At 42.4% G+C, this 576,716-nt stretch overlaps 7 protein-coding genes and 3 pseudogenes across 8 annotated transcripts; 5 read left to right on the top strand and 5 right to left on the bottom strand.

Annotated features, from left to right (window-relative positions):
* Positions 1-10,832: 10,832 nt before the first annotated feature.
* LOC129399781 (uncharacterized protein CXorf49 homolog) lies at positions 10,833-14,788 on the top strand. Its single transcript, XM_055121156.1, has 4 exons — positions 10,833-12,089; positions 12,753-12,909; positions 14,034-14,067; positions 14,671-14,788. Exons 1-4 carry the CDS (start codon positions 10,833-10,835, stop codon positions 14,786-14,788), a joined length of 1,566 nt encoding a protein of 521 aa, XP_054977131.1.
* A 23,723-nt stretch (positions 14,789-38,511) lies between these two features.
* On the bottom strand, positions 38,512-42,749 carry LOC129400075 (uncharacterized protein CXorf49 homolog). Its single transcript, XM_055122988.1, has 6 exons — positions 42,607-42,749; positions 40,624-40,777; positions 40,030-40,106; positions 39,517-39,562; positions 38,880-38,921; positions 38,512-38,668 (listed from the first exon to the last, which is right to left on the bottom strand). Exons 1-6 carry the CDS (start codon positions 42,637-42,639, stop codon positions 38,664-38,666), a joined length of 357 nt encoding a protein of 118 aa, XP_054978963.1. The 5' UTR covers positions 42,640-42,749; the 3' UTR covers positions 38,512-38,663.
* Positions 42,750-68,234: 25,485 nt separating this feature from the next.
* LOC101555437 (phosphatidylinositol N-acetylglucosaminyltransferase subunit A-like) lies at positions 68,235-69,821 on the bottom strand (annotated as a pseudogene).
* Positions 69,822-114,871: 45,050 nt separating this feature from the next.
* On the top strand, positions 114,872-428,961 carry NHSL2 (NHS like 2). The gene is made up of 4 exons (XM_055121155.1): positions 114,872-115,160; positions 411,729-414,053; positions 415,737-415,869; positions 416,655-428,961. Exons 1-4 carry the CDS (start codon positions 114,872-114,874, stop codon positions 416,974-416,976), a joined length of 3,069 nt encoding a protein of 1,022 aa, XP_054977130.1. The 3' UTR covers positions 416,977-428,961.
* On the top strand, positions 312,003-312,925 carry LOC101553570 (heterogeneous nuclear ribonucleoprotein A3-like; annotated as a pseudogene).
* Positions 399,193-403,897, bottom strand: RTL5 (retrotransposon Gag like 5). Its single transcript, XM_012935647.2, has 2 exons — positions 400,344-403,897; positions 399,193-399,764 (listed from the first exon to the last, which is right to left on the bottom strand). The coding sequence occupies exon 1, from the start codon at positions 403,617-403,619 to the stop codon at positions 401,829-401,831; it is 1,791 nt and encodes a 596-aa protein (XP_012791101.1). The 5' UTR covers positions 403,620-403,897; the 3' UTR covers positions 399,193-399,764; positions 400,344-401,828.
* A 4,266-nt stretch (positions 428,962-433,227) lies between the features above and the next one.
* Positions 433,228-433,313, top strand: LOC129400180 (small Cajal body-specific RNA 11; annotated as a pseudogene).
* Positions 433,314-473,354: 40,041 nt separating this feature from the next.
* PIN4 (peptidylprolyl cis/trans isomerase, NIMA-interacting 4) lies at positions 473,355-561,716 on the top strand. 2 transcript variants are annotated; one of them, XM_055121834.1, is made up of 4 exons: positions 473,355-473,596; positions 476,357-476,430; positions 481,366-481,485; positions 561,627-561,716. In XM_055121834.1, the coding sequence occupies exons 1-4, from the start codon at positions 473,416-473,418 to the stop codon at positions 561,714-561,716; spliced, it is 465 nt and encodes a 154-aa protein (XP_054977809.1). In that variant the 5' UTR covers positions 473,355-473,415. The 2 variants fall into 2 exon arrangements, with proteins under 2 accessions (XP_054977809.1, XP_004621395.1); XM_004621338.2 differs by lacking the exon at positions 561,627-561,716 and adding an exon at positions 482,636-482,813 and having other exon boundaries at positions 473,441-473,596.
* Positions 486,293-490,154, bottom strand: ERCC6L (ERCC excision repair 6 like, spindle assembly checkpoint helicase). The gene has a single exon (XM_004621342.2). The coding sequence runs from the start codon at positions 490,137-490,139 to the stop codon at positions 486,717-486,719; it is 3,423 nt and encodes a 1,140-aa protein (XP_004621399.2). The 5' UTR covers positions 490,140-490,154; the 3' UTR covers positions 486,293-486,716.
* Positions 561,717-572,621: 10,905 nt separating the features above from the next.
* Positions 572,622-576,514, bottom strand: RPS4X (ribosomal protein S4 X-linked). The gene is made up of 7 exons (XM_004621339.2): positions 576,463-576,514; positions 575,660-575,737; positions 574,998-575,178; positions 574,608-574,705; positions 573,500-573,671; positions 572,941-573,098; positions 572,622-572,789 (listed from the first exon to the last, which is right to left on the bottom strand). Exons 1-7 carry the CDS (start codon positions 576,463-576,465, stop codon positions 572,688-572,690), a joined length of 792 nt encoding a protein of 263 aa, XP_004621396.1. The 5' UTR covers positions 576,466-576,514; the 3' UTR covers positions 572,622-572,687.
* Between the last annotated feature and the right edge of the window lie 202 nt (positions 576,515-576,716).

Raw genomic sequence — 576,716 nt, 5'->3', positions numbered from 1 at the left:
ACCCACCACCTCAGCCTAGCGCCTCGCAAGAACAAATACATTCACTTCATATTTTTTGTTATAGCAGAAGGCAAATGCCTGTTGACCACCTTTATGTTTTCTTTGTGTAAAAGTCTTTTCACCCTCTCCTCATTTTTAAAAAATTATTTATTTTATTGAATCATCATGTGGAAAGTTACAAAGTTCTAAGGCTTGTGTCTCAGTTATACAATACTCGAACACCCGTCCCTTCACCAGTGACCATATTGCACCACCAAAAACCCCAGTATAACACCCACCCCCATCCCCCACCCCTGCCTGCGTAGCTGATAAATTTCACATAATTTTCTCTTTACCTTGATTTCATTCCATATTTCAACACAAAACTCACTATTGTTGTTGGAATTTCCTCCCAAAAAACCCAGCCGTACTGACAAGGAAGCATTTGACAATTAGATTTCCATTGCTGAGAATGAAGATTTATGAAGTTTAGGATTTCTGTATTTTAGTATTTTAGTAATTAAGTCCAGGGAGATTTATGTTAGAAATTGCATAATTTCCCCCCTCCTCATTTTTGATGGAGGCTTGTTTGGATTTTGTTGTTATTGTTGAGGTTTTTTATTTCAATTAATTATTTTATGCACACCTACATTTAAAAAATATTCAAAATTTCCAAAATTACTTTCTATTTTATTTTATTTATTTAAAATTTTTTTATTGAATCACCATGTGGAAAGTTACAAAGTTTTCAGCTTTAAGTCTCAGTTATACAATTCTTGAACACCCATTCCTTCACCAGTGCACATATTCTACCACCAAGAATCACAGTATACCTCCCTCCCAACCCCCACCTCCCTAGCCTCCAACCCCGCCTGTGTAAGTGATAAATTCCACTTTACTTTGATTACATTCAATATTTCAACAAAAAACTCACTATTATTGTTTAGAGTTTCTCCCCCCAAAGTCGGACCTGCTGAAAAGGAAGTATTGGCAATTTGTTTTCCATTGCTGAGAATGAAAGATATGAGGTCGAGCAGCCGCAATAGCGGCCGCACGGTTTTGGATTTCTGTATTTTATTAACTAAGTCCAGAGAAATTTCTGCCAGAAATTGCATCATTGCAAGCTTGTACCTCTCTGCTACTTTATATTCCACATCTGAGTGCAATCCTTCTATGATTGTTGACTTTTGAGAGTGTTTTATGTTCCTTGGTTATTAGCCCTTTGTCTGATGTGTGATTTGCAAATGTTTTCTCCCACTCATCGGTTGTATTTTATTAAGATTTCATTTCTCTCAAAGTTCAGGATCTTTAGTTTTATGCAGTCCCATTTGTTCATTTCTACTTTTTTCCTTGAAGTGAGTTTATATGATTAAATATTTTTTCCAATGTATTTTATGAAGACCTAATGTCAAGGTCTTTAATGTATTTTGAATTGACCTTCACGCAAAATATGAGATAGGGGTCTAAACTATCACTATTTGCAGATGATTTGAAACTGTAGATAGAAAAACCTAAGAACTTCATGAAAAAAGTCCTGAAGTGGGTTGGACAGATAGTACAGCAGATAGTGTGCTTGCCTTTCACATGGGTAACCTGGGTTCAATCCCCAGTACCCCATATGGTCCCTAGAGCCCCAGTAGGAGTGATTCCGTGGGCAGACCCATGAGTAATCCCTAAGAACTGCCACACATGTCCCAAGCAATTAAAAACATTATCCCAGAAATTACTACACGGTAGAGTAGCAGGCTAAAAATAATCAATGCAAAGAACATGTAGCAATCTTACATGCAAAAAATGATGCAGAAATTAAACCAATACTAATGTATCATTTTAGAGAAAGGATAGAACAATTCTTCTAATTGCCTAAGGTTAAAGAAAAAATTGACTTCATTCTCTATGAGTGACAGAATAACGTACTCATGTTCTTTTTCATTGTCTGGAGTTTCAGGTCAGTAAAAAATTGAATTGCTTGGAGAACGGCATCTTGAAAGTTAAAGGTGTAGTTACAGGCTTCTAAACTCTTATTATCATAAAGCCTTTACTTAGGAGAAAAAGAGGTTAAATGATGTTTTCATGTATTTTTCCTTTCATTGAGTTTGTGGTTCATGAATGTGTATCAAAGATATTAAGGATATCTGAGCAAGCCTGCCACAGAGGCAGGCTGGGGGCAGGGGAAGGTGAGGGTAATGGGAGGGTGGGGACAACTGGTGACATTGGTGCTGGGAAATGTACACTGATGAAGAGATGGGTGTTGGAACACTGTATGACTGAAATCTAATCATGAACAGCTTTGTAAGGGTCTATCACATTTATTCAATTAAAAGAATTATTTTATAGGATGTATGAGAAACTGATTGTGAAATATTTAGCTGCACCAAGGGAGCAGATTTGTCTTCTGCAATTCTGCTAATGGGGTGGGTGCCTGGCTTCTCCTTCACTGATCTATCCCAAATGGCTTCACAGTGAATGAAAACACGTTCCATGATTAATTCTAAAGGTCAGGTGACCAATGTTCACAAACGCATGTGGAAATCAGTCACATTATTTCAAGTCAAGAATTGAGTTTTGACCTTTGGATCCGGCTGCAGAGCAAGCATGATGGAAGAGCCCAAGGGAGCGCCCTTGGACTCCAGGCAGCCCACTGAACTAATTCCGGCATGGGACCAGAGACCCCACGGTGCGCTGAAACAGTGGGAACCGGGCATCCCCCAATTCTTTTAACCTGTCTCTCTCTCTCAACTCCTCCCTCCTGAGCACAGCGCAGCATCCGCGGTTTTCCTGCGGTTTTCCTGAGCACAAAATGGAGCCGGCGATCCAGCTGAAACAGGACGCTTTCGCGCACTTGCGGGAGACCCCAGGGGGCGGGGGCGGCGACCCCCGCCCACCGCAGATAGATATTTAAACCCACCTCCCCCACGTGTGCTTCCCTTTGGATCCGGCAGCGGAGCGAGCATGATGGAAGAGCCCAAGGGAGCGCCCTTGAACTCCAGGCAGCCCACTGAACTAATTCCGGCATGGGACCAGAGACCCCACGGTGCGCTGAAACAGTGGGAACCGGGCATCCCCCAATTCTTTTAACCTGTCTCTCTCTCTCAACTCCTCCCTCCTGAGCACAGTGCAGCATCCGCGGTTTTCCTGAGCACAAAATGGAGCCGGCGATCCAGCTGAAACAGGACGCTTTCGCGCGCTTGCGGGAGACCCCAGGGGGCGGGGGCGGCGACCCCCGCCCACCGCAGATAGATATTTAAACCCACCTCCCCCACGTGTGCTTCCCTTTGGATCCGGCTGCGGAGCGAGCATGATGGAAGAGCCCAAGGGAGCGCCCTTGGATTCCAGGCAGCCCACTGAACTAATTCCGGCATGGGACCAGAGACCCCACGGTGCGCTGAAACAGTGGGAACCGGGCATCCCCCAATTCTTTTAACCTGTCTCTCTCTCTCAACTCCTCCCTCCTGAACACAGCGCAGGACTTCTCCATCTTATGAGCACCATAAAAGGGTAAAAGTTTGTAGTGATGTTATTTCTGGTTGTACTTTCCCTGGACTTTATACAGAAACCCAAAACCTAATGTCATCTTAGCATCAGCAATATGTAATGGTTCGCTTTTAATGGGTCGGACTTTTGTGGGAGATCCTAACAAGAATAGTAAGTCTGTTGCTGAAATATTGAAGGCAATCAAAACGGGTAGCCATCTCTCTAGACTAAACTAAGCTATATCCCCACGCCAGCTGAGAAGAAATTTTCTTCTTTCTCGGGAAGAAACGCGGCGTGTCGTCAACTACAGTGTGATGTCCATTAAGCAAACAGACCTGGTGGCGTGGGAATGGGATATAAGGGGAAAAATTATGTACATGGAACAGTGGGACGCTGGTGGAATCTCGAGCCAGAGCCGATACCAGCGCAAGACCTTCGGTTCCAGAAACTGCTTGCAGACACTCTACTAGTCTATCAACTAAGCCAGAGCCCCACGTCTGCTGATGACGGGAAATAACCATCCTTTTCGTTTTTTTTTCCCTTGTCAGGCAGCGTGGCGATTACTAAACAGGCGTGAACTCGGTGGCGCGGGGCAAGGGGGAAAAAGAAAAGTTATGTAACAAACAGCGGGACTTAATATCTCTATATTCTTAGTAGTGGAGAACTATCAAATGCCTCCTTGGCAATAGGACTGCTTTTCTTTTTTGGGGGAAACCCCAACAACGGTAGTGAGTTGTGTGCTGAAACATGGAATGTAATCGAGATAAGGCATAAACGAAGTGAAACTTATCAAGTACAAGGGTGGGGACTGGGGAGGTGGGAGGGGGCGGCAGGTATACTGGGGGGGTTGGTGATGGAAGATGGGCACTGGTGAAGGGAAGGGTGTTTGAGAATTGTATAACCGACATAATCCTGAGAACTATGTAACCCTCCACATGGTGATTCAATAAAATAAAAAAAAAAAGAATTGAGTTTTGTCGAAGTGGAGTAAGGAAAGTCTCTTTAACAAATGGTGCTGACACAACTGGACAACCACATGCAAAAAATGGGCTTAGAACTCGACCTGACACCATGCACAAAAGTCAGATCAAAATGGATTAAAGACCTCAACATCAGACCACAAACCATAAGGTACATTGAAGACAAGGTCGGCAAAACCCTCCACGATATTGAAGATAAAGGTATCTTCAAAGATGACACAGAACTAAGCAATCAAGTAAAAACAGAGATCAACAAATGGGACTACATTAAACTAGAAAGCTTCTGCACCGCAAAAGATACAGTGACCAGAATACAAAGACTATCTACAGAATGGGAAAGGATATTTACACAATACCCATCAGATAAGGGGTTGATATCAATGGTATATAAAGCACTGGTTGAACTCTACAAGAAGAAAACATCCAACCCCATCAAAATATGGGGTGAAGAAATAAACAGAAACTTTCCAAAGGAAGAGATACGAATGACCAAAAGGCACATGAAAAAGTGCTCTACATCACTAATCATCAGGGAGATGCAGATCAAAACAACTAGAGAGATACCACCTCACACCACAGAGACTAGCACACATCCAAAAGAACAAAAGCAACCGCTGTTGAAGAGGATGTGGGGAGAAAGGGACCCTTCTACACTGCTGGTGGGAATGCCGACTAGTTCAGCCCTTTTGGAAAACAATATGGACGATTCTCAAAAATCTAGAGGTTGAGCTCCCATTTGACCCAGCAATACCACTGCTGGGAATATATCCCAGAAAAGCCAAAAAGTATAGTCGAAATGACATCTGCACTTATATGTTCATCGCAGCACTGTTTACAATAGCCAGAATCTGGAAAAAACCCGAGTGCCCTAGAACAGATGACTGGTTGAAGAAACTCTGCTACATCTATACAATGGAATACTATGCAGCTGTTAGAAAGAATGAGGTCATGACGTTTGCATATGAGTGGATCAGCATGGAAAGTATCATGCTAAGTGAAATGAGTCAGAAAGAAAGAGAGAGACATAGAAAGATTGCACTCATCTGTGGAATATAGAATAATAGACTATAAGACTAACACCCAAGAATAGTAGAAATAAGTACCAGGAGGTTGTCTCCATGGCTTGGAGGCTGGTCTCTCATTCTGGGCAACTCAGAGAAGGGAACACCAAGTAAAATGTGGTTGGAGGTCATGTGGGGGAAAGATGATGCGGGCCGAATATAGACTAGAGACTGAACACAATGGCCACTCAACACCTTTATTGCAAACCACAACACCTAATCAGAGAGAGAGAACAAAAGGGAATACCCTGCCATAGTGGCAGTGTGGGGTGGGGGGAAACGAGACTGGGGAGGGTGGGAGGGATGTTGGGTTTACTGGTGGTGGAGAATAGGCACTGGTGAAGGGATCGGTTATCGAACTTTGTATGGGAGAAACATGAGCACAAAAATGTATAAATCTGTAACTGTACCCTCACATTGACTCACTAATTAAAAATAAACTATTAATTAAAAAAAGAATTGAGTTTTGTCAATGCAGTTGGTTTTGAGATTCGATAGTAAAGGAACCTTCAGCAAACAGGAGAGATCATACTATGTCCTTATGGATTCAGATCTGTATTAAGAAAAATTGGACCCTTTATTAGTGATGGGGTACAGTAAGTTTATATATCATGCCAGGAACATTAATACTATTGCAGTCATATTACTAAATGATAAAAAATTACAAAATTAAAAAATCCACAGACCTTGTGTAGGCCAATAAAGGATAACAGTAGCAATGATGATTTAAAAATGATCACTGTATCACTGTCATCCCGTTGTTCATCGATTTACTCAAGCAGGCACCAGTAACATCTCGGTTCGTCCTAGCCCTGAAATTTTAGCAGCCTCTCCTTCCTCGTTTTTCTCAACGATCAGAGGCTCTTTCCAGGGTCAGGGGAATGAAACCTGTTATTGCTACTGTAATTGGCATATCGAATACGCCACGGGGAACTTGCCAGGCTCTTCCAATGTTTGCCATATAGACACATAAACAACATAAACGTGTAACAAATATTTTTTTCTGGGGATGGGGGGGGTGGTTTTGCTACCCCAGGCTGTGCTTCAGGATCACTCCTGGCAGTGCTTCAGGGATCATGTGGTGCCAAGCACTGAATCAGAGTCGACCACATGCCTTATCCCCACAACCTCTCCAGTCCCCACCTTCTCTTCTGGTAAGCAACAAAGAAAACATTTTCCCCCATCTTATTATTTTGTTTTGTTTTTGTTTTTCTTTTTGCTTTTTGGGTCACACCCGGCAATTCACAGGGGTTACTCCTGGCTCATGCACTCAGGAATTATTCACGGCGGTGCTCGGGGGACCATATGGGATGTTGGGAATCAAACCCGGGTCGGCTGCATGCAAAGCAATCGCCCTACCCGCTGCGCAATCTCTCCAGCACCCCCCCATCTTATTTTAATGAATGAAGACAATGGTTTACAAACCTGGAAAGAGCTGTGTTAGGGTGCAGTGTTACTCTACCATGACCACAATGTCCCCCCAGCTTCTGTCCACTGGACCGCCTCTCCCACTGTAGCCCACAGCCCCCAGGGCACCGGCCTCAGCTCTGCAGCCAGAGTTGAAGCTTAGCTTTCGCTGGATGACGTCCGGATACAGGCTATGTTACCTGATGTGCCACACGTGAGTGAAATATAAAAACCCAACTAATGTAAAAACCATGTATGTGCCTGTCTGCCGAGCGGGCCGGGTGGTGCAGCCCCAGAGGCCATGCCTCTGTAGTGCCCAGTGCTCCCGCCTGCTCCACTTCCCATGCGCCAGGGCTCAGCCAGGCATTTTGGTGAACAGCTCCTTCCTAACTTTGGAACCCAGAAATTACTATCTACTGTGCAAAAAGCAAACCTGAAGAAACTTTAAGGACAAAAATTATTTTGTTAACGAGCTGGAGCGATAGCACAGAGGGTAGGGCATTTGCCTTGCACGAGGCCTATCCAGGTTCAATTCCCAGCATCCCATAGGGTTCCCTGAACATTGCCAGTGTTATTCCTGAGTGCAGAGCCAGGAGCAACTCCTGTGCATCGCTGGGTGTGATCCAAAAAGAAAAAAATTATTTTGTTAAAATTAAGAATTCATATCTATTGGTAGAACTAAGCATCTGGGGAAGCAACTTCATGAAAGAGGAAAAGCACCCCATAAAATATAATAAGGTCAAACATAACAACAAAGATTTTGAGAGATACTAGAGATATACATACATACATACATAATTACACAAAATATATAAATAATTAAAAAATTATGCAGAAGAGAAAGATTTCTAAGAAACTATCCTTATCCTTTAATGATTGTGTAGAGAAAATTCAAATATATATATAAATCAATCTAACACGACAAATGAAATACCTATTCAGTGAAAACTATAATTCACTTCTGAAAGAAATAAAAGAAGACAGTACTGGAAATATTATTTGTTCATGAATTGGGTGCATCAATATTGTTCAAACGCCCATACTACCCAAAGTGATTTACAGATGCTATGGATCACCATAAAAATTTCCAGAGCATTCTTAAAAGCATACAACAAATGCTTCTAAAAGTCATGTACAATTATGAAACTCCCTGAATAGTCAAAGCAGTTCTGAGGGAAAAAGATGGGAGGAATTTGATTCCCAGTATCTAATTTGTACCACAAAGCTAGAGTACTCAAAATTGCATGAGACTAGAACAAAACCAGACTCCTAGGTCAGTGAAATAAAATAGAGAGACCAGAGATAAAATCTTAACAGCTAATTTATGAAGAAGTGTCTAGGTATGTGAAGTGGATCAAGCAGAGCCTCTACAACAATTGATGCTGGGAAAACTGGTCAGTCACATGCAAAAAAAATAGTAATAAGCATGACTAAAGTGGCCAACTTACCTGAAGCAGTCTACTTCAAGGTTAAACACAGTCTCACAAAGTTTTTTGAAATGGTGTTTTCCTCTGTCTCACATACCTCTTTCACCTCTTCTACGTTCCTTAATTTCTGTTCTTTCAAAATCAGTAAGACTAGTTTTTTGGCCTTCAATACATTCTCTCCAAGAAAACTATCTACGTGACCATGAAAATAATATAATAGTACATAATAATAATAATGAATTCTATTGCTAAATGGAAAGTTTATGAATGGCTTGAGTGAATAGAGACAATTGTTCAGTATAAGACAATATATTCTTTTGTCTGTCTGTTTGGGGGCCACACCCCGAGGTCCTCAGGGTTTATTCCTGGCTCTGTGCTCAGGGATCACTCCTAGCAGGTTCTATGAATCATACAAGGTGATGTATGATTGAACTTAGGTTGGGAGCGGTCAGGCAAGCGCCTCACACACTATACTGTACCTTTGGCCCCAAGTCACTATATTCTTCCGGATGTTCAACACGTTTTCTATCATACCTGATTTTTACTGAGAGTGGAGTACTAAAACTTTCAAATACTTGCTGAGCCTTGTTTCTCCCTTCAGTTCTGACAAGTTTCTTTGTATAGATTTTAAGGCCTGTTGTTAGATGCGTGTAAGTTTATCAATATTGTCTTCCTAGTTTGGTAGACATTTTTTTAATCATGACAAGTGATTTTCTCTCTAGCAACACTTCCTGTCTTCAAGTCTTGTATTCTTATGGCAACTAAAACACTCCTTCAAATGTTGGGTTCTTAGTACAACTTTCACTGTCTCTTTACTCTCAACTGATTTGTGTCATTAAATCTAAAGCTTACCCTCTGTTGACAGTGTATAATTAAATCCTATTTCTATATAAAGTTAATTCTTTGTTATTTTAGTGTTTCGTGTATTCAAAGCATGCATAGATTTACCATATTGGTCTTTCTCCCCACACCAAGGGGTTTTCAATGGTCCTGCCTGGTATTCCCAGTATGATGCCTCTTATTCTATAGACGAATGAGGTTATTGATCAGCACTGGTGAGATAGGCATAATTCATAGTCCAAGGAATGTCCTGGAAAGGCATATAATACCAATCAGTGTACATTGTTTTTCATGGATTTCTCCAATTTACATTCTCAAAGGATACCATAATACCACTGCTGCGGTCTCTCATGCATCAGGTACCAGACACGCCCAAACTCCAGAGCCTCCTGACCAGTGTGCTAAACCGGTGGTGTCACTCATAACCTCTGGAATCCTTTGAATGGATAACCACTTTGAGGCAATCCTGGTGTTGGAAATGATTTGTGGATTTAGCTCACATGTCAGATCAGTGTTAGAGGCTATGTATTGGTTTATGTGTTGGCCACTGGATACACTCTCTGCATTGCCTGGGTGTAGAGAGGGGCTCGACTGGAGGAAGCACACTCTAACCTGTCCATCCTACCCTCCTGCCAATCAAGTTCCCTGAGCGTAGATCCACGGGCAGATTAACCTATGGAAAAGGAACACTTGCAACAGAGACCCCATGGCACTTAGATATGAAAACTATTTCCCCTTGGACCTTCACCGAAAAAGTATGCTGACCTCTGATGTAATTAGTGGGCTCATTTTGCTATTGGGTTGGTGAGCTGGAAGCTGGCACTTCCTTGCTGTGCATAGTGGTTTCGCTCAATTCTTTTGTTCACTTCTCACAACCTTTCTCCACCTTTCCACCTCCCCCACAAAGGTAATCTCCCAGCTTTGTAGAGGGGAGAGCTCAGAGCTTGATTCAACTTCTTCCTTGGGTGGGTGGAGCACACCTGGCTGCACTCAGGGCTTACTCCTGGTTGTATGCGGAATGATTTCAGGAAGTCATATGCGGTGTTGGTAACGCAAACTGGGATTGGCTGTGAGCAAGGCAAGCACCTTACCCTGGTACTATCCTGCACATTGGGTCCTCAGAGGAGTCTCTTTAAAATTCTTTTCTGGTTTGGACGCCACACTGAACAGTGCTCAGGGCTTTCTTTTGGCTCTATCTATGCTCAGAGGTACACTGGGCACCATACGTGGTGCTGGGGTTAGAACCCAGGTCGGTCACGTGGAACGCAAATGTTGGATGCTTGTTTTATAGGAGCCCTTAGAGTGGTGACTCATCAACAGCGCTCGGAGCAGGATGAGGTTGGATTAGAACTCGAAGAACCATCCCATCACGTGACCAGCCTGTGAACCCTGACCCTGTGAGCTGGGCCTTTAAGCAGAGGGCCTCCATCCTATTGGTCAGGGCTTTGGGCGTCGTGGCTGATGGGAGAGTTTGTCTGACCAATCGGAAACAGGCAGCGGCCGTTGACTTCATAGTAGCCACAGACGCGAGGCGCTTTTGCCTCGGGCTACTGGCGGTCGTGCTTGGCACGTGGAGCCACAGAGCTCGAGGCGGACTCCCCTCTCGGCCCGGGAAGGACTAGACGATCCTCCCCCGCAGTCAGGCTGCCGGGCTCGGGAACAGCATGCGTTCCCCGGATGACGTGCCGTTAGCCAGTGTAAGTGTAGGGCCTGAGGGCGGGCAGCAGGCCGGGGCGAGTGGGAGAGGTCCCAGGTCCCCTCCCGGAAATGCACTAGGCCGCGGCCTGGGGGTGCCGCTTGGCGGGGAAGGTGAGAGCAGACGCCGGGGAACCCAGAGCTTAGAGCTTCGGACAGAAGGAACGCCAGCGGGGGAAGCCGTGCGTTTGGATAGAGAACGCCGTCTTCACGCCTCAGTCAGCAACGTCACGGTCATCCACAGCGATGATGGTGACCCTCAAGTGACCGGGGCCGAGACAGCTACGAGGTCTGAGGCCACCACCGTGAACAAGCTCTTCAGCACAGAGGTCCAGAGTGCCGCCAAAAACCGTCCCTTAGACAACAGCCAGGCTGAGGCTTCCGAACGCTGGATGGGCTTTCAGACAGGGACTCGAGGCGCTTGGGCCCAGCGTCACGTAGAAGTGCCGCCGGCTTCAATACCCCCAGGAAAAATTGGTGTGGCTCAGAGAGGGCAGATCTGGAGGGTCCATAAGAGCAGCTCTAGAGGTAGGTGGGATGTGCCCAGAGGCCGACAGTGGTGCCATTCAGAAGGCCTGTTTATACTCCCATCTGATCACGGGGAAAAAGATGAGTCAGGAGAGATGCAGGCGGTGAAGATGAACGTATATGCAAAAGAGGGGCAACAGGCCAGCGGCAGGAGCACTGAGATTCCCAGAGATACAACCAGACCCGTGAATTTCAGTGTCCAGAAGAAAGTGTGCTTTAAGCCAAACGCTTCAGTGCGTTCCCCTCCCCAGGGCAGCCCTACGGCTGTAGAGAAGCAGAGTGTTGCAAATCAAGCCGCTTTTGTCAGGTTTCCTAATGTGGTTTGGGGTAGAGGGCAGGGCAAGCCCACCTACTCCAGAGATTCTGCTGCATGCAGTCCACCAGCAGCCAAACCTAAGATAGTTATCCAAGAAAAGAACTCTCCTGGGGATAACTCCAAATTGAATATGGGGAGAGCCCTTCCTTCGTGGGGGCAAAGAGTTTTAGCACTCCCTTCAGAACCTACCACCTTCGCACCAATATCGGGTGCACCCATGTTTGGTACGACCAAGAGGTATTTTGTGGTGCCTCCACAAAGCAAGCAACCCAAGAACATTTGTGCAAACATGAAAAAAATTGTGATCAGAGAGCCAAGTGAATCTGAGCAGGTGGCCAGTGAAGACGATGACTCAAATCAAGATCCAACCCCCATGGGCCAGGTGAGTAGACCATCCTCCTCCTCCTTCCTGACCCTTCCCTTTCCCTTAACCCTTCTTCGTCTAAGCTGTCCAGTGGACATACGGTGTCATTGAGTGCTCATGATCACGGGGTACCAAATGTTGGTCATTTGTTTTTTTTTAATTTTTATTAGAGAATCACTGTGATGTAAGGTTCCAAACTTATTTGTGTTTGCATTTTACTCATACAGTGATCATTTACCCATCCTTTCACCAATGCCCATTCACCTCCACTAATGATCAAATGGGGGTCATTTGCGTAAGGGAAAACTTGAAGATAGCACCCTACATGCCAAGCAGTTTTCTTGAACATGGTAGGTTTTCTCCCTGGAAAAGGAGGGCTGGTAGCTGATTTGGCTCAGGGTAGCCCTGAAAAGTTTGGCTCCCAAGCTTTGGTGTTTACACTCATGGGCTTCTGATTCCTACCTCCAGGCCCTTCCCAGAGCCTGACTTCTAGGGGCGGCACTTTTTCTGAGTTTCTCTGTTCTGTCTCACTCAGCCCTGCCTCCTTGCCTTAGTGAGGGGCTGACTGAGGGATAACCTACTTTCCCTGTAACCCAGAGAAGTTCCTGTCTCATTTCCTATATCAGCTCAGTCCCTAAAAATACAGTGCAAGTTCAAATCTGTGAGAAATTTTTGTTTTAGATGCTAGCAACCAGACTGAAGCTATCTGGCCAGAGCATCCATCTTGCAGAGGGCAGCAGCAGCAGCCTTGGCACCAGTGCTCACCAAACTCAAGGAAATGGTCAGGCCACAGTTGTGAACCAGGAAGACATGATGATCAAAGGATCTCCTCATTCGGGTGAGTTTGTGGGTTTTTTTGCAGTAGCAGAAGACAGGGAAGAGGTAAAATACTGATTCCATGCTTGTGGGGTTCTCAGCCTTCCCTACTTTGGAAGTGTGCTGATAGGAATTGATATTCTAAGAGGACAGCATGCAGCCCTTTCCCTGGGCTGTATGGCCAGGGTGCTTTGTAGTGGTGTCTCGAACTGCAGCTGGGATGTGGACTTGCAAGGAACCTATCCTTTCTTGTGAAGTCCTGCTCAGCCACCCTGCTTACCTCAGTGGCAGACTTTGACTGCAGCTGTGTGATTGTCTAAGGCAAGGCAAGGTCACTGGGAACCACAGTTGTTGGGAGTGTCTCCATGGGACATTCCGGAGCAGCTGAGAAGGGCAGAGACCCCTCACTGCCAACAGAGGGAGATGCTGCCTCGTGTACAGCCCTGTAGACACTTCCCACCCTAATCTGATGAACCTTGGAGGCTGGAGTGTGTTTCTCTTTCAGGGGACCAGGAACAACCCGAGTGTTTCCCAATACCAGCACGTCTGCACCTGCCTTCCGGGAGAATAGACTGTCAACGGGTAACGCTTCCTCTGGCTGCTAGAAACACAGACAGAGAGCAAATAACTGGCTCTGAGTCAGGGTTAAAGTGGGTCCCACACCCCACAAACCACAATATAGAATACCTCCTACGATGAGGATTCAATGCCATTCTAAACATTGGGATTTGTGATGCAAGGTCCCCTGGGGAAGTTAGGGGCATAGAAAGGGAAAAATAGGAGGACAGAATGTGCTAATCTTTTCTCTTTCTCCCCTGTCTGCTGGGCTAGTGTGTTGAGCTGCAGCATGAAGTAGCAAGACTCAAGAAGAGAATAGGTATGAGGACCTGCAGGCTGGGTCAGGGACATGGAAGGGTGCTGGGTCCTAGTGCCCTGTATGGGAGGGCGCGGGGCGTCCAAAGAATGGGAAGGTACCAGGTGCACACACCTTCAAGGAAACAAGGTTCCGTGGAGAGGAGAAGCCAGCAGGCCGGCCCGGCCATAGACAGCTAAGGGTGTGTATGTGAGGTGAGGCCAAGTCTTGCTTAGCCTCTCTGTGCTTTGCCAATGAAAATGAGCCCTGGAGATCTCTTTGCATGTCTGCAGATCTGCTCTCTACCTTGCCTGCAGCAACTCTCTGGTATGAATTTTACCATGTGTCTTTGTGGGTGAATTTGCTTCAGAAGTTCTGAATGTGTCTGACAAGCCCCAGGGCTTGAGAACTATAGTACTTTTTGTTGCCATTTAGTAAACATTTGCACATTGATGAGGCCAGAGCGATAGTACAGCGGGTAGGGCCTTTCCCACGTACGTGGCCCACCTGGGTTCCCATGTGGTCCCCCCAGTTTGCCAAGAGTGTTTCCTGAGCACACAGCCAGGAGTAATCACTGGACATTGTCGAGTGTGAACCACACACCTTAAAAAAAACTTGAACATTGAATGGATGTGATGGGTGATTGTGTCAGTCCCAGCGGTTACTACATAGAGGTGGAGGGATTTCAGGTTGCAGGGCTAGACGGTTTCCAGGGGGGGTCTTCAGATCCCTCCAAGTGTCAGGAGTCTGAGGTGCTTACTGATGCCTCTCTCTGTTTCAGCCCTCTGTGAGTCCCTGGCTGACAGACCACAGAATCTTTGAAGTGAGTGTTCCACTCTCTCTACTCCACTCCCTTCCTCCAGTCCTGACTGTTAGGGCTGGGGCCGGCCTTGGCTTGAATCTCTTCCCTAACTGTGCTCTATTTCTCAGGTGGAACGACATATTACTAGCGAACAAGCAGCCTGTGAGCCTGGAACCCGTGAGCTGCAGACAAGCTGATCATCTTCATGACTGCCCAAACCTGCTCCTTGTTCGCTGGACGCTCTAGCAGCCCCAGTTTAATGAGAGTTCATCATTAAAGCGCTTCTCATGTTCTTTGGTCTGCCCTCTGTCTGGTCAGGAATGGGATCTGCTCCATCTCAGAGGCTCTTCCAGGTCAGCTCCTCTGGCATTCCGTGGTCGGCCTCTTCCCAGTGAGCACTCAGGGCCTTCCCTGAGCAGAATGTCTGCAGGCAGGCCTCGCCTCCCCCCACCATGCGCCATGCTGCCTGGGCTAAGGTAGGGAAGAGAGTTGTTTCTCAGTGCCCAACATGATGGGAGTGGGGGACCGGGAAGGTACCAGATGCACACATCCTCAAGGAAACAAAGTTCCCGGGACAGAACCCAGAAGAGGCTTCTGTGTGGCCTCTACCTGCCTCGGCAACATCTGTTCCTTCCCCCTTCAGGTCCACTGCATGTCCTTACCTACTTCTCTTCCTTTGGGGGTGTCATCCTTCCCGCTCACTACTGCTCCCTCACCTATTCAGCCAGAATTCAGGATCTCCTTCTCCCTTTCCTGACTCGGTCCCTCTGTTCTGCTTCTCTGTCCTCACCCTGATTTTGTGTCATGAGCACCCTGGATCCCTCTGTGGCTGGCTATCAGCCGTCTTTCCTGCATCTGCTCTTCATCAGGTGGTAAAAGAGCACATTGGACCTCATCCCTTCCCTTCAAATGCCAAACCCCTTACCCAAACCTGTTGTATGTCCTCTTCTGTCTGTTGAGTCCATTTCTCCTTATGTCACACACTGGGTCTGGTAGGTCGCACTGCTTTCCTTTAGTTCCTACATGGGGTGACAAATCCTTTGGATAAATACCCTTCTCTGGTTTCACTAGAAGGATGGAACAGATGTAAGGTAGAATGGACAGGTGCATTGAAAGCCAAAAAGAGGATGCACAAGGAACCAGGAAGAGAAATGGCTACACTTGGGTAGGTGGTCAGGAAATGACTCTTTTGCTATGTATTTGGGCCAATGGGGGTGAAATTGCTTGCAGACATTGCCAATAGGTGAGCTAATAGTTGGATGACATTTTCACGTTTTTCGTGTCCTACCCAGGTTGTCACCTCCCCTTAGCCCGGCCATCCTCATATCCTTAAGTGAAGTAGACCAGTCAGTTTCCATGACCAGTGAGAATGATAAGTATTTGTGCTCCTTCATGGTACCTGTACTCACAGAAGTCTATTTGACCACCCCAAATCCGCATCACAGAGATTCTCCTGGACTTGATATTTCTGTTTCTTAGCTCTTACCTCCCAGACTCCCAGTCACCAATGTGAACTCTGAATTTTCTCTCTCTGATCCAGGGCTGAATGGGCCTGAGATTCAGAAGCACAGATTTGTGTTAGATTGTCTTTGCATAGGTTCTGTCTGATGCCAGGCCCACTTCTCAAGGGACTGAGCATTTAATGCCCATAAGGGAAAGCGATTATGATGACTATCAAATATTGCTGTGTGAGTGTGGTTATCTGTGTGTCTTTGTAAATAAAATTAATTGGGGATAATCTCCCTGAAGAGACAATGTCATTCAGTGAACAAAGAGATTAGAGACTCTAGTCACGAACACACAGGCTCATGAGAGGGGGTGGGGATAAGGCAGTTGGAATAGTTAAGGGATCACTTAAAAATGGTGATTGGAGGAATGAATTGGGATGGGAGATGTATGCTGAAAATAGATAAAGGACCAAATATGATAACCTCTCAGTATCTGTATTGAAAACCATAATGCCCAAAAGTAGAGAGTATGGGGAATACTGTCTGCTATTGAGGCAGGTCGAGGGTGGGAAAGGGGGTGTATACTGGAGATATTGGTGGTGGGGAATGTGCACTGGTAGAGGGATAGGTGTTTGGACATTGTGTGATTGTAACTCAAACATGAAACCTTGTAACTGTATCTCATGGTGATACAATAAAAAATAATAAATTGAAAAAATTGAAAAAAAGAACACACAGGAAGGACTACAGCAATAGTAGAGCGGGTAGGGCTCTTGCCTTGCATGCAGTCTACCTGGTTCAATTCCTGGCACTTCATATGGTCCCCACAGCCCTACCAGGAGTTATCTCTGAGAAGAGATCCGGACGTCAGGCTCGGACACCTCCAGGTGAGGCCCTAAATCCAAGCAAAGAACTGTCAGGACCAGAGAGAACGTTCCTAAATTTTTTTAAATTGAATCACTGTGAGAAAACACCATTATAAAGCTGTTCATGATTGGTATTCAGTCTTGCAATGTTCCAGCACCCATCCCTTTATCAGTGTACATTTACCACCACCAAAGTCCCAGTTTCCCTCTTATCACCTCCCTCCCCAGCCTACCTCTATGGCAGACACTTTTCTTCTTTCTCTCTGTCCTTTTGAGCATTATGGTTTGCAATATAGGCACTGAGAGGTCATCGGGTTTGTTCCTTTAGATACCTTCAGCATACAGATCATATGCAGAGGGGTCATTTCTTCCTATCATTGTCCTAGTGGTCCCTTCTCTATCCCAGCTGCCTTCTTCCCCAGCACTTGAGACAGGCTTCCAACCGTGGACAGTAAGTTGTATCTCATCATGGAGACATTAAGTCCTTGTATGAGAGATTACTAAGATGTTACAGGGTAAGCCTTCGGTGTTTATGTTTTGTTAATCAAGATTGATTGCCTTCTCCAATCTGGTGTGATACTACTCATTTACAGGTCTGAGTTAAGGGGATAATATTAATATCATTAATAATATCATTAATATTAATAATCCAATGTTATATTGATATTACATGAATAATTTAAATATAATATTAAATTATATTTATTCTATATATTATTTATATATTTATAAATAAAAATTGGGAGCGTCCAACCCTCCCAAATTTATTATAATATTAATATTAATAATATTAACATTAATTATTTTAATATCCCCACTATCATAATGCAGATAGATAGCATAATTCATTATGTATAGTCACTGCATAATGCAGTGCACAGCAGGTAGGGTGTTTGCCTTGCATGCGCAGCCGACAAGGGCTCAATTCCTCCGCCTATCTCTGAGAGCCCGGCAAGCTACTGAGAGTATCTCGGCCACATGGCAGAGCCTGGCTAGCTACCCGTGTCATATTCAATATGCCAAAAACAGTAACAACAAGTCTCACAATGGAGACATTACTGGTGCCTGCTCGAGCAAATCGCTGAACAACAGAATGAAAGTGCTACTTAAGTGCTATTACTGATTTACCAGTGTTGTAGAGTTTGAGATCTAGGAAGTATTCGAAATATAAGGAATTTTAGTATTTCTATCAGGAAGATACAGTGGTTACAGATTTTTAACTGTACGTGTGTAGATGTGACTACTGGGTTTCAGGAAGTACAGGAAAGTTGAAGAAGGCAGCCCATCCTGACTGCAAGAAAGCCTGGAGATTCCAGCATAAATCCTGCATACCTGGATCTTCACCAGGTGAATTTCTCAGTGAAGTCCAACCCGAGACAGTGGAATCTGGCCAGCCGGAGGCATAGTGGCAACTTTGGACTGTGGGAACAAGTGGCTGCTGGGGTCTCTGTTTGGGTGGGCACCAGGCTAACCCGCCCCGCTTCATGTGCTCCAGATGATTCAGCCATCCACATGTCCTAAAAGATTTTCTGCAGCTTTTTTTTTTTTGCTTTTTAGGTCCTACCCATGGAGTCTCAGGGGTTACTCTTGGCTCTGCACTCACGCATTGTGCCTGTGATATTTGGGGGACCATATGGGATGCCGGGGATAGAACCTAGGTCGGCCACGTGCAAGGCAAATGCTTTACTTGCTGTACTATCACTCCAGGCCCTCTCTGCAGCTCTTTAAATTTTTTCTTTCAAGATTTATTTATGAATGTCTGGAGCAAGGCTGGCAAATAAGTTTGCAAGCCGCACTGGAGATGGCTCATGAGCATTGGTCCTGCACATCTAAATTTTGGCAGTTTAATCTTTCGTAAAACTTGGTCCTGATTAATGGAGTCTGGCCAGAGGTACAGCGGCGATATTGGGATGTCAGGAAGTCCTCGGGCACCATCATATGGTTGATGCTCTTGCTCAGAGAGCCCAGGTTGACCTGCCTGCAGTGCTGCACCCTCAGGGCCCCAGTGGTAGCAAAGGTGATGGCTAGGGCTGGGACTGGGACTGCGATTGGTGCACGGCGTGTGTGCTCTACGGGCTGCAACACTGATACCAGGTTGGATTCGAGAAGGACTATTCATTCACCAGAGAGTCTGTGACTGCAGCAGGCCCGGTCTTCAGAGCAGAGAGCTGCCAACACTCAGTCAGCGTTGGCACCTGTAGCGGAGCCACTGCCATCTTCAGGAGTCGCGCTCCAGGCCCCCATTCTGCAGCGACACTGGGTTGGAATCTCACTAGCACTCTTTTTGAGAGAGAGTATTCAAATGATATTTACATTCATCCACACAGAGATTTTGTGGCCACAGTGGCCTGCTATTCAGAGTGCTAAAAGCTGCCACTGTCCACCAGCTCTGGCACCCACAGCCAAGCCGCCATCCTCTTTTCTCCCTGAATATTCTTAATCTTAAAGGCTGAATCCCTCTTCTTAAATCCCTCACTTGAGACAGTGGGCTAAAGTCACAGGCTCAGGTCTTTACACTGACCCTGTGGTTATCTCTTGGCTGGGTAATGCAGTGCACAGCTATCTATGTGTGTGAATTTTGGGAGACTTTCCAGGTGGCGCTTCTGCACACTGAGATGTAAGGCAAACTTGTAATTGAAGATTCGTTCAGTCCCGGCCACAAGAATAAGGAGAGGATGGGAGAAATATGTGTTGAAAGGGAACATGGAAGGCATGGGCATTTTTCTTAGTGTCTTACTCACCCAGCATCTCTTCCCTCCTCAGAGCATACTATGTCTCTGTTCCATATCATACCAATTTTTGCTCACTGATTTGCTGAAAGGTGTAAACCACAGACACAACCCAGCTCAGGGGCTTCCAGTTCCAGGGGATATTTGTGACAGGTTCTGGGGATTTGATTACAGAATATATCTGGACCCATGGCTAAAGGAGGTGATCAGATCCCTCCCCTAATTCAGAATGCCCTGTAGCCTTTTCCACTCCAGCTTACTCTGCATTCATAGAGGCTGTGGCAGTTGACAAGGAGAATAGTAGGTGTGCATTCTGCTTCCTTCCAAACTACTGGGAATGTGTATATACACATACATGCCACCACCATCACCAAGACCACCACCACCACCACCACAACCACCATTGCTCTCTCTGGCATTTTAGCACATATTGGTGAACTCAATTATAGTTAAAAGAGTTGAGTACTAGAGTGTTGCGTATTAGTTGACTAATAGACTGAGTAATTATCCCCAAGAATATGCACAGCCCAGTTCCTGGAGTCAGATAAGTCACTTACCTTGCATGGCATCTGTGGCTTAAGGTTACATATGCAATTATGGTTGCTTCACAGTGCACCCTGTGGTAGGGTGGTTCTCTTCAGATTTTTCCTGTTCTGATATGAACATTGCAATGCACCATGGAAGAATGAAGTTTCAATTGCTCCTCCACTCAGTGTGAGCTCTGGAGATTTGCTGAGCTGTATTCGTAGCCTCGACTTAGCTGCAATGGTAAGACTTAAGAAAAATTCACAAGTCCAGTGTGCCAGCATGCTCATTTTTCCCTTTGAACTCTTCAATTAGAATAGATTGTCACCTGTATAGATCCCAACTATTTTTGCAGGAATATTTGTTCAGTCGAAGACGCTGAGACAAGGAACGCAAAAGAAATTTATGTCATGGAGGGTCCAGGTTCTCTCAGACCTGTGACAAAGGTAGATCTCCTTTTATTGATCATGGTACCTCTAAAGGGTGCAAAACAGTGATATCATCAAAAGCATCAAAAGAAGTTAAGAAAGAACATTGAGGCAGCAAAACATGTATTGTTTCCTTGTCTCCGCAGTCCAGTGCATTTTTGCCTAAGGAAAGACATGTACAACCAATACCTAAACCTTTCTTGGGCTATAAGTATTTGAGTTTGCACCCCAAAGACAAATTGGGCCAGCAGCTGAAATCTACAAACTGGGCAAGCATTTGAAATTTGCATCCCAAGGACTAGGTGGGCCAGAGCCCGGAGTCTACAAGTCAAAGATCAGGCTTGGCTTCTGTGAGAATACGAAAAACTGACTTTTTCAATATACTGAAATTTATGAAATTATTTACTGAAGGCAGTTTAAAGGAAAATATGTTCAGCTTCATCCAAACCAGTCAGATACATGAAAAATCTTGCCATGTTCCTGTCCCTTGTATGGTACAGTCTACATGGGCTCACTCTGATGGCTCAGTCCATCCCCAACAAACTATGGTGGTATATGACGGAACAATTCAGTAGCAAGGATCAACATAATAATTGTTGGAGACTTCAACACTGATTTGTCACCTTTTGATAGATCAGTTAGACTAAAGCTCAGTAAGGAAATAGTTTCTTTGAATAAATGGAAGAGATGAGTTTAGTATATGTATATATGGCTTTTAATCCTCAAAAACCTAGATACACATTCTTCTCCAATACACATGGGACACTCTCCAAGGTAGACCACATGCTGCTCCACAAAGCCAAGAGCACAGAAATCATATCAACTATCTTTTTAGACCATGATGCACTGAAAAACAGAAGTGAATTTCAGATGGAGAAACAACTAAAATGCTTGGAAAACAAATAGCTTGTTACTGAACAGCCGGTGGGTCAGAGAGGAATTCAAAGAGGAAATTATAAGATTCATGGAAACAAATGAGAATGAGGATAGTACCTACCATAACTTACAGAGATACAGCAAAGGTCGTGTTTAAGAGGAAAGTTCATAGCTAGGCAAGCATTCATCAGGAAAGAAGAAAGAACCTACATAGATTTCTTGATTGTACAACTTAATAAACTGGAAATGACCAACAGAAGGAGGCCAAAAGCTGGCAGGAGGAAGGAAATAATAAACTAAGAGCAGAAATTAATGAACTGGAATCCCCCCAAATTCCAAAAGAACAAGGAAACAAAGATTTTAGGGGCCAAAAACAGTAACGATAGGTCTCATTCCCCGGACCCTGAAAGAGCCTCCGATCATTAGGAAAGATGAGTAAAGGAGGCTGCTAAAATCTCAGGGCTGAGTGTAATAGTACTGGTACCCGCTCGAGTAAATCGAGGAACAACGGGATGACAGTGATCTATGCCCCCAACCAACTCACAAAAACTCATTTGAAGGAAAATGTGCACAGTGTGTTTTCACTGCAGCATTTAGGACAATAACTAGGACATGGACTTAACCCAGATATCCAACAAAAGGTGAATAGATAGGGATGCGTGGAATATATACACAGTGAAGTACTAAGCAGCTGTCAATGATAATTCCTTTTATTTCACCACATGCCCATCAACGTAGTTTGTTTCTAATATTTTTATATGTGCCATTCTCACTGGTGTGATATATCATTATTGTCTTGATTTAGATTTTCCTAAGTGATTATGAGCACTTTTTGATATACCCAATAGGCATCTTTGTGTGTTCTTTATGGCATACAATAATGAAGCACGAGACCTTAAATACAATAATACAACAGTTGAGGGGGCAGGCTGGAAAGTGGAGGGGAAACTGGGAACATTGGTGGAGGGGAATTGATACTAGTGGTCGGATTGGTTTTGGAATATTATGTGCCTGAAACTCTATTATGGACACTTTTATAAATTAAATAAAATTCTTAAATAAAAATGTATTAAGGGTTCTAATATATAATTGAGGATTTAGGACAAGCTCTACTAAAACTTACAGAATCATAAAACTTTTCAAGTGGCCAAAGTTATTTTGGAGGAATAACAGTTTGGAAGCTGTCTCATTTGCAGACTTTAAATTATTAAAGCTATCATTGTCAAAACAATGTGGTACTGACAGGCTCTCATATCAATGCAATAGAAAGCCCAGAGATATAGCAAGAGATTTATGGACAATGATTACTTGATAAAAGGACTCAAAAAGAAAAAGGAAAAAGGTCTCACAGCATGAAATCTAACAAGGAAAACCTCTTCTACAAATAGTGTTGGGAGAATCAGAGAGCCACATGCCAAAAAAAGAAAGAGAAATTGAATTAGTGTCTCACACTTTATATAAATTTAATTAAAAGTGGATCTATAAAATATATTGAGGAATATATATTCAAACCACTTCAGATATGGACCTTACATGCGCTTTTAATTATTTGATTCCACTGGAAAAGATAACAAAAACAAACAAATGGGATTGCATAAAATTCCATTTGTTTTTATTTGGTTTTATGTAGAGGTGGAGAGATAGTATAGAAGTTTAAGTCACTTGATTGCGTATGACTAAGTCTGGTTCGATCCCTAGCACAAAATATGGTCCTTCAAAAGCTGCCAGAGTAACCCCTGAGCACAGAGCCAGGAGTAAGCCCTTAAATCACTGTGCATGTCCTCAAACCCCATAAGAAAAAAGTTTTTGCATGGCAGAAGAAACTCAAGCTAAAATTAAAAGACACCCTACTGAATGGCAGAAAATATTTGCATAGAGTACATCAATAAAGGGCTAATATAAAACATTCACAAAGCTCAGCAACAAAAAATAATTACCCCATAAAAAATGAAGAGAGGAGTCTGCTGCTGCACGAGCACGATCCCAGAGGCCAACTGAACTACTTTGGACACGATCAGCTCGCAGAAATGCCTCCAGACTGTGAACTGAGTCACTGCCCCATGCAGCGCCAGCGGGGAAGGGTTTCTCTCTCTCAACTCTTCCTTCCTGGGCATAGCATGGCGATCGCCGCTTTTTGAGCACAAAATGGAGGTACCAGCCCGGCTGCAGAGGGATGCACGGGAGATCCCAGGGGGCTGGAGGGGGGGTACTGCCCCTGCCCTCTGCCGTTATTTAAGTGCAGCGGCCACACATGTGTGGGCTTTCCGCTGCTGCACGAACACGATCCCGGAGGCCAACTGAACTACTTTGGACAGAAGAGCTCGCAGAAATGCCTCCAGACTGTGAACTGAGCCACTGCCCCATGTGGCGCCAGCAAGGAAGGGTTTCTCTCTCCAGGCTTCTCCATCTTATGAGCACCACAAAAGGGAAGTAAACGTTTGTAGTGATGCAATTTTTGGCAGAATTTTCCCTGGACTTTATACAGAAATCCAAAACCTAATATCTCTTAATTGTCAGCAATGTGAAACGGTTCCTTTTTAGCAGGTCTGACTGTGGGGGGGAACTCCAAACAATAATAGTGAGGGTTTTTTTTGAAATATTGAAGGTAATCAAATTAGCAGCCACTTCTCTAGACTGTGAACTAAGCCATAGCCCCACGCTGGCTGAGGAGAGGAAATATCCTTCTTTCTCGGCTCTTTTCCCATTTTGGGAAGAAATGCGGCATGACGTCCACCATATTATGAGGTCTATTAAGCAGGCACGAACTTGGTGGCGCGGGAAGGGGAAAAAATTTATGTACTTGGGACAGTGGGACGCTTGGGCAGTCTTGGGCCGGGGCCGATACCAGCACGCGCTCCACCAAGATTCGACCCGGGTGGCCACACTCTTGTGTGGCCGCTTTGCTGCTGATCGACCAGGATCTGGAGGCCAACTAGACTACTTTTGGTTCCAGAAACTGCTTGCAGCCATGTCTCTAGACTGTGAACTAAGCCATAGCCCCACACAGTCCAAGGATGGGAAATATCCTTCTTTCTCATTTTTTTTCCCTTGTCAGGAAGCGTGGCATCAGCCATATTATGAGGACTATTAAGCAGGCACGAACTTGGTGGTGTGGGAAGGAGGGAAAAAATAGTTATGTACTTGGAACAGGGGTACTTCATATCTCTTAATTTTCAGCAATGGAAAACTAATTATCAAATGCTTCCTTGGCAGTAGGGCTGTCTCTTTTGGGGGGAAACTCTAACAACAATAGTGAGTTTTGTGTTGAAATATGGAATGTAATCAAGGTAAAGAGAAAATGAAGTGAAATTTATCAGTTACGCAGGCAGGGGTGAGGGGCAGGGGGTGGGAGGTATACTGGGGTTTTGGTGGTGGAATATGGGCACTGGTGAAGGGATGGGTGTTTGAGTATTGTATAACTGAGACATAAGCCTGAGAACTTTGTAACTTTCCACATGGTGACTCAATTAAATAAATAAAAATAAATAAAAAGTGGAGATTAGCAGACACTTTCATGAAAAAACTTAGGCGGCCGCCGGGACTTGGGACCCTTGCCGCCGCCACTTCCCGCGTCCCACCGCCCCGGCTTTCCCGTCCGCCCGGCTCCCTCCAACCCGGCCTTTTCCCAGGTAATCAGGAGACTCCCAGCCACGCCTCCCGAGTGTGCCCCTGGTTCCCACGCGGCCGCAGTTATTATTTCCTACCTTAGCACATTAGGTATGGTCTTCTTGCTTTGAAAGTCGGTTTAACACATCTCATACACTTATGCGAACTAGCCTATTAGCTCTAAGTTTAGAAAAATTATCAGTGAATAAGAGAAGCTTAGCAAAGCTTTTGTAAAGACAACTTAGCCTTAAGTCTTCACTAAAGCCCCAACATCAATCAGAAAGAAAAGGCTGAGTGTAAGGAAGACTTCTAGAATAGGAATAAAGCTGCCATCAGAAATAGCACAGAGCCCCTCCTTCTCTCAGCAAGAGGTAGGAGGAATAAACACCTACAAAGTTCCAATCCTATACTTCCATACAATATGAAGAAGCAGCGAAAATCCCCTCCAGGAAGAGAGGGAGAAGAAAAGATACTAGAAACCTCAAAAGAGGCTCCCAACATCTACGACCTCTCAGATAAACAATTCAGAGAGGAAATATGGAGGAGAGTCGACCTACTCCAAGCAAATATGGAACAGACATCCAATAAATTAAGGGAGGAGATGAATGAAGCGCTGGAACGGTCTACCAAGAAAATACAGGAAGAAATGAGAGCAGAAATGAGAGCAGAAATTTCAAACCTTCGAACGGAAGTCTCACAAATAAAGCAATCGGTAGATGAAATAAAAATCTCACTAGAAGCCCTCAACAGTAGAATGACTACAGCCGAAGACAGAATCAGTGATCTGGAAGATGAGCTGCAGAAAGCTTATAGACAACAACAAATCATGGCCAAAGACCTCAAAATGGCTATAGAGCGAATCAGAGCCCTGGGGGATGACTTCAAGAGGAACAACATAAGAATCATTGGAGTACCAGAACCGCAGGGAAGCAACCCCAATGAAAAAAACACAGTCAAAGATATCATTGCTAAGAAATTCCCAGAGCTGGACAAGGCAGGCATCCAGATACAAGGAGTCCGAAGAGTACCAGCAAAAAGAGACCCGAATAAAAAGACCCCAAGGCATATCATAGTCACAATGACGGATACCATGGATAGAGACACAATTCTGCAAACAGCAAGGTCAAGGAAGGAAATCACATACAAAGGAGCACCCCTCAGATTTACGGCCGATCTGTCAGAAGAAACCCTCCGAGCCCGAAGACAATGGTGGGACATAGTGAAAAAACTCAACGAAATGAATGCCTCACCAAGAATACTTTATCCGGCTAAACTCTCACTCAAACTCGAAGGAACCATACACTACTTCTCGGATAAACAACAGCTCAGGTCCTTCATAGACTCAAAACCAATCTTGAAAGAAGGCCTAAAGGGGCTACTGTAAGACAAGGAGGAGCCCCATAAGAACAACAAATCCCACAGAAAGATGACACAAAACCACATCACAATAATCTCTCTCAATGTCAATGGCCTAAATGCACCTATCAAGAGACACAGAGTGGCTAAATGGATCCGGAAATTAAACCCAACATTCTGTTGCCTGCAAGAAACACACCTGAACAAACAGAGTAAACATAGACTCAAAGTCAAAGGATGGAAAACAATCCTCCAAGCAAACAACCCCCTTAAAAAAGCTGGAGTGGCCATCCTGGTATCCGACAACATAGGTTTTAGGATGAAAAAGATCAAAAGGGACAGCAAAGGTCATTTTCTGTTTATCAAGGGATATGTACAACAGGAAGAAATCACACTCTTAAACGTATATGCTCCTAACGAACGACCGGCTAAATATTTAAAACGACTCCTAACAGACTTCAAAGAGGACATCACTAACAGCACAATTGTAGTCGGAGACTTCAATACGGCCTTATCGCCTCTAGATAGATCCACAAGAACAAAACTCAACAAGGAAACACTGACTCTGAAAGAAGAAATTGAAGAGAGAGGCCTAATAGACCTATACAGGGCCTTACACCCCAAAAAGAAAGAATACACATTCTTTTCCAGTGCACACGGAACATTTTCTAAAATAGACCATGTACTGGGCCCCAGAACATACCTCAATAGAATCGGAAAAATAGAAATTGTATCAACCATTTTTTCAGACCACGATGCGCTGAAGATAGAAGCTAACCACTCACAAACACGGAAAATCAAATCAAACACCTGGAAACTAAACAATTCAATGTTGAACAATGAGTGGGTCAGGAAGGAAATCAAGGAAGAAATCAAAAGATACTTAGAAACTAATGAGAATGAAGACACGAGCTACCAAAACCTATGGGACGCAGCTAAAGCCGTGTTAAGGGGAAAATTTATAGCTCTCCAAGCATTCCTCAGGAAGGAAGAAAGGACCCACATAGATAGCTTGACTTCACGACTCAAGACCTTAGAAAAGGACCAGAAAAAGGACTCCAAACCAGACCGAAGGAAAGAAATAATAAAAATTAGAGCAGAAATTAATGACATCGAAACCAAAAAAAACAATCCGAAAGATCAATGAAACAAAGAGTTGGTTCTTTGAGAAAATAAATAAGATTGATAAACCGCTAGCAAGACTCACAAAGAAAGAAAGAGAGAAAACTCTAATAAATCGAATCAGAAATGAAAAGGGGGACATCATAACAGAAACCAGTGAGATTCAAAAGATCATTAGAGACTACTTTGAAGGTCTTTACGCCACAAAAAAGGAGAACCTAAAAGAAATGGATGGATTCCTTGATTCCTACAATCTCCCAACACTGAAGAAAGAAGACCTGGAATACCTGAATAGACCCATCAATGTTAAGGAAATTGAAACGGTAATCAAAAACCTCCCCAAAAACAAAAGCCCAGGCCCAGATGGTTTCACTGGCGAATTCTTCAAACATTTAAAGAAGACCTATTGCCTGTTTTCCTCAAACTTTTCCAGGAAATTGAAAAAACAGGAACTCTCCCAAACAGTTTCTATGAAGCACATATCTCCCTAATACCAAAAGCAAACAAAGACACCACTAAGAAAGAAAATTACAGACCAATTTCCCTGATGAACACCGATGCGAAGATCCTCAACAAAATACTAGCAAATAGGATCCAACAACTCATCAAAAAGATCATACATCACGACCAAGTGGGATTCATCCCAGGGATGCAAGGATGGTTTAACATTCGGAAATCAATCAACATAATCCAGCATATCAACAAAAGTAAAGACAAAAACCATATGATCATATCAATAGATGCAGAGAAAGCATTTGACAAGATCCAACATCCTTTCATGATGAAAACCCTCGCCAAAATGGGGTTTGGAGGAACTTTCCTCAAGATAGTCGAAGCCATCTATCACAAGCCTACAGCAAGCATTATCCTCAACGGGGAAAAACTAAGGGCCTTTCCTCTGAGATCGGGCACAAGACAAGGATGCCCACTCTCACCACTCCTCTTCAATATAGTACTGGAAGTACTTGCAATAGCTATTAGACAAGAAAAAGAGATTAAGGGCATCCAGATAGGAAAGGAAGAAATCAAACTCTCACTATTTGCAGACGACATGATACTATATCTAGAGAAGCCTAAAACCTCTACTAAGAAACTCTTAGAAACAATAGACTTATACAGTAAAGTTGCAGGCTACAAAATCAATACCCAAAAATCCATGGCCTTCATATATGCAAACAATGAGGCAGAGGAAAGGGACATGAAAAAAGCAATCCCATTCACAATCGTGCCCCTGAAAATCAAGTACCTCGGAATCAGCTTAACCAAGGAAGTAAAAGACCTTTACAAAGAAAACTACAAAACGCTACTCCATGAAATCAAAGAGGACATGAGGAAATGCAAACATATACCCTGCTCGTGGATAGGGAGAATCAATGTTGTCAAAATGGCAATACTCCCTAAAGCATTATACAGATTCAATGCGATCCCTATAAGTATACCCATGACATTCTTCAAAGAAATGGATCAAGCAATCCTAAAATTCATATGGAATAACAAACGTCCAAGGATAGCTAAAACAATTCTTGGGAAAAAGATGATGGGAGGCATCACCCTCCCCAACCTCAATCTTTACTACAAAGCAGTAACAATTAAAACAGCATGGTACTGGAACAAAGGCAGAGCCGTAGACCAATGGAACAGGGTGGAATATCCCTACACTCAACCCCTAATGTATGATCATCTAATCTTTGATAAGGGAGCAAGAGATGTGAAGTGGAGCAAGGAAAGCCTCTTTAACAAATGGTGCTGGCACAACTGGACAACCACATGCAAAAAAATGGGTTTAGACTTTGACCTGACACCATGCACAAAAGTCAGATCAAAATGGATTAAAGACCTCAACATTAGACCACAAACCATAAGGTACATTGAAGACAAGGTCGGCGAAACCCTCCACGATATTGAAGATAAAGGTATCTTCAAAGGTGACACGGAACTAAGCAATCTAGTAAAAACAGAGATCAACAAATGGGACTACAATAAACTAAAAAGCTTCTGCACCGCAAGAGATACCGTGACTAGAATACAAAGACTATCCACAGAATGGGAAAGGATATTTACACAATACCCATCAGATAAGGGATTGATATCAATGGTATATAAAGCACTGGTTGAACTCTACAAAAAGAAAACATCCAACCCCATCAAAAAATGGGGCGAAGAAATGAACAGAAACTTTACCAAGGAAGAAATACGAATGGCCAAAAGGCACATGAAAAAGTGCTCTGCATCACTAATCATCAGAGAGATGCAGATCAAAACAACCATGAGATACCACCTCACACCACAGAGACTGGCACACATCCAAAAGAACAAAAGCAACCGCTGTTGGAGAGGATGTGGGGAGAAAGGGACCCTTCTACACTGCTGGTGGGAATGCCGGCTAGTTCAGCCCTTTTGGAAAACAGTATGGACGATTCTCAGAAAACTAGAGGTTGAGCTCCCATTTGACCCAGCAATACCACTGCTGGGAATATATCCCAGAGAGGCAAAAAAGTACAATCGAAACAACATCTGCACATGTATGTTCATCGCAGCACTGTTTACAATAGCCAGAATCTGGAAAAAACCCGAATGCCCCAAAACGGATGACTGGTTGAGGAAACTTTGGTACATCTATACAATGGAATACTATGCAGCTGTTAGAAAAAAGGAAGTCAAGAATTTTGTAGTTAAGTGGATGGGCATGAAAAGTTTCATGCTGAGTGAAATGAGTCAGAAAGAGAGAGACAGACATAGAAAGACTGCACTCATGTATGGTATATAGAATATCAGAGTGGGAGACTAATACCCAAGAACCGTAGAAATAAGTACCAGGAGGTTGACCCCATGGCTTCTCGGCTGGCCTCACGTTCCGGGGAAAGGGCAACTCAGAGAAGCGATCACCAACTACATTGTAGTTGAAGGCCATGTGGGGGAAGGGAGTTGCGGGCTGAATGAGGGCTAGAGACTGAGCACAGCGGCCACTCAACACCTTTATTGCAAACCACAACAGCTAATTAGAGAGAGAGAACAGAAGGGAATGCCCTGCCACAGTGGCAGGGTGGGGTGGGGGGGAGATGGGATTGGGGAGGGTGGGAGGGACGCCGGGTTTATGGGTGGTGGAGAATGGGCACTGGTGAAGGGATGGGTTCCCGAACTTTGTATGAGGGAAGTATAAGCACAAAAGTGTATAAATCTGTAACTGTACCCTCACGGTGATTCTCTAATTAAAAATAAATCAATTATAAAAAAAAAAGAAAAAACTTACAGACAACCAATATGCATAGGAAAATTGTCCCCCAACCAAAACCAAAAAGATCTAGAGAACTAGTACAGTAGTAGGATGATTGTCTTGCATGCAGTGACCCAGCTTCAGTCACTACATCAATACAATATTACAAGTGCTGCTAGGAATTATTCCTGAGCAAGGAGCCAGGAGTAAGCACTGAGAAGCATAAAGAGGACAAACAGACAGCCAATAGGCATACAAAAAAGTGTTCATTGACACTTTTCTCAGGGAACTGCAAACTAAAATGACAATGAGACTTAATCTCACACCTATGAGAATTGCTTTGTCAATAAGACCAGAAACAACTGTTTCAGAGGGGATATGTGATAAAGGAGCCCTCATTCACTGTTGGAATATCTAGTTTATCCTCTACAGAAAACAGTATGAAGATTTCTCAAGAAAGTAATTATAGAGCTTCCACATGTTCCAGCAATTCCACTTTTTAGCATTTCCCCCCCCCGACAAAACACAGTAACATTCATTCACAAAGACATATACACACCTATGTTCACTGCAGTGTTCAGTACAATTCCCAAGAAATGGAAACAATGCAAATGTCCATAGACAAATAAATGGATAATGAAGCTCTGGTATATATCCCCAGTGGAATACTATGCAGATGTAATAAAAGAAGAAATAGAGATACTCTGCTGGCTCTTCTGTCCTCCCAGGTGAGGTTAATAGTTGGGCTAACATCCCCAAGGTCTTTTTGGAAAAGGAAGCAGATTTCCCTCCCAACTGAGTATCAGAAGCTTTCATGCCCATCCTCCATCATTTCAGCAGGTCTACCTTCATATCTTTTGAACCATGAAAACACATATGTTCTACTCAACCCTTCTCACACAGTTCACACTTAGATTTCCTGTCACTAGTTGAAGACAGGTAGGAAAAGGAAAGAACGATACCCAGATTAATTTCTCAGAGACTCCTGGGGCAGGGACTAACTACAAATATTCACCCCTAGCATAGCAGGAGCACAGCAAAAAAATGTGGAAGATTTGTAGAAGCCCACTACATTAAATGAATGCAAAGAATAAAATGAATGACTCTAACCAGCCCTACCAACTCTCAGAGAATGACTTCAGTGACACCATGTTGAGGATATTTAATGTGCTCAAAGAAATGATTACACAGGTAATAAGCAAAACACAAAAAGTATGAGTGCAGCAATGAGAGAACTGCAATCCGAAGTTACAGAAATAAAGAGTATGCTAAATGATACAAAAATCACAACAGACAGACTTAACAGCAGAGTAGCAGTAGCTGAGTAAAACATTGATAAGCTTCCAGATGATATGCAGGAAAACTCTAGAAAATAACAAAATGTGGGGAGAAAGTCTGGAAAGAAGTGAACAGCACACCAGCAAGCTGTGGGGTGAGTTCAAGAGGACCAATATAAGAATCACCAGAATCCCTGAAAAACAGAAAGGCAAATGAGGAAATGGGCACTTTTTTGGGGGTGAGAAAGGTAACTTTGTAAGTCACAATCATAACCCCTAACACTATTGAAAATATGTGATCTAAACAATAGTATTTTTTCAAAAATTTACCATGGGATTGGGGTTAGGGTGGAGGTGGCATTGGAAGGATGCGGAAACTGGTGTGGAGTTGAAACACTATTTACCTGAAATTCTATTTTTATGGTCATACCCCGTGGTACCCAGGGCTTACTCCTGGCTCTGTGTTAGAGATCACTCCTGGGGATGTTCAGGAGAATATATGAGATGCCTGGGATGGAATCCAGGTCAGCTATGTGCAATGCAAGCCCCATATTGGATATGTTACCTCTCTGTCTTGATAAAGTATTGCTAATTTTTTTAGCAATATCATAGCGCTACAAAAATAGTGCAGTGAGAAAGGCACTTGCCTTGCATAAAACCAGCAAGGGTTTGATCCCTGGCTCTACATATTCCCCCTGATCACCACCAGGAATGATCTCTGAGTACAGAGTGAGGAGTAAGTCCTGAGAACAGCAAGAGTGCCCCCCCAATAACTCCAAAAATCAAATCACAGTGCAAAAATAAAAGCTAATTTAAGAATCCAAAACCAAAGCAGGGCTATGGAAGTAAAAATGTACTTTCTAAATATGGGTGCTGGGGCCGGAGAGATAGTACAGTGGGTTAGGTGTTTGCCTTGCATGCATCTAACTTAATCCCCAACATCTCATGTGGTCCCCTGAGTATCGCTGGATGTGGTCCAAACCCAAAAAATAAAAATAAATAAGGGTGCTGATTATGTTTATATGTTCACTTAATGAAAATTCATTGAACTATTTATTCACCACCTAAACATGTTCTTATTCATATATTTCATAATAAAGTTTTTAATATTAAATATAAAGGATAGAGAATAAAAAGGAGCCAAGTTTATAAAAGCTAAAAAATATTAGTAAATTTAAACAAAAAATAAGGAATTAAAAAGTATTCTACAAAATTTTAAACCACAATCACACTCTAAAAATGTTAATATTTAGTGTGAGAGAGATTTAAAGAGGCTGGGACACTGCCCAGTTACTGACAGCAAGTCTAGACTGTATGAATTTTTATAAAAATGATTAGTTATCATAAGATTTTTATCAAATACCACCTGTGCAGTATAATGGGCCTGCAGTAGACAATAGAGGGCCACCCCTGTCCTTGTTCGCTGATTTGCTCACTCACTTGACATTCACTGGAGTCAGCATAGAAGATAATCTATTCTGATTGAGAGTTCAAAGTCAGTTTAAAGGAAAATTATGAGTGCTGGCATGCTGGATATGCAAATTTATGCTCAGTGCTCATCATTACATCTAAATGAAAGCCAGGTACACAGCTCAGCAAATCTCCAGAGTTCACTCTGAGCAGATGAGCAACTGAGACTTCATTCTTCCATGGTGCATTGCAATGTATCCATCAGAACAGGAAAAATCAGAACAGAGTCTCCCCACCTAGCGGTGTACTACTGTGCAACACTAGTTGTATCTTCAACCTTAATCTTCAGATGCCATGCAAAATAGATGACATTTCTGATTCCAATGATTGGGGTGTGTTCATCATTGGGAACAATTACTCCAATTATTATACTCAGTTCTCTCCCAGGTGCTCAATTCCTCTGATTATTCTTGGGTTCACCAATCTCTGCCAAATGTCCAGAGAGTTATTGCGGTGGTATGTATGGAGATGCAAAGTCTTTTAAACTGGAAGGAGACAGATGAAAAGGATGGCCCCCAATGTTCTCCCGGTCAACTGTCACTGCCTTCATGAATGCAGAGGAGGTTTGAGTGGGAAAGGCTAGAGGGTATATACTGACTTAGGGGAAGGGTTTGTCCTTGTCTTTTGGCCTGTGGTCCAGATGAATGGCTGTAATCAAGGTCTCAGGGCCTGCCAAAAATTTCCCCTGGAATTGGAAGACCTTAAACTGGTTAAGGCCTGTGTTGTACATGTTTATAGCATATTACTGAGAAATACTTGTTGTGAAAATGGAAGAGAAATGTAGTATACTCAGAGGAAGGAAAGGGGGCTGGATGAGTAAGACACTAAGAGTTCTGTCCATGCCTCCCATGTCTCTTTCCAACACAAGTTCCTCCCATCCTCTCCCTCTCCATGGTGGGCCATGCTGAATTTATTCCCAATCACAAATTTGCCTTATTTCTCAGTTGGCAGAAATGCCACCGGAAAGTCTCCCCAAACTCATGGATGTGGAGAGCAGTGCACCACTTTACCCTTCCAAGAAATAAACAGCGGGTCAATGTCAAGACCTGAGCCTGAGAATTTTAGTCCACAATCTCAGGTGAGGGATTTAGGTGGAAGGATTAAACCTCCTAATATTAAGAACATTCTAGTCTGGCCCTAAGGAAGGTGACTGTCCAATGCCTTGTCTGTCTGAGTTCACACCATTGAGTCCAAAAAGAGACAAGGTGACAAGACGAGGAAGACTAAAACCAAAAATGAGTAAATTTCCAATTACAATCACTCATAATTTCCTCTCTCATGCATGTCTTTTAGTGCATTTAGCTGTTTAGTCCTCATGAGGTTCCTGCTTTGAAAATGAGGTGCATTCCATACACTCTAAGGCCCCTCAGGTTCACATCCCACCAAACATTCACAGGGGTTTTCAGACCTTCTAGTCTTCCTAGAGTCAAACCAAATGTTGACTTCAGGGACGTCAACCCTTTGAGGTGACCCAATACCCAGTTATGTGGATGGTGACCCCTCATTCCATCCCTCCTTAAGTGTTAAGAATTTAACCAACCCTTCATGAGTGCAATCTTGTTCTTTCTTTGGGGGGTGACACCTAGTAATGCTCAGGGGTTACTCCTGGCAATGTTTTAGAGACCATATGGCAAGCTGGGGATTGAACCTAGGTCAGACGTGTGCAAGGTAAGCATCCTATTTGCTGTACTATTCTTTTTTTTTAACTTTTAATTTATTTTTTATTGAATCACAACGTTGAAAGTTACAAAGCTTTCAGGCTTAAGTCTCAGTTACATAATGCTTGAACACCCATCCCTTCACCAGTGCATAATTCCACCACCAAGAATCACAGTAATGCTGTACTATTCTTCTGGCCCTAGATTGATTCTTAATTTGGCTCTTTTCTTGCTAACAAAGTTATTTAATTTTAATCCTCATACATTAAAATTTTTATTGTTTTGTGGGCCACATCTGGAGTAAGGCTCAAGCCTTACTCCTGCCTCTGTGCTCAGGGATCTCTCTTAGTGAGCTCAGGAGACCATATGGGGTGCTAGATATTGATTGAATCAGGGTCAGTTGCACACAAGACAAACGTCCTACCCACTATACTATCATTAAGGCACCATTCTCCTACATTAAAAATTTGGCTTTTCTTTCAGATGGGGCATTCCAGGTGGTATTGGAGGGACAAGCAGTGTCTTATCTCAAACCTAGGACTCTGGAAAACAAAGCATATTTGTTTTATAGCCCTTTGAGGTATCTCCTAAGACCCTTTGAATGTTCTTTTCTTGGTTTTGGGGTCATCCCTGGGGGACCCTAGGGATGACTCCTTCTTTGTTCATAGATAATACCTGGCAATCTCAGGGTACCATATGAGGTGCAAAGGATTGAAACCAGGTCAGTTGTGTGCATGGCAAGCACTCTACCCACTCATGGACATCATATTCTTGTTTCGCAGCTCTTACCTGCCCAGACTACCCCTTAGGTCATCAGCGTGAATTCTGTTAGAATTTTCTTTCACTGACAGGAGAGACTCCTTTCTATTATGTGGGGTCCCCCCTGCGGGCATCATCCTGTCCCGCAGGGAGGACCCTTCGTGGGGCTAAGGAGGGGACGCAACCAAACAAAGAGACGCAGAGCCAGAAGGAGGAGGAGGAGGAGAGAGAGAGCGTTTATTCACAACAGTTACAATACTTATACCTCTTGGTGGGAGGGGGTGGTATGCATGCTTGGACCCCCACAGGAACAATAGTAAAATGTTGATCAGGCATGGCCTTTGGCTAGTGAGATAAGTGGTGAAATGATAAGATCACAGGAATCCCAAGCAGCCTCCGCTTGACTAAACGATAAGAGCCAAGCTCTGTAAGATGGCTCCCTACACTATTACTCTACTATTGTTGTGGTATCCTCCCTTGAGGGTTCTTGATCTCTTTACTCATTTAATCACATCATTTGTTCTTCAGGGAGATTATCCTTGATGATTTTTTTTCCACAAAAACACACAAAGAATCACACTCACCAATCTCAATCACACACCAATCTTAATCTATCGACATTGTCTTTCGTTATGGGAAATAAACACCCAGTCCCTTGAGAAGGAGGCCCACATTTCATAAAATCTATGTAAATACACTCTAACACAAATATGTGCTATTGAGTCTCAGGTCCACGGAGCCCTGTGCCGTGGCTGAAGGAAAGGAGCCTCTCCTGTCAGTGAGTGAAGTGACTAAAAGGGCTGGACATGGAAGATGTGGACATACCAACTAATTTCAAGACCACCTGTTGGCAGTGCCTAAAAGCAGTTTCCCCCACATTGGTCCAGATATACCACAAAAGACTTATTTCCTGCCCACCCACCCAGTATAGTTAGCACTTCCCTTCCTAGTATCCTGTGCAGTCCCTTTTCCTTTCCTTTTCTTTCTTTTTTTAAATTTTATTGAATCACCGTGAGGTAGTTACAAGCTTTCACGTTTGGGTTACAGTCATTCAATGATCAAAAACCCATCCCTCCACCAGTGCACATTTCCCACCACCAATATCCCGGGTATACCCCCTTTCCCACTCTCCCCCTGCCTCTATGGCAGAAATATTCCCCATACTCTCTCTCTACTTTTGAGCATTATGGCTTGCAACACAGACACTGAGAGGTCATCATATTTGGTCCGTTATACACTTGCAGTCAGGAAAGTTTTAGTACTCTTCCTGTTAAGAGGTGAAGACTGTTTCCCCACCTGGAAGCCACATACAACCAACATACTAGCATAGAAGCAATGCTGCAGAACTGCCAGGGAAAAGGAGAAAAGGCAAAGCAGCTTTCATCTTGCTTTTCTTTCTTTTTTAAAAATTTACTTTAGTGAATCACCATGTGGAAATTTACAAAGCTTTCAGGCTTATGTCTTAGTTATACAATAATCGAACACCCGTTCCCTTCACCAGTGCACATATTTCACCACCAAAAACCCCAATATACCTCCCACCCCCCCTGCGTAGCTGATAAATTTCACTTCACTTTCTCTTTACTTTGATTGCATTCCATATTTCAACACAAAACTCACTATTGTTGTTGGAGTTTCCCTCCCCAAAACAGCCCTGCTGACAAGGAAGCATTTGATAATTAGTTTTCCATTGCTGACAATGAAGAGATATGAAGTCTTTGGTTTGGGAGTTCTGGATTTTAGTATTTTAGTAACTAAGTCGAGGGAGATTTATGTTAGAAATTGCATCATTCCCTTCCTGGGGCAACATGGGGCTATGACTTAGTTCACAGTCTAGAGACATTGCTGCAAGAAGCTGCTGGTACCAAAAGTAGTCTAGCTGGCCTCCAGGTTGTGGTCGATCAGCAGCAGAGCGGCCGCACAAACATGTGGCCACCCGGGTCGCATCTCGGTGGAGAGCCCCCTTTTCCTTTCAATGCACCTTGCCACTGGGCCCTGACATCTGTTTCCATCCCTCTACTGTAAGCAAAGAGGGAAAATCCACAGGATTTGCCACAAAGTATCAAAGGTAGGTATTAAAATGTAGGAGTGTGACCTACCAACCCTGGGTGAGGAAGATAAAGACTCCATGGATAGGAAAGGATGTGGGATGGGATCTGGTGGACTTCGAAGTGAGGGGCTGAGTTCAATTGATCTGTTTTACTACCTGTTAAAGCACAGGTGCAAGAGAGGCACAAAAGCTGGGCATGGTGGGAGAAACAGAACAGTGGCTCCTGTGAAGGACTTCAAGAACAGGAGTCTGGAAAGGGGTCCTGAGTTCCAAATGACAGGTGGAGAGAACGGTGATGGGGAAGGGAAAGTGTGACATTCCCAATGAGGAGGCAATTAGGCAAGAACATGTAGCAGACCTGCAGGGGGAAGGTGGAGATGCTCCCGAGGGCCAGACAGAGCCAACACAGAGGCCAGACCCAGGCATGAGATGGGGGTACTGATTTCAGAGTTTCTGCAAAGGGCAGGCCCTGAGTGCCCACAGGGAACAGGCCAACCACAGAATTCCAGAGGTGCTGACCTGGAAGAGCCTGAAAGGGAGCAGATCCCCATCCTGAATCAGAGAGTGGGCAGACCACAGAACATGAGAAGCACTTTAATACGAACTGTCATTAAACCAGGGTTGTAAGAGGGTTCAATGAACAAGGAGCAGACTCGGGCAGAAATGAAGGTGGTCAGCTTGTCTGTAGTTCCTGGGCTCCAAACGTAAGGCTTCTTCTTCAGTAGGAAGATGGTCATTTAATCTAGGAAACAGTATAGTCAAGTTAGTGCCTTAAGTCAGGGCCAGCCTTTTTTTAAAAAAAAAAAAGTTATCGAATCACCGTGAGGCAGTTACAAGCTTTCATGTTTGGGTTACAATCTCACAATGATCAAACACCCATCCCTCCACCAGGGCCAGCCTTTTAACAGCCAGGTTTGTGGAAAGGGAAGGGGCATGGTGTGTGTAACACTCACTACAAAATTCCCGTAATTTTTCAACCAGGGACTCCATGATGGCTGAAACAGAGAGCAGCATTAGCAGGCACTCGACTCGACACAGGGAGAGATATGAAATTCTTCTGTGTCCCTTGTCCCTCAGAGCCACTGCCTACCCCTGAAACTTGGACCCCCCTCCACCCATATTTAGGAAGCCCTGGGACTGACACACTCACCCATCACATCCATTCAATGTGCAAATGTTTTCTAAACAGTAACAAAAATACTGAGGTTCTCAAGCTCTGGGGCATAACAACCATTCTGAACTTGTGAAAGGAATTCACCTACAAAGACACACACAAACGCACACACAGAGTAAAAGCCATACTATGGAGGTGTTGAAGGCAAGAAGATAGGTGAGAACTCTCCAAACATACAAAGAGAATGAGATCTCTAGGGCTCATTTTCATTGGCAAAGCTAGGTAAAACTTGACCTCCGTATACACACAATTAGCTGTCAATGCAGAGAAAGGTCTGCTGGGTTCTCCTCTCCAAGGTACCTTGTTTCCTTGAGGGTGTGTGCATCTGTACCTTCCCAGTACCCTCCTTCCCTCATACTGCGTGCTAAGACTCAGCATTCTTCCCTACCCCTGGCCCAGCCAGCAGGTCCTCATACCAAGTCTCTTCTTGAGGCTTGCTACTTCAGTCTGCAGCACAATACACTAGTCCAGCAGAGAGGGGAGAAAAAGAAAAGATTAGTACCTCTTTTCCCCTTTGCCTGCCCACTTCCTCTTCCCCCCTCCCTGGACCTTGCATCACAAAGCCCAGTGCATAGAGTTGTGCGAAGTCCTTAGTGGAGGAGGAGGCCTATATAGGAGAAGGAGGGTGTGGAATGGGGGACATATTATTATTATTATTATTATTATTATTATTATTATTATTATTTTGCTTTTTGGGTCACACCCAGCTATGCTCAGGGGTTACTCCTGGCTTTGCACTCAGGAATTACTCCTGGAAGTGCTTGGGGGACCATATGGGATGCCGGGGATTGAACCCAGGTCAGCCGCGTGCAAGGCAAACGCCCTACCCGCTGTGCTATCACTCCGGCCCCAATGGGGGACATATTAACCCTGTCTCAGTCCGTTATTTGCTCTTGGTCTGTGTTTCTAGGAGTCAGAGGAAGCATTACCCGTGGACAGCCCATTCTTCCAGGAGGTAGGCGCAGAAGTTCTGGTATAAAGGAATATTCATGTTGTTCCTGGTACCCTAAAAAGAGAAACACACTCCAGTTTCCAAGACTCAGATTAGGATGGGAAGTGTCACCAGGACTGTAACGTGAGGCAGGATCTCCCTCTGCTGGTAATTTGGGGGAGCTCCAGGATGTCCCATGGAGAGACCCCCTACAACTGCAGTTCCCAGTGATTGTAGCTTGGGTTAGATACTCACATGTAAGTTTAGACACTCACACAGCTTCAGTCACGTCCGTCACTGACGTAAGCAGGTTGGCTGAACATATATCTATTTCTAATAAATATATTCATTGTTATATATTTCCTTAACTTTACAGGAAAGGATCGGTTTCTCTGGAAGTCCACATCCCAGCTGCAATTAACGGCACTGCTGCAATAGAGCCCTGCCAGACAGCCCAGGGAAAGCATGGGGTGGCTGCACACTGTCCTCTCAGTACCTCAATTCCAAGGGAAGCAAGGCTGAGACCCCCACAAGCACAGGATCGAATCTCCCTCTCTCATGCCTGTCTTTCACTGCTAACCCACAAACTCACCTGAGTGAGCAGATTCTCTGACCATGATGTCTCCTTGGCTCAGTACCATGAGTTGAGAATTTCTTGGAGCTTCTTGGGCTCTGGGGCTTAGGCTACTACTGACATCTGCATGCTGTGTTCTCTGGCCAGGTACATTTGGCCAGGTTCCTTGGATCTAGAACAAGAATTTCTCACGGTCTAGAACGAGGGGTGCATTTTCAGGGACCCCAATTAGGCAGGAAAGAAGAGAGTGAAGTTATCTTCACTAGCACTTTCTCCCTCAATCGACCCCTAAGATAGGCCAGAAGGCAGGGTTGAATGAAGGAAAACAGAAGGATAAGGAGAATATCCAGGTCCCATAAGAGGCAGACTCCGGAAAGTGCCAGCAGGTAAGAACTGGAAGGAAGCCTATGAGTGTAAACACCAAAGATTTGGTGGCCAAATGTTTAAGAGATGCCCTGAGGTAAATGACCTACAAGTACTCCCTATTCAGGGGGTAGGCAAGAAAGCTGGCAGATTGGAGAACATTGGCATGCAGGATACTATCTTTATGTTTCTTCCTACCCAAATGTGTTGTATTTGGCATCCTAGTGATCATGGGCACCACCTACTTCCATTACATCCTCTGTCCTGAGGATGGGACAGAGGGATCAAGGTAGAGAGGTGTGAGGGAAGGGAAGGGTGTGGAGGGAGGAGGAGGATCCCTACCCACCTGGCCCTTGGGAAATGGATCTCTATTTGTGTCATCATCTCCGGCCACCTGCTCACACTCCCTTGGCTTCTTGGCCACATTTCCCTGACACTGACACCAGTGTGCTTGGGTTGCTTGCTTGGCAGAGGCAGAAAGGAATACCACTCAGAGCTCTCAAGTTTATCACCAGGAATTGGTGGGAATGTGGTGGGGTCTGGAGTGGCTGTTGACATTCTCTGTGCCCAGGAAGGACCGGATCTCCCCAGGGCCGATTTGGAGGGACCCCCAAGGGATTTCTTCTCTTGGATCGCACTCCTAGAAGTGCCTAGGGGCAGGCTGCTATCTAGGGGCACTGCAGGATAGCTGGGCTTGCCCCGTCCCTTCGGTACAACCACATTAAGCCACTTCTTGCCAGGAGAGGCTTCCCGACCTCCTGCAGCCTGCCTCTCCACAGCTATGGGGACTCTTCGCGGGGGGGGGGGGGGGGGGGGCGGGGGGGAGGGAGGCATGGATCCTCGCATGTAAAACAAGTTCTCCCGACCAGGGAACTTGGTGCGTCTGGGCGTATCTCTAGAACTCTCCGGATTCAGGGTGCTGCTTGGGCCCCTTTCCCTGGAGGCCCCTGCCTTGGCGGCCCCTCTCCCTTCCCTCGCCCTCTGGACCTCACTGAAGTCATCTGGCGAGTCCAGGTCAGAATCCACTTTGGCCAGGCCTTCCGCAGAAGGGGCCCGCTGCAGAAGGGCCTTAGGCACGTGCAAGCGGCTCCTGGTGCCTCTCCTGGCCAGCCTCCCGTCTCGGCCTCCCTGGGGCCCACTGAGGCTGCGAGAGTTGGCAGCAGGCGGATGCACTTCTATGAGATCGGGAGGGAACGGGGGCCTAGCGCAGACCACTGAATTGAGCCCCTGCCAACGGGCGGAGTTCTCATCCCAGCAGCTCACTGGGGATGGGTTTCTGCGGACATCCCGTGGCCCCTGGTAGAGCACCAGCGGCTCCCGGGCCGCCTCGGCCTCCTCGGGGAACACGGGCATGAGGGCCATCAGGTCAGGCCGCTCCTCGTGCCTGCCGGCATCGCCACGGAGGCCAGAGGTGCCGAGAAGGCCTTCCGGGTCACACAGCACCGCCTCCCCCACGGACATCAGTTGGGACCCGCAGCCGGGAGCCCCGGGGCCCTGGAAGCCCCGCTCAGTGCGGCCTCTGGGGGGCACCGTGCGGCCCAGGCCTAGGCCGGGTGCGCCTGGGGCTCTGGGGCCTGTTCTCAAAAACCTGAGCGTCTCCTCAGCCCTGGGGCCCACGTTCCCTCCACGCAGTGTCACCTCAGCTTGGTCCTCATCTTCCGGGGAACTCATGCTCCGGGTCTGACTGTGGGGAGAGGACGCGCCGAGTCCTTCCTGGAAGCAGTCGTGAGTGCCCCGGGCCACAGACAGCTGGCTGCCTATGATGACGCCCAGCAGCCTCAGTCAATGGCAGGGACACTCTGCACAGGATTGTGATGTCATGAGCCCCCGCGGCTGCTCCCTTCGCATTGGCCAGAAACCTCCCCCACTGACCCTCTGTGCTTTGCGCCCTGACCAATAGGGTGGGGGGCCCTCGCTTAAAGGCCCGGCACACACTGCGGCAACCTGGTGACTGGAACTCTGTCATGTGACAGGGTGGTACTTACTGGGTCCACCTCTTCCTCTTCTGTGCACGACTAGGCTTGCTACCTTTTCAGCTTTTCGACGTACTGTTCACACGGTCCTGATAGGGAGCGGATAAGGCACAAGCCTTTCCTGCAAGTGAGCCCCAGAAACTGGCCAGCTCTCCTGTAGAATGAATGTGCATTCTGCATTCCTTCCATAAAACGTGGATTTCCAGTTTCTCTGCAAGTTCATCAACACAGGGAATTGCTGGCATTTAAATTTTAGTCATTTTCTTAGAGATTTCCTGGTATCTCCTCGCGGTTTTAATTTGTGCTTTTCTAAGTGCTATTGATGTTGAACATCAGTGGGAATAATTTTCAAACTGATGAAGTCCAAATCCAAATATATCAATGTTTTCTTTCTTATGCATGGGCCTTTCTGACCTGATCTCAGGCCAGTGATTTACCATCAGGCTTTCTTCTTCGAAATCTTTATATTTGCAGTATTTACACACGGTTGCATGTCTGTTTTGAATTAAGTTTCGTATGTCTTGTGATATCTGCTTCTGTTTCTAGTTTTCTTTATTTGATACTCAATTGTTTGTATGCTTTTTATAAAGACTCTTTTTTTCTTTGAATTACTTTTCAATTTTGTGTAAAGTCTTGTTGGCACTTTGTGACTGATATCTGTAAAAAATCACAGAGTTAATTCCTTCAAGGACCTGTCCCTCCACTGATGTTTAGCACCGTAGCACTGTCATCCTGTGATGACACAGCGGGTAGGGCGTTTGCCTTGTACATGGCCGACCTGGGTTCGATTCCTCCATCCCTCTGGGATAGCCCGGCAAGCTACTGAGAGTAGTCCGCCCATACGCAGAGCCTGGCAGGCTACCCGTGATGAATTTGATATGCCAAAAAGTGTAACAAGTCTCACAATGGAGACGTTACTGGTGCCCACTCGAGCAAATTGATGAACAATGGGATGACAGTGCTACAGACGTATAGACATATCAAATAAAAATGTTGAGACTCACTTTTGCAGATTTATTGAAAGCGGTTAAAGTGTTTACTACCAGGCATATGCCAAAATAAGAGCGAGCACTAGTAACGTCTCCATTATGAGACTTGTTGCTACTGTTTTTTGCTTTTTTTTTTTTTTTGCTTTTTGGGTCACACCCAGCGATGCTCAGGGGTTACTTCTGGCTCTGCACTCAGGAATTACTCCTGGAGGTGCTCAGGGTACCATATGGGATGCTGGGAATCAAACCTGGGTCTGCCTCGTGCAAGGCAAATGCCCTACCCGCTGTGCTATCGCTCCAGCCCCTTGTTACTGTTTTTGGCATATTGAATATGCCATGGATAACTTACTAGGCTCTGCTGTGCGGGGAAGATACTCTTGGTGGCTTGCTGGGCTCTCCGAGAGGGACAGAGGATTTAAACCTGGGTTGATCGCATGCAAGGCAAATGCTGTACTTGCTGTGCTATCACTCCAGTGAACTATTTTATAAAAATAAAAAATAAGTGAAAAACTAAAAAAGAAAGAAAAAAGAATAAAAGCATGTTTAATTTAAGGAATATATTAATGGAAATTGTCTTTGTGGAAACACAGACTTTGGAAAAATTGCATGGAGGTTTTAATTCCACTATCTGAACATATGCTCAAAGAGCATGTGTCAAGTATGTTAAAAGAGCATAAGAAAACTGAAAGAAAATAGGATAAACAATATCAATAAAGAATCAGAAACTACAAAAAGAGACTGAAGGACTATTCTGGAGCTGAAAATGCAACAACAGATGTGACAAGTTCACTAGAGAACTTCAGGAGCAGTTAAGAGCAAATACAACAAAGACATGCTAAGCTTGGAGATAGGGCTAACTCCATTATCTAGTGTACGAAGTAGAAAGAAACAGAAAGGAAGAGAAAGGGAAAAGGCCCAAAAGGCTTGTGGAACACAATAAAACATCAACATATATAAAAAGGGAGTGTTAGAAGCAGAGGACAAGCAAAGTGGGTAGAAAGAATCTTTAAAGAAAGACTGGCACAAAACATCTTTTGTCTGATAAATAACACACTTATTCATGTCCAAATAATTTAACAACTCTCAAAAAAAAATTTAACAACTCTCAAAAAGGATAAACAAAATCTTGACCAGCAGGACAGATAATATTCAAAAGGCTAAAAAACAAATGTAAAGGAAGACTCTTCTTTTTGCTTTGGGACCACACCAAGTAGTGCTCAGGAAGTAGCCCGGCCCTGTGCTCAGGAGTGGTTAATTGGGATGCTTGGGAACAAGGTACAGTGGAATGCAAGGCAAGTGGCTTATCTTTTGCACTATTTATCTGATCTCAAAAATGGGAGATTCTTTTTAATTTTTTTTTTATTTTTATGTTTAAAAAATTTATTATTTTTTATTAGTGTATCAACGTGAGGGTACAGTTACAGATTTACACATTTTCATGCTTATGTTTCCGTCATACAATGTTCGAGAACCCATCCCTCCACCAGTGCCCATTCTCCACCATTGGTGAACCCAGTATCCCTCCAACCCCCCAATCCCATCTCCCCCACCCTACCCCGCCTCTTTGGCAGAGCATTCCCTTTTGTTCTCTCTCTCCTTTTGGGTGTTGTGGTTTGCAATAGGGGTATTGAGTGACCATTGTGCTCAATCTATAGTCTACTTTCAGCACGCATCTCCCTTCCCGAGTGGGTCCTCCAATCACATTTTACTTGGTGTTCCCGTCTCTATCTGAGCTGCCTCTTCCCCCAGCATGTGAGGCCGGCTTCCTAGCCACGGAGTCAATCTCCTGATACTTATTTCTACAGTTCTTGGGTGTTAGTCTCCTATTCTGTTATTTTATATTCCACCAGATGAGCACAATATTTCTATGTCTGTCTCTCTTTCTGACTCATTTCACTTAGCATGATATTTTCCATGTTGATCCACTTATATGCAAAGTTCATGACTTCATCTTTTCTAACTGCTGCATAGTATTCCATTGTGTAAATGTACCAAAGTTTCTTTATCCAGTCATCTGTTCTTGGGCACTTGTATTTTTCCAGATTCTGGCTATTGTAAACAGTGCTGAGATGAACATATAAGTGCAGATGTCATTTCGACTATACTTTTTTGCTTCTCCGGGATATATTCCCAGAAGTGGTATTGCTGGGTCAAATGAGAGCTCAATTTCTAATTCTTTGAGAAGTGTTCATATTGTTTTCCAAAAGGGCTGAACCAGTTGGCATTCCCACCAGCAATGTAGAAGGGTCTCTTTCTCCCCACATCCACACCAACAGCGGTTGCTTTTGTTCTTATGGATGTGTGCAAGTCTCTGTGGTGTGAGGTGGTATCTTACAGTTGTTTTGATCTGCATCTCCCTGATCATTAGTGATGAAGAGCATTTTTTCATGTGCCTTTTGGAAAAATGGGAGATTTTTGAGATCCAACAGAATCAGATTGTCAGTGCTAGGCACCGTCATAAAGATTAGCAATAGATTTCTCATCAGAAATGATGGAGACATGAAGGAAACATGACATTTTCTTTCTTTCTTTTTTATTTTTTCAACCACCCTACCTGTTGATCTATCACTTCAGACCCTAACAACACATGTAAGGCAAGTGCTCTACCATGAGTTCTCACCCTGGTCTTTTAGAAAATTCATTTTTATTTTTTTTTGGCTTGGGAGCTAAGCCACAGCGCCACAGTGCTTGAGGATTACTCCTGACTCAGTACTTGGGGAGTGCTCCCACTCATGATCAGGAGATCATGCAGTGTCAGGGTTCAAACCTGGGTCTTCCACATGCAAAGCATAAACATGCAATGGTGCCCTTTGTGTATCTCTTCCTGGTCAAGAATATATCATATATTTTTAATTATAACACTGTTATTTACAAAGTTGTTTATTATGCAGTTGTTTCAGTCATTCAATGTTCCAACACCAATCCCACCACCTGTGAGAACTTCCCTCCACCAATGCCCTCAACTTCCTACTCCCCTGCAGCCTTTCCCCCTTAGCAGGCACAAATATATTTACTTCATATTGCTTGTATAGCAAAATGGCAAATAGGATTATCAAAAAATAAATCAATATAAAAGTCAATTTGTGATAATTGTTATACCTCACAATGGTGTTACTAAAGTCATTTTTAAAGACTTACTGGGATGGTTTGAGCTATTTTAGCCTTCTGTGTTATAGTTTTCATTCATTGAGCTTGTTGGTCTTTTCTGCAACTTTCTTTTTTAAAACTTTTTAATAGAATCACTGTGAGATAGACCCTTACAAAGCTGCTCATGATTAGATGTCATACAGTATTCCAACAACCGTCCCTCCACTAGTGTACATTTTCCAGCACCAGTGTCCCCAGGTTACCTTCCATCACCCCCACGACCCCTGCCTGCTTCTATGACAGAGCTTTTCTTCTCTCTCTCTTTCTCTCCTTTCTCTCTCGCCTCTCTCCCTCTCTCTTTCTCTATCTCTTTCTCTCTCCTTTTGGGCACCGTGGTTTGCATATTGATACTGAAAGGTTATCAAGAATACCTACCTTTAACACTCAGATCCTGTCCAGCGTGATCATTCCCTGCTTTGCTGTCATTCTGGTCTCTTCTCTATCTTACCTACCCTCATCCCCATACACACTTGTGGTTAGTTGCAACCACTGACCACTCCGCCTAGCCTCTGTTTTCCCTGGCCATAGATATTAGTCTTCTACTATATTTATTTATTTATTAATATACCACAAATGAATGCAGTCATTCTATATCTGCCCCTCTCCTTTTGACTCATTTCATTCAGCATGTCCATCAGCAAATTTCATGACTTCATTTTCCTAAAAACTACATAGTATTCCATTTAGTAGATGTGCCTTAGTTTCTTTATGCTCTTGGGCACTCAAGTTGTTTCCAGATTCTGGCTATGGTCAATAGTGCTGCAATGAACATAGGACTGCAGAAGGTGTTTCTGCTGTGTGTTTTGAGTCTCCCCCCACCCCCGGTATATTCCCAGGAGTAGTATTGCTGGGTCAGATGGGAGCTCAATTTCTAGGGTTTTTTTTAGAAATGTCATGTTGTTTTCCAAACAGGCTGGACCAGTCGGTATTCCCATCAACAATGAACGAGAGTCCCTTTCTCCCCACATCCATATCAGCACTGGTTGCTCTTTTTTTTCCCTTTTAGATGCTTGCCAATATCTGTGATGTGAAATGATATTTCATTGTTGTTTTGATCTGCATCTCCCTGATTAGTGATGAAGAGCATTTTTTCATGTGCCTTTTGGCCATTCAAATTTCTTCTTTGAGAAAGTTTCTGTTAGTTTCATTGCCCCATTTCCTTATGGGACTGGATGTTTTATTCTTGTAAAGTTCAAGCAGTGCTTGCATATCTTTGATATTAACCCATTAACAGGAGGGTATTGGGTGAATATCCTTTCCCTTTCTGTAGGCGGTCTTAATACTCCGGTCACTATTTCTTTTGAGGTGCAGAAGCTTCTTAGTTTAAGATAGTCCCATCTGCAACTTTCTTATCAAATTTTCTGTGTTCTTATTCGGCTGTTAGTATTATAAAATTTGGAGATCTCACACAGCCATATATGCAGCCATGTGCGTCAGGAGCTGTAGAGCTGTAATGATTTGGTGGCTTTTTGGGTTGATAAGGTTCAGTTGTGGAGCTGGGTCATTTCTATAACAGAGACTGACTAGTGTGGGTGGGACTGCCTGGACTTCCGGCAGAGAGATGAATCTGCTCTCCCTAATTTTGAGAGGGTCTCAGATTTATCTGCCTGGAAACTGGTTCATCAGTGATGATTTAATGGCTTGGCATTATTTTCTAGATTTGTTGTGGAGTTGTGCCTTTCAGCAGAGAAGAAAATATGCTCACCCCCTTTCTAAGAAGGTATCACTGTATCACTGTCATCCCGTTGCTCATCTATTTGCTCGAGCGGGCACCAGTAACATCTTCATTGTGTGACTTGTTGATACTGTTTTTGGCATATCGAATATGCCACAGGTAGCTTGCCAGGCTCTGCTGTGCGGGCAGGATACTCTTGGTAGCTTGCCAGGCTCTCTGAGAGGGATGGAGGAATTGAACCCGTTTGCAACGCAAATGCCCTACCCGCTGTGCTATTGCTCCAGCTCTCTGAGAAGATAAGACAACATTTTTAAGGTGCTGGACAAAAAGTATTATCCCAGCGGGACTGGCATGTCAGAACAATGAGGGAAGCTGATATATTCCTAAATTAACAAAAATATGTGATGGAGTTTATGGAGAGTAAGCCTATCCTACAGGAAATACTAAAGGAAGTTTAAATTAAATGATTCAAAACTTCCCACAGGAATAAAAATAAAACCGGGCATAGGTAGCTTACATGGAATATATGAATTTCACATTAATGTAATTTGGTTTGTAACTCATTTTTTTATATTCTGTACTATTTAAAAGATTGGTATAGGTGCTGGGGAGATAGTACATCATGTAGGGCATTTGCTTTGCATGCTGCCTACCTAGATTCAATCCCTGGCATCCCATACAGTCCTTTGAGCACTGCCAGGAATAACAGTGCAGAGCCAGGAGTAATCTCTGAGCAGTACCAAGCGTAACCAAAATATTTTTAAGAAATAGAAGATTGGTTTGTAAAAATATTTATACAACTCCAATGATGTGTGTACAATGCATGATGATACAATAACATATAGCTATTTGCTACAACTATCTAACTTGTTATAGTAACACCTCCGATGGTGTGGTGAAACTATGTAAAATAGAGTTTTGGATGATATTGAAGCTAATGGCATAAATATTATGATCTAAAATTCATTCATGATAAAAATCTTCAGCATGAATGGACATGAGTAGTATCATGCTGAGTGAAATAAGTCTGAAGAAGAATGACAGACATAGAATAACTGCACTCATTTGTGGGATATTTAAAAAACCCATTGTATGAGATGAATACATAACAAAGGCCAGGACAAATGGTCTATGGTTTGAAGTGTGCATCAAGGGGTAGGGGAGAGGGCAGTTGGGATAAAGAAGTGACCATTATGACAATGATGGTTGAAAGGGATAGCTTTGGATGGGAGATGTGTGCTGAAAGTGGGTAAAGGACCAAACATGATGACTATTCATTTTCTCTATTACAAACCATAATGCCCAATGGGGGAGAGAAAGAGAGAGAGAAAGAGAAAGAGAAAAAGAGACAGAAAAAGAGAAGAAAAGTGCTTGCCGTAAAGGCAGGCTGGAGTGGAGTAGTGGCAGGAGGGATATGGGGGACACTGTTGATGGCAAATGTACACAGGTGGAGGATTGGTGCTGGAACATTGCATGATTAAACCTCAATCAAAAAAGCTTTGTAACTGTATCTCATAGTGATTGAGTAAAAAATAAAAATAAAAACCATCAGCAAAATAGGGGTGAAAGGAATCTTCCTCATCAATTATAAGCCAAAAGCCAGTATCATCCTTAATGGTGACAAACTGAGAGAAACCTCTTTGAGGTCATGTATAAGACAATTATATCCACTCTCAACTTCTATTCATCATAGTATTAGAAGTCCTAGATATAGCAACCAGGCAAGAAAAACAAGTCAAAGGGTCCAAATTGTAAAAGAATAACTCAAATTATTACTATTTGAAGATGACATGATGATCCACATAGAAGACCTAAAGAGTCCACAAAAATGCTCCTAGAAACAATAAACCAATACAGCAAAGTGGCCGGCTACAGTCAATGAACAAAAATTGCATTTTTATGTACAGAGAATGAGTCAGAAGAGAAAGTGATCAAGGGCTCTATCCCATTTAAAATAGTATCCCAAAACATCAAGCATCTAGGAATCACCTTAACAAAAGATATGGGAGATTTATACCCGATAACTTTTTTTAATTGGACCACCATGAGATAGTTACAAAGCTTTCATGATTGAGTTTCAGTCACAAAATTATAGAACACCCATGCCTGCAACAGTGTACATTTTCCACCACCACTGTCCCCTGTATCGCTCCCGCCACCCCCACCCTACCCACCCCCTGCCTCTGGCAGACAATTTCCTTCTTACTCTCTCTCTGCTTTGGGGCATTATGGTTTGCGATACAGATACTGAGAGGTCATCATGTTTGGTCCTTTATTTACTTTCTGCACATATTTCCCAGTCCGAACAATCCCTCCAACCATCATTGACTTAGTGACCCCTTCTCTATCCCAGCAGCCTTCTCCTCCAGCTCATGAGGCAGGCTTCCAATGATGGAGCAATCTTTCTGGCCCTTTGTCCTTGAGAGTTATACTCATATTACTATGATAACTTTAAATCACTTAAGAAAGAGATAGAAGAAGATCATTGCAAGTGAAAAAACATGGATTACTCATGGATTGAAAGAATAAATATTAAAATGACTATCCTACCTAATCTATTATACAGATTCAATTCATTCTATCCAAATTCAGATGACATTTTCACATTATATATAAAAGTCAGTAATAAAGTTTGTATGGAATAAAAAACAATCATGACCAGCCAAAGTCATACTGAAAAATAAGAAACTGGGAGGTATTCAATTACTTAAGTTGGAACTGTGTTATAAAACTATAGTTATCAAAACTGCTTGGTACTGGAATAAAGATAGGTCCTATGATCATTGGGTCAGAATCAAATACTTTATGACAAAATCCCATCTATATGGGCAGTTAATTTTCTATAAGGGAGCTGAGAACATGAAATGGAGTAAGATAGCCTCTTCAACAAGTTGTGTCAGAAACACTGGATAACTACATGTAAGAAATTAAAACTGGATCCATATCTTATACCTCACACAAAGCTCAGTTCAAAGTGTATCAAAAACCTTGAGATCTAACCAGAAACTATAAAGTACATTGAGGAAAATATAGGCATAACACTTGAAAATTTGGACCCCAAAGTTGTTTTCAGTGATCTGATACCACTGGCAAAGGCAACATAACAAAAAATAAAAAATGGGACTACATAAAATAAAAAGATTCTTCCTGGCAAAAGAAACTCATGTCAAAACTAAAAGACAGGTAACTTAATGGGAAAAATATTTGCATTCAACACAGCAGATAAAGTGTTGATATACAGGACATATAAAGTACGCAAAAAATCAAAACCCCTATCAAAAATTTGGGAGAAGGATTTAATATACACATCTCAGTGGAAGACAGGCAGATGGCTAGTAGGTACATTAAAAATGCTCAGCATCACTTATCATCAGAGAAATCCAAATCAAGACGCCAATGAGAAACCAACTCATATCAGTAAGAACGGCACATGTCAAAATTAGTAGGTATGCTCTGTGTTGGCAGGGATGCGGTGAAAAAGCAACTCTCATTCACTGCTGGCACGAATGTTGTCTGGTACAACCCTTGTGGTAAACAGTATGGAGAGTTCTCAGTAAACTTAGAATTCAACTGCATATGACCCAGTAATCAACTTAAGAACTTACATAGTAAAACTACCAGAAGAAAACATAGGCAAGAAGATCCTAAATACTGACCTTTTTGTGTGTATGTGTGTGTGTGTGAGAGAGAGAAAGAAAGATAGAGAGAGACCCTGTAGTACTCGGGCCTTACTCCTGGTCGTATGCTGATAAAACTCGATCAGGCTTGTCCAAGCGTGTGGAGAGTGGCCTTGAGCATGGCTGTGGCTGGGTTACAGAGGTCTTCGGCTGCCCAGCCTCTGCTTGGGGCGGGGAGGGAGACTCAACCCACCCCCTCCAAGGGGCTCTGGTGAAGACAGACTGGGGCGGGGGCAAGAGACTCTGCGTCGATCTCTTCTGGGAGCTTGGTTTTATAGTCTCTGAATTTTGGCCCTTGATGAGATTACATGGCACCGGTGGGGGGGTGGCGAGGGAGTTGTGGGTGTGGCTGCCAAGCTACCGGAAAACTGGGGATCTGGGTAGAGGAGGCCCAGTCCCAATCCGAGCAGGCTTGGAGATCTCAGCCACAGGTCCCGCATACCTGGGTTCCTCTGTTGGTTCCTTCATGGGTGAGGCTCATCCTAGCATGTGGAGAGTGACCTTGAGCATGGCTGTGCCTGGATTCTGTAGGTTTTTGGCTGCTGGTGTGCTGCTTGGTTTGGGAAGGGAAACTCAACCCGCCCCCCTCCGAGGAGGCCCCGGTGAAGACAGCCTGGGGCGGGGGTAGGAGATGTATGTCTTAGGAAGACAAATTCATGATATTATTATATGTAGAATATAAAAATCAGAACTGCTAGAAACAGCATGTAATTGTGATGACCAGGGGCAAGGTGGTGAGAGAACTGGCTTATGTACTTAATGGTATAAAATTGCAGTGAGTAATAAGTAATTATTGGAGATCTCAGGCCCAGTATAGTGATAACAATAGTGCACTATAAACACAAACTTGCTAAGAGACTAGATCTTAATTACTCCCTCCACAAAGAATAAATGATAGCTATGCCACCAAAAGGAGGCGTTAGTTAAGTAACACGACAATGGGATCATGCTGTATATAGAAATGTGTCAGATGAACATGTTGTATTCCTTACATTTGCACAGTGGAGCCTGGGCTGTAATAGCACATTTTGTATGCAGGATACTGGGTTCAAACATCAGCACTGCATAGTCTCCAAGCCACCCCAGATGCAACCTCTAAGCACCAAGCCAGGAATAGCCTCTGAGTACCTGGGATACCCAAAGAAAAAATGTGCACAGCAGTATGGTCAAATACTTTTCAACTGAAAAAATAAATAATTTTTTTTGCAGATAACAGATTCTATATGAGGGTTTCACTGAAGATCATACACACATTAGAATAAACAAAGTTGCAGGGTGCACGATCAAGGGGGAAAGATAATTTGTAAAACATATACCGAAGAATAATTATCCAATGATGGTAGAGATAGCACAGATATTAAGATGCTTGCCTTGCATCCAGATACTCAGGTTTGATGCCAGGCAGCACATATGATCTCCTGAGCACTGCTAGAATTGATCTTGAGCACAGAACCTTGAGTAAACTCTGAGCACTCTCATGATGTGGCCCCCAAACAAACAAATGAAAAAATTACCCAAATGGATCCTAAGGTAAACAATTTCATTAACTTAACATAGCATGACGAAGAAGTTACCTAAAGAATTAAACTTACCAGAGTAAGATGAACAGTATAAAATATTGATGAGCAACACAAAAAGAAATGGAAAGGGTTCCTGTGTTCATGGACTAGAGAATAAAAATTTTTTGATCTATGAAAATGTATTTTCTTACAATTATGGAGGCAGTAAATTCAAGATCAAAAAGTACAGGTAAGGTTGATTTCTCCTGAGTGTGATTCGAGAATAATTTTTTTAAAAATCACAATATCCAGATTAAATGCAATCCTTTGGATATTTCCAAAGGCGTTTTCACAGAAATAGAAAAGGCAATCCTATAATTTGTGTGAAAACAAAGGAGAGTCTGAAATTGTAAGAAAGCAATTCTGAGAAAGAACAAAGCTGGAACACCACCCTTTCTGATTCTGCATTATGCTATGCTGCTATATTGACCAACACAGGAAGTGTTGGTTGCCATAGGTACCGGAGTAAAAATAAATACTTAAGTCCAACGGAAGAGAATCAGAGTCATGAATGTACAAAATCTAATACTGTTTCACAAACTATCCAAGAATAATCAGAGGGGAAAGGATAGTTTCTTCAACAAATGGTTCTGGAAAAATCTGGATAACCACAAGCAAAAGAATGAAATTTCCCCAATCTTAAACTAATTTTTAAAATTAAGTGGGAATGGATTAAAGATTTCTTTGCCAAAATTGCTTAACCAGAATGTAATGAGGAAGAAGCACTCAGACAAAGCCAACTTGAAAAGCTCTCTGAAAAACAACTGGTCTCGTCTGCAGAAATAGTGTGGGGGTTAAGGCCTTGCATGTGGCTGACCCTTTTAGATTCCTGGCATAGTATATGGACCCTTAAGTCTATCAGGAATGATTTCTCAACACAGACCTGGGCGTAAATCCTGAACACCATCAGGTGTGACCCGTTTCTTTTTACCAATACTACCTCCCAAATAATAACTCTCCCCCAAACAAAAACTGATATGTATCATACAAATTGGTAAGACCAAAACCAAAGGAGAAAGAAAGATTGGGAAATGATTGGAGGGGTTGCTTGGGATAGGAGATGTGTGCTGAAAGTGGACAAAGGACCAAACAAGATGTCTTCTCGGGATATTGGGATCATTGGCAGAGGAGAATGGGCACTGGTGGAGGGATGGGTAAAGGATCACTGTATGACTGAAATGCAAACACGAAAGTTCATAAGTTTGTTACTGTACCTCACAGTCATTCACTAATAAAAAATTTTTAAAAAGATGTTCTCTCAGTACCTGTACTGCACTCCATAATGACCCAAAGTAGGCATAGAGTAAGAAGGAAAGTGAGTTTTTTATTGAAATATTGAAGGTAATCAAAGTAGCAGCCACTTCTCGAGACTGTGAACTAAGCCATAGCCCCACGCCGGCCAAGGAGAGGAAATATCATCCTTTCTTGGTTCTTTTCCCTTTTCTGGGAGAAACGCGGTGTGGCGTACGCCATATTATGAGGTCTATTAAGCAGGCACGAACTTAGAGGCGTGGGAATGGGAGGGGGAAAAATTATGTAGTTGGAACAGCGGGACACTTGGGCAGTCTCGGGCAGATACCAGCGCATGCTCCGCCGAGATTCGACCCGGGAGGCCACACTCTTGTGTGGCCGCATTGCTGCAGATTAACCAGAATCCGGAGGAACTACTTTTGGTTCCAGAAACTGCTTGCAGCCATGTCTCTAGACTGTGAACTAAGCCATAGCCCCACGCCGGCCGAGGACGGGAAATATCCTTTTTTCTCGTCGGGAGGCATGGTGTCAGCCATAATATGAGGACTATTTATTAAGCAGGCATGAACTTGGTGGCACGGGAAGGAGGGGAAAAATTTTATGTACTTGAAACAGTGGGACTTCATATCTCTCCAGTCTTAGCAATGGGAAACTAATTATCAAATGCTTCATTGGCAATAGGGCTGTCTTTCTTGGGGAAACTCCAACAATAGTGAGTTTTGTGTTGAATTATGGAATGTAATCAAGGTAAAGAGAAAATGAAGTGAAATTTATCAATTATGCAGGCGGGGATGGGGGTTGGGGGGCGGGGGTTGGGAGGTAGACTGGGGTCTTTGGTGGTGTAATATGGGCACAGGTGAAGGGATGGGTGTTTGAGTATTGTATAACTGAGACATAAGCCTGAGAACTTTGTAACTTTACACATGGTGATTCAATAAAATAAATAAGAAAAATAAAACTATTTCTCTATGCAAAAATAAATAAATAAATAAATAAAAAATAAAAAAGCACAACCACAATCGAGTTATATATGTCATGCAAATTTCACTGGCTTGTCAGCACAGAACATACACTAAATGCAAGTTCCTGTATATTTTAAAAATTGAATCACTGTGAGATACATAGTTTCAAAGTTGTTCATAATTGGGTTCAGTCATACAATGTTCCAACACCTATCCCTCCACCAGTATACATTTCCCACCACCAATATCCCAAGTTTCCCTCCTGCCATGCCCCCTCATCCTGCCTCTATGGCAGGAACTCTTCTTCTCCTTACTTCTTTCTCTCTCTCTCTTTCTCTCTCTTTTTCCTTTTGGGAATTATAGTTTGCAAAAGAGCAAGTACCTGCATTTTTGAAGGTTTGTGACCAAAGACATCTGGTGTTGGTGGAATAGCAAGAGAAGTGTCAGAGTTCCAGATAAAATCTCAGCAAGCATACATAAGTCAATCAATATTATACACCATATCAATATAAGAAAAAAATCATACAATATCAATTGATTCATGGATGGTATATGACAAGATCCAGCATTCATTAATGATTCAAAACTCTCAATAGAATGGCAATTGAAGGAACTTTGCTCAACACAGTCAAAGTCATTTACCAAAAGGCAACAGCAAACATTGTACTCCGTTGGGAAAATAATAAAAGCCTTCCATCTCCGATCAGACACAAGACAAGGTTGCCCACTCTCACCATTTCTATTCAATATAGTACTGGAAGTACTTGTCATAGCAATTAGGCAAGAAAACGATATTAATAACATCTGAATATATATAGGAAAGGAAGAAGTCGAGGTCTCACTATTTGTGGATGACATAGTATTATATTTAGAAAATCATAAAAACTACAAAATATTCCTAAAAACGATAGGTTTGTATAGTAGAGTGGTGGGCTACAAAATTAATATGCATAAGTCCATGGCTTTCCTATATGCAAGTAATGATACAGAAGAGAGAGAAATAAAAAGATCCCATTCACAATTTACCTCAGAAAATCAAATACCTATGAATTAAGTTAAGCAAAGAGGTGAAAGATTTATACAAAAAACTACTTGAAATAAAAGAACACACTAAGAAATGGAACCACATCTCCTGCTCATGGATTGGAAGGAGCAACATCATAAAAATGTCAATACTCTCCAAAACACTTTACAGATTAATGCAGTCTGACATTTTCAAAGAACTAGAACAAACGCTTTTGAAATTCATATGTAACAATACTCGCCACCCCTGAATAGCCAAATGTAGCACTGTAGCTACAAGGGGTGAAATCTCATCCTACCTTAGTTTTAGTGGGCCCCAGGCAATGAATTGGTTGGGTTCCTGAAGTTATCTGAAAGAAAAGATCAGATCAATTTGACTGAGTGAAATCACTTTGAAGTGATTAAACCCTGGAGAAAGTCCTTTCTGGTCCAGTAATGGTGGAGTGGTTTGCTGTCTTAGAAATCATTAGAGCTAAAAGAAACCAAAGCATCCCATTTGTTTATGTTTGTTTCCACTTGCTAGATCAGTGACGTTTCATCTTTAAATATGTTTCTAGTTTTTATAACATATGATCTATCTCTATTTTCCTCTATGTATGTTATGGATTCAGTTCCTATGGATTCAGTTCTGATATCTGATATTCTGTTCTCCTGGTTTTGGTTTCTCTTAGCCAAATGTATCCTTGAAAAGTGGAAGATAGCAGGAATCACTTTTCTCAACTTCAAACTGTACTACTAAACAGTAGCAATTAAAACAGCATGGGACTGGAATAAAGACAGACCCACTGATCAATGGAATGGAACTGAAAATCCACAGACAGGCCCTCAAGTATATGATCAGTTAATCTTTGGTAAAGGAACAACAATCTGAAATGGAGCAAGGAAATCCTCTCCAACAAGTGGCGTTGGGAAAACTGGTCAGCCACTTGTAAAGAAAATTAACTTAGACTTCTTCCTGATGCCATGCACATAAGGCAAATCAAAATGGATTAAAGGCCTTGATATCAGAACTGAATCCATAGCGTACATAGAGGAAAACATGGTTAGACCTCTATATGGTATAAAAAACTAGAGGCCCCAGATAAATCCGGAACCGCTGAGCGCGAATCGGATCCTCTGCGCCTAAAGACTTTGACTCCAGAGATGTAACACATTCGGGCATCCAGCGCAGCATCCGATAGCGATGCATTGGGACTGTGAACTGGGCTACAACTCTGTGCTGCCGGGGGTGGATTTTTTTCCTCCCCACCCTGCCTTCCTGCACGGAAAGCGGCGGCCTGGCGGCACCCACGTGGCAGGCGCCATCTTCTGTGACTCCAAACCTACAGGTATTCGGTTTTTACTTTTGGGGCTCCCAGGAACTCATGGGAAGGGGGCGTAACCGGCACGCCCTCGGCCCAGATAAATCCGGAGCCGCTGAGCGCGAATTGGACCCTCTGCGCCTAAAGACTTTGAATTCAGAGACTTCTTACAGCAATGCACTGGAACTGTGAGTTGGGCTATGTAATTTCTGGCAGAATTTTCCCTGGACTTTATACAGAAATCCAAAACCGCGCGGACGTGACTTAACATTTATAATTGTCAGCAATGTGAAACGGTTCCTTTTGAACAGGTCTGACTTGGGGGGAAAACTCCAAATAATAACAGTAAGTTTTTGTTGAAATATTGAAGGTTTTTAATGTAGCAGCCACGTCTCTGGACTGTGAACTAGGTAAAAGCCCCACGCTGGCCGATGCGGCGTGGCGTACACCATACTATGAGGCGCGGGAAGGAGGATGAGGGGGAAAAAGAAAAAAAAAGGGAAAAGGAAAAAGGAAAAAAAAAGAGAGAGAGGGTTATGTACTTGTAGCAGTGGGGCTACATATCTCTTCATTTCCAGCAATGAAAAACTAATTATCAAATGTAGTAGGTCTGTCTCTCTTGGTTGGAAACTCCAACAACTATAGTGAGTTTTGTGTTGAATTATGGAATGTAATCAAGGTAAAGAAAAAATGAAGTGAAATTCATTAGTTATACAGTAGGGGGTAGGGGGTGGGGGCGGGGGGTATACTGGGGTTTCTGGTGGTGGAATATGGGCACTGGTGAAGGGACGGGTGTTTGAATATTGTATAACTGACATATAAACCTGAGAACTTTGTAACTTTCCACATGGTGATTTAATAAAAAGTTTTTTAAAAAAAAAAAAAACTAGAGGGGCTGGAGTGATAGCACAGCGGGTAGGGCATTTGCCTTGCACGCGGCCAACCCGAGTTCGAATCCCAGCATCCCATATGGTTCCCTGAGCACCTCCAGGGATAATTCCTGAGTGCATGAGCCAGGAATGACCCCTGTGCATTGCCGGGTGTGACCCAAAAAGCAAAAAAAAAAAAAAAAAAACAAAAAAAAAAAAAACAAAACAAAACTAGAGGCATATTTAAAGATGAAACTCCACTGACCTAGGAAGTGGAAGCAATCATAAACAAACAGCACTACATTAAATTGGGAGCTTCTAGACCTCAAAGGAAACGAAGATCAAAATACAAAGACAGCTTGCATACTGGGAGAAATTACGTGCTCATCACTCATCTGATAAAGGGCTATTCCCCAAGATATGTAAAGCATTGGTAGACTGTTAGAGGAGTAAAACATCCAATCCTATCAAAAAATGGGGAGAATATGAACAGAAGCTTTCTCAAAGAAGAAATACAAATGGCCAAAATATGAAAAAATGCTCTGCATCACTAATCATCAGGGAAATGCAAATTGAAACAACAGGGAGATACTATCTCACACAAAAGAAATTGGCACTCATCACAAAGAGCAGAAAGTGTTGGTGTGGATGCAGGTGAAAAGAGACTCACATTCATTGTAGGAGGGAATGTTGACTGCTTCATTCTTTTTTGAAAATAGTTGTGAACATTTCCAAAAAATACTAGTAATTGAGCTTCTATTTGACACAGCAATTCCTCTTCTGGGAATATATACACTATAGCTCCCCAAATAAAGTAGAAAAGGCATCTGCACTCTATATTCATTGCAGCATTATTCACAGTGGCCAAAATATGGAAACCGCCCAAATGCTGAAGAACAGATGAATGAATAAAGAAAGTATGGTACACCAACACAATGGAATACTATGAAGCCATTAGGGAAAATGAAATAATAAAATATGCCGATACATGGATGAACATGGAGAGAATCATGCTGAGTGAAATGATTCAGAGGGAGAGAGTCAGATATAGAATTATCACACTCATTTGCAGGACAAAACGATACATAGTAGAAAAAGAATACCTAAAGACAATAGAAACAAAGACCAAGAAGCCTGGCACTTAGTAGAAAGCTTGCAAGTATGGGAGGAGGACAGTTAGGTCAGAGAAGGGACCATTATGACAATGATATTGGGAAGTGATCACTCTGAACGAGAAGTGGGTACTAGATGGAGGTAAATTGATATGCATGATACACTTTAAGTAACTATTGCAAACCACAGTGCTTAAAAGGAAAAAGTAGTAGCACAGCAGGTAGGGTGTTTGCCTTGCACGCGGCCGACCCGGGTTCGAATCCCAGCATCCCATAGGGTCCCCCGAGCACGGCCAGGGGTAATTCCTGAGTGCATGAGCCAGGAGTGACCCCTGTACATCGCCGGGTGTGACCCAAAAAACAACAAAAAAGAAAAAAGTAGGAAAAAGTCTCTGCAGGAGGCAGGATTGGTGGCTGGAGGCAATTTAGGGACATTGGTCCAGGAAAGTGGAAAGTGGTAAAAGGACAGATGCTCTAACATTGTATGACTGAAACTCAATAATGAACAACTTTGTAAGTTTGTATTTCATGGTAATTAAATAAATTAAAAATTTAAAGAAAAGGAAAACGCCATCAAAACAGAGAACCAGTGTCATAGTCGTGAATGATGTAGATTATCAGGGAGACAGGCAGGACTTGGGCACACCTAAATCTCCAAAACTCCAGGGAGCTCCTACACTAAGCATGGATACCCCCAAGATACTTTATGAAACTGGGTGCTGCAACATGCCTCTGAGCCCAGCAGTTTCAACACAAATAGTGTAGCAGACAGAATTCTTACCTGGTGATCCAGGGAGATTTGCCTTTAGTACTAACTTTCTAGAAAACTGCCCTGCAGCTAGGGTCTGGCTGGGAGTCCTCTTTCTGTAAGAATTGCAGTCTAATGCATTAATTTGTGGTATATAAAAATAATAGAAAACCAATATCCAAAGCCAGAGGAAACAGGGGCTAGGAGGACTGGTCAGTGGTTGGAATCTACCACAAGTATGTGTGGGGCAGAGGGTAGGTAAGATAGAGAAGGGCTCATTATGATTATAATAGTTGGAAATGATCACACTGGACAAGGACTAAGTGTTAAAAGAAGGTAAAGGGATATACATGATAACCTTTTAGTATCTGTAATGCAAACCACGATGAGAGAGAGAGAGCACCTGCCATAGAGGCAACCTTGGGTGGGGATGGGGGGTGATGGGGAGGAAACTGTGGACACTGGTGCTGAGAAATGTACACTGATGGAGCGATGGGTGTTGAAACACTATATAACTGAAACCTAATCATAAACAGTGATCCAATAAAAATTATTAAAAATGTATGACATGCACACACAAAAAGGAATTTTAGTCTGAGCGGGGAATGGCCAGCACTATAGGATACTAGTCTCAAGGACCCCAGGGACTGCTTTCACAGTGGAGGAGTAAGTAAATCATCTACCTATAGCTGAATGCTACCCCAGCAAATATCACAGTCATGTTTTGGTAGGCTTAGGACTTACTGGATATGAGGGAGTAAAACAATATATTATTTCTAAAATTGGAAACTCCGAGTCAAGTATACCTCACACTGTAAAATAATAATTTAGTTATACTGGAGAAATAAGTTTTTGTAAACAGAAGCTCATTGAGTTCACCACAACCAGACTTGCTCTACAGAAATCCTAAAAGAAGTCTTTGGTGGAAAAAGACAAGAACAAGAGCAATAAAAATGAGAGTATATACCTTGAGCATGGTGTTATATAATAGTAAATAATTTGAAGCATAAACAAGAGTTAAATGAGACAACAGCATCAGCAAAGGGGAGAAAATATAGGGATATAATCTGTTTAGTCTAATGACAACAGGCTAAGAGAAGCACACAAAAACCCGTTCCTTGTATAGGAAAAGACAAATATGATCTTCATAGTAAAATGAACAGAGACACTTAGAAGAAAAATTGAAGAACCCAAGACAATGAAAAAGATCCAAATATGAAGACAGACAGACATTTATAGAAAATAAATGCCAGAAATAGAAAATTACCAGACATGAAAAAACAAAATGGTAGTAATTAAGTCTCATATACCAATAACCACCACACATTCAAATGATCTGAACTTACAATCAGAAGTGACAGAGTGACTATATTAATCTGTCCTAGGCATATAATAAACCTGCATCAGATATAAAGACAATCACACATATAGCAGAAGGCTGGAGTAATTATTTGAAGCCTACAACATAAAGAAAATGGCAACAACTTTTTTACTGACATTTGATTGAGTATACTTTTAGCTAGAAAAGAAAATAAGTGATAAAGCTAGACATAATGTCATGATTGAGGAACCAATCCGTCAACAGGAGATAACTATCATGAGTATCTATATACTCAACATAGAGGCACCTAGATTGATCAAACACTTATTTTCAGACTTGAACGAAGACATAGACAATAAAGCAATTATGGTAGGGGAACTCAACACACTGGGTGGATCATCTTGGTAGCACAGAAAGCTACCAAGGAAATAGTATCTTAAATGTAGTAAGTGATAAGAAGAACACAGTAGATGCACACAGTAAGTAATGTATATATGTTCTTCTCAAGTGCACATGCAACAGTCTCTAGTATGCCAGGACATAAATAAACCTCATAAATTTATGAATATTAAAATCATACCAAGCGTCTTTTGATGACTACAGTGGTATGAAACTAGACATTAATCATGGAAAGAAACTGTGTGGAGATCACCCAGTGTTTGTCCTTTTGCCTCTGCTATACTTTCTACAACATAATACCCTCCCATTCCATCCAAGTTGCCAGGTTTTTTTGTGACAGCATGGTATTCTATTACACACACACAACGTTTTAAAAATTGAGGTGGTGTGGGCTGGAGAGCGGGTAGGACGCTTGCCTTGCATAAGGTTAACCCGGGTTTAATTCCTGGCACCATATATATGGCACCCTGAGCTCAGTCAGGAGTGATCCCTGAGCACAGAACCAGGAGTAAGCCCTGAGCATTGCTGAGAGTGGCCCCGAAACAAACAAAAAATTAGGTATTGTGATTTACACTATTTTTAATTTTATGCATACATCATTCCATCACAACAGCTACCATTGAAGTGTCTGCTTCCCTTCACTATGGCTCTCCCTTTCCTCCTCCACACCTATTGACTTAGTTTTGTGGATCAGCTCTCTAATTCTCTTGTCTTTTCCTTTTGTTGCTCACTTACTGTGTATGTTTACATCCCACGTACGAGAAAGATCATTCTGTGTGTCCTTTTCCTTCAGACTGACTTCACTCATCATGATACATTCTAATTCCATCCATGTAAACTCCATCTACGCAAAGTATCTGATTTCACCTTTCCTAACAAATGCATAGCATTCTATCTGTAAATATAAGACAACTCCCTAAAATATTTTTTACTGAGGTACCATGATTTGCAATACTGTTAATTATACTTTTCATGCATATACTATTGCAATACCACACCCATCACCATAGTGCCTATTTCCCTTCACCAGTGTCCCCAGGGTTCCTCCCAGCCATGCCACCTCTCAGATAATCTCATTCTGAAAAAATAAATAAATAAAATCATAACAAAATTTTAAAAAAGATAATCTCATTTTTTTTTGCTTTTTTTGGGGGCGTCACACCCAGCGATGCTCAGGGGTTACTCCTGGCTTTGCACTCAGGAATTACTCCTGGCGGTGCTTGGGGGACCATATGGGATACCGGGGATCGAACCCAGGTCGGTCGAGTGCAAGGCAAACACCCTACCCTCTGTGCTATCGCTCCGGCCCCAAAGATAATCTCATTTTGTAGAAAAATTCTTCTTCGGGCATTTGTTGTTCTTTTACTATATTTCTTAATATCCCAAGCTTATTTCCTAAAATTTCACAAAATTACAAATCAATGATGCTAAGATTTTTTCAAAAACTACATATTTCTGGGCTGGAGTGATAGCACAGCGGTAGGGTGTTCGCCTGTCACACAGCCGACTCGTGTTCGATTCCTCCACCCCTCTCAGAGAGCCTGGCAAGCTACCGAGAGTATCGTGCCCACATGGCAGAGCCTGGCAAGCTACCCATGGCGTATTGAATATGCCAAAAACAGTTAACAATAAGTCTCTCAATGAGAGACGTTACTCGTGCCCGCTTGAGCAAATCGATGAACAACGGGATGACAGTGACAGTGACATATTTCTGACATGGCCGACCGTGTTTGATTCCTCCGCCCCTTTCAGAGAGCCTGGCAAGATACCCAGAGTATCACGTCTGCACGGCAGAGCCTGGCAAGCTACCCATGGCATACTGGATATGCCAAAAACAGTAACAATAAGTCTCACAATGAGAGACGTTACTGATGCCCCCTCGAACAAATCGATGAGCAATGGGATGACAGTGACAGTGACATTTCATTAAAATACATGAAATAGATAAATCCTGAAAATATGTAACTAGGTAAGAATGAGAAAAGGAGAATATAAAAAATTTTAAAATAAAATCTGAATCTGAATAGGTCTATGAAAGTATAAAAGTGTGTTTTATTCCAATAAGGGAATATAAGCTTTATGTTAGAAAATATTATGTATAATGTTTAAGTATCTGCCTTAAGTAAAAGATTGCAATACAATCTTTAAACCATCTGAATAAACACTGAACATTCAATATAAATCATATATTAATTTATCATTGAAAGAAGTATAACAACCCTTATCAAGCTATGTATAAACAGACCATTCTCAACCTAGTGGACAGCAATTATAAGTTCCATAAGTGAACTCTATAATCAGAAGCAAAGTGCTGAGAAGTTTGTCTTTTATTTATTTAAGTAAAAATCAGGCTTTATTTGCGGGTTTTGAGGAAGGAGAGCGAGCGAGAGACAAAGAGAGAGAGTAACACACTCAAGAGAGAACATAAGCTTCTCCAGAGTGGAGAGGAGCCCCAGTACACATCCCAGCATTAGATAAGGAAGTATAAAAATACACATCTCAAGAGGGGAGATCTAGGCAACCCACGTGCTCTGGCACCATATGCGTTTGGCAGCAACACGTGGGCACAGGCTCCTTTAATGCTTCTTGCAAAACTGGTTTTAAGATTATGCATATCCTAAGCTATGACCTATCCATGAAGACCTGTATTATTTCTTCAAATCTGAATGATAGTCTAGTTCATGTGGATAGAACATTCTTCTTTTTTTTCTTAAAGAAAAGTATTCTTAGTGAGGTGTTCATCTCATTGATTTTTAAAACTATATCCCACTATTCTTTTCTTGCTCTCAGAGTCTTATTTGATAGCTTTACTATAAAGCTTAGAACTTTCCTTGTATGTAAGTTCCTTCTTTGATCTTTCTATGTTTGCTGTTCTGCCTCTGCCTTTGGCTTTTGTCATTCTAATTATAATATGTCTTAAAGTGTCTTTGCGGATCTATTTTTAAGGGGAAACTTCTGGCCTCTTGGATCTGAGTTCCTGAGTCCTCAACACTGTCAAATTCTTTTTTAAAAATTACCTATTTTTTATTATTAAGGCACCTTGAAAACTCTGGGAAATCCTTATCTATGATTTCTTGAGCTAGTGGTTCTTCATAAAATCGACCTTCTTGTTTTTCAGAGAGTCTGATTATTATAATGTTTCTCCTGAAGTTATCTCATAGTTTCATGATATGCTGTTAAATTTTTTCAGATTTTTCTTATCTTTTTATTTGTTTATTTACTTTTTAAAAATTTTTATTAGAGAATCACCGTGAGGTACAGTTACAGACTTATAATTTTTCATGCTTGCATTTCAGTCACACAATGATCGAGTACCCATTCCTCCACCAGTGCCCGTTTTCCACCACCAATGTTCCCAGCATCCCTCCCACCACCCCCACCCCGTCCCACCACCCCACCCTGCCTCTGTGACAGGGCATTTTTGCTCTCTCTCTCCTTTTGGGTGTTGTGGTTTGCAATAGAGGTATTAAGGGTCCATCATGTTTGGTCTATAGTCTACTTTCAGCTCGCATCTCCCATCCCGAACGGGCCCTCCTAGCACCCTTTACTTGGTGTTCCCTTCTCTATCTGAGCTGCCTTTTCCCCCAGCATTCGAGGCTTGCTTCTGAGCTGTGGAGTAATCCTCCTGGTACTTATCTCTACTGTTCTTGGGTGTTAGTCTCCCATTCTGTTACTTTATATTCCACAAATAAATGCAATCTTTCTATGTCTATCCCTCTATTTCTGACTCATTTCACTTAGCATGATACTTCTCATGCTGATCCACCTATACGGAAATTTCATGACTTCATCTTTTCTAACTGCATAGTATTCCATTGTGTAGATGTACCAAAGTTTTCTCATGTTTTTAAGAGGTTTCCTGCATCTCATCTTGGAGCTAACTGATATTTTCCTCATATACTCTTATGCTGCTCATACTTTCTATTGAGTTTTTTTATATCACTTACCATACTCTTAATTTCTGTCACTTCTGATTACAACTTTTTCATACATGCTCCTGTATTTCCTTGTGCTTTTGAATTACCTGTGCATCACTTCTTTGAGGTTATTATCCTCTACATGGCATACATAAAGTCTGGGCCAGATGACATTCTCACCAACAGTGAATGAAAGCTCATTTATTCACTTTATATTTTGCCAATCCCTCTTGTTTCTAGGGTTTTTAAAAATATGAACTATTGTCTCTGGTGTGAAATGGTATTTCATTGTGATTTTTTATTGTATTTCCTAGGTACTAAGTGATACTACACTTGATCTTAACCAAATGACCAAGAATTGATAATACTTTTTCACAAGCTTATTGGTCACCCATATCCCACATTTTCTCTTGAGGAAATATCTATTCATCTCTTCTAGAATCCAGGTCTGCACCATTGGTCGGGCCCTCTGTAAGTAGCACTGTAGCACTGTCGTCCATTGTTCATTGATTTGCTCAAGTGGGCACCAGTAACGTCTCCATTGTGAGACTTGTACTTTAAATATGCTGGTAAATTATAGACCATCTGACACAGCTTATTCTATCAAACAATTGAGTGTACTGAAACTGACTTAAATGTATAATAAATGTATACCAACATGACTTAAAAATGTATAGTTGCACTTAGCTGAAGAAAATTTATAAATGCCTGGTGAATGTCTAATTAATGGTAGATCACTTAAAGTTGGCCAGAAGATGTCCAGAAATCATCTGGCCTTCAGCACCCAAAACTTCCCAGTAAAAAATGTTAAAATATTTCTGCTAGAGGGATTTAAGTAATTTGAAAACTTTTATACCTTCGTGACTAAAATGCTCTTTTCTAAATTTTAAGTAAGTGCAATGAGTTTCTACACTCAGAAATTTCACAACTTTTTGTATTTTTAAAATATAACATTAAATAATATAGAGGTAGCATAACAATGTTGAAAACAAAACAAAACCAAAAACAAAGACAAATTTTAATAGTCTCATTTAATATAAACTGTTGCAAATGTTTAAAATCTTAGTTATCCAGTCTTTCTCGAACCTGGTTTTATTTTTATTTTATTTTATATTTTGCTTTTTGGGTCACACCCAGCAATGATCAGGGGCTACTCCTGACTCTGGCTCTCCACTGAGGAATTATTCCTGGCGGTGCTTGGGGGACCATATGGGATGCCAGGGATTGAACCGGGGTCGGCCATGTGTAAGGCAAACACCCTCCCCGCTGTCCTATCACTCCAGCCCTCTTGTACCTGGTTTTAGACATTTCATTTTTCTCTTCCCCGCCTTTACCATAAGGATTTAGGTACTCTTCGGCCCTGTTGCATCTATTGCAACATCAATGATAAAATCTGGAATCATCCATCTCAGGAAAACAAGGAAGAGAAAGTTGAATTCAGCCAGTGAAGCAGTCATGCAACTTGTGGAACTCAATCACAGTGAAAATTGTGTCCAACTTTTGTCCATTTGTAATACAACTTCCCCGGATTTCTTGGTTTTCTTTGCCACAGTTCTCCAAGTTTAGCAAGTCTTCACTATGTCAAAGACATATTGTGGATCTGCCAATGTTCCTTATCTCTGCTTGGAAATAGCTTTTTTCCAATCCTTCACACAAAATGTGCACAGAAAGTTTATATAAAACAATTGTTTGCTAGAAGTACCCCAGGAATTGTACAATTGTGGTATTACAACCTGTAAACCACAATTGGTTACTTCCATAATCATCATTCAAAATGCTTCACTAAGGGAAGTATTAAAAAATATGACTTAAACTAATAGTTAGATAAGTAATATGTTGGTTAGATATTTCTAAGATCTTTTTGTGTTCTAAGGCTCCCAGAAGACGCATTCTGTCATGTAGCTGGTATATTTCTGGTACTTCTTCAGAATGATTCTCTTTGGCCACTATCCTCCAATTACAAAATTAAAATCTTAAGACTGGAGCAATAGCACAGTGGGTAGAGTGTTTGCTTTACACACGGTTGACCCGGGTTCGATTCCTTCATCCCTCTTGAAGAGCCTGGCAATCTACGAGAGTATCCCCCCCCCCCCCGCATGGCAGAGTCTGGCAAGCTACCCTTGGCGTATTTGATATGCCAAAAACAGTAACAACAAGACTCACAATGGAGATGTTACTGGGGCCCACTTGAGCAAATCGATGAATAATGGGACGACAGTGCTACAATACAGTATTTCTAAGAGATCAGGTATTATACCACTTAGCAAATTCATCTCTGCTAACAAGTCTGCTTACAACAGTTACACTATGATGAGCCATAAAAAGTTCTGAAATGAAATCAGTAGGATTTATAGCACTAGGAATGATAGACACTATTTTGGGTTACAGTGTTGCCATGGACACAGTATTTTCCTTACTTATGTAAGAGAAACAAATTATGTGGTTTGTGTCACAAAGGAAAGCAGGATCTTGTTTGTAAGCACTAAGCTGACACCAGCAAATCCAAGAAAGGAATGGTGTGTTAAATCTTTTTGGAACAGGTTGTTTTGGCATGGGAGAGGCTTTCATTGGCCAGACAGAGAAAAAAGTGTAAATGAATTATCATGATTCTCTCTCTAACAAATAAGTACCTAACAATAGCAGACTGCAAAAATGGATTGAGACTGTATTTGGTTGTACATGACTTTAAGAGGCAAGTAATTGACTTTGAGGCCATTAATGAGATAATGAATGCCTTCTTGATTTCCATAAGCATGAGTGACAGTTATGACCTTGCGCCCTCTTTAATTCAGGAATTGAGATATATGGCAAATATGAATTTCCATGTCTCCCATATTTGGGTAGGAAAGGTCAGACCCAATGCATATATTATGGTTGTGGTTATAGGTTCTACTCATTGAAACACTTTCAGAGTTAACACATGAAAGCATATCTGAGGGAGACTGCTATGCCCACTTCCTTCTACATTGCCATGCTGAGATGATTTAGGCATAAGTCTTTAGAACAACCTAATTATTTTGTCTGTTATCAGTGAGACAGACCTGTGGCTACCAGTGTCTGGACCTCCCAACACATTTTTGAACATAAAATATCTTTGATATTAAATTCTATCAAGGAGAGGTCAGGAAAAAAACATTGGTCTATTGCTTGCTAGTGTCATAGAACCAAAAATCTGAGACTCTATTTATAAACAAATCCTATAGGAAACAGAAAAAAGTAACTAATACATCATGACTAAACTGAATTCATCCCAGGAATACAACTTGATTTAACGTCACAAAATAATCTGACACAATAATACAGCAATCAATTATAGGAACAACTTGTGCTTCTCATTTAAGAAAACTTGATCATTAAATATAAAAGAGTTAATGAAAAGCAAAGAATACAGAAGACACATTTATATCAGCTACTATGATAGCAGAGTTTCATATTGGATTAAAAAAAAAAGCCCACCATCCTGACCAGGATCATCTCAAAAAGAAAAAATGAGAGTCACCATGAGTGACTCCAAAGCACTGAGATGGATGCAGCTGCTGAGCACCATCAAGTGTGGTCCCCAAACTAAAAAATAACAAAAAGTGGTAACCAAATATATACCTTAATAAAAACATTAGTAATAAAGACATAGATTCATTGAATGGAAAGTGGCTATGAACATCCAAGTGCCAAAAATTGTGTAATCTAGAAGAAATGAGAAAATCGTAGAGCTTTACAAAATTGAATCAGAAATAAAAATACAATCTGAACACATCACTCATAAATAAGAAAATATCCCTTCAGAAACTTAAAAAAGTGAGGTGAGGGAGACAAATTTTCAAATACATATTATGAAGTTATTATCATACTTATATCAAAATCAGCAATGGCAACACAAAAATATTTATAGACCAGTGTGTCTGATGAATATACAATATTCATCAGAATATAGAAAGAAATCATCAGCAAAATTAGAAATTCATAAATGCATTAAAAGAATCATATCATAATCATGTTGTACTTATTCCAGGGATACAATTCAATATATGAAAATTGGGGCTGGAGCAATAGTACAGAGGGTAGAGCATTTGTCTTGCACGCACGTGGCTGACCCAGATTCGGTTCCCAGCATCCCTTATGGTCCCCTGAGCAGCACTGCCAGGAGTAATTCCTGAGTGGAAAGCCAGAAGAAACCCCTGTTTCTTCTGCCAGTGTGACCCAAGAGACAAAAAAACATATATGAAAATTAATTTACATGATACACAACACCAAAAATGTTGGATAAATAATAGTGATCATCTAATAGATGTTATGACAAGACATTGCATATCAATGTTTTGACAATAATAAGAATTTATCAGTTTGTAATAAAAATTTTCAAGATGGGTACAGAAGAGAAGACCAGAGATTTTGCTTAAGTGATAAAGCAAAATTGTTTCCATCTTTAAGATTCCCTATACTTCATGTTGTATCCCTGGCTTCCCCATCCATAACTTTCAGGTATTACCATGAATCACACACTACCAATATGTAGAGGAGAAATGTACCTCGACAAAAACAAGGCCCTTATATGTCTTGCCCATAGCATACATCACACTCAGTGAAAATATGAAAGCTTTTTCTTCCTCCTGAATGATCAGGACAAAGAAGTTCACTCTTAACAATTATTCAGCATGGTCTTGAAAGTCTTAGCTAGAGAAATTAAACAAGAAAAATAAAAAAAGATAATCAAAGTGGAAAAGAAAAATATTGTTTGAAAATGACATAATATATAAAGAAAGCCTGAACTAATCCACTATAATTTATTAGAAATAAAAAACACAGGGGCTGGAGCGATAGCACAGCGGGTAGGGCTGTTTGCCTTGCACGCGGCCGACCCGGGTTCGAATCCCAGCATCCCATATGGTCCCCTGAGCACGGCCAGGGGTGATTCCTGAGTGCAGAGCCAGGAGTAACCCCTGTGCATCGCCAGGTGTGACCCAAAAAGCAAAAAAAAAAAAAAAGAAATAAAAAACACATTAAAATAGAGTCAATAATATAAAAAATTCTGTTGCATGTCATACTCAAATAACAGACCAGCAGAAAGAGAAATTATGAAAACAACCCCATTTCTATTGAATATAAAAGAATAAAACACCTAGGAATAAATTTAATCAAGGAGATAAGAGACTGGAAACTATAAAATATTGCCAAAAATTGAAGTATATTTGTACTATAAATGGAAATAAACACCATGTTAATGAATTAGAAGAGTTACAATAACTATATTACCTAAAGCAATATACAGATTCAAGGCAGCCCCTACCTAAAACCCAATAATATTTTCCTCCAGAAATGAATCAAACATTTTGTTGTTTGGGCCATACACAGCGGTGCTCAAAGGATTACCCCTGGTTTAGGGATCACTCCTGACAGGCTCAGGGACCATAAGGGGTGACAGGGATTAAACCCAGATCAGCCACCTGCAAGGCAAGTGCCCTACCCTCTTTACTATTGGTCCACCTCATCCCCATCAAATATATTTTTGAGTCAGTGCTTGGGGGCTACTCTTGACTCTTTGCTTGAGGTTCACGTCTAGCACTGTTTGGGGGACCATGTGATGCTGATGATTGAACCTGGGTCTCTTGCATATAAAATATATGCTTAGCTGCAATGGAGAAATTAAAAATCATTTATTATATCTCCTGAGCAAAGAGCCTTGAGCAGCCTCTGAACATTGCTAGATGTAACACTACTACCCCTCCCTGAAAGCAAATTATTACAGCCACAAAGAATACAGAAAGCAATCTGGAAATAAAAAAGAACAAATGAAAGTTTTACAACTTAAGCTCAAATTATACTGCAATGATATAATAATTAAAAAATACATGCTATTTCCAGAATATGGAAAAAACCCGAGTGCCCAAGAACAGATACCTGGTTAAAGAAACTTTGGTACATCTACACAATGGAATCCTATGCAGCTATTAGAAAAGATGAAGTCATGAAATTTCCGTATAGGTGGATCAGCATGGGAAGTATCATGCTAAGTGAAATGAGTCAGAAATAGAGGGATACACATAGAAAGATTGCACTGATTTGTGGAATATAAAGTAACAGAATGGGAGACTAACACCCAAGAACAGTAGAGATAAGTACCAGGAGGATTACTCCACAGCTCAGAAGCAAGCCTCGGATGCTGGGGGGAAAGGCAGCTCAGATAGAGAAGGGAACAGCAAGTAAAGGGTGCTAGGAGGGCCCGTTCGGGATGGGAGATGCGGGTTGAAAGTAGACTATAGACAGAACATAATGGCCACTTAATACCTCTACTGAAAACCACAACACCCAAAAGGAGAGAGAGAGCAAAAGGGAATGCCCTGCCACAGAGGCGGGGTCAGGTGGGGGAGAATGGGGTGGGAGTGGTGGGAGGGATTCTGGGGCCATTGGTGGTGGAAAATGGGCACTGGTGGAGGGATGGGTACTCTGCCATTGTATGACTGAAACACAAGCACAAAAGTTTGTAAGTCTGTAACTGTACCTCACGGTGATTAACTAATAATTTTTTTAAAAAAACACGCTATTTGAACTAAAAAGCACTACATAGATTGACGGAGAATAGTTCAGAGCTCAGAAATAAATCTACAGATACGTGGACAACTAATTTGCAACAAAGGAACTAAGAAGCCTAGAACCGTGAAAAGAAAGTCTCTTCAAAAACTGGTAAGAAAACTGGGCAGCCACATGCAAAAGAATGAAACTTATCCACTACGTATGCAGTAATCATAAAATTAATTCAAATGGATTAAATATTTGATTTTAATAGAAGAAAATATGAACTACAAAAGCAAAATTGTTATCCAGGATACATGAAGAACTCACAATGATCAACGTCAAAGAATTTTTAAAAAATCAAACAATGGTTTATTTATAAGTGATAAGATTTTATAAGTGATAAGAAATCATAGGTTCTTCAACATTGGTCATAGAAGTATATTTGTGGACTTATCTTCAGTATCAAGAAAAACAAAATTAAAATAAAAAATTAGGTAAAATAAAACTTTAAAACCTTTTCTGCAACAATGAACTCATCATCAAAAGTAAAAGCCCCCTTACTGAACAGAAAAATATTATTAATTCATATATCCAACAAAGGGTAGCACTGTAGCACTGTCATCCCATTGTTTATCGATTTGCTCGAGGAGGCACCAATAACATCTCCACTGTTAGACTTGTTACTGTTTTTGTCATATCGAATATGCCATGGGTAGCTTGCCAGGCTCTGCCATGCAGGCAGAATACTCTCGGTAGCTTACCAGGCTTTCTTAGAGGGACAGAGGAATCGAACCCAGGTCTGCCATGTGTAAGGCAAACTCCCTACCCGCTGTATTATCGCTCCAGTCCCCAACAAAGGGTAATTATCAAAAATGTTTAAAAGAACTCAGACAATTCAACAACAATAAAATCAAAGAACCCATTTAAAAATAAAATAAGAAAAAGACATACCATGAAAATATTACCAAACAAATATGGACTAGTCAAGTAGATAGAAATGCATATTTTAAGAACATTGCATAATAATTAATATATAATTTTCAAATATATATATCACTGCCACCTCATTGCTCATCGATTTGCTTGGGCGGGTACCAGTAGCATCTCCATTTTGAGACTTTTTTTTAAAGAGCAGATTTATTTTGTTATTAAAAATACTTAATGGTGTGACTACATGATTCTTATTTTGTTATTGATGAGCTTTCCCTTTATTTTTTAATTTATTCTTTTTTTTTTCTTTTTGGGTCACACCCAGCAATGCACAGGGGTCACTCCTGGCTCATGCACTCAGGAATCACCCCTGGCGGTGCTCTGGGGACCATATGGGATGCTGGGATTTGAACCCGGGTCGGCCGCGTGCAAGGCAAACGCCCTATCCACGTTTTCACCATGTGGAAAGTTACAAAGCTTTCAGGTTTAAGTCTCAGTTATACAATGCTCGAACACCCTTGAGACTTGTTTTTACTGTTTTGGGCATATTGAATACTCCACGGGTAGCTTGCCAGGCTCTGCCATTCGAGCGAGATACTCTTTGTAGCTTGCAGGGCTCTCCAAGAGGGGCGGAGGAATCGAACCCAGGTCGACTGCGTGCAGGGCAAATGCCCTACCGCTGTGTTATCATTCTTTAAAAAGATACATCAGGGGCTGGAGCGATTAGACAGCGGGTAGGGTGTTTGCCTTGCACGTGACCAGGACGGGTTCAATTTCCAGCATCCCATACGGTCCCCTGAGCACCGCCAGGAGTTTCCTCTGTGACCCAAAAAGCAAAAAAAAATTTAAAAAATAAAAAGATACATCAAAAATTTATGTATGTAAGAGGAATTTTTCAAAATGCATGTGGCAACAAGTGATGAACCTTAAAAGGATAACTAGATAATTCCACAATTATAGAATAGTCAGCATTTCTCTATTAATAATTGGTACAAATAAGCAGGAAATCAGTAAGGATACAAATGACTTGAAAAATACTGTCAACTAACTTGACTCAATTGCTATTTATAGAATTCTCCACTAACAATAACACAGTGCATATCTTAAGAGCACATGTAACAAATTAGAGCTTATTGGGAGTAAAATAGAAACTATTACCAGAAATATAGAGTTTGGAAACATTCCCCAAGATTGAAATTTGAAAAAATATACTTCTAAATGACCCAGAGAACAAATGAAATTTTAAGGGAAAAAATAATAGTTTTTAATTAAAAATAGTGACTGTCCACATAGAGCTTAGTAAATGAAATTTAGAAGCTAGGTGCGGTGAAGATGGGGAGTCAGAAAAATAATAGATGGAACTCTTTGTGTACACTCAGAGAGAGGACTTAAAAGTCTTACAATGACTTAGGATGACTGACAAACACATTAAAGCCAAGATGAGATTATTTTTTATAATTTTAAGACAAATATTTGTGATGAGACCTTGGAGAGTGAGAGAGTGGTCTGTATTAATCACGGTTCATTCACAGAAGCAAAGCCAATAAGCTATATATGGTACACGTGCCATTGATTATAATATGTATTGATATGATATATATATAAATTTCAGGAAATTTGTTTATGTCATTGTGAGAAAGACTAGATAAAAATGTTTGAAATCTCTAGGGTAGACTGTCAAAAACAGAACTTTGCAAAGACTGTTTCAAACTCTTGGGAACAGTCAAAAACTCTTGTCCACAGGTGTCAGAATGTGAAGAGGATGAGCAGGATGTTCCCTATTGTCATGTGGGCCAAAGTTATGGTTCATATGTGGAAATTCTTCTCTGTGTCAGAGAAATTTCAGCCCTACTTTTGTGTTTCATTATATCCATTATAGGAATCAGTCAAGTACTAAATGACCCAGGATAAAAACCCCATACTTAGAGCAAACTGACTATCAACAAATTATCAAATGTACAAAATAAATCCAAAGAAATATTTAGATTTGTGTTTGGTTGAACTGTAATCTACCTAAGATTATATATAAAATTGACCAAAACAGTACATCACTTGTCAATTCAACATTCCTAAACATACTTAGTTCCCTAATAAAGACAATATCAAAATCTTACTTCCACTTCACACAATATAACACATAGAAGATGCAAAGTCCTTGAATGATTTTCATCCTTATGCTTTCATATCCTTTAAGTTAAATACAAAATTATCCATTATTAATACTTTATGGGAAAGGAGAAGGAATAAGAGAAGGAAGAAAACACTTGGAAATTATATTCAAATAAAATTTTAACAAAATTAGGAATACATATCATTATTATAATCCTCATTTTTGCACTGGTCACATGGTTATATCTGATATTAATAAATCTTTAGTCCATATTCCCTTTATTATCAACAATAATTATATTGATGTAGTCCTTTTCCTGGGAGATGACTGAAAATCACTCCTGGGTTTATAAAGTGCTGCCAGAATCAGATTTTTGCATTTCCTTATTGAATATAATCACAGAACATGGGACTACTATACTCTTCAAAAAGGTTAAAGATACTTTCCATGTTGATCCATTTATATGCAAATTTCATGACTTCATGTTTTCTGACAGCTACATAGCATTCCATTGTGTAGATGTACCAGAGTTTCTTTAACCAGTCATCTGTTTTGGGGCACTCTGTTTTTTTCCAGATTCTGGCTATTGTAAACAGTGCTGCAATGAACATAGAAATACATATGCCATCTCTACTATACCGTTTTGCCTCTCCGGGATATATTCCCAGGAGTGGTATTGCTGGGTCAAATGGAAGCTCAATTTCAAATTTTTGGAGAATCGTCCATATTGTTTTCCAAAAGGGCTGAACCAGTCGGCATTCCCACCAGCAGTGAAGAAGAGTCCCTTTCTCCCCGCATCCACGCCAACACCGGTTGCTTTTGTTTTTTGGGATGTGGGCCAGTCTCTGTGGTGTGAGATGATATCTCATGGTTGTTTTGATCTGCATTTCCCTGATGATTAGTGATGTGGAACATTTTCTCATGTGCCTCTGAGCCATTCGGATTTCTTCTTTAGGAAAGCTTCTGTTCATTTCATCACCCCATTTTTTGATCGGGTTGGCAGTTTTCTTCTTGTGGAGTTCAACCAGTGCATTGTATATCCTTGTTATCAACCCTTTATCGGATGGGTACTGCATAAATATCCCTTCCCATTCTGTAGATTGTCTTTGTACTTTGGTCACTGTTTCTCTTGAGGTGCAGAAGCTTCTTAGTTTGAGATAGTCCCATTCATTTATCTCTGTTTTCACTTGCTTGGCCAGTGGCGTGTTAGCTTTGAAGATGAGTCAGAAAGAAAGAGACAGACATAGAAAGATTGCACTCATATGTGGAATATAATGTAACTGAGAAGTACAAGTTGGCAACGATGCAACTTCTGGCAGATATCTCTCTGGACTTAGTTACTAAAATACTAAATTACAGAAACCCAAAACTGAGAGGCCGCTAAGTGTGGTCACTCGACCTCATACCTCTTCATCCTCAGCAATGGAAAACAAATTATCTAATGCTTCCTTTTCAGCAGGTCTGACTTTAGGGGAGAGACTCTCCAAACAATAATAGTGAGTTTTGTTGAAATATTGTATGCAATCAAAGTGAAAGTAAAGTGAAATTTATTAGTTACACAGGCGGGGGGGGGCTTAGGGTGGGGGGGCTAGGGGCGTGGGGGGTTAGGGGTGTGAGGGGGCGGGGTGGAGCTATACTGGGATTCTTGGTGGTGGAATATGAGCACTGGTGAAGGGATGGGTATTCGAGCATTGTATAACTGAGATTTAAACCTGAAAACTTTGTAACTTTCCACATGGTGACTCAATAAAAAAAAAATAAATAATAAAATTGAAAAAAAAATAAAATAAAAATAAAAGCGACTGACTTTTTTAAAAAAAAGGATAAAGAAGGAAACATCATATTTTAGTACTAATAAGGTTAAAATACTGTGATATTACAGTAATGTTAATAATAGAAGTATAATAGTATATGACTATTACAGTAATAACAGTCACTTATGTATTTTTTTAAAATACATTTAAAAATGTATTTTAATTAAAAATACTGGGGCCAAAGACATAGTACAATGGGTAGGGCATTTGCCTTTCATGAAGTTGGCCCGGGTTTGCTCCCAGACATATCTTGTTGTCCTCTTAGCACCGATAGGAGTAATTCTTTAACGCAAAGCCAGGAGTAATCCCTGAACATCTCTGAATGTGGCCCCAAAACAAAAACCAAAAAATATGAGTTTCCTGAGACACAATTTCCAAAAAAGCACTGTAAAGAAGGTCTCCACATGCAGTATGTATCATTGTGAAAGATAAAGTTTAAGATTATTGAATGTGAATCTTTGGAGAGGCAGATTTGGGTAACACCCAGCAGTAGCAGTGCTCAGGGATTACTCACGTTTGTGTTCAAGGATAATTTATACAGTGTTCAGGGGACAATATGCGGTGTAGATATTCATACTGGTGTTGGCTGTGTGCAAGGCAAGCACTTACCCACTGCACTACCTTTCTGAACCCTGGAATGTGAACCTTTCTTAATAAAAGTAAGGATGGTTTATATTCATTACTTATAATTATTACAGACAAGATGCAGTATTTTTTTCACAGTATCTTCATTATACTAAACTGTCAGCGCATTTGACTCGTAAATTTTCTGCATCCTCCAAGGCTGTTTACTAAAACAATATTCTTGGAGGGGGAAGCCACATCCATCGATGCTCAGGGGCTAGTCCTGACTCTGCACTAAAGAGTTACCCTGGAGATGCTTGGAGGGACAATATGGGATGCTGCATAGTATTGCATTGTGTGTGTGTATGTATAAAACATCTTCATGACCCACTGACCTGTTGTTGTATATCCATATTGATTACAAATCTTAGCTCTTGTACCAGGTGCTGCAAAGAATAATGGTGTGAATATGTCCTTTTGAATAAATGGTTTTCTCCTGAGGGTAAATACCCCAAGTGTAATTGCTGGGTCATACGGCAGCTCAATCTTAAATTTATTGAGAACCTTCCATAGGGGTTAAACCAAACAACATTCCTACCAGCAGTGAATGAGAATTCCTTTTTCATCACATCCCCACCAACACAGTTTGCTCTCATTATTTTTGATATGTGCCATTCTAACTGGTGAGAGATGGTATCTCATTGTTGTCTTGACTTGGATTTCCCTGAGAAAATGTGTATTTTTTCACATCCTGTTGACCATCCATTAGTCTTCCTCAAAAAAGTCCCTGTTCATTTCCTTTCCCCATTGTTTGATATTTAAAAAAAAATTTGTTGTTGTTGTTGATCATTGTGAGTACTTTATATATCCTGGATAGCAACCTTTTTATTGAATAACCATGGATACAGTTACAAAGCTTTCTTGTTTGAGTTTCAATCATACAATGATCAAACACCCATCCCTCCACCAGTGCACATTTTCCACCACCAATGTCCACAGTATACCCCCCCTTTCCAACCCTCCCCCTACCTCCATGGCAGACAATTTCCCCCATACTCTCTATCTACTTTTGGTCATAGATACTGAGAGGTTATCACATCTGGTCCTTTATCTACTTTCAGCACACATTTCCCATCCCGAACAATTCCTCCAACCATCATTGTCTTAGTGATCACTTCTTTATTCCAGCTGCCTTCTCCCCCAGCTCATGAGATAGGCTTCCAACCCTGGGGCAATATTCCTGGTCCTTGTGTCTACTGTTCTTTGGTGTCAGTCTCATATTATGTTATTTTATATTCCACAAATGAGTGCAGTCATTATATGTCTGTCCCTCTCTTTCTGACCCATGTCCATACACTTATAAGGAAATTTCATGACTTCATCTCTCCTAACAGCTGCATAGCATAAAAGTCAGATCAAATTGGATTAAAGATCTCAATATAAGAAATGAATTCATAAGGTACATGGAGGAAAATGTAGGCAGAACCTTCCATGACACTGAAGCTAAAAGCATCTTTAAGGATGAAACACCACTCACCAAGCAAGTGGAAACAAACATAAATGGGACTGCATTAATCTAAGAAGCTTCTGCACCTCAAAAGAAACAGTGACCAAAATACAGAGAGAGCTCACAGAATGGGAAAGAATATTTACCCAATACCCATCTGATAAGGGATTTATATCCAGGATATATAAGACACTAGTAGAATTGTACTAGAAAAAAACAACAATAAGATATCTCACATCACAGAGACTAGCATACATTCAAAAGAAGAAAAGCAACCAGTGCTGGCTTGGATGTGGGGAAAAAGGGACGCTCTTTCACTGTTGGTGGGAATGCCTACTGGTCCAGTCTTTTTGGAAAACAATATGGGTATTCCTTCAAAACTAGAAGTTGAGCCTCCGGATAACAACACTTGTTATCTCATGTGTTGAACACACACACACACACACACAAACTCCCATTCAGTTATGTATCTTAGTTTTATCCCGTGTTTCTTTTGCCATGAGAAACTCTTTAATATAGTCTCATTGATATAGTCCCATTTGTTTGTTTTTAATTCTGTTGCCTTTTCCAGAGGCCAGAGGCATTGTATCATTGAAGAAAACTTTGAGGTCAAGATCTTGGAGCATTCTGCCTATATTTTCCCCAGTGTATTTTATATACATATTACCTCAAGTTTTTTGATCCACTTTGAACTGACTTTTGTGTAAGGTGTGAGACATGGATTCAGCTTTAATTTTTAATTGTGGTTATCCAGTTATCCCAGCACCATTGGTTGAAAAGTCTTTCTTTACTTCACTGCATGCCCTCATCTCCTTTGTCAAAAATTAGCTGACTACATATGTGGGGATATGTTCTTAGATATTCTATTCTGATCCATTGGTCAGAGTATATCCTTACTCCAATAGCATGCTGTTTTTATCACTATGGCTTTATATTAGTTTCAAGTTAGGCAATGAGATAACTACTACTTTCTCATTTTTCAGCATGGTTTTGGCTACTCTAGGTCTTTTATGGTTCCATATAAACTTTATTATTGGCTACTTTAAGTCCCTGAAGAATGTTGCTTGGATTTGCAAAGTGATTACATTGAGTCTATAGAAATGTTTTGATAGGATGGTAATTTTGACAATGTTTATTTTTCCAATCCCAGAGCATGGAATATTTTACCATTTCCTAAGGGTTTCTTTAATTTCTTAAGTTTTAGAAGCTTTCATGGTATAGATCCTTCGCCTCTTTTGTTATGTTGATTCCTAGGTACTTGATACTTTTGTACCCTAGTTTGAATGGAATACACTCCTTGCACTCTTTCTACTTTATTATAATAATTAATGATTTTTATTTAGGAATGCTACTGATTTTTGTGTATTGACTTTGTAGCTGGCCACTTTGATCTATTGGTCTATTCTTTCTAAAATCATATTTTGTGGACTCTTTAGGATCTTCTATGTTATCTGCAAATAGAGATAATTTGACTTTCTTTTTCAAATTTGGACGTCTTTGATTTCCTTTTCTTGCTGAATTACTGTTGCTAGAACTTCTATTATAATGTGGAATAAGTGTGAAGACAGTGGACATCATAGCTTGGTACCTAATATCAATGGGAAAGCTTTTAGTTTTTCACCATTAAGAATAATAATATTGTATAACTGAAACCTAATCACAAAGAACTATGTAACTATATCTCACAGTGGTTCAATTTTTAAAAAGAAAAGTATTGCTGTGGGCTTGTTGTAGACAGCAGTTCTTATCTTTCTTTTTTATCTTTTTTGGAGTCACACACGGTGGTTCTCAGTAATCACTTCTGGCTCTGCACTCAGGAATTACTCTGGTGGTACTCATGGAACAACATAGGATGCAAGAGATCAAACCTATGTAGGTTGGTTGCATGCAAGGCAAATGCCCTCCTTGTTGTCCTATCATTCTAGCTTCAGAAGTTACTATCTTGAGGAAGGTTCCTTCTACCCCTATTATTGTTTTTTTAATCATGAATGGATGTTGGATTTTGCCAAAAGCTTTCTCTGCACCAATGTACCTATTTATAGTATCCTATTATCTTATCTTTACTTTTACTAATGCGGTATATTTATTAATTTGTGTATCTTTAAACATCCTTTCATCCCTGGGATGAATTCCATTTGATAGTGGTATATGATTTTATATATGCTGTTAGATTCAGTTTCCTGGTTGGTATTTTAAAAAAATTCTCTTCTCTCAATGGAAAAAACACATTTTCTAACTCAAACAATACTTAATTTGGGGAGAAAACCATAATTCTGAGCATTCCTGGATCTTACATGACATCATCAAGCATTTTAATTTAGAAGACTTAGTGCCTTCCTTTATCTATATTTCTTAATTTATAATATAATAATTAACCTTACTGTTTAAGTGACTTTGAGTTGGATAAAATTGCTTTCAATCCAAATATCTTATGATATTAAAAGCAAGACCAACATTTTTTCCTCCAATTTTATTTATTTATTCATTTTTATTGAAAAACCATGTATCCAGTTACAAATCTTTCAAATCTCTTATGTTTGAGTTTCAGTCATACAATGATTGAACACTCATCCCTCTACCAGTGTACATTTTCAACCACCAACATCCCCAGTACCCCCTTAACCAACCCTTCCTCCTGCCTCCATGGCAGACAATTTCCCCCATACTCTCTCTCTACTTTTGGGCTTTATGGTTTGCAGTACAGATACTGAGAGGCCATCGTGTTTGGCCCTTTATCTACTTTCATCACACATCTCCCATCCCGAATGATCCCTCCAACCATCATTGATCTAGTGATCCCTTCTCTATTCCAGCTGTCTTCTCCCCCAGCTCATGAGACAGGCTTCCAACCATGGAGTAGTCTTCCTGCCCTTTGTCTCTACTGTCCTTGGGTGTTAGTCTCATATTATGATATTTTATATTCCACAAATAAGTTCAGTCATTATATGTCTGTCACTCTCTTTCTGACTCATTTCACTTTGCATGATACTCTCCATGTCCATCCACTTATAAGCAAATTTCATGGCTTCATATTTTCTAACAGCTGCATAGTATTCCATTGTGTAGATGTTCCAAAGTTTCTTTAACCAGTAATCTGTTCTCAGGCACTGGGCTTGTTTCCAGATTCCTGCTATTGTGAACAGCACTGCAATGGTCATACAGGTGCAGATGTCATTTCTACTCTGTAAAGTCAAACCAATTTTTCTAGGTTTCTTCAAGAGAATAATTAAGCTCACTGTTCCTTAAATTTTATGCATGAAATGAGCAAGACCAATATTCAGTTTTTGTGCCTTGATGGTGATTAAAATGGATTTTATTAATGTTTAGAATAAAAAATAATTTAGCTATTTTTTGTGGTGGCTAGTAGGAATAAATGGTTTTGCAGGTTTACTAGTGATAAATAGCTTTCTTTTAGTGATGTTGGTTTCTCTCAGGGTACACCAGTACTATAAACAGTGGTGTTTGGATGTAACTGTAGATACAGGGATCAGATCAGGCTCTGGTACATGCTCAGTGTGTGCTATAAAATTTGATCTATTTCCCCAGCTCATGATCATGATGAGAATATTCAATATATAATATATTAGCAACTTTGAAATATGAAATATATATTATCAACTATAGTTGCAATACCATACATTTTATCACCAGCTCTAATTAATTTTGTAAATAGACACTTCTACATTTATATATTTTGATCTAGTTTATACATTTTAATATTCCCTGTTCCTGGAAACCACTAATTTTTCTCTGTATTTATTGAGCTTATTTTTTCACCTTAATATTTCATATATGAGATCATACATTGTTTATGCTGGAGCAATAGAACAACAGGTAGGTCATTTGCCTTGCCTGCAGCCAATCCGGGTTCGATTCCTCCGCCCCTCTGCCCCTGTGGACAGCCTAGCAAGCTACCGAGAGTTTCTCGCTTGCACGGCAGAGCCTGGTAAGCTACCCAGGTGTATTCGATATGCCAAAAACAGTAGCAGCAAGTCTCACAATGAAGACGGTACTGGGGCCCGCTCAAGCAAATTGATGAGAACAGGATGACAGTGACAGTGACATTGTTTAGGATTGTCAGACTCATGCATTTATCACAATATCCCAAGGTATGTCCATGTTGTCTCAGATGTCAATATTTCATTCTTTTTATAGTTGAATAATATTCCACTGTACATATAGTACCATAAATGGCATTTCAGCCAATGATGGACTATAAGTATGTCAATGAGGGGCCATAAGTATGAATAAGGTGGTACTAAATGCCTATTACTGAATTACATTGTAGCATCATAGCATCACTGCATTTATACTGACAAATAAGTTGCCTTGTATAACTCATGCTTGCTGCTGACATTGATGACATTAATTTTCCTTGAATTTTACTTGGTCTTGTGTTTTGTTTAATGGTTCTTACATGCACAAACTTTATCTTTATATTTCCAATAAGATATAATTCAGGCAGCGGTGACGGCTGCCCAGACAACGTGTGTGGACGCAGGGGAGGCACGAAGAGCTCCAGCTCTAGGACGCCCCTGACCCATGCCCTGCCCGGCCTGTCGGAGCAGGAAGGCCAGAAGACCTCAGGGGTGGGGCGCCCGCAGCCCCACTTGTCCCTCCTGCTCCTGCTCCTTGCTCTGGTCCTCTCAGCAGCCAGGCCCCGGTGGCGGTAACTGTCCACGGCCCCAGCGACCAAGGCCACAGACTAAGGCTACCAGAGTCTGCTCGGACAAGACTGAGTCCCCCGTGGTCCGGCGAGGCCCAGGGTGGGGTGAGGGACAGTGAGGGGCCATGGCTGGCAGCGCTGGGGGCTGCCGTCCAGTCCTGGCTCTTAATTTTGTATATGGTCTTCAGGTCAGCCGAAGTGCCCCCCTAAGCCATGTAATTCAGGGAGTTTGGGGGTGCTGGGGCTGTGGGGGCGCCCCAAGGAGTACCTCTGCCGGGCACAAGACTGTGCCTTCCTCTCCTGCCACCTCCTGCTGACACCAGTGCAAGCGCGCCGAGGGGGTTTGGCTTTCCAGTCTCCATCTGGACCCTCGGTCTGGTGGGGCCTCTGAGGTCGTGCATGAACCTTCTGACTCAGTTGGACCCCCGATGCCACCTCTGCCCAAGGCTGCAGCCTCTGGGTGAGGGCCGGCCTCGGGTTTTCTCCTCGGGGACCCGTGGTGCCCCTGGCACGGGCCAGCCCTGGAGTTGCCCTGGTAAGTGAAGACACAGGCCTCAGTGGGCTTGCTCAGAGCTTTCTAGAAGGTGCAGGTGTCAGTCCAGATACCTCTGCGTCTGGGCCGTGGGGACCCCTGAGGGGCACCTTGTCCTTGGCCAGGGCGTGGGGGTGCCGAACCACCTAGCCTCCCTGAGCAGCCACTGGCCGGCTTTGCTCTTCCTCTCGGGGGGAAGAGTGTGGTTCAGGCAGGGCCTGTGGCATGGAGCGGGGCCCTGTACCACCCCTGACGGCCTGCAGTGCAGTGCCCGCCACGGCCACCACCAACCACTGCGGTCCTTGTGCTAATAAAGAGCTGAACATAAAACAAAACAAAACAAAACATCTCACAGTTCCCCAAACATTAGCCCTGAGCACGAGATAGGAGTAGACTATAGCACCTTCAGGTGTGACACAACCCCTCTTCCCTGAAAAGAAGGTTATGTCGAATGACTTATCTGGAAATGAAATGGTCAGTGATCAAGGGTCATCAACATGGAAAATCACTTATGGTTAATACTCACCAGTCAGGCATATCCTATTCCACCATAGCTATATTGATGTTGATATTGATATTGAAGCTGGTAAAGGTTCTGCTTAATGAAAAAAACTGAGACTAACAGAAGTTCTATGAGGACCTATATCAGACATGAATAAAACTTCTAATGATCTTGATTGGAGACCAGAAACAAAAATGCATTCCTCTCAACACCATGACACAAGCAAAAGATTTTTGTGTGACCACAGAGACTGACACACATCAAAAAGACAAGAACAACCAGTGCTGGCACGGATCTGGGGAGAAAGGAACTCTCTTTTGTTGTTGGTGGGAATGCCTACTGGTCCAGCCTTTTTGGAAAACAATATGAGCATTCCTTTAAAAACTAGAAATTGAGCCTTCCATATAAAACCCGCAATACCACTTCTGGGAATATATCCTGAGGGTGCAAAAAAGCACAGTAGAAATGACAACTGCACCTGTATGTTCGTTGCAGCACTGTTCACAGTAGCCAGAATCTGGAAACAACCCGAGTGCCCAAGAATAGACGACTGGTTAAAGAAACTTTGGTACATCTACACAATGGAATACTATGTAACTGTTAGGAGAGATGAAGTCACGAAATTTGCTTATAAGTGGATGGACATGGAGAGTATCATGCAAAGTGAAATGAGTCAGAAAGAGAGTGACAGACATATAATGACTGAACTTATTTGTGGAATATAAAATATCATAATATGAGACTAACACCCAAGGACAGTAGAGACAAAGGGCAGGAAGACTGCTCCATGGTTGGAAGCCTGTCTCATGAGCTGGGGGAGAAGACAGCTGGAATAGAGAAGGGATCACTAGGTCAATGATTGTTGGAGGGATCATTCGGGATGAGAGATGTGTGATGAAAGTAGATAAAGGGCCAAACATGATGATATCTCAGTATCTGTATTATAAACCATAATACCCAGAAGTAGAGAGAGATTAAGAGGAAAGTTGTCTGCCATAGAGGTGGAGGAGAGATAGGACGGGGTGGGGGTGAGATACTGGGAACATTACTGGTGGAAGATTTTCACTGGTGGAGGAATGGGTGTTTTATCATTGTATGACTTAAACTCAAATATGAAAGTTTTGTAACTCTAGCTCACGGTGATTCAATAAAAAAAAGAAAAAAGAAAATAAACCTCACACAACATAAAAAATTTAAACAAATTTAAAAATATTTTATGTGAAAGAAATGCTGGACATAACTACAATGTTAAATTTAGTTATAGGTTTCTGTGTTGTAAATAATCCAAAAATCATTATTCATAATCTGCTATGAAAGTAAATGGTGAGTCTGTGAGAGTTTTGATGGAAATACAGCTAAAAAAATAGAAGCTACATAATCTAGTTGTGGAGGATAATTATTTTCCAGAACAAGTCTTCACTGTGGATGAAACCTCCTTACTATAGAAACAGATGTCTGAAAGGAATTTCATCTACAAGAAGGCAAAGTCAATGCCAGAGTTCAAGGTTTTTAAGAACAGGATAACAGCATTGCTTGTGGGAAATGTTGCAGGCCAAAATTTAAAACGCTTTGTGATCTGGCACAGCAAGAACTGAAAGACCTTCATAGGCATCAATAAGAATTATAAGAAGTTTTGGATGATGCAGATCTTCTAAGATGGCCTTTTGAATTACTATGCAGCAAAATGCAGAAGGTTTATTTAGAAAATAGCATGCATTTCAAAATTTTCTCACTATTCATAATTTTCTTACATCTACCTTTTACTTTGTTTTTCATCCTCATAACAAAGTGGAATTTCTCCTCTTGAAACATTTGGGGACACCAGGAAATGTAAAATTACTGCATATTTATTGATTTCAAAAATTAAGATTGTCAAAAGCACCACGGACCCAAAGTGCTATACATTTTCAATGTAGTACCCATTAAAATTTCAATGACATTCTCCAAGGTCTTAGAACTCTACTAAAATTTGTATGGAACGATAAAGCTCCCTGAATAGCCAAAGCAATCCTGAGAGAAAGAAGATTGAAGATATTGCATTTCATGACTTTAAATTGTACAATAAGACTATAGCAATCAAAACAGTATGGTAGTAGAGTAAAGAGGTCACCTCGGACCAGTGCAACATAATTTAAAGTACAGAGATAAACTCTCATATTTGCGGACAACTAATTTATGAAAAATTATATGTGTCTGTGAAGTAGAGCAAAGAAAGTCTCTTCAACAAATGGTTCTAGTAAAAATGGCAGCCACTTGTGGAAGAAAATGAAGTCAAAACCATATTTCACACCATTCACAAAAGTAAACTCAAAGTGATTAAGACCAGGAAGTGGATTAAAGACCAGAATTCATGAATCACTTTAAGGAATACATAGGAAAAACTCTCTGGTATATGGATCTCAGTGGTATCATCATTGCCTTAACTCCAAAGGCAAAGAGAACAGAAACCAATTTTTTATTTTTTTGCTTTTTTGGTCACACCTGGCGATGCTCAAGGGTTATTCCTGGCTCTGCACTCAGGAATTACTCTTGGTGGTGCTTGCGGGACCATATGGGATACTGGGAATTGAACCCGGGTCGGCCGCATGCAAAGCAAACGCACTGCTGTGCTATTGCTCCAGCCCCAGAAACAAATTTTAAGTAAATGTAGCTACATAATATTATAAAGATTTTACATGGTCAAAGAAACTGACTGAAAGAGACTCTACTGACCAAACATGATGGCCACTTAATACCTATATTGCAAACCACAACACCAAAAGGGAGAGAGAGAGCAAAATGGAATGCCCTGCCACAGAGGCGGGGTGGGGTGGAGGGAACAGGGTGGGGGTAGTTGGAGGGATGCTGGGACCATTGATGGTGGAAAATGGACATTGATGGAGAGATGGGTACTCGATCATTGTATGACTGAAATGCAAGCATGAAAGGTTGTAAGTCTGTAACTGTGCCTCATGGTGATTCAGTAATAAAAATTTTATTAAAAAATTAAAAAAGAAACTACTGAATGGGAAAAAATATTTGCACATAGTGAATCAAATAAAAACTGAGTAACATATATTCCAATCACTACATCAAATGTTGAGAGAGGAGATGAGCAGAAACTTTCCCAAAGAAGATATATAGATGGACAGTAGACATATGAAAAAGTGCTCATTGTTGTTATTATTAGGAAAGTATAAGTCAAAACAATAGTGAGATATCATCTCATACTAGTGAGAATGGTATATATCTATATATCAAAGATTGGCAGCCACTAGTAGTGGTGGAGTGTAGTGAAAAATGAACCCTCATTCACCATTGGTGGGAATGTAACCTGGTTCATTCTCGACTGAAAACAGTATGGAGACTTCTCAAAGAAAGCACTTCAATATGACCTAATGATTCCACTTTTTGGCATATGTATCACAAACATAAAGATATTTTTTTAAAAGACACACACTTCTCTGTTTATTGGGAACTTAGTATAATAATCAGGATATAGAAATAATCTAAATGTCTAGCAACATTTAAATTAATAGAATTTATTGATTTGGAGTTTCTCCCCCCTAAAGCAATAATATCCAAATCAATTTTAGTGAATTTTTTAAAAATATTGAATATAATCAAAGTAAAGTGAAAGTAAAGTGAAATTTACCAGTTACACATGCGGGGTGGGGGGCTGGGGAGGTGGGGGGAAGGGGGAAAGTATATCGTGATTCTTGGTGGTGGAATATGTGCACTGGTGAAGGGATGGTTGTTTGAGCATTGTATAACTGAGACTTTAACCTGAACGCTTTGTAACTTTCCACATGGTGAATTAATAAAAGAATTTTAAAAATAAATTAATAGAATTTAATCTAAATTCTGTTAACAAATGAATATAATTTTTGGTATATACACAATAAAATGCTACGCAGATATAATAAATGATGAAGTTGGTCCATTCTACACTCTGGAAATTAGCCACACAGCAACTTATCTATGCTAGGCCTGTTTCCCCCATAGTGAAGTACCTATCCACTCTTGAACATCTTTCCCTCCTCTCACAATTCTTTAAGGAAATTTCTTAAATTTTTTAAAATTAATTTTAATGTTGATACAATTTTAGAGCTGAAATTCATTAGGTACCAAAGCTACAAAGCTCCAATATTGAAATAAATACGTACAAAATAATTTTTGTATGAAAATTGCTATATTTGATTACTGGGTTGTTAAGTCTTTGTCTTAGAATTTATTATGCTGTTTGTTACTAATCATGCCTTTTATGTTATTGTTTTTCTTTGTTGAGTTTAGTTGGCTTCTATGTTACTTTGTCTCCTCATTTGGTCTGTTCTTATTGGAATTTTAGTATTGAGAAATTAGGAGGTGTCACATGGTCACATGTGGCTGTGTGGTTCAGTGACTTCAGGATTTATGACATGGGCCAGTAAGTTGATATGGCAGCGGATATGGGCATTGGACATTGCTACTAGGGCTTCTGAAGTATAGGAGTGGGGGTGAAGGAGTCTGCCCACCCTGACTCCAAGAAGACACCAGAATTCTCAGTGGTAGCACTTAAATTATTTTCAGTTTGACGTCTCTGCAGAGAATATTTGTGAATTGGTGGAATTGAGCCCTTGGTGTGACTGCTGTAGTGGGGAGTGGGTGTAAACGCTGCAGGTACGCAGCCAGTCCACCTCCCAAGGGTGTCCCAGAGTTTTCAGATGCAGGGACTGTTGTTCCCATGAATTTTAGTTTCCTGGTGTGTATCTCCTGGGACATTTAGATGAGAATTAGTTAGAGCAGGGCGGTGTGTGAGTCAACAAGGTGGTGGCTGTGGGAGGTGAGCAGGGCTGCCAGTGCTTCTGGAGGTACAGGGGGGTGATGAATCTAAGTAAGCTTCTTTGGATAAAGCCATTTTACTTCACTAAAAATAAGAAATTAGAATAATAAATAATGAAATCATACATTTTGCTGCAACATGGAAGGAACTGAAGGAATTGTTAAGCAAAATAAGACAGTGGGAGAAGAGCAAACAGATTTTTTTTTCTCACTAATCTGTTCCATATAGAGGCAAAACGAGGGAACTGACAGCATGGAAAAATAACTAACCTTGACCTCGGATTGCAAAACTTATGAATAATCAGTGAGGGGAGAGGTTAGTGATAAAGAATGTCAGGCTGGAGGTGACACTGGTTAAGGTTTATAGACACATTTGTAGTGGGAGTGTGTGGTAATTTTGTACGCCAATACCATAAAATTTAACATACTGTACCAACCAAAAATAGGATTTGTATTGTATATCAAATACACAATGAGATAGGAATCACATCATACTTGTTGGGTGGCTATTATAAAAATAATAAAGACAAGAAATAGCAAGTATGGTAAGGATGTGGAGAGAAGGAAACTTTGTGCACTGTTGCTTGGAATATGAATTGGTATAGTCACTATGGAAACTATTTTTTATTAAGAAAACTATACCAAGACCAAGTGAAATTTGTTATATATGTATACAAGGCAAATTCCACATTCAAGTAAATCAATATAATTTATCATATTAATATGAGATATTTAAAACATGTTCATATCAATACAGAAAATAAAATTTGATGAATTTCAACTCTCATTCATAATAAAAACTTTCAGTGTCTTAGGAATGAAATAGAACCTTTCCACATTATATAAAGTATCTATTAAAAATCTTTCATATTGGGCTGAAAAATAGTACAGCAGATCAGACACTTGCCTTGCATGCAACAAACCCTGATTCCACATATTGTTCCCTAAGTCCACCAAAAGTAATTCCTGAACATAGAGCCAGGAGTAAGCCTTGAGCATTTCCAGGTGTGGCCCTAACACTAAAAAAACATTGGCACTGTTGCACTGTCGCCCCCGTTGTTCATTGATTTGCTTGAGTGGGCACCAGTAATGCCCACTCCATTATGAGACTTGTTGTTACTGTTTTTGTTATATCGAATATGCCATGGGTAGCTTGTCAGGCTCTCCCATGAGGGCAGGATACTCTAGGTAGCTTGCCGGGCTATCCTAGAGGGACGGAGGAATCAAAATCGGGTCGACCTTGTGCAAGGCAAACACCCTACCCACTGTGCTATAAATAAAAACAACTCTTATAGTCAAATGTGCTTTTTTCCTTTCTGTTCTTTGACCTTACCTGGCTGTGCTCAGAGTTTACTCCTGGGACTGTGTTCAGGAATCACTCCTGATGAGGCTTCAGGATCAAACCTGGGTCAGCTGCATATGAGGCAAATGCTTTACCTGCTGTACTATTTCTAGTACGGAGATTTCTTAATAAGTTAAAATGGAAGGCTATATGACCCAACAATTCCATTTCTGGATATTTACCCAATGGAAAAAAAATCTAATTGAAAGCTCCACACATTTCATGTTTATTTCACCATTGTTTACAGAGGCCAAAATACAGAAAAAATTTGTGTTCATTAACACATGAATGGATGAAGAAAGTTTAAGATAAATCAAGGTAAATCATGCATCACTTAACAAATATTTAGTCCTCAGTGTTGTATTCCTCCATAACCAGCTTCAGTTTTCTTGATATCTCAAACAATGTCTCACTGATTTTTGCATTTTCTTCATTCTTGGAAAATCCCTCAAAGTCATGAATAGACCTCTTTAATGTCTCTTCTTCAAGATTCCACTTATACAATACTTGGTGACACCATCCCCAGTTCCAGTTAGGTTCTTCATGTGGTCATATTTGAATCCGTCCAGAAGCTTCAGTTAAATTTATCCACTTATCTTCACATTCCATCTTTCTTGTTCTTTTTTGTTTTGTTTTGTTTTTTGGGTCACACCCGGTGATGCACAGGGGTTACTTCTGGCTCATGCACTCAGGAATCACTCCTGGCGGTGCTCAGGGGACCATATGGGATGCTGGGAATTGAACCTGGGTGGGCCGAGTGCAAGGCTAATGCCCTACCTGCTGTGCTATTGCTCCAGCCCCCATCTTCCTTGTTCTTATTACAGTAGTTTTAGATATACAGATGACTCCTGGCAATGCATGATTCTGGTATTGTGGACCTGACAGGCAAGTGCTAAGGCCAGTGGTGAAGTGTTCAGGGATCACCAGGGTCACACCCATAAGTACCTGGGTGATCGTGTGATGCAGGGATTGAATTCAGGGTCCAACAAATACTAGGCATGTAATCTACCACATGAGCAGTGGTGTAGTGCTCAGAGACAGCTAGGGTCACACCCATTAGTGCCTGGGTAGCCATATCATGCCAAGGATTGAACTCAGAACCCAACACATATCAGGCATGTAGTCTACAACCTGAGATATCTTCCTTTCCCCTAAAGTCTCAGTTTTGAAGTATGTTTTGTGTAGTTCAAAAACTAGAATACAAAAGGGCCCCATGACTCTCTCTCTCTCTCTCTCTCTCTCTCTCTCTCTGCCTGTGTTCTGTGGTCTTGTGTCACTTCCCCCACTCAGGGAGGCCAATAGCAATGGGCGGATGAACCAGGGTCAGGCTGGTTGGTGTCAGTTGCAGTTCATTCCTATCTCCTCTCCATTCTCCTCTGATTCTTCTTCTGCTTCTCTCTCTGGATTCCCTTCATCCTCCTCTTGGATCCTGCTCCTTCATACTTCTCCCTCAGCTTCTACCTCCCCATTCTACTTCATTCTCCTTCTGGGTCCCCCAGCCCACCCTTACAGCCTAGTTAAATCCCAAAAGCATGAGGGGTTGGGGCTTACACATAGGTGTGGTCACAAACAATAGGGGTAAAGTACTTCCCTCAGGGGAAGCTTCTTCTAGGACAGATTCTCATTCACCAGGACTACCCGCCCAAGAGTGGAATCCATGGGTGTGTTTCTCCTCTCCTTGTCCAACAACATATAAACATTCATAATATTAATCATTTTGTATGGAAACAGAAAGAGATACGTTAAGGTTACAGGGTTGCTCTCCCAGGGGCATCTAGCTATAGATCTCAGACTACAGTGCTCAGGCAGATTAGTCTTTCCTAACCCTAGCAGGGTGCTAATCTCATCATTAAATTTTGGATCATGACAGAATTTGTTCATGACCATGCTCTTAACCTATAGTTAAGTATTGTGGAAGCTTTGGCCTGGCCAATTTCGATGCCAAGGTAGCTCACAGCTTGCCCTGGGTCCACTCAGTCCACATCAGGACCTACTTTGGGGGTGCTAAGAACTAAGGGCAACTGAGGCTTAAGTCGAGAAAGCAGATGCCTGGGAGTGAAAATTATTCAAAGTCAATTAACTCCCAAGTTGCAAAAGCATAATGGTAACTGTCTTCCTGTGTCCATACAAAAAGGACATTACTTTAAAGTAAATTATTCAAAAGAATTTAGGAGAGGAGAAGAGAAAGAGAATATTTAATTCACATATGGAAAATCATAGATGTCTGAGGAATCTGACCTTACAAGTTAACAGAGTCTGATTGGGAGTGGGGAGGTGATAGACTGGTTGGGGAAGAGAGCACAGAGAAGAGTTTAAAGATAAACACAGAGGAATGGGAGTGACTCAGGAGCACTGTGATGGGTGCAACCTGATAAACCTAAGCTACCTGTGGCAAGCAAGAAAGGACAAATCAATGCTATCCTACAATATTTTCTCTGTTACAAGGATCACTGTCACAGCTTTCTTTTGACTTCATGTACATGAAATATCTTTGTTCATTCCTCCTCTTTCAATCTGTGTCTGTCCTTTACTCTGGAGTGTCTCAAAGCAGGGCTAAGATGGCTAAAAAGGAATAGTTCTGTGGTATCAATGCAAAGAATGAATGAAAACTGAGTGGAGAGGGGCCGGAGCGATAGCACAGCGGGTAGGACATTTGCCTTGCACGCGGCCGACCTGGGTTCGATCCCCGGCATCCCATATGGTCCCCCAAGCACCGCCAGGAGTAATTCCTGAGTGCAAAGCCAGGAGTAACCCCTGAGCATCGCTGGGTGTGACCCAAAAAGCAAAAAAAAACTGAATGGAGAACAGCATCATGCAAGGGGTATCACTGAGAAAATTCATTGGAGAAATTACCATTACTTCAGGGAGACTGAACTCCATAGAAAGCAGAACTATGGGTATTCAGAACTAAAGGGTGAATTCCCTGGGTGTGAGGAGTGGAGAAGCAAAGACTGAAAGAGAAAATGGACTGAAAGTCTGATATCTGGTAGAAAATGACAATATAGGGGCCGGAGCGATAGCACAGCGGGTAGGGCGTTTGCCTTGCACGCGGCCGACCCAGGTTCGATCCCCGGCATCCCATATGGTCCCCCGGTCCCCCGAGCACTGCCAGGAGTAATTCCTGAGTGCAGAACCAGGAGTAACCCCTGAGCATCGCTGGGTGTGACCCAAAAAAGGCAAAAAAAAAAGTGAAAAAAAATGACAATATAGCTGAGCACCTTGGTTTATGAGGTAGCTGAGCACAAAGGACTTGCAGAACATCATTTTTATACTAGTCCTTGATAAGTTGAAAACAGACTACTTAAATTGGGTTTCTGAGGTGCAACACTTTATACTATTGCTCCTGGGTCTAGAAGGTGCAGCCTTCTGGAGATGAGCCATGCCTAATAGAGTGACAGTCTTGGTTCCATTCTAACAAGCTCATCTCCTGCGCTGAAAAGCTCCATCTCACCCCATACCAGATTCTTACTAAACAATAAATCTAGTCATAGAATTGCTTTTGTTCTGTGCCTCACTGGCTGCAGCATCTCAGGAGTTCTCTCAGTCCTTGTATTTTTCTTCAAAGTTTTAGTTATAATTTAGATAATAGTGTCACAATTGTGCTTATATTATTAGTGTACAAGGTTATTGCACACTATTACCACCAAAGTTCATGTGATCATCCACCATTGCCCTTATGTCAGTTCTGGTCATTTTTTTAAATAATGCGAGAGCACTGCTATTTATTCAGCCATTGATTAAGCTGATTGAATTGGGTATGAACTCCACATTAATTTTTTAAAAAATTAATTTTATAAGTTAGTTCACAATGTTTGATTACACTCCATATTCAAACACCAATCCCACCATCATTTTACCTTCCCACCACCAAATTTGGATGTTTCCATCCCAAACTCCAATCCCCGTCCCAAAACACAATCAAAATAATATATTTTGTATTGTCTGTTATGAAGAACTGCTGAACATGCTTACAAAAAAGTGTTCATATAGGAAACAGTGTGAAGACTGTTCTATTTTGGCAGGAGCCATTAAGACATTCTAAAAGGATATCACTAACATGTTAAAGTTTTGGTGATGTGACCTTTGATATATATCTGAAATATATATATGTGCATATATATGTATTTCCTTCTATGATTTTTTGCCTACTATCTGAACCCCATCAAATGTGGTGTGATAATTATGGAGAATGGGTAGGGAGTGTTTTATGATGTGTCGTGTGACAGCTTTTGCAGCCACACAGTCCAGGAATATATTTACTCATATGTGAGGGTTGGCCTGAGCGCGTGGGGAGCAGCCTTGTGCATGGCGGCGTTTGGGATGTGAAAGTTTTTGGCTGCCGGAGCTGGGTCCCTTAGGTTGGAGAGGGCTCTCACCTACCCCCTCTGGGACCCCCCCTTGTTAAACAGCCTGGCATGGAGTCTGGTGGCATGGTTATGGGGGCCTCATGTTATGCTCCCTTTCGGGAGAAGCAGCCGTGTGATCTGGACAGTGGCCAATGATGAGATTATCTGGTGCCAGCAGGAGGTGGCTTATGGTCATGACCCCTGGGTCACCAAAGATTGGGGAAAGCAGGCAGAGGATCTCCGCTCCCGTTGAGTCCAGGGTTCAAGTCATAAAGTTCTGCATTACGTGTGTTATGTGGGACTTCACTTATGCATGAGATTCGGCCCGAGTGCATGGGGAGTCGCCTTGAGCATGGTGGCGGTTGGGTTGTGGAGGTTTTTGGCTGCTGGATCTGGGTTCCTTGGGGTGGGGAGGGCTCCCACCCTCTCCCCTCTGGGGTGCTCCTGTGAAGACAGCCTGGCACAGGGTCAGGACATTCTGCAGCACTCTCTTTCGGGAGTTTTAGTTCATAGTCCTTGAGTCTTGGCTGTTGATGAGATTACATGGTGCTAGGGGCAGTTTGTGGATGTGACTGCCAAACTACTGGAAAACTGGGGACCTGTGGGGAGGAGGCCCAGTCCTGATCCAAGTGGGCCTGGAGTTCTCAGTTATGGGTTCCCACCTACCTCTGTGCTATAGGACCTAACTGCATCTTTTTATTTCTTTTGAGATTTATGGGTCTCTGAAATAAGGCCAATAAATGAGCTTATATAGCTGAGTTGGAGGTGGTTTGTGGGTGTGTCTCCCACATACCTAACTTTTGACCGTTTAATTACTTGGTAAACTTGGCCCCAAGTTGTAGGGGTCTGGCCAAAGGCACAGCAGCAATTTTGGGGTATCTGGAAGTCTGAAGTCACCATCATGCTGTTGATGCACTCGCCCCACAGGTACATGTTAACCTGCTGGTGGCACCATACCCCCTTCTGGTCAAATTTTTATTAACAGTTTGTTAATGAGTTTTGGAATCCTGGTCAAGGGTTTGCCATTCCCCCATGCTGTCTATTTCCTTGCTTTGTCTCTATTATGCATATGAGTGAGGTTGCTAGTAGTTTTTCTTCTTTTGTATTATTTCACTTATCATGATATGCTCCAGTTCCATTCATGTTGCAGCAAACAGCATGGTTTCATTTTTCCTTATAGGTGTGTAATATTACATTGTGTATGTATCCACAGATTCTTCATTTATATATTGCCATCAATATATATTGAGTTGAGTTGTTTGGACATAATGAGTTGTTTCCATACCCTGGTTATTGTACTAACCACTTTAATGAGCGTTAGGTATACACATATCTTTTCAAATGAATCTTTTGCCTTTGGGGGTAAATGCTAATAAGTGGAATTCTTGGGTCATTTGGAGTTCTAGTCTTACTTTTTTAAGGATTATCCATACCTCTTTCCAAGGAGACTGAACCAGAGGACACTCCCATCAACTTTTTTTTTCTTTTTGGGTCACTCCTGGCTCTGCACTCAGGAATTACCCCTGGTGGTGTTCAGGGGACCATATGGGATGCTGGGAATAGAACCCAGGTCGGCTGCGTGCAAGGCAAACCCCCTACCCACTGTGCTATCTCTCCAGCCCCCCATCAAATTCTTCAGGCCAACAAAGGCTGGTGCGTTCACATGGCCCAAGCTCAAAGCAGCCATTCTGCAGGTAAGCACTTCCCAGTAGGGTCCCTTCTTGAACTCCACTTCTATAGGCTCCTAATCTTGGTCCCACCTATATAAGCTCATAGCCTCAGCTTCACCCTTATAAGCCCCACCGTAAGGTTGGGTGTAAGATGTAAAACAATTCACAGACTTGCAGTAACAGTCAGCTCAGATCCAAAGGAAGCTCCTGAAAAGTGGGTGGATCAGTCTAAATCTCAAACCTGTTAAAGAAAATCTAGATTGAAGGACCCCAAAAGGTTCACATTAGTGCTTTTACTCAGCATGTCAGAAAGGAATTGAGAGCTTCCAGTATATAACATAGAGTATAGTTGTCCCCAGGTCACAGTTGGGAATAGCCATTTCTGAAGAAGCAACTGGGAACTTCTAGCCCTGAGGTACCCTGAAAGTGAACCCCATCTATAAAACTGTGGTTTGGAGAAATCATCTCAAAACTTGTACTGACAAATGCAAAAATCCCCTTGTATCTACGAAGTTAATTTTGCTGGATAGCCATAATTGGGTATATTTGCCCACAGTTCAGTCACTGCCTTCGTCAGTTGGACTGTGATTTAACATCAGCTGCCAATATCAGGAACTGCAAACACAGGGCCAGAGCCCAGGGAAGCTACAGGGCACAGGTGACACAGTTCCCCTATTTTCAACCAGGTCACATTAATCAGAGCAACAGGCACCAAAATGATCTTGCAAACATTTAAGAAATCCTTACAAGGTATTTGTGGCTGTCAGAAATCAGTACACTCATATGCATTAGCCTGCTGTTGCTAAAAGGAACACTGGATTGCTTTTCAGAATACCTGTAACTTGGATTTCCACCCTCAGTTTCCACAAAGTACCAGGAATAATGAAAAATAAATAAATTCAGAGTCAAGAACAATAGTGCAGTGGGTAGGGTGGTTTGCCTTGCATGCGATTTGATCCCTGGGTCCCCTGATCACCGCCAAAAATAATTCCTGAGTATAGAGCAAGGAGTAACCCTTGGGCACTGCTGAGTGCATCCCGCTACCCTCCAAATAAGAAATTCAGTCAGATGGGGAAAATTGTCAAGTACATCAATACATTTGCCTGTGTATGATAAATGAGCAATAATTCTCTTGATTGTCACGTATCTGAAGAATTTAGTAGCAGAACTCAGTACCATAATGGAAGAAACTCAACATTGAACAAGTGACCTTGTGTGAGGACAAGGAATACAACATCATCAATAAAGAAGAGATAACAGACAAGAGATTTTTTTAAATTTTTTTATTAGTGAATCACCGTGAGACAAAGTTACAGACTTACAGGTTTTCATGCTTACATTTCAGTCATACAATGATCGAGTACCCATCCCTCCACCAGTGCCCATTCTCCACCACCAATGGTCCCAACATCCCTCCCACCACCCTCACCCCACCCTGCCTCTGTGGCAGGGCATTCCCATTTGCTCGCTCTCTCTTTTGGGGTGTTGTGGTTTGCTACAGATATATTAAATAGGCATCATGTTCAGCCAGATCTTATTTAGTAGAACAGACAAGAGATTTTAAAAGAATGAATAAAACTTAAAGAAACAATCTTATTTCATAGACAGCAAGATAATGGCTATTGGAAGAGATGATAGCTTAGAAAATCCCCAGGAGGGAAACTTGTGAACTGATCCAGGAGGCCCAAATAGTGCCAAACAAAATAAACCCAAACAGAAAAATACCAAGACACATTGTAATCAAAATGCAGGAACCCAAAAAATAGACTCTTTATAGGGAGAAGGAAAGCTTCAAATACAAAGGAAACAACATAAAATTTAGATCAGATTACTCAAATTAAATTCTATAATCAAAAAGAGAATGAAATGGTATATTCATAGTAGTTAATGAAAATAACCTAAAACCAAGAATCCTCTACTTTGCAAGATTAACACTGAGATTTGAGGGAGTGATAAAACACTCTCAGGCAAACAACAGCTGAAGACATTTGTTGCATATAAACTAGTACTGCCACAAATATTGAATGCATTCCTATGAGAAACACACACAAATGTTGAATGGCAAAATTGAACAAAATCTGCATAAAAATGACAACAAATTCCTTCATATAAATAACCTCTCTGAATGTTAGTGGGCTGAATCTACTCATCAAAAGACACCAGAGGTTGGATGAATCAGGAAACAAAATCAAAGCTTCTGCTGCTTACAAGAGACACACTTGAGCTCTCACTATAAACACAGAATCAAAGAGAAAAATTAGAAAACAATCAAACAGGGTACTTGTAGACTGAAGTGGGTACCTTGTAAACATCATATAGATGGATCTTGTTTCCTTTTCTAAAAAAATATACTTAAGCTACTTGACGTCTTTTGTTTGGAGAACCCAGAACATTTATATTTAAAGTAATTATTGATAGGTATGTATTTAATGCAATTTTGCTCTTTTGTGGTTATTTTATAGTTTATGTTCCTTTCTTCTCTTATTCTCTTAGCTTGATGACTTCTTTAATAGTATTCTTAGATTCCTTTCTATCTGTTCTGTAAAAGATCTCTTGTTTATTTATTTATTTTTTTGGTTTTTGGGTCACACCTGGCGATGCACAGGGGTTACTCCTGGCTCTTCACTCAGGAATTACCCCTGGCGGTGCTCAGGGGACCATATGGGATGCTGGGATTCGAACCCGGGTCGGCCGCGTGCAAGGCAAACGCCCTACCCGCTGTGCTATCGCTCCAGCCCCAAAAGATCTCTTGTTTAAAATATTACTATGGGTTTTTGCTTTGTGGTTACTGTGTAATTTCCATGCAGCTAGGGAGCCCCCAAGCCTCTCTCTCGCCACCTGCATCCCCACCCAGGATGGCTGATGCTATGGGCAGACGAAGGAGGAAATGAGGGCCAGGCTGGTTGGTGATCAGCTGCCAGTTATTTCATTCTCCCCATGCTCCTGTTCCAGTATCATGAAGCTCTCCATTCCAGTCTCACACTGCCCCTCATTCCCGTCTCCTGTCTCCCACTCATCTCTCCACGCTCCCACTTGCCATCTTGGTCTCTCTCTCTCATCTCTCACCAAGTTCCAGCATTGAGGACAGCAGAATCAACATATCAAAGCCCTTGCTGATCGCAGATCAGGCTCAAGGTGGAAATACCACCTAGGGATGTTTCTCCTCTCCTTAGTCCGATAACTTAATTAACATCTTAATTAACATCTTAATTCTACTTCTTAATATTAGTGATTTTGTATGGACACATTAAGAGATACATTAAGCTTGTAGGGTGGCTCTTCTGGGGACATCTTACTGTAGATCACAGACTACAGTGCTCAGGCCAGATTAATCTTTCTTAACCCTAGCAGGATCCTAATACAGCTGTTACTTTTTGGATCATGACAGAATTTGTCTATGACCATGCTCTTAACTTATAGTTAAGTATTATGGCACTTTGGCCTGGCCCATTTCAATGCCAGAGTAGCTCACAGCTTGTCCTGGGTCCATCAGGACCCGGCTTATGGGGTGCTAGGAAGTAAGGGCAACTGAGGCTTAGTCGAGAGAACAGATGCCCAGGAGTGAATATCATTCGAAGTCAATTAACTCCCAAGTTACAAAAGCATAGTATTAACTGTCTTCCTGTGCCTATACAAAAAGGACATTGCTCTGAATTAACTATGCAAAAGACTTAAGGAGAAGAAAAAAGCAATATTTACGAGTTACCAGAGTCTGATTAGGAGATAAAGGTGATTGACCGTTGGGGAAGCAGAGCACAAAGAAAGAGGTTTCAAATAAACACAGAGGAATGGGAGCACTGTGATGGGAGTAACCCAATAAACCTCAGCTCCCTGAGGCAAGGCAGAAAGGACAAACCAATGTTATCCTACAGGTTACCATGAGTCTTATTTATAAATGACAACACATATTTTTTGACAGTCTATTGCAAGTTATCAGCAGGAGAGTGTGAAGATAGCCTCTGCCTTCACAGTAAACTCTCAGATGTATAATTGGAAGGATGCTCTTCAGGATGCAATATCATTATCAAGATAAACTTGCGGGTTTCTTGAAGAAAAAGACTAAGTTTCTGAATTTTTTGTCTCTTATTTTGACTGGAGTGATAACACAGCAGGTAGGGCGTTTGCCTTGCACGCGGCCAACCCGGGTTCAATTCTTCTGTCCCTCTCGGGGAGCACGGCAAACTACCAAGAGTATCCCACCCGCATAGCAGAGCCTGGTAAGCTACCCATGGTGTATTCAATATGCCAAAAACAGTAACAAGTCTCGCAATGGAGACGTTACTGGTGCCCGCTCGAGCAAATCGATGAACAACAGGGATGACAGTGCTACAGTGACAGTGCTACTTTGCTCTGGGGACCATGGTTGTTTGAAAACTCTTTCATTATTGTTTGCAGACCTTTGGGCACTCATGAGCATAAAATATGATAACCATTAAACCTAGGTCATGTAGAGATGCCCCTTAGTGTCAGTAGCAAAAGTTGGTGTATCAGACAAAGATATAAGCTAATTCCTGGAAAACACCAGTAATTGGAGAGAGACAGAGGTAGAGCACAATGATTATATATACTGACCTCCATTCCTTGTCGGCACTTCCACAGGCCTTTAATATGCCAAGACAGGGCAGAGGTCCTCCTGGACACTTAAATAGGCCTTCACAGAAAGACTAGGATATTGCAATGCTTTCTGTAAGCCCCCAGGACAAGTTCCCAGGCCTCTGGAGCTAATAATCAAAGGCATCACCTGGGTCACAGCCACAAATCACAGAGCACTGAATACAATTCAAATTTCCCTTCCAGGGAATACTGGTGCTCTCGAGTATGGCAGAGTATGACTATGAACTCTACCAGCTGAAGGCAAAAGGAGAATGCAAATTTGATATCCTCCAGTCTTTGTCCCTAAGGAATGTCTCTGCAGGCGCCTATATGTATATGTTTAATCAGATGCCTGCCCCTCAAACCAATGCTTAATTTATTTTGAATGGATGAAAACCTCATTTATTTATTTTTTTGTGACATGGAGGATCAAACCCAGGGTCTCCATTTTTACCCTTGTCTGTATCCCTGGCCCAGGATTATTTTCTTTTCATTCTTTCTTTTTTTATTTGTGAATCACCATGGGGTACAGTAACAGAATTAGAACTTTTTGTGCTTGTGTATCAGTCATACAATGCTCGAGTACCCATCCCTCCACCAGTGCCCATTCTCCACCACCGATGATCCAATATCTCTCCCACCCCCCCCATCCTATTTCCCCCACCCCACCCCGCCTCTGTGGCAGGACATTCCCTTTTGTTCTCTCTCTCGAGAATGGTGGTTTGCAATAGAGGTATTGAGTGGCTATCGTGTTTGATCCATAGTCCACTTTCAGCGTGCATCTCCCATCCCCAGTGGGTATTTGAACCACACTTTACCTTGTTTCCTTAATTATCTGAGCTGCCTTTTCTTCCACCATGTGAGACCAGCTGCCAAGCCGTGGAGCCAACCACTTGGTACTTATCTTTACTATTCTTGGGTGCTAGTCTCCCATTCTGTTACTTTATATTCCACAGATGAATGCAATCTTTCTATGTTTGTCTCTCTCTTTTGGACTCATTTCAATTAGCATGATACTTTCCATGTTAATCCACTTATATGCAAAGGTCATGACTTCATCTTTTCTAACAGCTGCATAGTATTCCATTGTGTAGATGTACCAAAGTTTCTTTAACCAGTCATCTGTTCTCAGGCACTCAGGTTTTTTCCAGATTCTGGCTATTGTAAACAGTGCTACAATGAACATTCGAGTGAAGATGTCATTTCGACTATACTTTTTTTGCCTCTCTGGGATATATTCCCAGGAGTGATATTGCTGGGTCAAATCAGACTCAATTTCTGATTTTTTGAGAAGCGTTGATACTGTTTTCCAGAAGGGCTGAACCAGTTGGTATTCCCACCAACAGTGCAGGAGAGTCCCTTTCTCCCCACATCCACGCCAACAGCGGTTGCTTTTGTTCTTTTGGATGTGTGCAAGTCTCTGTGGTGTGAGGTGGTAGTTCATAGTTGTTTTTATCTGCATCTCTCTGATGATTTGTGATAAAGAGCATTTTTTCATGTGTCTTTTTGCCATTCGTATTTCTTCCTTGAGAAAGTTTCTGTTCATTCCATCGCCCCATTTTTTGATGGGGTTAGATGTTTTCTTCTTGCAGATTCCAACCAGTTACTTGTATATCCTTGATATCCACCCTATGTCAGATGGGTATTGGGTGAATATTCTTCCCCATTCCGTAGATTGTCTTTGTATTTTGGTCACTCTATCTTCTGCAGTGCAGAAGCTTCTTAGTTTAATACAGTCTAATTTGTTTATCTCTGTTTCCACTTGGCTGATCAATGGTGTGTCATCTATTTTTTTAATTATTTATTTTATTGAATCACCATGTGGAAAGTTACAAAGTTCTCAGGCTTATGTCTCAGTTATACAATGCTCAAACACCCGTCCTTTCACCAGTGCCCATATTCCACCACCAAAACCAAAACAAAACAAAACAAAAACCCAGTATACCTCCCACCCCCCATCCCCCAACCCCCACCTGCATAACTGATAAATTTCAATTCATTTTCTCTTTACCTTGATTACATTGCATATTTCAACACAAAATTCACTATTGTTGTTGGAGTTTCAACACGGAACTCACTATTCTTGTTGGAGTTTATCCCCCAAAAATACGGCCCTATGGACAAGGAAACATTTGATAATTAGTTTTCCACTGATGAGAATGAAGAGATATAAAGTTACTCGGCCATGGTAGTGGCCACGCGGTTTAGGATTTCTGTATTTTAGTAATTAAGTCCAGGGAGATTTAAGTTGGAAATTGCATCATTTCCCTTCCTCGGGCAGCATGGAGCAAAAGCTTAGTTCACAGTCTAGAGACATGGCTGCAAGCACTTGCTGGGACCAGAAGTAATATAGCTGGCTCTGGATCCTGGTAATTCAGCTACAAAGCGGCTCTGTGCAAAGGCATGGCCACCCGGGTCGAATCTCGGCCCCGGCCCGAGACTGCCCAAGTGCCCTGCTGTTTCAAGTTCAAAACACATTTTTCCCCCGCGCCACCAAGTTCATACCTGTTTAAAAGTTCCATAATATGGCGGACGAAAAGGAAAGAAAAATGGTGTGTCATCTTTGAAGATACCATTAGCCTCAATGTCATGGAGAGTTTTCCCGACCTTGTCTTCAATGTACCTTATGGATTCTGGTCTGATGTTGAGGTATTTAATCCATTTTGATCTGATTTTTGTGCATGGTGTTAGGTGAGGTCTAAACCTATTTTTTGGCACGTGGTTGTCCAGTTATGCCAGCACCATTTGTTAAAGAGGCTTTCTTTGCTCCACTTCACATTTCTTGCTCCCTTATCAAAGATTAGATGTTCATACATTTGGGGTTGTTTATAGGGATATTCCACCCTATTCCATTGGTCTGCGGCTCTGCATTTGTTCCAGTACCATACTGTTTTTTTTTAAATTTTTTAAATTTTATTAGTTCAAGTACCATACTGCTTTAATTGTTACTGCTTTTTAGTAGAGTTTGAGGTTGGGGAGGGTGATACCTCCCATCGTCTTTTTCCCAAGAATTGCTTTAGCTATTTTTTGGGCGTTTATTGTTCCATATGAATTTCAGAAGTGCTTGATGCATTTCTTTGAAGAATTTCATGAGTATCCTACTGGGGATCGCATTAAATCTGTATAGTGCTTTGGAGAGTATTGCCATTTTGACAATGTTAATTCTTCCTATCCGTGAGCAGGGAATAAATTTCCATTTCCCTGTGTCCTCTTTTATTTCGTGGAGTAGCGTTTTGTAGTTTTCTTTGTAGAGATCCTTTACCTCCTTAGTTTGGCTGATTTCGAGGTACTTGATTTTCCGGGGCCACAATTGTGAATGGGATTGTTTTGTTCATGTCACTTTCCTCTATTTCATTATTTCCGTATAGGAAGGCCATGAATTTTTGGGTACTCAATGCTTAATTTTTTAATTAAAATTTTGTATTGAATTACAGTGAGATACACAGTTAATCATAAAAGTTGTTGATGATTTGGTTTCAGCCATACAATATTCCAACACCAGTCCCTTCAACAGTGTATATTTCCCATCACCAATGCCCCCAGTTTCCCTCCCGCAACCCCTCATCAACACTACTGACCAAGCAAGTTGAAGTAAAGATAAAAAAATGGGACTACATTAAATTAAGAAGCTTCTGCACCTCAAAAGAAACAGTAACCAAGATACAAAGGCATCCTATGGAATGGAAAATCATTTACCCATTACCTATCTATAAGGGGTTAATATGAGGATATTAACTGGTAGAATTTTACAAGAAAAAAGCCCAAAGTTATCAAAAAATGGGGAGAAGAAATGAATAGAACAATTATTGAATTAGCATATTAGCAAATAAGACTGTGCATGATTGGGTGCTTCTTCATCAAGTTCTGAAGTAGGTGAGTTCTCTGTATTAGTCCTTTAAAAGACGTTTCTCAGTAGGAGAGATAGTACAGGGGTAATGGTGCTTGTCTTGCTCACTGCCAACCCTGGTTTAAAGTCTGGCACCTCATATGGTCCCTCAACAACTGTTAGAAGTGATCCTGAGAGGGTCCAGGAGTAAGCTTGGAGAATAGGCAGGTGTGACCCAAAGCCCCTGCCTTCCTACCCCAAACACCACAATCAAAAAATGATGTTTCTCAGCTCACTGTAACTGTGGTCGTTGAATCCCTTTGGTTCTCAAAGATAGATATTTGAAGGGTCTGTCTCACAGGTGCCGATCTAAAAGTCTGAGTACCCAGTATGGGGTTAAGCCCTTTGATAGTCAGGGAGAATCTTTGGGTTTGGTATTCCCTCCCATATCAGTAGCCATGCTATACTAAGGGTTTATGGGGACAGTAAGTCTTAGTCTCTCCTATTTGCTTTGATATGTACATTTATATATGATTTTCTCAACTGTCCTAGGTGTAAGATTAACTTGGTCATTTTTAGGTCTTTCATCAGAGGAAATTATTACATGAATAACTCTATATTTGATGTTTTTATGGGAATAGGTAGTTAGGTCTTCCTATATCACTATTGTGAATTGGCACCTCAAGATAATCATTTTTAACGTAAATATGGAAACTCATGTGGGATGTTTTAAGACTGATCTTTAGGTAACTGCAGCGACTGAGATTCCTTAAAAATATAAAATGTCTATTTTGACTGGTGTAATGATTCTGAGACAGAGTTAAAGTAACAGATTCCTTATTAATTTGGATGAAGCTGCAGTTGGAGTACAGTGAGTAGGACAATTAGTTTGCATGCAGCCGAACCCATTTCAAACCCCAGCACCCCATATGGTCCCCTGAGCCCTGCCAGGAGTAAACCCTCACCACTGCAGGGTGTGGCCCCCCTAAAAAACAAACAAAAGAGTAATTAGGTTGTAGTTAATATGATTAGGAAGTTGAGCACCTGAGGCTAAAAGAAGAAAGATTGATTCTTGTCACAAGTTTGCAAACCAGTTTAATCCAATGAATCTCTTAGTCATTTATTGGATAAGAAAAGTCTCGATAAAGAAGTTATCAAGAGGGCACCTTTGAAATGAAAAGGAAATTTGATGTAAGAAAATATTTAGACCATTTCTGATTGTAATTAATTTTTTAAACAACAAAAACTTTGAGGCAAGAACTTAAGGTTATATTGACTTAAGTTCTTCACCCAAGATGATGGAGAAAATAACTTTCCTTTCTTTTTATTAATGAGGAAACTATTGTTTGTATTGCTGGTAATATATCTTGACTATCTCCTACTTGCCACGTCCAGTGGTAAGTATATTATATACATTATCTCATACCTAGAACCCACTAAAAGTTAAGTACTAATATCATCTTTATTTTGGTATAGTTTTCAAAATATTTCACAAATAATAAGGCATAAACTTTGATCAACAAAAAGGGACACCTAGTAGATTGTAAGTATTGCTATACTCATGCACACCAATTGAATATTGCCTTGCCTAATTTGTGGACAAGTAAATCAAGGCACAAGACAGTTCACACAACTTTCACAAGATACAGTGGAGCTGTGTATTTGAACTCAGATCAGTGGAACTGTGAAACTTATGTGTGACGATTTTATCACCATACCGTACTGAAGAGGCAAGGCTGATAACATGTCTAAACATATTTGAGTACTTGACAAAAGTTAGTTAGGTTAAGTATTTGCCCAGATAAAACAAATTCTTAACCTATATAACAAGTTCCAGTTTAATGTCGTAGACATAGATACAGTTATTTTCTATATCAGCCTATCCAACAAATAGGAGACATTGCCATGTGTTAGACATAGCCTCTCCTGGGAAGATAAATAACTTTTAGTCATTGTTATAAGATGCTGGGGGGACAGAAAAGTTTGCAGGAGGAGGGTGGTTCTTGTAGGTAGAGTATAATACTCGGGAAGTGGTCCAATATGATATCTCCTGTATAAATTAAACACGTTAAAATTACCCTTGGAATGTAGCATATGAATATTTCCAATTATAGTGTCATTTTAACAAGGAAGAGAGTGAATGAAGGAAAACATGATTATAGGGTGAAATTTGTGTGGGAGGCTGGTGATACAGGGAAATCTACCTATGACAAGTGGATGAGACAGATGAGAGAAACAATTTTCCACATCCTGCTGGAATTTTCCCTAGTTTCTTTCAAGTTGCCACAAGTCAATTCTTGCTATTTTATTCTGGGCTCAGAGTCAGGTTCAAAGTTCAAATAACATCAAAATTTGTTTTTGAAATAACGGTTCATCTCTATTTCTTCATGGAATTCTTCTTGAAGAGGTAGGTGTGTGTGTGTGTGTGTGTGTCTGTGTGTGTGCGCGCGTGCGCGCATGGGCACACACATTAAATCTGGACTGAAAGGAATTTATTTTAGGACTTCAGGCCACTTGAGCTTACATGCTATTACCCTAGGAGGTGATTGATAGCTGTGTATGGTTCCAGTACACTCCATCCCCCATCACACTTCAGCTCTGGGTGACCTCTCTCCACTCAGAAGTCTCTAATACCTCAAAGGCAGAAGTGTGCTCACTTTTTTCAGATCTTGTGGTGATGTTCTGCTATTGTTTTAGGGTTTTCATGTTGATTTGTAAGAGTTTCGTCTGCATTGTTGATTGAATTCTGGATTTTATTCTGATTCAAAAGACCAAAGTCAGCAGTTTGCTTTCTTTGGACTCTATTCTTTGGCTCTGTCTGAGGAGAGAGGTTACTTATATTCTTAATTGCAGAGCCAAGCACCCAAAAGAGTAAATGACATTATAAAAAGAGTCAGTCTGGTATTTGGCAATTCTTATTAATTTATCATGGTGCAGATGCTTAGAACAAGGGAAGAACAGAATAAGAGAGGTAGGATTTTATGACCTTACTGGTGAAACATAATACCCCCATCATGATCCCATCATCAACATCCATCTTTACTGTGATGGCAAGATGCGCTGTTGGATGGAATATAACATAGCAATTTACATAAAACCATTGACTCTAGCGGAATGTCAAGTGTTAACTGAAATCACTGTTTAGCCAAAAAGATGCTACCATTTGGGTATATTTACGTAGCAACATGGGTTCGACTTTTTTTATTTTTATCCTGAAATAAAACTGAAGGTTGTACTGAGAAACTGGATGGTTTGCTTGTAAATCTTAATTTTGCAATTGTGGAAACTGCCAGTCAGGAAAAAGAGAAATGACATCTCCTGTGTGTTGCGTGAACGTTCTGCAATCGGAGGCGCTGAGATAGGAACGCGGAAGAAATAATCACTGATTGGAGGACTAAGGCTCGCTCTGGCTCTTAGCAAAGGCAGAGGGCCTCGTGGACCTCCTTTTATTGATCATGGTACCTCTAAAGGGCGCAATATAGTGACGTCACCAAAGGCATCAAAAAATGTTACAGGGAGAACATTGAGACAATGGAACATATTGTTTCCTTGTATGGGTAGGCCTATAGCCTCGGGAAAAGAATACAGAACTGAGAAGGGAAAGATACAAAACCCGAAACTGAAACCTACAGGCACCTGGATACAAAACCGAAACTGAAACCTTCTTCAGGCACCTGGATTTACATCCCAAAGACTAGGCTGTGCTTGCCACTTCAAATACAAACTGGGCAGGCACCTGAAATCTGCATCCCAAAGACAAAGCTGGGCCTGCACCTGAAATCTACAATTTACAATATCAAAGGTCAGGCCTGGCTAACACCATTTGCATGTCAAAGACCAGCCAGGCTTCTGTGAGAGAAGGAAAAACTGCTCTTTTCAGTATTCTGAAATTATTTTTCTGAAGGCAGCTTGAAGGGGGAAAATGTTCAGCTTCATCCAAACCAGTCAGGACACACGAGAAGTCTCGCCCATTTTCATGGGTCCCTATGTTCCTGTCCGTAGTACGGTACAGTCTACATGGGCTCGCCCTGATAGCTCAGTCCAGCCCCAACACCTGTGTTACATCTTCATTCAAATTCATTTTAAACTAAAATTCTGGGTTTTTGACACCATTTATCTTGGTGTTTATATACAGAAGGAAGGAAGAAAAACAGGGGTCTTGGTGGTCTTGCATGGCTAACTTTCTTGGTTCCATCCTATCTCTCCAGTCACTACTTTCAGAATGATCCATATCTGGTTTTATGAATGGACCCAACCTGGGATCCAAGCACAATGACAGAATTAAATGTTACAAGACTAGAGATAGGAAACTAGTGGATGGGTAGGAAGCACCCAGCAGCTTCTCTTCTGGAGAGCTGCTAAGGGTCCTTCCTTTCTCCCACTTTCTATTTGTCTCCTTATGAATGTGTAGTGCCAAGGATATGGGAAATTTAAAGAAATTATTATTGATGGGATGTTTTCTCATTACTTGCCTTGATGATTTGGGCACAGGTAGGGAATAACACATTTGCCCTCCACAAATGCCTCTTCCTACTACTTCCAAATGAAAAAGTGCTCCCTTCCCTAGTGAAGGCAGTGTTCTGATCCAGAATATACAATGGCATTCTCACATCTGGCCATGCTCAGGACTTATTCCTGATATCTTTGCTCAAAGATCACTCCTGGAAGGCTTGGGAGACTATTTGGGGTGCCAGGGATCGAACCTGCGTAGGTCATGTGCAAGGCAAGTGCCCTGCCCACTGTACTATCTCTCCAGTTCCCTCATCAATAGACATTTTTTGAGTACATACAGTGTGCCGGTCACTTAACTTGGCATATAGTGACTGGGCATATAGCAGTAAATAAGATATACATGGGGCTGTCAATCTAGAGGGAAAGATAATATTTTAACAGAGAAAATGCCATTACTATTAAACAAGGATAATTGCTGTTTAATAGTAATTGTTGCAGTGAAAGGTGATCTGGAAAGACAGGACGGGTTCCTTCACCATAGCAGCATTCTTGCCCCAGTGGGCTTACCTGGAGTATGGTACTTCTAGAATCCCAATTAATCCTCCACAGAAGGAATCAGACCTTTTTACTTCCTACTCATTGGCTATCTAATTGCAGCTTGTCTCTCACCTAAGTTTTACATTTATAGGTGGAAAAACGCTAGACATAAGAAGAAAGGCAAAAACTTAAATTTCCTCCCAGAAATTCATGCAATCCTTCCTACATTGGTCCAGGAGAAAGGAAGAGTGGCCCTGTTTTGAGATGGTCTCATTGCAAATCCTTGATGCTTCTTTAATAAAAAAACAGGGCCAGTGTGCACTGAAGACACTGAAGTTAGCAGATTCAGCTGGAGAGCAGGGCATGGAGTCAACACTGATTTAGTTGGAATTGAGCTTATTATTATAGAGCCTCAAAATATTCATCATCTCAGGAATCAGAACAGTGAGGGCAGCTCAGTCACTAGACCTAGCCCTGACCTGCCACCCACTGGCTACAAAACACTGCCACAGACTCCTTTCATCTGCTCATACCTCATTTCTTTTCCCCAGCAGTGACCAGTCTAAACAGCTCATAAGTCATGGAAAAGTATCCCTGGAGAGTCTAGCCAAATCCCTACTTCCTGCCAGTCACTCTGGCTCAGATTTGACTCCTCCAAGTGGAATTTTGAGTCCTCATTCAGCAACTGGATTTTATATTTGTTTATTTTTATGCTAATTTGATTTTTAACTTTTCTAGTACCCATGGTCCAATTTACTGAACAATAATCAACTCTTTACTGAAAAGCTAATGAGATCATTAACTAGTTGTAGAGCTTTTTTGAATGACATAAAAGACAATCCTCTCAAGGACTAGATGTACCACATATGGTTTCCCTAGCACTACCAGGAATGACCCTTAAGAACAGTTGGGTGTAGTCTCCTCCCACGAACATAAAATATAAACACGTTACCTAAGTTACAACAATATAAAAATATTATTGCAAAGAAAAAGGAAATACAATGCTCTAAAGGAATACATGAAAACAAGTCATTCAGGATCATTGGTGCAGACCCAGATAGTCTGTTCAAGGACTTTTACCAACAGATTGTAAAGGGTTATAAGGTTGAAAACATTTTTTTGGTGACACACGATACTTTTTATTGAAACTTATTTGGAAAGATGGGAGGGTCGATAAAGAAAGAAGTATGTGTTCAACAGAGAAGATGGTCTTATTCAGAGTGGAAATAGGCAAGCAAAGAAACATAGAGATAAGCAAGTGAGATAACATGCTCAAGGAAGAATAAGGGCTTGAAGAGCAAGCTGGAAACAGTTTTAGAAGGAAAAATGAAGGAAAGATCACCAGAAGAAGAAAAGGTACCACAGTAAAGTCAAAGAAGTAGGTTAGTGGTGGATCAGATGGGAGCTCAGTGGTATGAAAATATACTTATCTGCAGGGGGCAAACACTTTAGCATATGTCTGAAGCCAGGAATAGCAATGGGCCCTATATTTGTGATCATTTTTCCTATACATAAAACATACATAAAGCTTTATTTATAAATTAAGCAAGTAAGAAATTAACAACAGGTTGCTCTTCAAGCCCGTGTTCCTGCTGAACACATAAATGTGTTGCTTATCTCTGTATTTCCTTGCTTGCTTATTTCAACTCTGAAGAAGTCCCTTTTCAATATTGAACACACACACTTCTTTCTCTTCCCTCAGACCTTTCTAAGTAAGTTTCAATAAAAACTTTCTTGCTTCACCAAAAAAAGGGTAAATTAACAATAATAACAAAATAATTGTATGTGAAACATGGTAACAAAGCTATATGATTGTGTTCTGTGTCTACCCCACAAAATTTGTGTAGATAATATTTTCAGATCACTGTTGACAAGGGAATAGCTGTGGAGAGTAAAATCACATAAAAGGAGGAGGGGCACCACCATAAGAATTCTGCAATTCTCCAAGTGCATAGAACACACACGTGCTCAAGCACTCTGGTTTTCTGAGGAAACCAGTGTCCCTCTCTTTTTTGCCTTGAAGGATGGAATAGAAACCAGGACCTGCACACCCCAGCCGTGTCCTAAGCATACTTTGGGGAGGGCATCACTAGGATTCAGGGCCACCAGAGAGCGCTCATCTCAGCCAGCAAGTCCTGCCAGTAGGAGGCGCTGTGCTCTCCTTTTGTATAAAATACTGAGCGGCATCCATCTAGCCAAACAGAATCTATTGTTCCAGAGAATGGGTTTATTCCCATTCATTCATTCATTCATTCATTCATTCATTCATTCATTCATTCATTCATTCATTTTTTTTGAGCCTTGACATCAGTCCTAGAACGGTGGGAATTCTCAGGGACACTATCTTGCTGAGTAGATATTGGCTTCTCTTCTCCACATTTCCAAGCTCCTCGACGCGGGCAGGCTGTACGCAGCCTAGTTGAGCCGCTGAGTAGTCCGAATTAAGTCTTTGGGGAAGCAAAACTTGATGGTGAAGTCATTGGGTCGATCTCCGCTGGTTATGTATGTAGTGTGGGCGCGGGCGCGCATGAATTTTTTATTATTTATAAAGAAAAAGTCTAATCGCAGAACAAAACAGAAAACAACTTGAAACAACAGTACTGGGATCCCAGAACAACTCGGGAGGACTCAGGTATATGAGCACCCCGTCCTAGCACACAAGTGTGTGTTGTGCGTCCCACAGACAACAGACACACACACGCGCGCACACACACGACCGCTCCGGCCCAGCACTGCAACACGCACGTACACACACACACACACACACACACACACACACACACACGCGTGCGCGCGCGCGGCGCCGCCGCCACTACGGCCGCCACTGCCCCTCTTTGCAGACATTCCTTCTTTCACGCTCCAGCTCTTTCTTTGCACTCCTGTTTCTCTTTCCCTCCTCTCCGGGATCAAGCGTTAATCTTCGGATCTCTGACCGCAGGAGTCGGGAGGGGGGAGAAGGTGTGTGTGGAGGGGGATGCCGAAGTAGCAGAGTGAGGGAGGAGGAGGTGGAGAAAGGCGGGGAGGAGGAGGAGCCCAACGAGCCGGAGTCAGAGGGACTCGGTGGCTCCAGCGATCGTGCAGCCCCGGGGGGAGCCCGAGCCCCAGGCTGGGAGCGCTCCAGCCCGCCTACCCGCCCGCCTCGTTGGGGCCCCGCCGGCCCGTGCCAGGGGCCTTCTGCACCCGGAGCTGGGGCCACCGCTTGGCACCGCCGGGGCCAGGGCCGTGGCTCAGGGTGAGCCCGCCGCTCCGCCAGGCGGGTCCCCCGCACTCGCGCCCAAAATGCCCTTTTACCGGCGCACGGTGGTGCCCCAGCGCCTGTGCCCGCGCAACCCGCCGCACCCGCTGACGGAGCTGCACGACGTGAGCCACTTGGCCACACTGAGCTTGCTCCGGCAACTCGCCGACCTCTGCGGCCACTCGGTGGCTTTGCTCGAGAACCTCGAGGGGCACCTGCTGGTCCTGGGGCGCCGCACCGACAGCCTGTGCCAGCGAACGGTGCGTCTCCGCAGCCGTCTCCCCTGCCGCCTGCTCGCCCCCGACGACGACGACGACGACGACGAGCTGCTAGGTAAACGGCGCCCGTGTCTACCCCGCCTCTGGGGGCGCCCGTAGGCGCCAGGCTCGGAGTCCACCCCTCCCCCGTCCTCCCCGCCTCTCCTCTCCCCTCCTTTCCCTTCTCCTCGCCCTGTGTGGAAATCCCGTTTCCCGGATTCCCCCACCCGCCTCTAGCTTGCTCCAACTTCCTGCTGCGGGACTCCGCCGAACCGTCCCGAGTGGCCCTGTGCGTTCGGGGCTTTTGGCCCCGAGGTTGGTGCTTCTTCCTGGGCATCTGGGAGTTAAGGCTGCTGGTGGGGACGCTCGGAGTCACTGGATCCGGACGGCTTGCGCACCGCCCCCAGGCCCAAAGCGGCCCCCCCCCCCTTCAAAGCTTCGGGAACCAAATAGCTCCCCACTGGCGTCTTTGCTCCCGGTTCTAGGAGCATGGCCACTTTCGGAAAGCGTACACGAGTCGCGGTCACAGATGCAGACCCAGAAACCTGGTGGCGGTGGCTACTTTCTTTCAGTGCGTGGTACTTTGCGCGGTAGTGTGACCGTCGCTCGAACTGAGGGGACTTGTTTGAGTTCTCGCTTGCTCCTTTTGGGGGCATTTGGGGCCTCTCTGCCTCAAGAGGTTGGAGGATACAGTGGGGGAGACTTTGCCCGGACTCTGCTGACCGTCCACCCTGGGGGTCTGACAGCCCACATACCAGAGAGAACTATTTAAAGCAACTGTCATCAGTTTCGTGATTCCTTTAGGAACTAGTCATGCTTGAGAGACCCATGGTGCCTTGGCTGAGCATGGGGGAAGCAGTGAGAGTAGAAGGGCAATCCAAGCCCGGGGCATTTCTTACTGTGAACCCCAACGCTTTGACTGAGGAAACATCAATCTGTGGAAAGGCGGTGGCCCCTTAGAGTGTGAGACTTTGGGGAAAGCAAAGGAACGGAATGTGCTGGAAATGTTAAGCATAAATGGGGCATGCCAGGTAGCAGGGCCAATTGGCCCTCCAGAAAGTTAGAGAGAAGGAGCTGTGTGACTGGAAAGTTGCAAATGGTCTCACAAGGTGACTTACTGGCTAACTTTTGAGAGTAAACCTCCAACTGCCTTGGGAAAGAATTTCTTGGGTCTGCCCCTCTCCACAGTAATCCTTGCCTTGCCTCCGCCCCTGCTAGCAGGAAAGGAGTCAGAGGTCCAGGCACCCCTCTTAAAACAGGCCTCTGATCCAGAGGTCAGAGGTAGATGGCGGGGGAAGTGGTGGAGAAAAATGAGCTGAGTCCTGTGGGGAAAGGAAGGTGGAAGACACAGATGACTGCCAGATGGAAAGTGGACTTGGGACCAGAAACCCTGGCAAGGCAAGGGAACCAGGAAAGCTGCAGCAACTCTGTCTGGTTAGTTCTCACTTAACAGAGGCTGGGGAAGGTCATTGCTGATTTTTTTTCTGGAATGCCACCGACTACTAAGATTGGGTTAGGAGAAATCTGATAAGTCAGCTTGGGGAATAGTTTTCAAAATCCCCAAATGACTTGCTGAACCTACTAGATTCAGCAGATAAGTCAAGGAAAGAATAGGAAGGAGATTATGCTTTTTCCAGTTTGTACCACTTCTGCATAGTGGCTTGGGGAGCCCTTCTCATGTACGTTAAGGTGTGACTTCACTAAGTTGCCTTGGTCCCCCTCTCTCCTGGTTGTTCTATTGAGTTAGGGAAGTGACTTTAGGCAATAGATATATTTTAAAGAAGAGATTTTATTTTGTTTTGGAGAAAACCAGTCATACAAGTGATGCTTAGGGGATTACTCTTGGTTCTGCAATTAGGTTTCATTCCTGGAAGGGCTCTGGGATACTCTATGTGGTACAGGGGTCGAACCCAGGTTCACTACATGCAAGCCAAGTGCCTGACCCACTGTAATATTGCTCAGGCATCAAGAAGGGAGTAATTCTTTGGCCAAATTGCCCCGATTTGGCTTCTTTGAAGTTTGCAGAAGCTGGGAGGGTGGCTATCTCTCATCTTTGATGTGGTCACTTGCCTTTGAGAATGTGTATGTGACTGAGCTCAGAGGCACTGAAGGATCTGCTGCATAAGTTGAACACAGGTACTTTAATTTGGCGAGAAGGTTTGGTTTTCCATTTTTCTGGTCTAATGTCTTACCCTGGGCTCCACTTGAGATTCCCACTACATACTTTTCTCTTTAGGAGCTTCATGTAACACTTAAAATAGACCTTCTCAGCATTACTCTAGCATTGCCAACTAGAAATGGGAAGAAAGATCAACATGCCATATGGTCACTCCCTTGTCTCTTGTGCATAAGCTTCAACAAGGTGTGCAGCAGGCCATATGTTATATTTGGACTTCAAATAAATATCCCACTCCCTCCCCCGCCTCGCTGTCAGGTCTTGTTCTCTCCTTCACTCCATTCTCTGTGCCTTTTCCTCCTGGCACTTCTACTCCCATTTTTTACTAGTGGCCAACCCTCCTAGATGACATTTTATCCTACATAACCTCCCTTTGGCTAGAGTTCTCCTAAATTCTCCCTTTAGCTATTTTTTCAGCCATGAGGGAGGAAATATTTAGCTCAAGATGGAGGAAGGTTTGGAAGTCACATGGTCAGAGTGAATGTTACCCAACAGGACAGCAGCTTGGAGCTTCCCTGCAGGGAGAGCTTGGCTGCCATGTAGAGACTGAACAAAGTCCCATAGCATACAGGTTCTCAGAGGCCAAACTATAGGCCGAGGCCCAGACCCTGGAGGAAGCTGGGAGAGGAATAGAGGGAAGGGAGAAATATGGAGGGGGAGAAAGTTGATGCCAAGGGAGTCCTACATGTTCCTCTGCACAATTGATGATCATGACCCCCCTACCTAACCTGCTGTTCAAGGTATGCAGGATGGGATCTCCTCTCCTGGATTGTAAGTAGTTCCTTAGTAACTTGAATCCTTTTGGCATTGCCCTAGAAACTCTTGTAACTGTATGGGATGAGGGATATGGAGTGGAAAGAGGAGAGGGTTCGCTTTGACACTTCTTGTGGATCTGTGGCTGTTGCTATACCCTTAATATGGCTCTGCCTGCAACTTAAGTGATTTTGAATGTGACCTGCTTTATTGCATTTTTGTTTTGTACTCTGGGTTCTTCATCTCAAGAATGGCACCATCAAAGCCAGTGGGAAATACTTCCATGCCTGCTTCCATATGCTGAGTCAATCCAAACTTTTCAATTTCTCCCTCAGAGATCTAGTTAATATTTCTAGGTTCTTAGATAATTACAAAAGCAATCAAATCATTGGCCTAGGGGTATAATATCTCCTGTGGGCAAGGAAGTCACTGAAGCACTAGACAACTCTAGGTATGTTTAATGACACTAGGGAGCTATCACATTACACTTGCTGTAGGAAAGATGTTGTTACTTCTTGCAATTACTTGGCTTGAATATAACCAGTTGGGTCAGTGGTGAAAACTCCCTCTCATTTTTATGTTAAATTCTCTTTATTTTTCAACTTTATGGCAACTCTGACTCCAGATCAGAAAGGACAGCTGGTTTATTTATGTTTAACTTATAATTCCAGTGCAAAGGGATACTGTAAATCTACATGGTGATGGAAAAATGAAAGGTGCACCTCTAGCTGGTAACCAGTTTACCATTAAATGAGGTGTCATAGGGGCTGGAGTGATAGCACAGTGGGTAGGGTGTTTGTCTTGCATGTGGCCAACCAGGGTTTGATTCCCAGCATCCCATATGGTCCCCTGAGCACCGCCAGGTGTAATTCTTGAGTGCAGAGCCAGGAGTAACCCCTGTGCACCGCCAGGTGTGACCCAAAAATCAAAACAAAATTGAGGTGTCATAGACCCTGAATCTGGCTGTTATTGCTGCTGAGTAGGGGATATGGCCTGCTTTAGCCAGAGGGACCAAGAGGAGCTTTGGGTTTTACACACACACACACACACACACACACACACACACACACACACACATATATATATATGAGAAGGAATTGGGAGTTCCGACCTCCCCATCGACAATCGAGGATCAGGGACCTCGTTTGCCAAGGCATCGAAATTCAGATGGGCCGGACATGTAATGCGATTTGGAGATGACTGCTGGACTAGAGCCATTATTGACTGGATTCCACAGGACCTCAAAAGAACACCTGGCCGCTTACCTACGAAATGGTCAGACTTCTTCGTCAAGACCGTGAACGAATGGTTTGATGCTCTTCATGTTCCTGGAGCGAACAGACTCCATTGGGCTACACTAGCACGTGACAGGGACGAATGGAGATGTTACTGGCACCCACTCAAGCAAACTGATGAGCAACAGGATGACAAGTGATACAAGTGATACAAGTGATGTATATATTTATAGTTTGGAGACCACACCTGATGTGTCTCAGGTTTTCCTCCTAGCTCTGTGCTTGGGAACACTCCTGGCAGGACTCATGGGACTATATACAATACTGGAAATCCAACCAGGGGGAGCTATATGCAAAGCAAGTATCTTACCCCTTGTGTTAGCTCTCTGTTCCAAGAGATTTGGGGATATGAACAGGCATTCTTCCAGGACTTACTTTATCTCTGTTTCCTACCTGCCACTGCAAGAGACCCTTAGGTGAGTGGCTTAATATGGGGTGTGTGTGGAGAGATATTACAGGAAGTATGGAACTTGCCTTGCATGCAGCCAAACCGTGTCCGATTACTAGAACCCCATATGGTCCCCTTAGCACCACCAAAAGGGATCTCTGAGAACAAAGTCAGGAGTATATCCTGAGCACAGCTGGGTGCGGACCCAAAGGAAAACCAACAACAGAGGGGAGTGGGAATGAAGCCCTTTTCTTTTGAATACTATGAAATTATTGAATTGGCTTGAGTTCTATATCAAAAAGTAAGACCTGACATTCAAGCCTCTCCAGTGACACCAAAGATACATCTATTCTTCATGGAATTACAGTCCTGGTGCATTTGTATGTGTGTGCATGTGTGTGAGTGTGTGTGCTCAGAGTTGTCTAGGATGAGTAATGACTCCTCTCAACTTTGAGAACTTAAGGGTGTCTAAATACCAGAGCCTCTTATAGTTTCTGTAGTTGAGGCTTGTTGTGGTGGGGTGAGAGGGACTAGAGGTAGAGAGAAGGAAGGAGAGTCAATTTGCACAATTTAGAGAATCAGAGCATCGGGTCCCTTTCTCAAAACAAAACAGTCTTTAAATATCTTTAGTCAATCTTCTTTCAAAAAGAAAAGCTTTGGGGAAAGACTCTTCAGATGGATAGAGGAGACTGGATAAGTCACTGATACTCTCATCTGTGGGTTAGGCTTCTTTCACTCATAATCCTTTTGTCATCCTAATTCCTATATTCTTTTTTTCCTCAATAATTTTTAATTCTGTTGTGGATACTCTTCATCACACACCCACATTCTGACTATTTTCTATTATAGCAGAATCTGCTTGGTATTTCCAAAGACAGTTTCATCGAGAAATCAAGGGGAATTGAAAAGGTAAAATTATTACAAAAATGTATTTAGCATATGTGTTTCCAAGTCTGGATTTATTACTCTTTAAAACTTAAGTAGCTTAACAGGCTTACTAGATTTGCTGTTCTATATACCATTTATGAGGGCCTCAAATCTCCTTTTCCTGTATCATTACTTTTATGCTTCGATGAAAGAACATAACTTTACCTAGGGTCAATCTTCCTTCTCCCTCTCACCTTAGCACTGGGCACTAGAGGTCTAGAGTCAAGTAAGACTCAGTTTGTCCCTTTGTAGAGCTCCCAGTCTACAGAACTGGGAGCCATCTACAGTGATCATCTTTCCCACTTCATCAGCATATGGTGCCAGGGTTACAAGCCTTTTCCTTCTCTGGATGGCTGAAAGCTGATAACCCCCTATTCAAACTCCTGAAGATTTTCCATTCAGTCTGGTTTGGGGGTCGAAGGATGGAATTTGAACTTTCAGAATTCCCCTAGGGAAAAAACTAAAATACGAACAATGATATAATGCTGCTCTGAATTCCGCTATTCCTCTCTATGAAATTGAGGAAAACTAGGGCACATTGGAGGTGGGAAATGTATACTGGTGGAGGGATGGGTGTTGGAATACTGTATAACTGACACCCAACCATAATCAGTTTTGTAACTCTATATTTCACAGTGACTCAAAAAATAAAAATAAAAAAGAGAAATTTTGGACAGAACACTAAGATAAATAAATAAATAAAATTCATGACCTCAATGTTGGAGAGATAGGACAAGGGATAAGGCTCTTGCCTTCCATGTGACCAACTCTGGTTCGATCTCCTGCACCACGTATGGTCCGTTGAGCACTAACTGTCGTGACCGTTGGGAACACAGCCAGGAGTAGAAGCTGAGCACTGAAAGGTGGGGCCCAAAATCCAAAAAATAAAATAAAAACAAAATATAATTCATGACTTTATCTTCGTGCGTGGGCAGGGGAAATGCTTGATAGAGCTGCAAGCTTATAGACTTGTGATTATTTCATGGCCCTCTGGAGTCTTTTTATTTCAGTAGAGAATCACTGTACTAGCCTCTGTGGGTCAAGCTATTAGCTCCTTCTTGCTCTGCAAACTTCCATTTATTTCAATCAGATAAATTCTTACTGATATTTTCAAGTTAAATTTGCAGGGTGGCAATATATTCATGAACAAAGCTACTTTAATAATGCCACAAACAGGTGTGTTTTTGACTTCATTGTTTATACAATTAGACTTTTACCAAAGTGCTTTGTATTTGGGCAGTGGGTCTGGGTATATAAAATCCCTCTGTACCAATCATTTAACTCAGGAATGAGTTAATTAGGCAGCTCTCTGTTTCTTCCTTCTGCCCTGTCTTCTTCATTCCTCCCTTCATTCCTCCCTTCATTCTTTTACCCCTTTCTAAAATGTGAATTTTTTTTTTGCTTTTTGGGTCACACCTGGCGATGTACAGGGGTTACTCCTGGCTCCTGCACTCAGAAATTACTGCTGGCGGTGCTCGGGGGACCATATGGGATGCTGGGAATTGAATCGGGGTCGGTCATGAGCAAGGCGAACGCCCTACCCACTGTGCTATTGCTCCAGCCCCTAAAACATGAATTCTTTAACAGAATGTAAATTCCTTGAGAACAGGGACCTTTATTTAGTTGTTTTTATTGAGATAACGTTCGTTTACTATAGTGTAAATGTTTATATGTTTTAGAGGTACCATGTTATCACACCATGCCCACCATTAAAGGGTCAATCCATGCTTTTACTGCTGTATCTTTAGTTATTAAATGAGTGTTTGGTACTTAGTAGACACTTAATACATTCTCATTAAATTGAATTCTTCCCTTCCTCTTAGCCAATGTACATTTATTGAGCACCCGACTCTGAGACTAACTTTGTGGTAGTTTCTAGCGATAGAGTACTCAGCTAGATTTCAGCCCCATAAACCAGCAGGGAGAACATGAAATCCTCTTGCTGGATAAGGCAAACTGGGGATCAAGGGAAGCCTAACAAGACACTCCTGATTCAGCCCTGAGGCTTGGAAAAGCTCCCCAGAGGAAATGATGTCTGATTTCTGAAGGATGATCTGAAGTCAGCCAGTTAAAGGAGGGGGAGGGAAATCCTGGCTCAGGAAGTAGACTGTGCCAGCCCTGGATATGTGAGAGGGCTAGTGTGGGGGAGGAACGAACTGAAGTGATTCAGGAGGAGAGGGTTCAAGGTACCTTCTGACCCAGAATGAGCCCCAGCATAGAAGTGGAGTGGGGGAGGATCTCACATCCTGTTTGCTGACAAAGGAGCTGGATCCTTGAGTCTTGGTAAGGTTAAAACAACTGGTTACAATAGCACAGCAGATTTTATTCATATATATTTAAATCTTCATAGACAAATGAGATTTTGACTATCTTTGTCTCTTCCCTGATTTGTAAAACCAGGCACTGCTCACCTCCTAAGAAGTACAGGATAGGAAGAGCTACTAGCTATAATGAGAAGAAAAAGAGCTTATCTCCCTGGATGTCCCAGCTATGCATATCTTGTTGCACTGCAAAGTCGAACATATTACCCACATTCCTGTTGTGTGTGTGTGCGTGTGCACACAAATAACATTTGAGGATTGTCTGCAACGTTTTTTTCTTCCTAAACAGCAGAGATTCTTAGGAATTGTCTGTAATTCATCTAGGAGAAATCAGATAATTTTTCCCTTTGGAATATTGTCTGCCTTAGAGGCAGGGGGAGGGTGGGAAAGGGGGGTATACCTAGGATATTGGTGGTGGGGAATGTGCACTGGTGGAGGGATGGGTGTTTCATCATTGTGACATTGTAACCCAAACATGAAAGCTTGTAACTATCTCATGGTGATTCAATAAAATTTAAAAAAATTAAAAAATATATAAAAAATGAATGTAGAATCCAAAGAGTAAATGAGTCTAAACTATGATTCAGTTACTTGTATTTTACCTTAAATAAGTGCTTTTTCTTTTTAACTTTTTTAGTTAACAATTTATTAAAGCACTGTGATTTATGAACTTATTCACAGTTGAGTTTCAGACTCACAAAGTTCTAACACTAATCCCACAATCAGTGTCAACTTCTCTCCATTAGTGTCCCCAGGTTCCTCCCCAGACCCAGCATTCGCTTTTCAAGAGTAGTATAACTACTTGTTAATTCATAGTCAGATTCTTAATTTCTGAAAAACTGGCAAACTTATATTTTCTACCCATATTAGTGGGCCCTAAAGGATGTCTCCATTGAAGGCATTGGTTTTTTTGGCTACTGTGAGAGGCCACACTGCAGTTGTCAGCTATCTTGGCTATGCTTTTATATACTCATATCTCCTTCGAGCCAGCGCTTCCGCTTCCAAGACCTTATACTAAAGAAAATAATCAGAGATTGTGGGAAAAGGTTCAAGGGTGTCCACTTTATCTTTTGGTCATTTGTACTAACTGAAAAATGAAAGTAGCTTAAACATTCAACATTATGGAAGTGGTCATATAAATGTTGACAGGGCTATGTGATAGAATACCACACAGTCAAGAAAAATAATGCTATAAACAGATATTGATGCATAGAAATATAGGAGAATGATGCCAAGTGAAAATCAGAGCATACAGTTGCATGTACAATATTATCCAAATAAAGCATATACACAGAGACACACGTATCTGAAAAAGAAACTGTGAACACATAAACATTTTAAAAAGCCAAATGTAAATAACGGCAATCTTAGGGTAGTGGGATGATGTGAGTGGGTGTTTTTTCCTTATGCTTCTCTGTATTTTTCAGAAGCGACACATAATACTTTTTATAAATAGAATAAAGGGCAGTGAATGGCATGCTAAGGAAAGGGATCTTGGGCTTTGGAAGCTGCAGCTGTGTATTTAACTTCCACTTATCAGCACTTCTAAGCTAACACTGGAGTCACTAAACCACACTTTCTCATCTTTAAAAGGTAATCAACATCCACCAGCCTAGAGAATGGTTGTAAGGAATAAAAAATTTGTGCATACAAAATGCCTGATACATATGCCAAAATCACAAATGATCACTAAGAAACAAGAAGATGTAATTCCTAAAACCTTTTCAAAATCCCTGAGTGGGATACTGTCAAGATGAAGACATAATAAAAAGGTTTTCAAGAGAGCTCAGAATGCAGCCATTCCTCCCATTTCCAGAATATGTAAAGAATGGAAGAATGCCTGTGTGCTCACTGGAGGATCACCATCTAGCTGTTGAGATTGTCTTTTTATTTATCTCAACCTGAGGATTTTCCTTTCCTTTGACTGTTCCCTTCATCTCCCCCACCCTACTGACATTTGTTTACTGCCTAGCCAACCAAGACAGGTGAGGGGGTTGGAGGGGAATTATTTGGAACAGAAGCCAGTGAGCCATTAAGAGTCATGGCAGCTAGAAGATACTTACTGTCACAGAGAATATGTGGTCCTGGCTGACCACAAAACTAACCAGGATGGGACGCTAAAGAGGGGTTTTCATGAAGCAGCATAGGATGGATGTAGACCAAACAGCTATGCACTACCTCCTGCCTTTAGCCAGAGTTCTTCTCCAAATGTTCTTCTCACTCTCTGTTCATCTCTTCACTCAGAATGTCTGTGTGGCTCCTGGCATGACTCGCTAATTGACAGAAACAGTTTGGTTTGTGGGGGCAAAAACACCTTTTTCTCACAAAGTGTATGGGACAGACTTACTGGCATTGGCTATCTTATGGGTATGAGTGTGAGGGCTCAGGGGTCTAAATCTCACCAGTAATGGCACGTAGGCTTATAAAGAAGTAAGGTCCAAGTTCATAACTAGGTAGCCTCAGAATCATAGGCAGAGTTTTTTAGTGTCTACAAGAAGCCCAGGCCAGCATGTAATTCACTCATCTGCACGCCTAGAACCCTTTGCACTGTCTGACAGTGGTTTTTCATTTCTAAATCATAATCTGGCTGCAAGTCTGACTTAGTAGAAGAGCTTTCAAAATGGTAGGGCTGGTTCAAAGGGCTTGACTTTGATGCATGCTAGAAATACTGAGTTTGATTCCCATATCTCATGGCACTTCCCAGCACTACAGCACCGAGCAGCACATCTTCACCAAGGCAAACATTGGAAACTATCAGACCTGACAGCATGTATGGCTGAAGGTGACTAAAGATGGGGCATTCCCCGCCGACTGGTTCAGCCCTTTTGGAAAACAATATGGATGATTCTCAAAAAATTAGAAATTGAGCTCCCATTTGACCCAGCAATACCACTGCTGGGAGTATATCCCAGAGAAGCAAAAAAAGTATAGTTGAAATGCCATCTGCACTTATATGTTCATCGCAGCACTGTTTACAGTAGCCAGAATCTGGAAAAAACCCAAGTGCCCTAGAACAGATGACTGGTTGAAGAAACTTTGGTACATCTATACAATGGAATACTATGCAGCTGTTAGAAAAAATGAGGTCACGAACTTTGCATATAAGTGGATCAGCATGGAAAGTATCATGCTAAGTGAAATGAGTCAGAAAGAGAGTGACAGACATAGAAAGATTGCACTCATCTGTGGAATATGGAATAAGAGAGTAGGAGACTAACACCCAAGAATAGTAGAAATAAGTACCAGGAGGTTGACTCCATGGCTTGAAAGCTGGCCTTACATTCTGGGGAGAGGGCAGCTCAGATAGAGAAGGGAACACCAAGTAAAATGTTGTTGGAGGCCACGCAGGGGAAGGGTGATGCGTGCTGAATGTAGACTAGAGACTGAACACAATGGCCACTCAACACCTTTATTGCAAACCACAACACCTAATTAGAGAAAGAGAACAAAAGGGAATACTCTGCCACAGTGGCAGGGTGGGGTGGGGGGAGACGGGACTGGGGAGGGTGAGAGGGACGCTAGGTTTATTTGTGCTGGAGAATGGGCACTGGTGAAGGGATGGGTTCTCGAACTTTGTATGAGGGAAACATGAGCACAAAAATGTATAAATCTGTAACTGTACCCTCACGGTGACTCACAAATTAAAAAATAAATTAATTAAAATATTTAAAAAGACAGGGCATTCCTATTCTAACAGAAGTAAACAGCAGCATCCTAGGAGATTGTAATGTGCAGCAGGGGCTGAAAACTGCTGCTGTTGTACAGATGGTAAGGCTGGAAACGGAGACAAGAGCTTCCCAAACTTATCTGGCCACATAATCCTTGAAACAATGAATATATTTTCTGAATAATGTAGGTTTATATTAAAGCAAGTAATAATTTCTGTGATGTGTGCCAATCTCATTGGTGTGATTGGTATATATGCACAATGAAATGCTACTCAGTTATAAGATCTTTTCTTATAAGAAATCCTGTAATTTGTGGCTACATGAATGAATCTGGAGAGTATCACTGTCACTGTTACTGTCACTGTCATCCTGTTGTGCATCAATTTGCTCGAGCAGGCACCAGTTACGTCTCCATTGTGAGACTTCTTGTTATTGTTTTTGGCATATCGAATACACCACGGGTAGCTTGCCAAGCTGTGCCTTGTAGGGGGGATACTCTTGGTAGCTTGCCAGCCTCTCCGAGAGGGACGGAGGAATCGAACCCTGGTCGGCTGCGTGCAAGGCAAACATGATACTTACTGTGCTATTGCTTCAGCCCCTGGAGAGTATCATGCTGAGTGAAATTAGTCAGAAGGAGAGGGACAGATAAGGAATGATCTTTCTTATATGTGGTATATAAAGTAACAGAGTAAAGAGACAACAAATACTCAAAGGTAACAAAAACTGGTAACTGTTATTTAATAGAAAGCATATCACTGAAGAGGACAGAATGGAGTGGGGGGACACTGTGTCATGGTAGAGGGAAGCTGACACTCTGGTGGAAAGTATGGAACTTGAATATTTTTGCATAAAACCCTACCAATATCAATATTGCAAATCATAGTGCTTAAAAATTTTAAATAAAGCATGTGAGAATAGGTGGTGCTTCCTATTAGCTGGTTGCAATCAGTTTCTTAGATAATATCTTGTTAGGTAACATTTTTACTTTATAGTGGAATAAAATGTATTAAAATACATATTTTTATTAATAAAAAGTACATCTATTTTATAAAAATATTTTTATTTCGCAGTGTCTAGATATAGCATTATCAGAAAACTACTATTTATTTATTTTGGGGACACAGCTGGCAGTGTGCAGGGTCATCTGTAAATGCAGCTTGGGAGCCACCACCATTCAGTGAACAAACGCAGAACAAACCCAGAGCTTCCTGGAGCAACGCATGTGCACCTGCCCTTAAACCTACCTCTGTGGATCAAGCATTTTGTTTGACTTTATTTTAGCTTTGGTGTTTGGGCCACACCTGGCAATGCTCAGAGCAAACTCCTGACTCCTATCTTAAGAGTCATGACTGAGGAGACAAATGCTCAGGAGATAATGTCAGAGATCAAACCAGAGTCTACTGCATGCAAAACAAGATTCTTAGCTACTGTATTATCTCCCGTGCTTCTTTCTGCCCCTAAGATTTTAAACGAGGGCAGTTTTTTTTGTTTTCACATGCCATTTAATATCACATAGGATATTACTCGGTAGAGTCCCTGTGTCAAATTAACCCCAACTTTCTTCACTTCATAAGTGAATATGAAGGTTTCACTCTGCACTAGACTGTTGGAATTCGGGAAAGAGGACAGAAACTTTCATTTTTTAGTAATCGTGGTTTGGGTTGGGCTGTGCTAGAGATCACAAATAGAAGGCGAAATGGTAGTCTCTGAAACAGACTCCAGCTCAGACTTGACTTTACTGTGTTCTTTGATTTGGCACACTATCAAGTAAACTACTGCATTAAAATAGTGCCTAACAGTGAGAACAATCATACAGATGTGTTTAATATCAATATTGCATATTTAGTATCAATTTAATAGATTCTTAAACCAGTATCTATTTCAACAAATGCACTTCAGAAGAAAAGGTATGTTTTTGAGTGTTTTCTCTTCATAACACAAATAGAAATAGAGGTTTACAATGTGAACCTTAGTGAAAAATGAACAGAGAAAGGAAGAGGACTAGTTCAAAGTTTCTCTGGGGCCATTGGCACATACTTAGACATCCAGATAGAACCTATCCTGTGACCAAGGTACAAGAGGGAGAGGAAAATGACAGAGATTCCCGTTGGGCTCTCCCATCTCTACTGTGATTAGAAGGAAGAAATGCTAACGGCAATCCATGGAGTTTGACTTCTAAGCAATAACTGATGCTGAGGAAGACAGACAAGTCATCAAGAAGAGGTGGCAGCTTCAGCAGAGGAATTAGATTAAGAAGGCTGGAAAGTGCGTTTTCACAAGAGTTGCACTCAGAATAGTGACTGTAAAAGTTTCAGTATTTAAATGTGGGAATCATCCCAGCTTCCAGGAAAACTATATATTTTTAAGTTTTTCTATGACTCAGAATATTCCAATTTCTAGCTGTAGTACCTCTTTGAATAATGAGTTATGTAAGTTTTCCTTCCATTTTGAAATATTGCAGTGAAATCTCTCCCTTCCCCAAATTAACTAAATCTAAGTTAATAAAAACAGTACATGTAGGAAACAAATGATATCGACTAGCCCAAGAATTTACATTTTGTGCTTGTAGTTTCGAAAGTGCCTAATGCAGGGGCTGGAGTGATAGCTCAGCGGGTAGGGCGTTTGCCTTGCACGCGGCCAACCCGGGTTCAATTCCCAGCATCCCATATGGTCTCCTGAGCTCAGCCAGGGGTAATTCCTGAGTGCAGAGCCAGGAGTGACCCCTGTGCATCGCCGGGTGTGACTCAAAAGCAAAAAAAAAAAAAGAAATAAAGAAAGTGCCTAATGCATATGGTGAGGGAGGAGAAAGAAAATGATGTGGAGGACTCTCTCCATTCTGGTAAACGTGTATTGCACTCTTGTTATATGCTAGCAGGAGCAAGTTGCATACATGTCAAATGGATCCCCCCTTTGTGTAGAGGTAGTTCCAAAATTTTGCCTCCTTTGGAAGGGCTAGTGAGGAAAACTGACTCCTTTGGGTGGAACTTTTATACCAGTGCTTCCCAAAGTGGGCACTGGGAAGAGGGGCACTGGAACTTTCCAAGGGATTGGTATACTTGGCTGCAATTTGGGGTGACTGTTAAGTTAATTTCCAGGGGGATGTTAGTAATTGTTTTCTTTAAAGCTTCCTGGAGCTTCCTGGGAAAATAAATTAAGAGGACCCTGCTTACACTAAGACACCTTCTCTGAACATAGCTATAAGAGACAGTTACATGTTCTTATCATAACCATTAGAAAATGGAACAGTCTCTGGGTTGACAAATTTTGAAAAATCCTTTGTGGGAGTTGAAATTAAATAAAGGTGTCTTTTCTTCTATATGCATCAGACAGAACTTTGGGCTTCACTGAAGTTTGCTCCTGACTCAAGATCCTCATGCAGGGTGTCCTTGTAGGAATACAACTTGTACCATAATGCAGTTCCCAGCATCATATATATATATGTATACTTATATATATACATACATAAGTAAGATACATATGTGCCTTATTCTTTTGGGGTGGTGGTTCAGGCGACACCCAGCTGTGCTCAGAGTGTCCTCCGGGATCACTCCTGGAAGGCTCAGGGTACCATATGGAGTGCCAGGGATCAAGCCTAGGTTGATGGCATTCAAGACCAGTACCCTACCCACTGTACAGTTTCTCTCACCCTTAGACCTTAAGGAGATTTTAGAACCACCCTTATAATTCCAACTCTCTCTAACTTTGCTACAAACTCAATGCATTCTGTACTCTTGGTGTATCTTTTATTTATGAAGACAAAAATCCTACCCTCTGGATACATGGGCTATCGTTTAGTGTTAGAAAGGATGAAGGGGTTACTGTATATCTTTGTGTGTCTGCAGTCTAACTTGAGAATCATTATCTTATGGAAATAGTTCTTTTCTGCAAGGGGGAGGTTTTTAGGCCATACTTGGTGCTCAGGTGCTACTCCTGCGGATCCAGCTGGGGTTGGTCACATGCAAGACAATCGCTTTACCACCCTGTACAATCTCTCCAACCCCTTAGACCAGTATCTCTTAACCTTGACTCTTCATTAAAATCACCTTAGAAATAATATATATACATATACATGTGTATATATCTATACATTTATATTTATAAACATATAGGATTCACCCCTGAGATACATTAAATCAGTTTCTCTGTAGTTGCATATAGACATCTGGGTTTCTTTCTTGGTTTGGGCGCAACCCATGTAAGTGCTCAGGGCTTACTCCTGGCTCTGTGTTCAGGAATCACACCTTGGGATGTTTGGGGGACCATATGGAGTGCCAGGTATTGAACCTGGGCCAGTTGTGTGCAAGTCCTTATTCTTTATACTATCTCATCAGCCCCTGAGACATTTGTATTTTAAAAATGTGCCTCCTTGAGAGCAGAGCCAGGAGTAACCCCGGAGCATCTCCAGGTGTGCCCTCATGCCCCGCAAAAAATAATGAGAACTTTAAGAAGGAGAGGAAGAAAATGCAGGAAATGAAGTGTTAATCATTAAGTCTACTAAGGAGTAAATGGATCCTAGTGAATTGTTCTCTAAACATTTCTGAGTTGAAAAATTTTCAAAATAAAAATACATGTGGAAGTAGGCAAAAATAAGAGTAAGCTATTCATAGAAAAATATATGAGAATTTATAAATTTTACAATGATTGCTTTAAAAAGCAAATAAACAATATGTGCCTCTTTATATTGTACAATTGAGTTCAGAATGTGGTATTTACAAGTTCTTAGAACAAAGACAACTTTTAAAAAAATTTTTTATTAGTGAATCACCGTGAGGTAGTTACAAGCTTATGAACTTTCGTGTTTGCATTTCAGTCATACAGTGATCGTTTACCCATCCCTCCACCAGTGACCATTCTTCTCCACCAATGTTCCCATTATGCCTCCCACCACACCCACCCCATCCCCCACCACGCCACCCTACCTCTGTGGCAGGGCATTCTATTTTGTTCACTCTCCTTTTGGGTGTTGTAGTTTGCAATAGAGGTATTGAGTGGCCATCATGTTCTGTCTATAGTCTACTTTCAGCACACATCTTTCAACCCAAATGGGTCCTCCCAACATCCTCTACTTGATGTTCCCTTCTCTATCTGAGCTGCCTTTTCCCCCAGCATGTGAGGCCAGTTTTCAAGCTGTGGGGCAAACTTCCTTATCCTTATCTTGGGTGTCAGTCTCCCATTCTGTTGCTTTATATTCCACAGATGAGTGCAATCTTTCTACGTCTGTCTCTCTCTTTCTGATTCATTTCACTTAACATGATACTTTCCATGTTGATCCACTTATTTTCAAATTTTATGACTTAATCTTTTCTAACAGCTGCATAGTAGTCCACTGTGTAGATGTACCAGAGTTTCTTTAACCAGTCCCCTGTTTTGGGGCACTCCGTTTTTTCCCAGATTTTGGCTATAGTAAACAGTGCTTCAATGAACATACAAATGCAGATGTCATTTCTACTATAGCATTTTGCCCCTCTGGGATATATTCCCAGAAGTGGTATTGCTGGGTCAAATAGGAGTTCAATTTCTAATTTTTTGAAAATCGCCCATATTGTTTCCAAAAGGGCCAAACCAGTGGGTATTCCCACCAGCAGTGAAGGAGAGTCCCTTTCTCCCCACATCCTCGCCAACACCAGTTGCTTTTGTTTTTTTGGATGTGGGCCAGTCTCTGTGGTGTGAAATGATATCTCATTGTTATTTTAATCTGAATCTCCCGATGAGGTGATTAGTGATGTGGAGAAATTTCTCATGTGTCTTTTAGACATTTGGGTTTCTTCTTTGATAAAATTTCTGTTCATTTCCCGCCCCCCACCATTTTCTGATGGGGTTGGATGTTTTCTTCTTGTAGAGTTCAACCAGTGCCTTGTATATCTTTGATATCAACCCCTTATCAGATGGGATTGGGTGAATATCCTTTCCCATTTTGTAGACTGCCTTGGACAAAGACAATTTAATCCAAATATTTCAGGCAGTATCCCTCACCTTTCAAGCATATGGATTCTTCATCTATCTTTCTTGCAATAAATATTTATTGAATATTTATGCATAACAATATTCCTGCCAAGTCCTTCTCTTTCCTGAGTCCAGACTTCCCCCTCTGTATAACAACATATTTGACTACCTCTGTGGCTTCTTGAAGCTGAAAAAGACTGTAGTTCTTTAAGGGAATCTGGGCTGAGAATGTTTATGATTCAGAGGACCCACTCTCAGAGATCCAGGTTAAATTATATATCCTTTTGACATTGGGGTATGCGGTAACTTGAGAAAAAAATTCAAAAGACAGAGAGCAAGTCTATTCACAAGGTCCAGATGGATTATCCTTCCTTCTTTTCGCTCACCTTTTGCTGACCACCAGGTGGGCTGCACAGATGGGCATATAAGGTCACACTCAGAGGGGGAGCACTCAATTCAGTCAGAAAGCCAACCAGGGAAGAGAAAACAAAACATGTGCCTTGAAGATAAAAAGCACCTGGGAGTCTGTTGAAGAAAGTGAATTAGAGGAAGCAGCCTACCTTTGCGTTGGCTTAAAAAAGATAAAAAAGAGAGTGGGTATCGTTAGCATAGTGGTTATATACAAAGCCCTAAGGCCACCCTCTGACCTGAATGCTCACTCAGTCACTGATAACCTGGCATGTTTTTGTATTTATTTAGTTATCTATAAATTGGGCAACACTATGATAATACCAACTTCATAGGTACAGTGCAAAAATGACAGGCTTGGAACCCAGTTAATTTTCTTACTCCCCTGAATTTAAGTGTGCAACTTTTCATTTGTATCAGTTTCCTATATGGAGTAGACACCATTTTCCAAGTTTTATAGATGGGCACTTTGACATGTACAAAAACTTACCTAGTTAGTAAGTTGTATCACCTGAATTTGACCCTAGAGGGATTAATTTCTTAGTGCCTTAGTCTCCTTAATCATAAAACACACTACTATCATTATCTTTATGCCTGATAGAGAACTAAGTGGAGCCTAGGGGTGCGGAAGGATGAAAGCTTGGTCCTGCTTATAGGGGATAGCAGATGTATACGTGTAAGAAAATTTCACCATCATGTCTGTTGCCAAGGGAGATCAGAGTAGCCAATAATATCTTTGTTATGATGCCTGGGTTTGGATTGGGCCCATTACAGACACAGGGACAGTGTTCTGGGCAGGGAAAGCACTGACTTCATGATCTCAGTAAGGAGATAAGGTGTGGATATTGTTTTGGGGATTGGAGAAATACCCTTCTGCCATACTGCAAAGAATCCATGAAAAGTCCCTCAAACAGTGCCAAAGACTGCTAGTACCTAGGGCAGCTAATAGGTATCATTCTGGGAATACTGTGAATGCACTGCAGAAGCCTAATTCAGGTCACCATAGCTGTACAGGCCAAAAGAAGTCTACCCATTCTAAATTCGTCACACCTCAGAGGAAGAAACCGAGGCCCAGAGAGGTGAAAGATGAAGGGTTCATCCCCAGAGAGCTAGCAGCAAACTGTCAGGCCAATATTTCTACCACACGTTGATGCATAAGAGAACCTCGGCCATTTTTTGGAGAGACATTCAGAAACACCAGATCCAGGTAGGAGCAGTTGTGTGGACAGAAATAGCTGCACTGACCCTGGGCGAGTTTCTTGGAGGTGACTAAGCAGGATTCAAACCTATGGAATTCTGCTAACCGTCACCCACAGGTTAGAAAGGCTTTTCAACTGTGGCTTTTCTAGTGTGGCTTTTCCTAGGAGAGTCTCATGCAGGCCTGTACCTCCTCACACCCTTTCAGTTAGGTGTGACTTGCTTGGGCTAGTGGAATATGCCACTCTCTTGTTCCCAAGCTTCTTGTGGCTTCTTATCAAAGCCAGAATAGATTCCATATTCCCAGTTATATTCCCCCAGTATAACCCGTAAGATCCATCTCCAAAGAAGCGCCACGTAGTTACAAAGGAACACTAAAAAGGAAGGAAATATCCTAGAAGGTGAAAGAAGATATCACCACCCCAAGACTGCCACAGGCCCTATGAGAAGAAAATGCAGAACCCCACCACGAGGAAGGGAGGAATATAGGAGCCCTGAAGCTCCAACATGGAATACCCACATACAAAATCTCTCTGATAAAGAATTCAGAGACGAAATGGTGCAGATGTTCAATGAGCTCAAAGAAACAGTGGAACAGACATCCAATAAAATGCAAGAAGATATGAGAGCAACAGTGGATTGGAGAGCCAATAGAAACACCAGATCCATACTTTGAGTTGCCAGGAGCCATCGTTAGAACTTGCTTTTGGGTTTCTCTGCTTAATTTAACTCCCAATCTACATAGATTAAAACTTGAATGTGAAGCTTGGCAGACCTGCCACAGACATAACACAGACTTAGTTGAAAGACAGAGCAGTAACCTAACAGGATAGTCAATCCCTAACACATTGGGAGTCATTTTTTTCTTTTCTCTTTTGAGATTATAGACAGCCATGCTCAGAGGCTATTCCAAGATTTGTGTTTAATATGTAATCCCAATTGTGATCCAGGTATTGACTCAGGAGAGAGACCTAATTGTCATGAAACTAAATTCAAAATTATACTTGTGTGTGGAAACATACATGGGTGCTTGTTATTAATGATACTCTTAGTTCTGGCTCTCATTCTTCCAGTCTCATGCGGGCCTGTACCTCCGCACACCCTTTTGGTTAGGTGTGACTTCCTTGGGCTATTGGAATATGCCAATCTCCTGCTCCAAAGCTTCATGTGGCTTCTTATAAAATCCAGAATAGATTCCACATTTCTTAATGTAATCTGTGAGGCCATCTGTCCTGTCAGTGTCTCTAACCTCAATTCCTACATGCTGAACCACTTCAGGTGTGCTGGCCTCATTTCTGTTCCTCAGCAAGCTCATTCCTGCTTCATGACCTTTGCACTAGCTATTATTTCTGACTGGAAAACTCACCTTCCAAGTTTGAGTATAACCATATCATTCTTTTCCTTCATAGCACATATTTTACATTGACACTAAAAATGTTTTTTGATATATAATTCCCATTACATCAAATTGCACCATTTAAAGTGTACAATTTGGTGGATTCTAGATATTTATGGAGTTGTGCAACCACAACTATAATACAGTTTAGGACATTTTCCTGACTTCCCAAAGAAAGCTTCTTCCTTTAGCTCTTACCCCTAATTCCTGTTTACCATTAGTCTGCTTTCTGTATCAAGATATTATTCTGACAATTTTTGAAAATAGAATCATATGACATATGACCTTTTGTATCTTCTTTTGCTTAGGATGATGTTTTCAAGTATCATTTATAATGCAGTGTGTCAGTGCTCCATTCCTTTGTGTGGTTGAATAATATTCCATCATATGATTAGAACACAGGTTATTTATCCAGTTATACAATGAAGAATATTTGGGTTGCTTTTATTATGATCAATGCTGCTATGAACATTCATGTTGAAGTTTTGTGTAACATGCATTTCTGGCTAGAGAGATAGAACAGGAGTTGGGGCACTTGCCTTGAATGTTGCCAACCTTAGTTTGATCCCTGACATTGCATATGGATCCCTGAGTACTGTCAGTGATCCCTGAGCACAGAATCAGGAGTAAATCCTGAGCATTGCTGGATACACACACATATATGCATATATATATGTATATAATACAAATACACGTGGGAGGGGTTATGTGATGTGTGTTGTTCTCAGGCTCTCAGGGCGGTGCTATCTCTCTCTCTCTCTCACTGCTCACGTTGGTGCTCTTGAGCCGCTGCATATGGACCAGATCGGGATGGCTCCTCCTTGTGCTCTGCTTCTGTGTGCTGCTGTGCTCTTTTCTGTCTGTCTCTCTATCTCTGTCTCCATCTCTGTTGTCTCTCCTCTGATCACTTCCAATCTCTCTTCTTCCAATCTCTCTCTACGGAGCCCTTCTGCTTCTCATTGGAGCCCCACTCGCTCTCACTTCTGACTGTGACTCTGACTCTGATTCTCATTTGCTTTGTGCTCTTTCTTTCTCTTGCTTCTGACTCCGATGATTCTCTTTGACTCTGTGCTCTGCTTCTGTATCTTCTCCCCCTGTGTCTTCTCCGTTGCTTCTGTGTCTTCTCTATCTACTTCTCTTACAGTCTTAGTTTATATAGCAATCACATAGGGTGGTGACACAAAGATGGGTTGAACATTAACAAATCAACAAAGAGGGCTAAGACCACTCCTCCAGGAGATTAACAAAACTCATCTAAGGAGATTACTCCAGATTACTAGGAGATCTGTTTATGGGCCGGATCCCATCCAGGGTATGTCACTATCTTCTTTCCTCAGCTAGTAATCCACTTAAATAGTTACAGTAAATTTACTTCTAATATTTCTAGCAATGTCATTCTGTATGAGCACAGTAAGAGACATATATCAAACTTAAAGTTTGGTTCTTCCTGGGGACATTCACTATATATTCGAGACCACAGTTCTCAGGCCATGTTAGTCTTCCTAACCCCAACAAGGTCCTAGTCTCATCGTTACTTTTGGATCACGGCAGCATTTTTCTATGAACATGCTCTCAACTTACAGTTGAGTATTGTGACACTTTGGCCTGGCCCATTTCGATGCCAGGGTAGCTACAGCTTGCCCTGGGTCCATTCTGTCCCTTGTCGGGATCCTGCTTTGGGGGTACTAGGAACTAAGGGCAACTGAGTTGAAAAAGCAGGTGCCCAGGAGTAAATATTATTTGGAGTCTATCAACTCCCAAGTTACAAAACAATATTAACTGTCTTCCTGTGTCCATACAGAAAGGACATTGCTTTAAGGTAAACTAAGTTTCCTTCGGCAAGGCTGAAAGGACAGACCCAATATTATCCTACACACACACATATATATGTATATATATATTCCTTTCTTTCTTTCTTTCTTTCTTTCTTTCTTTCTTTCTTTCTTTCTTTCTTTCTTTCTTTCTTTCTTTCTTTCTTTCTTTCTTTCTTTCTTTCTTTCTTTCTCTCTCTCTTTCTGTCTGTCTTTCTTTCTGTCTTTCTTTCTCTCCTTCCTTCCTTCCTTCCTTCCTTCCTTCCTTCCTTCCTTCCTTCCTTCCTTCCTTCCTTCCTTCCTTCCTTCCTTCCTTCCTTCCTTCCTTCCTTCCTTCCTTCCTTCCTTCCTTCCTTCCTTCTTTCCTTCCTTCCTTTTCATATTTCTTTTGTATAAACCTAGAAGTGGAACTTCTAGGTGATATAGTAACTCTGTTCAACCTTTGGAAGAACCACCAGACATTTTCCACAGTGGAAAACATCCTACATCCCCAACACCTATGTATAACAGCTCCAACTTTTCTACATCCTCACCAGTTCTCCAAATGCAATTTGTCCTCAGATCCTTGTTATTTTTCATACGTTTACTAAAGTCATCTTACTTGGTTGAAGTGATATCTGATTATGGTTTTCATGTGCAATTCCTTCATAACTAATAATGTCAAACATCATTGTATGTGCTTAATGGTCATTTGTATATATTTTCAGAGAGATGTCTACTCAAGTTTTGTCCATTTTTGAATTATATATTTATTTTATTATAGAATTATAATCTTTGTGAAGTCTAGATATTGTCATCATATATAATTTGCAATTTTTCTCTTCCTGTGGGTTACTTTTACATTTTCTTGATAATGTGCTTGGGTGCACAAAAGTTTTATATTTTCACGATGTCCAATTTTTCTATTTTTATTGAGCTTTTCATCCTTTTGGTGTCAGGTATAAGAAAACTGTATCTGATCCATGGACATTTAGATTTACATCTGTTTGGTTCTAGTAGTTTCATGGTTGAAATCTTACATAAAGAATTTTGATATATATTAGATTATTTTTAAATTAATATTTGTAATTTATGCACCATAATTTAAAATACTGTTAGTGGTAGGGTTTCATGCATAAAACATTTTAGTATCCCACAATCCACTGGTGTTCACTTTCATCTAACATTGTCACACTGACCCCCATCCCTCCATTATATTACCCCTCACATCCTCCTTGCTCTGGCGTTTCCTACTAAAGACCAGTTCAAAGTTTCTGTTGCCTATAGGCATTGTTATTTACTTACTACATCTTTTAAATATCTACATATGATGGAGATCATTCTGTGACTGTCCTCCTTCTGAGTTACTTCATTCAGCATGATCCATCCATGTAACAACAAATTGAATGATTTCATCCTTTCTTAAACCAAGTAGTAGTCTAGTGCATACATGTATGACAGTTTTTTTTTAAATCTAGTCATCTGTTCTTGAGTACTTGTGTTGTTTCCAGATTTGGATTATTGTAAATATTGTTGCAATGAACATAGGAGTACAAATGTCTTTTCTGAATAGAATTTTTGGAACTTTAGAGTAGATGTCGAGAAGTGAAATTGTTGGGTCATAAGCTTTCAAATGTTGGAAGCTTACTTCCTAGTATTTTGAGAATTGTCCATATTGTTTTCTGAAAATATTGGACCAGTCAACTTTCTCACAGCACTGGTGAAGGACCCCTTCCATTCCCATCCCTTCCAAAACTAGTTTTTGTTTTTTTGAGGTGTGCTAGACTCACTGATATGAGATGAAATCTTATTGTTGCTTGATTTTCGTGTCCCAGATAGTCAAGTGATTTTTTGCTTCTTGAGCCACACCCAGGTATATTCAGGGAATTACTCCCAAAAGTGCTTGGGGAACCATATGAGATGCTAGGGATCGAACCTGGGTTAGCTGTGTGCAAGGTAAATGCCCTATATGCTGTACTATCACTTCATCAGTGTAGAGCATTTAAAATATACCTTAAAATTGTTTTTTTATTGATTGAGAGTCTGTGGATTACAATACTATTAATAATGATTTCTCATGCACATAATTCCAATACCACTCTCTCCTTTTGACCATCTGTATGTATTCTTTCAGAAAGTTTATGTTTATCTCTTCCCCATATTTTTATGGGGTCGTTTGTCCTTTTTTTCTTAAATTTCTTTTTCTTAATTTCTACGTTACTGATGCCCACTCAAGCAAATCGATGAACAACAGTGCTACAGTGCAATTTCTACCATTGCTTTATATATCAAATATTAACCCTTTTTCAGATGAGTGGTGGGAAGATATTTTCTCCCAGTCAGAGTGTTGTCTTTTTTATTTTGGTTAGCATTTCTTTTGAGGTGCAGAAACTTCTTAATTTGATGTAGTTCATTTGTTTATATTTACTTCAGTTTGCTTATCTCACACTAAAGATACTTCTAGCTTCAATGTCATGAAGAGTTGTACATATGTTTTCCTCAATATAATTTATGGATTTCAGTTTGATATGAAGTTCATTAATTCATTTTGATTTTAATTTTTCATGTGGTTTTAGAGAGGGGTCTGATTTAATTTTTTTCTCATGTGACCAGCCAGTTGTGCAAAACACCACTTGTTGAAAGGCTTTCCTTGTTTTACTTTGTCGAAGATTAACTGTCCATATGTTTGAGGATCTGTCTCTGGATTCTCAACTCTATTCCATTATTCTAGGAGTCTGTCTTTATTCCAGTACCATACTGGATTAGGTTTTGTGTAAAGTGTTAGATAATGGCCCATTTTCATTATTTTCTTTTGGTTATCAAGTTGTCTTTTTGTTGAAAACTACTTTCTTCGGCCAAAGACTGTTTCCCGCCATTGAATAGTATTTTGAGCCTTGTCAAAAAGTAAGATGCCCATAGATGAGTAAGCTTATTTTGGAATAAAGATTTTTATTTAATTGGTATTTTTGGTGTCCTTAAGCCAGTGTCATGCTGTTTTGATTCCTATACCTTTGCAGCAAATATTGAAATTGGAAAGTGTTTTTCAGTAATATTGCCTTTTTTTCAAGATTTTAAAAACTATTATGGGTCCCTTGGATTTCCACATAAATTTGTAATTTTCACAGAACTTTTTAATTTATACACAGTTCTTTGCGTTTTTTCAAGTATCTTCAGATTCATTCATTAATTCAACAAATATTTATGAAGCAGCTATCATGTATTAGGACAACTGTCAAATGCTTTGGGACACAATTGGGAATAAAAATTGCTAGTCCCTTAGTTTTTTTTTTTAAATTTTTATTGAATCACAGTGAGATACAGTTACAAAGCTTTCATGTTTGAGTTTCAGTCATACAATAATAGAACACCCATCCCTCTACCAGTGCACACTTTCCACCACCAATGTCCCCAGTATTCCCGTACGATCCCAACCCTCCCGCCCCGCCCTCCCCCCGCCCGCCGCCTCTATGGAAGACAATTTCCCCCATACTCTCTCTACTAGTTTCAGGGAGCTAGAAATCAGAGGAGAGGTTGCCATTAAACAAAAAATCACACAAAATAAGTTTGAAATGAATAATAGCATTGACAGAGTCTTCGAAGATCAAGAAAATTATTTATGCAGAAATAAAAAATTAGTAAGGTGATTGGTGCTTGTAACTGGAAGGAATTTGTAAAGAGGATTCCAGGCAATAGAAACATTGTGCACAAAGGTTCTGTGGTATTCCAGAAACTGTAAGGAAGAAAGTGTAGTGATACATACTGGAACAAGCGAAAGAGCAGCACTAGATGCTGAGAGCTGTGTGAGGGTGAGAAATTCTACCAATCTTGTGGACTGTGGGAGAAGTTCTAAGATTTTATCCCAAGAACAACAGGAAGCCACGGAAGCAGAAAGTAACATGATCTGATTTTGATTTCAAAACACTCTGGCTGCTGTGCAGAAAATTGAATGGAGGGGGATGGGCAAGAGCAGAGTCTGTTAGAAAGGAATCACTCTTGTTTAAATTACGGGGTTTGATTAGGGTGGCAGTGGTGACTCTGGAGAGGAAGTGAGCAGATTCACAGACACAAAAGAAACTGAGTAAGTTTTAGATTCATCTTTCAGTTAGGGATGTGAAAGGGTTTCTGGTCAGTGTTAGGAAGCTTGATCTCCACCAAATGAAGAAGACTAGAGTCGGGGAAGCTTAGCAATGGGGGTTCTGAGCTTGAAGTACCTTGCAGATGCTGTTAAGCCTGCATTGATTTCTCACCAAAAATCATTCCTATGAGGAAGATGCGGGGACGGTGGGGATGGAGAGATAGTTCAGGGGATAAAGCATTTGCCTTGATGCCGCCAACCCTGGTTTGATTCCCAGCATCCCACATGATCACCCAAGCTTGACAGGAGTGAGAGCAAAGCCAGGAATAACCCATAAGTACCCCTGAGGGTGGCCCCCAAATGAAAAATCCCTCTTTTAAAAATGTATTTTTTGGCTACACTTAGTGATACTCAGGGCTTACTCCTGGCTCTGCATTCACTTGGTGGGGCTCTGGTGGGCATTTGAGGTGCCAGGGATCAAGCCCATGTGAGCTGCATGTAAAGCAAGCGCCCCACCTATTATACTATCTCTCCAGATTCAAATTTATAGAACCCTGTCATAATTTCACAGATGAGGTAACTGAATTCCAAGAGTTCATCCTACCCCAATGCCTGGAAACCAGTACGTGGCAAAGCCAGACTGGAATCCCTTTCATCTAAGAATAACCATATGCTTTCTCTTTTCTTTGATACCAGAGCTGACTCTCCAGAAAGGTCTATCCAACATAATTTGAGATAATTTTAAAAAATCAAGACCAGGACTCATCACCACTTCACCTTCCTCAAAGCCTATGCCTTACCCTTCATTATACAAAACTGTCATCTCACAGCATTGCTACCAAACCTCCTCCAGGAATGTTTAGAACTCGCAAGTATCTGGATCCTCAATACAGATTTGCTGTCTGTGCAGAGCAGATGTCGATGTAGCTTCCTTTATCAGTGAAATTACCCTATCCAAAAGGGTTTATTATTATTATCATTATTATTAGTGAATCATCGTGAGGGTACAAAAGGGTTTCTTTTGTGTTTGTTTGTTTGTTTTGTTTTTTTGTTTGTTTTGGCCATACTCAATGATGTTCAGGGACTACTACTAGGTCTGCATCCCGGAATTACAACTGGCAATGCTCAGGGGACCATGTGGGGTGCCAGGAATTGACCTTGGGTCTGTAGCATACAATGCAAAAGCCATACCCATGTACTGTAGCTCTTACCCCAAAAGATATTTTTGCTCTGTTGTAACTCACTGGTCCCAGAGGTGTCTAACGCCCTTTGGTTATATGCAAGGGCCATTTGTCAGTGGTCAATATATGGAAAGTGGAAATGCTGAGAAACTGAGCCTGGAGGGACATAAAACCAACAAAAAGGTAACAAACACCTGACAGTGGCTGACAAGTCAAGGTGTACTTATTTTTAATGTCAAGTAGAAGAGCATGGGAAGAAGAAGCTGAGCAAGTGGCAGAATGTGAAGCAGAATGAGAAACCAGGATAAAAGAAAAATACATATTTCCAGGGAGTGTAAAGAATATGAAAACAAAGTGGTTAAAGTATAAGGTAGGCAACATCCTAGTTTCAAATCATGGCTGTGACATTTATTAGCTTTATGCTCTTAGGCAACGTAATGCGTCTATATGGAGATAAAGCACTGCTAACTTTTTAAAGCACTTTATTATTTTAATGAAATTGCCATGAGATATGCAGTTACAAATTTTGAGATATAGTTACAAAGTTGTTCATGATCGAGTCTCAATCATGCTAACACCCATCATTTTACCAGTGCACATTTCCTGCCACTAGTGTCCTCAGTACCCCACTGGCCACCTCCCCTGTCCCCGCAACCGACGTGTAAGGCAGACACCTTTCTTCTCTCTCTCTCTTATTTTCCTTTTCATCACTGTGTTCTGCAATACTGTTACTGAAAGGTATCATGTATATTGCTCTACTTCATTTCAGCATGCAGTTTTTGTTCAGAGTAATCATTTCCAACTATCATTGTCATAGTGATCCCTTATTTGTCCTAACTGCACTCCTCCTTCCCCTTGTTTACATGCTTATCACCATGAACCAGTCCCCCTGCCCTTGTTTCTACTGTCTTTGGGTATTATTCACTGATTATGGTTTATTTTTTGTGTCCCACAAATGAATACAATCTTATGTCTGTCCCCCTTTCTCTGACTCCTTTCACTTAGCATGATACTCTCCATGTTCACCCATGTGTAAGCAAATTTCATGACTTCATTCTTCTTAACAGCTGCTTCGTGTTCTGCTGTGTAGATGTACCCTAGTTTCTTTACCCACTCATATATTCTCAGGTACTTAGGTTGTTTCCAGATTTTGTCTATTGTGAATAGTGCTGCAATAAACATAGAAGTGCTTTTCTTCATTGTGTTTTGAGTCATATATATATATATATATATATATATTCCAAGGAGCAGAATTACTGGATTCTATGGGATTTCAGTTTCTAGTATTTTGAGGAATGTCCGTATTGTTTTCCAGAAAGTCTGGACCAATCATCATTCCCACCAGCAGTGAATGAGGATTTCTATCTCTTTGCATCCATGCCAGCACTGGTTGTTCTTTTTTGATATGTGCCAATTTATGTGGTATGAGATGATATCTCATTGTTATTTTGATTTGCATCTCTTTGATGATTAGTGATGTAGAACCCTTTTTAATGTGCCTTTTGGTCATTTGTATTTTTCTTTGAAAAAGTTTGTATTCATTTATTATTCCCATTTTTGATGAGGTTAGATTTTTTGTAAAATTTGACCAAATTTGCTATTTGTATAAGGATTATAGAAAGAGACTGCATTTAACATACTTGCCACAGTGTCTGACACGTGAAAAGCACAGAATAACTCAGATGCTGTTATGATTGTACAAGTCCCTTCTTCTGCTTCTGCTTTCTCTGAGCAGCTTCACAAGCAGTTCATTGTGATTAGTTTGGTTTACCATGCCAGACACTGAAACAGTCCTGGCTGATGCAGGCAATACACCATCTGCTTCAGCAGACTCAGGAGTTGAAGAACCTCTGGCAAGAGCTGAGGGTCATCGTTTGTCCCTGGATCTTCTTGCTGCCAATCTGATCTGAGATTAGGGAACTCCAAGAGAGGCTCTTTGAAGTATGTGGCCTCTCAGTTGTTTCCTCTTCCTTCCCTCTACTCACCTACCCAACCATAACCATCATGTTTATTCATTCTGCTTTGTACTCTAGTTAGTGCTTCTGCTCCATTTTCTCATTCTTAAGTCCTTCTCACTCCCTTAGTCTAGGTACAGATTGCCTGATTGCCAAGAAATTGGCCTGGTTGATTCATTTTATCAATGTGATGCTCATACCTGCAGTGTATATAGCTAAACCCTTTCTTGATATCCTCTGAGTAATGTGCCTCACTCACTCAGTTCTCTTATCTTAGAACAGTGGTTAAGAAAATTATTTTGAAGTAAAGGGTGCTAGGAGGGCTCATTCAGATGTGAGATGCAGGCTGAAAGTAGACTATAGACCAAACATGATGACCACTTAATACCTCTACTGCAAACCCACAACACCCAAGAGGAGAGAGACAGCAAAAGGGAATGCCCTGCCACAGAGGCGGGGTGGGGTGGGGGGAGGACTGGGTGGGGGTAGTGGGAGGGATGCTGGGACCATTGGTGGTGGAAAATAGGCACTGGTGGAGGGATGGGCACTCGACCATTGTATGACAGAAACGCAAGAACGAAAGCTTTTAAGTCTTTAACTGTATCTCATGGTGATTCACTAATAAAGAAATTTTTTAAAAAAGAAAATTCTTTTGAGATTGGGGAGATGACCCAAAGAGCAGAACAGAGTAGCTTTGCATTGGAAGTCTAGGGTTAGATGCATGACACCACATGGCCCTTTGAGTACCACAGGGAATGTTTCCCCCTCAAAGAAAATTGCAAAATTTCTTTAGAAATTAATTGAGCCAATATACATGCCTCAGAAATATGCATGGACTTAATATGCCATACACAATAGGCTAAATTATGCTGTAGTTACATATGTTATCAAATCAGATTCATGGGAACTGTCCAAGTTGGATGCAAGGAGCATGCTCTGTACATAGATTCTGACCACTCAGTGATTTTGGCTGGTGAGTTCCAATACGAAAACATGCATTTATAATTGCTATAATAGGAAAAAAGGTAATATGCTCCCATTTATGTTTGTAAGGGATCACTGAATTTTGTGAAAGGAAGGGACTATGCAAAGGTGGGAATCAGGCATATCATTGAAGATTCTTGGTTTATCAGAGATAATGGTGACTTGAACCTTGTTAATAACAGTGGAGATACAGAGAAGTGGAGGGATTTAGGATATATTTTTGAAGTGAAGTGGACAATATATTTTGATGGATATTAAATGGAGAGTAAGGAAATAGTCAAAGATGACTTAAATTTTGGTTGCAACATCTGTTTGGATGGTGTCCATTCCTTTTTCTCTTTTAAAAATTAAATCACTGGGGCCGGAGTGATAGTACAGTGGGCAGGACATTGGCCTTGCATGAGGCTGACCTGGGTTCGATCCCTAGCATCACATATGATCCACGAGCACCAACAGGAGTAATTCCTGAGTGCAGAACCAGGATTTAACCCCCGAGCAATGCCGGGTGTGACCAAATAAAAGCAAAAAAAATTAAATCACTATGAATGACAAAGTTACAAAGATGTTTATGGTTGACTTTCTGGAATACAATGTTCCAACATCAAATCCATTCTTTCTTAACTGTCATCAAAGTTACGGATTTCTTAGATTTGCCAAGACAGAGACAGTAAAAATGACACTTAGCTTGGAGATCTCCCTTACTGTTTTTTAAAGATATAATTTATTTATTTATTTATTTATTTATTTATTTATTTATTTATTTTTAAATTTTATTTTATTGAATCACCGTGACAAAAGTTACAAAGCTTTCAGGTTTAAGTCTCAGTCATATAATGATCAAACATCCATCCCTTCACCAGTGCACCCGTTCCCCCACCAAGAACCCCAATATACCCCCTCCAACCCAGCCCCATCACCTGAGTGGCTGATGATCTTCACTCGATTCTCTCTATACTTTGGATATACTCAATATTTCAACAGGGAACTGACTATTATTAATTGGAATTTTCCCCCAACAATCAAACCTGCTGAAAAGGCATCATTTGATAGTTTTTTTTTTTCCATTGCTGAGAATGAAGATTATAGGAGCCACCGCGCGGTTTTGGATTTCTGTTGTTTTAGCTCAGTTTACATCCTAGATGCATTTCTATAAGTCTCTGAGTGCTAAAATGGGTTAGTAGACCTCCCGGATCATAGTCTTTAAGGAGCAGAGGGGCCGTGTCGTGCACGGCTGCTCCGGATCTCATCTGGGCCGAGGACGTGCCGGTAACACCCCCATCCCATGATCTCTTGTGTGCCACGTCACTACAAGCAAGTACCTCTGGGTTGTGAGTCCTAGAAAATGGCGGACGCCACGTAGGCACTGCTACTGCTGCCGCTGCCATCTTCCCCGTAGAAAGAAAGCGTTGGGAGAGAAAATCCTTCCCCCTCCCCGGGCGGCATGGGGTCGTAGCTCAGCTCACAGTCTAGATGCATTTCTATAAGTCTCTGGGTACCAAAATGGGTTAGTAGACCTCCCGGATCAGAGTCTTTAAGGAGCAGAGGGGCCATGTCGTGCGCGGCTGCTCCAGATCTCATCTGGGCCAAGGGCGTCCCTTACTGTTTTGTAAAGATTTAGTCTTTTCAGAGAATTCTCTGCAAATAGACACATGTAACTTCACCTTCATACTTATGCCCACATTTGTACACACACACACACACACACAGAATTCTGCTACGGCATTGCTGTTTAAAACTCCACAGCAGGAGCCAGAGTTTTCGTGTATCCCATGCAGGTTTGATGCCTGGTATCACATATGGTCCCCTGAAATCCACAAGGAGTGATCCCTGGGCTCAGAGCCATGAGTAAGTCCTGAGGACAGCAGAGTATGACCCCAAATCAAAACCTCCCCAAATAAAAATAAAAATACTAACTAAATAAACCTTCACAGCAACTGTCTTGGGCTGTCCTTCAGGATGTTCATGCAACTATCAACATTTTTGGTTCTGAGAGGAATGAACATTTGCAAGCCATTTTAGTTTTAAAACAATAACTGTGGCTAGACACAAGGGGCCTCCCCTAGGTAACAGGCCTCTTGCTTTGCTCCTGAAAGGGGGTCGGCAACAATGAGTGACTGAGATAGTTCAAAGTATCTTTTGCCCTGCCAACGTGGTTTTCAGTGTCAGGAAATGTGAAACATAGTGGTAACTCATTTATTAAATCAAAATGTGCACAATCCAAAGCAGCAGTCTGAGGCTGTTAATCATAATTGCTAACTAAATGAACAACCTGTTGCCTGGGCAGATCATTAGAAGGGGAGGGAGTTGTGGAAACTGGAGATAAATTGAATGAGTTTTGGCCACTGACTAGTTGGCTCCAGTTCAGGCTGAGGTACACTTCATAGTTCAGAGTTTCCAGGGTGTCAGGGCAGTATAGTTTCTTATCAGTGGTGCAAAAAGCTACAAATGGACTAAATTCAGATGGTGGTTTCCAAACTTTTTTTCCGGAAAAGGCCAACTGAGTAGTCCTGCAGGTTATGAGTTTGAGAGGAAATGGAACAAAAGAGGGTTATGGTGGTGTAGGTGGGGGAAGGCTGTGTACATAAAACCCTGCCATTATCAATATTGTAAATCTTGGTGCCTAAAATAAAAGTTTGGATTTTTAAAAATCTGTAGCACTGTAGCACGACAGCATTTGAACACCACACCCTCCACCAGAGTGTTAGTTTCCTGCCTTCCCCCCCACACACCTACAACACCGTAGACCTTTTTTATTCCATTTCCTTCCAAACTCATAACCTGAAGGACTACTCAGTTCTCCAAATTCTGTATACATAAAACTCTGCCATTATCAATATTATAAATATTGGTGCCTAAAGTAAAATTTTGGATTTTTAAAAATATCAACTTTTAAAATTTTATTGAATCACCGTGTGATAGGGCATTACAAAGCTGTTCATGATTGAGTTTCAGTCATACAATGTTCACTGGTGGAGGGATGGGTGTTAAAATAAAAGTTTTAAAAATAATTAGAAAATAAAAGAGAGCCTCAACAAGGATGCTTATACAGCTTATAGCCCCTAATGAAAAACCTAGAAGATTTTTGAGACATCTGAGAGACTAGGGTTCCCATTTCCCCAGTGAAAGACAAAAATATATGTGGTGTCACAGAGACTGGCACACATTCAAAAGAACAAAAGCAACCAGTGCTGGCGTGGATGTGGGGAAAAAAGGATGCTCCTTCACTGTTGGTGGGGATGCAGACTGGTCCAGCCTTTCTGGAAAACAGTATGGACAGTCCTTCAAAAACTAGAAATTGAGCTTCCATATGACCCCGCAATACCAGTTCTGGGACTATATGCAGAGGATGCAAAAAAGCACAGCAGAAATGACATCTGTACCTATATATTCATTGCAGCACTGTTCACAATAGCCAAAATCTGGAAACAACCTGAGTGCCCAAGAACAGATGACTGGTTAAAAAACGTTGGTACATTTACACAATGGAATACTATGCAGCTGTTAGAAGAGATGAAGTCATGAAATTTGCTTATAAATGGATAGACATGGAGAGTACCATGCTAAGTGAAATGAGTCAGAAAGAGAGGGACAGACATAGAGGGACTGCAATCATTTGTGGAATGTAGGGTAGCATCACATGAGGCTGACACCCAAGGACAGTAGATACAATGGCCAGGAGGATTGCCCCATTGCTGGAAGCTGCTTCATGAGCGGAGGGGAGAAGGCAGATGGAATAGAGAAGGGATAACTAAGAAAATGATGGCTGAAGGAACCAGTTGGGATGGGAGATGCATGCCAAAAGCAGATGATGGACCAAGTATGATGACCTCTCAGTGTCTGTGTTGCAAGCTATAATGCCCAAAAGTAGAGAGAGAGTATGGGGAATATTGTCTGCCATGGAGGCAGTGGGAGGGTGGGAAAGGGGGAGGTATACCTGGGATATTGGTGGTGGGGAATGTGAACTGGTGGAGGGATGGGTGTTTAATCATTGTGTGATTGTAACCCAAACATGAAAGCTTGTAACTATCTCACAGTGATTCAATGAAATTTTAAAAATTTTAAAAAACGTGGTGTCTCATTTCCTTCCCATCATTATTGTCTGTGTCTCTTAAAAATTGTAAAAATCAGGTGTTACTATGAGTGTTTTCCAAAGATAAACACTTTGGGGGGCAGTACACATGGCTTTTGCAAAGTAGGCATCATTTGTTTTACCAAAGGGAAGGTGGAGAGAGAGGAAGAAAATGTAGAGAGGAAGAGAAGTGCCTGGGGTAACAGAGTGTGATTTTGCGTCCCAGTTCTCAAACTCTTGGTACTTGATCACATGATGCTATTTCCTGGGCATGGTGAGAGTCAGGCTGTTTCCCTAAAGTCTGGAACACAAGTGGGAGGCCTAGCTAACCTGCTCTGGGCTGATAACCTGTCAATCAGCATGGTGCCAAGGTGAGCTGCAGGGTTCTTTCCAACTCTGGGAGCCAACAATTCTGAGATCCTGTACCTATTTCCTATCCAGAAATTTAGGCAGTAGGTTAGCATATGATCTCTAAGGGACCTGTAAGACTGACATTCTAGTGATTTGGAGAAGGCAGAGACCTTAATAAATGTTGTTGATTCATTGGTCCCTAGGGATTGGAATGATCACAAAGATGTTTTAAGGCTTCTGTGAGTGGTTCTGATCCTGTGTTATATATTGGATATCTGTAGGTCATTCTGTTTTCAATAGGTTCTGGTTCTGAAAAAGAAAAACAAAACATGAGCAGAATAAACAACTTACAGACCTTGAACTAAACAGCGAATGAGAGACAATACTGATGGACATATGTATACAAGGTGTGGGGAGTGTGGACTGGAAGGCAAAATAGGACAATAGAAATAAGAGGGGAAAATGAAATAAAACTCCATTTTGGTATTTGTTTTTGGCTCTGTGGGGGGTTGAAACAGCCTCCCACATGCAAAGCGTGTGCTCACCTAATCAATGTATCTCTCTGGCCACTCAATTGCTTTTTTGAAAATATAAGAAACTAAAAAAGTGAAAGGGGGCCAGAAAGATAGTGCAGTGAGTAAGGCACTTGCTTGGCATGTAGCTAACCCATGTGGCTGACCCACAACCCCATGTGGTTTCCCTTGAGGACAGAGATAGGTGTGGCTCAAAAAGGAAAACCAAAAAAAAGTGCAATGGAAATAAAGCCTATTGAGTATCTACCATTTCTTGGTATCTTTCTGCCTGAAGCCTTATCCATGAATTTTTCGATCAGTTCCTTGTATTATAGTATTGTTTTACCTATTATAAAGATGAAGACTTTGAGGGGCATGATTTATGTGAGAAGTAAGCTGCTATCTCCTCTAGAGTAGCACTGGAGGTAACAGAAGTGGCATTGGATTTTCTGCAGAGTGATGAGGAGAGGAGAGATGGGCTGTATCCCCATCAATCTCACAAGGCTATTAAAAGAGTCAGTAACTAAGACATAGCAAAAATGTAGTTCTAAGTGATACTTAAATTCATAATACAAAACAAATATAGGAAATAAAATGAAGGTAGGGCCCTGACTCTTGAAGCGCTCTGCTTCTGGGAATAAATATGTGGCCTGATATGCCAGGAAACATGCCCTTGGCTTCCAAGCTGTGTCAGACAGCTGGTTAAATATCTTGATTCCTGAGGATGCTTCTTTCAGATGCTTCTCTGGAGGAGACCTGGAGAATGAGAGGGAAGTGGGAGACCTTTGGCATAGTTTATGCATGCATGGCATTCACCAGACTGTGCCAGGTGTGGGGGTAAGGTACAGAGATGAGACATATGGTTTTCCTGGCCTTTCAGAACTTACAGATTTGTAGCGAAGAAATTGTTTAAAAAAGTGATAATGGGCTTAAGAAGTGCTCTGCCAAGTATTAGTATAGTGTAATAAATGCAACAAAGGACTAGCACTTGAGCTAGACTTCAGGAATCAAAGTGGGATTTAAAGGTGAGCAGTTACTCACCTAAACAGAATTCTAAAGGATAAGTAAGTAGGTGTTAGCTGAGTGAAAACCAGTAAAAAGAGATGTAGAGAGTTAGGTGGTACACGAATAATCTGAGCCTAAAGAAGCTGGCTACCTAGACCATAAAGGAACATGAATGCCATGGAGAGGAGCTTAGACATTCTCCTTAGGCCAGTGAGGAGCCATGGAATGGTGTGCCATTCAGATAAGATTTGTTTTACAGAAATATCACGGTGAGGACAGTAGGGGTAGTCCAGTGAATAATGCCCTTGTCTTGTCCACAATTGACCAGAGTTTGATCCCTGGCACCATTATGGTCAACTGAGCCCTGCCAGAAGTGATCCCTGAGCACAAAGCCAGGAGTAAACCCTGAGCACCATTAGATGTGGCTCCCCAAAACCAAACCAAACCAACAAACAGAAACATCACTGTGGAATAAGATGGATTGGTGGATTGGAAAGGGGAAATATAACCTGAGACCAAGTGAGAGAAGATAGTCACCTGATTGAGGGCTACAGAGAGAGAGGGAGAGCAAGAAGGAGAGAGAGATATGGACGGTTATTAGGCACATTTGGAAATTAGACAATCTGAATAGGCAAATGCTGATAGTGAAGGAAGGTAAGTAGTCTAAGGTGCCTGGGTGATGCTTTGGTTTCTGGACAACTGAATAGGAGTAAGAGCAATGACTCTGAATCCAGGCTGCCTGGGTTTGAATTCCAAGGCTGTCACTAACTGTGTGACCTTGGACACATTTCTCTTTTTTAATTTAATTTAATTTAATTTTTAAATTATTTTATTGAGTCACCATGTGGAAAGTTACAAAGTATTCAGGTTTAAGTCTCAGTTATACAGTGCTCAAACACCCATCCCTTCACCAGTGCACATATTCCACCACCAAGAATCACAGTACAGCTCCACCCCGTCTCCCCACACCCCTAGACCCCACCCCTAGGCCCCCCTAGCCCCCCCTTGCCTGTGTAATTGATAAATTTCACTTTACTTTCACTTTGATTGCATTCAATATTTCAACAAAACTCACTGTTATTGTTTGGAGCGTCTCCCCCCAAAAGTCAGACCCGCTGAAAAAGGAAGCATTTGACAATTTGTTTTCCATTGCTGAGAATGAAGAGGTATGAGGTCGAGTGATCGCACCTAGTGGACACATTTCTTAACTGCTCTGTGATTCAATTTCCTAACCTGAAAAATGAGGGTACTAGCATTGCAGATTAAGCAAAACAATACATATAAAGTGCTGTGACGTATGTCAAGAGTATGACAAGTGTTCAGCTATTATTATAGAGAAGAAGGAAGAGCTTGATTTCATAGTGATGATAATGAGTTCAGTTCCAGGCATAATCAATTTTAGGTTATCTGTGGATACTCAAGTAAAAATTAACTATTTAAGTATGCAGCTCAGGAGATGTTTGGGATAGAAATATATATTCCAAGGTAATCAGTAATAACCAGAACCTTGAAAGTTTATGCAGGGATGATTTAAGTGTCAAGAAAAGAAGGCCTAGAATCATCAATATTTTAGGATGGACTGCAATAAAAACATTTGCCTTGCATGTGTCCAATCCAAGTTCGATCCTTGGCACCATGTATTGTTCCCTGAGCAGTTCCAGGAGTAATCTCTGAGCAAAGAGTCAGGAATAAGACCTGAGAACCAGTGGATGTGGCAGTGAGAGAAAGATAAAGAAGGGGACAGCACTCAATGAGGAGGCAGAACAGCAGCAAATGGCAAAAGACAAATAAAGAGGGGGCACACCATCAAAAATAGCCAAGTTGGCAGAAGATTTTAAGATGAAGGCAGTAACAAGTTTTGGAGAGACCAGTATATGAGAAAATCTGAGAAGTTTTCATGGGATTTATTAAAAGGGGATCTTGGGTGAGACTAAATGGGGTGAGTGGTAAGAAAGTATATCAGATTACCTTGGGTTAAAGAATCGGAGTGGGGAACTGGAGATAGAAGGTGTAGAGAGCTCTTTCCAGAAGCTTTTCTGCGAAAGGGAAATGAGAACAAACAACTGAAGGTTGGGGGGGGCGGGGGAATAGAGGGCATGAGTGAATACTAATATGGAGAAAAATGGCAATAGAAAGGAACTAATAGGAGATCCCAGTGATCGAGGAGGAACAGGTAATTGAAGGCCCTGAAATGGTGGCAGGAGCAGAGCACCGGTGAGATCACTTCCTGGCTGGAGGAATCATGAGATGGAAGGAGGAAGATATGGATATGATGAGTTAGTTAGTGTGTATTTCATTGTGAAAAGTTTCTGCCTGATGGCCTCTTTTCCTTGAAATCAAGGATGGGGTATGTGATAAGGCTAAGGAGTTTGTTGATGATAGTGGAGTTGTGCTCAGAAAACCTTTGGCAAGAAAGGAAGAGAGAGCCCAACCAAGACTCATAGGAAAACTTTAGCCCATACTGTAAGCTCAATGACAGTCAAGACCTTAAATTGATAGTGCTTCCCATACATGAGGTTGGATGTTTTCTCTAAGCACTGCTTAGTCCTCTGTCTGGGGTAGGGAAAAAAGGGTAGAAATTTGGACTAATGTAAGGCATGAGGGTAGTGAAATTTATTGACTCATAATTCCCTTGATTTTAAATTTGGGGGCTCATAGTCCTGCTACAACCAACAGTTTCTTTCTGTCCACTGTATTTCATAGATTCTGCTTCAGTCAAAGCACTTATGCTGCCTTATAGTTTCTGGCTGGTGTATGAGTGTGCATTTTCATTCTGCCTTCAGAACTATGTCTCATGTTCAGATTCCGCAGGTGAGACTATCTGAGTTATTTCACTAGTCATCATTTTCCAAATTTGGCAGATAGTCCAAGATATCTTCTCTAGACTGATGGCCAACCTATAGGTTTTTTGTTTGTTTTTAGTCTTTCGTTGAATCAGAGACTTTTATCTGGTTCAGTCTGGTCTAATGTTCTTCAGAGGTGTAATGAATAAAGCAAATAGAATGGTTTAGAATTTGGGTCCTAAGGGTCAGAACAATAGCTCAGTGGCTGGAAGTACATGCATGCAGGAGGGTCTGTATTCAATTTCTAGCACCACATGGTCCTCCAAGTACTGTCAGAAGTCACTTTTAAGCACTGTGTTGGGAGCAGATCCTGTGAGCTGTTGTGCATGGCCTGAACCCTCCCCCAAAGTAATTTGAGAGGTTATTTTTAAAAAGTAATTTAATTCAAAGTAGTTTAATTCAAGCTCTAGAACCAGAAATTTGAGCTTGAATACAGGCTTCTATAGTACTGTGTGACATCGAGCAATTTATCTCACTGCCTTAATTCTCAGCCCCTCATTTCTTAACTGGGCTCAATAAAAGTATATGCCTTAAAAAGTCATTGTAAGCAAACAATGATAAATAAATGAGAGGCTACAGAGATACTACAGCAGGTAAGGTGTTTGCCTCACAGGTGACTGACCGAGGTTCGATTCCCAGCACCCAACACGGTCCTCTGAGCCCACAAGGCATGATCCCTGAGTACATAGCAAAGAATAAGCCAGATTTGGCCCCCCCAAAATAATAGTAATAATGAAATAAAACTACAATAATAAGTACATGAAAAACATTTAATAACATATCTGGCACTATTTTCTTGTAATATCTATTTTTCCTCCTTTTCCTACTAAAACTTATGGTTATTTTACTATGAACACAGACAGTTAGGGACTTTGGGGGAGGCAGAATATTTGAACTGCTCTGCAAGTGAATGAACACAGTGTTTTCCCCTTCATTACAGCCCTTCGGAATTTTGTAGTCTTCTTATCTTTTCTCCAGGAGTATTTGTCACCCCATGGACTCCAAAGGCCTGAAAACTTAGCACAATTGTGTTTGCCGTGGCTGAGGACTGAGCTGTTGGGTCTGCACATCATCAGATGGGGAGGAATCCTGGCAGCCTGATCTCTCCATCAGTCCTTGGTTTCTATGAGTCATGTTCCTCTTATGCTAAGCCCAGCTCAGATTTGGAAAACGGACAGGGGAGTGGGAGCAAGTTTGGAGAGGAAAGCAGCAAGTTTGCATCTTTCTGAGCTTTTTGTTAGCTCAAGTTTAAAGAATCTTTGCTTAGAGCTTTGGTGAGTGAATTGACTTTAGGCCTTACTGTGACCATAATTTTATGGAGAAGACCCTTTCCCTGACTATGGATAGGCACAAGATGTCTGTTGTACGAGTAGTATTACCTCAGACACCCTCACAATTGAGGCATTTCTTCACCATCTCACCCACTATAACCTGATCCTGATGAGTAAACTTTTTAATTTATTTTTATTTTTTTAATTTATTTATTTTTTAATTAGTGAGTCACAGTGAGGGTACAGTTACAGATTCACACATTTTCGTGCTTGTTTTTCCCTCATGCAATGTTTAAGAGCCCATCCCTCCACCAGTGTCCATTCTCCACCACCAATGAACCCAGTATCCCTCCCACCCACCCCAGTCCCATCTCCCCCACCCACCCCGCCTCTGTAGCGGGGCATTCCAATTTGATATCTCTCTTTCCTTTTGGGTGTTGTGGTTCCTGTGATTGGAGATCCTGTGCGGGAAGGGAGATGTGTGTTGAAAGTAAACTTTTTTATTTTAAAGAATGAAAATTGTTGATTTTTAAAAGGATACATTCAGAGAGATTAATTGCCCAGATATTTGACTCTTACATAAGTCTTACCTACTTGGAACAGTGATTATCTGCTGTTTGGTTGTATCTGAGCTGTTGTTTTTCCAAGAATGGTGGGCAAAACACTGATGGTACATTAAATCATTCCAGGTGGTATATGGCTAAACATTTCTTAAATTCACTAGTCAGTAATTTATTTTAGATATTTTAGCATGTTTTAAAAATGATTGGTACATTCATGTATGTTAATCGCAGCACTGTTTACAATAGCCAGAATCTGGAAAAAACCCGAATGCCCTAGAACGGATGACTGGTTGAGGAAACTTTGGTACATATATACAATGGAATACTATGCAGCTGTTAGAAAAAAGGAGGTCATGAATTTTGTATTTAAGTTTCATGCTGAGTGAAATGAGTCAGAAAGAGAGAGACAGACATAGAAAGATTGCACTCATCTATGGTATATAGAATAAAAGAGTGGGAGACTAACACCCAAGAATTGTGGAAATAAGTACCAGGAGGTTGACTCCATGGCTTGGAGGCTGGCCTCACATTCTGGGGAAAGGACAACTCAGAGAAGGGATCACCAACTATAATGTAGTCGAAGGCCATGTGGGAGAAGGGAGTTGCGGGCTGAATGAGGGCTAGAGACTGAGCACAGTGGCCCCTCAACACCTTTATTGCAAACCACAACAGCTAATTAGAGAGAGAGAAAAGAAGGGAATGCCCTGCCACAGTGGCAGGGTGAGGTGGGGGGAGATGGGATTGGGGAGGGTGGGAGGGATGCTGGGTTTACTGGTGGTGGAGAATGGGCACTGGTGAAGGGATGGGTTCCCAAACTTTGTATGAGGGAAGCATAAGCACAAAAGTGTATAAATCTGTAACTGTATCCTCACGGTGATTCACTAATTAAAAATAAATAAATTTAAAAAATGATTGGTACATCAACAGGGTTTTGTACGTGAGAGAGAGAGCCCTAGTTCAATCCTGAATGCTGCATGGTTCCCCAGATACCACCAGAAGTGCTTCCCAAGCATTGTGCCAAGATTAGCCCTGAGAATCACTGGTTGTTAGTCTTAAAGATATTGTAACTTAAAACGATGCTGAAATTTTTAGAAAGAAAGCTTACTTAAAAATATTGGAGGTTAAAAGATTATTAAATATAAGTGCTGGGAGGATTACTCCACAGCTTAGAGGCTGGCCTTACATACTGGGGGGAAAGGCAGTTAGGGAAGAGATCACCAAGTAAATGGTGCTAGGAGTATCCACTCAGGATGGGAGACGCACCCTGAAAGCAGACTATAGGCCGTACATGATAGCCACTTAATACCTCTATTGCAAACCACAACACCCAAAGGAGAAAGAGCAAAAGGGAATGCCCTGCCACAGAGGTGAGGTGGGGGGCAACAAGGGTGGGGATGGATGGTAGGGAGGATGCTGGGACTACTGGTGGTGGAAAATGGTTCACTGTTGGAGGGATGGATACTTGAGCATTATATGACTAAAATGCAAGCATGGAAGTCTGTAAGTGTGTAACTGTACCTCACAGTGATTCACTAATAAAAAAAATCTTGGAGGCTAAGCATGAGGCAAAATTCATGAAGGTAGCAAACAGATGAATGAAGTTTGGGAAATATTGGTCTTAAACAAATCACATTGCTAGTGCTCCACATCACTAGTCATCAGGGAGATGTAAATCAGAACAGCAATGAGATATCATCTCACACCACAGAGACTGGCACTCATTCAAAAGAACAAAAGCAACCAGTGCTGGCATGGATATGGGGGAAAAGGGACGCTCTCTCATTGTTGGTGGGAATGCCAACTGGTCCAGCCTTTCTGGAAAACAATATGGACAGTCCTTCAAAAACTAGAAATTGAGCTTCCATATGACCCTGCAATACCACTTCTGGGAATATATCCCGAGGATGCAAAAAAGCACAGTAGAAATGACATCTGTACGTATATGTTCATTGTAGCACTGTTCACAATAGCCAAAATCTGGAACAACCCAAGTGCCCAAGAACAGATGACTGGTTAAAGAAACTTTGGTACATCTACACAATGGAATACTATGCAGCTGTTAGGAAAGATGAAGTCATAAATTTGCTTATAAATGGATAGACATGGAGAGTATCATGCTAAGTGAAATGAGTCTGAAAGAGAGGGACAGACGTAGAAGGACTGCACTCATTTGTGGAGTATAGAATAACATCACATGAGGCTGACACCCAAGGACAGTAGATACAATGGCCAGGAGGATTGTCCCATAGCTGGAAGTCTGCTTCATGAGCGGAGGGGAGAACACAGATGGAATAGAGAAGGGATCACTAAGAAAATGATGGCTGGAGGAACCAATCGGGATGGTAAATGTGTGCCAAAAGTAGATAATGGACCAAACATGATGACCTCTCACTTTCTGTGATGCAAACCATAATGCCCAAAAGTAGAGAGAGAGTATTGGAATATTGTCCGCCATGAAGGCAGGGGAAGAGTGGGAATGGGGATGTATACTGGGGGTATTGGTGGTGGAGAATGTGCACTGGTGGAGGGATAAGTGTGTGATTGTAACCCAAACATGAAAGCTTGTAACTATCTCACAGTGATTCAATAAAATAAAAAAATAAAGTGACTTCTAGTGAGCACAACTGTGAAAAAAATCACATTCCTATTTGTTTGCCTCTTATTCCCCACCCCAAACTTTGGGCGTCTGCCTTGAGAATTATCTTGTAGGTATACTAATCTGCCTAGTCAACTATCATCTCAATAGACTGAAGCTAAGAGCCTCTCATTTTCTTGACTTCTGTTTCTACTAAAAACTCTTTGTATTCTTTTGTCTTCTGTCTCTGTTTCTCACCTTTTCCCTCTCTTCCTAGTCCCTTGGAATAGTTATTGGAGATATTCCTAACTCCTCTCCCATTTTCATATTCAGTCACTATTTAAGTCTAGTAAATTCTTCCCTCAGCATATCTCTTGCATTTTGACCGCCATCACCCATTCATATGCACAGCCTCAGTCTTATATGGCACCATATCATTCAATCAATCTTCTGATTGCATGACTTGCCCCATGGATTTCCCCTGCATTGTTTCTTCACTGAGTGTCAGGTCATAGCCAAATTCTTAAAAAAGTTATTCTTAGTCATGGAAATGCTAAGATCTGCCAATATTTAGCATTTCCTTTCTAGAACCTATGTCTATGTTTACATCTTTGTCTTTACCATAACTCAGATCTATTAAGTTTACTTTCAGTAAACATATTTTCAATCTGCCTTGACTAATAGAGTTTTCTCAGTTCTTTCCACTTGATCACTAACTTATATTTCATAGCATCCTTTTAGTGTTGTTTTGTATCTCCCTAATAATATTCAGCTTGCTGAGGTAAAGGGACCACGATCATGATCACGAAATCCCGTTAATCATCAATTTCTCGAGAGGGCTCAGTAACCTCTCCATTCGTCCTTTCCCTGAGATCTTAGAAGTCTCTCTCGACTCGGCCCTCCAGATGATCTCGCACTGGAGGCTCTTTCAGGGTCAGGGGAATGGGATCCAGCTTATTACTGGATTTAGCATATGAATACACCATGGAAAGCTTGCAAGGCTGTCTCATGTGGGCAGGAAACTCTCAGAAGCTTGCCAGTTTCTCCCAGAGGGAGAAGTAGGCTACAAGATACCGCGGCTACATGCTTCTGGGAGCTCGCTTTTAATTCTCTGGATGTTGGCTGTTGATGGGATTACACACACCTGGATTCCTCTGCCGGTACCTTCATGCGTGAGGCCCGTACGAACGTGTGGAGAGGGCCCTCGAGCATGGCTGTAGCTAGGTTCCGGTGGTCTTCGGCCACCGGGAGCTCTGCTCGGGGTGGGGAGGGAGACTTTCCTAGAAGATTTCTCATTATAGTTCATTAACCATAACTGTGTCATAGACTCATTCTCAGACCTATAACTCATTTAATGATTATAGAATAGTTCAAGCCTGGCGCTGGATTTAGCTCTTTCTTCCCAAAGCATAAAGAATATTTGCCAGGTTCTGGGAAGTCTATTTCCAAACATTAAACTAGGGGGAACATTGTTTGGTAGTAATAAATGTTTACAAATAACTTAATAAAGACTGGTTTTTAGAACAATTGGCCTGCTCTGATTTTTGTCAGGTTCTTAGATTTGCAGGGTCTGAGACATAAAGGCTTCCACAAAAGAAATGTCCTCTGTGCTCACATAATTACATTTATATGTTTCTGACTGAATTGGAAGATCAGCCTGATGATGTGGATTCTCTCAGCTCTGCTTCCCTCAACTTAAAGGAAGAATCTAGACATTGTATGGTGACTGTTCCATTTAGCTATGCTGTCCCAGTAGGTGAATTGTTTCTTCATTTGGTTTTACTTCATAAATTGTGAGGTGGGAAGAGAGGTAGGGGGGAAAGTTTCATCTTCACCGGAAAAAATCATCCCTGCCTTTGGAGCTTTGATTTTCATCATGTCTTCTGAAGTAGATCTAAAATTGAACTTTCATGCCAAAAAAAGTTCCAAAGAGAAATTTCCAAAAGCAACTCATAGAAGAAACTGCCTTTTAAAATTTTGTATTATAACAAGAAACAAAAACAACCTAAACAGTCAATTATAAGGATTTGAATGAGCAGACTATTTTAGTTCATATAGCAATAAAATTAATTTTGACAATTTTATGAACTCTGCAGATACATGAAATTGTGTGCATGGAATCATGACAAGTGAAAAAGACATAGCAAAATAGTAATACTTATTGACTTGCAAAATGGACATATGACATTTGTCAGAGAACACTTCAATTTCAAGTCAGAGATATTAGGCAAAACTAGGTACTCGTTGGGCAGTCCCAACCGGGGCCGGTGCTCGGCTCCGGCCAGGTGCCCGTGCCTCTGCAAAGCCGGTGGATGTGGAACGAGCAGGAACCAGAGACAGCTTTAGGATTTGGGGTTCCAGCAAGTGCTTGCACCCATGTATGGAGATTGTGAACTAACTTTGGCTACATGCTGTTCCAGGGAGGGAAATGATTCATTTTCCAACTTAAATCTTCGCGGACTTAATTACTATAATACAGAAATTGTAAACGGCCACGCGACATTTTATCTCTTCATTCTCATCAGTGGAAAACTTATTATCAAATATTTCCTTGTTAATAGAGCTGTATTCTTGGGGGATAAATTCCAACAAAAATAGTGAGTCTGTTTTGAAACTCTAACAACAATAGTGAGTTGTGTGTTGAAATCTGGAATGTAATCAAGGTAAAGAGAAAAGGAAGTGAAATTATCACTCACGCACGGGGGCGGGGGTTGGAGGGTGAGGGGTGGGATGTATACTGTTTTTTTTGTTTGTTTTTGCTTTTGTTTCTGTTTTATTTTTGTTTTTATTGGTGGTGGAATAGGGGCACTGGTGAAGGGATGGTTGTTTGATCATTGTGTAACTGAGATATAAGCCTGAGAACTTTGTAACTTTCCACTTGGTGATTCAATAAAATAAATTTTAAAAAAAGAAAAAAACTAGGTACTTGTTGCTATTAAATGCTAACTAAGGATGTTGGTGGCCATCAACTGGAGGTCCTACTTTAGCTGGAGTTTAAACAAATGGAAGGTGAGGTGGTCACTTCTCTTCCCTTATTTCACCATAAGACAAGTTTTAAGATCAAACCTGAGCTAGAACTTCTTTCTTTTCTCTGACAGAGTAGAATGTGAAGTCAGAGAGATATACTTAACCTCTACATGTCCACTCATTCTACTTCTCTGTGGATAAGATCCCTTTCTTCTCTCAACCAACAAAGAATTCTGATGAACGACTGAACTCTCATTCCAGAATAGTGTGAGTTCTTACTAAGATTTCTTGGCAAAGGCCCTGAGCCCCTCCCCATCATCCAAAGTTTACATTGTAAATATCTGGATACATGAAAAGCCAGACCTCCAACTTGGGATTGATCTATTGGAGGCTGAGCCAAGGGTGTGTTGTTGATACAGAAGATCTCTCCCAAGGGGTTACTAAAGAGGATTATTTTTGCTGGGTCAGTTTTTCCAGCTTTATTCAAAAGACTGAAGAGGAGGGGAGAGCAGAATGGGTGTATAAATGGGATGGCTGAGAGGAGAGACTTGTTTTTCTTTCTTTTCCTGATAGTTACTACCCAGAAACAGCTGACTTTTGAGTTCTGACCTTATCTTGTGAATTGTGTTCTTATTTAATCCTTGCAATAGTAAGATATCTATTACTTTCCCATGATACAGTTTCAGAAATAGGCTTAGAGAGAACTTAGCCAGAGTGGCATAACTAGGGGTTGAGAAAGTCAGTATTCACTCAGCAACAATTTATCCAGTGTGCTATGTGCTGGAGATTCAGCTGTGAATAAGTTCAGGTTACCATCTTAAGCAGATTGTAGACATGAGTGTGTTACATATATGAAAGTAGGTACCTGAACTGGATCAGGAGGAAGAGCAAGAATCAGATGACTGGAGTCCATGATATAGTGAAATAGTGACGTAGACATTGGGCATATAATTTCAAAAGGCCAGAATCAAGATAAAGCATAGTCCTCTAAGAAACTACTGAGCATTCTTGAGTAAGTCTGGAACTGACTGGAAGAGGGACCTGAGAGAGGAGGCAGGGTCTATGGGATGAGGTGTCCTGTGAGCCATGGGAAGGAGTTTTGATTCCATTCTAGGTGTGATGATGAAACAGAGGAAGATTTGAAGCAGGGGAGTGATTTAATTTGGCACTTTCTTTACCTCAATTGGCCACTATGAAAAGAATGTGTTGAAAGGGAACAAGAATACAAGAGGAGATAATCACAGTGATGACTTATCTTAGGATGGTACAACTGAGAGAAACAGATTTGGGATTTGTGTTTCAAGGGAAATCAGTTTCATTTTATTTTTTGGAATTTTTATTGAATCACTGTGAGATACAGTTACAAAGCTTTTATGATTGAATTTTAGTCATACAGTGATTGAACACCCATCCCCCCACCAGTGAACATTTTCCACCACCAATGTTCCCAGTATCCCTCCCGCCAACCTCACACAACCCTACCCCTGGCCTCAATGGCAGACATTCCTTCTTACTCTCTCTCTACATTGGGGCATTATGGTTTGCAATACAGATACTGAGAGGCCATCATGTTTGGTCCTTTATCTACTTATAGCACATATCTCCCATCGAGTGATCCCTCCAACCATCATTGATTTAATAATTCATTCTCTATCCCAGCCACCTTCTCCCCCAGCTCATGAGGCAGGCTTCTAACCATGGAGCAATCTTCTTGGCCTTTGTCTCTACTGTCCTTGGATGTTAGTCTCATATTATGTTAGTTTACATTCCACAAATGAGTGCAGTGATTCTATGTCTGTCACTCTCTTTCTGACTCATTTTACTTAGCATGATACTCTCCATGTCCATCCACTTATAAGCAAATTCCGTGACTTCATCTTCCCTAACAGTTCCAATGTGTAGATGTACCAATGTTTCTTCAACCAGTCATTTGTTCTCAGGTGCTCAGGTTGTTTCCAGATTTTGGCTATTGTGAACAGTGTTGAAATGAACGTACAGGTGCAGATGTCATTACTTCTGTGATTTTTGCACCCCCAGGATATATTCCCAGAAGTGATATTGCTGGATCACATGGTTGCTCAATTTCTAGTTTTTTGAAGAATGCCCATATTGTTTTCCAGAAGGACTGGATCAGTCGTCATTCCCACCAACAATGAAAGAGAGTCCCTTTCTCCCCACATTCAGGCCAGCACTGGTTGTTTTTGCTCTTTTTGATGTGTGCCAATCTCTGTGGTGTAAAATGATATCTAATTGTTGGTTTGATTTGCATCTCTCTGATTATTAGTTGTGTAGAGCATTTTTATGTGCCTTTTAGCCATTTGTATTTTTTTCAGGAAGTATCTGTTCATTTCTTCTCCCCATTTTTGAATGGGATTCGAGGTTTTCTTCTTGTAAAGTTCTACTAGTGTCTTGTATATCCTGGATATTAATCCTTTATCTGATGGGTGTTGGGCAAATAATTTTTCCCATTCAGTGGGCTCACTCTGTATTTTTGGTCACTAACACTACAAAAAGCTCCTAGAAACAATAGGTTTGTACAGTGAAGTGGCAGGCTACAAAATCAAAATCCAAATGTCCATGGATTTCCTATAGACAAATAATGAAACAAAATAGAGATTAAAAAAATCGCATTCACAACAGTGCCTCAGAAAATCAAGTACCTTGAAATCAGCTTAACTAAAGAGGTAAAGGACTTATACAAAGAAAATTGCAAAACATTACTTCAAGAAATAAAAGAGGACACTAGAAAATGGTGTCACATGCCCTCATCATGGATCAGGAGGATTAACATGGTCAAAATAGCAATACTCCCAAAAGCATTGTACAGATTCAATGTGGTCCCTATAAGAATGCCCATGACATTCTTCAAAGAAATAGACAAAACACTCCTGAAATTAATGTGGAACAATAAATTCCCATGAATAGCTAAAGCAATCCTGGGAAAAAGAAGATGGGTGGCTTCATCTTCCCCAACTTCAAATTGTAGTACAAAGCAGTAGTAATTAAAAAAGCATGGTTTTGGAATAAAAACATACCTGCAGGGCAATGGAACCTATTTTAATATTCTGTCACAGACTCTCAAATATATGATCACTTAGTCTTTGATAAAGGAGCAAGAAATGTGAAGTGGAGCAAGGAAAGTCTCTTAAACAAATGATGCTGGGAAAATGGAACAGCTATTTGCAAAGCAAATGGACTCAGACCTCTGTCTCTTTCCAGGCACAAAAGTCAGATCAAAGTGGACTAAAGACATCAATGTCAGACCTGAATCCATAAGGTACATGGAGGAAAATGTAAGCAGAATCCTCAATGACATTGAAGCTAAAGGCATCTTTAAGGATGAAACACCAGTGACTAAGCAAGTAGGAAAAACATAAACAAATGGGACTGCATTAGACTATTTATGAAATTCTTACAGAAACTTTTTTATTATCTCAGTCTTCCAGAGATAAAAACTAAGGCATAGAAATAAATAACTTGACTGAATCTACGGAGGTAGGAAGTAGCAAGTTTGGGATCTAAACCTAAGTAGTCTCACTCCAAAACTTTATGCTACCTCTTTTATGGAATTATACATTAATTCACTCATTTACTTATTTATTCAATGTATAATTTTAGGATATACTAGATAGGAGGAGATGTGTTACTGGGGTGTGCTAGAAGTTAGAGGGAATGATCCATATTATCACACCCAATTCCTTTCTTTGTGGAGTTCACATTTGAGCAGAGGAAGTTGATATTATCTACATAATCACACAAATATATACATACCATTGGGGGCAAATGCAATGGAATTCAACCTAGTTTGGGTTGTCAGAGAAACCTTCTTGGAGGAAGAGATAGCTGAAGTTAATTATGAATGTTGAATAGTGAATTAATTAGGAAAATAACAGAAGGAATAGCATTGAATTCAGAAAAATAGCACGTACAAAGGTCTGTAGTGGTAGAGATTATGGTGTATTTGAGGGATTTTAAGGATGCCAGTGTGATTGGAAGGATGAGGGAAGCATGTGTAAGGTGGGATGCCTTAAACAGGCCACAAACAATTTTAAGTTTTGCCCTTGCACATTTTCAAGCAGGGGATGATGACATGTTCATTATATTTTGAGCTGCTCTCTGGTCATTCTGGCTTCAGTGTGGAGATTAGTTTGGAGGCCACCAAGATGAAAACTAGTAGTCTAACCAGGAGACTATTGCCATAGTCCTGGGGCCATATCTGATATCCATATCTGAAGTAGTGGTTTAGTAACTTTGGAACTGTGGAAGAATTCAAGAGCTATTAAAGGAGAATCAGTGGAATCTGGTGGCAGTTTGAGGACAAAAAAGGAAGTAGATGCCAACACAGACTCTGTGTACTCTGCTTTGCATATCCAGGTAGGTGGATGGTGAGTATATTCTGGAGTACCCAGAAGACAACTGAGTTTCACGGGAAGTGGTCATGAGTTCTGCTTTGATCATGTTAATATTGAGATGCCGTTGAAATATTCAAGAGCAGGCATTCAAGTAAGCAATATATGACTGAAACATGAGTTTAAAAGAGAGATCTAGGGGCTGGAGAGATAGCACAGCGGGTAGGGAGTTTGCCTTGCACGCGGCCGACCCGGGTTCAAATCCCAGCATCCCATATGGTCCCCTGAGCACAGCCAGGGGTAATTCCTGAGTGCAGAGCCAGGAGTAACCCCTGTGCATCGCCAGGTGTGACCCAAAAAGCAAAAAAAAATAAATAAATAAAAGAGAGATCTACGCCAGGAGAGTAAAACAGGTAGGGTCTTGCCTTGAATAAGGCTGACCTGGGTTGAATCCCTGGGACCCTGTTGGCCCCCCAGCCCCACTAGTAGTGATCCCTGAATGCTGAGCCAGGAGTAAGCCCTGAGAACCTAAGTGTGCAACAACAGATGAGTGGATTATGAAGATCTGGTATATATACACACAAACTTTATGTAGCTGCAAGGAAAGATGAGATCATGTAATTTGCTTCAACTTGGATGGAACTGGGAAATATCATGTTAAAAGAAATAAGTCAGAAAAATAAGGATAAATATATAACTGGAACAAATGGAACCAGAATATAAAAGAGAGAGTTGGGGCTGGAGATATATAACAGTAGGTTAGGGTTCTTGCGTTGCATGAGGCTGACCTAGGTTCAATCCCTGGAACTCTATATATTCTATATACCACAGATAAGGATATTGCCTATCTGTGATATATAGAATAACTGGACAAAGGAATGCAATGTTGTAAAGGGAGGATGCGTAGATCACCCCTGACCCCAAAATATAGGGAGGAGATGGACTGAGAAGGAAATAAATCGAGGGAGAGAAGTAAGAAGAATCAGAGGGGAAGTAATGGGGTCAGGGATCCAGAGCCTTGGGCACATCAGTGACATTGAGTTTTATAGCTATATATCCAAATTGCAGAGTTAATAACAATGGAAATAGGAGATCCAAACGGCAACAATCAAAGTTAAAAACGTGCCTATTAGTCAGTTTGGGTGGTAGGGGGTGGGGTGGGAGGGAACCTGGGGACACTGGTGGAGGCAAACTGACTCTAGTGGTGGTATTGGTGCTGGTACACAGTATGCCTAAAACTAAAGTATGAATAAGTTTGTAAATCACAGTGTCTTAATAAACAATAAAATCTTTTAAAAATCCAAAACCAGTCATTGAAGTGGTAGTGCAGTGGATAGGGTGCTTGCCTTGTACACAGCCAACCTGATTTCAACCCCCAGTATCTTATAGAGTGCCCTGTACATTGCCAGGACTAATTCTTGAATGCAGAGCTAGGAGTAACCCCTGAGCACAGAAGGAAAAGAAGTAAAAGTAAATTTTTTAAAAGAGAGCTAGATGTATTTAGTGGTGTCCTGGTCTCACTGGTTCCTGGAATTTTTTGTATTTTTTTGGGTTACACCCATCGATTCTCGGGACTTACTCTTGTCTCTGCATGCAGGGATCACTCCTAGTAGGGCTTGGGGGACCAGATAGCTGTGTGCAAGGCAAGCGCCCTTCCTTCCTGATGTACTATTGCTCCAGTCCCTGAAAGCTTATTTATAAATATTGAGGACTTTTGCAAGTTGGTTATCAAATTTGGTTGCTTCAAATTGATCAGGATGAAAGTGTTCAGATCAAGGGAAGAAGTTGGCAAATGCTACAGATTAGTGTCCCCCTACCTCAGTTTCATCCCAGTCAGTTTGCTAGAATACCCATGACTTAAAAGCACATTTGTAGGTACTTGGCTGTGGTTGTGAATGTGATTGCTGAGGGGGTTTGTAAAGAGTGTGAAGCCTAGGACTAGGACTTATTGAATGCCAAGATTTAGATGGAAAATGATGATCTCACAAGGGCGACTGAAAAAGAGCAGTCGTCTGGTTCCACTTTCATATCTGTCTTGTCCTTTCCAGCATTTTATCACTGCCTTGGTTGAAGTTCATATTATTTCACATCTGGGCTATTTAAATAGTATTCACAATCTATCTGCTTCTTAAGTCATCTTTTTGGCCTTGTGGGCCACAACTGGTGGTGCTTAGGGCTTATTCCTGGCTCTCCTCTCAGGGATCACTCCTGGCTGTGTTCAGGAGAACTTATGGGATGCCAGGGATAGAATTCAGGTCCACTGCAGGCAAAGCAAGTGCCCAACACATAGTACTATTGTTCCAGCCTTATACAGTTTTTTCCTGACTGGAGAACTGATTAGAACAGAGAGCTTATGTAGAAGACTGCGGCTTTGAAATTTTTCACTTCTATTGTGTTATTCACTGGTGATGTGACATTGAACAAGTTTTCTGGTCTCTCTAAGCCTCATTTTCCTCACCTTTAAAATGAGGCTAATACTTCTTGAAATAGAGTTGTGAGATGTCATGGACACAGTGTGTATGAGAAAGGGCGAACCCAACACAACTCAGAGATATCATTTTTCTTCCATATGCATGTAGAAGTTGCCAAGGATTTCCCCATATAGCATCTGGTCTCAACAAAAATGCTCTCTGGAGACTTGAGGTCTTGGCAAACCTCTACTTTCAGCCTCAAAATTTCCACCTGGGCATCCCTAGATCCCTCATTTCTCTTATTTTCTGTTCCTCTCTAAGGCCTTTCCATTCTGACAAAGTTTAACAACGCATCCTTCATGTGCTCTCTTCTACCCCATGTTTGCTTAGCTTCTACCTATCAGGAGCATATTTAAGCTGATCATTGAGGTTCCTCCAAGAGTTGTTCTTGGACAATGAGCCTCCCTTTTTAACCTTTGATGAACTTTCCTTTAACTCCCTCTGGTGAACTTTCCTTTAACTCCCAATTACAAATCAAAGGGACTTGGATGAACTGTCTCAAGTGTCAAGGATATATTCACGAGACCCTCACACTTCTGTGCTCTAAAGCAGTTTACACTGAGTCTGGCAGGCATGGGTAACTTCCTGACAACTCCCTGATGCTTTGAAGAAGGAGAGGAAGAAGTTAAAAAAGTTATTTGTTTATTATAAGTATAACAAATATTCATTTATTACTAAATACACTGTCTCATGTCAGGGGTCTTCATAAGTTGTTTAGTTCCTTGTCCCAATTACCTTAAGAGATGGTGGTGTTATTCAAGTTGCCTGTGGTGTACTGCTGCCCTGTAAACTCAGTGAGACCGTGGATCAAGCCAGCTTCAGCTTTGCATCTAGTAGAATGTGCTGTCTGTGCTCAAAAAAAGCTAGTTCAATTGAATTGCTGATGACATTTAACTGAGGTATCATGGCTAGGAGAATGAGGATCTGGGACCTGTGTGGGTCTAGGCAAAAAAATTCATTGCTTCGGATGTCAGTTTCCTGGTGTGAATAATGCATAGTCTGATGATTCCTCATTAGCAGGGGCCTCAGTAAACTACAAACTGCATTATAAATGTGAGGAAGGTGAGCCCGTGTACTCATGTGTTTCATTCATTGACCTAAATGCTGTTTGGGTTGGTAATTCCCAACTGCAGATTTGTACTAGTCATTTATTTTTTAAAAACTCTTTGAGTTAAAAAATAATAAAAGAGGCAGTGCAGTTCTTTGTAAGGTTGAGCATAATCAGTTTTTGAAATCTGATATTGTTATGCAGATTTTGCCATAAAATTGACAATTCAAAAAATTGTCATTTTTATGTTAAAATTTCATCTTGTATAGGAAATCTTTTGTGTTTGTTTGTTTATTGGCCACCCAGCAGTTCTCATGGATTATTCCTGGCTTTTCACTCAGGGATCAGTCCTGGCTGAATTCAGGGGAGCATAGGGGATTCTGGGGAATGAATGAATGAATAACTGAATGAATGAACGAATCCCAGTCAGCTTTATGCAAAGTTAACACTCTGCCCTCTGTACTATGTCTCTGGCCTCTAGTTTAGGAAACCTTCATTATAGTAAATAGCAGTTTTAAAATGTCTTTATTTAGTGTTAGCACAGCTCTGTCAGATCCTCCAGTGACAAAGGAAATACAGGCAGAGAAAGGGTTGGGCGCATGAAAAAGGCTTTTAGGTGAGCTACCTTGGAGAGAGGAGGTCTGAGAGAGAAGGAAAGGAGGAAGTGAGTGGTAGGAAAGACACCGACTGAAGATACGAATCAGGATGGGCCCAGATAAGTTCTAGGTGGGTGCCACCCAGCAGGCTAGCACCTCTGAGTTTCTTGGACCAGAGGTATTGGGATGATATGAGTTGATTTTTGTCAGACTTGCCTGACTCATGGATGAGGATGAAAACTACAGGCCTCTGCATTAGGCAATAACTGAGGTCTGACACAAGGCCCAGATAATCACTGCCATACTTCTCCAGCTCTGACATGGCTGACTCTCCACCCCGTTTTCTGCCCTGGAGCAAAGCAGAAATCTCCCCAGCTTCATGTGCAGGAAAGCCAAGATCTTACAACTTGAAATCCTAGGTTCTCTGGAAACTCAATACACCCTCCCGCTTCAATCCACACAAGCAGTGGGGTGGGGGGGATGTTGTTTCTTTTCCCCAGGATGCCACAAAGCAAGTCTGGAAGCGGGGCTAGGGCAGCACATTTTCCCTGTGCCTGCTGTGTGACCTCTGACCTCTCTAGATCAGACCAGCAGCAGGAGGCCCGAAGCAGCTGGGAAGGCCAGGCCAGGGGAGAGCGGGCCTCCCTGCAGAGAGCACTGCAGAGTGTAACCACCTGAGCATGCACTTTTGCCTTCCAAACAGTGAGTCTGGATTATCCATTTTTACATTTCTCTCAACCTCTGTTCTATTCATCAAAGTATTTTTCTTTCTCCCAGCAATCCTCTGGCCACTAGTTTGTCCTCTCCTGGCACAAGGCAAAGGATACTTTCCAGAGAAAGAGAAGGACTGTGGGGGAAGACAGGAAGGCCAGGATAAGTAGCTGCAGCAAACTAGTCCCAAGGTCTAGTCTGACATAGCCCAGTCAACAGTACCCAGAATTCCCAGCCCTTTCTGTTCAGGGCACGTTGCCCTGCTGTTTTGATGGTGCAGTGGAACTGAAAAAATAACCGAGAGTTAGTGAGCTTGAGAGTTGAGGATGGGAGGAGGATTTTATCTTTATCTCTTTGTGGGCATATTTACTTTTGCTGAGGTAACGGTTCACCAGGCTATATGTGTTTTAAGCGTATAACTTCATACCTCTTCAAAATACATATTACAACTCCATACCCGCCACAGAAATACCAATGTCCTCCACCACAGTCCACTAGAAGTCTCCCTTTAATTCCTCTCCCAGCAATACTCCAGTTCTTCCTTCAGAGTCCAACAGTTTGTTTTTGCTTGGCTTTCCCTTACTTTGTCTGTTCCCTTACTTTGTTTCTTTACATTTGAATGAGATCATCTGATATTTTGTCTCTTTTTTTACTTCTTTCCCTGGTATAAGCCCCTTCATTTCCAAACATTTTATTGCAAAATGCAAGATTTTATCTTTCCTAATAGCTGAATAATATTCTGTTGGGTACATATGTCATGCATTCTTTATCCACTCTTCTGTACTGAATTGGGCATTTGGATTGTTTCTACAGCTATACTATTACATATAGCACTGCAATGAGCAATAAATGGGCATATATCTTTTCAAGTTAGTTTTTTTATATTTTTGGATAGATAGCTAGGAGTGGATATGCTGGATCATATGGCAGATATATTTTTATTTTGAGAATTTTTTTTTAATTTTATTTAATTCAAAACCCATGATTTAAAAAGTGCTAGTTAAGTTTAGGCATATAATATTTCAACACCAATCCCATCACCTATGTCAACTTCTCTCCAGCAGTGTTTCCATACTCCATTTCCCGTACCTTCCATCTGCTGCATTGATAGGCACATTACAAGGTTTGATGGTTGTATCTTAGGGCTCATGTTTTCAGTGTTGTTGAGTCTGTGCTTTGAATGTGTTGTTATACCACCCTCCCATATCACCAGAATAACTGAAGCCCTAACCCCTGATACCCCTTTCTCATCTTCTTCCTTCCCCCCTTTATCTCTTTCCTTCTCTGTCCTCATTCCAAAACTCTAGGGACAAGAGTGACCAGGGTACCCCCCCCTTTACTACATTAAAAATCTTCATGCTGTTTCCTATAGCAGCTGGACCAATTTATATCTTGTCAACAATAATGCAAGATGACTCTTCTCCATTCTCACACCTGCGTTTGGTTTTGGCTTTGTTGATTCACCGTGAGATAGAGCATTACAAAGCTGTTCATGATTGGGTTTCAGTCATCCAATTATCTAACATCCATCCCTCCACCAGTGTACATTTCCCACCACCAATGTCCCCAATTTCCCTCCCAACCCCCACCCAAACTTCCTCCACCCCAACCTGTTCCTATGGCAGACACCTCTCTCTCTCTTTCCGTCCCTCTCTCCATCTTTCTCTCTCTCATTTTGGGTATTATGACTTGCCGTGCAGATATTGAAAGGTATCATGTATATCCCTTTACCTACTTTCAATACTCAGTTTCTGACTTTATTTTTGACAGACCCCATTCTCAAAGGACTGGAATGATAGCACAATAGGTAGGGCATTTGCCTTGCACACGAAAGACACGGGTTCGATTCCTCCGTCCCTCTCGGAGAGCCTGGCAAGCTACTGAGAGTATCCCGCCTGCATGGCTGAGTCTGGCAAGCTTCTCATTTCGTATTCAATATGCCAAAAACAGGAACAACAAGTCTTACTATGGAGATGTTACTGGTGCCCACTCGAGCAAATCAATGAACAGTGGGACAGTGCTACAGTGCTACCATTCTCAAAAGCATGAGGTAGTATATTACTGTTATTTTGATTGGCATTTACCTGGGAAAGTATTTATGGTGTGTCTCCTGTTCATTTGTATATCTTCTTTGGTGGTGTATCTTTGCAATACTTCTCTCCATTTTAAATGTGGTTGCTTTATTTTTTGTTGCATTTTGAGTTCTTTATATGTACTGTATCAGATGTACATGCTCTGCATTTACTGTACATGTTCTTTGTCTGATGTATAGTGTGTGGATATTTTCTCCCATTCACTAGGCTGTCCTTTTGTTTATTTTTCTGTGTGTTTTATTTTTAGTTCTTTTTAAAGGAACTTTGCACTGAGAAATGTGAAGGGAGAGAAAGAGAGAGATGCATGGGCTTTTCAGAGTAGAAAAAAAGTGGTTCTTTCATTTTAATGGCAGTATTTGTCACTGTGCAGAAGCTTTTTTATTTTGCTATAATACCATTAGTTTACTTTTGATTTCGTTTTGCTTATCCTTGGAGTCAACAAGTTGACTTGACAGGGACAGTGATACAGTGATCCTTGGAGTCATATCTCCTATAATTCCACGGAAACCTATACCAAGGACTGTTTTGCCTATGTTTTCTTCTAAGTATTTTGTAGCTTCAACATACATTTGAATATTTTCCTCTTCTTAATTTGATACTTTTGGCTTCTTTGTCATAAATTAGCTCCCCATATATGCAATGATTTAATTTGAAGTTATCCATTTTAGTTCACTGAGATTTATGTCTCTCTTAATTCCAATACTTCACTATTCTGATTATCATAGCTTTGTAGCATAGATATTTTTCTTGTTCTGAGAGGAGGGTTTTTAAAATGGAACAGAGCTGGAATTTTTGCGACAGTTATAGTTAGAGTTTGGATCAGCAGCTGGGTGGCTACTATAAGGTGAAGTTCTTGTGACACTATGAATTTCAGCTAGTATAAAGGTCCAGAAGTGGTACATGTCTTATAGACTACTTATGGGTCCATGTAAGCATCTGTATGTTGTCTCTGCTCCTGCTTGTGATATGGCTGTCTTTCTGGTGATTTGTCAGTCCCAAGTACTGACTTTCACAGCTGTTTATCATTTCCACACTGAACCACGTAATCTTTTCTGCGAGATAGGCATCAACCATACCCTACTGACTTCCATTACATCCTGACATTATGCATAGCATGTGGTTGGTACATAAAGGGGTTAATTATTCTTTCTGCTATTGTTATGTGGGGGCCACAAGTGGAGGTTCTAGGGGGCTACTCTTGGCTCATTGCCTCTGACAGTGTTCAGGGGACCATGTGGTGCTGGGGTGTAAACCTGGGCCACAGGCATGCAAAACATGTGCTCACCCTTTGAAATATTCCCCAGTCCCAGGTTAATAATTATTTCAATGCCAGCATTAACGTCTAAACCCTGACATTGGTATTCAAACTTCAACAATTAAAAGTTTTTTTACAGTGTTCAACATTCCAATGTCACATATCTGAATCCAAAATTGAATATATATTTCCAAATGTCCATATACCTTGAATCATGTTGAAAACCTATATAGTTGAAAAATGTTTTCAAGTTTTCATTTGGCATTTGGAATCTAAAAAACATATGTATGGTGTCAAATTTCATTTGCATGTTAGCAGTTCTCAAGTCTGCCTAAATACTTTTGAATGACCAATATTTTATTTAGTAGTTCTTTCTGTGGTTACATTTTTTGGTTATTTTTGACCTTTTATTATATTTTTATTAAAGGACTGTGATTTCCAAAGTTATTGATAGTTGAATCAGTACCAAAGTTATTGATAGTTGAATCAACACCAATCCCACCACCGGTGTCAACTTTCCTCCACTGGTGTTCCCATATTCTCTTCCTACCCCAACCCCTACCCCTTCCCCACCTGTCAACTTGACAGGCAAATTTTAAAGTTTCAGCTTAGATTTCAAGTTTTCAGTTTTATTGAGTCGTGTTTTGGATATATGTCTATACCATTCATCCATATCACCACTATAACAGAAATCCTGATGCCTGTTCACCTATTGCTACCTGTTCTCTTCTTGTTACTTTGATTTATTTCCTTCTCTTTCCCTCCCCTCTCTAAACACTGGCGTCAAGGGTGATCTAGGCATCCCCTTTTAACATAGTACATTTCCTCATCAGTACTCTACACCACAGATAAGTCAGATGATCCTGTATTTGTCTTTCTTCTTCTGGCTCATTCACTCAACATGATATCTTCCAGTTCCAACCACATTGCAGCAAATTACATGACTGCATCATTCATTGAAGCTATAGTATTTCATTGTGTATATATACACCAGATCTTTACAATTCATTCATCTGTCCTTGGACCCCCTAGGTTGATTCCATATCTTAGCTATTGCACTTAGTTCAGAAATGAATAATGGTATGTCCTTTTGAGAAAATGTTTTTATGTCCTGGGGGTATATGCCCCAAAGTAGAATTTCTGGGTCATATGACAGTTCAATTATAAGTTTATTGAGAACTCTCCATAATGTTCTCTATAGGGATTGTACCAGATAACATTTGCACCAGCAGTGGATGAGAGTTGCTTTTTCACTGCATCCGCTCTAATACAGTGTTCCTACTATTTTTGGTACATGGCATTCTCAGTGGTGTGAGATGGTATCTCATTGTCGTCTTGATTTGAATCGCTCTGATAAGTTATGCTAAGCATTTTTTCATGTGCCAACTGACCAGCCCCTTGTCTTCCTCTGAGAAGTGTCCGTTCATTTTCTCTCCCCATTTTTGATAGGGTTTTTGAATTTCTTTGTTGATCTTTTTGAGTATTTTATATATCCTGCATATCAAACCTTTATCTGATATGTTGAATGCTTGTTGTTATTGTTTTTGGTATGTCAAATACGCCAGGGGTAGCTTGCCAGGCTCTGCCGTGAGGGCAGGATACTCTTGGTAGCATGCCAGGCTCTCCAAGAGGGATGGAGGAATCAAACCTGGGTTGGTCACGTGCAAGACAAACATTTTACCTGCTGTGCTATAGCTCCAGTCAGCTTTACAATATAGTTCCAAAATAGATAATGAAATACCTCCCAATTTCTTATTTTCTCAGTATAGTTTTGGCTCTCTATGATCTTTTCTGATTCCATACAAACTTTATTATTGACTTTTCTAGATCCCTGATGAATGTCATCTGATTTTGGATGGGAATTGCATTGCCTCTATATAATAACTTAGGCAGATATTCACCTAACAATATTGATTCTTCCAATCCATGAACATGAGATAATTTTCCATTTGCTAAGGCCTTCTATCTTTCTTAAGTGATTTAACGTTATCATGGTATAAATCCCTCACATCTTTTCTTAAGCTTATTTCTAAATACTTGATATTTTTAGATACTATTTTAAATGGGATAGACTCCTTGATCACTTTCTCCTCTAACTCATTCATTGTATATAAGAATGCGACTGACATGAAAGCTTGCAACTATCTCATGGTGATTCAATAAAATTTTAAAAATTAAAAAAAAGAATGCGACTGATTTTGGGGGGCATTGACTTTGTAGACAACCACTTTGTTGCATTGGTTTATTGTTTCTAGGAGCATTTTTATGGACCTTTTAGGGACTTATATGCATATCATTATGTCCTCTGCAAATAGTGATCATTTAGATTCTTTTTTTTCAACTTGGATCACTTTGATTTGATTTTCTTTCCTGAGTGCTGTGGCAAGGACTTCTAATACTATATTGAGTAGAAGCGGAGAGAGTGAATATCCTTGCTCGGAAACTGATCTCAGAGGGAATTCTCTTAGCATTTCATCATTGAGGATGATACTGACCATGGGCTTATTATAGACAACTATTATTATCTTGAATAAGGTTCTTTCCCCCCTGTTTTGTTGAAGGTTTTTATCATGAGTGAATGTTGGATCTCATCAAAGGCTTTCACTGCATCAATAGATATGATCATATGATTTTTATCTTTCTTTTCATTAATGTGCTTAAATTATGTTAATTGATTTCTCTATGTTGAACCAAACTTGCATCTGAGGGATGAACCCCACTTAATCAGTGTATGATTTTTTTTATATGTTGTTATATTTGGTTAGCTAGGATTTTGTTAAGGATTTTTGCATTGATGTTTATCGGGGAGATTGGTCTGAAATTTTCTTTTTTGAAAGGGCCTCTGTCTGCTTTGGGTATTAGTATAATATTAGCCTCATAGAAAGTGTTAGGAAGGAGTCCTTTGTCTTCGATATTTTGAAAGAGCTTAAGGAGTATAGGCAGCAAATCTTTGAAGGTTTGATAGAACTCACCAGTGAACCCATCTGGACTAGGACTTTTGTTCTCGGGGAGATTCTTAATTACTGTTTCAATTTCCTTACTTGTAACTGGCCTGTTTAGGCTTTCTACTTCCTCCTCATTCAGCTTTGTGAGATTACATGACTCTAAGAATCTATCCATTTCTTTTGAATTTCCAAAGGATCCAATGTAATCTCTCTCCTTTCATCTCTGATCTTATTTATTTGAACATATTCTTTTTTTAAACTCACTAGTCTAGCTAAAGTTTTATCTTTCTTGCTTATTTTTCCAAAGAACCAGCTTCTGATTTCATCGATTATTTGAATTGCTTTCCTGGTTTCTATGTTGTTGATTTCCACTATAGTTTTTATTATTTCTCTCCTTTTGCTACTTTTTGGATTTGTTTGTTGTTCCTTTTCCAAATTTTTAAGATGTGTGTTTAGGTTGTTGATTTGGACTTTTTCTTCTTCCTTAATTGCATTTTCTGCACAGCTTTTAGCCTTAGTTCAGCTTTTGCTACATTCCATAGATTCTGGAAACTTTTGTCTTCATCTTGTTAGTTTCAAAGAATATTCATATTTCTTCCTTGATTTCCTCTCTGATCCAATTATTTCTTAGCAGTGTTTTGTTCAGCTTCCAAATGTTGGAAGTTTCCTCCATTTCTTTCTGTGGTTCATTTCTACTTTCATGGCATTGTGGTATGAGATGGTAGTTTGTATAATTTCTATATTTGTGATTTTATCTATATTTGAATTGTGCCATAATATGTGATCTATCCTGGAGAGAGTTTTCTGTGCATTAGCGAATAATGTGTATTCTTGTTTTGGAGGATGGACCCTTGTATATGTCCAACAATCCCAGTTCTTTCAGTTCCTAGTTTAGAGCTCTTACCTCTTTATTGATATTCTGTCTGGTTAGTGGGGAAAGCAGTTTGTTTAAGTCTTCCACTAGTACTGTGTTTCTGTCAATGTGTTTCTCTAGTTTGTGAGCAGAATCTTTATTAACTTTGCTGAGCCTTTGTTTGGTGCATAAATGTTGATGACAACATTTCTTTTTTTAAAAAAATTTTCAAATTTTATTGAATCACCGTGAGATAGTTACAAGCTTTCATGTTGGGTTACAATCTCACAATGATCAAACACCCATCCCTCCACCAGTGCACATTCCCCAATGACAACATTTCTTGACCATTAAGTTGTGTTCATCACTGTCTCTAATTGCTTTTTTTCATATTGGATGGAATTTGGTCTGATCCACATATGGCTGTCCCAGCTTTTTTGTCTTCCATTGGTTTATATGAATGTTTTTCATTATTTCACTCTAAGAATGTATTTAACTTAAGAGTTTAGGTGTGTTTCCAGATCCATCCAGCTACTTGTGCCTTTTTAATAGGGCAGTTTAGTTTATTAAAATTTTAAGAGATTTTGAGAGTTTATTATACTTTGACAGAATTTATCTCCTTCCTTCTTTCCTTCCTTCCTTCCTTCCTTCCTTCCTTCCTTCCTTCCTTCCTTCCTTCCTTCCTTCCTTCCTTCCTTCCTTCCTCCCTCCCTCCCTCCCTCCCTCCCTCTCTCCCTCCCTCCCTCCTTCCTTCCTTCCTTCCTTCCTTCCTTCCTTCCTTCCTTCCTTCCTTCCTTCCTTCCTTCCTTCCTTCCTTCCTTCCTTCCTTCCTTCCTTCCTTCCTTCCTCCTTCCTTCCTCTTCCTTTCTTCCTTCCTTCCTTCCCTCCTTCCTTTTCACATCTGTTTTTGTGGGGAACATACCCAACAGATCTTAGGGTTTACTCCTGGCTCTGTGCACAGGGATCACTCCTGGTGTTGCTTGGGGAGCCAAATGTAGTGCTGATGTTGAATGCTTGCAAGACCAACACCTTAACTCATGTACTATCTCTTCTGCCCCCAAGGGAAATTATTTATTTAAAATGACCTAATAAAGTGGTAGATTCCAACCTTCCCATCTTTGTACACCCACTGTCTGAGGCAAGTCCCACCAAACTCATAGCAGAGGAGAGTTACAGGGGATTTCCAAGAGGAGAAGGGGCATATTTCTTCAGCTCCATCTTCATCTTTCAGACCTTCACTGAATCCACTATTGGTACTACCTCAGGTGGTCCAGGGTGTGTTGTTTGTTAGTCCAAATGGGGACCAGAGACACATCTATGCTTTATTTTTGGGTTCCCGAGACAAGTGATATATCTGGTGCTTTCAAAATGAAATTTATAAAATAATACAGGAAAGCAAGGAGGAAATTATTACAAAAGTACAATTTAAAACATATTAAAAGACATATATCCTCAGTACAATTTTGGGATCCCATGGTAAATATAGTTTAATGAACAACCAAGAGTCAGCATTTCATGGAACCGCTTATCTGCTTGCCTTCTTGCTCAGTTCCCTCCTGTCCTTGGGAAGTTAGTGTTATATAATTTTATGTACTCTTGGATGAAGGTCAGGGGCATGATCCAAAGAGACTATGTTCTAAATAAGTTGCTCATCAAAACCCTCCCCCTCCAACCTGATTTTTTCAGTGTAATTTTGTCCTTAAGTCAGGTGACCTTGCTCTCTAGAATTAGCTTCCTAATAATGATTCCATGTTCTCCCAAGAGTGGGAATGCATTTCATATTTTTGGATGACACATGAATAGATATTTTCCTCCTTTCTCTTCTTTCATTTTTTTGTTGTGATGACCAGTGGTAACAAACAAGCCTGGCTGTGGGTGCTTGCATATTTAGTCATGGTGCTCTTCTGATGCTAAGCTCTTTAGTAGTAGAGCTTACCTATATTATGTTTATAGTGCTCACTAGGTGTCATTGTGGTTTCGCACTCATTTGCTCACTTAAATCACACATCTTCTTTAAGTTGTAGTGTACATGCACAACTCATTGCCGGAAGGCCAGAAATTGCTTGTGGTGCCAGGAATCACAGAGAGCAGAACTGAAGGACACAAGTGGAACTGCTTCCAGAACCATGTTCATTGAGTGTGGTAGAACTCAGGAGTGAATTGGTAGCCTTATCCTTGCAATGCATACACTCTAATCCACTGGGCTATCCCTGAGCTCCATGAACGAATATTTTTACTTGAATACAATAAACATTTTTGTTCTTCTTTTTCTTTCTATAGTGGCCATTCCTAGTGGTGGACTGGGCCCACATCCACTAATGCTTAGACTCAACAGTGCTGATAAGCCACGGGTGCCAGAGATTGAACTCAAGGTCTCACACATGCTAGAAATGTGCTCTACCACTTGAGCCATCTCCCTGGCCTAAAATGTGTGTATGGTTACCTTTAATTTAGGTCTTGTGGTTTTGTTTTTTATTTATATAGGTGATAGAGTTTTTGCAAAAGAGTAAGAAATTTTATAAATGGATGGACTAGAGAGTATCATGCTGAGTGGAATGAATCATAAGGAGAGGGAAGACTGTAGTAGTTTGTGGGATATTAAAAATAGTATAAGACTAATATAAAAGGCCAGGAGAAACAGGGGCCAGAAGGACTGGTCAATGGTTGGGAGCTTGCCATAAGTGTGTGTGTAATGAAGGGCAATTAGATTATAGAAGGGACCAGTATGACAATAAGTGTTAGAAATGATCACCCTGTAGTAAAAGTAGGTAAACAGATATGTATATGTATATATATAATAACCGTTCAGTGCTTATATTGTTAACTATAATGCCCAAAAGGAAAGAGAGTGAGACAGACAGACATACAGAGATACAGTGAAAGAGAAAAAAATGTATCTGCCATAGAGGCAGGTGGAGGGGGTGCAGGAGGGAAACTGGGGACATTGATGGTGGAAAATGTACACTGGTGAAGGGACGGGTTTTGGAACATTATATGACTAAAACCCAAACATGAACAACTTTGTAACTGTGTATCTCACTGTGATTAATTTTTTTAAAAAAGGATTTTAAAAAGAGAGTACGAAATTTAAAGGAAAACATTAGTTATGTAATAGTCCTCTACACAGGCAAGTAGAGATTAGAATACACATTTTAGAGTAAACTGCATTTCTAAGAACTCTATACAGAAGAGACCACATACAGTTGCCAGGAAGATTGTGTGTGACTGGAATCACTAGCATTTGGTTCCAAGAGACTTCTCATTTCTGGATATCTGGTGAGAGTAAAGAAAACCTAGAATACATTTGCTAATTTATTAGATCTACTGATTGTCTCCTCTGTAAGTACAGATAATTAGCCCATTGACTATGCTTTGTTTCTTCATTGGCTTCCACAACTGTTTTCCTTGCCAAAATTTAGGGCAGAAATGGTAAGTAAACCTTAAATTACTGTTTGGATAGAATCTCTTCACCTCAAGAATTTACTTTCCAGGGGCTGGAGCGATAGCACAGCGGGTAGGGCGTTTGCCTTGCACGCGACCGACCCGGGTTCGATTCCCAGCATCCCATATGGTCCCCTGAGCACCACCAGGGATAATTCCTGAGTGCAGAGCCAGGAGTAATCCCTGTGCAGAGCCAGGTGTGACCCAAAAAGCATAAATAAATAAATAAATAAAAGATATCTTATTAAAAAAAAAAAGAATTTACTTTCCATCCCCATCATAGACTGTCTAGAAAGGATTTTCCCAATCTTTTCTTCTTTTACTTCACCCTATCCCAGCCTTTATCCTTCCAAGACATCACACGGGGAGCATTCATAAGTACTGTCAAGCTAAAGGAATTCATAGTAGCCTTCTGCTTGAGAGGTGACTCCTTGCTCTATCATCTCCTGGGCATCCACAAATGGGCTGTTCTTGCACACTGTAAAGGAGCTGGGGAAAACCATCATTTATTGAGTTTCCTAAACTAGAGCCTAAGGACAGATGCATTGAGCTTCAGTTTGAATCCTTTGAACTATCACACCAGCCAAGTGGGTGTCAATTGATACCTGAGGAAATGGAGGTTCAGAGAAACTCAATGATTTGCCCCAGTTTCCCCGAGTCAGGCATTTTCCACTCCCTCCACGAGAGTTTGCACTTTTCTGCCTGGTGCATATTACTGCCACTGCTACTTGGAAGACTAGCAAAAGGTCTCAATACTTGGGCTTTCTTTTTTGCTTGCGACAACAATGTGCTGAAGGGGAAAACAGATTGATTAAAGTTGGATTTGTCCTAGTGGGAAACTAGCCAGAGCATCTCTGGATCGTCTCAGACTGGGCCTGGCTGCCTGTCAGGATATGGCCTGGAGCCTAGCTTCCCTTCCTGACCCTCCCTTTATCTCCCTACCCTTTTTCATTGCCTTCTGCTCCCTGACCCCATGACCCCTCCATGAGAGTTGAAAAGCAAGCTGCCTGGAAGGAAATGTCTTTGTTATTTAACCCACATAAGTGTCTCCATGTGCCTTCTTGGGAAATCTACTCCTGTCTGAGAGAGCAATATTTGTTTTGTTGGGGTGGGGGGAGAGGGGGAAGCAAAGCCAAGGCAGCTTGTTATGTGCATTGAGGTTTTGTCTCCACCTTTTTTCCAATCACTAATTCTTACCCTTTTTTATAGGTGATAATTATACAAACCCATAGCCTGGTACCAAAGGTACCAAAAAACTGGTCCCAAGCAGCCTTTCCAATCCACTGTTTCAGCTATATGTATTGCTATTTGTAATGATATAGTAGTGATTCAAATAGACTAAATTCACACACATATGCACATACACATATACATGTGTATATGTATATATATGTATATGTATACATATATATATTTACACACAGAGAGATATATTTCAATGATCCAAGATAATGAAAAGGTGGGGGTCATTGATATTGAGGGACACCACAAGAGAAAGATTGGAGGAGTAAGAGAGTAATCTAGCAAATGTTATACATATGTAGAAAGTGTTCAACTACACCCTCTAAATTCTTTAATGTTGCAAACTAATGGTAAATCAATACAAAAGACCAATGAAACAAAAAATAAAAAGTAACCACTTATGTAGTAAGACTGATAAGTAGACAAAACAAAAACAAGAATTGGTAAATTTTTGTTTCTCAAGTGAGGACCACATGAAGTAAATCAACAGGTGGTCTTTATAACATACCTCTGAAATATGGTATAAATTTGCGGCACTAATTTTTGCCAAGTTGAGATGCTTTCTGGACTCTACACCTGTAGTTTAAGTCTAGCATTGTTAAGGACTTCAGAGGCATCAGAAGTTATCCTCGCTGCTAAAGAAGGCACACTCAAGATCCACAGCCTGTTCCACTGTCTTCACTACCACCCCAGTCACTTAAAATCCCCTCTTAATGGTTTGTACCTTTCCCGCAATCATTTTCTTCTCATTAAATTAAATGTGGGTAAAGCCTGCCCAAAGAAATTTGGAGTTGAATTCAATATTAGAACTAACCACAAAACCTGTCTGGGCAGGAATGGTAAACAATATTGAGATGCCCTCTTCCTGTCCCCACACACTATTAGCATGTCTTAAAAAGTTAAAAAGAACAGATCCTTAATTAGAAATCTTTATCTGCAGTTGACATCGGAGGTAATGCCTCAGGGAATCACCCAAGTGAATTTATTGATCATTCCGGTGCCCTCAAGTATATAATCTACTTTTTCCAGAAATGTGCTTCTGGGGCAGACGAGATAGTACAGCAGGTAAGGTGCTTGTTTTGTACACAGTCAACCCAGATTCAATTCCTGTCACCACATGTGGTCCCTGAGCCCCACCAGGAATGATCCCTGAGCTCAGAGAGAGCTAGGAGTAAGTACAGAGGAATGTGACCCAAAACCAAAACAAAAATGTGCTTCCATGTTTTTTACCCTATCAAAACATCTTTCTGTTACCATGTAGTCAAGACTTTTTCTTCTTTCTTCTTCTTCTTTTTTTTTTTTTGCTTTTTGGGTCACACCAGGCAATGCACAGAGGTTACTCCTGGCTCTGCACTCAGGAATCACCTCTGGCGGTGCTCAGGGGACCATATGGGATGCTTGGAATCGAACCCGGGTCGGCCTCGTGCAAGGCAAACGCCCTACCCGCTGTGCTATTGCTCCAGCCCCTAGTCAAGACTTTTTTGAAGGACACAAATCCACCATCTCTAAGGTTGCTGCCCCCCGAATAAACCTATTTTCTTCACAATGTCTCATATCTCTTGAATACTGCCCTCCAAAAGTCAAGCACCCAAACGTAGGTTTGGCAACAGTTTTGTTGAGCATAGCTGTTGCCCCAGATGGCTCAATCCTCCCAGTTCCCAACGGTCAAAGGGCTGCAGCAGCTGGCCAGAGCTTACTCAATCAATCCTGTTCCTGGGAAAGGTAACAGTCTTTAGGTGTGTGCTGGCTACTTTCCTCAAGGCTAGCTGGCCACGTGGAGAAATATGGGAAATCCTGAGGTTTTCAAGACTCATTTGTCTTAAGGGATCCCCCTTACCTTCTCATCATGGAGCTAGCTGCCCTAAGTGCTATGTTTATGGAGAAAAATGGTTTAATTTGGAAAGAGTTGACAGACGGAATGGACTCAAAGATTACCTAAGTCCACACTGTGTATAACCCAAAGCTCTCTGTTCTCACCATTTGGGCTTTCTGCCATTTGGAAACTTTGGGTCCTCTGAGGTGCTGTCGGGAAATTATTAAGACTTCGTGTCCTCTGAGGATCTGTGTTCTAAAGAGCTCCACTAGGGTTGGAGTCTGTTCTGGATTTGTTTGGGTTCTGTATGTTTTGCATGTGAGATTTGACTTTTTTCCTTTTGTTTCATTCTGTAATGTGAAATTCAAATTAAATCCCCCTAGATCTTTTCCTAGAAGTCTAGACTACCCTCAGTTGTGAGTCCATCAATAAAAAGATTAAATTTCTATCGCAATAATGTTTCATCTATATATGTCTTATAATTTGGATAAAAAGAGCCCCTAAGTGGGTCTCTCAACTTCTATACTATTTTACACCTAAAATTGTTTTATCAAAGATCTGGTAAATGGGATGCAGTATCATATGTCTAGGTTTTTATGCTGTTGCATAATAAGAACTCTTCTCAAAACAGGGGTCCCTCTGTCTCTGAATAGTACAAAAAGGAGAAAAAGTTTCTATCATTGCCCCCACTTCCATAATCAGGAAGATGGGAATTTTAATTTACTTTCTCCTTTGTGCATCTTGGCTTCACGCCTTTGCCAGCTACACACTACCTCTTTAGCCTCTGTTAGCCTTCTCTGTGCCAGCAAAAAGACTCCTTTATGGCTAAAGTGTTGACTGGCTCCTTCTTCAATACCAAGGAGAGCTGGGAAATCTTTCTTGCAGTTGTTAATCTTGGTTTGTCTGTTTTAATGTGGGGAGTTCTAACTTGCTCTAACCTTATGTTCTGGAAATTGTGGCGGTTTATTTGTAAGTCTTTCAATTTAAAAGATGTTGATGTGCCAATGTTCTGCTTAGCTTGTAGTTTTGAATCTAATTAAGATTTTTAGGGTTAAACATTTCTGAATGTTCTATGAGCTCTCCTATTACATTAACGTTCAGGTTTTGTGCTCTTTGTTCTGTTCTGGGCTATCAGCTTAACCGTTCCAGTGTTGTCTTTAAGAAAAATTGCATGTTAAATCCATAAAATTCCTAAGTAGTTAGTAGACAGAACAGACTCAATTGTTGCTGGAGACCAGAGCATGACTTTCTATAATTTGGGGAGACATCTACTGTGTGCTTTATTCAAATGCCATATTTTTGCTGTTCTTTTGGGGCCATATTTAGTCATGCTCAGAGATTACTCCTGACTCTGTACCCAGGGATCACTCCTGGCTGTGCTCAAGGAACCATATGGGATATGAGGGGTTGAACCTGGATTGGCAGCGTGCAGAACAAACAACCTACCTGCTGTAATATTGTTCTGGCCCCTATTTTTTCTGTATAATGTGTTATGTGCTATAATTTTTTAATTTGTGAATCAATGGTTTGGAGAGATTTCTTTTTGTGTTTGTATGTATTGCAACTCCTAGGCCTTGTCTATTCTGTTATAAGGAGGAAGTCTTGAAAACCAAAAAGCTGCAAAAATATCAGTAAGCAGTAGTTATAAGGGATTCTCTTAAGTTTAAAAATTGTGCTATCTGCCAAAAGTAGATAATGGACCAAACATGATGACCTCTCAGTGTCTGTGTTGCAAGCCATAATGCCCAAAAGCAGAGAGAGAGTATGGGGAATATTGTCTGCCATAGAGGAAGGGGAGGGTGAAAAGGGGGGGTATACTGGGGATATTGGTGATGGGGAATGTGCACTGGTAGAGGGATGGGTGTTTGATCATTGTGAGATTGTAACCCAAACACGAAAGCTTGTAACTATCTCACAATGATTCAATAAAATTTAAATTTTTTTAAAAAAATTGTGCTATCAGCAATAGCCAAATCTGGAAACAACCCAAGTGCCCAAGAACAGATGACTGGTTAAAGAAACTTTGGTACATCTACACAATGGTATACTATGCAGATGTTAGGAGAGATGAAGTCATGAATTTGCTTATAAATGGATAGACATGGAAAGTGTCATGCTAAGTGAAATGAGTCAGAAAGAGAGGGACAGACATAGAAAGACTGCACTCATATGTGGAGTATAGAATAACATCACATGAGGCTGGCACCCAAGGACAGTAGATACAAGGGCCAGGAGGATTACTCCATAGCTGGAAGCTTGCTTGGTGAGTGGAGGGGAGAAGGCAGATGGAATAGAGAAAGGATCACTAAGAAAATGATGGCTGGAGGAATCAGTCAGGATGGGAGATGTGTGCCGAAAGTAGATAATAGCCAAACATGATGACCTCTCAGTGTCTGTGTTGCAAGCCATAATGCCCAAAAGTAGAGAGAGAGTATGGGGAATATTGTCTGCCATGGAGGCAGGGGGAGGGTGGGAAAGGGGGAGGTATACCTGGGATATTGGTGATGGGGAATGTGCACTGGTGGAGGGATGGGTGTTTAATCATTGTGTGATCGTAACCCAAACATTAAAGCTTGTAACTATCGCATGGTGATTCAATAAAATCTAAAAAAAAATTTAATAAAAAAGATTGTTCTATCAGGTAAAGGGATATACCTGATAACCTTTCATTATCTGTATTGCAAACCATAAGGCCCAAAATAAGGCCCAAAAGGAAAGAGAGAGAGTGAGAGAGAGAAAGAGAGAGAAAAAGTGCCTGCCATAGTGGCAGGTGGTGGGACAGGGGAAGGAAAGGAAACTGGGACCCTTGGTGGTGGGAAAAGTACATTGGTGAAGGGATTGGGGGATGGGTATTAGAACATTATGTGACTGAAATCCAATCATGAACAACTTTGTAAATGTGGTTTGTTTAAAAAATAAGTGATAAAAAATTTAAAAAGAACTATTAATTAAAAAATAAAAATAATAAAAATTGTGCTAAGCTTAAAACCATGGACCTGAAACATATGGAATGGGCTTATTAGGATCTGGGAACTACAGAAGGCAAGATAAGAGATCCAGTCTTTCTTTTCACCTGTGCTCGCCTGAAATCTTTTGAGACCTTCACAAACAAAAATCATGACATCGGATTATTTTTTTCCCTTTTCATTGATGAAAGCTTGGATTGATCTCTTTCTGAAAAGTGACTAAATAGCTCTATTTTACGGGCCAAGACCCAGGTTCAACTAAAAATTAGACGGTCTTTGTCTGTCATACAAATGAAGGTATGATTTCAGAAAAAGGAAGGAGAAATCTCTTGAAGGAGAGGTACAGAACTGTTGAGATTTATTTTTTTAAGTTCTTATTTTTACAAACATGGCTAATTAAAATGGTTTCATTACAGACATCTGAAATTTTAATGAAAACAAAGATAATTTTTGTCTCTGAATTTCTCCCCAACTTAATTTTCTTCAGATGGAATTGTTAGAATATCTGGCCCCAAATGATTGTGGACTAAAATGCTTTTGGTGAATGAAAAGTAATTTTAACTGTAGTAGTTTAGTTTGAAACATGCAGATCTTTAAACTTAGAAATAAATCCCACTAACTGTTTGTTATACCTGTGCCTGTTAACCCAAATTAACTCAATTATATAAACAGTTTTTTTTTACTAGAATGAAGACAAAATAGATTTGCCAGTGTTAATGGCAATGGAATTTCCAAGTCAGGTAAGATTAATTGAAAGGTAAAAGAGTAAACCAAATGCTAGAAATCTCTAGCAATGAGTGGTCTCTGGGTTTTTTTTGATGACTAAACTTTTAGAGCTCCTTATGAGAGAAAAGGAAGGGATTAATTATTTCAGGCCATATATGATCCCATATTGATTAAATTAAGCCTCTAATTCTGATAAAGCTAAAGTTACAACACTATTTCAGAGTAAATTTAGAGATTTTTGTTTTGAAGCTGTGCCCTTTTTTTTTCAAAATGTCTTGGAAAATCAAGTTGTACTAAGTTTAGAGTTAGAATGTGCTGAGCACTTAAATCATTTTATTAAACTTTTGAACTTAATTTGCTTTTTTAAATTTTATTTTTGCTTTTTGGGTCACACCCTTCAATGCTCAGGGTTTACTCCTGGCTCTGCACTCAAAATTACTTGTGGCAGTTCTCAGGAGACCATATGAGATTCCAGGGATCGAACCTGGGCTGGCCAAGTGCAAGGCAAACGCCCTACCTCTGTACTATTGCTCTGGCCCACTTAATTTACATTTAAATTAATGTTCAATCAGAACTGTGTCTATGAGAAACCATTATTCATAGCATTGTTAGCCAATGAATAAATAAATTTTTAGAAACCATTGGTATGGCATATATGTTTGTGCTAGACATTTTATAGTCACTGCAAATAAAGTGAAAATAATATAATAAATAATAAAATAGAATAAAATAAAATATTTATATTAAATATTTATATTAAATATATTAAATATAACATAACAAAATAATAAAATGAAATAAATAATGAAATGATAAAAATTTAAAAGTGGTTCAAACCTATAAAATATGATTATAAAGATTATAGGCATCTGTTTTGAGCAAGAAAGATAATGGATGGAGATACCTCTGTTGAGGGAAGAGAAAGAATTTGCCTTAAAATGAAACTGAAATTGAATAAGGAAAAGCTATAGGACATAATGTGAATGTAAACAGAATGTGTAGAAGGTTTGAGGATTGGATTTTAGAAAAGAAACTTTATGTGTGGTCAAGCTAACTAGAATCTAATGACTTGTTGAAAGGATCTTAAAATGAAATTTTAATAGCTGTTGTATGTTTAAGTAAAATCAGATTTTGCTGTCCTTTGCTAAAAGGACAATAGTATTGTAAGATTGAGGTTAGCTTTTTAAGACTAATTTGTTTAATTGGTTTGCCTTGTAAATAAAGACACATTAAAATAACCTTATCTCTTGTTGCTTTTTAATTATCAAGTCTTTAAGTGAGCAAGTCTTTGTTTTAAGAAATCTAAATTTTATTTGAGCTTTATTTGCAGTTTTAATTCTTTGCTATTTTGTTTAAATAGGTAAGGAATATTGCTTCTTGGTAATCTGTGTAGGTGTTTTAAACATTTTTAAAATTGTGAGACAAACTTCCCAGGAATCAAAGTTCTGAGAAAAAGTTTTGGTTAGTTACAAATAAAAGCTGGGGGCGGGGAATACAAAGGTCTTACATGGGCTCCTAAACCATACATTAATATTTACTTCCCTTATGAAAACAGAAATACGTGTAAATTATGTCTGCTAGGTATTCTATGACTTCCTGGGAAGAATTATCATATAAGAAATGTTTCACCTTCTTCACATGTATGTGAAAAATAATGGCATCCTAAAATTATGTGGAAATCCTGAAGATATATATATATATATATATATATATATATATATATATATATGCATGCTGTGGTTAATTCTGGGTATTTTAAGAAATTGTCACAAAATTAAATAACTTCCTTGCCAATTGTGTTATAATAAGATCTTTAAGTGTGAGCATTCTAAAGCCTTTTGCCATTTATAGAATTTTTCTAAGGCATTATGTTTTCAGAGAAGTCTGTGGGAAAAAAAAGACTTTGATAGATACTGCAGAGTACATATTTGCTATGAAACTGAAGATAATATTGAAGGATTTATTTAAAAATTGACACTTAAAATTTTTCAGATCAAGATTTTCTACATGGGACTGAATGGAAAATTGATAATGAATTTTGAACTACAGATCAATTGTGTCATTTTAAGTACAAATGAAAACATTCGCTAGCCGAATTGATAAATGGACTTGAGGCTTATAGTTTGGAAAGTTTGACAACCATTACCTAGTATTTGCCACTTTGTTCACAATCTAAAATTCCAGAAACATAGATGAAAGGAATCTGTTTAATTATATCTATTCTTAATGTGCATATGTAAAATAAGTCAACACTTATTAAAATAAACTTAACATGTTAATGTGATTCTTTGGTAAATTAGTGATGAAGATAAAGAGAAAAATAAGTTTCAGTACATTTTTTTTGCTGGAGATGAGATTCTGGTCCTCAATCATTTTTTGAGAACTTAATTCAATATTTAAAACCAGAAAATCTGTCTGATTAGGGATTTCTGAAAATGTTGAGACTGTCCCCATTATCTTGTCGTAAAGGATAAGAGGCCAGAAACCTTAATCAGATATTTTTATGATGCCTTTCCATCCTCTCTGCATGACTAAGCAGGACCCCTTCTGAGAGAAGTTCTTGTGATGTAAGAACATAAAAGCCTGTGCATACGATACTTCATCCCATTTATCAGATTTTGACAAACCAACACTAATTCCAAGGTTGTATAGTCAATAGATGCCTACTGAGGGGCCATTGTAGGCATGGAGAGTGGGATACCCTGATATGTTGGGGTAAACATCATCTGAAACCTAAACCAGCTCAAAGGCAGGGAAGCCTTCGAGATTAGAAAATAAAAGCGAAAACATTGAGATGCAAAATTCCAGAAAACTTTGATGACTTCCTCAGAGGAGAGGTGGCTGGACCTCCTGGGAGGAGAGGCCTCACCTCTGAAATCAGATGTTTTTATCTGCAGTTATATCAAAAGTATGCTTCAGAGAATCAGCCCCTGAGTGAATTTATTGATGTTTCTGGTGCCCAGCAGTCTGTAAGCCACCCTTCCTAAAAATTTACTTCCCTGTTATCTTTTCCCATAAAAACTGATTCTGTGACCATGCAGAATGATACTTTTTTTAAGGGCATGAGTCCTCCATCTTCTCAGGTTCTTAGCTCCCAAATAAACCTGTTTTTCTTGTATCATCCTTTACATCTTGAATATTACCCTTCAAACAGCAAGCACCCAAACTTGAGTATGGGAACCCTGGTGATGTCGTGCAGTGGGCCGACTTCCTCCACTAACACAGAATTGTAATTATATTAGAATTAGCTTCAGTAGTCAGTACAATTTGTGAAAGTGTACACTGTTAGTATAAGAAATTTATATTACAACTTTCTTACATAATGTTTATTTTCCTATAGGGTAAAATATCCACCATAGCCAAAAGCCACCTGGTTTTCTGGTCTCTTGCTCCCACCTTTGCTTCTTAAATAGCGGCTTAAGGTAATTAGAGGGGTTATCATCTGAATCTCTGGGGCATTAAACTTCATTCTCTTTGTGTTTGGTATACTTCTCTCTAAAATGTGACTAATGGTGCAGCCTAACTACTTTTCAAAATGACTCTAATGATGAGACAAAGTGATATCAAAATGATATCCTCTGGGATCTGTGAGGTGAAGGACAATACCAGGGAGTGGGATGACTATTAAAGGGAAGTGATAAAGTCTTCCAAGTGGCGTAAACCAATCTTATTGACTCCTAAACTTTCTGAATTCATTCAGTTCTATTTTATTTTTTCTGCCTGTTTCTGGTGAGTCCTCTGAAGTAACTCAGGAAAGTTAGTCCTGTGCTTATTTCAGGCTTTCCCTGATAAACACTGGGTAAGTTAAAGATCAGTATATAATCTGAGGACCTAGTCCAGTGAGGTCCACACTATACACACAGAGCAGAGAGGAGTATCAGTGTTCCAGGACACCCAGCTTTGACAAATCTGAAGAAAGTGCCTATTGCTACCATGAAATAGCATGTAAGAAATGTTGGTCTTGAAAAAAGAAAAACAAACACAAGATGATTTCACTAATCTGTGGCATAAATAGAATAACTAGATGAGGGAATGTAATGTAGTAAAGGAGCAGATGCCTCGGTCACCCTGGATCCCAGAGTATAGGGAGGAGAGGGACAAAGAAGGAAAGAAATTGAGGGGGAAAGGAAGTAGATGAGAAAGGGAAACAACAGGGGAACAGGGGTCAGGGGCCTCAGGTACATCAGTAACATGGAGGAGTGGTATGCTATATATCCAAACCACAGACTCAAAAACACTGGAAACATGAGATACAAATTAAGACAACCACACTTGAAAATATGCCTGTCAAGGTGGCAGGCGGAGGTTGGGAGTTTGGTGGGAAGAAAATACTGGTGGAGAGAAGTTGACACTGGTGTTGGGTTTGGTGCTGGAACATTGTATGTTTTAAACTCAACTATCAACAACTTTACAAATCACGGTTCTCTAATAAAATAAAAAATTTAAAAATAAATAAAAATTTAAAAAAACATAAAACCACTGGACTTCATTAGTGATACTGAGACTCTACTTTTCCTCAACTCAACATTTGGATCCCTCTGCAATTTTTTGCATTATTGAATTATGTTTAATTCTCAATAGGTTACACATATTTAATGTGCACAGGTTGATAAGTTTTATGATACATATGTACCTGTGCAACTATCACCATAATCATGACTATAAACATGTCTATTATTTCCCAAATTTCTTTGTCCTAGTCACCTTTATTTTTTCTTCACAGCCCTAATTGAGGGGCGAAATGTAGTTTATGGGTGTATGGGCCCATCTTAGATGAGAAAATTCTTAAGAGCATTGGTTTTGGATTTCGGGTACAAAAGTAAAGTTGCTTCATGAAAACCAACATTTTGCAGTGTTTGTTATAGGAATATTCCTCTGGTACTGTGTATCTTTTGGGTGACCTGAGGTATCAACACAAATAAAATGAAATGATATCGAGGGTTATGGATGAATAGTACAGTGACCTAGTGCATCTGCTTTGAAAGCATGTGGTCACAAGTTCAAATCCCTGGTGCTACACAGGTGTAGGGTATAATCCTGGCAGCTGTGTCATCTGTGATCTCCAGCAATGCAGGCAATTTTTGCCCTTACCAGGTATGTGTAAGAAGCACACAAAAAAAAGTATGACCCTCAATGAGCACTGCATCTAGAAAGCTATACAAGTACAACCTCTGACAAGCACATTTATGAGCATGGTAGGTACACCAGATGAGCAGTGCAATCATAAGTTGTGTGCCTCAACTAAAAGTGTGTCCATTGATGATCATGTGTGTAATCAATACAACTAAAGGAGTGCAAACTTAGTAAGCACTGTTGCTGAGTGCAGACACTGCAACTTGATTTGTGACCCTTGGTCAGTAGCACTGTAGCACTGTCATCCCGTTGTTCATCGATTTGCTCGAGCAGGCACCAGTAATGTCTTCATTGTGAGACTTGTTGTTACTGTTTTTGGCATATCGAATAAGCCACAGGTAGCTTGCCAGGCTCTGCCGTGCGGGCGCGATACTTTTGGTAGCTTGCCGGGCTCTCTGAGAGGGATGGAGGAATCGAACACAGGTTGGCCGTGTACAAGGCAAACACCCTAGCTTTGTGCTATTGCTCCAGTACCTTGGTGAGTACCACAGATAAAAATGTGTCAACATCACAGCCAAGAGTATGAGCAACCCCTTGTCATCCCAACAACAACATAAGAGGTGAAGTTCGGGGAGGAATTTTAAAAGATATCGAGGGTCCTTCTCAGCCTGAATGACAGGACCTTTTTCTATTGGTAACTTATCTAAACATCAGGTTTTTAAAACTATAAAAGAAGTGTGTCTATATTCTTTGTTCTTTGATGCTTTAAAGAACATTTTTCAGACTTCTGGCAGATGACTAGAGGACTGACAGGTTCTGAGTGAGTTATTCACGCCATTTTACAGATGGGGAAGCTGAGATTCTAAAAGGAGAAATGATCTGTTCACTGCTAATGGGTAGCTGAGCTGGGATGCAAAAGCAGCCTTAAATCCTAATCCAGTGCTCTGAGCATCGCTCCACTCTCCCAACACAGACAGTATTCCCAAGGATGCAAGCTTAGGGCTGAGAAATAGTACAGTGCTTGCCTTCCTCACTACCAACCGGGGTTCAGTCACTGGAACTACATGTGGTCCCCTGAGACCTGTCAGGAGTGATCCCTGAGCACAGAGCCAGGAGTAAACCCTTAACACACCAGGCATGGTAAGAAACCAAACAGCTTACAAACTTAATTCTTTCCATGTTGCTGTGTCTGGCATACAGCATAGTTCTCCTTTCCTCCTGGCTCAGTCAGGGAGCTACAGATCACCTCCAAAGCCTCTGGTCTGGTGAAGGGGCGAAAGAGTGCCCATTCCTGCAAATTGGTCGTGAAACAAAAGCTTCACATATTCTTCGACTGGAAGCAGAAAATCGTTGGACATTAATTCACTGTATGCATTCTCTGGGACCATATTTGGGCAGATGTTCAGTAAACCACGGGTGGAAGAAGCACAAAGTCAGAGGGCAAGGACAAAATATTGAGATTAGAAGAGAACTCTATCTGGCACGCTTTGCTTGTGGGTTGCCCTAGGGGTACAGTCCTTCACTGGGGCCTGGACTGGACTGGGGTTGAGGCAGAGCTGGACTGAGTGGCACATAATCATTTGGAGCAAATACATGCTTCCAACAGCTGCATCTTTTGTAACTCCCAGGAGGAAGGGAGGAGAGCCAGTTATTTCCCTCTCTTTTCTGAGACCACCCTGCCTGCCTGCTCTCCTCAGGATAAGGTGGAAAAGGAATGCCTTGGAGACAAGCCTCAGCTAAGAGAAAGTAGAGGTGGTAGCCGTGCTCCAAACAGATCCAGGATATCTACTCCCTGGGTACTCAAAAGTACCCAGAGTAGTAGGTCAGTAAATATTTGTCAAGTGTTGAGGGGGTAGGGGGGTGGGAAACAGATGAACTAGCCCCAGCTTCTCACTCTATAGTAGGGAAGGAGGGATAAGACAAAAACATAAATAACTGTTACACATGACAGAATGTGATAAATGCTTTTGGAAAGGAACAACAAAGAGATGGAGAGGAGGGAGGCTCACATCTGGTGATGGGGGAGGGAGCGAAGGGGCTAGAGAGAAAACTTCCTGCTAGAGGTGACATTCGAGCTGATTTTGAATAGAGGCTAGAATTTCTACAGTGGATCATGAATGTTTATGTGGTGGGGGTGGGGAAGAGAGTAGGCTACATTCCAGGCCCCAGCAGCAGGCTGAAGGCCAGAAAGCTCTCTGAGGATGATCCCAGAGAAAACAGAAAACTGCAAATCACCGATAATCCCAGATCTTCAGTGTAGCTGAAAGTTTTCAACCTCCTTCCCATCATGCTTTCATCTGGACTCCTAAGAAGCCAGATAGATTGAGCCTGGGATCATAGTGCCCAAAGTACTAGTCACGAATATCTTTCTGGCTCATCTGGAAATAAAAGTCCTTGACTAGGGAAAAGGCGATGCAGGAAACAGTAGTTGCTGGCTTGCTTCATCCATCATTCTTGTGGCTGAGACGAACCATTTCTGGGGTATGAGGAGGGCCTATTATTTTGTATGAGAATGTTCATTGGGCTGTCCCAAACTACACAGTGAGGAGGTGGAGAGCAACATTCCTGGTTGCACTATACATAGACATGAGTCTGAGAATAGAATCCAGCCCCTTCTCTGCTGATCTCTATCTCTTTCTCAGTTCCCTAATTTCTGTCAAAAGGAAGTTAGTTGTTATTAACTGGTGAATTGATGGGTTCACTTGACATGGGACAGGATGTTGGATTCAATTCAGCAGACACTTTCAAATATATTATTTCATTGAATCTTCAAAACAACCTTATAAGCAAGAATTGTTATTTTCTCTCTCAGAGAAGGAGAGTGATGTTCAGAGAAGTTAAGCACCCTGCCAAGGGCAAAGAAGATGAAATTTGAGCCGAGGTCTCTTAACTTTTAGCTCTCTATTCTGCAGAGTCGGAAGGCTGGGAGTCATAAACTAATCACCAAATATGAAAATTCAGGGACAGGACAGAGGAGGAAAAATAGAAAAATAAACAACCACCAAGCCAGACTGTGGCGTCATGGGTTCAAGTTGGTCACGACTGGAAAAGGAATTGGGGGGCACTGGGTTTCAGATAGAGTTCCTATTTATCTGTGCTCTTACCTGCCCATGTTGTCAGCACGGACTGTCAGGCACAGTCTTCCAGCTGTGCTCTCCTCACAACTTTTCACCTTCTCCAGGTTGAGAGTCCTCCAGACTGAGAAGCTGACCAAGGTCAACCCTCAGAAAGAGACCATTTATCCATTGGCAACTTTAATCCTTTAAAAAATTAGTTGCCTGAGCTCAGATAGAGAAGGGAACACCAAGCAAAATGTGGTTGGAGGCTAACGGGGGAAGGGTGAAGTATGCTAAATGTAGACTAGAGACTGAACACAATGGCCACTCAACACCTTTATTGCAATCCACAACACCTAATTAGAGAGAGAGAACAAACGGGAATACCCTGCCACAGTGGCAGGGGAGGGTGGGGGGAGATGGGACTGGGTGGGTGGGAGGGAAGCTGGGTTTATTTGTGGTAGAGAATGGGCACTGGTGAAGGGATGGGTTCTCGAACTTTGTATGAGGGAAACATGAGCACGAAAATGTATAAATCTGTAACTGTACCCTCACTGTGACTCACTAATAAATAAATTAAAAAATAAAAAATAAAATAAATAAAATAAAATAATTTAAAAAATTAGTTGCCTCTAGATTTTTACCAGAAATGTAACTTGTTTTTTTAAGTATTTTAACAACTTTATAAAAATGTAAGTTATATAACAAAATTCTTTTAAAGTGCACAATTTCTTGCTATGTTTAAAGAGTCTTGAAAACAATCAACTTTGGAACATATTTATCATTCCTGAAATAAATGTTGACTTCATTCAACATTCAAAGCCATCTTTCTGAATTCCTCACTCTCCCTTACTACTCCACACCATACTACAGCCAGTGCTAAGCAATAACTAATCTGCTTCTTGCTTCAAATGAATTTGCCTATTCTGGTTATATTAAATACAAAAAATTTGGGGGGGGGACACTCAGCGATTCTCAAGGGATACTCCTGGCTTTGCACTCAGAAATTACTCCTTGTGGTACTCAAGGAACCATATGGGATGCCGGGGATAAAATCCAGGTCAATTGGGTGCAAGGCAAATAAGTACCTTACCCTCTGTATTATCTCCCCTCAAATTTTAATTTTTTTTACTTAGCATGAGTTGTTTTTGCTTGTTTATTTTTAGGTTACACCAGATGTGCTCAGGGGTCTTACTTCTGGTTCTGTGCTCAGGGATCACTCTTGTGAGGCTCAGGAAACCATATGAAGTGTCACTGAACCTGATTTGGCCATGGGCATGGCAAGCTGCCTGCCCTAATTCTTACTATCTGTACCCCAACATAAGGTTTTTGAGGCACATTCACATTCCGGAATGCTTCAATACTTCATTCCTCTTTTGGCAATGCACAGGGGTTACTCCTGGCTCTGCACTCAGGAATTACTCCTGGTGGTGCTCAAGGGACCATATGGGGTGCCAGGGATCGAACCCAGGTTGGCCGAGTACAAGGCAAATGCCCTACATACTATGCTATCACTCTAACCCCAATAGTTCATTACTTTGTTTTTGCCAAAAGACAATCTATCTTGTGGATATACTACTTTTAAAAATCTATCAGTTGGTATATCTGAACTGACAAGTTTTTATGTGGATTTGTATTATCAATTCTGTTTATCTCAATAAGTGTTTTGGAGTTTCTGGGTCATATGTAACTATAATTAACATTTTGAGGAATTGCCAAAATACTTTATAGTGTGAGAAATAGACACACTATTTCTCTACATCCTTACCGACACTAAGTTATTAAGCACCATTTTAGTGATAAGGATGTCAGTAGTGTGAAGTGGTATTTCACTGTACCACTGTGAATGATTTGCATTTGTATTTGCACTTCCCTAATGACTCAAGATGTTAATCAACCTTGCAGGTTTTATTGGCCATTTGGGTATTTTCTTTCAAAGCCTTTACTCATTTTAATTTGAGAGATTTGTCTTCCCATTGTTGATTTGTACTACCCTAGACAGTTTAGATGTAGACTAGATAATTTCATATTTTTCATAGAATTGATATAGTCTAGATACCTTATCAGATATATGATTTCCAATATTTCCTCTATATTACCAAGAGAGTGAAATTGGCCTTTCACTCTCCTTATAATGTCTTTTGATTATAAAAGTTTCTAAAGTTGTTATGAAAGACAAATTATCAAATATTGTTTTTTACTAGCTTTTGGTATCAAATATAAGAAACCACTGCCAAATCCATGGTGACATGGGTTTGCCCAAATATTTTCTTCCATCAAGTGTTATGGTTTTATCGCCTGTATTTTTATATTTGATTCATTTTAAGATAATTTTGTGTTTGGTGTGGTATAATCCATCAAATACTTTTATTCTTTTGCATGCAGCTCTCCAGGTATTCCAGTGGCATTTATTGAAAAGACTATTTTTCCCCATTGAGTGATGCTAGAGTCTATATCAAAAATCAATTGCCCTTATATGCATGGATTTTTATTGGACTCTCAGTTCTATAACACTTGTTTCCCTCTATATATTTTCATGTTGGTACCATATGGTTTTGGTTAATGTTTATTTCTAGTATAATTAGAATTTTAGAAATGTAGATTCTCCAAAATTGCTGTTCTTTTTCAAGAGTGATTTGACTACTTGGGGTCCCCCAGAAATCATTACATATTGAAGAATTAGCTCTTCTGTATATGAAAAAATTCCCTTTGGAACTTTTAAAGTTAACATTGGTTATATTACAAAGTATGCCCTAAAGGGGCATATCTTCACACCTCAACAATTGTATATATTATGCCAACCACCACAGCTTTAGTTACAACCATCTACCAGCTTCTAATTGCACTAATGTAAATCACATTTGGTAGTGTTAACATATTAATATTGTCTTCAAATCCATGAAAATATTTAAAGTTCTTTAATTTCTTTTAGTAGTGTTTTATAATTTTATTTGTGTGAATCTGTACCTTTCAGGGTATTCCAAAGTATCTTATATTCTTTTTGATGCTGTTTGTTTTGATAAATCAAATATTTCCCCTAACCCCATTTCTCACCCCCATCTGTTGATGTTGTTGCAATGATTGTATCACAGAAATGCTTGGTTGTATTATTAACACATTTAATTGTGGTCCTTGCCAAGGAGTTACACATCAAGTTGTAGTGCTTCCACACTTGGCATTGCATTTCACGAGGGTCCCATGCCTTTGTCTGTGGTGCTTGCAAATAAACTCTCAAGGGGGCCCATTCATTTAGTTATGATTTTGCCCACATTCTTGTAGTTCTCACCAGGTGTCACTGCATTTCTCACACACATGATTATCAGGGATTGCAATCATAGCCACAGTGAACACCTTGGTTGCAATGTTTGCTTGGGGGTGACACCGTTTTTACTTATGGTGCAGCCGAAAGGTTTTTGTAATTCCTGAGATATTTTAGATAGCAGAGCAGAAGCACAAATGACACCAACAAGATCACAGTCAGTTCATGTGGAGGCATCAGTCATCAAACTTATGACTTCATGATTCAGCAAGGGAGGTTCTTTAGACATTGAACTATCTCCTGACCTGGAATTATTCTTGATTTTAAGTTTTTTGTGTTAGAAACACAACTTGGTTTTGGTTAACTTTATATTCTATACAACTATGGTTAATTTCCTTATTAGTGATAATAGTTTTGTGTGGGTTTTTAAGATCATATTACCTGCAAAGAGTTTTACTTATTCCCTTTGTATTTGAATACATTTTCTTCTTTCTATTTCTCCCATTTACTCCCCTTTCCCTTTCTTACCACCTACTTTTATGATCTTTTTGTCTTCGTCCTCCTTCTCTCCCATCATCTTTTCTTTTCTGGGTAGAGCTTCCAGTAAATTTTGAATAGAAGTAGCAAGATAGGTTCTGACTTATGGGTAATAACTTTCAGCTTTTCACCAGTGACTATGATGTTAGCAGCAGACTTCCCACTGTGCTACAGCTCAGGCCCCAGATTTTTCACATATGCCCCCTGATTGTATTTTGGAATTTTCCTTTTATTTCTCTTTTGTTGATTATTTTATAATGAAGATGTGTTGAATTTATCAAAGATTTTTTCCTGTACTATTAGAGATGATCATGTGGTCTTTTTTCTTCATTCTGTTAATGTAGTGTTTTGTATCAATAGAGATTTTCATATGTAGACCCATCCTGAAATTCATGATATAAGTCCCTTTGTCATGGTATATAATCCTTTTAGTGTGCTGCTGGATCCAGTTTGCGAGAATATTTTTGACATTTTTTTGACATTTTGACATTTCTGCAATTTTCATTTTTGCAGTATCTTTATTGTTGGGCTAATGTTGTTTTTATAGAACAAGTTGGAATTTTTTTCCAATTCTTCCATTTTTCTGTAGAGTTACAAAAGGTTGGTGTTAATATGACCCTAGGATTTTCATTACTGGGAAGTTTTTGATGACTGACTCAATGGCTATATTGTTACAAGTCTGTTTTGATTTTCTTAATCTTCTTGAGTCAGTTTGGATGTTTGGATGTTTCAGTTATTTGTAGTATTATCTTATACTCCTCTTTATTTCTGTAAAGTCAGTAGCAATTTCCCCCACTTTGAAGTTTGATTTTAGTAGCTCAGTTGTTACCAGGATCCCAACATATTAAAAATTTAAAAATTAAAATCATATCCCAAAATGACCAAAAAAATCACCCAGAAGACAGAGTTGAAAAAAATGACTAGTGAGCTAAAAAATTAATAATTTTACATTTCATAGAATTTTTGCTTTGTTTTAGGGTCAAACCTGGAGATGCACAGGGGTTACTCCCGGCTCATGCACTCAGGAATTACTTCTAGTCATGCTCAGGGGACCATATGGGATGCTGGGAATCAAAACCCGGGTTGGCCGTGTGCAAGGCAAACGCCCTACCCACTGTGCTATCGCTCCAGCCCCACATTTCATAGATGTTTAGAAAAAGTGAAAGAATGCAGCGCATAGGCATAGAAGAAGGTTATCCCAAATGGGAGCAGCTCTTGAATTCCTGCTACACGGAATTTTATTTGACCATCTCTTCCTTATTTCCAGTTTTGGGGTAGTCCAATAATTTTTCCTTCTTGCCTTGCTCCCCAGGTGGGAAAGTTCTGGTAGAAGTTAGTGTTTCCTACCCTAGGATACATGAATTCATAAGAATCTTGGGTTTGTGCTTTTGTGTATGTGTGTGCACATGCTCTCTCTCTCTCTCTCTCTCTCTCTCTCTCTCTCTCTCTCTCTCTCTCTGTGTCCCTATCTCTCTCTCTCCTGCACACATGTGTTTTTAAGCTTTGCAGTTACACACCCCAGAGTCTTTGGGTTCTGGAAGTTTTCCTAACTGTGTCAGCATTCTTGACAAACCCAATGAAATTTCCTTTGAATCGATGAGTCTCCCCCTCCTGTGCATCTGACTAACCTGCCTATACTAGCAAAGTCTTCTCTATTTTTCCTTGGTTAGTCTTGCTAATGCTTTGTAAATTTTGCTAATATATCAAAGAACAAACTCTTGGTGCTATTGATTCTCTACTGTTTTTCTATTCTCTGCTTCATTTATCTCTGCTCTTAGTTTTACTTTAACTTCCTTCAATGATTTTTGGGTTAGTTTCCACTTCTTTTTCTAGTTCCATGAGGCATAAAGTTGATCTTTTGCCTACTTCTATCCACTTTTAAAAGATGTTGAGGGGCTGGAGAGATAGCACAGCAGGTAAGGTGTTTGCGGTCTACCTGGGTTCGATTCCCAGCATCCCATATGGTCCCCTGAGCACTGCCAGAAGTAATTCCTGAGTGCATGAGCCAGGAGTAACCACTGTGCATTGCTGGGTATGACCCAAAATGAAAAATAAATAAATAAATAAAAACAATATCTGCTTAAAAGAAAAGACTCCTTCCCTCCCTTTGAATAACCTTAAGTCTTTGTTTTTTGTAAGTGCAATCAGACAAGTATCAGGGGGATGATTTTCCAATACCTTTTGTAAGCTTAGATTTTAGGTTTTTCTTTGGAGCAAAACCACCTCTTACTGCTTAGTGAGTCTCTTAGCTGCATACTTCCTTATTTTCCTGCTGTATTCCCATTCAGTTAGTGCTGGCACAATTAGAAAGACAGAAGATTTTTTATTGGTTTGTTTAACTAGCAATTAATTTCATTATTAACATAATTGGACTTTACTTTTGTCATTTTGCCTTTTTTTCTTTCGCTTTTTGCTTTTAGGGCCACACCCGATGGTTCTCAAGCTTTACTCCTGTCTCTGAACTCAGGAATTACTTCTTGCAGACTCAGGGGACCATATGGGGTGCCAGGGATTGAATGGTGATTGGCCATATGTAAGACAAATGTCCTACCTGCTGTATTATTACTCCGGCCCCTTTGTCTTTACTTTTTAAAATTCAATTTAGTCACCATCATTTACAATATTGATAATGTCAGGGCTTCATTCATAAAACCCTGTGGTGTTCCTTCCAACACCACACTCTACACCAGAATGCCAGCTTCCCTCCAATTTGTCCCAGTGTTCCCACTCCATGTCCTATGTCCTTCTCCCCCAACAATGCTTCCTACGAAAACCAGTTCTCAGTTTCCGCATCCTTTGTTTTGTTGTTCTCTTACTTTATTTCTTTTTTACACTGCATAAGAGGGATCATTCTGTATCTGTCCCTGTCCTTCTAATTTAACTCAGCATAATACTCTCCAAATACATCCACGTGCCAGCAAATTACTTGATTTAATCTTTCTTTATAGTCCATTGTGTGCATGTATCCTTTATCCAGTCAATTGTTCTTAAACAGGGGACATTTCTAGATTTTGACTTTTGTGACTAGTGTTGCAATGATATGTTTCTGAATATATTTTTGACCCCTTGGGGTAAATGCCAAGAAGTGAAGTTGCTGAATAATTTGAAAGATCAATTCCTAGTTTTTTGAGAAGCATCTATACAGTTTGGCAAAATGACTGGATAAGTCGACATTCCAACCAGCAACAAATGATGGTTCCTTTCCCCCCATATCCCTACTAACACTCGTTTTAATCTTTGTGATATGTGCTCGTTTCACTGATGTGAGGTGATTTTTCATTGTCATTTTTATTTTCATTTCCACAATGATTAGAGATGCAGAGAATTTTCGATGCAAGCCTTCGATATCTCTTGAAGAAGTCAAACTCACTTTGTGCAGGTGATATGATACACTACCTAGAAAAGCCTAAAGAACATGACAAAAAGTTCCTAAAAACAGTAAACCTGTACAGTAAAGTGGTAGGCTATAAAATCACTACACAGAAATACATGACTCTTCTCTTTTTTTGGCCTGTAATTTTTTTATTTTTATTTTTTTTAATTTAAAAGGTGTGTTATCTTTATTTATTTTTTATTTTTTTTGAAAATTTTTTTAATTTAATAGTTTATTTTTAATTAGTGAGTCAACGTGAGGGTACAGTTACAGATTTATACATTTTTGTGCTCATGTTTCTCCCTTACAAAGTTTGATAACCCATCCCTTCACCAGTGCCCATTCTCCACCACCAGTAAACCCAACATCCCTCCCCCCTCCCCAGTCCTGTCTCCCCCCACCCCATACTGCCACTATGGCAGGGTATTCCCTTTTGTTCTCTCATTCTGATTAGGTGTTGTGGTTTGCAATAAAGGTGTTGAGTGGCCATTGTGTTCAGTCTCTAGTCTATATTGGGCCCGCATCATCTTTCCCCCACATGACCTCCAACCACATTTTACTTGGTGTTCCCTTCTCTGAGTTGCCCAGAATGAGAGACCAGCCTCCAAGCCATGGAGACAACCTCCTGGTACTTATTTCTACTATTCTTGGGTGTTAGTCTAAAAAGCTTCTGCACCGCAAAAGATACAGAGACCAGAATGCAAAGACTATCTACAGAATGGGAAAGGATATTTACACAATACCCATCAGATAAGGGGTTGATATCAAGGGTATATAAAGCACTGGTTGAACTCTACAAGAAAAAAAAACATCCAACCCCATCAAAAAGTGGGACGAAGAAATGAACAGAAACTTTACCAAGGAAGAGATACGAATGGCCAAAAGGCACATTAAAAAGTGCTCTACATCACTAATCATCAGAGAGATGCAGATCAAAACAACCATGAGATACCACCTCACACCACAGAGGCTAGCACACATCCAAAAGAACAAAAGCAACCGCTGTTGGAAAGGATGTGGGGAGAAAGGGACCCTTCTACACTGCTGGTGGGAATGTCGGCTAGTTCAGCCCTTTTGGAAAACAATATGGACGATTCTCAAAAAACTAGAGGTTGAGCTCCCATTTGACCCAGCAATACCACTGCTGGGAATATATCCCAGAAAAGCCAAAAAGTATAGTCGAAATGACATCTGCACTTATATGTTCATCGCAGCACTGTTTACAATAGCCAGAATCTGGAAAAAACCCGAGTGCCCTAGAACAGATGACTGGTTGAAGAAACTCTGGTACATCTATACAGTGGAATACTATGCAGCTGTTAGAAAGAATGAGGTCATGACGTTTGCATATAAGTGGATCAGCATGGAAAGTATTATGCTAAGTGAAATGAGTCAGAAAGAGAGAGACAGACATAGGAAGATTGCACTTATCTGTGGACTATAGAATAATAGACTGTAATTTTTTTAATTGTATTGATTCACCATGAGATATAGTCCATGACTTTTCTATATGCAAGTAATGAAATAAAAGGAAGAGAAATTTTAAAAATACCATTCATAACTGTGCCTGAGAAAATCAAGTACGTAGGTAATCAGCTTAACAAAAGAAATGAAAGACTTATACAAAGAAAATTATAAATCACCGTTAGAAGAAATAAAAGATGACAAGAAGATACAGGAGATAGAAGCACATCTCCTGATCATGGATTAGAAGGATTAATATCAAAATTGGAATCTTACCCGAAGCATTATACAGATTAAATACAGTCCCAATAAAAATTCTCATGACCTTAGGTCAAAACCATTGAAATTTATATGGAATAATAAAAGCAACCTTAGGGGAAAAGAAAATGGGAGGCTTCTCCTTCCCCAATTTAAAATTATACAATAAACCGATAGTAATCATAACAGTGTGGTACAGGAATAATGACATAGTGACAGACTTTCAGAACAATGGAATAGAATTGAAAGCCCAGATATAGATTCTCATGTATATAGACAATCTTCAACAAAGGAGAAAAAAATTTTGAAGTGCAACAAGGAAAGCTTCTTTGACAAATGCTGTTGGGAAAACTGGTTGATCATGTGGAAAAAAATGAACTCAGACCCCTTTCTAGTACCAAGAACAAAAGTACAATCAAAATGGATTAAAGATCTTTATATCAGACCATAATACATAAATTATATTGAGGAAAACATAGGTAGAACTCTCTTTGATCTAGAGGCATCTTCAGTGATTCAATGCCGCTGGTCTAGCAAATGTAAACAAAGATGAATGAACTACACCAAACTAAGAATCTTTTGCACTGCAGAAGAGACAACTTTATGCAATGTTTATGCTCCAGTCCTCTAAACCTTTGTTCCTTTATTCGGTTCATTTTTAATAATTTCTATCTCCTTGTTGATTTTCTTTAGTGAAGTAATATTGCATGTCTTTTGTTAGTCTTTATTTCATAACTATTTACTTCTTTGGACTTGTTTCTAATGGCTATTTTGAAGTCTTTGCTAATTATATCTAACATCTGGTCATTTTTACAAGTAGTTTCTGTTCCTTGGGTTATTTTCTGGTCTATGGATTACTCCTTCCTGTTTTTTATATTCTCATACTTGTTAGACAGTGACATTTTAAATATTGTTGCAATTATGGACAACTGGTCCCCCCGTTCGATTCTAAGCTTCCTTATGTTATTTACTTCTTTCTAAAGCTTTATTATTGTTTAAATTGACACACCATGATTTACATAGTTGTTTTCAAACTTACAATATTCCCACCTCCAATCCCACCACTCCATATCCTCATCCCTTACCACTGACACCAGATTCCCTCATACCCAGGGTTCAACATCCGAAGTTTTTGTTTATTTTACTTATTATACCCGAATATTAGGCTTACTACTTATCAGGTGATTGTTATGTTGTTTTGAACACAATTCAGCTTATATTTCTTTGTGGTAGTGATAGGGCACACCCAAAGATACTTGGAGGTTTCTCCTGGATCTGCACTCAGGAATCACTCCTTGTGGTGCTTAGTGCACCATATAGGATATGAGGTATCAAACCTGAGTAGACTGCATGCAAGGCAATTGCCTATCTGTTATATTATCACCCTAGCCCACAGTTAAGTCTTTGTCTCTGATGAATATATTATTTTCTACTAATTGCCCTTTATCATAGCCTTCACTCTGTTTGTTTCTTTGAAGGCCAAGCCCAGTAGTCTTCAGTGGTTACTCCTCACTCAGTGCAAACCTTGACATCTTTGACAGGCCTTAGATATGACTTTCAGTGATCTTAATCTCACCTTTGCCATATGTAATTAAACATTTAAATCTTGTAGCAAATATCTGGTGCTGAGGAAACTATGCAATGTAGAGGATTAAACTCAGGGCTCCAACATACTAAGTCCTTGACTGTTTTTTCAGGATGTGTTTAAACGTGATCTGCCCCACATTCTGATGCAAATTAAATCTGTTCTTTTGGTGACGGATTCATTCCTTTCCATTCCATAATCTCCTTTTTCTGCAGTGCAAAATATCTGGCCCATAGCCGTAATGCTGGTGGTCAGAGACAAGCATGATTCCTAGTAGCACCTCTACTGGGAAGAACTGGGAACTCAATCGAAGGAAAGGCAGCAGCTCCAGATTTCTTTGGCTTTACACTCAACATGGTACGGCTGTATCATATGTCAAACAATAGAATGATTCTAAGTCTCGTATTATTAGATGCACTGCATCCTAGTCAGAACCTACATCATGCCAGGTTCTGTGACAGAGCCTACATCCTGCCATAATGAAAGGGAGTCCCTACCTCTGAACCTCACCCACCTGGAAAATAGCCTTAAGATCAGGTAGCTGGGAGCAGAGTAAGAAATGTCGATAACTAAGTAGAGATAGACAAGAAGTTGAGTCGCTTGCATGGTATGGCCTCAAAACTAAAAATATGGGGGCAAGAGAGATAGCACAATGGGTATGGTGCTTGCCTTGCATACAATTGACCCATGTTCAACCCCTGGAACCCCATATCATCCCTCAATCCTTGTCAGTGATTCTGGAGCACAGAGTCAGGAGTAAGTCCTGAGCACTGTCTGGTGTGACCTCCATTTTTTTTAAAGTGTAGAAATGTTAATGTCCTATTTTCTCAGTCAGGAGCTAAAGAGGGAACCTTGTGTGGAGCAGTTTCTCTTTGGGTCTATTGGAAAGAAGGAGAGAGCGGGCGTCTTGTTTCAAGTACTCCAAAGTCTCATTTTTCTTTTTTAAATTTATCTGATATTCTTTAAAAATGTTTATTTGTTTTGTGTACATAAAACCATTCCCTGATACTTTGTGTGTGTTACTGAGGGTGGACCCAGACCCTCATATATGCAGAGTATGAGCTTTACCACTGAGTCACATTCCTGGCCCAAATAAGATAGATTTTATATAGGGGGGAGCCCTCTCAAATCATGCTCAGGGAGTTCTAGGGTTACTCCTAGAAGTAATCAGTCTGTGTAGGTCGAATGATTTAATACTTGGGTATGGCAATGTGGTAATGCTCTAGCCCAGTGGTTCTGTGGAGTATTTGGCCACACCCAGCAGAGCATGGGGACCCACTGACCTACATCTGGTGGTGCTCAAGGAATCATTCAGAGCTAGCTGAGGATTGAACTCAGGGTCTCTGCTTGCCAGGAATGCACTTTAACCCACTGAGCTCTCTGCCCAGCTCTAGCTACTTTAAATGCCTTTCTGTAAATATCTTTCTTTCTTTTTAGAGTAGTTTTAAGTTCACAGAAAAATTGAGGATGCTACAGAGATTTCCCATATGTCACCTCATTATTGATATACTATCATTATCGATAATAACAGTATACATTTGTTATTTTTGATAATACCTATATTCACTCACAAAGAAGATTACATTAGGATTCATACTAGCTCTGCATTCTATGAATTCGAGCAAACGTATAATGGCATGACGACATTATTGTAGTATTACACAGAATATTTTTTACTGCCCTAAAATACTGTTTTATACCTATTGATCCCCCCTTTCTACCACTAGACCTATGATCTTTTTACTGTCTCCATAATTTTGTCAATTCTTCATACTATATAATTAGAATATGGTATGTAGCCTTTTCATATTATCGTCTTTTAATTTATACTGTGCATGTAAGATACCTCCATGCCTTTTCATGGCTTAATAGCTCATTTCTTTTTAGTGCTGAATAATATTCCATTTTCTCACTGTGCCAGTTTATCCATTCATCTTGGCTAAATTACCAAGATCTGAATTACCCCTGACTAAAAGACAACTTGGTAATTTCTAAGTTTTGGTAGTTTCAAATAAATCTTCCATAAGCGTGTTTGTGTTGATTTTTGTGTGGATAATAGTTCTCTGTTCCCTGGATTGAATACCAAAATTGAATACCAAGATGAATCTTATTGTAAGATATTGTTTTTGTTAAAGACACTGCCAAATTGTTTTCTAAAGTCGCTGTATAATGTTGCATTTTTACCAACAATGAATGTGAGTCCCTGTTGCTCTGTGCTCTTACCTCCATTTGGTTTTATCAGTGTTCTGGATTTTGACCATTCTTCATGGTTATGCAGTGGCATCTTATTGTTGTTTTAGTTTGCATTTCTCGAATTACATATCATGTGGAACATCTGTCCATATACTTATTTTCTATCTATATTTCTTTTTTTTTCCTTTTTGGGTCACACCTGGTGATGCACAGGGGTTACTCCTGGCTCTGCACTCAGGAATTACCCCTGGCGGTGCTCAGGGGACCATATGGGATGCTGGGAATTGAACCTGGGTTGGCCACATGCAAGGCAAACACCCTACCCGCTGTGTATCATATATTTCTTAATGAGGTTTCAATTAAAGTCGTTAAACCGTTTTCTATATTTTACTTTATTTTTGATTGATATTTTGTGGCTTATATTAATATTAATAATGGTAACTATTAACAATGGTTTCTCATGCACATAATTCCAACACCACACCCACCGCCAGTGCACCCACACCACTTGCTCTCAACCATGCCCAACTCAATTGTATGGATTAGTTATCCCATTATGTTGACTTTGTTTAACCCGTTTTTAAAATGGATTGCCCCAGTAGTGTTTGGAGTTTAGATGCCACTGCAGGTGATACTGGCCAGGTGGTGTGGGCCCGATGGGTCTGTGCTGGCTCCACTGATGTTATGCTGCTTTGGCCCTGTAGTGCTTTGGGAAGGTCACCAGGGCACACCTAGTAGTGCTCAGGGGCCACCAGGGGTATACCTGGTTGTGCCTGTACATGTGGTGCGAGAAATCAAACTAGTTATCTCATACATGCAAGGCATGTGTTCCACGCCTTTGAGCTATATCACTGCCCTTTGACCCATTTTTAAATGGAATTGTTTCTTACTATTGAGTTTTAAGAATTCTTTGTTTATATTTGGAAAACATTTTGCAAATATTTTCTCTTCATTTGTGGCTTGTCTGATCATTTTATTTACGTTGTCTTTTGCAAAGGACTAAGCTTTTATAAAAATCTGGGACCTTTCCAAACAGTACTCAAGGGGCCTAGGGACTGGTTCTTTGATACTTGACTATGTGAGTCTGTGTTCAGATAAATCTTGGATCCTCATACATTCAAGACATGAGCTCCAGTACTTGGAGTTATCTCCTCAGTCCCTAGACCTTTTTATGGCTTGTGCTTTTAGTACTCTGATAGAGTCATTGCCATCTCCAAAGTCATCTAGATTTTCTTCTCTATTGCCTTCTAGAAGTTTTATAGCTTTGCACTTTACATTTAGGCCTATGGTTCATATGGAATTAATTTTTGTGAATAGGGTAAGGTCTGTGTTTAAGATTCATTTCTTTGTTGTTGTTCATTTGTTTGTTTTGAAGCCACACCCAGCAGTGCTCAGGACTTACTCCTGGCTCTGTGCTCAGGGATATACTTGGGGTACCATATGTGATTCTTGGATTTGAACCTGGGTCAGCCACAAGGCAAGAAAAAAGAGTTAACCCATATAATATCTCTCGATCCCCCTAAATTCATTTATTTTGTATGTAGATGTCTGGTTGTTCCAGCATGATTCATTGCAAAGACTGCCTTTGTTTCCATGTGTTGCTTTGTTTCTTTGTCAAAAGTTACTTAACTAAATGTATGTGGATCAATTTCTGGGATCTCTAGTCTGCTCCGTTGACATTTTCATACCTTTGCTTACTGGCATCATATTTTCTTGATTACTGTGACTGTACAGTAGTATTCAGTTTGTATATCAGTGTCTCAACTTTGTTTTTCCTGTTCAGTATTGGTTAACTTATCCTGGGTCTTTTGCTGTACATGTAGACTAAGAATAAATTTCTTGCTATACACAGATTAATTTGCTGCAATTTTGATTGGGATTATGTTGACTCTTAGATCAAATTATAAAGAACTGACATCTTGATGATATGAAGCCTTTCTATTTCTGGTCATGGGCTAGCTCTCCATTATTTAGTACTTTAATTTCATTAATCAGAGTTTTTTAGATTTCCTCATATAGATCTTGAATATATGTTTTTATATTTATATCTTAGTATTTCATATTTGAGGCTGCTAATGTAAATAGTACTTGGCATTAAATTTCAAATTTTACTTCTTCATAGCTAGTATATAGAGAGCGGTTACATTTTGTATACTAACCTTATATTGTTCAACATTGCTATAATAATTAATTAGTTTCAAAAGTTGTATGTCAAGTTTTATTTGTATTTTCCCAGTGTGTTTACCTTTAATCTATTTTATTGCCTTTATATTTTATTGCATTATCTAAAATGTCCAATATGATATTGAAAAGAAGTGATGAGAGGATGCATCCTTGCCCTGTTCCTGATCTTATTAAGATATTTTAATTTCTCACTACTAAGTATGATGTCAGTTTTTTTCCATTGTTCTTTGTCAAGTTATGGATGTTCCTTCTACAGCTAGCATTTTTTTTTTGTTTTTTGGGTCACACCCAGCGATGCACAGGGGTTACTCCTGGCTCATGCATTCAGGAATTGCACCTGGCAGTGCTCGGGGGACCATATGGGATGCTGGGAATCGAACTCGGTTCGGCCGTGTGCAAGGCAAACACTCTACCCACTATGCTATTGCTCCAGCCCCTAACATGTTTTTTTTAATGTAGACAAAAATCACAACTGCTGGTGCAATTCGATATTTGGAATTGAGTAGATAACATAAATATCCAATGTTCAAATCAGTAAATGTAGTAAAAATATCATTTTATGTGAAAATTGTTATATCTGATCATGGGGTTGTTAAGTCATTGTCTAAGAATTTATTAATTTGTTTGTTGGTAGTTGAACCTTCTGTATCATCGTTCTTGTTTTCTGAGTTTAGTTGGCTTCTATGTTTCTTTGCCATCTAACTTGCTGTATTCTTACTGGGATTTCGGAGTTGAGAAATTAGGAGGTGTCACACGGCCATGTATGTGCTGCAGGGTCCAGAGACTTCAGGATCTACACTCTGGGCTAATGAATTGACATGGCAGTGGCTGTGGGAGGAGGCATGGCTTCCAGGGCTTTCAGAAGAAAACGGGGTGGGAGAAGGCTGCTCACCCTGACTCTGAGAAGAACCCCAGAGTTCTAGCTGAGCACTGGGGTACTCAGTTTGGTATCTTTGCAGAAGATATTTGTAAAACTGTGGAGTTGAGCCCTTGGGTGGCTGCAGCAGTGGGATGTGGGTGCAGCTCCCCTCAAGCAACTTGGCACAAGCTCTTCTTTCTGAAGGGGGAAACTGTTGTAGGAATGTGAGTTCCTGGTTTGTCAGACCCTCTGATTTATTAAAAGAAGACAGATGAGATCAGGTGCATTCAGGATAGTATGGCCATAGATTGGTTCAGCCGTTTTGGAAAACAATATGGACATTCCTCATAAAACTAGAAATTGAGCTCCCATTTGACCCAGAAATACCACTTCTGGGAATATTCCCTGGGGCCCCCAAACACAGCAGGAACACCATCTGCAGTCCTATGTTCATCGCAGTACTATTCACCATAGCCATCTGGAAACCTGAGTGCCCAAGAACAGACGACTGGATAAAGAAACTATGGCACATCTACAGAATGGAATACTATGCAGCTGTTAGGAAAAATAAAGTCACAAAATTTGCTTATAAACGGATGGACATGGAGAGTATCATGCTGAGTGAAATTATTCAAAAGGAGAGGAACATATATAGAATAACTGCATTCATTTGTGATATACAAAAATGTATGGTAGAAGGCTAATATCCAAGACCAGGAAAAAACAAGGGCTAGGAGGACTGGTCAATGGTTGGAATCTACCACAAGTGTGTGTGGAGTGGAGAGTAGGCAAGATAGAGAAGGGACCAGTATGACCACAATAGTTGAAATCGATCATGCTGGTCAAAGAACTGAGTGTTAAAAGTAGGTAAAGGGATATACACAACAACCTTTCAGCATCTGATTTGCAAACCACAATGCAGAGCAAGAGAGAGAAGCACCTGCCATAGAGGCAGGCTGAGGTTGGGGTGGGACTGATGGGAGGGAAATTGGTGACACTGGTACTAGGAAATGTACACTGGTAGAGGAATAGATGTTGGGACACTGTATGACTGAAAACTAACCACGAACAGCTTTGTAAGGGTCTCTCTCTCACAGTTATTCAATTTAAAAAGTTTTAAAGAGAAGGTAGAATGTGAAAAGTCCCAATTTTAAACGCTTAGCATTATTTTTCTTTCAGTAACATAGCATTATAATCCTTTCCCTATCTCCACTCACACATTTCTAGGCTATATGCAACTTCCTTGCCTTTCATATTAACTCAGTCACCCAATTTGGAAAACTGTCTACACTGGGTCATGCACTGACTTCCCTGAACTGGCCTTCTCCTTTGGATGCTAATGGCCTCCTAAATTGTCTTCTGTCTGGTGTTACTTCCAGTGCTTCCAGTGTACTGCTCACAACCCTGCTTGATTTAGTTACCTGCCTTGTGGATGCTAGGACACAGCTGGATATTATTCCAAGTCTGCCGTTTATGAGTTGTGTGATCTTGGGCAAATAAGTTCATCCTTCTGAATCTCTATTGCCTCTCCTGCATAATACAAAAAAGAATAGCACATGCTCAGATGCCTGATGGTAACATTTAGTAAAATGTCATGCCTAACCCAGAATAAGTGCTCAATGAATGTTAGCAGTGACTTATTTTGTGGAGGTAATTTGTGCCATACCAGAGGTGTTCGGGACTTTTTTCCAGCTCTATAATCAGAGATAACTCCTAGCTGTGCTCAGGAAACTATATGCAGTGCCAGGGATCAAACCCAGGTCATCCACATACAAGTGCCTTAACCACTGTATTATCTCTACAACCCCCAAATTATTTTTTAATTGCTGTTGCTGTTTTTTATTTGGAGACCACACCTGGCAGTGCTCAGGTCTTATTCACTCCTGGGAGTTCTCAAGGGACCATATATAGTGCCGGGGATTAACCAAAGGTTAGCTCTGTGCAAGTCATTTCCCTTAACTCTGTACTACCTCTCTGGCTCTGATTGGGTAATCTTTTTGCCAATGCCTTAAAAGGTTTCATTGTCTTTAAAACAAAGGTTAACCCTTTTTTTTTGCTTTTTGGGTCACACCCAGAATGCTCAGAGGTTACTCCTGGCTCTGCACTCAGGAATTACTCCTGGCGGTGCTTGGCAGACCATATGGGACGCCGAGGATTGAACCCAAGTCATCGAGTGCAAGGCAAACGCCCTACCCGCTGTACTATCGCTCTGGCCCCAGGTTAATCCCTTTGTCTAGACACTTAGACCCTCTTGCTCTGGCGCCAGCTCTCTTCCTATCCTCCTGCACAGTACTTCAGCCACTCTGGACTTCTTGTCTTCTTACATGTTTTCTTGACCTCTTTACTTGCCTTTCTCCTTTGAAGTCCCTGGAACATACATATACATACACATACATACTCCATATGTATGTATCACTGGAGGAAAGGGAAGATGGGATTGGGGTCAGAATAGTAACCACAATCACTATTATGTTTTCTTTTTTGGGTCACACCCAGCAGTGCACAGGGCTTACTCCTGGCTCTGCACTTACTCCTGGTGGTGCTCAGGGGACCATATGGGATGCTGGGAATGGAATCTGGGTCGGCCTGCATGCAAGGCAAATGCCCTACCTGCTGTGCTATTGCTCCAGCCCCACAATTATCATTCTTATTTCACAAAGGGAAAAACTGCAGTATAGTGACCTGCCTATAGACCTCCAAGCCTATATGAAGCAGGATTTGAGTCCAGATTTTCCTGATTTGTAGGCCTTATTTATCCTTTTATTTTAATGAATCACTGTGAGATAGTTACAGACTTACAAATTTTCATGATTACATTTCATACAATATTTGAGTACCCATCCCTCCATCAGTGCCCATTCTCCACCACCAATATTCCCAGAATCCCTCCCGCCACCCCCACACCTTTCCACCCCCTGCCTCTATGGCAGACACATTCTCTCCTACTCTCTCTCTCCTTTTGGGTGTTGTGTTTTGCAATATAGGCACTAAGCAGTCATCATGTTTGGTCCATAGTCTACTTTCAGCAAGCATCTACTACCTATACTTAGGTGTTATTCTCCTATTATGTTACTTTATATTCCACAAATGGGCACAGTCATTCTGCGTCTGTCGCATGTTTCCGACTCATTTCACTTAGCATGATACTCTCCATGTTGATCCACTTATATGCAAATTTCATGGTTTCATCTTTCCTAACAGCTGCATTGTATTCCATTGTGTAGATATACTAAAGTTTCTTTAGCCAGTCATCTGTTCTCAGGCACTAAGGTGTTTCCCAGATTCTGGTATTGTAAATAGTGCTGCAATAAACATACAGGTGCAGATGTCATTTCTACTGTGCTTTTTTGCATCTCCGGTATATATTCTTGGAAATAGTATTGCTGAGTCAAATGGGAGCTCCATTTCTAGTTTTTTGAGAAACGTCCATATTGTTTTCCAAAAAGGCTGAACCAGTCGGCATTCCCACCAGCAGTGGAGGAGAGTCCCCTTCTCCCCACATCGATGCCAATACCGGTTGCTTTAATTTTTTTGGATGTGTGCCAGTCTCTGTGGTGTGAGATAATATCTAGTTGTTTTGATCTGCATCTCTCTGATGACTGGTGATAGAGCATTTTTTCATGTGCCTTTTGGCCATTCGTATTTCTCCTTTATGAAAGTTTCTGTTCATTACATCGCCCCTTTTTCTGATGGGGTTTGATGTTTTCTTCTTGTAGAGTTCAACCAGTGGTAGACCTTATTTTAATACTGTATTATTGTAAGAAGTTTCTGAAATTGTAATACAAAAAATTTAAATAATATGATTGTGCTTTTTTCTCCTATGCCTTTAATTGCATACTACTTGGATTTGGATAGCCTGGTAGTATAAGGGCACAGACACCATATCAAGATACACTAATTTCAAATTCTATTGTTTTTTATCCTCTCTGTGTGACCATGGACAAGTTCCCTAATCTTCTGTCTCCGTTTTCTCATATGTAAAACAGAGATAATAACAGTGTCTGTGTCATGGATTTCTTATGAGGATTAAATAAATAATAATAATACAGTAATTGGAACATAAGCTGTTCTAACTTAAGAAGCTATTATTATTATCATTATTGAATTGGCCTATCTCATGTGTTGAATATAAAGAAACATAGCAAAGGAATAACAAATGCTCAAATGCAACACAGCCTGAGAACTGGTCTACAGAATGGTGAGGAGTTAAGAGGGGGTAGGTTGGTGGGGAAATACTCTGGTAGAGGGTGTAGTGTTAGAACAGAGTAAACATGAAACCCTACAATTAACAGTATTATAAAACACGATGCCAAATGTAAAAATTAATAATAATAGTAAAAAAATTACTATTGGAAAAGACACTAAAATTTTAATGCAACTCAACTTTTCTTTTAGATTTTCCTTTACTAGTGAATTTGAATGTGTCCATACATTCTCAGCCCCTGATTACAATGTTCCCCTTTACAAAAGTAACAGACTGGTGTTACATCCCTCCTTTGGTCCTGTCAGCCTCTGCCCCTGTTTGCTTTAAACCAGACTCCAGCTATGGTGCCCTCATACAGTGGTAGTACTCTCCTAAGAAGACCTTATCAAGTAATCCCAGTAGATTTCCAAGCCCAACAAACCACTAGAGATTTTTCGCCTTATTCTGCATAGAGCTAGAAGAAAGAGATCCCAAGTGAGACACTTGCACTCAGACACACAGAAATGGAATGTCACCCCTACATCAGACTAGTGTTGTTGCTGAATTTAATGCTCAATTGGTGTTCTGCTTCTGGAAACAAAATGAAAAGAGGATTCACAAGCAAAAAGTAAAATGAAGTTGAACCTCCGATTTTTATATCACATATAAAAATTAAATCAAAATGGATCAAAGATTTAAATGTAAGAGCTCACACTGTAAATCTTTTGGGGGGTCACACCCGGCGATGCACAGGGGTTACTCCTGGCTCCGCACTCAGGAATTACTCCTGGCGATGCTCAGGGGACCGTATGGGATGCTGGGAATTGAACCCGGGTCAGCTGTGTGCAAGGCAAACGCCCTACCCGCTGTGCTATCACTCCAGCCCCTCACACTGTAAAATTCTTGCGAGAAAATGTAGGTGTAAATCTTTATGACCTTGACTTATGCTATGTTTTCTTAGCTATGACACCAAAGATATAAAAAGCAAAGGTGGTGGACATGGATGTAACATTTTTCATATTTTTTATTTTTCACTTTTTGTAATCAAAGTGGGACGTACTCATGAAAATAATAGCTTGTAGAAAGCTCACCCCTCCAGTCCTCTCTGGAAGGCAACCAATTTATTTTTTCTGTTTGTTTTTTGGATCACCCAGCAGTGCTCAGGGATCACTCCTTGCAGAACTCACAAGAACATATGTGATGCCAGGCATCAAACCTGGGTTGGTCACTTTCAGGGTAAGCATGCTAACCACTGTACAATTGCTCCAGCCTCCAGTTTAGTTTTTTCTCTATATTTACTCTGATTTCTCTAAACAAAGAACTACTTTTGTTCCTTCATTTACCACTTTTGGAAATTATCCATTAACTTCTTGCTAAGAGGGTTAAGAACACATCACAATTATGTAGCTATATCAACTTTTTAATATATGTGTCCATATAGCTTAAGAAATATACTATCATTTTTATATTTTTCTATCAATTATGAATTGCATCTTTTGAACCCTTTTTGTGAGATGAGCTCTTAGCACCTTTTTCTTCATTTAGTTTCTCCTACCACCGACCCTCATACCAGGTGGCATTTTTATATAATACCTGATCCTAATGGGGAAAAATATCTTCTCAGAAGTACATGAAGAATGAAACCAGGTTTTATTTAATATCTAACTGTGCATGTCTCATCATGTTTAATCCTCAGAGTAACCCTGAGAGGGATCGCAATTTAATATTTGTGGAAACTGTGACCAACTATGCATCTGGTAGGGGGCAAATCTGAGATCTGAACTAAAATTGGATGCCAAAGCTCTGCTCTTTTTTCCCAGAGTCTTATGCACCCTTGAGCTTCAGTTTCATTGTTGTGTTTCAAATCTCCTTAATGTGACCAGCATTTGGAATGATAGTGTTCATGTATTTTTGAAACCCCACAGTGATTCTCTCTTGTTCACCAATGCTGCAATCTCTGAAGATAAGAAAGTGACTTGAGAAGGAGCAGAAGGTAAATTCTTGTGGAGTGGGTGAAGCAAATTAGTTTATCTGGATGGGCTTTATGATTTTCCTGCCTGCCTGGTTATTATCTCTCTACCTGTCGACCCAGACCTTTGAAAATTAGCACAAAAGTCCCAAAGGATCCTTAAGCTAAACTAGAAATTATTTTACAGTATACCAGGGCTGTCAGAGCAAGCATGCTGACTTCGATATGAAAAGCAAATACAGAATTTTGAAGGTTGTAGATGACTCAGACCATTACTCTGACATTTCATAGACACATGTGGGAAATACTCAAATTGACTTTCCCACAGAGCTGTTTTGGAGTGGGGGACAGAAAGAGGCCAGGGGTGGAAATGTATTTTAGTTGTTTTATTAATATTTGTTAAGTTGTTAGATCATTTCAACCAGAGGCATCGAGTGGGATTTCCCCAGGGTCACTTCAGGGCATATGGAAGAGTTGAGTGGTCAAGAGGCCCAGCTCAGTTTTCCATACTGAAGAAAGAGAGCTTACAATAGAATAAAACAGACAATCCCAGATTCTTTCTATTGGTCTTGAGGCCACTGGCATAGTGAAACATTTGAACATCCCTACCTGCCCATGCTCGCCAAACCTAACTATAGTTCCCTTGGTTTCTTCCTCTATTGGCATTCTAGCCACCTACCCCAAGCTGAAAACAGCTTGGCTCTTCTCTCCTCTTGCTATGGGCAACTGTTCTACACCCCCAGGTCCACACACACACACACACACACACACACACACACACACACACACACACACACACACACCCCAGAACACCAGAAGCCCTTAGTTGATTTGCAATGTCTTATACATTCATTCTTCTCTTTTCTTAGTATCCTCCAACTTCATTATCTCAAACCTAGACTATTGGTCTTTTCGACCACGCGTTCCCCCCTGCAGCCTGAACTTAGTCTATGAGTTATCCCACACAACAGTTTTTTGAGACCTGCTCAGACTTCCCCAAGGCTGCTTAAACTACAGTGCCTTGCTTTGGCATTCAAAGCTCCTACTCTGTCTCGATGTTCAGGCCCAATTCTTATCAATTCCCTACTTAACTGACTGAGACCTTCTTGAAGAGAGAGAAGGTATCTGGGTTTCTGACAGCCCAAGAGGTTGCCCTGGACATCACAGAGGTCAAGTAAAGCGTAAATGTTCTTACTCCCAAACCCTAGCCCCAATCTTATTTTCTTATACCTCTGCTCTGGCATTTTCATGAGCTGTTTCATGCCTAGAGGCCTTTAACTTGGTGACCTTGGATTAGGTAGTGATTATGTACCTTTCAACTCTGGTAAAGTCAGGCTCTCCATTTAACCTTCTTTGAAATGAAAATTCAAATACTTTGCTTAAGTGGTTTCCAAAGTCCCCTCCTACACAGCAGATAAACCTGACTGGTGTTGCCCTCCCAAAACAGGCCACCAAAGGACAATGTTGTGTCTCCTTAGTATTTGACTGGCAGCTGCAGAAAGAGATGTTATTCCGTTGAAAGTGTTTGTCTTCACATAGCCCTGCACTAGTGGGGCCCATTTATAATCAGAAAGGGCCAAGCACAGCATGCCTATTGCAGCCAGCTGGGCATACACAGGGGGCATTGCTTGCATGCACAAAGTATTAATTTAGTCTAAGTTGCTCAGCAGGGTCCTTTCCAGGAAAAAGTTCTAAATGCAGAATCTGTGTGTGCTAGCAGCATTTCTTTCGCTCTCTGCTGGCCTCTCGGTGGCCCAGTCCGCACTGACACTCCCTTGAGAAGCGTGGAATGGTCAGTGAAGGTCAGTGACAGCAGTCTCACCACTTTTTCTTTGCATTAGCTGTTCCCAAGTGCCACACACGGCTTCAGGTCTGCCTGGACACAGACTGCACAGGCAGAGTTCACTGGGTGATTTTAGACAACACAGTGGCAGTTGGAAAACACTAACCCAGTCCAGACATCAGTGAGACTCACACATTTGGGCAGCTCAGGAAGAAAGGTACTGAAAACTGGGCTGAGGGCTGGTGTGGGTGTATGTGTCCATTGCTGGGCACAGTCTCTGGGTAAAAATAAAACTGCTGATGGTCCTTGGTGCCAAACAGCTGCAGTTATTTGGGGGACATATAGTCCAGCTGCCCCCAAACTCAGTGTGGAGGACATAGAGGAGCTATTCAGTTAGACACTCTGGAGAAGCTTCCCTGTATTAGCAGTTGTAGGCATCTGAAATAGGGAAGACAAGGATGAGGAAAGCAACAGGGAGAAGACAGACAGTATGCTTCTCACTAAGCTCATAATATGTCTTAGATAATTCTAGGTAACTCCCTGGACTTAAAGGAATTGGTTCTGCATGGATTTTTCCTCCTTTTGTACTCTTTTCAGCTCAGTTGTCTGTGAACTCAGAGACACAAATTTGTAGTGCTATTTGTCAAGGCCAAACAGATTGAAGAAGATAAACTTCTCAAAGAAACTTTGTAGAGCATATTTCAGAACCCTAGAAAAATCACTTTAGGTTTGTTTAGTGTCTTTTTGTTTGTTTTTTAGTCTTTTGGGCTGGAGCAATAGCACAGCGGGTAGGGCGTTTGCCTTGCACTTGGCCAACCCGGGTTCGATTCCTCCATCCCTCTCGGAGAGCCCGGCAAGCTACCAAGAGTATCTCACCCACACGGCAGAGCCTGGCAAGCTACCTGTGGCGTATTCAATATACCAAACACAGGAACAACAAGTCTTACAATGGAGATGTTACTGGTGCCCACTCGAGCAAATCGATGAACAATGGGACGACAGTGCTACAGTTTTCCCCTTCCTGTCATTGTGTTCTCTTGTGTGACTCCAAACAACTCATGCCAGCAAGGTATTGGACGAAATGCATGATCTATTGCTTTTACAAGGTGAAATAGGTACACTTGTGAGTACATAAGTGGTTGCTTATGGAAGTAAGACATCATGCTGTTGAAGGATAACAGAGGTTACTTGGTCATGGCTGGGCTGTAGTCAGTGCTCAGGACTGTGCAAACAAGGGGATGTGATGTGATGTGATGTGATGTGATGTGATGTGATGTGATGTGATGTGATGTGATGTGATGTGATGTGATGTGATGTGATGTGATGTGATGTGATGTGATGTGATGTGATTGATGTGATGGATGGAGTGTCTTTGGGAGTGCTGTGTGTTATGCTCATGTTTGTGATACAAATGGAAAACCTGGCTATAGCTCTTGTGTGTAGATTTGTTCCTTGTGAGTTGTACCCATGATGTCATGGCAGCAGCTGAAGTGAGCATGAGATAAAGCCAGAAAGCCTCATGTCAGCTTGAGGGTCACAATGTGATCTGCTGTCCTGAATTCTCGATCCTGAATTTTTACATATCCAGTTAGGTCTGTGTCTGGAGCACTTGGCAATGCCTAAGGACTTTTATGCATTCTTGGCCCGCAGTATTTCAATGAAATCCCTGGAAGTCCACACTTTGGATTTTGTCGTTTCTGTCTTTCATATTCAGCTTTCCTGTGGGGCCTTAGAAGTCCAATTTTTTCTGATCCTAGAGATAAAACTAGATCATTGGTTGCAAATCCATACCTAAGCCTCGTGTCCACCTCCAGAAACCTCCCTTGTCATTATCACATAGTAAGACTTATTTCTGAAATGTGGTTGCCTGCTGAGAGAGGAGCCACATAAAGTATTAAGGCTTCTGTTATGTATTTTGAGTAATTTGGGAATCATGACAAACTAAGTCCTAGCCTGGGATCTGTAGTGGCTTCCTGCACCCTGCCCAACCCTTTAATCACCTTTCACGATTGTGATATCTCTTAAACATCTAAAAGGGTTTAATGGAAAGATGATGATCGTGGACTTTGCTGGTATTTCTTGATCCCCACAATGACTAACCAGTTAGTCAGACCTGCCATGGTCAGGTAACTTTTAATGTGCACGAGCAGTGTTTGAACTAGACAAGGTTATTCTCCCTTAGTGGAAGGAATTTTGTCCAGTGAGGTATTGACACTCTCTGACCAAGGAAAGCAAACTCATGCATTGAGGACTATACTGCCCACCCCAGCCCTAGCAACTAAAACAAGGATAAGGGTAGACCAAATGAAGGGCAGCTCGTAGTGTTACCAGAGGTAATGCCTGTCTCCTCATATTACTTTTGAAAACATTAAGCAGGCCAGAAACAATGGCCAGACTAAAAGCATCTGCAAGCCATATTCAGCCTCCTGGCTGCCAGTGTGTAACCAATGTGAGTAACAAAATTTAGTTGTACATCACTAAAAATTCCTTTTGCCTGATGAAATCTTTCCTGATCTTCCAAACCATCTCCGTGATACTTTCTCTGATTCCCTCTCTGGCCATCCTTTTCCTTTAGCTGACTGACTATTCCTTTCTCTGATTCCTTTGTATCTCTGTTGTAACGTATTAGATCATTCAATCATTCAACAATCCTTTGTTTCAAGTACTACATTAGAGTTACAGAGAGTAATGAGTTACTAGAGAAAATGAGAAACAGTTCTTTTTTATTTTATTTGGGGACCACACTGGCATTATTCAGGCTTACTCCTCACCCTCTCCTCAGGGCTTACTCCTAACTCCCTAGAGTCACTCTTGGCAGTCTTTGAGGGACCATATGCAATGTCAGGGATCAAACACAAATTGGCTGTATGCAAGGCAAGTGCCTTACCCACTGTCTTTCCAGCATGAAACAACTTCTATCTTGAGGAGCAGTAAGATCACCAGGAAGGAGAGATATGTAGATATGTATAAAGGCTCAGTGTTCCCTAAGGGAGATACCCTCTGCGTGTGTGTGTGCGTATATGTGAGATAGAAAGAGAGAGAGAATAAAATTTTATCCTACTTCAGGTGAGAGGTGACGGCCAGGTATTGGAAGGGAAAATCAGGTGCAGTTGACCCTTAGACAACCTAGGAGTTAGAGATATTGACCCCCTGCACAGCCAAAAACTATGTCCAACATTTTTATTTTGCTTTGAGGCCACATTTCCCAGTGCTCACAGGCTACTCCTGTCTCTGTGATTGGGGGTGGAGAATGGGTGGGCATACAGTATCAAGGCTTAAGCCTGAGTCTCCTGTATGCAAAACATGTGTTCTGCCAATTGAACCATATTTTCACCCCTATGTAGAACTTTTAACTCATCACAGACTTTTTAATAAATTGCTCTTGACTGGAAGTCTTACCAATGACATAGTTGATTAACATATTTTGTGTGTTAGATGTATTCTGTACTATAGTCTTATAATAAAGAGGCTATATAATGAGAAATGTTAAGAAAATCATAAGGAAGAGAAAAGACATTTACAGCTTTGTACTGTATTTATCAAGACAATAGGTCTACATCATCTGTTTGTAAGAAAATACACAGATAAAGTAGGCACACATAATTCAAGTTCATGTCATTCAAGACTCACCTATAAACCCAGGTAAAGAGAGAACAAGCCTTTCCCGGGTCAGAGAAAACCCGGAGCAAACTCACAGTTGTGGCTACGAGTAACCTATTAGGGAGCTGGGGTCTGTCACTGATGTGTTAGGTTAGGTTTGTTTGTTAAGAAGGCCATCAATTTTCTGAGGGCCATATTCTGGATCTTGGCCTTTATTTCATTGTCATACACAGCCAACTGAGGTGTGGAGCACAGGAGTGATGGCACTCAGTGTGGCTTTGAGAGCCCACACTGAACCTGCGTATATTTTGTGGACAGGAACTGGGAAATACTGATGATTGGGAGACCAGCCAGAAGCTGATCCCCCGCTTCTGAAAAACTCTATTCTAAGGGTGACTTGAACAGACATCTATTTTGATGTCCTCTAGCATCTCAAGCTCACTGCATTCAAAACTGAACTCCTGACCTTTCCTTTCAAACCTGCTGCTCCAGGAGCCGGAGCAATAGTAGAGCGGGTACAGTGCTTGCCTTGCACACAGCCTACCTGGGTTCTATCCCTGGCATTCCATATGGTCCCCGGAGCCCTGCCAGGAGTGATCCCTGAGTACAGAGCCAGGAGTATCCCTTGATCATCATCCAAAATATAAATTAATGAATAAACCTTCTGCTCTTGATTTCTCTATCTCAGGCAATAGTGTTACCAGCTTTTCAGTTGCTCAGGACCCAAAACTCAAGTCTTTTTTTGTTTGTTTTGTGGCCACTCCAGGCTATGCTCAGGGTTTACTCCTGGCTCTGTGCTCAGAAGCCATTTCTGGATCTGTGTTCAGTTAATCATAAGTGGTGCTGGGTATCAAAGCCTGGTCAGCAGCAGCATGCAAGGCACGCACCTTACTCACTTAACTATCTCTCCATCCTCGGAATAGTTCTTGACTTTTCTTTCTATCATCGTCCATGCCTTCTTCATTAGTATATAATATTGTTTCTACTTGCAAAATAAATTCAGAATCAATTGACTTTCTACCATATTCACAAGCTCTGCTGCCATATTCTGTTATCTGGATATTTGCAACAGCTTCCTACCAGTTTTCCATGTTTATCAAATTATTATACCTGGGCTCTCTACAGCCTATATCTCAACACGGCAGCCAGAGTGTCAGATCACATTCTGCCTCTACTCAAATAACTATAATTGAGTTCTAGTTCAGACTTTACAAAGTCTTTATAATGACCAGCAATGCCCTCCATGATTTATTCCTTTATGACCTTACTATCTCCACAATGATCTCATTTAGTCTCTGCATTTGCTGTTCCCTCTGCCTGAAATTATTTTTCTTCAGATATCTGCAGGGTTCATTTACTAAGTTCAGAAATCTGCTCAGATGTCACATTACATGAACCAACTCTTCTAGTTTAGCTGGTCCCCTGATCACTCCCATTGTTTCATTATCCCCAAACCAGACAATATCTTCTAACTTACTACAGTAATTTTTTCATCTTTTTTATTTTTTCATATTTTCTATCTCCTTTTACCAGAGTATAAAGCTTTATAAGAGCAAATATTTTTGTCTATTTTTGCCCCTCTTAGATTTCTGGTTTACTGAAATAGCAATATAGATATACATATATATACATATATACATATATATACATATATATCAATATCACTACCACTGTCACTGTCATCCCATTGCTCATCGATTGCTTCGAGCAGGTGCCAGTAACTTCTCCATTCATCCCTGTCTCATGCTAGTGTAGCCCAATGGTGTCTATTTGCTCCAAGAACATGAAGAGCATGTTGTTGTTACTGTTTTTGGCATATCGCATACATCACGGTAGCTTGCCAGGCTCTGCCATATGGGCGGGATATCCTCAGTAGCTTGCCAATCTCTCTGAGAAGGGCGGAAGTTTTGAACTTATATAGCTGAGCCAGAGGTGGTTTGTGGGTGGGTCTCCCACATAGCTAATTTTTGGGCATTTAATTTCTTGGTAAACTTGGCCCCAAGTTGTTGGGTCTGGCCAAAGGCACAGCAGCAATTTTGGGGTACCTGGAATTCTGAAGGCATCATCAGGCTGCTGATACACTCGCCCTACAGGTACAGGTTGACCAGCTGGTGGCACCATTCCCATATATATATTATTAAATAAACATATATTATATATTGTTTTATGCAATTAATAAACAGGTAGACTGTTGTGATCCATGAAGTTACCCTGGACCATCGCTGGCTGGAGATTTTTAGTGACAGATTGTGTTTGGCAGGAAGCGAGCCCATTGGACCAGAGGTGCCAGCAGATTTATTCAACCCTCTGTCTGATCATTAGAAAGTGAAGAATCTGATGCACTGATTTCTCAGGGACAAGGTAAAGCTAGTCTTACTGGATTGTCCACTCAGGCTCACTCATGGACATGATAAAAGAGGTTTTCACCCCTGCCATCACCTTTTCTTTTTAAATCTCTTCCAATGTGTCTTTTTATCTCTAACTCAGGTCTATAAATATATCCACCTAGGAAATGCCGACTGGTTCAGCCCTTTTGGAAAACAATATGGACAATTCTCAAAAAATTAGAAATTGAGCTCCCATTTGACCCAGCAATAAGATTCCTGGGAATATATCCCAGAGAGGCAAAAAAGTATAGTCATAATGACATCTACACTTGTATGTTCATTGCAGCACTGTTTACAATAGCCCAAATCTGGAAAAAACAGAGTGCCCCAAAACAGGTGACTGGTTAAAGAAACTTTGGTACATCTACACTATGGAATACTATGCAGCTGTTAGAAACTATGAAGTCATGAAATTTGCATATAAGTGGGTCAACATGGAAAGTATCATATTAAGTGAAATGAGCCAGAAAGAGAGAGACAGACATAGAAAGATCACACTCATCTGTGGAATATAAAGTAAAAGAGTGGGAGACTAACACCCAAGAATAGTAAGGATAAGGACCAGGAGGTTTGCCCCACAGCTTGGAAACTGGCCTTGCATGCTGGGGGAAAAGGCAGTTGAGATAGAGAAGGGAACACCAGGTAGAGGATGTTGGGAGGACCCATTCGGGTTGAAAGATGCGTGCCGAAAGTAGACCATAGACCGAACATGAAGGCCACTCAATACCTCTATTGCAAACTACAACACCCAACAGGAGAGAGAACAAAAGGGAACGCCCTGCCGCAGAGGAGGGTGGGGTGGTGGGGGATGGGGTGGTGGTGGTGGGAGGGATACTGGAAACATTGGTGGAGGAGAATGAGCACTGGTGGAGGGATGAGTAAATGATCATTGTATGACTGAAATGCAAACACGAAAGTTCCTAAGTTTGTAACTGTACCTCACGGTGAGTCACTAATAATTTTTTTTTAAAAAAAACCCACCTAAATTGAGGAAACTTTGGTACATCTATACAATGGAATACTATGCAGCTGTTAGAAAAAAGGAGGTCAAGAATTTTGTAGTCAAGTGGATGGGCATGAAAAGTTTCATGCTGAGTGAAATGAGTCAGAAAGAGAGAGACAGACATAGAAAGATTGCACTCATCTATGGTATATAGAATAACAGAGTGGGAGACTAATACCCAAGAACTGTAGAAATAAGTACCAGGAGGTTGACTCCATGGCTTCGAGGCTGGCCTCACGTTCCGGGGAAAGGTCAACTCAGAGAAGCGATCACCAACTACATTGTAGTCGAAGGCCATGTGGGGGAAGGGAGTTGCGGGCTGAATGAGGGCTAGAGACTGAGCACAGCGGCCACTCAACACCTTTATTGCAAACCACAACAGCTAATTAGAGAGAGAAAACAGAAGGGAATGCCTTGCCACAGTGGCAGGGTGGGGTGGGGGGGAGATGGGATTGGGGAGGGTGGGAGGGACACTGGGTTTACGGGTGGTGGAGAATGGGCACTGGTGAAGGGATGGGTTCCAAACTTTGTATGAGGGAAGTATAAGCACAAAAGTGTATAAATCTGTAACTGTACCCTCACGGTGATTCTCTAATTAAAAATAAATAAATTTAAAGAAAAAAAATGAAAAAAAATTAAAAAAATAAAAAAATAATAAAAAAAAAAACCCACCTAATAACTGATCAAATATTGATGGAAGTAGTTGCTGGTCAGTGGCATTCAATCACCAACTGTGCCCTCAGAACTATTCCTGGATCTAGTCCAAAGGTCTGGAGCATGGTGGAAGTGGCAGTAATTTTTTTTTTGGGGGGGGTTGGTTTTTGGGTCACACCCGGCGATGCACAGGGGTTGCTCCTGGCTCTTCACTCAGGAATTACCCTGGCGGTGCTCATATGGGATGCTGGGATTCGAACCCGGGTCGGCCGCATGCAAGGCAAACGCCCTACCCGCTGTGCTATCGCTCCAGCCCCTGGAAGTGGCAGTAGTAGAATGAAGTCCCACCCCACTTCCCAGGGAAAATCTTCTGACATACTTGCCACTCAAGTGGGCCCATCTCTGGAGCAACTCCAGTTCCTCTCCTAGACCATACTTATACCTGGTCTAATTGGAATCTATTGTCTGTCAAACATTTCTCAATTAAAATTTTAATCTTGAGTAACTGGAGAAATAATACAGTGGGTTAGGTGCTTGCTTTGCACATGGCCAACTTGAGTTTGATCCCAAGCATCCCATATGGTTCCCTGAGCACCTCCAAGAGAGATTCCTGGGTAACCCTAGAGCATTGCTGAGTGTGGCCCAAAACACACAAAAAATTTAATCTTGGGGCCAGGAAGATGACTCAAGGAACTGGAATGCATGCAAAGCCCAAAGGAATCTTGTGTTTGATACCCTAGCATTGCTGGGAGTGACATATTAGTACCGCAGGATGTAGCCCAAAACAAATGAACATTCATTCCTCAGAATATAATATGAAATGGGTATTTGGGGAAGGAGACTCCAGAGCAGTGCTCAGAGGCCCAGGGATCACTCTTAGAGATACTTGGCCAGCCAGACCAGACATTTCAATCTTTGGTGTGTCTCTACCTGGTCCCAGAAATTCTCAGGGGCCTCCAGGATTTAACCTGACAGTGACGGAAGGCTCTAGTGTGGGGGGGAGGCACAAAAGATGCTGGAAATCAAACTCAGTCCTTGTGCATAAAGTAATGCTATCTCCCCATCCCTGAAGCAGATACTCATAGATTAATTTCACTGAAGACAATACTGGTCTGGCAGGAATGAAGGAATTTGCCCAAGGTCCTACACAACCTCTCCTCTCTCTGCAGGATTCACTTAGAAAACTGCTGACAGGCTCTGGGAGTCTCCTCCAAGACTGGAGCTGTGGGAAGTAGAAAGAAGGACACTTCATTTTTCCTTTCGTTCCATCTAGAGCAGTGTTTTCCAAAAACACTGTCCACAGGGGTGCTGGAACAGTTCAGAGGCATGGCCCTAGACTCTGAGGCAATTTCTCACTGAAAGAAGGTGAATTTCCAGAGGATAATGAGTGATTTTTTTATGCCAAGGGGATAGCAGGCTAAACAAACTTGGGAACCTCTGATCTAGACCACGGGCCTAGTCCCAAGGGATGGAAAACAGCCCAGCCCAGATGGAAATCATCACACTGCCCCAGACTTCTTGAGGGTTGAACAGTAAAGGTGATGGCTGCAGGCCTGGCCTAGCCTTGCAGAAATCTGGGTGTCCTGAGAGACTGAGACCAGTGAACCAAGGGGGTGGTAAGTTTGGGGTACTTCATGCGATAAACTGTTTTCCTTTCCTCATTCCAAAGATCAGTGAGTACTTGGCGAGTTGGTCTCCAGTGGAAACAGAAACCCAGAAAAGCCCAGTAGGGCTTGACCAAACTTTTATTTGCCTTTTGTGGACTAGGATACTGAATGGGGTACTTATGATAAGGTGAGGTTAGACTCACTCGAGGGCAACACATCAGTTAATGGGCGGCTAAAACAGAGCGCTGAAGAGATAATAGTGATTAGGGCATTTGGCTTGCATGTGGCTGACTTTTGGTTTGATTTCTGGCACCATAGGATCCCTCAAGCACAGCTGGAAGAGACCCCCTAGCACAGAGCTGATATAGCCCCTGAGCACCATCAGGTGTGGCCCAACATTCACTATCCACCCATACACACACCCAAAGGCAAAGAAAGAGCTGCATATGTTGCTGGGAGGGAGGGTTCGCAGCCATCTTAATTCAGCCTTAAACCACAAGGCAGCTAAATCTGGCGGTCTCCAAAAAGGAGCCATTAGTACCCAGGGATATTGCATAGCTAGTACTCCTTTCCCTGAAATCAGCCAAAGGCACCTCCAGAACCACTGTTCTCTGTGAGTTTTCTGAACCTCCTGGCCCAGTCCCTTCCCTGCCCCCATAAAATACCATACTCCCAATAAGCAAATTGACAACTCAGATTTGTCCAAGTCATTCAATGTTTGTCAAACAAACACTTCACTGTAGATTTTTAGGAAACAGGGTTATTTAGTGGTTAAGAAAACAGTTGGGGACTGGAGCCATAACACATCGGGTAGGGCATTTGCCTAGCACTCAGCCAACCCAGGTTTGATTCCCAGCATGGGAATATGGTCCCCTGAGCACCATCAGGAGTAATTCCTGAGTGCAGAGCCAGGAGTAACCCCTGTGCATCATCACCAGGTGTGACCCAAACAGAAAAAAAAAGAAAAGAAAGAAAGAAAACAGTCGGGGACAGGGTGGTGGTGAAGTGATAGTACAGTGGGTAGGGTGCTTGCCTCTCACACAGCACTTGAGGGGACTTTGATCCCCTCAAGTGCTGCCGGGAGGAATTCCTGAGCTCAAAGACAGGCATAAGCCCTGAACACTGTTGGGTTTGGCCCAAAAACAAAAAATAGGGAAAGTGAGAGAAAACAGGTTCAGGGCCAGGGATATGGCTCAAGTAGTAGAGCTATGTGTAAAGCCATGGTTCAATCTATACAATGCATAAAGTACCATTATGTGTGGCCCTGGTGACTTCCAGCAATGCTGAGTGTGGCCGCACAACAAATAAAACCAAGAAAAGAAGACCAGAGAGATAACATGGAGGTAGGCCCTTGTCTTGCATATGGACAACCCCTGTTTCATCCTGGCAGCCCATATGGTCCCCAAAGCACCAATGGGTGTGATTCCTGAGCAAAGAACCAAGATGACGCTCTGAGCACAGCCTGGTGGAGTGCTCCCTCTCCCAAAAGGCTGCCAAGTCCTGTCATTCCATATGTGTATGATATTGGGCAAGCTGTCTAGCTACTACATCTCAGTTTTCTCAACTTTAAAATGGGAATAATCACTGATCCTACATTTTAAGTTTTATTTTTAGATTAAATAAGCTAATATTAAATTTCTATAAAGGCAGAGATTTGTGTCATTTTTTCGCTACTCTATTGTTACTGTTTAAATAGCACCCAGTATAGACTTATAGATATCTATTGAATATATATAAAATAGAATGAGAACTGACACTTAGCAGCACAACAAATGTTAGTTGCTTTTCTCTCGAAATCTCACAACAGTTCTTAGAAGGACAAAATAAGTAAATAAATCCAGGTAGTTGTAAAGAGTATGAAGAAAATAAAACAGTATAATGGAATAGATAGTGGCTAGGTTATGTTTGTAGAGGGTCTAAGTGAGTAATGTTTGAGTGCTTCTGCAGGATCAGCTGAGTTAAGTGTCCCCTCCTTAAGTTGTTTCTCTACCTTGTCCACACTCTCTCATTCTACGAGTATTTATATGCTTCTGCCCTAGTCAGGGATCACATGCTAAATGTAACTCTCAAGAGTCTGTGCATTGGGATCTGTACAGCTGAAGAAAAACTTGTTTCTTTTTCATTTTACTCAATCCCCCCTGGGGAAGTTTGGTCACTCCCAGTTCTGAGTGCTCTGACACCTTCGAAACCAGCTATCATAGCTCTGAGGGCTCTGGGAGTATTTTCTGACTCTGTCCTGTCACTTTCCATCACCTGTGGTTTTCTCAGTGGCAGGGTCAGTGTTGTAATCATGGTCTCATCTCTAGTGTTGGTCCCTTGAGGGAGCTCAATAAATGTTTCTGAATTTAATGAATTGTTCATTTTGCTGAGTGTCCCAAGTAGTATTGTGCTGGCACTGACTTATTGTGGCTTGTGAGAGCCAGATGCTTAAAATTAAGATTTTTGGGGCTCAAGTTTAAACCAAAATTATATTACTTGGTTAGAAAGAGATAGACAGTAAAGAAGGTAAGGCTCTTAATGTGGCCAATCCCAGTTTGATCCCTGGCATCATGGATGCTCCCATAAGCAGGAGTGGTTCCTGTTAGCCCTGAGCACAGCCAGGAGTGACCTACCAACACCAAAACTAATATGAGGAAACAGAAGACAAACTAAAATCAAGGAACATTTAAACAAATCATCAACTAAATGTACAATGGGATCCTGGATTAAATCTTGGAAAAGAAATTGTGAAATCCAAATAAGTCACATGAGGAAATAGAATCACATCCCTTGCTTTTGGTTTAGGGGGATTAATATTATCAAAATGTCAATACTCCCCAAAGCCTTGTACAGATTCAACACAGTTCCTATAAGAATATCCATGGCAGTTTTCAAAGAAATAGATCAAACACCCCTAAAATTCATATTGAACAGTAACCCCCCAACCCAGGAATAGCTAAAGCAGTGCTTCAGTGCTTGGGAAAAAAGAAGATGGGCACAGATGTTACCCAAGCCCATATGTTGCTTGTGCCCATGTGGCCAAGCACATGTGGCACTCAAACATATGTGTTGCCTGCATCTCCCCACTTGAGATGTGTATTTTCATGCTTCCATATCTAATGCTGAGATGTGTATAAGGTCTCTCTCTGTCTCTGGAGAAGCCCCAGTTCTCCCTTGAGTGCACTACTCTCTCTACTTCTCTCTGTCCTCGTCCTTCCCCTTCCTAAGCCCCCAAATAAAATCTGTTTTATTTCACAATAAAAGAAACAAAAAAGAAGATGGGAGGCATCACTTCAAACTGTACTACAAAGCAGTAGTAATTAAGACAGCATGGTACTGGAATAAAGACAGACCCTCTGATCAATGGAATAGAGTTGAATATCCTGAGACAGACCCTCAGATATATGATCAGTACTAACTTTTGATAAAGGAGCAAAAAATAGGAAGTGGAGCAAAGAAAGCCTCTTTAACAAGTAGTGTTGGGAAAACTGGTCAGCTATAAGCAAAAAAAAATGAACTCAGACCTTTTTCTAACACTATGCACAATATCAGATACGATATTACCAATATTAAACCTTTATATCAGACATGAATGCATAAGGTACATAGAGGAAAATATAGGAAGACCTCTCCATGACATTGAAGCTAAAGACATCTTCAAGGATAAAATACCACTGATCAAGCAAGTAGAAGCAAAGATAATAAATGGAACTATGTTAAATTAAGAAACTTCTGCACCTCAAAGGAAACAATGACCAGGATACAAAGACGGCCCAAAGAATGGGAGAAATTATTTACCAACACTTACCTGATAAAGGGTTAATAGCAAATATATATAAGGCAGTGGTATAACTTTACAATTAAAAAAATCAGTCTCGGGGGCTGAAGCAATAGCAAAACGGATAGGGCATTTGCCTTGCACGCGGCAGACCTGGGTTCGATTCCCAGCATCCCATATGGTCCCCCGAGCACCACCAGGGGTAATTCCTGAGTGCAGAGCCAGGAGTAACCCCTGTGCATCGCCGGGTGTGACCCAAAAAGCCAAAAAAAATCAACCTCATCAAAAAATGGGGAGAAAAGATGAACAGAAACTTTCTCAAAGAAATACAAATGGCCAAAAGGCACATGAGAAAATGCTCTGCATCGGTAATCATCTGGGAGGTGTGAACCAAAACAATGAGATATTGTCTTACACCACAGAGACTGGCACACATCAAAAAGAACAAGAATAACTGTGCTGGTGTGGATGTGGTGAGAAAGGGACTCATTGACTGCTAGTGGGAATGTCTACTGGTCCAGCCTTTCTGCCAATCACGGTGGACATTCCTTGAAAATGTAGAAATTAAACTTCCCATTTATCCAAGAATACCATTTCTTAAAATATATCTCAAGGACCCAAAACCAAAATGGAGAAAAGACATTTTCAACTCTATGTTTCTTACAACACTATCCACAATAGCCAAAATCTGGAAACAGCCAAAGTGTCCAAGAAAAGATAATTGAACAAAGAAACTAATATTAATGATGCAGATAACGTCTTTGGCGAATCAGGTAACAGTGAATCATTGCTAAAAGTATATAAACTTGTTTTTTGCTATTTGTGACATTATAGCTATAGAAACAATACACAATTTTTTCCTTTTCTTTTTTCTGTTTTTTGATGTTACACATTTTTATTATTAATTTTTTATTAATGAATCACCGTGGGGGTACAGATACAGGTTTACATATCCTAGTGCTTGTGTTTCAGTCATATACAGCTTGAGTATCTATCCCTCCACCAGTGCCCGTTCTCCGCTGATGACCCCATCATCCCTCCCACCCACTCCCACCCCATCACCCACCCACCCCGCCTCTTTGGCAGGGCATTCTGTTCCCTCTTTCCCTTTGGGTGTTGTGATTAGCAATGGAGGTCTTGGGTGGCCAATGTGTTTGGTCTATAGTCTGCTCCGTGCACGCCTCTCCCATCCCGAACGGGTCCTCCCACCACATTTTTGCTTGGTATTCCCTTCTCTATCTGAGCTGCCCTTTCCCCCAGCATGGGAGGCTGGCCTCCAAGCCATGAAGCAAATCTGGTACTTATTTCTGTTATTCTTGGGTGTTAGGCCTCCATTCTGTTGTTTTATATTCCGCAGATGAGTGCAATTCTTCTATATCTGTCTCTCTCTTTTTGACTCATTTCACTTAGCATGATAACTTCTATGTTGATCCACTTGTATGCAAAGTTCATGACTTCGTCTTTTCTGACAGCTGCATAGTATTCCATTGTGTATATGTACCAAAGAGAAACAATAGACCATTAAGTTTAATGTACATTATTATTTTTTCTCCATCACTTCCTTAAGACTAGCAAATAATAAATAAGACAAGAATTTATGACCTTATTTGTTATTTAACTTTTTTTAATTCATTAACATAAATGATATCAACCATCTTCGTGTAGGAACTGTATTTACTCTTCCATGGTAAGTGTATGTTAGCTATGAGTATAAGGATTCAACAAAATTAATAAAAGCAATATATGAGAATAAGTTGGCTGTATGGAAGTGTCAATAGAGTTCAGTATAATCCACAAATTTTGTTTCACAGTCTTATATAAATAAATGTATATATACATATATATATCTTTAGATGTGTTAAAGTTTTAAAAAGAACACTATTGCTCACCTTATGGCAGGCTCTGCTTTTTATATCCATCATCTCAATTGCTCGTCACCCCAACTCTTTGACGTATAAGTATTTTGAACGCCACTTGTAAGGATGAGTCTTAGAGCAGTTAAGTAGCAAGTCTAAGGTCAGTAATTTTTATATAGGATAACCAGGAAGAAATTTCACATCTGTCTTGATTCCAATACTAGTTGCCTATTGCTACTGTAACAAATTGTCACAAACTCAGTAGCTGAAAATAATACAAATATATTAGCCTGAATTTCTGGAGATCAGAAGACTGAAATAGGTCTCAGATGATTCAATTCATAGTGCTGGCAGGACAGTATTCCTCCTGCAGGCCCCAGGGAACAATGCCATATTTTCTGGCTTCTAGATGCCACCTGCATTTTTTGGCTTTGGTCCTCTTCCTCCATCCTCAAACCTAACAATGGTCAGTTGGACTTTTCCATGTCTCATCAATCTGATTCCGTGTATAGTGGCAGGCAGATTCGCCTGCCACCCTATTCTACTTTATAAACACCCTGTGATTATATTTAAGCCACTTAAAGAGTACAGGAGAACTTCCCCATCTCAAAGATTCTCTTAATAACCTGATTAGCAACCATAATTTGACTTATAAACTTAATTTCCAAACATAGCCATTTTTCCCTGACATTTTTTATCAGCTAAGGGTTCAATATTTGGACAATTTTTGGGGTGTTTTGGGACCCATCTGCTCTGGTCAAGGGATACTGCTGGCTCTGCACTCAGGAATCACTCCTAGTGGGCTTGCAGGGACCACATGGGATGCCAAGAATCGAACCCAAGTTGGCTGAGCACAAGGCAAACACCTTACCTACTGTACTATCTCTCTGGCCCAAAGACTTGGCCATGTTTTGAGGAGGCATAATTTAGCTTTGTGTGTTTTCCATGAACCTTTAGTACCTTGCCTATTGTTATGTAATTGGATGTAAGGTCAGCATTATGCTCCTTGACATTTTCCAGCAAGCCACATGTCTCCATTGTGGGATGAGATACTGTCTTTTCTTCAGTAGCTCTTGCAGCCCATCAGAGAGCCCTGTGAGAGGGAGTAACTCTGGTAGAGCATTGACTGCAGAGAACACTGTGGGAGAGTATTTTCCAATCTCTGGGGTTTTTAATCCTGGGCATGTGTTTTACCTTTGTTCTTACTAAGGTGTTTTGAAAATAGTTTCCAGGATTTTGTGGATTTCTAGCTTTAAAAAAAACCCTGCTCATTTCCCCCTTCCCTGTTTCCCTGTTTCCTGTGGCAGGATTCATGGTACTATACCTATTCACACCTTCTAGACCCATTTCTAATTATTAGTTAGGATTGTGTATTTATTGCTCTTCTCACAGACTTTTCACATCACGATATTCTAGATAAGTTCCTAAAATTAACTAAAGTGTTCTTTTTTCATGCCTGCTAATGAGGCATCTGTCTGCGCTTAATATTACTCTCTGGTTTTACAGAATTAGCCTAAGTATCTGTTCCTCTTTTCCCTCTTTTTCTCCGCCCTGAGATCCCTGTTTACGCTCATGTAAAAACCTCCACTGACACCAACCAACAGCCAGATGCTGCTCTTCCCTCCAGGTTGTTTTCATCAGCCAGAGATTGAAGCACTTCTCTGCCTCTCAGCTCTCAGTCCAACCTTCTAGGCTCAGCCTTCTCCCTTTTGGCTCTTAGATTCACAGCTACTTTGATGGTGGTGGTAGGGCCCAGTCTGAATTCTACCACCTGGAGGAAACGTTTTCATATAATACCAAGGCCAATGATTCATGTCCCCCTCTGAGTTCCTCCAGAATGTATTGTCACTAACACGTATGTTGCTGCTTTATCATCCACCACGATGGAAACATCACAAACTGGCAGCTGGTGAACCAAATAATACCCACAAGTATGTTTTGTTTGCTCAGAAAGTGGTTTCTTTCTTTGTAAAATTATTTGCTGCCTTGTAACAATTAATCGTTCTATATAATAAAGGTTTCTGGCTTTGAAAACAGAAACGTCTGGTAATACTGGCTCTGTATTCCCACTGAACAGTAGTTAGCTGAATCGGGGTAACAGCTTTTCCTTAAGATGGTAAACATGCTCTACCACTTGCTACAGTCCACATCACTCCTTACTGTCTTACTGCATCCTCATTTTTACTTTTTCCATTTTTAATTGAATCACCATGAATTTAATTGAATTTAATTGAATCACAGTTTCAAAGCTTTCATATTTGAGCTTAAGTCATACAATGATTGAACAACCATCCCTCCATAGTTTATATTTTCTACTACCGGTGTCCCCAATATCCCCCTGCTGTCCCACCCTTCCCCTGCCTCTATGGCAGACAAATTTTCCTCTTTCTCTCTACTTTTGGGTATTATGGTTTGCAATACAGATACTGAGAAGCCATCATGTTTGGTCCTTTATCTACTTCCAGCACACACCTTCCATCCTGAGTGATCCCTCCAACCATCATTGACTTAGTGATCCCTTCTCTATTCCAGCTGCCTTCTCCTCAAGTTCATGAGGCAACTTCCAACCATGGAGCAGTCGTCCTGGTCCTTGTGTCTACTGTCCCTGGGTGTTAGTCTCATATTATGTTATTTCATATTCCCCAAATGAGTGCAGTGATTCTGTTTGTCCCTCTCTTTCTGACTCTTTCTGAAACTTAGCATGATTCCCGCCATGGCCATCCACTTATAAGCAAATTTCATGACTTCATTTTTCCTAACAGCTGCATAGTATTCCATTGTGTAGATGTACCAAAGTTTCTTTAACCAGTTGTCTGTTCCCGGACACTTGGGTTGTTTCCAGATTCTGGCTATTGTGAACAGTGCTGCAATGAACATACAAGTGCAGATGTCATTTCTCATTTCTATTTCATCCCCATTTTTAGCACTTGCCTGGTTTCTAACGGCATTATGAAAGGTGAAAACATTACATATTTAACTAAATATGGAGCTGCATTACAGACTCTTAGAGGAAAGAGATTTAATTTTGGACATTTTTGCTTCTCCCCTGCTGCCTGATACATTTTAGATATTCAGCAAATATTGGGAGACTAAATAAATTCCTGAAAGACTATCATTCTCTAGATCATTCTAGAATGTCTATGAGATTGCCTTTTTTACAAGACAATATTCATTGGCAGAGGAGAGCACTATGTCCTTGACTCTGTGTTAGGTAGTTCAGAACTGAAAAGGAAACTCATGTTCAAATCGAATCTAGTGTAGGGTTGGGGTGTAGATCTCCTAGTCTCTGGAGTGAGCTAACAATGCAGAAACATTCCTAAGTGTCAATTCTGGAAACAGAAAAGTGCTCCCCTGGGATCTCCGGTAGTATTTGTCCACAAACACTGGGAGTCTCCTTGGGCAGAGATTGAACATTTATTAAAAATACATTTGTACTGGGCATGAATTAAACAACTCCCAGAGGATGAGGAACTTTGATCATGCCGAGAAGCCCACTAAAATGGTGTGAGAAGTACAGAACGCTTGAGCCTAATTGTTGATGGAATTTGCAGTTCATTTGGTGAGTCACTCTTCAACTGAGAGACCTGACTGTTGATACCTTTGTCCATATGTACAGTGAAGTTGCACTATTTCTTCATGCCATCACTGGCAGTACTGATGTGTGGTGCAGGATGGGAACATATGGAGAAATTATGCATGTTTAATTGTGCAGCAGCAAGCAGAAAGGAATGTGAGAATACTGAAGACTCCCACTGGGGCAGAAATCTGGTGTCAGGTGTTGCTGAACAGCTGCAGGAGAATTTTTCTGAAGTCCTTAATGCAGAGAGGTGGCTTGCCAGATTGTGGTTCTTGGTAACTTTGGGGACAAAAATGATTTACAGGAAGAAGATTGAGCACATCGAGCAGCCTGATGGTGAGGAGAGAAGGGAGGTGGAAAGGCCCCAGCCACAGGCTCATCTGATTCCTTCTCTCCTGATACTCACAGACCTTGCTGAAGGTCATTAAAATACTCCAGTGCAACTGGATAGGTTGAATCTCCCAGAAGGAAGAAGCTCCTGGGACAATCTTAAAACAGGAAAGATATGGCAGGGTGATATGGAGTGGAGGCAGGGCCCACTCTGCAAGGGGCTTTTATTACAGACCCTATTGGAAGCACAAACCAAGGAATTTGTGTGTGTGTGTGTGTGTGTGTGTGTGTGTGAAGACTCATAAGATCATGTTTGTATGGAGCCTGACTCATATTTGTTTTTTTTTCTTTTTGGGTCACATCCGGCGATGCTCAGGGATTACTCTTGGCTTTGCACTCAGGAATTACTCCTGGCGGTGCTCGGGGGAACATATGGGATGCTGGGAATTGAACCCGGGTCGGCCGCATGCAAGGCAAACGCCCTACCCTCTGTGCTATCGCTCCAGCCCCAGAGTCTGGCTCATCTTTGAAAGTATTGGACCTTTGGGGCTAGATAGCACAGGGGTTAATGTGTTTGCTTTGCATATGGTGGGCACCAACTGGTTTGATCCCTGGCGCCACATGAAATCCCCTGAAACAGTCAGAGGATCCGCCTTATTCAGATGGAAACCCAGCGACCCTGAATTTACACAAGCAAGGCTCTGGTATGTGACTTTTAGGACTAAATCTCCAAACCACACAGTGGCAGTGGAACTGGGCAGCCTCAGCCTGGCTCTCTGTCCTCTCCTGATGCTGGAAGTCATGCCCACAACCCACCCCCGGGCGCCATCTTGGTGCACCAGCAGCCCTGGCCCAAAAACTCCCAATTGAATCCCAAAATGGAATAGCTCCCTACAGAAATGTCTCTGGAATCCATCCATGTACAATCTTACAATTTCAGAAGCATGGCTTATGCAGCCATGCAACCTTTCATGATATGCAAAAGGAGCAATGGAAAGTAAATGATCTAGCATTTGCCCCTGGAAAGCAGGCTTGAATGGTGGTGGGAAAATTCGAGAAAAATATATTGCCCCCATATAGGGAGAGAATATCTGAGCATTTGTCTACCATAGAGGCATGGTGGGGACTCGGGGAAAGGGGAGATAATGGGGACATTGATGGTGGAAAGTTTGCACTGGTGGAGGGACAGGTATTCGATCATTGTATGGCTGAATCTCAAACATCAAAGCTTTGTAACTATATGTCACTGTGGTTCAATAGAAATAATAATAAAAAAAAACAGTCAAGGGATCCCAGAACACAGAGCCAGGAGTAAGCCCTTAACACCACCGAGTCTGTCTCCTTTCCTCAAAAGAGAATAAAGAAAATGGAAACTATAAGTGCTAAGTTAAACTGCTCGATAAATGATCATATCAGTTACTATTATAGGCTCATTATGGGTAAGACCAAGGCATATAAACTCATTATCTCCTGAATCCTGTAAAGAATAAGTTGAGTTAGAGAGAAATTCATGGATTACCCACCAAGTAGGTGACAGAACGAGCACTTGCTCACACAGAGCTGTTTTAGAGACCACTTTTGTTTATTTGTGAGCCACACCCAGTGGTGCTCAGGGTATACTCCTTGCTATGTGCTCAGGGGTCACTCCTGGAGAGCTTGGGGGGCCATATGTAGTGGCAGGGATTGAACCCAGACAGATCGTTAGCAAGGTAAGCACCTTATCTGCTGTATTATTTCTCCAGCCCCAAACACCCAACATTTCTTTTTTTTTTTTGCTTTTTTGGGTCACACCCAGCGATGCTCAGGGGTTACTCCTGGCTCTGCACTCAGGAATTGCTCCTGGCAGTGCTTGGGGGACCATATGGGATGCCGGGGATCGAACCTGGGTCGGCCGCGTGCAAGGCAAACGCCCTACCCGCTGTGCTATCGCTCCGGCCCCAACACCCAACATTTCTAATGAGACCATCTGCGCAGCATTAACCCCTGACTTCATAGGAGAAAACTTGAGGTTTAGAAGGCAGCATCATCAGGGACAGAGCTCGGTTGGACTCCTGGCTCTGCTCTTTAACACGCTGTGTGATCTTGACCACGTTACCCAAGCTCTCAGAGCTCCAGCTTCCAGCTTTGGAAAATGTAAGAGCCCAAAGCTTCTTGCAATCTGGACAGTTAGAAAAGATCCTGTGGGAGAAGGAAGAGGGTAAGGCGCTCAGAATCTCCTTGAGACAGAGAATGAGAAGGCATGGGTGTGACTGTTGTGCTATGCAGCAGAGACTGATCGGGAACGGAAATTTGTCAGAGTGAATCTGCTCGGTTTGCATTATCCATTTAGCAGTCCGCAAGCGCCCAGATGCACCAGATGGGCAGGCATGTGGCCAGACTCACTCGGCAATCCCCAGCATGAGCTGATGTTGCCATCTAGGGGCCAGATGGTGACCAGGAGCCTGGGCCGGCTGCGGCTGCTGCACTGAGCAGCCCCACACATTCCCTGACTCCTGCTGGTTTCCGGAGTGGAAAGGGGCGTCCAGGACTTGCTCCAGGAGAAGGGAGGGGTGTAAGGAAAAAAGTTGCCGAGTCCTGCCTCTGGTTTGAGAGTTACAAATAGATCCATCTGGAAGTGTTTGGCATTGCGGAGCCGGAGGCCAGCCCCAGAAATTCAGGACATATGGTACATATTTCCATTCACACCAGACCCCCGCACCCATCCCAGGAGACTGTCTGATTGGGCCTGTCTGCTCTGGCCCCTGAGCTGGGTAGGAACGTCTTGAGGCCCCAGTTCTGCTTCTAGTCCCCGCCTCAACCCATGTCTCCTCCCAGCCCAACTCCAACAAGACAATGTCCAGAAAGCACTTGGAAAAAAAAAGTTTTTCATGCTGGAGCACATGCTTTGCATGCAGGAGGACACAGGTTCAATCCTCTGCACTATGTGATGCCAGGAGTACCTCTGGAAGGGACCACCAAGCACTGAGCCAGGAATATCCTCTGTCACCCCACAGTGTGGCCAAAGAAGTGTGTGTGAGGGAGGCAGGAGGTTTCACATGCTATTTCAAGTGTTATCAAATGTACGAGTTTTCAATGCAGCATTGAAGTGGTAGAATGCTCTTTTTTCTAGGGAGGGGCCCCATGTAATTACACAAGGTGAGGGTTTCTTCACTTTGGGTGTCAATTTCAGGACCACCTTTACCCTAACCTGCTAAAGCTGAAGGAGATAAAAAGGTTATGTTCCCCTTATTGCAAACCACAACACCTAATCAGAGAGAGAGAACAAAAGGGAATACCCTGCCATAGTGGCAGGGTGGGGTGGGGGGAGACGGGACTGGGGAGGGGGGAGGGATGTTGGGTTTACTGGTGGTGGAAAATGGGCACTGGTGAAGGGATGGGTTATCAAACTTTGTAAGGGAGAAACATGAGCACAAAAATGTATAAATCTGTAACTGTACCCTCACGATGATTCTCTAATTAAAAATAAACTAATAAAAAAAGGCTATGTTCAAGGCTTGTTCATCATTCTGTCCCCAATACTCAGTAGGTGTGGGCTAAATGAAGGAATGAATGGATTTATTAACATAACAAGTACTTTTACGAACCTTTTTGTGTTGTGCAGCATGCTTGTTAAATGCTAGGAGGACAGAGAACAAAAACCTAAATGGGATCATTGGAATAGAGCCTCTCAATGAGGAAACTGTCGGCACTTAGGGGAAGACAATTCTTTGTTGTGTGGGATGCTACTGTGCATTGTGGGATGTTTAACAAACTCTTTCCTTCACCTAAATGCCACTGGCACACTGGAATCATGGTAACAATCAGAAAGGCCACTACACATTTCCAGATAGTTCCAGAGTCCAGAAGGACCTACCCCTGGCTAAGTGCCATGGCAGAAAAGCTTAACAGTGAGTGACTGAGCAGTGCCCATGTGAACATGTTGGGTATTTAAGTCCACATAAACAGTAGTTATTAAGAACTGGGATATCATGTTGTCCCTAGAAAGGTGTGAACTTATCCTTCAGTTGGTAGACTAGCCCCTGGAAGCCTGGAATGTAGTTGAGACAGATTATTCTTCTAAATTGATTTAGGGATGAGCCACAGGCACCATGATGACAGTTTTTTAAATATTATGATGACATGGTTTCTTGGGAATATCCAGAAAGCATCCAGACTCTGACTCCCAATGGAGATGAGGGGCCAGACCTCGAGATATCATAGTCAAGTCATGTTGCTGTACAACTGAAACTTATATATTATATTGCAGTGACACTTCAATTTTTAAAAAGTTTCCAAAGAAAATGGTACTAGGGAAAATGTGAGGAATCAGGAAGAGAGAAAAGGCTAAGAGGATGAAAGAGGAGGTGGCGAATAAAGGTCAACATTAACAGGTTACGTGGAATGGAAATAGATAATATTCTATTTCTGAAAATGAAAGCAGATGCTTAGGCAGGTCAATTGAATGTACAGTTAATTCATATGCAGCATTAAACATTGAGGTCCCTAACTTACTCCATACCACTGGTCTAGCTCTTGTCAAAGTGAAATGTGCTGAGTAGAAAACCAACCTGCGCTGAATTGCTTGGTATCCCAAAGGCCATGCCAGACACATTTTACACAAATAAACTCCTTGATGCATAATGCAACTCTATGAAGTAAGTATTGTCCCTGTTTTTGCAGATTATAAGATTAAGGTCATTGGAAGGTTGAGAGTCTTGCCCAATGGCACACAGGTGGGAAATTTCCAACCTTTCCCTGGTTGGAAAATACTTGTTCTTTGGTCTTACTGACATTGGCTGTGGAGCCAATATCTTTGCATTGATTTCCTTTGAACACAAACAAAGTACTACCCTTTTTCCTGGCTATGAAGTGAGCCCTCAAAACCATGTGCTTGCTCTTTTGTATCCTGCTGGATACCTTTGCTTCACTAATATGAAGCAAAAGGCCTCATGCCATGAATCAACAGTCTATATTCCAAACTGCCAAAGTGATTCTGTTCCCAGAAGATATTCAGGCTGGGTACTTTCAGTCTGTAGGCATAATTTTCTTTTTTTTTATTCCAGCTCAATAATCTTGTCATTTGCTTTTCAAGGTGAATTTTAAAATCTTGATCAACATCTGGTTACCATTGAGTGTTCTGAAAAATCTTGGGATCCATCCCCATGTGCTCAAGTAGTTGATGGGTGTGATCCTTATGTTACCTTGTGTGGATGGTGGTAAGCAAGGGGCAGGTGGTATGGGCGGAACAGTGCTTCCTGATGTTAATAGAGGAGGTCCTCTTAGAGGATACAGTAGAGGTAGAGTGTCTGGAGTCAATCAGCAGTCAAAATGGAACCCAGGACTCTCATTTTAGAGGGATGGTTTTAGGGTCTGATAGATTGACGAGAAAATCCATGCTGATAACATTGTTCTGTGGTTAGGTTCTGTCTGGGACCTTTCGGACTGGGTCTGTGGCATGTTTCATATCTTGCACAAGTGGAAGAGTACTGGGATTGTCATGATTCATATAAGCCCTTCTGAAATCTTGTTGAATAACAAGGTGTTTAGTGAAACACAATGACAAATAGTATAGTAAGTCTCTGGTTTGGGGTTCAAACTTTTGCTCTGGACATTTCAGTAAGCAGAAATTCTTCTGTTACACCTTTAAAAACTATACAGGGCGTGGAGGAATGGATATAACTTAATGGTAGAGTGTAGAATTTGTGCATAGGTGACACTGAGCTTGATTTCCAGAAACACACACACATACACACATAAAGTCTGCTTTAAATACGACTACTTCTCACCACTTCCTCTGCTTCCACACCCTAGTATGGGACATTGTATTCTTTTTGCCTGGATCATTATAACAACTTTGACACAAATTTCCAAAAATGCTGCTGTGCAAACATAGTCTGGACATGGTCAGTCTTTTGCTCACCTAACATTGCACTTCATTTCACTCATATTAAAAGCCAGTTTTAAATAGCAATTAAGACCTCATAATCTGCCCCCTTAACCACCTTGATGTTTGCTCCTACAAATCCCTCTATCACCTCCTCCATTGCAGCCACACTAGTCTCCTGATAGTTCTTTAAGCTTGCTAGTAACATCTGTGCTTCATATTGGCTTTTCCTTCTGCCTGTAATGCTTTCCACCAGTTCCCAACCAGAGTTCTAGGGTACTGAGACTATGGGAAGTTGGGAAATGACCAGAGCTGTGGTCTTCAGGAGAGGGATGCAGCCATTGCATGGTGACCATGCACTGTGTGAGCCCATGGATGAATACATACTCTAATCTCTGTTTCTTTCTGATCATTTTGAAGATATCTCCCTTTGGTCAAATCAAACCCAGAGCCAAAGGGTAAGAGGTAATAATCTGTTGGTGCAGTCCATACAGGTCAGCCTTCTAGATCACAAAACTGAGTGGAGAAGAGTGGAAATCAGGAGGTGAACATGGAAATGTTTTTGATCTATATTGGAAAGCTTGGGTTTTATTTTTAATTGAATCACCATGATATACACAGTTACAAAGTTACTCATGATTCAGTTTCAGTTATAGTATTTTCCATGCTCATTCATCCCTTCACCAATGGTGGTAGGAAATGTATAGTTTCCCGCCACCAATGTCCCTAGTTTTCCTCCTATCCTCACCCCCAACCTGCCTCTATGGCACACTTTTTTTCTTTCTCTCTCTCTCTCTCTCTCTCTCCCTCTCTCTCTCTCCCTCTCTCTCTCTCCTTTTCCTTTTAGGCATGGTGGTTTGCAATATTGTATACTGGAAAACTTTGTAGCTCACATCTTTCAGATGGTCAACAAAATCTGTAGACCATATTCTACCCCATATCCTTTGTTATTTATTTTTAATTTGGGGGGGGTGGAGGGCCACACCTGGCAATGCTCAGGGATTACTCCTGGATCTTCCTCAGCAATCACTCCTGGCAACACACAAGGTTGCTGGGGATCAAACCTGTGTTGGCTGTGTGCAAGGTAAGTATACTACCCACTGAACCATCACTTCATCGCCCATATTCACTTTTAAAACTGATCTATCATGTTTTACATTTTATGGATTTCTAATGGTATAGTGTAACACATCTCTCTCTGTGCATAGGATTCAAAGCACATACCACCAAAGTCTCAGGGCCATTCCAACAACGAAAAAGACCCTTGTACTCATTTCTTCCAATCCCCACCTTCCAGTAACCATCATATTATATTTATTTTTGTCATTTCATTTGCACTGATAATATTTCACGTGTTACTGAACCATGGACAGCTTGTTGTCTTTCTTTTCATTACTTGTTTCATTTAGCACAGTCACCTTAAGTTCCTTTCATACATAGAAGACCACAGAAGAGGACACAATATTTCTTGGCTGTGAATATTTAAAATGTAATGATACTACACCGTATAGACGGATTCTGTTCTGCCTTTTTTCGCTAAACATCTTAGAAACCTTTCTGTATTAGAATACATGGATCTGTAGCATTTTAAATCTTCAACTTTTAATTTGAAGTGCAGTTCTTTCCTACAGGGGTTAGATACATTCCTAGACCCCCAATAGATACATGAAGGAGTGGACAGTATCAAATCCAGTGTTTATTATGTTTTCCTACATACACTCACCTATGATAAAGTTCAGTTTATATATTAGGCACAGAAGAAGATTAACTGTAATAACTAATAATAAAATATAAGAGTTTGATTTATTTGTTAAAATTTAAAAAATTTAATTGAGGGACTGTGATTTTCAATACTGCTAATGATAAGGTTTCAAATGCTGGCACCACACCCTCCACCAGAGTGTCCACTTCCTTCCATCATTGACTCTGGGTCCCCTCCCGCCAAATGCATCTCCCCATCCTCACACCATGGTAAGCTCAGTTCTGCAGTTTAGTTCTCAGAAAATAGGAATTTTAACAACTTACTCCAATAAAAGTTGTGTGGATGTTCTCAAAATTCCTTCTTGTGGGAAATATTTTTACTTTACTTGACCACAGGGAACTGAAGCTGTGGGTAGTAAAACTTGCAGATAAGGTCAGGGGTGTAGCAGATAACTTTAACTGCAGAATTATTAATAGCCATCTTATTTAGGTACTGGAATTGACAATATTTTACTCATATTTTTCATGCATACATCATACCAGCACCACATTCATCACCAGAGAGTCCATTTCCCTCTATCGGTGTCCCAAGTACCCCTACCTCAACCATGTAAGCTCAGTTTTATAGACAAAATGTTCAGTTCTGATTACTTTGGTCATTTGTTGTTCCCTTACTATGATTCTTTTTTTGAATCTCACATTTGGCATAGATTTATCCTCCTCCTCTTCCTTCTCCCCCTTTCCCTCCTCCTTCTCTTTCTCCTTCTCCTTCTTTTGTGGAGGTAGTGACACCTACACACATATAGGTGTAATTGCAGATTCTTAAGAAACTTTTGTTTTGTTTTGTTTTTGCTTTTTAGGTCACACCCAGTGATGCACAGGGGTTACTCATGGCTCATACACTCAGGAATTACTCCTGGCAGTGCTTGAGTGACCATATGGGATGCTGGGAAACACGGGCCGGTCGCGTGCAAGGCAAACGCCCTACCCGCTGTGCTATTGCTCCAGCCCCTGTGTTTTGAATTTTGAGGTGGCTATGTTTTTCACCGATTATAAAAATCTGGAATCACACAGAAAGATCTAGATTATGTGCATATCTCTAGATTTCAACATTTTTCTTTTGCTAAAATTTTTATACTTTCCTATTTTGATGCATTTTCAGCTTTATTGAGCTGTAATAGACTTAACGTGTGTAGCTTGAGGAATTTGTCTTTATAATTAGATTGTTGATATATATACTGTTGTTAATATATATGTTGTTTATCACGAATCATGAAAATCACGAAATCCCGTTAATCACCGATTTCTCAGGCGGGCTCAGTAACATCTCATTTCGTCCTTTCCCTAAGATCTTAGAAGTCTATCTCGACTCGGCCCTCCTAACCATGTTGCACTGGGGGCTCTTCAGGGTCAGGGGAATGAGATCCAGCTTGTTACTGGATTTTGCATATGAATACACCATGGGAAGCTTGCAAGGCTGTCCCATGTGGGCAGGAAACTCTCAGAAGATTGCCAGTTTCTCCCAGAGGGAGAAGTAGGCTAAAAATATGTTGTTTATATGATAATTATATTAATGTAATATATTAACTATATATTTGTATATTACATTAATATAATAACTACTAATTATTATGTGCTAAATGATTACCAAATAGGAGGAGTTTGTTATGTATTTTATAGATTTTGGTATAACACGTGAAACAGGTTACATATGCTCTGAAACTGCTGTAAGAAATGTACATACAATCCAGAAAATACATCTTTACTCCTATGTTCATTGCAGCTCTATTCACAATAGCTAAATTCTGCAAACAACTCAAGTGTCCAAGAGCAGATGATTGGATAAAGAAACCATGGTAAATATTTACATATTCACAATGGAATACTGCTGAGCAGTAAGAAAAAATTAGGCCATGCAATTCGCTGTTAAGTGGATGGATCAGGAGAGTATCATATTGAGTGAAGTTAGTCAGAGGGAGAGGAATAGACTCAGATGATCTCTCTCAAACGTGAGATACAAAGAAACATTTTAAGGGAATAAGGAAGCCCCAAAGGCAATAGAAAGGAAGAGCAGGAGAACTGTTCTATAGTAGGAAACTTGCCACTGGATTGGAGGTGGGAGGAGGAATAAACGTGGGAGGGGAACTTTAGGATGATGGTGGGGGCACGGAGTGCCTACTTTAGAGGCAGGCTGCAGGAGACAGGAGGTAAACTTGGAACATTGGTGGAGGGAAGTGGACAGTGGTGAAGGGATTGGTGTTGGAATATTGCATGTCTGAAACTTAAAAATGGATAATTTTGTAATTCTCTGATTCATGATGATTAAATGTTTTTCATTATCCAAAAATGAAATATGCATAAATTTGGTAGCAAAAAACCAGCAGAGATTTATTCTTTCATTGTTTTGGAGACGAGAAAGCTGAGATGAGGGTGTTGGCAGGGCTATGCCACTTCTGGAGTCCTAGGAAATTACCTTCTCATGCCTTTTCCAGCTTCTGGTAGCTGCCAGCCATCCTTGACTTCCGAAGCCTGTGGCCATATCACTCCAATATCTGCAATGTCTTGCATCACCTTCTGTGTGTGCACTTTTCCTATGTATCTTTTATTTATTTATATTTTCTCTAGGGGTTAAATCAAGTGCTGGGAGCGGTGAAGCTACTCACACAATGTGTGGCAGATAGTGAATCTCTCTCTCTCCCCAGCTCTCTCCTTCTCTCTCTCTGTCTCTGTCTCTCTCTCTTTCTCTCTCTGGTGAGTAGTTTTGGAGATCATATCCAGGACCTCACATGAGCAAGGCAAGTACTCTGCTTCTGACTGACGTTAGTAGAGTTGTGTCTATCTTTTAAAGATACTTAACATTGGATTAAAAGTCTATATGAATAATGCATAAATGTGGAAATTTTGGGGACCACTATTAAGCTACTGCACAGGAATGACTCAAAACAATAACAGAAAGATTCACTGGGTGGGTGAATCTTTGGGCCACACCTGGTGGTACTCAGGGCTTACCCATGACTCTGTGCTCTTGGGCCACTCTTGGTAGTGTTCAGGAATTAAATATGAGGTTCTGGGGATTTAAGCAGGATTGGCCACATGCAAGGCAAACGCTTTATCCCCTGTGCTATTTGTCAAGTCCATATTTTTCTTATGTGCAGTTTCTCCAGCACAAAAATCTCTTCCCAATTAAATTTCTTTTGCACCTTTGTTGAAAATCAGTAGGATATATTTCCATGGTTCTATTTCTAGATTCTCTAGTCTTAAAAGAAAATAAAGTAATTCCTCCCACTTTAGTCTTCTTTTTCAAAATATTTTCACTATTATAGTTCCTTGACATTTCCATATAAATGTTGGGGTAAGCTTATCATTGTCTAAACTATCCGCCTGAAATAGTTTAGGAGGATAAACTAAACTGTTTATCTAAAGCTGTATAATAATTTGGGGAGAGTTGCATCTTTACTATGTTGTGTTTTTAATACCTAAACATGGCATATTAATCAATTTATCTAAGTCTTTGAATTATTTGATCAGCATTTTTAGGTTTTGAATATACAAGGACTGTACACGTCTTGTTATATTTACATTTAATTTTATTTTGAGCAATGAATGGTATTGTATTTTAAATTTTTTGTTTCGGTATTAATTGCCAGGTTGTAGAAATACAGTTTATTGGCACTGGTAGACTGCTCAAAGGGATGCAATGTATAGTTTGCATATGAGAGACCTGGGTTTAATCTCTGGTATCACATCTGAGCATCTAGCCAGGAGTATCTCTTGGCACCACTGGGGGAAAGAAGAAAGGAAGGGGAGAAATAAAGGAAGAAGGAAGGAGAAAAGAAATACAACTTATTTAGGCATGCTTTCATGAAATAAAAAGTGAGTTTAATGAAATAAAGAGTTTAGTAACTTATCTTACTAACATGACTTTTTAGTTTTAGGAATTGTTTGTAAATTCCTTGGGATTTTCAACATAGATCATTATAATGCATCTCCATCTAGGGATAATTTTCTTTTTTTATTTTTAACAGGAATGTATGTTTCATTTCCTTTTCCTACCTAATTCTAGGGCTAGAACTTCCAGCACTATGTTAAATTAGAGTGGTAGAGACAGACATTCTTAGTCTTGTTCCAAAATTTAAGAAAAAATCTTACTCCATTAAATTTAGGTTTAGCTATATTTTTAAGCTAAATCACAGTGGTTGTTGGGTCTTGGGAAATTATTTTCCAACACTGACTTATATACTTATGTGATAGTTCTTTACATGGTTAATATGATGGACTAAATTAATTTATTTTCAGACATTAAAGTATCTTGCATCCTTGTGACAGATTCCACTTCGTAATACTTCATATATATTGATTAAATTTGTGCTAATATTGTATCGTTTTCCTTCTGTATTAAGGGAATATGGTTTATAAAAAACTGATTTTGTCATCAAGATGAAGCTAAATGAAGAAAGCCAGGAAGCATTTTCTTCTCTCCTACTTTCTGAAGAAAAATATGTAGAAGTAGTGTTAAGTTTTAAAATGTTTGGCAAAATTTTCCAGTGAAATCACATGACCTCAAGATTTCTTCTGGGGGAGTTTTAACATTGCAGAATCAATTTATTGCTATTTGGGGGCTATTTAATATTTTCAAATTGAGTTTTTGAGTGTTAGTAATTTTCAAGAATTCCTTCAGTTTTGATCATTTTTCTAGAAGTTGTCAAAGGGTTTAAGACTAATTCTCCCTTGATGTCTGAAGGGCAGTAGTGAGTCAAATTATCCTGACATTAGTATTTTAAGTTTTACTTTCTCTGTCTCTAAATGTTTGGCAATTTTACCAATCCTTTCAAAGAGCCAGCTCTTTGTTTCGTTAATTTATCTCTGTTGTGTTACTGTTTCCAACTTTATTGATTTCTGCTTCTACTTTTTATATTCTTTCCTCAGTTTGCTTTAACTTTATCACAGTACTATTTTTCTAATGCCTTAAGGTTGGAACTTAGATTATTGATTTGAGACCTTTTCTTTTTTCCAGTACAAGAATTTATTTGGCGTTAAGAATTCCCTTTTAACAATGTTTTAGCTAATCCCACACTTTTGCTATGTTTCTTAAATGAATTTTAATTATCTTTAATTCAAGGATTATTTAGAATTTATCTTTTTAATTTTCAAATATTTGGATAGATATTTTCCTGTTATATTCCTGTTATTGACTTATAGTTTGATTCCACTGTGGTGACAGATACATTCCACTTTATTTTACGAATATTGATTTTGCATGAAAGCTTGTAACTATCTCACGGTGATTCAATAAAATTTAAAAAATAATATTGTTTTTGGTTTGAGGTCCACACCCACCTGTGCTCAGTAATTACTCCTGGCTCTGTGCTCAGTGATCATTCTGGGTGATGCTTGGAGCTGCATGCAAAGCAAGTGCCTTATCTGCTACACTTTCTCTCCAACCCATATTTTAAGTTTTTTTAATTGTTGAGTTTATTTATGATCCAGGACTTGGTCTAACATGGTCTGTGTTTCATTGACCCTTGAAAATAATATGTATTTTTCTGTTGTTGGGTAGTATATTCTGTAAACATCAAATTGGGTCTTGATTGAAGATGTAGTTGAGTTCTTTCATATCTTTACTGATTTTTCATCTATTCCAACTCTCCACTCAGTCTTCTCTGACATTTTCCCAGGAAGGAGATTTGGGGCATATGGTTTGAACTTAGCAAGGCTGAAAGTATATTTCTGACCCTTCTTTAAGGGTGGGGTTTTTTTTTCACGTTTTTTCCTGTGGCATTTGGGTGGAGCAGTTATTTTTAAAACTTTTCTGTGTTGTTCATCTTCTTCATTTCCTGATTCTTTGGTTAAAGAGACAGACTTTTAAAAACACATCTATTGGTACTTCCAGGGAAATTCCATCACCATATGATTCCTAAAGTTCTGATGTCTCCTGCCACCTTCTTTCCACCTTTCAGAAAATTTTTTGTGACTGTTTTCGTTGTAATGTTCAAGGGTTTGAGTTGTACCTCACAGGAAGGATGGGGGAAAGGAAATCTATCCCATTTTCTTAGAAGAATGAGGCTTTAAAAATGTTACTTTCTTTTGCAGATGTGAATTTCTGTGTTTTGCACTTTTTAATTTTTGTTTTATTAGTGAACCACTGTGAGGTACAGTTACAGGCTTACAAACTTTCATGCTTGCATTAGAGTCATGCAATGATCGAGTACCCATCCCTCCACCAGGGCCCATTTTCCACCACCAATGGTCCCAGTATCCCTCCCACCACCACCACCCCATCCCTGACACCCTGCCCCGCCTCTGTGGCAGGGCATTCCCTTTTGCTCCCTCTCTCCTTTTGGGTGTTGTGATTTGCAATAGAGGTATTGAGCAGCCATCATGTTCAGTCTATAGTCTACTTTTGGCACGCATCTTTCAGCCCGAATGGGTCTTCCCAACATCCTTTACTTGGTGTTTCCTTCTCTATCTGAGCTGCCTTTTCCTCCAGCATGTGAGGCCAGTTTCCAAGCTGTGGAGCAGAACTCCTGGTCCTTATCTCTACTACTCTTGGGTGTTAGTCTCCCAGTCTGTTACTTTCTATTCCACAGATGAGTGCAATCTTTCTATGCCTGTCCCTCTCTTTCGGACTCATTTCACTTAACATGATACTTTCCATGTTGATACACTTGTATGCAAATTTCATGACTTCATCGTTTCTAACCACTGCATAGTATTACATAGTGTAGATGTACCAAAATTTCTTTAACCAGTCATCTGTTCTCCGGCACTCAGGTTTTTTTCCCAGATTCTGGCTATTGTAAATAGTGCAACAATGAACATACAAATGCAGATGTCATTTCGACCATACTTTTTTGCCTCTCCGGGATATATTCCCAGGAGCGGTATTGCTGGGTCAAATGGGAGCTCAATTACTAATTTTTCAGAATCGACCATCCTATTTTCCGAAAGGGCTGAACCAGTCGGCATTCCCACCAGCAGTGAAGGAGAGTCCCTTTCTCCCCACATCCGAGCCAACACCGATTGCTTTTGTTCTTTTGGATGTGGGCCAGTCTTTGTGGTGTGAGATAATATCTCATTGTTATTTTTGATCTGCATATCCCTTATGATTAGTGATGTAGAACATTTTCTCATGTGCCTTTTAGCCATTCGGATTTCTTCTTTGAGTAAGTTTCTGTTCATTTCATCACCCCTTTTTTTGATGGGGTTGGATGTTTTCTTCTTGTGGAGTTCAACCAGTGCTTTGTATATCCTTGGTATCAACCCCTTATCGGATTGGGTGAATATCCTTTCCCATTCTGTAGACTGTCTTTGTATTTTGTTCACTGTTTCTTTTGAGGTGCAGACGCTTCTTAGTTTAAAATAGTCCCATTTGTTTATCTTTATTTTCACTTGCTTGGCCAGTGGCGTGTCATCTTTGAAGATACCATTAGCTTCAACGTTGTGGAGGGTTTTGCCGACCTTGTCTTCAATGTACCTTACGGATTCTGGTCTGATGTTGAGGTCTTTACTCCATTTTGATCTGACATTTGTACATGGTGTAAGGTAGAGAACTGAGGCCATTATTTTGCATGTAGCTGTACAGTTTTGCTAGCACAGTTTGTTAAAGAGGCTTTCCTTGCTCCACGTCACATTTCTTGCTCCCTTATCAAAGATTGGATGATCGTATATTTGGGGGGGAGGGGCGGTGTCAGACTATTCAACCCTGTTCCGTTGGTCTGCGGCTCTGCCTTTGTTCCGGTACCAAGCTGTTTTAATTATTACCGCTTTGTAGTAGAGTTGGAGTACCCTGGAGTTGGTGCTGGAGCGATAGCACAGCGGGTAGTGTGTTTGCCCTGCACGCGGCCAATTCGGGTTCGATTCCTCCGCCCCTCTCAAGATCCCAGCAAGCTACAGAGAGTATCTCACCTGCACAGCAGAGCCTGTCAAGCTCCCCATGGCATATTCAATATGCCAAAAACAGTAACAAGTCTCACAATGGAGATGTTACTGGTGCCCACTTGAGCAAATTGATGAGCAACGGATGTAGTAGAGTTTGAAGTTGGGGAGGTTGATTCCTCCCATTTTCTTTTTCCCAAGAGTTGCTTTAGCTATTTGTGGGGGCTTATTGTTCCATATGAATTTCGGGAGTGTTTGCTCCATTTCTTTGAAGAATGTCATGGGTATCCTTACAGGGATCGCATTGAATCTGTATAATGCTTTGGGGAGTATTGCCATTTTGACAATGTTAATTCTCCCAATCCATGAGCAGAGGATATCTCTCCATTTCCTCATGTCCTCTTTTGTTACCTGAAGTAGCGTTTTGTAGTTTTATTTTACAAGTCCTTTACCTCCTTAGTTAAGCTGATTCCGAGGTACTTGACTTTTTGAGGCATGATTGTGAACGGGTTGCTTTTTTCATGTCTCTTTCTTCTCTCTCATTATTTGCATATAGGAAAGCCATTGACTTTGGGCAGTGTTTTGCACTTTAATCGTAAATATTATCACAATCACACACAATCACATTATCCTGTTAATCACCGATTTCTCGGGAGGGCTCAGTAACATCTCATTTCGTCCTTTCCCTGAGATCTTAGAAGTCTATCTCGACTCGGCCCTCCTAACGATGTTGCACTGGGGGCTCTTCAGGGTCAGGGGAATGAGATCCAGCTTGTTACTGGATTTTGCATATGAATACACCATGGGAAGCTTGCAAGGCTGTCCCATGTGGGCAGGAAACTCCCAGAAGATTGCCAGTTTCTCCCAGAGGGAAAAGTAGGTTAAAGATATCGCTTCTGAGAGCTTGCTTTTAAGTCTCTCTCTGGATGTTGGCCGTTGATGGGATTACACACACCTGGGTTTTTCTGCCGGTACCTTCATGCGTGAGGCCTGTCCGAACGTGTGGAGAGGGGCCTCCAGCATGGCTGTAGCTAGGTTCCGGTGGTCTTCGGCCGCCGGGAGCTCTGCTCGGGGTGAGGAGAGAAGCTGGAGCCCATCCCCTCCAAGGGGCCCCGGGGAAGACAGCCAGACATGCGGGCAAGAGACTCTGCCGTAGATATTATATCAACAGATAATGCTATCTATTAGGTTGTTCCTAAATTTTGATCACTGATACTTTAATAAAATTCAGTGAACGTTTACAAGGAAGGAAGTGGTGATCTGAATAAGTAGTAGATACATGGTTTGCATATTAACAGGAAACCAGTACATGGGTTTCATCCTTGTATTGCATGGCTCCCTGAACATAGAACCACCTGGAGTGCTCTCCAAAAAGAATGAACAGCCTTTGGGACTTAACGAAATAGCTCAGTGGCAGAACTCCTGCCCTGCAGATGTGAGGCCATAACTTAGATTCATTCCCTCTCACCCCCTCTCCACACCCAGCATACTGAGTATGATTGGTGATACTGCTGTTTGTGATCTCTGTTAAAAAGTGTAAAAATTTTAACAGCAAAATGCCCTAGTGTAACAAAATGAGCGCATTGTTGAAGACCTGGAAAAGTGTATGGTATTTAGTGAATCACAATCAAGTGTGTTTGAGCACTGCAACTAAGGTGTGCGACCCACTTCAATCAAATGTACATGTGTTTGTGCCCCCCAGCTCCCAGTCGTTGCAGCAGCAGAAACAACAGCGACAGAGGGGAGAGAAAATAAATACATAAGCACATAAAATTACTTTTTGATTTGGGTGCCACACCCAGTGGTACTGAGGACTTACTCCTGACTGCTCAGAGATCATTCCTGGCAGTACTTAAGGGACCATCTGGGGTGCTAGGGACACAGCTCCGGTCGACTTTGTGCAAAGCAAGTGCCTTACCTGCTATGCTATCCTACCGGCTCCCATCAAATGTTTTAAAAATTAAAAAATAAACCTTGGCATACAGGTGCAAGAGTTTGTTTCTTTATTTTGAGGATCCATGCTTAAAAGTTTCCAGAACTTACCCCTGGCTCTATACTCAGGGATCACTCCTAACCGTGCTTGGGGATTTAACTTGTGTCAGCTGCTAAAAAAGCTGCTATGTTTTACGTATTAATAGATGTTACCAAATCCACAACCATGATTCCTGTACTCTGTCCAGAAATATACAGCAGTAGCAGTTTTGTTCACCTACTTGTCCACACTTGATATAATCAAACATCTAAGTACCAATGTGATGTGAGGCTTTCTCTAAGTCACACTACATATCTACGTATTCCACACTGTGTCTATAGGTATATATTCTTTTTATATATATTGTTTGAACTATCTGGAGAGTGGTGTGTGTGTGTATGTGCGTGCTCACACTCGAGGGTGTGTGTTATGAGGTAAGGTTCTTAGTTTTTTTCTAAATGGAAAGCCAATTGTACCGACATTGTTTAATAAATAGTCCATTTATATCAATACGGGCTGATAAATTGCACTTATATCATTAATTTAATATCTTAGGTTGGTATGTTATATTTCATTCATTTACTTCTTTTATGGGTAAATACCAATATCATGCCCTACTAATACTTATAAATATGATATCTATCTATTCACTCTTCATTTTCCCCCTCTTCAAATTGTTCTTGATGTTCTTGTATATATCCTATTTTATATGAATGTTCAAATCATTTTGTCAAGTTCTATAAAAAATCCAGGGGCAGGAGCAATAGCACAGCGGGTAGGGCGTTTGCCTTGCACGCGGCCAACCCGGGTTCGATCCCTGGCATCCCATATGGTCCTCCAAGCGCCGCCAGGAGTAATTCCTGAGTGCAAAGCCAGGAGTAACCCCTGAACATCACTGGGTGTAACCCAAAAAGCAAAAAAAAAAATCCAGCAGTGATTTGACTGAAATCACCATAAGTTTATATTTTAGGAATTTAGGAAGAATTGACATCTTGCGTCGGTTCTCCACACAACTTTTCCTTCTTCACAAAGAACAGTGGGGCCCACAAGAAAGAAGTTTAGAGGCAAATAACCCCTCAAAAGCCCCCCTGCCATACAAATACACATTCATGGATAAATTTGTGTGTTTGAGAAAACATCCACTTCAAGCTGCAAGGGTAAATATTCATTAGAAACATTGACTGGGCACAAGGTTATGCTTTAATCTAGTTATTCTCCTGAAGTATGGGCAATTGCTTTTTCTGGAAAGGAAAGGAAAGCAAAGGAGAAGAGTAGTGTGGGAATAAATAGGGAAAGGGAGGGTAGTTGAGAGGAGTGGGGAGAACTTTGAATTGATAACCTTGCTGGACTTGAATGGAAAGAAGGGAGCAATGTGGACCCGTGAGAAAGGATAGCAAGCAAAGAAATTGCCTTGACTGACTTCAGAATGTGGCTCTAGTAGCATAGGGAATCCATTAATTGGAATTTAGCTGAAGCTCTCCAAATTTTTCCCAAAGGGCTCGTTTAGGGTTCTTCAGCAGTGCAGATGTGTCAGAATAAGCAATTCTGCTGTCACCTATGTTCTTTTCAGCTGACGTGATGTACACTGTCCTCAGTCATCTGTATCTACCACACACACACAAGGTGGGGCATGTAGCATCACCACAACTCATGGATCTTAGTATCTAACAAGGCCCAAGTAGCATTTTAATACAGAAGGCAAAAATAGCTTTCAGTGAAGACCTTCCTGAGCATTCCTGGACTACCTCCAGCACTACTCCTCTAACCTTGCTTCCTTTGGTGTATCTTCTTCACTCAAAGTTCAGATCATCTCCTCTGATCCACAATGTAAATCATCTTTAAAAATCAAGCCCTTGGGGCAGGAGAGATAGTACAGCAGAGTAGGGCACTTTCCTTGCACATGGCCTCCCTGGGTTCAATCCCCGGCACCCAATATGGTCCCTCAAACACCGCCAGGAGTGATCCCTGAGCACAGAGCTAGGAGTATGCCCTGAGCACAGCTGGGTGTGGGCCCCCAGAATAAAACATATAAATAAAATATTTTAATTTTATTATGCCAGGCCAGGAGAGACAGTACAGAAGGTAAGGCATTAACTTTGGCTGACTGGGCTTCAATCCCCTGCATAATATATGATCTCCAAGCCCTAGCAGGAATAAGCCCTGCGCACCACTGGTTGTGGTACCAAAACAACAACAAAAAAATCAAGTTCTATACCTACCTGACTTCCTACTATAATACCATTTACAGCGTTTCTCGTATTTCCCAACTAATAGGAAATGCTTACCATAGTGTTTAACTTTTAAGGTCCTCTAGGTTGTTTTACATCTTTCCCTTCCTAAGTATGTGATGGTGGAGGGATCATTCAGTAAGGCAAGGCAGCTTGATAGTGTCGAAATTGCAAAGTGAGGGGTTGCAAGGATGACCCAGAAGGTCAGAGAACATGCCAGAGGCCCTGTACCGTCCCCCAGCATCACATGGTCTCCAAGCAGCACCTAGTGACTCCCCAGTTTCCGGACCACTTAGCAAGCAGTAGCTCCTGAATACCTCCCAGTATGGCCCCCAAACGTAATCAGAGTACCCCTTGGGATAAAAAAGGACAGACTGAGCTTAAAGCCGAGGAAGGAGTCCGTTTTATGTTTCTTTCCCCGCAGTTCGGTTCCTCCTCTGCTTCTCAATTCCATTCTAATTCCTGGGTCTCACTTCCCTTTTCCTCAGTTTTCTCCTCTGTTATGGTCCTAACAAAAACTCCTCCGAATTTTTCCAGACCTGGCAAGCCAGGAAGAATGAAGGAAAACAAAGAAACGACGTCTCTCCGCGCCTGGCGATGACTATCAGGAGCCAGCGGGGGGTTTGATGGGGACTGGAAGCAGCGGCGCGGGGACTTGAAAGCGGTGACCGGGTTTCCGGCGCCGGAAGCGTCCGTGTCGCCCGGGTTCCGGCCAGCTGAGGCCTGAGCTGGAGGAGCGGGTGCTGCTTAGGGGCGGCCACCGCGCCCTGGCCCCAGGCGGGGCTGCTTCTCGTCTCGGCGCGTCAGCTGCAGCGTGCGGAGGCTGCGAGTGTGCAGGCGTGACCCGTGGGGGCCCAGTGGGGGTGATGAGTCACGGTCCTTCCACGCCTCCAGAACGGGAGTGCTCCTGGGGAGAAATCAGCGCCTCCCGCACCCTCCCCCGCCTGGTTGAGCCAGCGATTGCCCAGCAGAGGGCGCTGCAGTGCAGCAGCTCAGGCTGCCCAGGGCCGCAAGCCTACTGCCTCAGTGGTGCAGGCTGGAGGGGGCAATGTCTGCAGTTCCAGAAGGGGCTTTTCTCTGAACGGATCGACTTGTTTTTTTCTTGTGTCTTCTTTTATGTGTGTACGAGAGGCGGGGGGTTGTTTGGGACGGGGTGGCAGGCACACACGGCGGTGCTCATGTAGCTCCCCATGGTGTAGGAAGGGATGTGTGAGGGATGGGAGGCGGGGAGCAGCGCGGGACGGGAGAGGGGGGGGAGGGGGAGGGGGGAGGGCGGGGGTGGGCATGTAGTGGCGGGATCAAACCCAGGCTGCATGCAAAGCAGATCCTGTAGTGCTTTGAGCTCTCTCTCCGGCCAGATCGTTTTGCTGTTTGGATGTCTGTTTGTGTAACACAACTAAAATGGTAGGGACTGTCTACTCTCCAAAAAGAGAGGTTTACTGTTTGGTGAGTCTCTTTATTTTCCAAAAGAAATCTGCCTCGGAGACCAGTTCCTTGTTCTTTCTCCCCTCTGACCTTTCCCACCCCAGGCGACCAACAGGTTACAAGCTTTGGGCTGACAGTAATGCAGGGCAGAGGAAAATGTTCTAGCTAAAACAGGCGACCAGATCTTAGTGCTAGCTCTATGTGGAGGTGGGTGTGTGACCATGGCCATTTAGTTTAGGTTTGTTTTTCTTTTTAAACTTCAATTATGGGCCCCCCCCCACGGAGTGATAGCACAGAGGGTGGGGCGTTTGCCTTGCAAGCGGTCGACCTGGGTTCGATCCCTAGCAACCCATATGGTCTCCCCAACATCACCAGGAGTAATTGCTGAGTGCATGAGCCAGGAGTAACCCCTGTGCATTGCTGGGTGTGACCCAAAAAGCAAAAATAAAATGAAATAAACTTCATTTGAGTCCACAAGGTACTAACAAAACACAGAATGGAGCCGTTCAAAGCTTTTAACAATTACCACGGATTTCAAATAGCTTATGTCTCACACTGGGACCCCACACATATCCCTAAATATTTGCAGAATAAGTAAATACAGTGACTTAATCACTACATACTAGGTCAGACTTTATTTCATTTTATTTTATTTTTTGGTTTTTGATGTGGTCAAGAACAGTGTTTCATGCATAGTATGTACCAATAGCTTCTTAGATGAAAGATAAGGTTATTCATGGAGTGTTTTATGATAACAGAGGAGGGCTTCTAAATCACAAAATTATGTGACATTTGAGCGATTGAACCAAGTCTGAGACCCAGCACACAGTGTCAAAGGGAAGGACCTGTAGGCAGATAAGCACCTGTGCCAAGGCAGAGAGCCTTCAGTGGCCTCACTTTTCTGCACCTTAATTTTCTCTTTTCACCCTCCATTAAACACCTAATTCCCCATCATGTAACCCCCTTTTGTGTCCTACTTCCATCACCTCAGTGTGTGGTTCATGTCCAATGGCATAAACATGCACCCTAGATTATGATTAATGTGATAAAGTTTAAAGAACAAATTGAAATTGTTTTTCAGGAAGTCTGTGGTGGAACCTACAATTGTTCATTTTCTAGTAAGTCCTCTTGTAGTAGTGTGCAGCTAATTCATGGATCACACTTTGAATAGCAAAGATGCAGATGCCCACATTCTCTTGTCATCCCTGAAAGTGAAGGGGGAGAGAAGCCTTTAGCACCCCCTAGAGTTTAAAATGTATAACCATAGCCCCCACCCGCCTCTCCCCCAACATTCACAAGAGCTGAGGGCTATGTCCTAGATGTTGAGTAAATGTTTGGTGAGTGAAAACATGAGGTTGAAGAGTGACAAGACTTAAAGCTACACTCCCACCGTGCCAACAATTTTCCTATTTCAGTTGCGATATAATCAGGAACCGGTTCCTTAGCTATTTTTGTCTGACTCTTCTATTTTTCATTGCTTCTATTTTCATTTAGGCACTTCTCATCTATCCCGTGCTTCCTGTCTCTGGACCTTTCCTCTTCCAGTTTGCTGATAAACCTTTGCATACTAGATCTTTATTTTCCCGAATCTTTCTTCACCACTCTGTTTTCAACCTTAGGGAAATCATAATTGTTTTTCCAACCTCTCTCCAGCCTTGTTTGATGCTTAGTTTGATGCTCTCTTTTTCTTGGATTAGAGGGATCTTTGGGTCATATCTGCAAGTGCTCATGTGATAATCTTGGCCCCATGCTTGAGGGTCTCTCCTGGCACTGTTCAGGGGTACCAAGCAGTACTGGGAATCAAACCAGCATTCAAAGTATGCTGGTTTAGCTAACCCCTATACTATCTCTCTGGCCCTCGTGCCTACTTGATCTCAAATATTACCTCTGTGACCTTACCAGCCATGTCATTTTACCCAACTGTTTTGTTTCATTGGTTTGGGTTTGGGGCCACACCTAGCAGTTCTCCGGAGTTACTACAGGCCCTGTGCTCAGGAATCACTCGGGGCTGGCTTAAACAGGGGATAATTTGGGATACTGGGGATGAAATTCAGGTTGGCCATGTGCAAGGCAAGCACTCTCCCCAGTGTACTGTCTTTTCAGCCCTCCAACTATTTTTGCAGTCTAGTTTTGTACAGTAGCTTAGACTCTTCTTGGTCTCCAAGGAACGTCAAAGCTGGTAGACCAGTTCTTTATAGACATATTTCTAGTACTTTATATATTATGTCCTCATAAGAAAACTCTAGGTTCCTGGAAGGCACAGATGTCTGTGTCGTATTCCTCTATTCTCTTGCATCTTCTTTCCAAACATCCATTCATTCATTTCCAACGACTGAGTGTCCACTTAATTCCAAAACTGATACTTGGTACTTTGGCAGCAGGGGAAGGTGGACATAATGTGCTCTAGGGAAATCAAAGGATCAGTGAAGCCCAGTAACATGAGGTGGGCCAACTGATGTGGATTCAGGTCAGCAGATATATTTGTGGAAGTGATTGGCAAAGAGGCAAGGTTTGCCCAGACCTAGAACAGAAAGAGCGGAAATTTGGGCTGCCGGATGCTAGAGGCCTTTGGAAGAAGTGGGAGAAGGAGCTGGAGTATTGTCTACTTTTTCAAAATGAACACATAGAAGGGGAAGTAGCAATTATGGTCCTGAGAAAAACAATATTTCCATTTGTTACCTGAAACAATAGGTTTTAGGGGTATAATTCTGAGAGATGGGTGATGTCATGGGAATAGCACTAAACCAAACTTTTTTTCTAACACTCATACACCATGACCCTTTGACCTGGGTTTTAGCTCTCCCTGTTTATGATCAGACTGTTACCAGCACTGCTTTCTTAGCCTTGCCTCTGTGATATGGCAGGATATGCAGTGTGGCAGTATGTGAGGGGCTGGAGTCCAAGTGAACTATAAGCTTCCTCCAGACTCTTAATGTGGTTGAAATAGGAACTGAAATGCAAACTGAAATAGGAACAGAAGCATAGCTTAGAAAGGATCAAGCCCATGGAAGCTGACCTCACATGCTAGGTGAAGAAGAGCTCTGATAGAGAAGGGATCACCAAGCAAAGGGTGCTAGGCGGAGCCACTAGGGATAGAAGATACAGGCTGAAAATAGACTTTAGACCAAACATGATGCCTACATAATACCTCTGTAGCAAACCATGACACCCAGAAAGAGAGAGCGAGCAAATGGGAATGCCCTGCCACAGAGGCAGGGTGGGGTGAAGGGGACAGGGTGGGGGTGGTGGGAGGGATGCTGGGACCATTGGTGGTGGAAAATGGGCACTGGTGGAGGGATGGGCACTCGATCGTTGTATGACTGAAGCATAAGCATGAAAACCTGTAAGTCTGTAACTTTGTCTCACGGTAATTCACTAACAAAATTAAAAACAAAAAGAAAAAAATTTAAATAAAGAAAAAAAAGAAAGGATCAAGCCCAGAAACAGGTGAGAAGCAGAGAGAACTAATTGCCCAACCCCATACAGAGACACAGCTTATGGATTAGTGACATATGTAGGAGGAAGTGAAATTGACAGGAACTGACCAGATGGGGAAGAATAAGCAGAGGTGAGCAGAAGGTAGAGACTTTGATCCAACATAGAAGGGCTGTCTGAGAGGTATCTTTGGGTCCTGGACCCAGAACTATTAGGCAGTGTTTCCCAAAGTGTGTGATACGATGCCCTGGGAGATAATGGCAACATCCAAGAGATGATAGTAGCCTCAGGTGCTATGTGGGGGTACTTTATGTTTACTTAAAGAGGATGGCTGTCCCAGAACCAGAGAGATAGTACAGCTGGCATGGCATTTGCCTTGCATGTAGCAACCCAAGTTCAATCCCCAGCACCTCATATGGTCCCTTGAGGACAGCCAGAAGTGATCCCTGAACACAGAATAAAGAGTAAGCCCTGGTGTGGCCATCGTCAGGTGTGGCCTCCAACCAGAAATAAAAAATAAGCTAGTTATCTTGTAAGTCCTGAATTATTTAATTTTTTTCTTAAAAAGAGGCAGTAGTGGGGACATATCTGCTATAAGGAACCGTCATATGGTCCTACTCAAGTTATTGCCTCTTCCTGTGCCTCAATGAATGGAGGACTTTGAATCTCCAAGCCCTTCTAGGCGTATGCTAACTCCATTCAGCTAGGGAATGCTTCTGCTCTCCAAATTACTTTTCCCTCATTACAAGATAGTAGGCAAATCCACACTCTCAATCCGGAACCCCTGGGCCATACAGTCATTAACTTAATGTTCTTGGGAAGTCAGAGATCGGTGAGAATGGGCAAAAAATTAAGCCATCAGTGAGGCTACAGGGAGAGGCTTTGGGAACTGTTCTGAGTTGAGACCCAAGTGTGGGCCTCATTGCATCTTTGTTCTCTGCTCGCAAAATACATAGTTTGGGGGCAGAAAGAGGTACAGGAAATAAAACACTTGTCTGCCATGTGCCTGCAGCAGCTGTGACCCTGGTTTGAATCCCTGCCACCACATATGGTTACACGAGCATTACCGGGGATCAGTCCTGAGCACAGAGCCAGAAATAGCTCCTGAACACCAATGAATGTGACAAAAAAACCTGGCTTTGGCAGTATTTTGAAAGACTTTTAAAGATCCCAAACCATAAACAAATACAAATAATATGGCATTTATAAGAATTCTTTTTGCATAGGAAGAGGACTTAACTGGAGGTATTTGTCCTGGGTTTGAACTCTGACCATAGAACTCTGTGGAAACCCATTTGTAGATAAAAAATGAGCTAGCACACAGAGAATCTGATGTGTACTTGACCAGAATATAAGACATTCATGTGTGCTCATTGACTCATTACATCCTCACAGCAACTCCCACTTTGTAGGAGACAGACATGGAGAGTATAATGGCCCATATCACACAGCTAATGAGCAGAGAAGCAGGCTGATCTGTCTCCAAGCAATAAATTCCAGTGTGATTAGCATTGTCTGGTGACTGTCAACCAGTAGAAGTACAGCGTTTCTCAATCACATTACAGTGGTTGCGGTATCTCAAAAATTATTTATTCTCATCAGTACCTCCAAATTATGGGAGTCATTAAACCCACTGCTCAGCCGTGTTATAGTGAGCATGTTCATCAAGAAGGGCATATGACTACATTATAAATTGCTATATCATTCATCAGTTTCCTTTGTAATCCAAGGTAATTTGCTTAATGCCGCTAAGAGAATTTTTTCCCAAGAAGGGATCCACAGGCAGTGCCAGACTTCCCAAGAATATGAGAGAATATAGAATATATTATAGTATAGAATATGAGAGAAGGCACGTCTGAGACTGGACTGGAGGCTTAAGAAGTGCGTGCATTTACTACCCCGCTGCACCAAAGGGCTACACCCGCAACCTCACATCTCTAGCTGAATGTGCTAGGGAGCTTGATGTGCTGCTCCCACCTGGCACTGCAGGGGCACAGCAGTAGAGAGTAGGTGAACCTCATGAAAAGGAGCAGGAACCCCAATATAAGAGGAAGGAAAGCGGGGCGGGGGGGGCTGCAGGAAGAACGCGCTTCAGCAGAGCCACTGGTGTGAGACCCTGGCTCTAGGCCCTGCCACACAGATGGCCTAGGTGGTGTTTCCTGCAGAAGGAGATGGGAAATATGGGGGCGAGGAAAAGATGAGAACGTGCTTGCAGTCTCTCTCTGTGCCCTCGACTGGCAGATCCTGATGGGCTGTTAATTACCTTATAAGGAACACAGGAAACAGCCTGTTCTTTCTCCTCCCCTGACACATAAACAACGTAGCTCCCCATCTACCCACTCACAGCGCACACCCAGATTCTGCCACCATTTGACACTACAGAACGTCTTAGCTTTAAGTATCTGGTGGCTAGAGTAGGCCAGGACACTGGGAGTGAGACCACAGGCCAGCAAGAGTGCTGAACTTTGGCTGTCACAGAAGAAAACAAACTGGGACTTCCCCAGTGCTACCCAGGTCTTTCCGTATGTCAAGTGGGGAAAGGATAGACAAGAGGAGGAAAGGGACTCCTGGCTCCAGGTGACACAGGGAGGGTGATAAAGACAGGACTCCTTCTCCAGTACTCCCTTTCTCACACTCACATTCAGGCTAACTTGCCAGCCCCGGAAATGGTTGAGTCCCCAGGTGGTGCCTGAGCTTGATCCAGATCTCTCGTCACCCAGCAGAGATCTGGAGTTGACAGCTTAGAGGGAATCTCTAATGTACCCCCGCTCCTGTGCCCCCTTTGCCTTTGTCATGGTTTTTCTAGCACCTCTCTGGTCTAGAAAATCTCAGGGGTGAAGGTGTGGAAAAATTGAGGGCTCTTATAATTGTCTTGCCTTTCCCCCCATCTTTGTGCTAGGGTCTGTTTGGTTCAGGTGAAATTTTACTCTCTTCCCCACTTCTTCACACAGACAAAAAAGGAGAACTATGTCTTTAAGAAAGAACGAGCCAGAGCCTTGGAAATCTATTTCCAACAGTCCTCAGAAGGCAAATCTGGATTGAGTTTAGGAAGAAAACAGAAGAGGTTAGCTTTGGTCCTGCCTCCTTTCCTTTCTCTCTTATGCTCTTCCCTCCTCCAGCCTTAGTCTGGAAATTCACTTAACTTGGACAGGAGATGACTGAGCCCAGGGCTCTCCCCAGCAGTCTGTCCTCTCATCTTGTTCCTCCTTCAGTTCCCGAGCACACAGAAGACTGCTGGGAAAGTTGCTGATAGAACTAGGTATGTAGTCTGGACATTCTGACTTCCACCCTTTGAATGAGGTATGAGAAGTGTCTACCATAGATCTGGTGGGAGGACGGAGGGCAATTTCCAAGAATCTTGGTAACTAAGGCAGGAAGGAAAAGCTAGGCGGGCTTGGGCCACACTGATCCCTGCAACTCTACCAGGGCCTCTGTGTTTGAGCATCTAGACTCAGAGGAAAGATCTGATCCAAACGACTGGCGCCACTACCCTTCTGGGCAAATCTCTCCTGGGTGGGATTTGGCGAGCATTATTATAGAGCTTGCTGCTGTTACTGCTTTTGCTGCTGCCACTAGAAGGATTGAGGTCGAGAGGTGCTAGAAAACTCATGACAAAGATCGATGGGAATAGGTGTAGCCTCGGTCTTCCATCCATGTTGGTAAATAACTTCTCAAATTAATCAAATGGGATGCCATCTGCTTGAGTTGCATGTGTGGTGGGCCAGAACCACATATGTTGTTCCCAGGTTCCTTTGTCACCTTGTGGGATGACTACAAGCAAGACTGTGAGCTTTTAAGGACTTCACTTGACACTCAGAAAGAGGGACCTAATCATACCTAGCTGGAAGGGAGGAACACAGAGAAGACAAACTGGGGCTGGTGATAAATTCCAGGAGTGCTTAAGATTTCTGTGATCCCAAGAATGTTTCCCCCATTCCATATTTTAGAATTAATCCATGCATTTATTTTATGTATTTATTCTGTTAAATGTCTATTGGCGCCTGTGACTTGTGTGAGAAAACTAGTAACCAAAGATGGCAGCTGATCCTCCCACCTGCCTCCTTCTCCAGGTTTCTGCTCCTTACTTCCCTCCTCCCCAGCCCTGGCCCATCTGATAAAGGAAGAAGCACCTGCAACTATTTCACTAAAGTGATTGAATGAGAGTGTGATAAATACTGCTATTACTGGCACGGAGTTGAGTCTGTCTCACCTGACAATTATTCCTCTTGAAAGAAACTTGAACTTGAAACACATACATGGTCTCAACCATGGGAAGGACTTAAAAGGCCAGGAGCCAGCAGGCTTTTAGAAATTCAGCCTAACCCTTCCCAGTCAGAAGGGATGGACCAGGCCTTCTTGAGACATTAGGGGTAGAGCTGTACCTCGGTTTGGGCCTTTACCATCATCTGCATGGGCCAAGTGTTGCCTGGTTTGCAGAGACTGGGAGGACTTTGTTCTTTGTACATAGCATCTTGCCACAATTTGGGCAGGAGGCATGCTGAAAACATCACCCAGTTAGGCTGTTCAAGAATGGGGTGGAGTTGGGTTCTTGGGTGGTTTTGTGGGTGTGGAAGGCTAACATGGCACAGACATGTGTGTGTGAGAGAGAGAGAGCTATAGGGAAAAAGCATGACCCTAATCCAAGATGTCTTAGAATTCAGAACTAGACTCCTGTAATTGGCAAGTTGTAAAAGGGTCAAATTAATACAGTGAAAGAGCAGTGAGACCAAAGTAAGGGACCCCTCAACTTCCTCAGAGCAGAAATTGGAGGGTACTGAATAGAAGTGTGAGATTCATGATGTCAGCTAAGAGGGGCTGAGTCAAACTGCCAAACACTCCCACCATTCTTCTGGTAAACAAACCTTCATGGCAATCCCTGTCTCTGTAGCACTCTCAGCACTGGGTCTTGCTGAGTTTCCTTGCAGGATTGTTACCAGCATGGAAGGGAATTGGGAATCAATTGATTTCTTAACCCAGTAAACCCATCATTGTGTCCATCTTCAAATACTGCTGTGGCTGCCTATGGTCCTCTCACCTATTATGTTCACTCCTTGATCTCTGGCTCTGCTTGCAAGCTCTTGTCAGCCCGTCAAAGAATAAAACAGCTACCACCAAGAACATGAAGGATTGTGTAGGACAGATTAAATTCCAGTCACCATGTTTGAAATAAAATAAGAAGCTGAACCTTCCCCTCCAGGGTAAGCTTCTTCACAGAAGAAGCACAGTAAAGGTTGTTTCCTCACCCTCATGGGGGTATGTTTTGGAGAAGCATGCTGAATTTCCTTTCTATTTTTTCGTATGAAGTCTATGATCTTAGGGAAGCAGGTTTTGTGTACAGGATTTTTTAAATAGTGTAGCAAATGGATCCCTCAATATAAAGCTAATAATTCCAGTAAAAAGATCCAAGTGAATGAGGCTTCTGTCCAAGTATGGAAAACTATCCATCCATCTCTCCACTTAATTAGAAAAATAGAATGGTGAGTCATGCTGCCCGTCAGCAAACAGCACCGTCTCTGGAGCCAGAGAGCAGCAACAGTATAGGTGAGAGATGAACAGCAGCTGTGATGAAGTCATGAAGGAACTTGGATACTTGGTGCCTGTGGCTTTTTGGTAGACCATCTTTGTCCCATCCTGTGCAACACAAATGCGTTGAGTGGGCTGCAGGCAGCAGAGATGATGGGATGCTGATGAATGCCATTTGGGCATAGCTATGAATCTTTGTTTTTTGCGATGAGATTTCTCAGACCATGGCCTTAGGAACCTGGACAAACCTTGAGTAACCACAAATGACCTTGTTTTATGCAAGTGAACCTATGAATCTTAATAAGCGTGGTCTCTTTATAAACAACCCAGAATTGTTCATGGTCTTTTGTGTAGTCTAGTAGTTCTGTTTTATTTTTTTATTAAGGAAACATACATACAGTAAATTGCTTAAAGTGCACTGTGATGTGCATTTATGTAAAGTGTAAATATAAGTGCTATGAATTCTTACATGTGCACCAGATAAAGATAGCAAACATTTGCAGCACCACAGAAGACTCACATTTTTCTCCTTCCATTTTCTTTTTTGAACTTACATGCTGCAAGTAAGTGCTGCAACCAAGTGTTTGTGATTAGCATTGTACCAGTAAACATTTAACAACCAGCCCTGCTGTGTGATGGGAGCTGCCTTGCTTTGTGTTACTTGCCAATGTGTGTGGTCTGAGGATTCCCACCATGCCTTATTTCAAGCTTATAAACACCATAACAAATGACTTGTGCCAAATTCTGAAAATGTAGCAATAGTCATTGGTGATCCAGAGCGGACTATGGCGGTGATAAGGAATCAAAGAGAGCCAGGTAGGATGGGATGCAGGTAAGGGCAGACACTCCAATAATCCCAGGTCCAACTTTTTTGGTGAGGAGAGAATTGTTCACAGGATTTAAGGTGACTTCTAACTTCTTAAAAATAAATAAATAATAAATAAAAAATAAAGTGACCTCTAACTTCATTCATCCAGGCACTAGGAATCAGCTGAGTCCCAACTCTGTTGCAAACTCTAGGGTAATCAACATGAGTAAATTATGATTCTGTCTTTAGTAGGTATTTACATACTTTTAACGCTTGGAGGGGGAGGCAGATATACCCAGGTATATATACTCAGGCACTGAAAGATTGATTCTAAGGACTGGAGTGGGAGATTGCCTGGGACTTATTGAAAGTACCAGGGAAGGCCCATTTCTTCCTCGGTATCTGAAACACATTTCTTACCTCAATTTTCTTAGAAAAAATGCCTCAGGGTTAGGGAAAATGAATGTTAGATTGGTACATACCTGATTTAGATCCTGATTCCACGTCTTTCAAGCTGCAAGGTCATAAGTAGGTCACTTAACCTTTCTGAGCCTCTAAGGCCACCTCATCTATAAAAGGAGAGTAATGGTATATATTAATTACTCATGAAATACGCATAACTACTTTTTCATTTAGCTCCATGTATACATAACTAGAACACATAACTACTCAAGCTACACAACTACCTATCTAGCTATTTTGAGCATTAAACAATTAACATACCACATTTAGCATGCATAAGCACTTACAAACTATTACCTTCAAGAGTAGTTATTAGCTATAAATTTGACAATCAAAGACTCCTTTTTAAATCTGAAAAATGGAAATAAAATGCCAACCTTGTGAGAGTTGCCTTGAGAATTAAGTAAGATCATGCAAATGAATTGTCTTGGTCAAAGCAGTTTTCTAGCAAGCACTGATTTTCCTCCTTTTCCGGCATTCTGATATACTTAATTACAATCTCTTCCTATCCTGTGCCGCAGGCACTGCTATGACATCTACCTCACCCTTTATTTATTTATTTATTTATTTATTTATTTATTTATTTATTTATTTGCTTTTTGGGTCACACCTGGCGATGCACAGGGGTTGCTCCTGGCTCTGCACTCAGGAATCACTCCTGGCGGTGCTCAGGGGATGATATGGGATGCTGGGAATCGAACCCGGGTCGGCCGTGTGCAAGGCAAACGCCCTACCCGCTGTGCTATTGCTCCAGCCCCTCACCCTTTATTTAAACACTCGCTTACAAGTTTGTTCATGATGATCTGTTAAAGGCATTCAGTATCCCATCGTCAATACCACCACCACTGTCACCTTTCTGCCACCATTGTCTCTATTTTTCTAGCCCTAAAGCCTGCCCCTGTAGCAGGCCCACAGTAATTTCATATTTCTTCTTACCATTAAATGTCTAACAGAATGATCAAAAATATTTTTGTAGAAGAAAATTTGTGGAAATTGTTGTATCTCACCATGGGGACATTGTCTTTGTCCAAGGGTTTACTAAGCTGTTGTTGCAAGTTAGGCCTACTGTGTGAGTATTTGTTAGTCAAGATCAGTTGACTTCTACATTACATCCCATCCAATCTGATGTACTACTACTCTGATGTCAGTGTCGTAGAGCTTTGAGATCTCTGTGACCATGTGCTACAGAAAATACAGAATACTTAACTAGGCAGTCTGCCCCACACATGGTGACAACTTTAGAGTGTGGGAGCGGTTGTCAGGGTTTTATTTGGGCAGGAGCTGGCCCACGTTCCTCCAAGATTGCCCCTGAGGTCTCAGCTGGGAATGGGTGTCTGAGAAATTTTTACTGCCACGACATCTTTTTCTGTTTAATTTTTTTTATTGAATCAAAGTGAGATACACAATTACAAGGTTGTTCATGATTGGATTTCAGTTATATTATGTTTCATCACCCATCCATTCACCAGTGTACATTTCCCACCACCACCAATGTCCTGTTTCCCTCCTGCCTCCCCACAACTGCCTGCCTCTGTGGCAGGCACTTTTCTCCCTCTCTCTCCCTCTCTTTCTCCCTTCCTCCTCCCTCTCTCTTCCCATCATTCCCCCACTTCTCTTTGGGCATTAACTGCCATGACATCTTAAGAAATAAGTTCATCGGGGCTGGAGCAATAACACAGCGGGTAGGGCGTTTGCCTTGCCCGCGGCCGACCCGGGCTCGATTCCCAGCATCCCATATGGTCCCCTGAGCACCGCCAGGAGTAACTCCTAAGTGCAAAGCCAGGAGGTAACCCCTGTGTATTGCCGGGTGTGACCCAAAAAGCAAAAAAAAAAAATAAGTTCATCAATCCTAGATATATAGTATAGATGTAAGGCTGCTTTACATGCTGTCTTGCATGTGACCAACCTTGATTTGCTCCGCAGCACTGCATATGATCTCCCAGGATTCCTGAGCTCTGAGCTAGGAGTAAGCCCTAAGCACAGCCAGGTGTGGCCTGAAACCAAAGAGATTGAAAAAAAGCTACATGCTTCAAATAAATACCCTAATTCCCTTTTATTCTACCTTTTTACTACTTATAGAGTCACAGAATTTAATACACAAGTGTTGGGGAGGATCCTGTGACCCTTCACCCACATTTGCATATAAAAATTTATATGACTTGCACTGTCATATCAAAGCCAGAATTGATATTGGTATAATTCAAAGATAGAGATTGGCAGTGTGAATTGCATCTATATTTGACATTTATTATAATGTGCTTAAGTCTACCAGTTTATTTTTTCTGTTCTCTTTGTTCTTTATCTTCATATGTTTTATTTGAACCTTTTTACATGTGTCCATTCTTATCTATCTATAGTTTCTTGCTGGTATCTCTTCATTCTTTGTTTTATTTTGCTTTCTTTTTTTATTTTGGGACCATACCTGGTAGTGCTCAGGGCTTACTCCTGGCAGGTCTGAGGAGACCATATATAGTTCTAGAAATTGAACCCAGGTCTGACATGTCCAAGGAAAACACCTTACCTGCTGTACTATCTTGCCAGCCCCATCTCTTCGTTATAGCTTTGTTATAGGTATTACTATATGTATATAACTGCAAATAGAATTATCTTATTACAGACTACTATATAGATATCTTATAACACTATAGATATACATGTATAGATATATATAAATACATAAATAGACATATAGCTTATCAGGTTACTGGTATTGTCATTTCACCAGTGAATTATAGAAACCTACCTTCTTTCATATGCTTTTAGCATCCCCCATTTATAATTGTCTTAATATTTTATTCATATACATATATAAACACATCAAAAAGTATTTTAATTTTTGCTTTAGCCATCACATTAAACATAATTTAGGAAATTCAAGAGAAATAAAATCTCTTATATCTAATTCTAGTCATATTTTATTTACCATGTTTTTTCTTCCTAGTATCCCAAAGTTTTTTTTATTATTTTATATATGTTTTGTTTCTCATTTATGTTTACCTTAGCTATTCTTTCAAGATAGTTCCCTAATGACAAATTCCCTTGTTTTCTTTCCTCTGAAAGTGTCTTCATTTCCCCCTTTATTTCTGAAGGATATTTCCACTAAATATAGGATGCTTGGTTGATCTCTTTTCTTTCAGCACTTGAAACATTAGCCTGTATTCCATGGTTTCTGATGAAAAATGTTATTTTTATATTGTGATTCTGAATTTTTCTTTTTAAATTGCTTTTATTTGTGTGTGGTTGGATTAAGTTACATGCAAAATCAACTTAAGTTGATTTGTTGATTTAGGTTCATGATACTAGGTATATAAAAATCACTTAATTTGATTTTACTTCACAGAGAATATGGGCAATAAATATTAGGCCTTCCCTTCCATTGACCCACAGATTATAGGCAACAAATGAAGAATGGTCAGGGGAAGGACACTGAGGGTGTCCAAAAAAATTAGACTTGAGAGCGATGGGTACTTGAGCAATTTTAAATAGTTATGATGAGTTGAAAATTAACAAAGAAGACACAAGAGTAAGTCTTAAATATGTTTGAGAACCCTGAATTCTCAATACCTACACAGGACACCCACACAGAACTTAGCCAACCTGCTACAGCCAACCCTCACCCAATGAAAAAAATGGGAATGACTAATAAATTTTTCTAAGATTTTCCATGGAAACTTCATGGATTTTATTTATTTAAAGCATATCTGCCATCAAACTTGACTGAACTCAAGTTACAAGCCATTTTATTGGGGCTGGAGCAACAGCACACTGGGTAGGGCATTTACCTTGCATGTGGCCAACCCAGGTTCAATTCCCAGCATCCCATATGGTCCCCTGAGCACTGCCAGGAGTAATTCCTGTGCATTGCCGTGTATGAATCAGAGAAAAAAAAACTTTTATTGCTTCAAAAGACATTTAGTAATGGTATTATCTGTAAATAGTGAAAATGGGAAGAAATAAAAGTGTTTAACAACTAGACAATGAATAAATTGAAATACAGCCATAAAATATGGGATGGTCTATAGCAATAGAAGTGAATAAATTGTAACTCATGTATCTTTATGGATAAATCTCAAAAGTAAAGCATTTATAAGCTGTAGAATGTGTGCTGTACAATGTCATTTATATGATGCTTAAAAACATACAACATAGTATGTATTTCTCATATATGTGTATGAAAAACATGAAAAATGCATACTGTTATATACGTATAGGGAAAGTGTAAATATTTGTAATATTTGCATAGGAATTAAAAATACACAGTTTGGAATACTGACTACCTCTAGACCACAATGGGGATGGGGCGAGGCTCACACTAGATTTGCAGTGAACTGCTTCCTAAAAATGATCTGAAGTGAATGTGGCAAAATGTTGAAATTTTCTTCTATACTTTGCTGTGTGTTTGATAGTTTATAATTTTGAAAATGTGGGGGGAAACACATTTTCCCAGCCCTCATCTTTTGTGTTGAGGATCTGCCATAGCAGTCAGGGGTTGGGACAATCACAGACCATTAAAATCATCACACAACTCTGGGAGGAAAGTTATTTCACCAAGTTTTTCTAGTGGAGGCAGTTGAGGCTCAAGAATGTGGAGATATTTGTCCAGGGACAAGAAGTGTGACTGAGTTCCAGTCTCCCAAATCTCATTCTAATACCCAACACTTGGACATGAGTACTCTGCTGTCAAAACAAATGTATTCTTAGAGCTTTCTGGTGGTTTGAATTTTTCATTAAAGGGGCTTTCTCAGCATTTCATCTTTTCATTTGAAGATGAGTCCACAGTTGGAAGCTTACCACAAGTAGGGTAGAGGGTATTTAGGATAGAGAAGGGGCCACTACAATAATGATAGTTGGAAATGATCACCCTGAACAAGAGCTGGATGCTAAAAGTAGGTAAAGGGACAAACATGATAACCTTCAAGTATCAATCATTTCTTAACTCCCCAGTGACAGAAGGTGACCTCCTCAAGCCTTTCCTTCCCCCAGTGGCACTAGCAAAAGTTGAGTGGGAGCACTGTTAACACTTAACTGCCCAGGGCTGGGTGAGGTGTTGTCTGTTCTCCAACCAGATAGTTCTCATCCACTACTCAGAGGAACTTGGTGAAATACCTAGGGAGCACTTTCTGCCACCACCGGGCGCATTATTAGAGATCAAGTGGGAGCTCCAAGGGTATTTGGCCCGAGCCTGATTTTCCTGGTTTTCAGACCTATGAGCATTGTGGAGATTATAGGGTGCATGTTGGTGAAGGGCACAGCTCAGTTTGCATAGGTACTGCCTCTGATGCAGGAATCGGGTATAACTTTCTCTCTGGGAGTTTGTTGTTCATTCTTTAGCAGAATTCCTCCCTATAAGGGATAAACCCTCTGCTTACCTTAAGAAATTATTACAAGAAATTAGAACTGGTTAGGGACATATATATCTACAGTTTTAAATTCAGTTAACATATTCCGTGTTGGTCAACTTAACATTATGTCTGTCTGTCTCTTTCTGCCATGACTGTATGATAGCTAGCAGAGACAACAAATATTAGGCAATCAAATATTGGAAAGAAATATTAGAGCCAGGTACCCTGTGTCTTTTCTTCTTCAAGTAGTCCAATTTCTGAGTAATACAGAAGTATATTCATCTGACTATGTTATTTGACTTTGGGGGCCACAACTGGCAGTGCTCAGGGATTACTCCTGGCTCTGCATTCAGGAATCACTCTTGGTGGTGCTCAGGGGATCATATGGGATATCAGCAATTTAACCCAGGTTGGCCATGTGCAAGATAAATGCCCTTCCCGCTGATTGCTCTGTCCCAATACACTTGACTTTTAAAAGATTGGTTTTCAAACAAACAGCATGAATATGTAATAAGAACTTGAAGAAGATGGGGGCAGGGCAATAGTACAATGGATAAGGCATCTGTCTTACACACAGTTGACTTGGGCTTGATCCCCAGCACCCAGTATGGTCTCCCAAGCCCAACAGGAGTGATCCCTGAGCAACACCAGCTGTTCCAGGGGCAACAAACAAACAACAAACAAAAAAAACATTGGAGAAGAAAGCTGGAGTGGCAGAGGACTTCTGTCTTAGCCCTCTTTCCCATTCTGAGAGGAAACATAACATTTGGTGTCTGACTTACTTAATTTCATGCTCCTAGAACTCAGAGATTGATTCTTAGCAGGCTACGGGAGGAGATGTGATGAGAAACAGAAGAAGGGTGGGCATGGTGAGGAGGATCTCTCATTTTCTGCCCCTATGGAATGGTGCTTAACTCCCCCCGCCTCACCCTTCTATTCTTGAGCCTGCAAACCTTGACAGAAACAACTATCACAGACCCCAAGTACTTTCTTTTAGTTTGGCAGGGGTAGACTAGCCTGTATTGGAAACTGTAGGAGTCTGGAGGCCTGACAAGAGTAAGGATAAAGACCTTGAAGGCACAGAGGTGGGGTGGGGTAGGGGGAGGGTGGGGTGGGGGTAGTGGGAGGGATGCTGGGACCATTGGTGGTGGAGAATGGGCACTGGTGGAGGGATGGGCACTTGACCATTGTATGACTGAAACACAAACACGAAAGTTTGTAAGTCTGTAACTGTACCTCACGGTAATTCACTAATAAAAAAATTTTTTAAAGACCTTGGAGGGATTGTGGGTGAAACCACCCCTTCAAGTCCCACCACTGGGTCAACACTCTCCTCCCAATCTCTCCTTAGAAGCCCTAGTTCCTTTGATTTCAGCAGAAAAACATCTTCAGAGCCCAGGATTAGGCAGAGCCAAGTAGGCTTTGAAAAAAAAAGCCCAAAGCTCTACTTGGGCTCCAAAATAGTGTGGCAAATGTGGTAGGCAGGCAGCTCAGATTGCCATCTCTGAGGGAGATTGGCAGTTGCAGTTGACCCACACTAGAAGGACTCAGAGAGGTCTGTTACCAATTAATTTGTAAGCCTTACTCTTTCTTCTTTATGCCCTACTCTCCCCCGACCTCATACACTTTTTTTTTTGCTTTTTGGGTCAAACCCGGTGATGCACAGGGGTTATTCCTGGCTGTACACTCAGAAATTACTCCTGGCGGTGCTCAGGGGACCATATGGGATGCTGGGAATCGAACCCAGGTTGGCCTCGTGCAAGGCAAATGCCCTACCCGCTGTGCTATTGCTCCAGCCCCACAACCCCATACCCTTTTTACAATGGATAGGACTCCCTTTTCTTTGTTGGTGAACTGGTCCTCACTACTCCTCCCCCCACTCTGGCCTTTAGCATGGGGTATTATGCCTAAACTGAATGGAGTGTCTTGGTACTGAAGAAGACTAGATACCAACCCACTTATTTGTCGGCCATAATGAGGATATATTAAAAGGCAAAATATTGAATTTGGAGGTAGCCAAAGAGAAGAATTAGGGGGCAGTACCTAGTGAAGAAGATGTAAATCAAAACTTGAGAGCATGTCTGACTAAGATAGCCCGAGATTCAAAACGAAGAGGTAGCTGCACAGGCTTTGTAGAGTAGGCAGAGAACCTTGGATCTGGGTTGAAGGTGCTGAACTTTTATGTACGTGATGTGTAAAGGAACCATGTGTAGACATGTAATTCTGGTCTCATATATCCAAGTCAGGTGATACCTTTGATTACTACTTCATGAATATCCTTGCCACATCTGAGCCAACTACACAGGTTGGTAAGAAGAGAAGAGAGAGGAATTGGGCCCAGTGTTGCCTAGTGGGATGACCACAGTTAGCTTAGAAAGACAGGCACATACTACTCACATACACAAATTCATAGCAGTTTCCCTAATCCAGTAATTCTCCAATCTCATTTTATCATATCCCTGTGTAGTCAATTGAATGTCACTTTACTATCCTAAAATGAATTTCCTAGCAAATATAGCCTGCCTACACACATATTTTACCCCAAAGACTCCGTTTTAGGTCTCTGAAAATATATTAACTTTGTGCTTCAGAATCAATGACCGAATGTTATTAATGGTATAATTAATGCACATCATTCATGAGAATCCCAAGTCATTTATAATACTGCTTTTAATTTTTGTGGTAACTATGAAGTAGTATTGCTACCTCAATTTTACATATGAAGAAATGGAGGGAATAGAGTATTTCCCCATGAAACTGCCCAGAGTAAATCAGTAACTGGCCAAGTTGGGATGTGACCAAAGGTACTTTGGCCTTAAGTCCATACTTTTTCTGTGACATTTTGCTCCCTCAGAAACAATTTATATAATGTCTCTTAGTACTCTCAGCATATTTTATCCCAGTAACCTCTTTTCTCAGAAGTTTTTATGCATCACAATTTCCCCCAAGACCTACTCTTGACCAAATGTGACCTTTGTCCCTCTTGGGCCACACACAATTGATTATTTTGGCAAATATTTGCCCTCCATCTCACCTGTGTACCTAGACCTTGTCCCTTTGCTGTTCCAAGCCAATGAAAATGTGAGTTTTAGTGTAGATTCTGCAAAGCAAAAAACCAGCTGACCAATCTGTAAAGAAACCCTCCACTCAAACCTAAGCACAAAGATTTGTTTTGCTAACACTTATTGGACCTCTCCTTTATGTCATCTACAAAGATAATTAAGAGCTTGGAGCCCCACTCTTAAGGAACTACCAGGCTAATTGCAAGGGCAGTGGGAGCCAATTTCAGAGCTGCCTAGCCAGTAATATGCTTTTAAAAGAGAAGAGACTGGAGCTGAAGGAACACAGGTCTATTCTAAGCCTAGCAAACAGAACTCAAGGCAGGCATACTGGCACAAAGCAGGAAGCACATGGAAATCAAGAACATCACAAAGAAGTGGAAGTGCCAATTTGATAGCAGAGAACATTGTGAGTTTGTGTATTTCCATATGATTGAGACTTCCTTGACCCAAACAGAGACCAGGATTTAGGTCTGCAGACTGAATTCAAATTCTTCCTGGCTTGGTAAGATGCTACCCTCTAAACAAGAACTCAAGCTTTCTTCCGCATGAACATCACCGGGAATCCTCATTAGGGCAATTGTCACTCTGCCCCCACCCATGGCAGGTTTGTACCCCCATAAAACTTTAGAGATTTACTTAAAAGAGTGACCCATGGCATTCTCATAATTGGTGTGGCCTTGGCTCTACAGTGTTCTGGAAATACCTATAAGGTGGTATGGGGTCATCCCATTTGAGCACTGAGCAGAAGAACTTGAAATCACCAGCATCCAAGCAATTCCCAGCTTCTCCCAGCTAAATTTTAGAAATATCAGCCATGGCATGAGAAAACATCTGAGTACCTCTGAAGGGTGTGGGGGGAAAGTGCAAATTTGGTACAGATGGTACTATCTGAGGAGTTCATGAAGCAGAACACAATATTAGCTCTTGCTGCTTAGTAAAAAAGTAGTCATCCATTCCACAGGCACATATTTGGCACATGACCTTAACCAGAGCTCAAGCACTGAGAAAGGGGAAAGGGTAGTATAAGTCAAAGCTGCTGACCTTCAGCAATCAGTTGAGCTCAGAACTGGGTGACAGACCCCTGTGTGGTTTGATTGATAAACCAAGTGGAGTGGCTCCATAAAAATGACTCACTGGAAGACTCCAATCCTCAGTGGGGTCTGGAGGATATGAGTGGAGAGTGAAAGGGATAGTACAGTGGTTAGGGCACATCCCTAGCACATACTAGGGTATGATGGGACGCTCCCTAGGTCTCTGCTGCACTGGGTTGAGGTGTATTCTAGAACTGGGCCAGGATGAAAGCAGAAGGTCATTCTTGTTGACAGGGATAGGCCTGGGACAGACAGAGACTGACATGTACACAGCTCTTCCTTCACTGGGTTTCAGTTGACTTTATGTGTATTTGGCAAGGGGAGTCAGGGCTAGGTCCTCCCAAGCAGGGCTCGGGAGGTATGGAAGCCCCACCAGTGAATCTTGACCTGCCAAACTGGAGGTTCAGTGCCAGAGACCAAGGACGTTCAGGCCTTGCAATGCTAGGGATATCCAAGCCAGTGGAAGTGCCTGCCGGGGCCTCCAGGGCCACACCTGTTGATCCTGGGGTGGGGATAGTCTTCCAGGACTGCATGTGATAAAGCTATGATGGTGTTGGTGGGAACCATATAGTGCCGCGAACAAAATCTGGGTGGGGTATGTGCTAGGTATGTGCCCTAACCACTGTACTATCTCCCAGCCTCATGTGTGCATTTGTATACTGAGTGTTGACCATATGCCTATGCCCCACATAGTTAGCATTTGTGCAGATCTAGCAAAAATAGAAGTTTGCTAAAAACTCGGAGCTGACCTAGGTTCTATTCTTGGCATCCCATATGGTCCCCTAAGCTTAATAGGAGTAATCCCTGAGCACAGAGCCAGGAGTAAGCTCTGATCACAGGAGGTAGCTCCAAAACGAACAAAGTTTAAAAAGGAAGTCTGCTTTAAAAGTCTTTATTTTACTGATCTGATTGAGAACTTCTAATGAGAAAGGTCTGTCTTAAAATCCCTCCATGGACAGGTCTGAACATCTAAACAGATGTTTAGAGAATCTACCTTACCAGTTCAAGGACACAGTTTCATGTTCTTGGTCAATGAAAAATAAGGCTGCCCATGGAAACAGAGAGGCTCACTCCACCATTGCTCCTTAGATGTTGCTAAGTGCTTTCATTGGTCATTTACCCTAACACCCTTGGCCCTGCATTCCTAACCATTTAAGGTCTAGAGTTTCTTTGCTCCTAGGCCTGCCCACAACCCTATCTGATAGGTATAAGACAGAGTCTCCTAGACAACACCAGGCAGTTTATCCTCCTGGAAAAGTAGTGCATGGCACTAGATTCAAAAAGGTCATCCCAAAGAGTCCAACAGCAATTAAGCAAGTATATGTACACAGAAGAGGTAACACTCTGACCAAGCCAAGTGTTAAAAATAGCAGAAAATGTGTGCTTCCTAATGCCAGATCTTTAAACAAAGAGAAAAATATTGCTTGTGCCTCCTGAAGGTGGATGTGAGAACAAAATAATCAGAATGATCATGATGCCGTTTGCTAATGTAAGTGAGTTTGGCAGTGTTCATTATCAGTAAGGAATCTGCTTTTTCTTCCTCTTTCAGTGGTGATGAATGCAGAATGTTATTCAAGTTTAAAGTCTGGTGGCACTGATAAATGGACCATGCCATCTGGATTTTGGCTCCCAAAGCTTGGATTGGCAATTATGTTTTCTTCTCTGGAAACATTTCAAGGACAGACACTGCAGAAAGAGGGTTCATAGGTCACTTCTATTCTATGCTTATGCTTTTCAGTGTCTTAATATTGATAACAAAGCCTTGCTTGCTGAGCTGAGGCAAATTCAGATGGTCTAAATAATCGTGTGTTATTGTGCCAGGCACTGGGCTAGTTTGCCTTTTCTCACATAAACACCCTTCCCATAAAAAACACAAACACCATTACCATTTAGGACTTATTATAAGGGTTGGACAGATGAGAAGACAAAGTTCAGAGAGATTACCTGATATGACTTCTGGAATTGCACAGCTAAGATGTGATAATACTTCAATTAAAACCCCAGCTGCATTTTAATTTTTGTTAAATTCAAAATGCAGTGTAAATAGATTAGATAGCTGCAGTTCACTGTTATAGTGATGAAGTTACAACATGGCCATACCCCTTAGTTCCTCCCTTCAAACATACCTCACTTTATCATCCTTAATATCCACTATCCCTGAAACCATACCCAAGATTCTAGTTGCCCTCCTGCTGTTCTTTTATTATTATTATTATTATTATTATTATTTGCTTTTTGTGTCACACCTGGCAATGCACAGGGGATACTCCTGGCTCTGCACTCAGGAATTACTCCTGGCAAAGCTCAAGGGCTCAAGGGACCATATGAGATGCTGGGAATCGAACCTGGGTCGGCCACGTGCAAAGCAAACACCGTAATCGCTGTGCTATTGCTCCAGCCCGCCTCGTACTGCTCTTACTTATGTCTTTGCTTCTCACTGGGTGTTCACAGATCGAGCACAGTGTGTAAGGAGCTGGTTCCTGCTGGTTTCTCAGTTTTGCAGAGTGCACTGTTCCACTAAAGTCATCAATATTGGAGACTGACTTACTGTTCCTATTTTGAAGACCTTTACTTATCCCAGGGAGCAATGACCACAGCCATGGAATGATGCTTTCTTGTGGTCTAGGCAACAGCCACTGGATGAGCTGAATGAGAAGAGGAGACACTTCAGAATCTTTCTCTGCCCACTCAAAACCTCCCTATTTCGAGTTCTGACATCCAATTAATAGTTAATAACTATTAATAGCTTAATTGTTGGGTCTGCTATTTGGGCTCCCAGGGAGGTCAGGAAAGTGCTATTATTTCTCCCAACCATTGTGAAGCTCAGTGTGCTAAACTGAGGGTGAAGGTGTGTGTGCTTTGTGCTTTGGCGTGACAAGTCATCTGAGGCCAACTTTTAGTGTTGGCGGCACTTGAGATTTACCATACCACTCAGATAAGAGGTTGCTGGCTACACTCTGCAGAAGAATGTATCCTGAGCGATCCAGCCTGAGACAGTCTGTCTGAGAGCTGTCAACTCAGCCCCAAACTCCTGAGTCATGACATTAACACATCACTGTCATTAACTGTGCCCTCACACTTGTGAAAATAGTAGTAATAGTAGTAGATCAATTGTTTGAGGGGTTGCTATCTAGCAGGCACTAAACTAAGCACTTCTTGTGTTATTGCTCCCTCAACCCTCAAAACAACCCTATTAAGTAGATACTATTTCTGACTATAATGGAGACAAGGGAATGGAGGATGAGATGGAGTAGACATGGGTAGCCCTTAAGAAAGACAAAGTGCCTGTTACTGATGAAAAGGGAGCTGATAAAAAGCAAATATAGATCACTTTGCTGACTGGAGATGCGGAGTGACAGAGTTCCCATCTGATGGGCTCTTCCTGGGAATTAAGTGGCTGCATCCTCTTCTCGGAGAAGAAACAAACATGGCCCCACCAGGGTCCTGGTAAGAGTGCTGATGTGCTATCCCTACTATTTGCAATGCAGATGTTTTGGCAGACTCCAAAATTTACCTGAATCTGGTGGTGGTGGGAGGTAGGGGGGCAATATTTCATTTCTCTGGCAGTACTTCACAGAATTCTTTCTAGGTAATGGAGTGCTGGATTCTTGGGCTTTGCTTGATCTTTGCCCAGAGAGTAGAGAAGCATGTACCTCCCTGAGACAATCAAGGTGTTTTCTGATCCTAGAACACAGAGTCTTTGCACATGGAATCGTATTAGAGGATCACCTGATTTTTGTTGTTTGGTCAAGAGCCCTTCTTACAGCTAGAACAAGGTGGAGTAGGAGGGACTGCAAAACAAGATATGGGAGCATTGCCCTCAGCACAGGGCAATGTGATATATAAAGATGAGGGTGTAGAAAAAAACATGTTTTTCCAAAATGCTGATCTAGAGGTCAATGTCATCACGTACATTTCTGTAAGTTAGTAACTATGCAAGGGTACCCTGTGAGTGGGCACTATAAAATCTAGCCCACGCATTAAGAGATAATCCCTAACTGTATTATGAGGTAGCAGTGCTCATTGGAGGGAGACCCTTATCCCTTCTCTATTCTCTTCATTTTCTCTTCAAAAGCATGTTCCCTGTACCTGTTCCTTCTTGTGCACATTTTCATTGTTCTGTTTCAGCCCCCTGGCTCTTTACTCTTCCTGCTGCCTGACTGCTCTCTAGCTGAATCACCCTGTCTTCTGCCCACACTGCCATCCCTGTCTCCAGCATCTACCTCAGTAGAATAAATTCACTAGAAACACTGCTGATGTGTGCTTTGGTTAATCTGAAACCTGCTAACTTGAGCACTCAAGATTCCTCCCCGACCCTCTCCCAACATCTTTCCATCCACTGCTTTCTCTCACTCACTCAATTCATAGTCACTCAGCCTCTACTATATACTAGGTACTGTTGTAGATGCTGTGGGCTCAGCCAGCAGTGAACAGAAGAAACACAAATCAATAAATCAATCATCCTGGACCTTACATTCAACTCTAGAGGATGCCATTCCTTTTGGTTTCAGTGACCTTTCTTGGTCATATAGCCTAAAAGCTACTCTCCCTCCCTTCTGGACGGTACCCTCCCAGCTCTTGACAAAGCCTGCACCTCACCTTACACCCTGCAAGGATAAGCTGCTTCTCAGTTAGGGTATATATATAAATATATATATACCCTAACTGAGTGAAATATATGTGTCAATTTCACTTTCCCAGTGCCCTTGTTTGAAACCAGGCCTGTAAAAGTTTGAAGTGAGTGTTCTTCACCTTGGGTCACTTTTTGCACTACTGATATGTTGTTTTCTTGACTTAAAAGTAATGAGACTGGCTATGAGCAAAGGTAGCACTGACCTTAGGTTCTGTGATATAGCATGGATTAGGAGTAGCGGGGGCTTTCTTTTCTACTTTTTTCCCTGTTGCAGAAATGGTGCCCTGTTATAAGTGGGCATCTATACAGATATGTTGACAACTGTCCCTCCCTTCCTTTCCCTTTTAACTTTTTTTTTGCTTTTTGGGTCACACCTGGCAATGCTCAGGTGTTACTCCTGGCTTATGCACTCAGGAATTACCTCTGGCTGTGTTCAGGTGATCATATGGGATGCTGGGAATCGAACCCCGGTTGGCCGCGTGCAAGGCAAATGCCCTACCTGCTGTGCTATCGCTCCAGCCCCTTAACTTATTTTTAAAGGATTCTTTAAAAGACAGAAGATGAGATGGAAAATAACTCGTGTACCTTCCACTCAAAATGAATGTATGTAAATGGAAGGATCATGTCTAAGATGGTTTTCTAATCAAACAGCACATTACAGATACTACTGAAGTTCCCTGTTCTCTCCATCCCAGTCCCATCCTTAACTGTTTCAACTATAGTATGTATCTGAATCATGCTTCTTATGTCCATACATGGTATGCAATATTTGTCTTTAAAGTATTTAAAATCTGTTAAGGTGATATTGTACATGAAACAACTGTCTCAAGTTTGTTTTTTCACTCAGCATTTATATTTTGGCACTCCATTCTTTACTCAGAACTCTCTTCTTTCTGTTGGTTGTTGGATGGTAGAGAGGCATGTACATAATATGGGTTGCTAACTGCATGTAGATAATATACAGTAAATATGGCTTGTGTGTTTACCATTGAATAAATGATAAAACCCATTTCCTTAATCCTCATACTGAGAAAAATTTATTCTACTTATCCTATTGCCAATGGAACTGTGGGCTGGAGAGATAGTACAGCGGGTAGGGCGTTTGCCTTGTACGCCGTCAACTTGGGTTCAATTCCTTCACCCCTCTCGGAGAGCCCAGCAAGCTACTGAGAGTATTTCACCCACATGGCAGAGCCTGGCACGCTACCCGTGGTGTATTCAAGATGCCAAAAACAGTAACAACAAGTCTCAGAATGGAGACATTACTGGTGCCCGCTTGAGCAAATCTATGAGCAATGGGATGACAGTGACAGTGACAGTGATATAGTTTTACTCCATTTGGCACTGCCCAGACAGCTGAGCTGGCAGCTAGCAGGCGGCCCGCTCCCTCACCATACTACACTGCAGCCACTCTATCTCTGGCTGCTAAATGAAAGGGAACATTTTCTCTCTCAACACCTGTTGAAGGTGCCACTGGGCTCTGACCCCTGTATCCACTATTGGAGGAGGCTTTATTTCCACTTGCAAAAGGCAACAGGAGTCTGATGTGAGCCCTACCTGTGGGGAAAACATTTCCTGCAGTTGCTGCCTTGAATTGGCACCTTGTTAAAACAGCCATCACTAAGTGTCTCGAATTGGGGAAGGCAAATGAAAAACAATACTCCTACTCCTTCGTATGGAGAAGAACATAATGGCCAGAAATGAATGTGAGCCATGACTCCTTTGGATAAGAGTGCAGCAAAACAGGAATTGGAAACCCTGTCTCTTCTTCCCGACACCCCAAGTTTCGGGGCTACTTCTGAGGTGAAGGGCTCATTCCCACTTGCTGGAGTCTTGTGGGAGCCTCCTAGCTAGTTTGTCTTACCTCCATTCTTTGCCTCTCTTCTTAATTCTGGAGATAAAAGTCATTAGTAGTTCTTTATTATCTTTGGCATCATTACCCCAAAAGGACCCCCCTCCTCTGGTTCTCATTGAAACTCAGAGGTGTTCTGGTGTTCAAGGATAACTGATGAATGTTTTTTGTTTATGTGAATGTGTGTTCATTTTTTACACAGTGAGAAAAATCTTGCATATCAAATTCATGATTTCACAGAAGTATCATTATTTAGAGTGAGGCTGAAATTCAGAACCATAGATTGGCCAGGTTAAAAAAAGATCTAAAGGGAGCATCTTTTCACCTTCACTTCCAATTTTCATTCCTTTCCTGATTACATTGCTACCTACTGAACTCCTACCCAGCCTTCAAATCCCAGCTCGGAAGCTGCTTTTTCTGTAAATCACCTATCATCACTACCAATAGACTAGTAACTCTGTAATAAGCTCCTTATTTGAAGGTCTGATCCTCCTCCCCCATGTTATGCCCAGCACATAATGGGTCTCAAGCAATGTTTGTGACAGAAATAAATGTCCTGCCACCCATCAAAACCCAGAATAGTCCTCTCCCCTAGATAAAAGGCTGCTTTGAATCAGGGTCAACATGTAAGGACTTGTTGACCTCAGAGATTCTTCTGCAAGGTCTCGCTGAGCATCATCTTACTCTGGGCCAAGTCTGCTCTAGATGCCAGGACTATAATCACCTCCTTTCCAGCTGGATGCCAAAAAAGGTTCTCTGCCATATTTCTTTCCCTACTCTGATTAGGAATCAGAACCCCATCAATGACAGGTTCCAGCACCAATTTTGATAGCGTATTTGAAACTGGTTGATTTTAGATAGATTGCAATTGCTTTAGAAACTCCCACTCCCATCTCCCCGGTGCAATCAGGAGGATATTTTCAGAATCTCTCGTCTCTAGGCCACTTTTGCAATTGGCAGAGCCAATCCACATTCTGTGATTCTTGATGACTTTTCTTACAGAGAATGACATGTTCTTCTGGTCTTGTCTTTTCTTAAATAGACTTAGTTTTTCTGATTATAAAAGTAAAATATCTTTTCTATGTATTGCTAAAGTGCTTATTACTTTTCTTTTTGGTTTTTGGGCCATGCACCCAACAATGCTCAGGGATTGCTCCTGGCTCTGTGCTCAGAGATCACTCCTGGCAGGCTGGGAGGGTCATATGGGGTGCCAGAGATCAAACCCGGGTCAGCTCCGTGCAAGGCAAGCACCTTTGCACTATCTTTCTGGCTCCTGTTTATTGCTTTCTTAAAGCTCTTTATTGAATAGAGACATTAACCTTTTCTGTCCTGTGTTGCAATTTTTTTATTTTCCATATTTTGCTATTTTGTTTTTGGTTGGTCATGCTTTGGGATGTCCTAATATTTCTTTATGATGCTGCCCCTTTCCTTTGTGGTTATCATGCTTAGAAAATCTTCCATCTTCCCAGATCAGATAAATTCTTGTCTCCATTCTCCTATAGTGCTGAAAGGGATATTGACAGATCTTGCTCTTTGACTGTTCTGTGTTTCCCTCTTCTTTGTCTTCTTTTTAAAAAATTTTTTATTAGTGAATCACCATGAGGTACAGTTACAAACTTATGAACTTTCATGTTTGCATTTCACTCATACAGTGATCGTTTACCCATCCCTCCACCAGTGCCCATTCACCTCCACCAATGATCCCAGTATCCCTCTCACCACCTCCACCCCATCCCCCACCACCCCACCCTGCTTCTGCGGCAGGGCATTCCCTTTTGTTCTCTCTCCTTTTGGGTGTTGTAGTTTGCGATAGAGGTATTGAGTGACCTTCATGTTTGGTCTATGGTCTACTTTCAGCCATGGTCTTTCAACCCAAATGGGTCTTGCAGACCCTCCCACTGTGGTCAATACAATCTTCAGTGGAGGCTAAAGCAGTCAATTAGGCTAAGGCTTTAAATATGCTAATGCAGCCTAACTCTTTCCAAGTCTGTACCCAAGTTACTCTTTCAGCACTTTTGAGGAAGAACTGCTTGATTCTTCCCTCCCACTGATATTCTATCTCTTGATTCCTAACCTCCATCTTAACAGAATAGGTGGTGTAGAGGACATAAGGATAGGAAAAGTAAGAAATACTATCACTCCATCTTAGTGTATATATTTCACCTTTCCATGGCAACTGAATTTTCAGTGAGTCCCAAATTCAGAGCTTCCCACTAATGGAAAGTCTCAGTAGTACATGCTTAAAGCATGAGCAAAGTTATGCAGACAACAACCAGACCCACCAGGCTAGGCTCCTGCATCTTCTCCTCAAGCCATGCTTCACAGTTGCCATGGGAACTCCAGTGCTAAATTGCTTTGTGTGTTTGGATGCGGAAGACCTCAGCTTTGATGCATGTATCCCAAAAATCAATGTACCTCCTGTTAGGTTTCTGTTACTTTCCCGAGGCATTTCTGCTTGTGTCTTGCCTTAGCCCTGTTGAAGAGTATATTGGAGAGCAATCCACGCAACTCTCAGCTTAATGTTTGCAGAACAAATAATTCATTCCTTATTCCAAAAGGAATTTAAAGTGTCTCATGAACGTGATACTAATACTCGAAGAGAGCCTGAATAAGATGTGCCAGAGAAAAGTGGGGGGAAGCAAAGCTAATTAGTGAAGAAGTTCCTAACAGAAGGTGGATGTCAGTATGTCCCTTCTTGATAAATGTTAGTCTCAAAACTTAGCTTTCAGCTTTTGTGACAGACAACAGGAAAAAAAGGGAAGCATGATGAGTTCTAGATTCACCTACTAAAAATGAATAGAATAGAGGTGTGCAAGTGCTTCCTAAGGGCATGTATGTTACCAGTCCATAAACATAAAGCCTGAGCACATGTGACCTGCCTCTCCTCTCTTGAGATGTGTACTTTCCTACTTTAATGATGGGGTGTGTACTGGGGTTCTTTCTCCGCTCTAGAAAAGCTGTTTTCTCTCTAAAGTGCATTACTCTCTCTTTCTCTCTCTCTGTCCCATTCAGCAAAACTTCCAAATATTTGTTCTTACTTCAAAAAAAAAAGAATTGAATTTGCTTAATAAAAGTACAAGTATTTCAAACCTTCACTGTATCACTGTATCACTGTCATCCCATTGTTCGTCGACTGTTGTTCATCGATTTACTCGAGCGGGCATCAGTAACGTCCCCATTCATCCCAGCCCTGAGATTTTCACAGCCTCTCCTTAAATGTCTTTCCCAATGATTGGAGGCTCTTTTCAGGGTCAGGGGAATGAGACTATTATTGTTAATGTATTTGGCATATTGAATGCACCACGGGGAGCTTGCCAGGCTCTTCCATCATAACAACAACAATAATATTAATTTGTTGTTTTTTGTTTGAGCGGGCACCAGTAACGTCTCTCATTGAGAGACTTATTGTTACTGTTTTTGGCATATCCAATATGCATGGGTAGCTTGCCAGGCTCTGCCATGCGGGCTCCATACTCTCAGCAGCTTGCCGAGCTCTACGAGAGGGGTGGAGGAATCAAACACGGGTCAGTCATGTGAAAGGCCAATGCCCAACTGCTGTGCTATCGCTCCAGCCCAATAATAATAATAATAATAATAATAATAATATAGTTTCTTCCAAGTCCAGTCAGTGGAAACCCAGGACTAGGTCAGGGATCTCTGAAGTCTTCTGGCTGGACTGGAAGTCCCCATGCCCTCATGCCAGAAGACAGGATCAGGGGCACAGCACTGTGTCATGCTCAGGGTCCCCGTGCCAGCAGCAGGCTCCGCCCGGGGCCTTCCACAGAGACCCAGCAGTAAGACAAACAGGCTCCTGTGCTCTGTGACTGGCTTGCCGAGAGTCACACTCAAACGGTTCCTTCTGGCTCCCGGGCAGCCCACGCTGCCTTGGGAAGCTCAGCAGTCCCCCACCCTCGCGTGAACGCAAAGGCCCTGGAGGAGGGGCCACCATCTGCCCCCGTGCTCAGGGCTCACGCAGGAGCATGTCCCCACGGGCAGGAGAGGACCACAGAACCTTTCACAGGTTTCTCTGCCATCTGGTCTCCCGATCATGGTGCAGCCTTGTACAGCCCCCCAGAGTGGCCAGGAAAAGGGAGATGACGGTGCCCCCCACTTTTTTTTTGCTTTGGGGGTCACACCCAGCAATGCTCAGGGCTGACCCCTGGCTCTGCACTCAGTAATCACTCCTGGCAGCGCTCCAGGAACTCTATGGGATGCAGAGGATCAAATCCAGGTGGGCCTCGTGCAAAGCAAACGCCCTCCCCGCTGTGCTATCACTCCAGCCTTGATGACAATGCCCTTTTAGAGGGACTAAATGAGAACAGATATTCCAAACCTTAAGACTTAAAAACCTTCCCATTTTCCAGAGCCTTTAACAAAACTTTCTTATCACATAGAATATTATTTGAACAGAAGGAGACATAGTCTTTTTGTAAATAAAAAGGCTATTTGAGGAGCCAGAGAGATGGTACAACAGGTAGAGTGCTTATATTGCACATGACACTCTGTCCTGGGTCCAAACCCCAATACCACATATACCCAATATCCTGAGCTCAGCCAGGAGTGATACCTAAGCACAGAGAGGGTATTAAGCCCTGAGTACTGGGTATGGCCCCAAACCCAAAATACTAAAAATATTTTCCCCCATATTTTATTATTTTAAATTTTATTAAATCACCATGAGATAGTTACAAGCTTTCATGTTTTAGTTACAATCACACAATGATCAAAATACTAAAAATAAATTTAAAAATTAAAAATAATAAAAAGGGGCCAGAGAAATAATACAGCCTTGCATGTGGCTGAACTGGGTTTGATACACAGCCCTCCATATGCTCCCCCCCCACGTGCCCACCAGGAGTTATCCCTGAGTGCAGAGCCAGGAGTAAGCTCTGAGCACTGATGAGTGTGGTCCAAAAATCAATAACAATAATAATAATAATAATTAATATTATTATAATAAAAGTTTTAAGCTGCTTTTGCTGAGATAGCATTTGCAAGAGCACACCTGTTTATATGCTTAGGGAAACAGTATCAACCTATCACACCCACCACCAAAGTGACATTATCCCTCTACTATGCTTCACTGGGCTCTTTCAGCCCATTTCCTATCCCTTGGTAATGTCAATTCTGTGCTCAGGATATGTGTTCCTTTTATTATACATTGTGTAATCCCCTGGGTTTGTTTTCTTTTTTTGTTTGTTTGTGTTTTTTGTTCATTTGTTTTATTTTTGAGATATACTTGGCTATGCTCAAGGCTTATTCCTGGCTCTTTGCTCACAGAAGCACTCCTGGTGAGGCTCAAAGATCTGTATGTGGTACCAGGAATTGAACCTGGTTCAGCTGCATACAGGGCAAGCACTTTACCCACTATCTCTGTACTATCCTCCCAGCTCATCTTTTTATTTGTTTATTTATTTGTTTGTTTGTTTGTTTATTTATTCCTAATGAATCACCTGAGGTACACTTACAGACTTACAAACTTTCGTGCTTACTTTTCAGTACCAGCTCATCTTTTATACCACATTTAAAAGTGATCTTCTAGGATTTGTTTAGATATATTCTACCCTCATTTTGTTGAGAGTTCTTTTTTTAATGTTTGGTGAATCTTGGCAAAAGTACTCTTTGCACCTATTGATATGATCCTATGACTCTGATCTTTCTCCTTGTTTCTTTTTGTTTTGTTTTGTTTTGCTTTTTGGGTCACTCCCGGCAATGCACAGGGGTAACTCCTGGCTCTGTACTCAGGAATTACCCCTGGCGGTGCTCAGGAGACCATATAGGATTCTGGGAATCGAACCCAGGTCAGCCACGTGCAAGGCAAACGCCCTCCCCGCTGTGCTATTGCTCCAGTCCCCCTTTCTCCTTGTTGATGTGGTGTATTACATTAATTATTTCAACATATGTTGCATGCCTTTGAATTCCTGTAATAAATCCCTACTGGTCATGATGTAACCTTCTTTAATGTATTGTCAAATTCAATTCACTAGAATTTTGTTGAGGATCTTTGCATCTGTGTTCATCAGGAACTTTGGTTTGTAAGGTTTTTTTGTATGATTTCTCTGTCTTCAGCTCAGAGTAATTGTGGCCTCATAGAAACTCTTTGAAAAAAATCCCACTGGTATTTTTTCCAATTTTTGGAAGAGCCTGAGAAGGATAACTAATAGTTTGCTTTGAATATTTTATAACTCACTAGTAAAACCATCTGGACCTATGCTTTTGTTTCTAGGAAAACTTTTAACTGTTTCAGTTTCGTAGCTTGTAATTTCTCTATTAAGATTTTTTACTTATTTTTTATTCCTTTTCAACACTGTATGATTCTTAAAATTCATCTATTTTTTTCTAGGTTCATAGTTTAGTGATGTATGCTATTAATAGTAATCCCTTATGATCCTTTGTATTTCTGTGATATTTGATGTCACACCTCCCTTTTCATTTCTGATCTTATTTATTAAAATTTACTATCTCTTTTATTTATGCACCTAGCCAAGGGTTTACTAATACTGTTTATTTTTCAAAGAATCCAGCATTTGGTTTTATTGAAATTTTGTGCACTTTCTATTTCTATTTTTATTTTTTATTATTTTATTTCTTCCAGTGGTTTCATTTATTGTTCTCTCTGTAGTTCCTCCTTTAGATGTGAATATAAATTTTTTGGCCTTTTTATGTTTGTTCACAAATGCAAGCTTATATTGCTATGAACTTCCCTCTTAGAACAACTTTTTTTTTTTTGCTTTTTGGGTCACACCTGGCGATGCACAGGGGTTACTCCTGGCTCTGCACTCAGGAATTAGCCCTGGCGGTGCTCAGGGGACCATATGGGATGCTGGGATTCGAACCCGGGTTGGCCGCGTGCAAGGCAAACGCCCTACCCGCTGTGCTATCACTCCAGCCCTTTAGAACAACTTTTGCTGTGTCTTGAAAGCTTGGTTGTTCATTCTTGGTTGTTTTGAAGAATTCTTTAATTTCGTCTTTGATCACTCATTGACCCAATAGTTATTCAATAGTATGTTAGTCTCTACATTTCTAAGTTTTTTTCTAAGTTTTTTTGGTTGACTTATACTTTTATAACATTGTGACCCAAAAAGATTCTTGATAACAATTCCATCTTTGTGACTTTATTGACACTTTTGTGTGTGTCCCAGCATGTAGTCTATCCCGTAGAATGTTAGATGTGAAGTAAAAATTAATATGTATTTGGATTTTTTCATGTCTCTTCCTGCAAATGTCTGTTAAGCACAGATCCTCCAACTCTCATTTAATGCTGTTGCATTCTTCTTAATTTTCTCTCAAGTTGATCTATCCAGTGCTAAAAATACAGTGTTGAAAGTATTACAGTACTACTTGGTTGCACTCTTAAGGCATGTTGATGATTGCTTTGTACATGTTGGTTCTCCTTCATTTAATGCATCCATGTTAATAAGTGGTAAGTCCTCTAAATGTATGGATCCCTTAATCATTATAGGGATCCATACATCACTCTCAGATCTTATAACTCTTAGTTTGAAATCTACTTTGTCTGATAGATAACCGTGTTCAACCCTTTTTTTCAGGCTACCATTTACTTGTATGAGTGTTTTCTGACTTTCTATTTGAGCCTGTGGCACCAAGTTTGAAATGATCTGGGGTGTAACCAAATGTTCAAAATTTAATGCTTCTTTAAAAACATTTTATTGAATCATCATGAGATAGTTATAAGCTTTCACGTTTGGGTTGCAATCACATAATGATCAAACACCCATCCCTCCACCAGTGCACATTCCTCACCACCAATATCCCCGGTATACTCCCCCTTTTTCACCCTCCCTCTGCCTCCATGGCAGACAATATTTCCCATACTCTCTCTCTCTCTACTTTTGGGCATTATGGCTTGCAACACATACACTGAGAGGTCAGACAGTCCTTCAAAAACTAGAAATTTAGCTTCAATATGACCCCGCAATACCACTTCTGGGAATATAACCCGAGGATGCAAAAAAGCACAGTAGAAATGACATCTGTACCTATATGCTCATTATAGCACTGTTCATTAATAGCCAAAATCTGGAAACAACCCAATTGCCCAAGAATGTAATGCCTTTTGTGGTCACACAGACCTGTGCATGTCTGATAAACTTGTGGTGTGAACAAGTTTAAGAGGTGGGACCTCAGTACTGATCATGTCTTCCAGGGATTAATTGGAGGATAGCAGGGCTGGTGCAAGGTGGGGTGGGATGTGGCATTGTTAACTGGCTATGCTTTGGGAGTTCCACAGGTTACTGAGTGTAGTTATAGGGTTTGCTTGCTAGCAGTAAGATAGGAACTGAGAGAACAGTCTTTTTTCCCAAGTTTAAATAAGTGTCCCTCAGCAACCTGTTAGCTCTTGTTTGGGGTGGGAGGAACTCACTTCAGGAACTCACCCTCTGTATATATTACAAAAGGAATTGAATATAGTGTTTCCAAACAGGATTGTGAGAGGTCACCCAAGACGAATCTTAAGGTGACTCTGATCCCTGTTTACACCTCTTATAATTTTTGCCTCCCTTTTCACAGTTTTAGGTATATGATTGTAGGGTCAACATACGGAGTGTTTGGCATGACAGCTCCACCCCACTCCCTAGGGCAAGCATCTACACCTTTGAAATCTCTTCCTTGTTACATCTTGTTAAACCTTCCCTGTGACTCTAAGGTGGGGTCTATTTCTTGGTGAAAGTGTCCCTCGCATTCCTATTCATCTGGAATCTCTGTACCTTGATTGTTTGGGTTTTAGGTGATTTCCTGTGATTAATCCAAGTTTTGGTGTAGATTTTCAATGATAACAGTAGAATGCAAACACAGATTATTTGTACTTGGTCATCCTCAAACTCCCCATAGAATTTCCTTTCCTTTAGAATCAAAATTTAGGCCATCTTCAAATTCCTCCAAGATTTCTTTTCCTTAATATGTGATTTAGTCTAAGCCAAATGGAGGCATATTTTCTAACCTCAGTGGATTGTATTTTTTCCTGTCTTTGTTATCACTGTTGTTAAATATGTAACACACATTTTCAGTTGGGAAAAGAGCCCAAATGACCTTAATAATAGTAGTAGCAGTAGTAGTAGCAGAGTACTAGTCAGCCTTAACAACTGAGATGTCTGTGTGTTAAATAAAAAACACACAGTTCAAAACACACAGTGCTTATAATATGATGCTGTCCTTTAATTTCTTGTGTTTGTACTGACCATCTGTATCAGGATGCCTAAGAACATTTAGAATCGAGTAGATTCATTTGTACCCCCTGGACATTTATGTAGTTTATATACATTAAGTATTGATAAAATATTTTAGATGAGTAGTATATATATACATGAGTGTGTTCAGGAGTGGAGGAATTGAAAAGGTTAGAGAAGAAAAGGTAAACCTCTATAGACTTTGCTTGCCTTGCACACATCTGACCCAGGTTCAATCCCTGGCATCCATATGGTCCCCTGAACCTGCCAGGAGTGATCCCTGAGTACAGAACCAGGAGTAAACCCTAATCACAGCCAGGGGTAGCCCCCAAATACACACACACACACACACATATATACATATATATATATAATTACACTCTGACCTTGCAATTAGACTTTACAAATGCATGTCAAGAAAATAACCATAAGATGCTTTAACAAAGACATGTATGCATCAAACTGTGGAAAAAGAGACATGAAATAATTGATTTACAGTAGTCAACTGGGTAAGTGAATCATAGAAGGTCACTATGCAACTCATGTCAATGAGGATGGAGACTTACCAAGAGTCTACTTACCAAGAGGCCTCTCGAACTACATCACATCTCACCAGCACAATATTTCGGTATCTTGTACCTTCTTTCAGTTTTTTAAAATTTTATTTGTGTGTGTATTGGCTTAACATACCCTTCCCTCCCTCTCTGCCTGTATCTTCCCCCTTTTACCTTTGTGTATTCTCCCTTCCTCCCTCCCTCCTCTCTCCCTCTTACACACACATACACACACTCACTCTAGATTGGCAACTCCAAAAGGATTTAAGACTATGCCTGTTGTATCCTAGGAACCTTGCACTTGCAAGATTCTTGCCTCTAATAGAAATTCAATATGTGTTTGTTGACTGACTGAGTAAATTAATTAATGATCGTAGCAACTTGCTTCCCCTTTACCTCACACTGCTCTCATTCTCCAACTGAATCTTCAGTGCTACCTGGAAATACCATTATTTCTTTCTAGTCTCTACAGCAGCTACTTGACATATTCCCCAGCTCTTAAAGCCCTAAGTACTTACCTCCTTCCTAGCTCTAGGCAATGATTGCCTCTCCTGCCTCCCAGAGAAAATAAACGGGTAAGTAGTTGCTCCCCCTATGCCATTCCCTACCTATCCCAGCCCTAGTCTGTGAACTTCAGAAACCAAAAAGCTATCAGAAACCCAGACTAATATAGGTTGGATAGACTAAAACAGAGACAGAAAGCAGATAGTCCAAACATCTCACCAGCAATCTCTCCTGATCACCATCAAAGCTATTGGAAGAGTAGATTATTTTCTGACACCCATATACTCTGTCCTTATTTGCATTCAAGGGCACAGTTAAATATACTACACTCTATTATCTATCCATAGGAAAGTTCTTGACAGTTTCATCTCTAATCCCCACCGTTATTCCCTCTCTAGTGGCTTGGAAATATAGATGTCATAGAAAAATACATAATGTGACATGTGTTCATGTCTGTGCTTTAAAATTACAAAATAGCATTGATACATAAGTCATATTCTGTTTTACTTTCTTTTAACAAACTTTTTGAAATTTTTTCATACTGCTATGGAATTTATCACTTCAGCACAGACCACACAATTAACTTCCTTGTTCCTCTAAGACTGGACACATTGGTCTCATCAATTACCTATAACCAAAAATAATTCTGTGAAAGCCATTCCTTAACTTGCCTCTCTGAACCTAAAAAAAATGTATCAAAAACAAAAATTCCCAAAGCATGTCTGAAGACCCCCCAAAGAGTTGAGACCTTTTAGGGGCTACATATGGCCAGAACTACTTTGATAATACCAAGGTGTCATTTGTCTTTTTCTTGAAGTTTATGTTTGTACCAAAAGCAAAACTGCTGGCACCTTTATGTGAATTAAGGTAATAACACCAACTTATGCTCATGGATGTGGTATATTTCCCTACCACACACTCTTGGGAAAAAAACTGTCAGTATTACTTAAGAGTGGCTTTGATGCAGTAGTAAAAATAATGAATTTGATTAAATCTTGACCCTGGAATCTCATAAGATCTTTCAAATATTCTGTATAAAAGAATGGGAAAAACTGTGTGGCATGCTGAGGTCTGACGGTTGTCTGGAGGAAAAGCCTTTGTGTGATTGTTTGAGGTATGAACACAACGGTCCCCTTTTCTCCTGGAATTTTATTTTCACTTCGAAGAATGATGGACAATCTATGATTATTCAGACTTGGGTAGCTTGGCAGACATTTTCTTAAGATGAACAATGAGAGCATGCCACTTCAAGGAAAACAACTGATAGCACTTGTCACCAAAGATAAAGCTTGAATTTCGAGTAAAAATCAGAATTTCTGAAAACTTGTTTCTATTACCATGAGCCTGACAGCTTCCCAGTACTTAAAGGATTTGTCTGCCTGCCCCAATTTCTTTTTGGTTTTTGGGCACACTTGGTAATGCTCAGAGACTACTCCTGGTTCTGAGCTCAGGGATCACTTCTGGTGGGTTCAGAAGACCATGGGGTGCTGGGAATCAATCCCAGGTCAGCCCCATGCAAGGAAAAGGCCCACTTGCTGAACTGTATTTCTGGTCTGTCCTTAATTCTTTATGCCCTGTAGGTATTATCAAGTCCCTCTTCCTAGAAAATCTATGTGTTAAGGATGCCAGCTGTACAGCACCTTGCTAAGGCCTGATGCACGAGATCCTGCATTGTTTCTGTCCACTACATTGCAGGAACACCTTAGTTTGTATATTAGGGAATTCATCAATGTTGAGTCAGTATAGCAGGAAAGACTGTCACTGCAAAGTCAGGAAGAGACACAAAAAGTCATGATGCAGAATTTAAGTGTCACTGTTCCCTTCTCTGCCCATTCTTCCTACTCAAGTTGGACCATCTCATCCACTCTTTGGCTCATGGCTACTCCATTTACCACTCCAGTCCTCACCTTCTCCAAGTGCTAGACTGCACAACTCCACTGCCTCCTGGACAGCAGGCCCAGCAGTACCATGCATGTACATTAACCAAGTTGAGCTCTAACTCCCAACACTAAAACTGCTTCTCTTCCAGAGCTCCCTAACTTGGTCCCCCAACCACCCTTCAGGATCCATATTGCCACTCCTGTCTTTATCCAACCACCATTATGACCACAAGAAACTCTTCTCATTTCTGCATACTTCTGTTGCCTCCAATTGCTCTCCCCACCTCTCTCCAATTCTTCAATATTGCACTGTACACTGACCTTTAGAACACCCCCTTTCCTGAAAGCTAATGTGTGACTTCTTCCAAATAAAATCCACATTCTTTCTTCTGACAATTAAGGCATCCATGATCTGGTTCCAATGACCTCATTTTCTGCCTGACTATATAGTACTGTTCTTTTTTTTTTCTGAGCACCAGTGACTTCCAAAACATGTGCTCTTGCTCAAAATGTCCACTTGGCCTAAAATGTCCTCTTTCTCACCCTTGTTTTACTGGCAATTATTGCTTCATTCTTTAAGGACTAGCTCAGTATCACCTTATCTTAATGCCCTTCCCTTCCTCTGGCAGAAGGAATTTAACTCCGGGTGCTGGCAATGAACAGTGGATGATGTGGAATGAAATTGAATTGTGTCCAATGAGGGCTGGAGCCTTTGAGGTGGAAGAATGTAAGCCAGAAAATCTTTGAAGTAACAGAGTTATATTTTAAAAGTTATTTAGAGAAATATGAGGGGACAGGGAGAGATGAGTGTTAAGAGGGAATACTGGGATAATCTTAACAATAGGAATAATCTTAATAATAGAAATCTTAATGGGGAACCATCTTAACAAGAATTAACATTTCTGAGCAACTACTGTATCCCTGTTTTTTCTCCATATACTTCATATGTTTGTTATCATATTTCTCTACCAAGCTCTGACATCCTCACTTCAGTGATGAAGAAATTGCGTCCCAAGAAAGCATATAAGTGGGCTTCTGAGCTTTTCTAAGACTGGTTAAGTTATTGAGTGGCACTTTCTTGCCCTAAGGAACAGCATCAAGAACCACTTGCAATTGTAACTCCTGCTCACACAAGGGGAAAGAAGTGCTTTTGTTACCAGAGTGCAAGACCAAGTGGGAAAGCATGAGAGCAGTCTGAAGTCAAATGCCAGCTTCTGTCTAATGCTAACTGTATGACCTTGAACATGTTCCCTATCCGCTCTTAGCTTCAGTTTCCTAAAGCACAAAATGGAGAGATAATAATAGCTCCTTTGCAGGTTTTAGCGCAGATGAGCTATGAAGAATACAAAAGAATACAGCAGAGTATTAGGTATGTAGAGGGACGCCCTCAGTGGTGATTCACTTTCCTCCCTCCCAGACACCCAGGGAAAAATGTGTAGTACAGAAGAAGTGATGCTAGGGCCAAGGGTCTGTATGATGACTTCTTCACTATCAAGGCTGTGCAACTTGAAGAAAGTCACTTTCCTCTCTGGGCTTTGTTTTATCCTATATATGTAGTACAAGGAAGTTTTGTTTTTATCATCATTGGGTATCTCTATTTTCTCTCATTATCCAGCCACTGAAAAAGGAAAAAGGGAAAACCCCAGCAGGAAAATAGTCCAGTCATATCACCCTGGATTGCTGTATTTTGTGGAAATTAGGCATATCACCCAATAAGAAGTGCTTACAAAAAGAAATAGGCTTTGGACCCTGGTAACCTGGAAGGCAGCTCAGGTTTCCCCACTACCTACACACAATCCAATCCACCACCATTCCCCTGGCTGATGCCCCCACAGACTTGGGTCTCTTCTAAGGCAGGCCTTGAGCTGGCTTAGGTGCCCAGCTGCCTATTGCCATGACAACGATCCAGTGTGCTTTGAATAGTGACAGAAATGCTAGGTTTTGCTAACAACATGCTCTATAAAAGACTTGGTGTCTTTGACAGAGAAACAAGGAGAAATTCTGCCATCTTTCTCATATGGTTAAATTTGGTTGCTGTGAGGGATTAGGCAAGTCATTTGCCCTGCCTTGGCCTTTATCCCTGGACTTTCCTGGAAGGCACCAGTTGGCAGCTTCTTGTTTTTCTTGGTCCAAATGTCCCATCACCACTCTTCTCTCAACCTCTTCCTATCCAGGGGACGAAATAGTTTTTCTCATACCTCGAGCTCAGCATGTCCAGAAAAAATTGGATGACTGGACAGTTTTCATCACGTATATACCCTTGGATGGTTGCTGGATCAAGTAGCCTTTCATACTCTTTTCCTTGCTCAGGTAGCTCTGTGATTTTCAGCATTGAAACTGGAGGATCCTGGGTTGTCCTGAAAGAGATTACCTGGACTCGGGTGGGAGGGATACTGAGACCATTGTTGGTGGAGAATGGGCACTGGTGGAGGGATGAGTTCTTGAGCATTGTATGACAAACACAAGCACGAAAATATATAAATCTGTAACTGTACCCTCACGGTAATTCACTAATAAAGTAAAATAAAATAAAATAATAAAAACTGTGCCAAGGAGTCAGACCATTAAAAAAAGAGATTACCTTGACTCAACCCAACTACCCTCAAGGAAAGAATTGTTTTCCATCTTTCTTTTCTTTTTAATGTGTATATAGTATGTATACTGTGTGCATTCTCTATATGAGAAAATGAATGTTCACTGCACCTATTGTGGTTATCATTCCCTAACACAAATCAAACCATAAAATCATACACTGTGAACTTGAAAATAAAGATTCTCTGGAGCAGTAAACAGAATTATTAATAGGATGGGAAGGAAGCCAGGCACACCTGGACGAATCCTATTTTTACTCCATACAAGCTGTTAATGCTGTTAATATTGGACAAGGTATTTCATGTCCATTGACCTTAGTTTCCTCATATGTTCAATAGAGATGATAACACTAGACTTACAAGTGGTGATATGAGATAATATATACCTTATGACTGCCTGTTTCTTACTGTTTCCATTTTTTTAATCCTGGTCCATCATCTGTTGGCTACATTAGTACAATAGCCTTCTTCACCATGTCTTCTTTTTTCTTCTTTTTTTTTAGCTCATGATTCACTATTTCTTCTTAAGTTCTTTCCAGTCCCCTATAACATAGCAGATATGGTAATCTTTAGCAAAAATCCTATGTTTATTGCTGCACTATTAAAAATAGCCAAGACTTAGAAATGCCCCAAGTGTCCAAGAACAGATGACTGGATAAAGAGATTGTGGTATTCCATACACAATGGAATACTATTCAGCTTAAAGAAAAAGGAAACCATATAACTCACACTATCACAATGGAACTGGAGGGTATCATGCTGAGTGGTCACTCAGAAGGAGAGAGACAGATATAGAATCATCTTTTTTATATATAAGATTAAAGAAGCATAGTAAGAGTGCAACACATGGCCCCAGGAAACAGACCCAGATATTTGGTCTATAGAACTGATCTTACCATGGTTTGGGGAATGGGTGGTGGAGGAGAAGGACAGAGATCATGATGAAGAGAAGCTGGCACTTTGGTAAAGGGTGTTGGAATATTGTATGCCTGAAGCCCTGTCATTAGCAGTATTGTAAATTATGGTGTCTCAATAAAAGGTGAAGAATAAATAAGAATTTTTACGTCAGACCCTTTTACTCCCTTGCTTAAAACTCTTTAATAGTTTCCCATTGCACTCAAAGTAAAATAAAAGTCATCATTCTCCCACTCAAATCTTCTGCCCTAAACACAGTGGCTTCTTTTTCCAACTCTCAGCAGTATCCTTCTCACCTTATGGACTTGGAACTTTCTGATGCCACTGATATGTCCTTATTATCCTCTGTTATTAATTCAGAGAGACTTTCTCCAACCCTGTATCTCAATGAGCTCCCCGCACTCATCCCTCTCTTGTAGTCAGTTCACCATGTTTATTTCTTTCATAGCCCTTCCACCAGATAGCCCTAACTTGATTGTTTATGTGTTTTGTTTTCTGTCTCCTCTTACTAAACTATAAACTCCTTGTGTCTTCACTGTTTGTATATATTTCCCCAGTGTTGAGCAGTATCCGAATATAATAATTTCAGTAAAAACTGTTGAATGAAGGAAAGACTAAGGCATATTGGGAGTGAAACCTGAAAGAAAGTAAGACCAGAATGATAGCATGTGTGTATACTCTTAATTTGGCCTTATTCTACCATCTGGCTCTAAGATGGATGTTTTTATAGACCATCCAAAGTGGTTATGTATTTAAATGAGGTTCCAGAAAAAAATTCCAGAATGCATATTAATATTTATTTTATCACATCTTAATTTATATCTTTCTCTATGTTCAATGATTTATAAAAATATATTAGTACAGTATTCTAATGGTATTCTATATGTATAATTTATACATAAATATACTGATGTAATGATAAGGATATAGACTAAAAAAACCTTGAAGGTCATGACTGGCAGGAAGAAAGATGATAAGTGGTTGTCAGCCTAAGGACCATAGATAGGGATAGGTTAGGTTGGTTCAAAATAGAGGTTCCCTAGATTGAAGGTTTAGTGCCTTGGGGGCCAGGGTGGCAGGTAAGCAGTTTGCACACTCCAGTTCTCTAGCACCTTGAAATTCTTTGCCCAGCTATCGCAGAAATTCCCCTGCTTTGGAGGTATGCAAATTTTTAACCCTGACTAGAGTTTCCTTTGCAAGTGTCTTGTTCCTAGTTTAGTCACTGTGGCAAGTATAACAGGAAAACTGAGGTGTGGGAAGTTCTTGAAGATTACAATGGGGGTTGTAGAGCTGAGAGATAGTACAAGGAGAGATGCTTGCTTGGCATAGAGCCAATCCTCTTTCAATCTCCAACAGCACATATGGTTCATCACCAGGAGTGACTCTAAGTACCACTAGGTGTGCCCAATCCTACCCATCCTAAAACATTCAGAGGAGGAAATGAGCCTTACAGACAGGGGGTGATTAGGCTTTTGTATAATCATGGTGTGGTTTGAACTGAAACTTGAAAGGCTGTATATTTGAGGGCAATAGGGAGAGACAGTGAGGAAGGGAAGAGAAACACTTTTTAGCCAGCACCTCCTATATGCCTGATGTCCCTCAGCAAATGGAAGTCTTGAAATAACGTGCAACTTAGAAGTTTTCATCCCATTTTAAACGGTTGAGGAAAATCAAGGCTCGGAGCAAATAGCTAACTTCATAATGTCACACAAGTAGAAATGGCTGAGTCAGGATTTGAATCCCGATTTCTCTGTCTACAAAGCTTCCCTAGGCTACTTTACCACAAGGGGTTAAATCACCGGGGCAAATTAAAGAAAGCAACAGGTTTCCCGAATTTAATGGGGAGTGTTAATTTCACGGAACAAAGACAAAGAAGGTAAAGAGGTCAGTAAGGGCATCTATGGGTATAGACTTGAAAGCATGTACTTCACAGTGAGATAACCATCACTGGAAAATTCCAAGCAGTGGACTGCTATGATTTGGTTTATGTTTGCAGGTGCTCACTCTGGCTTCACTCTGAAGAATAAATGCTAGAACACAGAGGGTGGAAGCAGTAAGTTCAGTAACCAAGATGCCTACTGATATGGCCCAAGACAGGGAGAATGGTGGCTGGAACCAGGGTGAGGGAAGTGGCAGTAATGATAAGAAGTGCTTAGCTATGAGACCGTTGGAAGGAACAACTTTCAGAACTGACTAAATTGCTAGCAAAGGAATAGGAACGTGTGAAGTGTGTCTGAACATTCTCCATTCATTGTATATGATAGAGAGGGACATGGTGAAGGAAAAGTATAGAATTTGGAGAGAAACAGGAGTTGACATCCTGGCTGTCCTTTGTACTCATTTAGTTGAGAAGGAATATGTGGCCCCTCGTGGCAAACGTTCAGGGAGGCCCAATGAGAAGAGCAACTAAAGCATCTACCTAACTGTAGTCACAGAGTGACTCAGTGACTGAGTGAGGGAAACCCCAATGGTGTATGAAGAAGAATTAGGGTGTGGAGTTAGAGGTGAGAACTTGGAACATGAGGTGTTGACACCCTTGAGGAGCTTCAATAAGAGAAGGAGAGGGATGGGGAGGTAGAGGGCTCAGGGAGAAAATAGAAGTTCTGTGTCTGCTGCTCTCTTCTGCAGGTTTTTGTCTTGTGGGAATAACTGAGCATATATTTAGGCCAAGTTCCCTCTGATGTCCATGTAGCTATCTGTAAAGTGGACTGAACTAATATCCTTGACCTGTCTTCCCCGGGGCTCCTTGGAGGGGATGGGCTCCAGCTTCCCTCCCCACCCCGAGCAGAGCTCCCAGCGGCCAAAGACCACCGGAACCTAGCTACAGCCATGCTGGAGGCCCCTCTCCACACGTTCGGACAGGCCTCACGCATGAAGGTACCGGCAGAAAAACCCAGGTGTGTGTAATCCCATCAACGGCCAACACTCAGAGAGAGACTTAAGTTTCCTGCCCACATGGGACAGCCTTGCAAGCTTCCCCTGGTGTACTCATATGCAAAATCCAGTAACAAGCTGGATCTCATTCCCCTGACCCTGAAGAGCCCCCAGTGCAACATCGTTAGGAGGGCTGAGTCGAGATAGACTTCTAAGATCTCAGGGAAAGGACGAAATGAGATGTTACTGAGCCCACCGGAGAAATCGGTGATTAACAGGATATCATGATCGTGATCATGATCCTTGACCTGACAGAACTGTCATATCAAGCTGACAGAACTGTTGTGAGAAGATCTGCAATGATTGTTTCAAATTGCTTGAAAGAGGGTTTCTGTTGTCCCACTCTTAAAACTTCTTACGCATTTTTTGAGTCCATATTTACAACCTTCAACCTAGGAAGTCACATATATAGGACAAGTAGATCAGAAGGCAGGGTCCAAATGTTCCCAAACTTCACTTTCAAAGTTTTTGCCTTGTTTTTGTTGTGTGTTTTACCATATTCATCAATCTATATTCTAAAGATGTATAACTCTTGGCCCTTCACACTTCCTCTAAACTCTCTTTCCCACGCCCTCTTTTCTGGCCTCAAGTAGGTCCCTTTGGAGACTTCCTGCCACATTCTACAGTGAACTGCAAATCCCAGACAAAGATTACACCCTTCTGTGACTTCTTTATCTCATTGGCTAGAGGAACTTCAAAACCAGTGTCTGCACCCTGCTGTAGCCTTGTTAGGCAGAGAGGCAAACCTTAATAGGTATTATGTAGTTATTGAAGAAAACAGAATAGACACTTTAAAATTTTCATTATTGTAGTAATATTGGTTTAAAACATTCTATAGGATTCATGAATATAGTATTGTAATTCATTATCTGCGTACTGCATTGTAATCAACACCAAATGTTTAGTTTCCATAAACCTCTCTATCCCTTTTACTCAATTTATGCATCACTTTCTGTTTTTCCCTCTGGTAATCACCACTTAGTTATAATCTAAGAGTTTTGGGCTTCCACATATAAGTGAAATTATGGAGCATTTGTCTTTGTTGCCCTGATTTATTTCACTTGGCATAATGCCTGCTATGCCCATCCATATTGTAACAAATGGCAAAATTTCATTATTTTTAACAGCTGGATAATATTCCATTACAGCATTTAAAAGTTTACATTTTTAGTTGAAGAACTGTAATCTGCAAAGTTATTGATAGTTGAGTTTTAGGCATTTAATATTTCAACACTAATCCCACCAGCAGTGTCAACTCCCTTCCACCAGTGTTTTCATATTCCCTCCTCAATCCAACACCCATCCCATCCCTGCCTGTCATCTTGACAGGCACATTACAAAGTTCCAGTGATCTCATTTTAGATTTTATGTTTTTGGTATTGTTTAGTCTGCATTTATAGCATTATTTTAAATGGCCAAGATAAAGAACCAACCTGAAGTGACCCTTGACAGCCAGGAGAGACACCTAGCAGAAGTGCTATCCCACTATTTGACTGTATGTGCTTCCCCTCCCTGTGTCCAGCCTATACATCTTTATCCAGTATGACCCAATACAAGTATCACCTCATCTGGGAATGCATTGCCAAACCTCCCAGGCTGAAGCTTTCTCTAGTGCTCCCACAACATGTGACTGTATAACATTTATCCTCTTGGTCTATCACACTATCCTTTTATAACCTGTGAATATGTCAGTCACCCCTCCTAGATAGTGATTTACATCTCTGGTCCCAAACACCTAACATATAAAGCTTGCCTGACCCGAGAAGTTTGTTGGGAACTGCTGAAAGAACGAATAAAGGACTAGGTGGATGGATGGGTGGATGGGTCCACTTTAGAACTGTTGCCCCAAAGTCAGAAAGCTCTGCTTTATGGGTTACACCGTATCGCAACTTTGTCATCCTATGGTTCTAGACAGACCTTTAGCTACAGTGTCCCATGACTGTGAGCATGACAGACAGACAAGCCCCTTGTCTCTGTGAGCATGATTACATCAGCATCGGGCACTACTACAATTAGTCTAAGTAAGTGAAGTTACTCAAAGCTGTCTAGCTCTAGCAGAATTAATTCCAAGAGGTCATTCCTTGCTTCCATGAAAGTGGGACTGGAATGAAATGCTGAGCCAGCACAACCTGCTTGTACACTCACAGTGAACAGCTGTGTGTGTGTGTGTGTGTCTGGGAGAGAGAGAATTTGGGAGCATGCGTGCATGATCAGGGGAGGGAGAGGAGAGGCTTTCAGTGGTACTCATGCTCATGGAAGGAGCCTTCTCATTGGCTGCTGTGGGTCCCAGTTCCAGTCCGTGAATCTCTGGGCTGCCAGCTCTTCCCTCCCTGGGAAGGCAAGACAGGTGAGGGAGGGGGGACAGAAGGAGGCTTCAGGTGTTCCTGACAAGGAGGCAGGTACTCCTGCTGGCTGCAATGAGAATGCGAGAGCATCTGACTGTGTTCGCTGGGAATCTGCAGTCTGGCAGCCTTGTGCTCTGTCCAGATTTCCCTAGTCGATGTCAGGACTGGAGCCTAGAGCTCCGTTGGCAGCTGTCACTTTCAGAACTGGATCCTTCCCCCAGAGGAGCGGGGAGCTGTGTCCCTGAGAATTCCTGGGTAGCACATTCCTTCACTGTTCCCGTCACACTCCCGATTAGGCTCTGTTATTGGCCCCTCGCTCTTGCCAGCTTCAGCAGACTGAGCAAGCTTAGCGGCAGCAGAAATGACAGCACCGAGAACAGAGGCAGCCGGGGACAGTGAGGACTGAGGAGTCAGATTCCGGAGGGCCCCCATCTGCAGAGGCAGATGAGGTGGGAGGGGGCACTAGGGTTCATGAAGATTGTCCCGGAACCTGGGCTCCTGCACCTGAGTGGAGCACTAAGTCAAAGGGAGGGAGGAGAGTGGGGAAGAGAGAGGAGAGACGGGAGGGAGAGAGAGCAAGGGAGGGAGGGAGAGAGAGAGAGGGAGAGAGAGAGAGGCTGAGAGAAGCTACTAGCGGGCTCTCATCCAAGTGAGCTGGTCAGGTCTGGACAGTCGTGTGCCAGGGCATGAGTAGGATGGCCATGTGTGCGAGGAGCAGCACTGAGGTGATGTAAGCACCTGGGAGGAGCACAGGCAGAGGAGGAGGAGTACAGAGGAGGAGGAGGAGGCAAAGGAGGAGGAGGAGGAGGCAGCGGCAGCAGCAGCAGCCAGGGCGGCTGCCAGTCCAGAACAGAATGATGGGCAACTCTCACCACAAGCAACCGAGGAGTAAGAGCCAAAGCAGGATGCATTCAGCAACAGGTACTCTCTACCCTTCCCTCCTTTCGCTGGGGCTCCTCCAGCCAGGACCTCCCCTGCTGGAGATGAGGAGCCCCTGACCCTTGGGGTGACTTGCAGGGGGCTGGCAGGGGGTGGGGGAGAGAGCCCCAGGGATATGTGGGTGAACTCCTAGCTCCTCTGCTCTCTCGCCAGCTTGAATTGCATAAGTCAGAGCTCCCTGAGCCGGCAGGGGCAAGCTCTTCCCTAGCAACCCCATGCAGCTCTCGGAGGGGGCCGGAGAGTCAGGGAAGTGTGCCCCATGCCATGGACTGAAGTTTATTGCTAAGACTGTGCTTTTTTTGTCTGCATAAAGCAGGCAGAGACCTGGAACCCTGCATGGCTTAGCTTTAGGGAGCCGCCTTTGTTATTCAAACCTTCATCTCCCCCCACCCCCCAGCACTCCCTCACGCCCCACACTACACCTACACCTCTCCTGGCTCTACCTCATCTGCTGCATGCAAGGAGCGATCCAGACAAATGTGTTTCTTGCTGTGTAATGCTCTGCCCTCCACCTCCCTGCCCCAGTCCCTGCAGGGAGCGCTTCTCACTGCCTGGGCAAGAGCAGAGGAGCGTGCCAGCCTGGAGCTTGTGAATTTCCTACCCTAGGTGCCCTGCTTTTCCCGTGGGTCCTCCCCAGACGGACTCCAAGGTTCTGGGATAGTGCCCCCCCACCGTACCCAGCCACCCTTCTGAAAGCTGACGGCAATAAAATCTTGGGTGGCAGAATTTGGAGACAACTTTTTCTAGCTCCCCTTCCTAGCCAGAGCAAGAGCAGTGTGGAAGTGCCACCCCTGCACTACCAACTTTTTTCTCCCCTACCCTTTGGCCACTGCGGAAGCCCCTTTCACTGATGCAACGGATCCAGCCAAATGCCCAAGGTGCAGAGATTGATACTTCCTTTGTCCTCCCTTGTCATGTCCTCAGTGCCCCCTCTTCTCTCTTTCCCATATCCCTCTTCCAGAGGAGTTCGTTATTTCTCTGAAGCCTTTGGGGGACCCTCCTTTATCTCTCAGGCCAGTGGGAAGGAAGGGAAAGTTTGTACCCTAACTCCAGTTTACCAAAGCTGCAGAGCTAGTACAGCCTTGTACAGAGCTAGTTGGCCTTGCATGTGGCCAACCTGGTTTTGACACTGGCACCCCGTATGGTCTCCTGATCACTTCCGTGAGTAATTTCTGAGTCAGAGCCAGGAGTTACCCTTATACGTCACCAAGTGGGGCCCCCAAACAAACAAAAAGCAGCTAACTTCAGTTCACCTAAGTAAGTCCAAATTAAATTGCCATCTTATTATAAAAAGCATGTCTTGCTCCAGGAACACACATGAATATGTAGTTGACAGCATTGTGCAGAGCAGGCCAGATCTCTGGGGATCTCATAGGTTGTATGGAGAGAGTTAAATTACTGAATTTGGGTTCCTGTGTACACTGAGTTAATGATCAGGGTTCTGGGTATTGAAGTTTCTTTGGAATGTTCTAAAGGCACCACTAGGTAAAAAGTCCAACCATCACCTCATAGCATCCTGCTTCTCTGTCACAGAGCTGGAGACTGACTCAGGACCCAATGGTTTTAAATAGAGAAAAAAAGGAAAGTTTTAGAACTTTGCTTCTAAGTGCTGTGTTACAGCTTAGAACATTTCTTACAAATTGCTTTGCATCATCAATGCAGCTCCAATGCAGGGTCATCGAGAAGTCCGTTGGCTACTGGACCAGCTTCTGGTAGCATGAGGAAGTCACTTTATGACCATTACCCCCTCTGTCTCCTGCTTCCCCTTCTAACCCATTCCTCCTCCTGGCATTGCCTTGTGTTAGTAGTCTCCGAAACTGGGGCTGAACACTCTTTTTCACTGAGGTAACAAGAGAGAGGAGTCTGCATATGTGGGATTTAAAGATACACAACAAGGTAGCAACAAAGGGCTGAAGGGAACATAGGAGAACTGATACGCACATCTGAGTTGGGTGGGGGGAGTTTATAGGGAAGGGTGTTGGGGTCCTTGGGAGGCGTGGTGTTGGAATTATGTGCACAGAAAACTATCATTAACAATATTAGAAATCACAGAACCTCAATCCATAGAAAAGCTTTTTAAAATAATGAAAAAAGAAGGACAGCCTAAAGAGATCATACACTGGGTAAAACATTTGTCTTTCAAGTAACCAACCTGAATTTATTTCCTGGCACTGCATATGAGCCCTGCCAGGAGTGATCCCTAAGTGTAGAGTCAGAAGTAGAAACTGAGCCCAGCTAAATGTGACCCAAATCCACCTCTTCTCCCAATGAGAGACTGGTTAACCTACCAACCCTAAGTTTCTCAGGCCAGTTAGGAAGAGGAAACATTAGGTGGAAAGATGGCTCAAGGGTTAAAGTATATGCCTGGCATACACAAGACCCTGATTTCAATCGCCATTACTGCATGGTTCTCCAAACAGCACCAGGTACAGTACTGGCGACTTGCAAAGCAGGGGAGACCCCCTAATTTGGGGGGGCACACCTGGTAATGCTCTGGGGGGGTTACTCCTGGATCTGCACTAATGGATCAGTCCTGGGGGCTCTGGAGACTATATGGGGTGCCGGGGATCAAACTCCTGTTAGCCATGTGCAAGGCAAGTACATTACCTGCTGTACTATTTCTCTTGCCCTGATGTCCCCTGATTTTTTAAGACAAAGAGATAAGAGCATAAAACTACAAGTACTAAGCTTGTAACTAGCAGTCTAAGGGAGATCCTGAGGTTGGTCCTGAGGTCACCAGGCAAGGCTTCACCAAGGAAGAAGGCACTGTCCATCTTTTCACACAAAAATCTCTTCCTGTGAGTTAAGCCATGGGCTCCTACCTCTTCCTACAACCTCCTTCCTGGCAGACAAGACCACACCTGGATATCATATCCTTTGTCTTCAAGTGTTTGTTTGCATACAGTCAGTGACTTAATCCCCACTGGAGTGGCCCAGGAGGGGCCGAGTACCCATCTCCACACATCTTCTGCCACCTCCGCCCCTCGCCCAGAAGCTCCCAAGGCTCTCTTCTTATTTTGGTGACATTACCACCTCTTGCAGATGCTCAGACTAGAAATCCAGGCATCTTCCTTCACTCCCCACTCCCTCTCACCTCACACCAGGAATTTTCACTCATACATTCAAGAAGTATCTATTGGGATGCATCCACTAAAGCACTGCAGCCTCTCTTCTCATCTTTTGTCAGTTTCTGGGTCCAGAGCTTTTTTTTTTTACTTTTGCCTGCTCCAGAGCTGAGCTCCTTACCTCCACCTTTGACCTTTCCCTGGACATTCTGAGCACAGCCAGCAGAGCGATATGCTGCTGACCTCCCATGCCGTCAACCATAGCCTTGCTGATTAGGGGAGACACATTCAGGACTGCTCCCTTCTTGTTCCAGGTGGCCCAAGGGATCATTTGGCGGTGATACAGAGAAAACACTTTAATAAAGATACTGGCATTTTAGGAGCCAGAGCGATAGTACAGCAGGTAAGAAGTTTGCCCTGCACGTGGCCAACCTAGATTCAGTCCCAAGCATCCCAGATGTTCCCCCAAGTCCACCATGAGTGATCCCCGAGCACAGAGCCAGGAGTAATTCCTGAGCAACACCAGGGGTGGCCCAAAGACAACAAAAATATTGGCAAAAAAAATTTTTTTTAATTTAATTTTTTAATGTATTTTGTTTTTATTTAGCTTGTTTCAGTTTGGGGGCCACAACCGGTGATGTTCTGGGTTGTGCTAGGGGAACCATATGTGCTCTGGGGGGTTAAAATAGAGCCAGCCACAGGCAAAACAAGTACCTTAACCCTTGCACCAAGAGAAAACATTTTTTTAACTTTCAGCGCTTGTCTCTATTTTAGCATACATTAGAAAAAAATTGAACTAGTAAATTCAGCTTAAAGTTTCTCATGTATTTTTAATTAAGACAAATTTAAGTGCTATAGGGTAAGTCTTAGTTTTAAAATTAAGTAAATAATAGTACAAATTGTGCATGAAAATGCAAAAGGTTGGGCACCTAAGACACCAAAAGCCTAAGGTTTGGGAAACACCCATTTCTAGTGTAAAAATGCACTTTAGATATGAGTGGGTGTTATAGCCACCTATCCAAAACACAGGCACAATGAAACACAAAACATGACATCTAGATATTGAACTCGAGTTGGAAGAGGCGAGTCCGGTCTCAAAATGGAGGTAAAACCGACGCCCGGTCGCCCCCAGCCTGACTCCGGCCGTCGCCGCCACCGCTGGCGGGAGGAGGGCCATGATCCAAAGGAACCAGAGCAGTTGAGAAAACTGTTTATTGGAGGTTTGAGCTTTGAAACTACAGATGATGGTTTAAGAGAACATTTTGAGAAATGGGGCACACTTACAGATTGTCTGGTGATGAGAGACCCCCAAACAGAACGTTCTAGAGGCTTTGGTTTTGTGACTTACTCATGTGTTGAAGAGGTGGATGCAGCTATGTGTGCTCGACCACAAAAGGCTGACGGGCATGTAGTGGAACCAAAGAGAGCTGTTTCTAGAGAGGATTCTGTGAAGCCTGGTGCCCGTCTCACAGTGAAGAAAATTTTTGTTGGTGGTATTAAAGAAGATACAGAGGAATATAATTTGAGAGACTACTTTGAAAAGTATGGCAAAATTGAAACCATAGAAGTTATGGAAGACAGGCAGAGTGGGAAAAAAAAGAGGATTTGCTTTTGTAACTTTTGATGATCATGATACAGTTGATAAAATTGTTGTTCAGAAATACCACACTATTAATGGGCATTAATGTGAAGTGAAAAAGGCCCTTCCTAAACAAGAAATGCAGTCTGCTGGATCGCAAAGAGGTCGTGGAGGTGGATCTGGCAACTTTATGGGTCGTGGAGGCAATTTTGGAGGTGGTGGAGGAAACTTTGGCCGTGGTGGAAACTTTGGTGGAAGAGGAGGCTATGGTGGTGGCGGTGGTGGCAGCAGAGGTAGCTATGGAGGAGGTGATGGTGGATATAGTGGATTTGGAGGGGATGGTGGCAACTATGGCTGAGGTCCTGGCTATAGTAGTAGAGGAGGCTATGGTGGTGGAGGACCAGGATATGGAAACCAAGGTGGTAGATATGGTGGAGGTGGTGGAGGATATGATGGTTACAATTAAGGAGGAAATTTTGGCGGTGGTAACCATGGTGATGGTGGGAACTATAATGATTTTGGAAATTACAGTGGACAACAGCAATCAAATTACAGACCCATGAAAGGGGGCAGTTTTGGTGGAAGAAGCTCGGGCAGTCCCTATGGTGGTGGTTATGGATCTGGTGATAGAAGTGGTGGCTATGGTAGCAGAAGGTTCTAAACACTCAGCAGAAAAGGGCTACAGTTCTTAGCAGGAGAGAGAGCGAGGAGTTGTCAGGAAAGCTGCAGGTTACTTTGAGACAGTCGTCCCAAATCCATTAGAGGAACTCTAAAAATCTGCCACAGAAGGACCGATGATCCATAGTCAGAAAAGTCACTGCAGCTTAAACAGGAAACCCTTCATGTTCAGGACTGTCATAGCCACAGTTTGCAAAAGTGCAGCTGTTGATTAGTGCAATGTAGTGTCAATTAGATGTACATTCCTGAGGTCTTTTATCTGTTGTAGCTTTGTCTTTTTCTTTTTCTTTTCATTACATCAGGTATATTGCCCTGTAAATTGTGGTAGTGGTACCAGGAAAAAAAAATTAAGGAATTTTTAACTTTTAAAAAAAACATGACATCTAAGCTGCAACCACTGAAACTTTGTAATGTGCCTATCAAGTTGAAAGGTAGATACTGGGTAGGGGGGTGGGAAGAAAATATGGGAACACTGGTGGAGGAAAATTGACACTGGTGGTAAGATTGGTGTTTAAATACTATATGACTAAAATGCACTTTTCTATAACCTTGTAAACCACAGTTCTTTAATAATTAAATAAAGTATAGCACAACATAGAGACTTTTCATGATTGAGCCTCCCTACTTCTCCACCCTCACCTGCAGGCACTTCTCACCTTGATCCTAATGAGTCATCTTGAAAGATTTCTGGTTTTCTAGAGACACCTTCCCCATTCAACACTTCTGTATTTTCACAAATGTACTCTTCTGGAAATGTTTGACTGTCCTCCTTCCCAACTCCAGTCTCTACTTTCTTCTTGTCATTTCTTACGATCTTCTAAAGCCTTTATTAGGCATTCACCTCTTTTCTGAAGCCTTCTCTGACTGACCTCCTACTTTCATCCAAAATTAATTCGACTCCATCACTCCTTCTTCTGTACTAACTTGGTACCTTGTATATAATTTTATTATTGCCAGATTACCCTTTTAGTAACGTGCCTTTTTTTCAATCATCTTTTTAAAATGAAAACTTTAGTTTTTCAATCACTTTTAGGTTCCCCACAAAATTGAGGAGAAATGATAGAGATTTTCCATATCACCCCTGCTCATTCAGAACCTTCCTTGTTATCAGCATTCCCCATCAAAGTGGTGCATTTAAAAAAAATTTACTAGTGAATCACTGTGAGGTACAGTTACAGACTTGATACTTTCTCGTGCTTGAGTTTCAGTCATACAATGGTCGAGTGCCCATCCCTGTACCAGTGCCCACCCTCTACCACCAATGGTCCAAGCATCCTTCTCACCACCCCCACCCCACCCCACCCCACCTCTGTGGCAGGGCATTCCCTTTTGCTCTCTCTCTCCTTCAAGGTGGTGCATTTGTTTTAATTGGTGTACCTACATAGGCACATCATAAGCACCTAGAGTTCATAGTTGACCTTTGGAATTTTCTCTTGGTGTTGTACTTTTTGTGGGTTTGGGCTAATGTATTTATATATCCAACATCAGGATGTCAAACCAAGTATTTTCTCTTCCCTAAACCAACCTCTGCCTATTCATCTCTCCCCATCCCTAGGCAACCACTAATCTTTTTATTGTTTCCATAGTTGTGCCTTTTCCAGAATGTCAAAGAGTGGAAATCATATAGAATGAAATCTTTTCAGGCTGGCTTTCTTCCTGCATAATCTTTTTATGGTTGTTAGTGCATGCTTATTTCCCCCAAGCTTTTCAAGAGCAAGAGCTAACATTTGCATACCAAAAGGTAGGAAAGAGTCATTGACAAGGCCTCAAACACTTGAATACTTACCTCTCTCTGCCTCTGTCTCAATTTATCTCTTTCTGGTTTAGGGTCACACCAGATGGTGCTCATGGGCTACTCCTAGCTCTGTGCTTGGTGGTCACTCTCAGAAGTACTAGAGCACCGTGTGGTACCAGGGATCAAACCCAAGACCCCACATACACAGTATGTGCACAGCCATCTCTGCAGTCCTGAATTCTAATCTCCTTTCTGTGAATAAGCAGAGTAATTTTAGACACATTATTCTCCTCTGTCTGAAAAAAATCCCTTTGTCTCTTAAAAAAAGAGACTATGAATCCTTAGCACTTCCCCCCATGAGGGTGGTTGGGAATATGTGGTATGAAATAGGCAAGAAAGTTTTTTATTTTGTTTTTGCTTTGAAGCCTCACATCAGTGCTAGGGAGCCCCAGGATCACTCCCAGCAGTGCTCAGCAAATTGTGTGATGCCAGGGACCTAACTGGGACACTACATGCCAGCAATATGCTCCAGTCATTTGGGCTATATCCCTGGCTCCTATGAAAGCTATTGGAAAGTTAAAATTACTTTCAAATTAAAGAGCAATTTTAATTGCAAATGAATTAACACTGTGGATTTTGCCCTAGACTGGGGCCAGAAGTGAAGTTGGCATCTTTGGAGGACCAGTCAGACTAAGCAGACCCTCGAAACAATTGTTGCTGGAAAACTAGTGTAGGTAGGGTTCTGGCATGGGTAGAGTAGTTGCAGCATATAGAAGCCAGACACAACCTCAGAGCACATGTTGCTTTGACACAGGAAACCCTTGTCTGCCAGGTTCAGGAGCTATAACTATTTTCTCTCCCGCTTTCACATGCCCTTGCATCTCTTAGGTGAACTCTATTTCTCTGTGAATCTGTATGGGATGGGGTGAGGCAGACATTCTAATACTACACTGTCTGCATAACTGTCTGTATTTGAACCAATTTCACAGAGAAGGAAAAGAGGACCAATATCATACACTTTTCCTATGTCTGCAATTTTCATTCATGACTTCAGAACAACCATCAGGCAGGGTGCTGTTTTACAGATGGGAAAACAGACTCAGAGAGAGCTACCCCATGGTCTGATAACAAGGAAGATACAGATTCAGAATTTGAGCCCAAATACGTGTGACTCAAGCTTCTGCCTATTATGCCATGTCGCATTTCTCAGCATCTTTACTTCTGTGGCAGGAGTTGGAAATTCTGGAGACCAAGGGTAGAAAGAGAGTTGTTGTGTGACTACGTTGTGGTGTGGCTGGCAGCTCCCTATAGCAACAAGGATAGTGAGTTCCACCTTGTAGAAGCCTCAGCAGATGTCTGTTTGATGCACTTTTTGTTGTTGGAATAACTGAAATCATTGGATTTTTCATGTTCAAACAAGAAGCTAGAGCCTGGGACTCTATTGCTAGTGATAAAGTGGGAAATTGAAGTCTTAAACCAGATGTTGAGATGTGCTTCACATGCAGATAACTGGAATCATAGTTATCTCTCTGCCATCAGCCACACAGTGCATGACCAAGATTACCTGTGCTTCCAAAGGAATGTGAGCCTATCACTCTCCTGGCTATACCTAAACAAAATATAAGACATCATCTCATTGCATTCTCAAGGCATTTGTTGTCATTGACTTAGCTCTCCCATAGTTATAAGCTTATTGAATTTTCACAATACTTGACATATTTTATAGACACTAACATGAAAGAGACTTATAAGGTAGACAAATAGCCTCTTCCTCCATCCTGGCGTGGGGTGGAAGATGCTTCCTCCTAACGGTATATTTTCTAACCATATTTATAAGCCCATTGGAAAATATGCAGAAGTTGACTTTCTGGGGCTGGAGTGATAATACAGCAGGAAGGGCACTTGCCTTGCATGTGACTGACCCTAGTTTGATCCCTTGCATCCCATATGTCCCACAAGCACTGTCAGGAGTAATTCCTGAGTCAGGAATAACCCCTGAGCGTTGCTCTGTGTGGCCCCAAAACAAGCAAGAAAAAAGAAGTTAACATTCTGGACAACCAGACAAAATATTCCCTAATGTTTCTGCCTCCCTCAACTCAAAGATGTATTAAAGATAGAAGCACAAGCTCTAGGGGTTGAAGCCATAATAACACTCACATATTCTTTATTTTTATTTTTAATTTTTTTTTTGCTTTTTGGGTCACACCTGGCGATGCTCAGGGGTTACTCCTGGCTCTTCACTCAGGAGTTACTCCTGGTGGTGTACAGTGAACCATATGAGATGCTGGGAATCGAACCCAGTTGCCCATGTGCAAGGCAAACACCCTACCCACTGTGCTATTGCTCCAACTCCTATTCTTTATTTTTTATTGAATCATCATGAGATATACTGTTACAAAGTTGTTAATGATTGTGTTTCAGTCACACAGTGTTCCAACACCCATTTCTTCACCAGTGTACATTTCCACCACCGGTGTCCCCAGTTTACTTCCCACCACCCCCCCATAAAAAACATGATGTACATATTCTTTAGGCCAAAGTAGAAGGAAGAAAAAAGTGGGTGTAAAGAAGTACAATGGCTCTCTAATATCACATAGCAGGGGAACAGCTAAGTACATGTAATATATCCAACATCCTGGAGTTTGGTGAAGCCACCAACAAGGAAATTATGAAGACTATTGAATAGTATAGACAATGCTTAATAGAATATAATGTAAAATGGCACAAATAAAAATTATATCTATGCTGAGCTTTACAAACCCCAGCAAAATTATGTCTTCACATGGGCAAGGACTGAAAGAAAATTGTGGAAAGAGAAAATCTTTACTTATTGTGGGTGGCAGGCTTGCTAGTGAATTTTTCTTCCCATTAATGTTATAGTGTTTATGCAAAGAAAAATAAAAATTATCACGCATATTATGTGTGGAACAATTACATTGTCAACATCCTGTTAATGTGAAACACCAAATCATATATTTTCCAAGAGTGAGCCAACATAGTTGAAGACATACGTGACAAAACAAGTGCCACTTTTTCTGAAAAGATGTAGTCATTGGGAATGAGGAAATGTGTGAATCCCATGTGGAAAATTCTAGGTTTGAACCCAAGTCCTAATCCTTTCTTTGCATATGTGAGGATATGAATCTGCTCCTTTGACCCTCAGTTTCTTCATCTGCAATGTGGAGATGATATTAAAAGCCTCTGCCAGCATCTTACAAGACTGTGTGGGAAGCCAATGATGCAGGATGGTTTAAAGGATTTAACAAGGCATAAAATTCTGCAGAGCATAAAGCTTTTATTATAGAATATATACTTTGCAGAAAAAAAATATTAAGCACTATCTGTCAGAGTCTCACCTCAGTTGACACCAAAGTGAGGCAGGGTCTGTGCTGAGGCATGCAGCCACCAAGTCTACCCTGACCACTGGATGCCACTAAAATGCGATCAAGCAAGTGAAGTTTTATGGCTTTAGCCATGTTTGGGAAACAATCTGGAAAATGTTGAGGGGGTTTTCTCCTCTGAAATGCTTAAGCCATATGAAGAAAACATTAGAATAATTAATATTCTATACAGAGAGATCATGGAGAAGACTTCTATGGCTACCTAGATTCTCTGCCACATGTGGCCACTTATTGTGTGACTTTCAGCAAGTGGCCTGACTTTCAGAGCTTCCACTGCTTCCTTGTGTTGGTACTGTTAATAGTATGTACCTCACAGGGGGACCATGACAACTAAATAGGGACTCTGAGTGTAAAAGACAGGGCATGTTGGTGGGCAGAGACACAGGTGTGCTACTGTTACCATGGCTTGACAACCAGAGTAGTGATCTCAGACTGTCAGACTGTCTTGGGATCACCTGATCCAGGATTTTTCAGTGGGTGGTGAGAGATATGTAGTGGGAGTCTGGGGGAGCATGATGTGTATATATTACTAATTTTGCAATTCAACATGGAGAACTCTTCTATGGAAAAAGAAGACTTTATCTATTGTGGTGACACTGCAGCGTTTGGGGCATTTTATTGCAGGAGTGAGGGTGTTTCTGGGCCCCACAACTTGTTCTAGCTGGCCCTGGCTCTATTCAGGAATGACCTCGGGTGGTATTCACAAGACCATATGCAGTGCTGACGATTGAACAGGGTCAGCCACATGCAAACTAAATGCCTTACTCCTATACTATCTCACTGGTCTGCCACCCCAGTGTTTAAATCAAAGTGTAATACACACTTTTATTTTAGAGACCCAAAAAGTGAAGTAATGCAGCCAAGGTCACCCCCTTATACTGATCAATGTGGGTCACAGTCCAGCTGCTCCAGTCCCTCACTGTGGTCATCATTGCACTAAAATTATTCTCATGCCATCTAGGATTTCCTCTTCACAGTGAAACAGATATCTGTACCTCATAACCACTTTCCTCTTAACGTTGTTCAGCTGAGAAAAATCTTGACATAACTTTGATGTTGAGAAGAGACAAAAATGACCCCTGAGATGACAAGGAGACATTTCCCTGGTAGGGGTCCTTCACACTCACACTCTGCAGCATCCTGGGGGAAGCGCTTCTGAAAAATATGTGCTAGCTTGACCTCCAAAGCACCAGCCATATCCCGATGGAGGAAACACTCTTTGATGAATTCTTCATGCCTCCCAATGGAAGACTTTTCTATTTAGTCAATCTCCTCTCTGATGTTTCACGAGCACAGAGGGATGGGTGTAGGGTCTGGGCAACAGGCTGAGGCTCCCAATCATTCCTTGCCATCAGGTGAGCATGCTATAAGTCTTTTTCTGGCAATATGAGGAGTTTTCTGGCAATACGGGAAAACTCAGTGAATTCCTTTGGTGGAATTTATAGACCTGGGGGAGAGAACTAGATAGGCCCTCAAGCTCACTTCAGAGAACATAGGCCCTCTTCCCATGCCACAAAAGTGATGAGTCTCATGCCATCTCTAGAACACTATTCCTTGAACTACCCTGACCCTATCAAGCCTGGGAACTTGCTCCTACTTCAGGGATCTGCTGTCTCAAAGTTCTCGCTTCTAGCACTCGGCTCCTCACAGTTCTGCCTTCCCTGTCATCACTGCATCCTGGTACTCCATGTTCTCCTTTTTCCCAAACACCTCACTCCCCTGACACCTATACTCTCACTGTCTTCCTGGACATCTGCCCCCAACTTTGCTTCTATACCCTGCCCTCCTCCTCCAATGAACTCTCTGGGTGCTTTCGAGCTTGACTTGGAAAATAGACAGGAGAAGTTTGCCCAGGGAGAAGAGCAAACACAGAAAGCTAAACATCTCTTTGGGTGGCTGCTCAAGCCAACAGAACACAAAGTCACATCGCTGGCTCTGAGGATGAAGAGGGCCTTCATCCTCACCCTCAGCATGCCCCCAACCGCCGGACATGAAGTCTGCATGTTATTGTAATTGACATTCACCTACTATTTCCTCACTCAGGGCAGTCGCTTGCTCTGACTCAAGACAAAAGAACGAACAGACCTGAGTTAGGACAAAGTAACTAGGACTCTAAACTACATTGCTATGACCATGCATGACAGCATCTTCTTTCGCAGCAATAGCAGCCAGCTCTGGCCCACAGGGACCCTGGCGAGAAGTGGCTGTCAAAAGGGAATGACGGACTCAGGCTTGCAAAAGGCAGCCTGGGATAATAGCCAGCCTGGGAGAACAAACCAACAGGCTTTCAGAAGGGAGGCCCCTAAGGGCCGTGGAGGGCTAGGCAGGATACTTCTAGCCAAAGGCTAACTCCAGCATGGCTTCTATTGAGCCAGGCAGTATTCTGACCGCTTTGCTGATACTGACTCATTCTGTGATCCGCACAATGATCTTATGGCAGAAGTACTCTTATTATCTCCTAAAGGGGATATGTAGAATGAAAACTGAAAATACGACTAAACTCTACATTAGAAACTGAAGCTCAAATACCTTAAGTAAGTTGCCCTAGTGATAGCACAGCGGTTCGGCATTTGCCTTTCATGCAGCTGACCCGAGTTCGATTTCTCCCCCCTCTTGGAGAGCCTGGCAAGCTACCGAGAGTATAGAGCCCGCACGGCAGAGCCTGGCAAGCTACCCGTGCGTATTGGATATGCCAAAAACAGTAACAATAAGTCTCTCAATGAGAGACGTTACTGGTGCCCGCTCGAACAAATCGATGAGCAACGGGATGACAGTGATGACAGTGATGATGAAGTTGCCCTAGGGCTCAGCAATGAGACTGAGGTATGGGACCAAGCAGGAGGACTCCCAAATCTTACCTCCATTTTTATCCTTTTTTGATTTTTGAGCCACACCCAGCAGTGCTTCAGTTTTACTTCTGCCTCTGCACTCATTGATCGCACTTGGCCATACTCGAGAGGGGTTATATGTGGTGCTGGGGGCCAAACAAAGGTCTGCTGCATGTGGGGCAAGTGCCTTAGTCCATCTACTATCTCTCTGGCCTCCCGGGCATTACCTAGGTAGCCACTATGCTAATCTGCTCATTTAAGGGACCTAACACTGTCAGGCTACCTTCTCTCTAACTATGCTTAAAGGTGGAATTGCAATCTCTACCAAGAATTTGTGTGGTGTTTCTCAACTTGTGGAGATTTTAAATACTATCAATGTCTGGGCTCCACACATAAAAACTTCCAATTTGGTTGATCTGAGATGAAGTCCAGTCTGTAGGGGTGGGGTGAACATAAATTTCACAGAAGCCCTTCTATCTGGAAACACATAATATGTTGCACATCTTGACAAACATCTAACTCCTGGCTCTGATTCAGCCTCGCTCTCCAGCTACAGTTCTGTCTCTTTCCCCTCGAACTACAGCCAGACTTCCTGAGATGTGTCCACTCTCCTCCCATTTCCCTCCTTAATCTGCCGTGGTCTGGCCTTTGTGAAGTGTCCTTGCCAAGGGCGTCCTGTCAGTGTCCCCACAGTGAACATTTCCCTGCTTGCACCTCAGCCAAATGCAATCTGAATGCAGTTGATTCAAAGACTCATTTAGATCTTGGCTTCTCAAAAAGAATCCTCTCGCCAGAGAAATAGTACAGCAGGTAGGGAGTTAACTTTGCACACAGCCAACTCGGGCTCAATCCCTGGCATCGCATGTGGTCCTCCAAGCCCCATCAGGGACGATTTCTGAAGATGGAGCCAAGAGTAACCCCTGAGCACCTCTGGGTGTGGCCAAAACACGCCCTCCACCCATGATGAAACATTAAAATAATAAAAAGAACCTTGTCTCAACCTCAGAGACACAGAATAATTTCTTTGTCTGGAATTTTCCCCTCAATCTTCTTTTTTTGCACCAAGTCATACACATATGTACTCAAGGTACCCATAGACCTGCTCTGCCCTCCAGGAGTTGAGAGACTTTATAGTACTGGAGGTTCTCAGCACCTTCAATTCCACGGAATGATTTTTTCAGGCAAGACCCCTAACCCCTTTCCTCAAGCTACCTCTGCATTTTCCTGCATTCCTGACCAAAGCAGGAAAGTATACCAAGCTCTACTAGGTAAGTTCCTTTCCTGTCCCTGCTCAAGAACTGCCATGCCTGTCCTCTAGTTCCCTGGCTGCTTTGGGACCTAGGCATGGTCCATCCACCTGTGCTCATGTTGTCAGTATAGACATTTTTTACATTGTAAAAACTTTTGTAAAAAATTAATTTAAAATACATCATTTTGGGAGCTGGAGTGATAGCACAGTGGGTAGGGCTTTTGCCTTCCTTGCCACTGACCCGGATTTGATTCTCAGCATCCCATATCATCCCCTGAGTACCTCCAAGAGTAATTCCTGAGTGCATGAGCCCAGGAGTAACCCCTGTGCATCACCCGGTGTGACCCAAAAGGCAAAAAAAAACAAAACAAAACATAATTTTGTACAAAAAAGCAAAGCTTTTAAAAAACACATTGTAAAAATATTTTTACACTGTAAAACATTGTTCTGTTTTCATTTTGTAATACACTTCTTGACCATTTGTTTTCTGAGCCTCTGTCCTTATAAACACACAGAAACACATTATGAATCAGATTTGTTGAAATGATTTCAAGCTAGTTATTCTTTCATGCTTTGTTTCCTGGCTTAGCTGAATTCTGCAATGGCATAGGGGTTCAAGGTGGGAGAAACAATGAGGAAGGTCAGCCTGGTGCCAAGAGGGCAAGATTGGATTCCGATGCTTAATATCCTCTGGTCCATGCACCTTGGGAAAACAACTTTCCTTCTCTGAGCCTCAGTTTCCTCCCCTGCTTCTGGGACTCATCATGATGATCTGAGAGGCAGTCCGTAGAACTGCATCTCATTAAGAGTGCACAGCCGCATTCCAGGCCAGGAGAGAAAGTGTGTGCATGTGTGTGGTAGGTGGGTGGGTGTGTGCGCAATAGAAACTTGTGAAAAACAAGGCCTATCTCTGTGCACGTCTCTCCTCTGGGAAGGAAGGGGCCGTGCAGTGACAATAGACCAGGGGCCCTGACTCAGACGGCCAGTTCCTGCTCATTTCCCCTCTTGCCCAGGACAGCCGCTGAGAGGGAGCTCAGCCCTCCATAAGGCTCTGATTCCCGACTCTGGCTAAGAACTTCACCCAGAGAAAGACAAGATCAGCTCCCAGCTTCTCTCACTTGCTCCTGTGACAAATTGATTGGACAAGGGTGACTGCAGGAGGGCAGTGCGGCGGTGGGGTGGCAGGGCGGGGCAGGTGGGGGGCAGGAAAGGAGAGAAAGGAAACACTTTTTTGAATCCTGTGCTGCTTTCCATGGGCTGGGCAGCCTGGGAATAGCTTCATAGAGCCAAGAAGCATGTGATCAATGGGGACAAAGTAATCCAACCAGGGCACTGGACAAAGTATCCTTAAGAGGCACTGGGTGTCCACTGGGGAACAACGTGGAGCCCCTTGGCTTTCGATGCACTAGGTGGGCTCTCCACAGGTGGCCCCTCTTTTTCTGAGGACTTGCTGGATGTGGATTCCTGATCATCCACGGCACTAGGATGGACAAAGCCGAGCCTGTCACCCTCTTCTGGAGCCAGGGAGGTGAGTTGTCTGTGGGGAGCAGGGTGGCTTGCTTAGCAGAGGGGCTTATTAGAGACATGGGACCTCCTAAACTTAGACCTATCCTGAGGTGGCTCGGGCCCTGTTAGGGGGAGTGGATTCCCACACAAAGGGACAGTATGGCCACTCAGCAGAAATGTCTTGAAATAAATCCAAAATAAGGTGGTTCTGGGAGAGAAGAACGTGGATGTAATCACATTCCAACCCTGACAATCCAGTGTTCTGAAGGGGTAAGAAAAGTGACATAGGTACTGGTGATATGTGAGAGGGAAATACAGTGTCTGTTCTTTTCTATAAATCAACTTAACTTGCCTTGTCCCTTGGATATGGAAAATAGTATCTTCAATAGTATATTAGGACTTTTGAACCTCTTGGACTCTTGTTAAAATGCTCCCTTTGGGTGGGGGTCAGAGAGATAGTACAGTGAATAGAGCACTTGCCTGGCACACAGCTGACGTGGGCTCAATTCCCAGCACCTGATATGGTCCCCCCCAACACCATCAGGAGCAAGCCCCAAGCACCGCCTGGCATACCCCAAAACAAAACAATAAAATAAAATGCTTCCCTTTCTTTGCAATAACAAAACACGAAAGGGCAGCCAAAAGATGCCTATTGCTGGTCATCTTTCAGCAAAGGGCTGATTCTGGTTGGTTTTTTTTTTTTTGCTTTTTTGGGTCACACCCAGCGATGCTCAGGGGTCACTCCTGGCTCTGTACTCAGGAATTACCCCCAGCCGTACTCAGGGGACCATATGGGATGCTGGGAATCAAACCCGGGTCGGCCGTAGTGCAAGGCAAACGCCCTACCCGCTGTGCTATCACTCCAGTCCCTGATTCTGTGATTCTGATCCCAGTTCAAACTCCTGGCAATTAATAGGGTAGACTTGGTGGTGGAATATGTGCACTGGTGAAGGGATGGGTGTTCGAGCATTGCATAACTGGGACTTAAACCTGAAAGCTTTGTAACTTTCCACATGGTGATTCAATAAAAGAATGATTTTTAAAAAAATTGGGTAGACTTGAGTTCAGAGCCTCCTCAGGACCCTCTGTGGTTTGTATCCAAAAGATAAGCTAAAGTGTGTGTGAGGGGAGGGGGACCTAAGGGTGACACTGAGTCTGCCTTTCATTGAGAAAGGCAGACTGGATGCTACTGTTACGGCTCCAGCGGTAGCTGTCAGAACAGACCTTGTGTTTGTACAATGTCTCTGGGATTCAGTTCAGTCCTTTAGGGCAGTTTACTCCCAAGGATTTTCTGAGCTAAAGGAGTTTGAGAAGCAGAGTGACAGTCCCGTCAGTCCCTTGAAGATCATGTGCTATTCCACAAGGAGAAGAATTGGAAGAACGGAGTCTTTAATCTTCAGCTGTCACAAGGGAAAGGCAATTGCCAGGACCCATGGTGGTGCTCAGGCAGCGAGGCTGGGACCTGTGGACAAAAAAGAACTTTGAACAGATCTTACACTGGCTGCCTTGCCGATCAGCCAGGGGTCTGGGTGTGTCACTGCAGGATACCTTTTTCAAGGTTGTAGAGGAGCCCTTAGAAGACAAGAGCAAGCGACTTTCCTCAGGAAGAGGCCTCTCCCACCTTGCAGTTGGGCTCCCCACTTCCACCTCCAAAGCGACCATACTGATCCTGGCCCCTCTCCATCCTACTGGGTTCCTGCTTCCACTTTTGCCCTCTCCTGCCCTTTCTGCCGTCAGAACAAGACTTAAAAAACAGATTTCACTGCTCCAAAATTTGCCAGTGACCACCCATTGCCCACTGGTGAAAGTCCCGATTTATTTCTCTTTTCTATTGCCTCCTTTTTAATCTCGAAAAAACAGAGCAGCGATAAGATCGTTTCTCACTCTCCCATAGCTCTGACATTTCATAAATCTATGTCCTAGACAACTCGAAAGGGCTATATTTAACCTCTGTCTTGTAGCTTTTAGTGGAGGGACTTGGCTTCAGACGCTGTCTTCTAATGCCACGGGAGACCAGAGCTTTTCCTTTGTTCTCTGCCAAGCCTTAGCCAGCCTCTCCCTCCAGCATGATGGTACAGTCTGCTTGGCTAGCTGCAGGCTCCAGAGCTCTCATGTTCCTCTTTCTCTGGGTGAAGGAGGTGCTCTAGTGTACTTTCCCTTGGCTATTTTTTCCTCATTCTTTGTTTTGTTTTTGGACCGCACCCAGTGGTGCTCAGGGCACTGCTCAGGAATCACTTCTGACAGTGCTTGTGGGGCCAACTGTGGTGCCAAGGATCAAACCATGGTCAGCTGTGTGCCAGGCCAGCACTGTAACCCTGTCCTATTTCTCAGCACCTCCCACCACTGCCACCACCACTCAGCTTTTATATCTGCAAATGTTTGACCCTTTGTGAACCAGCCAGAAACATGGAAAACCTAAAGATAGAACAGAGAACAGAGCCTGGTATCTTGACTTGTGGGTTTGGACTAAAGAAGGCACTTGAGAGACTTGGAAGTGTATTCTCAGGGTTTAGCTGTAGCCATAGGTGGGGGAAGAAAATAATGTTACAGGACCAGATAGATAGTACAGTGAATAGGGCATTTGATTTGCATGCGGCTGACCCAGGTTCAGTCCCTGGCATCCTATATGGTCCACCAAGCACCACCAGGAGTAATTAATGAGGCAGAGCCAGGAGTAAGCCCTGATCATCGCTGGGAATGGCCCAAAAACAAACCAAAAAAGGAAAATAACATTAAACAATGTGCCAAGCTAAGCTTGTCAAGTATTGCCTCATCTGACTGCCCCCAACAATTTTAAATGATGGGTACTATTAGTAGTCCCTCTTACTCCAGTGAGGTACCTGGGGTTCAGATGCATTCAGTGACTTCACCCCAAATCATACAGTGCTAGAAACTGACAAGAAGATTGAGCCCAGGCCTCTTGAACTTGAAAGCACATTTGCTTTGGAGAGTCTCAGAATGAAAATTCTCTTCCTTAGGTATCTTATTTTTATTAGTAGTATTCTGTTTTAATTTCTTAGAGTTAAGGTAATGTGTTTACAGTGATGTTGATATTTATAACCTTGACACGCCTCAGCTTACCATGACCAAATAGCCTGAGACGCCACCCCCGACCCATGCCCTTGTGTAATGTCCCACACACCCACTTCTGCCACCTCACCCCGAGCTAGTATTATCAGTTTGTATTCCAGTATTCTTGGGTATCTTTTTTTTTTAAATTTTTATTATATCACCATGTGGAAAGTTACAAAGTTTTCAGGTTTATGTCTCAGTTATACAATATTCAAACACCATCCCTTCACCAGTGCCCATATTCCACCACCAAAATCCCCAGTATACCCCCCGCCACATTCCCCCCAACTGTATAACTGATGAATTTCACTTCATTTTCTCTCTACCTTGCTTACATTCCATATTGCAAAACAAAACTCACTATTGTTGTTGGAGTTTCCCCCCAATGAAGACAGCCCTACTAAGGAAGCATTTGATAATTGGTTTGTCATTAAAAGATTGTATGTTTTCAGTTTTTAGAAAAGGTCGCGCAGCCGCTGATGCGGCCGCGCGGCTCGGATGTGTTCCAGTCCCGCAACCCGGAGCCGTGTTAGTTGCTTCTCAGTGTCGCCAGGGTTCCATCCGGAGAAGGTGTACCAGCTGTACCTCCTCCGTCTGGATCCCTGGTGTTGTTGGCCCGGATTCGGGTCCGGAGAATTTCTCCGGCTGCGTTGCTCACCAGACTCTCTTGGGTATCTTTTGCAAAAACCAGAGCCCCTTGCAGGAGCTTTCCCCACTTCTCAGCATCAGGCATACTTTAGCCTCTGGGCCCTAGCTGAGGGGTGCAGCCTAGTAATTTGGTTTTTTTTTTCCTCTTCTTTATTTCTTTTGGTTTTCGGGTTATCCCTAGTAGTGCTCAGGGGCTACTCCCAGTTTGGGAGTAGCTACTCCCAGTTTGTTTCTGCAATACTCAGGGAACCATATGGGCCTCCTGTATGCAATGAATGCATTCCAATCCACTGAGATATCTCTCTGACCCTTGGTTGGATCTTTGAATGGTGATGCTGTATTGTTTTTTGGTTTTTTTTTTTTTTTTTTTTTGCTTTTTGGGTCACACCTGGTGATGCACAGGGGTTACTCCTGGCTCTGCACTCAGGAATTACCCCTGGCGGTGCTCAGGGGACCATATGGGATGCTGGGATTTGAACCCGGGTCGGCCGCGTTCAAGGCAAACGCCCTACCCGCTGTGCTATCTCTCCAGCCCCTGATGCTGTATTCTTAAGCCTGGTAGGCTGACAGCTTCTCCCACATCCTGTTCTCATATTCTCTTCTCTTTTGCCTTGCAGATAGGACCAATAGTCTTTCTTCCCTCTCATTTTTATTTAGGCACCACGATTTACAGTATTGTCAATAATTATTTGAGGCATGCAATATTCCAAGAGCACACCCACCATCAGAATGTCAGCACTATTCCATCAATGTCTATAGGTCCCCTTCACCCCACTCTCAATCCCCTTGGCAGACTCAGTCAGTTCTATATGCCAACTCTTAGGCTCTGTTGTCATTGTCCATTTGTTATTCCCTTTATATGTTTCTTTCTATTGCCCATGTGAGAAAGATTATTCTGTATATATCCCTGTCACTCTGACTGACTTTATTCAGCATGATACCATCTAGTTCCATCAACAGCATTATTTTATCTTTTCTTATAGCTGAGGAGGATTCTGTAATGTATATTTATACCACAGTTTCTTTATCCAGTCATCTGTTCTTGGACATTTGGGTTGTTTCCAGATTTTTCCTATTGTGAACAGTCCTGCAGTGGATATAGGAGACCAGAGCGATAGCACAGCAGGTAGGGAGCTTGCCTATTGTCAATATGACAATATTGCACATTGTCATGTGCACATGACCAATGCAGGCTTGATCCCCAGTATCTCATATGGTCCCCCGAGCCCTCTAGGAGCAATTCCTGATCACAGAACCAGGAGAAATCTCTGAGCACAACCACTGTAGTCCAACAAGGAAAAAATAAAGAGGCACAATTTTTAAATTAAGTTTTGGGGATCCATGAGGTAGATGCCGACAAGTAGAATATCTGGATCTTAAATTATATATTCTTTTTATTTAAAGTCTCCATATTATCTTCCAAACGGGCTAAACCAGATGACATTCGCATCAACACTGGATAAGGGTTCCTTCATCCCTACATTCACACCAGCTCTGTTTTTTTTCCTCTCTTTTTTGAAGAGTATCAGTTTAACTGGTGTAAAGTGATATCTCATTATTTTGATTGCATTTTCTTGATGATAAGTGATGAGCACCTCTTATATATCTATTAACCATCGCTATGTCTTCTTTGATAAAATATATTTTCAGCTCTTCTCTCCATTTTTGAATGGAATTTTGTTGATAAGTTTTGAAAGTGCTTTTTTTTGAAGTAAAACAGGTTTTATTTGGAGGGTTTTAAGGTGTGGAGGGAGAAAGGGTGAAAGAGAGTGTAAAGCACTCAAGAGAGAATGCGGGCTTCTCCAAGGGTGGAGAGAACCCCAACACACATCCCAGCATTAGACACAAAAGCATGAAAGTACACATCTCAAGAGGGAAGATGCGGGTGACACATGTGCTTGGCCACGTGGGCACAAGCAGCACATGGGCTCAGGCAGCATACGCGTGCCCTTTTTAGGGTCTCTCCAACCTGCCCCCACGTGGGGTTTCTTCCCATCTTTGATATTAGCCCTTTGTCAGATGTTTGGTAAGCAAATATTTTTCTCCTAGCCCATAGAGTATACTTTCCCAGTCATAATTTCTTTTGTAGTATAGAACCAACTTTTTTGACAATAATTCCATTGATTTTTTAAAACTATGGCAGGAGGTTGGTTAGGCCACACCCACAGTGCACAGGGATTACTCTTACTCCTAGCTCATCATTCAGGAATTACTCCTGGTGGTGCTCAGGGGACCTTATGAGATGCTGGGAACCAAACACGGTCCAGTTACCTGCTACAGTAATGCTCTACCCGACCCCCATTGATTTTTTTAAATTCTATTTGTTTAACTAATGGCATAGAATGATTAATGATGCCTTTAGAGTTAATATCAGGTTGAATTCTGCCTATGTGTTGTCAGTGTAATTCATGTATTTGGTTATTTGATGCATTTTGAATTAACATTTGTGTATGGTAGGAGATATAGTTACATTTTTATTGTATTATATGTTACTAACCTGTATTCTCAGTACCATTTGTTGAAGAGGTTTCTCTTGCTCCATACTCTTCGCTCCTTCACCAAACATTAACTATCCATATACTCAGGATCTTTCTATGGACTCTCAATTCTATTCAACTGGTCTGAGAGTCTCTATTTATTCCAGTACCATACTGTCTTGATTACTATGGCTTTATAGTATAATTTAAAGTTGGGTAAAGAAAAGCCTCAGATTTTCTTTTTCTCCAGTATTGCTTTGTTATCCTGGAATTTTTAGTGATTCGTATAAATTTTAGCAGCATCTGAGGACCAGTGGTCTTCAACAATAAGCTATATTGTTCTTTGTTCCATGTCTGTCCAACACTGATACTTTTTGAGACTATGAGAAAATCATGTCCATCTCTTGTCACAGTTTCTCCAGTTCAAAGTGAGAAGATAGGATGTTATCTAAGGGTCTTATCATTTCTAAGTCTGGACTGTCATGTTATCATCCATTTCCAACTTGCTTCACTTCTTCTTCCCCCATGATGTGGGAAGTAGAAGTTGCCTCAGGTCCAGGTTAGAAAAACTTCACTCAGATAACAAAGAAGCAATGATGTAAAGGAACTGCACCACAGCCAATGTACAAAGTAATAGAATAAGGATAGCAACCTGTTTTAAGGGTACTTTATTGTTTACCAATAGTTTTCACAGTCAGAGTGGTAGGCAGTGGGACTCCAAGATTATCTTAGTGATGCATGACACAGCTATAAAGAACATTAAACTATATGGTGAGAAAATGGTCTTGGAGAAAGAAGTCTCGAGAGAAAAGAGAATGTGTCAGTATGGAGAAATTCTTCTATACCTCTATTGTGCTTACACTTCATCTGTGGAGAATTGTCAGAAGCTAAACAAAGGCCATTTGAAACACCTAAAATTGCTTTTGAGGAGTGAGGGTCTTATACAGGGTAGCAGTTATTGCTCCCTCCTGGTCACCATGCAGCTCTTCCCTCTCCCCACCTTTAATGTTTATCCTCCTCTTCAAACTCCAGGCTGACTCCCGTTTTCTCTTCATTCACTGACTAAAATATTTCTCAGGGTCACTTTTCCCATCAAAAGCCAAAAGAGGCTAATTTTGAGACTGTGCAATAAAAGAATTCTAGCATCTCTCCCAAGGGTATTCTGTTGGATCCCAGAATTCACCCAAAAGCAGAACTTCTAACTAGTTTTTGAAACAGAAGCTATTATGTAATAGTGAATCAATCCTAGTGCATGATGCTATTATATGTTCTTTAAAAAGGTCTCCAGTCATCTGCTTGCTTGTTTGTCAAGTTTTGGGTCATTCTTTTTTAACTTCTGAAATAATATAGGACAGGGGTAAGAGAGCTGGTACAATGAATAAGGCACTTGTCTTACAGATCATCCAGGTTTGATCCTGGACATCCATAAGGTCCCCCAAGCCTGCCAAAACTGATCCTAAGCACAGAGCCAGGAGCAAGCCTTGAATACAGGCAGGTGTGGCACAAAAAATGAACAAAACTAGGGGCTGGAGCAATAGCACAGCGGGTAGGGTGTTTGCCTTGCACACGGCTGACCTGGGTTCGATTCCCAGCATCCCATATGGTCCCCTGAGCACCGCCAGGGGTAATTCCTGAGTGCAGAGCCAGGAGTAACCCCTGTACATTGCCGGGTGTAACCCAAAAAGCAAAATAAAAAAATGAACAAAACTAACGATAATGTAGGACAGACCCCGAATTTCAGTGCGTCTCTATAAAAAGCCCAAACTTTTGCTTCAAGTCCTGATGGAACTGTTGTGACTCATTCATATCTTTGTGGCATTGTCTATGTAACATCCTGTTAGGCCACTCATTAGGCTTGCTTCAGTCCAGACTACACATATCCAATCTTCCAAAGCACAATTTTACGGGTTCCTCTTACATACAAGAATTATAATGACTCCTGATCTAGACTCCACCTCTCAGAGGTGTTTAATGTAAGCCTCTGATAATCCAACTTAGCTAGATATTCGAAAAGCTTTCAAATTTCATAGCTAACAGTCCAGGCCTGATTAGTCTCTCCCCACTCCTTGCTATGTGTCGTACTTTTTGCTCATGTTGCCTCCTGCTTGATGCCCAGCCCAGCTCTTATCATAACTGGCCTAAAGCAGTATTTTCCAAATTTCTACCCTCCATATATTCCCACTGTTACAAATTTTGTTTATTATCTATATTATTCCTTAAGTTTTAAAAAATTGACTCTGCCAAAAGAGATGGTACAGGGATTAAGGCACGTGCCTTTCATGCAAATGACTTTGGTTCAAATCCTTGGCAGCGCATATGATCTCAGGAGCATCTTCAGGAGTGATCCCTGAGCACTACCAGATGTAGCCCCAAAACAACAACAGCAATTCAACTCCCTTTGTCAAATTTGTATTTGTCTAAAGTTACAAGGTTTTTTTTTTGTGGGAGTGGTGGGCTACACCCACCATGATCAGGGCTTACTCCTGCCTCTGAACTCAGGGATCACTTCTGGAATGCTAGGAGGACCATTTGAGGTACCAGAGATTGAACCCGGGCTGACTATGTGTAAGACAAACACCCTACCCGCTGTACTATCACTCCAGCCCATAAAATTGCTGGTTTGATATGCTATTTAAAGAAAGATATTCATCTCTGAGGTCAAAAGGGATAGAACAGTAGGTAGGGCACTTGCCTTGCAAGCATCCATCCTGGCTTTGATCCCCAACACAATAAATTTTCTCCCCAACACCACTAGGAGTGATCCCTGAGCACCACCATGTGTGACCCCCCAAATTAATTAAAAAGAAAATAAAGATGATCATCTATGTGACCCCTCAAATCATTGTTATTTCATACTTCTGTTTGCTATGTTTAACCTTATATTAAACTGGTAAGCTCCTTAAGGGCAAATGCTATGACTTTGGTGTCCCTCCAGCACATAGCACTAACCTTGGCAGGTTCCCCACCACATTCCCTTTGGTTGACTATGTCATCTTTCTTTAACTGTTCTGACAGTAGACTGATGGCTTTCAATTTTCCCTTAAGTATGTACATACATATTGAAATTGCATGGTCTGACACCCAGTGGCTTATATTCTAACTGGGTGAACAAAAGCAAGTGTTATGGATGAGTTTGGCACACCTAATCCCCATTAATTGCTTCTTTTCTGTGTTTCCATGGAACAAGAAACTTCCATATGTATATCTTTATCCTAAGTAAGATTAAGGGCCAGAGATATAGTGTAGATTGGTGGGCACTTGCTTTGCATGTGGCAAACCCAGGTTGGACCCTGGCATACCATATGGTACCCCAAGCCCTGCCAGGAATGATCCCTGAACATAGAGCCAAAAGTAAGCCATTAGTGCTGTTGGGTGTAGCCTAAAACACAAAAATTAATAAAATGAAATGAAAATAATAAAAGTAATAATAATGACTACCTTACTGAATACATGGGCTGCTGTAAGAAAAAGATAGCTGTGAAAGTACTTTGTAAAGAGAATTATAGACAAACTATAGTTAATGACTCCATAAAAGTTGAGTATCAAAACAAGACTGCTACTCAAATTAAGTCATAAGTCAGTTTTCCCAAGCTCCAAATGAAGCTCTTACAAATGTGTAATGGGTAGGGAGATTCCAGCAGGCTTGCTTGATATAGGTGATGAAGCAGAGCTGCCAGGAACAAACAGCAATGCCACTGGGGTCATGCTCAGCACATGTAGTGGTACCAGAGATGAATACACAGACCTATATTTACAAAGGAGGCATTCTAAGCTACTGAACCATCCCCACAGCCCTGATAACTTACTATGTTTATGAATATCTTCATTTGGATGGCTCTGTAGTATTCCTAAGTAAAAATATATCACAATTGTTTAAGGGGAGGTATACCTGAGGTTCTCAGGGCTATCTCTGGCTCTGCTGTCAGGAATCACTGCTGGCAGACTCAGGGAACTCTATATATAGTGATGGGGGATTGAACATAGGTGAGCAGCAGGCAAAAGGCAAACACCTTACCTGCTAGATTATCTCTATAGCCCCTATACCACATTTTACCAATTTTATATTTGTGAAGAATTCTGTAATTAATTTTGCTTTGTCTCTTGCGTTTTATTATTTTTTTCTTTTTGGGTCACACCCGGTGGTGCACAGGGGTTACTCCTGGCTCATGCACTCAGGAATTACTCCTGGCAGTGCTCGGGGACCATATGGGATGCTGGGAATTGAACCTAGGTCGGCCGAGTGCAAGGCAAACGCCCTACCCACTGTGCTATCTCTCCAGCCTTCTTTTGTGTTTTAAAGTGATATGCGATAAAGAGTGCCAGAGAGATAGTCCAGGGATTAAGGTACTCACCTACCATCTGGCCATCCCAGGTTCAATCTCTGGCACCACATATGGTTGCCCAAGTACCACCGGTAGTGATCTCTGAGAACAGAGCCAGGAATAAGCCCTGAGAACGGCCAAGTGTGCCTTCCACCTCAAAAAAATAAAGCACATGTGATCAAATAATCCAAGTTATGAAAGTATATTTAGTGAAAGAAGCAATTCTCTTGTGTAACCCTAATTCCCCAACCACACTATAACAACTGCCCTCTTAAGAGGCAACCACAGATACCAGTTTCTTAAATATGTTTTAAGAAATGATCTATGCATAGACCTGTGTATTTGAGATGTGCTTGTATGTGGAGAGAGAACTGAGAGCAGGGTGAAAAGAGAAAATTCTATATTAGCACATGTTTAGCTACGTAATTTTTATTAATAACTACAGAATATTCCATGGTATAGCTGAGCCATAGTTTATCTAACTTGCCTTCTGTTAAAGAGGTAGGTGTTCTCAGTGTTTCACCAGTACACATTATATGATGAAACATATCTTTGTTCCTGTATATGAACTTTGTAGTATAAATTCCTAAATTTGACGTTGCTGGCTAAAAAGGAATATGCAGTTATATTGGGGCGGTACCACATCTAGAGTTGCTCAGGGCTTGCTGTGTACTCAGACCCATTCCTGGAGATTCCTGTAGTGCCGGAGATTGAACCAGGGTTAGCCATGTGTAAAGCAAGCATTGTACCCCCTATTCTATATATCTGGCTTCTGCATTTAAATTTTTGACAGGGGATGCCCAATTTCCCTTCCAAGATCCCTTTCCAATTGACCCTCACACTTGTCCATGCCTGAGGATACCTATTCCTCCATACCTTTTCCCCCTATCACCACATGTAAGAGATTTTTCATCTGTTCCAGATGAACCATATGAAAACCTGAGGTGAGGGAAGGCCATACCATCAGGGAGGGCAGAGATTATCCAGTTGTTCTCATTAGCCTGGCTAAAGGTCTCATAAGTGCCTATTGTTGAATGTAACCCACAAATAAATATAATCATTGTGAATGTGGGTTATATTCTTTTGTGCCATTAGGACCTTGGGTATCTAGTACCACTGAGAAAATTCCCATGACCCACAAACCCACATGAGGCTAGATCCTTCCATGTCCAACAATATTCTTTTAGTTCTTGCTACCCTCTCCCAACTTCTCACAGAACGTCTTCTGGATTTCCTTAAGCAAACAACCAGCCAGGATTAAGAAAGCTGAGTGGCATTCCTCTCACAGAGAGGACCCTCTAGCAAAACATATTTTTACCAATTTCCCCCATATTCACATGCACACACACACATACATGAAGCAAATGAACCAAATAGAGAATTCAAGACTGAAGTTCAAAACTTTAAGTTTGGGCCCTGTGGAGCATAGCTCTTGTGTAGTCTAGGTTCCCCTAAACTGTAGGTTATTGACCTCTTTCAGAATTCAAGAAAAGGGTGTAATTTTATTTCCTTGGGTGGTAGGATATGAGTATAAAGATCTACGCGTAATTAAAAGAGGAAGCCACCTATGGCAGCCACATTTCCTCACAATGGATAATTTCTGCATGATTGATTAGATAAGCAAAGTGTCCACCACTTCCTCCATCACAGCCTCTGTATCTGCTCTTTCGGGCCTTATTTGACCATTTCTTGTAGCATCAGTTGTCTCCTTGGGTATCCACTGGCTTCTGAGCCACACTATTGCATGTGTTTCTCTGTATACATAGTGTTATGTCTGCATTCCTAAGTGAAGGCTCTTAGTGAGTGATTTGGTCACTCTTCAGCTTGAAACATCTCTGCTGATCTGGGTTTTGGCTTCTCTGAGTGTAAATGGGATATGGTTATACTTGACTCAAACACATTCTCCCTAGTCCATCCACATTTTTGTTTGTTTTTTGGGGGTTGTTTTTGTTTGTTTGGGAGTCACATCCAGCAGTGCTCAGGATTAACTCCTGACTTTATGCTCGAGGATTACCCTGGTGGGTTTAAGAGACCATATGGGGTGCCAGGGATTGAACCTAGGCTGGCTGTGTGCAAGGCAAGTGCCCTACCCATTGTACTATCACTCCAACAACAACTTTTTAACCAAAGAACAGTTCCTGGCACAGAGTAGCCACTAAAAATGACTTGTTAGGAGCCATAGAGATAGTACTGAAGGCAGGGCACTTGCCTTGCTTGCAGTTTACCCAGGTTCTATCCCCACCACCCTATATGGTCCCCTGAGGCCCTCCAGGAGTGATCCCTGGGTGAAGAGCCAGAAGTAAGCCCTGAGCACTGCTGGTTGTGGCAAAAAAAGTAAACAAAATGACTTGCCAAATAAGTAAATCATAATCTAGAATCAAGGAATAACTCTTGTCCACTGTGTTCAGAAGGGAACTGTGGACAAGGTGAAGACATAAATCATTGCATGAGTCTATAGTAGGCTGAAGGTTAAATTTTGCAAATTCATTACCTGGGTTCCAGATGTACTTCTGTCTCCAAATACAGAGATGCACTATGCTATGTGAAGACTAATTCAGGCTTTGTCATCTTATGTATCCAAGTTCAGATTCTGACCATCACTATGCAGTTTGAAACAGGTTCCCAGATCCCTCCATATCCTTATGAGTAATGTGGGGCATGTAATACCTACCTGGTGGTGTCAATGTGAAAACTAGATAGATTAAAAAAACTAGATTAGATAAAGAATGCAAAGTACCCACTGTAGTGCCTAGTATGTAAAGGCATACATAAAGTGTAAGTGATAACACAGCAGGTAGGGCATTTGTCTTGCACGCGGCCAACCCGGGTTCGATTCCCAGCATCCCATATGGTTTCCTGAGCACCGACAGGGGTAATTCCTGAATGCAGAGCCAGGAGTAACCCCTGTGCATCACCGGGTGTGTGACCCAAAAAGCAAAACTAAATAAATAAATAAATAAATAAATAAAAATAAAGTGTACAATAGATGAAGCATTCTCTATTGTGGTGATCAATGTGACTTTTTAAATTAAACCTCCTGGCTTGATTCATTAAGCTTCCAGCAAATTAAAATGTGCTTGCATTTCTTAGAGGTATGTCTAAATTTCTCAAGTTGAAAATATCCAGGCACCACAAATTCTTCCATTACTTATGTTTATAATCAAAATTAAAGGCCTTTTCTAACTTTGCTTTCTGCTGGTTATTTATCTTGGAGACAAAGAAAGTGATCTCATTCAATTTGCTAATATATTTTCAAATATTTATGAATTCTATTTCCTTACAATTTAAAACCTGAACTGTTTTCCCATTATTCTTGGGTTTGATTGTCTGGAAAAGTACCTTCCCTACATACACAGGATTCTGTCAAGCGCCACAAGTGGCAGCAGTGAGGATATCATATCTGGTTCTGTGATATAAGCAATGTTATTTCTTGAGTCCAGGAATCAAGTCAGTAAACGACAAGGTATTGACTTAAAACTTAAATCTTCAGGGCCAGAGAGACAGTACCAAGGTTAAGCAGATTGCCTGGCATGGGCCAATCCCCATGTACCATATATAGTCCCCTTAATACCACCAAGAGTGATCTCTGAGCACAGGGCCAGGAGTAAACCCTAAATTCCACTAGATAATGACTCAAAGAAAAAGAAGAAAGAGAAAACTACTATATTCCAAGATATTAATCTGCATTGATAGACACTGAGAATGTTTCCAGATTCATCTAATTACTAATAATGGTATAATGAGCATTCCTGTACATAGATCGGTGCAAACATGTCAGATCATCCACCCATCCTCTGCCCCAGAATAGTCTATTGCTGAGATTCTGTGTAGTTTCTGTAACACTGTATGAACATTACTTTCAATAACTACGAGAATATTGCACTAAAAAAGAATCTTGAAAATTAATACTCCTTCCCTTTATGTCATCTATTACACCTCTAGGTATATATCCTAGATTAAACTCTCAAAGGGGTGAGCAATGCATCATGAATGCAATACGAATGTCCACGACAACACTGTAAGAGGAGGGAAAAACTAAAGAAACAACAGAAGATGTAGCTGAAATCATTGTAAATTCAAATGATGGAATACTATACACTATGAAAATGTCTGAACCAGAAGTTGCCTGCAGCCACCTCAGCACTGTTCACAAACCAAATGTTGAGCAAAGGAAGCAAATTACAGAAGAATATGTGCAGTTCAGTGTAATTTACACAAAGTGTGAGAGAATGCAAACAGCACTGTACAGTATATGTTGCTTATGAGCATATGTATAGTTATTTTAAAAATCCCTGAGGAGCCAGAGAGATAATACAGCAGGCAAGGAGTTTGCCTTAAACAAGGTCTACCTGGGTTCAATTCCTCCCAGCACATATGATCTCTAGGCCCTTCTTGGGGCGATCTCCCAGCACAGGGCCAGGAAAAAGCACAGCTAGGTAAGCCCCGTGCCAAACCAACAGCTGAAAAATATGCCTTTGTTGAACATGCGCTTTGCATACAGGAGGGCCGGGTTCCATCCTTATCATTACATGGTTCCTGAACATCACCAGGAGTGACCTCTGAGCAGCCAACTGGGAGTAGCTCCTGAGCACTTCTAGGTGTGGCTCTCAAACCAAAGATGAATAAATACACAAAAATTGCTTTGCCTTGCTATTTAAAAAACATATATGACAATCACAGGCACTCGTATCCGGGGCAAACTCCTTCTCTGGAGGAAGAGGCGGTGACCCGTGAGACAGCCAAGGGGCTTCCGCTGAAGCTGGGATATCATATTTCTTTAGGAAAGGGATTTGAGCCAAATATTAAGAACACATTGATTCCTAGCATTTTTCAATATGCTTAAAATAGTTCAGAGTCTAAATGTAAGAAAAGCGGGACAGAATTTCCTGCTGCTCCTTTTTTTCTTTTTTTGCCAAAGAGGTTCAGACACATTCACAGCCCCAGAGAACTTTCCTTTATATCCACTTATACTCAGGGGCAGCGAATATATCAGAGTAACCCAGTAACCTTTACAGGAAGAGATCTCACACCCTGGTTCAGTAAAAAGCCCCCTGCCCCCCAGTCGCACTCCTGAGAGTGTACTCCTTGCTAACCTTCAGGATCCTTTGCTTTCAGGCCCAAGAGGATGACCGTAGCATGTTTTCTACGGTCTCCCGAAGGCTGGAGACCGCCTTTCCTTTGGGGGCTTTCTGGGTATTCTTTAACCGTGTGTGAGAGTGCTTGGGAAAAATGTTAGATCCGATCTCGGATTGGGCAATGGCCTTTAACATGAACCCACCATTGCGACATGGGCACTGCAAAACAACATTGCAAAGCTCTTCCTGGAATCGAAGATTTGCCCGTCGCCTGCTGGCAGCAGCAGTGCCCTGATTAGGTGACACAATGAGGCCATTAGGCCTTATCAGCAGCACTTTGTCTAAAACAGAAACCGGGAGGGGTAGAGAGCCGTGTAGTCAAGGTCCCCCCTCCACTCCTCCCCCACCCCCCTCATCACCATGGCCCCTGTTGCCATGGTCCCCGAGCACTTTTGCTTATTATTTCTTTCAACCTTAAGTGACATCCATCAACAAGCAGAAGCTAAAAGCTCTTTGCCACAGACCAGGGAGAAAGTGATTAACAGAAAAGATAAGAGGAGCAGGGAAATAATTAAAAGTAGTGGGTGGGAAGAATTTGATGTAATGAAACACAAGGTGCAGGAAACATTGTTTTAAAGAAGCTTCTTGAAATGTGATGGACCGAAGCAGCTGGGTCAGAATTAGCTAAGTGCCCATTATGTAGCTGCCATGTACGGCAACTCTGTGCCCTAGATTTTTCCAGAGAAGCCCCAGTTTCAAGTATTCTGTTCTGTTTGTCAGACCGAAAACCTGATTTGTAATTCAGAAAATAAGGTCAGTGTAGTTATAGTAATTCTGTAAGTCATACAGCGAAGGCTGATTTAGAATTCACTCTCTTTTCTCTGATTAGCAGGAAATTCCCCCTCCAGAGTCTGTCCCAGGACACCAAGGCCGGAGTAAAATGGCCACTAATATGACCAAGAAATATCAAAATACTTCTGGACTCTGCGCTCCTTCACACTCTTATAGTTCTGTGGGATGGGTGTAGCCAGACAAGCATGGGAATTAGTGTTCATAGGTCTGGGTTTTAATATGTTCTGCATTAACCGAGCCAACTTGGATAATACTCTAAAGCTTCAATTTCATCATCTGTAAAATGAGAACAGTAATATCTAGGATAGGATTATTCTGAGTATCAAATCAGATAGTTCCCTTTAAAATCCTTACAGGGCTGGGAGAAATAGTGCAGGGGTAAGGCCTTACACGTGGCCAACCGGAGTTCGGTCCCCACCCAGCACTGCATATGGTCCACCAGCACTGTCGAGAGTGATCCCTGAGCACAGAGAAACCAACAGTAAGCCCTGAGCATCAATAGATGTGGCCCAAGATCAAACAAAAAGGAAACCCTCATAAATGTTCATTGCTAAAACGTGTTCTTTCGTATGTGGAACTTAAAGATACACAGCAAGGTAGAAACAAAGAGCCAAAGGAAACATAACTGGAGAACTGATCCACACAATTGAGTTTGTGGAGTGGGAGTTGAAATAGAGGGGGAGTGGGGGACTTGAAAGGGAAGGCATTATGGGGAACAGAAGTGGGTACGCTGGTGATGGACGTGATGTTGGAATTATGTACACTGGAAAACATCACTAACAGTACAGTAAATCACATTCCGTCAATCAATAAAAAAGTTTTAAAAAGTGAAAACTATCTTTAATTCACAAAACTACATTCTTTCATTCAACAAATAAGTGTCCACGACATGGCCTGCCTGAAGCCAGGCCTGCCTGAGGTGAGCAAAACAGAAAAAAAAACCTTTGGTTAACGTGGAACTTTTATCCTGGGGTGAGGTGTCAGGGTAGTAGACAAACATTTGCTAAAGAATCACCGATCCAAAGTCCATGCAGAACAAGGGAAAGGTGGCTCTTTCCAATGTTGACTCTGGCTGCAGTCTAGAGCAATGGTTTTCAAGCACTTTACACATACAGACTGGCACCAGCCATTGAAATCCACTGGTGGAGAACCAAAGAGAGCAAGAGAAGGGACTGGAACTCACCGAGGAGGCTTTTGCAGACTATAATAGTTTATTTTTTTAGATTAACAAGCTAATTATAATTTATTAGTCATCAAAAATTATTTCTTGGTAACCAAACCAAATAATATATCTACAATGGACATGAAATAGTTCTTTGTTGAATAGAGTTTATTTCTTTTTTTTTCTAATTTATTGATTTTTTAATTAGTGAGTCACAGTGAGGGTACAGTTAAAGATTCACACATTTTCGTGCTTGTTTTTCCCTCAGGCAATGTTCGAGAGCCCATCCCTCCACCAGTGTCCCTTCTCCACCACTTATGAACCCAGTATCCCTCCCACCCCCCTATCTCATCCCCCCACCCCACTCCGCCTCTGTGGCAGAGCATTCCAATTTGTTCTCTCTCTCCTTTTGGGTGTCGTGGTTTGCAATAGGGGTATTGAGTGGCCATCATGTTCAGTCTCTAGTCTACTTTCAGACTATAATAGTTTAGACCAAAGCAGTGGCCTGCCAGTGAGAATGAGTCAGATTTTGAACCTATTTGAAGGTAGAAGCAACGGACTTTGGTGATAGACTAACATTTTCGAGTTAAGAAGAGGCAAGGGTCTTATCTGTGCCCCTAGGCCTAGGCCACTAGTAATACTGTGTGGGGATTTGCATTTCTCCTCCTCTCCCTTCCGCAGAGCAGAAGTACATTCCAGTCCTTTAGTTTGGAAATCAGATATTTAAAAGATCCTTAATATTTAAAATTTTGCTGTTGTGTAGAGTGATAAAGCCAAATATATGGCATTCTGGCCTTATTGTAACGGCAGATTACTCCTTAAAGGTAATTTTTTGCTTCCAACTTTTGAATAAGGTGTTATTTTAAAATGATATGGCTTCCATTTACTAAAAAATTCTTCAATGTAGGTGATCTCTCCAGGGACCAGTCAATGTTTTTATTGATATGCAAATGACATAAAACAGTAGATTAGCTTCAGGGATACAACCTAAGACTTAATACTAAAATATCTTCATTGTAAGTAATCTCTTCAGGGACCAGTTTAATTTTCATTTTTATCCATATGTAATTGACATAAAACATATTATCTTCAGGTATACAACCTAAGACTTGCTATTTGTATACAATGCAAATTCATCATCATAATGAATCTAGTTGCCATCTGTCATCATACAAGGTTATCAAAAAAATGTGACTAGAGTCAGTACAATTCTTTAAATTGACACATTTTTTAAATGGGATTCCTTTGAAACCATTTTGTTATAAGAAGATAGAAGAGGGTCTAAAAATGGGAGGGGAGTCTGCGAAGGGCTAAATACAATATTGAATTTCTTACAATAGTTAACTACACATAATGGTTTTCCAAAGAATTTCACACCAGTTATTCATTGTCATGTTTTGCAAATTCAGGACCAGACCTGTGTTGGAATTGCCAGTGCAGGGTTTTTGCTATTTAGAAGAAGTCATTTGAGTAACTCTTGAGTGTGGAGATAAAGGAACAAAAATAAGTGAAAAAGGAAAAATTTCCACGAAACATTCAAAGTTCTTAATTGCAGTAGTTTCTTCCTTTGCACTGAGCATGATTGTTCAATTTACTATAGTAAGTTTACTATAGTAAAACAATTCACTATTTTTTCTCACACCACCTGTCCCCTACACACATTAACAGGGTTTTCATATTTTAAGTCCTTTGTATACCCACCCTTCAAAAGCTTGACAATGGTCTTTTCCCCCCCTCTTTTAATTAAACTCTAAAGGCTGCAGTTCCCATCTGCTCAGAGCAAACAAATCTTTTATTGTTCCTGATTCCCAGAAGTGAAGTAGCTTTTCTCCTTTCTCCAATCTCTATCACACTCTTTTCAAAACTCTTAGCCCTCTTAGTGAGTTTTAACTGCAGATGGCAAAATAAATTGACTTTCCAAAGTTGAACCAAACTTTCTTTCCAAGTCTTTGAGATACAAATAAGGACTGGACTTGGCCCTTCATCCCAGTCAAGAACCCTAACCTGTAATTCCTCAAACATTGCTTCTAGGAAAAACATCTCCTAAGTTTACTAATTCTTCAGGGCAAGATAACAAGGCCACTGGCTCTAACTCTCCCTCTGAAGAGTTACTAGCTCTGATGCTTTCAGTATTAAGCAACCTGTCCACTATTGACCTTCCTGGAGTGGTGGTGATGATCAATTGCCAGCTTAAGCCATGTGTTATTACTCTACTAAACCTGTGTCCCTTGTATTGCCCCATGCCAGTCTTTGAAAGCGTGTGCAGGAAAAATCAGGCATGTGTCAACCAGCAGGCCAAACACAGTTTCTGCAGCTGAGTGCAACATTTCCTGGCAGTTGGGCATTTGCTTTTGAATTCCTCTCTGCAAGAGCTTAACACTCCTGATCAGTCTCCCTTCAGGGAGCCATTTATGACACTGTGTCCTGTATTGCCTCATTCTCCTCTCCCTCTCACAGTTCTAGAAACTATAAATGGTAGCAGATACATATGTGTGCTTATAAACTTACCGAATATACATATGAATATCTATTGATCTCCATATGCAGAAATGGAGTGATCTGATACATACTGTCCCATTTCTTGTCCTTTTAAAAATCTTAGCAATAAATCCCTAAGTTTCCCTATTTATTCTCAGAGATGTCATCTTCATTATTCAGAATAACTGCCCTGTGGTGTGTGGGACCCATAGCCTGTTGGATATTTAAAGAAAATAGAAAGCCCAGAGACCAGAGAGATATTGTTTTTAGGGTTCTCCAGGCTGAACCCACCCAAATCAAGAATCCAGAGTATGACATGGGGTTTGGTTCAAGCCTCAGCCCTGTTTCTTACCTATGAAATACTAATCAAAAGCCATTTCTTTTCTCAAAGATCTGTAAAATAGAGCTAAAAATACCTATTCAGGATTGTGGTAAGGAATAAGTGAGAAAATGTATTAGGTTGAATCCTATGAAATTGCCCTCAACAGTTGAATACCACCAATTTTGGCTCAATTTAGTACATTAAGTGCTTTATAAAGTATGAAGCAGCATAATAAGTAGTCACATATAACCATCCATTCTTCTTAAGAGATAGAATTTGAAAATCAGAATATTATCTTTGCGATGTGTGTAATCCCTTTCATCAGAATACAGGTCAGACTAATGGAAGTAATCATTTCTCCATCAATCACAGGTTGAAGGCATTTCCAGGGGCAGTTTGACCTCACAAATAGGGACTAAACTTAAAGTGTCAGGAAACTAGTTTATAGAATGCAAAGGAGATGAGACGAAGGATCACTCCTGAAAACTCCTTCCACCATATTATTTCCTGATTTTTATTGTGGTCCCGTGATTTACAGTATGGTTAATGACAGTTTCGTGCATACATCATTCCAAAACCATACCCATCACCAAAGTGCCTACTTTCCTCCACCAGTGTCCCAAGCTCCCTGCCCATCCACCCCCCCCACACACACAACCCATAAACTCAGTTCTGTGGGAAAAAACTTGCCTCCTGTATTGTTGCCTTTGGCCATTTGTTGCTCCCTTACTGTATTTTATACCCCATATATGAGAGAGATAATTCTTTATCTCCTTCATTTTGACTAACTTCATCTAGCATGATACCCTCCAGTTCCATCTATGTAGTGGCAAACTGCATGATGTCATCCTTTCTCATATTTGCACAGTACTTCATTGTGTATATGTACACCACAATTCCATGATCCACTCATCCATAGATGGATATTTGGGTTGCTACCATATCTTGGCAGGGATGTGGAAATCTCATTCACTGTTGGTTGGGAATGTGATCTGGTTCAACCTTTATGGAAATCACTAGGGAGAATTCTTAAAAAGTAAGCATATGTAATTCCCATATGACCCAACAATGCGACTTCTCGGTGTCTATTCCCAAAACACAAAACCATAATTCAGAGGATATATACATGCCTATGTTCATTGCAGTACTTAGTACAATTGCCAAGATATGGAAACAGCCCCACAATTGTTTACTCACAAAAGCACAGCAGGAACTAATACCTTCTCACCTCTGTGGGGAGTGCCCATTCCACATCTCAAGTTCCAAAGCAGAGACGACCTAGGACACACATTCTTTCCAAGGGGGAAGAGCCACAAGGGTCCCAGGCCACCAGGTACATTGGGGAAACTGGAAACAACGGCCTAATACCTAACCCCCTAAATGACAGCTGCCAAGCTTAGGTAGCCCACACATTTTTAGTGTGCTGATTCAATGTTTCCCACAAGAGCATAAGTGTCACTCTGAATAGGAAATTCTCTGTACAGGACTGTCCCATGTATTTTAGGACATTTAGCAGCCAGCAATAAGGTAAGGAGCACCCTGCATGTCTGAGAACCAGGTGACTCAAAGCTTCCAAGATTCAGGAAAAGGGAAGGTTGAAGCAGAAAAGTAGCCTTTACATAGCTCCAGATGGCATTTTGGAGGTGGCATCTTCAAGAACATACATGATCTTGACCTATCAGCTGTGAGCTATCACCATGAACCTAGTGCCTAGGACTTGAGTGGAGAAAGGCCAGGAAAGGCTAAATTTGGGGGTTGCTCAAATGAGGCTTCTGCCACTGACATGTGGCGACGTGCTCTTCCCCAGACATGAAGTTCTGGACAGTGGTCCATAGGTCCATAGAGTCACTAAAGACAGTGGGCCTGACTCAGTTAAGTGTCCAAACACCAGCTTCCCAGTGTCAACCAGGATGGGAGTAGTATGTATAAAATATTTCTGGGAACATGTGAATCACCAATTAGTATATAGACTTTCCATAGCAGAGAGGAATTTGACCTTGTACTTGGATGTGAGAAAGTGAAAACTTTATCTTTAACTGGAATTTATTCTTTCCTTCCATAATGAATAGAAACAGCATAGCACTGTAGCATTAGCAGTACCTCTGATTTTGTCAGAAATTTTTAGCTCTCCAACAGAGATCTTAAAATAGCTTAACACTCACAACTACTTTAAAAGTATGATAGCTAGTGGATAATAATGAGACTTATTGATATAAGTATAAAACAAATATTGATGACTATATTTAAATATATGGTAAAAGGCTTAAGACATTTGCTTTGCATGTGGCCAATCCCAATTCCATCCCGGGTGCTGCATATGAACCTCCCAAGCACCCCTACGCATGACTCCTTTAGCAGAGAGTCAGCTGTAGTTCCTGAACACCACCAGGGATGGCCCCAGAATAAAAACAAATAAAATATATTTTGCTTCCTTCATGATCCTATGTGTATCACTGTATGCTTGTAAAACACCTTTTTCAGAACGGGTCCTGATGTATCATCAAACGCCCACAAGAGTTGAAACCATATACTATTAATAACTCCTGGGTTAGAGAGTTGTCAGGAAATAAAACTGACTGGAGCCAATAGCTGTGGTTTTGAAAGGGAAAAGACACAGTTTGGAGTTTTGCTGCCCAGCCTCAGAAGGAATGCTAAAGCTGTCTGAGCAAAAGACTGTGACACATCAGATGCTCCGGTAGATGCTGATCCCATGGAGAATTCTGAGGCCAGGACTTTGGGCCTTTTTTCTCTCCCCCTACCTCTCCTGCTTCTCATCTATTGCCTAGCGAATTGGATACAGATTAGGTGTTTCCTGGGAGAGGGATTCAACTGTGAGCCTCTGTAGCACTGTCACTGTCACTGTCATCCCATTGTTCATCGATTTGCTCGAGTGGGCACCAGTAATGTCTCCATTGTAAGACTTGTTGTTACTGTTTTTGGCATATCGAATACACCACGGGTAGCTTGCCAGGCTCTGGCGTGCAGGCTGGATACTCTCAGTAGCTTGCCGGGTTCTCCGAGAGGGACAGAGGAATCGAACCCAGGTCAGCCGCGTGCAAGGCAAACGCCCTACCCGCTGTGCTATCGCTCCAGCCAACTGTGAGCCATCGGCCAACATCTCTGGAAGCTGGGGGGATGGAGTGCATAAGTCCTGAATGGATGGTGGGGCAGGTCAAGGTCCGATAGCCTATTTCTAGAGAAAGTATGATTGGCAATCCCCTCTGCTGGTTTCTCAGCATCCCACTTAGCCCATTTATTTTCAGAGTTCTAGGGACAGGATGTTAATGCATAAACAGGACCTAAGTCTGCAATTTAACAATTCTCAGTATCTCCTCCCCACTCTCCATTTGGGCCTAAACTGGGTGAAAGGGGGTAGAGGGGAAGTTGGAGGGAACTGAGTCGTTGCCATGCTCTGTGGTTTGTTTTTAAGTTACTGAACTAAGCAAACCAACCGCTGCAGAAACTGCCTTTGTGGTCTCTGTGCCCCTCCCTTCCTTCTAGGGCAGTCCACACCTCAAAAAAGGAGATGTCACTACAGTTGAGGTTAGAGCCCTGATCACAACAGTTCCTAGCTGCCCAGGAAACAAAACTGTTAGAGCCACCAAGTACAAGGAGGCTGGGTTTCATCTGGAAAGTGAGAAATACAAAACCTTGACTTTTGACTTTAACTTTCACATACTTAAACTAATAAAAATAAACAACTATATTAACAGAGCTGATTTGGCATAAACTCTTGCCCACTGTAGTAATTTAAAGTATCTGTAGGAAACTTGAATACAGAAAAAAATCATTCATGCCTTTATAAAAAAAAAACAGCAAATTCTAATTTTTCAAAATGATAAAAAGAAAGATCAAGTGGGGTCTGAAAGACAGTTGTTTGGTTTTAATTTTTATCTTTATTCCTTGGATTTTTCTTTATTTTTACATTTGTAAACAGAGAGGATATATTAATACAGTATGTGGGCAAAATAACCCAAGAAGCAAATAAAAAGGATAATGCATCGCTATCCAGTTGATTTTATTATGCATCATCACTTTAGAAAGGGCCTAGAAATATAAATTACAACATCAAAAGATTAATAGAGGCCAGAGATAGCAGTTCAATCCTCAACACCTCATATGGTCCCTTGAGCCCTGTCATTGAGTGATCCGTGAGTGCATCTAGGAAGAAGTAAGCCCTGAGCACTTCCAAGTGTGGCCCCAAAACAAAACCGAAAAAGATCAAAGAGAGGCTACGGATATAGCCCAAAGGTTTGAGCACATGCTTTGCATGCTGGAGCCCTAGGTTCAGTCCCCAGCACAGAAAGATCTTGAGCTCCAAGCTGTGAGTATCATCAGGTGTGGTCCAAAAGCCAAAAAATATTAAAGGAACTATATGGCTTTCTTGATATATGCAAAAGAAGCATCTGATAATTTCAGCATACCATGGAATGTTTTTAAATATTATTTATTTAGATGCATATGCTTGCACACACATACATACATACACACACACACCCTTTCCTTTTTCTGTTGATATTCTTCTGTAGACTGAAAATCAAACAAACTTGGTTGCAGTGCTTGCACAACTAGTTGTAATGTACAATCCATGGTTACACAATGTCCTTGTAGTGTTCAAACACACTTGCTGGCTATGGGTTACAAACTTTGCTGTGCTTCTATGAACCCCAAATGGCAATGCTGCTGCGATCACTTTCAGCATGTGGGCTGGTGTTAGGGATTAAACTCATTGCCTCATGCCTTCCAGCCACGCATTCCACTACCAAATCACATTCCTGGTCCCAGAATAAAAAAAGATATTTTTTTCCAAACCCGAGTGCCCTAGAACTGGATGAAGAAACTTTGGTACATCTATACAATGGAATACTATGCAGCTGTTAGAAAAAAGGAGGTCATGAATTTTGCATATAAGTGGATCGGCATGGAAAGTATCATGCTAAGTGAAATGAGTCAGAAAGAGAGAGACAGACATAGAAAGATTGCACTCATCTAGGGTATATAGAATAACAGAGTAGGAGACTAACACCCAAGAATTGTAGAAATAAGTACTAGGAGGTTGACTCCATGGCTTGGAGGCTGGCCTCACATTCTGGGGAAAGGGCAACTCAGAGAAGGGATCACCAAGTATAATGCAGTTGGAGGCCATGCGGGGGAAGGGTGATGCGGGCTGAATGTAGACTAGAGACTGAACACAGTGGCCACTCAACACCTTTATAGCGAACCACAACACCTAATTAGAGAGAGAGAACAAAAGGGAAGACCCTGCCACAGTGGCGGGGCGGGGTGTGGGGAGATGTGATTGGGGAGGGTAGGAGGGATGCTGGGTTTACTGGTGGTGGAGAATGGGCACTGGTGAAGGGATGGGTTCTCGAACTTTGTATGAGGGAAACAAGAGCACAAAGATGAGTAAATCTGTAACTGTACCCTCACGGTGATTCACTAATTAAAAATAAATAAAGGAAAAAAATTAAAAAAAACATATTTTTTCCAAATAAAACTTAGAAACTTTTCCAAGCAAGAGATACGAATGGCCCAAAGGCACATGAAAAAATGCTCTGCATCACTAATGATCAGGGAGATGCAGATCAAAACAACCATGAGATACCACCTCACACCACAGAGACTGGCACACATCCAAAAGTACAAAAGCAACCGCTGTTGGAGAGGATGTGGGGAGAAAGGGACCCTTCTACACTGCTGGTGGGAATGCCAACTGGTCCAGCCCCTTTGGAAAACAATATGGACGCTTCTCAAAAAATTAGACATTGAGCTTCCATTTGATCCAGCAATACCACTTCTGGGAATATATCCCGGAGAAACAAAAAAGTATAGTCGAAATGACACCTGCACTTATATGTTCATTGCAGCACTGTTTACAATAGCCAGAATCTGGAAAAAACCCGAGTGCTCAAGAACAGATGACCGGTTAAAGAAACTTTGGTATATCTACACAATGGAATACTATGCCGCTGTTAGAAAAGATGAAGTCACCAACTTTGCATATAAGTGGATCAACACAGAAAGTATCATGCTAAGTGAAATGAGCCAGAAAGAGAGGGACAGACATAGAAAGATCTCACTCATCTGTGGAATATTATATAACAGAGTAGGAAACTAACACCCAAGAATAGTAGTATCTAATCCCAGGAGGTTGGCTCCATGGCTTGGAAGCTGGCCTCACATGCTGGGGGAAAGGCAGCCCAGATAGAGAAGGGAACACCAAGTAAAATGTGATTGGAGATCCCATGCGGGAGGGGAGATGCGTGCTGAAAGTAGACTAGAGACTGTACATGATGGCCACTCAATACCCCTATTACAAACCACAACACCCAAAAGGAGAGAGAGAGAACAAATTGGAATGCCCCGCCACAGAGACTGGGGGGGTGGGATTAGGGGGTGGGAGGAATACTGGTTTCATTGGTGGTAGAAAATGGACACTGGTGGAGGGATGGGCTCTCAAACATTGTATGAGGGAAACACAAGCACAAAAATGTGTAAATCTGTAACTGTACCCTCACAGTGACTCACTAATTTAAAAATAAATTAATTAAATTATACAAAAAAACTTTTGCCACTCAGATAAAGCAAACAAATGCTTTTATTTTTGTATTTTATATTTATTGAATTTTTACAGTAGTGTTCATGTTGTTGGCCCCATCCCTCCCTGGCCACCCCTTCAACCTCTCACACCTAATCTCAGTACTGTTGTCAGGATCCAAAGGGTTTTTTTCATTCACTCTTGTCCATTCCCTTGCTTTATTTATACACCACATATGAGTAGTATATGAGATCATCGGTATTTGTCTTCTATCTGACTTATTTTCCTTGACATGGCAACCTCTAGTTCCATCTAAGTTGTAGCAGAAAAGAGGATTTCATCTTTTAGCTGAGTAGCATTCCATTGTGTCTATACACCAGAGTTTCTTTATCCACTCATTCTGTCCTCGGGCAGTTGGGTTGTTTTCAGATCTTGACTACTGTAAATTGTTCTGCAATAAACATTAAGTGTGCATACATTTTGCCAAATTAATGTTTCTGTATTCTTGATGCAGATGCCAAGGAATGGAATTGATAGGTAATATGAAAGTTTTATTTTTAACTTTTTTTAAATTAATTTATTTATTTTTAATTAGTGAATCACCGTGAGGGCACATTTACAGATTTATACACTTTTGTGCTTATGCTTCCCTCATACAAAGTTCGAGAACCCATCCCTTCACCAGTGCCCATTCTCCACCACCAGTAAACCCAGCATCCCTCCCACCCTCCCCGATCCCATCTCCCCCCACCCCGCCCTGCCACTGTGGCAGGGCATTCCCTTCTGTTCTCTCTCACTAATTAGCTGTTGTGGTTTGCAATAAAGGTGTTGAGTGGCCACTGTTCTCAGTCTCTAGCCCTCATTCAGCCCGCAACTCCCTTCCCCCACATGGCCTTCGACTACATTATAGTTGGTGATCCCTTCTCTGGGTTGCCCTTTCCCCAGAATGTGAGGCCAGCCTCCAAGCCATGGAGTCAACCTCCTAGTACTTATTTCTACAATTCTTGGGTGTTAGTCTCCCACTCTGTTATTCTATATACCCTAGATGAGTGCAATCTTTCTATGTCTGTCTCTCTCTTTCTGACTCATTTCACTCAGCATGAAACTTTTCATGCCCATCCACTTAAATACAAAATTCATGACCTCCTTTTTTCTGACAGCTGCATAGTATTCCATTGTATAGATGTACCAAAGTTTCCTCAACCAGTCATCCGTTCTAGGGCATTCGGGTTTTTTCCAGATTCTGGCTATTGTAAATAGTGCTGCGATGAACATACATGTGCAGATGTTGTTTCGATTATACTTTTTTGCCTCTCTGGGATATATTCCCAGCAGTGGTATTGCTGGGTCAAATGGGAGCTCAACCTCTAATTTTTTGAGAGTCGTCCATATTGTTTTCCAGAAGGGCTGAACCAGTCGGCATTCCCACCAGCAGTGTAGAAGGGTCCCTTTCTCCCCACATCCTCTCCAACAGCGGTTGCTTTTGTTCTTTTGGATGTGTGCTAGTCTCTGTGGTGTGAGGTGGTATCTCGTGGTTGTTTTGATCTGCATCTCTCTGATGATTAGTGATGTAGAGCACTTTTTCAAGTGCCTTTTGGCCATTCGTATTTCTTCCTTGGTAAAGTTTCTGTTCATTTCTTTGCCCCATTTTTTGATGGGGTTGGATGTTTTCTTCTTGTAGAGTTCAACCAGTGCTTTATATACCATTGATATCAACCCCTTATCTGATGGGTATTGTGTAAATATCCTTTCCCATTCTGTGGATAGTCTTTGGATTCTGGTCACTGTATCTTTTGCGGTGCAGAAGCTTTTTAGTTTAATGTAGTCCCATTTGTTGATCTCTGTTTTTACTAGATTGCTTAGTTCTGTTATTTTTAACTTTTAAGGAACTCTCCATACTGTGGACATAGAGGCTTAAACCAAACAACAGTCCCACCAACAGAGAGTGAGCATTCCTTTTAACCATTTCCCCACCACTAATGTTTATTTCTCGTTTTTTAAATATGGGTCGTTCTCATTGGTATGAAGTGATTTATGAATGTTATTTGATTTGCATCCCCCTGGTAATCATAGATGGTGGGTACTTTTTCATATGACTGTTGATTATCTGTATTTCTTCTTTGAGAAAGTGTCTGTTCATTTCCTCTGCCCATGTTTAATGTGGCTGTTAATTTTTTGTTGATGTTGTTGAATTCTGAGAGTGCTTGATCTGTCTTGGATATTAGCCCCTTTTAAGGTGTATGGTATGTAAATATTCTCTCCCATGCACTAGGGCTTCTTTTTATTTCAGTTGTAATTTCTTTTACAGTGCAGAAATTAGGGTTTAATATGCTCCCATTTGTTTTAAAAACTTTTGCTTTGTTTGCTAATGGAGTCAAACCATTGAAGACAACTTTGAGTCAATATCATGCAGAGTTATGGAAAAAATTTTCTTGTTGGAAATACTGGTTTTATGGGTTTGGGTCTAATATTATATTAAGATTTTAATATATTATTAATTAGCTTGTGGATAGTTGAGATAGGGATCCATTTTTGGTTTTTTGTTTGATTGGTTAGTTTATTCATTTGGTTTGATTTGAGGCGGTACAACTGAATATGTTAGGCATCACTCATGGCTCTGTACTCAGGGATCACTTCTAGTGATGTTCAGGGGACCATCTGTGTCACTAGGGATTGAACTTGGGTTGACCACTTGCCAGGAAAATGCCTTATCCACTGCACTATGGCAGAGAGATAAGATCTCTCTGGCCCTCCAACTTAATTTTGTTGCATATGGTTAACCAGTTTTGCCAACATCAGTTTTTGAAAAGACTTTCCTTGTTCCACTTAATAATCCTAGCGTCTTCATCATAAGTTAAACATACGTACCCCCGAGGCTTCGTTTCTGGGATCTCAGTTCTATTTCATTGTTCTGAGACTGTTTTTATTCTAGTACCATATGCTTTTGTTTTCCTTCACTTTATATTGTAGCTTTATGTTCGAAATGCTATGCTTCCCATTTTCTTTTATCCCCAGTATTTCTTTAGATATTGGGGCACTTTATGGTTCTAAACAAATTACAGAAGTGTTTGTTCTAAGTCCTTGAAGAATGCCATTGGAAATTTGGTGGGAATCACACTGAATTTGTTTAATGCTTTGGGTAGAATGGTCACTTAACAATGTTAAGTCTTCCATACCATATATATGAAATGTTTTCCATTTCCTTGTTTCCTCCTTTGTTTGTTTTAATGGTGATTTATTATTTTCAATGTATAAGTAATTTATCTCAATTGTTAAAGTGATGTCTAGGTACTTAGATTTTTTGGACATCATCATCATCATCATCATCATCTGTTGATCATTGATTTTCTTGAGCAGTCTCAGTACCGTCTCCATTCGTCCTAGCCCTGAGATTTTAGAAGCTTCTTTTTACTCATCCTTCCCAATGGTGCTGCAGGAGGCTCTTTCAGGGTCAGGGAATGAGACCCATCATTGTTACTGGTTTGGGCATATGAATACACCACAGGGAGCTTGCCAGGCTCTCCCATGAGGGCAGGAAACTCTCAGTAACCCAAACATGAAAGCTTGTAACTATCTCAGGGTGATTCAATAAAATTATTTTAAAAATAAAAAGAAAGAAACTCGGTAGCTTACCAGGTTCTCCAAAGGGGGGAATTAGGCTATAAGATGTCACGGGGCCGGGAGCTTGGTCTTATAGTCTCTAGATGTTGGCCATTGGTGGGATTACATGGTTTCCGGGGCAGTTTCTGGGTGTGACTGCCTAGCTACTGCAAATGGGGTATCTGGGTGGAAGAGGCCCAGTCCCGATCCGAGCAGGCTTGGAGATCTCAGCCCCGGGTCCCACACACCTGGGTTCCTCTGACAGTTCCTTCATGAGTGAGGAGGCTCGTCCAAATGTGTGGAGAGGGGCCTTGAGCACGGCTGTGGCTGGGTTCTGGAGGTCCTTGGCCGCGGGGGCTTGGCTCGGGGTGGGGAGGGAAACTCAACCCATCCCCTCCGAGGGGCCCCAGTGAAGACATCCAGGCCAGGGAACAAGAGACTCTGTGCCACTTTCTTCCAGGATCTTGGTCTGATAGTCTCTGGATGTTGGCCGTTGTGGGGATTACATGACGCCGGGGGCAGTTTCTGGGTATGACCGCCTAGCTACTGGAAAATGATTTTTTGGACACATTTGTAAATAATTTTTTTAAAAAAACTTCTTTCTTGGGGCTGGAGCAATAGCACAGCGGGTAGAGCGTTTGCCTTGCACGAGGCAGACCCAGGTTCGATTCCCAGCATCCCATATGGTCTCCTGAGCACCGCCAGGAATAATTCCTGAGTGCATGAGCCAGGGGTAACCCCTGTGCAATGCCAGGTGTGATGCAAAAAGAAAAAAAAATACAGTACCTGAAATTTAAAATTATCTAAAATAAATAGAATGTAGTAAGAAATAATCAGGAAATCTGAAAAAAAATCTCTGTTATTATTCTCCTCTCCATCTTGTTATATGTTTTAGGTATTTTACTACCTTAGGTGGGGTTTCTAGTACCTTTTGAGAAGTTCTGTAAGCATTAAAAGAGGGCCACTTAGGGGCAATATATTCCTTTGCTGATTGTCTCAGCTCTTTATCTCTCCTTCAAGTCTAAGTGATAACCTGGCTTAGTAGAGTATTCTTTGAGGGTGGAGGAATGGCCCACAGCTATTGGTGCTCAAGTCTTTATTTCTGCCTCTGTGCTGAGAATCACTTCTGGTACTGCTTGAGGAACATACAGTGCCAGGGATAGGGGCAGTTTCTGACCTTATCCATAAATGGGGTGAAGAGATGGACAGACATTTCCCCAAAGAAGACATATGAATGGCCAACAGGCATAAGAAAAAGTGCTCATATTCACTCATAATTAGAGAAACACAAATCAAAGCAACAATGAGATACCATCTCACACCTGTCAAAATGTCACATATCAAAAAAATCTGGAAATAGCCAGTGTTTGGTGGGGTTTTGGTAAGAAAGGAACCCTTTTCCACTGTTGGTGGAATGTCATCTGATTCAATCGCTATGGAAAGCAATATGGAGATTTCTCAAAAAGTAGGAATAGAACTTCCATATGATACAGCAATACCACTTCTGGGCATCTATCTCCAAACCTCACACACAAAAATAATCAATTCAAAAGGTTGTATGCACATCTATGTTCATTGCTACATCTAGTACTATAGCCAAGATATGGAAAAACCCTAGTGCCCAACTATAGATCAATGGATGGAGAAGTTGTGGTACATGCATATACACAATAGAATGCTATGCAGAAAGAACAAAATCATGAAATTTGCGGCACCATTGATGGAACTAGAGAATCATGCTGAGTGAAGTCAGAATAAACAGGACAGATACAGAATGATCTCATATGTGTGACTAAAAGTTACACGGTGAAGTAGCAACAAAGATCCAACAGCAACATAATGGGGGAATTGATTCACATGATTGAGTTGTAAGGGGCCACAGGGAGGGGGCAGAGTTACCTCCAAGGTGGGAAGGGGATGTTGGAGATGGGTACACTGGTGATAGATGTGGTGTTGGAACTATGTCTATGAGAAACCATTATTAAAAGTATTGTAGACAGGCTAGACCAGTCGGCATTCCCACCAACAGTGAAGGAGCGTCCCTTTCCCCCACATCCATGACAGCACTGGTTGCTTTTGTTCTTTTGAATGTGTGCCAGTCTCTGTGGTGTGAGATGATATCTCATTGTTGTTTTTATTTGCATCTCCCTGATGACTAGGGATGTGGAGCATTTTTTCATGTGCCTATTGGCCACTTGGATTTCCTTTTTGAGGAAACTTCTGTTCATTTCTTCTCCCCATTTTTTGATGGGGTTGGAGGCTTTTTCTTATACAATTCTACAAGTGTTTTGTATATCCTGGATATTAATCCCTTATCAGGTGGGTATTGGGTAAATATTCTTTCCCATTCTGTGAGCTCTTTCTGTATTTTGGTCACTGTTTCTTTTGAAGTGCAGAAGCTTCTTAGTTTGATGTAGTCCCATTTGTTTATGTTTGCTTCCACTTGTATGGTCAGTGCTGTTTCATCCTTAAAGATGCTTTAACTTCAATGTCATGGAGAGTTCTGCCTACATTTTCTTCTATGAACCTTATAGATTCATGTCTGATATTGAGGTCTTTAATTTGCTTTGATCTGACTTTTGTGCCTGGCATTAGACAGAGGTCAGAGTTCATTTTTTTGCATGGACAGTCCTTCAAAAACTAGAAATTGAGCTTTCATATGACCCCGCAATACCACTTATGGGAATATATCACAAGGATGCAAAAGAGCACAATAGAAATGACATCTGTACCTATATATTCATTGCAGCACTGTTCACAATAGCCAAAATATAGAAACAACCCGAGTGCCCTAAAACAGATGACTGGTTAAAGAAACTTTGGTATATCTACACAATGGAATACTATGCAGCTGTTAGGAGATATGAAGTCATGAAATTTGCTTATAAATGGATAAACATGGAGAGTATCATGCTAAGTGAAATGAGCCAGAAAGAGAGGGACAGACACAGAGGGACTGCACTCATTTGTGGAGTGTAAGGTAGCATCACATTAGACAGACACCCAAGGACGGTAGATGTAAGGGCCAGGGGGATTGCCCCATAGCTGGAAGACTGCTTCATGAGCAGAAGGAAGAAGGCAGATGGAATAGAGAAGGGATCAGTAAGAAAATGATGTCTGGAGGAACCAGTTGGGATGGGAGATGCATACCGAAAGTAGATAATGGACGAAACGTGATGAACTCTCAGTGTCTGTGTTGCAAGCTATAGTGCCCAAAAGTAGAGAGAAAATTTGAGGAATATTGTCTGCCATAGAGGCAGGGGGAGGGTGGGAAAGGGGGGGTATACCTGGGATATTGGTGGTAGGGAATGTGCACGGGTGGAGGGATGGGTGTTTGATCATTGTGAGATTGTAACCCAAACATGAAAGCTTGTAACTATCTCACGGTGATTCAGTAAAATTTTAAAATTTTTTTAAAAAATTATTGTAGACAAAAATAAAATAATATTTTTAATAAAATATTTATCTCGGTAGAAAAAACTGGAATGGATGGCATAGAAGGCAAGCAACTTAATCACTGTATTAATCTTTGGCCTTTGTAGAGTATTCTTAGTTGGAGGTCTCTTTCATTCAATACTTTGTATACATCCTACCACTCCCTTCTGGTCTGTACAATTTCTGTGGAAAAATATGCTGTGGAACTTAATGGGGCCCTATTATATGAAACTGCCTTTCTCTTGTTACTTTAAGATTTTTATAGGTAATTTCTGCCGTATTGATTGTAATGTATCTTGATGTGCATATGCTTTGATTTTTTTTAACTCTTTGAGACTCATGAATCTATGTGCCTAATTCTTCCTTAGCTTGTAGTTTTCCACTGTTTTTATTAAGATAAGCATTATGTCCCCTTCTCTCAAGTCCTTCTGGAACTAATATTTTATATATATATATATATATATAGTTCTTTAGGATGTCCCATATGGAACACCAAGTTATCTTCGTTGTTTTAAATTTTTCTTCTTTTTGCTTATTTGGGGGGTATGGTTTCCAGTAATTTACTTTCAAACTCACTGATAGGATTTTTGGCTCCTTTCTTTCCACTACTGAGCCCCTCCTCTATTGCATCTTTTAGTTCAGCTACTATATTCTATAGCTCTATGATTTCTATTTGACTTTTCTCAAAGTTTTATCTTTTTATGTATTTTGAAGTTTTCTTTCATCAGTTTTATCTCAGTGAGCATCATTTAGACTTGCTTTGAAATCTTCTTCAGGTATCTCGCATAGATTTGTTTTATTAGGAGTTCTTTCCAGGCTGTTGTTTTGATCCATCAGAGGGTCAGAGGGGTGAGTTTATCCATCTCCCTATTATGTCTAGTGCTTTATATGTGTCTGAGTGGGACCAGTGACCTATGTTCAAGTGGATTCAGGCAACAACCAAGCGTTCAGGATTGTCAGTGCCCAGCCAACTTCCATGGATCTGTGTGGTGACTATGGGACTCATATCAGGGTGTTTTAGAAGAAGCTGGGCCATCAGTCCCACTTAATGAAAGTGCATATTTCAGGGACACCGGAAATCAATAGGACTGCAAGGGAACACAGCATAAGAGGACCCTGGCTAACTGGATATGCTTTGGGAAGTCTACAATGTGCTTCTGCCCATAGGGATGCAGCCTCCTTGCTGGCAGTCAGATACAGAATATGTGTTAGTATCTGTTAGCTAAGAGAAAGCACTCTTGATTACTGTATATCTCAATCCCCAGATATTTGCTATAGGTGGGTGTAGGTCTACTCAAGGATTTGCCCTCATAATCTGTTGCTATGGAGAATGAGATACAACATAGCATCCACAAGTACTGCTATCATCAAGTTTGGGAGAATCACCAAAATAGCACTCGCCAATGCCCCTGACCCATGTTTATACCCGATACTTTCTTGCTTCACGGGCCAGCGTTATAAGTAGAGGATAATAGTATTGACATGCTAGGTTTTCTGATGCTCCTCAGGCTAAAATTTGCCCAGTTTGGAATTCTCTTCTCAATTGTGGTTTGTTGTTGTTGTTGTTGTTGTTACACGGTGGTTTATTTATTTTTCTTGGCAGTGGTTTTCTGTCTCTACTTCTTTTTTTTCTTTTTGGATCACACCCAGCGATGCACAGGGGTTACTCCTGGCTCTGCACTCAGGAATTACCCCTGGCGGTGCTCAGGGGACCATATGGGATGCTGGGAATCGAACCCGGGTCAGCCGTGTGCAAGGCAAATGCCATACCCGCTGTGCTATTGCTCCAGCCCCTCTGTCTCTACCTCTACTTCTTATGGTTGATTCCTTGATGTAGAATCTTTATGCATCAAGGTTTGGGGTCAATTTTTGTTAATATTAGTAGTGTATGTTTGCTGTGATTACAAGAGGAGGTAAACAGTTTCTCCATATTCATCCACCCTGTCCATTTTGACAGTTTTTAGTTTTGTTACACATACTTTTTAAAGGAAATTTAATGACAAGTTCACTTTTTTAAAAATACATATCTTATTTAAAGAGCTGTGATTTACAAAGTCATTGCAGGCATATAATATTGCAACACCAATCCTACCACCAGTGTCAACTTTACTCCACCAGTGTTCCCATATTTGCTCCCCACCTCCCAACCCATGCCCCATCCCCCACCTGTCAACTTTAAAGGTGCATTATGTAGTTCCAGTGGTTGCAGCTTAGATCGCATGTTTTCAGTGTTATTGATTCTGTGTTTTGGATATATGTCTATACCACTCACCTGTCTCATCAACTGAATCCCTAATGCCTGCTCACCCACTACTTCCCATTTTCTCCTTCCTCCACAACCCCCTTGACTTCTATCTTTTTCCGTCCTTCTCTTCTAGGTTCTCTTTTAAATTTTCCAGCAACTGGCCTTTGGATCCAGTCAGTTAGAACTGAGGAGTGATGACCCTTGTGGTTGTGGATGGGGCTCCCTAAATCATTTCAGGCACCATTAGTCTTCCTTTTTCCTGACTCTTGACTTTATCATGTCAGCATTTGTGTTTATGAGCTCTAGATGCTAGATACTGATTACCATTGTGGACTGTGTTGTGGTTCTGCCTAAAAGATTGTCTCCTCTGACCTTTTCTTTTCCTTACCTAGTATTGAACTTAGAGCTACCAACTGAGACATTTGTGCACCAGCAATAGAAATAATAGAATTCTATTAATCCATGAGGGAAGGAGCCAAAGTGTGGTCAAGATATGTTAGGGAAACTCTACATATATTTTTGAAGAATGCATAGACTTCCACTCAGTTTTTTCAAAGAAAAAGAGGGGGTGGAAATGAAGGGGGGGAAGGAGAGTTAAGAAAAAAGTCAAGTTGGGGGCTGGAGCAATAGCACAGCGGGTAGGGTGTTTGCCTTGCACGCAGCCGACCCGGGTTCGATTCCCAGCATCCCATATGGTCCCCTGAGCACTGCCAGGAGTAACTCCTGAGTGCAAAGCCAGGAGGTAACCCTTGTGCATTGCCAGGTGTGACCCAAAAAGCAAAAAAAAAAAAAAAAGGCAAGCCAACAAAAAAGAATAGTGGATCTCAAAGACTGAAGAATGGCAATTCTAAAGTAGAGTAGGGGGACTGGAGCGATAGCATAGCGGGTAGGGCATAGTCTTTGCACGCGGCCAACCCGGGTTCGATTCCCAGCATCCCATATGATTCCCTAAGCATCGCCAGGAGTAATTCCTGAGTGCAGAGCCAGGAATAACTCTTGTGCATCGCCAGGTGTGACCCAAAAAGCAAAAAAAAAAAAATTAAAGTAGAGTAGCATGTGGAAAGTGGAAAGGAATTGAAACCATATCACGGAAGACTTGTCTGTGAGACTGAGGAACTGACTTTCGTTCAAGAGGTTTTGAGGCAAAAGCCTGAAGTTATTTGACTTGTGTAATTACATGATGTTTCTGGTTGCACTGGGAAGGCTGAACTGTTAAGGTAAGATTCAGGAAGAACAAAGAAAAAGTCCTTGCAACTATTTTAAATAATAAGTAATGGGAAATTTTAGAAAAAATTAGGCACTGTGAGATTATCTTATTATTGTCCTGGATTGATATCTCATTGTTTATTTGTATTTCCAAATAATAAGTGTTGGTGAGCACTCTTTCATGTGCATATTGGTCTTTTCCAGAGAAGTGTCTGTTCATTTTGTAGCCCCCCCATTTTTTGATAAGGTTTTTAGATTGTTTTGTTGATCTTTGTGAGTACTTTATATATCTTGGATACCAACCTTTTATCTAATGTGTTTAGTGCAAATATTTTCTCCTATTTAGTTGGGTGTCTGTAAGTTTTAGCCTGGGGGTTGCCATGCAGAAACTCTTTAATTTGATGTAGTTCATTTGTTCATTTTTATTCTGTTGTTTTTGCCAATGGAATCCACATCAATGAGGTTATCACATACAAAATAAATGGTGAACAATCTGTGTTGGTGGGGATGTTATGAAAATGGAATTCTCAGGGAAATGTGCACTGGTGGGGGATGGGTGTTTGATGATTGTGTGATTATAATCCAAACATGAAAACTTGTAACTATCACACAGTGATTCAATAAAATTTAAAAAAAGAAAAAGGAATTCTCATACACTACTGGATGGAATGTTGTTTGGTTCAACCCCTGTGTAAAATAATATGGAGAGTTGTCAGAATATTAAGAATTCTCTTGTGTTGACTCTATTTTAAAATTATAAATGTAGATTTCAAAAAATATAACATTTCTTTAAAATTAAAGAATTGAACTGCCATATGACCCAGAAATACTACTTCTGGGTATCTACCCCTAGGACACAAAGACACTCATTCAGAAGGACATATGCACACATTGCAGCACTCAGCACAATAGCCATGCTATGGAATCAACCTAAATGTCCAATGACACAATATTATACAGGTTCAGAGGAAGAGTAAATTATGCAAGTTGCTGTAATTTGGATGGAATTGAAGAATACCATGTAAAGTGAAGTAAGTCAGAAGAAACACAGATGAGGGATGATCTCCCTTATCTGTGCTAACAGGATGAGGGAATGCAAGGTATTGAAAAGGGGGGATACTTAGTTCACTATTGATCATGGAGTATATAGGAAGGAGAAGGGCATGGAAGGAAATAAATCAAGAGGAAAAATAAAAATCTGATGAGAAGTAACAGAGGCAAGGGTCAGTCGACTCAGTGCATTGGTTGGGTTGAGGCATAGTATAACTATATATTTAAATAATCCGCAATACTGAAATCATGAGATCTGAACTACAACAACCAGGTTTTAATATGTTCCTGTCACATTTCTCAAAAACTATAAATTGAGCTTCCATTTGACCCAGCAATACCACTTCTGAGAATATATTCTGGGGTCCAAAAAACACACAGCAGAAACACTATCTGCACTCCTATGTTCATTGCAGGACTATCCACCAAAGGCAGAATCTGAAAACAGCCTGAGTGTCCAAGAACAGACAATGGATAAAGAAACTGTGGCACATCTACACAATGGAATACTATGTAGCTGTTAAGAAAAATGAAGTCATGAAATTTGCCTATAAATGTATGGATATGGAGAGTATCATGCTGAGTGAAATGAGTCAAAAGGAGAGGGACAGATATAAAATGGCTGCATTCATTTGTGGTATATGAAATATTTATAGTAGATGACTAATATCCATAGCCAGGGAAAACAGGAGTTAGGAGGACTGTTCAATAGTATCTAACCATAAGTGTGTGTGGACCTGAGGGTAGGTAAGATTGAAAATTGACCAGTATCACAATAATAGCTGGGAATGATCATGCTGGAGAAAAACTGAGTATTAAATGTAGGTAAAAGGATATTCCTGTTAACCTTTCAGTATCAATATTGTGAACCACAATGCCCAAAAGGAGAGAGAGAGAGAAAGAGAAAGAGACAGAGAGACAGAGACAGAGACAGAGAAGAAAATCATCTGCCATAGACGCAGGCAGAGGATAGAGGAATGGGGGTGATGAGAGAGAACCTGGGGACACTGGTACTGGGAAATGTACACAGGTGGAAGGATGGGAGTTGGAATACTGCATGACGGAAATCCAATCATAAACAGCTTTGTAAGGGTCTATCTCACAGTGATTCAATAATAAAGTTAAAAAATAAAAATAAAATGTGCCTGTCCAAAAGGCTGACTGGGTAGTGGGGGGAACCTGGAGATACTGGAGAAGAGAAGCTGACATTGGTGGTAGGATCAGTGCCAGAACATTGTATACTTGAAAGTCAACTATGAATAACTTTATAAATCATGGTACTATAATTTTTAAAAAAAATTAAAATGTAACCAATTAAGCTTATTTTATTTTATACTTTTGTTGTTATATGAATAATGGTCTTTTGATTTAGGGCACTGTCAATGAGTAGAGAAAGGAACAGATCTGAGAGGGATTAGGTCAGAATGGTAGGTCCTCATGATTATTCCAAGTAGGAAGAAACAATAACATTTAACTTTTTTCAGGGTCTATGATATTTGCAGTGGTTGCCCGCACATTAACATGATCCCATCTCAGTGTCAGAGATATTCAACCTACTGTCTTCCCCAAATGATAATCTTCCCAATTCCTTACTATTGCCTGAAAGATCCTGAAGTAATCTGGCTCCCACCCACCCCTCTAACATATTTTCTTACCATGCTTCTTCCCACAATCCTCCTTCCATGTTTTCTGACTCCTTTCATTCTTTCCCACCTCAAGGTCTTTGTATTTGCATTTTCTCTCCCAGCTGATTCCTCCTCGTCCACTTTCCTTCGCTGTCTCAGTGCAAAGCCCATGAGGGCAATGGCTGGCCATGTCCTAGTCTTGCAGTATATTCTAATGCCTCTGTGTCCAGTGCACAGAAAAGACCCAGTGCTAGTGGAATGAATGAACCATTATTTTTTCTTTTTTTAAAGTTTATTTTATTCAATCAGTGTGAGATATATTTACAAGCTTTCATGTTTGAGTTACAATCACACAATGATCAAACACCCATCCCTCGACCAGTGCACATTCCCCACCACCAATACCATATTCTTCTTTTTTAATTTTTGTTAGTGAATCACCATGAGGTACAGTTACAAACTTATGAACTTTCATGTTTGCATTTCATTTACATCCCTCCACCAGTGCCCATTCTCCTCCACCAGTGTTCCCAGTATCACTCCCACCACCCCCACCCCAACCCCCACCACCCCACCCTGCCTCTGCAGCAGGGCATTCACTTTTGTTTTCTCTCCTGTTGGATGTTGTAGTTTGCAGTAGAGGTATTGAGTGGCCATCATGTTCGGTCTATAGTCTACTTTCGGTACGCAGCTTTCAATCCGTGTGGGTCCTCCCAACATTCTCTACTAGGTGTTCCTTTCTCTATCTCAGCTGCCTTTTCCCCCAGTCTGTGAGGCCAGTTTCCAAGCTGTGGGGCAGACCTCCTGGTTCTTATCTCTACTACTCTTGGGTGTTAGTCTTCCATTCTGTTACTTTATATTCCACAGATGCGTGCAATCTTTCTATGTCTGTCTCTTTCTGACTCATTTCACTCAACATTATACTTTCCATGTTGATCCACTTATATGCAATTTTCATGACTTCATCTTTTCTAACAGCTGCATAGTATTCCATTGTGTAGATGTACCAGTTACTTTAACCATTCATCTGTTTTTGGGCACTCTGGTTTTTTCCAGATTTTGACTATTGTAAACAGTGCTGCAATGAACATACAAGTGCAGATGTCATTTCTGCTATATCTTTTTGTCTCTTCAGGATATATTCCCAGGAGTGGTATTGCTGGGTCAAATGGAAGCTCAATTTCAAATTTTTTGAGAAGCGTCCATATTGTTTTCCAAAAGGGCTGAACCAGTCGTCATTCCCACCAGCAGTGAAGGAGAGTCCCTTTCTCCCCGCATCCGCGCCAACACCGGTTGCTTTTGCTTTTTTGGATGTGGGCCAGTCTCTGTGGTGTGAGATGATTTCTCATTGTTGTTTTGATCTGCATCTCCCTGGTCATTAGTGATGTAGAGCATTTTCTCATGTGCCTCTGAGCCATTCGGATTTCTTCTTTGAGAAAGTTTCTGTTCATTTCATCACCCCATTTTTTGATTGGGTTAGCAGTTTTCTTCTTGTAGAGTTCAACAAGTGCCTTGTATATTACAAAGACCATCTACAGAATGGGAAAGGATATTCGCCCAATACCGTTAAGGGGTTGAGATCAAGAACCATTAATTTTGACATCTATTCTATTAGGTACTTTATAAATAATCCACTTAATCTCCAAAGCATCCCTATGAGTTAGTAGTGATTTCTTCCATTTTGTAGGTGAGAAATTAAGTCGAAGAAGGGTGAAGTGACTTGCCGAAAGTCAGTCATAGGGAATTAGGAAGAGAGAGCTAGGATTTGAGTGCTGACTTACTCTGGTTCCCAAGTGTGCATTCAAACAGAATCTGAACTGAGAAGGTCCACTACTCTGTCCTTCATGTACTATTCCAGATGGCACACTTGGGCTTCCCCAGGAAGGAAATGAATCAATGCTGGTAACTTCTCATCTGGGATTAACTAACCTGGTTGCCCCACCCTTTTTGTCCTTATTTATTAACATTCCCGTAGATTTGAAGAAGTCCCACCCCCAAAAGCAAAGCCAAGTTCAGTAAGAGAGTTGTCCTTACCCAGTGGGAGATGTAGCTGAAACCCACAGGACTAAGTAACCTCCAGGGACTCTGGGATCAGAGACTTGAAATGCCTTCCTCTTTCCCCAGTATATGTTCTCCAACTTCCTGCTTCTGAGTCTGTGATATAAGGAGTAGCGCCAGGAGGAGACCCAGAAAGCAAGTTAAGAGCACACAATCTGGGCTGGGGAGACAGCTCAAAAGGCATGCTTTGCATGGGGAAAACCTGGATTTGGTCCTCAGCAGAGCATAGTTTCCTGAACACTGTGAGACCCAAGAAACTCACTGGGAGTAGCACCTAAGCACTGTCAGCTGTAGCCCCCACAAAAAGAAAAACAGAAAACAGAACGAAGAACCCATGATCTCAGCACACAGCCTTCTCCACTTCTCCACCTACTGATTCCCAAAGGATCCATGGAATTATGTGTACCAAATGTCTGAGAAACACTGGTCTAGGGGGCAGTCTCTGAGTGTGAACTGGCTCATCAGCCGAGTTCAACAGACTCGAGCTTCCTGAGTTTAGGGCTCTGTCTTATTATATCCCCAGGGCTTCTAGCCAATTCTCAGTGATGTTTGTTGAATGAGTCGTTTGATGAAGGAATCTAGTCACACAAAGTCATCCGAGGTGCAAGTACAACTATTTGTTAGTGGCATTTTGCAGCCCTGTCCCTTCCTATAACTCATTCCCACAAATTGTCCAACACAGAGGCCCTGTCCTGAGGCTCTCTTTAAACTGTGACACTAGCAGGAACCCAGCCACAGGGAACTAGTCTATCTAGGTCTTTTGGGGGAGGACTGGAGAGTAGCACATATGTACCTGTGTTCAAGGCTTAGTCCTGGCTCTGTATTCAGTAATCACTCCTGGCAGTTCTTGAGGGCCATGTGTGATACCAGGAGTCAAACTTGGGTAAGCTAAGTGCAAAGCAAGTGTCTCACCTGATGTACCTTTCTATGGTCCTTCAATCTAGGTATTAGACTTAATACAAGACACCAAATGAACCCTTCCCTGTTCCCTTATCCCTGAAAAGCTTCGAGATGAGTGTGAGGAGTCCAGACCCTGTTGCTCTCTTCACTCGGGGACTGGCCCCATTAGAACACTTAATCACCACAGCCTCTGTACCACCTGTCAATATCCCCCTGGATATTCAAGTTCTTTCCAAGGTGCAGAAGGTGTTGCCAGCTGGTAGCTACCAAACCCTGGATTAATGTGGAACCAAAATAAACCCCTGTCGTTATGGAAACGGGTTGAATTATGTTAAGAAAAAAATGCTTCTTCATTAAGTCATGTTGTTATGGCAACAGGGATTAGTAAAGTAACTTGGCCAAGGAGGTTATGTGCAATGTTTTGGGACTGAGGGTTTTGGGAATAATATTTAACAATTTGTGAGCTCACCACCCCATCCACTGGCTCTGCCTAGAGAAAGGAAATGAGGTCCAGCTGAAGGTCAGCGCATCCAATTGGGGTGGGCTTGTGCCGCGTAGCTGGGACTCACTCTCAGGGAACCTCCCAATGATCATGTAGGCTGAGGTCATGAAAGCTATGTGAGAAAGGAAGCTAACCAGGAAGAGGATGTCCTGACCAGAGGTCCAGCACTGTCTGGTACACAGTGGGTCCTCCAAATCAACTTCAGGAAGAGTGGCCCAACTTCTCAGAATTCAGGGAAGGAGGTAAAACTGAAGAAAAATAGAAATTGCTACATTTACTTGGGCCTTTCCTGTATGTTAGGCTTAGCTAACACATATTGAATTCTTTTTTCCTGTTTATTTAAACACCATGCTTTACAAAGAAGTTTTTTCATGATACATTTGTTATAGGCACTCAGTATTCCAACACCAATCCCAGTTCCAGTGTAACCTTCCCTCCACCATTGTCCCAATTTTTCCAACCACCCTCCAGCTCCGTTAGCAGGCACAAAATAATTTATTTTGTATTGCTTGTGGCAACTAAATCGCTAATGGAATTATCAAAAATACTTCAGTAAAAGAAACTTTATGAAAATTGTTATATCTCAACATGGGGTCATTAAATCCTTATCTGTGGATTTAATAAGGTGTTCGCTGCTAGTTGAGCCTTTTGTGAAGACCTGTTGAATTCTGAACCGAAGCTGCAAGGCACTATGAGAGCTCAGTTTTGCAAACACAGAGACTGAGTCTTCGGTCAGTAAGTGACTTGTCCAGGGTCTCCCACTGTGTGCTAAGTTGGCATGTGGATCGTAGGCTCCATGTGTGGCCTCTGCTACGAAGTCAGTGAACTGTCACACTGAAATACAGAACTAGGCTTACCTACATTAATTCCTTCATCTACTTACTTAAAATCCTTTACTGAGGGCTGGAAAAAAATGGGCTAAATGGACTGAGAGCATGCTTTGCATGCAGGGAGTTTGGGTTTGATCCTTAGTACGACACAAGTCAACACACATGAAGGAGAAAACCTCAGGCCCTAAGCACCATCAGGTGTGGCCCAAACCTCCCCCCAAATAAAAGAAAATAGAAAAGTAGATCCTTTATTGAGCCTCTGCTCTGTGCCTGACCTTGAGGTAATGCCCAGCTGCATTACAGCCGCTTTTTGTTTCCAAGGAGTTTGAGGAGTGAGGATAAACTTCATGATAAATTTGACTACAAAGTGTCAGGTCTTGGGGAGTCTGAAAACCCTACACAGAACCATGGGCAGCTCTGCCACTTCTAAGAGGGGCCCTGCTGTCCTTCCAGAGCCCCTTCCTTTCATATCTATTCCAAACGACTCCTTCCAACTCAGGAAATTCTGGCCTTGGCGTGAGAAGCAACAAGGATAAGGGGCTGAAAACAACTCAGCAGAGGGGAAAGGACACCTAGGATGCCACTCCAAGAATCCAGTGTTTGTAAGGCATTTTCTGTTTTCTGCCCCGCGAATCTAAGGAATGCACCTTGAACTCTGACAGTGTCAGAGGATTGGAGGCTGTCATGAGATATCTTGGGACCAATAGAAAACGCAAGCCCTGACCTTCTAAGCCAGGTCATTGTGCTCCAAGTTCCAAGGATTTCTTTTGACACATAGACAGCAAAATTTGATGCTTCTTTTGAAATTGCCAGTTAAGTGTTAAATGAGTAACACTGAAGCCCTTTGTCCCTTTATCTTTCTGGCTTGCAATAGGTTACTATTGTGAGATTATGGGGCAGTCAGCAGGGAGCTGAGGTCCAGATGAATAACAAGGACCTCAGCAAAAACCCTCACCCACCCAAGACAAAGCCCAGGACCCAGCAGGATGCACCCTTATAGGAGCACATCCCAGTTAGTGCTCACCACTAAGCACAAATAGGGTCCAGACCACCTGTACTTGGGAGGCCCAGGGAGGAACACTTGCGCACACACACGGGTGCATGCACACACGGCTTTGTGTAGCTCTGAATAGGATTAAATTTTGCCATCAATTAAGCATCTTCACTATGGCAGCTGCTGTTTTGCTCATTGTATAGATGAGAAAAGGGAGATTCAGTCTTGAGCTTATTGGAATTAGGCATTGGCTTGCTTAATGCCTGATTTCTTTTCTTTCTTCCTTTCTTTCATTTCTTTACTTTTCTTTTCTTTCTTTTCTTCCTTCCTTCCCTCCCTCCCTCTCTTCCTTGCTTCCTTCCTTCCTCTTTTCCTCCCTCCCTCCCTCCCTCCCTCTCTCTCTCTCCTCTCTCTTTCTTTCTCTGTATTTGCTTGCTTGCTTGCTTTCTTGCTTCTTTGCTTTTTTGCTTTTGGGCCACACCTTGCATGACTTTTACTCCTGGATCTGCACTCAGAAATTACTCCTGGTGGGCTCGGGAAACCATATGTGGGCAAAGGCCCTACCCACTGTACTATTGCTACAGCCCCTTGCTACCTGGCTTCTAACAAAAACGCTATCAAGAGCTGTTTGGTTGTTTTAAAAATAATCACTTAGAGAGATTTTCAAAACAGCCTATGTTGGAACTCCACTGCAGACAACTTAGTCAGAATCTCTGAAGGAGGAGAGGGCTCAACATTTTGTACTTTTAAATCATTTGGTTGAGCTGAGTGCCCTCAGGTCCATGCCTGATCTCTGAGGCTCCAGTTGAGATGAAAGGCAGATGTGCTTGTCGAGGAAATGGTTCTGCCTCAGGCAGTCATTCCCTGGGCCCCTGCCTGCAACAGACTGTGGGAATCCAGGAATGATGCCCCTGTCACTCCCCTCAGGAACTCTCAGTCAGTGAACAAGACAGAAGACAGTGGGCAACCATAACCAGGTCCTAAGGCAGCTTCTGGAATCGAAAGCTCCCAGGTAGTAAGCTTCATCAAAAGGCAACACAAGAACTGTGGCAGCAGTTCCAAGGTAGCATATTTATTAGCAGAGGTGAGGAACTGTACTGACCCTTCAAAGACTGACACTCAGTTCCCCTCAGAATCAGTCATATTTGCAATAACAGTTAGGTTTAGTCATGCATTCAGTCCACAAGTGTGTCAGGTACTATGTGTATGAACTTTACCCTAAGATACACATGGTACCTAGCCTGGGGTCCTGTCCCATGTTGGACACACACACAGTGAACAATGAAACCACCAAGCCAGTAAATTTTCAAATGGAGGAAAGCACCCCCCCCAAAAAAAGAAAGAAAAGAACAGGACTGGAGAAAAGAGAAAAATTAAAAAGAAAAAAGCTAGAATTATAGCATGGGAATAATTATTAACAGTATTATACATAATAGTTATTAATATGGATGACATTGGCATAATTAACAATATTGTAAGCCAAAGAAGCTCAATCAATAAAATTAAGTTTTATAAATAAATAAAAGAATAGTAGAGAAGAAAAGAAAACAGAGTGATGTGCTCAGTACAAGTAGACTCTAGGCACCATAAGGAAAAAGGTTCAGGGCTAAAGAGAACACAGAATTATTGTCTGCCTAGAGGCAGGGGGAGGGTGGGAAAGGGGGGTATACCGGGGATATTGGTGGTGGGGAATGTGCACTGGTGGATGGATGGGTGTTTGCTCATTGTGTGATTGTAACCCAAACATGAAAACTGTAACTAACGGTAATTCAATAATTTTTTTAAAAAGAGGTTATAGTGCTTGCCTTGTATGTGGCAGACCCATGTCCAATCCCTAGCACCACATCTGGTCCCCTGAACACAGAGCTAGGAAAAGCTCTGAACACTACCAAGTGTGGTCCAAAAGTAAACCCAAAAAATTAGAAGTATTAGAGCAGGTCAGCCTGAGCGAGTAGTATTTTAGCAGAGACCCAATTGATAGAAGGAAGCAGAGCAGGTAGAAGAGTATTCCATGGAACAACCACTGCAAACATCTTTAAGTGGGAATGGGTGTGGTATGTTTCAGAAGTAGCTAGAAGGCCTCAATGATGGAAGAAGAGTAAGTGAGGAGGTGAGAAGGTAAATAAAGAGGCCAGAGGCCAGAAACCAAATTATAGTAAGGAATTTGCATTTCCAGAAGTAATGGGAAGACATGCTGAGGAGCCACAGTATGCTGCTTTTTTTCTTTAATAGCAACTTTTAATGGAGACAAAATTCACATGTCACACAATTCACCCATATAAAGCATATGAGTCAATGATTCTAAGTATATTTATGAATGTATGCAACCGTTGCCACTATTTCCAGAATGTTTTTATTGTCCTAAATCTGAGTTTTATCGCCAGCACTGCATGGTACTCTGAGCACTTATTTGGGAAGATCCTCCCCCTTCAGAAAAACCCGGCAGCTGAAGATGTAGTTCAAAAGTAGAGAACATGCCTTGTATTTGTGAGGCTTGGGTTTGATCCCTGACTCTGTAAAAAGAAAAAGAATTAGAAGTCATTTCCCACTGCATTAATCCCCACTCCTTAGGCACTGGCACCAACTATGCTTATTTTCTACTTCTATGTATTTGCCACTTCTGGATACAAGCACATAATACATGACCATTAGTGACTTCACTATGGCATGTTCTCAAATAATGGCGTTTTCTTCCATGTTGCTTTGCTCTTAATGTTGAGAGACAGAAAAATTATTCCTAGCCAAGACCGCATCTGTGTGGAGTTTTCCTGTTCTTCCCATATATGTGGATTTTCTCCAGGTACTTTGACTTACTCCACAGATGGTCATGTTAGGTTGTGTGTCTAAATTGTCCCAGTTTGAACATGTCTGGTGCGTGACTGTGGCCTGAGATGAAAAGATGTCTTGCCCAAAGCAGGTCCCTCCTGATTCTCTGAACTGTTGGTGTAGTCTCTGACCACCTGTAAAGCTAACTGGATTAACTGAGTTGAAAAATAAATGAAGTAATGAATTAAATTTTTTTTTGCTTTTTGGGTCACACCTGGCGATGCACAGGGGTTACTCCTGGCTCTGCACTCAGGAATTACCCCTGGCCGTGCTCAGGGGACCATATGGGATGCTGGGATTTGAACCCGGGTCGGCCACGTGCAAGGCAAACACCCTACCCGCTGTGCTATCTCTCCAGCCCCGTGAATTAAAATTTTTAAATAATATCTTGGGCCATGGAGATTGTACAGGGATAAGGTCTTACCTTATGAGTGGCCAGTTTAATACCAACACCACATATGGTCTCCTGAGCACCACCAGGAGTAATCTCTGAGCACAGAGTCATGAGTAAGGCCTGGTGTGACCCAAAATAATAAAAAATTTAATGTTTAGGGTTTTTATTTAGAATTTTGGTGATGTTTTGTGAGCAGAAACATGCAGCATGCAGTAGGAACTTAACTCTTGTTTGTGTCAATAAACCTATGGTTTAAAAAGTTGCACTGTACATCATTTCATGTGAAGCTGCAGTTTTTAAGAACCTGTTGATCAGATTACTATATTTCATCAAGAAGAATACATGTAGCATGTTATATCATGTGTCAGAACTTCATTCATTTTTATATCCAAATAATATTCTATTGTATGTATCTACCACATTTTGTTTACCCATTCATCTGTTGTTGGACATTTGGGCTATTTCCAAATATTTTGAGTAATGCTGCTGTTTGGTTTTGTGTGGATAAATATTTTTAATTCATTGGATAGATAACTAGAAGTGGAATTGCTCAGTCATATGGTCTGTAATTCTGTTTAGCTCTATGGTTAGTCACTTGAAGAACTGCAACCTGTTTTCAAAAGGGGCTACACTGTTTTACATTTCTGCAACAGTTCCAAACTCTCAACCTCTCCAACACTCTTTATTATCTAATAATAGCCATCTTAATGGGTGGAAAGTGGGATTTCTTTAGGGTTTTGTTTGCATTTACATGATGGCTAAAGATGCCAAGCATCTTTTTATGCTCTTATTGGCCATGCAATCCCAACAACAGCCAAGATCCAGAGACTACATAAGACAAAGCTTCTGGAAGCACATGGTCACAAGGCGAGACCTCATATAGTTTAGCCCACCGATGTGCCTAAAGCAGCACACATGTGTTTGGCTTTAACATACTTTCTTGTATTCTCTGATATAAATTCTCTGTCCCTCTTAGAGAGCCCAGCAAGCTACGGAGAGTATCCTGCCTGCACGGAGGAGCCTGGCAATCTCCCCGTGGTGTATTCAATATGCCAAATACAGTAACAATAACAGGTCTCATTCCCCTGACCGTGAAAGAAAACTATACACCAATATCCCTGATGAACACTGATTCAAAGATCTCAACAAAATATTAGCAAATAGAATCCAACAACTCATCAAAAAGGTCATACACCATGACCAAGTGGGATTCATCCCGGGGATGCAAGGATGGATTAACATTCAGAAATCAATCAACATAATCCATCATATCAACAAAAGTAAAGATAAAAACCATATATCATATCAATAGATGCAGAGAAAGCATTTGACAAGATCCAACACCTGTTTATGATGAAAACTCTCACCAAAATGGGTTTTGAAGGAACTTTCCTCAAGATAGTCAAAGCCGTCTACCACAGTCCTAAAGCCTCTACCAAGAAACTCTCAGAAACAATAGACTTGTACAGTAAAGTTGCAGACAATAAAATCAATACACAAAAGTCCATGGCCTTCCTAAATGCAAACAATGAGACAGAGGAAAAGGATATGAAAAAAGCAATCCCGTTCACAATCATGCCCCAGAAAATCACGTACCTTGGAATCAGCTTACCCAAGGAAGTAAAGGGTAAGAAAAATACAAAGAAAAATATAAAACGCTACTCCATGAAATAAAAGAGGACATAAGGAAATGGAAACATATCCCTTGCTCATGGATAGGGAGAATCAACATTGTCAAAATGGAAATACTCCCCAAAGCATTATACAGATTCAACGCGATCCCTATAAGGATACCCATGAAATTCTTCAAAGAAATGGACCAAACAATCCTGAAATTCATATGGAACAACAAACGCGCATGGATAGCTAAAACAATCCTTGGGAAAAAGACGATAAGAGGCATCACGCTCCCCAACCTTAAACTTTAATACAAAGTGGTAACAATTAAAACAGAATGGTACTGGAACAAAGGCAGAGCCACAGACCAATGGAACAGGGTGGAATATCCCTGCACACAACCACAAATGTATGATCATCTAATCTTTGATAAGGGAGCAAGAAATGTGAAGTGGAGCAAGGAAAGCCTCTTTAACAAATGGTGCTGGCATAACTGGACAAACCACATTGCAAAAGAATGGGCTTAGACCTCGACCTAACACCATGCACAAACGCCAGAACAAAATGGATTAAAGACCTCAACATCAGACCACAATCCATAAGGTACATTGAAGACAAGGTCGGCAAAACCCTCCATGATATTGTAGCTAAAGGTATCTTCAAAGATGACACACAAATGATCAACCAAGTGGAAACAAAGATAAACAAATGGGACTATATAAAACTAAGAAGCTTCTGCACTGCAAAAGATACAGTGACCAGAATACAAAGACAATCTACAGAATGGGAAAGGATATTCACCCAATACCCATCTGATAAGGGGTTGATATCTAGGGTATATAAGGCACTGGTTGAACTCTACAAGAAGAAAACATCCAACCCCATCAGAATATGGGGCGAAGAAATGAACAGAAACATTCTCAAGGAAGAAATATGAATGGCCAAAAGGCACATGAAAAAATGCTTTTCATCCCTAATAATCAGGGAGATGTAGATCAAAACAACTAAGAGATACCACCTCACACCACAGAGAATGGCACACATCTAAAAAAATGGAACCGGTGTTGGTGTGGATGTGGAGAGAATGGGACCCTTCTACACTGCTGGTGGGAATGCTGACTGGTTCAGCCCTTTTGGAAAACAATATGGATGCTTCTCAAAAAGTTAGAAATTGAGCTTCCATTTGATCCAGCAATACCACTTCTGGGAGTATATCCTGGAGAGGCAAAAAAAGTATAGTTCAAATGACATCTGCACTTATATGTTCATTGCAGCACTGTTTACAATAGCCAGAATCTGGAAAATACCCGGGTGCCTGAGAACAGATGACTGGTTAAAGAAACTTTGGTACATCTACACAATGGAATACTATGCAACTGTTAGAAAAGATGAAGTCACCAACTTTGCATATAAGTGGATCAACATGGAAAGTATCGTGCTAAGTGAAATGAGTCAGAAAGAGAGACAGACATAGAAAAATCGCACTCATCTGTGGAATATAAAATAACAGGATAGGAAACTAACACCCAAGAATGGTAGAAATAAGGACCAGGAGGTTTGCTCCATGGCTTGTAAATTGGCCTCACATGCTGGGGGGAAAGGCAGCTCAGATAGAGAAGGGAACACCAAGTAAAGTGTTGTTGGAGGACCTGCTCGGCATGGGATATGTGTGCTAAAAGTCGACTATAGATTGAACATGATGGCCACTCAATACCTCTATTGCAAACCAAAACACCCAAAAGGAGAGAGAGAACAAAAGGGAATACCCTGCCACAGAGGCAGGGTGGGGTGGGGGGTATAGGATTGGGGAGTGGGAGGGAAACTGGTATCATCGGTGGTGGAGAATGGGCACTGGTGGAGGGATGGGTTCTCGAGCATTGTATGACTGAAACACAAGCACGAAAATATGTAAATCTGTAACTGTACCCTCAGGGTGATTCACTAATTAAAAAAAGAAGAACTTACGTTCTCAAAAATCACCAAAAAAAATCTAAGGATGGGGACGAATAGAGATGTTACTGGTACCCGCTCGAGCGAATCAATGAACAACGGGGGTGACAGTGATACAGTGATACAGTGATTGGCCATTTGTATATGTTCTTTGCTGAAATGTTTGTTAAGGTACCTTGCACATTTATAATGAGTTCTCATTTTATGATTAAGATGGAAGAGTTCTTATAATTTTTAGCTACAAGTTCCTTATTAGGTGGGCATATGATAGCAAATATTTTCTGCCACTCTATGGGCTATATTTTTCACTTCTTTATGGTATTCTTTAAAGCATTAATGCGTTATTAAATGTTTTAAAATTGTTTACAATACCATTAATAACATTAATAACAGCTTCTCATGAACATAATTTCAACACCACACAGATATGTGTGCATCTATGTTTTTGAATTAATTTTGTGTATGTTTTCGCACAGGTGTCAAGAATATTATTGCTAGATCATATGGGAGATCTATTCCTAATTTTTGAGAAATCTCAATATTGCTTTCCATAGATGTTGAACCAGATGACATTCCCACCAACAGTGGACAAGGTTTTATTTGTCACCACAAACCCGCCAACACTGGCAATTTCCAGATTTTTTGATATGTGCCATTCTGACAGGTGTGAGATAGTATTTCACTGTTTCGATTTGCATTTATCTAATTATGAGTAAATATGAGCACTTTTTCATATGTCTGTTGGCCATTCTTATATCTTCTTTGAGCAAGTGTCTGTTCATCTCACCCCATTTATGGATGTAGTCACTGATCTTTTTTTTGGTAAGTTTAGTGAGTGCTTTGTATATCTTGGATATCAGCTCTTTATCAGAAGTCTTGTGTGCAAATATTTTCTCACATTCAATAGGGTGTTTTTGTTTTTTTTTTGTTTGTTTGTTTTTGTTTTTTTTTTTTTTGCTTTTTGGGTCACACCCAGCGATGCTCAGGGGTTACTCCTGGCTTTGCACTCAGAAATTACTCCTGGCAGTGCTTGGGGGACCATATGGGATGCCGGGGATCGAACCCGGGTCGGCCGCATGCAAGGCAAACGCCCTACCCGCTGTGCTATCGCTCCGGCCCCTCAATAGGGTGTTTTTGGAGAGACTTTTTTGGGGGGATAGGGTGGAGGCAACACCCAGAGGTGCCCAGGAGTTGCTCCTGGCTCTGCACTCAGGAATCCAGGAGGGCTTGGGGGACCATAGGGGACACCAGGGATTGAACCAATGTCGCCTGCGTACAAGCAAGTGCCTTACTCTACTATCTCTCCAGTCCCACGGGTGTTTATTTTTATTGGACCTTGAGTTTCTTTGCTGGAAGCAGAAAAAGCTTTAAGTTTTTTAAATTGTTGTGTGCCACTCCCGATAGTGTTTGGTTCTGGTGGTGCCAGGGAGGGGGGTCAGGCAGAGGGGGCATTCAGTGCTGGGCATGACCCCCAGGGCCTCAGGCTTGGAAGACATGTGCCCTACCACTTGAGCCACATCCCCAGCCCATAAGTTTTTTATTTAAATAAAGCCCAATTTATTGGTTTATTTCTTTTGTTGTTCTTGATTATGGCATCCTATCTAAGAACCTGTTGTCCCTACCCTGGGTGACCTTTGAGGATGAATCCTCTCACTGTTTCCACAGAACAGGTGGGCAACAGGGCTGCAGAGTGTGGAGCCAGAGGAGCGAGGACAGCTGCAGTTAAGGGCATCTGTCAAAACTCGCTGACTCCACTCTGCTCCAAAGGCAAAACCTCAACCTCTCAAGCAAGGGCTGGACCCTGAATCCTAGAAAGTGGCATGGCCCCTGTCTAACGAATGTCTAACTAGACATTCGTCTAATTTCTAATGCCAGGCACTAACGCTGGCATTCTGTCCTAATTTTCTGGCATTTCTTTCATGCTATTTCCTGCTCCTCTTCTTTTTTTTTTTTTTTTTTGAAACTGACTAGGCAACTTACATCCTCGAAGACAGACTTAAGACTTAGGGTGTGGTCAGGAGAAGGTGAACTGTATGTCTCGGTGTGGTTGAGGAGAAACCTTTAGCACGCCTACTCAGTGTGGGGCTTGAAAAGAAGAAGCTCGTTTCTTTCCGGGTCTCTATTTCCACATTTCTGTTATGTGAGGGCGGTGGACGAGGTTTTCCGGCCGCCACAGGCTTCTGAGTCTTCACTTCCCCATTCTCTCTGAGTATCTGGACATGGATGGCAGAAAATATTGAGTGTGGGGGCCAGAAAGAGTTTAAGCAAGCTCCAGAGCAACATTTAGAGTCTTTGCTTGGCACTGGAAAAATTCCCGGAAAGATTCACCAAAGGTATCCGCAGTGCTTGTCTCTGGTATGTAAAATTATGAGTGTTATTTTCCTCTTTCATTTTGATTGTATGTTCTGATTTTTTGTTGTGATAACTTGTTTTGTTTTGGTGCTAAGGGGGAAAAACATAACAGAAATTAAGGTTGGCACTTCTTTTCAAAAGAAGAGATTGCCATGAACGAGATAGAGGAGTGGGAAAAGTGGCAGTCACCACCTCTCTGCCTGGGTCTAGGAGCCCTGCAGAGCCTTTTGGGAGAACATGTGTCAAGGCACCTTTAAAACTGCAGAGTATCCTCCCTGCCAGTGGAGCGTCAGGAAGTGGACTGTGAGCCAGAAATTAGACAGAGATCAGAAGGTTGATTAGAAAGGCTCTTGGGATTCTCAGTTGTGGCAAGTTGATAAGGAAGCAGGATGGTGCAAAGGGGATACTATAACCAAACAAAGCATTCATGATGCAGAACTCGGTCAAACTGAGCGGGAGACTCCGACCTGGCCTCTAGAGTAGACCTGAGCTAAGATGAGAAGGAGCCACACCTTAAAGAAATAAACCATGGTACAAAGTAATCCCTAAAGAAAGCTAATATCAAAACAATGCTTGATGGTCACTCTGCCAGCGTGTTTTTTTCCTGAGCTGGAATCTGAATGGCACATCCCAGCAAGCACTGTAAAGAGGCTGCCACACAGAAATGACATCTGTACCTATATGTTCATTGCAGCACTGTTCACAATAGCCAAAATATGGAAACAACCCGAGTGCCCTAAAACAGATGGCTGGTTAAAGAAACTTTGGTACATCTACACAATGGAATACTATGCAACTGTTAGGACAGATGAAAGTCATGAAATTTGCTTATAAATGGATAGACCTGGAGAGTATCCTGCTAAGTGAAATGAGTCAGAAAGAGAGGGACAGACATAGAGGGACTGCACTCATTTGTGTAGTGTGGGGTAGAATCACATGAAGCTGACACCCAAGGACGGTAGATACAAGGACCAGGGGGATTGCCCCATAGCTGGAAGACTGCTTCATGAGCGGAGGGGAGAAGGCAGATGGAATAGAGAAGGGATCACTAAGAAAATGATGACTGGAGGAACCAGTTGGGATGGACGATGCATGCCGAAAGTAGATAAAGGACCAAACATGATGACCTCTCAGTGTCTGTGTTGCAAGCCATAATGCCCAAAAGTAGAGAGAGAGTATGGGGAATGTTTTCTGCCTTAGAGGCAGGGGGACGGTGGGAAATGGAGGGTATACCCGGGATATTGGTGATGGGGAATGTGCACTGGTGGAGGGATGGGTGTTTGATCATTGTGAGATTGTAACCCAAACATGAAAGCTTGTAACTATCTCATGGTGATTCAATAAAATTTTAAAAAAGAAACTTGTCAGGCAGAAGTCCATGGCTCAGAATATAGCTTAGTGGTAGATAACTGCATTACATTTGTAAGGTCCTAGGTTCGATCTCTGGGGCCACACACACACACACACACACACACACACACACAGAGAGAGAGAGAGAGAGAGAGAGAGAGAGAGAGAGAACTGGCACCCATAAATCACAAAGTCCAAGACAGATATTAGCTGAGGTTTGAAGAGGACCAAATGTTTTCACTCAGACCTAGCTTCCTCCACTTTTCAGACCTCTCTTCTGCTTTCCTGATCTGTAACCTTCCAGGGGCATGAATAGGTCCGTTTCTAGCTTAGGTGCTTTCAGGAATTCAAAATATCATTCCAGGCTTTTTCTCCTCAATCCTTCCGTTGCTCTGGAATGCAGCCAAAGTGATTAGCATCAGCTCAGTTGTCTCAGTGAGGAAGCCTGACTTCAGAGAGGAGACACAGCTTGCCAAAGCAATAGTGCAGTCTGTAGGACACTTGCCTTGCACATGGATTGATCTCACAGATGGTTCCCAAAGATCTGCCAGGAGTGATCCTTCAGTGCAGAGCCAGGAGTAAGTTCTAAGCACTGTTGGGTATGACCCCAAAACCAAACAATATGACAGGTGACACAGCTTGGCTATGGTTAGGCAGTTTTATCCATTAGGCCTGCTTTATCCATCTTCAAGCTCCCCCTCTTCTTTGGTGCCTTTGCTGCCCAGACTTTCAAGGGACTTGTTCTGTGGTCAAACAGACAAATCAGTTCCTCCTTATTAACGCTATTAGTTCCCCATGCCCACTAACCAATGTTCAGTCATCTCAATCCTGCAGATTACAAAGTCAAATTTGACTTCATTGATGCAACACGAAATGGCCCTTACTCTTCTGTAACACTGTTCTCTTTAGAGAAGAATATAACTTGGTGCATGAAAAGCAAGCCTCAGCACCAACCCCTCTTGGAGGTGAGGAGGTAGCTCAAAGGTCTAGTGCACATGCTGGAGACCTGGGTTCGATCCCTGGCATCCTATGGCACCCTGAGTACTGTCAGGAGCTAACAGTAGCCCCTGAGTAGCCAGTGGATGTAAAAGCACCAACCCTCTGCCCTTCCAGATAGAAAGGAAATGGGAGGCTGCAGGGAATCTGGCTGAGTTAATCCTGAGCTGTTCTTATTAACTATTAGATAAAATTGGCAGCAGACAGCAGGCAAATGACAGCACAAATGTTAATTCAGCAGTGCCCATGGCAGCCTGACAGCCAGAGATGGCTTTATCAGTCCTTGTAATGTATAGCATTGCATTTATCTAATTGTTTCCTAGACTGACATGAATAAATCCTTTCTTCAAGCAACCCCTTCCCCGCAGAGGTGACACTCCTCAGAAACTATCCTGCCAGTGCAGATCGAGGTGAATAAGGAGAGGAGGATGCAGTTAACAAGTAATGTCACTTCCTGGCCACTATAAGGATTGCTTTGTGGGGTGCAGGTGTCTTAAACTGGTATGCGCTGTTAGATGTGCTATTCAGAGCAGTGGTTCTAAAATGTGAACCTTGCACCAACAAGCCCAGGGTCCCTTGATAAATACGGCATCTTGGATTCTAAGCCAGACTTGGTCCATTAGACATTCTGGGAGTAAGATCCGCCCCTGAGTTTTCAAAGGCCCTCCAGGGAATTCTGGAGCTCATCAAAGCTTGAGGGTAAGTTAAAATACAACTAGTGGTAACAGGATGGGCCAGTAGTTGTATGACCTTGCACAAGCTCTCTAGTCTCTGGGTGTCTCCATTTCTTCATTTGTCAAATTGGTAAATAAACATACCTGCCTCAGGGTTGGCATAAAGGTTCAATTTGAAAAGTACCTGGAGCAACATCTGGGACATGGGAAAAGCTCTCTAGATGTATTTTTTAATAAGATAGCCAAGGACTTATCTTGGGCCAGAGAAATAGTACTTGACTTGCATGCAGCCAAAGCAGTTTCGGTTCCCAGCACCACATGCAATACTTCAAGACCCTCTAGTAGAGAGTTTTGAGTGCAGAGTCAGAAGTAATTCCTGAGCACTCCAAGTGTGGCCCAAAAAAAAACAAAAAATAGACTTCTGTGTTTTCAGTAATTCTAAGAAAAACGCTGAATCTTCAGTTTTTACTATTTCACTGTCACTGTCACTGTCATCCCGTTGCTCATCGATTTGCTCAAGCGGACACCAGTAAAGTCTCTCATTGAGAGACTTATTGTTACTGTTTTTGGCATATCCAATACGCATGGGTAGCTTGCCAGGCTCTGCCGTATGGGCTCCATACTCTCGGTAGCTTGCCGGGCTTTCCGAGAGGGGCGGAGGAATCGAACATGGGTCAGCATGATTTCATAAATATAAAATTATGGTACTAAAATTTCATCTTTTGAGGGGACCATATCAGCAGTGATTGAAGAACCATGTGATGCTGAGGATCAAATTCAGGGTTTCTATATGCAAAGTGTGAGTGCCAGCTCTTTGAGCCATCTCTTCATCCTTCTAAGTATTATCTTTATTGTGGTTATGTTTATGGGAAATAGGTTTTCACACTGAGAAAGTGAAATTATGGGTAATTTCTATCTCTAAGCACAGTTTTAAATGTGTTCAAATACATCTTGGAAATCTAAATATTAAATTCAATTGGAAAAGAGAAATATACAAATGTGAATAGATTTTCAAGTCAGAGAGCATGAGTTGAGGTAAAGCCATCTCTAAAGAATTTAAGATCTAGGACAAACATACTTGGTTCCCATCTCCTCTCAGGACAAGAGAATAGTTCTGGGATCCCTAAGTCACATTGGAGCCAAAGCAGGCACGTTTCCTCTGGTTTATAAGTGAAGAGGGAAAAGGAAGAGTCTGGTCCAGCTATGAACTTCAACAAAAGTATTGGGTAGCTGATCTCAGTGAAGACAACTTGGAGCTGGGCATATGGGCTGAGAGAGAACTCGTCTCACAAAGGGAGAGTCCAACTGAGAGTCAATGCCTTCGAGCTGTAAGGCCTTGCTGACTACTATGTGAATTTGAGCACATGGCCAGAAACAATCCACAAGAATAAGTTAGCCAGCAGGGTCTATAACTCCCTCTTGACATCTACATAGTTCTAGGTCTCAAGGGACTCCTGATTGGGTTGTCATGCCAGCAGCTTGCTTGGCACAGTGTAGCTGATATCAAGATCAAGATTTTGTCACTCCAATCCTGTAGCTGTTGTGTATCTAGTATAAGCAACATTTGATTTATTTGAGATGTGTAGACATCTCTTCACATTTTTCAAATGTAATTGTCCCTGTCTGCCTTTTCAAAACTTTGGTCATGCTATAGATGTGTGCTTCTAACTCATATAGCTGCACAATGTGCATGTTATTTGTTATCTGGTTTTATTTGTAGCTTTCTGGTTGTACGCTGCTTATATCTATGGATTCAAGTTTCTGAAGTCAATACTAACTTTCTTTTAAAAACTAGGCCATTTTTTAAAGAATCAAAATTTAGGTCATTTGGGTCAGAGAAATTGTACAGCCAGAAGAGTACTTGCCTTGCACACAGTCTACCTGTGTTAGATCCCCGGCACCCCATATGGTCCCTGCCAGGAGTGATCCCTGAGTACAGAGTCAGTACTAAGCCCTGAGTATCGCCAGGTGTAGCCCCAAAATTAGGTTATTTTACTGGGGTGGTGTGCAGGTGGCAACTTGAAATCCCACTTTCAGCCCTACTTTACCCTCTTAAACATTGGTAACAGGATCAAAGACATGCCAGTAAGAATCACTAAGTTCCAGATATGATATTGGCCTTTTGTGAAGCATTTTTGCACCCCAGTAACCAATTTATTTTGGGGAAGTTGGGGGAAAGGCACACCTAGCAGGGCTCATGGCTTACTACTGACTTTGCACTCAGGAATATCTCCTGGTGGGTTGATATAGGGTGCTGAGGATCAAACCCGGTCAGTCGCATATAGGGCAAGCACCTTACCTACCGGACTATCTCGCTGGCCCCTTACTTATAAATAATAGCTTACTTATTGACACATGATTCTTTGTGTGTCAATCTTCCCAAAGGCTCTAGAATTTCTGCAGCCTCTCACATGGCTGCTCTCTACTCATTTTGTGGCCTTTGTTTAACTATATTGTGGTACACTTACGACTTAGCGAAGTTCTTTCTTTTTAATAACTGCTCTATTGAGATACAGTTCATACACATTCCATACAATTCACTGATTCAGAAGTGTGAAGTTCCATATGTTTTAGCATAAAAAGTTGTATAACCATCACCACAATCATTTTTTGTTATTTTATTGTGGGGGAGGTCCCCAAGCAAGGTTCTAAATCTCCCAGAAATACCTGATCAGTCAGATTGATGGTTCAATACACAGATCCAGCAATGCAGTGCTACTCAGACATAGTTGCACTAGGGGGTCACTGTGACCTCCCAAGTAGTATCTGGAACCTCTTGGCCTCCACTGCCAGGATATACATGGGTAATGCTGGGAGATATGCAGTGTTAGAGATCAAACTCAGGATTTTGCTCATTTGAGCTCATCTGAGCCTAGCCCTTTGAGCGATATTCCTCCCCAGCATGCTCTCACATAACCAATTTTAGAATATTTTCAACACCCTAGAATGAGACCCTTTATCCCATTTTACCCTTGTGGGTTTGATTTGTTTCCCTAATGATTTCTCTCGTTGAGGTTTTTGTCCTCCCACCCTTTTGTTCCCTTTCCTTTGTTGTTGTTATTGACATTGTGATAACTGAAGTTTGCACATATGCACCTACCTGTAGTGCTCACACATGTTTTTTAGCTGTGTACTCACTGGGGTGGGGGTTGGGATGTCAGGTTGCTCTGTCAGCTGTGGTGCTCATCTAGGTTTTGTCATCCTTTAGTTGCAGTTCTCTTGAGGGTACACTTTTAATTGAGTCACATATGTTATGGCTGTATTACTCATTTGTTGCATCTCATGGCCATGGTACTCAAACATCTTTGTAATTGCAGTGCTCACCAGGCAGCACAGCCTTTTTGTGGTGCCTGTACACACCTGACTGCAGCATGGCCAGAAATTGCTTGCAGTCCCAGTGATTGCTGATAGTGCAGCTGCCGTGATCAAACAGCAGTCTCCAGATGACACTCAGCATATGTGGGACACAGGGGATTTGAACTCATGACCATAAACTTGCAAGGCCAGTTCTTTAAGCCATAGCATTATTTCTCAGAGCCCTTGTATATCTTTTCTTGAGTGCTTTTGCCATTTATGCTTCTTCTTTGGAGAAATGTCTATTCCAGTACTTTGCCCAATTTTTTCAATTGAGTTTTTTTTTTGTCATTGATTTGTTAAAAGATGTTTCTATGTTCTGTATACAAGTGTTCAATCAGACATGTGATGTATAAATATTTTATGGCATTTGGCTGTCTTTTCAATTTTTAGTGTAGCTTTTAAATAATTTTAAAAATATTTTATTTATTTGAAGCATCATGATTTACAATACGATTAATGATAGGGTTTCATGCATACTCTTCACTTTTTGATGATATTATTTATAAAACGAAAATTATTAACTTGGGCAGATTTCAATTTATCTAATTATTCTTTTGTTCTCATGCTTGTAGCATTGTATCTAAGAAATCATTCCTTAATGCAGATCTGAAACATTTTCACCAACTGGAGACATTTGTTGTTATAACATTAAGTGACTGAAAATCAATCAGACTTTGTAACTGCATATTTCACGGTGATTCAATAAAAATAAATAAAAATTTTTCAACTATATTTATTCTATTATAACCGTATAGTGATAGCTATTAATAAATCTTTGATACATTTTTAGTTTAGTTTTGTCTAAGTGTGAAAACAAATTTCACTGGATTTCTAGTTGCTACAGCATCACTTGTTAAGACCATTTTTTCTTTCTTATTGAGTCAACTCAACTGCCTCCTCAAAAAAAAGTCAGTTCGCCACAACTTTCTTTATCTGCTAATTTTCAGATTCTTAATCTTATTTTGTTGATCTATCTTTCTGTCCTTATGTTAGTGGCAGTGTTTTAATTACTGTTACTTTGTGTAAAATTTTGAATTGGCAACTATGAGCTTTCTAACTTTTCTTTTTCAAGATTATTTGAGCTATTCTTGAACCCTTTGAACTCCCATTTGAGCGTTAAGATCAGTTTGTCAATTTCTACACACTATTCAGCTGTGTTCATATGGGGTTGTAGCTCATTGTGAGAAGCATCACCATCTTAACTCTATTCAGTGTTTTGATTGATGAACATGGGGGTGTCTTTCCGTCTCTTGAAATCTTTCATTTCTTACAGTTTTTTGCAGACTTTCAGTAAACAAGTTTTACATCATTTCAACTTAATTTATCCTATGTTAATTTTTTAAATATTGAAAAATGTAATTGTTTCCTTAATTTTATGCCCATTGCTATAACTGGTGTGTTGTGATTCCCTACAGTCATTGCTTTCCTTGTTGTCTGTTAATATTGCTTTATATCTTTAGACCCTCATGTTGGGCACATAAAAATTGATTAATGTTATATCTTCTTGGTGGACTGAACACTTTGTCATTATATAATATCAATGTTTATCACCGATTATCCTTTTATTTGAACATTTATGTTATCAAATATGTGAGTAGCACACCCTTCCTTTTCTCTGCATAGTTGGTTTGGATGACTTTACTCTAGCCTTTTAGTCTAAGCCTGTATCTGACATAAGGGTATTGTGTGGCTCACTCTGTGTTTCTTAGTTTATATACTCAGACCACTCACATTTAGCATGACTAGTAATTTATATCATCATCATCATCATCCCATTGATCATTGATTTTCTCGAGTGATCTCAGTAACGTCTCCATTCGCGAATTTTAGATTTTAGAAGCCTCTCTTTACTCGTCCTTCCCAACCGTGCCACATTGAAGGCTCTTTCAGGGTCAGGGAAATGAGACCCATCATATTTACTGGTTTCGGCATATGAATATGCCACGGGGAGCTTGCCAGGCTCTCCCATGAGGGCAGGAAACTCTTGGTAGCTTGCAAGGTCCTCCGAGAGGGAGAACTAGGCTATAAGATGGGTTTACGAGAGATTGGTTTTAAGTCTTTGGATTTTGGCCATTGATGGGGTTACATGGCACCAGGGGCAGTTTCTGGGTGTCACGGCCTGGCTTCTGGAAAATGGGGGATCTGGGTGGAAGTCCCGATCCGAAGAGGCTTGGAAATCCCAGCCCCAGGTCCCGCACACCTGGGTTCCTCTGCTGGTTCCTTCATGCGTGAAGCTCCTCTGAATATGTGGAGAAGGGCCTTGAGTATGGCTGTGGCTGGGTTCCAGAGGTCTTCAGCTGCGGGAACTCTGCTCGGGGCAGGGAGAGAAACTCAACCCACTCCCTCTGAGGGGCCCCGGTGAAGACAGCCATACGAGGGGGCAAGAAACTCTGCCAGTAATTTATATGGCTGACTTAAAACTATCATATTATGTTCATCTTGTTACATATTTCTGTTCTTTTTCCATTTGTTTCTATTTGCCCTTTCTGTTGCATTGTCTTCCCTGGTGATTCTGTTTCATCATTTTTTTTTTCTTCTAGATATCACCAGATATTTGTTTTGTGGTTACCATGGGACTGTGTCATTCTTTCTCTATCTAAAAGTCTTTATGTGAGTGTGCTGATATATATATTGATCTTTAGATTAACAGATTCTATCCTGTTCTTCCTCCCCTTTGATGTTTTGTTGATGATTTGCTTGATGTTTCTGATTCTATGTTACTATTTATCTTCATGCTTGAGATTTAATGCTCTTTTTTATTCTTTTCCTGTACAAGGTCACCTTTCAGCTTTTCTAAATACAGTTCTGAATACTGTAAACTCCATCAGCTTTTGTTTATCTGGGAAAGCATCTATTTCTCCACATAATTTGGATTACAAATTTGCAGGGCAATATATTCTTCACTGGAATTTTTATCATTCAGAACTGTGAATATGTCATTACACTCTCTTAGCCTATAAGGTTTCTGCTGATTGGGATGACTTTTTATGTTGCTTATTTTTTTCTTACCAGGCTTTAACATATTTTTTTGCTTTCTGGGTCACATCTGGCAATGCACAGGGGTTACTCCTGGCTTTGCACTGAGGAATTACTCTTGGCAGTGCACGGGGGACCATATGAGATGCTGGGAATTAAACCCAGGTTGGCCGCCTGCAAGGCAAATACCCTACACTCCAGCCCCTTGAACATTTTTTAATTGACGATTTTTGATAATTAAGCAATGGTGTGTTCTGGGGTGTTTGTTATATGTCTAAACTTTGAGTTGTGGGGCATGTGGCACAGTAATAGAATGCACATCTCAAATTTGTGAAGCCCTGTGTTAAGTCCTGGGTACCATTTAAAAAAATTGCACAAAGAAATGTGAGTCTTATTTCAGATTTCTGGACTGCTATGGTTAGATTTTTCTCTTTGGAGAAATCTGTAGAGATTTTGCAAAGTCCCCAGCTATTATTTATTTGAATAATCCCTTTGTTCTCTTTCTTTCCAGCATTTGATATCCCCATTATTCTAATACTGCTTCTAATAAATAGAGTTTGACATTTATCAAAAGTTGTCCTGATTTTACCTAAATCATACTTCTCTATTTTGTTTTGGGGATACACCCAGCAGTTCTTAGGCCCTACTACTGCCGATACACCCAGGGATCACTCCTGGCAGTGCTGGGGGACCTGATGGGTACCAAGAATTGATCCTAAGTTGGTCACATGCACGCAATCTCCCTACCCACTGTACTATCTCTCCATCCCACTTCAGAGCTAACTTTTACTACCAATTCTATTACCTTACTTACCTTATGGTTATTTGGAGTTTCTTCTTCCATCATTTTCAAAAAATTATGTCTGTCCATAGAGAGACTGCACTCATTTGTGGAGTGTAGGGTAGCATCACATGAAGCTGACACCCAAGGACGGTAGATACAAGGGCCAGGGGGATTGCCCCATAGCTGGAAGACTGCTTCATGAGCAGAGGGGAGAAGGCAGATGGAATAGAGAAGGGATCAGTAAGAAAATGATGGCTGGAGGAACCAGTTGGGATGGGAGGTGCATGCCGGAAGTAGATAATGGACCAAACATGATGAACTGTCAGTGTCTGTGTTACAAACTATAATACCCCAAAGTAGAGAGAGAGTATGGGGAATATTGTCTGCCTTAGAGGCAGGGGAGGGTGGAAAAGGGAGGGGTATATCTGGGATATTGGTGGTGGGAATGTGCACTGGTGGAGCGATGGGTGTTTGATCATTGTGAGATCGTAACCCAAACATGAAAGCTTGTGACTATCTCACGGTGATTCAATAAAATTTTAAAAATTAAAAAAATTATGTCTGTCTAGGAATGTATGTACTTTATAAGTGTTCTAGCCTGCCATACAATTTATTTATTTATTGACATACAATTTCATAGTATTCCTTTATATTCATTTTTATTTCTATAAGGTTACTTGCAGAATCCCTGCTTTTATTTCTGATTTTAATAATTTTAGACTTCTCTCTCATATTCTTTTTTGAACAAATAATGATAATTATTATTGTTGTTATTTTTCCCTTCCCTTCCATTTGTTGCTATTGCTTCCATGACAGATTGTAGTACATGCATATTTGATTGTGATTCTCTCTCGAGGCCATACATCTGGTTGTAGTGCTTGCACATTCGGCTTCAGTGTTCCTAGGGGTCACACTCTTTTTAGCTGTGGTGATTGAACACATTATGGTTATAGGGCTAGTCACTGCATTTCTGTGGTGCTCACACACATTTGCCAAGGGTCGAATTCTTGACTGCAGGTCTCAGACATTGTTAATTCAGTGATTGCACACACCTGGCACACGTCCAAATAGAGCTCACAATGTTGTAGTGCCAGGGATACCAGGTAGCATATATGGGCAGTATAAGGCATCAAAGTCATGGGTTCACATTTTCAAGTCAGACAATTTTTTAACTAGGGAGACATCCCAAGATTTTCTCTCTCATTTAGTCCTCACTTCTTTCTGCTTATGTTTAGGAGCTTTGATCAACCTTAAGAGCACACACACACACTCACAGATATATATTTATAATAAAAAATGAGTCTTCCTCACATTGTAGAGGTCTCAACCTGACCCCACAAAGTGTGCTGTTCTGTTCTCTTGAGTAAATGAGTTATATTCGTTCTGAATTCCCTTCTTGCTTATCCAATGGCTACAGTTCAGAAGGTTATCACAATCCCACTTTCCCACTTTAGAAATTAAGCTATAGCCTTTTTAACACGTGGCCATCAGCCAAGTATTGCTCACTTACTGAGTAACTATGGGAGCCTGGAGTAGAACAGCAGGCAGCAGACCCTGGCCAGACAGATTCAACAAGCAAGGCATTGTGGGAAGATCTAGGGCCTGGTCTCTAAGAACTGTTCTGTCATTGACCCTTGAATAGGAACAGAGGCAAATTAAAAAAACTGCTTACTGCTGCTCCAACCACTTGTTTTCTCTGTGACAGAGCATAGCACTCTGCTTTCCTGTTTGGCAGGGTCTCAAGCTGACAGGTGGCGAAGTCAAGAGAAAAAAACGTTTGTTATTTTGGGAAAGTGCTGATTCCAACTGGTGTTCAGGGGTAACAGGCACAGTTAATAATTATTTCCCTTCTCTCCGTGAGCCCTCAACCTGCTTAGGGTGCTTTAGAGCATCCATTAGTGCCTTAGAGCAAATACAAATGCCCACTTAATGATTATATCTAGATTAGTGAGAAACCTGGGGAGAGGCAGGCAGGTCCTAACTTTAAAATGAAGCAAAGGAAGTGACACCAAGTCAACTCTATGGATAGGGATGTGGTGAACTTGAAATACAAACCAAGTACGGCAACCTCAGCCCCACCCTGGGCTGATGATTCAGGATCAAAAAGAAGAGGGTTGTGCAAGATTTGAAGATTTTTGTAAATTATTCTTGAAAGAGAAAACATTCATTTGTCTTTCTGCCAGCTCCCAGTTTTTTTCCTAGAGCTGACAGTGTGGTCATTGTCTGTTCTCTGATGCCATAGGGTAGTACCCCTTAACTTGAGCCACATGTGCTCTAATGGGCATGGACAGACAATTTAAGTATAGCAGGACTATGAACTTTGATGGGAAAATTATTTATCTTTTCCAAGTAACTTCTAACAGAAATTAATCATTTACCAGAGCAAAGAATACAGGCAACATGCCATAGTGGTATTAGCAATATCTATGACTTTATCTGTAATAGAAATCATAAATATTTTCATATAGGACTTCAGTTATTGCATCTCAAGGAGTTATTTATAATCATTGATTCAAGATTTATAACCTAAATACAGACTTGCTACTAAATCTTGTTATTTAATGCATTTCTAGAGAATTAATATGATCACAAGACCTTAAATTCCTTCATTATTATAAGATGATCTTTATTATAAGATGATTTTTCATTATTATAGGATGATCATTATTATAAGATATGTTTATGGGTCTATGTATTTTATTTATGTATTCCAAGACATTATTCTGAGAATGTAGTCAGGGTTTGACCAAGTATCTAAAGGGGTAGATAAGCCAACAGAAATGAAGACGCCCTGACCCAAATCTTGCCCATTTCCACTCTCCCTGCCTCATTTCTAATTCACACTACTTTCCCATCTTCCTGCAGGCTTCAAAAGCACTTGTATGCCAGTGCTATTATTTTGGGCAACTGTGCCCAGTTTCCTAATCTGCAAAATGGGGAATCATAAAACTATCTACTTTATTGGTTGACTGTGATGGCTCAGTGATCTAATAAATGTAAGACACTTACTACTCAATTTATAGTGATTGCTGATGTGTTAGCTTGGGAGAGGAGAGAGTATAGCAGGCATGGCACTTACCTTGCATGCAGCCAACACAGATTCCATCCCCAGCACCCTTTAAGGTCCCCTGAGCACCACCAGGATTGATAACTGAGCACAGAGCCAGGAATAAGCCCTGAGTACTATCGAGTATGGCCCACAAACAAAAAAAAATGGTGTTAGCTAAATTCTTTTGTTTATATCAAATTGTTGGATTTGGACTATACCTAGCGGTGCTCAGGGCTTGCTTCTGCCTCTGTACTCAGGTATCACTCCTGGTGGTGATCAGGGGATCATATGTAATGCCATGGATCAACCAGGGTCAGCCACGTGCAAGTCAAGTGTCCTACTCTCTGCACTCTCTCTCCAGCCCAAATATTGTTAGCTAACTTGGGGGATGGAGAGATATTACAGCAGATAGGGCAGTTACCTTGCACATGACTGAACTGGGTTTGATCCTCAGCACCCCATATGGTCCCTTGAGCCCCACCAGGCGTGATTCCTGAGTTCAGAGCCAGGAATATTCCTAAGCACTGTCAGATATGGCCCCAAAACACAAAATTTAAATTATAAAACAAATATTAGCTTATTTTGTTGGTGGTAATTCCTATCTATGATCACTGTAATATATCATTTTACCTCCATTTTTATAGAACTCTGGGGTTGAAGTTAACCCTGGTTCTATCCCTAGCACCACTGAAAGAGAGTGATGAATCCCAATGATATGGCTCTATCAATAAGGTGTGCAGTGGGCATGAAAATTAGCTCTGGAAGCTCCTGCTTTCTTTTCACTCATTTTTGTCCCCACCCCCACTATGATGAGAAGAGTGCTCCCACTTCCACTTGCATACGTCAACGAGCTCACAGGAGACCAATTCTCCTAAAAGCTACTGCTGTGGCAGCCTCCCCTGCAAGGGTCCTTGTATAAGCTCTCACACAGAGCAGTGGCCTTGAACCCATTTGGAGTCAGGAGCCTGCCTCATTGAGCAGACGGGTTGGACTCAGGGGAGGAAGGGGGCATTCAGAAGGCCAAGAGTATTCTGAGGAGAAAAAAGTAGCATCATCAAGAAGTGCTTGCGCTGAGGCAAAGATTTTCAGTCAAAATGAGGCTGGGGGAGGGGGCTTGTGAATTTGGAGGACTGAGGGAATGAATGGGATGTGCAAAGGCCCAGAGTCATGAATGGGTCTGGTGTATCAGTCAAGTAAGGATCAATTTCTGTGTATGGGATTCTGAATAAATGGAAAAGGGAAGTAGGATGGCACAGGAGGTTTATGACCAGGTAGAAATGCCAGAATCAGGTCCTCTAATAGAGGAAAGGATGCCACTAAAAGTGTATTATAAGGATCAAAAGCTTCCCTGAAGCACACAGAAGGTGGATTGATTAGAAAGGGTTAATATGAAGGATAGGATGATTAGCAGGGACACTTCTTCTCTCTGCAGTCCAGGTGAGAAATGCTGAGTGTGAGGAGTGGCCCAACTGGGAGCTGTGGGTGTCGGGTATAGGCAGACTCTAACTCTGGTCTCCTCAGTGACTTGTGAGGCAGCAAAAGGGCCACAACTGTTGGGGGAACGTAACCTCTGCTGTTTGGTTACATGCCACATGAGGCAAGGCTTCTTCAATCCAGAATGCCAGCCCCACAGATTCACACAGTGATACATTTCTTTTTGTTTGTTTTGGTTTTTTGGTTTTGGTTTTGTTTTGAAGCCATACCCCACCGTACCCAAGGTGAGTGTGTACGTGTGTGTGGTTGTATATGTGAGTATATATGTGAGATTGTGTGTGACTGTGTGTAATTGTGTGTGAGTGGTTGTGTGTGGTTGTGTGTGGGTGAGTGCATGTGTGATTGTGTGGATGTGTAGTTGTGTAGGTGAGTGTTTGTGTGACTGTGGTTGTGTGGCTCTGACTGTGTATGTGTGCAGTGTTTTGTGTGGGTGAGTGTATGTGTGTGTGGTTGTGTGGGTGTGAGAGTATAGTATAAATGTGTGTGAGTGGGTGTTCAGGGCTTTCTCCTGGCTCTGAGATCAGGAATTACTCTTGGCAGGGCTTCGGGGAAATCGAACCTGGGTCAGCCATGTGCAAGGCAAGCACCCAATCTGCTGTACTATTACTCCGGCCCCTGACACTTCATTTTTACCTTCCTTTTTCATAGTAACAGACCGTTGCAAGAGCAAAATAAAAAGGCAGTGTCCCTTTAAAAAGACATCTGCCCCTACGAGTGTTGCCGAGAAGAGGTGTCCCAGCTCTAACCCTTCTCCAGTGTGGCAAGCAGGAGGAAGGGGGAAGGGACAAAGGCCACCCTCTGGCAAAGGAAATAATCCACGCTGCCTGAAATCCATTTAGAAACTGTTTTCCTCCAAATAGGAGCTGCTATTAGTTACCAGGGCAACCAAGAACCCTGGACTTTGTGTGTTAGCTTTCTTTTCTTCCTGCTAACGGGAGCTCATCTCTCACATGGTTGATGCTGGTTCCTATCTCTGGGACCAGAAGGGTCCCACTGGAGTCACTTCCATATGTCAAAAGTAAACACTTGAGCTCCCCTGAATCTGGTTTCTAGGAGCCAGACTTTTTTTTTCTTTTTGGGTCACACCCAGCGATGCTCAGGGGTCACTCCTGGCTCTGCACTCAGGAATTACCCCTGGCCATGCTCAGGGGACCATATGGGATGCTGGGAATCGAACCTGGGTCGGCTGCGTGCAAGGCAAACGCCCTACCCGCTGTGCTATCACTCCAGCCCCCAGACTTTTTTTTTTTTTGAGAGGGGTCTCTCCGGGAATTGCTCAGGGGTTATTCCTGGCCTTGCACTCAGAAATTACTGTATGTTGTCCTGGGGATCAAATCCAAGTCATCTCTGTGCGTGGCAAATGCTCCAGCCACTGTACTATCACTCCGGCCCTATGGGACCAGATTTCTACAGGCATCCTCTGGCACTTCCTTCTCAAGAAAGGCCAGTCTCAGGAAGATACACAGCTGGTGTCTGCTGGGATGGGTAAGCCTACATCAGACTATGCTCATGTTCTCAGATCAACAACAACAACAAAATATCTTGTTCCCTTACTAGGTGCTAGCGTGGGAACTCCAGGTGGCTCCAGCTCCAGGAGCTCTGTGGGAAAGCTCACAACCAAGCTGTTTGTTAAATGTCACCTGGCACTGATAGAGGGATGGGTGTTGGAACACCGTATGACTGAAACCTAATCATGAGCAGCTTTGTAAGTGTTTATCTCACAGTATTCAACACAGAAATCTTGCACTGTAGCACTGTCATCCCGTTGTTCATGGATTTGCTTGAGCGGGCACCAGTAACGTCTCCATTGTGAGACTTGGTGATACTGTTTTTGGCATATCGAATACGCCGAGGGGAGCTTGCCAGGCTCTGCCTCACGAGCGGGATACTTTCGGTAGCTTGGTGGGCTCTCTGAGAAGGACAGAGAAATCGAACCCGGGTCGACCACATTCAAGGCAAACGCCCTACCCACTGTGCTATCACTCCAGTCCACAAAAATCTTTAAAATAAAAAAATTAAAAATAAATAAATGACACCTGGCCTAGTTAGTCCTCAAGGCTTTGGTCTGCACTGGGCAGCCCTGGGTTATAGAACTGCCTCGTCAGTAGTTCATAGAGGTTTCAAGTTCTGGGTTTCGGTCAGCTGATTTTCACAGATGAAACAGTTCAAATGGAGCTAGCGACCTCCACGTGCCAGATTCCTCACAGAATGAAGGGAATGGTGGCCCTGTTTCATAGATAGCAAGACTTTTCTCTGCCTCCTCATGAGGTGGAGAGCAGAGAGAGACAGTCACTTTCTCCCGATCCACCCCGGCCAACTTAGGACTGTCTGGGAAGACTCCGTCCTAGGCATAACCAGGGTTTAAAGGCTCTTCTCTTCCTCACAGAAAGGAATTTGAGGAGTAGACGAGTAGTAAAGTAAAAACAGATTTTATTTGGAGGTTTTTTTTTTAGGAAGGGGAAGGAGGGAGAGAAAGTGAGAAAGAAATGCTCAAGGGAGAGGCAGGCTCAAGGGAGAGGCAGGCTTCTCCAAAACGTGGAGAGAGACTCAGAACACATCTCAGGAAGAGAAATACGGGTGACACATGTGCTCAAGCACCACATGTGCTTGGCCACGTGGGCATAAGCAGCACAAGGGCCCAGGCAGCATATGTGTGCCCTTCCTTTATTCAAGGTAGATTTTACAGGGACTCTCCAACCTGCCCCCAAGTGAGGATTTTTTTTTGCTTTTTGGGTCACACCCGGCAATGCACAGGGGTTACTCCTGGCTCTGCACTCTGGAATTACTTCTGGCGGTGCTCAGGGGTCCATATGGGATGCTAGGAATCGAACCAGGGTCCGCCGCGTGCAAGGCAAATGCCCTACCTGCTGAGGATTTTGAGTTAGTAAAGAGCTTGTTGCTAGGGCGATTTCCACGGGAGTGGGGGTTGCCTTGGTCTGGAGTTTCTCTGGCAGAGGTGGGGGTCATTGTCATAAATCTCCTTCAGGGCCTTAATTGCAGTCCCTGTCCCTGCTGAAGCTTGTGTCTCTGTGGGGCCTAGCTTCCATAAGGTCTGTCACTGGTGCGAGGAAGATCTTCTCAGGCCTAGGCCTTCATTCTTGCAGCTTCGATTTTATTGGATTTATTATTTCTCAGCAATTCCACTGCCATGGGTCCTCTTCTATCTACCTGTCCGCCTCACTCCTATTGTCCTCCACTCTGTCCTGCCTTTCTCTTTTGTTCCAAAACTTCCTTCTTCCTGGCACACCAGAGGGTTCCCGTGAAGTGAACCCCACCACTTTACACTGGGCATGGGGCAAGCCCCTCTCCTGGGTGCCTTACTTGGGTGCTGCAGCCCAGAGAGGTATTTGTGGCAATCACGAAGTCGGCCGATTCATTCGGAGCCACCATCAACTGAAATCCTCAATTTGTTTGCCACAAGTTTCTGCTAAGCCACATCTTCCCCCACCCAGGTTCCGGCAGTTGATTGAAAGATTTCACATGTGGCCTACTACAGGTTATTTCTGCACATCCTTCCAGAGCCAGAGATATTGGGGTGGGAGTGGCGATGGATGGCGTTCTTGTTCCATCCTGTAGGCCTTTAAGCCAGGCAACCTAGCAGGCCTATTTATTCACTCACTTCTCCATTCCTGTACCAAAGGGGGGTTGAGATTCTACTGTGAGGAGCCCAGTAATTGTTAGACTAGTAAGGAAGCTATAGCCCAAGCAGAAATGGGACTTTCACAAGGTCCCAAATTAAGTCAGTAGCAGTGCCAAAGTGGAATCCAGAACTCTTCTCCCTTGCACTGATGGCACTTTGGACTATAGGTTTGGCAATAGAAATAGTACAGGTCTAAGCTGTTCATCTTGCATGTGCTGATCCTGGTTCAATCCGCTTTGGGTGGATCCTTAAGCACCTCCAAGAGTGATCCCCTGAGTACAGAGCCAGGAATAATCTCTGAGCATAGGCTGGTATAGTCCCCTAACCCAAACAAAAATTCCAGACTGCAGTATTAGAGCAGGGCTGACCCTGTCTGCTTACCTTCTTCCCTGTGCTCTGACGGACCATGACAGAGTTCAACCTTGCCTATCCCTGTTGGCGATGGATGAGAATTTCCAGGGATACAAAGACTATATCTCACCTGAAGCAGAATGGGGAGACCCAAAGCCCATAACCCCACAACCCTGCTTCTCTCCAAAAGGGACAAAGACTGGGGCTGGAGCGATAGCACAGCGGGTAGGGCGTTTGCCTTGCACATGGCCGACCCGGGTTCGATTCCCAGCATCCCATATGGTCCCCTGAGCACCGCCAGGGGTAATTCCTCTGTGCAGAGCCAGGAGTGACCCCTGTGCATTGCCAGGTGTGACCTAAAAAGCAAAAAAAAAAAGACAAAGATCCAGAACCTGGCCAAGATGAGCCTGGAGCTCCCGGGGGCTTTCCTGGGAAGTGATGTTGTTCTACAGTAGAGACAGTGTGGGTTTGGGAGTCGCAACCCATGCTAGACACTCGTACAAGGGAAGATTCAGCTCTCCCAGCTCTAAAAAAATCCTATTACCTGCCTCACCAAGTTGTCAGGCTGAAAGATGATGGTGGAAGTGTCTGGCATATGGTCAGAAAAAAAAACTAGTGTCTGCCTTCATTTCTTCATTCTTCTAAACAAGCAAAGCCAATGTGCCTTTTTATTCGGGCTTCATTTCTCACCAAATTACTAAAAACTAGGAGTTGTCGGGGGAAGATAGAACAAGGCAGACCAGGAGGCAACAGGGTGGAGGCGGAGTGCGCCCAAATGTCATGCAGCTAACCGGCAGCCACAGGGTAGTGACAGGCACTTGCCAGCTGCAAATCTTGAACCTGTGACTTCTCAAGAAAAGCTTCACTAAGATGAAATGAGAAAATGAATGTGAATTTCCTGGCACGTCACTTCTATCCCAAAGGGACTCTATGAACCCACATTCCCAGAGGGAAATTCCCATTGACTGATGGGAAATAAGCCAGCCCAACAAGGGGATTCATTTTCCTTCTTATAAGCAAAAAAAAATCTTTTATTATTTTAACATATAAAGCCAAGACAACTCTCATGTGTGATATGACATACTTTGGTTTTGTTCTTTTAAAGATGAAAATGGCAAAAGCATAGACCTGGGTTGAAAACTACACTCCAGGAGCTGTTTAAGTAGTTAAAAACCCCTAAAATTATGAATAGCATAGAAACCTCTGAATAAAGCCTTTTTCCTTTAAAAGTATTCACATTTGGGGTCTGATAATACAGAGGATAAAGCACTTGGCCTTGCGCATGGCTGACCCCGGGCTGACAATCCCCAGCATACCATATGGCCCACTGAGCCCCGCCAGGAGTGAACCCTGAGTGCAGAGCCAGGAGGAACCCCTGAACCCCTGACCCAAGTGTGGTCCAAAAACCAAAAAAAGGCAAAAACAAAAACAAAAAACCAATATTCACACTGGTGAGCAACTTAAGACATGCTAAGAAATATAACTTTTCTTCTAGGCAACAAAGTAACCAATGACCAGACATGACTTAGTAACTGAAAAATAGGGTTATGGGTCTTAATACTTATTTTCTTAGCCTACAGTCTGCAAGGAACAGTAAAATATCGCTGGGGGATTCTCTTATGTGAACTGCTCCGGGAATTTCTATTTAAAACTTCATCAAAGCCCTTACTGAGTACTATAGCACCATCTAGTGACATAAAGGGGAAGGGCCCTCCAACTCCACTCAGCCAGCCTCCTCCCTCCTCTCTTCATCACTGGTTTGGGGTTTTATTTTGGTTTTTGCGTTTGTTTATGTTTTGTGTATGATTTATTTATGTGTATGCTGCTGTTATATTATTGAGAGTTTTAATAAGAGGTCTAGGCTATTCACACCCTTGTTTACAAGTAGAGAACTAAATGCATTATTCCCGACCCTTCCATTTCCCTCCAAACTTCTTCATCCATCCTGGAAGATGGCGTGAGTTTCCAAATCTAGTAACAAGGCTTCAGGATATAGTTGATTCAGACAAGGTGCCTGGGAAGTACCCGATGACTATGAAGTACCCATCGCTACTTGCTCAATAATCCAGAGAGAAACGTCTTTACACACCCTTTTGAATTTTATTGAGGAGAAAGCTTTAGCATACAAGAAAAAGTTTATCTTTATAACACAATAATTCAACAACACCACAATTAACACATTTATTACAAACTGGTCTCCTCCCAAGTTTCTGGGACCCCTTGGACTACTTTTCTACTTCTGCATGCATTACCCTCCCTCTTCCCCTCTTTCAAACCCAAGGAAGTACCCGGAGCCCACCATTCCTTTCACAGCTATTGTGGCTATTGTATCACAACAAATATTTAGGATCTGAGAAAAGGGGGACGGGAGAAGGTCATAGGGAATTCTAAGACCCCTTGCTACCAGAGGCCCAGAAATCATCTCAGTATTCCAATGTTCTTTCCCTGGCTGAGGCTCCAAGCACTCAGGGTGAGAAATACCGGGGCGACAGGCAGGATGTTCTGCTGAAAGGTGCTGGGGATGAGGATGCAAGGAGCCTACAGCGAAGTAGGCAGCAGATCCAGTACATCATCTGTCAGCAGTCAAGGTCCACAGCCTCGAAGAGGAGCAGTTCTGCTTCTGGAACTCTGGAAACTTCTGAGGAATTCACTAAAAAACAAAGTGTTTTCAGTGGGTTGTTTCCTCCTGCACAGGTGGGGGCCAGGGAAACACAGGCAACTGAAATGCCCAATGGCTGGGGTCCCAGTTTAGTGTTAGATCTCACGCCTTGTATCCATGAGGTCCTGGTGGGGGGCGGGGGGTGTAGGAAGTATGGCAGAGAGGAGAAATACCCAATAAAGCAGGAGAAAGCTTAAATAAATAATGCGGCTCTCCTGACTGCACAGGTGGCAGCCATTTTAAAAGCCACTGATGAAGAGCTAGGACACGGCTTAGAAAAGAGGCAAACAAAAAAAGCAGGAACATGCTGGAAAAGAACGTCAGCGAATGTTAACCGTACCTGGCCTGTGTGGTGGGATTCTGAATTCGGGGAGTGGGGTACTTTTGAGTTTCCTGTTCTCCACATTATTATCGTGATTCTGTGTTAGTTCTTCTCTTTGGTGGAGGATGGGGAGCCTTTGTGAAGGCAGCAACAGGTTCTAGGAACCCAGCTCCACTAATCCCCAGGCTACAAAATGAGAGGTTCTTTAAGGGGGGAGTGCAGGGGAGGGGAAGGAGGGGTCTTCTTACCTTGCACAGATGAAGACAGACCTCACCAGAAACCAGCCAGAGGACTGGGCTTGTCCAAGTCTCCTCTTCTTCCAGCTCCGTCTTCTTTGCCTCCCGGCTCCGAATCCTAAGGCTGAACTAAGGTTATTTGCAGTGAAGAAAACAAAGGCTGCATTTACTCTGGTTTTCTTCCCTCTGGCCACAGACACTTCTGCTGCACTTGCCCAGCTGCGAGGCCCTGTGCAGGAGGCTCAGTGTTGAGGGCAGCTGAGGCCAGCAACGGGGCTGCTGGACGGTCTGTGGCCAGAGTAACGTGTGTGGGCTTCACTGCAAACAAGCAGTGCTTTCTGGACCCAAAGCAGAGCTGAACAGAAGGGGACCTAGATTTGTGCCCCCAAATCCCAGGAGGCAAACAGGCCCTCAAGAGTTACAGTCTAATCAAAGTCCAGTACCAGGCCTTGCTTATACCCCAAAGTGAGAGGTTTGAGGGCGCTCAGGCCTGAGGCTGCAATGGCTGCAGTCTCTGGGGGAGGAACCTTCCTTGCTCCTCTGGGATCTAAGAAATCCTATTGTGTGAGTCAAGGGGCAGCAGTCTAAGGCCCAGCTAGAGCCTGGAGACCACCATCCTTTGGGAAAGAGCTCCAGATAATGCCAAATGAGTTGCTGCTGCCCCGTCTCGCTCTCTTCCTCTTCTCTTCCCTACCCCGACCTTTCGGCAACATCAAAGTAAAGACCCCCGAGGTTCTGTTCGCCCAAGAGGCATGCGAGGGCAGCAAGATAAGAGGAGAGGGTCCCAGATCTGGCAAGCCAGTTCAAGGGCCCTGATACTGGAATCTGTGGGAAAGCGGGACCTGCTGGCAGTCAGTCAAGGACAAATCCCAGTCAGTTGGCCACTGGACAGCTGGCCTTGCACATTCTCAGTAGGTTAGAGGTGGGGTCCTCTTCAAGGCCCCTCTGCTACGGGAGGGACTTGAAGCCAGGGGAGGCTTTCGGGCACTTTCTTGATACCATCCTACTCTCCATTAATTCCATCTAGTAAGTGGCCTCAGTGGCTCTAGGAAATGTTCAGAGTGGCCAGTCTTTTTGCTCCCTGGGGCAGATCAGTGGGGCACTGGATGAAGTCTCGATGAGCCAATCAGAGGATTAAACCATAAAACACAAGATGAATAAACACAGGGAGGTTTAAGGTGAGGGTTAAAGAACAACTAGAAGAGAAATGCAACAAGCTGACCAGTTCATTGCTAGAAACTGACCCAAAAAACCTGCTCTCTCCCTGCACCTGGACTGAGCCCAGGGCACAGCACAGTAAAGGCTCAGCTACTGCTGATGCCTCCCCTTCCCAGATGGCCATCTATGGTGGCCCTGACGACCAGGTGGTGCGGTGTTCTCTGGGTCTTCCGATTCTGCAGGTGTGGAACTCTCGTAAGTACTGGTCAGAGAATGGAGCAGGTGTGGCAGCAGTAGCAGGGGTGGGGGGACTACAAGGGTGTGTTCCAGGTGACTGTCTCACACACGAATTCGGCCCCTGGAAGCTCGGTGGCCCCCCTGTCTGGGAGTGAGGCGGAAGAGCACTGGGGGGCGTCTTCGGGTTTGGCGATGGCCCAGGCGACCTGCACGGCGGATGAGTGGCGGGGAGCTGTAGAATGGTGAATTCACCCCCGGCAGGCCCTCCAGAAGGGGGACACGATTCTGATTCCTTCGTCTGCTGGACTGAATGACAGGAGGCGAGATATCCAGGAAGTTTTCATGGTAGAAGTCAGTGGTCTGCGACTCGTGGTAGAAGTCAGCCGTCTGGGATTCTTGGTAGAAGTCAGTAGTCTGGGACGAGGCATTGGCATAGGTCGGCGGCATCTCCATCATCTCATCTAGGTAATCATCTTGGGTCTCATCCTCTGACTCTTCCTCTAGTTCTGGCTCCTGCTCTGCCTCACGGCGCCTAACGGGCATAAGGTTTGCTCCCAGCCTGTTATTCTCCTCTTCATCCTCACTGTTGATGATCTCCACATCCACCTCCTCATCTTCATCGCATTCCTCCAGGTACACTTCCTCCGTCTCGTATTCCACCTCCTCCTCTTTCTGTCTCATCTCCATCTCCTTTCTTATCTCTTCCTCCTTCCTCAGGTCTGCCTCCTCCTCCTCCAATTCGTGCTCACCAACTCTCACACTCCTCTGCTGGTCACTCTGGGGGAGCCTGTCCCTCTGACCCCCTGTATCTTCATCCTCACTATGGCCCTCGCCTTCCTCATGATCATTCGACTCGGCAGAGAAGGGGAAGAAGACTTTGCGAACCCCGGGCAGTGGCGCTGGCTTGGGGATGCGCACTTTTCTTTCTATCTCCACGCATTCTAGAATCAGCTCGTCTAGGTCAGCCATGTCTGTGGACCAGACGAGCTCCTTACGGATAAATTCTGACAGGCCTCTGAGAAACTGAGTCTGAAGGCGGCAGTCATCCCAAGACAAGAACTGCGCCAGGAACTGAAAAGCATCTGCATAGCTTCCCAGGGTACAGTTGCCCTGCTTGAGCTTTCGAATGGTCTTTTTAGCCACATTGGGGGGGATGGGGCCACAGAATTCCTTCCGGATCTCATCCAAGAAGCGCGGGAAGTTGGTACGCAGGGAGCTCCCCTCCTGGGTGACTGAGATGGCCCAGTCCTTAGCCCTACCCGCGAAAAAGGAGATCAGGAAGGCCACCCGCTCAGCGCCCCCAGGGAAATGATCCTCGTGGTGGGCGATGAAGGTCTCGAGCTGCATCAGGAACTCAGCCAGGTACACTGGGTCTCCTGCAAAGGGCTCGATCTCCGGCCGCTCCAGCGGGGGCAGAGGAGGCGGCGGGGCCGGGTCCCTCCCCCCCGCCTGGGACAGGGGCTGCGCCTGCGGGGGGGGCGGCGGCACGGAACCCTCGGACTCGGCCTCGGACTCGGACCCACACTCGGACTCGGACTCGCCGCCGTCGGGGGACGGGGCGATCCCGCTCATCAGCTGTTCCTCGGGGGCGTTCTCCTCATCGGACTCGGCGCTGCCGGGTGGGTAGAACAGGATAGTGGCCTCCCCCTCCAGGACGGCTTCCACCTCGTCGAGCGGGAACTCAAGGTTCTCCTCCTCGTCAAGGACGGGCCCCAAGGGCAATGGCCAGCGGATGTAGCTCGAGACATTGCCCCGCAAGGAATTCACCTCGGCCAGGGCGCGTCCGAGCTGCAGGCCCAAATTGGCGTTCTCCCCGCGGAGGGCATTCAACTCGTCTCTCAGAGCAAAATTCGCCATGCGGAGATTATTGAGGTTTCCGTTCTGCTCGGACATCGGGTCTCGCCCGAGGGCTGGGGTCCGCCAGGGAGGGTGGGGGTGGGGCGGGAGCGGGGCAGGCCGGGCCACACCCACCCGGCCGAGCACTGGGGGAGCTTTACCTCGTGCTGCGGATCGGAGGCGGCTGGCAGCTGCCCGGGCCGGGGGCGCGGCCCGGAGGGACCCGGCCGAGCCACGCGGGCGCGGCGGCGGCGGCGGCGGCGGCGGCGGCGGCGGGCACAGGCGGGCGGAGGTGGCTGGAGCAGGAAGGCGCGGACTGCGGCAGGATCTGTCGAGGAAAAATCGGGCCGCTGCCGCCTCCCCGCTTTTTATGCGCCGCCGGGCAGCGGCCCGCCCCCGCCCCCGCCCCCTGGGCGCCGGGGGGCGGGGCTCGGGGAAGCGCGGCCGCCCATTGGCCGCCGAGCAGCACGCCCCGCCCCTCGCCCGCGCCCGCTCACTGACTCTCTCCCTTCCCTTAGCTGCAGCTCACTCGGGTCGGGAAAATGCGACAGCGACTGCCCACTCGAGGTCGTCATGGCGACAGCCAGTGAACGTGTTCCTCTCCCCAGGCAGGCCCCCGAGTGTAGAGGAGCTGCTTCGCGAGGCACAGCTCAATCTCCAGAGCCTGTTGCAAGGTACTGAGAGGGAGGGGGGCCGCGGCTGGAGTCCACAGGTGACGAGGCAGAGCCCCCAGAGCACTGGGAGCCGCGAGAGCCCCAGGGAACCCTGGCACGTCCGTGGAGAGCAAAGCACCCCTGTGCCAGTCTTCCGCCGGGACAGCTGCTTCCGAGGCCGCTGGCCACCCACACCCCCTTTCCAGTAGTCGCAGTGGGGCGGCGGAGGGGACGGAGCCTGAGGCTGGCCTGGGGGTCAGATCATTCGCAAAGAGAACCCGGGTGCGAGGCCCCCTCCTTGAGACCCCCCTCACATCTCTGCCAAGCCTTCTCTTCCCGCCTCACCCACGTCTTGGGCATCCTGGCACCACTTGTGTCCTAACAAAGGAAACCTCTTCAGGGAGCCCCCATCGGGCCTTCGCTCTCTCTGCTCTTGCAGTCACTTGGCCCGCAGTGTCTCCTAGGGGTCTGCTGCCTCGCATCAGCAAGCCCAACACGCCCTGCCCGGGACGCACCTCCTCCAGGAGTCCCAGCCTGGCTTGGAGTCCACTGATGAGACACAGTGCACAAAGATGGCTCCAGAGGATCTGAGGAGAAACAGACCAGTTCTAGTGCCTGAGCCGTCAGATTGCACACGCCACTGCCCAGGGAGGAAACTCCAGCTTTGACATGGGACAGAGCTAGACTCGACTTTGAATCCCACACCTAACTTGCTGTGTGACATTATGCAGATTACTCAACCTCTCTGAGCTTCAGACCCACCCGTCACTCCCAGTGCCTCCACGCGGCACCCTTGTGTGTGCATTTAAAACAGGGTGTACGTAAATAGCTTTGCAAAGGTATCCTGTACCTGGAGAGACCCTGAGAAGTCACAACATCTGCTCTCAGTCTGTGTCCTTTGCAACATGACCCTAATTAGACACACTATTAAAGCTGAAGTAAAAGAAACCAGTGTGGCTCCTGACAGGCGCTTCTAATCTGAAAATTGTACACAGTAGTAGAGGGCACAGGGTGCTCCATCCCTAACACCCCCAGAAATGCACACTGACCAGAGAGACTTATCCCATGGAACAAAGGATTTATCCCATGTGAGAGATACCAGTGAGCTGCTGCAAGAATCTGGATCAAGGTTACAAGGAGGCTATGTCAAAATTCACTGGACTGTGCTCTTAAGATGTGTGCTCTGTACTGCTGTACTAGAGGAAAGTTTTACCTCAATAAAATAGCAGTTAGTCTCACTGCTTGTCCCAAGCTCCATACATCCAAAGGTATTCAATGCCTAAATCAGGCCTCTTTCTAGAAGCTCTTCCCTAGAAGCTCTCCCTTCCTCTTCGCTCTGATCCTGAGACTTCCTTCAAAGTTCTGTTATTGCCTCAGCCCGCTGCTGCCCCCACTACCTAGAAAAAACTGCATTCGTTCTGCTCTTTGCAACTTTCCCTCCACAACCCTCTGCATGAGACACTTGGCATCATCTAGTTCAAGGGGGCTTATGTAGTTCTGAACTGCTTTTCCTTTCTTTGGTTTTTCAATGTACTCCTACTAGTCATCAACTCAGGAGCTAGTCTGGGAGATGATATAGTTTGTGCACTTAGCTATACTGTTTATGAAGTTGAAGAATCTCATTCTGGGGGATGGAGAGATAGTACAGCAAATAAGGCATTTTCCTTGCATGCAGCAGCCCCGGGTTTGATTCCCCAGCACCCCATATGGTCCCTCTGAGCACCATCAGGAGTGATCTTTGAAGGCAGAGCCAGGAGTAACCCCTGAGCATCACTGGATATGGTCCAAAAACCAAACCAAGGAAAGAATTTCATGTCTTTACTACCCTTGGGTTTCCAGAGCACCTGGTACAGAGCTGGATGCCCAAGAGGTGTACCCAAAAGACATGATAAGGGAATGTTAAAAATGTGAACACGGGCCTTACCAGCTTTCATTTAGCCCTATCAACAAAGGGGAACTCTTCCTGGAAAGAGAAGTCTGAACAGGGGCCACCCAACTGCATGGCAGTCATCATCCCCAACTCTTTCACAGGCCAGTGGTAGCCTGAGGCATGATTCAAAGGACACCATGAACCTTGTGTTCCGATAGCTGAGGAGTTATTGCACAGAAAGGTCAGCATACACTGTGCTGCCAATATGAGCAGGATTAGGACCTGGAGGATGCAGATTTTACATCAAGATAAACTGACAAGAACTTTGCTGATATGCTTGACAGCTCCACTGCCCTTGGGCAGAAGGAGCTGCCTTGGGAGGAAAGTTGTTCCCCCTCCCCCACTTCTGCTGAAACTGAAGAAGCGTTCAAAAATGTTGCTGAGGAGTGTGTCTAAGCACAGAATGGGATGTGATGCCAGATCAACTTCAAGGTCTCTTTTGCTCTGTGCTTCTTGAAGCCTTGATTCAAATGTGCCTAGAACTCTGCCTGTTGTTTCTTTACTCTCACATCATTAACTCCTCAAATTCATATTTAAATAAATAAAGCCGTTCATATCTTAAGTACCCTACTTCTTCTCTGATGATGCCATTGGACTTTTCCCCTCCTATACCGCTTCATCCATCTTTCATTTTTCTTAGTTTAACCCTCTTTAGACCTGATGTCTCTCATAGTGAAACTAAGGCATAGGAAACTGGGCCCTCAAAGGCTCAAGTATGAGTTCTTGGCATCTAAGAGAACACTCCAGATCAGCCTTCCCAATGCAAATATCTTTCTGATTCATGCCTCTCCTTTCCCCAGTGGGGCTGCAGAAGAGCTAAGAGCTTTGAGGGAGAAATAGGATCTTACAGAATCAGGTAGCCACTGGCATCTGCACCCCACACCTCATCCAGTTGAGCATTTTTGGTGGTGGCCACATTGCAGTTGCAAGCAGTACCATGGGAACTTACTGGCCCTGTTTTCTCCTTGACCCTCACAGTCCTAAGTTCTAGGCATTAGGAGGTATTTCTCCATGTCTACCCCAGCGGGTCGGGCACCCTTAAACATCCTAAAGAAACTATGTAAGTCAGGCCTGGCAGCTAGAGCAGAAGCCTGGGCACACGGTCCTCTCCCAGCCCAGTGTTTAGCCATGGAACCCGAGAGTGTATCCACTGTGCTATTTTTCAGAAGAATATGAGGAACAGTATTTGGAGGCCAGACATCTGGGGCAGACCTTTCGCTCTGCTGATGAGGCCCCTGAGCCCACCCCCAGCCCAAGGCCCCAGTCTGCCAAGCGTCTGGAGTTTGTGCTGATGGTGAGTTGCTTCCTCCCTGACCTGGGACAGCCAGCATGCAGAGCTTGTCCCGCATCCATTGGTAGAGGACCTTGAGCTGCCTTCCCAACCGGAAACTGCTGCTCACCTCTTCCTGCAAGCACAGCTACCCTGAGGCCCAGGAACTATCTAGCCTGGCAGCCTCATCACGCTTTGCTGCCTCCCAGATTGAAGCCTCCAACACCCGCTCCACCGCTACCACCTAAACCGCCATCCTCTGAGCACAGCTTGTCCCCAGCAGGGAGTACACCTTTCCCATCACCTTCTTTCCCAACAGCCTGCAAAACGGCAGCTGAGCGAGGATGAGACTACAACCCAGGGTGTGAGGGCCTCTGAGGTCTCCCTGAGCCTGTGCACCACGTCTGACAAGCAAGCTGCCTGGAATAGTCCCTTCCCTCTGCCCATCCTAGAGGAGAAGTGGTGGCTCCAGCCTTGCTCCACGCACTCTGATATTGTGCCCATCAACATCTCTGGTAGAGTTACTTAGCACCACCTCTGTTTGCTTCCCTCCATGCCAACTACAGACCATCTTCTTCCAAATGCACTGGGGTGCTGAGGGAGGGAGAGTGATTTTCTTTGCTGCTGGTTCATTTGTGCTGTCGAGGTCATGGCTTTCACTGGGGAATGGAGGCCTGCTGTTCCTTCACTCGCTACTGGCATTGCTCCCGTGACTGAGGTGATTTGATAGCAAAGAAAATCCTCTTCATAAGAACAGCCAAAGCTTTACCAATTTATCTGCTCTTTGGGGCATCAATGGATGCAAAGTTTATGAGTTCTGTTTTGTTAGGGGAAATAAAATTCTAGCTTCCAGAAGGCAGACTTACTTTACACAGAAGTTTAAGGGGCATGTGTTTGGGCTCAGAGGGTGGAAAAAAGGAAGATTCTGTGCCTATCCAGGGCACAGAATCAAGGATTAGTTGTATACTTTAAGTAAATGCGTTTTTAGTGAGGTGGCCTCCTCAACATTGGTGACCTGTGTTTAAGAAGGGAAGTAATGAAGAGGGTTTAAGGCCAAAAGGCCAAAGACAAAAAAGAAACTCAATGTTATCTTGAGAAGGGGCCGAGGTGGGGGGATGATGTATATAGTCCAGCTGATGGTGACTTTGGGATCATACAGCACCCTAGACCACACACATTACTTAATCATGCTCTATACCCTATGAGGTCTAAATGGAAGAGGAGGAGGGTGCAGTATTTCTGGAGAAGTTAGGACCATGAACTGATACAATCAAGGCCTTCTAAGCTAAAGGGAGCATAGGTACCCTGTGAGTCAGCACTGGCCTTTGTTGTGCTGGGAAAAGGTGAGGAAGATGATGAGGCAGTTGTGGCTCCCATGGTGATGATTGCTGGGTTTGGAGGTCATCCACTGCCACTGACACCATGTCAGGGAAGAGAAGCCATACTTGGGATGAGGTACTAGGAAGAGTGAGGGCCCAGAGGTGTCTCACAAAGTGATGGTGGGTGCATTATTTCTAAACTCTCTCCATCTCAGTGAAACTTGCCCTGGGGTTAGCCCAGGGAACCATTTGCTGGAAAGTTGGGGCATTGAGACGGGGTGTCCACATGGGATACCTATGGAGCTGTGGGGCTGAGACAGGAGGGTGTGGTTATCTTCAAAGGGGACATACCTCACCCTCACTGCACTGCCTCACCCTACCGCTGCCTCCATTGTCAAACAAGCAAGGACTAAGGATTATTTTTAGGGGAAATAGATCTTGGTCAGAACACAGGGAGGGATGTGGCCTTAAGTAGTTTAGAACATACCAAGCATGCATGAGGCTCCAAGTTGGAGCCTCATGCCCAGTACCACATAGGCTCCCAGGAAAGCTAGTTAGGCCCCCTACGATAACAACAAAAGTAAAATAAATAAATAAATAAATAAATAAATAAATAGAAACCTGATCAACATACAGTAGTGGACTTAAATGAAACATGACCAAGTACATTGAGGACAGATGATCAGGCTGCTTCCTGGATAGTCGGTGGCCAGGGATAAGACAGTTTCTCAGAGACACTGTCATCACTGTTGCCCTTGCAGGCTTAAAGAAAAGGTTACAATCTAGCCCCGTCTGTCTCTAGTTCTAGTTGTCTCTACATCAGTGATTGGCACCCCTTGGTGTCCCTCTAAATCATCACCAGGGAGTTTAAGAAAACTACTCCCACCTGAGCTCTACTCCCAGAGATTTCAATGCTCTAAGTGTGGGGTCCTAGTACTGAAGTTTCAAAAGCTGATCAGTTTATCTCAGAATGTAGCCAGACTTGCAAATATGGCTGACACTTGAAACTCACAAGTGCCCCTAGCTTGTGAGCTCTAACATGTATGTCTGGTAGAGATGGGGGCCTGAGGCCAAGTTGGAGAGAGATGGGGGAAAGGCTACCTGCCATGCTACTCTTTATACTCATTGCTATTGCCATCATCCCTTTGCTCAGCCTCCAATCCAATTTTTAGTATACGCTCAACATCAACCAGGATGCACCCAAGTGTTTTTATTTTGGCTACAGGGCAGCAGTTTGATAAACATGCAAGTTTGCGACACTCGTTGTTTAACACAGAAACAGCTGTGAACCCCAAATCTACTCTGAGACGGAGGCGGACCATTATTGGATTCTCTAACTTTGCTCAGCGAGACCAAGGTGACCCTACCACAACGGATCCCCAGACTCTTCCCTCTTACTCCCCTCAATCCCACCTCCCAGATGGGAATGGGGTGCCAGGGAAAAGGAATAATTTGGGAGGGGGTGGTGCGTTGGCATCCTTAAGAAGTCAATGTGGTCATTAAAGATAACCAGAAACCTTTTGTCAAAGTCAGCAACAAAACGCAGAGAACTGCTCTCCCGGACTGAAAAATCCATTATGTAATTATTTCCCACTACAGAAGGAATATGATTATATCGAATGTAGGCAAATAGATGGGGGGGGGGCGGGGAGAGTCATTGCTAAAAGTGCCATGCACTATTACCACCATCTAGAGAACACAGACCAAGAAGTGGAGGTTAGTAGGGTGGCCTCCCCAGTTACTAACAATGAAGCCTTAGTTAAGTTATAGCCCCTCTAAGACTCAGCTAACTCAGTGGACTTGTAAGGATTAGATTTAATGTATATAATTTGCTTACCACGTACCTGGTACATTGTAGGAATTTGACAGATGGTGTCTGTTATTATAAAAAGTCATCATAATAGTAATAAAAGTGTAATAATCGTTGTATCTTTAAGAAAATCTTTGGGTAGGATACATGTTACTGTGGTATGTTTATATGGTTTTTTTCTTTTAAGAGGAAAATATATAAATTGGGGTCAGAGCAATAGTACAGCGAGTAGGGTATTTGCCTTGCATGAGGCCAACCTGGATTCGATCCCCGGCATCTCATTGTCCCCCAGCACCGCCAGGAATAATTCCTTAGTACAGAGCCAGGAGTAACCCCTTAGCATCTCCGGGTGTGACCCAAAGAGCAAAGAAAGAAAGAAAGAAAGAAAGAAAGAAAGAAAGAAAGAAAGAAAGAAAGAAAGAAAGAAAGAAAGAAAGAAAGAAAGAAAGAAAGAAAGAAAGAAAGAAAGAAAGAAAGAAAAGAAAATATATGAATCAAGAATAATTATTTTCTTGTGTTTGTCCTTCTTTTTTTGTCCTTCTTCTTCTGGTAGGGCATTGGTCTTAGTTTCAAGTCTTGGCCTGTTTAAAATCCTATCAAATTTTCTTAGATTTTTAAGCATGAAAATAAGCAATGGCACAAATATTTAAAAAAGAATAATTTTTAATCATTTGGGATTTTGAACATCTGAATGATCACCTCACATCTCTAAGTTATCTGAACTCTCTTATGTTGCAAAGCTTAAAGTGACAAGTGACAAAATGAAATCAGACTTTGAACTTCCCAACTGTGGCATACTTCAGATTCAGTGCTTTTGCTGAAAGCCATGTAGTGCTGTCCTTTCTCATAAGGGGTGAAGGTTGAGATCTGTGATCATTTCATAAGCCTGGAGTGAAAGCAGGGAAAAACCCCAAAGCGGTTCCACATGCCACTTCAGTTCCGCCAGAAAATTATCAGAGCTGGAAAGTCTTCAGCAGCCACAGGGACAATTTCAGGGCACCCGGTGACTTACTGTGTGGTGAAAGGCAAGGGCTCAACTCCCCCAGCACCTTTATCCATAGAAAGGAAGAAACAAGGAATCCTGACCACGCTGTTGGCAATGCTTCTTGGCAACATTTGGTGTTCCTGTCTTGACTACTGCCAGTCTGGCCTTGTTACTAACATTTTGTATTTGTCTCTTCTAGGTCACAGTAACAGCTCAGCAGGTAGTGTGGCCCACTATACCAGCTCAAACATCAGGCCTAGTCATTCAGTTCCAGAAGGTGTTCATGGAAGAGTTGCAGTTGGTCAGGAAGCTAGATTCCCAAATCTCACCTTGCCAGCACTGAGAAATCCTAGTGATCCAGAAGCTCCTCTCCAAGCCCCTTGTGGGACAAACCCTCCCAGCATGGAAAGCGCGGGAATGGTGTACAGCATACCTAGTTCTTGCAACGGACCAACCGAATCAACATTCTCCAATACATGGAAGGGAGATGCTTTTACCTATATGACACCAAGTGCCACCAGCCAGAACAATCAAGTTACTGAAAATGGGGGAAATCCTTCCTCTGGAAATTCTTGGGTCTCTTTGCACACGCTGCCTCCTCTAACTCCAAAGGAGCCTGCCACCCTCGTTGCCACTCATGATAACCTCGCCGGAGGTAGTGGGTTATCTAGCTCCTCTGAGCACCCTCCTCAGCGAAGACAAGCTTTGGAACGACCCCCGAAGCCTGGCCTTCTGACAGGTGGTACTTCAAGGCTGGAAACGGGCCCAGGTGGGGCTAGCAGGTTCCGGGAACGGTCACTGTCTGTGCCCACAGACTCGGGCACCACAGATGTGGACTGTGATGAAGATCAGAAGACCAGTGAAGCGTGTATCCTGCCTTCTGCCAGCACAGGTTCGGAGGGCAGTAAGAGTGCTGATAACATTACCTCCCTTAGTGCACAACAGGAAGCCCAGCATCGAAGACAGAGATCCAAAAGTATCTCACTCAAGAAGGCCAAAAAGAAGCCCTCTCCACCAACACGTAGTGTCTCACTGGTCAAAGATGAACCTGTCCTCTTGCCAGAAGGTGAGTCATCAGTTGTCAAGGACCAGAGACCAAGGAGCCTTTGCCTCTCCTTAGAACACCAAGGCCGTCACTCATCACATCCAGATGCTCAAGGTTATTCAGCTGTGCCCACCTTCAAAGATACAGAAGGTACACATTTCTCTCACCACTGGTATCTCACTGACTGGAAGTCTGGTGACACCTACCAGTCCTTGTCCAGTTCTAGCACTGCCACTGGCACCACAGTCATTGAGTGCACCCAGGTTCAGGGCAGCTCGGAGTCTCTGGCCTCCCCTTCCACTTCCAGAGCCACAACACCTTCCCAAATCTCCATCGAGGTAGAAGCCAGGGAGGTGTCCTCTCCAGGAAAGCCTACTGGGCTGATGTCACCCTCCAGTGGATACTCTAGTCAGTCTGAGACACCAACACCCACTGTTTCCATGGCCTTGACTCTTGGCCACTTGCCTCCTGCAAGTAGCAATGTCCGGGTGCGTCCAATTGTACCTGAAAGGAAGTCCTCACTTCCCCCAACATCGCCAGTGGAGAAATTGTCCAAGTCGAGGCTATCATTTGACCTACCATTGACCTCTTCAGCCAACCTGGACCTGTCTGGAATGAGTATCTCCATCCGAAGCAAAACTAAGGTGAGCCGACATCACTCAGAGACAAATTTGGGGGCCAAACTGGCCCAGAAAACAAGTCCCAACCAACCCATCATGCCCATGGTTACTCAGTCAGACCTCCGTTCTGTTCGCCTGAGGTCAGTCAGCAAATCGGAGCCAGAAGATGACATTGAGAGCCCTGACTATGCTGAGGAACCTGCAACAGAAGTCTTTACGTTGCCTGAGAGAAAACCAAAACCTCCCATAGCTGAGAAGCCCCTGCTGATCCGAAGGCCTCTGAGCTTGGTCCACAAGCCACCATCTCTCCCTGAAGGTTACCCACTAACTTCTCCTCCCTTGGCTATAACCCCTACGAGCTCAATTCAACATATAAGGCCGCTCCCTCAAGACATCTATATGGTGGTTCGGAAACCAAAGTCCCCTAGCATTCCTGAGGGTAAGAGTCCAGGGGAGTCAAGAGCATCCTCAGCCCAGGTGTTCACGCCTTTTGCCAGCTCAACTGGTGCTTTCTTCTCAGGAACGCAGCAACTTCCCCAAGGAAGTAGGGAGGATGAGGAGCCCAGAGTGAGAACCCTGCCTGAAAGAATTAACCTCCAGAGCCAGGAAGAAGCTGAGAAAAAGAAAAGCAAGATTCCACCTCCTGTCCCCAAAAAGCCCAGTGTGCTGTACCTGCCTCTCACTTCCCCTCCAGCACAAATGGAAGCCTACATGGTTGAGTCAAGGCTGCCTCTCAGCCCCATCATCACTCTGGATGAAGAGCCCAAGTGTCTACCCTCTGGCAACCACTTGCAATCCCCTCCTGCAAGGACAACTTCAACACCACAGGCTGATGATGAAAGGGATGCAAGCCCTCTCGGTAAATAAAACTGCCTGCTGGCTTTTTCTCTTAGGCATGGTTGAGGTGAGAGTAAGAGCAGAATACCAGAGCAAAAGCAAAGCAATTGCCCCCAAATAATGATCCTGTTCCAGGATGAGTCAGAAGTGGGCACCTCTTAAGGGCTTGTTTGGGTTACTCTAAAGAGGCCTCACTAACCTTGGGATCAGGACTCACTCAAAGCATGATTTATGCCACACAGTTCTTTTGAAGCAACCCCCCTTACCCCCAGGGTTAAGGTTATGAAATCAAACTTGTCCTAGGGTACTTAAAAACCCATCTTCCTGGTTAGGAATTCCTCCCTTTTCAACTACCAGCATTGAATTTAGTTTCATTACATGGGGTTCAGTGCCTTCATAGAATAAATTTAAGCACTGTGACAGGCTTCTGAAACAAGGGAATATTTAAACACCAGCAGCCTTTCTTAGTGCTTTCTAGATGAAAGGAAACTCACTTTTCTTAACTGGCTAAGACTAGCTCTTCCAGGAGACCGGAGTGATAGTACAGCGGGTAGGGCACTTGCCTTGCACACAGCCGACCAGGTTCAATCTCCGGCATCCCATGTGGTCCCCAGAACTCCACCAGGAGTGATCCCTGAGACAAGAGCTAGGAAGAAACCTTAAGAACAACTGGCTGTCCCCTACCCCACAAAAAAGACCAGCTCTTACTGGCATCATAAGACTAGACTGGATGGTATTTCATTTACCCTATCTCTTTATTTGGGCTGTAGTAAAATACACATGAGAGAAAACTTACCATCTTAACTGCATATAATGTCCAGTTTAGTAGTATTGCACACTTTCACATGGTTATGCAGCCACATCTATCTCCAGAATGCTTTTCATCTTACAAAGCTGAAGTTCATGCCCGTTAAACAAAAACTCCCCATCACTCCTGGCAACTACCCTTCTTTTTTCTGTTGCTATGGATTTTATTCTACTGAAGACTTCATGTAAGTGGACTCCTATGGTATTTGTCTTTTGGTCACTGGCTTATTTCACACAGTATGTCCTCAAGTATTGTGCATGAGTCTCATTCTTTTCTGACACTTAATATCAAATGGCAGAATCTTATGGCCTTTCTTAAGCTGATTCAATATCATTCTTCGTGACTAACATATGCAAACAAATTGAAGCCACAGGAAAATTTATAACCTGTTTTCTCAACCTCCACAGGCTCCCTCTGAGATTCGTATAGGTCACACTCAGGGAACTAGTGGACTTGCCTTGCACACACTTGACTGCGGTTCAATCCCCAGAATCACATATGGTCCCCTGCGCATTGCCAGGAGGGATCCTTGACTAAGAGCCAGGACTAAGCCCTAAACATAGCCAGGTGTGTACAGCACCACCACCCCACCAAAAAAGTAAAGAAGAAACATATAGATCCCACTCACGTTCCGGTTGATTCATGGCTTTAGATTATTCTCAGCGCCTTAGTTTTACAAATGGATACATTGAAAACACAAGAATGCCCAGCCGAACATAAGAGAAGAGGGACCCAGGCCAGTCATCTCCACTCACTCCACCATAGCCAAATCATGAAATGTCATGATTTTAATTATTGTGATTCTAATTATTGTGATTTATTTATTTATTTATTTATTTATTTATTGTGATTCTAATTATTCTGATCAAAGCCATTTCTTCTGGTTTTCATACCTAGGTAATTCTATGGAGTCAAGCTCGGAAGGAAAAAGTTTAATCAGTGATAAAACAGCCGAATGGATTGTGGAAGATGATGATGAGGTGTTTGTGGCTTCACGTACAACTGAAGATTTATTTACTGTGATACACAGGTATGGGCCTATTTCCTTAATTCCTACTGTAATTGCTTGCCTTTTATAATGAAAAATACCCTGCTACCTCCAAACAACCTTTAGAATTGAAACTGGATCCTAATTCAGATAAACACATATGTAAGCTCAGTCCAGGGCTTCACATCTCCAATTTACTGACATCTCTGAGTGAAGTGGAGGAGGGGCCGGAAGGGAGGACCAGGTGCCCAGTGAGAGGCCCCTTGTCTCCTAGCAACCGGGAGGCCTATTGCAGCTCCTTTTGCTCTCTTGAAGCTCTGTCTACAGTCAGAGACAATTAACCCTTCACAGAATTCCCTGTGTGAGAATATCTTATCAAGAAGCGAAGTGGGGCACTAGGGAGAATAACAATGCAGGAACTAAGAAAATGGAGGTCAGATGGGAGCCCAATTATTGGCAGGGGCACAGCGTAGGGGCTCAGTGACAAAGAAACGGCAAAGAGCCCTGTTATTGGAGCTGCAGCACCAGTTTCAAGCATGATCAGCTCCCAGACTGTCTTGATTTAAAAGCGTTGAGCTACTAGCCTTGACTCCTAAAATTCTGTCATAATCCCAGAACCTGAGCAGATCGAGCCTAAGATCAGTTGGGGGCACTGAAAAGTGTCTATATGGACAGGATGCCAGACAAGGGACTCTGAGGACTTAGGGGTGAAAGAGAAAGTTAGTGTGCAAGTGCTCCTACCACTTTACTGGCTCTCATCAACTTATATGAAGCCTTAATAAATGTCTGCCACCCGAGTTTGCTCAAAGCAAGTTTCTCTTACTTAGGTCCAAAAGGAAGTTGCTGGGCTGGAAGGAGCCCGGGGAGGCCTTTACTGGCAGCAAGCCAAGCTCCCACTCACCAATCAGGAACATAGAGGATGCACCCACCACTGAGCCGACGGCCTCTGCGGGGTCAAGCAGCGGTGCCAGCTTAGATGCTGGCAGAAATGACGATTTCAAGGCTTTGCTGCAGAAGAAGGGAAGCAAGACAACTCCAAGGTCTCGCCCCTCGGCAGCAGAACTGCTGAAGACCACTAATCCACTGGCTCGGCGAATTATTGCACAATTTTCAAAAGACTACAAAACCACGGATAACCCCAATACTTAAGCTCTCTGGGGTTCAGCAAGCAGGGTTTACTTACTAAACTTGGGTAGAGAAGGGAGATGAGAAAATGGTTTAAAAGAACTATGGAAATCACATGAAAGGCTACATTTCTTTTACATTAAGTTTTATTTGGACAGAGAAGGCCACCTCATCTAGTACTGAACTCACCAGGCACTTTAATCATCTTTAGACATTTGACATTTTCATATTTAGAGTCTTGCCATTGCTGACTACCATTTTCCTCCTCCTTTTCCTCCTCTCTGCCTCCTCCTCTTCCTCCTTCTTCTTCTGTGACTATTGCGACTTTTTCCTACTTCTTTGGCACCAGAGATCGCGAACTGCGGGTCTGCTAGGTTCAAACAGTAGAGCTGCAATGATTACAATGAACATATAGGGTACCTGGGAGTTGAACTCATGATCATATAGATTACAAGTACTCCAAACCCCTTAGCCCTACTCCCTATCCTCACCCCCCACCAGTGGTGTGCACTGAGAAGAAATTCTCAGATACAGCGCACATGTGATGTCTTTTCAGTGAGGCTGCTCCATACACTGAGGGGAGGAGTGTGAGAGCGTATTGGGGCTGCCAAACCTGGAAGGCCTAGGGTGCCCGTGCTGATTATTCACACTGCCAGTGGGACCTTGCTGGCCCTGTGAGGAGGGATAGAGAGACTTGGATGCCTCTTCAACAGCAATTTCAACTTCCTCATGGGAGTGGTTTGCCAGTGTGCACTTATTAAGGAGTGGAGTTTATTGGATGGCTTTTGTTATGAAAAAAAATGAGTGTAGTTCTGTCCTGAACTTCATGGGTTTTTTTGTTTTGTTTTGTTTTGTTTTGTTTTGTTTTGCATTTTGGGTCACACCCGGTGATGCACAGGGGTTACTCCTGGCTCTGCACTCAGGAATTACCCCTGGCGGTGCTCAGGGGACCATATGGGATGCTGGGATTCGAACCTGGGTTGGCCGCATGCAAGGCAAACGCCCTACCCGCTGTGCTATCACTCCAGCCCCTGAACTTCATGTGTCTTTTTCAGTTTGGTTATCTACACGGGCATCAGGGTGATGATATTCAAGAAATACCTAGGGATCCTTTCCCCCAACCCAGAGCTAGAAGAGGTGAGGACAATCATAGAAAGAGATTGCTTTAGATGAACCAAGCTCAGCCAACAAGCTAGGCAGCTGTTTACTCACGCAGAGGGTAACTCACAGCACATGTGCACTGAGATCCTTCAAGTGTAAACAACAGCTACTAGAATCTGTGGTCAGCTTATCTGCATTCTAAGGACTTGCTTTCATTTGCATATGACATCCATTACAGGAAGTATCATCATCAAAGGCCCAAGAAGGAAAGTAAGTGCAACTTGCCCACCACCATCCCATTTAGGTTGAGGCTTGTGGTTGGTTTGGTTAGATTTCAAGGAAGTCTTACTCAGTTCCAAAATGTATAGACTCCAGGGATACATCCCAAATCTAAAAGGCAGTCTTACAAGCTGTTACGGCTCATCACATTCAAATGGAACTACTTTTTGCCATTTAGGGTTGACCAACTTTCTATTAACCATGCTGAGGACAATGTACGAACTGAGGCTAATGGGATACTGACAGTCTCCAGAATAATCACTCCACTCCGAAGTTTCAAAAAACGAACTATTCTTGTCAGCTCAGTTTTGTTAAGTAAAGCAAGAGCAAGGATTCATTTGATTTTTATGTGATTTTATATGATTTTTATATGCTGGTTTCGGAGACATTGTGGGTACAGGAAACAAAGCATTGAACAAAGAAAACAATAATGGAGGAAAAGAAGAAAAATAATCACAAAACATTGTTGCTTGCTTCACTAAGAGGGTCCTCCAGTCCCTCCCAGCTTCACTCCCACATAAAAGAATTACAGCTAGAAAGTACCCATTCTTCTTGAAAGTATTTGATTTAAAAGCCCTAACCAAATTTCACAGGTTTTTCCTGAAATAAAATAGATTCATCCCTGGCCTTAAGTTATATGTGAATGTCACAGCTGGCTTCCCAGACTCAGAATTCCAAAAATTGGAAAACTTTTCTTGTGCAGGCAAACATAGGAATGTCCATACTTTTGCCATAACAAAAGAGAAACACTGCCAATGCTTTCTCTCTGGGAACCGTTGTGAACAGTTGAACTTTAAAGCCAAATGTGAGATTCACATATTTTAGGACTTGGTCCTTATGCTTATTTTTTTTAGAAACTTCTGGTTTCCTACGTCTAGTGGCTTGTTGCCTTTCCTCTTACCTTGCTATCTCTGGTGGCTTTCCCCAAAAATTCTAAGGCTAAACACCCAGGCACCTTTACCCTTTTCAATTACCTTGAGCCTTGTTTTCCTCTACAATATTCTTTGGGGTGGGAATGGGACGAGGAGATGCTCAGTAGGCAAGAGGACAACCCTGGTGATTTAGACAACTGAGCCAAGACAATTCAATGCTTAGACCCAGTTATGTGCTACTACTCAGGCCCAGCATGCTGAGAGCTATCAAGGACACCCCTCCAGTGCTCAGAGGTATGTGAGGGGAGGGTCATTAAGTTCCAGGAATAGAACTTGGGTCCTTAGGAATGCAAGGCATGTGCCCCTGATTTCCAAATTATCTCCTCCGTTTATTCAATGTTATGTATGCCTGGAATTTTGAGAACATCTTCTGTAGGATTACTATGGCCCTCAAATGCCCAGTGGTGTTCCCATTAGTACAGGGGGATTTGGGCCAGATACAGTGTGGTAAAAAGTAACACTGAGGACTGGAAATATTAGTTCAATATTTTTCAATGGGTCAGCTTTGTCACAAACAACCAAACCATAGGATTTCCATCAATCATGAAGAAACATAACACGGAATGTCTTTCCTACCCCTAATACTAAGCCTCTCATCTAGTCTTCTTTAGCATCACACCAACCCTCCCATCCAGGGCATTTACCACACTGTTTGCTGCCTTCTGTACTTAATCCACCATCTCCAGAAAAGATAGACTAAAAGTCCCTCTCAGGATGGTTTTCAGAGATGTACTACTGCCATTATCAATAGTATGAATACTAATTATGATTTCTGAATGTGGAACACAGAAAGGGGTTTGTGGGAAGTGAAGCTGACCTCCAGGAAATAAGTTTCCGATTCAAATGGTTTCTACCATCTCTTTTTCTCCATTCCAACATTTAGCATCAGATGGCTCTACTATCTGAGAGATAAATGACTTATCTAACCAGGAATAAAGAGAATCATTCCCAGGAGAGGAGGTTAATTGGTAGATAAGAGTACTTTGCACTTGCTGGCTATTTATTACACACTTGTGGTTCAAATGCTGAGGTAGGAAACAAGTAATTCAACCCAACAGGAAACTTTCCTATTGTCTCCTCTTCTTTGTCTCTTACTTGGGCCTCCCATCTGGCCCCAACATGCTCATCCATCCCAACTTTCATGAACTACATCCCTAAGCCAACAGTTCAACCCTTAAGGACACAAGACCACTGGTGCAAAATAGCTCATGTAATTGATCCATTGATCTGGAGACATTGCTATGAATATACAAAGACAGATAAAATTCTCCCAGGCTCTTCCAACAAGATTTTCCCTTAACATCCATTTTAATTCTCTGCGAAATCTAGATCCCTCTGTACCTATCAGTGTGAGAAGATCAATTACCTATTCCTGAAAAGATGAGTTTCCTGGTCAGAGATGTGTTCTGGCAGTACATCCTCCATTGTTGCCAAGCCTCTAATATAATGGTGAGCTTTCTCTTAAATAGGATTTGAAATGGCCAGAGTTAGAAAGAGGTGAGTTCGGTGCCAAGGGTGCAAAATTGAAGGAGGCACCCACTCTCAGGGCCTTGCAAGTGCCTTACCCTCGTTCTGGCCCTGTGATTTGCACTCTCTAAAGTAATACCAGTTTACCCTCTTCCTATGAACAAGTATAATTCTGATTTGGGAGTGGAGGTAGGTAACTCCCTATCTTTTTTGACAATGTTACCAAATGTTTTATTGCCACCTATTCTTCCCATTGCTATTAACCTTTGTTGCCTACACATTGGGGAATCCTCAATAATTTTTTCATGTTTTTCTCATGTGAGATGGGTAATGTGCCAATGTTACAAGGTTTTGAGGGAGGTGTGTGTTATGAAGCAATTTAGGAACCACTAAAAACCACTAAAAAATTCTAAGGAATCACTAACTAACCACTGAATGATCAAGGAATCTTTGTTTTATTAGAAAACACAGTTGTTATCTAAGTAAATTGTGCCAAGTTTCAGGTAGCACCCGTACCAGTAGGGAGGCCCTTTAGCAGAATGATGGCTATACAGAAGGTCTGTTGGTGTCTCCTTTCCTCTTCCCTCTCCATTCTCCCTGGACATTGTTTCACAGAATCAACTCTCCTGAGTGCCTCCTACTTTTCCTTCTCACAAAGAAAAGCATACTCTCAAAAATGAAAACCATTCCTTTGCTTTGAGATTAATATGGCTTAATGCTACCTCTTTTGAGGGCCACTTCCATTTTTATGGGGATCCTTAATCCAAAGGAATGAAGGTCTACCTGTAGAATTTTAGGTACCACCTAGTAGCAAAAATGTATTTTTCACCCTAGAAAGACCAAATACCCTGACAATGAACTCCAGAATATCGAAGCTATTTCTTGGAATCATTTCAACAAATTGTTAACGTCAATTAAAGTGTTCTGATATTCAGTGCTACTCAATATGGTTAGTACCAAGGGACCCTCAGAACTGGCTATTAAAAGGCAGTGAGGAGGCCTAGATAATTCATATGGTACATTAACATTTTCCACCAATGGAATTAAGACTACTTACATTTGAGTGAAAAAAAGACACGCAGGTTTAAAGAGTTTGTGAAAATATGTCCTGTTTGTGAAAGGTGAAATTGTTCAATGTTCAATCAATGTAGGTCCCCTGGTATTGATGGTGATGGTTCAACTCACAAGATGTACAACTTGACTGAACACAAGCTTCTGCTCCCTGCTCCCCTTCTCTGTGTTATGTGCTATCACTTCAGCTTGGTGTGAGAATGAGAGAGAGCTACACAGAGCAATTAGTCCCTCCAAAACCTTTGCAAGTGTTTCAGCTCAGAAGGGATTCAAACATTTGGGATTTCAAATGGCAAGAGAGTGAGAAAGAGGTTCAAAAGTCTGCCTCTGTCAAGGAGCGACAGAAATTGTAACGATTTCAACAATGATTTGAGATAAAGTTTTAGAATTCTCGGAAACAGATCCTTAGTGGCAAGTAGTTATAGATACATATTTGAAGCAATTGTAGTAAGTTTAGCAAAAAGAACTTTGCATAAGTAGGAGGTTGTCTGAAAGAGGTATGTATTTTTGTTCAGTCAAGCTCAAAGTTTAGGAAAGTGCTTCTCACAGTATGATAGCAGGACCACCAGCAGCAGCTTCCGCCACAGCCCTGGAACCTGTGTGCGCGGGCGCACACTCGTGCATGTATTCCAATGATGTTACTCCTTCAAGCCCCTGAATCGCCTGCAGCAATGACTCCCCAACTGATTCCAACCTTTCCTTTCACTTCTGTTGGCCGTGAATGGAAAGTGATGAGTCTTTGGCCGAGTTCAATACAGTCTCATGTTGGTCAGATGTATATGTGCTTGATGTTAAGAAAGTATCAGATTGAAGCAACCTGCAAACACATATTTGTCTTAGTACATCATCTGGCCTGTGTTTGTCTTTAAAAAATTCAATCATGTGCACTCGTGCGATATTGCCAACTGCTAATAGCTGTATTTTCCCTGGGACTATTTTCAGGAGGGCTCCTGCAGAGGTAGATTTGATTATTAAATTTTGTCTTCATAGTAGAATTTGATAGCAACGAATCCACAAACAAAATATGAACTGGAACCACTGATTATTTCCTCTCAGCCTCCCTGTAATACAAGCTTTCTAGAAATGCATTCCTTGTATGGTCTTGAGCTTTTTTGAATGTCTAATTTTATAAAACATTATGCATGCAAACACAGCATTATGCTCATTGTACAAATCACTCCCAAATGCATTCCCTCCCCTACATGTATGATGGTTAAGAAATATCAATATGTATGTTCTTATCTTTCCTGCTAAATTGTAAATTACAAATCTTTTTATTAATTTTTAAATGAGATATATTTACTCTGGTTAGCAGTTAAAATTTTATTCTTTTTATTATATTTCTTTCCTACCTTTTTCTACTGACTCCAAGCTTACTTTGGAGAATATTTCTTATTTCAGGATTGTTGTACTATTGTATTTCTATATTTATCTATAGTCATGGGATGTCAGAGACTAAAGGGTCAACTTTATTTACAGATGAGGAACTGAGGCCCAGACAGATCAAAAATCTTATGTAGTTCATGCAGTAGTAGGAACTGCCTGGGTCCCAGATCTCCTGCCTTGGGGCCAGTGGGTTTTGTTTTGTTTTGTTTTCATTTAAAGCAACATTTATAGAAGACTTACAGAAATATCCAAAACGGAATATCCCAGGTACTTCAGTGAACAACTATATATGCTTTACAGAAAAGTGCTCAAGGGTACTTTCATTCTATGGATTTGTGGAAAGACAAATCTAATTTTAGGTTTAGGAATGCTCATTTCTCCAGAGCTAGAAAGATAGTACAGCAGGTAAGGCACTTGCCTTGCACACAGGTGACTCAGGTTCAACTCTTGGAACCCCAAATGTATGGTGTCCTGGGCCTGCCAGGAATGATCCCTGAGGGAAGAACCTGGAATAAGCCCTGAGTACCGCCGGGTATGACCCCAAAACAAGAAAAATGTTTATTTCTCTCCAAATACCATATACTATATACACCATGATTTGTGGAACAAATCTTTCCCCTAAAATTGTGTGGGGGAAATTGATTTTATGCCCGGGGAGATGGTTCAAAGGGCTAAAGCTTATTATGATTTGTATGTAGTTCCTGGTTTGATCCCCAGCACCACACGGTCTCCAATAACCACCAAGAGTGATGTCAAGCACTACGCCAGGAATGGACCCTGAGCACCACCAAATGCGGCCCCACACCCCCCAAAAAGATTTTTATAGATAAAACTCCATTTATTGGTAGATTAGTTTCCTATGTAAAAAAATCTTTTGGTTTCTTCTTTTGAAAAACTAAGAGTCCTCTTGTCCATGTTACTTGTCCATGTCTATTTTTTAGTGAGAACTTTTATAATTGGTGTTATTCAAGTAGGGCAAGATAAGGCTGGAGAGATATAGTACAGCAGGTAGAGTGCTTGCCTTGCACATGGCTGGCCTGGATTTAATCCTTGGCATCCCCAAGCACTGCCAGGAGAAATTCTTGAGTGCAGAGCCAGGAGTAACCCTTGAACATCACCAGATGTGGCTGCCGCCCCCACCACCAAAATAAGCAAGGCAAACCAAAAGAGCCTTTCCTAGAGCTTACTTTATTTGCCCTTTGTAAATTTTCTAAGATATTTCAGACTGTTAGATACTTATGACATACAGAGTTGTGTTCTACAAACTTCACCTGGCTTGATATATTGTCAATCCCTGGGCTCAAATTCCATCTCCTTAATAAACAATAACCAAAACCCCTAATTAGTACTGAACTCTGCATGCTGTCTCCTTTCCAGAATATTCTTTGCCTAATATTCCTTAGTGTAACTCTCTCCTTAGCTATTATTGGGCTTTCTTCCATAATTTGTGCATACCTCAGTATTTTGTGGAGCTGCTAGCAGTGCCTTGTTAGGACTATGGAGTGGTGGTATTTCAATCATTTCCATCATTCTGTTGTTTCTCCTGAACTTCTGGTCTCCCTTTTCAGAAACACTCAGACATCGGTGGAATTTCATCATCCTCTGGATCAGGGGTTGACAATATTTTTCTGTAAAGGACAGGTAGTAACTACTTTAAGCTTTGAGGTCTACATATGATTTCTGTAGCATACTCTTCTTTTGTTGTTGTTTGTTCTACACTCCTTTAAAATGTAAAAAAATAATAATAATAAATCTTAGCTCGGATTATACAAGCCACAAACTGGATTTTTCCAACTAGTGATGGTTTGCTGACCTGACCCACTGACTACTTTGTTTCTGTGACCTGCTCCATGTAATAACTAGTTGAGTGCAGGATGGTGTGATTCCCTGCCTTCCCAACCCAGTTTGCACAGAGGTAGGTGGAAATGGGATGCCGATGCCACCCGTTATCCTTCAATGAGATATCCTTGCTGAACACTCCTCTCTGCTTCTCCCTTCCCTCCTTTCTGCCTCTTCTCTCTCTCCTCTCATTCTTCATCTCTCTCTCCCTCTGCCTCTCATGTCTTTTGCTTCTTCTTCTTGCTTTGCTGTATGGACTAGAACTCACAGTGATATGCTGAATAAGAAAGATGAATGTAGATTGTCTTATTACTGAAAGAATTTCATTTTTCTTCACTTAACATGATGTAAGAGTATTTCTGAAGTGCTCTACTATAAAAATTTCAAGAAAATTTCCCTGTATTCCTGGTACACTGAGATTTTTTTTTAACATCATGACAGTGTGAGATTTTGCCAAATGCTTTTTCTGTCTTAAGTGATAGGACCAAGTTTTTCTTCTTTGGTCTGCTAATCAGGTAAATTATATTGATGGAGTTTTGAATGTTGGATCCGCTCTGCACACCTGGAATAAATAACACTTTGTCTATGTCACTAAAGTGAATTTGCTCAATTTTGAACTATTTGTATCAAAGTTTAGGAGATCCTTATATGTAGTTTTCTTCTTCTGTCCTCTCTCCCTCAGCTACCTCAGTTTTTTTTAAACTTATAAAAATTAAATCAATGTGAGATAGACCCTTATAAAGCTGTTTATGATCAGATTTGTCATACAGTATTTTAACACCCATCCCTCCACCAGTGTATTTTTTCAGAACCAGTGTCCCCAGCTTCCCTCCCATCATTTGCCACCCCCCGCCACCTGCCTTTATGGCAGGCACTTTTCTTTTCTCTCTATCTCTCTCACTCACTCTCTCGTTCTCTTTCTCTTCTTTCGTGTATTGTGGTTTGCAATATTGATACTGAAAGGTTATCGAGAATATCCCTTTACCTACTTTGAACCCTCAGATCTTGTCCAGCATGATCATTCCCAGCTATTATTATTATACCGATCTCTTCTCTATCTTACCTACCCTCAGTCCCACACACACTTGTTGTTAGATCCAACCATTGACCAGTCCTCCTAACTCCTGTTTTCCCTGGCCATGGATATTAGTCTTCTTGTTTCAGACCCTGTCCTAGTTTTTCAGTGTGCCTCTATTTCTTTGAATTGAGGTAAGCCTGAAAGGAAGAATGAATTGCCGAGTTCTCTTGTTTCTTTTGTCACATCATTACACTCCCAACCTGTGGCGGGGGGTGACTGCATTGCCTTATCTATCCAACCCACCCTACTCCATATTAGCATCATAAGTTTAGGGCTGACTCTAAAAAGTCTGAAGGCCCCAGCCTTGAGATTTCAGTAAAGTATACAGTCTGCTTAAAAGTCATCAGTTCTCTTGGTTCCAATGGCTGATTTTAAAGCCAAGGACATCATGTAGCCATTTTCTAATGCAGTTTGGACTTGTTTTAGACTCAGCCCGCACCATAAAACAAATGAGATCACTGTCACTGTCATCCCGTTGCTCATTGATTTGTTCGAGCAGGCACCAGTAACGTCTCTTATTGTGAGACTTATTGTTACTGTCTTTGGCATATCCAATACGCCATGGGCAGCTTGCCAGGCTCTGCCATGCGGGCTCGATACTCTCGGTAGCTTGCTGGGCTCTCCAAGAGGGACGGGAGAATCGAACACGGGTTGGCTGCGTGAAAGGCTAATGCCCTACCACTGTGCTATCGCTCCAGCCCAAAACAAATGAGGTAAAGAAAGTATTCTTAGTCCGAAGTTTTCCCTGCCTATAATCCCCTGCTTCCTGGGCACCTGGGCCCCAGGATAGACTCCGTGGAATGCTTCATGCAGCACCACAGCCAACAGGCATTCAGCATATCACTGTCTCCTATTTTCTGAATCTCTAACGGTATTCCCTAAAGCTTCAAATCTGACTCCACCTCCCTCCCATCTCTATCCCTCATGAGACTGGGGGAGGGGGAAGTCTAATGCTCAGATTCTAAAGTACACATTTGTGCATATCAACATTTTGAGCTATAGGTGATTAAGAAGCAGTGCCTTTGTGTGTAAATTGTTTTCTCCACTTGGAGAGTGAGGGCCCCATTCAGTAACATTGCACAATTGAATGCACAGCACACTCAGTGTTCTCATTAGTTTTCTGGTTCAGGTCCAGGTCTGATCAGGTTGGCCAATGAGAAAGAAACAAATATCCATGCACCTGAGGCATTTCTTTATATATATATATGTATATATATATATATATATATCACTGTCATCACTGTCATCACTGTCATCCCATTGCTCATCGATTTGTTCAAGCGGGCACCAGTAACGTCTCTCATTGAGAGACTTTTTGTTACTGGTTTTGGCACATTCAATACGCACAGGTAGCTTGCCAGGCTCCGCCTCGCAGGCTCGATACTCTCGGTAGCTTGCCGGGCTCTCCAAGATGGGTGGAGGAACCGAACTCCGGTCGGCCGCGTGAAAGGCGAAAGCCCAACCACTGTGCTATTGCTCTCTATATATTTACTGCTATTTTTTATATTTAAATGAATCACCATGAGGTACAGTTACAGACCTACAAACTTATGTGCTTACATTTCAGTCATACAATGATCAAGTACCCATCCCTCCACTAGTGCCCATTCTCCACCACCAATGATCCCAGTATCCCTCCCACCACCCCCACCCCATTCCTCCAGCCCCACCCTGTCTCTGTGGTAGGACATTCCCTTTTTCTTTCTCTCTCCTTTTTGGTGTTGAGGTTTGCAATGTAGGTATTGAGTGGCCATCATGTTCAGACTATAATCTACTTTCAGCTCACATCTCCCATCCCAAGCTGGCCCACCTGAGGCATTCCTTTTCTTATCTTTTAACCCCTTCTTTTGACTGGCTTGAGCTGGGTTTTCCCAGGAAGCCATTTGAAGAAACCCCTCCTTGGCAATCCCAGACCGGCTGACATACAGAAAACAAGGAGTTGAGCTGGAAATGGCCTCTGCCCCTTGGATTTACCTCTCAAACTGCAGTTTCTATCTAAGAAATCACTTCCTCTGACCTTCAGTGTGTACTCTGTCATTTGAGCTCACCAATCTGCCCACTTACTAAGGTCTGAACTTTCAAAAGCAGAGAGAAGAAGGATTTTGAGGATATCCTTATTTAAAAGTATCTATGAAACAGTACCTTTCTGCCTCTTGTTTAGAATTCCCAGGTTTAGAAAGGGAACCAAGCTTATGCCTTGATATCTAAGGCAGCAAAAGTACTACACTCGCCAAAATTGTAAGGAGAGATGAGAACTGACTAATCGTATGCAGTCAGGAGAGAAACTGTGGTTAAACTGTTTCCCTTCAATGCTCACTGAGTGTCAGCCAGGTACTGAAGAAAATCCCAGCAAAAACTGGGACCAGAGAGACAGTACAATGCAGCCTTCCACATGGACAGTCAGAGTTCAATCACTAGCACTATATATAGTTCCCCAAGACCCACCAGGAATGATTCCTGAGCATATTCAGGAATAAGCTCTGAATATTGTCAAGTGTTACCCAAAAACAAAAAAAAAGAGAAAAGAAAAGGAAGGCAGGAAATTATACACGACTCTCCCAATCTAAAAGGCAGAGATAAGACATTTCCCCTGGTGATGTCAGTGTTCCAGAACTAAAAGAAAAACATCCAGAAGCAACAGAAAAAAAAAGGAAAGAGCATAATCTTGTAACTATTCCAATACAAAATAGAAGGATGCCCCTTGTGGGATGATGTTTTGATGTTTTTTTTTCATGACTTCTTTCTTTTTATTTTTTTTAAGTATTCCTTACTGACTTGCTACCAGCAATTGAACAGTACCCTTTATATAGATAGAGATGTTTGTGTCTTCTTAAAATAAACTGTTTTCTGTTCTAATTTATTGTTTTACCCTCTAGTTTTCATTGAAGCAGTGGGACTTTTATTCAGACAGGAAGCCAGTTGCATGTTCTACCAACCATACAAGTGGTATAGTTGTACATCCAGACACATAGGATTTGATTCTCACATGAGCCCAGAACAAATATGGGATGCAATGATTTTCAGAAATCTGGTCCACTGATCCATGAACTTAAAAAGCCTTACTAGCAGGCAGTCCATGTTCCAGGACTACATCTCAGGGATTTGACTTCAACTGCCCAAGTTGGTGACAAGGCTAAAGAAAAAATCAGCCACCAGACTCCCAATAGGAGGAGGTCGCATTAGCAGTGAAGCTCCTAGCAAGGCAGACCAGAGTTAGTCTTGCCTGGGAGCTAAAATCCCAGATGCGATAGGCCTCAGGTCACTTCCATCTCTCAGATATACAAGTTATGATTCTACCGTGCAGATGGTGACAGCTATTCAAGTGCCAACTCCCAACTCGAATGTGCTTTGCACCATGTTCCTCCCTGGCCCAGGCAGCCAGGACCCTCATGCCCCAGGTCCAGTTGCCAACTTCTGTTCCCTGACACTACCAGTTTGCTCTTCCGAAAAGGCGCAACAGGATCAGAGAGTGGCTCACAGGGTTGAGTGCATGCTTTGCATGTAAGAATCCTGGGTTCAATCTCAGCATCTCATGGTAGCCAGAGCACTGCCAGGAATGCTCCTCAAGTGCCAAGTAACAGCACTGCTGGGTATTGTCCCAAAACCCAAACTTAAAAAGAGAACACGAGAACTGAAAACAATCTGGAAACCTCTAAGAAAAAGGACTTCGCTCAGGTGGAAGGTATCCTTTGCAAGACAAGGATCAGAGAAGGAGGCTGGTTCTAAGTGGCTATAGGGCAATTTAAACCTTGGTGAAATTAAGTGGTCAGGGTCCAGTGTTGATCCAAGCAGAGCCAGACCCTGTTGTGCCACTACTCCATGAGCTGACAAAGCTTTTAGGGACTACAGAGACCAAATTCATAAAATCCATATCAGGCAGGTTCTGGTACATCCATTATGGAAGAGCAGGGACCCCTGTAAAATGTAGGTCATAAACAGGGGATCAGCAGGCTGAACTGAATTCACACACATTGTTGGAATGCACACAATGTTGCTTCTCATTTTGTTGCAGTACAATTCCACTAATGCACCAAATTTCCTAGCAGTCCTTGTTACACTGAAACTGACCAGCTCTGTTCATAGTATTATTAATAAAATTTTTATATAGGCACCATGATTTACAAACTATGTCCATAGTAGAGTTTCAAGTAATGTTCCAACACCAAGTTCCCTACCAGTGTCAAATTTCCTCCACCAAAGTCCCCCGGCCATAGTCTCCCACGCCTACCTCTTTAACAGGTATATTTTAAATTTTGATTTGTGGCTAGATTCACAAGGAAAAAAGGAAAAATGTTCAAAATTGTTCCATCTATTATCTGCCATGCCCCTGAAGGCATTTGAGCTGATGTCCCCTACTATAGAGATGCAGATTGGGTTCCCTGGGGATCAGACTCTGATATGAGCCCAATGAGCAAAGTGTTTCATAGGGAATATCTCAGGGACTGACAGCCATGGGAGAGGAAAGAAGTAAAATGACATCACCAGGAGAAAATGGCAGCAATGAAGACCCCACCAAATCTTGTCCAACTCCTCCAGCCCTGAAACTAAAATGTTGTCTTGTGTTGAACACAACACAGGGCATGAACACCTGCCTTCATCATTACTTACATGCTTACCTCCCCGCCACACACACACACACAAGGGCCTGGCCTGGCTGGGAAGACATTTTTACAGATGACATGATCCACATCCACATTTTGGTAACTAAAATTTCTAGAGATTCTTAGCAAAGAATTATAATAGATTAATCTCAGGTGTCAGCCTGATAGTCTGAAGCCATAGCAGTGTGCCTTGGTTAAAGTTTGAAATAAGAATGAAGAATTTCATGGAAAATGTGGGAAATTTTACTGACTATTGTTAGAGAGTCTCTTGCCCGCACGCCTGGCTATCTTCCCTGGGGCCCCTCGGAGGGGATTGGCTCCAGCTTCCCTCCCCACCCCGAGCAGAGCTCCCGGCGGCCGAAGACCACCGGAACCTAGCTACAGCCATGCCCGAGGCCCCTCTCCACGCGTTTGGACAGGCCTCACGCATGAAGGTACCGGCAGAGGAACCCAGGTGTGTGTAATTCCATCAACGACCAATATCCAGAGACTTAAAAGCAAGCTCCCAGAAGATATCTTGTAGCCTATTTCTCCCTCTGGGAGAAACGGGCAAGCTTCTGAGAGTTTCCTGCCCACGTGGGACAGCCTTGCAAACTTCCCATGGTGTATTCATATGCTAAATCCAGTAACAAGCTGGATCTCATTCCCTTGACCCTGAAAGAGTCTCCAGTGTGACATCGTTGGGATGGCCAAGTCGAGATAGACTTCTAAGATCTCAGGGAAAGGACGAAATGAGAGGTTACTGAGCCCGCTCGAGAAATCGATGATTAACGGGGATTTTATGATTCGTGATTCATGATGATCCACACAGGAATCGAGAGTTAAAGAAGGGTTCATCCTTAGATACACAAAAGAATCTTAGAACCGAGCAGCTCGCTGCAAAGATGCCTCCAAACTTTGCACCAGGCTGAGTTCACTGGACTACTCCAGACAGGAGCAGGTGCTGTCCCTCTGCCTGCCCCCTAGGAATCCCGGTGTCCGCCATCTTCCAGAACCCAATGAGAAGCCCAGGTATGCAGGAGCAGTAACGACATCTTATGCTATTCATAACAAACAATAAAAAATAAATTGTCTAGCATTGCCTTTTCGGCAGGTTTGAGTGGTGGCAGGAAAATTCCAAATGATAATGGTGGAACTCATGTCGAAATACTGAATATAATCAAAGTAGGGACAGAGTATTGTGGAAATTGTCTGCCACACAGGCAGGGGAAGGGATGGGATGGTGTGGGGGGCGGATACTGGGGACTTTGGTGGTGGAAAATGTGCACTGGTGAAGGGATGGGTGTTTGATCATTGTATGACTAAAACTCAAACTGAAAGCTTTGTAACTGTATCTCATAGGGATTCAATAAAAATAATTAACTAATTAATTAATTAATTAATTAAAAGTAGAAAAACATTTTTAAAAAAGGAAGGGTCCATCCTTGAACAGGGATCCAGGTGGCATAGCTCTGTGTCCATCACAGATACTGCTTCCCAGGAATACAGGAACCCTAATTCTACCCATCTTTTAGTAGATCTACCCAATTCCTTGCCTCACACAGAATACCATTCATTTGGCTATGTACATGTGAACTGTAGTCACCGTCTCTGAATATGTGCCAATAGTCTTCATTGGCCTTTGAGTTTCCCAAGCCTCATTAGTGCCAGGGAACAAACCCTTTTCAAAAGCAAATGAGTACATAAGTCCATTTTAATCCATTTTATACCAGAAATAGAATGATGCTGGCATTATCAACCACCTACAGTGGGCCAAACACTGTGGACACACATCTTTCATTCACCCGTTCAGCTCCATGCCACACAGGGTGCTAGGTGCTGAAGCTCGAGTGGTGACAGACACAAACACCAAATTCGTCCTCATGGAGCTTTTCGCTCCAGTGGAGACATTGCTAAAACTAGTTTGCCTGGCAACCCTGGAGATCAGGCCAGTGGGCCTAATGTTCCTATTATTAGTCACTGGCAGAGATATGAATTCTGATTGCACAATCAGCTCTCTAATATTCATTCTTCCAACTTTCAGTCTCCTCAGACTCAAAACCCTCCACGCATCCCTCCTCCCCGCAATTTCTTCAGATAACTTTGTCTCTTTAGTTCCTTGCCTTCCTAACAACATATCCACAATCAAACCTCTATGTGCACGTTTCTTTGTCTCCTCTCTACATTGTACCTCCAACCTATCCCTTTCAATGAACATTTATTAAATACTCAAATGAAAACCTGTTCTGTGCTAAGTATGGTGCTAGGAGCAGGGCATATAACATTAAGAATATAGTTAAGGGGCTGGAGCGATAGCACAGCGGGGAGGGCGTTTGCCTTGCCCGTGGTTGACCCCGGTTCGATTCCCAGCATCCCATAGGGTCCCCTGAGCACTGCCAGGAGTGATTCCTGAGTGCAGAGCCAGGAGTAACCCCTGAGCATTGCTGGGTGTGATCTAAAAAAGCAAAAAAAAAAGAATATAGTCAAGGGTTATCTCTTTAGAAAGGTTCTTACATTGGAGTGTGAAAGATAGCAATCCCATGAGTTCTTCAGGACACACAGCCATCTCCCTCTCTAGCAGGGCCGTCGTAAGCAAAAAGCTGGCTCTTAAAGGCACAAGAAGACAATTTCTTTTTTAAAGATAGCACCATTAAAGGGGCTGTAGCAATAGCACAGCGGGTAGGGTGTTTGCCTTGCACACGGCCGATCCGGGTTTGATTCTCAGCATCCCACATGGTCCCCTGAGCACCACCAGGAGTAACTCCTGAATGCAGAGCCAGGAGTAACCCCTGTGCATTGCTGGGTGTGACCCAAAAAGCAAAATATATATATACTTATATATATATAATATAGATATATAGATATATATCTCACCAGTGTCATTGTCATCCCGTAGCTCACCGATTTGCTCGAGCAGGCACCAGTAACGTCTCCATTTTGAGACTTGTGGTTACTGTTTTTGGCATATCAAATACACCACGGGTAGCTTGCCGGGCTCTCCGAGAGGGGCGGAGGAATCAAACTCGGGTTGGCCACGTGTAAGGCGAACGCCTTACCACTATGCTATTGCTACAGCCCATATCACCACTAAAGAAATGAAAATAATTTTAAATTGTGGAGAGAATATAATGGTGTGCTAAAATAAAAAGTATCAATGGAGAAATATTTTAGAAAAGGTGATCAGGAAAGGCATTTAAGTGACCTTTAAGCTGAGGGAAGTAAGGTGTTTTTAACTAAGTTTCAGACTCTTATTCATTAGTTATAAGTATAGAAATATCAAGTAGACAGCAGGTTATATGTCCACCACACTTAGAAGAGAAGTTGGGCCTAGAGATATAGTTGGGAAACTATATGCATAATTATGTATTTAATGCTATGCGCAAAGTCCTCTAGAAAGAGTGTATAGATAGAGGAGAAAATTGAAACAGGGTTTTGGAGCCTTCCAACATTTGGAACTGGATGAAAAAAAATGAGGGTCAGCAAAGAAAACTGAGACAGAGAAAAATGATAAAACCCAAAGAATGTGGTGTCCTGAAAGCCAAACTATGAAATTGCACAGGAAGAAGTGCACAATTGAATTAAGAGATCTGGTTACATGAGAATGGAAATGTGACCAATGAGTGTATTAGCTAGATGGGAAGAGATGTTTCAAAAGACCTTCAAAATGGAAGCTCAACAGAAGTCAGTTGGAGTACAGTGGGTAGGTCGAACTGTACTTGCACACATCTGACCCAGGTTTGATCCCCAGAGCCCCATCTGGTCCCATGAAACCTGGCAGGAAGGTTCCTGAGTGCAGAGCCAGTAATAAGCCCTGAGCACTGCCGAGTGTGATTCCCCCCCCCCACAAAAAAAGTAGTCATTTGGCTAGAGAATGGAAAGAGGGAGGTGAGAGAATGACTGCAGATAAATCATCCAGGAGTTTGGCTGTGAAGAAAACCAAACAAAAGCATTTGCTATGAAGAAAAGCATTAACTAACTGGTGGGGAGAAAAGACCTGGGAGAAGATTTTTAGGATGGGAGACCTGGGCACTTGTTTCTGTGCATGATGGAAATAGTCCAGTAGGAAAGTAATGCTAATGAAGCAGAAGCCCTTGAAAAGGAAAGAGTGAATAATATCCTAAACACAGTAGGAAGGGTTGACTTTTTTATAGGAATCAAGACAGTTCTCCCATAGTAAAAGGAAAGAAAGAGCATTAGGGCACAGACACAAGGATACAAACTGGTGCAGATGGAGCAGCTAAGATGGTGTGGCTAAATTACATGGGTCATCTCTCTGGAAATGACAATGTTCCTAGATTTTTTTTTTCTCCTAACTCCTTCAGATTGAAATGGCAATATGTCCATCTTGAAAATAACTTACTCTGGACTCCATATAACATCCCAGCTACCATCCTATGCTTCATCTCCTTTCTTTAAAATTAACATCATCATAAGGGACCAGAGCAATAGTACAGCGGGTAGGACATTTGCCTTGCATGCGACTGACACAGGTTCGATCCCCAGCATCCCATATTGTTCCCCAAGCACAGCCAGACTGCAGAGTCAGGAGTAACCCTTAAGCATTGCCGGGTGTGACCCCAAAATAAATAAAATTAAATAAATTTGAAAAATTAAAAATAAAAAACAAAAATAGAAAAATTAAATTAAATTAATAGCATGAAAGAATTATGAAGCACTGACCAGCTCTATTTTGCACATGCTACTCATTCACATATTTTTCTAATCTGATTTCTGCCCCTTTGCCTCCACTAGATCCACCATCCTGAGAATCACTAAAGAACTCTATCCAAAATTCCAGGGGCTGCCCTTGCTTCTATCCCACACCCTATATGGTGCCCCCAAGCATCACTGGGAATGATACCTGAGCACAGAGCCAGAAGTATCCCCTGAGTGCCTCCACTCGTGGCCTCAAACAACCCCCTTCCAAATTCTGCTGCTGTTTACAGTCCTTATCCTGAGTTATACCTTTGAAACAATTGGTGCCCTTCCTCCTTAGAAAGTTTCTTCTTTGAATTCCTTGACATTGCATTCTCTTGGCTTCCTCACCCACTTATCTGACTGCTCCTTGAACTTTTACATACTCCCTTTAAGTACCGAAGTCCTCAGGCTTGTGTCCCAGGCCTTCTCTCCCTATTTCACAAGCTCTTCCTTTGTGATGTCAGGCACATCATTGCACCTCCTGTGTTTCCAAGCTCAATCAACCATATAATTATCCTTATTTGCACAAGCCAGAGCTAGATGGCTCTTATCTCCTATGTCTGATAACCTTTACAGATTCTGCCATATCCATTCCTTTTTTATCCCTTTATTCATCCTATTATTTGTTGCCCATGCTATTGAATAAATATTGAGGTTAGCTCATGTTTTACTTATCTTCGTTCACATGATAAAAAAAGAGCTTCACACCATTCTAAGAATCAGATCCCAGTGTATTAAACCCTAAATATGATGCCAGGGCTGTAGCAAGGTGGTACAGTACTTGCATTTCATGTATGAAGACCTGGGTTTGAAACCCAGCATTGCAAATGAAATAAAATAATTAAATATATATTTATATAGGGAAATAAAAAGCTTTTGGAAATAAATGTTGGAGATCATTTTATGAACTCAAAGTAGACATTAAGTTCTTGCTTTGACAAGGGGAAGGGAGTTATGCCACACTTTGCAGTGCCCAGGGCTTACTCATTACTTTGTGTTCAGGGATCACTTCTGATGGGCTTCAACCTGTGATGGCAGAGGCTGAATTGGGGCCAGCCATATGCAAAGCAAGCACCTTAATCCCTGTACTGTCTAGAGAGGTATTTCTTAAATAAGACACAAAATTATTAAGTGTAAAAGAAAAATGACTATTCAAATTCAACAACTTTAAATTTAGGGAACTATTGCGAGTGAAAATGCAAGCCACAGACAGGCAAAAATATTTACACCACATATAACTAACAATGCACCAGAATTCAAAATATGTGAAAATCTCCCACAAATTAATAATTTAAAGAAACAGAGAACTTAGGGACCAGGGATGTGGCTCAAAGTGTTAGAGCATATGCTGAGCATGTGCAAGGCCCTGAGTTCAATTCTCTGCACCACATGTCCACACACTTAGCACTACTAAGTGAAGCCCTCATGATCTCCAAGATCCAAGCACTGCTAAACTTGTAGTAGTAGTAGTAGTAGTAGTAGTAGTAGTAGTAGTAGTAGTAGTAGTAGTAGTAGTAGTACTCTAGTAGTCCCTAAACACCACTTGCCTGAACAGTGCTGGCCCAAGCACCGAACCATCAAGCCCACAAGGCCAAAAATGAGCAAGAAGGACTGGGTTGATAGCACATGTTCTAATGTGCTACCATGGGAGGGAGACAAAAAGAAAGAAAAATCAGGGAGACACCTATATGGATTGCACATATGGTAGCACAACAGGTAGGGCATTTGCTTTTCACGTGGCCAATTGGCTTCAATCCACACCACCCCATATGGTCCCCCAAGCCCACCAGGAGTGATTCTTGTGTGCAGTGCCAGAAGTAAGCCCTGAGCACACTGAATGTGACCCAAAAACAAAAAAGAAAAAATAAGGAAGAAAGTAAAGGAGAGTAGAGAGGGAGATGGAGGGAGGGAGGGAGGGAGGGAGGGAGGGAGGGAGGGAGGGAGGGAGGGAGGGAGGGAGGGAGGGAGGGAGACAAGAAGAAAGAAAAATCAGGGAGACACCTATACGGATTCCTAGGGAAAGGACAAATCAAAATGTTTTATACATACAGAGCTTGACCTCATGAGTTGTCAGATAAAGGATTACAAAGGAAGGGCATGGGCATATTTGGAGAAGAGTTATCAATTTACTCATCAAATTGTCATTTTAAATATGTGCAGCTTGCCCTTTTGGCGCTGCTGTGGATCGAGCATGATGGAAGAGCCCAAAAGAGCGCCCTTGGACTCCAAGCAGCCCACTGAACTAATTCCGGCACGGGAACGGAGACCCCACGGCGGGCTGTGACAGTGGAAACCGGGCATTCCCCAATTTTTTTAACCTCTCTCTCTCAACCCCTTCCTCCTGAGCACAGCACAGGGTCCACGGCTTTCTGAGCACAAAATGGAGACGCCAAGCCAGCTCTCTCTAGGTTTCTCCATCTTATGAGCACCATAAAAGGGTAAAAGTTTGTAGTGATGTTATTTCTGGTTGTACTTTCCCTGGACTTTATACAGAAACCCAAAAAAAAATTAGATGACCTAATGTCATCTAAGCATCAGCAATATGTAATGGTTCCTTTTTAACGGGTCGGACATTTGTGGGAGATCCTAACAAGAATAGTAAGTCTTTTGCTGAAATATTGAAGGCAATCAAAGTGGTAGCCATCTCTCTAGACTGAACTAAGCCATATCCCCACGCCGGCTGAGAAGAAATATTCTTCTTTCTTGGGAAGAAATGCGGCGTGGCGTCAACCATAGTGTGATGTCCATTAAGCAAACACAGCCCTGGCGTGGGAATGGGATATAAGGGGAAAAATTATGTACATGGAACAGCGGGACGCTGGTGGAATCTCGAGCCGGAGCCGATACCAGTGCAATACCTTTGGTTCCAGAAACTGCTTGCAGACACTCTACTAGACTATGAACTAAGCCAGAGCCCCACGCCGGCTGATGACGGGAAATAACCATCTTTTTCGGTTTTTTTCCTTTTGTCAGGCAGCATGGCGATTACTAAACAGGCGTGAACTCGGTGGCACGGGGCAAGGGGGGAAAAAAAGAAAAGTTATGTAACAAACAGCGGGACTTAATATCTCTATATTCTTAGCAATGGAGAACTATCAAATGCTTCCTTGGCAATAGGACTGTCTTTTTCTTTTTTGGGGGAAACCCCAGCAACAATAGTGAGTTATGTGTTGAAACATGGAATGTAATTGAGATAAAGCGTAAACGAAGTGAAACTTATCACTTACAAGGGTGGGGACTGGGGAGGTGGGAGGGGGCGGCAGGTATACTGGGGTGGTTGGTGATGGAATATGGGCACTGGTGAAGGGAAGGGTGTTTGAGTATTGTATAACTGACATAATCCTGAGAACTATGTAACCCTCCACATGGTGATTCAATAAAATTAAAAAATAATAAATAAAAATAAATAAATACGTGCAGCTTGGGCCCCAAGAGGTAACACAGAGGATAAGGCACTTGCCTTGCATCAACCAATCCAAGTTCAATCTACAGTATCCCATATGTTCCTCCAAACACACTGCAAGGAATGATCCCTGAGTGCAGAACCAGAAATAGCCCTAAGCATCTCTGAGTGTGGCCCCAAAATGAAAAAAGTAAATATATACAGTATTTTTTACACTAACTATACCTCAATAAAGCTATAAACACACATGCATAATGATAAACCAGTTTATATCCATTAGAATGGAAACATTATGCATTGTTATTGTTATTTTGGGGGCCACACCCAGCAGTGTTCAGGACTTACTCCTCACTCTGTGCTCAGGGGATCACTCCTGGTGTTGCACAGGCACAATATTCAGTGCCAGGGATCAAACCAGTGTTAGCCATGTGCAAGGCAAGTGCCTTAACTCATGTACTATCTCTCTGGCTCTGACATAGTGATTTTAAGTCTGACAAGAACTAGCCGCTTAGAAAGTGCTGCAGAGACAGAATGTCCTGACCCCGCGCCAGGCTGTCTTCACCAGGTTACCTCAGAGGGGGGTGGTTTGAGTCTCCCTCCCCGCCACAAGCAGAACCCCGGAGCCAAAAACCTCCAGAACCCAACCACCACCATGCTCAAGGCTCCACATGCTCCGACGAGCCTCACCCAAGAGGGAACCGGCTGAAAAACTCAGGTATGCAGGCCTTGTGACTGAGATCTCCAAGCCTGCTGAGATCAGAATTGGGCCTCCTCCCCCCAGTTCCTCAGTTTTCCAGTAGCTTGGCAGTCACACCCACAAACTGCCCCCTGGTGCCATGTAATTTCAACAACAGCCAAGACCCAGAGACTATAAACTAAAGCTCCCAGAAGAGAGCGCCACATAATTTCCTGGTGCGTGCGGCTGCATTCACAGTTGCATGACCTCTTCACTCTAGCCCAATTAGGTACCAAAAGTAGCACACATCTGTTTAGTTTTAGCATATTTGTAGCTTGCATTCTCTTACATACGGCCTGAAATGGCTCCAGAATGAAATACAACCTTCACACACTTCTTTTCTATTGTGGAGGGAAGGTGCTCGGTGGTGGGATTGGTGTTTGAATATTATCTGTAATGAACTACTGTGAACTACTTTTTTGAAAATAAAATATATAGGGGCTGGAGCAATAGTACAGTCGGTAGAACGCTTGCCTTGCACACGACAGACCCGGGTTCAATTCCCAGTATCCCATATATCCCTCTGAGCACCACCAGGGGTGATTCCTGAGTGCAGAACCAGGAGTAACCCCTGTGCATTGCCAGGTGTGACCCATAAAGCAAAAAAAAAAAAAAAGAGAGAGAGAGAAAAGAAAAGAAAATATATAAAAATTTCAAAAAAAAAGAAGAAAGTGCTGTAGAACATAAAAAATATAGAAACCCTGATACAGTGCTGATGGAAATAGAAATAGGTTCGACCACTTTGGAAAAGCATTTTGCATTTATCTACTCAAGATGAAGATACACATCCCATCACAGTAATGGCAATTATACTCCCACTATATGTCTAAGAGAAACACATACAATTTTTTTTTGCTTTTTGGGTCACACCTGGTGATAAACAGGGGTTACTCCTGGCTCTGCACTCAAGAATTACTCCTGGTGGTGTTCAGGGGACCATATGGGATGCTGGAAATCAAAGCCAGGTCGGCCGCGTGCAAGGCAAATGTCCTACCAGCTGTGCTATCGCTCCAGTCCCCACATACAAATCTTAACTGAAAGATACATGAATGTATTGTAGCAGAATTTCATGTAATATAATGTAACTGTAAACAACCCAACAATTCATCAAGAGGAGTATGGATATACTGTGGAGTATTAAATAGCAATGACAAATTATAGGTGCACACAATTCTGGAGCACACAAATATAAAGTTGAGTAAAAGTAAAAATATATAAAGAAATATATGTGAATTCATTTGTATAAAATGAAGAAACAAACAAAATAAATTCATACCCCTTCCCTTCCTTTCACTAGTGGTGCACTGCTGAGGTGGTGTGTACTTGGCTATGGTGCTTGAACACTCGGTTCCAGGGCTTCAAAGATTACACCCTTTGTTTCCAAGCTTGGATGTTTAATGGCAGTACCTCTGGAAATGCATATTACATTGCATGCAATGAGGGGATTCAACTTGCAACCACTCTACTCATCTACTTGCAAAGCAGGTAGGTGCTCTACCCCTGAGCTATCCCCAGGTCCCAAAACTGAATTATTTCTTTCTTTTATTATAGGTACAAAAGCAGATTAAATGGCTTAATGTATTCATGCACTTTTCTTAATGTTTGAGACTTCATTTAAACACTATGGTTTACAAAGTTATTCACAAGACAGTTGTTTCAGGTATTCAATATTCCAACACCGATCCCACCATCATAGTGACCTTCCCTCCACCAGTCTCTCCAGTCCTCCATCCACCCATAGCCTGTCCTTTTAGCAGGGACAAAATAGTTTACTTTAATACGAAGTCAACCTAGATGTCCAGTGAATGGATTATGAAGATGTGGGATATGTACACAATGGAGTACTCTACAGATGCAAGGAACTATGAAATCATGCAATTTGCTGCAACCTGGTTGGAATTGGAATATATCATATTGAGTGAAGTAAGCCAGAAGAAGAAAGACAAACACAGGATCATCTCACATACCTGTGATATAGAGAGTACTGGATGAAGAAATATAGTAAAGAGGGATGCCCAAATCTCCCTTGACCCTAGTGGTTAGAGAGCAGAAGGAGAGCGAAGGAAAGAAATCAACAGGGAGAGAATAGAACAGGAAATAATGGGTGAACAGGCATCAGGGTTTCGGTTATACTGGTGATATGGGTAGGTGGTATAGCCATGTTTCCAAACATAGATTCAACAAAACTGAAAACATGATATCTAAGGTGCACACCCTGGAACTTTGTAATGTGCCTGTCAAGTTGACAGGCAGGGATGGGGTGGTGGTTGGGGTGGGGAGGGAATATGGGGACACTTGTGGAGGGAAGTTGACACTGTCGGTGGGATTGGTGTTGAAATATTATATGCCTCAAATTCAACTATTAATAACTTTGTAACTTTGTAACTCAGTTCATTAATAAAAATATTTTAATAAAAAATAATTTACTTTATATTGCTTGTTACAACATATATCTCATGATAGCGCTACTAAAGTAATTGAGTATTTACTGAGTTGTTAGGTGCTAGTTGAGCCTTTTGTGTTACTGTTTTTGCTCATTGAGCTTAGTGGGCTTCTGCAAAACTTTCTCATCTAGTTTTCATGCTCCTACTGGATTGTCAGCAATGCGAAATTTGGAGATGCCATGCAGCCCTATATATAGCGGCTCATTCCAGGAGCTGTGGAACTGGGATGATTCAGTAGCATGGCATCTCATCTGGGTCATTTATATGCTAGTGGAAGTCGGGTGTGGCCAGAGCACTGGGAATTCCAACAAGGCAGGGACTTGGCCTGCCCCTAGCCCAGAAGGCACCAAAGATCTGGGCCCAGAGACTGGACCTACATGGATTGGCTCAGCTGCAGAATCTCTTAGAGATCAGTCAGGGAACCGGGCCATTTATTTGTCAGCAGAAATTGGGTGTCTCCATACACTTTTAAGAAATAAAATTAACATGTTTTGTTGCTACCAAGCTTAGGAAATAAAATAGGGCCAGCAACATAGAAACTCAACACATATTCTCTTCCCTGAAAAATCTCCTTACATATCCTCTCTCCAGTTATCCTGATCCTGAATTTTGTGTTTATCATTGCATTGATTTTTACAATCATTATAAATTTATATTTGTATATAATGATGATCAGTGTACTTCCAAAACTAAATTCCTATTTAGGGCTGTATCAATAGATGGCAACACCATAAATAAAAGAAAACCATCATAGAAATTGAGAGAGTGGCTCTCCCATCAAAGTGATGATCCCTTCAGTGTTCACATGTAGTTATTCTTATAGACATACAAAGTGTAATTTGATTTAAGTACTTTTATGCATTTTTGCATATCCATTTTATACAAACATATATATTTCTTTGGGAGACCACATCCTGCTTACTCCTGGCTCTGCACTCAGGGATCACTCCTTGTGGTTCTTGGGGTGCCAAATGGGGGTCTGGGGATCAAACCCAGGTCAGCTGTGTGGAAGACAAGTGCCTTACTCACTGTACTATTTCTCCAGCCCCTGTGTGTTATATTTTATAATAAGAAAGCTTTTTTGTTTGTTTTGGGGCCACAGTCAGCTGTGCCCAGGGCTTTTTTCTGGCTTTGCACTCAGGGATCACTCCTATAAGGGCTCAAGGTATCAGGTGAATTCAGGGCAGCTGAATTCAAGGTAAGAGCTTTACCCCTCGCTATCTCTGCAATCCCACGAAAGCTTTTAAGACACGGGGTATGATTCTAGACTACACAGAATTTGATGCAAGGACTGCTACAGAAAGTCTTTTCAAAGGGCCAATGAGTACAGCATGTAAGGTGTTGCCTTGCATATGGCTGACCAAGGTTCAATCACTGGCACCCCATATGGTTCCCCAAGCACCATCAGGACTAATCCCTGAATGCAGTGACAGAACTAAACCTTGAGCACCACTGGGCGTGGCCCCCAAACCAAATCAAAACAAAACAGAAGAATCTAAGAAAGATACTGAAAGTGCCAGAGAAATAGTACAGCAGGTAGAGTGCTTGCCTTGCACACGAGTGACCTGGGTTCAATCCCCAGCACTACATACAGCCCCCCAAGTCCACTATGAGTGATCCCTGATAGTAGAGCCAGGAGTAAGCCCTGTGTACCACCAGGTGTGGACCCAAAAACTAAAAAGGAAAAAAAAGGCATGGGGAGAACATTCTGGGACGTTTGCAAATCTAGAGAAAAGACACAAAGAAGCAGCTCCCAAGTTTTTTTAATTTATTTTTTACAAAGCTGTTCATGATTGGATTTCAGTCATACAATATTCCAACACCCATCCCTCCACCAGTGTACATTTCCCAGCACCAGTGTCCCCAGGTTCCCTCCCATCACACTCCCCCCCCACCCCTGCCTGCCTCTACAGCAGGCGCTTTTGTTCCCTCTCTCATTTGGGGCACTGTGGTTTGTCGTATTGATACTGAAAAGTTATCCAGAATATCCCTTACCTACTTTTAACCCTCAGCTCTTGTCCACAGCTCCCAAATTTTTCGACAACAGTTGACAGCTGTGCCAACCCTTATTCACTCTGCTCAACAGGATACATCAGAACAGAACTGAGAGTCACCAGCCATGGTAAAAAAAAAAACCTCTGCAAAAGATCAAAATTAATGAAGGCACAAAAAGGCAAAACAAATTACTATGAGGAGGCAAACACACAGAGAAATATCTACTCTTCCTTAATGAGCAAAGACATACTAAATTTTAAAAATGGAATGGCCATTTTTTTGCCAGTTATAGTAGCAAAAATTGAAGGAAGGAAGAAAAAATTACAATAATGCCAGGCTGGAAAGAGTACCAAATTAATGCATAGTTACTGGCTGCTAAAGCTATGAATAATTATCATCATTTAAAAATAAAATCTGGCAATTTGCATCAGGAATTTTAACTGCTCACACCATTTTGCTCAGTAACCCTACTTCTGGGAATTTATGCTCAAAAAATTATGCAAAGGAAGAAAATTTCTACATGAATGAATCTGAAGGTGACTCAAGAATCCTCCAGAAAGAAACCATTAAGCTTTGTTAAACACCACCAAGTAAAAATCATCATTATAATAACACAGAACACAGAAAACTAACATTTTCCCTAGTGGTATTTTCTGACATATATTGTATTTTATGCATTAATTTATCTAGATTATTGTAGTCAAGGAAAATAGTGTTATTTACAGAAATTTACTTAGATAAATGAGGGGAAAGAGATACAGGTTCAAGAGAAACATGGGATTTTTCCAGAGGGAAAAAAAGCTTAGAGTACACATCTCAGGTCAAGATGTAGGTGGAGAATGCACCACTTTATCAAGCTTAAGCAACCACCTTTGAAATCTTTTATTGCTATTTCCATTAAAATATGGATTAACTGAAGGTCACTGAAGCAAATTTTCTTGCCAAAGATCACACGGCTAGTGATGGACAGAACTAACATTTGAGTGAGTCTGAATATGAAATCTCTGATATTTTCATTCTATTTTACTGAAATATAAAAAAAATTACTTCTGCTAGGATTTATTGAAGTCATATCTCCCAATATACATAGGACAAGCTCAGAGAGATGGCTCAATGGGCTGAGTGCATGCTTGGCATACAGGAGCCCTGGTTTGGTTCCTGGCACTGCACGGTCCTCTGAGCACTGCTGGGAATGACCCTCGGGCATCAAGTCCAGAATATCTCCTCATTACTTCCGGGTGTGGCTTCAAACGCTGAAACTAACAAAATACATAAAACATTACTAAAACATTTTGGTACCAATTTTTTAAAGTTTCTTTAGTGGCAGAAGAGAGAGTACAGTAGGTAAGGCGCTTGTCTCCTATATGTGACCCTGTTTTACTCCCCAGCACTATATATGGTCTCCTGAGCACCGTCAAGAGTGATCCCTGGGCCGGAGCGATAGCACAGCGGGTAGGGCGTTTGCCTTGCACGCGGCTGACCTGGGTTAGATCCCCAGCATCCCATATGGTCTCCCCAGCACCGCCAGGAGTAATTCCAGAGTGCATGAGCCAGGAGTAACCCCTGTGCACCAACAGGTGTGACCCAAAAAGAAAAAAAAAAATAGTGATCCCTGAACACAGAGGCAGGAGTAAGTCCTGAGCACTGTCAGGTGTGGCCCCCCCAAAACAACAAGAAATATTTCTTTATTACTGGACCTCTCAGAGTCATTGGAACAGATTCACTCATTCAAAAAATGTTTACTGGAGGGATCAGAGTGATAGTATAGTGGGTAGGACGCTTGTCTTGAATGTGACTGATCTGGGTTTGATCCCAGGTATCCAAATTGTCCCTTGGGCACAGCCAAGAATAACTCTTGCACATCCTGGTGTGACCCAAAACACACAAAAAAATTAATATTTATTGGATATGTCAGGTGGTAAGAGTTAGAGGTACAGCAATGAACTAGACATAAGTTTTCTGCTTGCACAAGGCTTATAGAGGTAATATACAAATATTCAAAATTACTGGAGAGTTAGTTGAGTACAGTGCAGGAATCAATGAAGTGTCATAATATGTGGAAGCTGATAGGGGAAACACTCTAAGTGGATTGATCATGAAAACTTCCTCTGGAACGGAGACCTCAAGGAGCCTGCAGGGAGTGTTCCAGGTAGAGAGACAGCAAAAACAGAGTCCTGTGAGTTTCCTGTTTCAAGGGCTAGAAAGAATATTGCCATAGCTGTGGGACTGTGGGTGAAGCAGAATGACCATGGTAAGAAGTTTGGATTTTATTTTTTGAGCAAAAGAATGCCATCACAGGGTTTTAGCCCAGCCACTAGTAAGATTTGATGTTAAAGAACTATTCTGCATAATCTGTGGGGAATATGTTGGAGTAATCAAAGATTTGAGGCAAGAGACCCAGAGGAGACTGCTACTGCAGCAAACTAGGCAGAAAAGTCAGTGGCTTGGGCTTGAGTGGAGAGTATCACTGTATCACTGTATCACTGTCATTCCTTTGCTCATCAATTTGCTCCAGCGGGCACCAGTAACGGCTCCATTGTGAGACTTGTTACTGTTTTTGGCATATCGAATACACCACAGGTAGCTTGCCAGGCTCTGCTATGCGGGCGGGATACTCCCAGTAGCTTGCCAGGCTCTCCAAGAGGTGCAGAGGAATCGAACCCGGGTCGGCTGTGTGCGAGGCAAATGCCCTACCCTCTGTGCTATTGCTCCAGCCGGGATGGAGAGTATGAAGATAAAAAGAAGTAGAAGGACTTGGGTTATAACTTGAATATTGAGACAACTATATCAGCTGATGACTTGGAAGTGGGTAATAAGCCAAAGGGAAGAATCAAGAAGGACTTCTTGGAGGGGGGAGGTCTCAGGAAAAACAGTAAGAGGGTAAAGGATTTGTCTTGCACGCTGCCAACCCAGGTTTGACTTCCAGAACCCCGTATGGTTCCAGAGCTCACCAAGAATAATTCCTGAGGGGCCGGAGTGATAGCACAGCGGGTAGGGCGTTTGCCTTGCACGCGGCCGACCCGGGTTCGATCCCCGGCATCCCATATGGTCCCCCAAGCACCGCCAGGAGTAATTCCAGAGTGCAAAGCCAGGAGTAACCCCTGAGCATCACTGGGTGTGACCCAAAAAGCAAAAAAAAAAAAATAATTCCTGAGCATAAAGCCAGGAATAAGCACTGAGCACATCTGGGTACAGCCAAAAACATAAAGAACGACTCCTGAGTTTCGGATACCAGTTGCTCCAGGGGTGACGGTACCATTTATTGGGATGGCAAAAATTTGGGCCGGGGGGAGTTATTAGGGGGCATGCCCAGTGGTGCTCAGGAGTTACTCCTGTGCTCGGAGATAGTTCTTGGCAGAGCTCGGAGGACCATATGGGATGCCCAGGATTGAACCCAGATCCACCACGTGCAAGGTAAATTCCCTATCCACTGTACTATCTATCTGACCCTGAGGATGGCAAAGATTTGAGATAGAGCAGATTTGAGGGAGATGAAAAACGAATGAATACATTACATGTAATATATGTTGGTATAGATATTAAATTTAATTTGCCTTTCAGGCATCCAAGTAGAATGCCAAGTGGTCCACTACAGATCAGCATCTTGGGGCAGTGATTAGGACTGGAGAAAAATGTGGAACATTAGAACATCTATGTCAAAGGCTTTAATCTACATGAACTTGCCTAAGGAGCAGAAGTAAATAGAGAATAGAAGAGGGTCCCAGATGAGTCAAAAAGGCAATCCAGTGTTAGACATCCAAGAACAAAACGCAAACAAGAAAGGAAATTGAGGGACTGGAGAGAAAGTACAGAATGTAGGGCACTTGCAGACCCAGGAGTAAGCGCTGAGAACAGCCAAGTGTGACCCTCCCCCCCAAAAAAAAATACCTAAAACTGAGTTGTACGTTGCCAAGAGGATTCCAAGTTGTAGTGTTCCTAAATCTCGAGCATGGAAAGTTTTGAGCATGGTGTGGATTGTGCTCTGGAAAACATACCAAGAAAAACCTGGTTAATGTGATAATAAGTAGAAAAGTAAGCTACAAAATGGCATTCAAATTATGTCATTGTCACTGTCACTGTCATCCTGTTCATCGATTTGCTCGAGCGGGCACCAGTAACATCTCCATTTTGAGACTTGTTACTGTTTTTGGCATATCGAATATGCCACGGGTAGCTTGTCAGGTTCTGCCATGCAGGCGAGGTACTCTCGGTAGCTTGCCGGGCTCTCCAAGAGGGACGGAGGAATTGAACCCGGGTCAGCTGCGCGCAAGGCGAACGCCCGACCTGCTGTGCTATCGCTCCAGCCCCATTCAAATTATGATTGCAAACATATACAACCTCATATGGAACATAATTGTCACATATGCTTCATAAACATTTAGTAAATGTGTTAATAAATGAAAAATATGGGTTCAGAGTAATAATGCATCAGGTAGGCACTTGCCTTTCATGCAGCCAATGCAGGTATAATCAACAGCATCCTATATGGTTCCCCCAAGCCATGGCAAGAGTGATCCCTGGGTGCAGAGCCAGGAATAAGGCACTGAGCATATCCAGGTTTGTCCAAAAATCCAAAAATAAATAAATAGTAATATATATATATATATATACATATATATATACATACATATATACGAACAACCACCACAACCCGATCACAAGGGACCAAACAGAAATGACCGTACTTAGTAGTATGATACGATTAGAGGTAGAATTTTTTGTAATGTTTTCTTGCTTATTTTTTTTTCTCCGGGTGTTTTGTATGTTCTGTCCGTCACTGCCACATTTGGGGGCACTGTTCTACACTGCTGAGTGAAATCTACCCTGCCTTTATCTCCTGCTTGTTTTGAAATCCTTTACATTCCAAGACTCTGATTTTTAATTCCACTCAGTTCATCAACAGATATTTATTGCATGGCCTTCAGCCTAGAGGGATAATTAATATATGGAGCACCTACTCTTCTGTTGTTCCCAGTCTAAAGCAAAGTAGAGATGTAACCCTTAATAAAACTACACATCCCCTCTAATCCCTCTTATTTACTATCTATGAACTTTTACTCCAGGTTTGTTTACACTCTCATGCTTCCACTGTAGTTATTATCCCAGACCCTCCAGCTAGACCCTCTACATATAGAAATAAAATAAATAAGCCCCACTAGGCCTGGAGGAATAGCTCAGTGGTTTGGACCCTAGCTTCTTTTAAACTGTGGTTTGCATAAATGAATGTAGGGGTCATGAAAACTTTGGCAACAATCCAAGAGTTCTGAATGCACAACAACCAAAACGTAATTCAAAATCAATCACATAATGAATTTCCGGTATTTCTGGCAGCATTTGTCCATGTTGCATTTCTCGGGTGAAAAGCGTTTGCAAGTAGAAAAAATTTTTAGAAGCCCTGGCTTACAACAGCTGCCTTGTGAGCATTAGGTCATGGGCCAGAGGTATAGGGATATGTGTCTAAACTATGTTCAATCATTCAATCACTAGCTCCACATATGGTCCTCTGATCCCTACCAGCAGTGATCCCTGAGCATATAGCCAAGAGTAAACCCCAGGCATAGCTGAGTGTGGCTTTAAAAACCCAAAAATAAAGGGCTGGAGAGATAGTAGAGAAGGAAAAACACTTGACATGGCCGACCTGGATTAAATCCCTGGCATCCCATGTGATCTGCTGTGCACTACCAGGAGTGATTTCTTAGTGTACAACCAGGAGTAGCCACTGAATATATAACAGCCAGGTGTGGCCCAAAACCAAAAAAATAATTAAAAGTATAAAAATAATGCATTACGTTGTAAGTTCAATCCCCAGTGTTACCACTTGTACTGAGTTCAATTCTGGCAACTCTGATGTTTGATCATGGCAGCTCTGCTCTGTCCAGCCATACTTAGAGGAGTAGGCGTGAGCATCATAACTAAAGGTGAGCACCCCTTGGCAAGCATCACAACTAAAAGACGTCTAAGCATCACAGTCAGGCATTACAAGACTTGGCGAGCATCTACCTGAGCACTGCGGCAAACCCTAGCAAGCAGAGCAACCAGAATGTGCATGAGCATAACAGCTAAAGAATGTGACCCCCAGAGAGCACTATGCAAGACCCATAAGTGAAGAAGTGCAACCTTCAGCAAACACTGCAACCTGATGTGTGACCACCAGCTAGCACCACAGCTAAACTCGCAAGTGTCACAGCCAGGCTTGCAGCAACAGTGACAATGGATGAAAGGAAGGGGTAAACACAAATAAAAATTTTATTAATTAATTCGTTAAAATTAGCCCCACTGCGGTTGGAGCGGTTTGGGTACTTGACTTGCACACAGTCAGGTATGGCGTTGAAACAAAACAAACCAAAATTAAGCCTCATTGTAAACTATCTGGACTAAAATTGTTCAGTGGAGCAATCACTGGGAAAGTGATTTCTCTTAGCTTCTGCATGAACTGCCTTTATGGACACTGTTAAATAACAGTGTCATTAAATGTGCCTGTGTATGTGTACATAGGCATATGTTATTGTGAGTTATCTTTATTTTTGGAATAGCCCCAAAGGCTTTTCAAATGTTTGCTAGGAAAAGTCATCTTACACTGTTAGACACCCCATCATCCACCAGAATGTCACCTCACAGGGTTTTGATTATGTTCACTGATTCATTTGGCAAAAAGGGAGAAAATACTAGCTCATGGAAACGTAGCAAATATTAGTTGAAAGGTGTGTCTAGTGAGGGAGCAACAAATGGCCAAAGGCAACAGAACTAGCAAGTTGGTCTACAGAACTAAACTTACATGGAGAGAAGGAGAATGGACGGGAAGAGTCTTTGGGACATTGATGGAAGGAAGCAGGTACTGATGGTGAGTGTGGTGTTGTGACCACGTGTGTACAAAACTACTGTTAACAGTATTATAAACCGTAATAAAAATGGGAGAAGGGCCAGAGAGATAGTAAAGCAGGTAGAATGCTTGCCTTGCACAAGGTGGACCCAGATTCAATCCCTGGCACTCCATGTGGTCCCCCAAGCCCACCAGGAATGCTCCATGAGCACAGAACCATGCGTAACTCCTGAGTACTACCAGGTGTGACCCCCCAAAAAATAAAACCAAAAAAAGGGCAGGGAGCTGGGTAGTATCAAGCATTACTCCAAGTGCTATATTCACATTTGTTATTTGGTCCTTCCAGCATCTTATGGGAAGATACTAGTATTACCCTGTTTGCAGTTGAAGCACCCAAATGTTAAGTAACTTTCCTGGGATGTTTGAACCGGTAAGGGAAGACATTGGAATTCAGAATCAAACTGTTTATCACCAGGGCCATTCTTACTAAAAATGTAGTCACATGCATAGATACAGCCTACATTACTGTTTCATTGAGTCAACAAATATTGGGGTTGAGGGTTTTAAACACATTAACCTCTTAGAAGCAGACCTAGAATACTCTTGTTCATGTTACCGTTGCAATTAAAGTGGAGGGGAGGGGTACCAGGTAAATTAGTTAATTTAATCGGTCATTTTAATTTTCACCTACTAAAAAGGTGTCCAATCAAAATAAGTAACGGGATGGCCAGGGTGGGGCATAGTAAGAGATCAAAGGAAGCCCCCCAGATAGGCAACTACTTTTAGTCCCTTCCCCTATGGCAAGAGAGACGGCAGGCAGGACAGCAAAGGTTCTCATCCATACACACATGGCCTTATCTGGAGACTAAGTGTAGATGCCAGAGTACAGTCCTAGAGAGGCGCAGAAGCAAATTACAGAGCAGCAGATCCCAGCAAGGGGACACATGTTATAGGGTTCCAGCTGCAGAATTCAGGAATGCATACACTAGACAGAGAACGGAATAGGGATAAGACCAGGACTCTATGTTGGAGGCAGACAGGAGGTACAGGGAACTTTGTAGTTCATACTGGGCATTGACAGATGAGGGACAGAATAAGTGATCTTATACATATGGTAAAAGGACAGGCCTGGACACTGGGGACAGACCCAGACCCATCTATTTAAACAGCAGAGCAAGCTTTAACTTCTTAAGCATCTCGTTTTGTTTTTTGATTTTGCTTGTTTTCTGTTTGTTTCATTTGGGCGCCACACCCAGCAGTGCTCATAGCTTACTCCTAGATCTGTGCTCAGGGGTCATTCCTGGCAGTTTGCTCAGGGGACCATACATATGCAGTGCTAGAGACAGACCTGGGTTGGCCACATGCAAGGCACACATCTAAACCCTTGTATTATCTCTCCAGCTTTACTATCTGGGTTTTGTATGCAAATTGTTTATGCAATACTCAGAAATAAAGCCACATGTGCAGTAACGTTATTATTGCTAGTATTTTTAATTGCCTTTAGTCATTCACCCAGAGTCAGTCAAAAGTCATTTTCAGGTCGGATTCAGTCAGCCAGGCCTAAGTCACAGGCCTGAAAAACTAAAAATTGCTCTGCAAACTCTAACCATTTTCCCCCACCCCATCTTCCACATAGTGGGGAATCAAAGATTTTGACCCAGGATCAATTTCTAGCACTCAGCATGGTCCCCTGAGCCCACCAGGAGTGAGTGCATAACCAGGAGTAAGCCCTGAGCACCACCAAGTGTGTCCCCAAAACAAACAAACAAGCAAATAAATAAATAAATAAATAAATAAAATTCTAATGTCTCCATCAGGAGAGATAGTGCAGTGGGTCAGGAATTTTTTTTGTCTTGCACGGGGCAGACCCAAGTCTAATCCCCAGCATCACATATTGTACCCCGAGCCCACCAGAAGTAATCCCTGAGTGTAGAGTCAGGAATAAGTCCTGAACACAGTCAGGTATGGCCCTCAAACCAAAAATTAGTTCATAAATTAAATTCTAACATCTTTTCAGTTTCTCTTATATGGACAAGATGCCAAACTGCAACTCAACTCACAGCCAGAAAGCTAGAAAAGCCACCTCTACGTCTCATTTTGAGAACCCACATTTGCTCACGTTATGGTCACTCTCATATGTCCCGAATGTATTTTCTTCCTGGCATAGAGAAATGAACTGGTTTTCCTGAACTCTCAGCCCTGTAACAGGATTCTTCTTGCACCAAGGGCAAGAGTCCACCAATCATGGAGAGCTCCCCATTGACACTCTCATATCATTAATGAATAGGGAGAAAACTTTAAGACACTGTGATTGGAGTGATATAGTACACACAGAGCACTTGCCTTGCATGCAGCTGACCTGGGTTTGAACTTCGGCCGGCACCCCAGAGGTCCCCAGAGACCACTAGAAGTAATCCCTGAGTGCAGAGGCAGAAGTAAGCCCTGAGCACCATTGGGTGTGGCCCAAATAATTAGAAAAAAAAAGAAAAAGAAAAATTTGAGACACTAAAATCACCTATTAGGTGATTTAAATGTTGCATCCTTTAAAAATACTGTTGCAGTTACAAAAGTGTAACATGGTGCAGGAAGACATTACAGCAGGTAAGGCTTATGGCCAACCAGGGTTTGATCCCCAGCACCCCATATGCTCCCCTGAGCCCTGCCAGATGTGATCCCTGAAAAACGAGACAGGAGTAAGCCCTAGCACCACCATCAAGCATGCCCCCTACAAAAGCAGAACAAAAACCTTAAAGTTACGTGTGTAACATTCAAATATTTTATTTACCTATTTATTTTTATTTTAATGAATCACCGTGAGATGCAGTTACAGACTTACAAATTTTTGTGATTACGTTTCAATCAAACAATGTTTGAGTACCCATCCCTCCACCAGTGCGCACTCTCCACCACCAATGTTCCCAGTGCCCCTCCCACCACCCCTGCCCCCTTCCCACCCCCTGCCTCCATGGCAGACATATTCTCTCTTACTCTCTCCTCCTTTTCGGTGCTCTGGCTTGCAATATAGGCACTAAGCAGCCATCATGTTTGGTCCATAACTTACTTTCAAATATTTTAAGCGTAACTTAAAGGAAGATCCCAAACAAGCCCCACGAAGAATTGTAATTAGCTTATTTCACTTAACAAACATAAACTGGCAAAACAGCAATCAAACTCATAGACTCAGTAAAATCTATCTATGATGGTTACAAGAGGAATGGTAGAAGGAAGCAAGAGTCATTTTAGTGGTGAGATGACACCCGAAATTTGGTGGTAGGAATTATGGCAATCACACACATATAGAGGTGTAAAATAATTCTCAAAAACAATGATCAAACAGTAATTTTTTAGGATGCCATTCCAGCAGAGAAGACTACTATACTGGAATCTTGCTGTGACACTATTGCCAGTGAAGCCAATTGAGTATTACAGCACAGAGGTCTTGGATAGGATCCAAGGAAGTTTCTATATGAAGTATCTGAGACCCTCGCTAGCTGTCAACTTCCCTTCCTGGTGCAGTCTTACTTATGACCTGAATACAGAGGGAAAAAATAATAGAAAGACCTCACTATATAGACATTGTTATATTGTTAGTGTATTAAGTATCGATACAGGTCTTTTAAGAAGAGAGATAGTGCAGGGGATGGGGCACTTGCCATGAACGCAGCTCAGCCGGGTTCAATCCCTGGCATCCTATATGGTCCCCTGAGCTGCAACAAGAGTAATTGATAAGTACAGAACCAGGGGTCACCCTGGGTACCACTGGGTGTGGCCAAAAAACAAAAAAAGGGATCAGGTTATTGGAGAAAAAGATACCCTCACAGTTAGTCAATGCAAGTATTGACTGGTCCTCTCTCTTTGGAGAAAAGTTTGAAAGCTACTATCACATTTTGAAATGTACCTATCTTTTGCCTCAGCAGCTCTGCGTACAGACATCTCACATCCGTGCAAAATGTACATTCTAAATGTTCATTGCAACACTGTCACAGCAAGAGGCCAGATATTATTTCACAAGGAATAATAGAAAATCAGTTAGGGAGACTATGATACAAAATATGTGCAGTAAGTACCTACATAAATGAAAGACTTAGTAGATAAATCCACAATTACAGTTGGGGATTTCAACAGTCTTCTCTCAATAGTTGACAGAAAAGCTAAACAGTGTATCATGAAGGACATGCAAATAATTAATAGCATCATCAACCAACAGGTTATAATAAACATTTCTATAACATCTACCTAACAACAGCAGAATTCTTACATATTTTCAAGTACCAACAGAATAGTGATCAAGAAAGAATGTTAGGCCATAAAAAAGTAAGAAACTCAACAAATTTTTAAATGAAATTATATACTGGATCTTTTCTGGCCATACTGCTATAAAATTAGAAATAAACAACAAAGAGATACAGGAAATTTGTAAAACATTTGGATACTAAACAACACACTTCCAGATAATTATGTTTCAGAAAAGAATCTCTAGGAAAATAGAAAATAAGCATTGAATGGAATGAAAATACAAAACAGTGATTGTGGGCCAGCTAAAACAGTTCTGAGAAATAAATTCATATCACAAACCCTTTCATTAGAAAAGTGGAAAGATCTTATAACTATAGTCTAAATTTTTGCCCTAGAAAGCAATCAAAATATATCCATAATAAATAGAAATAAAGAAACAGTAAAATATAATTGTTCAAAAGCATAAATTTAAAAAGATATGTTTAACACCATCAACCAACAGGATATAATAAATATCCCTATAATACTCTACCCAACTACAGTAACAAATGGGCTGGAGAAATAGTACAACAGGGAGGATGTTTGTCTTGCATGTGGTCAAACTGGGTTCAATCCCCAGCATTCCAGTTGGTCCCCTGAGCACCTCCAGGAGTAATTCCTGAGTGCAGAGCCAGGAATAACCCCTAGGCACAACCAGGTGTGGCCTAAAAACAAACAAAAAGAATAAAAAAATAAAAGCAGAAACTGGGACCAGAGAGATAGTATGGAGGATAGGGCACAGAGCAAGGAGTAAGCTGAGCTCAGAAGGAAGGAAGGAAGGAAGGAAGGAAGGAAGGAAGGAAGGAAGGAAGGAAGGAAGGAAGGAAGGAAGGAAGGAAGGAAGGAAGGAAGGAAGGAAGGAAGGAAGGAAGGAAGGAAGGAAGGAAGGAAGGAAGGAAGGAAGGAGGGAAGGTGGGATGGAGGAAGGAAGGGAGGGAGGGAGGTGGGGAGGGAGGGAGGGAGGGAGGGAGGGAGGGAGGGAGGGAGGGAGGGAGGGAGGGAGGGAGGGAGGGAGGGAGGGAGAGGGAGAGATAGATAGGGCATTTGCTCTTAGCTGACCCACTTCAATTCCTGAATTCTTGGCATCCCATATGATCCCCTGAGCACCCCAGGAATGATCTCTGAGCAGAGCCAGAAGTAACCCCTGAGCATAACCAGGTGTGCACCATCCCCAAAAATAGAATGACTGGTTCTTTGAAAAGTTATGTCCAGTGCACCACTCTCAATGTACAAGTACTGCAACCAAGTATGTGGAACCACAACAAGAGAGGGAAGGGTAGTGAAATTAAAAATCCACACCAGGACCCAAATGATAGTATGGTGGTTAGGGCACTTGCACATGGTCAACCCAGATTCAATCCCTGGTACTCCATATGGTCCTCCAAGGAGTAATCCCTGAGTACACCGGGTATGGCCCCTAACCAAAAAATATTATATATATATATATATATATATATCAGAGACATACTATGTTTATGGATTTAAGGACTCAGCACAGTAAGATGTTAATTCTTCCCAGAACATTTTAGACTAGAGGTTTAACACCATTACTATAAAAATCCTGTGGGTAAGCATTATAAACTCCTTCTTATTGCTGACAAATTTATTTATTTTCATCTCTAATTTCCTCTGAACCTTTCCTAGTCTTCCAATCTTAAGAGATCATCTCATGCATTGTGTATTTGATGTTGAACCAGTTCTAGTTACAGATGGAAGGGAGGAAGAGAAAATAGGCTTTTTGAAAAGAATCCTGAAGCTTATCATGCCCAAAGACTTATTTTCTCTCATACAACAGTAAACACAGACCTTCCTAAAAAATCCCTGGGGCTTATCTGACTTCTTGCTCCCACCAGACCCATGTTCCACAATTTTTTTCCCAACCAGTTATATAAACTATTAACTCTAACTTGAGAACAAGATGTTCTGGGAGGACAAGTCAGTCATCTTTTCAAAGTAGTAGCACCTGAATTACATGGTTTTTGCACACTAATTCATTTTTGTTTGTGAGGGTGGGAGGTAGAATAATGTTGGGCCACATTGAGAGGTTCTCAGGGGTTATTTCAGGTTCTTCATTCAGGAGTGACCCCTAGACATGCTCAAAGGCTCAAAGTGTTTTTATTCCTGTACTATCTCTGCTCCTCTCACATACACCAACTCTTGACTCTTCAATAATGGCCTTCAAGCAGCAAACACCCGACACTTGACTAGTTACCAATCTCAGAAACATGTTTTATAGATAAGATTATTCTTAGCAGTATATGGAAGACTGGGGAGATTGCTCAGGGACCAGGGACACCCACCATACATGGGCAAGGACCATAGCTCAACATAAGCATCACATTGCCTCCCAGGCACCACTGGATATAGCTCTGTAGGTGCCCAGCACTGTTGGGAACTGAGAATTGCAGTACCGCCCTACCCTAGCATGCCCATATCCATCCAGATCTGTTGGATGAATATCACAGGGAGTGGCTCCTGAGCTCCCTGTGTACCGCTTGGGAGCCATCTTCCCCATAGTTTTTTTTTTTTTTGCTTTTTGGGTCACACCTGGCGATGCACAGGGGTTACTCCTGGCTCTGCACTCAGGAATTACTCCTGGTGGTGCTCAGGGGACCATATGGGATGCTGGGATTTGAACCCGGGTTGGCCGCGTGCAAGGCAAGTGCCCTACCCGCTATGCTATCACTCCAGCCCCTTCCCCATAGTTTTTTAAAGTACACATTTTAATTTTATGTGGAAAGGTAGGGCTGGAGCGATAGCACAGGGGGTAGGGCATTCGCCGTGCACACGGCCGACCCGGGTTTGATTCCTTCGCCCGTCTTGGAGAGCCCGGCAAGCTACTGAGAGTATCTCGCCCGCACAGCGGAGCCTGGCAAGCTACCCGTGGCATATTCGATATGCCAAAAACAGTAACAACAAGTCTCACGATGGAGATGTCACTGGTGCCTGCTCGAGCAAATCGATGAGCAATGGGATGACAGTGGAGAGGTAAAAAGAACCATAATAGCTAACATAACTTTGAAACAGACAGATATAATGTGAGGAATCAGTATACCAATTTTAAAACCTGGAATTCAATTATAATCAAGACCTAGACATTGTACGTTGGTGAGAAGATAGGCACATAGATCACTGAAACAGAATAGATCATTCAGAACAAACACTCAAGTACAGTCAAATAAATCTTTGATTTTTTGTTTGTTTTGGGACCACACTTGGCAGTGTTTAGGGCTTAAACCTGGATTTGTGCTCAGGGATCACTTCCGATGGGTCTCAGGGGACCACATGGGGTGCCAGGGATACAATCCAAGTTGGTTGTGTGAAAGGCAAGTGATCTACCCACTGTATTCGCTACAGACCTAACGTGAATTTTTTAATTTATCTATTTTCGGTTTTAGGGTCAGACCAGGCTGTGCTTAGTGCTCATGAATCAGGAGGACCACGTGTGGTAAAAGGGATTGAGCCCAGGTGAGATATACGCAAGGTAAGTGTCATACCGGGTGCACTATCTTTCCAGCACCACAGTCAACTGATTTTTAACTGTCACTGTCACTGTCATCTCGTTGCTCATTGATTTGTTTGAGCGGGCACCAGTCACGTCTCTCATTGAGAGACTTATTGTTACTGTTTTTGGCATATCCAATATCCAATATGCACGGGTAGCTTGCCAGGCTCTGCCACGCGGGCTCGATACTCTCAGTAGCTTTGCAGGGCTCTCCGAGAGCGGCAGAGGAATCGAACTCGGGTCAGCCGCGTGAAAGGTGAATGCCCAACCGCTGTGCTATCACTCGCTCCTGATTTTTAACAAATGTGCAAAATCAGTTTAATGAAGGATAGTTTTTGTCATCAAAAGATGCTGAGGCAAATTCACATCTATCAGCAAAAACATAAGTTTCAAGCTTAATCTCACAACTGCTAAAAAATAATAATCTAACTAGTCATAGATTTAAGTGTAAACTGTAAAACAACAACACTTCTACTTATTTGTTCCTCTATTTTATTCTTTTGTTTATTTGTTTTTGGGTCACACCCGGCGATGCACAGGGGTTACTCCTGGCTCTGCACTCAAGAATTATCCTTGGCGGTGCTCAGGGTACCATATGGGATGCTGGGAATCGAACCCTGGCCGGCCACGTGCAAGGCAAATGCCCTACCCACTGTGTTATTGCTCCAGCCCCAATTTTATTCTTAAAGTCTATTTTATTCTTAAAGTCAGTAGCATTTTAAAAAATTTCCTCTTATTGGGATACACTGCAGCACATCCACCTTCTCCTCCTCCTCCTCCTCCTGCAGGATACCCAAGATGTAGGCGCCATAAACGGCTTGGTCCACTCCCAGAGCCTCCAGCCGCCCATCCAGCCATGCTCCAAAGTTAGTGCCCCTGCCGTCCCCGTCATTGTCCCTGGCAGCCGCAGCGGCCATTTTGCTGGGCACTGGGTGCCACCATCTTGGGCTCTGGGTTCCTGGCAAGCTACCCGTGGCATATTCAATATGCTAAAAACAATAACGATAGGTCTCATTCCCTTGACCCTGAAAGAGCCTCCAATCGTTGGGAAAGAAGAGTAAGGAGAGGTTGCTAAAATCTCAGGGCTGGGAGGAATAGAGACGTTACTTGTGTCCGCTCGAGTAAATCGACGAAACAGCAGGATGACAGAGGACAGTGACAGTGATACTCTTATTGGGACTGGAGAGATAGTACAATGAATAGGGCACATTAGCCTTGCACATGCCCAGCGGGGGTTGAATTGAGGTAACATTAGTTTGAGGTGTAAATGTTTATATGAATTAGGGGTACAATGTTACACCACAAACAAAACTGAAGTGCCAATATTACTCCACCATTGGCCATTTCAGCCCTTTCACTATCCCCTTCATCCCACAAGGCTTGGTGACCTCATTTCTGTCACCAGAGTCTAAGGATTTGTTTTTATTAGACACTGTCTGTTTCTTTGCTTTATTTATATTCCATATATGAATAAGGTCATCAAAAATTGACTTTCTACATATGACTCATTTGGCTTAGCATACAGCAGAAGGCAGTATTTTATCTTTTCTTATATTTTTCTTATATCTGAATAGTATTCCATTGTGTATATATATCCCAACTTCTTTATCCATTCATCTGTTGTTGGGAATGTGTTGTTCTAGAGTTTAGTAATTGTTAAAAAATGAAGATAGGTGTGCATATATACTTTTGAATTAGCATTTTTGTGTTCATCTGGATATACAATTAGGAGTGGAATTGCTAGAATACATGGTGGCTCTAATTTTAAATTGTTATGTTTTTAGGAGAAATCTCCAAACGTTTCCAAACTGCTGAAGCAATTTACATTTTGACAAACAGAGAATGTTGGTTCCTGTTTCTGCCGTATTCCCACCAGCATTTCCTGTTTCTTTTAAAATATAGGCCATCCTAACTGATGTAAAGTTACATTGTCTCTCTATCATTTTGATTCACATTTCTCTAGCAATTAAAAGAAGTCTTAATTAATAAGTGAAAATTGAAGACATAACAAGCATCTTTTTATCTATTTTTTATTTTTGGTTTTTGGATTTGGGTCCACTCCTGGCAGTACTCAGGGCTTACTCCTGGCAGACTCAGATGGGACCATACTGGGTGCTGAGGATCAAACCCAGGTTGGCCAGGCAAGGCAAGTGCCCTATTTCCATCTCTCTCACCACAACATTTTGATCTTTAAATATTTTGAACAAATTTTTGTATATGGCATGTGATAGCAGTCCAATTTCATTATTTTGAGGGCTGAAGACATATTAAAGTTGTTAGGGGATTTGCCTTGCATGTGATTGAGCAGGGTTTGATTCCCTGATACCCCATATAAGCCCCCCACCCATCCACTTCCCACGACCCACCCCCCAAGCACCACCGGGTGTGGTTCAACATTGGTGGAGTAGAATAGTGGTATAACTATATTTCCAAACCACAGAGACAACAACACTGAAATAATGGAACCCAAACTTAAACAACTAAACTTTAAAATGTGCCTGTCTAGGCGGCAGACTGGAGGGAGGTGGAAGAGAATACGGGGACACTGCTGGAGGGAAGTTAATACTGGTGGTGGAATTGGTGCTAGTTCATTGTATGCCTAACATGCAACTATGAATAACTTTGTGAATCACGGTTCTTTAATAGAATTTCAGAAGTTAAATGTTTTGGCAAAAACGCAATTTATTATTGTTAACGGTCCCATCCAGTTTTCCCAATACCATGTGTTAGAGGTTTGCTTACCCCGCTTAATATTCCTGGCTTCTTTGTCATAAATTAACTGCCCATACACTTGAGGCTGATGCCATTGGTCAGAGGTTTAATAAAGCACTTTTACCCCATTACTACACTGTTTTGATTATTATCAGTTTAAGGTAAAGGAATCAATACTTCCCATATTTATCCCAGAATTGCTTTAACTATTTAGGAAATTTGTGGCTCCAAGAAAAAAATAGTAATATTTCTTCTACATCCTTGAAGAATTTCAATTGTTTTGTCAAGAATGCCATTGTTACAGTAGATACAAGGGCCAGGAGGATTGCCTCATAGCTGGAAGACTGCTTCATGAGCGGCGGGGAGAAGGCAGATGGAACAGAGAAGGGATCGCTAAGAAAATGATGGCTTGAGGAATCAATCGGGATGGGAGATGTGTGCCGAAAGTAGATAATGGACCAAACATGATGACCTCTCAGTGTCTGTGTTGCAAGCCATAATGCCCAAAAGTAGAGAGAGTATGGGGAATATTGTCTGCCATGGAGGCAGGGGGAGGGTGGGAAAGGGGGTGTATACCGGGGATATTGATGGTGGGGAATGTGCACTGGTGGAGGGATGGGTGTTTAATCATTGTGTGATTGTAACTCAAACATGAAAGCTTGTAACTATCTCACAGTGATTCAATAAAATTTTTTTAAATGCCATTGTTTTGATACGGATTGCAGTGAATCTGTATAATGCTTTTATTTTCTTTTTTTGCTTTTGGGGTCACACCCATCGATGCTCAGGGGTTACTCCTGGCTCTGAGCTCAGGAATTTCTCCTGGCAGTGCTTGGGGCACCATACAGGAGGCCAGGGATTAAACCCGGATCAGCCACATGCAAGGCAAATGCTTACCCACTGTACTATCACTCTGGCCCCTCTATAACGCTATTGGTAGAGAGACCTTTTTAAAATATTTGTCTGCCATAGTTTTTTAATTGCATCACTGTGAGATATACAGTTACAAAGTTGTTCATGATTGGGTTTCAGTAATACAATGTTCCAACACCCATCCCTTCACCAGTGCTCGTTTTTCACCACCAATGTACCCAGTTTTCCTCTTGCCACCCCCCTCAGCTCCTAACTCTATCCCACACACTTTTCTTCATTCTCTCTCTCTCTCATTGTGGTTTGAAATATTGTTACTGATAGGTTATCATGTATATCACTTTGCCTCCTTACAGTGTCCTTTTAAACCATGTTAACTCTTCCAAGTTATGAGCATGGAATAGTTTCCCTTTTCTATGTATTTTCTTCTATTTCCTTTATTAGTGACATAATTTTCAATGCATGTCTTTCACCTCCATTTTTAAGCTGATTATAGGTACTTGATGTTTCAGAACACAATTTTGAATAGAGTTGTCATTTTGATTAACTTCTCCCTAGTTCATTGTTTGTATATAGAAATGAAACAGATTTTTGTATATTAAATTTGTAGGCTGCCATTTTTACTGTATTAGTTTGTTTATAACTTTTTTATTAAAAAGTTTGTTTTACTAAAACAGTCTTTTTAATTTTATTAAAGCACAGTGATTTATAAAGTTATTCACATGTAATATTCCAGCACGGATACCACCACCAGTGTCAACCTCCTTTCACCGATATTCCTAGGTTTCTTCCCAATTTCCACAGCACATGAAAAAGTTCCGTTGTTTGGGGGTATGGTGCTGCCAGCAGGTCAACCTGTACCTGCAGGACTAGTGCATCAGCAGCCTGATGGTTCCTTCAGACTTCCAGATATCCCAAAATTGCTGCTGTGCCTTTGACCAGACCCCAATAACTTGGGGCCCAGTTTGCCAAGAAATTAAACGGCCAAAAGTTAGGTATGTGGGAGCCACATCCACAAACCCCCTCCAGTTCAGCTATATTAGCTCATTTATTGGCCTTATTTCAGAGATCCATAAATCTCGAATGAGATCAAAAGATGCAGTTAGGGCCAGTGGCGTGGAGGTAAGTGGGAATCTGTGACTGAAATCTCCAAGCCCGCTTGAATTGGGACTGGGCCTCCTCCCCCCAGGTCCCCAGTCTCACAGTAGCTTGGCAGTCACACCCACAAACTGCCCCCAGCACCACATAATGTAATCAACAGCCAAGACCCAGAGACTATAAACAAACTAAAGCTCCTGGAAGATAGCGCCGCAAAATTTCCTGGACATTATATTCTATCCATAACAAGCAATACAAAACAAATCATCTACCATTCCCTTTTCGGCAGGTTTGAGTGGTGGTGGGACTGGTGTCAAAATATCAAATGTATAACCAAAGTAGAGAGAGAGTATGGGAGAAATTGTCTGCCACACAGGCAGGGGAAGGGTTGGAGCAGAGGGGGGGAAGGGGGGAGAGGAACACTGGGGATTTTGGTGGTGGAAAATGTGCACTAATGAAGGGATGGGTGTTTGATGACTGTATGATGCCCAAAGCTCATACATGAAAGCTTTGTAACTATGTCTCACGGTGAATCAATAAAAAGGGGGAAAAGAATAATAATTAATAAAATTAACATTCTGAATAAAAAAGTAATGTGGAGTTCATGCCCAATTCAATCAGCTTAGTCAATAGCTGAATAAATAGCAGTACTCCTATATTATGTATTATATATATATATATATATATATATAAAGAAAAGTTTGGTTGTTAAAGTAGTTTGGGTCTCATTTCAGTGCTTTTGACTCCGTGGTTTGGATATTTAACTCCGTCATTTTTTTTTTTTGCTTTTTGGGTCACACCCGGCAATGCACAGGGGTTACTCCTGGCTCTGCACTCAGGAATTACTCCTGGCAGTGCTCAGGGGACTATATGGGATGCTGGGAATCGAACCTGGGTCAGCTGCATGCAAGGCAAACGCCCTACTCGCTGTGCTATCGCTCCAGCCCCTAGCTCTGTCATTTCTTAACAACACCTATGTAACTTGAATCCCCTTGACCTGCCTCCCAATGCTTCTCACCTCTCTCTTCTCCCCCTCTCCCACTGTATTTCTAACAGTTTTTAGTGGAGTTATTAGGGTTTCCTGTTTATATTTCCATGTCATCTGCAAATAATGGTACTTTGACATCTTTTCCAATTTGGATCCCTTTTATTTCTCTATTTATTTATGTTTCTCTGTGTGGTTAAAACTTCCAGTATTATGGTGTATAATAGTGGCAAGAATGAACATCTTTGGAGCTGGAGAGACAGTACAGTAGGTAAGGTGCCTGCCTTACAGTAGCCGACTTTGGTTGGATCCCTGGCACCCTATATGGTCCCCTGAGACCTGCCAGGAATGCTCCCTAAGCACTGATTCAAGAGTAATCCCTGAGCACTGCTGGGTATGGAACAAAAATAAACAAACAAACAAGAGTGGGTACCCTTGCCTTACACCTAAATGAAAAGTTTTCAGTTCTTTGCCATTAGTCTGATGTTAGGTATGGAATTGCTATACATGACATTTATCATGTCAAGACATGTTCCTTCTTTGCCCATTTTGCTGACAGTTTTACCATAAATGAATGGTAAATCATGTTAAATGCTTTCTCTGCATTTATTAATGTGATTTTTATTAACTTTTAGAAGAATCTAGAATCTAGAGCTTGCGGAAGAGTGCTTAAACATGATACCATGAGCATGATCCATAAAAGAGAAAAAACAAGAAGGGATTAGGAATGTGGTTTAACAGTAAAGCATATGTCCTGAATGTCTGAAGCCCTGAATTTGATCTCCAACACTGCATGTGACCCCTCGTACCACCAAATACAGCCCTGGTAGCCCCCAGCATGGACGTATTTCGCACAAAAATTTTTAAATAAGGACTTTTGCTTCACAAAATATCCTCTGAAAAAGAAGAAAAAACAAACATAGGCCAAAGAGATAGTACAAGAGGTAAAACATTTGCTTGGCCAGCTGCTGACCCTGGTTTGAAACCTAGCACCACATACAGTCCCTTGAGCACAGAGCCAGAAATAGCCCTGAGCACCACTGGGTGTGTCCCAACCCATCCCCTGCAAATAATGGGAGGAAAATTACAAGCTTAGAGATTCAGAGAAAATATTGAAAACTCTGTGTGTATGTGTGCACGTGCATGTGTGTGCACATGCCTGTCAGAAAGAGAGAGAGAGAGAGAGAGAGAGAGAGAGAGAGAGAGAGAGAGAGAGAGAGAGCACTTGTATCTGTTAGGGTTGGGTGTCAATAATTGACCCCTCTCCGAACCCACACAAAGAGTTCAGCCAGTAATGCAACACACAAGCAGAGTTTATTAAGCCAGCTAACTGGGCTCAAGTCTCTAGGCACGCGGGCCCAAGCAAGACCCTAAACAAGGGAAAAGCCACAAATTTTATAGTCAATGCTTACATCACAGCCTGCATGAATTTTAACAAAAAACAGAAGTGAAAATGCAAGTTTCATGATTCAGAAGAAAATATACTTTCAAATAGTACAAACAAGCAGTTACAGATAGGTGATCTAGACATGTTTTCAGAACATTCTGGCAGCTCCCCACCCTGCTTGTGCCTGGGTGCCTTCTATAGACAGCGGCTAGCGGTGATGAAACTATTTGCCAAGGCCGAGTTTCCAGCCCAGTTGTCCTTCCCTCACAGATGGCCAGGGGGGAGAAGCGGGGTTTGAAGAAAAACAACAAGGTTTAAGTCAAACAAAACGTGAGGCAGGAACCAGGCATGATGGAGTTGCTCCTGCCCTGGTCCGTGTCCAAGAGATCTACAATACATAAAAAGTTCTTGAAAATCAACGCTTAAAAATCCAGTCAGGGCCAAAGCAACAATAGGTAGGGTATTTGCCTCACATAAGGCAGACCTGGGTTCGATCTCTGGCACCACATTTGGTCCCCTAAGTCTGTTAGTAGTGGTCCTTGAGTGCAGAGCCAAAAGCCACCCCTCAGCACCTCTGGATGTGACCCCTAAAAAATCCATTCAGAAACTGGACAGATGATTTGATACTAATTTCACTGAAGAAAGTATACTGATCACAAACACAGGCAAAGATATTCAGCATCATTAGCCATTTCAAAATGCAAATTAAGACTGGAGAGATAATACAGATTGGCTCCTAGTTCATGCTAGAGCCTTATACGTGACTTTGACTTATGGCCCCTCTGTGTGTACCGGGAGCCCACATGAGCGCATATATTCCCCAGTTGGGAAACACTGGTCTAGACTACAGAAAATGTGCAAAGGCTGCGGCAGTGGGGAAGCGAGCAGGGGACCAGAAGAGACAATTTCAACAAAGTTTCATTGTTCACTGTGAAATAATTATCGCCAGGGAGAAGAGCTGTTTAGAAGGCAAAATATGCCAACTCAGAGACCGTTTCCTGGAGGACAGAGGCCCCCTTCCAAACGCTATCCTCTCTCTTGATTGCAGTGCTCCACCCATTCTTCACCTCCCATGATGTATTCATGTCCCTTACCTCCTTGCTTCTGAATTCGGAAGGTACCGACTGTCTTCCAGATTTCTCCAAATTAACACACTAAATGGCTAGTAAGCTAGAGGGAGATGTATGTTTGTCTCCCAGTGGAGACAGAGAGAGCCTGGCCCTGGTGCTTCCTGGATAAAGTGCCTCTTCCTAAGTCCTCAAGGTCCCTGAAGAGTTCACTTGGAGAATAAAGAGTCAGGAAAAAGGAAAAATCACGCTCTTGGTTTTTATTTCAAAGATGCCAATGCGTGGTACAGCATCACACAGAGAGTGGATCAGCTCTGAAGTCAGACAGACCTGATTTCAAAGCCCATCTCTGCGGCCCAAGAGACTGTACAGGGGTTAAGGTTCTTAGTTAGGCACAGCTGACCCTGGTTCAATCCCCTGCACCACATGTGGTCCCCAGAACACTGCCAGGAGAGAACTCTGAGCATAGGAATAGGTCCTGAGAACTGCTGGTTGTGGCCCAAAAGCAAACAACAAAATCCCAACCCAGCTACATTAGCCTCTAAAGAAATACCTAGTAGGGGCTAGAGCAATTGTACAGAGGGTAGGGTGTTTGCCTTGCACGTGACCACCCAGCTTCAAATCCTGGCACCCCAGATGGCCCCCCAAGCCCACCAGGAGTGATGTCTGAGTGCAGAGCCAGGAGGAAGCCCTGAGCACTGTTGGGTGTAGCCCAAAAAATCGAAACTAAATAAATATCTACTTGTCAAGTTTTAAATGGGTTTCATAATTGCTCTCAGTCTATTTCTTCCAGCCCTGAAATGCAGAAAGTGATTTGTTGCAAAGAAAACTGTTGTAAATGGGCCCAGCGACAGAGCACAACAGGAAAGATATTTGCATGCAGTTGACCCGGGTTTGATCCCCAGAACCACATATGGTCCCAGAGCACCACCAGGAGTGATCCCTGGAGACAGAGCCAGGAGGAAGATCTGAACACTGCCAACCAAGTGTACCCCCCACATACACAAAGAAAACTGTTGTGAAAAACTAAAATATACCATGAAGGGCTAAAGTGATAGTACAGAGGGTATGGCATTTGCCTTGCATGGGGCCAACCTGAGTTCAATTTCTGGCATCCCATAAGGTCCCCTGAACACATCCAGGAGTGATTCCTGAGTGCAGAGCCAGGAATAACCCTTGGGCATCACAGGATGTGGCCCAAAAACATATATATATTATATATACAGAATATATATTATATATACACACATATATGTGTGTACATATATATATGTATATACACATACATACATATATGTGTGTGTATAATGAACAGAAAATGCCTGGCCCATGCCACTGCTGATGTCTCAAATAAACACTGCTTCCCTAGGCTTCTAAACACCTGGGGTCCTCCATAGGCTATGGCTTTTTCCAAGACAATGTTGGAAAAATATGGATGGAATTTTCTTCTATGAAAAAAAAGAATTTTCTTCTATAAAACCACACACTCGGGACTGGAGTGATAGCACAGGGGGTAGGGCATTTGCCTTGCACGTGGCCGACCCGGGTTCAAATCCCAGCATCCCATATGGTCCCCTGAGCACCTCCAGGAGTAATTCCTGAGTGCAGAACCAGGAGTGACCCCTGTGCATCGCCGGGTGTGACCCAGAAAGCAAAAAAAAAGACACTCAAAGAAAGTTTCATTACCTCAATATAGACACATTGTAACCACAAGGGCGTGAGAAAGCTCTTGGGCAACTGACTGTGCTCAATAGACACAGATCTCCCACCAGCCACACACCATGTCCACTTGCCATAATGGGGACAACTTTTGCAGCTAGCTGACCTCATCCACTGTCTGCTGATTTTTTTTCTGAGTTCAGTTTCCAAAGGTAAAGTCATCTTTTTATTTTATTTTCAGGCCACACCCTGGCAATGTCAGGATTTACCCGTCTCTGCACTCAGGGATCAGTCGTGGTGGTGCTCAGGGGTCTATACAGGATGCCCGAGAGTGAAGCCAGGTTGGCTTAATGCAAAGCAAAAGCAAGCGCCTTACCTGGTGTACTACAGCTCTGGGCCCCAAACGTGACATTTTTCGGGGCTGGAGCGATAGCACAGCGGGTAGGGTGGTTTCCTTGCACGCAGCTCACCCGGGTTCGATTCCCAGCATCCCATATGGTCCCCTGAGCACCACTAGGAGTGATTCCTGAGCACATAAGCCAGGGGTAACCCCTATACATCTCCAGGTGTGACCCAAAAAGCAAAAAAAAAAGTGACTTTTTTCTTCCCGCTTTCCAACAGTCTGGGGCCCAGAGCTACCTAAGCAATGACCACCTCTGACTCCAATCTTCTCTAGATTTTGCTATATTTTCGCTACATTTTGCTGCATCTAGCTCTTTTGTAATAAGCTCCACCGGGCTCTCGATAGACAAGCCCTGTGGGGATGAGTTAGGTAGCGTGGGTCAGTGGGTCTGGGGGAAGGTTTGGGAGGCTTTGTTCCTGGGATGAGAGCTGCCAGCTTCCTTTCCTGATTTTTCCCTGTTTCAGAAACGTGAAAACCCAATCTTAGGAGATCATTAATAGCAACCACAGCTGGCAGCCATTCCTGGCTCTGACTCGCTGAGCACACTCCCAATGTCATCACCATGGTTTCAAGGTTGACGTTTTGCCCCCCTGCCTGCTCTTCAATTCATTCCTCACTCCGCTGCGCAGTCGGCTCCAGAGTCGGTCTCCACAGACTGGTGTCAAGTTAACCCTGTAGAGAAAAATAGCTTTTTTGATTATTGGTTTTGCAAGCAGCATTATATGCTTTTTTTTTTCTTAAATAAAAATGAGTGCCTGTCAGCTCTGACTGGCAATGCTCACTGTGTTCTCGGATGACTCACTATGTCAGGGTGCCCTGTTCTCTCCAGACATTTTAAGAAAATTGTCTAGCTGAAGAGATAAGTCCAGTGGGTAAGGAGCTTCTTTGCATGCTGCTAACCTGGATTTCATCCCCAGCACCCCACACGGTGCCTCAAGATTCTGGAAGGAATAAGCCTGAGGCACAGCCAGCTATGACCACCACCCCCCCATAGTGCCTGCCTATTGATGTAAACAGAATATGGTATAATTAAAAAAAAAGAGTCAGCCATAAACTCACATAGCAGAACACCTAAGATTTTTATAATTATTTCCCTCCCCATTTTGTGATGAATAACGCAGAGTGAAGATCGTACATGAATTGTGTCTGACTAACTTAAAGTCTTTTGAATTGGAAACCCCTGCTGTAGGTCCATCATCCCCTCATTTTCTCCTATGAGTTACTGGTATTGCTTTGGGGAAATTCAGCCACTTAGCCAGGCTTTGTTTATTAGTGCTGTTGTTCTTATCTGCTGGAATACACTGAGCTCTCGCGATAATTCAGGCACTTAGCCATACATCATTATTTATGCTGACACTTCCCTGGGGTCTGGACTCTAACTCCATTCCGAGACTGAAGAACCCCAAGTAAAGATGCTTCCTGGGATTCCTGGCTGTGGCTGGTTCCACAAACATGAAAATGCATCAGATTTCATCCCTGGTGCCATCCACATACTCCAAGTTCCAGCCGAGCAAATGTCAGGTTGGGGATGCTCAGTAATGTGATGATCTCAGGCAGTAGGTATGTTGGAGCACTGCAACTAACATGTACAAACCCTTTGACATTCTAACAGGTAGCCACTGTTTTATGTGCTTTACAAATATGAAACTAGTTTTCTGATTGTTTTTGTTTGGGGGCCACACCGGCAGTACTCTTGGCTCTGTGCTCAGGGATCTCTCCTAGCAGTACTTGGGTGCCAGAGATGAAACTCGGTCACCTGTGTGCAAGGCAAGCTCCTACCCTGCTATACTATCTCTCTGTGCCCCGCCTCCCCATTTAATGCTCTTAAGCTATAAAAGATAGGGGCTGGAGTGACAGTACAGCGGGCAGGGTGTTAGCCTTGCACAAGGCTGATCTGGGTTCAATCTCTGGCATCCCATATGGTCCCTGAGCCCCATCAGGAGTGATTCCTGAATGCAGAGCCAGGTGTAGGCTCCGAGCACCTCCAGGTGTGGCCCCAAAACCAAACCAAACACACAAAAAAGACACTATTAACATCAGCTCCATTTTGCAGAAGAGTAAACTGATTCCATGTAGTGCTTCCAGCTCTGTTTATTACAAGACATGCACAAGGAAGATGATGCAGGACAGCGTATTTAGCTAGCTCTCTGAACACAGGCGGGAAAGTTGTTTTTTATTGTTGTTTGGATATTTTTTGACAGGGGAGGGCAACACCCAGCAGTGCTCAGGGCTTACTCTTGGCTCTGCGTGCAGAGATCACTAGTGGAGATGCTCATGGGTTCATATAGGATGACTGGCATTGAACCCAGGTCAGCGGTGTACAAGGCTAGTGCCCTACTTGTGGTGCAATTCCCCCTCCCCCACCCAACCTGCAGTTGGGGAAAGTTTTAAAGAGATAGACATAGGAAAGGAATGATGTCTAAGAAGTGTCAGGGCCAGGAGATACAGAAGTTGGACCACAGGTGCAGTGAAAAGAATATACTTCTATATGCATTCTTCGTCTCATATGCAGGCTAAGTCTCCATTCCTAACAGTAATTTCAGTATTAAAATGAGGGGAGGTTTATTTATTTTTTTGGCTTTCTGAGTCATACCCGGTGATGCTCAGGGGTTACTCCTGGCTCTGCACTCAGAAATTACCCCTGGCGGTGCTCAAGGGACCATATAGGATGCTGTATATCTATATCAAACTCGGGTTAGCCGCATGCAAGGCAAATGCCCTACCCGCTGTACTATCACCCTGGCACTTATTATTAAATTTTAGTTAAGTTTTTTTTTTTTTGCTTTTTGGGTCACACCTAGCAATGCACAGGGGTTACTCCTGGCTCTGCACTCAGGAACCACTCCTGGTGGTGCTCAGGGGACCATATGGGATGCTGGGAATCGAACCCGGGTCAGCCGCGTGCAAGGCAAACGCCCTACCCGCTGAGCTCCAGCCCCTATTATTAAATTTTAAAATTGAGACTACATTAGTTCACACAATCATATGTTTTAGGGACACAATTTAAGGTCGTTTCCAAGCACACAAAGGAAAAGACTGGAGATACAGCTCAGCAAGCTGAGTTCTCATGCAGGAGGCCCAGATTCAATCCCTGGCACTGCATGGGCCCCTGAGCACTGACAGGAATGACTCCTAAGCACATAGCCATGAGTATCCCCTGATAACCACTAAGTATGGTCCAAAAAACAAAGACAAAATCAAGATTTTTTTAAAAGTAGGTAGATTGATAGGTGGATCGATAGCTAAAAGGGATTGAACATGTTTTTTTTAATGTGGGAGACTCGGGTTTAATCCCCAAAATCACATCCTCAAGTTGCAAAGAGCCCTTGAGCACTGTTCAGCTTCCAAACAAAAACAAGTAACAACAACAGAAAAATATCTGCTACTAACCACAACCAACGTACCAACAGTCCTGCACTACAGTCCACTGGACCCTTCTCTTCCTTCTATGTTCGCCTCTTCTCTCCTTCTGATAACCACAGCTCTGTAGTCATGGTGCACAGGTGTGTTTGCATTTGGCCTTTATCAGTGCCCTCGCTTTCCTTCTTTATCACATCATGTGAATGGGGTGAGCTGAATGTATCTTTTTCTCCTGGCTCCATTTGCTTACAGCAAATCCTCCATTTCTAACCAGGCTGTCATAAATGGCCTGATTTCATTTTCACTTATGACAAATAGTCTACGCTGTGTAAAAATGCCACATGTCATCTAGTCGTATGTCTACAGACACGGGGGTTCTTTCCATAATGTGGCCATTGTAAGTTGTGCAGTAATGAATACAGGAGACCAAGAGCAACCACCACCCACCTTGCTGGAACCAAATTCAGGACCTCACAACACATGCCAAGCATGTGCTCTTTTACTGAGCCTCATCCCCAGTCTGATGGGCATGTATCTTCACGGATCAGTGTCTCTGTATTCCTTGGATACACATCTATGTACACTCTGTTGGTTTTGACATGGAAAAAAATTCTTTTATACATATTTTTATTGAAACACTGTGAGACAGTTACAAAGTTGTTCATGATTGGGTTTCAGTCATACCCGTCCCCTCCCTAGTGTATATTATCTCACCAACAGTGTCCCCAGTTTCGCTCCTGCCAACCCCCCTTTATTTTAAATAATACATATCCTTTGGTGTCACTGAGTCATTATTTAAGCATTACCCTACTGAGGGCCGTTTATAGTTTCCGATTTTTCCGTAAGAGTTCTTAAGAAACAGGGAGGTGATAGTCTTTAAAAACGGAAAACAACTCCCGCCCAAAAAATAAATAAATAAAACAGCTACCTTTTGAGCCCAATTAATTAGAACTGAAAAAAAAAATGGCCAGTGTCTAAGAAGAGCAGGGACAGGCAGGAAGCCACTGCAGCAATTGCGGGGGGTGCCTTTGTCTTGCGGCGGCACATGATTGGCCAGAGAGGGAGCCCCCAACTGCAGAGCCCCCACCCTCGCCTGGCCCCAGTACGCACGCGTGGGGAAGGAGGCTCAGCAAGTAGCTGATGGGGGGGAAAAAAAAAGTCCGTGAAGGGAGTCATCAAAAAACGCGGAGGCGTGGCTTCCTGCCGCCGTACAACCTTTGGCCTCTCCCCTCTCCCTGGCCCGAGCAGCTTATTGATCAGCCGGCTTCAGCCCCATTGGTCGGAGAGCTGAAGGACCGCGGCTGTCCGCGGATATGCCTGCTTCCGGAGCCCCGGCAGAAACCGGCAACCGCGCGGCTCCTCTCAGGCAGTTGCGGCGGCCACACCCATGGGGCCTGAGGGGGCCTCGTCAGGCTACCCAGCCGTGGAGAAGTCACCGGCAGCTTTCGGGGATGCCTCCCAAAGGCAAGAGCGGTTCCGGCAAAGCAGGGAAAGGTAGGGAGCCCCGCGGGCGGCGAGGAGGGGGTCCGGGAGGAAGACCGAGGGGATGGGGAGGCCCGGCTGCCCCCCGGAGCCCGGGACAAAGGGCTAAGCGGGGAGAGCCGAGGATTCACCAGGAAGTGATGTCGCAACCAGGCTGGGCTTCAAGCGTGCAAGGTGTATGGTAGCTGGAAGGGGACAAATAATTCCCAGCACTTGAATTTTGTGTCTCCGGTCCAGGCTACCGCTAAGGACCCGGGAGGGCCGGGGCATTCCGTGTAGAGAGAGATTTCCAGAAGTGGGCGCCGGGAGAGAGAAGTTGAGCGACTGGCATGGGAATAAAACAGACACCTGATGTTTGGGGGAACCGAGGAAGAGACGAAGACGGCTGAAGGAAGAGTGTGACAAGCTAAAATGGATCGCTCTCACGGCGGAGAGCCTAAGATTGAGGGCTGTGGATTATGTAGGAGTAGATACTGTATCATCACGGTTTATGCAGCACTGTCCGACGGGCACGATGCCCCATTGCCAAGAGCTAGGGGTGAACCTTGAGTCACCGCATCCGTTTTGTTGGGATCGTAACAGAAGGGAATTCAAGGTGCCCGTGGGAACACAGTTAAGATGATCGCGTGTTGGGGCCACTGAGCAAGGCAGTCTGGGCCATGTTTGTGACGTCAAGGGGCCAGTATTGTGGGGATGGAGCACAAGAAAGCTGGAAGAACAGCAAGTGGTGGCCAGGGTCAGAACTAACTAGTACCAGCCTGTGTCCCTGGGAGCAGGGGATGTGGAGTAGAAGGAGTGGGTTTAGAGATTAATAATAGTGTAGGCATACACTATCAGGGTGGCGATATCCAAGCTGATAGCAGTAGTGATGGCGGAAGAGAAGCTTGAAGCCATTGCCATATTTCTTAGCCCCGGGGAGTGAGGAGGCAGTCAGAAGATGGTAGCACCCAGCAGTGGAGATATTCGAATAATTGTTCAATCGTGAATATAACTCTTAGGGGTTAAGTGTAATAAAATTCATAGGGAAGTAACCCTTTCCTGCACACTTGCTGGTCAGTGTTGGGAGTGTTCAAAATAACTGAGCATGAGTAGGACACCAATTGTGTGCCAGGCATTGGAATACTAAGAGTAAGACTGAGTATCTTGCTTAAGTCTTTTCAATAACTTCTGATGCTTTCTAGGAGAAATTCCAAATTCCCCCTTAGACCCTAACCTTCAGCCAATTTTCTCAGCCCTGCCACATCAGAATTGGCTTCATCCAGCATTTCCTACACATAGGTGCCCTCCCCCACCGTGGAGTATCATATTCTTGTCTTTTCTTCACCTGATGAACTCCCATTCATCAGACAAACTTTTCTTGACATGTCCATCTCTTGGGAGGAAGGGATAGCTCAATGGGCTGGCATACATGCTTTGCAAACATAAGGCCATATTCGATCCCTAGCACTGCATGGTCTTGCAGAATATTTCCAGGAGCAATTCCTGAGCACGAGGAGGTGTAGCACAAAACAAAACCAGATCTCTCTGTGCTACCACAGCCCCCTGTCCAAATCCATCTCTGTTCCTGTGTGTTCTGAAATGATGTGTTTATAGAACATGAAACAGCCGTCTTCCCCAGCAGAGCATGACTTTCCTAAAGGAAGGTGCCGTGACTCACTTATATTTTCAGTGCCTGGAACTTAGTACTTGCTAAGGAAATGTTTAGTGACCTGAACCCTTAATCCAGCAATAGTGCATTGGAACTCAGCCTTTAAAGTGATGCTGGCCATCACTTATACCAGTTGGAATAGTAGTCAAATGTAAGATGCCACCAATAATTGCTAATCTGAATACTAAAAGCTTGTAGGCATCAGTAAGTAATGTTGAGGCCAGATCAATAATACCCAGGTTAGTGTTCTTGCCTTGCATGTGGCCTGCCCGGGTTCTATCTCTGGCATCCTGTTTGGTCCCCTGAGCACTTCCATGAGTGATTCCTAAGTGCAGAGCCTAAGTAAAACCTCAGTATTGCTGGATGTGGCCCCAAAACCAATAAAAAGCAATGTAGACTCCGGGGATGTGTACATGAATGGTTTTGGTTTTTAATTTTGAGTCATACTGGTGATTCTTGGGTGCTACTTCCCACCGTGTTTGAGAGTTTGGGTTACCATGTGGTGCTGGCGATTGAAACTGTGTATCCTGCATGCAAAGCATGTGCTCAGCCTGTTGAGCTATCTCTTGGCCCTGGACATGAATCTTCTTTAGCCACATATAGGCTTGGGGGGATATGATTGTGTGTGTCAATCTGTGGCTTGTCATCAGGGATCAAACTCATGGCCTCATGCTTGCAAATCAGTTGCTTAGTCAGTGAGCCATCTGTGCCCTCCCTCCAACTGATCTTTAAAATATATTATTGGAGATTTAATTTTTGGAATTGTAAAACTCAGATGCAGCTTACGGTGCTTATTAGAAATCTTACAAGAGTTCGGGGATTTGCCCTTAAGCAGCAACATTTCAAACTGGACCTAGAAAATCTGTATCAGGATTTGCTGTTTTCTCTTATCCATTAGCACCCTTACTCAGGTTTCCATTCTCCATGAAGGGTGTATGTAGAGCCTGAGTTAACTATTTTAAAAGCAGTGAGTCACAGATTGTTTAGCATGACATAGTAAAGTCCTGGCAGTTACTTTTAGTGCTTGATGTTATGATGGACGTTATCAGTTCTTGTTGTGTTGGGACCTTTGTGTGAATACCAAAGTGCAATTTAAATGAGTATCTGTCATCTCTTTCCTAAAGGAGGAGGAGCCTGTGGGAGTGACAGTGCTGACAAGAAGGCTCAGGGTCCCAAAGGTGGTGGCAATGCAGTAAAGGTGAGTTTCTAGCTCCTTAATTTTGTGCTAAATATAAATAAGGTGTGTGTGGTTTTATAAATAAATTTTATAAATTAATTTTACAAATTTATAAAAAAGTGGCCTATGTGTCTGATAAGGTGAGGCTAGCATAAAAAAAATTGAACAGGAGCGATAGTACAGAGGTTAAGGTGTTTACCTTGTATTCATTCCCTGTGAGTCAGTCCTTAGCACGAAATGGTCCCCTGAGTACTGCTGAAAGCAACCCCCCAAGCACAGAACCAGGAGTAGCCCCAGAGAACCTCCAAGTGTGATCCAAACCCCAAGCAAAACAAAAAGCACTAAATTGGCAAACGTGTACCAGTGTCTTCATACTTGCAGCATTCTTCCTTAAATTGTATGACGAGGCGCTGGAGTGATAGCACAGTGGGGAGGGCATTTGCCTTGCACACGGCCAATCCAGGTTCAATTTCCAGCATCCCATATGGTCCCCTGAGCACCTCCAGAGTGCTGAGTCAGGGGTGACCCCTGTGCATCTCTGGGTGTGACCCAAAAAGCAAAAAAAAAAATTGTATGACGAAGGGTGTTTGTTTGGATCATATGCATGAAACCTTATCAACAGCATTGTAAATCATTGTGACTAAAATAAAATTTAAAAAATTTAAATTAAAAAAATGCAAGTTCCCAGTTCCATGGCTCCCCCATCCTGTAGCTATGTTTCACAAATTTTTTCATCTTAGATATTTATATTGCAAATTTCCTAAATCCTAATTAATTATACCAATGTACTAGGAAATAAAAAAAGTTCAGCTTCCCAGAAAGTGAATGAGAAACTTCTCAAGACCAAATAATACTTCATAAAAACACAGGGTAGGTAAATAGGTGACGGTGCAGATTTTATGGCATATCTCTTCCATTAGTGAGTTAGGAGCCAGGGCCCTGATGGTGAAAAAATAGGGGTGGGAGGTAATCACCAATAAGTACTTGAGGAACTTGACCTAATCCTAGAGAAGTGTCTGCCATGGGAAATACCTGCAAGAGAACTCTATTTCATACGACATTAACAAGGCAGTTACCATTTTGAGTTTGGATGTGGGATCCCTTGCTTTAATTTATTCATTAAGGAATTAGTGACATCTGCTCAGTGCCAGTGGTAGTCTAAATTCTAAAGTGCTCAAGAAAAACACTTAAAAAAAAAACCCAGAGATGGCCCCTATATCACAGTGTAGTTAAGAAGTTAGATAAAGAAATACATTTCCTTGTGGTAGAGGGGCAGTTGTGGAATTGCACCCCACGGATACACAGGCTTACGTCTGTCTAACCAGCCAAACTGTCTCCGCCAGAGTTTGTGTATAACGTGGTGAACGGCAACCCCTTTCTGTGATCTTGACTGCCACGTGCAGTCTTTGAGTGATTCCGAAGACTGCTCCGTGAGTAGGGACACAGACCGAGAAGGTGGTCTAGAAGCTGTTTTAGTCAGAACAAGCTGCGGCCTGGTGACCCATTCCCCCTCCCCGGCCCCGGGGCATGTATCGCTCTAGTGTCCCAGTTGTTTGTCTGTGTCCCCTAAGCAGACCTAGACAGAACTGAGGAAGTTTGCCTCTGAGACTTGCTGCTTCTCCTTTGCCTTTTTCACACCGCTCTTGCAGCTCCTTAAGTCAGGAAGTTACTGCTCTGGGTCTAGACTCCTCCGACAATTTCAGTAGTTGAAACCTGAGTTGTTTTGTCTCTAAAGAGCCAGCATCCTAATGTATCACCTTTAGTAGGAAACATGTAACTTTTCAAAATATTTTTGTTTGTTGAATCACCATGAGATACAAAGTTAAAAAGTAGTTTGAGCACTCAGCCCTTCCTCACTGTCCCTTTCCCTCCACTCCTGTCCCCGGTTTCCCTTCTGCCCTCCAGCCTGCCTCTAAGGCAGACACTTTTCTTTTTCCTTCTGGGCATTGTGGTTTGCAGTACTGTTACTAAAAGGTATATGTATCACTCATATACACATATATCACTTGACCTCTTTTCAGCACTCAGCTCTTGCCCAGAGTGACCACTTCCCACTGTCATTGTCATAACGGTCCTTTTTTGACCTAACCACCCTCCCCCCATTGTGGCAAGCTGTCTACTAAGGGCCAGTCCTCTGGGGCTTTGGGAAACAATTTTATTTTAATGGGAAATTGAAAACAGGTACATTGACAAGATCTTTTTCAGTGAAGCAAGATAGTTTTTATTAAGAGAAATTTAGAGATCTGTGAGCGGGGAGCAGGGAGCAAGAGGTCTTCAAGGGAGAATGGGCTTGAACGAGCAAGCTGACAGGATCATCTTCTAAGGATGTAATTTTTTAAGGATTATCACTCTTTATTTGAATATGTATACTTATAGATATATTTCTCTGGCATTTCCTACAAGCTAGTAGTTTAAGGAAAAACAAGTTCCTCGAGAATAGTAGACACAGTAGCATAAAATCACTTTAAAATGAAATATCCCTAGATTATTTTGAATATTAAAATTATTCATCACTGAACCCAGCAATTTTCATTAAAGACGGAATTTAAGAGAAGACGGTGTGTTCTATATTATAAATTGTTCCATGGTAAACTTTTGCCATCAACAGAATTGTTCTGGCTAAACCTGGCAATGCTCAGAGTTTACTGGTACCTAGGATTGAACCTGGGTTGGCCACATGTAAAGAATTTTGGGCAACACCCAGCAGTGCTCAGGGCTTACTCCTGGCTGTGCACTCAGGGATCATTCCTGGAGTTGGGGGAGGGGAACACCACATGGGATGCCAGAGATTAAACCTACATTGGCTGCATGCAAGGCAAGCACCCAGTCCCTAAGGATATAATTCTTTGAATTTTTATTTTAGTTTTTGGGCCACACCCAGCAATGCTCAGGGGTCACTCCTGGCTCTGTGCTCACGAATCACTCCTGGTGGTGTTTGGGGGGACCATATGGGATGCCAGAGATTGAACTTTGTTCAGCCACGTACAAGGCAAACACTGCCATCACTCTGGCCCCAAGGATATAATTCTTAAAACATTTTTTGTAAACAGGTCAAATGTCCATCTGCAGAGTTCGACATTCTTGATGTTCAGCATATTTTTGGTGCTTTGTGGGTGGTGCTTAGCACTTGATCCTGGCTCTGCACTCAGGATCACTCTTGGCAGATCCAGGCGACCATATGTGGTACTGGGTATCAAACCCAGGTCAGCTGTGTGCTATACTGTTATTTCAGGCCCAGCATACTCTTTAGGTGCTGAAGTGTGGGAAGGCTTTATACATTGTGCCTCTTTTGCTTAAAAAATTTACTTGTGGGTTTTTTCATGTTCCTAGTCTGATAACACGCTTTATTAAATGCTAGCTGGTTTCTCTCCATCTTCACAGACCTATGAGAATACATACATGCTGTTATTATCTTTGTGCACAAGTAGGGTTTATTATTATTACTGAATCACTGAGAAATTCAGTTACATTGTATATGATTGGGTTTCAGCCATTAAATGTCCAAACACCCATCTCTTCATTAGTATACATTTGCCACAGCCAATGTCCCCATTTTCCCAATTGCCACCCCCCCCCGCCTAACTATGGCAAACACTTTTCTTCTTTCTCTCTCTCTCTCCCCACACACACACACACACACTCACACACCTCTTTCCCTTTGGGCATTATGATCTGCAATACAGATATTGAAAGGTTATCACGTATATCCCTTTAATTCCTTTCAGCACTCATTTCTTATCCAGAGTGACCACTTCCAACTATCATTGTCTAGTGGTCATAAATGGCGTGGTTTAGAACCATGCCTAAGGTAGAAATAGTGTTACGTTTGTGATTACTAATTCATCACAAATTAGGAGATTGTAAAAATTATGCAAGGGGCTAGAGTGATAGCACAGCAGGTAGGGCATTTGCCTTGCACGTGGCTAACCCGGGTTCGATTCCCAGCATCCCATATGATCCCCAGAGCACCACAGGAGTAATTCCTGAGTGCAAAGCCAGTAGTAACCCCTGTGCATTGCCAGGTGTGACCCAAAAAGAAAAAGGAAAAAAAACTATGCAGGAAGAATATGTTAAGACAGGACAAAAATGGACTTTTATGAATAGTCTTAGTAACAGACAGGGCAAATTACCCCTAATAAACAGGATGCACCTTCTTTACAAGCACATCTGTACACTGGCATACATTATGATCTGATCAGTACACCTTAGTTATTTCCAGAAAAATAATATTGAAATTATAAACCAGAGCTTGAGTGATTAAAATCACTATAAAATGTGAGGCATGTAGTATAATTGCACTGTAGCACTGTCGTCCCATTGTTCATCTATTTGCTCGAGCAGGTACCAGTAATGTCTCCATTGTGAGACTTGTTACTGTTTTTGGCATACCGAATACACCACAGGTAGCTTGCCATGTTCCGGCCTGCGGGCGGGATACTCTCGGTAGCTTGCCCGGCTCTCCGAGAGGGACAGAGGAATCGAACCCGGGTCAGCCACATGCAAGGCAAATGTCCTACCTGATGTGCTATAGCACTAGTGGGAATTTTTACCTTAGAAATAAAGCTAAAGGCTACTGAACAAGTGCTTCATTCAAACAGAAAAATAGGGGCTCACAGATAGCACATGTGCTGAGGAAATACTTTGCATGCAGGGAGCAAGCTCTCAATTATTACTGTTTTCCTCTTCATGTTCCCATTGAGGTTCATGTTGAGAACTTCCCACAGCTAGTGGCCATTTTCCATTTTCTACCTGATTGAGAGTTCCGAGAGATTGTCTGAATATGGTAATGGGCTTGTGAGCAAACTACCAGGATTTTCCATTGTTTTGCATTTAGGTTTTTCACTAGTGGGGAGTAATTCAGATATTCTTCCTGTACCTTGAGGAAAGGAATCCATTGAATATCCAGATACTCCATACTTTTTTCTTTTAAAAAATGTACTCTTTTTTCCATTATAGGTCAGACACATTCTATGTGAAAAACATGGAAGAATCATGGAAGCCATGGAAAAGTTAAAGTCCGGAATGCGATTCAACGAAGTGGCCACACAATATAGTGAAGATAAAGCCAGGCAAGGGGTATGGTGCTCTTGTCCTTTCAAATGATCTGTCCTTGGGGCTAAAGAGATAGTACAGTGGATTCGATACTTACTTTCCATGCAGCATAACTGGGTTCAATCTCCAGCATGCAGGAAGCAAGTTCTCAATTATTACTGTTTTCCTCTTCGTGTTACCATTGAGCGTCATGTAAGATGAGATAGTGTCCACATAGGGTCCCCTGAGCACTGCTAGACGTGATCCCTGAGCTGTAGCCCAAAAAACAAAGCTTTGTCCTCCATGGACGATACACAGCAGTAAGAATAGATTGTTCTCTGTCTTGCCATTAACTTTAGCCACATTTTTTTTTATTTTTTTGCTTTTCTGGGTCACACCTGGCAATGCATAGGGGCCACTCCTGGCTCTGCACTCAGGAATTACCCCTGGCAGTGCTCAGGGGACCATATGGGATGCTGGGAATCGAACCTGGGTCAGCCACGTGCAAGGCAAACGCCCTACCCGCTGTGCTATTGCTCCAGCCCCAACTTTAGCCACATTTTAAAGTGCCTCAATGAAGCAGAAATGATTTGCTTCTGATGAATGCCTGTGTATCCTAACCATGACCAAACTTGAACAGATAACTGACTCCTAGGAACATTGTCCTTATGTAGTCAAGTCCTAGATTGGATCTCTTCGTCCTGTTCAATTTTCAAACCTACGTTTCCTCCCCACAACACACACACACTTATTTAAACACTGTGGTTTACAGAGGTGTTCATTTGTTACAGGCATTCCATATCCCAACACCAGTTATGCAACCACTGCCAACCACTGTCACCATATTTTCCTCCCCTCAGGCCTGCCCCTGTAGCAAACCCACAATGATTTTTATATTATTATCAATAAACTGCTAACAGAATGATCAAAAAACATTTCCTAAGAATAAAATTAGTGAAAATTGTTGTCTCACCACGGGTCTATTAAGTCCTTGAATGAGATTACTAAAATGTTAAGCCTTCTGTGTTAATGTTTTTGTTGTTTGAGATGGGTTAGTTTCTACATTTCAAACCTTTGTTAAACTTTTTAAAATCTTTACATATGAATAAACCTAGTTGTTAGGAAATTCCAAGATGCAGTAAAACTGATAGCCTTCTGAGAGTCAATTGGTCACATTTCTCTTTTTTTTTTTCAGGGAGACTTGGGTTGGATGACCAGAGGGTCCATGGTGGGACCATTTCAAGAAGCAGCATTTGCCTTGCCTGTGAGTGGGCTGGATAAGCCCGTGTTTACAGATCCTCCAGTCAGGACAAAATTTGGTTACCATATTATTATGGTTGAAGGGAGAAAATAAAATTGTGTGAAAAGTTTAACATGTTTCATAAATTTCCTTTAAGTGTGTTACAGAATCTTTGTATTCTATAAATTTATCATTGTGGGCATATAGGTACAAAGTCAGGTAGGTCAAGGTTAGTGCACAATGCAATAGGTATTTAGTTGATAGTTCTTAATGTAAAGCAGGCAGATTCCTAAACTGGTCTTTGCTCCCAGAACTACTTGATCTTAGTATCTGCATCTCCGATTCTCAGTATAGCCCATGAGTTAATTTAGAAACTAGGTCTAGGGGAGCTAAATAGCTCATATTATTCTCACATTGAACTGAACATAAAATAATTTGTATCTAGTACTCGTAAAATTAGTTCCTAGACAACACAAGTTGTGCAGGTTAGCCAGTTTTGATCTTCCAGAACAGGTAGTCTAAGCCAGGGCTGCTTAAACTTTTTCTACTTGTGACCTCTTTTCACTGAGAAATGTAGCATGGCTGAGCACTACCTCAGACACCTCAGATGCATTACACAGTTGATCTTGGATGGATTTAAGAATTTACAGTATAGGGGCTGGAGCCATAGCACAACGGGTAGGTCATTTGCCTTGCACGCGGCTGACCGAGGTTCGATCCCAAGGCGGCTGACCGAGGTTCGATCCCCAGCATCCCATATGGTCCCCCAAACACCGCCAGGAGTAATTCCTAACTGCAGAGCCAGGAGTAATACCTGAGCATCACTGGGTGTGACCCAAAAAGCAAAAAAAAAAAATTTACAGTATAAATCATTGTCTTATCTTCTGTACCTGGCACAAAATTTCTATTCAACGTTAACACCATTCTTTTTTTTTCCTTAGTTGTACTTTTTGGTAATATGATCTTAGTAGTGTTAACATTTATGGCTTTGATATACTCATTTATTATGCCTTCCAAAATACCAAAGTTCCCAAGAGCCTTCACTGTCTTTTTTTACACTTGTAGTACTGGCACACCATGTACACCACTAGAGTGCCACAATCTCTCCACCATTATCCCAGGGTCCCTTCCTTTGAGCACCCTCAGACCACAATTGTTCCTACAATAATTTTGGTTTGTGTTTATCTTTTTCTTTGACTCACTTAGCAGACTTCCTCTTATTCCATCGAATTTTCAGGAAACTACAAGATTGTACCTTTACTCATACCTTAGTCTTACTCCTTTGTGTATTTATACACCAAAATATCTCCATTCTTACTTTGTTTCGGTTTGGGGGCCACATCTGCGGTTATTGGGTTACTCCTGTCTCTACATTTAGGAATCACTCCTACAAATGTACTCAGGAGTATTTATGGATGCTGGAGATTGAATCCTGGTCAGCTGCATTCAAGGCAAGTACCCTACTATTGCTTTGGCCCCAATATCAATCTTTTTAAATAAATTTTTACCACAGGAAAAGAAGCATACACTTATTTCACCAGTTGTTCTAAACCATTCACCAAGTGCTGGTTACAGGGAGAGATGTCAGTACAAAGCCATTTTCTCTTTTTCAAATGTGTGGATTATCATCCCTTCCAGGGCCATCATTATGTATTTTTATTTATAATGCCCTATTTATGGCACGCAAAATTATAAATAAAATTACTGGGGCCAGGGAGATAGCTCAAAGGACTAGAATGTGTGCTTGGTATGTTGGAACCTCAGGTTCCATGCCCAGCATTGAAGACTTTAAATACTATACTGCTTCAAAAATAAAGTATTGCCAATACAACTACAATCCTGAGGGGGGTCCCTTCCTGGCTATTTCTCAGCCATTTAGCAGATGGTTCAATGTGAGGCCCCAACAAGCAGTTCTGCTTGGATCCTCTAGTGTCAGGGGTTACTGGGGTCACCCAGCAGAGCTGGGTGGTCCTCCAGGGCTCTTAGCACATGCTTAGAAGGCCTAGATGTTTGGGGGGCCATGTGCTACTGGGGATCAAAGTGGAGACAGCCACATACAAGGCATATACTTGAATCCCTGTTTTAGCCAACAATTAAAACACATTCAAAGCACTCTAAAGGACTACACATTGTGAAAATTTTCAAAAATTCTTAAATGCTTCTGGGTGTAAGCTACTACCTAAATAATCTTTTGCTCGGGACACTGGCTTATACCCAGGATACTTTGGCATACAAACCTGTTGCAATGTCACCTCCAAAAGGGAGGTTTAGGTGCCAGAAAGGTGAAGCAGAAAAAGCAAACTTCAGTTCCGGGGCCCAGGAAGGAGACCGTTACAGCTAGTTGTGGAGAAGTGGGGCAGGAATGGAACTGGGACACACAAACTTTGAAAAGGTTGTTCTGGACTGGCAGTTTAGTCTGAAACATTATTGAAAATACCATTTGTGGGGCATTTCCTAGAGCTGACCCAGGTTCAATTTCCAGCATCCCATATGGTCCCTGAGCACCGCCAGGACTAATTCCTGAGTGCAGAGCCAGGAGTAACCCCTGTGCACTGCCACGTGAGACCCAAAAAGCAAAAAAAAAAAAAAAACAAAAAAAAAACCAACACCATTTATATTTGGCTTATGAGAATAGAGGCATAAAATGAAAAACCTGATTTTTTCTCAGATTTAAACACATAACGTGAACTTAGTTCTGCTTTAAAACTGTCCTTTTCGTGAAGTTTTATGCTTAAGTAAGCCTCATAATAACTGCAAATTAAAACAAAAAGGAGATTCCATTTTTTTAGCCTACCAGCAACATTAAAAGGGTCTAACATATTGTTGGTGAAGCTAGGGAACAATGTCACTTGTATAAAAGATGAACAGAGAGGCTTAAGAGACTGCGCATCTCCAGACACAGCCCTAAAGGGCCTAGAGCACCTCAGAGGTGTCCTCAGCACCACAGGGTCCTCAAACTGAACTGGCCAGAAAAGTATCAAGGTATTCTCTAGGCCCTCTGATTACCACTTGGGAGCATATCCCCCACAAATGAAAGGTTAGTCATTAGTGCTACTTGAAAATAAACTGTCCAATAATGGGTAAGTTATGGTACATCCACAATATGCAAATGTGCCAAAACACCACAGTGCAAAACAGGATGTAACTATGTAACTATACGCCACAAAAACTATTTATTTATTTGTTTGTTTGTTTGTTTGCTTTTTGGGACACACCCACAATGCTCAGGGGTCATCCTGGCTCTGCACTCAGGAATTGCCACTGGCGGTGCTCAGGGGACCATATGGGATGCTGGGAATCCAACCTGGGTCGGCTGAGTGCAAGGCAAACGCTCTCCCCGCTGTGCTATCGCTCCAGCCCCAACACTTGCGCTGTATTGACTGTCAGAGCAGCAATGCATTTATGGAGGATGGGTGGTTTAGACTTTTTCCCTCACACCACATTTATACCATGTTAAGATCAGGGGTCTTGATGCATCTTAGATTGACAAACTCATGCTTATCCTAAGGAGTTTCTATATGAATTTACCTGTAACAGCTCAAAGAAAGTGAATGTACAAAAGACTATTTGAAGGAACAAAGTTTAATGTTGTTATCCCCTTTCAGAATAAAATTAACATAAACCAGGGGCATTTTATGAAAAATTTTCCAAACATAAGAGTTAAGCCTAAAAGAAAAAGAAATACATGAATGTTCAAATAAAGCATTAACCTAGTGCTTTGAATACCAGAATGGAGAAGGGGTAGAGGTTAAAGGTAGAATTTACCATAAAAAAAAAGATTTTACCATGAAGATTACCAACAAAAACCTGTTCCCAAGGTTCCTGCATAAGGAGACTCCCTCCTATAATCTAGGCGTTTCGTGCCTTCTTTCCCCTCCTCTTAAATTTTTTTCTAAATTAGGTAAGAAAAAGAAATTTGTTTCTCTGAAATGCCTCCCCTTAAGCCTGCATGTCCCATAACCCCAAATGTATGGGACCACACTAAGTAAGTAAAAACTGGAGTTTTGCTCCCAAATACAATAAACAGGCTATACTATCAACTTTTATTCAGTTGCTTATATAAACTTAGAGTCATAAGCATGATTTCAGGATCTGCGCTTTTTATGTCAAGAGCCTTAACGAAACAGTTTAAAGCCTCCTGTATTTTCCCACACTCTTTCAGTTCTTTTCCGCGCTTTACAAGACTGTCATAGTCATCCGCTGTCTCCACTGCCTTCTCCTGAGGAACATCACTGGACTGGACACCACTCAAAGGCTCAGGGTCACCACAAGGTGGCTCTTGAGCTGGATCATCAGGCTTAGGTGCAGTTAAGCAACTGGCCTCACTTTCTGAAGGCAGACTTTCTCTGGTAGGGGTTTCTGTCCCTTCAGGGATTTGCCCACTGTTTTCCTCTTCTTCCTTCAGATACTCTTCAACAGCCTCTCCTTCCTCCAGATACTCAACAGCCTCTCCTTCCTCCTGATACTCCTCTCCTTCACTGTTGTTGTCAAGACTTTCCTCCATGTCCTCCACATGGTCTAAAACCACATTAATAAGTGACCGCCTAGAAGCAAGGGAACTTCTTGACTTTCTTACACTATCAGATATTGATTTTCTTATACTATCAGATATTTTAGGTGAAAAGAATCTCCCAGATGAGCTGTCCGATTTGGGAGTGGAAGCGTCAAACTGTTTTGCAGATGAGAATTCAAAGGGCGATGCACTGAACAGATTTGTACTCACAGTCTCTTGACAAGTAGCTCCTTCATCTTCACTGTCTGAAGTGATCCTTCTGGTTTTCCTCTTGGATTTCGCATTAACTACTACTTCTGTCTCATCATCACTAATCAAATGGAGAGATTCTATGTTCTGTACTAACTCTGCTCTAGAACTAGCAGCAGAGCCACACAAGCTATTTTCTTTCTTCACATGCAGTGGAGAACGACTGGAAAAATCTTGTCTATTGTCTGGAGAGTCTTCCAAGAAAAGATTGAAATCACATGCATACTGCGGTGAAAATGCTGAAGTTTTCTCCATCAACTTGGCCTCATTTGCTTGAACATCCTGCAGAGCATCCTGCAAGGCACTGTGGGGTGCTGAAAAGTCATGAGATTTTGTAGTAACAGATGCATTCAATTCTTCACTTTGATTTTTATTTGTTGCAGAATTCATAGGCCAGGGACTGCAGTGATGCAGACTCTCACCATCTTTCAGCTGATCTAGATTTGTCTCCACATCACCTCCGACTGATACCCTGAGTAAATCACTTCTCAGAGGCTTCACTTCCAGTGCTTTCTGTGCAGCCATCTCTCCTATTGCCTCTTTTTGCTGAGACTTGCTTTCAGCTACAAAACCTTCTGCTATTCCAAATACAGAGTCTCTACCAACTTCTTCACATTCACATCTCTCGTAGACAGTAGCAGCAGAATAATCATGGGATGTACTTTCACATGTGTGTCTACTCTTTTGCAGGTCAGACACATTTAAGCTGGTGAGATCTTTCTCACTCGTGTCTGGCAGATTATCAATGATGACACTTGCCAGTTGAGAAATCATTTCTTCTTCCTCAGTTTCACTACTAGCTTTGGGAGGTAAAGGTGCAGGCTTTGGTCTATTCGAGTGATGGCCTTTCACTTTTGTATGAGGAAACATAGATTCGACCAGGCAAGTCGCCTCACTTTTTTGTCTTTCCTTTAGGAGCTCGGGATTCTGTGATTCAGATTCAACAAGAAATTGAGCTTTCTGAACCCTTTTTTGAATATAGTTGGAGTCTTTTATCACATCTAACTCTTCTTTAACAGACACATCATGTGTGAACATCAAATCATGGTCAGAGATTCCAGCTATTCCCAGAGAGTACAGGAATGCAATATGGTCATCTAATTTCTTATCAGATCTCCTCTGAGCAGCATGTAAAGTCTGAAGCTGCAGCTGGGTTGCTGAGTTCTGTAAATCCTCAACTGTAAAGAGCTCTCTTAATTCTTGTTTACTAAAATATCGGAAAGGGTTCTTCTTATCGCCAGTTGTTTGTCTTACTATGGAGTCCTTGAAAACCTGCCTTCTGTATATTTTTTCTTCTACAGTACCACAAGTAATTAGCCTGTAAACGACAACATTTTCTTTTTGTCCAATTCGGTACACTCTGTCCACAGCTTGAGCATCAGTTGCAGGGTTCCAGCTAGGATCAAAAATGACCACTCTACTTGCTGCTGTTAATGTTAAGCCAACACCCCCTACTTGAGTGGTAAGCAGAAAAACAGAGTAATCTTTATTTTTCTGGAATAAGTCGATTCTTTTTTCTCGTTCCACAAGATGACTAACTGTTCCATCAATCCTCAGTATCTTAAAGTGCCTATTCCTTAAGAGACGTTCAATGATGTTTAGGATTTGTCTTGATTGCGAAAACACCAGAGTTTGATGGCCTTCATCTCGCAGTTTCTTAAGCAGGTCCATCAGAAATATCATTTTCCCAGATTCTTCCATCAGTGTCGTATCAGTTACCTGACTTAAATGGCCCGTATCAGTTAAGTCCTCTCTTTCATTTTCAACAGAGAACTGACCAGCTTCTAGATTCAGCAAATGGCAAGCCCGTGCAGATAGCAGCCTAGGATGATCACACAGCTTCTTTAAGACACCTAACTCAGCTAAAGGTGAGCGTGTCTCCATTAGTAACTCCTTGATATGATCCAGAGAAATAAACTTCCTGTATATTTCTTCTTGTACAGGTACAAGACGTATCCAAATAATCAAATCATTTTTCCTGGAAAGGGAAGGCATTTCACAAATAGCATCACTAGTTGGGTTCTTTACACTAAGTCTGACCTCTTCGTTGCAAGACGTTTTCTTCTGTACCTCTTCTTTAGTCCTCCGAAGAAAATAGGGTTTTATGATTGTCATTAAATTTTCAGATATTTTAAAACCCAAGGCTTTTTCCCCTGGGGTAGCATCCTTCTCTCTTGCTCTAGTAATAGGATTTTCATACTCCATTTTGAAAGTCTTTAATGTTCCTAGCAAGGATCCTTGACAAGCAAAATCAAACAGGGACCAGAGTTCTTGTAAATTATTCTGAACTGGCGTTCCTGTGAGAAGAATGCGATTACTGGCAGGTATAATACGAGCACATATTGCTGACTTGGTAGATGAGGTTTTAATTTTATGTGCTTCATCAAGGATGACATAGTCCCACACAAACTCTTGACCATTAAATCTTGAAAGCTGCTCCCAATTATTTATTAACATTTGATATGTTGTGATAATGACACCATTTCTTTGCTGAACTCGACTGAGGTTTCTGCTTCGTTCGTCCTTGCTAGGACCATGAAAAGTTTTGACTCTCATACCTGGAGTCCACTTAACAAATTCTTTTATCCATGTGCTAATAAGATTTGTTGGTATAATCAGCAGCACATGATTCACAAGCAAAGCATCAAACATACCTGAAAGGAAAGCGATGATTTGAACAGTCTTCCCTAATCCCATGTCATCAGCCAAGATACCACCTTTTCTGCCATCCCTGTATAGGCTATACAGGAAAGCTACACCTTCCTTTTGGTGCTCAAATAATTGGTCATGCAATTCTCGATAAAGCAGCAGGCCAGAGTTGCACACATCTGTGAATTCATCACTTCCATTTTCTGCCAACTCTTCTAAGGCTTCCTGGATTTTCTGGATTCTGCTCATCACCTTTGCACTAGGAAAAATGTCCTTTGCCAAATTGAAAAGTTTAAATGCTTCTTGCAGATCTCCATTCTTAGCAGCTTCTTTGGCCTCTTTCACGTATCTGTAAAAAAGAAATCAGGGGCAGTATCTCAGTGATCAGGCAAGGTCAAGTCCTTGTATGCACAGGGATCAGAATTCAATGTGCCGTACTACATGCCTGTGTTCCCCCGCAAGCACCACTGGACTTGAGCATTCTGTCCAGACCTAGATGGCGATATTATCACTGGGAGTGGTCTCCAGGTACCCTGAGATCTGTTTGGGAGGCCCCCAAAAAGTGTAAATAAAAACATATGTAGAAAGTAAGAAAGAAAGGGAAGTTAGAACTTTGGGTCTAAGAACACTTAATAGAGTCCCTTTTGGAAACTTAACTGGTTGGGCTTTTAATGTCCTCAATTCAGGATGGGAAAGATTAGCATGGAAAACAGAAATGACAGCTGGCATCATTTTAGACAAAAACCACTACCAGACACTTCCAGCGACACCTTCAAGCACAAATTGTGGGAAATGTATATGCAAAAAGCTATTGGTTCCATAGTATTAGGGCCAATACTGTGGTTCCACATTATTTTCCACAAAGGCTTTGGGGTCAGATCTATAGTACAACAACTAGGGCATTTGCCTTGCACACAGCTTACCAAGGTGATTTTTAATTTTTTTTTCATTTAATCACCATGAGTTAGCCCATTACAAAGCTGTTCATAGCTGATTTGCATCTCCTTGATGACTAGCGATGTGGAGCATTTTTTCATGTGCCTTTTGGCCATTTGTACATCTCACACCACAGAGACTGGCACACATTCAAAAGAACAAAAGGAACCAGTGCTGGCGTGGATATGGAGAAAAAGGGAACATTGTTACACTGTTGGTGGGAATGCCAACTGGTCCAGCCTTTCTGGAAAACAATATGGACAGTCCTTCAAAAACTAGAAATTGAGCTTCCATATGACCTCGCAATACCACTTATGGGAATATATCCCGAGGATGCAAAAAATCACAGTAGAAATGACATCTGTACCTATATATTCATTGCAGCACTGTTCACAATAGCCAAAATATGGAAACAACCGGAGTGCCCTAAAGCAGATGACTGGTTAAAGAAACTTTGGTACATCTACACAATGGAATACTATGCAGCTGTTAGGAGAGAGAGAGTCATGAAATTTGCTTATAAATGGACAGACATGGAGAGTATCATGCTAAGTGAAATGAGTCAGAAAGAGAGGGACAGACATAGAAGGACTGTACACATTTGTGGAGTATAGAATAACTTCACGTGAGGCTGACACCAAAGGACAGTAGATACAAGGGCCAGGGGGATTGCCCCATAGCTGGAAGACTGCTTCATGAGTGGAGGGGAGAAGGCAGATGGAATAGAGAAGGGATCAATAAGAAAATGATGGCTGGAGGAATCAGTCGGGATGGGAGATGTGTGCCAAAAGTAGATAATGGACCATATATGATGACCTCTCAGTGTCTGTGTTGCAAGCCATAATGCCGAAAGTAGAGAGAGAGTATGGGGAATATTGTCTGCCATGGAGGCAGGGAGAGGGTGGGAAAGGGGGGGTATACCGGGGATACTGGTGGTGGGGAATGTGCAGTGGTAGAGGGATGGATGTTTGATCATTGTGAGATTGTAACCCAAACATGAAAGCTTGTAACTATCTCACGGTAATTCAATAAAATTTAAACTTAAAAAAAAAGCTGTTCATAACTGGATTCCAGTCACACAGTGTTCCAACACCCATTCCTCCACCAGGGTCCATTTCCTAGCATCAACGTCCCCACTAGCCCCCCCCAATAGCCTCCTGCCTCTACAGCAGAAGCAAATCTGTTTCTCCTTCCTCCCTCCCCCTCCTTATTTCTCTCCTTTTGGGCACTGTGGTTTGCATTACTGGAAAGGTTCATGTATATCCCTTTACCTATTTTCAATACTCAGTTCTTATCCAGCGTGATCATGTCCAACTATTATTGGTCAGACTGTTCCCTTCTCTCTATTGACTGAGGTTTGATCCCATCCCCAGCACCCCTGAGCACTGCCAGGAGTGATTTTTGAGTGCAGAACCAAGGGTAACCCAAGAATCATCAGGTGTGACCCCAAATAAACAAAAGAATAAGTTCGGGGAGGAAAAAGTATTAAGTGGGTTTGTTTGGATCTCACACCTGGTCTACTCCTGGATCATGCTCAGGGTAGTTGTCGTCAGGGGAGATGCCTGCGATGAGCCTGGGGCTCCCAAATGCAAAGCAAGTGCTCTAGCCCTTTCTGGGAGGAGGGAGTGCACAGCCAACGATGCTTAGGTGTTACTCCTGGCTCTGCACACAGCAATTACTCCTGGCAGGCTCAGAGAATATATGAGATGCTGGGATATGAGCCCAGGAAAACCTCATGCAAGGCAAGTGTCTTATCTGTTGTAGTATCTCTCCTGTCCACTGCTCCAGCCCTTTGAATCATCCCTTCAGTTTCCTGATTTTGTAAGATTTTGGAGCCGATCTGTGCTCAGAAGACTATATGCACTAAGAGAGAACCAATCAGGGTCAGCCACAAGCAAAAGAAAAGCAAAACAAAACCCCCTGAATTATCTCTCTGACCCCGAAGTGATACTATTGGTACAACAAACCAACCAACCTCTATTGTGGGAACATGGAAACAGAAAACTTGTGTGGGCACTTCTCAGGTTTGATTTTTCTGAATCTCTTTAATACATGCGACATGACATAATCGAATCACTCCCTCCTCCCAGGGGCCAAGAGTTAGTGTAGCATTTAGGGAGCATGCCAATCTCTGACAACACATGGTTCCCCTGATCATCACCAGGTATAGTGTTAGAAGCCCTCAAGTCCCTCCAGAGTGGCCCACCCTGGCAGCACAGTGCCTGAGCAGCACCGCATCCGCAGACCTTGGCATTGAACCACTGGCCAGGTTGGTAAGAACTGCTGGTGGGGCCTCCAGGGCTTCTTGAGAAATGCCCCACAAAAAAATTCCACTAGATGCCCAGAGTCCTCCTGATTTCCTCCTCCATCACTGGCCACTTCACTGTGTCCATCATGGGTTATTTTCCTCCCTCCTTCCTCCCAGAGGAAGGAATACCAGACCACGGGCCCCAGCCCGCTTATTTTTATAGGGGCCATAGCTATCAGTGCCAGAGACCAAAGGCCACTCCCAGCAAAGCTCAATGTTGTGGTGCACTGATTGGAGGCCACCTGGTGTGTGCAAGGGACTGCGTGGTGCTGGGGACTGAACTCAGAATCTGTTCATCCTTGAGCTATTTCACTGTCCCATCATTTTTTTTTTCCGTTTTGGGGCAATACCCAGTTGTGCTCAGGGATCACTCCTGGTGGAGCCTAGGGAACCCTATGCAGGACCAGGGACGGAATACAGGCCAACCCAGAGTCTTACTTCACCACCTGGCCCACTGTTTTTCTTTACTCTCTACTCAGGGCTTCCCAAAGTTTCTACTTCCTCCCCAGTGTGCTCATGACCTCCAGAATGCTTTATGCAACTCAGATCTTGTCTTCCAGTTCTAGTCTTGACCCATATTCCAATGAGCACCAGACATTTCCATTTCAAAGTCTCACAGGTATCTCAAATTAAGTCCAGACTATTTCTCCTTCTAAAATATGCTTCTCCACTTATTTGTACGAAGTAAGTGACACTGCCATTCACTTCACCCTTCAAGCTGTGGATCATAATTTTACCCCAACCCAAATGATTCATGCTGATCTCTATCCCATCTTATAGCCCAACCACCAGACAGAGCCTCAATTCCTAACTTTCTCTTCATCTCTACTTCAACTACTATGGCCTAAGTCACCATCACTACATAACTGCACCTTCCTACTTACTGGTCTTCCTACATCTGCTCTTGATCACACCAACAAATTCTGTACATAGCAGTCAGTGATACTATCGTAAGACATGAAAGAAATGGGGTCAGAGAGATAGTACAGTGGTCTATCTTGTTTATTAGGCCAGAGCTTGCCATGCATGCAGCTGTCCTAGTTTCATTCCTAGTTTTAATCTGCAACACTCCATATGATATTCCAAGTCTGCCAGGAGTGATCCCTGAGCACAGCAACAGGATTAAGCACTAATCACACCCAGGTGTGGCCCAGAAAACAAAGAAGGGAGTGATCCCTGAACACAGAGCCGGAAGTAAGTCCTAAGCACTGCTAGGTGTAGCCAGGGAAATCATAAAATTAAAATGAAATGAATAACATTGCTCAGCTTAAAATTCTTCAGCTGTTGGGGTGGAGGTGGTGGGAGGGATACTGGGAACATTGGTGGAGGATAATAGGCACTGGTGAAGGGATGTAAAACAAATGTAAACATGAAAGTTCTTAAGTTTGTAACTACCTCACGGTGATTCACTAATAAAAATTAAAAGAAATTCTTCAGCGGTTTATGATCAACTGATTAGGACATCAAAACTGAGAAAAGAACAGTATTTTCAACTGGATAGCCAAATGCAAAATAAGGCCCCCTGCCTCACTGCATATAAAATTTAACCAAAGACATATTATTTTTTAAATTTTTTTATTGAATCACTGAGACAGACCCTTACAAGGCTGTTCACGATTAGGTTTCAGTCATACAGTTTCAAAACTCATTCTTCCACGAGTGTACATTTCGCAGCATCAAGTGTCCCCAGTTTCCCTCCTATCACACCCCCACCTGTCCCCCCACGCCAGCCTACATCTATGGCAGGCACTTCCCTTCTCCCTCTGTCTCGCTCTCTCACTTATCCCATTGTTCATCGTCGAATTTCTCAAGTGGTTTCAGTAACATCTCCATTCGTCCCAGCCCTGAGATTTTAGAAGCCTCTCTTTACTCATCCTTTCCAATGGTGTTGCATTGGAAAGGCTTTTTCAGGGTCAGGGGAATGAGACCAATCATAGTTACTGTTACTGGTTTTGGCATATGAAAACGACACGGGGAGTTTGCTAGGCTCTCCCTTGGGGGCAGGAAACTCTCAGTAGTTTGCCAGGTTCTCCCAGAGGGAGAACTAGACTTAAGAAGGGCTTCCGGGAGCTTGGTTTTATAGTCTCTGCTGGAACTCTGCTCCGGGCAGGGAGGGAAACTGAAACCCACCCCCTCCAGGGGGCCCCAGTGAACACAGCCAGGCTCCAGGGCAAGAGACTCTCTCACTTAAATACAAGAGCTAAAACTACTTAATACCAAACACAAGTAATCAAAAGAAAAAAAAAGTATTTTGTCACAGTGGGTATGTGTAAGATAACAGTCTCAGGTAGTTTAGGTTTATTGGGTTGTTCCCATCACAGTGCTCCTTTTCCTCTGTGTTTATTTGTACCTTCTTTCTGTGTGCTCTGTTGACTTGTAAATATTGTTTTCCTCTTTTCCTTGAGTCCTTTGCATAGTTTATTAAGAGCCATGTCCTTTTGTATGGACACAGGAAGACTGTAGCAAATGCTATGCTTTTGTAACCTGGGAGTCATTTGACTCTACATGGTATTTTCCTCCTGGACATCTGTTCTCTCAACCTAAGCCTCAGCTGCCCTTACTTCCTAGCACCCCCAAAGGCAGGGTTCCGACGAGGGATGGGAAGGACCCAAGGCAAGCGATAAATTATGTGCTACCCTGGCATCGATATGGGCCTGGCGAAAGTGCCTGATGCTTAACTATAAGTTAAGAGCTTGATCATAGACTAATGCTGTCATGATCCAAAAAGTAATAACTAAATTCGGACCCTGCTAGGGTTAGGAATGATTAATCTGGCCTGGGCACTATAGTCTGAGTCTGTGGCAAGATGTTCCCAGGAGAGCTGCCCTACAAGCCTCAATGTATCTCTTACTGTGTCCATACAAAAATAACTAGTATTAAAATGTTGATAAGAGTTTTTGGACTGAGGAAAGGAGAAAAACACCTTAAAAGGTATTTTGCCTGCAGGCAATCAGGAAGGGCTTTGGAGTACACTCTAGGTGGTTGTTTCCTTGGAACCTGGTGGGCCCTCAGGAAGGGCTTTCTTTTTTTTTTTGCTTTTTTGGGTCACACCTGGCGATGCACAGGGGTTACTCCTGGCTCTGCACTCAGGAATTACCCCTGGCGGTGCTCAGGGGACCATATGGGATGCTGGGATTCGAACTCGGGTCGCCCCATGCAAGGCAACCACCCTACCCGCTGTGCTATAGCTCCAGCCCCAGGAAGGGCTTTCTTATGTTGATTTTGCAACCAGACTATGTGCCCAGCTGCCCAGAGGGCAAGGTGGAGAGAGACAAGTAGGGATGGAGAGACTAGTGGAGGAGAGAATCCAGAGAGCTGGAATGAGGAATGAGGAGCTAGGAAGTCACTTGGAGAGAATGGAATAAATGGCAATGGGCTTGGCCCTCGGTTCCTCCTTTCCTCTGGGCTGCCCCGGGGCAGGGAGTCTGCCATGGGGCAGGCGAAAGCCACTGGGGTTCTCCCCTGGCCACCCCTTGGTATAAGTTTTTTTACAGGTAAGGGTACAGGTAAGGTAAGGGTCAAGGTTACATGACCCACCTGGATTCAATCCCCGGCATCCCATATGGTCCCACAAGCACTGAGTACAGAGCCAGGTGTAAGCCCTGGGCATTGCCAAGTATGGCCCCAAAACAAAAACAAAGAAAAAAGTAAAACTAGGGCTGGAGAGATAGTACAGAGTCTAAGAAACTTGCTTGCAGCTGCATCAACTTCAATTCTGACTTAAACCCCAGAACCAGGAGAGTGCTTCCTTGCACTTAGCTGAGCTGAGGGTTCAATTCCCAGCACCATAAATACTCCCCTGAGCAGAGTCAGAAATAGGCCTTGAGCACATCCAGGCGCGGTCTAAAGAAAAAAAAAATTCCCAGCACCACACACGTGCTCAGGGGTGATCACCACCAGGAGTCACTTCTGAGCATCGAACCAGGACCACCACCAGATGTGACCCTAAACACCACCACCCTCAGAGAAAGTGACAATGAGCAGAAGAGTACAGGAGGTACTACATGCAGTTCACAAATCACTGCCAGCAATCATTCTTCAGCCCGGACCCAGGGCTAACCCACGGGCACCACTGATGTAGGCAGGTAGACAGGGAAAGGCGCGAGGCAACGAAATTTCTGTCAACAGAACTTCTGGGAGGAAAATCCTAAGACTGATCCACCCAGTGGATACAGAAAACAGACCTGATAAGACCTTCCAGACCTAGAGGAGGTTGGACCCATGAAGTTTCTCAAAGCCTTAATCTGATTAAAGTGTGATCCAGCCCTGGGAAGACTCCAGAACTTCCAGATCAAAACAACCCAAGAAGAGCCTATAAAAGACACCTTGAACAAAGGAAGGGCGCGCAGACGCTGCCTGAGCCCATGTGCTGCTTGTGCCCACGTGCCCGAACACATGTGGTGCACGCACGCGCACGTGTCGCCTGCATCTCCCCTCTTGAAATGTGTACTTTCATGCTGTCGTGTCTCAAGCTGAGATGCGTATAGGGGCTCTCTCTCCCTTCGAGAGGCCCGCGTTCTCTCTTGAGCCTGTTCCTCTCTCACCCTCTCTCTCCACACCTAAAACCCTCCGAGTAAAACCTGTTTTACTTCACTGCTTGTCTACTCCTGAAATTCCTTTCTGCGAGCGAGACAAGAGCCCAGTCACCCTGGGCCCCGGGTGACGAGAGGCAGATGAGGAGAAAGTGACCATCTTTCTCCTCCCTGCTTCACATAAGTCGCCTGTGGGGCCCACTGACACCAGACGGCGACCACGAAGGGACACGCACTGAAGAAATCCACGAAGGAGGTCACCTGTGGGAAATCTGCCGTGGAGGTATGCTCCCTTGGAAATCTCTAAATCTCTAGGGGGCCTGGGGGAGGACTGTGATAACCCCTGTGTGAATGTGTGTGTATGAGCACCCTGACAGGTCCTCCTGTCAGGCATGATGTGGTAGCTCCACGACCTGGCACTCTTACACTCCCTCTAAAGTCACGGAGCTCGCGTGGGCTGCCTGCGATTCCACGGAGAACGTACAGTCAAGGCTGGCACTGGCATAGCTGCCGGTCGCAAGTCACAATGCTGAGCCACTAAGGCTAAGTTCTCCAACTGGCCAGGCAAGCACCTGAGTGGGCTCTGCAAAGAGGCAGCCCTCTTGGGGGCTAGAGCGATAGCACAGCGGGGAGGGCGTTTTCCTTGCACGGGGCTGACCCGGGTTCCATTCCCAGCATCCCATATGGTCCCCTGAGCACTGCCAGGGGTGATTCCTGAGTGCAGAGCCAGGAGCAACCCCTGTGCAGAGCCAGGTGTGACCCAAAAAGCAAAAAAAAAAAAAAAAAAAGAGGCAGCCCTCCTTTGTCTGTCTCAGTCACCATTCACGAGGGGAGGGATGGGAGGAAAACCTACTAGTAAGAAGGTTCTGGGAAACTTAGGGCGAGAGATCAAGTCCTAGGCAGAAATCCATTCCCCACTCAGTGCAGTCTAATCAGAGGATGAGGGTAGAGGCCAATTCAAATGCTAATGGAGCAGCCAGCAGGCTTTAGCTCCAGGCAAAATGAGGCAGAAAGGAGAAAAAAAGACTGCTGCAGAGATAGCACAGCGGGTAGGGCGTTTGCCTGGCCCGCGCGGCCCGCCGGCCCCTGGTTCGAATCCTGGCATCCCATATGGTCCCCTGAGCACCGCCAGGGGTAATTCCTGAGTGCATGAGCCAGGAGTGACCCCTGTGCATCGCCAAGTGTGACCCAAAAAGAAAAAAAAAAGAAAAAAGTTAAAAGACAGGTTAGAAGCCCGAGGAAGGCAGCAAGAGGCAATGGAATATGTAGCAAGCTAAGAAAGAAGTTTTTCTCTTCTTCCCTCAAGGTAGCAAGGCTCCTCAGACACCCACGGCACTCGAGAGATGGCTCCACACGCAAGCCGGGTCGTGTGGGCGCTCGGGCAGGCCCCAGGGATGACTGTGGGATAGGGCAGATCGCTGATGGAGATGTCCTCGCTTGTGATTTTCTGACCCAAGACAGGCTGGTATGCAGTTGTGGTCATGTCCGCGCTGGAACCTTCTAGAACCACAACAGTTCATTTCTGATAGGCCGGCATATAGCTGTGGTCGTGTCCGTGCTGGAACCCTCTAGAACCACAGCAGTTCAGGCAGAAGGGGACAAAGCCCCTTGGGAGAAATTACCAGGTGAAAACTTTGGCCAAGGAACCATCCTTTTTCATAGGTTACTGCTGGCACTCACGAAATATGGGAAATTCTACATAAGTACCCAAATATTCTCCTTTGCGTTGCTTATTAAAACATCGGAAGATTAAATAAGGAATGTCTCACTGACTTCTGTAACACCATGTGCCTGGAATAAGCTAGAGCACAGGGCAAGACGGCCAGTGAATGACAGTTTGTATTACCAGACCATTTTGCAGTCAGATTCTTTTTTTCTTTTTGGGTCAGACCCTTCGATGCACAGGGGTTAACTCCTGGCTCTGCACTCAGGAATAACTCCTGGCGGTGCTAGGGGGGACCATGTGGGATGCTGGGAATCGAACCCGGGTACAAGGCAAACGCCCTCCCCACTGTGCAATTGCTCCAGCGTCAGGCAGTCAGATCTTTTTGCAGGTAACAAAAGAAATAGGATGATCAAAGCAGAGGAGGCAGGAAAATGCAAGATCCTATGGTTCACTGTTTGAGATCAGAAACAAAGAATTGTCACTAAGGTAACCTATCCACATGCCTGATAGTTCCCTGCCTCAGAACTATGGTAACCTCTGACCACTTTAGGTTTTATCAACTTTGTCCTAGTTTATTTTGCTGGCTTATATCAACAAAAGCGCTTTCTTGACCCATTTTAACAAGCAGGAAACTGGCTGGTCAGGCTGGGAAGCGGGGGTGGGGGGTGTCCAATCAGCCCTGGGGACTGCCCCTTCCTTCCCTTCCTTTCTCAGTCTATCAGTTTTCTCCCGGCCATTTTTGAAGGGTCAGATGGATCAACTGCAGACGTGTGCACGTGTATGTGTGGTGTTTTTAGTCAGTTCATTGTCTGTTTGTGTGGAACACTTGAGTGTTATTAATGGTTATTAACAGTTGAAACTTTTTGAACTTAAGAATCTGTACTATCTAGGAAGAGCTGTGGAACTAGAGCCTGGAACTAAAGTTCAGAGAAAGCAAGGCTCTATCTTACAAGACTCAGCCAATTTTAATGAGGAATTTAGCTGTTTTACAAACAACAGAGGTACAGAAGCCATTAAAATAAACAAAGTTTTCTTATGTTTCCATAAACATTGACAGTCCAAGTGTTTTTTTCTATGCTAATATCAAAGTTTGGTAAAACCAAAGGGCTCTTTCTGTGTCTGAAAGCACATTTGTTTTCTTGTGGAATTGTTAAAAGTATCTGGTATAGAAAGCTCATGATTTAAAATAACTAAGGTACTAGAACTATTTTCTAAAAGTGTATATTTGTTTGTATCTGCATTGGATTGTTAGAATAACTGACCTAGAGAATCCTATGAGCTGAAATAACTGTGGTACCTAAAAACAGGTTCAAAGAGTAATGGTTTAGTAAAACATGAGTTTCTAGAGTTAAAAAATTGGTTGCAAAACTTATCCTACCAGAGTTTTATTTGATCTGAGACTTTCTGTTAATGAAAATTTCTAGAGCTACTTAGCAAAGAGTTATAATGGATTAATCTCAGGTGCCAGCCTGATAGTCTGAAGCTTAGCATTGCACCTTGGTAAAAGTTTTGAGATAAGAATGGAGAATTTCATGAAAATGTGGGAACATGTGCTGACTATTAATCAGTCTGTCCAGTATGTGAAAATGCATGCTGTTATTTTAATAACCTTATTTCATGCAAAGCTTTGTCACCAGGTATCAACCTAGTCCTGATCTTTGTACACAAGTGCTAAAATCCTTAATGTTTCATGGTAATCTATGATTGTTTTCATCTTTTTATGTCTGTGTTTTCCTAGAAATCATAATTCTAAAGAATCTTGGTTAATTACTAATGTGAAGTTGCCCAACGAATATATGTTGCAAGACTTTGTGAGCAAAGCTTTTTTTTTAATGTTTACTTTTTAATTAGTGAGTCACCATGAAGGTACAGTTAGATTTACTCATTTTCGTGCTTGTGTTTCCCTCATACAGTGTTCGTGAGCCCATCCCTCCACCAGTGTCCATTCTCCACCACCAATGAACCCAGTATCCCTTCCACCCCCCAATTCCATCCCCCCACCCCGCCTCTGTGGCAGGGCATTCCATTTTGTCCTCTCTCTCCTTTTGGGTGTTGTGGTTTGCAACAGGGGTATTGAGTGGCCATCAGGTTCAGTCTCTAGTCTACTTTCAGCACGTACCTCCCTTCCCTCGTGGGCTCTCCAATCACATTTTACTTTACCCTTCTCTATCTGGGCTGCCTTTCCCACAGCATGTGAGGCCAGCTTCCCAGCCATGGAGCCAACATCCTAGTATTATATACTACTATTCTTGGGTATTAGTCTCTTACTCTGTTATTTTATATTCCACAGATGAGTGCAATCTTTCTATGTCTATCCCTCTCTTTCTGACTGATTCACTTAGCATGATACTTTCCATGTTGATCTACTTGTATGCAAAGTTCATGACTTCATCTTTTCTAACAGCTGCATAGTATTCCATTGTATAGATGTACCAAAGTTTCTTTAGCCAGTCATCTGTTCTCAGGCACTCGGGTTTTTTTCCAGATTCTGGCTAATGTAAACAGTGCTGTGATGAACATATAAGTGCAGATGTCATTTCGACTAGTTTTTGAGCAAAGCTTTTTGAATATCTATAGAACTGATGTAATGCTTTTGAAATGGTACTGCAGAGTAGTTTTGTCATGTTAAATGAGATGATTGGTGACGTGTGTCCAAACTTGGGAGATCATACTGTACTAAGTTCATTAAAATAAGAGTTCAAACTTGTGGAATGACTGTAAGAAATATATGTGTATAGATGTATACCTTAAGTCAAAAAGATAATGGATGGAGATATTAGTGGGAAAGGAATCCTGTTAAAGTGAAGTTGATTTAGAAATGGGATGAAGGAAATGAATGAATAAATGCAGAACAGAATGAATGTAAAGGTATGTGTAGAAGCTATGAGGTTGTGTTTGAAGGAAAGACACAGATCAAACTTTTGTTATAAGAAACTCTTTAAATCACATCTGCAGAATTGTTCTAATACCTTTTTGGTAAGATCTATGGAAAAGATATTGGACAGATTATCTGGACTCCTGGTACAGTGCTCTTATTAATGGGAAGTCAAGGTTTTCAACATGGGATCGAATGAATTAAACATGATGTTAAGCTGTATGCTTTATCTCTACAGACCTTAGCTTCTTTTGACTAGGCCCCACAACAAACAGGTGTATTACATCTCATTGTGAGTAGTGAAATGCTTGCTTTTCTCTTCTTTTGTACCTTCAGTATGTTTTTGATGTTTCATGGCACTATGTTGGTTTGCATAAATCCAGGTAAGTCTTTCCTCTCCGTAATTGGGTCTACCCCTCATGCAGACAGGAAAAACCAGTTATGAGACCCCAAAGCCCTCTTCCAGGGAAACAGTCAAGGAATTGGTCTAAAGGACAGGAGCAGGTATACAGGCAGGCCGGCTCAAGGAAAGACTGAAAAACATCACTGCTATGGAGAATGAGGAAGCTGGAAATCTGTGTGACTGACTCAGCTTGGGCCTACTCTCAGCATCAAGAAAACCCCTGGAAACCAGGATCTCTCCCAGCCCTGAAGAAGGGAGGGGATGGACTCCTTTCTGCCATTTTCCTCTATGGAAAATGAGGCCCCAAGGCCACCTCCAGTTCAACATGAAGGCTCGAGGCCATCCAGTTCACCGCGGGACCTGATCTTATGGCCAGGCCTGGGTAATTCTGACGTGCCAGATACAATTAATGCCGTTATTGGTGTGTCTCCTGTCTTTAGCTAACCCCCAGGAATTCTCAGTAAATAACGGGGTACCCCAAGTGGAGAGTTCTCCAATCTTCCTGTATTTATGCAAAAAAAAAAGCCAGATTTGTTAAGCCATCTGGCAAAGTTTTAAAATGAAGGTGGAGAGAAAACCATGTTTCTGTAACTTGCTTTTTGTAAGAATCAGATACTAACTCTACAGAGGTGATTGACTAAATGTGTACTAATCTTGATTTAAAAGATACCCACTTTGGGTAATTTAGATAGAACTTGGTTTACTGGCTGTAGGTAAGCAGCCTAGTCTTTGAGACTCAATGTTCAACAGGATATTGGGAGCCAGAGCTTTACTAAGGGGAACCTCAGCTCCAAGTGCAAAATTAATTGCTTTCTCCCAACCTGTCAATTGGCTACAGTGCCAAGAGTGGACATCTAAATTGGATCTAAGTATTCACTCTTAGTTATATGAACACAGTCAGATGGAGAGAACAAGAAATTTTAACAGCTCTTAATTCTTGTTCCATCGTGGGATTAACATCCCATCCTGAAAATATTTCCTCTAAGCCAGAATGTACAGCAGGAGAGGAACAATGGGCATTGGAATAAGGTTTCCAAAAGGAAGTTGATGGATGGTTTACCAAACAAGGAAAATGTTTTAACACAGGTGAAAACCATCTTCCATGGGAAGGGACTGAACAGGACAGTAAGGTAGAAGGAACTCGGAACTGCGCTTTCTGTGCAGTTCCGAGTTAATAATAAACCTAGTGGAAATCTTGGGCCTCCTCTCCTAACACCTATTCAGCATGAAGGAATTTACACGGGAGAGGATTGGCAGCTTGGTGTCTAATCATTTCAAAGTGTCATCACTCAATCTAACTGATCTGATCTTTTCTTTCAGATAACCTCTGGAACCCAACCAATTCGTTGCCTGGGGCCCACTAAAACTAAGGTAGCATGAGACTTCACCCTCTGTGCAGGAAGGGTCAGCACCCCCTTGTCAGCATGAAGCAGCTCCAGAAGACTGGACCTTCAACCATTCTCCCTTAAATATGCAACCTCTAGGGGGGAATATGGGGGAATATAAGTCACATAAGTCATCTAAGTCACCCGTGGGGCCCATGACATCACCACGAGACATATTGGTGTGGTCCAATGTCCCCCACCCCCCAAAGAAAAACAGAAATAGAGGCTGAAGAGGAAAAGGTGACATATGCAAGGCCTCAAATTTTATCCCTACTGTGAATACAGTAAGGTCTCATAGGACTCCTTATACAAAGATATTCTAAGATTCTTTAGTATTTGCCTGCAAGTGCAGACAGCAAACAGTACAGTACCAAAACCCACCTCACCTTTCTTTCTCTCTCTCTCTCTATATATATGTATATGTATGTATATAGTTTTCATATCTACAATGAATTTTAACTTACACGTTAGGTCACTGTCACTGTCATGCCGTTGCTCATCGACTTGTTTGAGCGGACACCAGTAACATATCTCATTGAGAGACTTACTGTTACTGTTTTTGGCATATCCAATACGCACGGGTAGCTTGCCAGGCTCTGCCGCGCGTGCTCGATACTCTCGGTAGCTTGCCGGGCTCTCCGAGAGGGGCGGAGGAATCGAACTCGGGGCAGCCGCGTGAAAGGCGAACACCCAACCGCTGTGCTATCACTCCAGCCCTGTGCCACACGTTAGGTACAATAGGAAATTAAATACAATAAGGCAGTTATACAGTAATAAAGTATTCCGAGAGTTTATATAACCTTTATTATATCCATAGTACATTTGGGGCTGTGGTTGACTACAAGTAACTGAGACTGCAGAGAGGAAAACTATGGGGAAAAGGGAGAGCCACTGAACTATATTTTCCCCAAAAGCCTTGTCTGGTAATATCCCCGTTTTCCCTCCCTCCATCCCTTTCTCCCTCCTCTCTCTCATACTATCACACACACAAATACACGCATGAAAAGTACAAATCCTAAATATTCTGGATTATGGATTTATCCTGGTTTTATACTTACCACATAAAATTTCCATCTGTTTTTCTTCCCCACTAGAATGCAAGGACATGCTTATTGCAAACCACTATGGCCTTTGTAACCAGGCATTTGGTAGGTACTTGCTGAAGGTGTGGACTGATAAGATCAGGATATTCAGAAAGCTGAGAGAAAATAAGCAACTTTCACAGGACTATGAGGCTGGAGCATGTCTTTGAAGATGTCTGAAACTGTCTATCAAAGCTTTAGCAGTTTTTCACTAACCACATATCAGCAGAGAAAACATTCCTGACCACCTAAGGCTTGGCTTATGATGTGAAAAACAGTCTTAACTGGATGGAACTGGAAGGTATCATATTAGGTGACATATGTCAAGTACTTAATGGTCTCACACATCTACAGAGAAACAAAACAAGGGAGCAGGTAATAATGAATGAAGACAAACCCTTGGTGTTTGATTGCAAAACTTGAGATTATCAAGCAGTTTGAGTGGGGGTGTGGGGGGGTGGTGAGGAATAGGCAGATACAAATGAAATAAAAAGTGTTAAAGGATCGGGGCTGGAGCAATAGCACAGCGGGTAGGGCGTTTGCCTTGCACGCGGCCGACCCCAGGTTCAATTCCCAGCATCCCATATGGTTCCCCAAGCACCAGTGATTCCTGAGTGCATGAGTCAGGAATAACCCCTGTGCATCGCTGGGTGTGACCCAAAAGGGTTAAAGGATCTTTGGGCTGGGGGAGGTCCAGTAACCTTGTACACTAAAACCATAAACAGAAGGAAAACATAAAACACTGCCTCAAAGACAATTCATTAAACAGAATTCAGAAAAAAAAGTCACTTAAACATTAATACAATTGTAGTGCTTTTATATGCAGCATTGTTTAAACACAGCCCACCATAGAGCTACTGCAGATCTCAATGAAAGAACTTGAGCATAGTTTTAAGAACCAGCAGAGTGTGGAGCCTGAGACATAACTGCTCTTAAATCAGCTCTAATGAGAGTAGCATAGAAATAACAAGCCATAGGATAACATGTAGGAAAACTCACAACCCTCCAAATTCCAGTCCCAAGCCAACCCCAAACTGATTTCAGCTGGAAGTCACAAGGAAATCAGAGGAGGGGCCAGTGTCAGAGGACTTGCAGCAAAGACCTCTTGCTCCTTGAACATATCATGAGGTCACGTTAAGAACATTCCTTGCCCTCTTTTACAGGTGTGGATTGGACAATGCCAGGACCCTGTGTTTGGAATAACAATTCCTTACTTTTACCCACTCCTTGGAATTCACAGGTGCTTCAGTTCCAAAGGAGGAAGTTCCAAAGGACTTTTAATAGGAACCCCTTTTCATTTCTTCCCTTTGTACTGGACTTCCCCATGTTTCTTTCTCGGCCCCCAGGAGATGTATCAAACCCCTATGCTTAAAGCCTCTGATAACTAATTAAAAAGTGCTTTTTCTCACACATAAGCTAAGTCACATATCAGTGGCTGCCAGTAAACCTGATAATGACTGTGTTCCCCTGCTGAAGGACTCGTGACAGAAGGTGATGCTCCTGATTGAGTGCTTCCTACAGTTCATCAGATTCCTAATAATTGCTCTCCTGGGATTCATTGCTGTGACCTCTACTGCTACTGTTGCAGAAACAGCTCTTTAAACCCTGATCCAGACACATCATTTCTTCAAGACATGACTCATTACCCCTGGGACAGGACAATTGGACACTTCACAAAAAGCAGGGATGGGTTGAAGTTTTAAAACAACAAATGAGACTCTTTTGTGATTGGAATTGTTTTGCTATTTCAATTTTTTGCATTTTATAAACAGAAAAGGGGGAGCCGGAGCGATAGCACAGTGGGTAGGGCGTTTGCCTTGCACGCGGCCAACCCGGGTTCGATCCCCAGCATCCCATATGGTCCCCCAAGCACCTCCAAGGGTAATTCCTGAGTGCAAAGCCAGGAGTAACCCCTGAGCATTGCTGGGTGTGACCCAAAAAGAAAAAAAAAGGAAATAAATAAAAATGTGACGTGTACCCTCACGGTGATTCTCTAATTAAAAATAAATAAATTATAAAAAAAAAAGAATAAATGTGTTAAGCTTTGATTAAATCCAAAAAAAAAAAGAATTAATCATTTACTTCTTCCTGATTTTTTATTAGTTTAAATTTAATATCTCACTTTTGAGCGTTTTCATTACCAAGTAATATGTGCATAATATGACAGAAAATTTCAGAAGCAAATTAATTCTATATAACGAACAAAGGAATTACACCACATATATATGATACTCCAGTTTCTATTCTAATCTAATGCTATGCTTTCTGATGTACTAAATCTATCGTTTTAGCCACCAATCTATCCATCTATCTAATGAGATTAAACTACATATACTACTGATTTACCTATTTTTCTATATGTCTACAAAGGATATGCTCAGGCAATGCAAATTAAAGATTTTTAATGGAGCTCACTATTTGTAGAAAAGTTTATATTAATTTTATGTTTAATATAATTACTATATTAATGTATCATAGATATTGATAATGAATATGTTACCTTATATTAGTAAGTATAATATATAATTAATACCATACATTTGATAAATTTATTGTTATTATATAACGCATTATACAATATTGCCTACAATTTGACCTATTATACTATATTTCATGTTATATATCATGATATTATGATTGCATATTCTATGTACAACAATATATTGGTATATAACTATCAAATGCAATTGCAATTATATTATGTTATATATATTATGAACATTAAATATGTATGCATATTACATTAATTAATTTTAATATAGCATATATAATACTATATGTTGTATATTATATTGTCTATAAGATACTACATATTACAAAATAAATATTTTATATTAATTACTAGTTTTTTATATATTAATGTATTCATCTACAGAATGGGGTTATGCATCTTGAAAGAATATGATTGTAAACACTTAGAAAATGCTCATTAAAGCTTCAAAATAAATATAAAAAAAAATGTGACGCACTAATGTTTAAAAAAAAAAACAGAAAAGGGGGAGATGTAGGTTTGTCCTTTCTCCCTTGCCACAGGGAACTTAGGTTACACCCATTAACAGTGCTCCCAAGGCAATCCCATTTTTCTGAGCTTATCTTTAACCTCTTCTCTGTGCTCTGCTTCCCCTACTGGTTAATAACCCCTACTCAGACCCTATGGCTTGTAGGGTCAGATTCTCCTAAGGAGTCTGAATTTTGTATTTGTAAATGAAATATTGCTTTTCTCTTTCCCTTATGTCCTTTGCATTGTTTACTTTAGAGCAATGTCCTTTTTGTACAGAGGCAGGAAGACAGTTATTACTGTGCTTTTGTATCTTGGGAGTTAATTGACTCCAAAAATTTACTCGTGGGCATCTGCTCAACTTAGATCTCAGTTGCCCTTAGTTCCTAGCACCCCAAAAGCAGGGTCTCGATGAACAGACTGGATGGGCCCAGGGGAAAGCTGTGAGTTACACTGGCATCGAAATCAGACAGGCCAAGCACCATAATACTTGCACGGTCACAACTGGGTAAGAACCCTGCTGGGGGGAAGGACTAATCGGGCCTGAGGACTGTAGTCTGGGATCTGCAGTGAGATGTCCCCAGGAGAGCCATCCTCTAAGCACAACACATCTCTTGCCGTGTCCATACAAAATGACTCATTAATAAGCAGAATTAATTAAGCAGAATTAATATGAATGTCTAAATGGTTATTGGACTAAGGAAAGGAGAAATGCACACCTAGATGGTAGTTCACCCTTAGACGGATCACCTTGCTGGATGAGAATTTGTCCTAGAAGAAGCTTCCCCTAAGGGAAGCTTTACATCTGTTGACCATATAACCACCCTTATGTGTGACTGCTACCCCAACCCCTCATGATTTGGGGATTATAACTAAGGTCGTAAGCTAAGGATGGGCACGAGGAGGAGGAATACAGGAGTATAAGAGACTGGAAGGAGGCAGAGGGAGGTGAGATTGGAATGAACTGCAACTGATCACCAACCAGCCTGGCTCTCGTTTCCTCCTTCATCCACTCATGGCCATTGGCCATCAGGAGTGAGGGAAGTGTCCCCAAACCACCAAACAAAGGTGGCAAGAGAGCGCCGTGCTTCACATTTATTTACTGATTACACACTTACTGATAACTGATATCTCAGAAAGTTCTTTTGGAAAATTCCCATGTCAACCAGCCAATGTTTACAGGTTTACATTTTGTGAATTGTAACCACTATGGTTGGAGGATAGCTTGTATTTCAGTTGTTCATTTGTGTATTAAGCACTTACTAAATGCCAAACACTAAACACTAAACAAGAGAACCAAGAGCTGTCTTTGTGCAGCTTACAGTAGTAAGCTAACATCAACAAGAATTACAGAAATCCTAAATTAGAAATAATAGCATCTTTCCTGGGTGGCGTGGAGAGGTGACAAAGGTCCCCTTTGCACTCACACGTGTCCAGAGAAGTTTATGTGGCAGCCAGTTAATTTCCACTTCCATAGTGCATTGAACCCATGTCTTAGCCTCTTAAACCAAAATCTTACGGGCAGCCTGGCTACCCCAATCACATTAGCCCAACCACATTAGCCTACCCCAATCAATCCAATCAACGGAGTTAATTTTGGAGTCAATCACAAAATTCACAAAAATAATGGTGAACACAAGAATAAATACAACACCAACCTAAAAGTAACAATAAGATCAGGCCAAAGAACACGTTCCCTGAATTTACGCTAGAGGCCCCACACAACTCACACAGAAGCAGCAAAGAGGAAAGTAATGTCCTTTAAGGGAAAAGAAAAGAACATCTATTGAGCTACCCCAGAGTCCTCCGTGGGAGTGAGGGGAGGGGGCACTGATGGTGAACTGGAAGGATCCACCTCCAGACTGCCAGAGCATCATGGAGAAACAGCGCAGATCCCCACCACAAAAACTGGGGGAAGAAAATAGCCCTGAAGCCTCAGCAAGGGATACCCACATATTCTCTCCGATAAAAGAATTCAGAGAGAAATGGTGAGGTTGTTTAATGAGCTCAAAGAAACAGTGGAATGGATATCCAATAAAATACAGGAGGAAATGAGAGCAGAAATAAGAAAACTACAATCAGAAGTATCACTAATAAAAAATCCAGTAGATATAATGAAAAACTCTGGGTGCCCTCAATAGTAAGTAGAATGACGACCGAAGACAGAATCACTAGCTTGAAGATGAGCTGCAGAAAGCACTCGGGCAACAACAGAGACAAAAAAGACTTCAACATAGCTCAAGACCGGGTAAAAGAATTATCAGTTGAATTCAAGAGGAACAATGTAACAATCATTAAAATCCCAGAGGGGCAGGGAAGTAACCCTAATGAGGTTGTAACAGTTAAAGGCATCATTGCTGAAAGTTCCCAAAGCTGGAGAATGCAGGCGTCCAGATCCAAGCCCAAAGGGTACCAGCTAAAAGAAAGCCTAATAAAAAGACTCCAAGACATATCATAATCAGAATGACGGATACCACAGATAGAGACACAATACTGAAAGCAGCAAGGTCAAAGAAGAAAATCACATACAAAGGAGTGACCCTTAGATTTATAACAGATTTATCAGAAGAAACCCTCCTGGCCGAAGACAATGGTGAGATGACATAAACACAATGATATGAACTCCTCAACAAAAATACTTTACCAGGCTATACTCTCACTCAGATTTGAAGGAACGATATATAACTTCATGTATAAGCAACAGCTCAGGAACTTCAGACTCAAAACCAACTTTAAAAGGACTAAAGGGGCTACTGTAAGAAAAGACAAACCCCACAAACACAACAAACTTATACAGAAAGATGGTACAAAAACCCATGAAAACAATGTCTCTCAATGTCAATGTTCAAATTTACCAATTAAGAGACACAGAGTGGTAAAATGGATTTAAAAACTGAATCCAACATTCTGCTGCCTACAAGAAACACATTTTTTTTTGGCTTTTTGGGTCACACCCGGCTAAGCCAGGAGTGCAGTTACTCCTGGCTCTGCACTCAGGAATTACTCCTGGCAGTGCTTGGGGGACCATATGGGATGCTAGGAATCGAACCTGGGTCGGCCGCGTGCAAGACAAAACGCCCTATCCGCCATGCTATTGCTCCAGCCCCAAGAATCACATTTGAACTGTCAGAGCAAAGACGGGCTCAAAGTCAAGGGCTGGAAAACAATTTTTCAAAGCAAACAACACCAAAAAAGTTCATGTGGCCATACTAGTACCTGACCACATAGAAAGGGTTTAGAAAGGACAGCAAAGGCCAATTCTCAATAACTGTATTCACAAAGTGGCGTGTGTGTGTTCAGTGGCCATGAGGTATGAGCCGCTTCCCCACCCTGGCCTGCAGCCACTGCCAACCAACACAGGAGGGAAGGAACAGGGCCGCCAGTCTGGCTGGCGATCAGTTGCCATTTGTTCCCATCTTTATCCCACTGTTTATTCCATTCTCCCTGCACGCATATTCAGGTTCACGATGCCCCTCATTCCCGTCTCCTACTTTCCCCCATGCCACTCTCCCCATGCCCAGTCTCACAGCCTTAGTCTTGACCTGCACCACCAAGGGCTGCGGAGAGCAACCACACCTAGGTCAGATAACACAGCCAACATAGGTAAAGCCCTTCCCTTCCCTTCCTTCTGGGGAAGCTCTTCTAAGACAAATCCTGCTAAAGGGCAGAATTTCATCCAAGAACATACTTCTCCTTTCTTTAGTCCATAAACAATCTTCTTAGATTTACTTAATTCTTAATAATCTTTCTAATCATTTTGTACAGATACAGGAAGAGATATATTAATCTTGGGTGGCTCTCCTGGGGACATCCTGCTATAGATCCCCGACTACAGTTCTCAGCTAGATTAGTCCTTCCTAACTAGCAGGGTCCTTGTCCAGTCACTTTTGAGTCATGACAGAATTTGTCCATGATCACACTCTTAAATTATAAGGTTTTTTGGCACTTGGCCTATATTGTATCGATGCCAGGGTAGCTCACAGCTTGCCCTGGGTCCATCCAGTCCCTTTATCAGGACACTCTTTGCGGTGCTAGGAACTAAGGGCAACTGAGGCTAAGTCAAGTTAACATGACAGATGCCCAGGAGTAAATATTGTTCAGAGTCAATTAACTCCCAAGTTACAAAAGCATAGCATTATCTATCTTCCTGTGTCTATACAAAAAAATGACATTGCTCTAAAGTAAACTATGCAAAGGACATAAGGGAAGGAGAAAAGCAATAATCACTTACAAATACAAAATCCAGAGTCTTAGAAGAATCTGACCTTACAAGTTACAGGGTCTGATTACAGGAGAAGCAGAGCACTGAGGAGGTTAAAAGATGATTACTGAAGAAATGAGAGTGCTTCTGGAGCACTGTGATGGGTATAACTCAATAAACCTAAGCGCTCTGCAGCAGAGGAGAAAGCACAAACTAGTGTTATCCTACATTAATCAAAGGATATGTACATAAGAAGAAATTACACTTCTAAACATATGGAGGTGCCAGCAATACTTAAAACAACTGCTAATTGACTTCAAGAAGGACATCAGTTCATTTTATAAGGACCATTAAGGAGGTGCAAACTTGGAGGCACGGGAAGGAAAAAAAAAAGAGGTATGAACTTGCAACAGCGGAACGCGTGGGTGATCTCCAGATGAGGCGATACTTGTGTGCTCTCCATCAAGATGCGACCTGGGTGGCCACATGTTTGTGCGGCTGCTCTGCTGCTGATCAACTACGATCCGGAGGCCAGCTAGACTACTTTAGGTACCAGCAGCTGCTTGCAGAAATGTCTCTAGACTGTGAACTAAGCCATAGCCCCATGCTGCCCCAGGAAGGGAAATGATGCAGTTTCTAACATAAATCTCCCTGGACTTAGTTACTAAAATACTAAAATACAGAAATCCCAAACCATGTGGCCACAATAGCAACTGCGCAACTTCATATCTCTTCATTCTCAGCAATGGAAAACTAATTATCAAATGCTTCCTTTTCAGCAGGGCTGTTTTTTGGGGGGAAACTCCAACAACAATAGCGAGTTTTGTGTTGAAATATGGAATGTAATCAAGGTAAAGACAAAGTGAAGTAAAATTTATCAGCTTCGCAAGAGGGGGGGGACGGGAGGTATCTTTGGTGGTGGAATATGTGCACTGGTGAAGGGATGGGTATTCAAGCATTGTATAACTGAGACATAAGCCTGAAAGCATTGTAACTTTCCACATGGTGATTTAACAAAATTAATTAATTTAAAAAATTATAAAAGGAAAATTTAAATTAAAAGAGCATTAATTTAACTTAAAAAATTTTAAAAAAGGACATCAGTAGAGACACAATAGTAGTTAGAGATTTCAACACCGCCATATCACCTCTTGATAGACAAACGAGACTAAAATTCAGCAAGGAAGTAATGGCTCTTCCTTGGAAGAAATGGAAGAGAAAGCAAGAAGACATATAACAGGGCTTTTCATCCCCCCAAAGTCAAATACACATTTTTCTCCAATGCACATGGAACATTTTCTAAGACAGACCACATGCTGGGTCACAAAATATATCTCAAGAAAACCAAGAAGATAAAAATTGTATCGATTGTATTTTCAGACGAAGATGCACTGAAAATAGAAGTTAATCACACAGAAATGGAGAATCAAATCAAACACCTGGAAATTAAACAGCTCACTGGTGAATAACCAGTGGGTTAGAGAGGAAATCAAAGAAGAAATCAAAAGATTCTTGTAAATAAATTAGAATGAGTACACTAGCTACCAGAACTTGTAGGACACAGCTAAAGCAGTATTAAGAGGAAAGTTTATAGTTCTCCAAGTGTTCATCAGGAAGGAAGAAAGAGCCCACATAACTTGAATTCACAGCTTAACTTAGAGAATGACCAACAAAAGGAGTCCAAACCAGGCAGGAAGAAGGAAATAATAAAACTCAAGAGCAGAAATCAATGAGCTGGAATATCAGAAAGCAATCCAAAAGATCAATGAAACCAATAGCTAATTATTTGAAAAAATAAACAAGATCTATAAACCACTGGCAAGATTCACAGAGAGAGAAGCCTAATAAACCGAATCAGAAATGAAAAGGGGGACATCACAACATAAACCTCCCAAGGCTGAACCAAGAAGACTTGGAATACCTGAATAGACATATCACTATCAAGGAAACTGAAACAATCAAAAGTCTTGCCCAAAAAAAGCCAGGTCCAGAAGGATTCACTAGTGAATTCCTCCAAACCTTTGAAGAGGACCTATCGCCAAACCTTTTCCAGGTTTTTCAGAAAATTGAAGAAACAGAAAAACTTCCAGTTTCCATGAGGCACATATCACCCTGATACCAAAAGCAGAGACACCACCAAAAAAAGAAAATTACAGAACAATATCCTTGATGAACACAGATGCAAAAAATCCTCAACAAAATATCAGCAAACATAATCCAATGACTCAGCAAATATCATACACCGTTACCAAGTAGGATTTATCCCGGGGATGCAAGCTTGGTTTAACATTCAAGTCAATCAACATAACTCATCATGTCAATATAAGAAAAGATAAAAACCATAGGATCATATCAATAGATGCAAATAAAGCATTTGACAAGATCTAACATCCATTCATGATAAAACTCTCAACAAAATGGAAGAAAAAGGGGGCCGGAGCGATAGCACAGCGGGTAGGGCATTTGCCTTGCACGTGGCCAACCCGGGTTCGATCTCCGGCATCCCATATGGTCCCCCAAGCACCGCCAGGAGTAATTCCTGAGTGCAAAGCCAGGAGTAACCCCTGAGCATCGCTGGGTGTGACCCAAAAAGCAAAAAAAAAAAAATTAAGAAGCTTCTGTACCTCAAAACAGTGACCAAAATACAGAGAGCTCAATGAATGGAAAAAATTATTTACCCAATACTCATCAAATAAGGGCTAATATCCAGGATATACAAGACATTAGTAGAACTATACAAGAAAAAAACCTTCAACTCCATCAAAAAATGGGGAAAAGAAATGAACTGAAACTTCCTCAAAAAGAAATATAAATGGCCAAAAGGCACAGGAAAAAATGCTCTACATCACTAATCATTAGGGAGATGCAAACCAAAACAATAATGAAATATCATCTTATACCACAGAAAACTGGCACACATCAAAAAGAACAAGAACAATCAGTGCTGGCACAGATGTGGGGAGAAAGTGACTGTCTTTCATTGTTGGTGGGAATACCAACTGGTCAAGTCATTCTGGAAAACAATATGGGCATTCCTCAAAATACTATAAATTTAGTTTCCATATGACCTAGCAATACCAATTCTGGGAATATACCCTGATGGTGCAAAAAAGCACAGTATAAATGAAATCTGCACCTGTATGTTCATTGCAGCACTGTTCACAATAGCTGGAATCTGGAAACAGCCCCAAGAGTCCGAGAAAAATTAGTTAAAAGATAAAACTATGGTACATAGTTTGGGAAATATAAAATAACATAATATGAGTCTAACACCTAAGGATAGTAGAGACAAAGACCAGGAAGATTGCTCCAGTTGGAAGCCTGCCTCATGAGCTGGGGGAGAAGGCAGTTGGGATAGAGAAGGGATCACTAGATCAATGATGGTTGGAGGGATCACTCGGGATGGAGATGTGTGCTGAAAGTAGGTAAAGGACCAAACATGATGGTCTCTCAGTATCTGTATTGCAAACCATAATGCCCAAAAGTAGAGTTAAGGAGAGTTATACCTCTGCCATAAAGGCAGAGGGTAGAGCCAGGTGGGGGTGGCGGGAGGGATATTGGGGACATTTGTGATGGAAAATGTACAATGGTGGATATAGGATAACATTGCCATAGGTAGCTTAGATTTATTGGGTTACTCCCATCACAGTGCTCCCATTCCTCTGTGTTTATTTGTAACTTCTTTCTTTGTGCTCTGTTGACTTGTATATATTGTTTTTCTCTTCTCCTTAAGTCCTTTGCATAGTTTATTCAGAGCCATGTCCTTTTGTATGGACACAGGAAGACAGTAGTAAATGCTATGTTTTAGTAACCTGGGAGTCATTTGACTCTGCATGGTATTTTCCTTCTGTGCATCTGATCTCTCAACCTAAGCCTCAGCTGCCCTTACTTCCTAGCACCCCCAAAGGCAGGGTCCTGACGACAGACGGGATGGACCCAGGGCAAGCGGTGAGTTATGTGCTACCCTGGCATGAGATGGGCCTGGCCAAAGTGCCTAATGCTTAACTATAAGTTAAGAGCTTGGTCGTGGACAAATGCTGTCATGATCCAAAAAGTAATAATAGGGGCTGGAGCGATAGCACAGTGGGTAGGGCGTTTGCCTTGCACACGGCCGACCCAGGTTCAATCCCCAGCATCCCATATGGTCCCCTGAGCACCGCCAGGAGTAATTCCTGAGTGAAGAGCCAGGAGTAACCCCTGAGCATCGCCAGGTGTGACCCAAAAAGCAAAAATAATAATAATAATAATAATAATAATAACTAGATTTGGACCCTGCTAGGGTTAGGAACGATTAATCTGGCCTGAGCGCTATAGGAGAGCTGCCCAACAAGCCTCAATGTATCTCTGTGTCCATAGAAGAATAACTAATATCTAATATTAAGATGTTAATTAAGATGCTCAGAGGAGAGGAATCCCCCAGCCCTGAGCCTGAGGGCAAACAGGAAGAGCTTTCTTATGCTCACTTTGCTACCAGACTGGGTGTAGCTGGGCCCATAGGGCAAGGAGTGGAGAGACAGTGGGGAGAGGCAGAAAAGGGGAGTCTGGGAATCGTTGGGAGAGAAGCAGTCAGAGTCAGAATCCAGAGAGAGAGCGCAGGCTGCGAGATGGAGCAGAGAAATGAGCGGGAGAGACAGGAGGAGCCGGAATGAGGGCAGAGTGAGACTAGAATGGGGAACTCAGAGAGACTGGGACAGGCGCGTGGAGAGAATGGAACAAACGGCAACTGACCAATCAACCCGCTTAGCCCTCCTTTCCTCTTCCGTCTGCCCCATGGCCCAGGCCGCCCCCAGCTGGGCGAGTAGCCCAGGACCACCCCCAAACCCGGGTGCCGATGGGGAGAGCCGCCTGGGCCCCCCAGGCTGCCCTGGGAGAGTGCTTGACAGGTGGAGGGATGGGTATTCGATAATTTTATGACTGAAATTCAATCATAAATGCTTTATAACTATCTCACAATGATTCAATCAAAGCTCCTAGAAACAATAGATTTGTATAAAGTGGCAGGTTAAAAAAAATCAATACCCAAAAGTCCATGGCTTTCCTATATGCAAATAATAAAAAAGAAAGTGTGAGGCTGGAGAAACAGCACAGCAGCTAAGGTGTTTGCCTTGCAGGCAGCTCACCCGGGTTCGATTCCAAGCATCCCGTATGGTTCCCTGAGCACTGCCAGGGGTAATTCCTGAGTGCAGAGCAGGAGTAACCCCTGTGCATCGCCAGGTGTGACCCAAAAAGAAAAAAAAAAACAGTGGTATTTTAAAAAAAACAACCCTGTTCACAACCATGCTTCAGAAAATCAAGTACCGCAGAATCAGCTTAACTATGGAGGTAAAGGAGCTGTACAAAGAAAACTACAAAACGCTACTTCAGGAAACAAAAGAGGGCATTCAGAAATGGAGATGCATCCCCTGCTCATGGACTGGGAGAATTAACATTGTCAAAATGGCAACACTCCCCAAAGCATTAAAGATTCAATGTAGTCCCTATAAGCATTACCTATGGCATTTTTTCAAAGAAATTGATCAAACACTCCTGAAATTCATAAGAAACAATAAGCGCCCACACAAGGCTAAAGCAATCCTTAAAAAAAAGATGGGAGGCATCACCTTCCCCAATTTCAAACTGTACTACAAAGTGGCAATAAGTAAAACAGCATAGTATTAGAATAAAGACAGACCAGCAGACCAATGAAATAAGAGTCGAATGTCCTGACATACATCCTCAAATATATGATCATTTAATCTTTGATAAGGGCGTAAGAATTATGAAGTGGAGCAAAGAAGCCTCTTTATCAAGTGGTGCTAAGAAAACTGGACAGCTACATGTAAAAAAAGAACTCAGACATCTATCTAACTCCATGCACAAAAGTCAGATCAAAATGGATTAAAGATCTCAACATCAGACCTCAATCCATAAAGTACATGGAAGAAAACATAAGCAAAACCATCCATGATATTGTAGCTCAAGGCATCTGCAAAGATGAAAGACTGCTGACCAAGCAAGTGGAAGCAAAGATAAACAAATGGGACTATATTAAACTAAGAAGCTTCTGCACCTCAAAAGAAAACAGTGACCAAGATACAAAAACAGCCCAGTAAATGGGAAAAGTTATTCATTCAATACCCTTCAAGTAAGAGGTTAATATCAAAAACAAGGCACTGGCAGAACTTTAAAAGAGAAAATATTCAACCCCATAAAAATGGGGAGAAGAAATGAACAGATACTTCCTCAAAGAGGAAATACAAATGGCCAAAAGGCACACGAAAATATGTGTGCATTAAAAATTAAAAATCAAAAGGACAATGAGATATCATCTTATACACAGAGACTGGCACACATCCAAAACAACAAGAACAACCAGTGCTGGCACATATGCGGGAGAAAGGAACTCTAATTCATTGCTAGTGGGAATGTCGACTGGTCCAGCCTTTTTGGAAAACAATATAGGCATTCCTCAAAAAACTAGAAATTGAGCTCTCATTTGACCCAGCAATATCACTTCTGGGAATATACCATGAGGGCCCAAAAACACACAGCAGGAACACCATCTGCACTCTTATGTTCACTGCCACACTACCACAATAGGCAGAATCTGGAATCAACCTGAGTGCCTGAGAACAGAAAACTGGATAAAGAAACTATGGCACATCTACACAATAGTATACTATGCAGATGTCAGGAAAAAAATGAAGTCTTGGAATCTGCCTATAAATGGATGGACATGGAGAGTATCGTGCTGAGTGAAATGAGTTAGAAGACAGGTAGAGGGGCTGGAGTGATAGCACGGCAGGTAGGGCATTTGCCTTGCACGCAGCCGACCCAGGTTTGATTCCCAGCATCCCATATGGTTCCCCAAGCACTGCCAGGAGTAATTCCTGAGTGCAAAGCCAGAAGTAACCCCTGAGCATCGCTGGGTGTGACCCAAAAAGCAAAAACAAACAAACAAACAAATAAATAAAAATTAAAAAATTAAAATCACTGATGGAGGAATTGGTGTGGTAGCTCTGCAATGTTAAAAAAAAACTTAAATCGGCGCATATGCTGCCTGAGCCCATGTGCTGCTTGTGCCCATGTGGCCAAGCACATGTGGTGCCCGAGCACATGTGTCGCCCGCATCTCCCCCCTTGAGATGTGTACTTTCATGCTTTTGTGTCCAGTGCTAGGATGTGTGTAAAGCTTCCTCCACCCTTGGAGAAGCCCGCGTTCTCCCTTGAGCGCGTTATTCTTACTATCTCTCTCTCTCACTTATCCCTTCCTCCCTCCCTCAGAAACCTCTGAATAAAATCTATTTACTTCAAAAAAAATAACTTAAATCATAAACTATGGATACCTCAATAAATTTAAAATTTAAATAACTAAAATAATGGGCTCGGGCTGGAGAGAGTACAGGGGTTAAGATCTTTGCCTTGCTGGACCAACCTTAGTCAGGACTGCAGTTCTATACCTGACACCACATGCTCCCCAGAGAACCACCGGGAGTGCAGAAGCATTCCTGAGTGCAGAAGCATTCCTGAACACAAAATCTGAAGTAGCCCCTGCGCACCAGGAGGTGTGGTCTACCTCCCAACCCCTGAAAAAAGAAACACTGGGCAGAACAGAGAAAATAGATGTATACATGACATGGTTCATAGCTATCAATTTGTGGTCTCTGGTTGACAGCAGCTAGAAAAAGTACCTTCAGTGGTTGGAGAGAGTATAGATTTTAAGGCACTTGCCTTGAATGCAGTCAACCCTTATTGAATCTTGCATGTGGTTCATTGAGCAAAAGGAGTAACTCCTGGGGAGGGGGAGAGCTAGTACAGAGGGTAGGGCGTTTGCCTTGCACATGGCTGACCCTGGTTCCAACCCCAACATTCCCTATGGGTCCCTGAGCACCGCCAGGCATTAATGCATTAATGCACCTCAATGCAGAGCCAGGAGTAAGCCAGAAGCATTGCCCTGTGTAGCCCAACACCCAAGCCTCCCACTAAAAAAATTAAGCAATCAACTTTGGCTGGGTCTCCTCTTGAAATGCCTTCTAAAAAATGTAGGGTCAAAAATACTGGTCCATGGTTGGAAACTTGCCACAAATAGGGGGGAGAGGGGAGAAGCAGGCAGTTAGGACAGAGAGGGACCACTATGACAATGATAGTTGGAAATGATCACTCTGGACAAGATCTGAGTGCTAAAAGGAAGTAAAGGGATATACATAATAACCTTTCAGTACCTGTATTGCAAACCATAATGCCCCAAAAAAAGGCAGACTGGAGTGGGGGGTGGCTGAAGAGAAACTGGGGACAATGGTGGTGGGAAATGTACACAGATGAAGGATCAGGTGTTGGAACATTGAATGACTGAAACCCAATCATGAGCAACTTTGTAACTGTGTATCTTATGGTGAATTAATTTTTAAAAACTTAAAAAAAATTTAAATCTTAAAAGTATAGATCTGGGGGCTGGAGCAATAGCACAGCGGGTAGGGCGTTTGCCTTGCATGCAGCCGACCCGAGTTCGATTCCCAGCATCCCATATGGTCCCCTGAGCACCGCCAGGGTTAATTCCTGAGTGTAGAGCCAGGAGTAACCCCTGTGCATTACCGGGTGTGACCCAAAAAGCAAAGAAAAAAAAAAGAATGGCACCCAGGTGCCTCCAGATGTCGCTCCCAAACAAAAAATAGTAACAATAAAGTAAAATACATTCAGTTAAAAAAAAAGTGTGGATCTGGAGCTCTCAGGGTAAGAGTCTGTCTACACATGATGCTTTAGGCCTATCCATGTACTTTTAGCTTTAAAATGTATCATTTAAAAATGATGGAAAGGCAGGACCAGGGTCACAGTACAGCAAGTAGAGTATTTGCCTTGCACATGCCCACCAGGATTTGATCCCTGCCTCGATCCCATATGGTCCCCAAAGCACTTCTAGGAGTAATTCCTGTGTGCAAAGTCAGGAGTCACACCTGAACATCACCAGGTGCGGCCAATGACACAACAAATGAATAAATTAAATGGAAATGTGGACTAGAGAGATAGTACAAGAGGTAGGGAATTTGCAACCAACCCAGTTTTGATTTCCAGCACCTTATCTGGCCTCCCAGAGTGAGGCAGTCAGAAGCAATCCCTAAGCAGAGTCAAGAGTAAGCGCTGTAGCTAGGTGTGGCCAAAATTACAAAAATAAGTAAGTACAAACGATGGAAAGCTCTCCGTATTACTCATGATCTGTGGTACTTTGAATTTCGTAAACAAGAACTATGTGGACCAAATGTTATAGCCTAAAGGATGACCAAGTGCTTTCTGATCCTTTACAGCATATCATAAAAAGAGAAAGAAGCAGGCAGGAAGAAAAATGTTTATTTCCAACAGGATAAAGCAATTATGGATCATACTCCCCCAGGTTATTAAAGAACTGAAGAATTTGCCTGGGGTTAAAGGGACAGTACAGGGGTCAGACGTGCTAATCCAGTGCACAGCCAACCTGGTTCAATTCCCAGGACCACACATGGTCCCCCAAGTCCCACCAGGAGTAATTCCTGTGGACAGTGTCAGGAGCCAGTCCTGATCACTACTGGGTGTGGCCCAAAAACCCAATTCCCCACCCACAGAATTTGTTAAGTATGTACTCTACCACTGAGCTACGTACCTAGCTATAGCTGTGATTTTTCAATTATGGTAACTCCTTAACCAGGCTGGCAACATTCTGTTGTGTTCTTAGTTGAATGTTTTGATAGTGAAACAAGTGCTAGAATTATAAACTGGATTTTCTGCATCAATTTACAATACATGGCTTTTTGGTTTTGAGCATGTTACTCTGACATGTCTATTATCAAACTGAGATGTCTAGTAAACAGTTGGATGCAAGAGTTTATAGAGTTCAGACGAAGTCAGAACTAAAGATAAAGAATGTGAACAGGGGCTGGAGCAATAGCACAGCGGGTAGGGCGTTTGCCTTGCACACGGCCGACCCGGGTTCGATTCCCAGCATCCCATATGGTCCCCTGAGCACCGCCAGGGGCGATTCCTGAGTGCAGAGCCAGGAGTAACCCCTATGCATTGCCAGGTGTGACCCAAAAAAAAAAAAAGAATGTGAACATACTCAGTATCACATGAAATTTAATGGCAAGAAACTTTTAATAAAAAACACCAAAGGAAGAAGTAAAACACAAAAAGGTAAGTGAAGGGCTGGGAAATAACACAGGGTTTAAGGTGCTGACCTTGCACACAGTCAACCTAGATTCAACTCCTAGTACCGCATGTGGTCCTTTGAGTCCTGCTAGGAGTGATCCCTGAGCAGAGTCCAGGGGCCAGTCCTGATCACTACTGGTTGTGGCCAAAAAAACTAACTCCCCACCACAAAAGAAAAATCTGGCTGAACTGGGCAGTGCCCCTTCTGAAAAACATAGCCGGTGACATTCTCTTACAAGTTAATAATATGCCTTCAGAAAGCAGTGAACCTGCTGGTTAATTACTCCAGAAAGAAAACTATAGCTAATTAATAATTAGGCCAAAACCAAAATAATCATTTATTCTGGCACAATAGAAAAAAACTATTATTTTTGGATATTTGATGGCTAATTTGAGGCTTTGAAATAAAAGTCTATCTAAACATTAAAAAACAGGGGCTGGAGCGATAGCACAGCGGGCAGGGCGTTTGCCTTGCACGCGGCCGACCCGGGTTCTAATCCCAGCATCCCATATGGTCCCCTGAGCACCGCCAGGGGTAATTCCTGAGTGAAGAGCCAGGAGTAACCCCTGTGCATCGCCGGGTGTGACCCAAAAACCAAATAAATAAATAAATAAATAAATAAACATTAAAAAACACTCCTAGAATATGCTACCAGAAAGAAAACACAGCAGGTTAGGTGCTTACAACGCACAAGGCACATCTGGTTTCAATCCCAGGCACTCCATGTGTTTCCTAAGCACAGAGACATGAGTAAATCATGAGCACTACCAAGTGTGCCTCTCCCTTAAAAGAACCCCACTCTTAGAACATCATGAACTTTTAAAAACTATAGGTATAGGCCTTTAGTATCTCCGGCCTACCCTCATCTTCCAACCCAAAGTTACCTGGCTAGGGGCCGGAGCGATAGCACAGCAGGTAGGGCGTTTGCTTTGCACGCGGCCGACCTGGATTCGATCCCCGGCATCCCATATGGTCCCCCAAGCACCGCCAGGAGTAATTCCTGAGTGCAAAGCCAGGAGTAACCCCTGAGCATCGCTGGGTGTGACCCAAAAAGCAAAAAAAAAAAAAAAAAAAAACAACAGTTACCTGGCTAGCCACTACACTGAATGGCAGTATTCTGGGGCTGAAATAAGGAAACACTTATTTAAGAATTTGAATAATACTGGGGTTGTTTGGGGGCAAAACCTGAAATCCTCAATTGTGCGTCTGTTTACCTTCAGACCTTCATCAGTCTACCTTCCTCAGTGAGGGACAGACAGGACCTTCCTCGTAAACAAAGTGCTGGATCCAGAGTACGGCAAAAGTTGGGTACTTGAGGGGCTGGGAGCAATATTACAGTGAGTGGTGCAGCTGCCTTGCACACAGCCCAGAGGGCAATTCCATACGGTCCCCCAAGCACCGCCAAGAGTAATCCCTGAGTGCAGAGCCAGGAGCATCAACCTCTGAGCATTACAGAGTACGACCCAAAAACAAACAAAAAAAATAAGTTGGGTACTGGCTTTGTATGTAGCCGTCTTGTATTCTTGCCCTGGTACTACATACAGTCCCCAGAGCTCTGCCAAGAATGATCCTAGAGCAGAAATCCAGGAATAAGCACTGAAAACCTCCAGGAGTAGTCCAAATATCTGTAAAAGGGAAAATACAAGTCTAAAAACAAACCGTGATGTTGGTGGCAGTTACAGTATTAATTCATTAAAAATAGTTATTTCATAACATTTTCCTATACACATCTTATAATTCACAAGTGTAGTAATTTGTTCGTTTTTATGGTGCAAGGGACGTAAACCCTGGGCCTCACTCACGGGAAACAAGTGCTCTACCACTGAGCCAAATTCCCAGGCACACAGATGGATGTAACCAGGCCCTCACTCATGGGAAGCAAGTGTTCCAACACTGGACCACATTCCCAGGCACAAGAGAAGTTTGAAGAGAGGTATTTAAGCACCTCAATGACCAGCAGAGATAATCTAGCATCAGAAGGTGGATGCAAAAGCCTAAGACAGAAAGACCGAGCAAAACCCAAACCGCAGGGGCTGGAGCGATAGCACAGCGGGTAGGGCAGGGCGTTCGCCTTGTACTCGGCCCACCTGGGTTCGATTCCCAGCATCCCATATGATCCTCCGAGCACCGCCAGGAGTAATTCCTGAGTTCAGAGCCAGGAGTAACCCCTGAGCATCGCCAGGTGTGACCCAAAAAACAAACCAAAAAAATCCAAACCACAAAAGCAACCACAGAACCCTACACGTAGCATAAGCATAAAATGTGGGTGTTTTGCAAGAGAATACTATGGAACTGCAAAGAACAATAAAATCGTGTAATTTGCTGCAACCTGTTTGGAACTGGATGATACACTGAGTGAAGGAAGTCAGAAGAAAAAATAAAAACCAGGACAATCTCACTTATCCATAGTATAAGAATATGTATGAGAAAATGTACTAAAGCAAGGATGCCCAGATAACCCTTGACCTAGTGTTTAGAGAAAAGGACAGAAAAGGAAAAAAATTCTGGGAGGAAGAAAAGAACGGGAAGTAAGGGGTGAACAGGCATCCGGGCTTCAGTAATGGAGATATGAGTGAGTGGTACAGCCATATATCCAAAACACAGACTTGGCAACACTGAAGGCATGAGACCTAAGCTGCAACCCCTGAAACTGCAGTGTGCCTGTCAAACTGATAGGCTGGGATGGGGCAGGGGTCGGGTGGGGACGGAATACAGGAACTTGGTTGAGGGAAGTTAGCACTGGTCATGGGATTGGTATCAATGATTGCTTACAACTCAACTATCATTAACATTGTAAATCTGAGTTAATTTTTTTTCTTTTTGCTTTTTGGGTCACACCCAGCAATGCTCAGGGGTTACTCCTGGCTCTGCACTCAGGAATTACTCCTGGCGGTGCTCAGGGGACCATATGGGATGCTGGGAATCGAACCCGGGTTGGCCGCGTGCAAGGCAAAGGCCCTACCCACTGTGCTATCGCTCCAGCTCCAGAGTTAATTTTTTTTTAAAAAAAATGTTTAAATGTAGGTGTTTTGTGCCTTTCCAGAAAACAATCCTAGACTTACAATTGTAGCCCACTGCCACAATCCACTGGATATGAAATTACACGTAGTTTTTTTTTTTTTTGGCTTTTTTGGTCATACCCGGCAATGCACAGGGGTTACTCCTGGCTCATACACTCAGGAATTACTCCTGGCGGTGCTCAGGGGACAATATGGGATGCTGGGAATTGAACCTGGGTCTGTCGCATGCAAGGCAAACGCCCTACCCTCTGTGCTATTGCTCCAGCCCCAAAATTACATGTAGTTTTAAAAACTGTACCATACTGTCATAACTACTTTAGCACTGTAAGTTTTGGAATCAGGTAACTGAGTCCTCCAGCTCTGATCTTTTTCAGATTTTCTGTGCCCTCTTCATTTCCATAAGAATCTTAGCTTACTAATTTTTACAAAATAGACCTTACTGATACCTTAATAGATACTGTACTAGAGTCTATAGAGCACATAATACTGCCAGCTCAACACTAATTCTTCCAAATGTGAACACAGGCTATTTTTCTGTCAATTTAAGCCTTTTGAACATTCTTCAACAGTATTTTATGGTTTTCAGTGGACAACTCTTACACTCCCTTGGATAAATTTCTTCCTAATTATTTTTGGTACTATCAAAAATGGAAACCATTAATTATTAGGTATAAAAATACAGTTGAATCCTGAATGATGGACTCTGCAATTTGGCTGCACACATTTATTATCTCTAATCTGTTTTATCTTCGGTGCTTTTTCTGGGGGTTATCTAAATGTAAGGTCATGTCACCTACCAATGCCAATAGCTTTACTTTGCTTTCCCATCAGCATTCCTTTTTTTTCTGGTCAATTAATTTGGCTACAGCCTTTAATTAAAATGTTGAGACTAGCACATGTCAAAAATAGTGTAATAATCTGTGTTGACGAGATGTGGTGAAAAGAGATCTCTCTGATGATGATGATGATGATGATGATGATATATGCATATAAATACATCACAATTTCTTTATCCATTTTCTGTTGAAAATAAATAAATGCTTGGAACAGTAAAAAAAAAGGGATCTCTCATCCACTGCTGTTGGGAATGGTGTCTGATTCAACCCATATGGAAAACAGGATGGAGAATTCTCAGTAAATTCTCAGTAAGAACTGAGCTACCTTATGCAAGCAATTCCACTTATGGGTATGCACCCCCCAGGACACAAAAATATTCATTCCAAAGTATATATGCAGACCACTATTCATCGCTGCACTGAGTACAATAACTAAGATAATGTAATCCACTCCGGTTCAAGTTCCAGCACTGCAATATGGTCCCTGAGTGCCACAAGGCATTACCTGAGCAGTGACAGTTAAGGCCCCATAAGCCAAAAAAATTAGAAGAGAGAGCAGGCCCAGGGATGTGGCCCAGGAATGAAGTATATGCCTTTGCACACATGAGACTTGGGTTACATTCCCAGCACCATCAGAAAATGGGAGGAGGAAGCAGATGGCTGGCAGCAAGGTAGTGGATGAGAGTGGCAGAGAGAAAAGGTGAGCCACAAAGAGGATGGGCTTCAGAGCGGGTGGGGTTGCTACAACCTCTACTTCCTGCCTCTTGGTTCCAAAAAAGTCACCCCCTCAGACAACACCCTTTCTGAGATGAACAAAGAGGACCAAGCCTCTCTCCTTCACAAGGAACAGAACACTGGGCTTCAATAGGGGCGCTGGCCAAGGACTTCCTCTGTCCTTCCCAACGTAATGGCAGCTTATGGCAATCCAACTGGAGGGTCACAAAGACCCAGGGCGTGAGGGAGCTCGAGGGCAGGCAGACACACCCACCCACCTAGTGAGAACATTACAGCTCCGTTCTCTGTACATACAAAGAAATCAGCTCCCCTTTTCCAACCCTCACAAAGGATTGCCCCAGGGAACCAGGCCATTTGCACACCAGAAGGCTGTCTCCAGACAACCCATGCACTGCAGAGATGTCCTGGCCTATGAAAGCTAGAAATTTTATCTGCTATCCAGCAGGCTCAACTCCACTACACCTTCTCCAAAATCTAGCATTTGGCTTTGGAGAGGGGGCCTTTCCAAGTTTTCCCTTCCTTGGGTACTCACATGTAACCCAGGGGTACCATGTAGACTACTCATTCCTCAGTCACATATTGTAAGTACTTTCTTTCTTTTTTTTTTTTCTTTTTGGGTCACATCCGGCGATGCACAGGGGTCACTCCTGGCTCATGCACTCAGCAATCACCCCTGGCGGTGCTCAGGGGACCATATGGGACGCTGGGATTCGAACCCGGGTCGGCCGCGTGCAAGGCAAACGCCCTACCCGCTGTGCTATCGCTCCAGCCCTGTAAGTACTTTCTTATAATAAAGTCCAAGGTGTTTTGTTCTTTTGTTCTTATCTGAAGCACACCCAATGGTGCTCAATGATCACTCCTGGACCCTATACTATAGCACTGGCCTCCCGTTGTTCATCGATTTGCTTGAGCGGGCACCAGTAACGTCTCCATTGTGAGACTTCTTACTGTTATTGGCCTATCAGATACACCACGGGGAGCTGGCCAGGCTCTGCCCTGAGGGCGGGATACTCTCGGTAGCTTGCCGGGCTCTCCGAGAGGGGCGGAGGAATCGAACCCGGGTCAGCTGCATCCAACAAGGCAAACGCCCTATCCGCTGTGCTATCGCTCCAGTCCACCTGGACCCTATACAGTGCCAGGAATTGACCCAGGTTTGGCTGTGATCAAGGCAAGAGCTTTATACTCCTGTACTATCTCTCTGGGCCAAGTCTCCATTGTGTGTGTGTGTGTGTGTGTGTATGTGTGTGTGTCTGTGTCTGTGTCTGTGCTCAGGGGCTTACTCCAGAGATCATTCCTAGCAGAGCTCAGGGAACACATATGAGGTGTCAGGGTTTTGTGAAACCCTTGTCTGCTGCATGCAAGGCAAGTGTCTATCCAGTGTACTATCTTTCCAGCACCCCACCCCCAACAAAGTCCCCATCCTAATACTCTATAGTTTCTATTTCCTGCTTGGATCCAGAGCAACAAAGTAGTAAGAGAAAAATGTATGGACAGAGAGGTGTGTAGCTAACAGGGAAAAAGTGGACAACAGAAAGAAAATAGGTGATAAAGAGACACAGTGGATAGAGATGGTAGGTAACAAGAGAAGAGGTAACAGTAGAGTAAGGAGGATGACAGAAATGGTTGAATGGATAAGTGAATCTGTTGAAAAACTCAGGTATGCAGGTTTTGTGACCGAAACCTCCAGGCTCTTATAGAAGAGGGGATGGGAGACCTCCCCCCCAAAAAAAGCACTGCCAGGAATGACCTCTGAGCACAGAGTCAGGAGTAAGCTCTGAGCACTGCTGGATGTGACCAAAACAAAAAAATTCTTGTTTGGAAAAGGTGACATAATTAATCAATCATCTCAATTACTCCTTAGTACTACATTAAAACTGAAACAACTGCGCACCAGAAGATGATCAACAAAGTAAAATGGCAACCTATGAAACAGGAGAAAAGATTTGCAAATCGTGTATCTGATAAGGGGTTAATGTTCAGAATATATACAGAACTCCAGCAATTCAACAATAAAGGATGAATCACTCAATTCAAAAATGGGTAAAGGCAGCTGCGTTGGTGGTATAGTGGTGAGCATAGCTGCCTTCCAAAAATGGGTAAAGGCCTAGAACATTTTCCCAAAACAAACAAACGGCCAATAAACACATGAAAAGATGCTGAACATCACTAATCACTACAGAAATGCAAATCAAAATCAAGAGAGGCTGGAGAGATAGTGCAGTGGGTAGGGCACTTGCCTTGCACACAGTCAAGATAGATAGATCCCTAGTACTGTATAATGTCCTCCCAGCACCAGGAGAGATCCCTAAGTAGAAGCAGGAGTAACATAGAACCAAAGGAACTGAAAGAAGGAACTCAGGGATACTTGTCTACTCTTGTTCACAGCAGCACTATTCACAGTAGTTGAGAAATAGGGTAGCATTTCAGTGTCCATAAAAGGATTAAAAAATAATCCACAGGGGTTGGGGAGATAGTACAGCAGATAGAGTTCCTGCCTTGCATGGATGGTCAGGCACCTCCAGAGTCATTCCTGAGTGCACAACCAGGAGTCACCCCAGAGTACCACTGGGTGTGGCCCCAAAATAAAAGACATATACATACAATGGCACATTACTCAACATAAAAAGGACATTGGGACATTCTGTCACCTGACACTATGTAGTCCCCCTCACGAAGCATTTGAAATAGTTAAACTCAGAGACAGAAAGTAGAATGGGGGGGATGGAGAGATAGCACAGCGGGTAGGGCGTTTGCCTTGCACGCGGCTGACCCGGGTTCGATTCCCAGCATCCCATATGGTCCCCTGAGCACCGCCAGGTGTAATTCCTGAGTGCAGAGCCAGGAGTGGCCCCTGTGCATTGCCAGGTGTGACCCAAAAAAAGCCCAAAAAAAAAGAAAGTAGAATGGAAGCTACTAGAAGCTAGAGGGGAAAAAAATTAGTGTCTTAATCAGTTCAGAGTTTTAGTTTTGCAAGAGTTCTGAAAAGGGAGAGCAGTGATGGTTTGACAACGTCAACATATTTAACACTTAAGTGTACATTTAAAAATGGTTAAGATGGGGGGGCTGGAGAAATCACACAGGGGGGTAAGGCGCTTGCCTTGCAGGCAGCCGAGTTCCATCCCTGGCACCCCACATGGTCCCTTGGGACACGCCAGGAATGATTGCTCGGCTCAGAGGCAGGAGAAAGCCCAGCACAGCTGAGCGTGGCCCAAACACTGAAACAAAAAGCTCAAGCACCAGAAGAAATAAGTCATAAAAGTTAAACGCTCAGGGCTCCATCCCACATTACTGTACTCCTCACCCATAGCCAGCTGGTGAATCCTGCCTCCTTTTCCAACAGACTTCCAAAGTCCCTGGTACACGTCCCTTTTAACGGGCTCCTCCCTCCTCTAATGCCAATAACGCTTTGCTTATTTTTTTTTTTTAATTCTGCCAACACTCACCTTCTAGCACTCATCAAACTTGGGAGCTCCGGTTGTTTCACTCGTCCCTTTCAACTACTAGATTGCACGCAGTGTAGAGCAAGGCCCAACGTGCTCATCTGCCCCCCGTGCACCTGGGCAGGCTGGACAGTATCCAGTCCAGTCTGATCAACTTAAGTTCGTTGGCTAGGACGGATGGAGACGTTACTGAGACCGCCCGAGAAATTCCACGATCAACGGGATGATGATGACGATGATGAAGTTCGTTGGGAAGGGGGTGCCCAGACTGAAAGAGGAACTTCATGATGACGATGATGAAGTTCGTTGGGAAGGGGGTGCCCAGACTGAAAGAGGAACTTCATACATGGCGGCAGATCTATCCGTGTACCCCGCTAAGTGCTGCCACTTACAGAGCCGGGATCCGAGTCGGCACTCGGGGGGCTCCCCGGCGTGAACCGTCCGGCCCCACCGCGAGAACCCCGGAGTGAGCCTCGCTAGGCTCCGTGTCTGGCCCCCTAGGAGGACCCCCCCCCCACTCCCGGGCAGGTCCACGAGCCAGAGCGGCTCCATGGGCCAGACATACCTCAGGTAACGGGCAGCCTGCTCTGAGCTTAAGTCCTCGGCTCCCGCGAGCCGGCTGGGCGCCTCCATGACGGTCGCTCGGCAGGAATTGAATTTCGCTCGGCCCGCCCAGCGCATGCGCAAAGCGTCCTGGAGGCGGGGTCGGGCCAACCGTCGACCTGGATGCCACTCGTCCAATAAGCTGCGGCGTTCCCGTCACGCTCCGCGCCCGGAGGTCATGCGCCTGCGCCTTAGCGCACAGAATGTGGGCGGGGCTAGCCGCGGCCCGTGGCGGCCTGATTGGGTCTTCCTGTGTGTGTATCACTTTTCAGCGAATCGAAACCATGTAGCAAAACATTCCAGGGTTTCCGGACACGGTCCTGGTGAATTTCAGGCATCTCTGTAGTCCCCGAAAACACCTGGGAACAACGTCGAAGCTAATCCTCCCTTTCCTTTTTACGAGCTCCTGACGCAGCATGATTTGAAAGTAAACACCATGGGAGGCACATTCGCGGAGATTGCAACTCCTGTTGAATGGCACTCCTGCGTCAAACCGTGAATCTCACTTAAGACATAGATAATGCTTTGGACCAGAGACAATAGTGCAGCGTGGGGGGGGGGGAGCTGCCTTGCACACGCGGCCGACCAGGATTCCCCTGAGTCCTGCCTGGAGTGGTCCCTGAGTTCAGAGCCCCGAGCACAGCCAGGTGGGGCCCCAAAACAGACAAACCAAAAAATGGTAATGCTTTAGTGACGGTCACCATTTCAGAAGCACTCATGATTCAGTCGTGTTTTCAAAGGTAGAGCTCGGATAAAAGAAATGTAATTGACAAAGCGCCTTAGCGAGAGCAGCACAAAATAAACAGGAAGCTATGTGTCAAGACAAATTGACCTTGTATATTGTTAAGAGCTCAGATATGGACATATGATTCCTCAAGGCACTAATTAACATTGAGTAAAGTTTACCTTTTGTCTCATTTGAGACATCCTAGAGGATGTCCAGAAAAGGGTTGGGGACTACTGAGGGGGTTGTTTGTTTAGTTTGCTTTTTGTAAATTTCTAGTTGCTCGTTTTCCAAATGTGAAAACTGAGCGTCTGAGAAATCAAGTAATTTTTTTCTAAAATTCTACAACTGATGAAACATAATGAACACAAATCTGCTCCTTCTCGGTCACAGCTTATTGCTGGAAAGCAGAAAGGAAAAGTCAGAAATGAGATGATGAGGTTGTCTGTGACCAGTCTATTAAATAGCTCATTTATCCTACTGAGGTGTTTTATTGTTGTTTGGGGCCAAAACAGGTAAGGTGCTTGTGTTGCACTCAGCCTTTCTGCTTTCAATCACTGGCACTGCATGGGGTCCCCTGAGAACCTGGAGGATCCCTGAGCGCAGACTCAGGAGTAAGACCTGAGTACTACCAGATGTGGCCCAAAAAAAAAACCCAAATTCGAAAGATTTTCCCTGTGACAGACCCAAGTTAACTTTTATGTGTGCAGATAACTTTAGGTCAAAACAATTGGGAGAAATTGTATGTAACCTCCCAAAAGCCCCATGTTTTTTCTTCTCTCTCTCTCTCTCACTCTCTCTCTCCTCTCTCTCTTTCTCTCTCTCCACATCTCACATTTCTCTAAGTAAATTTCTTTAACTAAAATTACTGTATTACTGTGTTTTGTTGGGGACCACACCCTGCAGTGCTCAGGGCTTACCCTTGGCTCAAGGATCAGTTTTGGCAGAACGCAGTCAACTGTATGGGGTGCTGAGAAATTGAACTTGGGTTGGCTGCATGCAAAGCAAATGCCCTGCCCAAAGTAATATCTCTCTGGCCCCTAAAAGAACTATGTTTGCTTCACTATTTCATCCCCTTCTGAAATTCTTTTCTGCCAGCGAAAGCACATGCCCAAAACACCTGTGCTGAGGTTAAAACTGACTTTACTTATCCTGCAAAGAGTACTTCCTGGCACAAGCCTGAATCCACTGCTGCCCAAGGACTCAGATGATAGACCAGTCCCTACACCATGCCATGCAGAACAAGTAAACTTCAGGTGTAGCCAGAGAGCTGCCTCCTGGGGTTGGTGGCACACAAGTGTCTGTGTCTCGTAGGTACTCGTAGCACACTATGGTCCTGATCCACCTAGGCATTTTCCCAGGTTTCCCAGGTGGGTGGACCAGAGAGGTGGAAGCAAGGCTTCCCTGTTTTCTTAAGGGTACCTCCTCACTCCTCACCTTACCCAAGTTACCTGTAGTGCTTTGTTGTTGTCTCTGTTATCCTTGCATCTGATTACAAACACACACACATACACACACATCTGGTTGCAACATACTTAGTTCTGGGGATGGATTGCACTTAGCCTATGCACTCTACCATGCCACATACCAAAACTCCCACTGAATCACTTCCCGAAGGCAAGTTTGGATTGGAGTGGGTCAAGTGTCCAGGTTCACGCATACTCAAAGGATGAGCGTGGAAAGGAGAAGTTGGTAGGGAGAATTCCATCGTAGGAAAAAGCACAAAGGGGCATTTTTTTAAATTGCTTTTTGGGTCACACCCGGCGGTGCATAGGGGTTATTCCTGGCTCATGCACTCAGGAATCACCCCTGGCGGTGCTCAGAAGACCATATGGGATGCTGGGAATTGAACCCGGGTCGGCCGCGTGCAAGGCAAACGCCCTACCCGCTGTGCTATGGCTCCAGCCCCACGAAAGGGCATTTTGAATTGTGCTTTGGATCCATATTTCCTATCCCTGAAATCCTTGAACAGTTCAGAACTAAAGCAAAGCAGAAACCGAGTGACTGGTACATACTACTGTTCCCTCATGGGCTATGGAGAAAAACTTACAGGATGGTAGACTCACTGTTTCCCAACTGGCAATGATCCCCAAAACACAGGTCACTAGGAAGAAAGAACCAAACAAAGCTTTCGCACCTTGCTCGCCCCAATTACTAGATTATCTTGAATGTCATTTCCATAAAACTTGGACTCCACCAGCTTTAAACCCACTGAGTTTTTCTCTTTGATTTGTTTGTTTCGGGGTCGCACCATGCAGGGCTTACTTCTGGCTCTGCACTCCTGAATTGCTCCTGGTAGTGCTCAGGAGACCATACGTGACACTGGGGATCATACCCAGGTCTGTCATGTGCAAGGCAAGTACCCTACCCACTGTAGTATCTCTCCAGTCCCTAAACTCACTATGTTTTTCAGTGCGCAAGGTGCTCCTTAGTTTTGCAGTCACTGCTTCTCCTCTAGCCCCTTCTCAGGATTTCTGGAGTCCAGCTCCCTCGCTTGGATGCCAGGGAACTTAGCACCCCAATAGCTAGTCCTGCTTTGTAAGTAGTCAGCCAGTATCATCACAAATAAGAGAGAGGGGACCAGAGACCTAGCATCTTGGGTACTTGCAAGTCTAGGTTTGATCCCCAGCACCATCTACCGTTCACTCGAGTCTGGCCAAAAGTGATCCCTAAGCACAGAGCCCTGAAACTGCTGAGTGTGATGCTAAAAAGCAAAGCAAAATAATGTGGCTGGAGCAGTAGTGTCGTGGGTAAGCCTGGCACATAATTGCCCTGGGGTTGATCCCTGGCTTCCTAGATGGTTTCCCCCAAGCCTGCCAGCAGTGATCCCTGAGCACAGAGTCAAGAGTAAGACCCAAGCACTGCTGGTTGTGGCCTGAAAGCAAAAAAAAAATAGAATAAAATATAATTGGAATAATAGTGACTACTATAGCCCATTTGTCTGACTCTGTTTAAAGCCCTTATATTAACTCTCTTGACTGGTCCTCATTTCATGTGATCTTGAAATAAGGCCTTCTATCTCCCCAGCTTTTCTCAAGAGAACAGAATTTGAACTGTCACCCCTAAATATTTTTTTTTTACTTTTTAAGGGAAAAATTTAAAGGCCTTATCTTTTTGAAGTACATCATGGAATACTTTTAGGTAAAAATGATATGACATCTTGAATTCACACTAAAATCCTCTATTAGAGAGAAAAATAATGAACATAGATTAGCAAAATGTTGATAATTATTAAAGCTTGTTACAGAGGCTCATTATCCTCTTTTCTCCACTTTGCTCTATGTTTGAAATTTTCCATAATAAAATAATAGAATCTGCAAATTACACTGAGTCACCAGCACTCCGAGACCGGAAACAAGATAATGAGGCCTTGTGAGAGAGTTCAGAATTGGTAAATGGGTAAACGGAAGGCAGAATAAGAACAATAGTTATTAATACAGGACTTGAGTGACAAGTTTTGGAGTTTTTCATCCTCCCAAAAACCTTGTTAGGTCGTGTATACTACTAGTGTCCCCCCTTCGTTGGTAAGGAAACTGAGGCACAGAAAGAGTTAATGAGTTGTGCAAGGTTTTCTAGCTCGTGAGTGGTAAAACTGGCTCCAAACTCAGGCAGTGTGGCTTTTTAATTTAAGTTCCATGATTTACAATACTGTTCCTAGTAGGGTTTATGCATACATTGTTCCAACACCACACCCTTCATGGGCTTTGGAGAAAAACTTCCATAGCTACTTCCCTCCCCCATCATGGCCCCAGCTCCCCTCCCCCAGCACTCCAGGCTCACTATAGACCAGTTTCCAGGTTCTTTTTGCCTTTGCTCATTTGTTATTTCCTTATTATGTTTCTTTGTAGCCCACATACGAGGCAGCTCATTCTGTACCTGTTATTCTGCCTGACTAACTGCACACAGCATGACACTCTCCAGTTCCATCCACGTGGCAGCAAACTGCATGATTTTCTTAAAGCCATGTAGTGTTCCATTGTGCATGTGTACCATAGTTTCTTTACCCAGTCATTTGTTCTTGGACATTTGGGTTGTTTCCAGATTTGGGCTATTGTGGGCAGGGCTGCAATGAACATGGAAACACAGATGTCTTTTCTGAATAGACTTTTTGGGGTCCTTGGGGTAGGGAAGCCACAAGAAGCATAATTGCCTGGTCTGAGGTGTGGCTTTTGTTATTTAAATGTTAGAGTTGTAGAATTGTTTCTGTAATGGACCCATACCCAGCAGTGTTCAGGGGACCATGCAATTTCCAGTATTGAACCTGGACCTGCTGCATGTAAATCATGCACTCAGATCTTTGAGCTACCTCTCTGTACCCTGACCTTTTAGCCTTAAACACTATGCTAGTTGGATATAGAAAGCAACCAGTAGGTAAAAAGGATTCATTTATCCATCTGCTTATTCACTTACACAATAACGATGTGTTGAGACTCAGGAAAATTGATCCGCACAGTAGAGTTGTGAATGGCTAAAATGGAGGGGCATGGGGTCCTTGGAGGAAGGAGGTAGGTACATGGGTTATGGGTGTGCTGTTAGATTATGTGAATGGGAAACCATCACTGACAGTACTTAAATTACAGAACCTCAATCAATTTTTTAAAAATTTAAATATGCGTTGAGGGGCTGGAAATATATTCCAGTGGATACAGTACTTATATTGCGCACAGCCAATCTGGGTTCAATCCCTGGCATCCCATATGACTTCCTGAGCTTTCCAGGAGTGTTTTCTGAATGAAGAGCCAGGAGTAAACCCTGAGCACTGCCATAGCTCCCCAGATTAAAAAATAAATAAATAAAATGTGAGTGGCTAGAAAAATAGTACAGCAGAAAAGGCACTTGCAATGCAAGATACTGATCCTGGTTCAATCCCTAGTACCACATTTAGCACCACAATATGTGTACCACAATTCCTAAACACTGCCAGGATTGATCCCTGAATGCAAAGCCCGGAGTAAGCCCTGTTCACTGGTGGGTGTGGCCCCACAAATAAAGTTGAATATGAGGGAGGCTGTATAAGGAGATAGGTCAAGTGATAGAACATGTGCTAGCATATGTCAGACCTTGGGTTCGAGTTGACCCCCTACAAGCACCACTGAATGTAATCCCTTAAAAACTGAAATAATAATTTTTAAGGTTGATGGGGGGGGTGTGCAGACTTGAAACAATAATCAGGAAGCATGCAGAAAAGTTCAAACTGGAATGAGGGCACACAAGGAAAATTCTAGGGACTTTGATGAAGTACCTGACTCAGTCAGGAAGGGCTGAAAGGTTTCTCTAAAGAAGTACCATTTGAGCTGATAACTGAAGGAGAAGGAATTTTGCTAAACAGAAGCAGAGAAGAGCATGTCAGCAAAGGTAAGTGTGACCAAAGGTGCTGAGGCTTATGAGTGTGAAGCACTGAAGTGGCTAAGTTGGTTAGAGCAAAGAGTAGAGTAACAAGTAAGACATGGTACAGTGGGTAAGGTGCTTTGTAAAAAACTAAGGCACGCCGAAGGGCGGGGCGTGTGCACTCTCGGGCTCTCCGGGCGGTTCTGTCTCACTGCCCGCCTTCGGTGCTCTGGAACCGCTGTGTATGGGCTGGATCGGGACGGCCGTTGGCCAAGGACAGGCAAAGGAAGAACGAGGACCAAGCTGGTTGCTGATTAGTTACCGTTTATTCAATCTTCCATCTTTCTCACCTCCCACACTCCTGGCTCCTCTGGATCTACTGCAGCCTTCTCTGCCATCTCTCTCCTCCCTATTTCCTCTCTCGCCCTTGCCCCTAGGTTACACACTGCCAGGTAGCAAAATCAACATAAGAAAGCCCTTCCTGAGGGCTGTCAGGTTCAAAGGGAACACAACCTAGGGGCATTCCAAAGAGCTTCCTGACTGCCAGTAGGCAAAATACCTCTTAAAGGTTTTTTCTCCTCTCCTTATTCCAAACACTCATTAACATCTTAATACTAATTATTTTTGTATGGACATAGCAAGAGATGCATTAAGGCTTGCAAGGCAGCTCTCCTGGCAACATCTTGCCACAGACTCAGACTACAACACTCAGGCCAGATTAATCATTCCTCATCCTAGCAGGGTCCGAATCTAGTTATCACTGTCTGGATCATGACAACATTTGTCCATGATCAAGCTCTTAATTTATAGTTAAGCATTAGGCACTTTGGCCTGGCCCATCTCATGCCAGGGTAGCACATAACTCACCACTTGCCCTGGGTCCGTCTCATCCCTCGTCAGGACTGTGCTTTGGGGGGTGCTAGGAAGTAAGGGTAGCTGAGGCTTAGGTTGAGAGAACAAATGTCCAGGAGGAAAATATCATGTAGAGTCAAATGACTCCCACGTTACAAAACCATAGCATTTACTAAGTCTTCCTGTGTCCATACAAAAAGGACATGGCTCTGAATAAACTATGCAAAGGACTCAAGGAGAAGAGAAAAACAACATTTACAAGTTAACAGAACACTAAGAAAGAAGTTACAAATAAACAAAGAGGAATGGGAGCACTGTAACGGGAGTAACCCAATAAACCTAAACTGCCTAGGAGTATGTTATCCTACAGTGCTTAGTTTTTGCAAACAGTGAACTTGGGATCTATTCCCAGCATCCTACAGACAAGAAAGAAATAATCCCTGAGCACTGAACCTGGAGTAAACATGAGTGACTGTGGTTCAAAAGAAGAAAAAAAGGCCAAGAATAACCACTGGAGTGGGTATTATCGAGTCCAATGAATCCAAATACGAATTGGAAAGAGAATTCCATTGAGAAAAAAAAAAGGAAATGATTAGTCCAAGATTTCAGCATTAACTCAGTAGCAGACCAGGTACCGAAATCTAAATTTTAAGCCCCGGGCTCTTTCCAGCATCTACAAGGCTTTCCTCCATTGGAGGAGGAGGAGAGAGAGAGGGCCACTGGGTGTCAGCAAAATGCTGCGCTTAGGAACTGAGAGTTTTTTTTTTTATTTGTGTGTGTTTGTTTGTTTGTAGGTAGGTACAAATAATTCAGTAAAGCCCTCGTGGAAGAGGAGATCAAGGGTGGGTGTGGAGCAGGAAAAAGAAGGAACTGATTTACAAACAGATTCCTAGATGATGCTGAATTCGGTTTTTCTCCCCTATTTCTCCCCTAGGCTTAAAAGGGGGTAGATGCAGAGGTCAGAGAGGCTAGCTAGGGATAGGGGCTCAGTGGTGGAACACATTCTTCTTATACATGAGACTCTGGGTTCAATTCCCAGCCCCCAACAAACAAAGGTAAAATGGGTGGAGTTTGGTGGGGTGTGGGGAAGTCTGCGGTTTACATCCTAAACTCTTTTGAACGGAGAGAGTTCAATCCGCAGGAAAGCCGGAAAGGAGTGGGGAGAGGGATAGGAGGAAGTGTGCTTCCGCCAGGAGTGGTCTCCTTTTCTGCCAGCAGGGGGAGACAGAAACCGAATTGCTTGAGAATGGCAGCAGGCCAGGGCCCTAGGCTGGGTAAACCGTTAACTGAAAACTAGTCAAGTCATTCCAAGATGCTGTAAAAATGACAGGAAGTAAGGAGAAATTGGAGCCAAGAGCTAGGATTTTGCACAGGGTCTTTTGAGTTCAATTTTAGTGGTTGATGAGTGCTTCTAAACCCACCTTCCAGGGTTTGGGCTGAAGTTGGCACCAAAGGGTAGGGAATCCTTTAACCAGACAGTGGCTGCACAAAACAGCATCCTCCTTACCACGCCCAAGGACTCACTGTCTAGATGGCCAACTGGCTATGGGATAAGTTATACTGAAAGTTCAAATTCAACATGGCATTGAACTCACTTTTCCCTAGACTTTCTCTTCACTATTCCTCATCTTCATGAATAGCATGACCACCTCACCCTCACCCCTCAAACTGTCCAAGCGAGAAACTGGGAGGCATCTTCCGAATCCACCACTCAGTCCAGCTCAGTGGTGGATTGGAGAGTCGGTTGACTTGTATCACTTGTATCACTTGTCATCCCGTTGATCTTCGATTTGCTCAAGGGGGGGCGCCAGTAACGTCTCCATTTGTCCCTGTCGCGTGCTAGTGCAGCCCAATGATATCTGCTTGCTCCAGGCACAGGAAGAGCCTCAAATCATTCATTCAGGGATGTGGAAGTCGATGTGGAGGTCTCGTTCTGTTCAGCAGGGAGAACCCTTCGTGCTTTTGCTTGTCACTGCCCCCATTCTAGGCCCCAACACCATCTCTTGTCTGGATGGTTTCAGTAACATCCTGACTGACCATCCTGCTTTTTTTCTTTTTTTGCTTTTTGGGTCACACCTGGCGGTGCTCAGGGGTTACTCCTGGCTCTTCATCTCAGGAATTACTCCTGGCAGTGCTCGAGAGACCATATGGGATGCTGGGAATCGAACCCGGGTCGGCCGAGTGCAAGGCAAACACCCTAACCGCTCTGTTACTGCTCCAGCTCCACATCCTGCTTTTATTTACACCTTCTCCCTACTATAAACCAGGATTATCTTTCGCAAACACTCAACTGATCATGCCATAACCCTGCTGAAACCCCTCAAGGTCTCCTTTTACTCTCAAAGATCAAGTCCAGCCTCCTCTCAGTGATTTACCATGATTTATAGACACGCTCTTCAGTTTTTTGACACCTGTGGACTTATACCTCTCCTATTGACCCATCCAGATACAATCAAGGCTTTTCAGTCTTTCTGTCTATACCTGTGGACAACACTGGTCAATAGGCAAGTGGTTTGAAGAATGCTGGTTTACAATGCCTTAACTGTTTTACTGCTTTGTATCTACCTTCTTCACAATCTGTACCTACATACCAAACTTACTGATACAGACAGACACACATACACACACACACACATTCTCCAACTGAATCACTTCCAATTACTCATATCTTGCCTCCAGGCCCCTTCCCTTGCTGTTTTCTGTTTTCTCTGCCTGTACTTTGACCCATTAGCTCAGGTCTCCGTTCTTCCAAGGACACTCAGTGATTTTTTCCAACATTTGTCCTTGGTTACACAATGTGACACATTCTGCCTTTCTCACGAGATTTAGTCCCTGGAATGTGCTATCCTATCTCTCTGACTCCCCCTCTGAACTCTGGGAAGGACAGAGTTATCTTTTTCAGTTGCAGACTCAACAGCTCAGCATAGTACCTACGCACAGCAGCTGGTCAGTAAATGTTACATGAATAGTTGGGAGGGATTTTCAATTATCTAATCCTAAAAGGGAGCACTATGTTGGAGAACTAAAATGAAACCATCAGTAGAATGGATATATTCAAAGCAATAATGAGGACTAGGAACAGGAGAAGGAGGAAGGCCAGAGCATATGTATCCCAGTCACTCTTGCCAGATCTTGTGTCTCACCTGAGCCTCAAGACGGATTTCCCAAATCCAGCTCTGAGAAAATAGTCACCCAAGTTTTTCCACAAGATGGAGAGGCTTTCTACGTTGGTGGACTCTCCACAGATGTCCTGTCCCTGTGACTGTCACTGCTCTTTCTTTAATACCCCGTGATATTTATGGAGAGTCAGTGCAAATATCCTCTTTTGGGGGGGGGGGGGAATGCAGCCTGGCTCCAGGAAGGCCCCTGCAGGGCCAGAAAGCTAACAAAGGCTTTTCAAATTCTAACCATCTTCCCCTACCCCCAGAGGGAGGAAACAAAAGACTTTCAAATTCTAGCAGGCTCTCTCTCTCTCTCTCTCTCTCTCTCTCTCTCTCTCTCTCTCTCTCTCTCTCTCTCTCTCCTAGTTTACTTTATAACGACAAGGCACCAAACTGAGGTCACAGCTGCAGCCCCAAATCAGAAAGCTATAAAAACTTGCCTGCTTGGGGGCAAGACGAGATAGTACCGGGGTACGAGAAGTCACTTACCTTGCATGCTGCTGATTTCCTTGCATGCTGCTGATTGGGATTTGATCCGCGGAACTGCACAGGGTCCTGTGAGCACCACCAGGAGTGCTCCCTGAGCACAAAGCCAGGATTAAGCCCTGAGCACAATCTGGGTGTGGACCCCAATTTAAAAAATACACCTCTCCATGCGGATCTGAGTCAGGAACTGTATCTCTGGGAGAATCTGTTCTGAGCTTGCAGGGCCACATGGACTTTGTGGACTACTCTATTCAAATTAGCCCAGAAGGGAAAGGAAAGGATGGTGCCAGTGGAAGGTTTAGGTAGGCCTAGTTAGAGCCTGGCTTAACTAGGACTCCGAAGAGGGAAAGGCAAGATCTGTGAAATCTGGGCACATTGAAGGCCAAGCAAGTCAAACACGCCTTTCATACAAAGTTTGTCCTTTCCAGCATCCCTTTCAAGACAACTAATGGCTCTGTGAACAAAGACATTATGCCAGGCACTTGCCCCATGACAAGCTAAAAGTTATTGTTCTCCTTTACAAGTTGCAGGGACCAAGGTCCAGAGAGGTGAATTGCTTTCCACTAATTGGCCATGCAGCAAGTACACAGCCCATTCAAAGAGAAAGGGACAAGCTTCTTGGTAAATGGTTGCCCTGTTTGCCAGAAAATGCTTCCCTTTCAGTGAGCAGGTAGGAAACTCCAGGGCAGTGGCTGGGAGAAAAAAAACAGAAAAGCATGTTCCTTTGTGCTTAGGACAAGAGTTTGCTCCAGTTAAGAGAAAACATTTCTTTTTCTTTTTCTTCTTTTGAGCACCAGACCCAGCGGTATTCAGGGCTTGCTTTTGGCTCTGAGCTCAGCAGTGCGCAAGGCAAATACCCGACCCACTATACTATTGCTTCAGCCCCAGCAGAAAACATTTCTTTATCTCTGTGGTACAACTAAGCTCCAGGTAGTAGTAATGGATCCGGTGATAATGTCAGTATGCGCACATAAAAAAAAAATTTTTTTTTGGTGGAGACGAGAATAGACTCATCTAAGGTCTCTCGTAAAAGAGAGTGCGAGAACAGTTCAGATACATGAGCCGGTCGAAGAAGCCAGACAGATCCACAGGAGGAAAACTGACAAGGCATCCCCTCGCCCCTAAAATCCTCGTGGCTGAAGAGATATTGCAGAGCTTAAGGCAATTGCTTTGCATGGGGCTGACTCGGCTTCAGTTCCCAGCCCTGCACGTGGCCATCGGGCTAGCAGTGATCCTTGAACACAGAACCAGGAAGAATCCCTGAGCATGGACTGGTGTGGCCCAACCCCAGCCACAAAAAAAGGGAAATAAAAATAAAATCTCCACAGCTATGAATATTCACATGGATTAAAGAACTAATCCTCAAGCATAGTTGCTAGAGTTCAAGGGCCAATGAAAGTGGGTCAATAAAGATCTTGGGGATCTTTATTGTGCCTATTTTTTTTTCTTTGGTTTGGTTTGGTTTGGTTTGGTGACCAGACATGGTGGTGCACTCTAGGCAGGTATTAGATGCTTCATGTCTTTTTTTTCTGGTGAGGCGGTCACTCCCAGTGATGCTCAGGGGTTACTCCTGGCTCTGAACTCCGGAACTACTCCTGTTCCTGCTCAGGGGACCATATGGGATACCAGGAATCTAACCCATATTAGTCTAATGCAAGGCAAATGCCCTATCCCATATACTATCGCTCTGGCCCCTGCTGCAACTCTTTAAGCTATTGCACTACCCTACCCACTGTACCAGAAGTTTTCGACCCTTGATTATGTTAGAATCACTGGGTACCATTTAGTTTCTCTCCCCTCCCGGGGGCGGGGTGTGTATCTTTTAAACAATAATTATATTCATAGTACATGTATCTGATGAAGGACTGGCATTTCTTTTTTTTGTTTCTTTCATGTTATTTTATTTTCTCATTTTATTTTTATTTTTTTAATTTGATTTTATAAGGTAGTTCACAATATTTGATTAGATTTAATATTCAAACACCAATCCCACCAATCCCATTACATCTTCCCACCCCCATATTTGGTATGTTTCCATCCCAAGCCCCAATCTCTGTCCCAAAACACAATCGAAATAATATATTTTGTATTGTTTGTTATGAAAAACTTCTGACAATGCTACAAAAAAGTAGCCATAGAGGAAATAGTGTGAAGAGTGTTCTATTTTGGCAGGGACCATTAAGACCTTCTTTAGGATATCACAAACATGTTAGTTAAAGGTTGAGTGATGCGAACTTTTGTGTATATATATATATATATATATACATATCTGAAAAAATATATGCACACACATATATATACATATATATATTTCCCTATATGATTGGTTGCCTACTATTTGAATCCCATCAAATGTGGTGTGGTACTCTTAGAGAATAGGTAGGGAGTGTCTTATGATGGGTTGTGCTGCCTCAAATGTGGCTGTATGGTCCAGGAATAGGTTCATTCGTGTGAGGCTTGGCCCAAGCATGTGGGGAGCGGACTTGAGCACGTCGGTGGTTAGGTAGTGGAGTTTTTTGGCTGCCGAAGCTGAGTCCCTTGGGGCGAGAAGGGCTCTCACCCACACCCCTCTGAGGCGTCCCAAGTGAAACAGCCTGGCACGGGGTCCCGTGGCATGGCTATGGCAGGCGTCATATTGCTCCCCTCCAGAAGAGAAAACAGTGTGATCTGGATGATGGCCGGTGATGAAATTATCTGGTGCTGGCAAGAGGTGGCTTATGGGCGTGCCTGTCACCAGAGACAGGGGGAAACAGGCAGAGGATCTCCACTTCAGAGGACTGGTCTTTCAAATATAATAAGAACCACTACAAGTCAATAGTAAAATGACAAACAACACATATGGGCAAACATGGAACAGGCACCTCGTGAAAGAGAATCTATGAATAGTTGATAAATATACGAAAATGGAATCAAGATACTCATTAGAAAAGTGCAATTTCAAACTAGGATGAAGGATTGGAGAGATAGCACAGCGGGTGGGATGTTTGCCTTGCACTTGATCACCAGGGTTCAATCCCTGGCACTGCATATGGTCCCCCAAACACCACCAGGAGCGACCTCTAAGCACAGATCCAGTAGTAAACCATGAGTGCTGCTGGATATGCACCCCACCCCCACCTATACCCAATAAAATTAAAATGCCACTATGTACCACAAGGATGACTATAGTTTAAAGAACAGAAAATAATGGGCTGGAGAAATAGTAAAGGAGTTAAGGCATTTGCCTTGGATGCAGTGAATCCAAGTTAGATCCCCAGCACTTCATACAGCCCCCTAAACACCACCAGAAATGATCCCTGAGCACAGAGCCAGGAGTAAACTCAAAAAACACAAGAGAAAAACATAGAAACAAAATAAAACAGAAAAGAAAGCATTGGCAAAGATGTGGTGCAACTGTTACTCTTGTATTTTGCTGAGAAGTGTGAGAATTAACACAAAACTTTGGAAAACTGGCAGTTCCAAGTAAGTTCAATGTGATTCCAGTTATTTTATCCCAAGAGAACTGAGTGCTTATGTCCACAGAAAGACTTATGTAAGAATGTGATGGGTTTATTGCAAATAGCCAGAAATGGAGAACAATTCAAATGTCCCTGGATGGATGAATAGATAAACAAAATTCGTTATATCCATACAAAGGAATGCCACTCAGCAATGAAAAGGAATGAACTACATTCGCTACAACAATTTGGATGATTCATATGTCAAGGCATCTTGCTAAGTGAAAGAAGACTATCTCAAAATGTTACATACTGATTGATTCCACTTACACACAGTTCAAGATCAAAATGAAGCTAACAGAAATAATTTGCAAATGCCTTAGGCAAGGCAGGGAGCACTGACTAAAAGCAAAAGAAGTTTTCTGTTTTTATTGGGTGGTATTTACACAGGGGACCACAATTTTCACAATTCACGGAGCCAAACAATTAAGATTTCTGCATTCTAGCGTCTAAATTATACAATGATTTTAAAAGTCATGCCCAGGGCCCAACTAACTAATTAAATCAAAAATCTCTGCTAGAAATTTGGATGAAGCTCTTATAATCCAAAAGATCATAAACAAGTGTTCATCTGCGATTGTTTCCTTGATTTCCCTTTCCTCCAACTTACTATTTGCATACAGAATTACAAGAGACTGTAGGTGCACTGACTTTCATCCTGCTGTTTAACTGAATGCCTGATCATTTCTAATAGTTTTTTTTCAGTGAAGTCTTTAAGGCTATGTATATAATTGTGTATTTCACAAATAGCAATTATTTTCCTTCTTTTCCAGTCTGCTCTCCTTTTATCTCTTTTTCTTGCCTAATTTCTCCAGCTTGGTCTTCCAAAATTAGGTTGAAAACTAATAGTGAGAATGGATGTTCTTATTTTGTTACAGTTTTTTTTTCTTTTTTTTGCTTTTTGGGTCACACCCAGCGATGCTCAGGGGTTACTCCTGGCGGTGCTTGGGGGACCATATGGGATGCCAAGGATCGAACCCGGGGTGGCCGCGTGCAAGGCAAACGCCCTACCCTCTGTGCTATCGCTCCGGCCCCCTTGTTACGGGTTTTGTTACAGGTCTCTAAAGAAAAGCTTTAAGTTTTTCACCATTGAGAATGATTTAATTGTTGATTTGTCACATTATGATGAACTGTATTCCGTTTCTCCCCATTTTTAAATTTTTTTATCATAGCTGTTGAATTTTGTCAAATGCTTTTTCAGTATCTATATAATCATGCAATTTTAATCTTTGATAAATTATGCTGATTGATTTGTGAATGTTTAATTTTCCTGTATCCCTGGGCTGAATTCTACTTGGTTTTTCACTTGATACATTATCTTATTTGACCTTCCAAGATTTTTTTGAGGATTTTTTCGTCTATGTTCATCAGAGGTAACAGTTGTTTAGTTTTCTTTATGCTGACTGTTCTTTTTTGGGTTCAGAAATTAGAGTGATATTGATCTCGTGGAATGTGTTCAGAGTTTTCCTCCTCTTTGAGTTTTTGGAAGTTTGAGCAAGATGGGTATCATTTCTTTTTTGAAACTTTTATAACATTCACTGGTTATAGCCATATGGGTCTGGGGCTTTGTTCTTTTGACTGCTGTTTTAATTTCTGTACTTGTGATTGTTCTGGTAGAGTTTTCTATTTCTTTCTGATTCAGTCTTGAAAGGTTGTATAATTCTAAAATGCACCCATTTCTTCTAGACCGTCCACTTTTGGGGTACATACATGTTCATTGTATTCTCTTCAGATCCTTTGCATTTCTGTACTCCCGTTTTCTTTTTTTCCTCTCTCTCTCTCTCTCTTTGTTTTTGGCTTATACCCAGTTGTGCTCAGGGCTTACTCCTGGATCTGCTCTTAAGAATCATTCCTGGCAGTGCTCAAGAGACCATATAAAGATGCTGGCGATTAAACCTGGGTCAGCCACATGCAAGGCAAGCACCCTACCCACTGTACAATCTCTCCTGCCCCAAATTTTGTTTTTTCTCTTGGGCCTAGCAAGGGGTTTATCAATTTTATTAATACAAAGAACCAGCTCTTGGTTTCATTAATTTTTCACATCATCCTTTTGGTTTCTGTTTCATTTATTTCTACTATAATTGTTATTATTATTATTATTATTATTATTATTATTATTTTATTATTTTTGCTTTTTTGGGTCACACCCAGCAATGCACAGGGGTTACTCCTGGCTCTGCACTCAGGAATCACTCCTGGCGTTGTTCAGGGGACCATATGGGATGCTGGAAATCAAACCCGGGTCGGCCGTGTGCAAGCCCTACCCGCTGTGCTTTCACTCCAGCCCCCTACTATAATTCTTTTTTATTTTATTTTGCTTGTTTTGGGTGCCCATACCCAGTGGCACTCAGGGGCTATTTTGGGTTCTAGGATCTGAAGTTACCTGGGTAGTGCTCAGGGAGGGTCCATATGTGGTGCCAGGTTGGCAGAGTGCAAGAAAAATGCCTTAAACCTTGTCCTACCTCTTCAGTTTTTCAGTAATCTCATTTTGTTAATTTTCTTCAGTTTTTCGGTAATCTCCTTTTGTTAATGCTTAACAATCTCCTTTTGTTAAGCTTCAGACCACTACAATCATAAAAGATGCTTGATATGACTTCAATTTCCATTTGTCAGTTAAGGCTTCTTTTGTATCCCAACATGTGATCTTTCCTGGAGGATGTTCCCTGTCCACTTGAGAAGAACATGTATTCATTTTTTTTGCGGTGGAAATTTCTGTATGAGTCTACTCAGTTCATCTCTTTAACTATTTCTCTCAATGTCATTATTTACTTCTTCATATTTTGTCTGAACTTTTCCAAAGCTGTAAGTGTTGTGCTGAGTTGCCCTACAGTTATTATGCTACTTTAAATACATCTCCTGAGGTCAGTTGATAATGAGATTGTATGTTTGGGAATTCCTGTGTTGGGTGAATAAATATTAATGACCATTATTATTATGGTTTTTGGGCCACACCTGGCAATGCTCAGGGCTTACTCCTAGCTCTGCACTCAAGAATTACTCCTGGTAGTGCTCGGTGGACCATATGGGCTGCTGGGAATTGAATCTGGGTCTGTCACGTGCAAGGCAAGTGCCTGATGACTGTACTATTGTTATAGGCCCTATTGGTGACCATTATATTCTCTTGCTTGCTTTATCCTTTGACCTACATGTAACGCCCATTACTTGTTTCTTTGTCTGGGGGCCACACCCAGTGGTACTCAGGGTTTACTCTTGATTGCACTCAGGAATCACTCTGAGCATGACTCAGGGATATGGAACCAAGAATTGAGCCTGGGTCAGCCGTGGACAAGCTAAGCACCATACCTGCTGTACTATTGCTCTAGTCCCCATTATTGGTTTTTTATTGTCTTTTTTTAAATGAAAATCTATTTTATCAGATACAAGAATAGTAGTTTTCTTTCTTTTATATTTTGGATTTTGGCACCATACTTGGTGGTGCTCAGGATTTACTCCTGGCTCTGCTTCTAGGAATCACTCCTGCCAGAGCTCAGTGGATCATATATGGTGCCAGAATCTAACATGTGCAAAACAAGTGCCCTACCCACTGTATTATCTCTACCACCTCCTCCTCAATTATTTTTTCCTTCTCTCACCCCCACACTCATTGGTGATGCTGTTGTGATGACCAGGTTTACTACACACACGTGGTTGTACTGCTTATATATTTAGTTGTTGTGCTCACTGGGAGTGACACATACAGTTTGGATGTGAACACACTGATTATAGTACTTTATTTACTGAGGTTTTCTCTCTCTCTGCATATTGGGGTGAAGGGGCGGGTGGGAAACACCCAGTAGTGTTCAGGGCTTACTCCTGGCTCTGCACTGAGGGGTAACTCTTGGCAGGACTTGATGAATTATACGTGGTGCCAGGGATTGAGCCCAGGTTGGCCCTGTGCAAGGGAAGCACCTTATCTGCTTACCTGATGTATTGTCTCTCCACCCCCTACACTCTTTTTAGTTGTGGTGCTTGCACATGTGCTCAACACGAATCGTTTGCCAGGGGATGCACCCCTTTGTGGTGCTTACACACCTCTCACTGTAGTGCAGTTGTAAATTGTTTGCAGCCCTCGGAACTGTGGTGCTCACACAACAGAATTGCCAGGGTTGCACTTGTGCATATGGAGGTGCCAGAGCAAGGGGTTGAATGGTGGTCATTGACATGCAAGGCATGAGTTCTAAGTCACTGAGCTATTTCTCCAGGACTCCGTAGTCATTTGAATAAGCCACTCCTTTGCTTAAGATTTTTTCGTGAAAGTCTGGAGAGATACACAAGGGTTAAGGCACTTGCTTTGCATGCCACTAACTTGAGTTCATTCTCTGGCACTGCATATAGTCCCCGAGCACTTCCAGGAGTGATCCTGGAGCACAGAATCAGGAGTAACCTTTCAGTGAATTTATTTATTTAATTTATTTTTCTCCTTTCAGTGAATTTATAAAACAGTGAAATATTACCCAAACTTTTCTTTTTTGTTTTGGGGTCACACCCACCTGTGCTCAGGGTTCACTCCTTTCTCTGGGCTCAGGGATCACGCCTGATGGGCTTTGGGGGACCATAAACAATGCTAGTGATCAAACCTGGATCAACCACATGAAAGGCAAGTGCCATACCTGCTGTACTATCTGTCCAGTCACACACAAACTTCTTACTGTGAATTGCAATTCTCTCATGAACTGGTTGGTTTGAATTTCAACGTTTGTTAGTTTACTCCAACCACATCCGCTGTCTTTTAACAACCAAGCCTATTTCCAATAGAAACTGTACATTTGCTAATCTTTCAGCAGGAACCTCCTCCCCCAATCCTAGTAAATTCTTCTTACCAGATCTCAGTCAAGTCTCCAAAAAGACCTTTCTCTCCCATTTCTCTAAAGTAGCTGCCCCCAACTCCCTTATCCTGTTTCTATCCTATAGACCCTTACTACTATTTAAAACCAGTTCCCTGGGGCTGGAGCAATAGCACAGCGGGTAGGGCATTTGCCTTGCATGCGGCCGACCCGGGTTTGATTCCCAGCATCCCATATGGTCCCCTGAGCACCACCAGGAGTAACTCCTGAGTGCAGAGCCAGGAGGTAACCCCTGTGCATTGCCGGGTGTGACCCAAAAAGAAAACATAAATAAATTAAAAAACAGTTCCTTTCTCTGTTCACTTCATATTTTCAGTTCCTCCTCTAGAACATTTGCTACCTTAGCTACATATCTGTATCTCTATTACCCACTATAGTTTGGTGCATAGTAGGTGATTAAAAGATATTGGGGGGGGCAGAGAGATAGCTCAAGGGCTGCTTTGCATGCAGGAGACCTGGGTTCCATCTCCAGTATCACACAATCCTCCAAGCACCGAGCCAAGAGTGGCTCTTGAGCACTGATAGGTGTGACCCCCCAAATAACAACAACAAAAATTAATTTGAAATATACCTGGAAGAAATGAACAGTTTGACAGTGCTGTCTTATTTTCAAAACCTTCTAACCAGGACCTCAGATTTTAGAGGGAGGGGGCGATTGGAGAAGAAGAGGCTATTATTCAACTCCTTGAAGGGGATAAAACTAATTTTGTGGCTCTCCCCAACAGTGTTGGGGCCTTCAATGGAACATTACTAGGAATATCAATCCAGGGTTCCAAATGGCGCTCCAGTCCTTTGAGCTGTCTCCCTGGTCCAAGAAAACGGATTCGAGGAACTTGAAGTCTGCAGAGTATCCAAACAATTAGCAAAAAAGGGCTTTATCTATTCACTAACTAAAACTCTCCTTGGAAACCTGGTAGAGCCTCCTTTGAATTCTCTTGCGTCATTGCAGGCAATAAAACAGCCGTTCTTTGTCAATATTCTCTGCTTCAAATTTGTCACTAATTCCAGCTGGCCTGAATCCAGCCAAATCTGAATGACCGAAAGGCAGAGTGAACAAAATTTAATCAGTTGCTCTGCCCCCGCAGGATGAGCTGGCGGTGTCCCAGTGGGCCTCGTCGCTAAAAGGTGTTCCAGGGGCTGTGATTTTGCAGGGCATAAAGGAGAGCCAGTAAGAGCCCACTCTTCTCGGGAGGGGTGGGGGAGGAGTCGGCAGGCAGTAGCTCAGGTCAGTGGCAAGGGGGATTTGGGGACCCTAAGAAAGGCAGGAGGTGGTCTGGGGAAGTGAAAAAGAAGACGACACGGAGGAAAAGGAATTGACTGACAGCCAGCCCTGGCCTTCAGTTTTAGAACAAGATCCAGGGCTTGATCTCATTTCCTCCCACAACAGTATCCGTGCGAGTTATTATTCCCATATTACCAACAGGGAAACCGAGGCTCAGAGTCTTCGGCTCCCTGCAGCGAGGTGCCCTCGCCCTTGCTCACTGTCTCCCTGTCTCAGTGCCCGCGCTCCCCCCCCGCCCCCCCCCCCGCCTGATTTCCTGCAGTCAAGGAGCCCTGCGGCCCGGCCGTTGCTATGGCATTTCTGGAGTGTCACAAGTGCCCAGGAAGCATACAAATTGACCTGCTTGAGACACAGCCCTGTTCAAAACAACTTCCAATTTATTCATAATAATTACCACCTCCTGATAATCGCCTGTACCCAGGCAGTGTGGAGAGCTTGATGGGGGGAAGGAAAGAGAGGAGAGGAGGGAGCGAGGCAGGGCACACCAAGCAGACGGCTGCCATGTCAAGACTGAGATTTGTGGCGAGCAGGGAGCAGAGGGGGGCGGGGCGTCTTTTAGAAGGCACTAGGTACTGAGGCAGGCAGGCAGGGCCCTGTTTGTGAAAATTGGAATGCTATTTCCTTTGATTAAGTATGTATGCTAGGCAGCCTTGATAAGCACTTTGGCATTGGGGATTAAAAAGGCAGTTGCTGTAGTGGCAGGCTTCAGAGTCCACTGACAGACAAAAATAAAATAAAATAAAATAAAATAGGGTCCGCATCCACAGTGCAGGCACTGGCCGCTAAGGTATTTGCTTTGCACGCAGCCCTGATCTGGGGTTTGGTCTGGGTACCACATATGGTCTCCAAAACCAGGTGTGAGCCCCCCCACATAACAAAAATTAATTAATAAAATAATAAAATGAAAGGGAACACAGACACAAGGTACAATTATAAGAGCCATCATTCATTCAACAAATATTTATTAAACACCAACTATATGCTGGGCACTGTGCCAAGGATAAAGCAGTGAACAAAACAGACAGAAACCTCTGCCCTCATGAAGTTTATGTTGGAATGAAAGGACAAAACAAAATAAAACAAAAATTTACCCTTTGTCTGAGCCAAAATTTTTGAAATTTTATTTTATTTATGCATGTATTTATTTATTTATGGTTTGGCAGCCACACACGGCTATGCTCAGAGCTAACTCCTGGCTCTGCATTCAGGGGTCACTACTGGAGTTGCTGGGGAATGGGTGGGCTTACGAGGGGGGGCCAGGAATTGAAGCAAAATGAACCATTACAGAGGTAAGGGATGTGGCTCACAGTTGGTGATGAATTAAAACAAGAGAGAAAAATTAAACAGGAGGCAGGAGGGTAGGGATGGTGTTACAAATTTATACAGAGGAAAGTATCATTTGAATGAAAGCTGGAGAGAAGGAAGACAACATGCCATGGAGATTTGCAAGAAAGTTTCAGGCTGGAGAAACAGTAGATAAGACAGCCTTGAGGCAAGATGTGCCTGCAATGTTGAAGGAACAATGGTGAATCTAGTACGGGCAGAGCAGAGTGAGCTAGGGACAGTGGGCTAGGTCGGAAAGAGGCAGAGACACCTGCACATAGGCTATGTAGGCCTGTAAATGAAGGCTATATAATCTGGGGGACACGTATGTCACACGCATGAAGTTCTGGATTTGATCCCCAGGACCAAACTTACAAAATGAAAAAAAAATGCCTATTGCAAATAAAATGAAAGTCACAGGAGGATTTGGGGTGGAAAATTGACACAATTTGATTTGTGCTTTTTATTTATTTTATTTGGGGCTTTGAGACTTCTCCTAGCTATGTGTAGTGATCCTTCTCAGTAGCGCTTGAGGGATCAAACTGGAGTTGATCACAGGCAAATAAAATGCTTTGACTTCTGTTCTATCTCTCCAGCCTATGGCTTTTTAAAAAATATTTGTATTGAGTGATTGGAGGTCATGTGGGGGAAAGATGATGCGGGCCCAATATAGACTAGAGACTGAACACAATGGCCACTCAACACCTTTATTGCAAAACACAACACCTAATCAGAAAGAGAGAACAAAAGGGAATACCCTGCCATAGTGGCAGTGTGGGGTTGGGGGAGACGGGACTGGGGAGGGGGGAGAGGGATGTTGGGTTTACTGGTGGTGGAGAATGGGCACTGGTGAAGGGATGGGTTATCAAACTTTGTAAGGGAGAAACATGAGCACAAAAATGTATAAATCTGTAACTGTACCCTCACGTTGACTCACTAATTAAAAATAAAATATTAAATTAAAAAAAATATTTGTATTGAGCCATCGTGAGATACAGTTACAAAGCTTTCATGATTTTGAGTTTCAGTCATACAATGATGGAACACCCGTCCCTCCACCAGTGCACATTTTCCACCACCAATGTCCCAGTATCCTCCCGCAACCCCCACCCCAGCCCACCCCCTGACTCTGTTGCAGGTACCTTCCTTCTTACTCAATCTCCACTTTTGGGCATTACAGTTTGCAATACAGATACTGAGAGGCCATCATATTTGGTCCTTAGTCTACTTTCATCCAGCCCAGGACTTGTATCTTTTAACAATATCCCCTTGCTTTCTGTGTGATTAGTAGATCCTGGGGGAGCAGGATTATAGCAATTAGGAGCACAGTTAGGCCAAAAGGGAAGACACTCTTACAGTAATCCCTGTGAAAGATGATCAGAATTTAGACCAATATGACACCTGTGCATATGATGAGACATGGTGAGTTCTGGACATATTTTGAAGGTCAAGAAAACAGAATTTGCTGATGGATTGGACTTGGGTTAGGATAAAAGTAAGGAGAGTCTTTGAAGATGAATCAGGAGGCCCATGTCTTGGGTCAGACTGTGTGGTATGAACTGGAGAATATTCAAGTTCACAGGGATATGGGAGTTAAATTGAGCTTCACCCCTGCCTTCTTCACAATGTGAGACCTGGGGCCTGTTGTTTTCCACTTCTTTTCTTTTAAATTTTATACTCTTTTTATTACTTCCCCTGCGATATTCTGGAGGTCTGGAACTATGTGTTCTCTTATTCTTTTAACATATATTTTTTAAGAAACATCTCCTGACCCATGAGAGATTAGATTTAAAGAGCAAAATGGAAAAAAATAAACGCTTCTAACTGTCCAATTTTTTTTTATTTGTTCTTGGACCACACCCGATGATGCTCAAGGGCCATTTTTGGCTCTGCACTGGGGAGTAATCCCTGGCTGTGCTCAGAGAACCATATGTGGTCCTGGGGTTCAAGCCAGGGTTGTGGCGGACACAGCTGCACACAAGCAAATGCACAAATGTACTATCTCTTCAGCCCCTACTATTCAATTTTGATCAGATCTTACTTTTGAATATCATCTCCACTGACTTTTATTGCAGATTTTTGAAAAAATGAGTTTATTCATTTTAACTTAAAAAAATTTAAATTGAATCATTGTGAATTACAAAGTTGGAAAGTTATTGATGATTGAGTTTCAGGCACACAATATTCCAACGCCAATCTTTTCACCAGTGGAGTTTTATTTTTTTAATTGAGATATCCAGCAGTGAAACCCAGGCATGTGGGACCCGTGGCTGAGAAATCCAAGCCTGCTCATATCAGGACTGGGCCTCCTCCACCCAGATCTCCAGTTTTCCAGTAGCTTGGCGCCCCCTCCCCAACGCCATGTTATCTCATCAATAGCCAAGATCCAGAGACTATAAAACAAAGCTCCCAGAAGAGAGCGGAGCAATTTTTCCTGGAGATTTTTTTCCCCACACAGCAGAGCCTGGCAAGCTACCCATGGCATATTCAATATGCCCAAAACAGTAACAATGATGGGCCTCATTCCCCTGACCGTGAACGCGACAGCGATGAATGGAGACATTACTGGCACCCGCTTGAGCAAATTGATGAACAACGGGACGACAGTGGTACAGTGATACAGTGAATTGAGATATAATTCATGATAGTATTGAAGTTATTATTTTATAGAGCAGAGGACCACACCAATTCCTCCATTGGTAATTCCCACTTCTGAACCCAGGTATCCTTACCTGTACAACTTTGTAGTGCTTCTGTGAAGACTGACCTCAGTAACCCTTGGAGAATCCCCAGCTCTTCAGCTGGATCAGAGTAGGTGCTCCCTGAGCACTTGACACTGATCTTCATTTTCTGAGATGTTCAAGTAGCTTCACAGTGGAGACAAAATGAGAGAGATCCCAGGCATGGGTGGGGAGTTTTAGGGATAAAAGAGAATTAAAGATGGACACATCCTTCATATAGGCCCAGGGGAATGAAACCAATGGCCATCCAGGCCTTAGTGGAAGTCTGGAGGCAGGGAACTTTGAAGGAGGATAGGAAATATGGAGAGAGTGTGCAAGGAAAGGGGATCCCCATGGAAGACCAACAGAAGAGATGGAAGGCCAACCTCCTGCCTCCCTGGTTATGCCTTGGACCAACCTCAGCCCCATGCACCTCTAAAACCTCCTCCATTGCGGTATGAAGCCAATTGCAACGATGGTCTTCAAGGTCCCAGTACTTGGAAAAGTCCCTGAGCTTTGTGACATTTGGAGCCATACAACCCCTGGCTTGCCCACTGGACAGAATAGCCCTCCACCTCAGACACATAAACACTGATTTTAAACATATGCTCCCACCAAGGAGGGAAATTTTCAAAAGACCTTGAGAACCACATCTATGTTGTGGCTGGAATCACCAGCCTCTAGTACCCCTTATTCATTGCACAAATGCATGAATTCTCCACACATAGGACACGAGACGAAGGCTCAGAACTCTCCTCCAGAATCAACACTCTTCATGAGAGTTCTGATTACAGACAATCTGGGTTGCTGACCACCCTATCTATACCAATTGTGCGAAACTGGGTCAGGTTCCTGACCTCTTTGAGCCTTCCCCTCATCACTATGAATCAAAATGCAAATAACACCTCCTTCTTAGTTTGGTGAAAGGTTCAAATGGGGCTGGAGAGATTGTGCATGAAGTAAGGCACTTACTTGCCTTGCATATGGCTGCTGTTGTTAACGCTGCTTGAATCACTGGCACTGCATATGGTCCCCTGAGCAACACCAGGGGTCATTCCTGAGCACAGAGCTAGGAATAACAGCAGACCTGCCAGGTGTGGCCCCCAAACAAAAAATAACAATATGAATAAATAAAATAATAGTCTTAGTTTCAAGACTATGGCTCAGAGGCTTTAAGTACTGAAAAGAATGTGGGTTCACTGTACCTCAGTCTCCAACCTGACCTCACACTGAGTACTCCCACTGACATGTAGTTCAAGGTAAAAAATTATACTGAGCTATCAAAAAAAGGGAATGAAAATCCAACAAAGTTCTGATTTTTCCTTGTGATTACTTTGATGCAGTTCTTTGAAATACCAGCCATCATATTCTTTTCCCAAAACCTTTTGTTGTTGCCCCTTCTTGATGAATTCTCTAAGCATTTTTATTGAGCAAATTGTAGAGAGTACAGACTTGGAAACTGCAATGGGTCAGACACATTCCTCTGGGTGAGGGTCAGCTAAAACTTAATAAAGTACCTGCCAGGGAATGTTCTAGTTCATTTTCTTCTCACAACAAAACTTATGGTGTGGGTACAACTATTCCCTTTTATAGATAGAAAGCTGAGAATGGGGCAAAAGGTGAATTAACATGCTCAACATCAAAAAGCTGCTGAATGTTGAGGGAAATTTGGGACAGAGGCATGCTTGCTGCAAAGGCCATATGTTCAACCACTACTCTATATTGTCTCATCTCTTCAAATGGTTGGATCAAACCCTGTCACAAGTATATGAGAGTCTTGTATTCTCTCTGGGGGTGAGGGAAGAGCTGGGAAAATTGAGAGTGGAATTACCTTTTAATGGCTTTCCCTGTGCCCATAGATCCAGCTGCAGGCCCACATCCTTGCTACAAAATGCATAAGGGATCAAATTGGCAAAGGTGCTATCCAGTGTACTTCTCTGGGCTGGTACCTGTAAGTGAAAGGTTTAAACCAAGCATCTTCCTAAGAGCCTTTCAATGCCAGGAGTTGAGGTCTTGGTTCTCTTTGAGGCTTATAGCTGCATAGCTGTCTCCTTTGATAAGACAAGCAGACCCACTGCAATTCCTGGCATTCCTCTCTCCCCACGCCCAGCCGTCCTCCACCAAACTGTGGTGTGCATCAGCCTTGGTTTTCTTGGCACGCCTGAGCGCAATCTCCTCCCTCTACCTCTGCCATCACTGTCTTTACCCTGAATCCAGTTGTATACCTCTCCTCTGAGATACAGAATTGTTTCCTCCACTGCCTCCTATTTCCTCCTCCTTAGAGTTTCTCAGGGATCTCATGCTCCACCTGCATGTGAACTTCACAGTGTCTTCTTCCCTCGGAACTGCCTCCTCCTTCTGTACTCCTCTTTTGGGGGAATGGTTTTGCAATTTATTCATCTGCATAAACCACAACCTCAAGGATGTTCCTCCAGCTTTCCCTGCCCTCACTCCCCACATCCCATCAGGCACCGGGCCTGTCAGCACAATCTTATACATCTTTCAAGAGCTCACTCCCTTCTCCCCTTCTCTTCATCTCCAACCCTATCTCTCTAGTTTATGCCACAATCAATGGAGCGTTGAAGTAAAAGACAAAATGTCTTCCCTGGGGGCCAGAATGATAGTACAGCAGGTAGGGCATTTGCCTTGTAAGCAGCTGACGCAGGTTTAATCCCCAGCATCCCCTACGGTCCCCCAAGCACCGCCAGGAGTAATTTCTGAGTACAGAGCCAGGAGTAACCCCTGAGCATCGCTGGGTGTAACCCAAAAAGCTAAAAAAAAAATTCTTTCCTGGACCTTTCTGCCTCTCTTCCATTCTTCAACTTGCAGCCAATATAAACTTTATATTCATTTTAATTTATATATATTTGAATTAACATGGTCAATATAAAAAACTGCTGAATGTTGAGGGTACATGCAACACACACATATATAGTTTTTACGCCACACGTGACTGTGTTCAAGGTTTACTCCTGGCTCTGTGCTCGGGGATCAGTACTGGTGGGGCTCAGAGGACCATATGTGGTGCCTGGGATGGAAGCTAGGTCGGCTGCATGCAAGGCAAGTGCCTTGTCCACAGTACTCTTGTTCTGAATCCAGCATTTGAAAAAAAATCTAGTCATCTCGTTCTTGCACCAAATTCTTCAATGGCTTTCTTTCTCACAGGATTAGGTTTCAATTCCTAGACACATGTGATCAGGTGCCCATGGGCAAGTCATTTTCTGGAATGGGTCTTGAAGTCCATATTAAACCTCGATTCTGATGCCTTATCTAGTGGCTTATCTTCTACATAATAGTCAACAGGACTTGGCAGTACATTCTCTTGGCGTGGTGGTGTGGGGGGGGGTTGTCCCCAGCTGTGCACAGAAGTCACTCCTGGTGACACTGGGCCTGGCAATTCCAAACCCAAAGGTCAGGTGTTTAGGCTCAGTAATGCAGTATTGCTTAGACCGGCATTGACGGGGGCCACCAGGACCATCCCAGTAGTGTTCAGAGAACACCATGCTAGGGTGGGGTCATGCAATATGGGCGCTCAAACTCAGGGTCTCTTGCATTCAAGACATGTGCTCCATCTCTTTGATCTATTACTGCATTCCTCTTAGCACACTTCGACTTTTTAAGTGTGTGTGTTGGCTCTGGGCTGGGGAGCACCTTGTGATGCTCAGGGCGACTATGTGGTGCTTCAGATCTGGAGTTCCTGCATGCAAAACACATGCTCCAGCCCACTGATCCATCTCCTCAAACCATCATTATCCCTTCTTGTTGTTGTTGTTGTTGTTTGGGTCACCCTTGGAGGTGCTCCAGTCTTTCTTCTGACTTTGTGCACAGGGATCACTCCTGGGGTTCCAGGGACCATAGGAGATGCTAGGGATCAAACCCGGGTCAGCCGCATGCAAGGGAAGAGCCCTACCCGCTGTAATATCTCTTCTTCACATCAGTATTCTTTTAAACCTCTCTAACCTTCAACTTTCTCATCTGTAAAGTAGAACAATAATAATACCTACCTGCAATGACTGCATTGAGCCCTGCACAGGTATGCTTGTACCATTTGCCACTAGCAATACTCTGACTATGGAGTTATCAGTACCAGTCATATAAATCATAATTGATTTAGTCAATTAATGATTAATAACATTATGGAACTTGTTACATTGTGTTATAGGTTGCCATTGTGTTCATGTAGACTTGCTCTTTTTCTCCAGCTCACCTCTCACAACATCCCTTTCTCCTTGCCTTTCATTGTCACACAATTTTTTTTGAGAAGGGGTTTGGGCCTTCCCTGGCTGTGCTCAGGGTTTACTTCTGGCTCTGTATTCAGTGCTCACTCCTGGTGATGCTCGAGGACCGTATGCAGCACCAGGGATTGAACCCAGGTTGGCTGTGACAAGCACCTTATCCACTCTCCTATCTCTCTGGTCCTTTTCCACACACTTTCACAATCCCCTTCATACTTTGTATCCCTGGAAATTCTTTCTCTCCATGTGGTTCCTTCCTCTAGTTCCTTTTTATCTTGCTAAGTCTCTTTTAGTATCAGTTCAGGGACGGATTCCTCTGTGTATCTTCCCCGATGCTATCCAAATCAGTGTGATGGCTTTTCCATGGGCCCCCAGAACACTCCACACTTCCCTGAGCAGAACATAATATCAATCACACCAGACTGGTAACAATTTGCTCTTCAGACTCCTGAAATAAGGCCATCAGCTTGCCCAAGACCTCAGTGTCTTACCACCAAGCTCTTAGCATTGTTGGGCACATAATAGTTGCCCAGTGAGTGTTTGATGAATGATCAAGAAACCAAGCTGGCAGCAATTCTCCTCCACTCAACCCAGTGCATCTTTTCGGGGTATGGGGGGTGTCCAAGACCATGAGGTAAAACCTCTTTTAAAATAAAAAATCTAAAAATAAAATGGACAAAACAACTTCTGGGGTATAGAAATTTAAAAGTTACAAAGGCGAAGCTATAAAGAAGGGAAAATCTGCAAACCAAAAATGTTTTGGGTAAAAGATTATTCACATGGCCCAGACTCTGAAAGTATAACATAGTTTATATTTACAGTAATTTTCTCTATGGCAAGTGTATTTGCTTCACTCTGTTATGACCCCTTTTAAGAGGAAATAGTCATATCTGAATTGGGAAGCCATTTCTGAAAAGAGTGGGGACTGAAAAAAAATTAAAAAAATTTAAAAGTCTACTGGTTGAGCACAGATAAGATTGAACTAACACTGGAGAGAAAACCACCTGGTCACACCAAGAACTTCCTGTGCGGGCTGGAGAGATAGTATAGGGGTTAATGTACTTCCTTTGTACTTTCTGGTTCAACTCTATAGTGCATATGGTCTCCTGAGCACTTCCAGGAGTGATGCCTGAGCATAGAGTCAGGAGTAAGCCCCGGGCACTGCTAGATATGTCCCCAATACAAATGAACAAAACAAAACAAGAAAGCCAGTGAAGAGATAGTATAGCAGGTAGAGCATTTTCCTGCACATAGGTGACCTGTGCTTGATCCTGAGCATAACATATGGTCCCCTGAGCCTACCAGGAGTAATCCCTGAGCACAGAGACACGAGTGAGCGCTGGACATACCTGGGTGTGGCCCCAAAACAAAAACAAAAAACCAAAAAACAAAAAACAAAAAACAAAACAAAAAAAAAGAAAAAGAACTTCCTGTCCATGTACAGGATAGATAGTAGAGGAAGTGAGGCCATCCTCAATTTGACAGGTTTGATCCCCAGCACTGCAGATGGTCTCCTGAGAACTCCCAGGAGTGAGCCCTGAGCATAGCCTACTGTGATACAAATATAAAAAAATAAAAATAAGTACTTCCTGTCTCTGCTTAGAAGTATTTCTCTCCTGACTCACCTCCCTAAGTGACTCATCTTTATTTTCTTTCATCATCTGTAAAATAAAAATAAGATGTACTTCAGGTGTGTGTATTGGGGGGATGGAAAATCACTGAAATAACACATAGTTGTTTTTGTAAGCTGCAAAACATGTAGCACTTAATGATGATCAAACATAGAAAATGTGCTGCTCTTTGATTCTTTTAAAAATCCCTTGTAGACAAGGGCCCTCCTGTTTATACAGCAGTATCTCTAGCAATCAGGTTAGAATTGATTGGCATTATTGTATTCTTTGTATTTGGCAGATTCCCAGCCTGTGGCAACATGCTGGTCACCATAGAGACACGAGAAGCACCCTTGGCTCATTGGTACCACATTTACGAACCAACCCTTAAAGTTGATTATTTTGCAGATGGCTTGTCTTGTCTATTCAATGTTGATTCTATTAGTTCCAATTTCCAAAGGTTACATGTTCCAACCTTGTCCCTTCAAGCATAAGCCAAAACTATGCTTTAAAAAATAAGTGAGTACAAGATGTACTTGGGGAACACTGAGGAGCCCAGACAGATGGATGGGTGGGGGGTTGTCGGAGATCCTTAGGATATACTTCTCATTCATTCTTTCTTTCTTCGGGGGGGTGGGATTTAGAACTACACCTGGCAGTGCTCAAGACTCATTTCTAGCTCTGTACGCAGGGCTTACTCCTGGCTCAATGCTCAGGGATCACTCCTAGGGTGCTTAGGGGAGCATATGTGGTGCCAGGGATTTGAACCGGAGTTGGCAGTGTGCAAAGCAAGCACCTTGCTTCCAGTTCTATCTCTCTGGCCCTCACTCATTCATTCATTCATTCATTCATTCATTTTTTAAATTTAGTATTTGGCACCCACCATGAGTCAGTAACTCGGCTAGATACTGGGGATACAGTGGCAAGCAAGATGAGTCTATAGATGCCATAGTCTCCTGGGGAAGACAGGCAGTAGGAGACTCTTCTTATTGCGTGTTTAATTCTACGGGTGTGAGTGTGGATGGGGGAGAATAGAAACGGTACGATGGGCCCCTCTCCTTTCCAGAAACTTTCGAGGTCTCCTAGCAAGGTCACCTGCAAGGACTGGTGAGTGTCAGCCACACAAACACTTAGGGATAGGAAGGTAAGCATGAAGTAGAATAAAAGTGATCCTGGAGGGAGGTGCCAGAATGATAATATAGCGGGTATGGCACTTGCCTTGCATGTAGCAAACCCAGGTTCAATCCTCGACACTCCATATGATCCCCTGAGCCCCGCCAAGAGTGATCGTTGAGCAGAGCCAGGAGTCAGCCCTGAGCACCGCCGGGTGTGACCCAAGAACAACAACAAAAAGGTGGTCCTGGAAGGAAAAATGTATCAAAGAATATGAAGGGACAGGGCCCTGGGTAAATTTGAGGTTTGAACAAAAAATCAGGGAGTATGGTAATAAAGCACTTGGGGAGAGGAAAATAAGTTCTATTTACAACATGCTGGATTTGAGGTATCTGGAGACCATGCAAAAAAGGATTGGGTCCGGTGGCAAGAGGATTTGTGGGTCTGACATGTCACAAGGTAGTCATGAAAGATGTGGCTAATGAACAAATAGCTTCACACCACTCTGCTGGGGTGTTTGCGAGACCGTGCAGCAGTGTGGCGCTTATTTGCACCAGTTGTTTCGAAGAGAAACTAACACAGTTCAGAATGGATCGTAGGGATCAGGAAGCCGTGTGTGGAGGAGCTGGCTCAGCGCTCAGTGATCACTCTCGATCATGCTTGGGGAACTCTATGTGGTTACAGGGACCAGACCAAATTTCAGCGCTCAGTGATCACTCTCGATCATGCTTGGGGAACTCTATGTGGTTACAGGGACCAGACCAAATTTGGCTGCATGCAAAGTAAGTGCATGAACCACTGAACTATGTTTCTGGCCCCTGTAAACTTCCCTGGATCTCACTTATATCAATAAAATTTATAATAGACCTATGTGCCATTTTCCAGAGTTACAAACACACAATCAAGTATGCACATTCACCATTGTTACAAAAGCTGAGGAAAAAACACACAGCACCTTCTACATGAGTATATCCCTAGGAATGTACCTGGGAAAAAACTAAAGAGAAAAATGCTGGGAAGCTTTAATTTTCGGGTGGTATTAAAGGCTGTTTATTGTTTTTTGGGAATATTCTTTTGTTACTGCCATTGTTAATTGTCCAAACAGTAAAACATTCTCAGTAGTCAAAATGATAGATAAGTGATAGATAAAATTCACTAACAAATCGGACCTTTTCTATCCTTTTTTTCTGGGGGGTGGGCTAACAGGTCTCCACAAGGGTGCCAGCTAGTATCTGATAGCACTAGGGAGGCCACCTAGCATGTCATACTGTGATAGAACCTGGAGTCCTGCGCATATTAGGCATGTGCACTAGTCATTGGCATGCTCTCCCAGACTCTCAAACTTCTTGTTTTCTCTTTAGATTTCGGTTTGATGAAGAGTTCAGGCCCGAGAACCAGGGGAGTAAGAGTGGATCCCCCTAATTGGAAATGGAAAAGTTTAAGCAGAGAAGAGAATATCTTTTTTTTTTATCCTTTTACACTTTATTTTTAACTAAGACCACAGACTATCGGAGAAGCTATAGGAATATATTTTAATATAGGAATGAGATTTTAGGATCATTCAAACTGCAGTATATTTTGACAGACTTAAACTTAGATCCTACCATGAATACAAGAAGAAAAGTAATTTATAAAAACAGAAGAGTACAGAAATCTTTTCTGACTAAGTCTTAGTCTTAATTTGATTCTTTCCTGTATTAAAGTGAATGTGATACATCTCAATTATTCCTCAATTATTTTCTTTTTTTTTAATTTATTTATTTTTAATTAGAGAATCACCGTGAGGGTACAGTTACAGATTTATACACTTTTGTGCTTATACTTTCCTCATACAAAGTTTGGGAACCCATCCCTTCACCAGTGCCCATTCTCCACCACCCGTAAACCCAGTGTCCCTCCCACCCTCCCCAATCCCATCTCCCCCCCACCCCACCCTGCCACTGTGGCAAGGCATTCCCTTCTGTTTTCTCTCTCTAATTAGCTGTTGTGGTTTGCAATAAAGGTGTTGAGTGGCCGCTGTGCTCAGTCTCTAGCCCTCATTCAGCCCGCAACTCCCTTCCCCCACATGGCCTTCGACTACAATGTAGTTGGTGATCGCTTCTCTGAGTTGACCTTTCCCCGGAACGTGAGGCCAGCCTCGAAGCCATGGAGTCAACCTCCTGGTACTTATTTCTACAGTTCTTGGGTGTTAGTCTCCCACTCTGTTATTCTATATACCATAGATGAGTGCAATCTTTCTATGTCTGTCTCTCTCTTTCTGACTCATTTCACTCAGCATGAAACTTTTCATGCCCATCCACTTGACTACAAAATTCTTGACAAGAGAATATCTTTTTTGAGGGGACACCGTTAGTGCTCAAGATTTACTTCTGGCTCTGCAACTTAGGGATCACACCTGGTGGTTTCAGGGATGGTGGAGATCATATCCGGGTCTGTCACCCGGGTCTGTCATGTGCAAGGCAAGTCACCCTATCCTTTGGACTATCTCTCTAGCACTGATAGTATCTTTTTTGAATATTTGATTTATACCCAAGATACCATGAAAATGAACTTATTTTTTTCTTTTTGGGTCACACCCGGCGATGCACAGGGGTTAGTCCTGCTCTGCACTCAGGAATTACTTCTGGCTCAGGGGACCATATGGGACTGGGATGCTGGGAAGCGAACCCAAATCGGCCGCATGCAAGGCAAATGCCCTACCTGCTGTGCTATTGCTCCAGCCCCGAAAATGAACTATTTTTTTCTTTTTGGGTCACACCCGGCGATGCACAGGGGTTACTCCTGGCTCATGCACTCAGGAATTACTCCTGGTGGTGCTCGGGGGACCATATGGGATTCTGGGAATCGAACCTGGGTCGGCCGCATGCAAGGCAAATGCCCTACCCATGTGCTATTGCTCCAGCCCCCGAAAATGAACTTTTTAAGTGGAGTCCCTGAGAGCCAGAGATTCTTAACATCAAGAACAGAAGATCACTAGGTCATTGCAAATTGCGACTTTGTTTTTGAATTGTGGGAAAGGAATCACATCCAGTACCTCACACATGTACAGAGTACTAGCCCATGGTCCCTCCCTTGCTCCCTCACTCCCTTCCTCCCTCACTCCCTTCCTCCCTCACTCCCTTCCTTCCTTCCTTCCTTCCTTCCTTCCTTCCTTCCTTCCTTCCTTCCTTCCTTCCTTCCTTCCTTCCTTCCTTCCTTCCTTCCTTCCTTCCTCCCTCCCTCCCTCCCTCCCTCCCTCCCTTCCTTCCTTCCTCCCTCCCTCCCTCTCTCCCTTCCTTCTTTCTTTCCTCCCTCCCTCCCTTCCTTCTTTCTTTCTTTCCTCCCTCCCTCCCTTCCTCCCTCCCTCCCTCCCTCCCTCCCTCCCTCCCTCCCTCCCTCCCTCCCTCCCTCCCTTCCTTTCTTCCTTCCTTCCTTCCTTCCTTCCTTCCTTCCTTCCTTCCTTCCTTCCTTCCTTCCTTCCTTCCTTCCTTCCTCCCTCCCTCCCTCCCTCCCTCCCTCCCTCCCTCCTGCTTTCCTGCCTTCCTTCCTTCCATCCTGCCTGCCTGCCTTCCTGCCTTCCTTTCTGCCTTCCTTCCTCTCATTTTTGGGCTACACCTGGCTGTGCTCAGGGATTGCTCTTGGCTCTGTGCTCAGGATCACTCCTGGAGGGCTCAGGGCACCATGTGGCGCCAGGGATCGAACCTAGGTTAGCTGCATGCAAGGCTAGTACTCTCTCTGGCCTGCTTTTTCTTTCTTTTACCCAGTGGAGTTAACACTTAACTCCAGCTAAGTGTTCAGGGATTGTTCTTGGTGGAACTCAGGGAACCAATTTGAACTGGAAATGGAATTTAGGGCTCCTGCATGCAAACACACCAAGTTGTCTCTCCAGCCTCACACACTTTTCATTGTAATGGTACACATGTGCTTACCAGAAGTCTCATTCACTGAGATGTGGTGCTCATCAGGGGCCTCTCATTTTAGTTGCTTTGTTCACATCTACCTGGCTCTGATGCACCAGAGAGATCACACACTGGTGAGGCGATTCAAGCCATAACTGGCTATGCACAGGACTTACTCCAGGCTTGGTGCTCAGAATCACTCCTGATTGTGCTCGAGGATACTCTATGGGGTGCTGGATATTTAACTGGTTTCGGTCATGTGCAAGGCAAGGATCCTAACCACTGTACTATCTTTCCAGTCCGACATGTATTTTTTTTAACGAACAGAGACTATGTAAGTTCATGATGCTGATAAATAATATAGTACTATAAAATTCTTTTTTTTTTTGCAGGGGAGGCATACAAGCAGTGCTCAGAGGATCTGAGGGGGCCACTACAAGTGATACTTGGCCAACAGGACAGGTGGTTCAGTGCTCGAATCTGAAGATATGGTGCTACTGAGGTGCCCATTATCAGCAGGACCGTGCCAACTGTGCGTGGGGGGCCTTCAGGGCCCCACCTTGTGATACTCAAAAGGCCATGTGGTGCTAGGAATTAAATCTATGTCAACGTAAATATGCTTTATATTATCTCTCCAGTCCCTCCTTTTGATTTCCTTAATAACATTTTCTTTTGCCTATTACTATAAAATATATTAATATTATGTACATAATATACAAAATATGTGCTAATCTACAGTTTAAGTTTTAGCATTTACATTTTCTCGATTTCATAGGAAAATCTGTATTGAGCTGGAAAGAGTACTATGGATAAGACTTCTGGTTAATAGCAGGATAATAATTAAGTAAACTTGAGGGTGTTAAAAATTATACACATGACAGTAGTTGCACACCTGCCTGAGACAACATATTCAATCCCTAGTACTGTCTGAAAATTTCTGAGTGTGGGGCTAGAGAGCTACTATAGGGGTTAAGGCTTGTACTCTAGTATGATTACTGGCACCATACATTCCCTGATCAGCACTTAGGAGCAATCTCCAAGCATGGAGCCAGGAGTAGCTCTAAGCACCACTAGGTATGGCTACAAAACAAAGCAAAATTGCTGAGTGTGTATATATACACAATGGAATACTATGCGGCTATTGGAAAAGATGAAGTCATGAAGCTGGCTGATAAAGGAATGGATCTGGAGGGTAGCAGGCTGAATGAAATGAGTCAATAGGAGAGGGACAGATACAGAATGATCTCACTCATTTGTGGGATATAAAGAAACATAGTATGGGTCTAGAGCAATAAATAGTACAGTGGGTAAGGCCTTGCATGTGGCCAACCTGGGTTCAATTTCCAACATCTAATATGGTCCTCCAAGCACAGCCAGGAGTAATTCCTGAGTGAAGAGCCAGAGGTAACCCCTGAGCATCATCAGGTGTGACACAAAAAAAGAAAAAGAAACATAGTAGGGAAATAAGAATAGCCAAAGACAACAGAAATGAAGGGTAGGAGAACTGTGACAGAGTTCCCATTTAGGACACTTGCCACAGAGGGGATAGGGGGAGGAGAGAACAGGGAAGTGACCACTATGACAAAGAGGGAAGTGATCATTCTGGACAGGAACTGGGTGCTGGAAGGAGGTAAATTAATATGCATGGTACCTTCTCAGTAACAGCATTACAAGCCACAGTGCCTAAAAGAAAAAAGAAAAAGAAAAGAAAAGCCTCTGTTTACAATAGCCAGAATTTAGAAAAAACCCAAGTGCCCGAGAACAGATGACTGGTTAAAGAAACTTTGGTACATCTACACAATGGAATACTATGCAGCTGTTAAAAAAAATGAAGTCATGAACTTTGCATATAAGTGGATCAACATGGAAAGTATCATGCTAAGTGAAATGAGTCAGAGAGAGACAGACATAGAAAGATTGCACTCATCTGCGGAATATAAAAAAACAGAATGGGAGACTAACACCCAAGAATAATAGAAATAAGTACCAGGAAGTTTGCTCCATGGCTTGGAAGCTGGTCTCACATGCTGGAGGAAAAGGCAGCTCAGATAGAGAAGGGAACACCAAGTAAAGCGTGGCTGAAGGGCCCGCTCGGGATGGGAGATGCGTGCTGAAAGCAGACACGATGAAGGCAAAGGCAAGGCAAACGTGTGAGGCAAACGCCCTACCTGCTGTGCTATCCCTCCAGCCCCTGTTTTTTCTTTTCTTTTCTTTTTTTTTTTTTTTTTGCTTTTTGGGTCACACCTGGTGATGCACAGGGGTTACTCCTGGCTCATGCACTCAGGAATCACCCCTGGGTGCTCAGGGGACCATATGGGATGCTGGGATTCGAACCCGGGTCGGCCGCGTGCAAGGCAAACGCCCTACCCGCTGTCTATTGCTCCAGCCCTGTTTTTTCTTTTTTAAATGGAATCACCGTGAGATACACAGTTACAAGGTTGTTCAGGATCAGGTTTCGGTTACACTGTTCCAACACATCCTCCACCAGTGTGTAACAACTTTGTAAAGGGGCCTTTGTAATAAAACACTTTTTTTTAAATGTGGGAGATATTATGCTTTACAATAGTTGTAATGGTAACATTTCAGGAATACAGTGTTGCTACAAGGCACCCACCACCAGAATGCCAGCATCCCAGACCAGTGTACTCCTTTCTCCCTGGTCTATCTTAGCAAATTCATTTCTTTTTGCTACTCCTGGCATTGCACAGGGTTTCTGTCTCGATCTCTGCTCATGTGTCACTCCTGGAAGGGCAAGGGGGACCCTATGGGGTGTCAAGGATTGAAACCAGGTCAGCGACCAGGCAAGCACACTACCTGCTTTACTATCACTTTTGTCCCAGCAATCTCACTTCTTTTAAATTTTAATTTTAAATTATTTATTTATTTATTTATTTATTGAATCACCATGAGATACAGTTACAAAGTTTTTTTCATGCTTGGGTTTCAGTCATACATGCTCCAACATCCATCCTCTCACCAGTGTACATTTCCCATCACCAGTGTCCCCAGTCACCCTCCCGATCCCTCTCTCTCCAGCCTGCTGCCCCTATGGGTAAGTCCTTCTCTCTCTCCCTCTCTCTTTCTCTCTCCTCTCCCTGTCCTTTGGGCATTATGGTTTGCAATACAGGTACTGAAAGCTTATCATGTTTGTCCCTTTATCTACTTTTAACACTCAGTTCATGTCCAGAGTGATCATTTCCAACTATCATTGTCATAGTGGGCTGGAGCGATAGCACAGCGGTAGGGTGTTCACCTTTCATGTGGCCGACCCATGTTCGATTCCTCCACCCCTCTCAGAGAGCCTGGTAAGCTACTGAGAGTATCGCGCCTGCACGGCAGAGCCTGGCAAGCTATCCGTGGCGCACTGGATATGCCAAAAACAGTAACAATAAGTCTCACAATGAGAGACGTTACTGGTGCCCGCTCGAACAAATTGATGAGCAACGGGATGACGGTGACAGTGACAATGATTGGCATAGTGGTCTTATCTCTATCCCAACTGCCCTCCCCCACATTTGTGGCAGGTTTCCAACAGTGGACCAGTCCTGTTGGCTCGTTTCTACTGTCTTAGGAGCAATTTCACTTGTCAGCAAACTCTCATCATCTGTTTTTGTTGGCCACTGCTTATGTCCTCAGTATGTTTCCTTATACCTTACAATCTGAGTAATATTTTCCAATATTTGTCCTTGCCCCTGTAACTCACACTGCTCAAAACGAGACCCTCCAATTCCATCCAAGGTGCAGCAAACTGCAGGATTTCATCCTTCCTTATAGCTGAGTAATATCCCATTGTGAACATATATCACATCTTTTAAAATTTGGGGGTGGGGGGGTTAGGGAGTGCCAGAGCCATAGAACAATGGATAGGGTGCTTGCCTTACATGCAGCTGATATGGGTATGATCCCTGGCACTACACGTGGTCCCCTGAGTCCCACAAGAAGTGATCCCTGAGTGCAAAGCCAGGAGTAAGTCCTGAGCGCTGCCAGATGTGTCCCAAATACAAACAAACAAAATATTCGGGAGGGATGTGGGTCATACCCAGTGGTCCGGGCTGCGTGCTCAGTGCTGCGTGCTCAGTGCTAAAAATGATTTCAGGAGGTGCCTAGAAACTGCAAACTCACCAATTTCTCAGCTGTGCCAGATGATTGAGCAGCCATGTAGCATCTAAGAACCCATGAAATTTGCAGACAGACCCAACTTTGAGGTCTCCCATTCATTCCCCCTCTTTGATAAAAACAAAAATGTCCACCATTTGCTGGGACTCGGAACAAGCAGAACAAGCTGAGAGAGAAGAAAAGTATAAAAAGTAAAGCCAAGAGGTGGTGAGATTTACACGAGTCCTTTAACACTCTGAGAACCTCTCCTCTGGATGTTCAAGGTCTCACCTACTTGCTCTCTCAAAAGTATATTTGGGGGGCTGGAGAGATAGCACAGCGGGTAGGGTGTTTGCCTTGCAAGCGGCCAACCCGGGTTCAAATCCCAGCATCCCATATGGTCCCCTGAGCATGACCAGGGGTAATTCCTGAGTGCAAAACCAGGAGTAACCCTTTGCATTGCCAGGTGTGACCCAAAAAGCAAAAAAACAAAACAAAACAAAAAAGTATATTTGGGAAATATAGCCCTTGAGCACAACCAACAATCCTGACACAAAGGAACCTGAATCAACTTGAGTCGTTTTGCAATCCTCTCCTACCAATTTGGCTGAACCTGATTCTTGCCATCTTTCCCCCGTGAGCAGAGATCCTGAGACCCTATTCAGCTATGCTTTGAGAGAAAGGTAAAGGAAAGGCAGAGGAATCCTGTGAAAAGGCAAAGTGTTGTGGGGTCAAAGCTGGGATTAGTTTGGGCATTGCTCAGTTCTTTCCCAACACTGTGGCTCTAAACCTAAGCCAGGTCCTGGACTTCTGATAACTCCCAGTTAAAGATGCAATAACTTTAACAGGTTCATCTTCAGATGGAGGCAAATATCCCAAACTGTTTTCCTTCCCAAACCTGTCACACTGGGATTATTATTGAACTTTGAGTGGTCTGTAGATAAACATATTAAGTGAAGGTAATGGTGACACAGCAGTCTTTGCAGAGCAATTTGCTTCCTAGGGGGCATTGCATAATGTCTAGAGTCCCTTTAGGTTATCAAAAACAGTGCAGATGGGGTGCTGAAACACGAGGGTAGAGGGCATGGATGCTATAATACACATAACACTAAGTTATTTGGACAGCAGCTGAGAAGATCTACTATGGGAGGCAAAGGTGGTGTTTGCTTTTTAAGCAGGAAGATAACACTATTTGGCAACAAAAGACCAGGTTCACTGCACAAGGGCAGGCTAATATTGCTGGAAAGATATACACAACTAGGTACTAAAAGATGGTCTCCTGTGGTAGGGGCACCTCGGTTTGAGATTGACAAAACTGATACATAACCCAGCACAAAGAATAAACATTTTCTACATGGTTTTAGGGCCTCACGGGGCTGTGCTCAGGGTTTACTCCTTGCTCTGCACTTAGGGATTGCTCCTGGCAGTGCTCAGGGGACCAGATGGGAGTGCTGAGGATCAAACCCAGGATGGCTACTGTACTCTCCAACCCTTTCGTCTTAAGGAACCAAGTCGAGTTCAGTGGCAGCTAGAAAATGATAGGCTATATATCCAGGTCAGCCACATGCACGGCAAGGGCCTTACCAGGGCACTTTATATCTGCAATTATCAATAAGCATAGCTAGATTTTCACCCTACATCTGCCAAGTTGGGAGGGGAATAGGAAAAGCACATACATTAGCCAGTTAAACTTAGGGATAAGCTAATGCAATCTTTCTCGAAGTGGGTAACACAGCCCTAGTAGGGTGCTGAAAAATATCCAGGGGGCCACTGAGTGACTTTCTTGCAGTAGGCTCAATTTGGGAACTCCTGAACCAGTGCAATCGTGACCAGAGAAAAGCAGGCACTAATCTTAAGTATAAAGAATCAAATAGGGGGCTGGAGCAATAGCATAGCAGGTAGGGCCTTGCACGTGACCAACCGGGTTCAATTCCTAGCATCCCATATAGTCCCCTTAGCACTGCCAGGTATGACCCAAAAAGCCAAAAAAAAAAAGAATCAAATAGGAAAGAGACCACATCAGGCAGATTGTTTCAGCCAAGCTCAGAGGCTCAGCATGCTCCTGTCTGAAGCCAATGTCTTTCCATGTCTCTTATGCCCATGTAAGACACAGGAAGATCAACACCACAGCACATGTAAACCTGTGTCATGTATGCTGTTGGCTAGACCAATAGTAGAAGAGCAAATAGAAAACACCAAGAGGCCATGAATTATACTTTATTGGCTTTATTTAAGCATAGGATTCACCATCCAACTTTGCCCTTGAAAATGCCTTTTCAGCCACTGCTCTGCTTGGCTGCCAGTCTTTTGTCTCTCTCTTCAGCAATGGTGAGGCGGATGCCTTTTCCTCGGGGAAGAGAAATCCATGGTTTGTTGCCCTGACGAAAACAATCATCAATTAAAAATCACCACAGACCAATGTGATAGAATCATCATGCCTAACATCTGTCATACAAAGGACATACTCAATCCTGCCTAGATCTCTAAGCTCTGAGAAGTAGCTGCCCTTAAAGGGCAACCCAAACTCACCTTGCCAATCACAAAAATGTTGGAGAGGCGGGTGGCAAAGCTATTGCCATTGGCATCTTTCACATGGACGACATCAAAAGAACCAGGATGTCTCTCTCTATTGGTGATCACACCAATTCTTCCCAAATTAGCACCTCCAGTCACCATGCACAGGTTACCTGGGGAGGAAGGACAGAATTTGCTCAGAGAAAGACATCAACTCATAATGCAACTGCAGAAAAATGCATAACTGAATTGCAGAAACTGATCTGAAAGAAGCCCAGTCATTCTTTTTCACCCACCTGAGTTTTACTAATCACATCATGACTCTCCAGGCCTTTCAGGAACTGATTTCCTCAATCCCCTTCTACACACCTACCAAATGTCTACAGCAGCTCACTCTTTCCCAGACTACTGCCATTCCTGAATCAAAGTCCAAATTCATGATGTGACTGACATGTGTGCACATCAGACCCCCCTCGATGGCTTTAAAGAAATACAAACCAGTAGAACTCACAACACTTGTTTGCAGGCTTACAAAGCCAAAGAACACTTCGCAGAGGCAGGCAGAGATGCTTACCAGTGTCAAACTTGATGAAATCTGTGATCTTGCCAGTTTCCAAATCAATCTGAATGGTGTCATTAACCTTAATGAGGGGATCCGGGTAGCGAATGGTGCGAGCATCGTGTGTCACCAAGTGAGGGATTCCTTTGGTGCCCACAAAGATCTTCCTCACTTTGCACAACTTGTACTAGAAACACATGTTAGCCACAATCAGTTTAGCTCACAAGCATCATACTCCACAACCCCAGAGGGGTGTTCCTGATTTTCCAGAGCCTCCATTACTTTCTTGGACCAGAATCCTCTCTAGCCTAGACTGCATTTAATTTATACCTCCCTGTAGGTATAAATTCCAATTCATATATTAAGTACTTATATTTCTCCATTTCCCAGGCAGTAAGGGTGCTGAGAATTCTCTCAAAGATCCCCTCACACAAAGAGCTCAACGGCTCACTCTCCATCACCATTGTGCTTGTCTCAGGAGCTGACAACTGCATTGCTTGTTCATCCAATCAACAAAAACCTCAAACAGGATTTCAACCCATGTTGACATCCTAAGTGAAAATTCAATCACCCTGATGCCATTGGACTTGCCCTCCAGCCTGCTGATAACAAGGCAGCTAAGGAAATTAGGATCTGAATAACCCTATTAAATTAACCTTCATTTCCAGCCAATAACACAAGCCCCAAATGTTTGTGCAAAACTGGCACAACAAACTGGATTAAATGCTTGCAATCTCTTTAAAGCGATTTCAAACCAGTGCCAGAGGGTTAGCAGTCTTCACTAATGAAGCCTTGGGTGCTAAGTACTGTTTTCTGCAAAGGGGACAATAGGCCCATTAAGTTTGGGACTGTATAGACTAGATGCTTTCTAGTTCCCTTATCCTTGAAAGACCTATATACACCTCAGGCCCTCATAAATATCCCTGAAAACCACTTTCCTTGCTTCTCAGAGACAACCAGTTACGTCTTCCAAACTAGGACTCATTTCTGTCGCAATAGCAGAGAACTCTCAACTACTTCCAAACGTAACTTGTCTGAAAGGACCTCATTTCAAGGCAGAAACTCATCTACTTAATTGGGGCTTGAGCACCTGGTACTTGTTAAGTCTGCCCTCAACACTCACTTTAGCCTCCTCAGGAGTAATGCGATGAACAGCAAAGCGTCCCTTGGTGTCATAGATCAGCCGGAAATTCTCTCCCGTCTTATCAATACTGATGACATCTGAGAGCAAAGAGTAACAAAGGTTACTATTACAACCCTCCACTATCCAATGCGGAGTCACCACTCCAAGGAGATCCCCCAGCTTCCATTTCTGTCAGGATTCCTGAAGATGGGTAACTAGAGAATCTGTCATGTCTTAGCAATTGGTTTTCACAGAGACACAATTTTAACTTTAAAAAAAGGGGGGGGAGGGGGAAGGCTTGCTTTGTGACCGAAAAATGCCAAGTCTCTATTCATTGCAAGTATTGTTTGAGATGACCCAAGGGTCATGTGGCCACCACTAAGCACTTACCCATAAAACCTGCCGGGTAGGTTATATCAGTTCGGACCTTGCCATCAATCTTAATGAATCGCTGCATGCAGATCTTCTTCACCTCGTCTCCTGTCAGAGCATACTTAAGCCTGTTCCTTAGGAAAATGATGAGTGGAAGACACTCTCTCAGTTTGTGGGGGCCAGTGGATGGACGAGGAGCCTGAAAAACAAAATAGTCTTAACTGTTGGGATTCACGGTAGCACTCAAACCCTCTGAAAGTCCGACTGACATTTAAGCTGACCAGCCCCATCGCCCCCCATTTGGGAGGGCACGCAAGCTTAGAAAACGACACTACGCCAGGCCTTAAAGCTTGACATACCAACGCCACCGGCCACCCGCCGCTGCCCCGCCCCCGAGACCCATTAAGTGCTACCATATGAAGCAAAGCATATTCTGTGGAAGTGAAACAAACAAACTAAAAAAATCAGGAGGCAGGATGCAAACTACTGTGTTTAAAAGCAGAGGGAACTATGCATATTATTGCCCTACTCCGGGTCCCAGAAATGAACCAGGACTTTGAGAAAGTTTCCTGGATACTGTAACAATCGCGTTACTCTATATACAAACTATCTCAAGGTGTTATATACTAAGTATACTTAGAGCTGCTTCCAACTTATACAATGTTTATAACCATACTTACAAACACCCCTGTCAGTTTGTCAAGCATCCAATGCTTTGGAGCTGCCACGCGCTTCAGGTGCTTCTTGGGACCACGAGCCTGCAAAAGGTTTCCGCGTATTCAAATTAGCAGCTGGCCAAAGAACTTCAAGGACCAAGTCTCATCGCGAAGAGCAATTCACCACCTCGCTCCCCAGCAATTAAGAGACTCCCTGCTGGTTCAAACGGCCAGAGAGGCTGGGCCTCGTGGCCGTCAGACATCAGAAATGGTTCCGAACCCCATCTGCACGATTTGCAAACGAGCATGCGGCCACAACTGAAGAACCAACTTGGTCCCCTGATTTCTGGGTCGACAGGAATCTGATCTCGGCACACGCATGAGCCCGTAGCGGACACCAGATTTCCCATTCCAAGTATCAGACTTTAAAACACTGTCCAAGTGCTTAGGGGGCCACCCAGCCTAACGTCAGGCTTTGCCCTCCAAAATAAAAAAAATGACAGGGCAAAGAAAACTCTTTTCTGCTGGGGATACCGGGCACCCGACTAGCTCCAGCCTCAGAGACCCGCTTTTCCCAGGATCACAGGCTGCGAGTCCAGATGTGAGGCAGAGCGAGGCCTCCCAGCCAGCAGTACCCCATTCCCACCCCCTCCAAGGGCCCCCACGTCTGGTCTCGCTCTGGAGCCGTCTCGGGGCGACCCTGCAGGACGCGTTCCCTTCGCCTCCACCCGGTAACCCCGTGCGGGAGCTCCGAGGGCAGCAGCGGCCTCGGCAGGGAGAGGATGGGGGCCGATGCAGCTCGGGAGCTCGCCAAGAAGCCACCTTACCATGGTTGCGCTAGGCAAGCAAAGAGGACCGCCTCTTCCGGCGTGCAGGGAAAAAACGGGTTAGAGGATGCGCGCGCCGGCGCTTTGACGGCTCCGCCCAGCCCTGACGGTTTTCCGGAGCTCAGGATTTGATCTTGCCACCTGCTGGTGGGAGGTCGGCAGCTGAGAAGCACGCTTCCTCGGAAGAGGTGTTGCTTGAGAGTCATTTTCACCTTCCCATCTCTGCTGCTGGATCTGAGTCTGTGCTAGGTGCT

This window comes from Sorex araneus, chromosome X (assembly GCF_027595985.1).
Source record: "Sorex araneus isolate mSorAra2 chromosome X, mSorAra2.pri, whole genome shotgun sequence".
Classification (NCBI taxonomy): Eukaryota; Metazoa; Chordata; class Mammalia; order Eulipotyphla; family Soricidae; genus Sorex; species Sorex araneus.
Note: the sequence above shows the minus strand (reverse complement) of the source record. Positions and strands in the feature narration are given on the sequence as shown.

Excerpts from the sequence above, each read along its gene's own strand:
- NHSL2 (XM_055121155.1), top strand. The coding sequence starts at position 114,872 with ATGCCCTTTTACCGGCGCACGGTGGTGCCCCAGCGCCTGTGCCCGCGC. Across the intron at positions 115,161-411,728 it reads CGACGACGACGAGCTGCTAG|GTCACAGTAACAGCTCAGCA; the intron begins GTAAACGGCGCC and ends TGTCTCTTCTAG. Across the intron at positions 414,054-415,736 it reads AAGGGATGCAAGCCCTCTCG|GTAATTCTATGGAGTCAAGC; the intron begins GTAAATAAAACT and ends TTTCATACCTAG.
- PIN4 (XM_055121834.1), top strand. The coding sequence starts at position 473,416 with ATGCCTGCTTCCGGAGCCCCGGCAGAAACCGGCAACCGCGCGGCTCCT. Across the intron at positions 473,597-476,356 it reads TTCCGGCAAAGCAGGGAAAG|GAGGAGGAGCCTGTGGGAGT; the intron begins GTAGGGAGCCCC and ends TCTTTCCTAAAG. Across the intron at positions 481,486-561,626 it reads AAGATAAAGCCAGGCAAGGG|ATTCCCAGCCTGTGGCAACA; the intron begins GTATGGTGCTCT and ends TGTATTTGGCAG.
- RPS4X (XM_004621339.2), bottom strand. Across the intron at positions 575,179-575,659 it reads ACAAACTGACAGGGGTGTTT|GCTCCTCGTCCATCCACTGG; the intron begins GTAAGTATGGTT and ends TTTGTTTTTCAG. Across the intron at positions 572,790-572,940 it reads ACATTTTTGTGATTGGCAAG|GGCAACAAACCATGGATTTC; the intron begins GTGAGTTTGGGT and ends TGTTTTCGTCAG.
- RTL5 (XM_012935647.2), bottom strand. The coding sequence starts at position 403,619 with ATGTCCGAGCAGAACGGAAACCTCAATAATCTCCGCATGGCGAATTTT.
- ERCC6L (XM_004621342.2), bottom strand. The coding sequence starts at position 490,139 with ATGGGATTAGGGAAGACTGTTCAAATCATCGCTTTCCTTTCAGGTATG.
- LOC129400075 (XM_055122988.1), bottom strand. The coding sequence starts at position 42,639 with ATGAGTTCCCCGGAAGATGAGGACCAAGCTGAG. Across the intron at positions 40,107-40,623 it reads CAGAGAATCTGCTCACTCAG|GGTACCAGGAACAACATGAA; the intron begins GTGAGTTTGTGG and ends TTCTCTTTTTAG. Across the intron at positions 38,922-39,516 it reads AAGCCTCAAGAAGAGACTTG|CCATCATGGAGTCCCTGGTT; the intron begins GTATGAGGACCT and ends TCTCTGTTTCAG.
- LOC129399781 (XM_055121156.1), top strand. The coding sequence starts at position 10,833 with ATGCGTTCCCCGGATGACGTGCCGTTAGCCAGTGTAAGTGTAGGGCCT. Across the intron at positions 12,090-12,752 it reads ATCCAACCCCCATGGGCCAG|ATGCTAGCAACCAGACTGAA; the intron begins GTGAGTAGACCA and ends TTTTTGTTTTAG. Across the intron at positions 14,068-14,670 it reads TTGCCTGCAGCAACTCTCTG|GTGGAACGACATATTACTAG; the intron begins GTATGAATTTTA and ends TCTATTTCTCAG.